Source organism: Podarcis vaucheri (genome assembly GCF_965113315.1).
Source record: "Podarcis vaucheri genome assembly, chromosome: 7".
Taxonomy (NCBI): Eukaryota; Metazoa; Chordata; class Lepidosauria; order Squamata; family Lacertidae; genus Podarcis; species Podarcis vaucheri.
In genome coordinates, this window is record NC_138765.1 from 53760935 (window position 1) to 54278630 (window position 517696).

Consider the following 517696-nt stretch of genomic DNA (forward strand, 5'->3'; position numbering starts at 1 on the left):
CTGCCTGGTGCTACGGCCGCAGCCACAGGTAGCTGACAAAGTGTTACACTGCCTGATTTCCCTCAACCAGAGTGGCAGAGTGGAGGCAAAGAGGCAAGCCCCCTTTGCAGCTGCTTTTGGAGCTGGCAGATGCGCCCAACGTTCTGCCATGTGTCTGAAAGCAGAGCCAGAGTCTCGAAAGCACAGGGCTGTGCCAAGGCCGCTCACGTCTGCCACACAACGCACATGCTCTGGTGCAGCAGGAATCCCCTCATACCTTCTGCACAGTCCAAAAAGCTTTCTCCATGCCAGGCTGGCCAGCACACTTGCAGTGGCGCAGGGCCTCAGCTGTCTCTGCCCTGACTTGAGGACCTATCTCCAATCCCAGGTGTTGGGAAGCTGCCTCTGGCTCTGTGTGCAGAAGCAGTATACCTCCAAATGTCAGAGGCTGGGGGAAATAACCAAGGAAGTCTAGCATCTTCCTGCCCCACTTAAGGGATCATCTAGATGGCCAATCTTGGGAAGAGAACGCAGGACTAGAAGGTAAATATTTTCTGCCCTCTGGTGTCATTCTGAATTTGAAGAGTGGCTTGCAGATCTGGAAAAAAAAGGAAGAGAACGAAGTATCCATAAAATGCAATATAATTTTAAAGTCAAGCTAAGTCTACACATGTGTGGAATGATGAGAATGAGGTGTGATCTAAAAACAGCAGCAGATTAACCTAAGTGCAAAGGAGGAACCGCAACAGTACAAAAATATCCCAGGGTAAGGTCTGAATTCACAGAGCCCACTGCCTTGCTGACACTAAGCAGGCCTAAGTCTGCTGATGGGAAATCACTTGGGAACCATTTATATACCATCTTGCATCCCAGAAATGTAGGATACGAATGTAAGAATTTTTTAAAAAATGAAAGCAGAAAAAATAGAGAATTAAAAAGACCAGGGTAGATAAAAATGTCTTTATTTGGTACTGAAAAGGCAGTAGGCTTGGTGCCTGACATGCCTCTCAAGGAAGAGAAACCATAGGCTGGGTGTCACCACTGAAAAAGCCCTCGTCCCCATTCATCACCCACCTCATCTCAAGTGGCAAGGGTTGAGATGTTCCTTTGAAGATGCTCTATAAATAATGTTTAAAAGGTAGAAAGCCCCAGTGGAAAAAAGGACTGTACCGCTTAAGGATGCAGGTGAATTGCTCTCTCATGTCTGTTTTTTTAAAAAACAAATAACCTCCCTGCAAATAGAGAGCTAGCACATCAGGGAGAAAGGTTCTAGGAAGGCCCTTTTGTGGCTGTGCTGTTGTATGTGTAATTTTTATGAATTCACAGCGAGTTTTTAAATATAAGGGAGCATTTAAATATGAGACCTCCCATCTTTAGTCTGGTGACACAGTCCATTTTCCCACCTCAGGATTCTAACACCTCGTACTTGAAGTGTGCGTAGACTAAGCTTGACGTAAAGGGCCCTAACAAGTGTACAGTGTTTCACAGATGTGTGAAGGGGCAACAAGGGTTTGGCAGTCCCAAAGGCTGATCAATTATACATCACACCTCCAGGAAGAAGAAAAAAATCATGACATTGACTTAAAGATCACAAGGCCTTTATACCAGAATACTCTAGGGGCCTGCTTAATTGGCGTTTTCGTTTCTGAGCCTTTAGGGTCTCTGTTCCAGTCAGGTTTGCAAGCTGCTCTGTGCATTTGTGATGGGCTTGACATAGGCCTTGTTTAAATGAAAGCTGAGATACAAAAAACAGGGAGATTTAAGATGAAACTGTGCTCTGGAAGACTCCTGTAGGAAATAATTCAGGGAAGGCTCTGGATGAAACCCTTTTCTGTCCTCTCTTTTTGACAAGTACTCTTAAACCATTGAGTGGTGGGTTACTAAAATAGTAATATTTAAATAAATGAATAAAACACACCTACCTCTAAATTTGTGAAGACCTAGGAGCAACACTAAAAATAGATATTGCTGCAGCACCTCATGCATTGCTGATGCACTAAAATTTTGTGCCTATCAATATTTGAAAGAGAAAACTACGTATAACAAAGCACAAAAGTGAAAATCTTCATTCAGCTTGAATGTATTTTTAAAACAATAAGTTCAGAATACAAATAGTTCCACAACTCTGAAAGACTCCCTTAATATTTAGACATCATTAATTCATAGATTTTTTTTATTATCCCGCTATTATCATCTCACTCCAGAAACATAAACAGGACCACAATCCAGAGTTTACATAAAATTCAAATTTTAATGAACATAAGCAAATTCTGTGTTTCAAGTGTCACGTCAGAGAGGTACTGGGGCTGATCTCTTTTGTATCCTTGGAACAAAGAAATGTCATTTCAAAATAGTGTACAAAGATGCATAAACTTTGCATATATGCAAATTTAGTAATAATTGCTATAATTTAAATAGAAATACAACATATATCCCTCCAATGGGCACAACTACAACCAGGTGATCTGTGTGCCTGCTCATTCCCCTGCCAGGTGCTAACTGTGGATTCAAGGTGCCTGGCCACATATTTATATTTAAATGAGACTTGGACCAGAAAGTCCTTCAAACCCAGCAGCCCTTCAAATACAGTGGTACCTCAGGTTAAGTACTTAATTCGTTCCGGAGGTCCATACTTAACCTGAAACTGTTCTTAACCTGAAGCACCACTTTAGCTAATGGGGCCTCCTGATGCTGCCGCGCTGCCAGAGCCTGATTTCTGTTCTTATCCTGAAGCAAAGTTCTTAACCTGAAGCACTATTTCTAAGTTAGCGGAGTGTGTAACCTGAAGCGTATGTAACCCAAGGTACCACTGTAGATGACTGTGCACAGGTCACATGGTCAGCACTTACGAGTCTATATAGTATAGCTGTGCCAACCAAACTGTAAAAGATGGCAAGTAAATTCTAATATTAGGCACAGGTCCGATGACGTGGGGAGGGGGGCAGCAAAACAATATATGATGAGACAACGATGAGGGCGCTGAGTGATTATTATGCTTATTATGGTGCGTTCGTTTTCTCTGCAAACCAAATTCTGCATGTTGAGAACCCCCGAATTGTGATCCTGATCCTCTTGACTCAACACATCATAAGACGTCATAGGCAATGTTGCCAAAAAACGTCATCACAGGACGCCAATGACATCAGATCGGACTCCTCCACCCTAACATCCATTGACGACGTCAGGGCTCTGCAGCGACGTCAGGTACGCGGGAGCTGCCCTCCTTCCCCGACACCTTCGCCGTCCCACGCATGCCCCGGAACTCGCGTGGCCGCTCCTCGTTTGCACGGGGGACGTCGTTGGCGGACGGACCGGCAGGCCGAAGCACGAACGCCGTCCGTCCGTCTTGATTTGCGGGTGAGAACAAAAGCGGGGGTGGAAGCGGAGGCTGACCCGGAGAAGGGAAGGGGCTTCCGTCTTCTTCTCTGCTGGGGAGTGGAAATAATGACCGGCGGCGGGTGAGAGGAAGGTGTCACTGCTCTTTCCTTCCCCTCTCTGGTCCCTGAAAGTGAAGCGGGGACCTTTCATCTCCACCTCCACGCGCTCCCTCCCCAGCCCAGGCGATGCACCTCCTGTCTCTTCAGGTGCATTAGTTAGTTGACGCCCTGGGCTCCTTCGGGAATATAAATGGAATAAATAAATATTACCCCCTCTACACATAGGGCGTGGGGGCGGGGAGGTAGTAGGGTTTTCCTTTCCCTCACCCTCCATCTTCCAGCACCCTCACTGCTCTTGCCTGACCACATTTTGCAGCTAAAGTCCCCCTCCCTCCACCATTTATCTCTCCGTTCCAGGAAAAGCTTCATTTGCTTAACCCTTGCAGTTAAATTGCACAGGAACAGGGCTTATTTATTTTCTAAACCACATTTTCCTCCAAGGAGCTCAAGATGGCATGCACGCCCCCCCCCCCAAATAATAATCCTCACAACAACCCTATGAAGCAGGCTAGGTTTAGAGACAGTGACTGGCTTGAGGTCACTCAAAATGAGCTTCATGTCTAAGCTGGGATTTAGACCCTGTTCTCCCAGGTCCTTTTCCAAGCCTCTTAAGTGCTACACTGCACTTGGTTGTGGTAGAGGGAAGTGGCAACCCACAGCCTATCCCTCTGTGTAGGAACTATTTATTTGTCTCTATGGGGGATATCTATTCTGATGGCAGTGCTATCTTTTGTCCTGTGCTTTTGTTTCTATGAAAATGGTAGACCAACAGCAGGGGTACCCCCACTTTCTTGCCTGTTGACCCTCCTTGGGGGTCACATTACTTTTTTACAGCATCATGATCACTGTTTACAATGCAGGTCTTGCCAGTTGCTTATAAAGTAGGATGTACATTTGAAGCACAGCATGGGTAAACTGGAAGAGGAAACTGAATTCCCTTCTCCTGAAGCTTTTGAGACTCCAGTACTGGCAAACTCCCGCAAGAAGTAGTGACAACCACTAACAGGAATGGCTTTAAAAGAAAGCAAGGCAAATATTGTCACAGGGATTGTCCAGATGTAATTAGTTTGGGAAATTGATAGAGAATAGGGCTATCAATGACTGCTAGCTGTGATAGCTATGTTCTATCTCTGGTGTCGAAAACAGTAATGCCTCAGAATACCAGTTGCTGGGAATCGCAAGTTGAGAGGGTCATGTTTCCCTCAAGTCCTGCTTGCCCCAGAAACAACTGGACATCGTGAGAGCAAGATGCTGAACTAGATGAGCCTTTGGAAGAGATAAAGTTGCGACCACACTTGGAATGCAGTTCTGGTCTGAAAAGAAGTCTCATAGAGCTGGAAAAGATGCAGAAAGGGGCAACCAATAGCTTGAACAACTTGTGTTTAAGAAAAGGTTACAAAATTTGGGTTTTTTTAAATAGTTTAGACTGAAGGTGAATATGGGGGCACATGACAAAGGTATGTACAATTATGCATGAAGTGGACACAGAGAAGGCTATGTCCCTTCTCATATTACTAGAACCCAAAGGGGTCATCCAGTGAAGTTGAATGTTGGGAGATTCGAGACAGACAAAAAGAAAGATTTTGTCGCACAGTCAAATTATGGAATTTGCTGCACATTCATGGAAGTTAATGGCTACTAACCATGATGACTATGTATTGTCCAGTATGAGAGGTGGTATGCCCCTGAGTACCAGTTGCTCAGGAATATGAAGGGAGAATGCAGTTGTACTCATTTTCTGAGTTAGGGCATTTTATTCACCACTGTGAGAACTAGATGGGTCTACATCTGATCTAGTAGAGCTGTTCTATTCTTATTAAAAGGGTGGGAAATTAGCATCATTTCACAACTCTGCTTTTGAGAACAGAAGGTTAATATGTATAAAAGGGTATCTAATATATGCCAGATTTCCTGAATTTGTGCTGTTTGTGTATATACACAGAAAATCCTTTGATAATTCCATTCCAGTGTAGCAACTCGCACCACAGTATTTTCTGCTGAGAATATGTGTCCTATTATGGATTGGTTCCATGCATGTGGAAGATATATAAGATATACACATTCCCAATTAGCACCCTTGTTAACAGCTCTCTCACACACCTTCAGCAGCAAAGAATTTGTCTTGGGGAGGGGGCTTTAAAGTTATAAAGAAGGTGATTTGGTTTTTGCTAACGAACCTCATTGTTAGGTACACACACACACACCTTTTTAAAGTTGTGCTGCTAGGCTAGGAAGGAATGTGTGAAATGGAAAGAGGGTAAGCTGCTGTCATCGGATGTGTTTTTCCTTCTCCACTGTTGCGTGACACATTTGGTTAAAAGCCCTTCCCACGCAAAATCAGCAGCTTCTTTCAGAGTGGTTTAAAAAGTGGAGAATGTTGAAGCCAAAAAGTTTATGGCTTTTAGCTTAGAGGAAATTAAGGCGGGTGGAGAGAATTAAGCTTGTTGTCAGCGGTTGTGCACATCAATGCGCACAACTTGGCCAAGCTGGGCTTCATATTAAAACCACACCTTGTTCATTAATGCATTGAATCTTGGAAAGTTTTTCCCTTTGAGCTTTTAAATTTAATTGTGAGGTAGCTATAAACAGTCCTATAAATTGCTTCAGTTCCTGTGAGCAGCCCCCCAACATGCCATCTTACACTCTTCCCTTCCACTTGGTTCGTGCTTAAACTTTCAGCTTTATTACATCCTCTGGCTTAGTGTTCCTTACGTGAATGGCCTGGATGCATGAAAACACCTCACATTTTTGCTGTTTTGTGCCAACATTTTCCGCTGGGTTACATCACTACAACAGTACTGCTGAGCCATAATTACCTCCTACCCCAGGGTTTCCCATTCTTAATGTTCAAGATGAAACACATCTCTAGATCCGGCAAGGTCACTTCTGTTGTTGGACCGATGTCTGTTAAACTGAAAACACAGTATACTTCATGGCCCATCTTGTATCCTGGAGGGCCAAGTCAGCTTTGAGACCAGAGCACTGGGGTGCATGATATTTTCCTGGCAGCACTTCTGTGATGAGAAATTATTATTCAGTCCTGCAGAATGCTGCATGTTTTTTCTTTACAATAAAGTTGCCATTGGCGGTCTTTGATCTGAAAGGAAACATGTCTTGCAGGGTGATACCTTTGCCCTTCTTGTGTGTCTTAAAAATATAAGAACAGCCTGCTGGATCAGGCCAGTGGCCCATCTATTCCAGCACCCTGTTTTCACAGTGTCCAACTGGATATCCAATGGAAGCCCACAGGCAGGATTGAAGCGCAGCAGCTTTCTCCCTTCCTATGGTCTTTGAGCTGATCTTTTGGTCATGCTCTGCATATTGACTGAGTTTTTTTGTTTCCTTCTCCAGCACCACAGCTAGCCAGGAGGCACCAGAGAAATGTTAGGCTCCTTGTCAATTTCAAATAGGAGCTATCTGGCCAAATGTCTAGTTCGTGTCTTATGCCTTCGAGGCTGGGACTCCTCTGGCCTAAGGGCTGCTCGCTGCATCTTTAAAGGCCTGCATACTAGCAGGACAGCTTGTCGTGGACAGGTTGCTCCTGTCTTCACCAGAGCACTGGCCTTTGGAGATAAAATTGCCATTGTTGACCAACATGGAGAACACTCCTACAAAGACCTGTACGCTCGAAGCCTCCATCTATCCCAGATGATCTGCAAGACTCTCGGGAACTCAGGCGGAGACTTGAAGGGTGAACGGATTTCATTTTTGTGCCCCAATGATGCTTCCTATGTAACTGCACAGTGGGCTTCATGGATGAGTGGAGGCACAGCTGTTCCTCTTTACAGAAAACACCCCGTGTCGGAATTGGAGTATTTCATCAAGGACTCTCAAAGTGCTCTCCTTGTTGTAGAGGAAGAGTATGTGGAGAAGATCACCCCTAGTGCTGGGAAACTTGGGGTTCCTGTGCTTTCGCTTCCCAAATCTGGGAGATGTGGTTCAAAAGTGGATGCATCCCTTTTTGAAGCCAGTTGCCCCATTTCAGAGTGGAAGGGCAGGGGTGCCATGATCATTTACACAAGTGGCACAACTGGGAGACCCAAAGGTGTCCTCAGCACCCACCAGAATGTCCAAGCTGTGGTGAGTTTATTCTTCACCTACTCAATAGCAGCTCACTTAGGAACCTGCTTTGTTGTGGATGGGCTCAACTGGGGAACATTAGTAGTAGTAGGAAAAGAGAGGGGTGCCTCTGAGTCTTTGTGGGGTGATGTTTGTTTGTTTGTTTGTTTGTTTCGTATAATTTATATACTGTTTGATTGTAAAAAAAACCCAAAAAACCTCTGTTAATCACAGCCATCATCCCTGTGTTTAGGATCAGGAGCAGAGCTCTAGGACAGGTTTAAACACCATCACTCTAATTTTTAAGACACTTCCCAGTACTCTGCTGTATTTCTTCCCCTGCAGAGCAGAGGTGACAGTTCCAGCTTGGAGCAGTTTCTTCTCTTACCCATTTGCATTGCTACAAGATGACTACAAAGGTATCTTGAAAAGTCTGTTTACTCTTTAGCTGTGTATCCCCAAGGCAGAAAAAATCCATTAGCTCCCTGAGCACAAAAAAAAAGTTAGAAGTTTGGAGTCTTGCTGACTGCCATGGCAGCACAAGGTCTCTGCCTGCAGTGGATAAAATTGTACCTTTAGGGAGGCAGAAACACACAGACCTTGTGGCTTGAGCAAATCAAAGAGCTTGGAGCTCTTTGCTCCATACATGCTCCACAGTCTGTGGGTTTCTGTTGTTTACAGATCATGGTTAAGAAACATGTTTCTTTTCTTTCTCAGCAGTAACAACAACAACAACAACAACAACAACAATAGCAACTAAATTCTAACAGGGTTTTTTTTTTTTTAAAAAAGCACCAATCACATGCCTGCTTTTTCTGTGGCTCATGGTAAAATGGGCTGTTGGCCCTCCTGACAAGGACCTGAACAAAGACCTGCTGTAGAACAGGGCTCAAAGCAGACACACCAGCTGCAGTCTAAATCCTGCCAATTTTTAGTCTAAAGCTCTGTTCAGAGGGGATGGCAAAGAGGTAGCGGGTTGATGCAGAAGGAGATGCCGTAGATGCCCTCTAAACATGTCGGGCTGGATAAACTGTATTTCTAACACACCTTAAAGGTTTCCTCTTCTGTTCTTTTTATGTCTCCCACTGACATTAGTTTTAGCTCTGGGGCCTCACTTTTGAAACAAATGGTGTGCATACTTGTTTGCAGCCTCTACTCCTAATGCTGCTTGTTTGTTTGTTTAAATATCCTTGCAGATAACTGGGCTGATTAACAAATGGGAGTGGACAAAGGATGACATTATTCTCCATGTTCTGCCTTTGCATCATGTCCATGGGGTGGTCAACAAGCTGCTATGTCCCCTCTGGGTTGGCGCAACATGCATCATGCTTCCTGAGTTCAACGCAAAGGTGGTAAGTTTCCCAGGGTTGCTGGGCGGGGGGCTGCCACCTGTCTGCTAACCTTTCAGATGAAATGCGGCAAGAGACTGTATATTAGAGTGAGGTTGGGGTGGGTGGGGGTAAGCTTGCTGTAAATAGGCTCTCACAGCAGGTAACAATCTCTTCCAGATGAGCAAAATGGGAAGCCTTTGTAAATTAAAATAAACAAGAATGGGATCTTTTCTTTCAGACTGGAAGTGTGCAATGAATGATAAATATAAGAATTTTGTGGGAGGCTAAAGAAAGTCTTAGTGGTCCAGTATCTTTTGTGTCATGACCTCAAAGGTGCACAGATTGTGGTTCATTGGCCCAAATGTGTTTTGAGTCCATTGTCTCTCTTCATTCGAGTAACTACAGTAATTTGACTTTTCCAACAAATGACCAAAAACATCTTCCCATCACATACCCATCACCTGAACACTTTTTGAGGTTTCCTTTCTGCATCCCTTCATTTGCTGCCCTCCCATCTTTCCTTTACTGGTAGTTTTTGTGGTCTTCCTTCAGAATGATGTTGTTATTTCATGCTCTGATCGGTTTGGGCCATGTGTCATGTGGTGAGTCCTAAAGACTTCAGAGTTCTTGCTGCCCTAGGTAAGATTGGCTGGTTGTCTCTGGTACTTTGTGCTTTCTGTCTCTGAGGTGTTCTGCAAATGTTGATTCATTCATCCATGCTAAGACTAAGCAGTAGATCTTTTCCTTTGCTCCTAATAGCTTAGCCTTGCCTCACATATACCAGCCCAATTATTACATTTGACTGGAACGGCACAGCTAAGGGTGGCCCATGATATATGCCTGGTTTCTTTAAGATACAGAGGATATGTAGTGCATCTGTGCCTCCGTTGTGGATCTTCTTGCCTGCTACTATCAAGCAAGCACTAGCAGTGCTTAGTTTTCAACACCTGCCCAAGACCATTCTGTTTACACAACCCATTTCTGATGTGCAACTCTGGCATCAGTTATTGTGTATCACTGTCCAGATGTTGATAAAGCTTTTTTTTTTTTAATGGTGCTTTACGGATGTGTTACATTCACTGCCAACGTGCTTTTTTCCACTGTGTGGTATATAAGCCAATAAATAAATAAGCAAATAGGGGAGAGGTTTAGCAAAATGGAGACGCCCTTGGAATTTCAAAAGAATAAAGGGCTGCAAAGTCAAACTGCCCTTGCCAGCTCAGGAGCAAGGAAGTTCAGCTAGCATCACTTCTGTGCCTGTGTTTTGCTTCCCTCTGGCTGGAAGTGCAGATATTGCAGCAATTCCACAAAGGGTAGTTGTTCTTTTAACGGTATGGTATAGTTTATTTATCTACTGCTTTGGGGCCCAAAGGCTCCCCAGAGCTATGAACAGCATTAATAAACATTATGAAAGAAATATACACTAGAAATGTATATTTCTCAGAGAGAGAGAGACAAACAAGTCTGGCTGATCTTCTGCTGGCATGGCCTTCCCTATGCTTTTGATAATTTTCGAGGGAAGAGGTGAGTCCCACCATGTGCTCTTTCTAGCCAGTTCAGTGCCTTGTGGTGATGTGGGGGGGCATTAACAGGAAGGACACCCTGTACTGGTTGGCCTCTTTCGCACCCAGAGACGGTTGTCCCTTTGTCACCCATTGCTGTGATGATGGAAACTCTGTGCCAGATGTTGAGATCATGGCTCTGCAAGAGGAGACAGCTTTGATGTGCGCTCTCCATCCCTGGAGACAGCGCCACAGTGGAGCAGATGAAAAGCACGGCAGCAGCCCCTTCATCAGCGCTTGTGATGTGAGATGGTACTGAAGGAGATGAAGAGGCCTGAGCATTTGGCGACGGCATTTACACCAAGGAGCCAAACCCGCTTGGATTATTTAGGAGAGGAAAGGGGTTGTTTTCTTACAATGATCTGTTTGTCAGGTAGGAATCCAGGTGCTTCTAGGAACAGTGAAAATTTCATTCCTGTTTTCTGAATTCCCAGCCAGAGCTACTGTTGTTCGGAAGAAGGGCATATGAACACCATTCTTAAAGTTATTAGCCAGCCCTCCTCAACCTGATGCCTTCTAAATGTTCTGCTTTGGGTGCCGGGAGGTTGATAAATTCGACAGGCTTCAAAGGAGAGTTGCAAGGGTGGTAAAATGTATGGGACCAAATCCTTTTTAAGGATTGATTGGAGAACTTGGCAATATTAGGCTGATAACCAGCAAGTGCAATCTGCCAGTGTCAGGACTGACGATCTGTGGGAGGTTCAGCTGGCGACCAGGCTAGGAAATAAATTAATAGCCAGGCCAAGCTGGACCCAGGAAATACTATCCTAGCCCAGGCAAAGTCCTACACTGAACTGGAAGCTTGTATAGCCCTTCCTGTTGAGGAAAGCCAATGGCCAGCCTGGGTGGCAGACAACCCCCTGCACCAAGCCAACGAGATTTCTAGCCTATAGCCCTGGTGGTTCATCACATGATGTAGCTGTGTACAGAGTTGTGGGTTCCCCCTTCTAATCACAGGAGCATCAGCTCCTCTGGGTGAGCCCCACTGAAATGTAATCTGCCTCCTTCTAACATGCAAAACAGTTTTAGCAAATGCTGCCTGCCTGCAGTATATTGCACAGACACTTGTTCTAGAACAGGTATGTGTGGGCAGGGGTCCAAGGAGAACATCAGGTGCCATTCAACCATAGGCCTGCGCAGAATAGACCCATTGAAGTTAATGGACATGACTAACTTAGGTTCATTCCCTTACACACTTGAGTTTTTCTGCATCTCCTTCCCAACATCTGCATGTTGCAGCCTGTGTTCTGGTGGGTTGGGAGAGGGAGTCCAAACTGATGTGTGCTGACCGGAGAGCTCAGTGGAGTCTGACAAGCAAGGGCAAGAGAGGGCACCAACTCGAGATGGTTAAGCGATGCCCTCACTTGCCCTGCCTTGGCCCAAGAATGGCTGGCCAGGGACCAGCTGCCTGGCCTGTTCTCTTCCACAAGCTCTCTAGTGCAGTAAAGGCCTTGGGAGGACTTTATGTGCCTTTTTATTTTTGTTTACTTTCCCCCCTGTTTCTCTATCCTTTTTGTGAGCGCCTCCCGAGGGAGCAGGAAAGTGGTTTGATTGACATGACAAAGGAGGTGCAGGAGGGTAAATCGGGCTTTCTTGTGGAGTTTAACACAAGCCGACTTTGAGTTCCAGTCTATTTTCACCAGCTGTTTACAAAGTGCCCTTTTGCTACCGAAATCGGCTCTCGGGAAAGCAGCACAGTTTCAGCGGCAGATTTCGCAGAAGGAGCCTGAGCTTTTCCTTCCGCCTTTTGTATTTCTGTTTCTTTGCACCTCGAGAGAGCAGTCAATTACAGGGTGATATAAAGAAACCCGAATGGCAGCTCAAACACTCGACACGCCGATCAAAACAAAGCCGGGAACCTTTCCTCCAAAGCTACTGCTGCCTCCAGAATCAGCTTTGAGTAATACTGGCAAGGGTTCAGGAAAAACCGCAGCAGTGTGCCCAACCTTCCTAATCACTAACACTTCATTATGCGCAATAAATACTTTATTATTACAGTGTTTATTAGATTACTTAATTCACGACGTGCCTTTACAGTTACACGTACATGTGGCAGCCTGGTTCGGTTGGTCTTTGTGACAATAGGCTCCTCGCAGGGTCAGCGCAGTGGTGCCCTTAGGTCACGAGTCACTGTAGCATCTTTCCCTGTGGCCAGTCTGTGCATCCAAGGGAAACAGCGAGAACAACCCAAGAGACGCTTGTACAGTGGTGCCCCGCAAGACAAATGCCTCGCAAGACGAAAAACTCGCTAGACGAAAGGGTTTTTCGGTTTTTGCGTTGCTTCGGTAGACAAATTTCCCTATGGGCTTGCTTCGCAAGACGAAAACGTCTTGCGAGTTTGTTCGCTTTTTTCTTAAAGCCGCCTGAAGAGGCGCAGTTGCGACGGACCGTGCTTCGCAAGACGAAAAACATCGCAAGACGAAAAGACTCGTGGAACGAATTAATTTCGTCTTGCGAGGCACCACTGTAGTGGCTGCTTTCCTCCTCTTCTTTCAGAGAATTTGGCATTAGTGTTTGGTGGGATCCCAGTGGAACTATGCCCTTGTGAGCAGAATATCAGAAATGCTCAAAATCTCCTCCGGCTGGGGTGCTGCACATCTCTTCTAAGCAAAAGTTTATTTGAAGTCAAATAGAAGCAGCAACAGCGACAAACTGCAAGGCCAGAAGGGACCCTGGAAAGCAGGATATCTTGTATATGGGGAACCTTCACAATATGATCATTCAGGCTCCTCTTGAAAGCTTCCAAGGAAGTACATCGGAGCATAAGAAGAGGCTGCTGGAGCCTTTCAAATTCAGCATCCTCTTCTCGCAGTGGCCAGCCAGATGCCTATGGGAAGCCAGCAAGCAGAACCTGAACACAACAGCAATCTCTGCACCTGGTATCCAGAGGTTTACTTCCTCCAACAGAATAAATCTGGTGCTAATGCATTATTATTGTGTCAATAATATGTTGCAGAATACACCTGTGGTAAAACACCAGACTGGAGGGGTCCTCCTCCTAGGATTGGACCCTCCGGGTGTGAACACTGCCGGCTGGTTGGTTGGGGCTTGCCTCTTCCTTTCTGCACTTGTTCTAACAGCTTCCTTTGGGTGCTCCAGTTCCTGTTCCTGAATCTCACCTCCCGAGTCCCTTATTCCTGGCCTTGCAGGAACCTTGGTACAATGGTGGGATATGCCTGTGGGAAAGGCGGCAATCCCTACCATCCTTCACGTGCTCTCCCCACCCTCAGGGACTGCCCTACAGTCACTACAGGGAACCAGGTGTGCAAATTACTTAGCTCCTGCCTGTCCTCTATGGCTGAGGAAGGAACCAGTTTGGGTTTCGAATGCACCAGCTATATGGACTGGATAATGGGTAAATGGAATCCCAGGGCATATTTCATGGCATATGACTGGGGCAAAAACCCCGGCTCTGGGAAACAAGTCTCTTTTATGAAGGAGGGGGTTTCCCAATCCTATATTTCCTGGAGAAAGTTGGTGGTGGTTTCATCCCTTCACTTTCTTTAAATCTCATTCTCTACCCTCCACCCCCCTACCCCATCTGAAAGGGGACACTGGCAAGAGCATAGAAGGGGCACATCAGCATTGAACAGTTTATACTGGATCCTTTTTCACAATCCTCAGCTTGGGGAACGGGCGAAAGAAAAAGTTATATCTTTTTTTCCTTCTTGCCAGATCTACCATTTGTCCTCAGCATCTGTTGCAGAGTAATGCCTTTTGAAGTGTGAGGGGGGGGAGGGAGAGGCAGGAGGGAGGGAGATGATGAGAAGAAGAAGAAGAAAGGAAACTGGAGCCTGTCATATTTTGTTAGATTCCTGGGTCCTGGGGAAAGTGTTTGCTCCTTTCAGCATGCCCGCAGCGTAGCGAGGGTTTAAAAGCTGTAGCCTGGGATGCTCAGGGAACAGCAGAGCCTGCAGATGAATAAGTGATTAAAACAGAATCATGCAGAGCACACAAACAGTTGGAGGGTATCACAAACAGCAAGAGCTCAGGCCGCTTTTGGAAGAAGGAGGTTTTTGCTTCCCCCTCTGTGCTGAAAACCTCTTGCCTTAGCCGAGGAGTCAGTGGAGACTCAATGGGCAGGGGTGGTGAAAGAATTGCTAGGTTGCACCAGATCCTTGGTCCACCTATCTCAGCATTCTGCCTTCACAACAGCAGCCAGGTGGATTCCTGCAGGAAGCTCCCAAGCCAGCCATAGCAGGGTGGTATCCCTGCCCTGTCATTTGTACCTGGTATACAGGAGCAACATGTCGGGATTTGATCAGAAGTTGGCAGCGACTGAACAGGCAGATGCAGTCTTGTCACCTAGAACTTAGCAATGCCTTTGTGGATGGGAGCAGAGCCATCCACCCCAATGGAGCAATCTCATATTCCCACAAGGCAAGAGAGCATTGCGAGTGAGCATGCCATGCCTCGTCTTTAAAAGCTTGGTGTTGCCCCCGTCCGTTTCAGAACTCCTTTTCCTGCTCCTGAAATCCTGAATCATGACTCCTGGGACCTGTATCTGCTGCTGAGCTTGTACCGTTACTTTCCTGAATAAAGATCTCTTACTTAGATGCGGGTGGCGCTGTGGTCTAAACCACTGAGCCTAGGGCTTGCCGATTGGAAGGTTGGCAGTTCGAATCCCTGTGATGGGGTAAGCTCCTGTTGTTCGGTCCCAGCTCCTGCCCACCTAGCAGTTCAAAAGCACGTCAGGTGCAAGTAGATAAACAGGTACCACTCCGGCAGGAAGGTAAACAGCATTTCTGTGCACTGATCTGGTTCGCCAGAAGCAGCTTAGTCATGCTGGCCACATGACTTGGAAGTTGTCTGTGGACAAACACAGGCTCCCTCGGCCTATAGAGCCTAATGGTCAGGGGTACCTTTACCTTTTCCTTTACTTACAAGTAAGAGCCTCTGTCTGCATGTGTTAGGCAAGAGCCAGGGCACCTGCCTCTGAGCCCAGCAGCTGTGTGTTTGGCTGTTATGACAAGAGAGAGATGGGGAACATCTGGCCCTCCAGACAACACTGGACTACAACTCTCATCAGCCCCAGCCAGCATAGCCAATGGTCAGTGATTATGGGAGTTGCAGAAGAAAAATACCCACAGGTTCCCAATATCTGAATTAAAGTGAACTTTGCTCTCCATGTATTCACCAAAACCAGAGGTTGGGAACCTGCAACCCTCCAGATGTTGGACTCCAACTACAGTGCTCTCTGGCCATTTGCTGTGTTGTCTTGGGTGGGTATATGAAAGTCCAACAATGCCTAGAGGGCAACAGGTTTCCCCACCCCTTATCTGAACCCTTTTAAAACCATTTGGGGTTAATTGCTCTTCTAACACCATGTTGCAGTGAGTTCCATAAGTTAACTATACATTGGGGTTAGAAGGGCCAAATGCCGAATCCAACTTCAAGGCTGGGATAAAGACAGCATTAGGTGACTCAAGGGTAGGGATGGGCAAATATGTCACGTTTAGTTACTTGTTTCTCAATTTTAAGTTCAGTTCTTCACGTTTCTCCATTGGTCATGAAAATTCAGTTTGGGGCAAGTTTTTTCTTTCTTGTCTGAACACGTTAGGTGCAATTTTCCCCAATATATACATTTTTGCAAAGCAGTTTCCTCTACTGAATCTGTGTGTGTTATTTTCACCAATAAGTGCATTTATACACAAACTTTACTGTGGCGTGTGCACTTTTATACGCATTACTTGGGTGGAGAGCTCCATTGCAGAATTTGGAAAAGTGCAAATTTCAAAGGATAAATGTGAATTTTTAGATGCGAACTGAATCAGATTTCTCCCCCCATTCTTGCTCAAGGGAACCAAGTTCAAAAAGCAAGTCTCTGCACAAGTTTTTATCCCACAAAGCAGAACACCACCAAGTAGCACTATTCAGTTGGACATATTTTGTCATGAAGATGCTCAGCTATCTGGATCAGACTGAAAGCTTTAGAGAAGCTGGGGGTGGGTTGGGGTGTGGAGAGAAGCCTGGCAGCATTTTATTTATTTCTTTGCAGGCGATGTAACCAGCACCCTGTCAGTCAAGACTGAAACACAAAGCTGCCTTGGAGATCAAAAGAAAAGTAAAGGGATGATTTAACATGCATTAGAAGATTGTTACTTGTGAAAAGGCCCCTTTTCCCTTTTCTTGGTAACAACATGAATTGATACGCCAATTTGCATTTGGTTCACCAAAGAGGCCCTTGTGGATTGCATATAGATACAGTTATCTGTTTAGGGCAGGGAGGTTGGGGTTCCATCTTTGGTTTTTGTTTTTATTTAATTGGAAATCTGATTTGAGAATTAGAAACACTCCAAAGGGAAAACTGGGCAGGGGGGCTGTTTAGATGAGAGAGCATGAGAGAAAAGATTGAATGGAAACCATGATATATTTCTCAGGAATTTCTGTATTATCTTGTGCTATTGTGCACCTTTGTGTGTTTGTACCAGGGGTCAAATCTTTTTTAAAAAATATGTATATTTTATTAAGGTGATTTCAGTTAAAAGAAATAAAGTGATACAGAAAAAAAGAAGGGAAAGTTAGAAGGAAGGAAAGCAACAAAAACGATATGTATAAAAGTGAAAATATGCACACACAAAAAGCAATATACGATATTCTCATACATTCATGTATAAATTGGTATAGTGTTATTGTTATTGTCCTAGTGCTTATGTAAATGTTAATAGCCTGCTACATTTAGTATAAACTCATTCCGAATGTTATAGTATTTATTTATACAGAGTCTTCACCTGTAATCAGTCCGTTCATAAATTGCCAGTGATGTCATATCATCAATCCATTGATTGAAGGGTATCATATCTTTATTTTTCCAATTCCTCAATTTCAATCTCTTGGCCACCATTAGGGCACGGGAAATCCGTTTCCGTTTTCCTGTTGATAATTTCCATACTGCAGGTATATAGTTCAATAAAATATTCTCTGATGAAAGGTTTAACTTTTTCTGCACAGTCATAGTTACACAGTCCAGCACTTTCTTACAAAACCTGTTAAGTAAAGAACACTGTACAAGTATGTGTTTCAGAGAGGCATTGTCTAAGCCACATCTCCAACACAGATTTCTTAGCTAACCCTTTTTTATACAACCGTAAAGGAGTCCAATAAACTCTGAATATTATTTTCTGTTGTATTAGTCTTAATTTTAAATCTAATGACACCTTAGGTATTGAAGCTAATACATTTTCCCACTGTCTGGGTAATAATGAAAGTTCCAATTCTTTATTCCAATCATCTCTTGCAGTCTGCATATTGAACTTGTGTATTGTTAATAGATAACTATAGAAAGTAATTTGCTGGCTTTTTATTTTTGAATTGAGTTGTCCAATTGCTCCAATCTCTCAGGTATCTCGGAAGCTGAAAGAGCTGGTGGCCCAAACACACTTGTAGATGTTGTAATTGAAGATATTGCCATTGGGCTGCATCTGATAGATGATATTTTTGTCTTAAAATAGCAGAAGCATAAAATTCATCTTCCCCATCTATCAGTTGGTCCAATGTCGATACACCTGCTTCCATCCAATTTTTTCATATCACTATCTTTTTTGCAATTCTTAGTATGGGGTTTCCCCACAAAGTAAGTTTAGCATGTGAAAATGGATCAAATTTGTTTTTATTAATCAATATATTCCGTTTTTCTAAGTGATTTAATTGTTTCCAGAGTCACCTGGGATTTCATATATTTTGATCCTTGTATTGTTCAACCAACCAAAGGTGCTATGTACATATATTCTAGGGTTGCGCACATCGGAAAATTAGGGCCAACAGTGGGATTCCAATATAGCTTCCTGTAGCCAATCAGAAGCCATGCTTTGGTTTTTGACCTTTTGGAAGTCAAACGGACTTCTGGAACGGGTTCGACTTCCAGAACCCCTGTGGTTCTCAGAAGGGGTGGTGAGCCTCATGGACCTGCAGCTAGTTTCTTCATGGCCACTTCCTCCCAGGCATCGTAAGGAAGGTCTCCCTCCACAGATGCCTCTGAATGCCAGTTGCTGGGAGCCACAAGTGGGAAGAGAGCTGTAGCGCTCGGGTCCTGCTTTCAGACTTACCGTAAGCATATGGTTGGCCACTGTGAGAACAGGGTGATGGACTAGATGGGCCGTTGACCTGACCCAGAAGGCTCTTCTTTTGTTCAGAGCACCCTCTAGATGTGGGAGTCATCTTTCTTGGATGTACTAGAAGGCATTTCTGTGGCTCAAAGAGCTGATGGACAGAGCTGGCGTCAGAAGAAGGGAATTTGGTTTAGGAAAGAGAGTGGCTTGGTCACCTTCAGTCATATCATGCCTTCCTTCCCTGTTGTATGCACCTCTTTGTGCCTGAGCATGCTGAGCTGGCGGGGGGGCGGGGAGGGAAGCAACATGGTGTCATGAATTGTTAGAGAATACATTTGTCAGCAATGGGGCAGGAGCCGGGAAGAAGGGGAGGAGGAGGAAGGTTACCATAACAGAACAGGCAAGGGCCGTCTCGTTATTTATTTATGGGGTTTCTCCCTCTTGCTTGGCAGCACTGAGGGAGACAAGCAACAGCATTGGGGGCACACTAGCCAAGGTTAAATATTCATTTCACGACTTGGTCTCCCGATGCTCTCGAGGCTGGCTGCTCAGTCAAGCCCAAAGACCCCAGAGTCAGCTTAGCCAGATGTGGGAGTCTGACCCACTTTGTGCCTGTTGTGGGGCACTGCGGGTGAGCAAGATGTTTCTTTCCCCCTTTTTGGATGTGAAGTGGCTATTTGTCATTCTCTGAGTTTGATCCCAAAAGAACTTAGGTATGGCTGATCAGGTTCTCCTCTCAGTGCAACTCACTCTGCTTCTGCCTGGTCCTTTTGAGTCCTCAGCTACAGGGGGATGGAAAAAGCTTTCCTAACAGGCTGATACCCTATGGTGCCAGTGCTTCGCATGTGCCCTGGCTTCTGGTGCATTTCCAGACCCAATCCAAAATGCCAATTTTATTTTTTTTTAAATATTTTATTAGATTTTCTTCCAACCATTAAAAAGTGAAAATCACCATAACAGAAACAATAACAAACACACACACAAAACTATATGCCAGTTTTAACCTTGAAAGCTCCAAATGACCTGGGGCAGGATTCCCACACATTCAACCGGGATAAAGGAGACATAGAGACCCTTGCAGGAAGCATTGTTTAGCTTTGTTGGGTTGCCTTTACAATTGGCTTTTCTGTGTCCTTGTTCCAGGTCTGGGAGGCATTTCTGAAACCCCAAGCTCCCCGGGTGAATGTCTTCATGGCAGTGCCCACCATTTATGCCAAGCTGATGGAGCACTATGACAAGCATTTCCGACAGCCTCACGTCCAAGATTTCATTCATGCTGCCTGCCAGGAAAATATCAGGTAGGTGGTCCTACCTGAGCCAAAGCCACAGCCATGTTTCCTCTCCCTCTTCCCCTGACTTGAATTTAGTTGCATAATGGTAACTTTTTATCCCTTCCTAGGTACCCACCCTATCCCAGAAATGGGCTAATTTATTCTATATTGAGAGGCTGGTACTGGTTTGTTGCAGTTGAAAGGAAGGCTCTCTGCATGTGCTTAAGGTCACCTCCAGCCCCTCTGAATGCACAGAGGACAATCAGCATCAACACATGCTCAAATCCCAGATCTGACGCTGATGGGTTCTGCCTTGAATTAAGCATGTAGGCTTAATTCAGTTTAGCAAAGGCACACTACCTTTGCTGGAGGGTGGGTGATGTTCACATCATGGGCAAGGGGTCAGTTCCAACAGCAGGCAGATCACCTTGATTTCAAGTTGGAAAAGAGGGTGAAATCATGGGAGGAGATGTGCCGATTAGCAGACTCCTTTCTTCATCTCATTTTTTCCAATCTTAAATTCAGTTCTCCACATCTTTTTCAGTTTGTGATTTTTTTTAAAAATGCATCATCATGAACATTCATCAGTGTTTTAGTAAGAATTTCTCATAATGTACACATTTCTATGCAATGCACATTTTTGCAGTGCTGTTTTCCCCAAATAATGCTATTTTCACTAATATATGGGGGTTTTTATCAACACTTTACCCCAGTATATACACTTTTGTACACATTACATGGCTGGAGAACTGCATTGCAAAATGCAGAAAAATGCAGATGTTTCAGTTCTCACGTACTGTTTAGGAAAGTGTGTATTAGGTAGATTTGCCTTTAAATGTGAACTAATTAAAATTCTTCCATGGCCCCTGCCAGGCGCTTTCTGAGAGCTGTGGGAAAGGGTAGTCCAGGGACCCATGGAGCTGCTGTGCCAATTGCAGAATCTGATTTCCTAGATTCCAATGGGCACTTCTTTTGGCCCCCACTCTGAAGCTCCCCATGGAGGTTTGCAATTGTGCAGTGAATTAAACTTCCCAACACAGATGATTTCCTTCTTTCGAAAGGAGGCTTTCAGAAGGCTGAACCAGGCACCTGGCAGGGGATACTTCATGGACAGGATATTCTGCTTCTGGGGCGGATGTTGAGCTACATGGTCGCCTTCCAATCTGGTGGCGCTGAACCTATGATTCCGTACAGCTTGCCCTCCGAGAGACAAGAGCCAGGGATCCAGCTTATTCTCCAGGCTAACCTCCTACTATCTTGTTAAAAACCATCTGTCATGTCTCTGCTCTCGGTTTGGGTTCCAAGATGTAGATGCAAAGCCCTTTTTCTGTTCTGGCAGGTGCCCAACCCTCATCGTGCTGTCACCACTTTGCAGCAGCAAATGCCACCCTGTTTTCTTCTCTGCTTGTGGGGCGATTGCCAGGGAACGTCTTGCTCCGGGGCAAGACTGACCCTAGAGAGTAGCCTGTCCAGTACGTTTTGCTTTCCTGGTGGCTGTCTCATGTAGGTGTTTTTTCTCAGTTACATTTTGTCCAGAGGCTGTTGCTGTGCTCACGGGGGACCAGCACTTCTTGCAACCTGTATTGCATTTGCAGGAAACCAGGTCCATTACTTAGTTACGCAGAAGTTTTGGGGGAAGGGCCCAAAGAGGCAAACATGGATATTCTAAACTGTAGGCCGAGATTCACATTTAAAACGTTAATATCACAGAATGCAAGCCAACTGATTTCCCATCCTGATCACCGCAGATCAATTCTTCAATTAACCAGCAGCCCACCACAGATCACTCCAGATCAGTTTCTCTTCCATTCATTTACCCCAACTTAATTTCCCAACAGATCCTGCTCCAAATCAATTCAATTCCTTTTCAACTACCCCCATTCATTATCTCTACCAAAGTCATCTTAAATGGTTTTTTTCTCACCACCCCCAGTTAATATCCTACTCAGTTACCCACCCAGACATGTCCATCCTGTCTGAATCCATCCTAAGGTGTAAGGGAGTGGCAGCATGATGCTGAGTTCCCCTTTTCTAGGTAGTGCTGCTGAAAGCAGAATCCGGCAGGCCCTTGCACTTGGTTCTAAATATATATTGAATGGCTGTGGCAATAATCCTGCTCTGCAGTTGTCAAGCATCTTAACTCTCGCTGGCATCCCTCCTTGCAGACTGATGGTGTCAGGGTCTGCAGCCCTCCCAGTCCCTATCCTGGAGAGGTGGAAGAGCATCACAGGGCACACACTGTTGGAGAGATATGGGATGACGGAGGTTGGGATGGCGCTTTCAAACCCACTCCATGGTCCTCGTATCCCAGGTAAGAATCTAGCGAGGGCTGCAAGCTGTCCTACGATGATTAAAGTGCTTTAGGTGCTGTATGTTTGTAGAAAAAGGGGGAGGTGCTTTCAGATCAGGACTGTACTAAGAGTCTGTTTTGGGAGGTAAACCCTCGTCCCTTTAAATCCACAAATAAGGCTGCTACTCCTGTTTAAATGTGTATATCAGGACTGGGAAAGCCTGTGGCTCACCTGATATTGTTGGACTCCAGCTCACATAATCCCTGATATATGAGCTGTGCTGTCTGGAGCCAACAGGAGTTGGAGTTCAACAGCATTGGAGGACCATAGGTTTCCCATCCTTGCAGTAGATGAACAGGCAAGAGACTGAGACTAAGTGACTTCTCCAAGGCCACACTGTGAGTCTGAGGCAGAGGTATGACCTCCCAGGTGCTCATTCAGCTCTCTCCCCATTGCATCAGAGTCTATCTGTCTGTCTATCTATCTATCTATCTATCTATATATCATCTATCTATCTATCTATCTATCTATCTATCTATCTATATCAATCATCTATTTTATTTACTTCTGGAGGCCCAGTTTAGATGGTGTGGAGGCCACAAACTTATAGGATAGCCCAGCCTCTCTCCCACAACCTGGTGTCCCGCCAGCTGTCTTGGAGTAAAACTCCATCAACGCCTGCCATCACAGCTGATCTGGCTGGTTCTGATGGGAGCTGTTGATAGCACTAGTGGGCCACAAGGTTGGGGAAGGCTGGCCTGGCCTGTTGTATTGCTTATTCCCAGCTGGAGCAGAACTCTGTTGCCCCTTTAGACATAAGAACGTAAGAAGAGCCCTGCTGATCTGGCTAATGACCCACAAGTGGGACCCAAGCTCAACAGCACTCCCCACCCCAGTGGTTTCAGCAAGTGGTATTCAGAAGCATACTACCTCCACCATGGAGGCAGAGCATAGCCGTCAGGGCTAGTAGCCATTTGCAGCTTTCATGAATTTGTCAGATGGCTTTAAAAGAGGATTCAACAAATTTGGTAGCCATCACTGCCTCATTTGGGAGTGCATTCCGTAGTTTAACTATGTGCTGAGCTCTTTCGTTTTCCCAGAAAATTCAGCTTCATTGGATGTCCACAAGTTCTAGTGCTATGAGAGAAGGACAAAAACTTTTCTCTATCTGCTTTCTCCATGCCATGTATAATTTTTATATGCTTCTATAAGTTTTCCTCCTGCTCTTCTGTGAACTGAAAAACCTCAAATGCTGCAGCCCAGGCCAGCAAAACTCTCATCCTCAAACACATCTTCAGCTTATGTGTGCGGATATTGCTCCCCGGAGACTCTTTCAGCCACCGTGTCGTAGCAGACCCAAAGAACAGGGTTTCTTTAGAACTGCCCAGCGGAGGTGGCGAAAGGCAGCATCCTGGGCCCTGTGATTGCAGCTTTTCAGGCTTAAGGTGTTAAGCAGCAGTGGCACAATCAAAGTGCTCCAGCGCCATGACGCTCTTCCAGCACTGTGTTCGGTAGTAGGATGCATGCCAAGAATCTCCCTAGAGACAAAGATGAAAAAGGAGCGAGATGCTGAGGTTGACACAACACAGACAAAAGAGAATAATTAGAACAACCAAAAGCTTCAGGACTGGACAGCTGGCACTGCGGGGTATGGAGTCGTCAGGCAGCATGAGAAAACGTATTGCCAAGTCAGTTCCCAGGGAGCCTCACCATGGGGGCAAACCTGCGCAAGGCCAGACTTCTGAACTCCATGCTAAAAGAACATCTCCAGTGAGTCTCTGTTTGGAAGGAGCATGAGCAGATAGAGGAGGCGCTCAAGGAAACCTGTGGCCTGTGCCCTTGAATAACCTCTCTCAGGAACCTGGCTGGCAACTGGGTGCCCAGATGTGTACAGGGTGTCTCATTCATTCCAAAAGCAGGTATACAGCTCTGCACATGCAAAGGAATGTTCCCCACAGATCTGCTTTCTCTGTTGGAATGACAAGGGAAGCTGTTGTGTGCAGGCAGATCTGCCTGTGTCTTCTGCTGCCAGGACTCATACCCCTGCCCACTTTTTCACGTGTAACATACATGTGCAATATATTTTTCATCCCAAGTTTATTTTAGAGTGCTGGCAAAATTGGGGGGTGGGTTTCCCCTCTCCTCCTGCCGCCTTTGCAATTTGCAGAGGCATTTACGCCCCAGCCTCCCTCTCCACTGCCTCCCAGTTGTCTCCTTTCCACCCTCCACCCCTAGCTCCAGGGACCATGTCCTGTCATCTGCAGAGCCCTGGCACTTCTGTTCTCAAGGTGCTGAGATCTAAAAGTATAGGAGAGGTTCTGTCCAAAAGAAAAGGAGATGAAAGATTTGGAGATAAGCGCTTTGCTCGTACATGGTTAAAACCCTGCTTAAAATGCTTCTGTTTTCTGCAGTGTGCACACACTCTTTCTCTCTCTCCTCCTCTCTCTCTCTTATCCCCCCCCCCCCCGGTGTTGTTACTGTGAAGGGAGATGAATAATTCATGGCCAGCGAATGCCTCACTGGGCCTAATCACCACTTTAATTGGAGGTTTAGATCAGAGGCGGCTAATAGCTCCTACAGCAGGGACTCCATAGATTGTTGACAGGGAGAGTGCTGAGAGCCTTATCGTTGGCCTGTTTCAATTCTCCGAGGACACCACCACACATAACAGCATCCAGGTCCCCTGATACCAAAGGACACAGACCGCAGGGCCAATTAAATTTATCAGGGAAGAACTGACAACTAACTTAAACAAGGGTGGGGGGAGAACTGGTGGAGGGCTAATAGGGTTGCTCCCTTCTCTGATGGCTGCCTGTCTTGGGTTGCCGGGGCTGATGCTTAGCTTGGCAGGCAGCTTGCCAAAAGTCCAGGAGCTCACAAACTAAAAGGGGACAGGCGCAGAGACCTCTCCCCTGGTTATATATGGTGAGATTCAGGGCAAGAATCAGAAGAGGCCAAGGCTGCTTAAAAAACAACAACAACCAAAACATCTCTCCGTCTCCATAGGATTGAATCTTCCTTTCTCTTCTTCCACTCCCACCCCCTGGCCATCTTTGCCTGGCATCACCGGGGAGCCGAATTGGACCCTCTGTTACCCATACAGACTTAATTTTTATATGTCACTCGGCCCCGAGGAGCGCGAGTCATTGTCTTTGCACGAAGACTTTAATTGCACTGTCGTGCTGGTATCGCTATAATTAACGTTGTCAGCATTTCCCAGCCTTTTATAGACCTCTCCTTTCAAAGGTTTGTCATTTTGGGTTGGGAGGGGAGAAAAAACATAGACCCTTTCTGGAAAGAGTGCAATAAGTCAGCTCTCAGCGGGTAGCTTTTTCCTTTTAAAATATATCTATACATTGAGTTTATTTTGGCAATATAGGGACTGAATTAAAGTATGGGAGACTTGCGGTTGGTTTTCCTCTGCACGAGAGGGGGGATTGTTGCATAGTCTGAGTACAGAGACCTCCCTATCTTTGCAATAATTAAATTGCTGTCATGTCTTCAGAGTGCATGCAGTGGTTCTGAATCAGGCACACATGTACAGCTCACTCAGGAAGATGCACCATCCATTGTTTCCATCTTTTGTAAATTGGTGTTGGAGGAATCTCTGTCAAAACACTGCAGTGCCTTCATGTCCTGGGTGCGGGGTGGCTGGAGTTCTTTCATTTCTGATTGATGTAGCAGCTTCAAAGCCAATTGTCAATAGGTTAGTCAAAGGGCAAGTTTGAAATGGTCGTTCTCTTCAGAGGCAGCCACAAAAAAAGCTGCTGTTGGGCCAGCACTCTCCACTCCAGTCTTCTGGATGCAACTGGTGACACCCCAATAGGGATGTTGGAGCTCACATTCTACCAGTTAGTTTCCGGGCTCAATACAGAGTGCTGGTTTGGGCCTTTAAAGTAGGGCTGCCATATGTCTGGACCTTCCCTGACATTACCGGGATTTCAAAGGTGGAATGGACTTTTGGGTGGGGGGGATTTCTGAAAGGCGGCACTTTGTCCTGGATCTTAGGCAAGTTAATAGAAATATCACTCAACAATTTTGGGTTTTTAAAAAAATATGGCAGCCCTATTTAAAGCCCTATGCAGCTCAGAATACAGTACCTCAAGGACTGCCTCTCCACATATGAACACCCTTCATTAGAGGGCCCCCCTTCGTGTGCCCCCCTCAAGGGAGGTACAAAGGATGGCCACCGGAACAGACCTTTTCAGTAGTATGTCCCCTCTCCTCCCTCTGTAGAATGCTTTCCCTAAGAAGACACACCTGACACCATCCCTGCCAGTCTTTTGACACCAAGCTAAAACCTTTTGGTATACTCAGGCCTTTGTCTGCTATGCTGGTGGTCATTTTTTAGTGAGGTGGGTAGGACTTGTCCTTATTATTATGTTACTGGATGGGAATTTGATTTTTTTGGTGTGTTGTTGATAATTTTAAATTTTTCAGATTTTTAAATTGCTTTTGTGTGTTGCCTTTTATCTTCTCAAGTTGCTTTGAGACTTTTTCTTTTGTATAAGGCAACTGATAAATGTTGGCATAATAATTCTGCTGGGCCCCTGCTAGTATGCAGTACCCTTGGTCCTTAGCTGCCTCTGCCTCTTGCTTGGTGCTCTCCCCTGTCACATCAGGGCTTTTGTGTCCCCATTGCATCCTCCCTCATGGTGTTGATGCAAGCTGGCGTACTACTCTCCTCCAGCATCAGGGCTATCCTGCCTCTTCTCTGCATTGCATGACTTCTGGGTGAAATGAGAAGTGTGTGGCTTTTCTCCTGCTGCTGTGCCTCTTGACTTTCCCAGCTCCAGCAGGGTTTCTCTGCACAGTTTGGGGCCCTCTTCAGCTTGCCTGCCCCTTTGTAACTGGACCTGTGCCCTGGACCCAGGGCTGTGCTGCTGTACTACTTCCCAAATTCTGTGCCAAGAGAGCTATGCTGTGCCATCTGATTCAAATTAAAAAACCAAACTGGGCAAAAGTTGTTCAATATTTCTTTAATAGTAAACACTTAGGATGTTTTTTTTGTGTGAGAGAGCTTTTATGGAAAGCCACAGTTGAGAGAACTCTGAAAATGGATTTCCACTGGAACAAGGAAATGTTCTGCAAATGCCCTGATCTAAATATCTCACATTTTGACCCATTGCTGTTAGCGGTTGGTGCTGGGCTTGGTGTCTGTCCAATTGATCCACCCACCAGCTTTCAACTTCCTCTTTCTTTTCCCTCTAGGGTCGGTGGGGCTTCCACTGCCCGGAGTGCAAGTGCGCATAGCCTCAGAAAGCTCGCAAAAGGAAGGCCCTGCCTACACCATCCATGCTGAAGGCGATGAGAATGGCACAAAGGTATTAACAAACTTGTGCAGAGGACAGGAAGGGCAAAGAGGTTAGGAAAGGGTTATTTTCTCCTGTCCACTTTGGTCCCCTTGCCAGGAGGAGTGCCATATCACTGGTGCTACTTTGGGGGCAGTTGGTGTTTTCTTCTTTTTGTTAGGTGAAGAGGCAAACTCAACTTATGTTTCTGAGTAGGCCTAGACCCCCTGAACGCATGTTGTGAATACTGGAAAGGGGCCATAGCTGAAAGCCAGAGCACCTGCTTTGCATTCAGAAAGCCTCCACTTCAGTTCCTGGTATCTCCAGTTAAAAAGTGGGTCAAGCAGGAGGTGATGGGAAAGGTTTATCCGCCTGAAACCCTAGAGAGCCACAGCCAGTCGGAGCTGACAGTACTCTGCTAGAAGGCGGCTTCCTCTGTTCCTACTATAATACTGATTCAAATGGTGAACCTCCAAAATGTGGTTTCTTGGTTCAACCCAACCTGGACAAATGCCAGCACATTCAGAAGACCAGCTGAGCACTCTAGAATCTACCAGGAAAGTTAACTCAGAGGAGCTTGGCCATGAAAGAAATGGTTGCATAAATCACTTATTTAGTCTTTGGCCTGGCATCCTCATCTATCATCTATCTATCATCTATCTATCTATCTAATACAAATATAAACATTTTTCTAGTAAAGAAAGCCATACATGGCAGAACAAATTTCTACAAATTTAGCCAATGGTTTTAATCTTTTATCTCTTTTGCAAGAAGGCAGTTTGGTCAATCATGCATTTCTCCAGGTCCACTTGTGCTGGAGGTTGTGCTGTGGGTGATTTCCAGACAGAAGCAGTGCTCATTCTAGCTGACATTAACAGGCTGCCCATTCCTCGTTTCGCTGCTGCTCCCCTCCCTAAACCTATCGATTTTAATTTTTTGCATTTTCTTTTTAAAGGCTGGAACCAAAATAAGTCATGCAAAGTGATGAAAATGTTTCTCTTTGAAAAAGTTGGGGTTCCTGGTTGTGGAATTCTCACTCTCTCCCCTTTCATTCTGCCCCGGTCAGCCACATCCATAAGAGGGCATTATCACTAACGCAACAACTTTATAATAGCAAGAGAAATCTTATTGCTATGCTACTGCTTGCCCAAAGCACAAGAAAATTACAGGTTTGGGGTTTGGTGCATTACAGAAAAGTAGGCACCTGGCAAATATATCTGCAAAGGAAATTTCAAATTTGGATCAGAAGAAGCTGCCTTAGACCTGGTCAGACTCTGAAGTTCAGCACCATCAACTCTGACCAGCAGTGGCATTACAGTGTTTCAAACAGGGAGTCTGTCCCAACCCTACCTGGAGATGCCAGGGATTGAACCTGGGACCTCCTGCATGAAAAGCAGCTGCTCTGCTACTTCCCATGGCTCTTCCTCATAATTGGGACACCTGCAGAGAAACGGTCCAGTCCCTCGTTGCTGCCTGAGGAGTGAAGGAACACCTGGAGCAGCATCCCAGATGATGATTTGAAATAGTGGATGGGCTCATGTGGTAGAAGGTGGTCCTTCAAAAATGTTATGAATAACCAGTTGTTGCTTAGAATACTTCCTTCCTCCACCTGAGGTTTTTTCTTTAGAACTCCAATGTTTGGACGTGGTCTAACTTACTTGAGCATTTGCTTCTGTAATTCCTGCCTCCAGTTTATGAGAGCCCTAATTAAACCTGCCTCTCTAAAGAGAGATAGAGATAGAAAGTTTAACCCACAGGATTAAATTCCATGGACAAGATTCTTACAGTCATGTTAGAAAGTCGCACTTGGAAGTCCGAGAGCCGTGCGATAGTGTGCCAAAAGAGCTGATGTCATTTGCAAAGCTAGTTTCTGGCGCAGCCCAAAGATCAATAAGCTACTTAGCGGGAAGTTTGCTGGCGCTGCCTCTCTCTCCTTTCTCCCACTTTGCTTCATTAGAGAAACCTCACTCTGAACCTCGGCACCATCCACAGTTTCCGATTTGGCTTCAGCGGTTCTTTGGCTTCAGTGACTATTAACCTCCATCCCATACTTTTGCCCTTGATATACGCTTGAAGGAGGGCAAGGATCAGCATCAAGCCCCACTGCGCTGTTGCTAATAGTTCCTTTTAAAAGTATATTTTATGCGATATTATATATGATTGCGATTTAGTGCCTTTATAATACAAGTAAGAAAACTATAATGCACAAATTTCCAGAGCGGTAGCTGCATTAGTGTCTTGTAGCAAAAACACTCAGAGCTTTGTGGCACCTTTAAGATGACTATCTTTAACTCTTGAGAATGGTTCCCTGCCTCACTGAAGGTGTTAATATAATCATTTCAGCAATTATCACTGCTGTTGTAAAAGGTTACAAGTGTGCCTGTTTAACAGATATTTAAGCTTTAATTATCATTGGCTGTAATTTTTGCATCTCATTGCCATTCAGCTCCGGCCCTACCGTTTTCTCCTTTGTATACCTCCCAACTAAGATGTCATTTCATGTCTCTGACAAAGTGGTCTCGAGTCCACAAAACCTTATGCTGTAATAAATTTGTCAGCTTTTAAGGTGCCCAAGACTCTCTTGATTATAATACAGAAGCAGTGGGTGATAACTATTAGCCTGGAACCTGGTTTTTCCTCACACACATATATTTATATAAAGCATGGTTATTCAAAATGGTTTTATTCTATATATTAATGATGCCTGAACTGGTGGTGACTAGCCAGGGAAAGAGCTCTTGGAGTCATGGGAGATACGAAAATGTTGGCTCTGTGTACTGCAATTAAAAGTAGAAAAGGGCAACCAAAATGCTCAAGGGGATGGAGCAGCTCCCCTATGAGGAACATTTGGGACTTGTTAGTTTAGAGAAAAGGTGAGTAGGAGGAAATTATGCATGGCATGGAGAAAGTGGACAGAGAAAACTTTTTCACCCTCTCTCAGTAAAATCCATAGACACCCAGCGAAGCAAAATGTTGGAAGATTCAGGACAGACAAAAGAAAGTACTTCATGCAATATATAGTCGAACTATGGAACTCACTCCTGCAGGAGGCAGTGATTGCCGCCAACTTGGATGGCTTTAAAAGAGGATTTGACACACTTCCATGGAAGATAAGCCCATGATAGGGCTGTGCTCTGCCTCCTATCACAGAGGCAGTACAGTCAAACCCCGCCCCCCATTTATACACGTTCAGCATGTGTGTGACTACACACACGGACATCACACCGAACCCAGAAGTGATCTGAAAAGTCACATAAAGGGATGGAATAGAGCTGGGGCAGAACGGTGTGTTTGCAGGCCTCTTCAGTGGTGTTTCAAATATAAGTGATTTCACTGGCACGTGTGGTGCCTCAGAATGTAGTAGTAGTAGTAGTAGTAGTAGTAGTAGTAGTAGTAATAAGAATAAGAATAAGAATAAGAATAAGAATAAGAATAATATTTATCCCTTCCCATCTGGCTGGGTTGCCCCAGCCACTCTGGGCGGCTTCCAACACATATAAACACGTAATAAAACATAACCCAGAACATTTGTGGTATGAAAAAGTACAGGATTTCAGCAGGTAATCACTAGTCATTCCCCAATTGGAAATGAAGTGGCATGACTGCTATGGAACTTTTGCAAACGGCATGACGTATAACTGCCCTGGCCCCAGTACAGTTGTTAGTGCAAATCATCGTGAATTCAAAATCACAATAAAAAGGACATCTGGAGGGGCTCTCTAATTTTATCAGCATTGAGGGGCAGGAAAGGGTTAATCCCCCTTTCTTCTTTGTTGCTCAGCTCTGGATATTTCATCTTGCTTTGTTCACTGGGATGCATATTTCATAGGCTGTAGCTTCCCAGCTGGCAGGAGCTTGCAAACTCTTGGAGCATAGCGGGTATTGTCTGTCTGTTTGTTTGTTTATTTTTAAAGCCACCCCCCCCAACTCCGCCACCACTCTCCCCCTCCCCTTAAAAAGGGGGAAAGAAAAGAAGCGCTTGCTTAGATCCAAGAGCCGAACTCTGAGCCTTGGCAGTGGGGCGCTGTCAGCAGATAAAACGGGCTCTGCAGCTGCATAGAAATGCCACGTCTCCTAACTGGGAGATTTTTGAGAGTGAGCAGTTTTGTTGCTACAGGGGCTTCAGGAAGAGAGGAAGCAACATGTGACTAGATGAGTGGCGGAGCACACTCTTCCTGACTTTAATTCACGCCATCTCCCATTTTTAAAAATAAGAAGAAGAAAGGGCCATGGAGCAGGTGACACCAAAGGCCTCTCTCTACCTGAGCCCCCGGAGAGCTGCTGTCAGTCAGAACAGACTGCACTGGCTTTGATCAGGGCTCGGGAACCTGTGGCCATCCAGATGTTGCAGGAGCATAACTCTCATCATCCCTCACGACTAGCTGTGGAAGTTGGAGTCCATGTGGGGCGCAGGACCACACGTTATTCCCCGCCCCAACTGAGATGCACAAATAGTCTGACCTTACTTCCTACGTAGTTGGAGATGCTAGGATTGAGCCAGTGGGGTGTAGTGGTTAGAGTATTGGACTGTTTTTAGGATAGAACGGGGAAGGGGGGAAACAGTGCATGCCCCCTTGAGCTTCTGGTGGAAAAGTTGGGATATACAGTGGTACCTCAGGTTACATACGCTTCAGGTTACATATACTTCAGGTTACAGACTCCGCTAACCCAGAAATAGTGCTTCAGGTTAAGAACTTTGCTTCAGGATGAGAACAGAAATCGTGCTCCGTCAGCGCAGCGGCAGCAGGAGGCCCCATTAGCTAAAGTGGTGCTTCAGGTTAAGAACAGTTTCAAGTTACGAACGGACCTCCGGAACGAATTAAGTATTTAACCTGAGGTACCACTGTAATTGTAATATTAAATAAATAAAATCTGGGGAAACTATGCCCTTCCAAGGAGCCCAGGTCTGCCACACCTCATATTGGACTCCATTATTTTTTTTCAAGGCCAGTGCAAATGGATGCACCAAGATGCATCTTGAAGAGCTGCGCTGGAGCTGGATTAAATATTTAGCAAATTGTGAGTGCAGGGAATGTTTCCTTTCCAGTGGTGAGCTGGTTAGAAAGATTAGCAAAGTGGACTCCCCCCCCCCCCCCATGAAAGGCTGCTGCATTCTGCATTACTCAGCAGATGGCATTTCCCTTCAGGGGTGGATGGAGGAGAGAGTAGCAGCAGGCTGGTCCAGAGCCAAAACTTGGCGTTGTGCCCTCTGGGAGAGCCCATTTTCTGTGGGACTGGTGGTTTTGTGGATGCTAAGAAGGAGGCACCACAAATGATGCAGAAGGGTATTGTCTTTTTGATTGGCATAGGCCATTAGTTTTTCCAGTGTGTTTTTAGTGTATGATTTCATTCTGCTAACGTGCTCTGCTGTTTTTTGGGGGTGTTGCTGTATTTGGGATTTGTTTTTGTATGTTCATTTATGGCAGGGATTTTGAATCATAAGAAGTAGAAAGTGCATTTGCGGTCGCCTAATCCAACCCCCTGCTCAGTGCAGGATCTGCTACACAGGGTGCAACTATATAACTATATAACTCCTGACAGGTAGCTTGTCCATCCTCTGCTTTAAGTTTTTCCTGTAAAGGAGAACTTAAAACCTCCTGAGGCAGGCAGTTCCACAGTCAAACAGCTCTTATCATTAGGGCTTTTTTCAAAAAAAAAAACAACCCTAATGTTTAGCTCTGCTTTCTCTACAATTTTCCACTCAGCTGCTCTTGTTCTCTGGAGCAACAGGGCACAGGCCTGCTTCATCGTCTGCCCTTCAGATATTTGAAGACGGCTGTTTGTATTCTCTTCTCTTCTCTTCTTCCTAGGACCATTTGCTGTGTTGGGTTGCCTGTTTTTACCTTTTATAAGCCACTTGGTGATTGTGTGTGTGTGTTTTAAGCAGAAAAGTAGAGTATAAATAAATAAAGGATAGACTGGCATAAGAATAGGCAGGCTTTTGAATTCCCAGTATGACAGTTCCTCTTCTGATCTCTCTCATCTCCGAGGCATGCCTGTGAATTAAAATTAATCACCTCTTTAAAACAGAATAGACAATGATTTAAACCATGCATGGGAATTTCTGGGTCATTCCAACTGCCTCCAATTCCCCACTTGTGAGCACTGAATGTCTTGAGGAATGCAAATTGGTTCAGTTCCATGAGCAAAAAATTGGGTTTTGGACTCTCTGCTTTTAGATTTGTGTGTGTGTGCGTACACACACACACACACACACACACACACACACACACACAAACATACATACAAAAACTAGATCACTTGGCTATTGCATTACAGATTCTTTACCCATGGAAATAAAATCATTATTGATGATTTACAGATTGAGCCAAGTATTTAGGATCTCTCTCCCGTATGCTTGCTCTCCTTTCTCCTCCTCCTCTTCTCATTTCGTTTTCTCCCTTCATTTTTTAAAAATGTGAAACCTCCCAAAATGAAAAGCGAATTGATTGCATTATTCTAACCCTCCTTTATGAAAAGTTACCGTTGCAAAGCCAGATGTGAAATGTGGCTGTTGCAGATTACAGTCTGGGCTCTGGGTGACTTTTTTCTTCCCTCTTCTTCTCATCCTCGGTGTTGTCTCCCCAAGGAGCTGAAATCTGCCTTCTCTCCAGCAGGAGGGAAATGGCGCTGCCTTGCAATTGCCTCCTGTAGCCTCTGCTGCAGGACACGCAGCTCGTAGCAGAGATAATGCCGCTTGTGCGGAAAGGGGGCTTATGGGGGAATTTTTAATTACAAATGGGTATGAGGGACCAGGTTGCCTAGGAGATGGGTAATGTGCTGCTGAGCGTTTTACTACTAGCAAATCTGCCAGAATAGACGATTAAAAGTTTATTGCTTTATCTGATGCCTGGATTGGTGGCCTTGTGAAAAATAAGCCCCTTTGCTCTTAGCTCACCCCTTGCAGAGCCATGGCAGCAGGCAGGATGCCGCTGGCCAAGTGGCGCTTCTGCCCCAGAGCACAGGTGAGGTGTGTTTATTGCAAAAGGCAAAAAGAGGCTCACTGCCTCTGCCTTCCTCTGCTACTACTTTTCCCTGTGGGGAGCTGGCAAGCGAGGGTCCCGTTTCTGCCAGCTTGTGTAGTATGACTGGTCTCCCCATCATTCTGTTGAGTCTTGGAGGCTGTGTGGCACGGCAAAGGCAGGTTAAAGGCAAAGTGTCCTGAATTAACAGGGAAGCTATCCAGCAAGAAGTCATGTTGGAATGCAGGTGGCTGGGCAGAAGAAGGTGTCACACCAGCAACAGCCAGGCAGCAATTTCTTCACCTGCCCAGTCACACCCATCCTGTTGTGGAATAACAGCAGTATTGTGATCCAAATTACGCATTGATTGGTGGTTGCTTCGTTCTTCTGCATAGGCCTGATGCCGACAGATGAGGTGGGCATGAACAGGTCCTGACACAAGCAAATGGTTTTCCTTTTGTACAAAAGGTTGAACTGAATGACTTCTGTGGACAGCATCCTCTGGACGACAACTCTTGTTCAAGGCACGCACAAGAATATAAGAAGAGTCCTGCTGGGTCAGGACTGAATGCCCATATAGTCCAGTGTCTTGCTTCCCACAGGGACCAACTCGATTGCTCTGGGGAGTCTCCCAGCAGGGCATGAAGGCACTGTGGCAACTGGTATTAAGGGGAACTTGGAAGTTCCACACAGCCATCCCTCCCCCTCACAGCAGACTCAAGTGGTGAGTGCCAACAAAATGGGGCCAACTAGAATCCAAAATGGGGCCAAGTAGAAGGAGGTGCCAACTTGCTTGGGAGAACTCTTGAAGTTTGCAGAAGTACAAAAATTATTTTTAAAAAAACCAAACCATTTTTAGGTCCCCCCCCCCCAAAAAAAAAAACAGTCCAAGAAGGACTGAACAGCCAAGGAATGTTGAGTTACAAAGAAAGACATCCTAGAAGAGGCCGTGGCTGGCTGGCACCTAGAAGGAGAGCACTGCTGCTAGTCATGAGAGGTGAGGACCTGCAACCCAAATATTGCAGCGTATCTTCCTCCCATTAATAAGACTTGCTGCCCATGAATTTGTCTAAACCATCTGACCTTGTGGAAGCCATAACACTTTGTGCCTGTGAATTCCATAAATAGATCACACACAGTTTTGAGAATGTGGACATTTGCAGTGGTGGTGCTGCTTTGTGGTTTGCCATTGGTGAGCCCTTGGCTAATGTGGATTTAACCTCTCTCCTCGGGTCAATTCCACCCCCCCATCCTTGGCATCAATAGCATATACCAAATGTTATGCTCCCAACTCCCTGTGCCTGTTCCACAGCATGGCAGATGCTGTATGGCCAGTGTCACGTGGCCGTGTCAAACCAGGAGGGGGGCGCCGACTAAGAGCTCCCTACTGTTTTTTTCGCTCTGATTAGAAATTGTTTATTCAGATTTCTGATTTTTGTTAAGCAAATGGATTAATAAAATGACTCATTTATGCAGACGGCACAAGCAGAAATGATTTTCTCCTGCTTAACTCCCCACCCCCCCGCCAAGAAGAAACTTCCTAGTATTCCTTAAGTACTTTGATTCAGGTAATCATTTAATTGCAAATATAAACCAGCAGTGCAAACCCTTTGCATTTTTAACCAGTGCCAGGCGGTGATGATGGTGGGAGTCGGAATATGCCATTCTGGAAGTGCTTCTTTAAAATTTAAATTTTATTGCTTTTTCTGCGTGCCGCCGCCGGTGATCTTGGAGAGCACAGCTGGTGCGTTTACAACCACGTCCCACTAGGAAGATTAGCATTTAAAAAAAAAACTTTTTGCTGCCTTTGCTTGCTCTTTGCAGGGAATGCTGGTGCCCATGCATGGTGCCTAAGCTTGACTCTCCTTTAGAGCAAGGGCACAATTCGATAGGGAGCATCTCCTGTGTAAGCAAATGGCATGTTCCCATGGTGCCATGAATTTTCAAGGGACTCTTGTGGATTTCATAGGGACTTGCACAGGAGATGTGCCCAACATGTTACATCCAAGGACAGTAAGTGATCTTGGCTATCTAAATTTCATGATATGCACCTCAGCACAGGCCTTTTTACGTGGCAACTGGCAGTATCTCCCAACCAGAGGAGTTCCCAGAGGCCATGGTCTGCTGAACCTACAAATTTCCTTGGTGGTGGATCTGACAGTCTCCTCTAGCATTCTCTCTAGTAACGGTCAGCGTGAAGCAGGACACAAGGGGCTTTCCTTTGGTTTGTCTCCATCTTTTGTTGCCCAGAGGAGGTATGCTTCAGTCTTTAATGAGAACTGCCTGACATAATGTTAGAAGAGCCCTTCTGGATGAGGCTGAAGGTCTCAGGTAGTCGAGCGTCCTCTTTCACACAGTGGACAAACAGGTGTCTCCAGGAGGCTCACAAGCAGGACACAAGAGCAATAGCCCTCTCCTGCTGTCAGCCCACACGGTTGGATGTACATCAGAGTGCCATATAGGTATCACAGCTAATAGTTATTTGATTTGATTACATTTATATCTCACCTTTTCCTCTAAGGAGCTTGACGAGTTGCTTCTGATATCTGGAATCCCAAGGTGTACTTCCTCGGTGCACGGAATTTCCATTTAATTATTGCAGCTGATGGATACAGCAGTGTCAGCATGCAAATGCAGAGCATCTAGTGGCCAGTGAATGGGTGTGTTAGCCAAGGCCTCAGGCAAAGGGCCATAGCTCAGTGGTAGAGCATCTGCTTGAGAACCCGGATTGAATTCCTGGAGAGCCTCTGCCAGTCAATGTGGACTAGCACTCAGTAAGCTAGATAGACCAATGAAATGACTTGGCATAAGTTCACCTGTTTCTTGAGCAGCATGAATAATAGAATCGTAGAGTTGGAAGGGACCTGAAGAGTCATATGGTCCAACCCACCTGCAATGCAGGATCTCCACTAAAGCAGCCCCAACAGATGCCCTTCCAACCTCTGCTTATAAACATCCAATGAAGGAGAGTCTACCACTTTCCAAGGGAGTCTGTTCCGCTGTAACTTACAAGAATATTGGGCTTATGCAAGTGTTACATTTAGACATAGACATCCTGTAAAACAAGTGAAGGCCATAACATTGCTGGGCCAGAGCAAAGGTTGTCTAGCCAAGTCCTTTGCCTCCAGCAGCACTGATGTCCATCTCCAGTTCCTCTGCTGCAGTTTTTTCAGGGCAGCAGGCTTTAGGGCTATCCTGGAACTCACCCATAAACAACTGAGCCTTGCCTGGGGAAAGTATCAGAGAAAAGCTCTCACCTCTCTACTAGCCACCTTGGCTGCCTGCTAATAGAGAGGTAAAATTGAAGCATTGAAAATATGCATTTTATAATCACCCGGATTTATTCCTTCAGAGAGTTTATTACAACCTTTTTATTTTCATGCGTGGCAAATGTAATCTTATCTGGCGCGCCGGCTGGCCTAGCTCAGCTTGCTGAATCCGTTTTGTGGCGGAAAGCTATCAAACGCCAGTCTTCCAGGGCACACCGTGTCTGCATGTTAAAGTTGCTTGAACGCATTAAAGCAGCTGAAACGTGCATTAAAATATGGCACTTGGAGAATAGGATATCTATGCAATTAGCCATCTGATGCTTTCAACAGCTGCTTGTAAGTTAGATCCGGTGTATCAACAAAAGGGTACCTTGGAGATTTTGAAGAAGAAAGGAAAGCAAGCTTACTGGCTGCAGAAGAAGCCCTCCATTGGGAACTTCAAGGGGTTGTTGTTGTTGTTGTTTTGAAGGGATGTCAAGTTTGTGGATGTGCCATAGATGCACAAGCATCTTGAACCTCCATTTTAACACACACACACCGGTCTTTCTGCCTCTCCCCCACCCCACCCCCTGCCACCTCCTGTAGTGTTCAGGCATTGCAAGCTGATAGTGCCAAACTGGTCCACATGTTCCCAGGCACTGGGGAGCACAGCTACGAACCCTGCAAGTTCAAGAAGCAAAATCCTATTAAGATAACGTCACGGGTTTTCTGTTTTACTGTTTGCAAGCCAGCTGTAGTATCGCAAAATGGCACAACAGGGAGGTGCCTGCTGCCAAGGAGCCGTGCTGTAGATAAGATGGGGGGGGGGAGCATTGAACCTCTGCTAGAATCCAAGTTCAGGTGATAAGGAATTTGGAACCCATCCAGCTTTTTGATTCAGACAAGCAGGGGTGCACAAACTCCGCTGAAACTCCCTTTTGCCCACCTGGCTGGGCAATTGTGCTGCTGCTACCACTATCCCCACACCATATTCCCAGGGCATAGGACATGCTGCATTTAAAAATAAAAATAAAAGGGTCAGCTTGTTCTGCTCACTGCAGTGCAAGATGACACATTATGTAGGTCAGCAACACTTGGGTCGTTGTATTTCCTGAAACTCCAGGAGAGCTGGGGAAGGCAGGATCTGAAGCCTGGTCATTTTCTGCCCACATCAGCCCTGTCATGAAGAGTCAGCAGTCTGGGATTTGGCTATCCACATCCGGACGCTGACCTGCCATCTTTGCTCTAGGACCGGTATTGTGAATCAGGATAGGTCTGAGAAGGCTGCAGTTGCCTTGGGAGGGTCAGGACCCCCTTGCTTCATTGCTAGAGTGCAGCTGTTTTGGGTTGATGGGTGCAAGCAACTTGTGCTAGCAGTGGAGTACATGGCATCTCTGTTTCCCCCAGGTGACCCCAGGTTTGGACGACAAAGAAGGGGAGCTCTTTGTGAAGGGGCCTACGGTGTTTCTGGAATACTGGAACAGACCTAAGGAGACCAGGGATGCCTTCACTCCTGACGGCTGGTTTAAAACAGGTACCTTGATTGGGGAGGTGCTGGAGCGCCTCACTTTGCATGCAGAAGATTCAATCCCTGGCAACACCTCCAGGTAAAAAGGTCAGGTAGTCAGTGGTAGGACAGTCCCTTCTGTAACAGGCCTTGGAGAGCCACTGCCAGCCAGAGAGATGAGATGGACAGAGTAACTGACCTGACATAAGACTGCTAACTACATTTTTTATAGGCCCCCAAGTGAGAGAGTCTTAGTGTGGTGTGCCCCATGGCAAGACTCCTCTATATTGGTTCATGGCACAAGACTATGGGAAAGATCTTCAGCCCTGGTTTGTTTGGCTGGGAACCAGGAGCTGATGCAGCACTTGCGCCTTGCTGCTTCTCGGGCAAAGTTACTGGACTAGTGCTATATTAATACAGGAGTAAACCTTGTGGTGTCCTCCATCCCCAGCAGCCCCAGCCAGCGTCACTAATGCTCAGGGATGATGGGAGTTGTGATTCAGCAACATCTGCAGGGCACCGTGTTAGCTAAGCATAAATTAATATATCATTTATATCTTTTGTATGCAAATAACTCTGGACTTGCCTAACTCAATTTGCCCTTGTAACAAGTCAAGAGTAGCATAGTTCCCATTCGGTGTCCACTTACCTTTCCTGTTCCACTTTGAGCAGGGATTTGAACCCAAGCCCTGCTGGGACCTCCTTGTGTTCTGTCTGCAGCAGTAATATGGTTAAGTGGTGTTTTGCTCATAGGGTTCAGTCAAGGATTCTCCGCTGATCATATGAACCCTTGGCTGAGTTGAGTCTCAGGAACGAAATATCCCCATCCCTGATGGGGACGCCATACAGTTGTGCCCTAAAAATGGAATGGTTCCTTCTGCTAGCTCCATCCCTCTCCATCCCTCAGCAGAGCCTTGGAATGTAGGGGGACCTGTTAAGAATTACATTTTGGCCTCTTAAGTCTCTTGACCCAAAGCCATCTTGTTTTTGACTCTTTCCTATCCCTGTTACTAGCGACAGTGTAAGTGTGTACACATGGGACATTTGTTCTCTCTTCGTTCAGCCCTGGTTGTCATTAATCTTGTAGGCTGCAGAAAGCTTGGGTGTCTGGTTAATTTCATTCCTGTCACTCAGTCTATTCCCACCCCTGCCCAGGTCTTTGTTTGCACACAGGGGGCACTTCCTTTCTGTATCGCTGCTTGTTTAATGTAATTTGGGCTGAGGAGGAATGTGAGAGGAAGACAACTATCATGCAGCACGGCACCAAATAAAATGAGCTGCAAACCAACAATGTCCCCAGTTCAAATCTCATCGCTGTGATAGTTTGCTGCGTGTTCTAGATCAAGTGGCTGTCAGCGTCTCATCTGCAGTATCAGAAGAATATGCTGGCCTACCATGCAGGCCTGTTGTATGGATTACAGCAGGATAACATATGTGAAGCACTTTGAACAGTAAAATGCTATATAATAATAACATTAATAACCGACTTAAGTGCTTCAAACTGATTTTCTGGTTCCTTCTCTGTGGCTTTACTGTGTGTGTGTTCTATTCATTTTGTGGTTGGGTGGTTGCTTTTGTGACTTAAATGAGAGCTGCAGTTTGGCAAGTTTTGCTCATGCCGCAGTCCTCCTGGGAGCAGCGAGATTTTGCGGCTTGATGTTAGTGGGCAATGCAGCATTGTGGGGCAATCCGTAAAAAAAAAAAAAAAAACGAAAGGATTTTTAAAAAGTTGACCCTCCTGATGAATATTTCAGATGCAAACGAATGGCATGCATTAATTATTGTAAAGAGATGTCTTTAGGAGAAAATGATTTTGAAATTCAGTTTAATTTCATTGTAATGCATTGCAAACAGGAAGGGAGTATGTGTGTTTAATTGGCTCTCGGGGGTATGGCCTGGAAGATGCCATGCCTTTGTCACAGACCATTAGCGATACAGACTGCATAATGAGAAACTACAATCAGCTCACAGCTGCTGGCTCCTACGGGGAGAGAATGATATTAAATGGAAATCAGTATAAATTAAACTTAACCCTTTCGCTAGGCAAATTTTAACTTCCAAGCAAGAAATGCTGGCAGCGGGGTGGTGGTGGGAGAAAATGACAGCTCTTCTGAATTAGAGGCAAGTTGGAGAAGCCTCGGAAGCCACTCTCCGTCCTACCACTGTTAATCTCATTTGACACAGAGTGATGGCATTTTGATTGTTTCCCTCTGGTTGCACCCCACCTTCCCCTCCCCCCAATTTTCCTCCTGTCCCCTTTTGGATTCTTTGAAAAAATATATATAGTAGGCAACATATTTCCAGAGCTGACACCTCTTGATCCACAGTGAGATGCAGGTTTGCAGGTGAGACTGCCTTGTTAGCTATTCAGAAAACTATGTATTTTGTATGGAGGCATAGAAAGGAATATAGGGAAGCTGTCTTTTAACTGAGCCAGGCCATTGGTCCATTAAGCTCAGTATTGTTTACACAGGCTGGCAGCCAATCTCCTGGATTTCAGGCAGGAGCTTTCCTTTGCCCTACCTGGAGATGCCAGGGATTTACCCTGGGGCCTTTTCCATGTAAAGCATGCATCACAGTCCTTCAGTACACGAATGCTTCACTGAGAAAAGACCAGCTCTTCAAACTGAAAGTCGTCCTGAGCTCCCCACTTGTATTCTGGGGTTTTAGTAGATACTGTCCTTGTGTCTTGAAACTTGATCCCCATAGCAAAGAGGTCTACAAACTTTTTTTAAAAGAAATTGAGCAAATACTGAGATACTCAGAAGGTTGAATTCTGCTGTTGTGCTATGGGTGCACAGAACATACCCAGCCATACACAAAAGACTGAGGAGCAGCATGCTCTTCCTCTTCTATCATTATGAATCCCAGAGAGGTACCTACTCCAAAGCATTTTGTAGCAGCAGCAAAATGAGTTCTAGAGGAAGCATTTGAATGAGTTAAACAGAGTTAATTACTGCCATGGTGTTCCAAAGAATGCAAATGAAGCAGATTATAAATGCAACAGGGGCATTTACTGACACAGCTCTCTCATGGCTTGGGGAAAATACCTTAAAATCCTACTTGCCAGCATTAGAGTCTTAACTGTTTGTGCAACCAGGCACTCAGGATTTTTCCAGTCCTAGTCACATAAAGAGAAAAGATAGAGAAAGGCAGCAGTGAACAAGGGAAGGAACTATACTCTTACCCACCCCCGAGCACAATTAAAAGGCAACCTGAGCCCCCAGACCCAGTTCCCACCTTAGGTCTGAATATGGCCACTTATGTCCCCCCTTCCCATCCTGGGCATGGGGCCCAATGTGGCAAGGCTGCTGATGAGGCATTCTTCAAGGGCATGTGGAAGCTGGCCCTCAGTTGGGGTGGGAGCACAACTGGAGCAAAGTAAACCTGGCGACGGTGCGCTGCTCTGCCTCTAATAACTTCTGAGCCATAATTGAGCATTTTGCTTATTGCTAATGACAATCCTAGAAACCAGCAGGTCAGCAAATGAAGAATAATCGCTAGCAGAGAAAGCACATGCAGATTCTAACACGCTGCACTTGGTGATGGATTGAGCCACATTAAGATGGAGCTCCAAAGTTCTAGGCAGATAGGGTAGCTAAAGTCTGTCAGGGTCAGAAAGAGAGCTAGAGGTGGGAACAAATGCCCCATGGATATAATGGAGGGCTGTTAATGATGTGTATCTGTGCATGCTTATTTATGAAAGGAAATAATGCAGCTGGCCTTGGCTCACCTTGCAACTGTTCAGGCTCTTACTTATATAAAGAAGCATCTTCTGCATCTTGACATGCCAGTAAACAACCCCACATATGATGGGCTAAAACCTTATGGTTGCCTAGCTGTGTGTGAACAACACTCTGCCTGTCATTGGCTGAGTTTCTGTGGTGTCATGAAATGTTCACTAACACTCTGACTTATCCATGGAATGATGACAAACTGCGTGTTCTTGTGAGGGATGTGAAAGGTCACTTTGGTTCAGATAGACCTTTATACATGAGCCCCATAAAATGCAATAAATGCATTCCACATCACGAAGACCACTGTTCTCCACAAGAAGAAGTGACCCAGGTGAATTCAATGTAAGTAGTCACAAAATCACTCAAGCAGTTACAGGGAGCATTCTGAAGCTCACGAAGAGTACGGTACTTCCTAAATTGCAAAGTGCTACGAAATGGTGGGGCGAAAAGCAGCGCTCCTTGCGCATTAGCATCATGTCCACGGTTTCATAAATCCAGCTGTTGCTTTTGTGTTCTCCCAGTACCTTGAAATACGGACATAGTCCGCCAGGAGCTTTTCCTGCTGTAACTCTGTGGAAGTGAATATAAGAGCGCAGAGTGGCTACAGTTTGGTTGAAAGATGGGCTTTCATCTTGAGTGTCTATGTGCATCCCCCTCCCACTGTGCAAAGGATTTCTCCCAAAGGAAAAGCACGCTGTGCAGCATGAGTGGCAGGGAGAGGCAAGATCATAGAGCTATGTTCTCCCCGAGGATAGGCTCGCTCCATTCACATTTGCCCACACGTCTAGGAAAGTAGAACCTGGGAGTATTTGGTGAGATTTATTTTCAATTACAGGTTGAGGCAGAGACATGAAATAGTGCCGACTTTGAAAGTGGTGCATAAATCCTGCAAGCAAATCCATGTATATCAGCTCCATATAATAAGACTTTATTGATTGCTATATTGTATCTGTCAGAATAAAACTCCCTTAATGCCTGCATCAGGGCCAGGAAGATAGAGGCCTTGGCTGGTAACGGAATCTGATTCAAGAATCAATGCAGTTTGATTAATATGTCGTTAAGAAAGTAAGAGTTATTTAACTTGTTTGATGCGGGCTTTAAACCGATGACTCATTTCTATTACGCTCCCCTGCTTTTGAGCTGTGCAGAAAACATAAATGCAATCAATGTTGCTCTTTTGCATCTAACCAAATCCTGTATTTTAGTATTCAGAGTTTATATTACAGTTCCTTTTACGGAAGTCCCTGTCTCTACCTCTCAAATGCATTTCTTATAGGTCCAAAATAAATATTCGCATACCCTAAACTTCCAGGGCTGGCTCAAGACATCTTGCAGCCTGAGGCAAAGGATAAGATGGTGCATGCACACACAGGGGAGTTGACTGGACTAGTGGTTGAATCTTGCCTGAACACAGGTGATGGGACAACATTGTCCATGATACCTGAGGGTAGCAAGCTAGTTTAAGGGGCCCAAGACAGGTTGTATAACACACAGTGATCTGTCTTCCAGTCAGGGGGATACAGTTCTGTTGCCCAGCTTCTGCAGCCTGCAGCAGTTACCTCTCTCTGCCTAATAGTGGGGCTGCCTGGCAAGTTTCTGCAAATGCATTGTGCACCACACACAACAGACTGCTTGATTTCACTATTCTGAGAATCTTAATTGTTGTTTCTAAGTAGCGAAGGCACCCAGAGGATGTGAGAATTTCTTCCCTGCTATTTCTGCAGTTTTCTGTTTTTCTACCCAACAGTCTCAGACATTTTACAGAGCACCTTGAATATCATTGCTTTTAGGGATCGCAGCTGTAAATCAGACACATTTTGGAGTGTGGGTTGCAGTGTGGATGATTCCATTGTTTAGGTAGGATGCAGGTTCTGTCTGTTGCTTTTCACATTTCTCCAAATTTGGATGCTGCCTGCTGCTGATGGACTGTGAGCACAATTGAGAGAATACCAAAAAGAGGGCAGCGGGGGGGTTTTCAAATCATGAACATGGCACTAATGTGCAATGATAGTTATTTTTAAATGTAACATTTCTTAACACTTTGCAGTTCAGGAACTACTAAAGCAAACAGCTGTCACTGTATTCCTCATGAGCCTCAGAATATATTTTCACAGCAGATAATTCCCCCTTCACCTAAGGAAAGTAAATCTGGTAGAGTCCACATAATCATCTGCACTTGTGGAACTACTTGGCAGTATCCACTTCAGTCATTGATGGATTTCCTTCTGGCAGGTCAAGTTTAAAAATGTTTGGACCCTTTGAGGCAACTGACCAGGACTTCTGGCGGTCCAAGGGCAGAATGCCAGTGCTCTGCTAAACTCCTGGCCCTCCCCCAATGGCTCATAGAAGAAGGATAAATTATGCAAGATTTGCAGATGTGCCTGATTTGCAGAATCCATTCAGGTGTAGAATAGATGTCATATTGGCACAGAATTTCAATCTGTTCTGTGGTTAGCCCTGAAGGTTCTGTTCATTCCCCTGTGAGTCCTTTTGCCCTTCAACCCTAAGAGGATAGAAGACCAAAAAAACAAAACAAAAACACCCCTTCGCTTGAGCTTGGCTGGCCTTGTTCTGTTCCCTTCAATGCCAGCTAGCACAGAGAAGGTTAAGCAGATGGCACGCCGCAATACTACACTGAGTTGGCAGTGGCTTTTTCTGGCTCCTTTCAATCCCCAGAGAGAAGCAGGTGTTCCCCACTCTGGGGTGGGCATTTGTTTCCATTCATGGGCGTTCACACCTGAGATAGAAATCACTTGCGCCTGTTTGGCACAAGCTATAAATAGGAACATGTCTAATTAAAATCCTAGCATGCAATATTTTCCCCATGTTTGTTTACATTGTCTCTCCCAGTCATAAATTCGATTAATACTATTTTTTTGTTTTAAATTATTGCTTAATTATGAGCTCCTGCAAATGTTGCATATGACTTATCAGCAGGGTAAGCCCGCTGCATGAAATACACACGCCCAAGGCTGGGAAGAGGGAGAGCTTTCTAGTAGCCAGAGGTTGAGATCCAGAGAGTGGCCTGGTGGGATGATGTGATTAACTCAGATGGACTGGGAAGATCTGCTTAGCCTTGACCTCTAGGATTATGTCTCTTTTGACATATCCTTGCCTGTGGATGGTCCCCTAACTTAATTAGCTCCAGCAGCAAGGAACTGTACTCTAGCTTTGCCCAGGGATGGGAACATCTGGCTTAGGGGTCACGTGCAGACCTCAACTTAAGTTCCTGTTGGTTGTGGGGGAGGGACAGGAACGGGGGGGGGGGCTTGCCCACCACTGGCTCTGCCCCTGCCCATCACTGGCACACAGTCCCCAATAGATTTCTTGCAAGGGAATATGATAGAAGCAAATGAGGAATACCATTACTGGGCCAATAACACTACCAGGGCTTCCTCAGTTCCACAGGAAGGACATCACTGCCTTGGAAGCCATTTCTAAATGCCCAAATATATATACATATATAAATAAATACATAATATGCAGGTTTTGGTGTCTTCGGGTGTCTTCCCGTGTAAGAGTCGGGGTGTCTGTGCGACGTTTCGACGAGGTCTCACTCGTCATCTTCAGGCTGGTGCTTTCGGCTTCTTGTTACTCCAGTAACAAGAAGCCGAAAGCACCAGCCTGAAGATGACGAGTGAGACCTCGTCGAAACGTCGCACAGACACCCCGACTCTTACACGGGAAGACACCCGAAGACACCAAAACCTGCATTCCTGTACCCGTGAAAATCTACGAAAGCAAATACATAATATACATATATACACAAATACATAAGAGGCCACCAGTCTGGGTTCCATCCTTGGCATTTCTGAGTAGGGCTGGGAATGTCTCCTGCCTGAGACCCTGGAGAGCTGCTGCCAGTCAGTGTATACAGTATGCACTGAGATGGATCAGTGGTCTCACTGAATATAAGGCAGCTCCCTGCATTCCTAAATATGACATTAAAGATGGACATTCCCTGGGCAAATCTGTATTTGGCCTTATAGCTGCTGTTTCAAAAGAAACCCTGAGACCATTGAAATGAGCAGCTGCAAAATTGGAATTCATTGAATAATATTATCCAGTCTCTCAGGATAGTATGGGTAGTTACTGCACAAAGAAAATGTAATTGTCCCTCATTTACTGTTCAAGCTTTGATGCACTAGCAAGCACAAATTTATGTTTAGATTGTGCATTATATTTATGTTTTCAAAAGCCAGCTATCAGAATATATGGTCTTCTCTCACCAACTTAGGTTTTAACCAGCTATGCCATAACTTCAGCTGTTCTTTTCCAAGCAATGGCCACAGCAGCATGGGGGTTCTGACCCAAGCAGGAGTTCAGGGCCAGGCAGGGCAAAGCAGTGCAAAGTTCTTGTTTCAACAAGGCAGGGTCAAAGAAGACAAATTTACTTTTCCCAGGTTCTAGTAATAGAAGCCAGGTATGTTCACATAATAAGGGACACGGGTGGCGCTGTGGGTTAAACCACAGAGCCTAGGACTTGCCAATCAGAAGGTCAGCAGTTCGAATCCCCGTGACGGGGTGAGCTCCTGTTGCTCGGTCCCTGCTCCTGCCAACCTAGCAGTTCAAAAATACCTCAAAGTGCAAGTAGATAAATAGGTACCACTCCAGCGGGAAGGTAAACGGCGTTTCCATGTGCTGCTCTGGTTCGCCAGAAGTGGCTTAGGCATGCTGGCCACATGACCCGGAAGCTGTACACCGGCTCCCTTGGCCAATAAAGCAAAATGAGCACCGCAACCCCAGAGTCCCTTTACCTTTATGTTCACATATATTTGGTGTGGGGGGACCTTTGGCATTTGAGAACTACAACTCCCATCACCCCTTGCCATTAGCCATTCTTGCTGCAACTAATGGGAGTTGTACTTTTGAAGGGCCAAAGGTACTCCACATTAGAAGGAAATCAGCAAAATGCGGATAGCACTTTGGACAGCTCCGCTGAGAGCTTAGGACTAGGTAGCTGACATATAGAAGCAAGACTCAAATTTTGCTTCAGTAACAGGCAACCCCAAAAGAAACATTAAACACAGCTCCATCTCCAGCTGTGCCTTTGGTGAGAGGAGTCTCTTCAGTTAAAGGGACCTAGCCTGCTTTAATGCCTGTTGACTCCAGCCACACAGAGGTGACCATGATTCCACTGAGGCCACTGGCCTGGAGTCAGAGAAAGGCAATGGAATCTCCTCAAGCCAGAAAGGCACTGGTGCAATGGGCTGCTTTTGTGCCAGCATTTCTAGAGTAGTAGAAGGTGATAGTTCAGGGGCTGGCTCTGAAGGTGTTTCACTCTTCCATGCAGAAACTTCCTCTGAATCCATAGTATTCTGGAGTCATGACACAGCCGTACACGTTGAGTTCCATTCATACATCTGATAAAGGTTTTCTTTCTTTTTTCATTTTCTGTTATTTCATGTAGCACACTCACATCTTCAAGACTTGGCAGGTTGGTTGGCAAGGGCCCACTGTGGCTCAGAGGTAGAGGTGGGAATGTCCCCAGTCTGAGACTCTTGGAAAGCACTCTAAAGAATATTGAGCCGACTCTGTAGCAGGCAACATCCTATGATCTTCCTCTTCCTTGCATGTAAGGAAAAACAGCATCCCAAAATGGAGGTGGGGGTGGAATCTGATAAGAAATGATATCACAGTATCCAGGGCTTTGTTTTCTCAGTTTTTAAAGCTTTCATCCGCTCTCCCCCCCTCCTCCCCACGCTGCCTTCTGTCACCCTAGTGTCTGGAAGCAGTGGCTTTGTTTGCAACCTCCCCAGTTCAAGGCCAAATGCCTTGTAAGCAGTTAGCCTTTTATTTAGCTCGGTGTTTTGCCCAGCCAGCTGATAAGGACATGTGAAAGAAGAAGAAGAAGAAGCCTCTGACTTCTAAGGGCTTCCAATTCCTTCCCACTCTGTAATCCTGGGCAGATAACATCATTGGGAGTGATAGCCCCAGGCTCTTTGCTTTCAACAGAAGCCTCCCTGTGGGCTTCACTCAAGACAATTGAGAACATATTTACTCAGAACTAATGGCATTGTGATGGAAGCAGAAATGGGGAGGAGGAGGGAGGGTGGCTGCAGCGCTTTGCTTACAGTGGTTGGTGACGGAAGCTTCTCTATTTTTAAATAAAAGGGCTACTTGGACACCTTTTGCAGGGAATCCTCTGCACCACTGCCCACCCGCTGCTACCTTGGTGGACTATTTAACAATCCTGCTCATTCACGAGAGACAACGGGAAGGTCACTGCATGGGCGTAGCGGGGAGAGAGTTATTGCTTGCTTTAGCTGGACGTGTAATTGATCCCGGAGCTGTTCTGCAAAGGGCAGGAGCGGAGCAAAGGGGTTTTAACTCCAGCATCTTGGTTATTGCAATTACTTTTTGCCAAGCTTCAGCCTCTCAAGCTGCTGAGTGGCGTGGCAGACTCTCTTTTTTACCTTTTCACCATCTGCAGGGATGCCTATAAGTACTTAAATGCTAATGTGAGAGAAAGTAGAAAAAGGGAAGGAAGGAAGGAAGGAAGGAAGGAAGGAAGGAAGGAAGGAAGGAAGGAAGTTTCCTATTTATGGTGACCTGTTTTTTTATCTAGAAACTCTCCACAGCACCACCTTGATGGAAGTTGACAGGGAGGAGCATTTTTATTTCATAATACAAGAACTCAGGGTCAATGAAATCAGATGGCTGGAGCTTCAGGACTGCCCAAAATAATCTGCATCCCAGAGTACATTGCATAATTAACTTATGGAACTCACTGCCACAAAATGTAGTCTTGTCCACTGACTTAGGTGGCTCTGAACGGAATTAGACAAATCAATAGAGGATGGATCTCTTGGTGGCTGTTTGTCACCATAAGGGGGACATGCAACAGAATGTTGCAGTGCAAAGTACTCATTTTCAGCATGCTAGCCAGCCAACCATGTCTTCTTTCAGAATAGTCCATTCCATACCACCTCTTTGCTTGTTTTCAGTCTTCCTTTCCTTCAGTTCTAAAAGTCAGCCAGCATTCCATGGCCTCTATGTATGTTCAGGCCTAGGCTGCTTTGGGTCTCCTACCCACCTCTCCTTAGAGACCCCCACTGCCCCAAAAAATGTACTTCTGTAAATCTTTTTGTGCTTGTATGGTTCTATCATGACTGCATAAGGCTCTGCTTTCATAGAATGAGTTCGCCATGTGGAACCATGTTTAGAGGCAGTATGCTGCTGGGGAGCAACAGCTAGTCTGAAGAGAGGGCTATGTGCCTCTATGGATGGATATGGCTTAATGGGGGGGGGGTGGAGAGATGGATTGTAAAATATTTTGCCCTACAGCTAAGAGACAAATCGCCATGTGGCATTCCTAGGAGGGTTGGGTAGTTGGCAGTTCAGTCAGCTCTCGCTTAAGAATAAAAATAATAATTTTACTATTTATACCCCACCCATTTGGCTGGGTTTCCTCAACTGCTCTTGGCGGTTCCCAGCAAAATAGTAAAAAAAACCGTAAACATTAAAAACTTCCCTAAACAGGGCTGCCTTCAGATGTCTTCTAAAAGTCAGATAGTTGCTTATATGTAGGGAGGGTGTTCCACGGGGAGGGTGCCACTACCGAGAAGGCCCTCTGCCTGGTTCCCTGTAACTTCACTTCTCACAGTGAGAGAAGCCACAGAAGACCCTTGGAGGAGGACCTCAGTGTCCGAGCTGAACAATGGGGGTGCATTAAACACCCAGTTCAGGTACAGCCCTTTGGAGACCCATCCTTTTAGGATACCAGATTTGCACCTGATCTGATTTTAAAGCCTGCAATCTACACACACCCCAGAGATTTCTGCACATTCCAGTGACTGATCTGTCCTTTCTGCCTGCAGGGAGAGGTGACAACAGGGCCAGTACATTCTGCACAACAAGGAATCAAGGCTCTGGCACATTATAAAAAACCACCTGTGCTTCAAGGCAGGCACTTTCTGCTTTGCCCACTTCCTCAATTACCAGCTTGACTTTTGTGTTCCCAAACCCTATTGCACAGGGAACTTGCCATACAGATCCCTCAACAGCACTATTAGTGGTTAGTAGCCAAATGGAGATGTAGGAGTGAGTGGCTTGGCATTCGTCAATGGAAGGCTACCTTTGCCGAGGCTCCTGCCTCCTAGGTACCTGAAGCAGGTGTGTGACAGAGAGCTCCTCTGCAGCCTCTCCCAGAACTGTTGGGTTGCCTCCATCCTGCCTCTTGTTGAGGAAGAGCTTATTAGCAGAGTTCTCTGCAAAAAAAAAAAAAAAGCCCTTGAGTGGGTTTCCTTTTCTGTCTTTCTGTTGTTCTTTTTTAAAGGTGTAAATGCCGGGGGAGGCTCTACCAGCGCCTCGCATTCTTTCATCTCGGCAGGGCTTTGCCCTTTCTCGCAGCATGACTCCGACAGCAGGCTCTGTGCTGCTGTGCACAGAATACAAACAAACTCACGGAGTTCGGAGCATGACAAGAATTCCATTGCAGGCAGGCAGGATGCTGCGTGCTCCAGGGCCCTCCATTGCGAGAGCTTCTGAGATCCGCTTCCCTGGTTAACTCCTTCTCTCCTGGCCACGGAGTGCTGACATCCAGGAAAGGCAGCAGAGCACAGCTTCTCCTCATGGAGAGTGCGAGAAATGGAAGGAAAAACAGGGCACTCATAAATATATGCGGTTGGCATAGAAGAGGTGGACACCAGCCTTTGGGTTTAAAATACAGTCACAGCTTTATTGATTAGATAGAGTTCATAAATGAAAAACTGGGACAGTACATATGTCAGAGGTGTCTCTTTTTTCTGTCCAAAAACATCTGAAAGGTTGCAGGTTCCACATCTTTGGCCTCGAGATTTTTATTATGTTAAGCAGTATAAACTTTTTTAAAATAAATACATAATAAACCTACAGGCCTTACTGTTCCACCTGCCAATTGTGATTGGTATTCAATATCTCATAGCCTATAGAAAGGTGACATGCACCCCCCACACCACAAGGAAAGGGGAAAAAAATATGCCCACTCCTAGCTGATAATCATACCTGGTTCCTCTAGCCTAAAACCTGGGGGAACCTGTTGTTACTGTGATTGGCTGTGTCTTCTGTGCAGCCTGCTGGCCACAAATGAGTCTCAGCAGGGTGAAACCTAGATACTACAAGAGGATGGACGACTACAATGGAGAATCAAGTTCTTTATAAGTATTGATAGATAATAAGCAGATGGCAAGGTTCTGAGGAAGGTTTGGACTGTCCTTTTGTGCTGTCTCCTTTCCCCACAGAAGCCTTTGGTGCTTTATTAGTCATTGCAGCAGTAGGAATCCAGAAGACACCAAGTGTCTATAGGAAGAGATGCAGAGGGAATCTCTACCAGCCACCTCAAGCCAAACTTTCCTTACAGTGTGTTATGTTTCAGGCAGCAGTGCCTGCTGCTCAGGTGGGATGCAGCTAGGAGACAAATCCACCCACAGTCTGGTGATCAGAGTCTGGTCAGGCCAGGGTCAAAGTCCAGCAAGGCTGCTTAGCAGACAGGAATCAGATTCTGACATATGTGTTTAGACAAACTGGAAAGTCAGGTTTAAGACAGGGTTTCCCACCATACCCCCCAACAATGGACCACTTGAAAATTGCTGAGGATCTGTGTGGATTTTCATGCCTGTTGTAGTCATTGTATTGCATGGTGCTAGATGTTGTGTGGGTTTTATTTGTGTGTATACAGACTATCCTCATGGACACCTCGGCAGACCACAGCTGGGAACCCCTTGTCTAAGATATGCAGAACAGGGAGACGGTCAGCACCATGGAGAGTTCCAAGTGGAGTTTGGACTAGAAGCTAGTCAAGCTATATTTGAATGTTGCTCCAGCAACTAGTCTCCTCTGACTGAGCCTTGAGTAGGGTTTTGGCTTCCTTCAGGGTGTTGGCTCTATTGCCACAATGAATGAGGCTTTCACTTTTAAAGGGACTTTGTTTGCTCAGGAAGTCTTTGACTGTGGCGTGGTGGTGAATTTGGAGCAGGAATCTGAGGACAGAATGCAGGCCAAAATGGGACTGGCCTCATGGTCCTTCCTGGTGACGAGAGTTCAGAGGAGAATAGGGGTATCAGGAATTATTTGGAAAGTCAAATCCTCTCCTGAGAGTTTCTCTTTTTCTCCTCAAGAAGGAAGGAATCAGACCCCCAGTTGGTAACACTGGCTGTTTTCTCAGAGTGGTGTTCCTGAAAATGAGCTGCATTCCTTGGGGCATGTAGGAATCTTTCTGCCTCCATACAGTAATCTCAGAGTTAATTTTATTAAAGAAGGACTAGGATATTGGTTGAGAAGAAGAAGAAGAAGAAGAAGAAGAAGAAGAAGAAGAAGAAGAAGAAGAAGTTCAAATTCTTAAGAAACTGACTTCTGCATCTCTCGTACTCCCAGTTCAGTTACACCCCTCTCCCTGAAGACTTGCTTGCCTAGCTAAGCCTTTCCTGAATGTTTTTTTTATCTCCTTCCCTGCCAACTCACTTCTCTCTTCCCTGCCATGTCCAGCAATATAGGTTGCAAGCACTCCAAGCAGATACCATACTGGTTCTTTGTCTTCTACAGCAAACATTTGGCCCTGCATAAATGAAATATAAACTGTGTCATCCACCCAGAGCCAGGAATTATGATGGGGATCCATAGTTAGACATATTAGGGGTAGAGGTGAACTGTGAACAGGAGTGGGAGTAAGTTATTTAATCTTAAAGGAAATGTACATTAAGCAATTAGAAGGAAGATCTGAACCACCAGGGGAGTGAAAATCTGCCCCAGAGATAGTCAGGGGACAGCAAAGAAGTCTGATTAGTATTAAAATGGATCTTGGTGAATTTATGAGTGGTGTATAATTTCTTAGTCTGAGGCATTGTGTCACCTGCAGAGGTCTGGAGCTTTGCAAATTGATGAGTGATATAATTTCTTATTCTGAGGCATAGTCGTCACCTGCAGAGATCTGTCAGTTTTTCTCTTCCCTCTTCCTCTTCACTTATTTTGGATTTTAACTCGGGACTTGGATGTACACGAACAGGAGATGCAACATCACATGGTCCCCTGCATTTGACACAGTGAACATTGGTTTCATTTTTGGCTTGCTGGGTCTTATTTTGAGTTACAGTTCAACTGGGGTACTGGAGGAGGGCAAAAGAGGACATAGGCAAAAACATCTCATGGATACTCAAGAGGGTTGTGGATCAGAAGCAGCTGGTGGAAGACTTATTCACAAAGCACATAGGTAAAATATGGAACACGCTCCCGTGAGATATAGTGTTGCATCTCACATCCTGCTTGCAGGCTTCTCGTGGGCATCTGGGTGGCCACTTGGAGAACAGAGTAATGGAGTCTTTGGCTGACCCAGTAGGGCCCTACATATTTACTTATGGCTGTTCACATTGTCCACCGATAAATAAGATGTTCCTTTCTGAACCCTAAGGAGATTAAATGCAAGGAAGAACCTCCCTGCTATAGGAACAATTTCATTTCAAATTATTGCTACAGAATTTGCCAGGCTTTTATTTGATGGAAAAGTTGACCAGACATCTGTTGGACTGGGAGAGGGAAAGTCCACTGGATTCTCCCTCCCTCCCCAATTCTTTTCCATATTGTCTCTTAGCACGAGGCGACAGCCTCTTGACAGGTCAGGGGGGTGTCCGGTGTGCCCCACAATTTAATTAACATGACACTAGAGAAAACCAGGCTGATGCAATCATTCACGAGTGCCTGGGAGACTCGGCCCCTGATGGATGCTGCACTTTCTCCTGCAGCTGCGTGGCCCACGTACCATTGAGGGGAGCTTCATCTTGTCCAGGCTGCTTGCGTGCTCTCGGTGCCCTCCCTTTCCCCCAGTGTGCTATAAATACATTCCCTCAGTCCATCCCAGCACACTGTATCAATCTTGTTTAATAGACTGGAAAGCTTAATGCGCGGTGGCGGGTCGCGGGGAGCATCGGGGTGATGGATTGTGCCTTCCCGGAGTCGAGCACCGTTGATGTATAATGAAATATTTATGATTTATTCCGGCTAATAAACTGGAATGAAGTGTGTGATATATGTGAGCAGATGGGGAACTATTGATGCAGCTTTCATTTGGGGAGTGTGGGGAGGTTTATGTCCGTAACACACACGTACACACATCACAGACCCTTGCATGCCATAAACTCTGCACCTCGCATGGCTGTTGTGGGGACAACCGATTCCCATCCCGTCATTAATCTCTTACTCCTTCCCTCTAATTGTTTGTCATTCTGCATCCCCTCCCGCACCTGTTCTCCACAAGCCTCCTTTTGTACAGAATGCCTTTTATCCAAGCGCTTTGCTGCTCTCTCTGTGTTATATGTGAGCCCTGGGACTCTGCCCCTGCACTGGAATTTTCAGAGTGTGGCATTAACACCTCCTGGGGCAGTTTTCATCTGTGGCTGTTGTCAAGTCCAGCAGGAGGCTGGCATAAGCCCCGGCGAAAGATTCCTTTTGGAGCACTGTCCTGCTGTCCATGGTTTGCTCTTCACTGGAGGCTGATCCATTTGGATGAATGGTCACTGCCCCTTTGACCTCAACCTGCCCCACCTGCCTGCCTTCTTTCTTCCTTCCAACCAGTCCAGGGGATGGCAGTGCCCATCAACTTCCTCCTCCTCAGTCTCAGTATTGCCCTTTTTTAGAATTCCACAAGGAAGAGGAGGAGGAGGAGAAAACTAGAATTAATCGTTGCAGCCTCTTTGGTTCCTCTGACTGTTGGTTTCCCTGTCTTCTGCCCTACCAGTCCCAGTGGGCACTAGCCACCATTGCCCCCAGGCAGGTGCTTGAGGTGCCAAAAACAAAAGGAACAACCCTTTCTCCTCCCCCACCTCCACCAGCCAACAGAGCCAGAACGTTTCTCCAGTTCAAAGCATCTTGCACAACGCTGGATGCCCTTCACTTGGTGCCATGAAAGACTTGAGGAGTCTGTTCTCCACCCATCACATCCTCCACGAGCTGCCCCTCCAGCTGTTCCCCTCTCAGACTAATTAGTTGCATTTGCGGGATAATTTCAATATCTCTCTGATGAAAGCCACCAGAGGAGCACAGAGATCTGCTTCTGCTTCTGACTGCTTCAGAGGAGACCTTCCCCAAAGGGGGTGGGGGTGGGAAGGGAGATGTCTCTGTGCTGAAACGCCCAGCCCTATCCTGTCAACATGCTAGTTTAGAGAGCAAGGGAGCTCTCCAAGTAGCAGGCCTCTGCAAAGGAATCCAGCAGGGAAGATGCCTCATTCTGTCTGTACCTGCTCAAAGTGAATGATCTCTGTGCTACTGAAAGAGTCTGGCAGCTGGGAATTCCCTGGGAGAGTCTGTCAAGCAAAGGAAGACATTCTTAGAAGTCAAAGAGGGACCTGGAATTCTCGCTTCCAGGGAAGCTCCTACCGCCCAACACTTTGGAGTCTAGAGTGGAAGGTGCAAAGAAGCAGAGAGGGGAGCCCTTTTCAAAGCAGTCGCTGTTTCTAAAGGAAGGAAGTTGCAACAGCAGATCACATCTGCTTTCAATGATATCACAGGCCTGCACTGGAATCTTTGTGACTTCTCCTGTTGCACAGCTTGTTGCAGCTTGGTACATCTAGGAATGTATTTGACAGAATATAGCACGTGTATGTGGAGTGCACCTAGTCAAGGAACTAGGTAAAAAAAGAGGGGATTCCTTAGGCACTATTGAGCCTTTTACTATGATCATGTAGAAGCCATCAGCCCTTTCCCTCTCTTGTTTTGATTTTAAAGAAAAACAACCCACAAATTTTCAGGTGTAAAAAGTTCAAAGAGGCATGTCACCAGTGTAATGACAAGAGGCCAGTGAAATGTAGCAGCAGCATGGGGGGAGAATGAAGAGGTGCAGGGGTACATCTGCACAGCTATGCTCAGTCCAGTAATAAGGTCAAAGCAATTAACTGAACGCTGCAGTTCAATAGGAGGATTGAACTAAATATCCCCCAGTACCTTCACTACACAACCTCGCTGTTGAAGCTTCTGTTCTGGGAGGCCTTCATAAAAATAGAGATTGCTACAAGTGCTTAGCAATTGTGCAGTTGTAATTGTCTAAGGCCTTGCATAGAAAGATGTTGGAAAGTACTCTAGCCCACCTCCCCAGCCCTTCCTTGGAAGAAGATTTCGCTTGCCATCTCTACACCTCTCCTTCACAAAGCTACACTACTTGACACCTCTGCATCTTCATATGCAAATTCCATCTCAGGCACTCTTAATAAAACCTGCAAGAATCTTAAAACAGCCACTCTGGAAACACTGCTGCATCCACAGCTTCCTTCCCCTTAAGATAATGAGGGGGAGATGAGCACAATCCAATCCCTTTTTGTCCTGCACATTAATTACGTAGCAGGTCCTTTCCCCCACCCAGGGAGAAGGAGGCCAGCAGTGAGCGCTCTGAGTGAGCTGCCACAGGAGCACCAGCAGAGAGAAATGCAGCTATGTGCTCTGGGAGCTTTTCCTGATAGCCGGTTTAGTTCCAGAGGAAGCAGTGGAAGGCAGGGAAGGAATTCTGCCTGACACTCTGGAATGCCCCTGCCAGTCAAATAATACTGAGTGAAATGAACCAGTGATACAACTCAGTATAAGGCAATTTAGAGTTTTAGACCACATCCACACCATACATTTGAAGCATTATGATACAGTGGTACCTCGGCTTACATACGCTTCAGGTTACAGACACCACTAACCCAGAAATAGTACCTCGGGTTAAGAACTTTGCTTCAGGATGAGAACAGAAATCGTGCTCCGGCGGCAGCGGGAGGCCCCATTAGCTAAAGTGGTGCTTCAGGTTAAGAACAGTTTCAGATTAATAACGGACCTCCGGAACGAATTAAGTACTTAACCCGAGGTACCACTTTACTACCTTAAACAGCTATGGCTTCCCCAAAAGAATTCTGGGAGCTGTGGTTTGTTGAGGGTGCAGAGAATTGTAAGGAAACCCCTGTTCCCCTTCAAGAGCTACAGTTCCCAGAGTTCCCTATGAAGAGAGATTGATTGTTAAACCACTCTGGGAATTGTAGCTGGGGAAGGGGTGGCAGGGGCCCCTAACAGCACCCGTAACAAAGCACACCTCCTGGAATTCTTGGGGGATCCCATGACTGTTTGAAATGGTGACATTTCATGGTGATGCTTGAACTGATGCAGATTTGGCCCTAGTGAGTTCATCCCATTTCTCTCTGCTACCTCATACCTCGAATGCCAACAAACTGTAGCCAGTTGTGGGCTGAGGCAAGAGGACCATTATGACCAGTCCGCAGAGGGCAGACCCTCCATATCTATGTTGGGCTGATGTTTCAGAGAACAGCCTTGTGTTCAGCTGACATTTCAGAATGGCAGTGGATGGCACAGGCAAGAGAGGGGCTTGTGCTTCTCTTGCCTAGGAGGCTGCAGCTTCCCAGAGCCCTGGAGGATGTGAGGGAGGGTAAGTGAGAGAGAAGGCATAAGGATCTGGGAGACAAGCCACAAAAGGAAACCTGGTCATGGCCAGGGTGGACTCCCTCATGGTGGAAAGGACAATGGTAAGCCTTTGGTCAGGCTCATCTAATCTAATCTAACCAATCCGTTTTAGATGAGACTCCTAAGATCCATCTAGTCCTGCATCCTGTTTGCCACAGCAGCCAACCAGATTCTTCCAAGAAGCCCAACAGGCAAGCCATGAAAGTGCTCAGTGGCTTATTGTCTGTGAACATGGAGGTCCCATGTGTCACACTGGTTCTGAAGCTGCTGCACTGGCATTGAGCTACCAACCCAGTTCAAGGTGCTAGTTCTAGTGTGTAAAGTCCTGTGGCTTGAGACCCAAGTGCCTAAAGAGCACATTTCCCCAATGCGACCATCTCAGGCCCTAGAGTTGGCAAGTGATGTCTTCCTTGGTGATGGTGCTGGCATCCTGCTGGTATGGATCAGCAGCTGCTATAAAAAAAAGTTTCCAAATTAGAACAGCCAGGTGTCCACAAACTGCTAGGTATGGCTCATAATCTGTCATAAAATAAGAGAATGAAAACAAATGGAACCAATAAGTTAGCAATGTTTACCATAGCCAAATATCTTTCACTCGAGGTCTCCCTCATTGGTCAGAACAAATAACTATAGTACAGCAAATAGTAAGTCAAATATTGTATGTGCATTGTCATGGGCGTGCATTGTTTTTAATTGGTATTAAAATGCTTTTCATATAATAGAGGCACAACATCAATTCGTTCTTATTTTTGTCCCTCCTTTTTTCATCCTATTAGCTGCCCTCACTAGCCATTGCCTCTTGTCTTTGCCTTCTCTGCCATCACTGCCACACCTCTTCCTTCCTTATTAGTGGCTTCTAGATGTCGATCTCCAGTCTGCTGTTCCGCCCCTAGAAATGTCGCCTACCTCGTCTTACCAGCTCCTTTCTTTTTCCAGGTGACACCGCTGTGTATAAGGAGGGCACCTACTGGATCAGAGGACGGACCTCAGTTGACATCATCAAAAGCGGCGGCTACAAAATCAGTGCCCTGGAAGTCGAGCGCCACCTGCTGGCCCACCCCAGCATTGCTGGTAAAGCCTAGCCCCGCCCTGCAGCTATTTATTGATTTGCTAACATAGTTCAGTTCATGTACTTAGGGCTTTACAAAGCGCAGCAAGGTCTGACAGGTCCCCCAATGGCATTCCACATCCCAGGTAAACCCACCCACCCTCCTTCACTTGCACACACACACACACTCAATCTCTCTCTCTCCCACCAGCTCAAACTAAACTGCCCTGTATACTGAGAAAGACAGTTTGGAGGATTGTAAACAGTATCTGGCAGTGGCTCTCTGTGGTTTTAGGTGGTCCTTCCCAGCCCTACCTGAAGACATCAGGACCTGAACCTGAGACATATTCTCCCATAAATGGCACTCAGGGCAGCTAACGAGCTGTAGTTAAGGCAAAATATAAAACAATTGCAGAGCGTTTAAAGAACGAGAGAGAAAATAGTACAGCTATTGCAAATAAGTAATTTTAATATGTTTTAAAGTAGGATTGTAAATCTTCCTTGATTTTTTTACTATCAAGTGGTATATAAATTTTATGAAATAAATAATAGCATAATGAATAAATTAAATAAGTCATCTCAAGTTAAAACAGTTTTAGCAGCCTGCCCACCAAACTGAAACAGGCACCAAGTTTAACACAGAGACCAAATAATAAGCTTGGACAATGTAAAGGCAGAGCCAGGTGAATTTCTTGTAGGAGGGAGTTCCTCCCACCTTCCCTGTGTGACTCTTTCACATTTCTCCCCTCTCCAGATGTGGCTGTGATTGGTGCCCCAGACATGACGTGGGGTCAGAAGATCAGCGCTGTGGTCAGGCTGCATGAGGGCCAGGCACTGTCTCTCACGGACCTGAAGGAATGGGCAAGGTAACATGGCAGCACCCACTGGGTATGGGGTGTCATGGGGAGGTATAGGGCAGGCCATTGTCTATTTCAGTTGAATACTTACTTGGGAGAAAGGCGGGGTATAAATATATTAAATAAGTAAAATGAATAAATGCAGGATGAACAGTAGCCAAACCAGTGGGTACAAACTAAGGTTATTTACAAGCTGGTTTCCAGACTTCCCAACATTTATGATATTTTTTCCTACAGTAAGAATGAAAATATATTCAGCAGGTAAATGAAAAAGTAAATATCCTGGTAGAATGCCATTCATTTCTCTACTTTACTCCAATATGAATTTCCTACTTCAGCCTTCTCCAACCTGGTGACCGCTGGATATCTTGTACTATAATTCCCATCAGCTCCAGCCAGCAAGACCATGACTCTGCTGGCTGGAGCTAATAGGAGTTGTAGTCCAGAACATCAGACTTTCATCTGGTTGTAGAAGTCTGTGTTTCAATTATCTAGCCAAGAGGGGACAGTTGTCCTCTGTTGCAGTTGAATGCCATCACTGACCAGAGGGTGGCACTGCAGCTATCAGTGTTTAGTAGAGGGGGTCAGGTGACACCAGGAGCCAATAGGGGTCCACTTGGTTCTATAAAGCTGCTGGTTGCATCCTAGCTATTTAGTCTATATATGTTATTCACGTATAGGCTGGGCTGCTGTTGGACTATCTATTGCTACTTCCCTCTAGGCCAGTGGGTCTGGAACAACACAGTTAATTCCTTCTGACTCATGAGGCTACAAACATGGCTCTAGATTTTTTTGTGCAATGGTATTCCTATGTGCTTTCTTGCCCTCCCCTGCTACCAAGCTGGGTCTAAATTAGAGAGCTAGTCTCCAAGGTGTGCTGAAATGATAGAAGCAGAATACACATACATACACACACACATACACTTTTTCATCAGTTCAACTAATACAAATTGAATAAGGGTTCCCTTGTCCCAGGTGGCTGCTCCACCCCCCACTCCCAAAAACATATTGGATGCTTTTTTAGAGGGTATGTGAAACTGGTGCTATTCACAAACCACAGGCATTCTTGTTTCATCCAGGGCTGCACAGCTGCCCAATTAAACAGTCCCCAGGATTTGCAAAAATCACAGTGGGAGGTTTGCAATTTAGCAAATGTGAGGAATACTCTTGCTAGCCTCTGTTGCTCTGAATAAACAGCAAAGAAAACTCACAAAGAAATCCAGAGGTGTGGAGGCCTTGAGCTCTGGCCTCTCACTCCCCTGCCTGCATGCCAGCTTCCTCGCATAACACTTGAGAGGCTAGCTGGGCACTTGCACAGCACCCATACATTTTTTTTTACATAACAAAATAGAAAGACCCCTAAAGGGTCATACTAAAAGCCCATCTAGTTTAGCCTTCTGCTTCCCTAGGGAAGGACCGTAGCTCAGTGGCAGAGCATGTGCTTTGTATACAGAAGGACGTCTTCTCTATGAAACGCTAGAGACCCACCGACAGTCAGTGTAGACAGTGCTGAGCCAGACGAACAATGTAAATGAGGTTCCTACATTCCCATAGTTACGCTGCAACCAACCTGGGGTGCTCACTACACCATGCCCACGTTAGCATTCTCCTAGGAACTGGTATATGTGGCATCTGAAAGTGTGGCCCTGGAAACTGGTTGAGGTGATTATGAACCCAGCAGTGTTGGTTATTGGTCATTTCCTGCTTCTTGTGCTATGGAGGTGGGTTCCCCATCACCACCAAACACGTACAGCCCCACTTCCTCCTCCCAGGCAAAGATTATCCTTGTATAAAGGCCCAGCTCCTCAATAGAAAGAACAGCCCAGTGATGGCCAGAAGAGGGAATGGTATACCAGTGTTACAAAAGCTTCTTCGGCAGGCTGCGCAGGGAGAATAAGGTGTGTTGCATAAAGGCTGTAAGAGGGCGCGAAAGCCGAAAACCAGCCGCGTCAATCGCAGAGGGCCCAGCATAGTTGTTATCAAGCCTTTAACTTCCTTCACTTCCATCACTTCTCGAGCTGTTAGGGTGATGGCAGCAGGGGAACAAGCACTATCCCCTTTCACATCTCCCCTCTTTGCCCTTGTGCCTCAGTTTCCTGCCTGTCTCCTCACAGCCAAGATTGCAGGGCAGGCTGCGAGAGGAGAAATCCAGCCTGAATGCGATGCGTCTCTCTGGAGCAACAGCATTTGAGCACCTCGGGAAGGGTCCTTGGCCCGCTCTCTCCGCACGCTGCCTCCCGGGTCTCACACCCCTGCCGGCTTCTTTCACTGCCGCTCGTCCTGTCTCTCCTCTTTATCTTCCACGCCACTTGCCTCCCTTCGTCCCCCCGCCCCCCGCCACATTCTCTGGCAGGAGACACATGTCCCTCTTCAGAGTGATTCATTTCGTGGCTTTCGCCTCCAATCTGCTCCCGGTGACAAGCGGGTCCTGAGTTTGAGGCCTCCTCCGCATGGCAGAAAGGCATCGATAGTTTGAAAGCAGCGGAGGCACTGAGGGAGGAGAAGAGCCCTGACATGCTGGGCGGGCTTGGCATGTCACTCCAGACTCTGTGCCCACGAGGTACCCGTCAGAGCAGGGCATGCCCTGCAGCCAGCAGTCTAGTGAGGGAAAGCATCCCACATGCTTTGCACACTTTGCAATGGGCAAGGTGACTTTCTTTCGTGCTCAGACAGTCCCCTGGTGGGGCTTTAATAAGATGCTGAACTTGCTTGGCATCCTCCCCATCATGCATGCCTGTGATCAAGAGGAATGGGGGGGGGGCTTGTGTGGAGGGCCGGGAGTTTGCAAGGCTCCTTAGCGCTTATGTTGACAATTTGTCATTTGCTCTTCCTGCCATATCTAATTGCAAGGATTGATGAGAACCCATTAAAAGTGATCCATTCTGCTTCTTGGAGGTGCTTTGTCTGGGCACTTTCTCTCTCTCTCTCTCTCTCTCTCTCTCTCTCTCTCACACACACACACACACACACACTGTGGTATGTTGTTACTCAGCCTTAAGTATCCATGTGCATGGGTGGGTGACCCAGAGTAATATGTGGGTACAGAACGCCCTCCAAGCAGCTGCTCCTCCTGTGCCCCCCTTGATCTAAACCCCCTGGTTGAAGGACAGCGTTCCATCAGAATAGGCACAACCGATTGCATAGGAGCCTAACATGGGCTGTGCTGGATGAGGCCAAAGCAGCTTCTAGTCCAGCATTCTGCTTCCTACAGTGGTCAGCCAGATGTCCTCCCCTAGAAGCTCACAAGCATGAGATAAAAAAGCAGCCCTTGATCTTCCACAACAGTGGTACGCTGCCTCTGAACATGGAAATTCTTATTTGCCATGATGGCTGAGAGCTGCTGAAAGACTTCCTCCTCCTCCTCCTTGACCTTCTCTAGTCCCCTTTTAAAGCTATAAAAGGTCTTGCAGCACCTTGAAGGCTCACATGTTTATTATAGGAGACTCTTTGCTTTGTCCATCTATGCCAGTGGCCATTAGGACAGAAGTGGAATTTGCACTGTACAAAGAAGTGCATTCTTTTCATCTGCCCCACTTTTTGTTTTGATTCCAGATTGAACACTTCTGTCCTTGCTTGTTCTGGTCAGGGGGCCATAGGCCTTATGACACAGTGAACTGTATGCTAGTATATATGGTATATTTGTAGGGAGGGAAAGTGGAAACATGAGCACTTCACCTGGCCCAAGTTGAACAGGGCAGTGTCTCACTGCTCTAATGACTGGAAGCCTTCACTGGTTTATTTCCAGGCTCAAATGTTTGCATAGTTTATATCTGTTGACTCTTCTACCGAGGGGTGCACAGTCCTTTCCTTGAGAGTATTTTGGAGAAGGGATGTAGCTCACTGGGAAAGGTACTGCTTTGCATGCAGGAAGCCCCATGCTCAGTCCTCAGCATCTCCAGGTAGCACTGGGAGAGATTCACCACTGAAACACTGGGTAGCCATTGCCAGTAAATAACACTGAGCTAGATGGATCAAGGGTCTGACTTGTTGTTAGGCAGCTTCCAGTGTCTCTGTCCAGCTCAGTATCACAAGGGAAGCCATGATTCAGCGCTAGGGCAGGAGTAGAGAGGAGATGGACATTTGCGGAAGCAGTCTCTTAACCAGAACATGTGCTTGTGTGTCCCAGAGAGTTCATGGCACCTTACACCATCCCCTCTGAACTGCTGGTGGTGGAGGAGATCCCGCGAAACCAAATGGGCAAAGTGGACAAGAAGCAGCTTCTCAAGCATTTCTACTCCGCCTAGCGATGGGCGCCTGGCGGGAGTCACGCAGGACGGGGAGGCTTCGTGACAACACCCTGGCATGGAAATGTGGGGCAGCGTGGTGAGGTTTTTCCAAAAGTGTGACTGAGTGCTCTGTTTTCCAACTCCCCGGTGCCACCCTTGCATTTTGACAAGTCCTTATCTCATGATGAGTAAGGTTGGACAGGATCTGCGATTTATTTTCTTAACTTGTGAATCAATGTCTCATAAAATCTGGCTTTCTTCTTGCTCAGTCTGTTTTTTGTTTTTTGTTTTTGGCTGGCAATATGTTCTTCCTGCAGCGAGTTCAGGGTTTGGCAGTGGTGTAATTTTGAGCTCCATGTCAGTCAGGATTGCTGGCTTTACCTTCGAGGGCCTGGGGGAACTCAAGGCGTTTTGAACAGAAGCCCCGGCCCCCACCCAAGAGCACACACCCCTACCCACGGAAGGCTTCTAGTTTCTTCAGTTGAACAATTACATGTACAAGCAAACTGATTGTCTGTTCTGCAAACATGGACTTGCTTAGACTCTAAAAAACAAACCAGTGGCTCCTGTCATCATCCACCCCCATCTTTAGGTGTTCTTTGTATACTTTTGGGTTCCTAAAGAGGGAGTGACAATGAAAATTGTTGCTATCCCCTCCCTCCCTCCTACATGCATGCACACACACATCCTGAAGTCCAGAAGAGGGTATATTCCATCAACCCTTCCCTCCTTCTCAGCAATCACACCTGTGGGGCTGAGCATCCACCCAAGCCCCCAATGTATAATGCAGACAACATTTGTACTATAACAGCCACCAGAAAGTGTTGGCTTGTATGGCACATTTGGAAGAGATTAACAATGCAACCCTGTCCATATTTACTCAGAAGTAAATATATTAGGGGTGGACACATCTGACAATAATTTCAGTTTCTCTCAGTTTTTCGTTTTCTCTGTCTTAAGTTCACTTTGCCCTATTTCTGCATCATTTTGAGGTTTTTATTTTAAACGTCTGCATGAACATGTATACATGCTCATGCACATTTCTAATTGACACATTTTTGCCAAATATGCACACTTTTTTAAAAACAGTTTTTCCTATTATGCATTTTTGTGCATTGTTTTCACTGCTATAAACAATTTTTCTTGCACATTTCCCACTAAATATATGCTTTTTATGTTTGCGTCTATTTACGTATTTCCTTTTTTGATGGTGAACTGCATTGCAGAATTCAGAGAAGTGGGAATTTAGAACTATAGCTGCAATTCAGTTTGTGTATTGGTTTGAGAACTGCAAACGAGGTACCAGATCAATTCCCACCCCCACCCCCGCAATTTCTACACCTTAGCAAATATGTGCAGGATTGCAGCCTACTTCAGACTGTGAACCTTACCTGGTTTAGGAAGCTGGAATGTTATGAGAGCCTATTGTACTGATGCTCATGCTTTTCGTAACTGAATGTTACAAAGTGACAAAGCTGCCAGCTGCAACCTTTCGTGTTATAAATTCCGTTGTCTTTGAGGCATTGCAACATTCACCATGGGGGGGGCAGAATCCCCATATGAAATTGGCAGTTTCTACTTAATTCTGAACTCTTTTCTATCCACTTTTGTTTACTTTTCTGTTTTAAAGCAACATCTCAATTTGCACTAATTCTTATAATTAGACACTCTGGACGGCAACAACACTTTGCCAATCAAAGGGCAAAGTGCAAAAGTGCATTCTCTGAGGGCTCATCCACACTTCCTCTTTTCTCACTGATTCCTCAGGGGAAAACAGCTCTTTAGCACTCAGCAAACAGAAATTTGGGTTTCCCCCGGATTGCCATTTGTCCCAATCTATTACTAAAGAGCGATTTTCCCTTGGAAAGGAGTGGAACAAGGGGGAAACTTATCAGACCCGTTCTTTCTAGGCACATGCGGAATTGTGGCCAGCACCTAAGTGGCTCTGCCTATCATGTGCTTCCACAAGAGATGAGAGAAGCATCATCGTAGCTGTCGCGTGTGCTGTGGAATGAGCGTCATTGGGGATTCTGCTGCTCTGATCAATGTGCTTTAAAATGCTTTTTACTCAGTTCCCATTCTCCTGCAGCTGAAGACGTTCCCCATGGGGAGTCTCTTCCATTTGGTGCTTCTTTTCTGTCATCAGTCCTCAATCCACTTCACCTTCAACCTGCATGCGGCTCCATCTCAGATTAAATAATATCTCATTCAGCAGGTATCACAGATGCACATAAACACCCTTTGGTCCGCACCCTGGTCCCCTCCTGCCCCTCTTCATTCCACTCTTTCCAGCCAACTCTCCCTGCTTTCTCTCTCTCTCTCTCTCTTTCTCTCCTTTTTGAGGGGTTTCCCCCTCTATTTTTATGGTGCCGTAAAAGAGTCCTTCATTAGGGGAGTGTAATCTCAGAGCGAGGACGGCTAATAACCCACCGTAAATTGCGATCTGTCCTTTTGCACGCTCTGCCACACTCTCCTTCTGTTTGGCTACAGATGCAGGGTGGTGGAGGGGAGGGAGTAGTCATTAGGGAAGAGCAAATAAATGTCAGCCTCTCTTAATAACCCAGGCACGCCTCTCTCTCCCCCCTCTCTCTGCGCTGCTCCCAACAGGCTTCCTAGGGTGAGTCAATTCAACCTGGAGACCCCACAGGCCTAGACCTGCTCATGCTAGTGTTCATCCAAGGGGCTGGCTCTGCACACATGAGCTTCCTGCCAGTGTTGCTCAAGTATAGCTAATGCACATGCCAAGATAAGGCCAATCCACAACCCACTTCGGTCTGCATACTCGGAAGATTTCAAAGAATGACTCTGGTTTGAGATAACCCGGAAACGCTTAAGAGCAAAATAATTTTAGAACAGCCGTTGTGGTTCAATCTGAAGGTTTCAGGTAGTCGAGCGCAGCAGACAAGCCTTTGCCTCCAGGAGAAACCACAAGCAGGACATGAGAGCAATAGCCCTCACCTGTCAATCCACCACAGCCAATATTTATTTTATTTATTACATTTGTATTTCAGCTTCTTATCCAAGAGGCTCTTTTTTAAAAAAAAATACAAATCGAAATTTTCAGTTCTCCAAGAGGTTCTTTCCCTCCTTGTGTAATTGTCACAACAACCCTGTGAAGTGGGACAGGCTGAGAGGCAGGGGCTGTCATGGCCAAGTAGGGATGCAAACAATGGTCTTCCAGGTCATTGCCTGACACTCTAACCACTGCACCACACTGGCCATTGAAATGCATTTTGCTCCACAGAGATCTCCTGATTCCTTTTACAACCCCAACACCAGCAGTCATTCATGCCTACCTAGATCAGGGTGTAGCTGCATTCTTCTAGGGTCCATAGATCAGGGTTGGCTAGCTCCTGGTCCAGGGACCTGATCCAGCCTCCGAGAAAATTTTTAAGGACATAAGAAGAGCCTGCCGGATCAGGCCAATGGCCCATCTAGTCCAGAGTCCTGTTCTTAGAGTGGCCAACCAGATGCCTGTCGTTTCCACCTGCTTCCCTTTACCCCAAAGACCCTAAGGATTTTGTCAGAGCTGCAATAAATAAACAGATTGGAGTGCTGTGTTGGATGGTGCAGGTTTAAACCTATCTGCCCTGCCCAGCCTCCTGAATGCAAATAATCACTGCTTTACCAGATATTGGAGTGATCATTTGATGAGCGGGGGGGGGGCTCTGTGGGGGGGAGAGGGGGCCACATGCACTTTTGGCCACACCCAGTGCTTCCACGCAGCCCCTTGAGGGTTGGCCAATGGTGAATGTGGCCCCCAGGCCCCCAAAGGTTAGCCTCTTCCCTGCCATAATGCTAACCCCTCCCTGGCCCTATTATCTTCCAGGGCTGTGGGGAGACCATTTGTTTTCTTGGGGTTCTTTCTGCAGAAAAAGATAATGGCAGATTGCTTCCAGCCCCTTTTTCAGCTTTTCTGCTTGTAGAGAAAATCTTGGAACCATAGCTGCAGCATATGGTCTGCAAGAAGAAGGCAGTTTTAAAAATAATTAAAAGTAGGGGGGAGGGAAATCCCTCTCCCAGGCAACATTTTCCCCCCAAATACCCAGAATGGGGGGGATCCCAGGTTTCCCTTTGACTTCTGTTGCAGTTCTGTTGCCAAGCTATAACAGATCCTGCCGATCACAGTGGCATCATAGAGCTTATTGTGAAAAATGGGGGAGGTGGGGGGGTCAGGAGCCAAGCATCCTTAGTTCCTCCCCTCCCACCCCCATTTACCCATTGGGGCACATCCCCAAGCCATGGGTGCCAGGAAGGAGTGCTCTGTTTGGGGCTATCGTGCCATCCCCTTGGTTAAAACATCAACGGCGCAGTAAATTTTTTCACTTACCATATAGATCAATATCAAATTATCATGTCTCGCGTTCATAACTCTTAAGCAAGCAACAATGGGGAGAGACAAGGTCACTGGAGAATAAATAGCAGCCGGTGCGCTCCGTGATCTATCATTCCCGACAAGCCTCTGCACCTTGCACCAGGCCACTGACAAGATCATTAATAAAACTCCGCCGTTGCCCGATCGATGGGTTTGATGGATGAGCACAGGTAGCAAATACAGTAAAACAGCTGCCTGTCATGCTTGGGTGAGGGATGTGAGCTCCGCCAAGGGGGCTTGCTGGTAGGCTGCGCGTTTTCCTTGGGGCTTTCTTTTGAAAGGAAGGAAAAACAAGATCTTTAAAGGCCATTCAGCGTTTGCCAATGAACACTTGAACTCAGCACCTGAGCTCCCTGCCTGGGTGGGAGACTGTTGCTAGTGCCAAGTGGGGCGGAGAGGGGACAGTGTTGTAGGTAAAGCAGGAAGGAGAGGGAGCTTCCCTCCTGTCTCTGCCCCTGCTTATCATTTCTACTCCTTGCAGTAGGAGGTGCCAAAAGGGACAGCAGCTGTGTCCAGCTGGGCTTGCTGTCGTAGGGGAAGGCAGTAGCTGGGTGGAAGGGCATTTGCAAAAGCCCCTAGATTCAACCCTCAGCATTGCCAGGTAAAAGGTGAGTGAAAGGCTTTTGCCCAAGGCACTGGAGAGTCCTGGCCAGAGTCTGTGGCTCTCCTGATGTTGCTAGATTCCAGCTCCCAGCAGTCCCAGGCAGCACAGTCAGTTGGCAGGAATAATGGGAGGACCACAGGCTTCCCCATCTCCAGAGCAGACATGAGGGACTTGGCCAGACTTGAAGACCACATTCACACCATACATTTAAAGCACTGTGGTGCCACTTTAAACAATCATGGCTTCCCCCAAATAATTATGGGAGCTGAAGTTTGTTAAGGGAGCTGAGAGTTGTTAGGAGACCCCTGTTCCCTGCACTGAGATAACAGTTTCTAGAGTTCCCTGTGGAGAGGCCTTGAAACCACCTAGAAATTATAGCTCTAAAAGTGAAACTACCACAGCAGCAGAACAGATTTAACTGTAACCTTTGGGACAGGAACCATTTTTTTAGGACCCCCATTTATTATCTTTTTTTATTATTAGCGCCAATTTCTTGCTTTAGTAATTAAATAAATAAAAGAGGTTCAGTGCTATAACACCATGGGGGTATCATGTTAATCTTACATTAAAAAGTTCTCTTTTAAAAGCCTTTTCCAATCACCTCATTAATTGCTATGACCAGAGAATGTGTGTACATGGTTATATATATATATATATATATATATATATATATATATATATATGCTTTCGTAGATTTTCACGGGTACAGGAATGCAGGTTTTGGTGTCTTCGGGTGTCTTCCCCAGACACCCCGACTCTTACACGGGAAGACACCCGAAGACACCAAAACCTGCATATATATATATATATATATATATATATATATATATATATATATATTTGCTTTCGTAGATTTTCACGGGTACAGGAATGCAGGTTTTGGTGTCTTCGGGTGTCTTCCCGTGTAAGAGTCGGGGTGTCTGGGCGACGTTTCGACGAGGTCTCACTCGTCATCTTCAGGCTGGTGCCTGTATATATAGTATATATAGTATATAGTATATAAATAAACTTAAATTTACATTCTATTCTAGCATTATAGTGCCATATAACTCTGTAACACCACAACACAACGGATTAACACTATATTGTTATGGTGCTATACTGATATGCTGCTACACACATATCATTGCACAGCAACCCAATCTCTGAGAGGTGTGAGATTCCTGGGCTTCCAGGCACTTACTCAGGGTTTGTGTTTTCTTTGAAGTGAAGCCCAACAGAGACTGTTGTGTCTTTATGATGCACATATATACAACTTGAGCCTGTGATGGAGGGGTTCACAGCATCAACACCCCAAAGCATGATTCAAACAGACATCAAACGCGGCTCTCATAGTTTGCTCTGACTCTCCCTCCATCTTGCTGCTTTACTTCTAGGGGACATCACTTCAACCCAGCTATGAACCCTGGATTTTGTCTTCTAACTATCTCTGAGTTGAGGGAGCCCCCTAATTTGCCATATTGCACAGTACCCTTCCTTTGTTCTCTTAATGGCCCACCACCCAGGCAATCTCCTCAACACGGGAAGCTAGCCTGGCTTATATTTTAATACCAGCTGGATCCAGGGGTTAGAAGGATCTCACAAACGGCTCACTTCCTTCCCCCTCAAACTCATAACAACATATAAGCATTTTATTACAAGATGGAATTTAAATATATATGGTGTGATAAAAGGGTTGTAGGGCTGAAAGTGACTATGTGCTGAGTTTCAAGTGCCCACCCCCCATGTCACACCGTGTGGATGGAACATAGTGGGCTCTACACTCAGAGCACAGTGCTCTCCTTAGTGTAGAGTTCAATTCCACTTGCAGCCTGGGTAGCACTAGAAACTGCCCCTTTGGAAGCAGCCACGACCCACAAACTTTTGTTGCCATTGGCCACCAGCTCATTCTTCTTCTTCCCTTCTGCTCGTTGCCATCCTCCTCTCTAGTTGTGCCCCATGTGCCCCATTGACAGTCAGATCATATGCAGCCAGCCCTTCCCTTAGACTGCAGCGTCGACAGGCTATTAAGTCATCTGTCTACTTCACTGCTGCCTGCAGGAGTCTTCAGTGACACCATGCAATAAAAGCAATTAAAAACATGCCAACCTCCCAAATCGCTCCCCCCTTAGCAGATCAGTGCCATTCTCTATCACGCCTGCCTTATTATCCGGGTGGATACTGCGGCTTGGTTTTTAAAAAGTACAGAGGGACCCGAGACGTCAAAGTTAGTTAGTTAGTTAGTTAGTTAGTTAGTTCGTTATTATGGTCACTCTATACATTTATCAGTCATTTTATACCAAAGAGAACATCTCGAACACACCTGACCAGATAAAATGCAACAAATTAAAACCACAACATTTTGAAACAACAAACATGACAGCACTTTTCAAATCCCTGAAGGGCTGTCAGCTAGAAGAGGGTAAAGGCTAGTCCTCTGCTGCTCCAGAGGGCAGGATTAGAGATCAAATTGACTTAAGTCACAGGAGGGTAGATTATGGTTGAAGAAATGTCTGGTTGGCATGAGCAGTCAGAGCGGGGGTGGCGTAGTAGGCTTCCTGCAACCAGGAGGTGAACAGGCATCAGTTCAGGATTTCTTGCAGCAAGCAGAGAATAGACTAGATAGCCTAAAATGAGAGGGTCTTGTAAGCTGTCTATGAAACTATGGGGTTGTATCCAATGTGAAAGTGACTTAGCGCTATACTTGTCCCAGTGGTGAGAAGCTTTGTACCAGCAGAGCGTTGTTGCTCAAACGAAGGCATAAGCAGGTTGCTGGTAACTTTGCCACACAATAGAATGTGCCGTCTGTTGAGTATCAAGGTTCCACTAGTGTGTCCGTTGCATTGGATTGCTCTGTTGCGCAGCATCAAAGCTCAACCTGTCTGCCAGTGCAATGGCCCTTGTGCTCGTCGACAGACAATGCTGGATACAGCCCAACGATTCAGCCACTGATTCAGGCATCATAACGTCCATGGATCCCCCCCCCCCCATGCAGAGGCTAATTTCAAAGCAAGGGCCTGTGGAGTAGTTTCAGGGAGCATGCAAAGTGCAGAGGCAACAGAGCAGTATAAAGAATTTGGGACAGGAAGTGACCGAGGAGCAGATTCCAACTCTGCCCATTGATTGAATTGGGACGGATCATTAATGTGATGGATATACCTGCTCCACATGCTTTTCTCTTAAATTTGTCACTGGTTCCCCTGCTATTGACTGGATCAGGGTGAGGATAGGAGCCACAGCCACCCAACCAGACCTGCATTGATCCAACGTGGCTCAGCCCCTCCAAACCTTTCAGCTAGTAGATAAAATGGCCAAATTGAAATTGAACGGACTCTCCCCAGGGAGCTTTATCTCTAGCTTAAGTTAGTGCACCATCTCTGGACTTCAGCTCCACTGGCTGATTTGGGGCAGTCTTTTCAGTGAGGTGGGGGTCATTAGGTTTTGCACCACACAGCTCTCTCCCATGCTGCAGTATGTGCTCATGTAAATAAAGTGAGTTGCATTTAAAAGAACATCTGAATTACAATAATTCAGTGAAGTATCAATGGAATGACAGCTGGGTAGGTCAAATGGTCAAACTCTGGGGTTCTCACTACTTGGCATATTACCCCTCAAATCTTGGCAGCCTCGTGAATCGCACGGTACCGTCTGTGAAATGTAACACACATCCAATCAGAGGTTTTCAGCGAGGCTCATTCTCTGCATTCTGAACCAACACAGCTCCTTTGCTGCAGAGGAACCCCAGTGTGAACAGCTCTTGTGGGAAAGAAGTGGGCGTGTCCTGCAAGGAACTTGACAAATTTTCTGCATTGACACGAAAATTTTTGAGGTCCCAAGTGAGCAGAACAAGGAGCTGGTATGGGAGGAGATAATAAGTTAAGAGCTGTGCTGGATCAGATGAAAGACCCAGCATAGTCCAGCATCTACGGAAAGTCCACAAACAAGGCCAGAGTGAAACAGTGTTCTCCCCATTTATGATTCCCAGCAACTGGTGTTTCTCTGAGGCATACTGTCTCTAGCATAACCATCGTAGCTACTAATCCTTGATAACCTGCCCTGGGAATTGGGCTTATTCACACTCACCTTCCCTCTGTGCTTTCCAGGCACGGTCCACACTTTGAAGTCTGCTTTTTTCTCCCTCTCCAGAGCTTTCCCCACGAAAACCCGCTCTTTAATGCTAAATCTGAACCAACGACAATCTGCAGAAAACCCCAATTGCCGTTTGTTGCACTTCAACTTTAAAGAGTAGGCATTCTCCGGGGGGGAGGGGGGGTAAAAAAGAACTGGACACAGAGCTTTAAAGTGCAGACCTCCCCCTGGAAAGAGCAGGGCAAAAGGTAAGTGTGGATTAGCCCTTTGTCTAAACTGATTTTAACATCATCCAAGTTAGCTCTCACTCCCTCTTTTGGGGGAGAGAATTCTCTCTGAATAAATGCTTCCTTTTGTCTGTCCTCAAACTTCCAACAATCAGCTTCATTGCGTGACCTTGTGGGCTTCTAGCGTTTTTGAGAGGGGGAGAGAGAAACCCTCTTTCCACACACCTCTGTCCTATCCCTTCTCTCTCACTTTCCCCCACAAACTAAAAGTCCTCAACAATGTAGCCTTTCCCTTTGGGGCAGTTGTTCCAGCCCCATGAGCTTTTCCTTGGCTCCCTTTCTGCGGCTTTTACAGCTCTACAGCGAGGCTTGAAATCAGCATGGACGATGAGACGCAGTTTAGAGGAACCGGCTTCTGGCCTTTGAGGGTGGTGTGTACTCCCAGGGGCATTCATCCAGGTGGCACTGTGCCCCTGCCTAAGGCGGAAAGGAAACTCTTCCCTGCCACGCATACACACACAGCAGCCCCCCTCCCCAAATGCACACCCTAACCCCTTTCTCCCTCAGCTGCTCCTGGCTCTTCCGCCTGCGTGAGGAAAGGGAAGCCAGCATCTCTCCCCAACCACCACCCCACCCCTCCAGAGCTGGGAACTGCCTGCGCTCTTTATAGCTGACATTATCTTTTATTGCCATATAAAATCCTAGGCTCGGGTGCCTTTATTGCTGCTGCTTCGGCATTCAGTGGCAGGGCTGCTGTCTGCCAAGAATGGCACATCTCATCTTGTGCAGTGGGGGATGCAGGGACGGGCTGCTGCATCTCCCTCTCCCTGGTGGTGCATCTCCCTGCTATGTGTGTGCGCGCCTGTGTGCAAGCCAATCGCACACACACACCCTCTTTTGCAGGCTGCCTTTGTTCATTTGGGGGTCTGACACCTCGCTCAGCAAGCAGAAGGTCATCTTCTCCACCTGTGTGTGCGATGCCAAAACCATTCACATCTCTCACTGCACCAACAGTATGTGGTGGTGATGCCTCTCCTGCAACCCCTGCACTGGTTCCCAATCTGTTCCCACATTCAACATAACCGCCAGGTCCTTACATTCCAAATCCTCTATGAACTTACTCCCTCACCCAGCCACTTACATATTTCTTCTCTGCCCCTCCCCAAACTACAGGAACATAAGAAGCTTCCTTATCCTGAGTTAGACCATTGGCCCCCTCAAAATTAGTATTGTTGATGCTAACTGGCGATAGCTCAGCAGGATTTTAGGCAGCAGCAGTTTTCCAACTTTGGGAAACTTGAGGGATTGAACCTGGGACCTTCTGCATGCAAACCATGAATGGGGTCCCGAATGGGGTAATTGTGCCCCTCAAGGACCAGGGGTGCAGTCTGGGAGTCATTCTGAACTCATAGCTGTCCATGGAGGCGCAGGTCAATTCTGCGTCAAGGGGAGCTGTCTACCAGCTCCACCTGGTACGCTGGCTGAGACCCCTACCTGCCTGCAGACCGTCTTGCCAGAGTGGTACATGCTCTTGTTATTTCCCGCTTGGACTACAGCAATGTGCTCTATGTGGGGATACCTTTGAAGGTGACTTGGAAACTACAACTAATCCAGAATGCGGCAGCTAGACTGGTGACTGGGAGTGACCACTGAGACCACATAACTCCTGTCTTGAAAGACCTACATTGGTTCCCAGTATGTTTCTCAGCACAGTTCAAAGTGTTGGTGCTGACCTTTAAAGCCCTAAACAGTCTCGGCCAGTATACCTGAAGGAGCTTCTCTACCCCATTCACTCAGCCCAGAGGGCCTTCTGGCAGTTCCCTCACTGCAAGAAGTGAGGTTACAGGGAGCCAGCTAGAGGGCCTTCTCAGTAGTGGTGCCTGCCCTGTGAACACCCTCCCATCAGATGTCAAGGAGATAAACAACTATCTGACTTTTAGAAGACATCTGAAGGCAGTCCTGTAATGTCTGGTGTTTTACAATTTTGTATATCTGCTGTAAGCCACCCAGAGTGGCTGGTGAAAGCCAGCCAGATGGGCAGAGTATAAATACTACTACTATTATTATTATTATTATTATTATTATTAACAACCAGCTGCTCTGCCACTTTGCTACTGTCCCTAAATATAAAGTAAGATCCCAGTCCTCATGGTTTTGAATAAAGGGCTGGTTTAAATAGGAGCATAGGAAGCTGTCATACTAAGTCAGACCCATTGCTGCATCTAGCTCAGCATTGTCAGCATTGACTGGCAGGAGATGTCCATTTTCAGGCACGCACTCTCTCCCAGCCCTACCTGGGGATTTATGTCAAGTGCGCAGTGTCCCACAGAGATCCTGGAGCATCCAAGCTGAGGTCCATCAACATGGGCAGTTGAGCAGACCTGCTTCCCTTTCCTGCTTTGCCTGCTGATTGCAGCATCTGGGCTTGACGAGGCACATGATCCTCACCTGTCCTGAGCCTACTCCAACTGATAAATCACACACCTCCTCCCAGAGCTAGTGAGCCCCACCTGGCCAGCTAATGATCTGGGCTGTGGGCCCTTGCCTGCCTCAGCCTCTTAGAGAGCTCTTCCTGCTGCTCCCTATGCCTAAGAGCCCGTCATATTCATGGAGACAGGGGCCCCTCTGGCTCTGATTATGGGTCCTACTGCTCTGGTTCCTGTGCACTGACCTCCACCCTTCACCATTCTCTGCCATGCCGTGAGTACTTTCTTCCCCATTCCCTGCTTGCCCCGGTGTGTCCGTCCCGGCTACACCCATCTCTTCCTCCTCCCTGTTGTCCTGCCAGTTCATGACACCTGTGATCTTTGTTCTTCCAGCCTCCACTGGCCAAAGGTCTCCTGCACACCTTGAAATTACTCTGCCCATTTTCCCTTGTTGCCCAGAGAACAGCTTGCAAAGACAAGCGTGGGGAGAGATGGGGGGCACAGTTTTCTTGGGAAGGATGCTCTTTAAACCCCTCCAGACTGGTTGGTTTGTTGTGGGTGTATTCTGCAACATACAGTGCTGTGTTAGTGGTAGATTTCTACCAGGCCATTCACACATCATTCTACTTTATTAGGTCTGTGTTATTGCACCGTTGCTGTGCACAGGGACACTCCTGTGTTGTAGTGCCACAAAAGTGGGACAAAACAAAAAACCCAGAACATTTGTAGTATGGAAAGTTCCAGGATTATAGCAGGAAGTTATGGGACATGCTGTTGGAAGTTTCAGGTGCAACTCAGTTTGTAGAAGAGGGTTTTGCTTGGGCTTGAGACAGATAGAGGAAGGCGCCTCCAGATTCCCACACTATCCCTGCATGTTGGACGCCTTCTGACCTGAGGGGCTCATCTTCCAGCGTCATAACTTTTATATGCCTGTTGTCTTTGTCCATGGAGTTTTCTTGGCAGGGATACTGGAGTGGCTTGCCGGTTCCTGCTCCAGGTGGATCATGTTTGGTCAAAACTCTCTACTATGACCTGTCCATCTTGGGTGGCCCCGCACGGCATAGCTCATAGCTTCTCTGAGTTATTCAAGCCCCTTCACCACGGCAAGGCAGTGATCCATGAAGGGGACTATCCCTGCACTTTTGACCTTTTAGCTGACATCCCTATTTGTTTGAAGCTAGACTGATATATCTTAGGTTGCATCCTGTTTACAACTTCCTTCTCCTCCTGCTTCGTTATTTTCTTTACAAGCATTCTCTGTATGTGACTGCAATGCATGAAGTCAGCTCTCTAACCAAAAATTAACAAGCCATACACTGCTCATTCGACATACCAAAGAGCTCCAATCAGTAATTGGCCAGAAGTCTTCCAATACACGCACCGATTGGAAATGAATGTTCGCCCTGAAACTCTTGGAGGTGCAAATGGTATTGAAAGCAGGATAACTGCCCCAACACCATCATGAGCACAAATCTTTTATGAATGCAAAATCAAAAGGCTGTCTGGAAGGGATGTTGGGCATGACAACCCCATCTCAAATCTTACCAGTTGGTGAGCTGGCCGCCCAAATTCCCAGGTAACATTGTCATAGTACTGTCACTGTGACTGCTTCTCTCTCCCTTTTCTCTGCCACCTTTCAGACTTTAAGGATTGTGAGATCCTTCAAGCAGAGGCTTATCTGTGTAAAGCATTGTGTACATTGCTGGCCCAGTGTGAATGCAACGACAGCTGCAGCAAGAGATGCATGCTTTTGCAGCTGGGGAAAGTCTACATAAGGAACTTTCCATTCCCAATGCAAGCATCTGAGAGCTCTGCTGTAACTTGTAACAGAGCTTATTTCTGTGAGTGTGTTCTATGTGGATCACAACCAAAAATCCAAGGCCCTTGTAACCCAGAGGAATGCAGGAGGGTTGCCTTTGTATTTATGCAGTGCCAATGGAGTGCTAAGTGCTGTGAAGAACAGTGAAGCAACATGATTCCCATTTACAATCCCTGTGTTGGCTCCCCGCTCCTCTTTGCCTGAATGCAAAATGCAACCAGTTTGTTTTTGCTGGAACCAAATCAGCAGTATTTGTATTTGCTGTGGGGTGCAATATAATGAATGTGTCCAATCACACCCTGCGCAGCTCCAAACTGGGAGGGGGAGTGTCAAGAAGGGCTTATTCTCTTCCTGGTGCTAATATAGGTCGAGGAAGTCTTTGCTTTCCAACCCGCCCACAGTGATTTCTCTGGAGAATCAAATGAGTGGCCAACTTTTTGTTTTTTCTGGTGGGGCTTTTGTGCCATAAAGGAAGGCGCCTCCAGATGTGGCAACCATTTGTTTGAACTCTGTAAGGAAAGGGTGGGAAATGGGTGGACCAAAGGCCAACTTTCATGCAGATGAAAGGAAAGGAGTGCAGGATGAGGTGAGGTGATGGAGAGAGGGAAGCCTTCTAAAAGCAATCAGTTTCAGTGTCTGGCAAGCAGGACTGTAGCTCAGTGGTAGAACATCTGTTTTGCATGCAGAGGGTCCCAGGTTCGATCCCTGACACCTCCAGGTTGGACTGGAGATGTCCATGGTCTGAAGCCCCAAACAGCTCCTGCCAGACAGTGTATTTGGGAGCCAGTGTGGCGTAGTGGTTGGAGTGTTGGACTGGAACCTGGGAGAGCAGGGTTGAAGTCCCCACTCAGCCCTGAAGGCCACCAGCCTCACAACCACCCAAGTTTCTGAATTACGAACCCAGTTGCACACATGCATGCACACGTGAGGGAGCCAGAGGCCAAGATAGAGACAATATGCTTTTCATGCACCCGTCCCCACCGTGCCATGGCACTGCGCACACCCCTCTTCCTCCTTCGTCAAAGATGATCTGACATAATCTCCCTCTCCGTCTCCTGACATGCCAACCCCAGCCTGACCCACTTCACTGGAGTTCCAGGGTGCCAGTGGCAGGGACCATCTGCTAGACTGCCCTCCTGCCAGAGCGCATTAGGGTCAGGGTGGAGCCAGCTAATCAAGGGCCCCCGCAGGGAGGAAAGAGGCCTCTTTCGGCCAGAGGCCACCGGGGACCTAAAGCAGCAAAGTCAAAACACTTACTCTGCCCACTGCCAGGAAATGAAAAGTCTCTCTCTTTGTGTTTCCATGCATTAAAGACAAGACAAATGGCAGGGGAGGATGGGGTGGGTGGGATGCCCTTCCCAGGTTGATTGGCAAAGACCCACAACTGGGTGGAGCTGAGCTGTCCAGCAAGGTTGGAGGAGTCCTGGGGCTGGTTTTGTAATCATTGTTGCCTAAGCTAACTTCAGCCATCCTTCTGAGCTTCATGCCTGGAAACTACCAGGCCTAGAGATGTTGCCACTGTTCCCTTGCTCAGTGCAAGGGTCTGAGAGCACTGAAAGGTGTCCCTGCGCTGGCTCCCAGGAAGGGCCTGTTATGAGCAGATCCACACCAGACATTTATAGCACCTGGTTTGCCCCAGAGAATCCTGGGTACTGTGGTTCATTAAGAGTGCTGGGAAATGTAGCTCTGCAAGAGGGAAAATACAGTTCCCAGGGTTCTTTGGGTGCTTTGGATGCACTGGCGGAGGAAGAGGGGCACGGGGGGAGCACACTGCCCCCAGCAGCATGATCCCAGCAGGGTGCCATCACAGCTCCCCCGCCCATGCTGGCCGCCCTGCCTCCACAGGACGCGCACCCCACCCCCCAAGACGCACGCCCCGCCCTTACCTGCTCTCCGCCACCTGGTGCTGGAGCATGAAGCACCGTCACTGTTTGGATGTACATTGAATGGGAATTCAATGCATACTGGTGACACTGTACTAGGGCAGACCAGGAGGAGCTGAAGTTTTTCCTCTTATAGCCAGTACATCTTTCCAAGTCCAAAGGCAGCTAGGGAGATAGGCTGAGCACATCACTCTGGAGGGTTTTCTGGGGCTGGAAGTGGTTGCAGAGAAGAGCAACCAAAATGATCGGGAAGTTAGGATATGTTCCTTATGAGGAAAAGGCCTCATTGATCTGACAGCCCCAAATGCAGCGCCTGTGAGGCAAACACTTTCTTTAGCCTTTCTTTATTTAAGCTGCTAGCCATGAGGGCAGTGTTCTGCTTCCGCCATCAGAGACACGGTGACTCTGAACATCAGCTGCTGGGAATCAAATGGTGAGAGTGCCACTGTTGCACCCCTGCTTGCCAACTACTCAGACACATTAACTGTGATAGGGAACAGGATGTGGGACTAGATGGGCCTTTTGGCTTGATCCAGCAGCCAGACTCTTCTTATTTTCTTATGGCTCAACTTGCCTTTCACATTCATGGTGCAAGCTTTCAAATCGAACAGAGCTCTTCCTTTGCTTGGATGATGGTCAAAAAGAGATGGAGCATGAAACCGAGAAATATGTTTCTGCACTTAGCCGTTTTGTCTTGCAAAGCTTTTCCTTCCACCCACTTTTTTCAACCCAAGCCTCAAAAAAACAAAAATAAATAACCCCCACCACTTTAGCAAGCCTGACAGTCTCTGTATGACAAGGAAGGCCTTGCAGGGATGTCTCCACCTGGGGGGCCCTTCCCATGTGCCTCCCGTTCAGCTGGCATTGTGGCTTCTTTGTCGCACGTCACCCTCGGATCACAGGCGATGGGCATATGTGGGCTGACAAGGTGGCATCGCCACTAGCCACCCTGCACAGATCAGTGGCTCCACTCGACAACATCAGATGTGACAACTACAGTACAGCCAATGGCCTTTCAATGTGATTCTTTGCCTCGACTCAGGCCCTTAGGCAACACCTCCCTTGCCCGCCCATCTCTCCTCCTTCAAATGCACACGCTGCACACATTCACACACGGGGGGAGAGGGGGTTGTATCGGAGGAGCTGCTTGATCCCCTCCAAATCCTCCAGGGCATGGTATGAACTGTCCCTGTCATCTTTCCACAGGAAGGTAGTCTGGGCTTTGCCTCTCCTAAAACCCATTGCTCTCCGATCTCCTCGGAATGTCCTCTGCCATCATTCCAGCGACGAGGTCAGGCTCAGGTTTTGCATCTTCAGCGGAGAAATAAAAGGTCCAGTGCCCCATACCCCACTTGGAAATGCCTCTTCTGGTAGACGCCTGCCCCCACTCCCAGGTCTTCACTGGAAGTTCTTTGAGGGAGTCCCTATTGCTTGAGAAATGCTGGAGGGAGGCAGGATTTCAAACCGTTTCAGTTCAGCCGGACATTACTGCCAATATCTAAAGTCATACTCTACCTAAAAGTATTTTAACTGTTTTGGTTTATGGCCTCTGGTGCATTCAGCAGGTGGAACAATGGCCTATTAAGAGCATAAGAACATCCTTGCTGGACCAGGCGCATCGAGTTCAGCATCCGGGGGCCTGTGGGAAATCCTCAAGCAGGACCTGAGCACAGGAGCAGCCCTCTCCCCTTGTGCAGTTCCCAGCAACTGGTGTTCAGAAGCATCCTACCTCTGACCCATGGAGGTAGACAGCCATGCGGCTTGATAATGTTCCCCTGTTTACCCCGCCTCCAATTCCCGTTCCTTCCTCTCTTGTTCCCATCCACCTCCAGGTCAAATGTTAGACTGCAAGCACTTTGGGGCAGGGACCTGTCCTCTTACATTCTGTAAAGTTTAAATAGGCAAACCAACAGCACCATAAAAATAGAGTACAACTTTTCCAAGTGGATTTTAAACCACTATTTTTTTTTTTACACAGCTGTTGTCTTAAAATTCATCAGCAAGACTTGAAAGGAGTATATGGGTTGTTGAAATATACCCTGCAAATTTCAGAGGGGTAGCTATGTTAGGCTGTGTACACACTCCTGTTTCACTTTGCATCCAGTGTACTCCTTTTGCTCATTTGGGAAACAGTGTGCACACAATGTTAGCCACGGTCCTTAAATATCCCGATGAATAATTACTTTGCTTGTAATATAAAGTACCTCCCTTTAAAACACTTCCACCCACCAAAACCTGGGAACTGTAGTTTGTGGAGGGTTCTGAGAATTGTAGCTCTGTGAGGGATAAGCTACCCTGCCTAGGGTTCTTTGAGGGGGAAGCTTTAAATGTATGGTGTGTATACAGCCTGCTTTAAAGCACACGCAAAGCGCCTTATTTCACTCAAAGAATTCTGGGCCCTGTAGTTTACCACTCACAGACTTACAGCGACTCTTAGCAAACTAGAGCACCCTGAATTCTTTGAGGGGAAAGAAGGTGCTTTGAATGCACTTTCAAAGGTGTGGTGGGTATGCACAGCCTCCACCTCTTGCAGCAAGAGCAACAAAGAGTATTGTGGCACCTTAAAGAATAGCACGTTTTTTAATGGCACAAACATTCCTGGAGGGCAGCCCACTTCATCAGATGCATGGATTGTATCTTCCAAATACATAACCTTGAGAGCTAACCTACATTGAAAATGCAAGAGCACGCACACACACATTTTCCTCCTTGCCATGTGGCAGCAGCAGCCCCCCCACCCCCATCACAAGACTAGGTGCTCATCACAGGAGAAGGCGCACCCCAACTGCAAAGTGGGAAAGACCACAGGTGGGAGCAGGATCTCTACCAGAAGAGAGAAGCTGGACTCCGTTGGAGTCAAACTGCTGCCAGGCTTCCCTTGGGTGGTTGTCCCATGATGGGCCATAGCTGCCCCTCCAGCCCATCTCCTGGACATAGCAGGAATGTATGGCTGTGTTTTCCAGGCTTTGTTTGCTGGTGCTTGAGCTCCCCCTGCTGGCCCCGCCTAAAAAGAGTAGCTCATCCTATCCTTAACCACAGAGAGTATTTTGCACAACCAGGACAAGCTGAGCTTCGGACGTTCCCCTTTTCCTGCCTCCAGTGGTGTTAAAGATTGCAGGTGTATAGGCAACCAGGGCAGGAGGTGCGGTTGACATCCATTGCAGGGGAATATTTGTGACCAGGCTGATCTTGAGTTCAGCAGATAGTGACCTCAGTGGTGCCAGGATAAAATCAGCTCTTTGGACCAGCATAGATTGGCACAGGAACAGACACGTTTGCAAGCTTCAAAGAGGCATTAAAAAATGGTTTATGCTTTGGAAGAAGCCATTTTCCAATAGTGCAGATATTTCCAGTCACTTGTTAGCCCGTAGTTCACTCACAGCGTTATGTACATAGGATATGTGCAGGCCTGCACCACTCCGGAAGCGAGCTCATTGTGTTTTGTTGGAAGAGGGTCTCTTCTCTCTTCAGGGTCCAACTCAGAAAGGGAAAGTGGTTCTGCACCATTTCTGCAGAAACCAGTTGTGCACAGCACCAATTGCTTATACCCTGTGTGTCATACACACTCCTTTATTCCCACATCCCCAAAGCAGTTCTGCGATGCTTTTTAAGTTGATTGTGCTTTTTAAATAAATAAATAAGTTCAATAAGGCAACAAATGAAGGTTAAAATCAATAAAAGTATTGCAACACTTTAAAAAAAAAAAAGAACAGCAATGTTGGAGCAAGGTGCAATACTGAGGACATCTGTTATATACACTGCAAAGGAAGGAGGAATCTATTTTCACAGCTATTTCGCTTAGTATAAGCATATTGGTATACATTACCTGGCTGGAGAACTGCATTGCCAAATTCAAAGAAGTGTGGATTTCAAAGGGCTGTGTTTCAGTTTGTGTACTGTTTCAAAAAGTGTGACTTTCTCTCCCATCCATAACAGCAGCCTTCCCCCAAATATATCTTTCAGCTCCTCTGCATTATTTTGCCAAACTCCACACAGTCGTATCCATTCACTGAACACCACTGATCTGTGAGGCTGATTGCACATGAGCAGAATGGCCTTTCCAAAATTAATATGAAGCTATGTGCTCCACTCTGAAAATCAGCACAGAGAGGGAAAGAGAAAGCTGGCCATGGCGTCTCTGGACCATCCTCTGCTCCTCCGCACTTTTAAACGCCCAGCGGAGATCAAGGAGAGGGGCTCCCTCCAGCCCCTCGCTCACAGCAGAGAGAGCCCTTTGCCAAGAGCTGTGCCATCTGCTAGCAAATTAATTGCCTTGGCTGGCACAAACTGCAAGTGCGTGTGACTTGCTGCACTGGGAGCAGCCTCTTTGTACCATGGCCATACCTGGGAAGGGCACGAGAGAGCACCATGCTCAGCTGGCGCCTGCTGCTCCTCTGTCGTCTCCTGGATCCTCAAAATAGCCATCTGCTTCAGCCTCGGAGCCAGCAGAGGTGACTGTGGCTTCCTCCCTCCCTCCCAGGTCAGAGGATGTGATGCCCACCAAATGGAGACGAAAACAGCTCCTCCTGCCGCCTCTGCCACTGTCCTCCCCAGTACAGATACCAGCTGGCGTGCTGATGGGAGGGGGTGCTGCCTAGGCCTAGCAGAGAAGGGGCAGAAGTGCTGCATTCTCTTGCTCACACTCGCGCATGGCAGCCAAGTGTGTCATATTTGTGCTGGTGCTGCTACGCCGTCTTTGGACTTCGCCCAGGCCCTGCAGGAAGCCAGATGGTCTCGGCACCTGGGCATCAAAGCGGCAGTCTGGAGGGGAGACAGAGGCAGCAGAGTGGGCCAAGCATCAGTTGAGGGAAGGCCTTGCACTGCCCAAAGAATAGATTATCCTTGAGTGAGGCCCTTCTGGCTAGGTGAGGGCAGGAAATTGCTGGCACAAACCCGCAATGTGTGCATTGTGTGTGTGCGCGCGCACGCAAAGAGGGGGGGCATTGTAGGGGGAAAGTAGGACATGTTGCATGACCCCGCAGACCACTGATACTCAGCCCGTGGGGCAGCAGCGTGCCCTGTGTTGCACTCTTAATGCCTTTGCATCATCTAGAGGGTACTGAAAGGCAAGGGAGGCAGACAAAGCCAAGAAGGAGCCATTGGGGATGAATGGATCTCTGTCCATTTTTGTTTTTCGTTTTATGCTTGGGCAGGAGAAATTAGATGTGCAAATCTTCTTCTTTGGCGATCACTCGTAACTAAGTAAGATTGTCTTCCATCAACACGGTCTTAACAGTGATTCTGTAAGTGACTGTGAAGGCCAATTCTGGATCCACACATCCTTCCACAGTGGGGACATAGGTTTCTGGGTGGGAGTTGATCACGGTGTGGATTTGCGAAGCATGCCTTCCTCTTAGTGCGTGTCTCCCTTTCGTCCTGAGTTTGAGCATCTTCAAAGCCCATGACACCTTTGGTAAAGGCAGTTCTCCAGTTGGAGCACTCGCAGGCCAGTGTTTCCCAGTTGTCAGTGTTTATACTACATTTTTTTAGATTTGCCTTGAGAGAGTCTTTTAACCTCTTTTGATGACCACCAGCATTACACTTTCCATTTTTAAATATAGGATAGGCGACACCTGGCTTGAACAGTTGGGTATGTTTAACCTGGAGGAAATAAGACGGGCCATCTTCAAATATATGAAGGGCTGTCAGATGGAAGCTTGCTTTCTGCTGCTCCAGAGGATAGGACCCAAAGCAATGGATTCAAATTACAAGAAAGGACAGTCTGGCTAAACATTAGGGAGAATTTTCTTACAGTAAGAGCTGTTTGGCTGTCGAACAGACTCCCTCGCAAGGTAGTAGACTCTCATTGGAGGTTGGATTGAATACCCATTGCTCAGAGATTCTTTAGTGGTGGTTGGACTAGATGACTCTTCAAACTCTGCCTTTCCACAGTTTTGTCATTCTCTCTGTTTCTCATTTTCCCAGTCTTAAGTTCAGTTTGCCACATCTCTGTATCAGTTTGTGAATCTATTTTGAAGTCAGTGTGTATATTGCACACACTTTGAGAAGCGGCTGACAGCATTTTAGTGGGCGCAAACATGGTTTTGTATACAATTTTACCTCAATACAACTTTATACGTGAGCAATTCCCCCCAATATATGTGCATGTTGGTATATTGTCCCCCCTAATATATGGGTTGTAATGTACACTTTTCTCTAATGTACAAATTCCTGCACATTCTTTTCACTGGAGAGTTCCGTTTCAAAATCTGGAGAAGTGTGCATTTTGAAGGATAGCTGCTTTGCAATCTGTGTGTTGTTTTGGGGGAGTGCCAGTTTCATAAGCACATATTACACTGAACTGAGCCAATTTTCTTCCCCTCTGGGTGTCACCAGAGGGGCGGGGAGAGAGAGTTTCCACTCCCAGAGAAACCTGCTGGCTCCAGTGTTAGCTAGACAAGAAGATGCCTGCAGAGCGGGAAGGGCTCATTCCTGGCATTGGGACCCCAGGAAATGAACAACTGTGACATTCCTCTCTGACTGGGACATCCTGCAGGCACTTAGCTTGATTCTCGGCTGTCCTGCGGCCTCCTGCTGACCAGCCAGTATCCTTAGTTCTAAGAAGAGGAACCCAACAGTTCCTCAAGGCACAGCTTTTTCTAGTAGTCCTTACTGGCCCCTGATTCAACACCACATTGGCCACCCTCACCCCCAGGCACTGGAGGCTCTGTTGATTGGACAACCACTCTCTTAATGGCAGCTATTCTTCTAGGTAGCTCTCTACCTAAGCTTGCCCCTGAGGATAGGTTTGTTCTATTCGCTCCCATTTTCCATTCATGATGGAACTCCAGGTGGAACACGGGGCAGGTTGTCCCAGACCAGCATCCCCTCCTGGTACCGACTTGATGTAAAGAGGCTTGTTTTCAGCAAGGTTGCTGCATCACGTTCCTTCAGACCACCCCCTGGGAATTGATTTGAGCTGGGCATCGCCAGTCCCAGAACCTATGTTGGAAAGTCCATACCACTTTATTTTGTAGGATTGCATTGAGTGAGCTTGGGTTTTTTGGTTTGTAAAAAGTATTTGTATTTCTTTTATGCTAAGAAACAAGCATAGGGAAATTCCTCTGGCATGCTTCTTATATGTGCCTCGAAAGCACAGATTTAGGCAAGCAGTTCAATAAGCAGGTGGTATGAAAGTTTTGGTTTCAGGAGGTCCATACAGAATGAAAGGTTCAGCTCTACAGGACCTCCACCTTGTACTGCGCCATTCATAAAAATTATAAATGGAAACCAAACAGCCATCAAATGATGTTTATAGGTCACAACTGTATTTCCTTGGGTTATTGGGTGAACTCTTTTCTAAAATGTACCCTTTTTGCTTTAAGAACAAGAGCAGCTCTACTGGAGCAGACCAAAGGTCTGCCTAGCCCACCATTCTCTTTCTCACAGTGCCTCCAAAGCCCATATGCAGGGCATGAAGGAAAGACCCCACTTCCAGCAAATGGTATTCAGAGAGATGGACTGCCTCTGTATCTGGAGGTTCCTTAGAGCCACTGGCAGACCTTCCCACTTCCACAAATTTGCCTAATCCATTTTTAAAGACGTCTAAGTTATTTGCCATCACTATTTTGTTTTTAAAATATTATACCCCACCCTTGTGTGGCAGTAAGTTCTGCAGATGGGTTGTGCATTGTGTGCTGTACTGTATGCCCTTAACCACAGAGTGTGATCTGATGCCTTGGCGGTTTTGCATTTGCCACATATTTAGGAAAGCTGTTGGCCTGAAATGCAAATTAAATAATTTCGTTCAATACTTTAAATATTCATCCTCCCTACTTTATCCTCACCCCTTCTTTCTTTACAAACTTGCTTGGGCTTCACCTTCAATGCAGTTCAAGGTTGCTGGTGGCTGGGGGTGGGAATGCAGACTTAAGGAACTGAGAAAGATGAGTGGGAGCTTGGTAGGGTGAAAACTCTTCCCTCCCCGCTTTGATTTTCACATTGCAACCTGTTGCAAGCAGGAAACGTGGACCTCTGAGACACAAGCAGAGCCTGGTAGGGAGCAGCAAAAAAGCCTCGGCTCTTGTTTTCTGCTTGCCCCCCCTCCCCCATTGTGACCACCACCCTGGGCAACACTCCCTCCCATGTAAGCATTTGGAATTCCTGCAGCAGCTGTTCAGAAACATCCCAGCTAGCAGACCTGGGCTTGCAAGGAGGGAGAGGCGGTCATGGTTAATCAGCCCCTGAGGCGACAGAACAGCTAACCAAAAATGCAGTCAAATGCCTCCAGCGATCTTCTGCCCTGTCTCCCCCACAACTCTTTCCAGGCCCTTGGCTCCTTGCCACCTCCTCACGTCTTTTCTCCCTTCTGCCCCTGAACCAACTTTCCATGGCTCTGCCAGGAAAGCTCAACCCCAGACTCTGCTCTCTCCCAACCTACCCTTTTTTTGCATAGGATTTGTCCGTACGGGAGGCTGACTGTGACTGTTTGTAAGGTCTATTTCAATTATGTCTGTTCAATGTCTTTAAACCCTGGAGGGTGAGCGATCTCAGGACTCTCCCCAGGACACAGCGCTGCTTCCGACCCTCCTGGGGGGTTTCTGCCTGGCTGCAATGGGTCCTTGAACTCTGATCATGTTTGCTTACCTGGATGGAGGTTGGAGGGGGGTGTGTGTGCAGAAACAATACCCATCCATTGCTCCCCCCACTTGCCTCTCTACCCATATGTGGCCCTCAGAAGAATGCCCAAAAGGGAATTGAGGTCCTCAGTCTGAAAAAGATTTCCCTCCCTAGATGTATAGGCTTTGGCCATCATAACAGAGGTACATCTTCTCTACTGTCACTCCATGTAATTATTGAATAAGGTTGCTCAGGCCCCTAGCTTTGTTTCCTACACCACTGTTTTTATTATTGTTGTTGTTTCTGATTTTCTGTATAGCTTTTTGGGGGAGGGCAGGCTCTGTTGTAAATCAGAAATGAGGAACCTGGTGCTCTCCAGATGTTCCTGGACTACAACTCCCATTATCCCTGACCATTGGTCCATGCTAACTGGGGCTGATGGGAGTCGGAGTCCAGCAACATCTGGAGGGCCACAAATTCCCCATTCCTGATTTAAATGGCTGTAAGCCCTTGTGAGTGATGTCAATACAGTGGAAGGGCGGGGCATAATTATTGCTGTTTTTTCATATAAAGTATATTTAATTATGCTTTTCTCCATATCATCTGGAATATCTCTGGCAAATTAAGGGTGCTTCTTTTAATTGCTGATAACATTATGCAGCAAATTTAAACTAATAAAGAAGTGCACACTAGCTGAAAGAGCAAAGCAGAGAAATAATTTCCTATGGACTACAATTATGACTTTTTAAAAAATTGCTCCTTCTCTGGTTAAGTTCATTCACATTCAGAGTGGTGGTAAAGTGCCTTCAGGAGAGGTATATTAGCCTTAAATTTGGTAGAATGCATATCCTACATTTATTTTTTATTGTTATCAATAATAATTTATTCTTCTCCTTTCTCTTATATTCTCAAATACCTTTTTAAAAAAGAAGAATACATGGACTTCCAAATATGGTATATAAATCAATAAAATATAAGTAAATTACCCTATTTTTTGCTCTATAAGACTCACTTTTTCCCTTCTAAAAAGTAAGGGGAAATGTGTGTGCGTCTTATGGAGCGAATGCAGGCTGCGCAGCTCTCCCAGAAGCCAGAACAGCAAGAGAGATTGCTGCTTTCACTGCGCAGCGATCCCTCTTGCTGTTCTGGCTTCTGAGATTCATAATGTGTGTTTTTTCTTGTTTTCCTCCTCCAGGATAGGGTGGTCTGGTGCATCTTATAGAGCGAAAAATACGGTGCAGAGGACAAACTAACAGGGGGAAACAGCTCCGTCTGAGTTTTTTCCAGCCAGTGGCCACCCTCCTGACCACCCTATCCTGGCCATTTGGCAGTGCTTGTCAGGCCTTGTTATTCCACCCAAATAATCTAGAGAAAGAGCTCCTCTGAAACCAAATTTGGGAGCTAAACTTGGGCTTGGGAGCACCTGAGTGGGAAACCGCCTAGGAACTCTGAATGCTTCTCTGAGTCCCTTGGAGGAAAGGTGGGCTACAAATAACTTCTGCATTAGGGCACATCTCAGTGCTTAAAAGACCCAGAGTGTAGGCCCCTGGTACAGAATCTGTATAAAAGGAATAGGTGCAGATCCAGGTCTCTGAGTGATGTTGCAAGGGTGAGTTCTCACTGCAAAGGATGCCTCCGGACTCTCGCTGTTTCAGAGGATTGATTTGATCACATGCCGGGAATTTGCATGATTAAAGTGGAGTCAGGTGCTCTGTCAGCTTAGCACAACAAATCCACTTAAAAACAAAAACCGACTTTTGTGGTTTGGAAAGCGATGGGGAAATGCATTGAAATGCGTGAGATGAATGGGTGACTAGCAGGAAGCTTTGTAAACACACTGCAAGCAAATCAGGATGAATGCTCATTGCTGTGTAACTTCCCTGCAAACATATCAGAACGAATGCTGGATAAAGGCTGGACAGAGCCTAACCTCTGTGTAGGTTTTGTCCGAGCAAATCAGATCAGGTATTTCATAAATGGGGCATCTGGAGGGGCCCAAAGCTATTACAGTGGTACCTCGGGTTACATACGCTTCAGGTTATATACGCTTCAGGTTACAGACTCCGCTAACCCAGAAATAGTACCTTGGGTTAAGAACTTTGCTTCAGGATGAGAACAGAAATCGCGCAGCAGCAGCAGGCCCCATTAGCTAAAGTGGTGCTGCAGGTCAAGAACAGTTTCAGGTTAAGAACGGACCTCCAGAACGAATTAAGTAATTAACCCGAGGTACCACTGTACTTTTCTAAAGAAGGAGAGGAAGGGATGGAATTTCTAGGGGCCCAGCTCCTGGGAGGCATCAGCTCTCCATGGTTCCTTATAGTTTTTCTTTGTCTCTTGCCATCCAACCAGTCCACAATTTGGCCCACTGTGGAGGAAAGGGCCAAAGAGAGGACACATCCTCTTTTCAGGCCATTCTTGATCCTCGCTGTGACTTGGCTTTAGTATCTGGGATTTAATATTTCTTTCAAAAAGTTAATTCTACAAACTTCTAGTGAGGGGTGGGTGGGATAGCAAGTGTCAGTTCTACACACACACACTCTACACACACTCCTTTCTCAGGGTGTGTGTGGGCAGGGGAGATATGCAGGCCATGCAGCTCCCAGGCCATCTCTCCCCCCCCCTCTCCCCGCCACCATCCGGCGTTCCTCTCCCAGGCCCCAGCACATGTGCTGTCTGTCAGAGCCTGGTCTCGGTTATTTTAGCTCTGCTCATAGCAGTCTGTGTGTGAGAGAGAAGGAAGAGGACGGAGGCTGTCCGGCTCTGCACTCTGCCTGAGGCACAACCACTAGCAAGCTATTATGGCCACCCCTTTCTGGCTCATCTCCTTCCTGCTGGCCATGTTGTGGGCTCAGGTAAGCACAGGACAGGGCAGGTGTGTCAGCCTGGAGGAGTGGGCAATGGGGCGGTGGAGGTCCTCCTCTGCACTCCAGGGCATCAGGGACTTCAGTTAGGTGGAGGGTCCTGCGTGCAATTGAGTCCCATCCCAAAGTCATTTCTACCTGGAGAACCAATCAGGGGGTTTCCCTCGCCACCAGGGTCCATTTGATTGACTGATTTGCAGCCAGGAGGAATTTTGCCAGCCTCTCTGTCCTAGACAAGGCTTATGCCATGCCAAGGACAGTAGACAGAGCACATGGTAGAATATACATGTCCAAGCTTCCAGCTAGCTGCTGAGCTACATTCAAGGTGTTGGTTTGGGTGTGTATACAGCTAGAGACCAGGATATCTGAAGCATCGTCTCCCCCCTTATCTAGCCAATCAGTCACTGAGCTCTGAAGGTAAGGGCCTTCTGCAGATATGATTATTATCTATTGAATTTATATACCACCCTATACCCGAGGGTCTCAGGGCGGTTCAGAGAATAGTATCAAGATGTAAAACCACAAAATGCATAATAAAAATAAAAACAACAACCCAATAGCCCCCCCCCAAAAAAAATCCCACATCTTACCCAGCGGTGTGCTCCTCATAATGTAGGAATTTGGTCTTTTGTATGTGTTGTATGGGATCCTGGATGACAGGTCGCCTTTTCTACCTGTGATCTCTACTGCCTTGGGAATTTAAGAGATTAATCTGTGCTTTTTCTGTATATACCTGTGCGGTTGTATTTTGTTCCGTGCTTGGAATGAGCTGGTTTGGCTTAGCGAAGTTCACTGAATTAGTTCAGAAATGTCTGGAGCACAATTCAAAGCGGCTCCCGTAATTGCCAGGTAAACCGAGCTGGTATTGTTCATTATGGGGGTAGACACTGAGACAATTTCTCTAGTTCAACTCTGTGGGGGGGGGTTCCCCCTCTTTGGGTCTTTAAGCTTCAAGATAATCATTGTTTGGAAAAGTAAATTAAGCCACTCACATGCCACTGTGTGTGCTCTTGGATGTTTTCTTAGTCTTCTTAACTATGTTTTGTAACAGGCAGCTTCTAACAGTTTGAGTGCTGGGAAAGAAAAATTGCTGAGGATCATTTGGATAAACTTGAATTCAGCTGAACTGAATGTGAACCAAACTAGTTGGTTTTGTATAGGGACAAACGAGAACTGGAATTCGTTCCTTTTGGGGCATGTTGAACATGAGCAAGAACTTGTTCCTTTTCGAAATGAATTTTCCAAGCTCTGGTTTAATTTTCTCTTTGAATGCTTGTGCAAAACACTGTGTGTGTGTGTGTGTGTGTGTGTGTGTGTGTGTGTGTTTCTCTAATAAAGCTTTACTTAAACCATAACCCAACGAGTATCTCCAACTGCACCAAGGTTACCAAGTTGTGGCACTGAATCCACAGCAAATCCACTGTAAGTCTAGCACGTGAAGGAGGAGGAGTTGTTGGGAGTTAAGTTGAACAAGTCTCACCCCACTTCAGAAAGGAGACTCCAAGCCCCTGGAGAATACTTAGCTTGGACACATCAGGCTTGGGCCGGGGAGAGAAGTAATGAAGTTCTGCCATTGCAGGCCATTTTCTGATTTCTGCAATAGGGAGAGCACCCATGTCAAAGGCGTGGTGGCAACTTTGTTTGGAGTGCAAGTTGGTAACCCTGTGGCAGTTCACCACTCTCGGGAAATGCCCCCACCTCTTTAGATGGAGATGTTGGCTTGTTCCTTTAACCTCCAAGCAGCTTCACGTAAATGTCCTGGGATCCCTCCACTCTATTCTGTCATAACTGAAGAAGAAGAAAAGTTTTATCAGGGGGCTTTAGAACTCTCTTCAACAGAACTTTTCAATGCCTGGGGGGAAATACAGTTTACAGGGTGGCTTCATGAAGAAGTCCCAACAGACTGCTTAGAAAACTATAATGTGTTTTCAGGGAGAGACAGGCCTTCTGCAAATGTGGGCTGTTGTGCCCTGCGAGAGAAAGATGATGTCTCCAGGTCCCAAAGGAGCCTGCCTTCATTTTAGCCACACACAGAGAGGGATCTAGTCCACACTCTCATTTCACAATCCTCAATTGTTAGGGCAGGAAGATACGTAAAGAAGGATGCCCCCAGCCCACCAGTGGTGAGTCTCATAGGCATGTCTTTCAGCTGCTGCAGCTTTTCTGACTCCTGCAAAGAAAAGCCCTTCTCCTCTTCCTTTGCATCAAGCCACCCTACAGATTCCCAAGCCTTTGCTTTCCTCATGGAGGGCTTGTGCAACTGGAATGTCTTCTCCATCCCACCCCCTTGCTCCTTGGAAGCCGCTTTGCCCTTATGGCACTTTGGCCCTTGGACTTCCCCCTCCAAAGAGCTGGATGGGATCAGTTGCTTTGCATAGAAAGACACAGGGACTCTTGACTCCTGGGAGGGCACAGGACCCCTACTCCGTTCAATAACCACCTATTTGGAATGGGAAACTTTCTTTCAATGAAAATTAAAGGCTATGAAGCTTCAGAGATAAAAGGAAGGGAAGTTCTAGGGTTCTTCATGGGAGCAGGGTGGTGTAGATGTGGAGGAGAGCAAAGCGATTCGGACTTTGGAGAGCCAGCCACTGGATATCCTGCAGCTCTGCAGCAGTGAAAGAGGCATCCCTCCCCCTTTCTGCCAGCTGCCCCCTGAGTCAACAACAAGCGTGAAATGTCCATGCTGGCAGCTGGGAGCATAAAAATGCAACCCACCCCAGTGACCGAGAGCAAAGAAGCTGGAATTCCATGTGGCTTGCATTAGTGACACCCTGCAGCAGAGCTCTTCTTGGAATGATGGCCAGGGAGTTTAGTGGTGGGGCGGGGAAGGAAAGTCCTGAGGTGTGACCCACCATCCCTCTCCTCTGCTTGACTGCTGGGTGCTTCCACAAACCTCCTTTCTATGATGAATTTCTGGGTTCTTCCCTGCTTGCAGAGAGATGAGCCCCTCGTGCTCTGTTTTGTGGGGTCAGCTTCTTGCTTGGTTGGGAAGGAGAGAGAGAGAGCCCGCGCACATCAGCCTGGATAGTTCAGTTGGTTAGAGCATGGTGCTGATAATGCCAAGGTTGGAAGTTCGATCCCCGTGTGGGACAGCTGCATATTCCTGCATTGCCAGGGGTTGGACTACATAATCCTCAGGGTCTCTTCCAACTCTATGATTCTATGTACACCCCCTTCAACAAGTTGGAAGGTGGGCACTACAGTGGTACCTCGGGTTAAGTACTTAATTCGTTCCGGAGGTCTGTTCTTAATCTGAAACTGTTCTTAACCTGAAGCACCACTTTAGCTAATGGGGCCTCCCACTGCCGCCACGCTGCCAGAGCACGATTTCTGTTCTCATCCTGAAGCAAAGTTCTTAACCCGAGGTACTATTTCTGGGTTAGCAGAGTCTGTAACCTGAAGCATATGGAACCTGAAGCGTATGTAACCCGAGGTACCACTGTATGTACTGATGTGCATATACACCTGTCCTGCATCCCCCAACTTTATACTGCACCCTGTTCCAAGTAGAAGATGTCCTTCCATGCAGTTGCAGATCTGTAAGGCCCTGACCCAAATCCTAAGCCTTTCCACCAAAGGGGCCCCTCACAGCTTGCGTGAGCAGGGCAGAGTGAAAGGATCCCCTTACAGTGGAGGACGGGGGTGGTGGCGTTCTTTGTTGCGCTCCAGGAGGTTCGCATGCGTGTGTGCTTCCCCCCTTGGCCACCTGCTGCTGCGGAATCCAGGGCTGGGAGCTGGGTTACATTTCAGGGCAAGTCGGGAGCAGGAGGGAAGGGATGGGGGGGTCACGGCTGGCAGAAATGCTGCATGGGAATGTGAAGTTAAATTCACACCAGTTACGAAAGCATCTCTCCTGGCCAGTGTGGCGTTGCTGTTAGAGTGTGGGCCTGTGGCCCAGGAGACCAGGGGCACCTCCATACTGTCACCATTTTGTGGCAGGGAGGTGGTTCAGGTGCATATTGGAGCTTTAAAGGTAAAGGGACTCCTGACCATTAGGTCCAGTCGTGGCCAACTCTGGGGTTGCGGCACTCATCTCGCTTTATTGGCCGAGGGAGCTGGCGTACAGCTTCCAGGTCATGTGGCCAGCATGACTAAGCCGCGTCTGGCAAACCAGAGCAGTGCATGGAAACACTGTTTACCTTCCCACCAGAGCGGTACCTATTTATCTACTTGCACTTGGATGTGCTTTCGAACTGCTAGGTTGGCAGGAGCAGGGACCGAGCAACGGGAGCTCACCCCGTCGCAGGGATTCGAACCGCCGACCTTCTGATTGGCGAGTCCTAGGCTCTGTGGTTTAACCCACAGCGCCACCCGCGTCCCTATTGGAGCTTTAGGTTTGTGTATAAAAAATGCTCTTGTCTCCCTACTGAAACGAATCCACTCCTTAAGAAAGAATCAGACTTTTGCAGTGTGGGATGAAGAAATGACCGTCAGGAAGACATATGGATACCCCACAAGCAAATCAGGATGAGTGCTCAATAAATAGGTCATTCAGAGGAACTCCAGGGTTCGGATCTACTGCTTGGCCATGAAGCTCATTGGATGACCTTGGGCTAGTCCCTGTCTTTCAGCCTCACCTACAAGGTTGTTGTGAGGATAAAATTGGGATGGGGAGAGCCATATATTGCACCTTGAGCTCCGCGGAGGAAAGGGGGGACGTAAATGTAAAAAATGCACCAGCATAAAAATTGAACAAGGCAACCGGTCTCTGGAGAGCTTTTGCCAAAGTTTGTGCTGCAGCCTTGTCTTTGCCCGACCCATGGAGAGGCTGACGGGATGGGGCTTGTGTGAAGGGGGTGCAGAAGCTCAGCTCAGTCTCTTCTCTGCAAGGCTCCCAGCCGCAGCAGTAGGGCAAGCGGGTCTTTCCTTAGAAGCTGGGTGCCAGGGAAGTTTGCCAAAGCAAGATGGGAATAACGTGGGAAAGGAGCTGAAGGAGGGTCCGGCCGTTCAAAATAGAAACAAAAATAGATCTCACAGGGAAGGAATGAGAGGCAGGAAGCAGCCATCACCTCCCTTGGGTCAGAAGCTCAGTAGCGTAGCCTGCTCTGCGCCAAAATCTGGGCTGGGATCTTGGCTGGCTCACGAGGAAGGCCAAAGCAGACCAGTGCTAGAACATCTGCTCTGCATGCAGAATGTCCCAGCTTCTGTCTCCAGGTAGGGCTGGGAGAGACCCCTGCCTGAACCTCTAGAGCTGCTGCCAGTCAGTGCAAGTGATACTAAGCTAGGAGGGACTGATGGGCCTGAGTCAACCTAAGGCAGCTTCCTCTGTAAGAAGTCCAGCCGTCTCCATGCAGCTGCTTCAGGGAGGGGAGATGTGGAGGGAGCAGGGAGCAGCAGCAGCACATTATCAGCCGGCTCCCACAGTCCCCTTGCTTTTTATAGCTAACAGGTTCTGCTAGTATCCACACCGTGATGGCATGGAGACAGGCAGCAGAAAAAAGCTTTTTCTCCCTCTCTTATGACACTAGAAACTTGTGAACATCCAGCGGAGCTGAATGTTGGAAGAGTCAGAGGACAGGTGAAAGTGCTCCTTCATGCAGCACATAGTTAAACTATGGAACTCATTCCTGCAGGGAGGTAGTGATGGCCACCGACTTGGATGGCTTTGAAAGAAGATTGGGCAAATTCATGGAGGAGAGGGATATCAGTGGCTACTAGCCATGTGCTGGACTAGATGAGCCCCCTCTGGCCTGGAGGAGAAGAAGATAAGAAGGGTCCTGCTGGTTCAGGCCAGAGGAGGCCCATCTAGTCCAGCACCCTCTTCTCACAGTGGCTGACCAAATGCGCAACCAGGGCTTGGGATAAGAGCCTGGGCTACTTTTGATGGGACAGCAACCTAGGATTCATCCTCCTAATAGGGGGTTGAGCAAATCACAAAGAATAATTTTAATGTATTCTGCTTAAAAAAAACTTGGTGATTAGGTGACATATAAATTCCTTAAACCAGTGGTTCACCAAAACATTTTTGCCTGTGGACCACCTGGAAATTGCTGATGGTCTTGATTTTTCTGCCTGTTGTATCCTTTGTAATGTGCTGTACTAGATGTTGTATTTTTAAATTTAGTTTTGTATTGCTTCTTGCATTTTTAATTATAGTATATTTTACTGTATTACACCTTGGATTCCATAGAATTCAAATTTCAATATAATAAAGTGCAATGTAAGAATAATCCAATTAAAAAGCAATGAGTATTTAACGCAACAGAATGTCTTTCACCTTCAGCCACAAATCCATGCACACAGCAAGGACCAACATGATGTTTGTGGGTCAGTGGTGGTCCATGGACCACAGTTTAGAGACTCTGCCTTAAACTCCATCAAGGGCCCCGGCCACTGTCCATATCACTGGGACCACTCATTTACAGCCATCCGCCTCTGTACAGTATACCAAAAACTGGGAATCCGCCTTGTTACCTGCTTACCTGTCAATCAGAACATTGCTGAACTGACTCCCTGGCATCAGCCTGCCTCCTTTGTTGTGCTCTAGCAGCTCCTGGGCTGCGTAAGACCCTTCCTCACCATTTCCTCCAGGACTGTAAGGCCCTTCCCCCAAAGATGGCAAACATGCAGCTGCTCCCTACCACAAAGGGTTCTTGGGTTACCAGAGAGGAATGCACAGCCCACACCTAGCTCTTAGCAATCACTACATCCCACAGCTAGATGCTTTCAGCCATTGGCTGCTGCAAGATAAGAACAGAACATAGGAGCCCTGAAGCTGAATCAGGCACATCTAGCCCAGCCTCATCCCCTGTTGGAGGCGGGATGCTTCTCAATGCTAGTTGCTGGAAAGCTCAGGATAGAGACAGAGCCGTTGCGCTCATGTCCTGCTTGCAGTCTTCCCACAGGGATCTGATTGGCCGCTGTGAGAACTGGATGCTGCACCAGATGGGCCTTTGGCCTGATCCAGCAGGCTCTTTTTATGTCCTTATTCTGTTCTCATGGTGGCCAGCTATAAGGGCTCATCCACACTTCCTCTCGTCCTGCTCTTTCCCCTGGAGAAAACTGTTCTTTGGCACTCAGAGCAAATAGCAGTTCAGGTTTTCTCTGGATTGACGTTTGCTCCGAGTTAGCACTAAAGAGCACATTTTCTCTGGAGTAGGAGTGGGGCAAGGGGAAAACCACTCCAACTCATGCCTAGAAAGTGCATGTCAAGTGGGAGACCACTCCAGCCCATGCTTTCTAGGCACGGGACCAGCAGAAGTGTGGACAAGCCCTCAGTGTCTCTTGGAAGAAGCCCCTAAGCAGCACCTGAGTGCAACAGCATTTTCCTTGCTTGTGAGTTCCAGCAACTGGTATTCAGAGACATTCTGCCTCCAACATGGAGGGAGAACAGTGACTAGGAGACATTGATAAATAGCCTTATCTTCTGTGAATTCCTCTATATTTTAAATCTACTCAAGGACTGATTGTACACCCAAGTTCTCAACCTAGTTGAATCAAATGCTGGAGCTGTGTATGGCAGGGAGTGAGGAAGCAAGCCAGGCAGGGACTGTGGCCCCTGGAGGACAAAGGAGTTTTATTTCTGCCAGATCTTCATTTTACAATACTTATAGCCTCCTTTTTCAGCTGAAAGCATGATGAGCCAAAGCAGCTTGTGCAGAACACAGAACCGCCATGAAATTAAAGTCAGAACAGAAGGCATAAAAAGGGGGGGAGTGTAGCAGACACAATAATAAGCCTCTGAAGTCTTCAATATGTCAGAGACTGATATAACACCTTTTTTCCCCCTGGCAGGATGTCTGTTGCTCTGAAGAGGTCCATAGCAGCCCCCCAGTACTGCATCTAAAGCAGCAGAAGGATGCGACAGGAAGGGTGAAGAGGGCTTGGGTGATCCCTCCCATCAGCGTGTCAGAGAACCATAAGCGGCTCCCCCATGTTTTGGTGCAGGTAAGGAGGAAAATGGACAATTTGGTATTCAACAGTGGTGGACAGTGTTGGTTCAGGAGCAGGCTTGGGAAGCAAAGAAGTGCTCTTCTCTTCCCCCCTGGTGTGATGTTTCCGTGGCTGCTCATGCTCTCTGCTTGCATCCCACCAAGGTCTGCATTTGGGCTTCTGACCCAGGATCGTGCCTTGGAAGGAAATGGCTGGACTGAGCCAGCCCTGAGACCTTCATTGAGATGCTGTGTTGTCATCTGCCAATAGCACAGCATCCTGCAGAAACACACCCACTTGCTCATTGTGCTCACTGCTAGATCCAGTATAGAGGCTGCCACCCTTCCTTACAATCCCATCACAACCAACCAGGTTGTGGCTGCTCCTCTCCCTCCCACTCTGCCTCTGAAGGCAGGTTAAAAATACAGTCTGACAATGGCAGACATCATTCAATACATGCAGTGCTCACCTACAGCCACACCGGTTTGTTACACCATGAATGTTGACCGTAAGCACTGAATGTGTGTGTGGCCTTTGTTATGGTGAAGGCACAGCTGCATTTGCCACGGCAGGCTCCCCCACACCTGCGGCTTGCAGGCAGCTACGTGGCAGCCCCTCCTTGCACAACAGCACATGCATTCACAAGAAAACTGGCCCTCGCCTTCCAAGGACGTTGCACTGTGCATCAAGCCTTTCATTGTGCCATGCTTTGAGAACGGATCCTGGCTCAGTGGCAGAGCATCTGCTTTGCATGCAGAAAGTCCTCCCAGGTTCAACCCCCAGCGGCATCTCCACGCAGGGCTTAGAAAGACGCCCTGCCCGAATCCCCCTGGAGAGCCACTGCCAGTTAGTGTAGAGATAATATCGTGCTAGATGGAATCAGGCAGCCTTCTATGTCCCTGAGCCTGGCTGGGATTTAAGTCACATCTGGGTACAGAGAGGGGGAAGGGCAGCACCTGTGGGCAGGAGCAGGGGAAGTGCCGGTCCTCTCCCAGCACACAGGGTTAATCTCCCTTTTGTAGATTAAATCAGACAAGCAGCAGCCCGGAGGTGTGATCTACAGCATCAAGGGTCCAGGAGTGGATGAAGATCCCAAGGGTGTGTTCTCCATCGATAAACGCAACGGGAAAGTCTACCTCAATACTGTGCTGGACCGGGAAAAGAATGACCGCTTTCGGGTAAGGAAAGCCCAACTTGCTTCGTGGTTCATTGCAGCTCCGGAGGGTGTTTTAAATGTCAGGGCTGAGCTCTGGAACACATGCAAATGGTGGTGGTGGTGGTGGTGGTGGTGATGATGATAAGGTGCTTCTGAGCATGTGCAAAATGTATTTCCCTGAGTAGACTGCGCCAACCCTGAGATGTCCGAGATGTTGGGTTGCCACAGGCCAAGCTGGCTGGAGCTGATGAATTTCCAGACCCAGAATATTTTAAGGATGGAAGAATCATAGAACTGTAGAGTTGGAAGAGACCCCAAGGGTCAACAAGTCCAACCCCTGCAATGCAGGAATCACAGCTAAATGCAAAATCTGGCTCAAGAATAGATAAGCCAAAGAGCAGATAAGTTTGGCCATCAAGCAATGCTCTCTCACCTCCCAGGCAGAAGGCAATTCACACCCCAGGCAGCTGCTCACAGACTGTGAGTGGAGACAGACAAGTGAGTGCCTTGTTCCAAAGTGGGGGGAGGGGCAGGGTCATGGCAGATGGAGGGGGCAGGAGGTGAGGAACAAGCTTGTGCTGCAAGCCAACTGGTAGACCAACTGAGTAGTCAGAGACAGTGGTGAAGTTGGTGGCTGGTTGCCAGTTCCTTATTTGTCCAAAAGTTTGAAACCCTGCTCATTCAGAAAACTGAAAAAGGAACTAAAGTTTTCAGAGCCCCAAAATAAACTTCAGGCTGCCCCATATTATCTCTCTCAGGAAATGGTCACCTTCGAGATTCTCAAAATGGCGTCCTTTGACCAAAGCATTAGGCTGGGCCCAACAGCAATGTCATTTCATAGAGGATACTCTTCTGGAGCTGTGGGACATCATTTTGGGTGGCCCAAAGCTTAATATGGGATGAACATCCCCAGTTCCTAATTTGGGGTAATCATGCATGCATTTGTGAATGTTGCACAAAAACAGTGCTTTTGATCAAAGATACTTATTGTGGATCTTGAAGGGGACAGGCTCCCTGGTTATGTGTGGATCTTATAAGACAGAACTAGGCTTATATTGATGGTAATAACTCAACACCTCTTGCTTTGCCCATGCCCAGCTCAGGGCCTTTGCACTAGACCTGAGTGGAGTTCCACTGGAGGATCCCACAGACCTGGAGATTCTGGTCATGGACCAGAATGACAACCGGCCCCTCTTCCGGCAGGCTGTGTTTGCTGGGCACGTGGTGGAAGAAGCTCCCCCAGGTGGGTGTGCCAGACCCTTGCATAGTTCTTGTTTAATACGGATGGGCCAGTTCTCTGAGCCCATCAAGGTGGGTTGAACTGGAAGCGAAGGGTGGGGAACTGTGAGAAACAAGTAGCAGCTGATGGGAATGACCGTCCCCTGCCTTAGACCTTTGAGAGTTTGTATAAGACAACGGCTGCACAAATATTGATAGCCCAAAACTGGAAAGAGGAAAAAACTCCCACGGAAAAAGATTGGCAAATTAAGTTAATGGAATATGCTGAGATGGCTAAATTAACAGGAAGACTCAGAAATCAGGACAATAACAAATTTTTAAATGAATAGGAAATTTTTATTGCATATATGTCAAAGCCTACATCAGCAGGATTCTAAAAAACATTTGCAGTATTATGATAACAGATCAAACTAGATACGTACAGATGGAAAATATTATTTGGACATGCATGAATTAACAATAATGGAACCATGGAGAGGGTAGAGGGAAGTTAAGGGATTGGAGAAATCCCACATTTTGATATTGTATTGATGGTATAAACATTTTTTAATGTCTACTGTATATGATGTTTGTTATAATTAAAACCAGTAAAAATATTTATATATATATATAAAAAAACCTTCAAGTGTTCTGCCAGTCAGTGTTGACACCACTGGGCTAGATGGGAAAATAGATTGTCCTGGTGGAATAAGGCATCTCTGTTCCTTCTTAGGTACCTACGTGATGACGGTAGAAGCCACAGACGCAGATGACCCTGAGACAGACAATGCCGCATTGAGATATTCTATCCTGGGACCAGAGATGGGAGATGTCTTCACAATTGACGAGCTATCAGGGGAAATTCAAACAGCCCGAGCTGGGTTTGACCGGGAGGTACAAGCCTGTCAATGTTTGTCTCAGAGTTTGAGGGTGGAATGCAGTCGTGGGTGACAGGTCATTAGGCGCCAAAGAGCAGAGTGGACTGTATGCTGCACCAAAGAATGAAGCCAGTGGAAATCTGGGATGAAACATTATTTCTCATTTGAATCTGCACACAAACTTTGATCATTTAAATCCTTAGGGTCTATTTTGTTACGACATTCCCAATTTTGAAAGCTATTGGGCTGAGATGTTTTTGAAAAAACGGGGCAGTCATTTTGAATGCAGCACATTAATGCTGTAACAATATTGCCCTGAATTATTTTTAATAGTCTCTCTCTCTCTCTCTCTCTCTCTCTCTCTCTCTCTCTCTCTCACACACACACACACACACACACACACACACACACTATGTCTCAAAACTATACTTGAAAGAGTGAAATGTCAGGAAATGATTTGCAGTATTCTAAAAATACACCAAAAATTTTACTTTATTTTATTTGCAAAAATCCAGTACAGTACAGATAAGCTTTGACCTACCATCTTTTGGAGGGATGCGGGTGGCGCTGTGGGTTAAACCACAGAGCCTAGGACTTGCTGATCAGAAGGTCGGCGGTTCAAATCCCTGCGACGGGGTGAGCTCCCGTTGCTCAGTCCCTTCTCCTGCCAACCTAGCAGTTCGAAAGCACCTCTAAGTGCAAGTAGATAAATAGGTACCGCTCCAGCGGGAAGGTAAATAGCATTTCCATGCACTGCTCTGGTTCGCCAGAAGCAGCTTAGTCATACTGGCCACATGACCCGGAAGCTGTACGCCAGCTCCCTCGGCCAATAAAGCGAGATGAGCGCCACAACCCCAGAGCCGGCCATGACTTAACCTAATGGTCAGGGGTCCCTTTACCTTTTGTTTACCGTCTTTTGGAAAGAAAGGTGGGACAGAAAACTAGGTTTTTAAACTTACCTGACAGTAGTAGCCTCACACCCAGCATTGCTGAATAATTCTAAGAAACAGCAGCAAAAATCAGTGCAGTTTTGAAATTGGGGTTTCAATTGGTGCAATTTTTAAAGTTTCACTCCAACATCTTGATTCAGAATGATGCCCAGACGTATCCAAATATAGATTTTTAAAAAAATCTGCTACTCAGGCTCTGGAACCGCCATGCATCTTAAGAGTTACAGCATCTTAAGAGGTGTCCAAACATATAGAGAACTGCAAACAACTTTCTGAAAGGTATTGTAGATATGGAACCCAGGAAGGAGGAATAGGCAGATCCTAGAACCGTGTGAATGGTATTCTTCCCTCTCTGGCTCGTACCCTCTTCCCCACACCGTCACCTACCTCTGCTCCTCTCCACGCAGGTCATCGGCATTTACAACCTGACACTCCAAGTGGCAGATATGTCCGGAGAGGGTCTGGCCACCACCGCCACAGCCGTTATCTACGTGGATGACATAAATGATAACCCGCCCGAGTTCACGGAGAAAGAGGTGGGGAGTCCAACCCCCACCCACTGAGGAGGCAGAACTGGTGGGAGAGGAGACTATAAAGGACCCTGGCTGGGTTCTCTATCTAGCTGGTGTGGCTGGAAGTTCCTTCTGCTCCATTTGAATGGAGTTAGGGGCATGAGAGTGCAGTGGAGCAGGGCTTTGTTTGGCCTCTCCAATATCTCCCGCATAATAACAACAGCAACGAAAACCACTCCAGTTGTGAAGCAGGAAGTGATCCATGCCGATGAATCAGTGCAGCCCACAAAATGCATCAAGTGCGGGCCATAGCGCACAGGCTGCTCCTGCCAAGCCCCTTGGCAGCATCCAATTTCTATTTATCATTCTTGTTTATTCCCAATGCTTCCCCCGCAAAGAGTTCAAAATGTCACACATAGTTTTGCCCCTTCTCCAGTTCTCCATCAAAAACAAGAAAGAAGGTGAAGACTGTGCCCTGCAAAGTGTGCACTGGCAGATCTAGCCAGGCCAAAGTACTGAATAACTCCCACCCACCCCCCCTTCTCTTGCAGTTCTCCATGGAGGCCCCTGAGAACAAGCAAGGCGTGGTCATTGGGCGGGTGCTGGTCCAAGACAAGGACCTCCCTGGTTCTCCCAACTGGTTGGCTAAGTTCACTATTCTGGAGGGGGACCCCAACGGAGCTTTCGCCATCCACACCGACCCCCTTACCAACGATGGCGTCATCTCCCTGGTGAAGGTAAGGAATGGCATTCAGCTGGACCCATCCCTGGAGCCTGTTTAGAGCACCTGGGAACAATGGCCAAAGCACTGGGTGCTAATGAGCATGCACAGAGTGCGTTCCACTCACCATGGAGTAGCCATAGCCTCCCCCATTCCCTAAATATGAGGCCTGGGGTGTGGACTTTGAGGGGAGAGGGGTTTACAGGCTAGCTGTCTTTGTAGAGTTTAAATAAAGGCGCACAATCCCAAACTTTAAGCAAGCAAGATAATGATAACAAGAGCACCTCTCACCATGCGCTAAGGGCAGGTCCATCAGCACAGGGTAGCCACAACCAGTCGCCAGTCCTGGATGAAGGGAGCAGGATTCTGGGGCCAGAAGCCACAATACGCAAAGTGGATTTGAGTTCTTGCAACTCTTGCTTTAGCTATCAATAGCTGGTTGAAGCTCAAAACAGAGCAGACAGAGAAAAGGCTAGGAAGCAGGAATGCTAGCCCTGTTTGAGGGATTTGCAACGATGGGAGCCAAAGGGTCCCACGCCACTAACCACGGCTTCACCAACTCTCTGTCCCTATTGTCAGGCCCTCAACCACGAAGAACGGGACCGGTTTGAACTACTTGTCTCTGTCCAGAACCAAAGTCCCCTGGAGCTGTCTGCCCCAAAGGCTGCCAGGGCCTTGACCACAGTGCGGGTGCACGTGCTCGATGCCAATGAAGCCCCCTTCTTCTGGGAGAATCCCTGGAGGGGAAGCGTGAATGAAGGTGCACCCCCTGGCACAGAGATAACCCTCTACCGTGCCAGTGACCCAGACACCCAGCAAGGGCAGCAACTCAGGTGAGCTGGGCCAGAGGGCTTCAGGCTACCGTCCAAGGAGATACTCCAGGTTAGCCTGCATTGGGAGCAGGTGGGTGATTTTAAAGAGGAAGGGAGCAGAAAACCCCCTGGCAGGGTTGGCCTCCAGGGCTTGGTGGGATTCTGCCCTTCCGGAGCTGCAGACCAAAGGCATGGCTTGGTGCCTGGCATAAAACTAAGCGCCGCAAGAACTGCAGCTCCTGTTCCCCTTTTTGTTTTAAATAAGTCTCTAGCCTTTATGGACGAGAAGAAAAACATGCCAACTTGCAGAAACAGAAGAAAAGTCCTGCTGAATCAGGTCAAATGCCTATTTAGTCCAGCATCCTGTTCACACAGTGCCCAACTAGATGTTTATAGGATACCCACAAGCAAAACCTGAGCGCAACAGCATTCTTCCCCATTGTGATTCCCAGTGACTGGTATTCAAAGGCATACAGCCTCCAGCAGTCAGGGGAGAGCATAGTTGTCATGGCATTGTTTTGTATGAGCCTCTGCAAGGTGCCTCCTCCACCACACAAGCCCAATTTGCCTCCCAGATGTGTGTGACACGCTGGTGAGTGTGACTTCCCTTTAGGTATTCATGCTGTTCATGAATACACACACACACACAATATTAGCGTCTCTTTCTCTGACCTGCATCCTCAGGTACTTCCAGGCCTCTGACCTGGCCAGCTGGCTGCAAGTGGACCCTGACTCCAGCCTGGTGCAGACACGACAGACAGTTCCCCCACGCTCAACATTCCCAGGCGGCTGGTACACCTTGAAGATCCTGGCCAGCGATAATGGTGAGAAGGTCGGGCAGAGAGTGGTTATTGTTAGGGCCGGCCGTAGTCACAATCAAAGCTTTTCCCTTAGGAATGCATCTACGTTCTCCTGCTTTTTGTCTAGGAAACCCATCCCTGACAGCTACAGGGACCCTGTCCATTGAGGTGCTGGAAGTCAACGACCATGCTCCTCTTCTGCTTCCGGTGACTAGCGAGCTATGCAGCCAGGGCGGACGCCTGGTGCTGAGTGCCACTGACGACGACCTGGCTCCCCACGCCGAGCCCTTCCACTTTCGCCTCAGCCCTGACATGGCTCAGAATTGGACTCTCGGACACATCAATGGTAACCTTGACCTGGTGGGAGTCAGCACTCCTACATTTAGCAGAGGGTGGGAAAGAGATTCAACTAGGGATGGCATCAGCGTTTGGCTTTCCCAGTCAATTCCAAGGAGCCTGAGCACCCCAATGACCTGGCTCTCTGAGCAAGGCTGGACCACAAAGTCCAGCCACCATTTTAATTTCCTTCAATATCACTCCAAGGTATTGTGGGAAATTGAAGTGGCAGCTAGGCTCAGCTTCCTGGCACTGCCTGTCCCTCAGCACAGCTGTTTCTGCCATTGCTGCTGCCCCCAAGTAAGCCAGCCAGTGGGCCCCTTGTCCTGGGACCCCTCAGACCCACTTGGATTGGTCTTCCTGCAAAGGTAACAGAAAGCATTATGGGAGGGGGGTGCAGAAGAATAGACACAGGCAGGTGCCTGCTTTCTCCATCCTCCTCCCTGAAACTCCCCCATCTCTTACAGACACCCATGCGCTGCTGCAGACTGAAGGAGAAGTGGATGTAGGGCTCCACGTCCTGCCGCTGCTCATCAGTGACTCGGGGACACCGCCCCAGGTGCGAGAGCAGCTCCTGAATGTCTCTGTGTGCGCCTGTGACAAGTGGGGCTCCTGCCAGGCTCACGTTGCTGCCGTGGTGGGTGCTGTGGCAGGCCTGAGTTTCGGGGCCTTGATGATCATCCTGAGCTGCACCATCCTCCTCTTGCGTAAGTGCAACACGCCTTCTGGCGTGAGATTCAGGGCCTGTTCCTAAAAGGGCATTATGCAGGGGCATGTCTGATGTGGTTCAGTCCCTCAAGCTCAACCTAATGGTAGGGCCGGCCTGGCCAGTGGGACCCGAGGTACAATTTTAGAGCAGGCTTCTTGCGTCTCTTACTTGCTCATGAGTAGGAGCTGCGTGTCATGCTATGCAGAGGCCTGGGCAGCCACCACAAATAGCAGTGCCTTTTTGGAAGGAACTTGGGCCCCTGCTCTGGAACTTTTCATCAAGTCCTCCCTGCTCCTCCTCCAAAAATGGGAGAATCGTTTCTGCTTCCAGTGGCCTTTTGAGTACTAATTATTACTTTTCTCACACTGCATTGATTTTCTGCTGTAATCTATCCATCCATCCATCCATCCATCTGAAAATGTAATATATTAAGGAAAATTGCTGTGCAACACACACACCCCATATTAGGAAAAAATGCATAATGGTGTGCATATGAGAAATTCTCACAAAACTGCTGAAAAAATTCCACGAGGACTTAAAAAGAAAAGCAAAATAATATGGAGAATTGAATTTAGGATCGGACAAAAATGAAAAACAGAGAGAAACCAGAATTGAGATATTTGCTCATTCCTACTTGCAGGAGGCTGGGGAAAGGGCATGTTTTGATGCTCTGCAACACACACACACACACGGCTCCTGCTGCTTTTAACCTCTCCCTCTCTGCTTGCAGTCCTGGCCTTGCTGGTGGCTGCGCTGGAGCATTCCCGCCGTCAGGCCTTCCACAAGGGTCTCCTGGGGGGCTCTCAGGATGACTTGAGGGACAACATCGTCAACTACAACGAACAAGGCGGCGGAGAAGAGGACCAGGTGAGACCCCAAATTATATGTGGGGGTGGGGTGGGAGAGCACGGCAGAGAAGGCAGCCTGAACAATTTATGATGGACTTAAAGAACTACGGAACTCTCTTCCACAAGAAGCAGTGATCGCCAACTGGGTTTGGCTTTAAGAGAAGACTAGACAAATTCATGGAAAATGAGACTGCCAATGACTGCTAGCCACAACGGCTGGTAGTAACTCCACTGTTGGAGGCAGGAGGGCTCTGAATGCCAGTGGCCAAGAATTATGGGTGGGGAGAGGTGATGTCACACTCGGGTCCTCCTTACAGGCTTCCCATTGGCCATAGTGAGAACAGGATTTTGTATGCATTTTTTATTGGGGGTCTCCCAACTTGAATCCTCCCCTGCTGCTAAACCTCACCTGCCAGGCCCCAGCAGGGCCAGGAAGCCTTGTGTCTCTCTCTCACACACACATCATGGTTGTAAGGTCCCTCTTCCTGCCTTTCAGGATGCCTACGACCTCAACCAGCTACGCAACCCCGACCTCTTCCCCCCACCATCTCTTCGGAGCAAGCCGCCGCACCGGAGGGACGCCCCCTACAGCTACGGCCTGCCTCAGTACCCCCGGCGGCTGCCTGCCTGTCCTTCCGACATAGAGGACTTCATCAACGAGGTACTGAAGAGACACATCAGGGGCTGGGAGGATGGCAGCGTGGGGAGAGGAACTGTTGAGGATGGGAGAGGCCAATTGGGGCAGAGCGGGAAGTGGGGAACCCTCCCTGATTTTGGCCACACAGAGCTACCCCCTTCTCAGTTCGGTGCTGGCACAAGTTATCAAGAAGCTGCAGGGCCTGAAGGAGCAGGAGTGGGGAACCTGGCAAATGGTAGCTGTTGCTGAATTCCTGGCTCCCATCATGCTTGGCCTCTGGCTGTGCTGGGAATTGGGAGTCCAGCAATTGCTGCAGAGCTGTAGGCATCCCACCCTTGCGGGGCAAGAGGTAATGGCTAGGAAAAAGGAGGCCTGGCAAGCAGCTAGCTTGCCCTTTTGGCTCCATGGGGGCTGCAACTAGAACTTTTAAATCTTATTTTAGTCATTTAAAAATTGTATATCCCGCTTGTCACTATCCAAGTCTCAGCTAAGGGGAGAGGGTCCTTAGAATGTGGTTTGTCTTGGTGGTCCTCTGCTGAGCTCCCCTGGCTCTCCTCCCCCTGCAGGGCCTTGAGGCAGCTGACAGCGACCCCAGTGTGCCTCCATACGACACGGCTCTCATCTACGACTACGAGGGTGAAGGCTCGGCCGGCGGCTCGCTCAGCTCCATCCTCTCCAGCTTGGCCGACGAAGACCAGGATTACGACTATCTCAACGAATGGGGCCCACGATTCCGGCGCCTGGCAGAGCTGTACGGTCAATAGTGGGGATAGGGGAAAGATGGGGGGCGGGAAGGGGAGAGAGAGGAGAGGCCGTTCCAGCAGCCAAGTATGCGCTGGACTCTGCCAGCTGTGGACAGAGACCACGCAGCCCAGTTACTCTCTTGGTCTTTGGCTGGCCCCACTGCCAGCAAACCCCCCTCCTCTGCTGCAGTAGTTATGGGGGTCACTTCCTGTTATGCCACCTACTTCCCCAGGCAGCCATCTTGCAGATGATAACCACTGCCCACTGTGGGGAAGGAGGGGACCAGCGACCCTTAAACTCAGGTGCTCCAGGAAGTCAGCACCATGTCCTGGGAAGAGCCAGCCCAAAGCAGGGAGGGAAGGCAATGCTAGTCACAGAGTCCCAGGCACAGATAGGGATGAGGGCCCTTTGCTATATAGGCCCTCTGGCCATTCTCACCCAAGGCTCTGAGCACAACAACCTAGGTTGGGAAAATTGGGTAGGGGGGAGAAGACCGTAGCAGGAGCCCCCAGATGAAGGGACATCCACTGGGCTAGATGGGGGCTCTGGACTCCCCCCCCCTTCCTGAGCAGGCTAAGGCAGAAGACTCAAGACACTTTGCTGGGCCCCAGTTGCACCCCTTAAGAAAGAGATCCAGGATGCTTTGGAACAGTGAGGGAAGGAAGGAAGGCCAGCTGGAAATAAAGCAGTTGAAGATGGAGCTACAAAGGTGTCACACAGTTTTTTATTAGAAGTGCTTGGGGGCACCAGAGCCTATAAGGCACCAAGGGTAGGGCTGCAGTGGCTCTTTCCCTGCGAGACGGAGAGAGGAGAATCCAAAAAGCTGGCGCCCTCCAGGTGTTTTGGACTACAACTCCCATACTAGCCCCAAACGTCTGGGGGGCAAGAGGCAGATGATCCTGTGTGACGGCCAGCCGCCCTCTGTGCTCACAGCCTCACGAACGTGGTGCAGTCCTTCAATGGGGTGGCAGGGGGACTTAAACACCCTCCTCGCTGCCCCAAGGCATGCAGTCCAGGCCACTACATCCCTTCCAGAGTGCTGTTGTGCCGGGAGCGCGCCGGGAGCAGCGGTCTTGTTTGACCAGAGCTGGCTCCATGGTGGGAGCCCAGCATCTTCTTGGTGGCTGAGACGAGGCGGGCGTAGCTGTCGGGGTCGTAGGGGCCAGCTGTGGAGCGGGTGGAGAGCAGCGGCAGGTGGTCCTTGTGGCGCTGGCGCTGACTGGAGCGGAAGAGCGGGGGCCGGTGCTGACTCTCCCCGTCCCGCAGAGAGTCCGGAAGGGGCCTGCTGGTGCTCTCTGGGAGCAGCATGATGCTAAGCACCGACAGGATGGCAAAGGAAGCGAAGATCACATGGTGGAGAAAGAAGCCATGGCTGTTGTGGATCTCCATGAGTGGAGTTGTGGCTTGGCCCACCAAGCCAGCGGCCAGGATGAGGCCCAGCCCAGCACCCCTGCAGAAGAGAAAAGGGCAGCAGCGTTGGGAACAAGTGCTGGGCAGGGTGAGGGGGTAGAAGAGAGGAAGTCCCGTCTGGCTACATAAGGCACAAGCTCAGCAGCTAAGGCTAGAGTGGGGCTCCCCACCAGATTAACTCTGTGGGCCACATCCAAAGTCTTCCTCCCTCCCCCAAGCCCACTCCTGGAAAAAAATGTAGTTTTTACTGAGCATTTTTTGTGTTACAAAACAGATGCCCACTCCTCCTTTTAATGGCTAGTGCGGCTGTGTGAGAAAACACACGAAGGAGCTGCCTTTCGCCAGGTCAGATCAGTGTCAAACTCTGGCTGGCAGCCTCTTCCCCGGGGTGGCCTCATGCCCAGGAAGGCTTTTAGCAGGCCTGCAACCCAGCATCAGAGAATGATGACTGGAGCTTCAGGAGGGGGCCCACCCAGTGCTAGAGAGCAGCTGCTTTGCATCCAGAGGTTCCCACATTCCACCCCAATGACATCTTAATTAGAGAGCTGCCGCTGACAGTATATCTTCCTATATACATAATAATGTAAGGTTGTCATCACACTGCTCCTGTTGGGAGGATTTGCATGGTTGGCAAGCAAAGCAAGCAGGGGTACGAACCCCTTGAAACAACGCTCAGCCAGATGGACTAATGGTCAGACTCCGTAGAAGGCAGATTCCTGTATTTATATGACCTCCTGCATGCAAAGCAGATGCTCTACCACAGACCTACTTCTTCCCCAGTGGCAACCAGGGATTTAAATGTTCACAGGACCCGTTATTTGGGTAGGACCTTTCATCTGGGTAGACCTGCACAAATTGGGCCTCTCCTGTTCCTCCCATCCCAACCCCCAGCCGAGATAATGCAGCAGTCGCCCTCCCACTCTGGGATCTGGGCCTGTCAGTCTATTATCATCTTCATCAGTATAATTACATTTCTATACCACCCTTCATCAGTGGAACACAGGACGGCTTACAGTATACAGTCTAGACCTGCACAGCACATGCAGGGAGAGGAGAGACGCCTCACCTGACCACGGTGGGAAGCACCTCACCAGCAAACAGGACGCTGAGGGCAGAAACAGCTTGTGACGCAAGGATCCCCAGGACAGAGAGCAGCACAATGAGCCAGGACATCAGGTCTAAGGGAGGAAGAATAGAGAGGCAGGCAGGCTAAGCAGGAGGTCTGCCCAGCTGCTAACCAAAGTGGATGGCCCAGAGAGCCCTTCATAGAGCAAACCACAGCACAGGAGAGGAACCCATGGCAGTCCAAAACCACATTCCCTTCTGGGCTGCTTTCCAGGGGCCACATGCCAGTGCTGGGTGGGCCTGAGGGCCAGAGTAGGTGGAGTGACATACACACATTTCCCCCTTTGGTGCAGTAGGCAGACTTCCCCACACACTTGCCACACCCCTCCAACCAGGCAAGCAAGAGGCCATGTCAGAGGTCAAAGAACTGTTCCAGCCAAGCAAACACACTGGGGAGCGGGGAGGGGTCAAAACAGAGCCAGGTACACAGGCTCGGAGGGACACAGCTCCAGGCCCAAGGCTCCCAACCCCTGCCTTAGCAGGTAACTCGCGCACATGCATGTGCACAGATGAGGATGGCTCGTGGCTGCTAAACCCAGCCAGGAGAAGAGAGCCTGGGAGGGGTGGGGTGGGGGTCTCTTCTGGGAACTTGTGGTACACCTCCCCCATCTGCTTACACTGAGTCAAGGCCAGTAGCAGCAGCGATGAAACGCCCGTCAGGATGGTGCTGAGCAGGAGGGCGGCACGGCGTCCAAAGTGGTCCACGGTCAGGCACAGGAAGAGGAGTGCAACCGCCTCACTCGCCACCAGCAGGAAGTAGGGAAAGTAGAAGCCCGGTGCGTAAGAGGTCAGGTTGCGGGTGAAGCTGTGGCGGATCCCACTCCCAATGAACCTGGACGGTAGGGGAGACAGGAGGCGGGGGCAGAGAGATGATAAAATGCTCTGCAGTAACTCTAGGAGGATGGACCAGGGGTTAGAGTTTGACAGTATGAGCAGGGATATGGGTCCTGTGGGTCAAATAAAGAGGGTGGCACATGGGCCGGAAGTTCCCAATCCCTGCCCAAGAGGAAAAGCATTGCTTGTGAGTAACTCAGGACAGATAGCAAAGAGGATCAAATGTATAGGTCTGTAAAGAGGCCAATTGGATGCCCCTGGGAAGCCTACTGGCAGCAGGGCGGGGAGGCAGCAGCCCTCTTCCCACTGTTGGCCACTAGCAATTGGTACAGTATGCAAAGGTAGGCTGCCTCTGGACGTGGAGGTTCCAGGAAGACATTACAACTAATCGTCAATGCTGGGGGATTTCACCACCACCGCAACTTCAGAGTGGCTGCCAACACTTCCCAGCACAGCTCCCAGGTCCCACAACCAGTTCTCAAAGAACCCACAACATATCAGGCTCTTACACAGTGAAACCCAGGATAAGGCTGTTCTTCCAAATGACCCGGGTGCGGAAGATCTTGCAGATGCTGTAGTACTGTGGCCGAGGGGCCCCTCCAGACAGGTTGTCCAGCTCTGGAGACAGAATTAAAAACATATTGTGAGACAACCAGCACCACTAATCCAGGATACCTGCAGCATATTTTTAAAAAACTAATTGACATGAAGAATGTACATACTGGCATTCAATTATACTCTCAGGGCAACTAACAGCAAAACGTTAACACAATGAAATAATCTCTCAACAATGCAGGAAAAACCACAGACCAAACAGCAAATAAAAATGTCAGAAGAATGGATTAAGAAGCCTTGAGATTTATTTACATTTTCAAGGTCAGTAGCAGGTGCCTAAAGGGCAGCCAAGAATCCTTGGGTGTGCCAAAGCCAAAAAGGTCCTCTTCCATCATTTCACAGACATATGTGTGGATCCTCTTTGCTATCTGTCCTGAGTTATTCACAAGTAATGCTTATCCTCTTGGGCAGGGATGGGGAACTTCTGGCCCATGTGCCAAATGTGGCCCAGGAGGCTGTTCCTGAGAAACCATCACCTACTTGCCCCACAACTGACATCGTATGACACCACATGTGTAACTTCCAATGAACAAATGGGAGCTTAAGGGTAGCTCCTGATTGTTCCTCTGCCGGAGGAAGGTGGGCTCCCACTACCATCAGTGCACCTTGTTCCTCAGCAGGAGAAAGCTTGCACTGAAACTGCTGCTAAAATGGGAAAGAAAGAGACTCTCAGGTTTTCACCCTGGCTTCAATGGAAAGTGCTGCCTGCCCCTGGAGCAAGCCCCTTTGAAGGGGTGCTGAGAGTACACCTTCAAAGAGAAGCCACTGTGATATCAGGTAACAGATAGACAGTCCTGCTTCCTGTCAAATTTGGCCTGAGAGGGCAGTTACAGGGATCTGGCCTGCTTGATGGGGTAGGGGGAAAGTTTCTCCAGCTGTGCTCTAGGCGATGTTGGACTCACAACTCCCAACAGCCCCATCCAGCATGACTAACACTCATGGGGGATGGAAGTCTATCTTCACCTGGAAGGTGACAGGCTCCCCCAAGGGGACCAAAAAACTCCACCCACATCAAAGAAACACATCCACCTATGTTAACGGCTTGCACACCTGCTTCTCACAGTGGGTCAAGAGGTATTGATCCCGAAAAGGCAACTAGTGCTTTTTCCAGCCTCCGGTTACATGGGGATGGCATACCTTGCACCCAAAGTAACCTGGCAGGGCAGATATTCACCAGCCCCACCAACCTCAGATCCAAATGAGCACCCAGCACCCCATTGCTCCAAGCCAGAAACTGATAAAGCAGCAAGGCTTAGAGTGAGGGCCAAGCCTAGCCCCTCAGACCTCACCTGCAAACAGGTGCTCCCAAGTGTAGGAGTCATCCTCCAGGCGGATTCCATTGCCCTCGGCTAAATCGCGCAGAACCTGCTTGCCTTCCTCAAGCTGCTGAGTGGCCAAGAGCCAGCGGCTAGACTCAGGGGAGAGGGCAGGACACCTGCTCCCAAAAAAGAAGAACAAGCACTGCTGGCATGACCGGTGGCATCCTGGCAGGCAGAGCTGGAGCGTAGCTGCTCCTTCATTCTGGACAGTGTATCCCCACATGGAGAGCAACTACCCAAAACTTGCTGGATATTCTTGGGAAGCCCAGTCTCTTGGCTACAGCCTACACAAACAGGGGTAACCACAACCACACTGTGCAAAAATGAACAAGGCAAAACTTTCAGGGGAGAAGAGGGAGGGAGAATACAACCAAAAGTTTATTAAAAATCTAAAACAGGTATTCTTATTCTTATTATTAATAATTTTGGTGGGGGGGGTAAAGCTGATGGTTGTTATGTTCCCAAGCATGAACCAATTCAGAAGATCTCTGGGGGCAGGGAGCCTGGAGGGCATATGACACTGAAAACTCTCCTTAGGTGGTGTTTAAGGAAGTGTGGCTTGTGTGGTGAGATGGGGGCTTTTCAGAAGAACAGTCAACTTGCCACATCTCAAGTAGCGAGAAACAGCTGAACTGTGCAGCCTTTTGCTGCTAGGTCAGTGAGCCATACTAATGGCCTCTGCCCGCCAACCAGAAAGTGTTTTAAAATCCAGAAGGAAGAGAGGGAGGAAAGGGTGAGGGAGTCATTTGTATTACATAACAGCAACTTGGGGTCCCCCCTTCCGGACATCCATTTTATTGGGTGTTCATGAGGATTTGTGCTCATCATGCTAACAGGACCATCACACCGGATCCCACACTCAATACTGTTTGTGCCTGAAGGTGTTTTGGAACAGTCACACTGCTTCATTTCCAAACAGTGCACAGCCCTGAAATGTCTTATACCGCAAGTGTTCTGGTTTATTTTTTGCCCTGCTTTTGCTGTGCTATGGCCCCTCTGGAGAGCAATAATGTGGCAGCATTGGGGTAGGATGGCAGAGAAAAATTAAGTAGAACAAACCTGCTACTGATGCACTACTATTATGTCAAAACATGTTGCAGAAGACACCCGCAATACCACCTTTGTCTGGAGGGGCCCGTACCCTCTTGTGGTTTCAAACTGGGGACACTGCCTTTGTGCAGTGCAGAGAGAAAGATGGGGAAGTGTGCTTTTTAGTGCTTTCTTGTATGGATCCAGGGCCTCTCCCCTAAGTGTCCCAGCATGACTCTCCCTTTCCCTGCAATGTTTAAACATCCACTCCTTCCTCTGCAGTACACACCCCACATTGCTCAAGCCTAAAGGAAGCTGCTCCAAGTTGCAGCTGGATCAAGTGTGTTCCCTCAGCCCTTGAACTGAAGGGCTCTGCCAAGGGGGTGCTCTAGTGAAGAGGGCTTGCTCAGCACCAAGAGGTCACTCAGGCAGCGACCTCTGCAAGGCTGAGGAAGTGCCAAGTGGGCTGAGGCTTCAGAGTGGCTGGCAGCAGCACCCTCTCCTGCCTGGAAGGGTTGCAAGGAAATCTTGCAAAGGAGGCAGCATGTACAGAGCAGGAGTGGGGATGCATGTGCAGCAGCAGGCAGCCACAGGATAAGCGCTGCCCTCTGACCCCGTCACCATCGGGCAAGGGTCCCTTCCCACCTTGGGTGTGCTGTACCACTGTGTTTTGGCTACATTCAGTGGGCAATATTTAACAATGCACACATGTGCAATACCACAGCGTAGCGTCAGGTGAAAGTTTTGTAGGGCACCAGGTTAGGGGATTGAGCAACTTTAACACAGCTCTTGGTGCTGCAGGACTTTTGTCAGATAGGCATAGATTACTTATTCTGAGAAAGCAGGGCTGGGGAACCTCAGGCTCAGGGGCTGAATATGACCCTCCATTTGGCCCTCGTAACTCTCCCCAGGCCACACCCCACACTCGGTCAACTTCAGGTCCTGAGTGTTTTTTGCCTGGCTGGAATGTGCCCCTGAACTCTGATAATGCCTCTTGCTTCCCTGGATGGAGGAAAGAGAGAGATGTCGGTGCCAAAACTGGTCTAATGTGTGTTGCTCTGCCTGCCTTTGCTTCTATCTAATGGAATGTGGCCCTCAGAAGGTTGTCTAGAAGATAATGTGGCCCTTGGGCAGAAAAAGGTTCCCTACCCATATTTTAAGGCACCAGGAAAATTACAGGGAGTTCCCACCCTGGGAAGAGTTTTCTCAAAGTGCGGCGGGAGGGTGAGAACCACACTGATCTCCTCACTGACATGAGGTCCGCAATGCTTGTTGTGCCTCTCATTTCAAGGAGTCATGTGTCTCCATTGTAAGGCTTCCCACCCCCTTCATATTCAGGGCTGAGAGGCAGACTTACCACCAGCAGGCAGCCAGCAGAGTGAGTCCCAACACTATTGTCCCCTGGAGGAGCCGCCACTCCTTGCAAGCCACCGCCAGCCCTGGCAAGAGCAGCTCCCCAGCCACCCAGAAGAAACCAGCGCCCATGGTGACTGCCAGGCGGTGCGGAGGGTCGCACAACTCCAGCCCTGGGAAGGAAAAGCCAGTGAGAAACACAAGAAATGGAGTCGGGGGCAGAATGTACAGGAGAGGTGCACATGGCAGGCAGAGTTTGGTGGTAGCCTGGGAGACACACAGGTCTCTGCTTTGGCAAAGATCCAGAATTCCCAACCCATTATATGAAAGCAGAGGCAACTGCAGAGGACCCAATAAGGATGTGGGGTAGCAAAGAGGGCAACTCACTTGCAACATAGAGGGAGAGGAAGGTGCCAGCCAGCAGTGCCCCAAAGAGCAGCCGGGTAAGTACAAGCATAACATAATTCACAGCCAGCGCCACGGCAATGCCCAGAGGGATGGACAGCATCAAGGAGGAGATGAAAGTGGCCCGGCGGCCAAACCTAGAAAATCAAAGGAGAGCAGTGAGTAAGGATACAAAGTTGGGGGGGTTCTACAGGAGAGCCAAAGGCCCATCCATCTAAGTCCAGCATCCTGCTCTCTGCCAGATGCCCCAGTACAAAGTCTACAGCTCTCACTGGCTGCATCTCTGCTCAAACACTCCAGCCCCCTGGGTAGAAGTGGCCAGTTCAGTTACCAGTCCGCGGGTGTGCAAGCAAGGGAGTCTGGCTTTTTAAACTTGGACTTTTGAAAAGTCCTTTGCAATAGCAATGTTATGGAATGGTGGAACTCACTCCCACAGGACACAAATCCATGGGCAATAAAGCTACCAGCGGCTACTAGCCACAACGGCTGTGCTCTTCCTTCATGGCCAGAGAAAATAATGCTTTTCACTGCCAGTTGCTGGAAATTGCAGGAGGGGAGAGTGCTCTTGTTCTTAGGTCCTGTTTGAGGGTTTCTCACAAGCATCTGGGGGGGGGGGCCACAGTGAAAACAGGATGCTGAACAAGATGCATGCTGGACTGGACTCTAACCACTACACCACACTGGCTCTAATACCAAGTTGAACTGTTTTGTTGCTCTTGACTATTAGCATTGACTCTGAGCGACAACACTCTCTCCAGGGTCTCAGCAAGAGAAGGATCTTCCCTGCCACTTGCCATTTTATCATTAAAACAAAAACAACTGGAATTGAACCTGGGCTCCACTCCATGCAAAACCAGTGCCCTACCACTGAGCATTACATTCACTTCCCTTGGGGATAAGAACATCCTGGTTCAACAAGACTGCAGCACCACAACACCATACAGTAGCTGTACACAAAGAGTGTATTGGGTTCGCTGGGATGCTAATTAAGAACATGGTAAGAAGATTCCAATCCTCACTGAGGATTCACAGCCTTCAGGCAAGGCTTGCTACAAACTCAAGGAAGGGCAAAGCAGCATTGTGATGGGGAAATATTTTACCTGTCACAGGCCGATCCAAAAGCCATGTAACCAATCAACCACCCCAGGAGGTGGGTGGTTTGCTCCAGGGGCACCTGCCAGTGGTTGGCACAGACCAAGTCCCACTAGAAGAAAAAGGGAGGAGAGTTTTCACAATCAGGAGGCTGGTGGTGTTGCCTGCCTTTAGGTCTTCTCATAGATATAGCGATGCCCAGGGGCCACTTCTAGCTTTTGGGGCCTCAGCCATAATAAATTTAAAAATAATGGCACACAAAAGCAAAATGATCTAAAAATCAGTTAACAACAAAAACCATCAAGCTGGTCTCTGACCGTAATAAATTTCATGTTCAACAAAAACCATGGATTTTACCAAATGGCAGCTCTTATTTGTTTAAATGCCTTCCTCACCCCTGCATAAAAGCAAGCTGCAAAAATTATCAAATGCAAAAATGTAACAAGATAATTTTTAACTTTAAAATTAACCCTAAATTTGAGGCCTACTTTAATCTGGAGGCCCAGGCCAAGCCCCTCCCCGCTCTTTACAAAATGTGCGAGAGGTTTTGCCTAGGTCAGAACCCACGGCGTCATTTGGGCAGGTGGACCAGGGCCTCCCGCTTCCGTCCCTTTCCTAGGGCCACTCTGCACATCCTCAGAGGCACCCTTCTGACCCACGGACCTGCGTCACGACGGTGGAGAGGAGGCCGGCCTCAGGCAGGACGTACTCCCAGCCGCGGGTGCAAGGGCCGGTCCCGTTGGGCTCGAGGCCGCCCCCGGGCGGCGGGTAGCGGTAGAGCAGGCAGTGGCTGCCGGGCGGGGTGGAGGCGTTGAGCAGCTCGGGCCCGCTGGCGTTGCGCAGCTCGGGCGGCAGCAGCGCCGGGTCCGGGCGGCAGCGGTGCTGCGGGGTGGCGGCCAGCAGGAGCCCCGCGGCCAGGCCGAGCGCCAGCGGCACGTTGGGCAGCCACGAGGCGGCAGCCAGGAGCCGGGCGCGCCGCCCGAAGCCGCCCACCTGCCGCAGCAGCTGCCCGTCGAAGTCCATGCGCCGCGGGCAGGACGGCCACCTGGAGCAAAAGAGCAGCGCCGCCGGGCTGGCTCGCTAGTTAGGCGGCCGCGGTGGGGCGGGTGCTTAAGGAGGCCGGCCGGAGGGAGCCTCCCCTGGGAGCACGGGAAGGAGGAAAGGACCGGGGAGCGCACGGCGAAGCAGCGACCCTCGACGGTCCTCGCCCCGGTGCCGCCGCTCGCTTCCTCCCTCTCGGCCTGACTGCGCCAAGAGAGCCGTCGAGGGAAAGCAGCCGGGATAAGGAGGGCTGCTTGCGGCTCCCGCTTTTTAGACGGCCCGCTCGCCGACGCAGACACAAGCCTTTCCTCTTCCTCAGCGCCGCCTACTGGTTCTCGTCCGCCCCGTCGCGTAAGGACACCAAGCAGGCGTACCGGTTGGATTCTTCAAAAGATTCCGGACACGTTTCCCTAAGATTTGCCTGTTGATTTACCTGAGAAAATAAGGTGGTGGGTTGGCAACATATATTCGCGTGATAGCAATAAAATTTCAAAGCGGTTTACAAAAAGGATAAAACAATAAAGTTATCAGTAAGAAAAAATCCCAGTTAAAATTACTCTCTATATTAGTCAAAAATAATTAAAATAAACGATAAACTAAAAACAAAAACAAAACAGAAGATTAAAGCACATTACAACATTCTGCATGTCTGGGTAGATTTGCCTAAACAAAAATAGTTTAGCAGGTGCCCAAAAGAGTCATTGAAGACACCTGCCTGATTGTGATAGGCAGGGAGTTCCGAAGTGTGAGTGCTGTGGGCAAAATAAAAGCCTTTTCTCCCTTCAAAAGCAGGAGGGAGATTGAGGATCATTGCAGAAGTCCCACCCCCTTAGATCAAGAGCCTGGCTGGAGCAGACTTTTTGGGGCGAGCCATCCAGCCCAGTACTGTGTCCTGGACCCTAGAAGGAGAAGCCAGGCAGATTCCTCTGCAAAGCTCACCCACCAGCCTTGCAAATTACTGTGTGTGTGTGTCCAGCATTCTTCCTTTGGACATTGTGGAGGATAGAGTGGGCTGCATCTGATAAAACAGGCTGCAGTCCCCTAAGCCAAAACAGGTAGCCTTTAAGGCAATTCCACAAGACTCTTTGTTGTCATTGATCCTGCGAGAGTAATAATACACTTTTTAAACCACCCTTCAACCAAGTTTCCTTGGGCACCACCAGCTTCTGACTCATATAGGGACCAAAGCTGCCTCTTGGCTGTGCTTCTGCCCTGAAGCTGGATTAGACCAAAGTCCCATCTAGCCCCCCCCCCTCTTCAGATGCCAACCAGATGCCCACAGGAAGCCTGCAAGCAGGATGTGATCTCCCTCCCTCCTGTGGTTTTTAGCCACTGGCTTTCAGAAGCATCACTGTCTCCTACAGTGGGTGTAGAACACAGCCTTGTCCTCCATGAATTTACCCAAGCCTTTTACAGCTATACTATCACTACAAACTGTAGGAGCCAGTTTGGCAGTTTAACTTCACTTTGTTGAGAAGTGCTTCCTTTTGTCTGCCCTGCATTTTCCTGCATTCAGCTCCCATGAGCACAGCCAAGGGGGAGCAGGGAGGAGCAGCTGCCCCCCATCAATAAAAATAAATAAAAACATAGCTAACTAAGGTTCTGCTGCCCCCCAACAAGACCTGCACTTCCTAACAAAAGGCTTGCCCCCCCCCCAAAAAAAATCCTGGCTACGCCCATGTCATCTTTATTGGATGGCCTCTCCCACTACATTAAGGAAGAGACTGCAGGACCCAGGAAAGATGGGCCCTTTACCTGGACTGACGAGTGCACCATTTAGCTTGGTGTGCCCTTGTAATATGAAAACTAGAACAGACAGGTGCTGCAATTTGACCCAATATTCTTTCGCAAAGAGCCCCCTCCAAACCCAGGATCTGCACCCAAATGTAAACTCCAACCTGCTTACAGCTACTTCCTTTTGTTTTTAGGAAAATAGGAAGTTGTCTTATTATACCAAGGCAGGCCATCTAGCTCAGCACTGCTAACACATAGTGGCTCTCTTGTTTGTGTTTCAGACAAGGCACATCCACAGTCTTATGTGGAGACATCATGGTTTGAACCTGGGTCCTGCTCTGTGCAAAGCAGCTGCTCAACCACTGAGCTACAACCCCTCCCTATTTCTAGTCTTTAAAAATCCCCATGCTTCCCCCCAAAAAAAATATAAAATAGTGTTTTAGATATTACTCCATAGCAGAACGAACTGCTGGTGGTAGAGCTTTGCAGTTGCCTTTTAGGGAAGTGAGGAGCGGCCTTCCCATCTGTTATTGCATAAAAACAGACACAGAGTTTGAAACCACTCACCAGCCACCTAAAGTCCTAGAAACACCTTGCCTGAGAGTCACATGATCCCAGGGGCTGGTCAGCTTTCCCTCCCTGGCTTCCTGCCTCTTAGACTCACCTTTCCCAAGGTAGTGGGGGTGGGGTGGGGAAATGTCTCCATGTTGCAATGCAGATTTAAATGTTAATTCCTAAATGGTGATGGGGGGGCAGGGGCAGGGGCAGGGAGTGCAGAGTCAAGAAGAGGCCTTCCTTTTAACTTTGCCCAGTGAGAAGGCTCAGAGACAGCAGTTGAGGTTGCACAGTTGGGACAGAGTGGCTGCTGATAAAAAGGCCCTTTGTTCTAAGGGCCCCTCCCTGTCTGTAAATGGAGCACTTATCAATTTACTCATCTGGGCAGGGAGAGAGAATCTGGGGAAGAGAGAGGAAAGATTATTAGCACTCTAGCAGCTGAGACAGAGAAGGAGCAAGCACATTCCGGTCAAGCAGCTTTCTTTCGGCTACTACCTCTGATTGTATCCTATATCAGGTTTCAGCTTGCCAAGTGTGTTTGACAAGTGCTGCTGTGCTTGCTCCAAACAGCCTCCACTCCCGCAAGAAGCTTGTCACTGCACCTCAACAGACTGGGGGACTGGGGAGCCCGTCAGACTAGTCACGGTGAATCTTAACACAAGTATTGCAGGGCAAAGGCTGGTTCTGTCTACTGGGACACGTTGGCTGTATGCATACCATTCATTTAATGCTCATTCCCCCCCTTACACACACACACACACACACAACAATCCCAGGAACAGCTACAATTCCCAGCATCCTTAACAAACTACAGTTCCCAGGATCCTTTTTTTTTTGTGGGAGCAGGGGCAGAGAATGTGCTTTAAATGTGTTCTGTGTTTTTTCAGCCTACGTTGAAGTTCTCTCCCTCCAGCAAAACAACTACATTAGTTCATGTCAACGTTGTCTTTAAATATTCTGTCCCCCAGGTGATAGAAATTGCTAAACATCAGAATCTCACCCAGTGCTAAGACATGTCCTGAAAATTGCTCTTTATATCTCTGGACTGTTTGGCAATTTGACCCACTTCAAATTCTTGTTTGCAGAGGTGAATCAGGATGCTATTTCATCGCTCCAAAGTGCTCTGAGAGGACACAACACAGCCAGCTTTTGTCTCACCAGCTGATTATTCCAGCAAAACAAATCTTTAGAACATGGCAAGCTGAGCTGCAGCAACAGATCCTGTGAAACTTTGTCCATGTGGATCAAATCCCAGGGTTAACTGCAGGAAATAGCCTGCCATCATCAAAATAATTGTTGGCAGGGGTCGCCCTCAACTGTGACTGTTCTGAGAACTCCTTTTAAAAATTATTTTTATGGGAAGGAAACACTGCTCTATATTGAGTCAGCCTCTTGGGTCTATCTAGCCCTGTATTGTATACACCTGATCCAGCCCCCAAGCAATTTTTGCTTTCCCTCTCTGCAAGACATTTGAGTGGCAGTGGAGAAGAACAGCCCCTTGATGGGGACGCAAACCGTCACCTTCCTGGTTGTCAGGTTGATCATTTAACAAGGGAAGAGGGAGCAGCACCTGCTTGTTTGAGGCAGTGGGGTGTCCAACATCTGCTGCAAGGATTCAGACAGGGGGATGTGCGTCTCTGTCACCTTGAGCTCCTTGGAGGAAAAAAATGGAATATAAATGCAATAAATAAATAATAGACCACCCTGAGCTAGATGGATCAATGATCTGATACCAGGTGAGGCCGTTTCTTGTGTTTCCAGGTCTTGCAAAATTCAGAGTGCCTTGAGCCAGAAACACGCTTTCTTTCCAGTGAAGAAATTGAAACCTTGCAATGAGGAAGTGACAACTCTTTCACAATCTTTGCAGCAGAAACCAAAGTGAGCAAACCTCATGATGCATGGCTAAAACAGCCCTCTGAGCATCTTAAGAGGAAGGATCGGCACAAAGGTGTTAAACAAAGTGTCCCATTCCATTCTCACCCTGGTAATTAATATTTCCAGAATAGCAAGACACTGGTCACACACTAAGCAGAAAAGACGACATATTTTCTCCAGATCCCCAGCTGATCCCAAGGGGGCTAGAAGTAGCTTTTAATTGTTAAGCCACCTTGGTCACTTTACATGGAAAAGCAGAGTCTAAATGTAATAAAACAGTAGGTTACCTCTGCTGCAGCTGCTGCTAATCTTCTCTGCTCCCTGCCATGACCTCCCTGCAAGCTGTGGCTGTGCTACAAGCAGCTGGGATTTCAGCCCTTTTGATCAGCCTCTGTCTGGTGAGCAAGTTTCAGCAAATTGCTGGTGACACCTAGTGGTGCAAGACGAAAGTTCGCTGTGCACCTGTTTGTATATGTAGCAAACTTCACTAGCCTGTCTTCTTCCACCAGTCGCAGCTAGCCCAAAACATCTGGAAGCCACAAAGCTGATGCTGTCAGGGACTCTGGGAACTCTCACCTTGCACTCTTTATTGCTGTGCATGGCTGTCTCCTATTTATGCCTCCAACTCTGCAAATTGCCAATAAAAGAATGCCAATTTGAGGGGAGTCTTTGGCCCGACCCAGCAGGGTTCTTCTTATGTTCATAGGCATAGCCTGGAGTGAAGCTATAACTCAGCAGCAGAATATGTGGCTTGGACTGAAGAGGTTCCAGCTTCAATCACAGCACATCCCGGTTTATTAGTCATTCATTTATTCAATTTATTCCTTCCTCCCAAAGGAGCCCACGGTGGCAAAAAAAAGTGATAAAACAACAAAATCACCATAAGCATGCCCGTGAGTCAAGAAACAATGCTGGAATAGATAGTCCAACTCAGCATAAGACAAGCTTGTAAATGTTCATCTCCCTCTCCCCAGACCTCATCTTTATTTTATTGCATCTACATCCCACCTCCCCTCCAAGCTCCAGGTGGCATATGAGGGTTTCCCTTTCCCCCATTTTATCCTCACAGCAGCAACTGGTCCAAGGTTGCACAGTGAGCTTCGGGGCTGTTTGGGAATTTTGTACCCTATTCATGCCTCTTTCCCAAGATATGCTCACTGGGGTTGGAACTGCATCACTTTGGTGATTCTGTATGGCAGGGACGGGCAACCTGCAGTCAAATGTTGATGCAATTCAGCTGCCAATTATCCCAAACTTATTGACCATGGTGGTCACAGCTGCCAAGAGTTGCTGTTCTCCATCCCTACTGGACAGCACCTAATGGCAGTGGCACTAGATACACAGAGCAGTTGTAGTGAATGCACGCACACACAGAGTGGTGGTGAACACACTATCCCTGCCCTCCCTCATACAATTCGGCATTTGTCAAGACAAGCTTCATGGAAGAGCCTCACCAAAACATGAAGGAAAACACCTGTGGGATGCTAACATGCCTGGCCTTGTAGTATTGTAGAGAATACGGCACATGTATTTGTGTGTGTAAACCAGGTGTGGGTAACCATTTGAGTGTCTAGATCAGGGGTCAGCAAACTTTTTCAGCAGGGGGGCGGTCCACTGTCCCTCAGACATTGGGGGGGGGCAGACTCTATTTTGAAAAAAATAATGAAGGAATCCCTATGCCCCACAAATAACCCAGAGATGCATTTTAAACAAAAGCACACATTCTACTCATGTAAAAATACTAGACAGGCCCCACAGATAACCCAAGGATGCATTTTAAATAAAAGGACACATTCTACTCATGTAAAAACATGCTGATTCCTGGACCGTCCACGGGCCAGATTTAGAAGGTGATTAGGCCGGATCTGGCCCCCGGGCCTTAGTTTGCCTACCCATGGTCTAGATGTTGAACTACAAATCCCATCAGCCGCAACAAGCCTGGTCAATGGCTATGAATAATAAGAGCTGCGGCTCAGCATCTCAAGGGTCAAAAATTCACCACACCCGGTGAAGGGAAAGAAGAGGGGTTATTTACAAGATCTGTTGATGCTGTGTGTTAGAAAATGGATTCTTCTCTGTGGATGCAGTCTATTCCTTCATGACCTTTGCATGGGACCTGTGCTTGTGTGGAGAGAGGTTGCAAAATGCTAGAGGTAGAAAGTAGGAACAGATGCTCCGAGCTCTCCCTTAAGGGAAGAACTTAGTTCTTTTGGCGTGTTATGGCCACTCAGAGCATTTTATCCAATGCCTAATCCCAGTTCAGTCCTCACAGTTCCTTTGAATTAAGAGGAGGGACCACTAAGTGAACCAAAAAAAGGGGTGCTCGAGGTGATGTACACCTGGATACCAACCCCCATTATTTGGTTTTAGAAGCTAAGCAGAGAAGCCAGCATTAAGACCTTGAAAGGTGAGTGAGTCAGGCCAGCCACGTCTGGCGTCTTCATGGCTGAAGCTTGCATTTTTCAATAAAAGCTTGTGGTATAGATCTGGCATTGCTCTATTCTTGAAAACACACAAGGCGGCAGCATATATCCAAGGCTGTGCATTTAATGTGGTATAAAAGGGGCAGGGGGAAGAACAGAGTTGGATCCAGACTAAACTAGTTATGCTTTAGTCCCAATGAAATCAAGTGGCAAGTTACCGTATTTTTCGCTCTATAACACGCATCTGACCATAACACGCATGTAGTTTTTAGAGGAGGAAAACGAGGAAAAAATATTCTAAATGAAACAGTGGATGTATGATTTTTATGGTTCATGCTGTGGCCACAGACATGTGATCTGACAGTGAGTTTGGGGTAGCCCAATGCAAAAATCCTGAGGATCCATGTGGATCCGTGCTTTGTAACCACGTTTTAAGTGGGGAGGGAAGGAAAAGAACTCAAGGGACAAGGAGGTTTTCCGCGGGGAGGAGGGAGGGAAAGAGCACTGTTGCTTTAAAGGTATACTTAAGGTATTTGCCCTGTGCCTGGGTTTTTTTCCATTTAACAGTTTGCAGCCTTTTCCTTCCGCTCCTTGTTTTGAGGCAGAATAGATTTGAGCAAGTGAGGAGGACTTGGATTGCAGGGGATTCGCCATTAGTGCTCCTCCTTGCAGCCTGAATGATAAGCAGCCACCAGCAGCAATAGAATAGAGCACAAAAAAGCGGTAGGGGCACTAGGACCCAGACAATGCTCAAATCTATCCTGCCTGAAAACAAGCTGCTCCAGCCCAGCCGATCAGCTGAGACGCGGGGATTTGCGAAGTTTTCTCCTCTCCCTCATGCCCTCCCCAGCCTTTTTTTTTACTTCCTGGTTTTCACTGCGTGGCTCAGAGCTCGAGGTTGGTTTTATTTTGCTGCTGGTTGCTTAAATTTTATCTTTCCTGCCGTCTCTCTGCAGCCTCATTGCTCTGTTTAGAGAGCGTGCAGACCTTTGCTAGCGTCTGTCCCTCCTCCCCTGTAAGCGGCTGCTGCCGGCTTTGCTGCTATGGCTCTCCTTCCCTCCCTCCTTCCTGGCTCCAGGTCGCTTTAAAGAAAGCAAAGTGAGAGCCTCGTAGAGCGTGTAAGTGGCTCCCGCTTTGCCTGACTGACGGCAGCCATGGCTCTGATCCGTGCATTCGCTCCTTAACACGCACAGGCATTTTCCCTTACTTTCTTGGAGCAAAAAAGTGCGTGTTTTGGAGCGAAATTTACGGTAGTTGTCTAACTTTGGTTTCAGTGGGGCGAAGTATGGATTAAACCCACATAATTTGCATAAAAACAAAAGGCAGGAAGGAAATTATTCAGGTCAAGATTGATGGATGTACTGGATGTGATGAGCCTGTCCTGCAGCTGGGGCTGCACTAAAGGGCAAAGGAAACTGCATTTTACAGCCAGATACCTGATCCTACTAGCACAGTAATCTACACTGATTGGCAGCAGCTCTCCAGGGTTGCAGGCAGGAATATTTCACAGTCTTGCCTGGGGAATGAGCCTGGGATCTTCTGCAGTGCAGAGCAACTAGTGCAAGAGAATCCCAGCTGCCCACCCAAATACCCTTGGTATCTGCTAGAATGACACAGGTGAGATTTTACCTTGCCTGCCCAAGATGGTATGTTGTAGGAGGGAGAGTTGAATCTTGGGGATCTGGGTTCAAACCTCACTCCAGACATGGACTGATTCTATCCCTGTCTGTATCTGTAAAAACAGACATGCATGAGGACTTAATAGTACAAGAGTATGTGGAACACTTTGCCCAAAAAGTCTGGATCAGTCATCGCCAACTTGGTGCCCTCCAAGTGTTCTGGAATGCAATTCCTATCAGTCCCAACTCCCAGGGATGATGGGAATTGTAGTCCAAAACATCTGGCAGGCACCAGGTTGGTAAAGACTGAAGCCTGGGTACACAAAGAAGATGGTGTTCACCTCTTAAACTGGACGCAACACTAATACCTCGGCAAAGCTGGAGAAATTAAGAGCCCAGTTGTTGTTTTTTTATAAAAATTTATTTATGAACATTATCTCTTGAGGGACAACAGTATCTCTGCGCTTCTCTCTGTACATGCAACTGTAGAAAATAACATCTGTATTCGCTTTGTCTCTTTCCGCAGGAAGTTGTACAGCTAAAGGACAGTTGTGTGGTGGCAGAACAGGGGCCTCGGCAGCACCAGCACCACCAAACAATATGTACACAAACTACATTGTAAAAAAAGAGTAAAGTACATTGTTACATTACAGACAACGCACCCCGCCGCTGTTTTAAACCCCACATTCTACGCAAGTCACACTAGTACAAATAGAAGGTTGTGAATTGACCTGTGAGAGTTATTTACATGTATATACACTGTCTGGTAGAAGCCTTTTAACAAGGAGGGGAATTTACACTGAAGTCCAAATCAACAGAGTGCATGTGTCGAAGGGTGTTATGCTCGTGCTAGTATCCTGGTCTTAAAATTGAGGATTTTAGAAAGTCTTTCCATTCACGGATATAAAAAATAATAATGGGGGGGGATGTCAGGGCCTACACTGTGACTGTGTGGTTATAAAGGAAGTTTCTGAACAGGGCAGATTACCTAAAACAGCCATTCCTTTCCTTAGCCACCCTGGCTGTGAATGGAGAACAGTACAGTGCTTTTAAGTTGTTCCTGTGGAAACACAGGGTAAAAGCAACCGGCGTTTCTTCCAGGGCACAGAATGTTCGCTCTCAAGGCTCTAAAGCGTTGGAACACAAACATTTACAGGCAATGTGTCTCTTGCACACAGACACCCACCATGAAGGACCCAAACAGTCCAGTAAGCAGCACAAAAGCAGTTTGCTAGGGTGAGAGGAAAGTAGCTAGAGGTAGGCATGAAAAACCTGTGTGTGAAGGATGGGCATATGGGAGCCAATCAGCAAGGGATACGTATGTGGCTGAGGTGGCATTGGCAGGGGATGCCATCTTTGGGAAGTCAAGTCATTACCCCATCAATGTTAGAGGCTGCTCTCAAAGCCACAGAATTCTGACCAATGAATGGTGAGTGAGAAGGTCATTTGGAAGACCTCATTGCTTAGGGTAAGGGAATCACTAGGTTAGCAAATGTCTTCCACAGCACCTGCCACAACTACTGCCATGCCTTTAAAGCAGCAACAAACAATTCAGAGGAGGCAACTGTCATGATACTTTTAAAATATCATATGCACGTGAAAGTAAAATATAAAATAGTCTTCCTGGCCTGTTCTGTGTATAGGTTTTGGGTTTTACTTCTTTTTTTAAAATGCCAAACTGGCATCTATCTGCTAGATGGTTTTTCCCTCCAAAAGGTTTAAAGGAAGATGGGTTCTCCTCCACTAAACTGTATTTCAAAAGGAACCTTTGCTGCTAAGGCATGATGTAGGACTGATGGCTTGTTAGCTGCCTGCCTCCCCCTTCCCTGCAGTCTTCTAAAGTGGTTCACAGATTATCAAGCTGCCACCCCACCCAATGACTCAAAGTAGAGAGAGAAGCAGTGCCAAAGGAACACCTGGCCTGATACAAATTATAAAAAAAAATAAATTGGGAGGAGTGGAACTCCTACCAAAGTGGGTCAGCCAAAGCAGAGGAGGGCAGACTGACCAGGCACTGAAGAGAATGGCTTTTAACATCAACAAGCACTTTGCTTCCTCTCACATAGACACCAGGGGCGAGTGTCAGCACACCTAAGAATATGTAACAAGGACTGGGCATAATCAAGCAACCCACATTGCAACACTCTTGCTGCCTGCCTTAGCTAGGCGATTTACACTGATGGAAAACTGGGGAGCAATGGGTTCTCTTCAATCACAGAAGATGCAAAGAAGCAAGGTCTCTCAGAAAATGTCACACACCAGCCAGAAAGTGGGCCTAGAGCTCAACTCAGCTAAACCAAAAGACAAATGAAATGATCCTCTCTGCTAACACAGGAACCACACAATGCAAGGCACCCCCCCCCCGCAACACAACATGCACTTTTCCTGAATGGTGAGGATTTAGGAACAAGACCTTAAGCTACCGAACCACAAATTCCTCAGCCTGCCTCCACAAAAATTTCCCTCTGGGGGAATATAATCTTTGCTTCTCTAAGCCATCCTCTTGCCCAGAATGTGATTGACTGGTGGCTACACATCTGGAAGGGGCTACATAGTGTGCCACAGATGCTCAACATGATTTTCTGCAACTGTCCAGAGTACAGAGCCAAGGCAACATCAGAAGGCAACTATGGAACAGGAAACAACACAAGCCCACATAACACCTTCTGACGCAGTTCAGGAGAAGGGGGTGTATTTTTAGTTCTGTTAGCTCAACTCAGGAATACTCTGGCCTCATCTTGTGCTCCAAGGCAAGAGTGGCAGAGCCCAAACTATCAAACTGCAAACCACACTTCAGCCTGCTGACCACCAAATTAGCAAGCAATCCAGCAGGCTTACACTAACAATGGGGGAGCCACGTCAGGACAAGGAGAATGTCTGCACTTGAACTTCCCTAATTTGAAGTTCTGGCATATTATCAGCAACTCGTACCCTGAGAAATGTTGGGTCAGAAACCTCTTCAGCGAAGAGGAAGAGATGTTGGGGCTTACAGGGCCCCTTGCTTTGCACGTTTGCCTTCTCAAACAGCATTTGAGGCTGGGGGCTGCTTCCAAGCACATCCTTCTGAAGCACCTGTGTCCTTTTGTCACAGCTTCAGGCTTTGGTTTGAGAAATGGCTTTGGCTGCCCTCTCTCCCTCTCATCCACTCCCCACCCTCCCCAGCCCACAGGGGCCCTGGTTCACTCCATCCTGTCATGAGGAGGCAGGACTCTCACAAGTCTGAATGTGCAAGGGCCTGCCTGAGATCTCATCCCTTTAGACCCTTCCAAAGCAACCCTGTTTAAATATGTTATGTAGCTGCAGATTCTGCACAGACAATGGGCGCCGGGTCTTTGCTCAAAATTCAAAACTGGGAAGGAAAGAAACCAGATGAGCGTAAAAACATGAGCATTTGGCATGCTCTGCTCTTGCCTGTTTTGCAGGCCACCTGTTCCACAGGATCAACAAGGCCACATCCCTCACCCCTTTGGCCTCTGTATTGGTGTGTGTTGCTTTTCCCTTCCCTGGGGGTGAGCAGTGGGAAAGGGGTGGTGGTGGGAGTGTGCTGCCTAGGGTGAACTATACATACAAAGGTAATTTTAATTAATTAATTTATTTCTTTACACATGACTGAAAGTGATGTTACAGTACATAAGTTATTTACAACTGTGCAGTAATGTGTTGCAAAATAAATTATCTAGAAGGCAGCAAAAGTACATTGTTAATGAATATAAAAACTGTACAGCTTTTATGGGATACAATTTATCTTTATACGAGTATTGGCTCTTGTAGTGTTTTATCTTTTTTTTCAAGTTATGTTCTCAGAAAGAGAAACAAAATGCCCAAGATTAAAGGAAAAATATATATATTTATATATATTTATATATATATATATATAAACCATACGGATTTTACTCCATTTAAAAACTGAATTGCAAAGTCCTTGCTCTGCGCCACTTATTGTACAGGGTCAGGTGGCTGCTGCCTCCCCATGGTTTTGAAGGATACCTGGAGCATGTCCTGGGTCTCGAGTCCAGTGGCCTGGCCCTTGTCTGTGCCACCTCCAGGGCCTGGCTGAGTGCTCTCTTCTTCTTTTTTTATCAACTTATTTTACTGTAGCCTGGATGCAAGAAGAAACCAAAGAACTCTCCCACCCCTCCCCAGAACCCACCTACCCCCACAGTTTTGCCCTGCAGTTTATCTGAGGAAAGATCCACCCACAGGCAAATGGGGGGGTGGGAGGAATCAAAGCGCTTGAAACAACTGCTGTGATTGTGAGTGTGTCAACGGCCCTGGTCACCTCCCTTCCGTGTTTGGCAGCCGATGCAGCACAGAGGGTGGTGTCTCAGGGTTTCTCTTGCTCCCTGCTTCCATCGGTCTCTCTCCTTCCTCCCTCCAGTCTGGTAAGATGCTGCCGTGCACAAGCTGCCTGCCTTCCGACACAGCAACCGGTGTGAAAGGAGCTGCCTGCACCTCACCTTCCCCTGCTCCTGCTGCCTGGTGCGCAGGGAGACAGTGTGAAGAAAGTGCCATTGATTTTCTCATTGATTTTTTTTCCTGCTTCCTCCTTGTCTCACTTGGGATTCATCAGCAAGCGGTTGGGGTGTGTGTGAGCGCCTGCACCCATCCTCAGGGGGCACCCACCCATGCCAGTTTGCAGTGAGAATGTCTCCAGGCTTGGTACTGTCATGCCGGCAAGAGCACAAAGTCATCGTTCACGTCCACCATTGGCACGTAGAACGAGGGCACCTCGTTCACACAGAGCGATTTGTGCCCAGCAGGGTCCAGCTCCTGCACTTTCAGCTGCCACTCCATTCGCTGCACTGCATTTAAGGCCGCTGCTTCATGTTGCTGTCGCATCAACAGGCACGTCTGGACCAGAAAATAAAACCAAACACAATTAGGTGGGGTGGAGCATTTAAAATGCTGATGTTAGCCTGGGAACAGCCCAGGACCAATAGAGCAGGGATAGCCAATCGAGGGCCCTCCAGATGATGTTGAACTACACCTCCCATCAATCCCAGTAAAAATGTTCAAGGGTTAGGAGTGGTGGGAGGTGTAGTTCAGCAACATACTGAGGTCACCATGTTGGTTATTCCTGTGGACTGTCCTCTTGTTAGAGATCTTCTGGGGCCCCAATTTCTGTTTTTAGCTATCTGTTGTTGAAGATGTTTCCATCTCACTAGGGTTTGAGCATTTAATTATTCCACTGTTAATTCCTGCTTTTCTGACTGCTACTTTTTACTGTTTTATTCATCAGTGTTTTGTTGTAAGTTGTGCTTTTCTATTGTTTCATTTTATTCTTGTAAAAGCAGAATGTTAACCATAAATAGGATCCAAAGGCCAAGGAGCTCATTTCAGAGAGAAACTAGGTCCTCAGATAGTAGCTGCTGTGTGAGGAGATTCTAAGCAGGTAATATGATCTCTCTTCTTGGGCCAATTAAGGATGAAATAAGGAAAGGGCCAGGGATAAGGCATTCAGTCAATTTTTAAAAGTAATACAGCAGGTTATTAAATTTTAATTGTTAATGCAAGTACTTATAAAAGACAGCAGGCAGCAAACATCAACTCAGAAGACACATACATTCTTCTCTCTCACACAGAAGGGGATGTCTCATCACAGATGGTGCCTGCTGTGCTGAGTGTGTGCTTCCTCCAAAAACAAGGAAAGAATGCTGCTTTCTTCAAAACTATGAAGTATATATGTAGGTTTAATTTATTAGAATGTCTTTTTTAAATCAGGCAAGAGCCTTGACAAATTTTCAAGTTCTGAAGAAAGGGAGAAGGCAGCAAAAAGTAAGTGGCTGGTGATGGAGAACACACGCTTGGGTACAACTGACTGAAAACATTTACATTACTGATAAATAGGCAATGAGGCATTAGCAAACCTGGGAAATGAACTAAAGAAAAGCAAATGTTTTTGAGTTTCATGAACAGACTGTTATCAGAAATGTAAATATTTTCAGTCACTTATAACCTAGTACGTTTTCTGTACATTTCAAAGTCTAATGGAAAAAGCAGCTGACTGTATGGGAGGGAATCAAAGGAGGAGTTGTGCCATTTGCAACTGGACCTGCTTTTTGCGATGCTTCCTTGAAAGGCTGGGAGCAGGGAACATGAACTGTGGTGTGCCCTCTCCCCCAGAATTGATACCGTTGGGGTTGTGCGTGTCAGGCACCAAGAAAGAGGCCTCCTGACTCAGAGAAGGTGGACAATGAGCAGCTAAGCAACCTTGGCAACCCCAACAGAATAGTTTAAGGGAGAAGATAGGATGGGAGCAAAGGAATTGACAGTGAAGAGGCAGCTGAAACACCACCAGATGAGAGGGGCATTTGGAGCAACGGGCCTTGTGAGCCTGCTCTGCAATGGAAACAAACACAATAAATAGGGGATGAGTATGCTCAGTCTACCTGGAGTACGGCACAGTGAGATGTGGACTTATTGTAAGGTTAACCTCAAATGCTACCAGTTCTCGGGAGTGGGAGTGATGCAGAGGCACAACCTCCAAACCATGAAATAGAGGCAAACCTCAAAAGATGTTGAAGAAAAAAGCATTCTGACTGTCAGATGTGAATCATAATGTATTTCAAGTGTACCCACTCTTTCTTCATCTGTGGCAATAATACCTTCTTTATTTCTTGGATGAAAAGTATCTTTGCATTTTGGAACAGCACATGAAAGCTCTGCTTGGAAAATATGGAAACCTTGAGTGCATCATACTTTTTCCGACACAGAAGGGCCCAAAGGTTGTTACCTAGCTCCACTGGCTACTGGTCTGCTTCTGGGCACAATTCAAAGTGCTAGTTATGACCTATAAAGCTCTGAAAGGATTAGGTCCAGGCTATTTGAAAGACCATATTCTCCTATACAAACCTGCTGGGGCTCTGAGAGGCCCTTTTCTCAGTCTGCCACCCTCATGGGCACACTTGGTGGGGATGTGGGAGAGAGCCTTCTTGGTGGCTGCATCCAGACTTTGGAACTCCTGTCCTGGAGCAATTAGACTGGCTCCCTCCTTGTTGTCCTTCTGCTGGCAGGTAAATACCTTTTTATTCCAACAGGCTTTTAGGAACTGACTGTTTTTAAGGAAAGTGCTGGTGCTGTTATGTTTTTATTGTTGTTATTTGTATTTTTAATAAATCTTTTTATATATTGTCTTAATTCTATTTGTGTTTAATACTTAAATTTTCTATTTTTTTCCATTTTATCTGTAAGCTGCCTACAGTCCCAGTCAGGGTAAAATGTGGGATGTAAATAAATAAATAAACACCTGAAGCTGCCTTAATTTTTTCCTGCATTGTTGGGGGTTGGACTAGATAAGCTTTTGGGTCCCTTCTAACTCCACAATTCTCTAATTCCAGCAGATGCCAGCTGGTTTGTGTCCACGTTAACCATGCTCAACACCCACAGCACCTTCAACTGGGAAGCATCAGATGCACTGTGGAGATGTTCTGTGAAGACTATTATTATTGCCCCACCCCCCACCCTTCTGGACAGATATCACTCCACATTTCAGGCAAGAGGGCCTACTTCCCAAGCAGGCAACAGCAAGTGGTAAGAACCAACTTGCTTCAGAAGAAGTCTCTATTTCCAACCCTCTCTACTAAAATGCAAGTGGGGGGGGGGGGAATCCCCCATAGACCTGGTGCTGCCAATGCTTTGGCTTTACTGCTCACCTTCATCCGGTCATACTTGTCATCCACATCCTGTAACCACGAAATGAACTGGCGAGCATTGAAACGATCTCTGACGGATTTGTTTTCATCTCCCTGAGACATAGAATGAAGGGGAGTTTAGGAGAGGCAAACACAGACCAAAATAAGTTCTGAGCTCGTTTTCTCTTCCCTCCCCCCCCCCCCCGCTCTCTCTCTCTCACACAAATATGACTCACTACAGAAGAGTCTAAAGCATGCAGGTGGAGGGCCTTCTACTTTTGCAATATTTAAGGAGTACACCACACCATTCAGCTGGTCCTTTCAAAGAGGATCTCCCTTGGATTTTTCAAACTGGGATAATCAATGTGATGCCCTCCGGGTGTTTCTGGACTACAAATCCCATCATGCCTGACCATACTGGGTGGGGTTTATGGGAGTTATAGTCCAACAATATCCAAAGGGCACCATATTGACTACCATTGTTTTAAACAAAACCCTCACCCCTCCAACCATGTGGCACCAAGCGTCTTCCTTTCTTAGTGTATGTATTGGGAACTGCTGAGCTCTAAATCAGATGAAAAAGATCAATACGATGGAGAGCTAATAAATTTCCCTTATCCCGCCTAGTGCATGGGGACCGACGTCTGCAATGCAGCACTTGCTTCCCACTGAAATGACAGCTTTATGGCAAGCAAGCAAAGCAGCTGCAAAGCACATGGCCAGTAGGAGGTGCTGGTGTCATTGCTCTGTTCAGCTGCAGCCACTTGTAAATTCTTTTCTTGCTGCAAAGCAACACAGGGTGCTCAAGTCTGATTCATTTACAGCTCCAGATCTTTGGTATTTGCTGGTACTAAAATTATTTTGGGGTTGGGAAGAAAATGCAGGTGGAGAACAGAGCTTCAGTTTCCCAGAGTTGCCCGGCATTTCTTTTTTTAATGTAAAAGTTCTGAAGCAACATTATTAGCTTAATGAAAAGATGCCATAAGGAATTACAAAAGCAAACACCCTGTGGATAATTTAGCATTGCTCACCAGGAGATACCTGCTCGGTCGGTCTCTCTCTCTCTCTCTCTCTCTCTCTCTCTCACACACACACACACACACTTTTGAATAATTATTCGATCCAGCCAAAGCTACAAAAAGTGCAGATTCTTTTGGGCACAGGCCCAATGCACGAGTGATGAAGTCAGAGCCACCTTGGTGAGAAAAGCGTCATCTCTGCCTCACCCACTCATTATCACCATCAGAAGACGGGCCCAGACCTGATTTTCCAGAGGCATGTTGTACACCTCCGAATCCAGAAGCATGGTGCATGCGCTGAAGGGCACTGCTTGATTGGCTATTGTCCTTGCTGCTCGGCAATGAACCCTCAATATCTCCTGTTCACATGACACAATCAGCTTCTCCTGGAGAGAGGAGGACAGAGTTACCAAGGAGCAAAAGGCACCCCTGCTCCTGAAGGGTAGTGGGGAGGCCTGCCCCCCAGCAGCCTTTGGACACCTAAGCATTTGCTGTTACCCGCTCAATGCTATGCTGGAGGCGCAGTTTGCCACGGACTGCTTCCTGCTGCTTGAATAGCTCCTTGAGGGGATCTGCCAACGATGGAGGGGGTGCAATCTGAAATGCAGAGAAAACATAAAAAACGTCACAAAGCCGCAGCACCTTCAGCTACCACTTCTGTTTCCAATGAACGGATCTGTTCACATTCAAGCAGTGCCTGGAGCAGTCTTAAGTTTCCTGCTGCTGCAGTGAGGTCAAGACCCAGCCACAGGCATCCTTGCTCCAAACAGAGCTTTGTTTACGCAGCAGGACACAGCTGGGGCTAGAACTCTCATGTACTCTTCCTGTTCACCTTTCAGGCAGAGACATCCCCTCCTCCCAAATACACCAAATGTCTGGCTGTTTATGCTGTGGAGTAGAAAGCAGGGAAGCGGCAGCTCTTTGAACCAGTCTAACAAGATGCAGCTTGGGGTGTGATTGCCATCTCGCTCCTGCAGCAGACAACATATTCAGCAATTTACACCCTGCTCTTGCATGCAGGAGAATCGCCAGGCTCCCCTGAGGGTTCAGTCCGGATGCTGTTTTTTTTCTGATACTCTAACCAAGAAGCTGTTAATCATTTATGTGGCTTTGGAGTACACACTTTCCAATCCATACCTAATTTATCTCCATACAGCCCCCCTCCCACCCTTGATCCCCTTTACACTAGCATCTCCCAAAGTTAATATATAGTCTCTCTAAGGAGGCACAGAGAGCAGTTCTGATAGTTTGCCACAAACAGCCTGCTTAAAATCAATAGCCAACTCACATGGGGTCTCTTGCTGCAACTGCTTCTTTAACTCTGAAGACTTGGACAGTAATTTTCTTGGCTTTGGGATGCCAACTTTTGTTAACCCCTGTGCTACACAATAAGAGGTGAGAGCAGAGAGGTTCTTTCCCCCCTGCATCTTGTAGCTGTCCCCCCCCCCAAAGGGGCCCCTCTCCATGCTGGTTTTGCAAAGAACAGAAAACAGTGAGCTGAAAACTGACTGCTGCATGGTAAAGCAAGGAGCAAATGCTGCCGCCCACTCACCAGCTGATTATGATGCTTTCCACAAGCACACTTGTAAGGAATTCAGCTCTACTCTGCACGTCGTAGTTCAGTATTTGTCTATTAGCTTCCACAGGGTATACAGGCCAGCACAGCACTGAGACCTGAGTTCAGCTCCTTTAGAGCCTAGGAGTCCATTCCTTCCCAACAGATGCTTTTGTACCTGCACATTCCCCTTGTTGCAGAGCATAAGGAATGTGCTAAGAGGCTGCAGAATGCCAAGTTGGAAGCAAAGCACCTACATTGTTAGCACCAAAGTTTATGTCCCTCTTTCAGACAGGTCAGCTGATAAGCAGAACCTACTACTGTGAGCTTTGTTCCATCTATTGCTTTAATTTCCTCCTTCTTGTACTCAGATAAATAGGAAAGGTCCTTGCCATTGACACTGTCCATGGGTTTATCTGCCACAGCACTGTCCACACTGGCAGTGGTGGCTCACGAGGGTTTCAGACAGGGTTTAAGAGGTGGGGATTGAACATAGGACTGTTTTGCATGGGCAGCATGTGGTCTACCTGGGTAGTGATCTTTCTTTTAAGTATTTTTAAAAAAAATCCAGTTCACACGGTTCTCAATAAAGGGCTGATTCAAATAGGATCACAGGAAGCTGCTGTCAAGAAAGAGAATGGTGGGGCAGATTGGGGCCTAAGTCAATCAAATGCAAAAGGGTATTTAAGATGCCTATCTGAGCAACTGTCTCTGGATCGCATTGGGGAGACAGACTTAAGAAGCTGAGCTGCTCTGCAGCTGAGTTCCCTTCCCACCATCAGGGATGCAGACGAGAGTTTCTATGAAACTGACTATCCTCACTACTTACTTGTAAGTCCATCAGAACAATCATAGTTTAGTGAATAGGTTATGGTTGGTCCAGTTTCAGAGCCACAGTGCTCTGGTTTATTTTGTATACTGCCTTGACCTTTTGCCTGCTTTTTTATTTTTAGTAAAGTTTCATAATTTGACCAATCTGACCACTGAAGTGTGTGTGAAACTTCAAGCTTAGGATCAGAGTTGTAAGAGACGAGCACACTCTTCTGAGGTCTGGGAGAAACTTGGTTACTGTGGGCTGCCTTTACATTCTGAGTAGCTTATAAAGAGACTGTCTGGAAAACACAAGGTGTGTGGGTCTCAGCATTCCTGGGTTTCAGGAAGTTTAGAGGGTCTGCCAGAGAAACGAGAAGGACGTTTAACAAACTGAAGAATACTGTCATTTTTCTATGCTCCTCCCGATGGAAACATGCAGATGGGGACAGATATACCCCTGCTTTAAGTCATTTACATATTGTCTTCTCTTGTATATTATTTACTACAAAGCTTGATGACTAAGCTTTTTAGCGACGAAACATCTGATTACTGTAGAGCACTGAACCACAGGTATATCACAAGTGGACTCTTTATTACTGTGTTTGCAATTATTTAAGATAAAACCTATTTGGGAAAGAAACTACTTTTGCTATTTTTATGGACGTTTGTTGTTTGTTTACGGATAGTTGCCTTGGTGATATTATCTTGTGTCAATTGCAGTAGTCATTGCATCACCACCATGTTCATTGTTTTATTGTTAGAGAAATGAGTAAGCAGATTTGATCTTGGACTACAAAAGCCCTGCTTTCCCCAGCAATTTGTGTGTGTAGACTGGACCAAGGAGTGCTGGGTGCACTGGGTCAGATCCTTTTTAAAGTAATTATTTTGGTGCATCCCAGGTCTCCTCCTATCTGGGCAGCAAAAGTAAGTGGGAGAGTGGTGGCAACAACTACAGGACTGTAAAACCTACTGGCATCACTGCAGGGTTGTTGTGTTGCAACTGGACAGGTAAAGGGCTTCTCCACAGCTGCTAACTCAGTCTTGTTTACACAAACAGCAGGCAGCTGCTTTCCAGGTTTTCAGGCAGGGGCCTTTCCCAGTACTACTACCTGAACCTGGAATCTTGTACACACAAAGCAGGTGCTCCACCGCTGAGCTTTCTGAGTTTTTCCTTCCTATATACTCAAACAAAGACATGCAGAACTTGCATATGTCTGTGCTTAATTGCAGATCTGCTTTCAATATCTAGAATGCCTGATTTGGGGTTTAGTGAATTTTAATTCACATCCATTGGTCTGCACACATCACAAACAGCAGCTGGTCCACCAGTGCCCAGGGATGTGTGATGGTGGCTCCTTCCTCATATGAAGTGGCAGCAGATCCGAGTGCACTAGCACTGATTTAGGGGCCTCTGCCGAGGTAACAGAGTTCAGGTATACCTTCCCCAGGGCTACAGCATGCACTTGTGATGCAAGAAGGGAAGATATTGCTGGTGGTATTGGATTTTTCCATGCTAGCACGGTTTATAAAGACAACAAGCAGTATAAGGTTACTCACCACTGGAATGTGCAGCTTGCTCAAAGGTTTGCCATCCAGCAGGTATGAGCCTGTGTAGGTGACATACTCAGCGTAACACTGGGGTGCCTGGGGAGTGATGTAGCAGAGAATTTTCCGCTTCTCCTCAATTTTCTTCCTGATCTGTAGGTACTCAAAATAGGGATTGGACCTGTCGCTGTGGTAAGGTTCAATGTCTTCCAACTTGATGGCATCAACAATTGCAGCCAGTGTCTGCTGGATCATTTCCCGTGTCTGCTGGGTGGAGGTGTTGATTTGCTGCTGCAGCTGCTGATTGGAGCGCTGGAATCTGCGCTTCCGCGGATGTTGTGCCTGGGCATCTTCCTCCTCTGAGACACGCCCCTTTGCTCGTGTTGAAGGGGCAGAAGCAGGGGGGAACTCTTTTTCAGAAGTAGTAGTAGTAGTAGTAGTTGTAGTAGCAGCAGTAGCAGTAGTAGCAGCAGCAGCAGCAGCATTCTGTTTGTTTTGATTGGCAAGCATCTGGGCTCGGTTTCTGGTGATCCGTTGTGGGATCTCTTCGATTTTGGGGGGCTTTGGGGTTTCAGGGACTGGTTTGGGTGGTGGCTCTGTGGATTCTAATTGGGTACTCCCTTGCAGCACCTCTGTCTGAGAGGAAGGGATCTGGCTGTTGCTTCCGGGTACCACTACGTCTTGAACATCAGTGCTCTCAGTTCGGATTGCTTGGCTCAAACTAACTTGAGAACCACTGTCTGATGCAAGAGTAGCTGAGGAGAGTTCTTCACAACTGGTTTCCTCCTCCTTGGTCTCTGACTGAGCAAGATCTGCTGGTGTCACCTCCTGAATATTCTGGGGAGCCTCCGCTTCTTCTATATTTTTCTGTTCCGGGGCACTTGATGCTTCTGACACAACTTCTAGTGAAATCTCATTGGCCTTTTGCTCATCAGTGTGTAGATCTGGCTCTTCAGGAAGGATGCTCTTTTGGTTAAGAGTTAGATCATCCTGCTTGTTTGTAGCTCCCAAAGACACCCCAACATCCACAAAGTCTGCACTGGTGGTTTCCTGATCTGCCGCATGAGTGTCTTCAGCTGACGCTGCCAATTCTTCCTCTGGAACATCTTTTGATTGAAGTGGCAATCCTGGTAAAGAGAAAGGACCCAGGTCTAAGTCATCCTCTGAATTTGGAAATGAATCAGGCCATGCAGCTTGTTCCTCGGGATTTACAGGGGCAATGGTGCTCTCTTCCAAGTTTTCCAGAGCATTAACAGCCTCCACTTTCGATTCTGCTGGCATGCTAGCTGGTTGCAAAGGTGTGTCAGATGCTTCCTCTGGAACAGGCTTACTACCACTACTAAAGAAAGTGTCTAATCTAGCAGGGGAATCTGCATATGAAGCCTGCTGTTCTGCAGTCACCATTTCTGTTGGAACTGCTTCTTCAGCATCCTCCTTTGCTGTATCAAGCCTTGATTCAGTCACTGAGAGAGAGTAGGAAACGGGGGAACTGGGATGTAGGGAATCTGCAGAAATGAAGGGCACAGGTGTGGGATGCGTGATGTCTGGAGAACAGAAAGACTTTGGGGAATCGGGGCCCTGTTGGGGAGATTTAATGAGCAGCTCTGATCCCACTGTCCAGCTGACAGAATGATCAGAAGGATTGCCAATCAAACTCTGAGGCACAGGAGGATCCAGATTTCTTGTTGGAGTGGTCTCCCACTCAGTACTATTCTGTTCCGGAATGCTAGAGCCAAACTCATTGTCTTCAATTGGTGGTAAAAAGCTGGACTCTGGGGGCATAATGGAAGCAGTTGCTTGTTGCTCTTCTGTGGCATCCAAAGGCAGGCCAAGATCTGGAGGGAGAGCACTTTCAACAGAAGGGGCAAGCAGTTCATCTCTATGAGAAGGGGAAGATTTGGCTTGCAATCCAGAAAATACACTTTCAGGGGACTGAACAACATTGCCCACAGTTCCTGGTGCACAATGCAATGCCTCTGCTTTAGGGGATGGGACTCCATAGTCTGGTGAATAATATTCTGGGGACAAACATGGGAACTTTTCTATGGGAATGGAGGGGAGAGATACTTTCTCCTCTATCAAGTGCTGAACTGGAGAATCATAATTAGAAGTGGCTGGGACACTTTGCTGCCTGAAAAATTTGTCCCCAACATTGAACTCTTCCTCTGCTGCTCTTCTGATATCTACAGACATTGAACGGTGAAGATTTGTGGAGGGAATAGTCCTTGTTGGGGTCTGACTTGGGTTCTCCGGGAATCCACTTGAAGAGTTGGAATATCTGTCAAAGAAAGATGGAGAACAAGCGTTCATGGACATGGTGGATATGGGCAATGAATGCTGAGAGTCAGCACAGTCAAACATCAGATCTGTGTAATCTTCATTGCTGCAAGATGGAGTCCTTGGTGTCTGCATCACCTCTTCATAGCTTGGGCAAGAAACAACAGATGCTGGTGTTGGAACCCCTGTTGGCCGGTTCTGATCTGGCCTTGGAGACGCAGGTAGGATTTCCTTCATTTGGGGGCCGGCTATCCAATCCTTGGAATCCACCCCAACAACAGGTTGGTTCTTGTTATCTGGGGATACTACTGGAGCCAGTGGGCCTAGATCTTTGAGTTTCTTGTCCTTTAACTGAGTGTCAGGCGCTAGTGGTTTCTTTGTAGTCAAATCCAGACTCCTTTTGCGCATATCCTCATTGGCCTTGACTTTGTCTTTTAATTTGGGGTCTCCAGATCTATGCCTCATCTTCTCCATTTGTTTCATTCTCTCTTTGTGTCTCTTGTGGCGCTCTTCAATCTCAAGATCTTTTTGGCTCAACATCCTCTCAAAGCTGGTCATCATTAGGTCACCATCTCCCAAAAGCTTTTCCCTGGGTCTGATGTCCTTCTTGGTGCCTTCTTTGGGTAAGGTTATTTTATCATTCCCGTTGCTCATTTTAAGACCCTCTGATTTGTCCTTTTCTTGATTTTCCTTGAGTCGTTCCTTTACTTTGAGGTCATTAAATTTGGGTGTTTCCTCTTTTGATTTGTCTTTAAGAGTGATCACTTGAGAGCTATCCTTGTCTTTGGCAGACTTCTGCTCCTCCTTGTGGTGCCTAAAGAAACCATCAGTGTGTTTGTCTCTGTGCTTCTCTCTCTCCTCTTTCCACTTTTCTTTATGCCTGTCCCTCTTCTTCTTCTCTTTGGTTGTGCTGACTGTGCTGGAGCTGTACGCTTTGTCTTTTTCTGCCTTCTTTGGAAGTTCTCTTTCAGCATCATTCTTTTCCTTTTTTTCAGGAAACAAATACTCCATGTTTTTGTCCAGTTCTTCTTCAGCCTCTGTTTTTGTTCCATAAGAAATACTAATGCCTTCTCCATCCATGGCAAAGTCCTTCTCATACTGAGTAGAATCTTTCCTGTTGCTGGAGTCTTTAAACTCATCTGTTTTATCTTTCTTTTCAGCTTTCTCTTTCTTTGCTTTTTCCTTTTCATGGCTTTTTTTTGACGAGGATGAAGAATGCCTGTGCCTCTCTTTCTCCTTGAGTTTATCTGGAAGGCAAGGCAAAGGCAGAGACTCCTTAAATTTCTCTTCGGTGGCATCTGCAAGTGAAAGGTTGGAAGACTCAAAGATATTGGTGAGTACGGGGTCTTGCCCTCTGTCTGTGAAGCTATCAGAAGAAATCTCACTGATTTTATCATTGGAGTCATCTCTGTATTCATTGAGGGCTTCTTCCTCCAGTTTCTCCAGCAAGCTCTTTTCTGCTTCTCCGCTTTTCGAAGACCGTTTCTCCTTAGTATACTCTTTATCTGGCTTTTCCTTGTGCCTGTTTTTAACCTTCTCTTCCCCAGCATGTTTCTTTTCCACCTTTTCAGGGAATTTCTGCTTTGCCTTCCTTTCTTGGGCTGAGTCCACTGAGCTTCTCTCCTTCCTGTCTTTATACTTCTCTACTGAGTCTTTGTCCTTCTTCTCTTTGTGTTTTTCAAAGGAGCTTTTCTCTTTTTTCTCCTTTCCACCCTCTGGTAACCCTTTGTCCTTCTTCTTCTCTTTTGACTCTTTGTCTTTCTGTTTCTCAGTGGAATGCTGCCGATCAGAGGAGTATTTCCTGTGCTTGTCAGGGACATAAAGGTCTCTCTCAGCTACCATGCTATCGTCTTTGTCTTGCATGCTATCCATACGATGCATTTCGCTCCCAAGGCCCTCTCCAAGTTTGAACCCACTTAGGCTGTAATCATCCTTCTCATCTTCACTTTCATCTGTGAAGATATCTAAGATGTTATACCATGTCCTCTCCCGGCCTTTTTTCTCATCCCTCCTCTCGTGGAAATCCTCTCTATCTCCAGAAAAGTTCTTCTCTTTCTTCTCTTTTACTTGGTCTAGCGAACCCTTTCTCTCTTTATCTTTATTGTGAGGATCTTTATATTTCTCCTTTGTATCTTTCTTCTCTTTAAAACCTTTATCTAATTCTTTGTCCTTCTGGGTTTTTTCCGGCAAAGCTTTCTCATTTCTCTCTTTGTCCTCCACTTTGAATTTCTCCTTGTATTTTTCTGTTTTTAATTTCTCTTTCTTGTCCTTCTCTGGCACATCTTTCTTCTCTTTTCCTGAATGATGCCTATCCCAGTTCTCCACATTTTTCCCACTAAATTCGGGTTCAGTTTTTTCTTTGAAGAATGTTTCACAGCCATAGTCTTTAAATTCATCTCTGTAGGATTCTTCTTGTTTTATTTTAACTTCTTTTCTATCTTTAGAGCTATCAGGCAAATCTCTTCTCTCTCTGTTAGTTTCACTAGCCTCCTTTTCCTTTCTCTCTTTAAAGCTTTCAGCAGAATCCTTTCTTTTCTTTTCAGGCAGATAACTAGAAATACTTTTATGCTTTTCAACTTGGTCCTTTTTCTTCTCAGAGTTCCGCTCAACATATTCCCTCTCTTTCTTTTTTAGAAAAGTGTCTTTTTCATTACGTTTCTCGCTGTACTCCCTCTTATCTTTTGCTTTACTATCCCGCTTCTTGTCTTTTATCTCCTCCTTCACCGTTTCTATGATGAGTTTTGTCACAGTGTCATTTTGAATTTCCCTGTAGTCTGCCACTGGTGAATCCCAGCTATCCTCTCCTTTGAAATCAAAAGAAGAATCCGATGACAAATCTGAAAACCACCGATCTTGCTGATCATCAGAGAGGCTGAACTTTGTGTCCTCACTTTCTAAAAACTGGTTTTTATTACTAAACTCTTCAAAGCTGGGCTCCTCCCTGTAACCTTTGTCTTTTTTACATCTCTCTTTCTCCTCTTTCACGGCTTTCTCCTTCTCTGGTTTTGCTGGTTTTTCCTCCTTCAGTTCATTTTTCTTATCAGTCTTGAACTGCTTGTCCTTAGATTTTTTCTTTCGCTCTTCCTTATGTATTCGAGGTTTTTCCTCTTTAGGAGATTTCTCCTTTATGGGCTTCTCTTTTTCCAATCTGCTGCTCTTTTCTTCTCTGAAAGTTTTACTGAGATCTTTACTTGCCTCCTTGGCTTTTTTCAAGGATTTCTCCTCTTTGGAGGTTTTTCCAGCATCGTCTTTAAACAGCCACTCCTTCTCCTCAGATTTAGTTTTTTGAAATTTGTCTTCCTTCTTGAAGTGCTCCCTCTCATGCTTAAGCACTTTGAGCTTGTTCTCAACAGGGCATTCAGTTTCCACAATCAAAGCCTTATCGGTCTTCTGCTTAGAGTCCTCATAGTCAAAAGAAAAGGCTTTGATTATTTTAATGTCTTGGGTGGCAGGACACTGGCCTCTCTCTTTGTTTTTGTGTTTGTGTTTTGTTTTATGCTTTTTTACAACTTTCCCCTCCTTGTCTCGCTTTGGAATAGCTCCATCAACACTGGCATGGAATGAATTTTTCTTCTCCACAATCACAGCAGCTCCATGTTGGGCGCGCTTCTTGGGCTCCTGCTTCTTCCTCACAGGCTTCAGTGATTCCAGGCTTGAGTCCTCAGACGTGTAATCAGACTCACTGGTCAGCCTCGTCCTTGTTGAATCTGATAAGGAACTGACATCTGACCAGGCTGGAGAAGAGACTGTTTTCCAGTTGTCTGTCCTCCAGTGCTTGGAGTGCTGCTCTGCAAGGGTAGCATTATGCTTCTGAGACCCCAAACTCCCATGGGAAGAGGCAGAAGAAGCAGAAAGGGAATTAAACAAGGATGACTCCTTCAACACCAATCTGGAGTCCTTTACACAGGTAGCACTTTGTACAGAGTCTCTGTCATCCTCCTCACTCTCCAGGTTTTCACTCTCTGATTCAGAGGAACAAAACTTGTCATTTTTTTTGCCAAACCGAACCTCTTTGCCCTTTGCTTCCTTCTTGCGCTTCTTCTTCACTTTGCTTTTCTCTTTCTGCTGTTTGGCATTAGAAGGTTCTCGAGCCTTGCTGCTGGGGACGATAGAATGGGTTGTCAGCCGCAGCTTTTCCCCAGTCCCCACAGGCAGGCTGGTCTCCTCTTCATCAGATGTGTCTGAAAGGATACGATGGGATGCTTTCTTTGGTGTGATTGTGCTGTTTTTAGTATAAGTTTTTACTTCCATCTTGGGGATGGAAATAAAACTATTTGCTTTAGTCTCTTTCCTGTAATCCTTTTTCAGAAGATGTTTATCATCAACTGGTGGGACCCTGTCCTGCTCATCATCCTCATCAAACTCATATTCATCCTTCACGGGTGTGACAGCTTTGGGAGGCTCCTGATTCTTGGCCTTGTGTTTCAGGCCCTTCTCAAACTCAGAGTCTGTGTTGTTGCCATCAATGGAACTGGATGGTGCAAACGAAGGAGCATCTTCCTCTTCTGAGCTCTCTGAAAAAACAAGAGCACAAATAAAGAGTAAGGTACGACACCTACTTTCACCTGGAGCTGGAGCATCATTCTCCACAGAAACCTGCTCACAATACCTGAACAGACAATCTATCTTCCATGTGCAAAGCATAGCTGTGGCTGCTTTACCTACTCGGTGGTCTGCTGGGTCCTCTGGAATAAAAGGCCAAAGCTGCGCAGGGGAGTCAATGACAGGAATCCATTTGGAGCATCTGGGCAGAAAGGGTGCAAATCCAATAAGAGCGATTGCTGGGTGTAATATCCATTTGTTTCAAAGGGGACTGCTTCCATAAGTTGCAGCACAGCCAGACATCTGCAGTGCCAATTTATTATCAGGCAAATGGTGCATCCATTCCCCTCATCTCAGGTACTGCCTTTTTTTAAAAAACACAGGAGCATTGGTCATGCTCAGCCCCATCCCTACCACATCCAAGTGTTTCACCCTTATACAGGCCTCAAAGCTACTACACAGTATTTATATAGTGCTTTAAGGGGATTTGGTGTGCACTCCACCACCAACTGTTACAATGCCCCTATAAGGAAGGCCAGCTGTTTTCCTTCTGCTACAGATGAAGGGATGACACTAGGATAAACAGTGATTTGTGTAAGGGCATTTGATAAGTCCAAGGTGAAGGTGAGATCTGAATGAAGTATTTACACCTCACACTCTTGGCTAATCAGCACTTCTTTGCACAGACTCCTCGTCACTCTGCAAAAACTTCCTCTTACTGCATTTTCTCAAAGGCTCACCTCTTCATCCCTACGCGATACAGTACAACTCTCTTTTACAAGCTTTTACTTGCAAAGCAATGCTGGACACAAGTCCTTTCTGCATCTCTCTTTGCCAAGCAAATTTCTTAAAAATCCCATCCTTGCTGAGCTTCAAAACCACCTGCACAATGCATCATTATGTTACAGCATAGAACATGTGGCTTGGGGAGGAGGCAGCGAATAGGCATCATAGAGCATCTTATAGCTGAGGCTTGTTATAGGCAGAAGAGAGGGTACCAGCTGAGTGAGGGTGCTAAATGTGGGTATCTTACTCCATTCATGATACACACTTAGTCTTCCTGACCCCACTTATTATATGCATTAGCTGTGCTACTTCTGGATATGTCACACTGCAAAGTTGTCCAGCAAAGTATCAAATGGCCTGCTTCTGTCTTTTCATGTGCTGTTTGGGAGGCCTTGACTCTACTACAGGCAATGGTGAGAGGCAAATTGATTGCTTAACCTCACAAATAAATTCTAGTGAAAGCAAAATAGCAAAATATTAAAATCTGATCTTCCTCAGGATCACGAGAAAGTGATGGTAAGTAATGCCATCACATTCAGCCTCTGCTCCATCAACCTTAGGATGGAGAACAGCAAAGCATTCAGTTCCACATTAACCTGGAGCATTTCCTGGAGTCTTTGTTAGGGAGCTGCCTAGTCTTTGATTTCCAATGATGGGCTGTTGCAAGCATGCAACAATAAAGAACAATATGCAAATCTCAAGGGAGCAGAGGTCATTATTAAAGCCCCTGAAGACACTAAGCAAAAGGTTTCAGGGTGTGCTCCTGGCACAATACAGCTCTCTGAAGGTCTACTTATCTCCCTACATTACGCATGGAGGTACAGTTTATTTGTACCACACCCTTCTGCCACTTCCCACCTCTTACCTGTGGAGCTCTCTTCACTGGAAGGATATGTGGCTTTCCCCAGGAGCAGATTGACCATTGTGGGGGAATTTGCTACTTTTAATGGTGTCTCTCCCCTCCTGTTAAGCTGGTGAGGATTTCCTCCATAATGTAACAACAGTTTCACCACCTAGACATAAACAAAGTCTCATTAAGTTGCATCTATAATGGACAAAGGAGCAGAAATGAAGACTACCCAAAAGGTTGACAAACCAGCTCACTATCAGCTAGTGATAAAGTAGCTTAAAGTCTAGCAAACTGATCAGAGAAATATGAGCTAAAGCTAAGTGGTAGGGAACATGCTCTACAAGTATAAGATCCTTAGTCGAATTCCTTGCAGCTAGATATAGACATTGGCCTGTCTCAGTATAAGGGAATACCCTGACATACATTATCACCTTACCCAGTTTGTCTCTCTTGTTTCTCTGGGACCGAACAGGGTAGCTACACTTCAAACACCTAGAAATAAGGACACTGGACATATCAGGAAGGTGGTAAAGACATTACTGGAGGTAAAGGGAAGAAGGCAAAGGCTGCAACTTATCCTCAACCACAAGTTTTCAATAGTAGGAGGGAAGAATAAAAAGTACACAGTGAAGAGCCTGATGGTGGCCACAGGGAGAGATCATTTGGGCCTGTGTAACAGCTGACTATTCAAATCTGGCAAGAACTGACCTTGTAGTGCCCATTGCTGGCTGCATCATGCAGCGGAGTGTCATCATCCAAGCCCTTGGTGTTGACCTCGGCGCCTGCAGCAAGCAACTGTTTTGCAACGTCATAGTAACCCCTGTTGCATGCCTCATGCAAAGCCGTCCAACCTGCAAATGCACATACAAAACATACACGTGACATGGATGGCCTATTTCAGATCAGTAACTATATCACACAGCAGTTTCTCCATTGATTATGCTGGCTGGCAGCACAGAGGCTTGCCTGTAGAACCACCCGCCAGCCCTGCGTTAGTGTAAAGACATCAGAAGCTTGACTCTTGCCTGGTATTTAGCCCATCCAGGCTCTTTTGTCTGGCAACATAATATATACATCCAGCTCCCCACTAGAAATAAGGAAAAGAACAGAAGTTTAATAAAGGGGCATGAGGGAGGGACCATCTTTTGATGTAGAAAGATGGTCAATGTTATTTTTCACAGAATTCCTGTTCTCACCTGAACCTTAGTGTCTGGAATATTAACAAATAGCTGCAATGCCACAAACAGGTCTGCTTGGCTTTCTGGTGGCTTTGCAGCATCAGGTGGTAGGTAGAGAATGCTGCCACAGAAACAAGAATACCAAAATGTAATGAATAAAAAAACTGAAGCCTCCTGGAATGTAATGAATAAATGATGCTAACAGGTTGATTTCCAAATAAAATAATCCTTAAAAGTTTCCCCAAAAGAGTTATTTCTACAACTTCACTATTAGAAAGCCTCTGTCTGAGTTACTGAATGAGTGTTATCTAGATCAGTGTTTCCCAACCACTGTTCCGTGGCACACTAGTGTGCCGCGAGATGTTGCCTGGTGTGCCGCGGGAAAAATTAAAAAATTTGAAAGATTTTTTTTTTAAAGTCAAATTTTCAATTGGGGCGCCGTCACTAGATGACCCCTGGGGTTCCCTCCCTCCCTCCCGCTCTGCGCCTCCCTCCTCCTCCTCCTCCGGGGAGGCCCTTCCTGGCTCTCGGCCAAGGCTTGGCGGCTGCCACTCACTCACTCGCTCGCCCACCCGTCCCTCCATCCCTGCACCCGGCCTCTCCCCCTCCATCCCCGGCGCGGGGGCTGCCGGGATCCGTAGTCCCCTTGCCCTTGGGCTCCGCGCCCGCGCGGGGTGCGCAAACTACGTTTCCCAGCGTGGCCTGGCGGGCCGGGCGGTTTGTTTGAAGCGCTCTTCTCCCGGCCATGGAATGAGCACAGCGGCGGCGGCCGGGCAAGGGCTCTTCCGCGCAGACCCCGTGCAGCCTGCCTGCGCCCCCGCGGAGATCGGGCGGCAGGATGGAGCCCGGGGATCCCCGCAAAGGCGGAGCGGCGGAGGCTGCCCCCCAGGTAGGGCTGCGTCGGGGTTTTTTAATTTTTGCAATGCTGCATCTGCGCCGGAGGGGACGCATCGGACCGCGGGGAGACCCCTTGGCGTGCGTGCAAGGCAATGCATGCGTGCAGGCGTTGCATGGAGTGCAGTGCAATGCAATGGCAACGCGGCGCCCTGCATGCATGCATGCAACTTCCACCGGCGCTCCGGACTTGGCAGGTGAGGGGGGTCCCCAGTGGGCGGCAGAGAGAGCCGGGAGGGCGAAGGGGAGCCGGGGGGGAGCAGCGCTGCTCCCCGAGCCGAGCCCGGGGGGAAACTTCGGCGTCGTTGCGACGGGTGTTGGAAGCGGAGGCTGGCGGGGGCCCCTCACCTGCAAAACCTGGTCGCCTCTCATATATTTCGTGCATTGCATTCATCGCCCGCTTTCTCCTCCAAGGAGCTCCCAGGGGCGCGCGTGGTTCTCCCCGTGTTATCCTCGCAGCAACAGCCCTGCGAGGTGGGTCAAGCGAGTGGCCCAAGGGAGCACCCAGGGATTGTCCTGGCCAGGTGGGGTGATTTGAACCCTGCTCTCTGCCCGGTCTTCGTCCTCATTTAGCCCCCACATGTGCATGACTGTGCATGACTGAGGTTTTCCCCCCTCGTCTTGGCTATGGTGTGAGTCTGTGCTGTTAATTAATGGGGTTCTGCCTTCGGAGAAGATGAGCCAGCCCTCAAGGAGGTGATTATGTAATTTGCTAGCAATTCATGTCCCTCCCGGCGTGACGCTGCGCGCTGACATCACGGGGCTGTAATGCTGGTGTGCCTCGAGATTTTTTTCATGAAACAAGTGTGCCTTTGCCCAAAAAAGGTTGGGAAACACTGATCTAGATGCATAAATGACTTATAATTAGTATGTATCTTGATCAGAAGCCAGTACTAACTATTACAAGGCTCAGGACAAGGCAATTGCTGCTCATTATAGAAGTCCAGTGAACCTTAACCTTTGCATGGTGGTGCTAGGTCATTTCAAATAAGCATCTATTGTAGCTTCTGAATTGCATACTAAGATAGCAAAGCAGTAAGTCCTAGATCTCCCAATGAACACAATTTGGCACCTGTTAAATTTTGCACAACAGGAGTTTTTGGCAAAATAATGGGACATAAGAGATTAATTTGGACTACCTAAAGAATGAGGGGGGAAACCTGATCGACAATCATTAGCATGTGAAGGTATCACAGTGGCTGAAGCTAGGGCAACAGAGGCTACAACACTGCAGTTGAAAAGAGGAAAGAATAAAAAGAAAAGACAGAACAGCAGCAACTATCAGGAGGGAGAATACAGCATGGAAGGTGAAAACTTTATAGGTAACTGAGCTCTGCCACAGCTAGAAATATGCAACCAACATGAAATGGGAAAGAGAAAGTCATAGATAGAATCCCTGATCCAAGGCAATGGATCTGTTAGGCCTCCTCACAGCACTGCTCGCATTTTGGTTTTTTGTGGGGGGGGGGCTTTGAAACAGTGACAACGTCACAAGGTTCTTGACAGGGAAAAAAAAAACCAGAACAAAATACAACACATCTCCAAGCTGGATCACTGTTCAGCAACTTACTCTGACTGTTCCACTACAGGTTGCTCACCTACTCCTCTGATGAATCTAGTCCTATCCTAGTTCAAGCTGGGCAACTTAATTATGTGGGCTCTAGTATAATGTTTTCTTCAGTGTCTCAGCCAAGAAAGTATCTGAAGTATCTGAAGAAGTGTGCATGCACACGAAAGCTCATACCAAGAACTAACTTAGTTAGTCTTTAAGGTGCTACTAGAAGGAGTTTTTTTATTCAGCCAAGAAACAATTGTATTGTTTTTCTACCCCCACCCCACCATACTCCAGCAGTCAATTCAGAATGAATAGAGTGGTTACCTGCAAAATCTTTTACATTGACGTCTGCACCCTCAATAATGAGTTCCTTGATGCGTCGGGCATCTCCTCGGATAGCTGCCCGGTGCAGCCGAGTCTCTCCACGTTCATTTCTCTTGTTTACTTTATCTTTGGTTTTGGAGGCAGAATTAGGAGTTCCCTTCTGACAAACTGTGGATTGAGAGGGATGCTTTGGTGTTGTATCTACTGCTGGCAGGAGAGGTGGGGAAAAGCACACATGAAGGAGGAGTTCAGTTCAAAGCCAAAACCCCAAAGCCTTTAGAGGGAGCTGTTGCCATATAGTTACAATCTTGCCTTGAAGCAGAGGAAATGGCTGGGGGATTGGGGGATGGGAGAGTTAATCTTTCCAAGCAGAGGAATGCCTCTGCAGGCACAATGGAGACATTAATGGAAGACTGTGATTAAGCAAATACTGTAAAAAGCAGCTGTGGTTCCTCTCAGGAATGAAGGGGCCTGAGATCTAAGGGAAGAAGTGAAGTAGATTCACTAGCTGCAAACTGGGGAGTTCTCCAAGGCTTGTATGCTGAACACCTAGCTGGATGTTTCTGAGATCCCCACTAAGACAGCAACTGCAGACTTTGAGGGAGAACCATAAGGGCCTAATTCTACCTTAAACACAAATTATACTGTCCACACCTGGACTGTTTGCAGACTCTTCTGCTGTCATCTGCATAAGAAGCGCAACCTGCTGGCGCTCAGAGAGTGGATAACCTGCACGGATTCCTGGAAGTCCCATTCCGAACAGCAGGCTGGGCTTCCGAGTTGCGGGCTCCTTTTTAATCCTCTTCCTTTCAGGACCCTGCTTTTCTGTGAAAACAGAGATGGGTGGGGTGGGGGGAAATTGCAAATGAAATTCATTCGTTCTGAAGATATTTGCTATATTTGCTAAGCTAACAGCAGCTTCCCTTACAGAGTGTGTTCAAACCTTTGCTCCTGACAGTGTCAAGATACTGAAAATGCCTTTGTCTAACTTCCTGCAAAGTAAGTTCTAGGGTTCATTGTTTTTATTTTAGAAAATTTATATCCCTGTTAAAAACAGTACGCAAGGTGGCTTACAAATTTGAAAACAAAACATACCACATCTTAATAAATATCAATGAAAAGAGACAATTGTGACAAGTAGTAAATATTAAAAACAGCAGGGTCAGGGTTAGCATTACAAATTTCTAAACAAGCAGATTAAAAGCCTGTCTAAATAAAAGCATCTTAGCAAGATGCCAGAAGACAGGCAGTAACAAGGTCGACTGGGCCTCCCATAGAAAAGAGTAACACAATTTAGGTATAGCCAGGGAGAAGGCTCTCTCACACATTTCACTTGTCTTGCTTCAGCCATAGTTGGGATGAAGAGAAGAAGGGAGCAGCAGGATGGTAAACAAAGAGGCTGCTCTCTGGGTTACCTGGACTCAGGCTTCAAGCATAGTCACCAGCCCCCTGAATCATGCCCAGAAACAAACTGAAAACAAGTGTAGCTGCTGTAAAATGGGCGTGATATGCTCATTAACACACAAGATGTAACATCTGTCAAACTCAATACATGGTAGAGGATAGGTTTAGACTTCTTAATTAGACCCTTGAAATTTGCCCCTGCCCACAATTATTTACACCTATCTCTGTTTAGGATTTTGTAGGAACAGAAGCAAGGGGTTTCCTGATAGGAAAAGCAAGGACCTGGCAACGGGTTTGCTTAGTAAAGCAGAACAAGAAAATTGCTGGGGAAGAGTCAGAGCTGCTGTATGAATACGATCAGCACCTTTAGCAAACTTCAGCAGCTGATGAGCATCTTCCCAAATAACTAGTTGAAAGAAAAAGATACAGTGGCTGAGTGTGGACTGGAAATAATGGGGCCACTCATCAGCTACTTGGGGTAAATACACTGGAATGAGTGAACAGATATGTGCTTAAGCAGGCACACTTTTTTCATAATTGTGTGGAAGTGTACACACTTTCTGAGGCAGCCCATTAACAAGCTAAAACAGGTTGTGCTACCCCAAACCTTAAGTATCATAGAAACATAGAATTGTAGAGCTGGAAGAGATCCCAAGGGTCATCTAGTCAAACCTTCTGCAACGCAGAAATCTCAGCTAATGCATCCATTACAGATGGCCATCTAACCTCTGCTTAAAAACCTCTAATGAAGGAGACTCCACAACCTCCTGAGAGCCAGTGTTCCAATGACAAATAGCTGTTACTGTCAGAAAGTTATTTCTGATGTTTAGTTGGAATCTCCTTTCTTGCAACTTGAAGCCATTGGTTTGAGTCCCTCCCCCCCCCCCAGAACAGGAGGAAACAAGCTTGCTTCATTTTCCATGTGATAGTCCTTCAGATATTTGAAGATGGCTATCATATCTCCTCTCAGTCTCCTCTTTTCCAGGCTAAATATACCCAGCTCCTTCAACCATTCCTCATAAAGCTTTGTTTCCAGACCCTTGATCATCTTAGTTGCCCTCCTCTGCACACATTCCAGCTTGTCAACATCCTTCTTAAATTGTGGTGCCCAGAACTGGACACGGTATTCCAGGTGTGGTCTAAAGGGGAGTGTTAATCTCATGGTACTGTATCGGATGGAGCTAACATTCTGGTAGAGTCTGAAAAGTTTGCCAGATCAGCCACTTGAGATAAAAAAATCAGAATACAGTATAACTAAATCTGCCATTCCACATACAGACTTACAGCATTATAACAAGACAAATCAACACACACACACACACACACACACACACACACGTGTGCACTGCAATAGCAATGGGTAAGTGCTGCCACTCACAAATTCTGGGGGAAAGGGTTTACTTCACTGAACATCTACCAACAGTTTCCATCTGGAGCACTCAGATTTTGAAAGGTCACTGTGGGCTACATAGTTGTTCATAAGGCCCATATTTATATTTCAGAAGGCTTGTGATGGCTTAATGGGAAGCTTTATTTTTAGTACAACAAACAGACCTATGGCATAAGCAGCAGCAGCCTTCAAGTCTGAATGAGTGGCCGAGCATGAACACTATTCTCCCTGAGCCCCAAGGCAGGACCTGACAAAGTGATTTGCTATCCCATTTCCTCCCTTAAGTCTCCTCCTTCCCCCATTCTCCTCAGCTTTGAGTGTGCAAATTTCAATGAATGTGATTTCCCACCCTCTTCAGGAGCATTCTAATTTTCTCCTTGCCAGAAGAGTTATCTTCTCCATAGCTCCCACTCCACCTTCCCCAAAATTAATGCAGTCATTTTAAGCAGTTAAAATTAATGTGGCCATTTCAATACTCTCTTATTCAAGTGCTAACTTGTTACAAGAGGCATGAAACAAGTATTTCTATGCAATTAAAGTTTCAGGATCAATAAATATGTAATCAAAAGTATATGTAGAAAATAAAAAAGTTCTTATTGTACACTGTCCAAATAAGAAGGTATAAGTCAACAAAATCATACTTGCATACACTATGAGAAAAGTGGAACAACCACTGTCACGCACATCACATGGCTTACTGGTAAACACCTCTGTTTTACATGGAGGTTTCACTCCTATTACTTTTTCCGTGCTCAGTAGACTAAAAACCTAGTCCTGACAAGCCTAAATATGCTTTAGTAATGCCAGAATATGTTAGAGAAGCATCAACGAATAGGGAGTAGACAGTGGAGCATGTCCCAGTTCAGTTTTAACACATACGATGATTGAAGACTCAATAGAAAAAGATGGTATAACCACATCAAATGCTGCATTGAACTTATACTGGACACATCTGTGCCAACTAGTTTTGTGTGGCTTACAATGTGAATAACATAAGCATTATCTAAAGCAACTTCTTTACCAGAAGTTTTAGTCCAGCCCAAGCAGTGGTTCACTGTAAGCAAATATATTTAGGCATCCAGAGAAAAAACAGGCAAGCATCTCATGGCTCATGAAAGACCCAAATTACGGTAAATGCACAAACACACACTCAACTTTAGGTGAGCACTCCTTCCTTTAAAATCAAGAAACTAAATACTGGAACACATAGAATCATAGAATCATAGAGTTGGAAGAGACCACAAGGGCCATCGAGTCCAACCCCCTGCCAAGCAGGAAACACCATCAGAGCACTCCTGACATATGGTTGTCAAGCCTCTGCTTAAAGACCTCCAAAGTAGGAGACTCCACCACACTCCTTGGCAGCAAATTCCACTGTCGAACAGCTCTTACTGTCAGGAAGTTCTTCCTAATGTTTAGGTGGAATCTTCTTTCTTGTAGTTTGGATCCATTGCTCCGTGTCCGCTTCTCCGGAGCAGCAGAAAACAACCTTTCTCCCTCCTCTATGTGACATCCTTTTATATATTTGAACATGGCTATCATATCACCCCTTAACCTCCTCTTCTCCAGGCTAAACATGCCCAGCTCCCTTAGCCGTTCCTCATAAGGCATCGTTTCCAGGCCTTTGACCATTTTGGTTGCCCTCCTCTGGACACGTTCCAGTTTGTCAGTGTCCTGACAACACAAAATACAACACTCTTGCACAGGAGCTAGATAAATAGATAAATAGAAATGCAATTATTTAATTGGTTATGCTGATGTTAGAAAACATTGCTATCTTCAAAACTGAGCCCTAAGTTTGAGGGAAAATATAATTTTCAACTAAGCAAGTTTCCTTGCTTCTTAAAGCAGGTCACACCTGATGACTCCATTATCAATTGGCAGAAGATAACTGTTTAGGATTTTCATAGAATGAAAATAAATCTAGGGACACTGTCGTAGAAGGGCTGAAAGTATCTTGTTCCAGTGGACAGGAAATCCCCTAGACTGTTATCTCTCACAGCCTCTGTCCAGAATTAGCAAGGGCTTTAAACAACTGGAATCCTTGAGTATAATAGCCAATCTCCTAAAATCTCCACAGAACAGATAGCATAAGACTTCCTCTTTCCTTTTATAAATTGCTCCCAACCAGTGACTAGGCAGATCACAAAGATACTTTTAATCTTTACAAGGTAAGCAGGCCTCAAACTAGTCAGTGCCTGATAGGAGACAACTTAGACATCCGATGCACAGCAACACTGAGAAGGATATATATGCAAACAAATCCAATCAAAACCTTGATATGCTTATTTGACCAGTTATAATATGGCTACACAAATCAATGAGGATCCTTTTCATTATTTCAAGAGGGCTGCACAGCTAATAGAAAAACATTTTTATCACATTTTAATTGTTTGCTTCTTAGTGCCCCCCTTTCCCCTCTGCACCCTATAGCATTCTCTATCTCTTCCCCATCTGGCTCCCCCGCTTTTCAATACTCCACAGTTCTCATTGCACCCCATCTCTATTAGTCCATTTTATTATCTGCATTCCTTAGCAGCTCTTTTCTCTTTTACAGACCTCTGGACCCCAGTCTGTCACCTCCTATTTTTCTCTTTCCACACCCCCCCAAACACCTGTCTTTCGACCCTCCCCACCCTAGAGTTCCCTCCCCCCCTCAATGTTGCAGTTTGAAAGATAGGACCATGTGATTCCTCCACAACAAAAAACACCACCTAGATTGTTCCAAGAAGGGAACTACAACTATGTGTTCCCCAGGCAAAAACAAATGAAAAGACACACACACCACACACCAGTTTGAACTGTAGCATATGTTGCTTAACAACTGTACAAAGAAAAGAAATTATGCTCCATAGCCTGGTTAAACAGAGAATTTATATTGCTTCAACAATAAACCTTTGACCAATGCTCTTTCATCCTGATGCAGTAGAGCCAACAATGAAATCAGTGGCATAAAATGACACAAAATGAAAAAAGTAAAATAAAATAAAATTTATTAGAAAAAGAAACATACAGCCTCTTTTTTTCTTCCCCTCTTCATTGGTTCAGTCCTTTCCACAACATATCCTGACAAATATTTATCCACAGTGTACAATGTAACTACAGATAGAGCAAAAAGATCTCGTGCTGGGAAAGAGCATGCTGCTCTGATTCTGGAATAGCATGGGCTATTCTGACTTTGTGCTCCCCCTTCAATGTCTTATAAAAATGCTGCTTGTGACAAAACCTGTCTTGGTGGAGTGCTGCCTCATTTCAGTGGCTAAAGTGAACTAGGGCACCAAATAAACCAGGGCACTGCATAGTTGTGCTTGTGTCTGGATGCCTTATCAGCGAAGTCACAGTTGAGCCAGCAACATACCAAACACAACACTGCTTAAATAGCTCAAGTTTTTGGTTGACATCTTCTCTCTGAAAACAAAAGCCTCAGTGGGATAAACCATTCCTAGTGGGTGGACAGATGGTCTTAAATAGCCTGACTAAAATGAAGTCAAGAGATAAATGTGAACTCCTGAACCCAGAGTATTGGCAATGCAATGCCTTGGAAGCAAAATGCTTGCTCTCAAGACAGCCAACCTCAGGCTTTACTCAGTTCTATTGCACCATCTCAAATTAACACTTTCCTCCATTGCTTAACATCTAGTTCTCCCCTCAAAAAATGTCACTTAAGAAGCAGAGATTCAAGATGCTACCTGTCACATCTCTTTACACTCCCTGGGTGCCTATTTTGCCAAAGAAAGGATAGCTGGAGTTTGTTTGAACACCATTCCCCACCAGGCCACCTCCAAGCACTCTTGTTCCTAACTAGGCTGTGGCCATATTCAGAGGTGTATGCTGACTGAGGAAATGAAGTCTAGGCTACCAGGACCAGTTTAACCTGACCACAGCCTTTTCATAAGCATGAATCATAGCATCAGTTCTGTTATTAAAAAAACAAAGAAAAAAGAACCTTCATCACACAAGGGTGACACTGCAAAAAATATAAACATAATTCAGACTCAGTGGAGATGGACTCGTGAACTTAGCATTGGGGGGGGGGCAGACTCTGTTCCTGATACAAAAATGGTTCAAGATCTCAGGGGCTGAAAATGTGAATTACTTTCTATAGAGGAAAAGCTTTTCATTTATGCCCCAAAGAGGAATGGCTGTTACAACAATTCAGACACCAAAAAGTCAACACTTGAATATATCAGAGATCAAATAACTTAAAAGAGATGTGGAAATCTTGTGCTCCACTTACCAGCCCATCATACCTGGCTAAGGACAGGAACGGAAACCTGCTGGATTCCTTCTTACAGGGCCTGAGAAGGGCTTTATTACTTTTGTGCTGGGAAATAGCCTGTACTTTGCAATTACTTGCCCCAAATTTCCAGTACCTCAGCCACCACCAGGGGTGGTTCCATTAAAAATTAGGAACAAAAGTAAAAAGCCCTCCCTTCAGCACTTTCATTTTTGCCAACTTCATAAATGCTTTGGGGTGATGATGGGGAAGGCTGCTGATATTCTCTGCCATTTTGTAGGTATCTACACTGCTTCTTGTACTGAATGTAAGAAAGACCCTGCTGGATCAGACCCTCTAGTCCAGCATCCTGTTTATAACTGTGGTCAACCAGATATATGTCTACAAGATTCAAGTAGTCGGGGCACAAGGCAACAAACAGCTCTTCCACTGCTGTCCCTCAGCAAGTGGAATTAAATGGTAGACTGTCTCTGAAAATGGAGGTTCCACATAGCAATCCTAACAAACAGCCATTGATAAAAAATCCCCATCATCCTCAATAAAAATTTGTCTAGACTTCCTTTAAAGCCACCTGTGACGCTGGCTGCCACCGTATCTAGTTGCAATGGATTCCATAAACAACAAGGGGCTGTATGAAGTAGTACTTTTTATGGGTCTACTTTCTATGTCTCCAGTTAATGTTACTTGTGTGCTAGCTTATGTATTTTATCTTGCTTTTTGTAAGCTGCTTTGAGAGACTGCTGAAGCAGGGTATATACACCTTTTCTATATACAAAAATAAGATTGCTACGTGCTCTCTCTGGGGCCCTTTTCCTACTGGAAGGGGAGAGGGGAATATCTTCTGTCAAAGCAGCCATCATTTTTGTGGCCTCCTTGATCTAACCCGGCTAAACACACTTGGATGTTTCCCTGGGCTGCCACTTGATCAAAACAAAGCAAGAACAATGGGTGCATACTGTTCTCTCCAACACCTCCTGCATCCTCTGTCCCTGTTTCTCTGCCATTACCCAATTCTGTCACGTCCTTAAGCCTCGAAAGCTCTAAAATCTGTTAGTCAGCAAAGTTTTGCCTCCCCACCATGCAGCCCTTTCCTGACCCATTTTTATATTGTACATACCAAATGTTGCTTCTTACACCAATCCCTAGAGTGCATTAGTAACAACCCCTTTATTGGTCATTTTCTTCTATTCTTTGTGGTCATTTAGCTAGTACTAAACATGGGGAAAGATTCCTGTTATTAAGTATGGCAACAGTCAGCTGCTCCTTTTATTACTTTTTACTTTATTTTTGCATATACAGGACTGTAACAACAAAAGGGGAAGGCAGGTACATTCCTTGGGATGTTTCATTTGATGTTTTAAGTTTTTGCTGTTGTTTTTTAAAGAAACATATTGCTGTTCTGTATCAGAAAAAACTATTTCCCCAATTCATCCTGCACTCTGCAGGCAGTTTAATGACCAGCCTGTAGACATAAATTTCAACAGAAGCTAACAAGACCACCCTAGCATAAGCAGTTTATGGAGGCCAAAATAACATACAGCTTCTTTAAGCCACAGTTTACAGGAGATTCCAATACCTGCTTCCAGAGCAAGGACTAAACCCTGGAAAATGTGGCCTAGAAGAATGTGTGAAGAGTATTTCCTTTACCACCACACAACCACAACCATAACTTTCTATTAATTTTTTGCAGTATTTATAGGCCATTCTATAAAAGAAAAGTTCTCAGGACAGCTCACAAATAGTACCAATGTTTAAAATTCCACAACCATAAACCCAATAAAATTATAAACACAGTCAACCCCAGGCATTACTGCAGAGAGTGAAAATGGCTTAAAGCTACAACAGATTACAGTGGTACCTCAGGTTACATACACTTCAGGTTACAGACTCCGCTAACCCAGAAATAGTGTTTCAGGTTAAGAACTTTGCTTCAGGATGAGAATAGAAATCGTGCTCTGGCGGTGCGGCGGCAGCAGGAGGCCCCATTAGCTAAAGTGGTGCTTCAGGTTAAGAACAGTTTCAGGTTAAGTACGGACCTCCAGAACGAATTAAGTACTTAACCCACTTCCGGGTTAGCGCGATCGGCTAATGGCGGATTCCCTCCAAGCTCCGGAGGGAATCTGCTCGACAGGGGCCGGGTCTTGCCGTGCCGGCGACGCGGGGACCCTTAAAAACGACGGGCGCGGATGCCCGTGGACATGGTGACTCAGTGGGCACCGTTAGCGCCCTCCCGACCCGCGAAGGAGCCTTTTTAAAGGCTATGGAACGGGTGACGGGGAGCGGCGTGGTGCTGTGAGTCTTTTGCTTCCCCTGCCGAGCGAAGCCGCATGCCATTTGTCGGAGAGCGCTGACTTCTTCCTTTTAAAACTCGGACTTAAAATCAAGAACAACAACCCGTGAGTAATTTGGAAATTGGACTAAAATTATTTCGTTTGCGGATTTGGTACGAGCGGGGGAGGTGAAAAGAGGAAGTCCGTCTCCCCCCCCCATTGTAAACAGTTTAAAGCAAGGATCTGCCAACTAAGGTTGCGAGAAGAGCTGTTTTTTCTTCCTGATTGGATAAAAGTTATTAATTCCACGGATTTAAAAGTCTAAGTTATTGTGCTGGAGGACAAGAGTCTATTTGTTTAGATTAAGTGCCACTTTTCTCTAGACCGGGAGTAACCCGTGAAAAGAGCCTGCTGAGGATTTACAGAAGACTTTGACAGCTGTCAAATTAGCTGTCAAAGTCGGAAAAAACTGAAAGCTTTAGCTTTAGCCGGTTATATTGCTACAAAGTATTGAAAGTAAAGAAAGATTGATACAAATAAATTTGACTTTTGGATCTGAAGTGAAAGGAATATTAAGTAACCAGAATCCCTCTAGAGGGGATTCACGGACATTACAAGAATGGAAATAGGTCGAAAAATACGAGCTGATTTGGATGAGCTTGTCTTTCTCATGGGAAAGCTGCGAAAGATGTATGAGCAAGGCCATGTTTTGTCTACAAGTCCTACAAAACCGAAGTCAACAGAAAACATATCTACTGAGTTGGAAAAGGACTTGATGTTCAAAACACAGGCAGATGGACAAGAAAAGAAACCAAAGACCGAAGAGGAGGAAAAGACACTTGCTGAACAGGAGGAGCAGAAAGGAGGGGTGGCCGAAATGTTACAGAAGACAAACGAGAGCCGGGAACCTGTCAAGACGACTTCAAGCTCGACCAAGGTGAAAGCTGGACTATTTGGGACACATGGATTTAAGAAACAGGGCTTGAGCTCCACCTCTAAACAAGTAGGCCTGGCTGGAAGGATCATGGTCAGTATTGAGAAAGTATCTCTTCGAGTTTGGGTGTCAATCATAAGAGACCTCCAAAGAAGCCGGCTGAAAGGGACTGAGAGAGATTTGAGAGCCTCGGACGTAAGATCACCAGGCTAAAAAGATGGACTAATGGACTATGGTTTGGGATTGAAACCAGGGAGAGAAGGGTGGGGTTTGGAAGTCCAAAGGGGGCCTGATCTTTATTTTGCAGGGTAAAAATTTTATGCTGTTTATCACTATAAAAATGGGGAATTCGTGGAAGGGAATTAGGGTCAACCTTAGAAAAAGTATCTTTCTTTTTTTATATATATGATTAAGGTATATAATTTAAAAGTTGCTTTATAAACTGAACTAAATATAATAATGAACTAAGGGTTAAACTTATTACAAAGAAATATACTAACAAATTAAGGTTAAGACATTAAGGATAAAAACTTGTTGAACAAATAATTGGATCTGGAATACAAGAAGGGGAGGTGTGGGGAAGTCGTGAAAAGAAGTTACTGAAAATGAGATCTAAAAGGTGGAACCTTTTTGTGTTTTTTTTTTGTTTTTTGTTTTTCTGTTGTTGTTTTTTTGTACCTTTTGAAACTTTAATAAATATTACTTAAAAAAATTAAAAAAATAAGTACTTAACCTGAGGTACCACTGTAAAAGGCGGTGGCAGGGGGGAGGTCTTTGCCTGGTGCTGAAAGATAGGTGCTAGATTACTATCTCTGGGGAGGGTGTTCCACAGCCACAATGTCACCATTGGAAAATCCCCCTCATTCTATGGTAGTCTTCAGAGGAAACCCTCTGAAGAAGAGCTTAAAGTACAGGTAGTGAATGTGGAGACAGAAAGTCCTTCAGGTACCCTAGTCCCAAACTATGAAGAGCCTTAAAGGTCAAAACTAGCACAATGAATTGGGCCCAGAAACAGACTGTGTGATAGCAATGATGGCAAAGCACTGGAATGATGTGCCTCATATTACCCTGTCCCTGTTAGCAGTCTTGCAGCCATATAGTGAACTAACTGAAGTTTCCCAGCCACTTTCAAACGCACCTCTACATACAGTGCATTTCAATTGTCTGAACAGAAGATTACCACTGAGGCAAGGCTATCAGTCCAAGAAGGGTAATAGCTGATAAAAAGTGCTCAAGGCCAGATACCCTGTGGATCCAATGACAAAGCTGGATCAATGAGTGCCCCAGACTACAAACCTGATTCTTTAGGGGAAATGTAGCCAACTCTATAAAGGTTGAACACCACTTTCTTAGGCAGATGAATCACTTAGTTCCATCTTTTGACTAGATTGTCCTTCAGTTCATTAGTCCTCATCTAACCCATTATCCCCCTTCATGGATCACTGCCTTGCCGTGGCGAAGGGGCTTGAAGAACTCAGAGAAGCTATGAACTACGCCGAGCAGGGCACACAAGATGAACAGGTCATAGTGGAGAGTTTTGACCAAACGTGATCCACCTGGAGTAGGAATCGGCAAGCCACTCCAGTATCCCTGCCAAGAAAACTCCATGGACAAAGACAACAGGCATATAAAAGTTATGACACTGGAAGATGAGCCCCTCAGGTCGGAAGGTGTCCAACATGCTACTGGGGAAGAGCGGAGGACAAGTACAAGTAGATCCAGAGCTGATGAAGCGGCTGGGCCAAAGCCGAAAGGACGCTCAGTTGTGGATATGCATGGAAGCGAAAGGAAAGTCCAATGCTGTAAAGAAAAATATTGCATAGGAACCTGGAATGTAAGAACCATGAACCTGGGTAAGTTGGATGTGGTCAAAAATGAGATGGCAAGAATAAATATTGACATCCTGGGCATCAGTGAGCTAAAATGGACGGGAATGGGCGAATTCAGTTCGGATGACTACCATATCTACTACTGTGGGCAAGAAACCCGTAAGAGAAATGGAGTGGCCCTCATAGTCAACAAAAGAGTGGCGAAAGCTGTACTGGGATGCAGTCTCAAAAATGATAGAATGATCTCGATACGAATCCAAGGCAGACCTTTTAACATCACAGTAATCCAAGTTTATGCACCAACTACTGGTGCTGAAGAAACTGAAATTGACCAGTTCTATGAAGACTTACAAAACCTTATCGAAGTGACACCAAAGAAGGATGTTCTGCTCATTATAGGGGATTGGAATGCTAAAGTAGGGAATCAAGAGATAAAAGGAACAACTGGCAAGTTTGGCCTTGGAGATCAAAACGAAGCAGGGCAAAGGCTAATAGAGTTCTGTCAAGAGAACAAGCTGGTCATCACAAACACGCTTTTCCAACAACACAAGAGACGACTCTACACATGGACATCCCCAGATGGGCAACATCGAAATCAGATTGATTATATTCTCTGCAGCCAAAGATGGAGAAGCTCTATACAGTCAGCAAAAACAAGACCTGGAGCTGACTGTGGCTCAGATCATCAGCTCCTTATAGCAAAATTCAAGCTTAAACTGAAGAAAGTAGGAAAAACCACTGGACAGGTAAGATACAATCTAAACCAAATCCCTTATGAATACACAGTGGAAGTGAGGAACAGGTTTAAGGATTTAGATTTGCTGGACAGAGTGCCTGAAGAACTATGGATGGAGGCTCGCAACATTATACAGGAGGCAGCAACTAAAACCATCCCAATGAAAAAGAAATGCAAGAAAGCAAAGTGGCTGTCCAACGAGGCCTTACAAATAGCGGAGGAGAGAAGGCAAGCAAAATGCGAGGGAGATAGTGAAAGATACAGGAAATTGAATGCAGATTTCCAAAGAACAGCAAGGAGAGACAAGAAGGCCTTCTTAAACGAGCAATGCAAAGAAATAGAGGAAAGCAACAGAATGGGAAGAACCAGAGATCTGTTCAAAAAAATCGTAAATATGAAAGGAACATTTCGTACAAAGATTACCATAATAAAGGACAAAAGTGGTAAAGATCTAACTGAAGCAGAAGACATCAAGAAGAGGTGGCAAGAATACACAGAGGAATTATACCAGAAAGATATGGATGTCTCGTACACCCCAGGTAGTGTGGTTGCTGACCTTGAGCCAGACATCCTGGAGAGTGAAGTCAAATGGGCCTTAGAAAGCACTGCAAATAACAAGGCCAGTGGAAGTGATGGTATTCCAGCTGAACTGTTTAAAATTTTAAAAGATGATGCTGTTAAGGTGCTACACTCAATATGCCAACAAGTTTGGAAAACTCAGCAGTGGCCAGAGGATTGGAGAAGATCAGTCTACATTCCAATCCCAAAGAAAGGCAGTGCCAAAGAATGCTCCAACTACCGCACAATTTCACTCATTTCACATGCTAGCAAGGTTATACTTAAAATTCTACAAGGAAGGCTCAAGCAGTATGTGGACCGAGAACTCCCAGAAGTGCAAGCTGGATTTAGAAGAGGCAGAGGAACCAGAGACCAAATTGCAAACATGCGCTGGATTATGGAGAAAGCCAGAGAGTTCCAGAAAGACATCTACTTCTGCTTCATTGACTATGCAAAAGCCTTTGACTGTGTTGACCACAGCAAACTATGGCAAGTTCTTAAAGAAATGGGAGTGCCTGATCACCTCATCTGTCTCCTGCGAAATCTCTATGTGGGACAAGAAGCTACAGTTAGAACTGGATATGGAACAACTGATTGGTTCCAAATTGGGAAAGGAGTACGGCAAGGCTGTATATTGTCTCCCTGCTTATTTAACTTATATGCAGAATTCATCATGCGAAAGGCTGGGCTGGATGAATCCCAAACCGGAATTAAGATTGCCGGAAGAAATATCAACAACCTCAGATATGCAGATGACACAACCTTGATGGCAGAAAGTGAAGAGGAATTAAAGAACCTTTTAATGAGGGTGAAAGAGGAGAGCGCAAAATATGGTCTGAAGCTCAACATCAAAAAAACGAAGATCATGGCCACTGGGCCCATCACCTCCTGGCAAATAGATGGGGAAGAAATGGAGGCAGTGAGAGATTTTACTTTCTTGGGCTCCATGATCAGTGCAGATGGTGACAGCAGTCACGAAATTAAAAGACGCCTGCTCCTTGGGAGAAAGGCGATGGCAAACCTAGACAACATCTTAAAAAGCAGAGACATCACCTTGCCAACAAAGGTCCGTATAGTAAAAGCCATGGTTTTCCCAGTAGTGATGTATGGAAGTGAGAGCTGGACCATAAAGAAGGCTGATCGCCGAAGAATTGATGCTTTTGAATTATGGTGCTGGAGGAGACTCTTGAGAGTCCCATGGACTGCAAGAAGATCAAACCTATCCATTCTGAAGGAAATCAGCCCTGAGTGCTCACTGGAAGGACAGATCGTGAAGCTGAGGCTCCAATACTTTGGCCACCTCATGAGAAGAGAGGACTCCCTGGAAAAGACCCTGATGTTGGGAAAGATGGAGGGCACAAGGAGAAGGGGACGACAGAGAATGAGATGGTTGGATGGTGTTCTTGAAGCTACTAGCATGAGTTTGATCAAACTGCGGGAGGCAGTGGAGGACAGAAGTGCCTGGCGTGCTCTGGTCCATGGGGTCACGAAGAGTCGGACACGACTAAACGACTAAACAACAACAAACCCATTATCACTTCCAGGAACTGATTTATAGAATCATAGAATCATAGAGTTGGAAGAGACCACAAGGGCCATCGAGTCCAACCCCCTGCCAAGCAGGAAACACCATCAGAGCACTCCTGACATATGGTTGTCAAGCCTCTGCTTAAAGACCTCCAAAGAAGGAGACTTAGCACTCCCACCAACTCACCTGCATAAGATAAAAAAGAAATGTAGAGCTGGGTGCCAACCACATATAGATGACGCCTCACACTATACTTCCAGATGACCACAACAGTTTCATGACGATGTTAAAAAGCATGGGAAATAACATGAAACCCTAAGGACCACAAAGCATAAATGGTATGGAATGCAGCAGAAGCCCTCTAAGCACCACCTTCTGGAATAAGCTGTTCAGGTATGACTGGATCGTGCAACAACTCACTCTGACAGTATCTCTAGAAGGATATCATGGTCAATGGTACTTAAAGCTGTTCAGAGGTCTAGGAGAATTATGCTCCTCCTTCTCTGTCTCCTGTCAAAAGTAATACCACAGAGGAAACAAGAGTTTCTATTACAAAACCGTATCTGAAACCCTACTGAAATGGAGTGAGAAAATTGGTTTCATACATTTTGTCCTTGGAACTGGCTACAACCTACCCTCTTAAGCACCTCACCCAATAATGGAATGTTAGCCAACAGCTATTCTTAGCTTTTGAGCACAAGGTAGGTTTCTTTGGGAGCACTTTAATACAGCCTCCTTTAAAGGTAGCTGGAATTTCTTTCTCTTTGTCTCTATAACAGTTATTTCCTGGTTTCAGCCAATCCTCCCTCCCTGCTAGATGCTCCTTGCTAGATGCAATAAGCCAAGATGGGCAGTGACTGAGAAGACAGGTGGTTGGCTGGATTCAGCCAAGAATCTTGTTCCTTAATAAATTAAAATCACCCAACAAAATTGAACCAGGTGGTTTCCCGAGCAGATCCCTTGGCTGATCTGCATTAACTGTGGCATCCAGATCATGGTGCATTATTTCTTTGAAATTATTTCCAAATAGACCCCTTCATATCTGTAATAGGTATGAGTTACTCGTGCGTAAACTGGTGCCTTTCTCGGTTAATTTGCCTTGTTAAACCTTTCTGACTGCACAGCCCCTTCTCATCGTGGCTGCCTCAGTCACTGGCAGAATCCGTCAGTGGGCGTTTCTTGAACCTCTTCCAACATAAAAGTTACTTGACACCCAGTCTCCTCCTCCTCTCACTGCGCGGGAGTTTTCTGCGCAGGGAAGGCGTGGGTAGCGGAGGACCTGGGCTCTCCTCACTGATGTCCAGTGAAGAGTCCTGGAGCCCTCTCTCCTCTTCCCCCGTCTGCCTCCCATTATCCCTGGTGTTGCACTGATTGGCTTCCCCCTCTACTGAGCTGTTTCTCCCCCTGCTGCTGGGTCCTTCGCCAGCATAATCTGGGAGCCTCCCCTTCGCCTCTCGCTCCGATGTCAGTTCCCTGACAATATCCTCTAATGCAACAGATTGCAGGGGATTCTGAACCACGTAGAAAATATTTAGGAAGGTACATGCCACTTACTGGAGGAAATAAGCATGTTCTAGAATAATGTATATTCCAAAGAATTCCTATTGAATCTAAACCCAAAATGGAATATGACTTCACTGGAGAGAAGATTTAGTTTGGGACAATTACAAAACAAGTATACTGGGCAATTAACCAAAGACACCTGATTCAATGCAAATCGTTACACAGCTCACCGAAGCCTCTGTCTATGTGCCAGCTATCAGGACAAGAAAGACAAAAGGGGAGCCACTCAGCAGAAGCAGAGCAATGTAAGTTTTTTCAACATCTTTCAAGATTTTCAGGGGAGAATGATCATTCATGCAGAGTACGCTAGACTGTCTGTATATTGAAATGCAAGTGAGCTACAGTCTTCCAGCTCATATATTTTCTGCATGTGTGTCTGTGCTGCGGTCAAGTTGCCAGTGCTGGATCAGGGGAAAATACCAGTAATAGGAGCCACGAGAGCGAAAAAAGCAGCAAGCATTTTCTTCACCTATGTAACTTTTCCAAGGAAGGTAAGATTTTCCTTGATGATACTTGTGTAACAGAAGAAATCCAACAAATCCCAGACAGACCCTTCTACCCAAGATCTACAAAATACTAACAAACTGAAGTAGAAGGTTAATAGATGCTGAAGGGCTGTTTTCTGCATATTCCTACAAAGTGAGTATATAAATAGAACACCAATGCTTTCATTAATACTACTGAGATGCTACTGGGCTGTCAGAGCGAGCCCACAGTCATCCTCCCCTCCACACAAAAACTCTGCCTCTGAAGTTTGACTGCGACTGTTAAATTTTTAATCTTACCAACTCTGCAACTGTAGAAAATTCCTCCTCTGTGGAACACTTAACATTAGAAGCCTGAAATCGATAGGGATAAAAATAAACTAAAGAGACTTCCGCACTCTCACTTTAACATGCTGGAATTAGACAGATGGACCTGACTGAGTGAATGCAGACTTTGGGAGATGCTCAATTTACATCCTTCATAGGAAGGAATATTGTGGTTACAGTAAATGCAATGCAGAATCTGGTTCCTAGCCTTGTCATGTGCTTGCTTCAACTTTTTTACCATCTTCTTTGTCTCTTTTGGCATTTCACCTTCTTTACCTATGAAATGGAGAGAGACAGCTCAAAAGGGCCTACATCATTAGTGGAGGAGAAATGCTCCACTCCAATGATGCTATGAGGGAGAGAATTAACTCAAATTTACCTCACTGTGTCTGGAGAATTGGTGGCAGTTTGAGGTACCATAAAGGTTACACCTTGGGAATTCTGAGCTAAGGAGCAGCTTACACCACTTGTGATGGGAAGGGTTAGGGTCTCTGTCAGGAAGAAAACAGTGATAGCATCAGATGTGTATCTGAGTGGGAAAGGCCTTTTAGAATTGAACTATAAGGTGTACTGCAGTACAGCAAAACTGAGCGAAATGATATGTGGTTCTGCCTTTTTACAAATTCAGCTTTGCCTCCCAATTGACTGGAACAGGCTATTTTTGCTCTGCCTTTTCTCTGCCTAGTTCCATATCTGTGAGGCTATTCTCTCCTGTCAGGCTTATCATCTGCCTTTGTTCATTCACCTAGCCCAGGGGTCAGCAATTTTTTTAGCAGAGGGCTGGTCCACTGTCCCTCAGACCTTGTGGGGGGCCGGACTATTTGGGGGGGTGAATGAATTCCCGTGCCCCACAAATAACTCAGAGATGCATTTAAAATAAAAGCACACATTCTACTCATGTAAAAACTGTAAAAACACACTGATTCCCAGACTGTCCGTGGGCTAGATTTAGAACCCGATTGGGCTGGATCTGGCCCCTGGGCCTTAGTTTGCCTACCCATGACCTAGCCCCTGACTCCAAGTGCTCGAAATACAACTACATATTTTCTAGTTAGAATAAACTATCCAGAGAAAGGAAACTGGTTCACTTGCATAGTTTCCTTCATGTGGCAAATTGTGTTTCCAATTTGAAGAGGACTTTCAGGCTCAGGAGATCTGTATTTTAGTGAGCTGCAAATCATGGAAACTGCTCAGTGAAACTTTACTAGGAATGCTTGGGACCCTGGAGAAGGAAAAAGTATATGAAATATACTGCCCCTTTGACCTCAAAATGCTGATGCTCAGTTAAAGAGATAGGGCACATGTTGATCACTCTGCTTGATTTCTGGTCTTAACATGACACACAAGAAAGATGCAGAGGACAGTTTGATCAGGCAGACCCATTTCTCAACCAAGGACCTACTAAATTCTATCTATTCTAGACTTACTAAACTGTTTTAACCCTTGCTGGACCAGGACCGCAGGAATTAGAAAAGTCAGCACACACACCCCACAACAATAACCTCAGGGAAGGGCCACAGTTCACTGGTAGAGCATCTGCTTTGCACACAGAAGGTCAATTCCTGGCATCTCCAAGTAAGGCTGGGAGAGACTCCAGTCTGAAACCCTGAAGAGCCACTGTCTGTGTAGACAATACTGAGCTACATGGACCAATTCTCTGACTCAATATAAGCCAGTTTCCTGTATACCTATGAATTAAGTATTCCACTGTGCCCATGGTTTCCATTCCCCACCTCCAAAAAATGAGTTTTTAACGCAGTATGTTTGTCAGGTGGTCATAATTCATTTGTAAGATACTACGTGCATGCTTTAACACATTTGTATTAAATTTATATTTTTTCAAACAGTATACAGTGGTGCCCCACAAGACGAATGCCTCGCAAGACGGAAAACTCGCTAGACGAAAGAGTTTTCCGTTTTGGAGGTGCTTCACAAAATGAATTTCCTATGGGCTTGTTTCGCAAGACGACAATGTCTTGCGAGTTCCTGCTGGGTTTTTTCCCTCCCCCCCTTTTCTAAGCCGCTAAGCCGCTTATCAGCTGATCCGATCAGCAGATAAGCCGCTAAAAGCCGCTAAAAGCCGATAATAGCGCTAATCCGCTAATCCTTCAATGGGCTTGCTTCGCAAGACGAAAAAACCGCTAGACGAAGAGAATCACAGAACGGATTCTTTTCGTCTTGCGAGGCACCACTGTACATGTTCTATAACGGAAGATCTGAGAAATCTGAAAGATCCTATTTAAATTTTGAAAAGCATTTTTTAAATCTGGATTAATATCTGTCCTGTGTGGAAGAACCACAGGAAAACATTGGACTTTGTTCTCAGATTCAAGGGGTTAAGTCTGCTGTAAGTCACTCAGAAAAGTTTTGGCAAAGTCAACTAAGTGTAATAGTAAGACCCATAGCTGGCCTGCAAGCAAGTATGTATGTAAACAGGAAGGACAAAAGAGGGGGTGGAAAAGCTGACTAGAAACTGCAGAGGATGTGCTGTCATCCTCTTGTGTTTGGTTTAGAAACTGAGACAGAAAAATCAACTGAAAAGACTCTACTCTCCTAGAAGGTAGGCAGATGACAGGAAATAGTTAGTGGTTGGGAAAATATACTGAAGGATTTGCAGGAGATCTGTGATAAAATGTGTACATCCTCTCTACGTTGTGACCCCTCCCCCCACAACTTCTATTTAAAAAGGAGTTTGAACAGGCCCTTCCTGAATTTCACTAGATTTACAAATGGAAACACAGTACTATAGATTTAACTTGCTATCTGGCTGGTTTATTGCTCTCTACCTTTTGCAGAACTGGAAGGTGAAGATGTTTTTGAAAAGTCATAGTTATTTCATAATTCCTTACAGCAACATTTGTGACTTGGAATCTATTTCATAAACAAACTGCAGGACTAATTTACCAAAGGTTCCCTACACTGAATAAATGAGAACCATGTATATACCATATATATATATATATATATATATATATATATATATATATATATTTGCTTTCGTAGATTTTCACGGGTACAGGAATGCAGGTTTTGGTGTCTTCGGGTGTCTTCCCGTGTAAGACACCCGAAGACACCAAAACCTGCATATATATATATATATATATATATATATATATATATATATATATATATCTGTCTGTCTGTCTGTCTGTCTGTCTGTCTGTCTGTCTATTGCTAGGGCAATGTCATCCACGTCTCTTCTATACTGGGCAATCATAATCAGAAACATGCACGTGCCTCAAGTCCATTTTATAGGCACAAGAGAAGCAAAAGCAAGCACAGACCAAAAGACAGCACAGATAGAGGAACAAGGCCAATGACATGGCACTCAATTCTAGTTGTTATTGGCTTTTTACGTATCAAGGAAACTGCTTCATTCACAAAGTAATCTCCCTGCCGGAAAACAGATGCAAAAGCATAGTTTCCCCAGTCTAAGCCAAATCAGGGATATTTCTTATAATTCCCCACCACTGAAATTTAATCTGATATTCTCTATTTCTGGTTAAGGCACCTCTGCATACTTTGTTCCTGAACTATCCATGTGGCTCATCAGTAAAAGGAACAGCATGGACTCGTGTTAAAGGAACCAAACAGGCTGGGCTGATTCCACAACTTTTATGTTCTGCAATGTGGATAGGTAAACCTAACTTGTGCATGCTCCCTCACTGTCTATAAAATTGTAATTTACTCTTATTGATCCTTCAGGTGTGGACAGGGACAGTAGAAGAATAGGCCTGGCCTAACCTGAAGTTACAAGCATGCACAAACTGCTGGGGCCATGCATGGACTGGACAGCCTGCCACTCTCAGGAATGCAGACTTTAAGTGCTGAATATCCTGGCACCAACATGTGCTTTGGAGAAGCCAGAAATAAAATTAGGCATTAGTCTCAAATTTCTAGGAACCAGGCACTTGGGATTTTTCAAGCTCTGCTTATTATTTCCAGCTCAGTGGCTTTTCTTTCTTTCCTCGATGCAACTCTCCAAACTTCATCCTAAGTCAATATTGGCATGAAAAATGTACACAAGCCAAGAATTCAAGATTCAAATCTGCTGCTGCTCTACAGTGGAGAAATAGGAATTTGCTTTTAACTTTTTTTTATTACATGTAAATCAAAGAGGAGAGCATAAATATAATTTTGAGGACAGTAAAACCTTTGCTCACTTGCATTCAAATGGTTCTTGGGATTTCTATTAGATTTCAGATTATGCACTAAACAGACTTGCTTTAATTTGAAATTGGTAGTCACAAGTCTAGTTTAGATCTAACCAGAAATTCCCCCCACCCCAATCCATTTACAACTTCATTTTTAGCACAAGTGAACTAAATCACAGGTGAAGCTCAGGGTTGAGGAGATGGGGTATGGAAGGAGGAATGTTTAAATGCAATAGCAGGGGAGTGGGTTTGATACTGATCTCTTAAGACTACAGGTTAGAGAAGATCCAAAGGCAGCATTCCACTCATTACAAAAGATGGGACTGGGGGGCGGAGCAGGTGAAGCATCATTGCAGAGACAAGGCAAGAAAAGCACAGGCAGGTAATACCCCAAACAATATCTTACAGATACTGTGGAGAAGAGACCACCTCCTGGTCCTGTTAAAAGACTTTCATTTTTGAAGAGTGCCTTCCCAAGTACATAGCCAAACAAAGAATCAATAAGAATAAATCAGGATTGCACAGACAGTGAGGAAGGATAGATTATACCCCTGGGAGGGAGCACAAGACAGGCCTTGCGTTTCTTATTCACAGTCTCATATGCAGAGTGTGACTCATTCTTACAGTAGGCATGGCAGTACATAAAAATGCTTGTGCTTTAGCAAATGTCAGTTCAGATGGAAGGAAGTGGGTTTTACCTGAGCACATCCAAGGCTCAGAGGGGGGAATTGCAGAATTGCAATGTGTGGGTTGGAGCTCCAGCTTCTATGGGCAGCTGTGCATAGTGCAAGAAATCAGGAAGGGAATGCATGTAGGGAGAACACAAACAGAGATTGCTGAAGCTTGTTAATGTAAAATGCACAAACATATGACCACAATATACAAAAGGCAGGAGGAGGAAAATGGGCTGGGGACTAGAGGAACATGCAATGACACTGAAAGAGCAGTACATAATTAGCACAAAGTAACTGATGGGAGGAAGGACAAGCCTAGAGCATGCTTGACCAATCAAATGGAATAAGTTGCCAAACATGTCAGTAGTTGATATGGGAGAGCTAGCAGTTTGAAAATGGGGGCCAGGCTGGTGAGCCAAGTAGGTTTGCTTGAGAAGGAGAAATGAGGGGGTGAAAGAAGAGAAGGATATCAAGAAAAGAGGAAACCTGAAAAGTTGCCCTGAAATACATTAATAAACAGAAGAGCTTCACACAAATTCTCTAACAAAAATACAAATAGTTATAGAATCATAGACTCATAGAATTGTAGAGTTGGAAGGGACTCCAAATGGTCATCTACTCCAACCCCCTGCAACGCAGGAATCTCCACTCTTCTTCTCTGGCGATCACTCATAGCCGAGTAAGATTGTCTTCCATGGACATGGTCTTAACAGTGAGTCCGTAAGTGACTGTGGAGGCCAATTCTGGATCTACACGTCCTTCCACAGTGGGGACATAGGTTTCTGTGTGGGAGTTGATAACGCCGAGAGTTTGCCAAATGGGCACGTTTCATCATCTTAGCATGTTTCATCCTGAATTCAAGTGTCTTCAAAGTCCATGACACCTTTGGTAAAGGCTGTTCTCCAACTGGAGTGCTCGCAGGCCAGTGTTTCCCAATTGTAGGTTTTTATACTACCTTTTTTCTAGATTTGCCTTGAGAGAGTCTTTAAACTTCTTTTGTTGACGACCACCATTACACTTTTCATTTTTAAGTTCGGAATAGAGTAGTTGCTTTGGAAGACAACAATCAGGCATCCAAACAACATCACCAGTCCAATGAAGTTGATGTTGAAGAATCACTGCTTCGACACTGGTGATCTTTGCTTCTTCCAGTACAGTCATACCTCGGGTTGAATTTTCGGGTTGCGCGCTGCGGCGACCCAGAACTAATGGAGCATGTTACTTCCGGGTTTCGCCGCTTGCAAATGCGCAGACGGTCAAAATGATGTCATGCTCATGCACAGAAGCGGCAAATCACAATCCACGCATGCGCAGACACGTGGACATGGGTTGCGCTCGCTTCTGGATGTGAACGGGGCTCCGGAACGGATCCCGTTCACATCCAGAGGTACCACTGTACACTTGCATTAGTTCGCCTGTCTTCCCAAGTGATGTGTGAAATTTATCAGAGACACCATTGATGGAATCTTTCAAGGAGTTGGAGATGGCATTTATAAGTGCTCCATGTTTCACAAGCATACAGTAAAGTTGGTAGTACAATAGCTTTGTAAACAAGCATTTTTGTTTCCCTGTGAATGTCCCGGTCCTAAAACATTCTTCGCTTTAATCAGGAGAAAGCTGCACTCGCACAGCTCTGGCGATGCTAGATTTTGGCATCAATGTCAGCCCTTGTGGAAAGATAACTGCCCAGGTAGAAGAAGCAATCAACACTTTCCAACGTTACACCACTGAGTTGGATTTGTGGCGCTGCAGAGGGGTTGTTTTGTGCTTGTTGGTGCAGCCCTTTTGCTTTTTGGATGTCAAGCAATAGGCCAAGCTTTTCGTAAGCTTCAGCGAAGATATTTAGGATGGTTTGGAGGTCATCCTCTGAGTGTGCACACACTACATTGTCATCAGCATACTGTAGCTCTATGACAGAAGTTATGGTAACCTTACTCTTTGCTTTCATCCTACTCAGAATAAAGAGCTTTCCATCTGTCCGATATATGATTTCTACTCCGGTGGGGAGTTTCCCTTCGACAAAGTGTAGGATCATGGTGATGAAAATAACAAATAGAGTGAAAATAACAAATAGAGTTGGGGCAATAACACAGTTTAACACCTGATCCCACGGTGGGTGGTTCACGTTGAAAGCCCTTGTTATCTGCAATTGTTGCTGTCATATTATCATGGAGGAGCCGAAGGATGTTCACAAATTTATCTGGGCAACCAATTTTCAGAAGGACAGTCCACGGGGTATTATGATTTACAGTGTCGAAGGCCTTAGTCAGGTCAATAAACACCATGTACAGGGGTTGTTTTGCGCTCTGCATTTTTCTTGAAGCGAAGCTGTTGAGCGGTGAAAATCACGTCAACTGTCCCCATAGAAGGTCAAAAACCATTTGGGGATTCAGAAAGGGTAGCCTCAGATACTGTTAGGAGATGGTTTGCTAAAATCCTTGCAAGAATTTTGCTGTCCGCAGCTAACAAAGAGATGCCTCGATAGTGTCCACAATCCATTCTATCACCTTTTAAAAGAGATGGATAATTTTGGCATCCCTAGAGTCTGCTGGGATCTCCTCTCTCTCCCAGTCCCCCCCCCCCATGAGCTTGTGAAGTTGTTGTGTAAGTTCAATTCTGTCCACTTTGAAGACTTCGGCAGGTATCCCTTCAGGTCCGCTGACTTTGTTGTTTTTCATTTGGTATTAACCATTTGGTATTAACTGTACAAAACTCTCCCAGATTTGGAGCTACTGCAAACTATCTAGTTCTACCCCCTGCAATGCAAGAATCTCCACTAAAACATCCATGACAGACGGCAATCCAACGTCTGCTTAAAAATCTCCAAGAAAGGAGAGTCTGTTACCTTCTGAGGGAGTCCATTCCACTACTGAACAGCTCTTACCATCGGAAAGTTCTTCCTGAAGTTTAGTAGAAAGATCCTTTCTTGTAACTTGAATGCATTGGTTCAGGTCCTACCCTCTGGAGCAGGAGAAAGCAAGCTTGCTCCATCTTCCATGTGATAGCTCTTCCTATATTGAAGATGGCGATCAGTCTCCTCTTTTTCATGCTAAGCATACCCAGCTCCCTCAACCATGCCTCATATGGTATGGTTTCCAGACCCTTTATCATCTTGGTCATCCTCCTCTGTACATGTCCCAGCTTGTCAATACTCTTCTTAAATTGTGGCACCCAGAACTGGACACAGTATTCCAGGTGTGGTCTGACCTAAATTATATTGCAGGATCTGCAGGTGATGTCCTGTTTGATGGTATAGTTGAGATTCCTGCATTGCAGGGCCCTGGACTAGATGACCCTCAAATTTCCTTCCAACTCTACAGTTCTATGATTACGTATATGCCTTATGTTCTAACCATCCTGGTGCTTTTCAAGGTAGTTATGATTCCTACTGCAATGCGCAGAATCTTCAAATGCTTCACATGCACAGGTGAATTATGGAAAAAAATCCCACATGCCTGAAAATTAAATACAGGCTCCTAAAAATTGGATTTTGTCTCCTATGTTTCTCCTCCACCATCAGACCTATGTAGTACATGGCTGATATCCTCATGACAAAACAAAGCAGAGTTGTTGATCTCAGTGTTACCTACTCAAATGCCTCCTCCATGTTAGACCCCGGTGACCTGCACGTTATCTTAACACACATGAAAAAGTAAAAGAAAAAAGGATTGCAATTCCTCATCCAAGCTATTCAAAACAGGGATGACAAGTATAGATTTTCACGCTATAGATTTAGATTACCTGTAAATCCAATTTAAAGCAAAGATGAAGAGGCACCAAACTCATTGTTCTAATAGGCATTCGTGAAATCAAAAACCCTTCACAGCTAGATTTCAAAAGGAAATTGTAGGTGAAATTTTTAAACTATTAAAAAAGTTTTATAATATATTATTTGAATCTACAATCTACAATGATTAAATGGGCTCAGGATATCAGACATAACATACAATTGGAGGATTGGGAGAAATTATGGACAGTAAATTTAAAATTTACTGACTGTATTTTACTAAAAGAAAACTACATCAAAATGATGTATTGATGGTATATTACGTCAAGAAAAATGGCTAAAATGTATAAATCAAGTTCCAACAAATGCTAGAAGTGTAAAGAAAAGGAAGGTACTTTTTATCATTTATGGTGTAATTGTAATATAGCTAAAAGTTATTGGGAAATGATATATAATGAAATGAAAAAACTTTCGTAAAATCCCCATAAGATTTTTTGCTTGGAATTTTAGGTAAAGATTTGGCAAGAAAGAAACACAGACTTTTTATGTATGCGACTACGGCAGCAAGGATATTATGGACGCAAAGATGAAAAAGTGATAAAGTACCAACTAAAGAAGAATGGCAAAGAAAACTTACAGAATACGCCGAAATGGCAAAATTAACGGACAGATTAAGAAATAAGGACAAAAAATCCTTTAAGGAAGACTGGGAACCATTTGCGGCTTATTTACAAAAACAATATAAGGAATTGGACTCATTAGTAAGTTTCGAGTAAACACTTACAAATAGCAGCATTAATTGTTATTAAAAGATTATAAAGTTCAAATTAGGATAGGATAGGGAAATAGCAAGAACTGGGGTGATATGAAAATAACCAGAATGGGAGTTGATTGAAGTCCAGGGGGGTGGGTGGAAATTGGGATAGAAATTATTTATATGATGCTTGAAGTATTATTGTATTAATGGATTATTATTTTTGAAAATGTCAATAAAAATCATTTAAAAAACAACAACCACCCGTCACAGTTTAGATAGCCCCGTGGTCCCATTTAGAGGCTTCTTCAAGCTCTTGTCTAAATCAGAGTGATCAATGCAGCCCCAGACACACAAATACAATAATTTAGGGAGGATTCAGACATTCAAAATGAGATGTGCCCTGGTTGCTACTGGGGAAGCATTTGATTGAATGCAGATAGAGTTAGTTGAAAATTATTCCTGTGATCACAACAGCTGGAAAATGCTTCTCTGCAATAGTGGAAATTGTCACTTAGGAGCTGTGGTTTGTTCCACAAACAGTGTGGGTCAAATGGCATGTTTTGTACTCACAAATGTATGGCAGTGGTGAGGGACCCTTTTCAGTCCAACAGCTGAATTCACTTGTGGACAGCATTTCACAGTGATGACCACAGACAGAGGCTAAAGTGAGCAACAGGTATGACTTTTGCCTTTGAGCAGCAGGCTACATACAGCCACAGAGAAGTCAGAGGTTTCCACACACCCCTCACACCTTTCCATCCGGGCAAGCAAGGCCTTATCACAATTCAAGCACACACTCCAGTCAACCAAAATCAATCAAGGAGAACACAGAGCAGGGCCAGTAATGGATGTGGACTGGGGAGCATCTTCAGGACCACATGGAGAAGGCTGAAGGGTCATTTCTAGACTCTGAGTCTGAGGTTTCCACTCCCTCCTTAGGGACAAGTTGCATGAAAATATTTCTGAAATGCTTTCTATTCCTGCCTCCTGAAAATTATTTTGTTGCCAAGGAATTTAAAATATTTTTCATACTTTTACTGTTGCCCATCAGGAAATGAAAAGAAGCCATTTCTATTCCTTATCCCTAAACCAACCCACCAGGCTGGGAAGTATTTGACACTGTTCATAACAGCATTTGTCAACAAGGAAAGGCTAGTATTGATGGATATATTTCTCGGTCCCTGAAGCTTGCTCTCAATTTCTTCCTTTCAGAAAGGAAGTTGCCAGGGCCAAAACGACAGGACAGCACCCCTCCCTCCCCCCAAGCCAGATCCTCGATGCCAAATTTCACAGATGGCTGAGTAACTAGTGCTGCAGTTTCTAAGAATGATGTGTGCTAGACTAGGTACAATGTACTACCATTATAGGGTGCGGCTCGGAAGGACACCCCCCCCCCCAATTCATTTAATTCTATGGTTGCTAGGTGAGGACAGTCTCTTGGCTTTTTCCCTTAAGCAAAAGGGCTAAAGTTACACAAATAAAGACCCAATGCAGAACAGCCCGTTGGAGTCCACAGCTGCACGGATGGTATTAAAGCCAGCAACAGAAATACAAACAAGTAACAGTTTCATACACTAAGACATTTCTCAATAAGCCAGCAATTCTCACGGATTCTCCAGCCAATTAAGCAACTTGTGACTAACAAGCCTGTTCCCATGGAAGCCAGTTCAACCTATATCAGCAGCAGCCGGTTAAGCAACCCAACAATGTTCATATTCCAGGATGGGGGGGGTGGGGAATAATAGCTGACAGTTCATCTGACTCATCACGCATTGCTAATCCACTAATTAGCATCACAAACACGTTTAAAGATTAACACAGTGGATGCTGAAACACAGCAGTGTTTTGTAAAGACACTGGAGTCAACTAGACCTGCCTTTCTTCATGCCACAAAGGTGATCAGGTATGTAGAGCAAGGTAGGTCACAATATAACCCTGTTCTTTCAAAGCCTGAAAGATTCAGTGCCACCTATTTACTAAATGAAGACAATCTGGGGGTTAGGCAACACCTCTCCTTAGTGTATCTGGTGCTTCGCAGGGCCATGAAGATGTAACATCACTTCAACAGGAGCAGCTGCTGATGCCAGAAATGGCATATCGTAAATATAACACTGTAGCCAAAGTTGATTTTGTTCAGAGTTTTCCATGGAATTTATTAGGGAAAATATTCAACAGCTGACTATGAACTGATATGGACCTTGCTCTTTATTTGACGGATTTCAAATACTTGTGGCCTCTTTTAGTGGACAGATTCTATAAGACGTGTCTTTTTGGTCGTATCATGGATGTGGGGATCTTTTGCTTTTAATACGTATGTTTGCTGTAATTGGTTTTAGGTTTTTAGTATTGCATTGTAAGTCACTTTGTGTCACTTTTGTAATAATAGTAATAACAAACAACAAAAACAACAATACTGACTCTAAAGTAATTTAAATATGGTTCCTAGTCCTGGAATCTGACACACGATGTGCATATGTGTATTCATGAAAGTAGCAACAGACTTTTTTCTGGCTCTCATGATGTGAAGAAGTATATCTGAAAGCCTGCAACACATTGCAGTAAGTTCTAGTGCTTCATTGTGGCCTCCTGTTAGGTCTCCTAACCCAGTATCTCATGATCACATCAGTGCATCTCAGTTCCAATCTCAGTTCAGGCATGAACCCTTAGCTTTAGACAAAGCACTTCCTTTCAGTCTCCCATGTGCAATATGAAGATGATAATACTGGTCATTCAGATTGTTTTAAGGATTACTGTGACTGTGTATGTGAAAAGTTGTTCCTGAGCCTGAACAGAGGTGGACTGGAGTAAGAGAGATAAGTGAAAATACAAGGCTTGCTTTCAGAGACCACCGGTGTGTTTTATGGTTCTTTACTTCAGAGGAAACTTACATCCTATTGCAGCATGAAAGGCCTGTATTTGAAGAAGCAGAAAACATTTTTCTCATCACTTGGAGTCAAGAATCTAAGTGTCCTCCACAAATTCCCTAATCACATGTGCATACTGGGTAAAGTGCAATGCAAAATTCCAATTTTTATGAACATGTCCAATGCTGGGAGGTAACCAAAACTTATGTCTAGTCCTCATGAGGTGGTGTTTTTTTTTTTTTTTTTGTTAAAAAAAAATCTGTGGGTGGGCTGTATCACTTTAGACTGCAGGTATATCAGGAAGAATGTTCAAGCCTGTCATTCTCTTTGACTTGATAGTTTTCTTATGTGCATGAATGCATTGATTGATTGATTGATTGATTGATTGATTGATGGATCATACTGCACACACCCCTGCTGCCTGAAGTGGCACAGCCCAAACACAGGTTGGCTATTTCCACCTAAACTAAGTCTTCGTCATATTAGCTGCACAGATGAGAAGCCAGGCAGTGTGAGGTTTTGGGGACCTTTTATTATTTGTTTTGGGGAAATTCCATTATTTCCACCTGTGCTTGTTTACGGTACTCTCTTGCTCTGGTGCTAAAGAGGACTCCGGACTTGGACTGAATGTGACTCACAACTTGAATGCACTGCTACAGCAGTCAGGAAGATGACCATGGCCAGCAACACAATCTCTTACATTCATAGTATCAGCATTGCTATCACACTGCAAGGACTATGCACCTCTGACAAACATCATGAGTCAGGCATCATCTACTCCCTCCTCTACCTTAACAAGGAACTGCAGAATACAGGATTAAAGTCAAAACAAGACGAGGTAGGGGTGTGTGTGTGTGTGTGTGTGTGTGTGTGTGTGCATAAAACCACCCAAGCAGCTTAAAACACAGCAGCTTAATGACAGGGCAGAATCTGCAGCTGCTAGAATGACAGGCAAAAAGGCAGGTTAATGATCAATCTTCCACAGATGGATCTAAGGGCAGCAGTTTTCAGATTACCACACACTGGGTTTAAATTGCCTTCTGCCTTCTGAAGATTTCCCCACACCCCCAGTTTCGAATGAGCATTGGATTCTCCCTTCCTACAGTAACCAACAGTGAAATCTTGCACTGTGCTGGTAAACAACTGCTGCATTCCACTCCAAAGATAGCCAAGCTCAACTGACCCAAAGACTGTCCATAACATGCTGTTCACTTGCATCTTAGGAGAGATGTTGGAATGATTTAATATTTGGAAGAGTTCCCTAAGATGTTTTGGTGACAGATAAAGGAAATGTAGAATCTTCTATTTATTTCTCTAGTTTTGTGGATTTCCTTTACCCCATTAAAACTGTGGTAGGCAGAAGTGCCATTGAAGTTCATTTCCCCTTCAAAATAACATTACTAAATAGCAGCCAATGGCAGGAATGTTGAGCTTGGACCCTAGTTTTAAACAACAGTTCAACTATGGAGCACCCTTGTAGCTAAGAAAAGTCATTTTACCTCTACAAAACAGAATGACAATTTTCACAGTATTGTTGCAAGGATTTAATTGTTAAATATTGCAACCCATTTTGCATTCTCAATACAAGACTAAACCCTAAAAGCCTAGATTCAGGTAGACAAACTTAGTTGGTCTCTAAGGTGCTACTGGACATTTTTATTTTTTTTATTCCTAAAAGCCTAGACATCAGATCACAATAGCTTACCTTGGAGCAATCTGGAACTAAGAATTTGCAAAGGCTTGTTTCAGTATTTTTATTATGAGTACTGCGAGCAGGATGCATAATGTTTTAAAGTGCTGCTGTTTTTAGCTGTATCACTGGATTTTTGAAAAAATAAACAATTCTTTATGTTTTAAAGGAAACTGCTTATTTTAAGAGTTTTATGTAAGCTACCTTGGGAGGGCTTGGTGGCATATCAATATTTGATATAAATATTTAATATAGAGAGAAATAAACAGTCTCCCATAATTACTTGACATTTGCCCACTACCACCATCTGGACCTCCATAAAGAGAAAAGCCTTTCTTCTCACAAAGTCTACCACACACTTTCTCTCCTCCCTCTGTAACAGCAGCAGCCATATTATTCTCATTTGAAAGGAGCAAAAAGGACTATGGTAGCCTGTGTGTGGCTTTGAGAAGCTGCTCTGTTCCTCAGTTTCAAAATGGCCAATTTCCTGAAGGCTTTAATATTAAACAGGCCTCTCTATGCCAGGGGTGAGTAACCTATGGACTGCCAAATGTTGCTGAACCACAACTCCTATCATCCCTTACCACTGGCCATGCTGCCTGAGGCTAATTTGAGTTGAGTCTGAAAACACCTAGAAGCCACTGGTTCTCCATCCATGCTCTATGCCCTGCAACCCAGTCAAGTTTCAGAAAGCCATAGCTGCATTTTCCAACCACCAGAAACAGAGGAGTCAAGGGAATTCAGAGCATACGTTAAAAGCATTCAGTGTGGCCTAACTGAAATAGCATGCCAACCACTAAATAGCATGTGTTGAAACTGTAGAAGCAGGCAGACTACATGACACAATACAGATATACAGAAAGGAAGAAGGCATACAGCTCTAGGAGAAGGAGTTTGGCACCTTCAGTCAGATCCATGACTCAGCCAGCAGCTCACAAAAAATCAGGCAGGAGATTACAGCCAACAAGAGCAAAGACAGAATTTTTGGAAGCTTCCCCTGCTGACCAACTGCAGCAGCTTTACCATCACTCAGGTCATTTCAAAGCCCTTCTACTATGGCTCCTGCTGCTGAGACACCCCATCACCAGATTTAGTGATCTGAAGAGTGCAGAGCTTAGATTTGGAAGAGCTCCAAGCCCTTGTCTCAACACAGCACCAAAGAGCTGCCTGGGGCCGCATTAGTGAGAAAGGATTTCTAAAATATGTTCTTGGCCTCTGCTTTCTTGTTCCATTCTGTCTTGGCTGCATCATACATAATTATATACAGAATACAGTTGCCCAAAATGGGGAACGGCCAATGTTTCTAGCACACTTTGGAGGCTGCTGGGTGTGGCATGGGGGGGGGATGAGAGGAACAAAATGTGAGACCTGTCAGAAGAGGGAAATGTCAGGTAGACTATGGCCTGTTCCCTCAAAACAGAGTTGTATCAGGTATCCCAAACAGATTACACTTTTTAATATAGAACAAGGCAGGAAACCATCTCAGTAATTCTGTGAACCAATAAAAAGATGCCACCTCTACCATTCTGTATAATACTGGTCTGCCTTTTAAAACAAACACATCACCAACATTTGTGCTTTGCTTGCAGCATAAAGATCTGAAGCTTCAACTGACTTTAAATGTGGCAGACTCACCTTAGTTTAGAGATTTTTAAGCAGACATCAGGGATGCTGCAGTGTGCTTTTCCCACCAGCAGGGCTTCATGACCTGCAAGGTACCTTCCAACTCTATGATTCTATAAACCTGACTATTTGAATGGGTTCAAGAAGTATTATATTTGTCCTACAAGTAATAAAAAATGATAGTGCAACATGAGCTTGAACACTGTGTGCAGGCCATGTTCTCCATGTCACGCTAAGTGGGGGAAATGCCTTTGTTTAGCATTCTGAGAATGTGCTTCTAAATCATCACACTGAGATGTAAATAATGCAGCTCAATAATAAAGCTGCTTATTTCTCCTCAACACATCAGCCTTCCTGTGTGCCCTACATGTTTTCAGCTCAAGCTGAGGAGTGGGAGTGACTTCAAAAACATTTCCAGTGAACAGATGCCTACTAACTGCATCTTACCACTAGGAGTGGAGGAAAGAGCTCTGGAGGCTGCTGTAGTTTATCACATGAGTGGACACGGGAGTAAGATAAACAAGAAAGAAGGAACCATGTGTAATCTGTCACATCAGGGAAATAATGGACAGAACACATAGCCCACTTTTGGACCATAAGTGCAACCATACATTATTCATACACCAGAAGCAACAGCCATACAGAGTTGCTTCAAGAGCAATCTCCACCCAGAGTTCTTCTAATCCTGAGGTATTCCCTCCTTTTTCAAATGTCATCAATGCCAATTCTCTCTTTGTAAACAAATCAAGTGCTGAATTCACTTTGGGTTTTTTATTAGTACAGTGGTACCTCAGGTTAAGAACTTAATTTGTTCTGGAGGTCCGTTCTTAACCTGAAGCACCACTTTAGCTAATGGGGCCTCCCGCTGCGCGGCAGCTGTGCGATTTCTGTTCTCATCCTGAAGCAAAGTTCTTAACCTGAGGTACTATTTCTGAGTTAGCAGAGTCTGTAACCTGAAGCGTCTATAACAAGAGGTACCACTGTATTTATTAAAGATTTTCTTGTGTAACAATCAAATCATCATCAACAACAACAACAATTGTTATCCCAGGATTAGCAGCTATGGAGACAATGGCTTAATCAACTCAGATGGCAAACAAGCACCTCACTCTCATATGTCCATTTATTTTACAAGTTTGATTTGTCATGATTTGTTCTTGAAGTTATGGAATCTAAGGACTTGGGCTTTACTGACTTAGTATATGTTGCAGGGCAGGGGTGAAGGAGAAGTTGTAGCATTTGTTCCCTTCTCTAATGTGGGTTGGGGCAATTTTTTAAAAAAATGAGACCTAGTTTTGTCTGCATCTTTAAGGGGTCCACAAGTCTGCTTGCTGTGCTGAGTGTTCCATCAGCCCCTGTTTGTGATCAAATAACTCCAGTCTTCCTGTCCAGCTTCAAAAGGTCTGAAATATTCCCTGCAGTTGCACTGTACAAAGAAGCACAGTGCAACAATGGGGGAAACCCAAGACCCCACTCCAGTTCTAAGTTGGAGAGGACAGCTCAGTATTTTGGGTGTCAACACTAAGAGGACCCTGGCAGCCAGGAACAAAAACTATCTCCTGCTCTCCCTCCCACAGTTCCACATTTGGAGCTAGAGCAGGGAACAGGGAGTAGTGAACATTGCAGCAGTTACATTGGTCTGTAGAAGCCTGATGCAACTGCAGGTATGATTGCTATCCCCCTTCTCAGGTCCAGACATGAAGCTAGGGGTTGTTTCTGACCTCATAAGGTCAGAGACCAGAGGAGGGGCACAGCATCCTGGCAAGCATAATTTTTGGCTTGGCTACCTAGACATGGCACAAGTGGGAAACTTGTCACCCTGAAGGTGGCAACCTTACATTCTGAGGACTGACATGCCCAACATAGTGGCTTACAGCTAAAGGCACCTCTAATTCCCAGTATACCTGCTGCTATACTAAGGGATCCACCAATTTCTACTGTGCTTTTTAGGGACAGAGAAAATCTAGCATTAAGTGAGACTTCCTAATTCCCACTTTATATATATTTAGAAGCAAATTTTACACTTGGGGGGGGGAAAGAAGTCCTTGGAGACATTGAATCACAGAGGCAGCATTTTCACAAACAAGGATGCACTATGGTAGCTTTCACCAAGCTGGTACACTCCAAATGTTTTGGACTACAACTCCCACCCATCCAAACCTTCCAGAAGGCACCAGCTTGGGGAAGGCTGCATCATAGGAATGATTAGTCATCTGTGAGACACATCTAGCCATGTTTATAACTGCACTCAGCATAATGGGGCCAACTGTGGCTTCTTAGTGCAGGCAACAGTAAAAATACATCTGACAACAGCCTTCCTGTGTTGCCCACTATTTATGCAGCACACTCATCATAAGAAGCAAAAGGTGACAGATGTACTTTACTGCTGCACTGTTTTGGTAACACAACACAAATTCATTGAGATGGGAGATGGGGGAGAAGAGAGAGAAGTGCAACTTAATTCCTCCCCCCCCCCCCAAAAAAAAAAATCCCTGAAAGTTATAAATTGGCAGCTATCAGAATATTGCTTTGCCCCAATACCAGAAACCAAGTAAAAAGCAGAAAAAAATGGACATTAACATGGTATTAAGTTTGGGGAGGGGTTTGCTGGAACTCTATTTGAACCAATATGTTTGGACTGACCAACAAATGGAGCTCCTCCTCATTCTTTTGGCAGGGGTATTGAATGCCAACCTCATTGCCCTAAGCTCAGCCTAGAGGAAGACTGCAGAACATGCACTCAAATTATTGTGCAAGAAGATGGAAGATCTTAGCATTATTTTCCACAAGATTACAATTTGACTGGCATGAGTTACTCTGGAGGATGTTGGGTACATAAAACTGAAGGTGGCTTCCCAGATCCAGTTGCGAGATACGTCCATGGGTCAAGAAAGTGAATGTGTGCAGCTAAGGGGGTGAAGAATTATGCGAGCTGTAGTCCAAAACATCTGGAGGACAGCAGACTGGAGAAAGCTAGCATAGACCAAAACAAGAAGAAATCACTGTAAATTGCCCCATTCCTCTGGCAAGAACAAGCACACCTTAGTGTATTTCAACAATGCCAGAAGCAAAGACGTTCAAGTGTATGATAACTACAAATGTATCGAAACACATAATACTGGCACCACTCCCTCCTCCTGTAAACTGCCAGCCACTGCCTACAAAACAAACAATCACCACCTTTTCAACTGTATCCAATGTTCAATTACCACCATATTGATATCCCTGGCACAGATTAGGTACTTGCATATAGTGTGCAAATGTTAAGCAAATGGCTTCTTCTTGGTAGTGGGAGTCCATTGGTAAACTATAAATTTAGGTTCCTCTTTCCATCAAGACCCTCCCTTACAATTTATACCAACATAACTTTAAACTTTAAACACTAAGACATGGCACAGAGAGAAGAAAGTGTAAACTGATGTTGTGAATTCAGAATTTTGCATAGCAAGGGGTCAAAAGTGAATACTATGAAACATTATGAAACTACTATGAAACATTAAACTTCCTAAAGCATACTGTTTAGGACAGTCGGTGTGTCTGTCCAGGCCACAAACAATGTAAGTTGAACAGAGTGAACAGAGATGCAGCTTCTTGAGGAGAAAGAAAGACACCCTATGCAATATGTCAAAAGCACATGCTAGCATGTCATTCAGAACAGCTTTCTTAATAAGTTAATTAAAAAAGTAATTGGAACCCTTGAAGTCAAAAGCTTCTATCTATCCAGTGAGACTGACATTATTTTCTTTGTAAAATTTATATGCTGTCCTTCAATATAATCTCAGGATAAGTCATACAATAAAAACTATGTAACTGAATTTAAAAAAATCAATAAGCACAGAACATCAGATAAAAACTAAGCAACAAAATAAACACATTTTAACAGTTAAAGTCTCGTAAACTAAGGAAATAGTTGCCTAGCACCAAAAGAAAGCAAAATAGGAGCCAAACAAGCCACTTGCAGCAATAATTCCAGAAATAGGGTGTCACCACCAAGAAGCTCCTCTCCCCACCTCAGTTACAATGGAGGCACCAAGAGGATTGACATTCCTTCAGAGCGGCATTCTCCAACCTAATGCCTCCCAGATATTTGGACTACAATTCACATCGGCCCCAGCTAGCATGAATATCCTAGCAGGAGGTTATGACAGTTGTAGGCAAAAACATCTGGAAGACACAAGATTGAGGAAGGCTGCTTAAGACCTTAGCATTCCTCCTGCACCATTCCACACAGGAGGCCACATTTTGCAAATACGAAGTTATTTCAAGTGCTTATACCCTGCTCATTAGCCTCAGAAAGGCTTATAAAAATCAGCTGTAAAACAGTCCCTTACCTGTATCCGAATCTTTTTGATCTCCATTTGTTCCAACAGTGAAAGGCAGCTTCCGTTTTGTAGCTCTCTCTTTCACCTCCTTGCCGCCATCACTCCGGTCCAATTTTGGAGTCTTGGTTAGAGAAACTTTATCTTTATCCTAGAAGGGAAAATAAGAGATATTCATAAGAATCTAATATTTGCAATCAGCAAGGCTGTTTTTGCTAAGCAAATTTATAGTGCCAGAGGATATTCAACAGACCTTACCAAACCTGTTTGTCCACAGAGAAGCACACATTTGCACATTCCCAGAAGCCAAAATGGCAGCTGTAGGACTTTCCACCACCAATGGATTGACCAGACTATTGATTTAAAGGGTACCCCTGCAATATTTTAGCCTTGTAGAATGGTCCTGAAATACCTGATTAGGTAGCAAGTGTGCTACATCCAATATACATGTAATGGATGGGGAGTGGGAATCAGCTTAGCTGTACTCATTCTGGCAGCAATAGGAATCACTGTGATTCTGAACATGAGTGGTGCAGGCACCACTGAATATTGTCTGTGCCATTGCCTACAGTGGGCAACACTATTTACATCCTCTCCATTGCTTAGGGTTGTTGTTTTAATAAAATAAAAATATTTACTGGCTCTTTTCTTCTCCTGAAAACTTATTTGGAGCTTATAGGGAGGAAATACATCCTATGATTTAAAAAGTGAAATTCCTTCTTCCAAAATGGCAGAGATTTTCCCTGTGGCACATAACATTGTGAGCTCAAACTATTAGAATATTCTGGCAGCTGACCAGCCTGCTGCAAAGCTTCCCAGCCATTTATAGGATCACCCTTCCTACCAAAAAAAAATGTACTTAAAGCATATGTTCTGTCTACATCAGCTTGTAATCTTGTCCCCGCTGTGTGCAGGAAGGGATGGGGGAAGGAGGAGGGGGGAGAAGGATGGTCAGTTCTCCCACCAGAAGGAAAAGATAGCAACAGTCTCCTATGAACATCCCACTTCAGTGAGTGTTTCACTCTTCACTGTCACTGTGGAATCCCATTAAATAACAATGGCAATTCTCAAACCTGTTTCTGGTTTTACATCTGGGTGGGGAGACAGCTTTTTAAAAATCCCCATAAAGGGAGTATACATTTTCTAAAATCCAAATCTGTTAGAAGCATCTACTATAATCTTAAGCAGCTAGATGACTGAGGCTTGAAGCCTTTTATGGAAAACCTCTCACACATACACACATATATTATTCCTCTGAGACTTCGGAAGCTCTTGGTACCACAGATCCCTCTCCCTCAGAATGAAATGCTTCAAAATAACCTACTAAATGACCTACTGCACCATGTACCATTGCATGTCTTATAAACTCAGAAATTTTAAGGATGCCATGAACAAGAAGTTACAGACCAATGATTCAAATAGCTATCAAGGACCTACCAAGGCCTTATGTCTGTTTATTTAAAAGGAGTCTTTTGTCAAAGTTGCATTCCATATGATGCAAGCACAATTTGATGGGCCAGAGCACTTGTAAGAAACCTACATATAAAAGTGGTTAGATCTCCAAAAGAAGACTTTGCCAGGAGATTCACATTCACATCAACCCAGCTCAGTTAGCGTTCTTGAATTTGCATTTGGAAGCTTAAAATATAAATTATTTTATTAAGCTTGGCATGTGCTTGAGTACTTTCGCTTTTTAAATCAGTGAGAGTTCTCTGCAGTGCTGCTCTTGTAGCAGTCAGACTAGAACTGAGTAGGAAGTCACTTGTTCTAGCACTAGAGGCAAAATGTCTATCATTCAGGAAAGGAGATATGAGTGCCAGCACCAAAGCTTCAACTCAGGATGTTTCTGGGATGTGTTTTGCACAGGCCATGGGCCCATTTGTTTACCTGCACAAACATCACCAAAAACATGTGTATGTGTGTCTGGGACTCTGTTTTACTTCAAGAATGTACCAGACCAAAAGGAATGCACTTTAATTTTGTTTTTAAGTAAACATGGGTAATGGTATCAACAATTTATTCAATCTACTGGGATTGGGGGGAGAGACACAACACAACAATGCTGACTGCATCACTCATAAGATTGTGGCAGGTGACTCGAAGTCATAAGACCAATGAATACACATTACTCCTTCCTCTTTCTGGGTTATTCTCTGACATGGGCCCTGGATGGGGATTTTAAAAAATATGTTTTCCTCCACTGGTCTGTTCTATTTACTCCACACTTCCTCAGAGTCACCAGCAACAAAAAGTACATTTCAGTCATAAAGTATTTGCCAAATGGGTTCCAAACTAATAAATCAGGAATCCTATGCAGTATGATCAGCTTCAGTTTCATACAAGAATTCTTAAACTGCTTTCATGTAACAACAGTCTAACTCTGCTTTTGTGGGCAGTCAAGAATTAAGCAACATTCAGAAAGGGGGACATGCTATTAATATTTGTAAGTAAAAAAGAGAAGTGCCCTTATTAAAAGAAATTCTCTCATTGTTGAAATTTTAGGGTGCCAGAACAAATTTGCAAGAGGCAAAATAAAAACTATAATTTCTCTTTATGAACATTCTTTTTAAAAAGGATTCTCTAGCCTGTGAACCATTCGTAGGAGAGATGGAAGATACTATCTTCAAGGTTCTGACTGGAGTAGTGATGTACATCAGTGTACTGCACATATTTTCATATTTGTAGTTTATTCTGCCTCTAAGTTTTAAATTCATTTAGGGCAGAAAGGAACAAGATTGGTTGCAAACTGCGGAATTGAATAGAAGAAGAAGAAGAAGAGTTTGGATTTGATATCCCGCCTTTCACTCCCCTTCAGGAGTCTCAAAGCGGCTAACATTCTCCTTTCCCTTCCTCCCCCACAACAAACACTCTGTGAGGTGAGTGGGGCTGAGAAACTTCACAGAAGTGTGACTGGCCCAAGGTCAATAGCCAAGGGAAAAGGGTACAGAACTATGTAGGGCACTGAAGCGCTGCCTAATCCATGTACACAGTTCTCAGCTCCTACCCACCTTTCTAATCTCTCAGCAACAAATGGGCCAGAAACTTGACTGGCAAACTCCACAGTGAGACTCCAGTCTTCACACACACACACACACACACACACACACACAAATTGCCTTTTTCTGATAAAGAAAAGCCTTAGGATGTTAATATGGGCAACATCTTTCTTCAGTCCTGCTGAAAAATAGTGTGGTAACAATGCAGTTAATCTTTCCCACTACCAAACTCATGGGTGTTTTTGTCTCCCCGGCCCATCCTGACACTGGAAACTAACAACATTGTAAAAGTATTTTCCCACAGTGCAGGTTCTTGAAGAACAACCTTGAGTTAATTGAATCAATCACCTTTCCCCAAAAAATGTACCAGTACCTCTTCAAATACACTCAGAAATCCAATTTTAACCACAGGGAATAATAATATCATCTTCATAGTACATGTAGTCCTGGGAACATAAGTTGCTACAAATCTTACTTCTAGAACATGGAGAATGCAGAGCGCTTACTGAAGTACATAAGCATGTGTGCGCATTCCGTGATGAAAGGCAGAGTCCCAGTTAAACCCTTAAAACTGGGATTTCTTAAACAATAAACACTTATGTAGAAAGCTTGATGCAGAGAATCTCAGAACAGCAGTAACAAGGGGTCAATTGTGCTTGTGTATACAAGCCAAAAATTATAATTCCAGCATTGTTTGCTATTTAAGAATAAATTTCAGTGGGTGAAAATTCCTGGTGCTCTCTGTCTCTCATGAAGAGAACCCTAGAAGATCCCTTCTGAAATCAAAATTGGATTTGTTATCCTGCTTTCCATTTTTTGCTCAGTTTTAAGAAACAGTTATAAACTTGCCAAAGCAACTTTAATAATGCTTACTTCAAAAAGATGCCATGGCAAGTACCATATTTTTCCATGTATGAGACTAGGGGTTTTTTACCAAAAAATTTTTTTTTAAGATTGGGGGTCGTCTTTAACTTGGAGTCCCCCAAAATAGGGGAGTGTCTTATACATTGGGGCGTCTTATACATGGAAAGATACAGTAAATCCATATGCTAGGAAACTTAAGATTCATTGCATGTGACCTTATGTCTGCCCCCTTCATATATTTTATTGAAACTTTTCATCATGCAATACAATAAAACAAACTAATGTGACAGGTAAAAGAAAGTCACTGATACCACATGGGCATTCAAGAGTAGTGCTAGGTCAAGAAGCACCCCCAAGCTGTGAACCTGCATCTTCAAGGAGGGAGTATGATTTCATTCAAGGCTGGTTGTACACCTATCCATAGACCTACTGTTCCCCCAGATATTAGTCCTGTCTTGCACAGAGTACATTTGTTCGCTTCTATCCAGTACTTTATTGTCCCCAGACATTAGTTTCCTTCTATACGCTTTGAGCCATATCAGATGTCCTACTACATGTCTGACCCACTAGTGAGCAGCTACACATGTCACAGCACTATCACTTAGAAATGCCCTCACCCCCCACGCCACCCAAAAGGCACACCTGGCCTCATACACTGTCAATACTGTGTTGCCAGGTGAAAAATGGCCTTTGATGATGGTGGCACCTGCTGATTGAGTTTTGTTATTTGTGTTATTGCTAATGCAGAAATTTTGCTGGCTACTGCTACTGCAATACCACATTTTTGTTACTGTTCTATTTATATTTCAAATGTAATGTTCACCACTTTTTGGGGTTTTTGTAAAAGAAAGGTATGGTCACATTTTCGAAATAAAATAGAAGGGTGCTTGTACTTAATTATGAAGTGTAAAACACAGGCTGCAAGAGGCAAATTGTGTGGACAAGGGTGAGTGAGGAACTACTTGCCTAAGTCTCAACCAACAAGACAAACTAGTTCACATGATTACTGAACAAGATAGGCTAAGGGCAACCAATATGGTGTTCATGGAAAACAACTCCCACCATTTCAGACCACAGGCCATGCAGACTGGGATGATGGAAGCTGAAGCCCAACAACATCTGATGAGCATTATGTTTGCTATCCCTGGGATCGACTTCTACAGTGAATGGCCCCAAGTCCCCTTACATACCCCGTAAGCCACTCAAAAGAAGATTCCTGTGCAACTCCCCCCAAACAATGCACAACATGTGGAATTTTGCTATTACAAGAAGTGATGGTAGCTGAAAGTTCAAAAGGCTATAAAAGAGGATTAAACAGATTCAAGGAGGACAGGTATATTAAGCAGTTATTGGTCATGGTGGCTATATAGCAACTCTATGTTCAGACAAGGATGCTACTGTAAACCAGTGGCTAGAGAGCAAATATGAGAAAATGCTATTGCCTCCGTGTCCTACTTGTTGCTTCCTGGGGGCATCTGGTTGGCCACTGTGGGAAGCAGGATGATGGACGAGATAGAATATAACAGTGTACCAGACTAAGAATCTAACAGAAAATCAATGAAGTGCATGTATTATGAATTCCATAATGCTGAGCATTGGGAAAAACTGGTGACTTCATAACCTGTTTGTGTACTTTCCAGGGGCACCTCAGAGCCAGTGTGGTACAGTGGTTAGAATGGCAGGTGAAGACCAGGGAGACCTGAATTCAAATCCCCACTCAGCCATGAAACTCTCTGGGTGACCTTGGGACAGTCATGACAACCTCATAGGGTTGTTTTTATAACAGGAACCAAGTACACCACTTTGTGTTCCTTGAAATTATTATTATTCAGACATAGGGCCTTCTCAGTAGTGGCACCCGCCCTGTGGAATGTCCTCCCATCAGATGTCAAGGAGATAAGCAGCTATCCTATTTTTAAAAGAAATCTGAAGGCAGCCCTGTTTAGGGAAGCTTTTAATATTTAATGCTGTATTGTTTTTAACACTCGATTGGGAGCCGCCCAGAGTGGCTGGGGAAACTCAGCCAGATGGGCGGGGTATAAATACCCCTTTATATATATAAATAAATAAAGGCAGGGTAAAAATGGATTGGAACCAATTCATTTGGTTGGCTACTATGGGAAAGAGGATGAAGGCCTAGATAGATCTTTGGTCTAATCCAGCTGGTCAAGACAGCGGCATCACAAGTTTTATCCGAAAAGTTGAATTACTATTATATGCATGCTTGTGGGCAACACAATTCTGATTCTCTTTGCACTTCATCCAGGATGCTAGTTTCACTTTGAAGCTTAAAAACCAATGAACTTTCCAGTATGTTTTGAAAGCTTTGCATAACAGGCTGATGGAAATCCCCAATCCCAGCTGTGCTGCAACAAGGCAAGTTCCACAGTAACATTTTGGACTATAACTACTCAGAGAAATGTACAGCAAAGCTAAAAAGTTAATGCATTGCATCCCACCTCTCCTGAAGACAAAATTGTAAGCCAAAACAATTCCCAGCAGCATTTGCACCTCCTTTTTAACAACAGTCTGAAGTGGAAACATCCTTTAGAATGTAATGTTTCTTCTGTGGCTGGAATAAGTACATCAGATTATAGGCTCATGACGATGGTTAACACATGCTCTACAGATGTGTATTCATCAGCTTCACTGTGCTGAGTGTGTGTAGGGAATAGCTCTCCCATGTAGCCCCAAACTCTAAAGGCTGATTCATATATCCTTGCAACACTGTGGTTGGGACTACATGAGACTGGAAATATATGAGTTGAGTTTCCATACAGGATAGCCAGATTGTGTCAACATTTATATTCTGCAAATTCTTGGTGCCCAAAGACTGCATAGCAACCATACAATCGAGCTGCCCTACCTGAGAAGAGAGCATAGCTCGAAGACCCCCACTACCTGTGCTTTTGCCTTGCTCCTCATCCATGGCATCTTCCTCTCTAATGAACCTTACAACTACAAACTCCTCAGCGAACTGACCTTTTCAATGACACTCAATAAAGTGTCATGTACATTAAAGTTGCAATTCACACAATTAAATGAAAATAATAATCATATTTAAGTCAGCTTTCCCCCAAACCAATACTGCACTGCAGCAATGAAGTTCTCAGATGCCTTCAATAATAGAGCAGGAAACTACTGTTTAAGGTTGGAACCCTCTTCCCTGCCCTTTGACTCAATAAAACAAAGAAAATGTCAGGGTCTGAGATAATTTGCCCAACTGAGGCAAAGTGGAAAAGTAACAGCAGAATGAAGAGAAGCTGAGAAGGAAAAAACCAGTCACTCCATTGGCTCAACTTGGTTGCATGTAACCATTAAGCCAAATTCTGTGAAATTGCAATGAGATCTCACATAATGCCAGCACTATTTTGCTGCAAAGGCTGACGTTTCCAATTGGACAGATATGTGTGTGATTGCTGCAGAATGTCATAAGAACAACTGAATTTAGGAGGAACCTAGAATGGTATTGAGTCATGAATAAATGTGATCTGAACTTCTTAATCCATTTCTATCAGAACTGGTATCCCACAATGCAGATATGTTCCAAAAATTCTTCACTCTGCAAGGACAACCCAGGCACTTTTACTTCCAACACCACAGCCCCTATCACTGCTTTCAGGCCCTTTGGCTCCACAAACGCAGTCTTGGAATAGTATTCACAGCAGAGTGAATCTGAGACAGCTGAAGTCATGAAAGCAGAGAGGCCTTTAGGAAGTGTTGACAAACACAAGATAAATTAAAAGCTATGCTCCCACACAGCAATCCCTGGAAGCAAAGGTCTAATGGCCAACTCCCTTTCCCCTTAGTCATTGTTTCAGCTCAGAGCACTAAAGTTAAATAGAAAGCAATGATATGTTGGTGCAGTCTCCTTCAGCCAATTAACTAAGCTCTAAAGCTCAGTCCCTTTGGAACCCTAGACTGAACACTTTACAGGTTGAGAAGTTCAGGGATAGGAATGTAGGGACACTCTATTCTATTATTCTTGCTAAACCTTGTCAAATCTGCACTGTTGTATATGGTGGGAAAGTCATTTTAATCACATCCAGGTTATTTTATTACAAAACTGGTTATTGTTCCCAGTGCTCCTGAGCCTGAAAAGTTGCAAGTCAGGACGGCTTCATATGACACATTTTAGCTACATTGGTAAAGAGGAGCATCTTCAAATATTAATGTGTGCATACTGGCCCCTTCACAAACCCCAAATTCATGTAGGTAGGAAAATATGTCATGTATAATGTACCCTCACAGCTAATGGAATGCCTTTTGATTCACACTATCATATATAAACATCAGCTTCTCAGCTATGAGTAGGAGCAACAAAACCCAGCCTGAAGTTAGAACAGGTTTTTCTTCTCAGCTTTTATTAATTTTAAATTTTGACATGTAGCTTTATCTTTCGAAAAAGACACAACAAATGAAATAGGGCAAAAAACCAAAGCAGAACAGAAACAAATCAGGTGTGCAGCATACTTTCTTAATGCAAAAGCCTTACACCACACGAAACTGGTATTTCCCTTTGCAACTTCCTGCACTCATAATTCCTGGGTTTCAGCTTTATTTTGCACAAAATGATCTAGGCCACACTGGCACTTTCTCCTTATGCCAATCAGTTAACACTAGGCAGCTATGCCTCAACATTCAGGTCTCCTTTTGCTACCTTTCACAACCATCTTGACAGATTCTAAGCTCTACTCTAACCCTAAAAGACAGGGTGGATATTAATTTACTGAACAGCATTTCAGACCAATGCAGTGATGAATTCACTACCAAACAAACAAACAAACAGTCGCAAGCAGTAGATGAGGCCTAAAGACACAAAGCTTCTATCTAACTAAAACAATAGTTCACAGCTAGTAGTAGGATGAAGGAGGAAGTATCACAGCGTACCTTTTCTACCTTAATTCTTGTTGCTTTCTCATTTTCAACTATGCTATGGACCATGACAGAAGCTAATTGTGGGGGAAGTTATCAACTTAATGTAGCATCACCTAGATCAGTGGGTCTCAAGCTTTTCCCCTCACACACCACTTGAAAATTGCTGAGGGTCTTAATCATTTGTCTGCCTGTTGTAGCAAATGTAATTCCATAGAATTCAAACTGTAATGCAATAAAATAAAATATTTTTTGATTTTTTTATTTCTATACAGCTTTATATTTTTAATAAAAATCTCAAAGCGGTTTACAGCATATTAAATCAATAAAACAATAGCCAGGCGATGTTCCTCCGGCCTCATGAGGAGCCTCTTTTGTAGGGCTGGGTGAGTCTGGGCCTCACCCCCTAGGCCAGGTGGAAAGAGCCTTGCAGGGAGCGGCCTTCTCCCCTCACAGCTAGGCGATGCTCCTCCAGCCTTACGAGGAGCCTCTTTTGTAGGGCTGGGTGAGTCTGGGCTCTGCCCCCTAGGCCAGGTGGAAATGGCCTTGCAGGAAGCGGCCTTCACGCCTCACAGCCTTATTTAATAAAATAAGCAATTAAAATGTCATTAAAAATTAGCACAAATGTTTAATAATATGGATATGCTCATTGCTGTCATCAACTACAAATCCATAGGCATGCCAGAGACTACTTAAACAAAGCTGATGGACCACTCATGTGGGGGGGGGGCAGACAAATGGGACATAATCTAAAATAAATTAAGGAAAGGTATTCTGCTTGGTAGTTCACAGGAGGTAATCAGTACAGCATACACAGAAGTTTGAGAACACAGGCCTGTTGTGCTACCATCTCACTATAAAACAAAAACACTACAGGGGGGGGGGAGTATGAGGAAGACAAATATACTAAAGGCACAGTACCTTTTTCCCAGTTTGTTTCTCCACCATGTCGTTGCTGAGAGAGAAATCTTCCAGTTGTGGTGTTTTAGAACACCCACCCTTGGGCATCGTTCTGCCTTCCTTACTTGGCCTTCATTTATGCTGCCATCGCTTCATCATCAACAGTCTGCAATGATAAAGGAAATACACAGATGTTCAAGCCACAGCTAACAAAAAGAGGGGGTGAGGCATAGTAATTGTTGTTTTAATGAACTGAAGTACTGTGCTGGCATTTCCAGAGTATTGCAAATTCCCAAAACAGGAGTTGAAAGAGAGTCAGGAACCAACATGGTCTTCCTTTGTACAGATAGAAGATAGACAACAGTCCCTCAAATACCAACTGTGAATACAGACATACCCTGGAAGTTGAACGGAATTCTGAAAAGTTCAGAAACCAAGGCATGGCTTCCGATTGGTTCCTGATTGCGCAAGCACGCCAGAAACAATAGCCACACCACACGTTTGGTTTCCAAAAAAAGTTTGAAAACAGGAACACTCACTTCTGGTTTTCAGTCATTCGGGAACTGGAACGTTCGACTCCCAAGGTGTTCAGGAGCTGAGGTACGACTGTAATACTTTATGGTTCCTTTAGACATTATAGCTCTCAGGGACAGGTATTCGGTGCCCATAGAGTGACCAAAGTTATCCAAAAACTTTCTTTGTGTTGACACACATAAAGACTTCTGTGATACCTTGGTGTCCTATGCACATGGTTAAGGCAATTAAAACTTAATCTGCTTGATTCTCACATGACTATCTCATAAAGCAATTTGTGAACTGCAATCTGCCTAAGAAATATGTTTCTTATGCAGAACCATTTCTAGATTGAAGCAAAGATGGTAAACCATAAAAGCAACTTCTAATATTCTCAGCAGAGTTAATATGCAGCCTTCGCTTTTGGGTCGGTATTGCCTTTGTATATAAGTCTGGGTGAGGCACAATTTAGAAGCACAGAAACAAAACTCTGTTGCCCATGCAATGAGTTGCTTAGTTACAGGGTGGAAAAGACAACTGACACCTGCAATATACAATAAGAAGTGTGCATTGTAACAGAGATCTGAAACATGGTATACAGCCATCTTTATCATTCCCCTGGGGTAAATATCATATGAGCAGTCAATTAAGTGCTAGTGTAAAGTTCTTACTCTACTTTAGGGCTACCACACATCTGGATTTTCCTGGACATTACCGGAATTTCAAAGGTGGAATTTATGTCTGGGGGAATTTCCAAAAGGCAGTACTTTGTCCTGGATTTTATGCATGTCAACTGAAAAATTGCAGGTTCTTTTGGCGTTTTTGTAAAAAAAAAATAGCTCAACAACTTTGAGGTTTTCCTTTAAAAAACCAAACAATTTGGGGGGTTTCCTTAAAAAAGCTAAACAACTTTTGGGATGTCTTGGTTTTTACTTTTTGAAATATGGCAACCCTACGCTACTTGCCATGAAGCAGCAATGCTAAAATGGTCACTGGAAAAATCTAACTGCCACCTGATAAGATAGACACTATTTAGCAACATAGCTACATAAACAGCAGGGTTTTATTTCCCTTTTAAATAAATAAAGGAAATGGTCCAGGAACAGGGAAACTCCCCATTTCACTGTCAGTGAGGAACAGGTTTGGTAAAGGGGAGAGACAATGAAAACCAAAAAGTCTCCCCTCCCCTCCCCAAATATGAGTTTTAAAATCTGGGGAAACTGACAAAAACCTGAGGGAAATTGGATGGAAAGGAGTGGCTTTTGCAGTGTCTGGCCCCAATATAAGAGGTCAAAAGCCTAAACAACTTTCTACTCAACACCTTTCATCAGCAGTGGGTACATCATAGAGTCCTACATAAAGTCTTTTTTTTCCAATCCACCCAAAGGCTTGGGTGGACCCTATATATCATATATCCAAAATGCTTCATGCTCCCTCTTTGGGCAGCAACATGAGAAATTCATCAAACCAAAATGCCACCTTCATACATAATGTTAGCTTAAGTAGGATATCAAACACAGAAGAGAGCACACATGTAGCTGTACTGAGAAAAAAGGAGAAAAGGGACTTCCGGGTTTAGCGCCATCGGTAATGGCGGAATCCTTCTGACTAGGAGGGATTTGTCTCGGGGGAATTGGGTCTTGCCGCTACGGCGAAAGCGGAGACCCTCCAAAAATCACAGGCGGGTGAAGCCTGTGAGCGTGGGATTCAGCGGGCACCTTTTGCGCCCCCCAAATTCGTGGGGAATCTCATCTATGAGTTCCGGAGCGAGCGGGTGAGCGGCGCTGTGCTGTGAATGACTGCTTCTCCCCCGGAGTGAAGCCGCACAGCCGTTACCGGAGAGCGCTGACTACTTCTTGTGAAAATTCTACTACAAAAGTAACTACCCGTGAGTAGGGGAAATTTGGAAATACAAAAGAGACTTAATTTGATACCTGAAGCGGGGAAGGTTTAAACAGGAAGTCCACCTCCCGCTTTTGTAAACAGATCAAAGCAAAGAGAAAACAAGCTAAAGCCTGGAGAAATTGACTGGAAAGGACTAAATTTCTAACACTAAAATATCGTACCCCCCCCAGGAAGTAGGGGCAGGAGGGGGAAAGTTGTGGACTGTATATATTTGCAAGAGAGAGGGGGAACGGCTGCCAATAGACAAAGATTGCCGTGCTTTGAACTGAGCTTTGATTGTGAACAGGAGACTTGCTGACAGTTAGTTCAGTAAGAGAGATACATCGTGGCCAGCTTCCTCTGCTGTTGCTAAGAAAGAGGGGAAAGTAACTGAAAAGTAACAAAAATTGGAATAGTTTATTTTATTTTATTATTTTGGACTGAGTTTAAAAAGAGTTCTTTCTAGACTATTGTAACTGTTTCCCCCTAGAGGGAGATTTTGATACTGCTAAATTGCTACCAGGGGAATTTTCCACTTGTAAAGACAAACTGCGTAGCTGGGACTGACCTTGGCTTCTCTATTGTTTAAGTGTTATGGCAGATGGAAGAGAAAAGGTAGACTCACAATTCCCAGACAAAACAACAAGGTCTGGGAAGATTTGGGCGCGAAGACAATCAGTTGCTGGCCTTCCTACTTCATCAGTGACTGTACCATCACAACCTAAACCTAGTGGAATGTCATCAGAAGATACTCTGGCGGCTGCTTTGGCCAAGATTAATGAATCTTTGGAGAAACTTAATAAAAGGCCTGAAGAGACAAATAAAAGGGTCGAAGAGACAAAGGTGATAGTTGATGAGACAAAATCGAAGGTAGATGCAGCAACTACTAAAATTGATCTAAATACAGAAAGTTTTAACAGTTTGGGACAAAAGGTGAACACCAACACAGAATCTATTCAGAAACTGCTGCAGGAATCAACTTTGACCCAACAGACAGCAGAGGAAGCCAAGAAGAAAGCTGATGCCCTGGAATTTAAGACAACCCAATTGGAAACAGAGAAAGTCCCAGATTTGGAGAGGCAAATTAAGGAACAGAAATTGACGCTTTCTACGATTGAATTAAAAGAAAAACAGACGAATTTAAGGATTAGAGCAGTACCCGAATTGGGGAAGGGCAGTTTGATAGACTTTTTGACACAGGAATTTGCAGAGTTTTGGAAGTCGGATCTGAAACAAGAAGATTTTAAAATCGTGAGGGCCTTCAGACTGGGAAGAGGAGGAAAGAAGATCAAAATAAGAGATTGTCTGATTACTCTCCGATCTAAGGAAGAGAGAGATAAAATTTTGGGATTGCACTTTCAGACTCCTTTGATAATTCTGCAGTCAAGAGTGGAAATCTTTAAAGATATACCGAAACATCTTTTGGATCTTAGGTCCAATTTTGGAGATTTGGTTGCCCTTCTGAGAAGGAACAAAATTATCTTCAGGTGGGAATTCCCTCAAGGTTTATCCTTTAGCTTTAAAGGAAGGAAGATAAAAATAAGATCAGTGGAGGAAAAAGACAAGTTTTTGAGAGACCACGGAGAAGATCTGCAGAAAGAACTTGGAAAAGAGCCAGGAGCTTTGGACAGAAGTTCACCAAAAAGAGGGAAACCGACACCATTGTCAGAATTAAAACAAGTACTGGGGGCTGAAGGAGGAGAAGCAGAGTAACTACATCATGGCATTGCAAGTATTAAGCTGGAATGTGAATGGACTCAACTCCCCGGAAAAGAGATGGAGAGTCTTTCATTTATTAAAAAAAGAACAATTGGACTTGATTTGTTTACAAGAAACACATGTGATAATGCTACACAGGAAGATTCTAATTATTAAAAGATTAGGACATGAATTTATCTCATCAGATAAAGTAAAGAAATGAGGAGTAGTACTTTATGCAAAGGAGAGCCTATCACCGAAATTCTTATTTAAAGATGATCAAGGAAGATTTGTTGCAATTGAAATTCAATCACAAGGAGAGAAATTTTTGATATTAGGTATTTATACACCAAATGAGGGGAAATCGGAATTTTTTAAGAAGCTACACGAGATTCTGATGGACTATTTGGACTATAATATGATTTTGATGGGAGATATGAATGGAGTAGTGTCTACTAATATGGACAAGGCACAGAGACAGGTAGTAACAAAAGATGGTAGACTACCAAAGACATTCTTTGATATGACTGACAATATGGACTTAGTTGATATTTAGAGAACTAAGAACCCCATGGGAAGAGAAGGAACCTTCTATTCTGAGGCTAAAATGACATGGACAAGAATCAACCAAATTTGGGTAACTAGGGGGCTGGCTCCGAAGATTAGAAAAGTGGAAATTTGCCCTAAAACCTGCTCCAACCACAATGCAGTGAAGATGGAAATGAAACTAACACCAATTGGTTCCTTTAGATGGAGGATGAATGACACTTTGTTTAGGAATGAAGAAGTGATTAAAAAGGCTCAAAAGAACTTGAGAGACTATTTTGAGATAAATTTGAACACCACAGTTGAAAAAAAGAGTAATCTGGGACGCAAGTAAAGCAGTCATGAGAGGGTTTTTGATACAGCAGAACGCAATTAAGAAAAAAATTCAAAATGAAAAAAGGATAAAATTCTGAAGAAAATAAAGGAAGGAGAAAAGAGACTGAGAGCAAAACCGAAATCACAGGAGTTCCTGAAAGAGATAAAGTTATATCAAGTACAATATACGAAATTGATCAATCAGGAAATTGAATGGAAGATCAAACAGATGAGACAAAAGACATTTGAATCGGCAAATAAATGTGGGAAATTGTTGGCTTGGCAAATGAAAAAAAGACAAAAGCTTAATATTATCACCAATTTGGAAGTGGATGGAAAGATTATACAGAATCCAGTGGAGATTAGGAAGTGCTTTCAGAGGTATTTTAAACATCTATATACGCAGGAGACACAGAAAGAAATGGACATTGACTGCTTTTTGAAAACAAATGGATTACAAAAAATCTCTCAAGAAAATAAGCTAATGCTGAATTATAAAATAACAGACCAGGAGGTTGAAAGGAGCCATTCAGAACATGCAATTGGGCAAATCCCCAGGGCCGGACGGTTTGACCGCAAGATATTACAGATCCTTGAAAGAATGGTTAGTACGGCCTTTAAAAGATGTTTGTAATGAAATACTGGAAGGGAAAAAGGCACCAGAGTCGTGGAAGGAAGCATATATCACACTTATACCGAAAATAGAGTCTGAGAAGACATAGCTTGAGAACTACCGCCCTATATCATTGCTCAACGTGGATTATAAAATTTTTGCTGATATTATGGCTAAAAGGTTAAGAAAGATACTGGTAGAAGAAATCCATAAAGATCAAGCGGGCTTTCTCCCGGGGAGAAACTTGTCTGACAATACAAGGAATATAGTTAACATTTTAGAAAAATTACAAGTGAAGATTAACACAAAAGCAGTCTTGATATTTGTGGACGCGGAGAAAGCCTTTGACATTATTTCTTGGAAAAATTTACAGGGAATGGGGGTAGGCCAAGGTTTTGAAAACGGTATAGGTGCAACTTATTCAGAACAAAAAGCCAAATTGATTGTGAATAACGTAGTTACAGAAGAGTTTAAGATTGAGAAAGGAACACGACAGGGGTGCCCAATCTCTCCATTGCTTTTCATATCGGGCCTGGAGGTTTTGCTAAATATGATTAGAAAGGACCAATTGGTTAAAGGCATACAAGTCGGAGCTAAACAGTACAAATTGAAAGCATTTGCGGATGATTTGGTATTGACATTACAGGAGCCAGAATCTAGCACTAAAAGAGTATTGGAATTGATTCAAGAATTTGGTCAGGTAGCAGGTTTCAAGTTGAATAAGCTGAAAACTAAGGTTTTAGAGAAAAATCTAACACCGATTGAGAGAGAGAGGTTTCAGAAAGAAACAGGATTAACATTGGTTAAGAAAGTGAAATACCTTGGGATTAATATGACTGCTAAGAATGTGAACCTATTTAAAGATAATTATGAAAAATGTTGGACGGAAGTGAAAAAAGACTTAGAAGTATGGTCAAATTTGAAGCTTTCATTGCTAGGCCGCATCGCAGTGATAAAAATGAATGTATTGCCAAGAATGTTGTTCTTGTTTCAATCATTGCAAATTTTGGATAAAATGGACTGTTTCAAGAAGTGGCAGAGAGATATTTCTAGATTTGTCTGGCAGGGCAAGAAGCCCAGAATAAAATTTAAAATATTAACTGATGCAAAAGAAAGAGGTGGATTTGCCCTGCCAGACCTCAAACTTTACTATGAATCAGCCGCATTTTGCTGGCTGAAAGAATGGCTGCTTCTTGAGAACACAGACATTTTGGATTTAGAAGGTTTTAATAATGTATTTGGGTGGCATGCATATCTGTGGTATGATAAGGTCAAAGCACATAAAGCATTTAAAAACCATATTGTCAGGAAAGCTTTGTTTAATGTTTGGATAAGATACAAGGATCTGCTTGAAAACAAAACTCCTAGGTGGTTGTCACCATTGGAAGCTAAGGCTCTGAAAAAGCTTAATACAGTGGTGCCCCACAAGACAAATGCCTCGCAAGACGAAAAACTCGCTAGACGATAGGGTTTTTCGGTTTTGCGTTGCTTCGCTAGACGAATTTCCCTATGGGCTTGCTTCGCAAGACGAAAACGTCTTGCGCTTTTTTCTTAAAGCCGCTTGAAGAGGCGCAGTTGCGACGGTCTGGAGAATGTATAACTTGCTGTTGAAATGGAATACTCGGGATGAAACGGTGAAATCAGCTATGATTAAATGGGCTCAAGATGTTGGACATAACATCATGATGGCTGACTGGGAACAGTTATGGACCACAGGTACTAAGTTTACGGCATGTAATGCCTTAAGAAAGAATATAATGAAAATGATATACAGGTGGTACATAACACCAGTCAAGCTTGCAAAAATCTATCATTTGCCCGATAATAAATGTTAGAAATGTAAAGAGACTGAATGTACATTCTTTCACCTTTGGTGGACGTGCCCAAGGATTAAGACCTTCTGGGAAATGATCTATAATGAAATGAAAAAGGTATTTAAATATACCTTCCAGAAGAAACCAGAGGCCTTTCTCCTGGGCATGGTCGGCCAATTGGTGCCAAAGAAGGACAGAACTTTTTTTATGTATGCAACAACAGCAGTAAGAATACTTATCGCAAAATACTGGGAGACACAAGATTTACCCACTCGGGAAGAATGGCAGATGAAAGTAATGCACTATATGGAACTGGCGGAGATGACTGGCAGAATCCGAGACCAAGGTGAAGAGTTGGTGGAAGAAGATTGGAAAAAAATTAAAATTTATTTACAGAAACATTGCAAGATCCAGGAATGCTAGAAGGATGTTGGAATGAAGCAATGTGGTTTTAGCAGAAATGATATAAAAGATTAGGTAAAAATTGATTTTTTAAGTGGTGAAACGAGAATGTAAAATTATAGTACACTAAGATAAATTATTAGGATAAAAACCAAGCAGAAAGGATTTGCTGAAATACTTAATTGAACTAGAATACAAAAAAGGGAGGTGTGAGGAGGTCAGGGAAACAAGTAAATGAAAGATAAGACATGGAAAGATGGAAATGTTCTTAATTGTTTATACTTTCTTGTATTTTGTATTTTCTGCTCTCCTTTTTATTTTATTTTTTCTTTTTCTCTTTTTTGTAACTTTTTTGAAACTCTAATAAATATTATTTTTAAAAAAAGAGAAAAAAGGAGAAAAGCACAACAATCCCAAACTGACCTGCTTAACTAACTCCAGAGAAAGAACACAGTGAGTTATGACCATGCTAAGCTTCCTCAAATACAAATATTCACTATAAAATATTCTCTAGAACAGCAGTAGTGATTTCACTTACAGTCTGAGTGAGCATCACATGACTTCAGCCAGACATCTAGTTTACTCTTATTTCAAGAGCTCTTGCCCAATTATGGCAACTCTTTTTAAGAAGAAAAAATGCTATCCTACAAAACTTAACCCTAAAAAACATTAACTTGATAAAATCCCCACACCTCTGTCCTCCCTAATGCAAGACAAATTAATAATTCCCTAGAATCGCAGGTGTCAGGTAGACAAGCAGGATGTAAACATTGAATCAAATAAGCAAACAAATCCAGTTACCAAAATTCAGCAAACAAAAAGTGTAATGATGACTTCAGAAGATATTCAGATAGACACTCTTTTCATGTGTCTGAAGTATGGATTCAGCATTCCAATGGAACAGAAGAAACTGACAATAATATGTAAACAATCTATATCTCTGCAAAGGTTCCATGCACACTGTTGCTGCTACATCCCCCCCCCCAAAAAAAAGGGTCAAGACTGAGGATGCAATGATAGTGATAAGATAGAGAGAGATCAAATTAATTGAAAGACATGTGTAGCAACTACATAGCAACTGTGTAGAAAAAGAAATAATCTTTACAAGTAAGTATGTCAGTCAGATCCTTTCTCACCAACCCCTCAACTCTTCACTAAACCCATCTTTTTTGTTCTGAAGTTAATAAGCCTCCTTGAAAAATGATTGACCTACCAGCCTCTATAGCAGGCATGGCCAAACTTGGCCCTCCAGCTGTTTTGGGACTACAGTTCCCATCATCCCTGACCACTAGTCCTGTTAGCTAGGGATGATGGGAGTTGTAGTCCCAAAACAACTGGAGGGCCAAGTTTGGCCATGCCTGCTCTATAGAAAAGGTTCTGACTGGATGACAAACAACACCTTATGGAACCTCCATCCCAGGAATGTGCAGAACCAATTTGAGCAGTGCTGTGCAAATCTGGCAAAGTACCTAAACTGGAATTAAGAGGCAGTAGCTAATACAGTGCCCTCTAAATGTTGCTGCTGGACTGTAACTCACATCATCTCTAACTACTGACCATGTTGGCTGGGGCTGAACAGCTGGAGTCCAGCAACATCTGGAGGGCATCATATTTCCTACCCTTGAAGTAAGATTGCCTTCGTGTATTCAATGCCATGAATATAATAATCAACTGAAGGGGAATGGTGCAGGGTGTGTATTTCATTTTGTATGTTATAATTTGAAAGGCCGGCTGCAGGGTCAATTACCAATCACTTTCAGTGCACTGCTCCTTGCTTAAACGGCTTTTGAGGTCTTCTCTTGCTAAATCAAACAGTGAAAGTATGTTGTCTTCTCTTCACTCTATGCTACTCAGGCATTCATATTAAGATAAGCAACCCCCCACCAGTACCTAATATGACACCAAAGGTAGATAGTTCACCCCAGAGCCCTTTGACGGGAAGTTGCCATTATATCCTACACTTTTTCTTAAACGTCAGGCGCATAATAAATACATCAGGCGCATAATAAATACCCAAAATAACTTGGCCTCAGCTGATGCCAATTCAGATGCAGGCTACATTGCATATTATCATGTGTATTAAACTCCTTTGGCCACATAGTTAAGGTAACATAAAAAGAAACATGTGGGAAATGGGACCCAGGTCATTCAATCCTCTCAGAGGCTCAGTCACTGACAACCACATCCAAATGAGGATTCCAATTCAAAATGAACCATAGGCATTTGCCCATGCACAGAGATCAATTATGATTATGATTATTTTTAAAAATCTGTTTGCTCTGGATGTCAATGTAGCCATTTGTTACCAGGGTACACACCTATTTTACAGGGAGCTTTGAAACCGAGTTCACTAAGAGAAAGTCAAAAGGATGCCAGATTAATTCCGCACCCCTTCTGTTCATGTAGCTGACTCATTACACTTGGAAAGCTGGCTGCCTCTTCATGTAAACAGAGCACTGGCCTATTTAGCAGCTTGGAGGGAGTATTATATTTGCACAACAATTACCAGCAGTGCCTGCAATCCCCATTTTGTTTTACAGCACATTGTTAAGGAGTTTGAGGTGAGGGGAAAGAGGAGACAACAAATGCTCACTTTGTACAACTGCACTCCAGCTAAAAAATGTGAAGGCCCATGTTATACAAAACCTGGCCCAAATCCCTTCTAACCCTCAACATGGGTAGGCTAGCATTTCTATTATCTACTTTTCAGAATTCTGTTTTCTGTGCTGGACTCTGTCATCAAACAGTTCTGTTTTCTAAACAGCTAACTTAGCTCCTTGAACCAGAGAACGTAATGGCTGTCAGGAAATAAGGAAGCAGGAGACCAAGTTGGTTCAGAAACATTATATAATCCTCCACACTTCTATGAAACGGCAAAAGAAGCTGTTTCATTTTCAAATATTTTTTATATACTGGTTTCAACAAGATCTCTCCAGGGGGGAATGGTACAAAGGGTGCATGGGGTAAGGGAAAAGTCTTCCTGAGACATAACAGCACATAAATCAAAGTTGCCTGCTGATTTCTGAAATCTTATTATGGTCAGGCTGATATAGGTAAAGCTGTATAAGGGACTAACACCTGAGCTGTCATGTGCAAGCTATTTCTGTTCCTGTTGCCCTTCCCAACCAAGCATTATCATCTTCTCTTAAATATCATTAACATCCCTTCTTTAAAATCAAAGAGGCTAGAAAGCAGCAAGTTTACTTTTTTTAGCTCCCTTTGTTCATCTGATCGCGTGCACCCCACCACCAAAAAGCAATCTCATCTGAATCCCCTCTAGAAAGCACCACAGAGACTTCAGCAGAAGGGCAATCTCAAAAACAACAGATGACTTTTCATGTGCTAGTTCTAACTCTAATTTGCATGGTATTGTATAGGGGTCATTTACAAATGCTTAAGTTAACCTAAGGAATTCATTGCCAAAATATTGTGTGGTGGCTAGTCCCATAAGAACTGCAAAACTGTTCTCACATGCCAGTGACATTCCTAGTCATCTTGGCTCTCTCTCTTTTCAAGCAATAGCTCAAATTGGATATTAAATTAGACTGTAATTTAGTGGTAATTACATGACTTGATTAGATTTCAATACTTAGGTAAGTAAACTCACTACAAATATTAAATTCAGAGGAGGTTCAAACACAAGATACTGGGAATGAAGGTCCTGGAAGCATGATTCAAAACCACTGACCTAGTTATTTTGTTCCATGTAAACTGCCTTTAGTCTAGAGCCTTATAGCGATTCACCCATTTCTCACGTGGGTTTCCTCTATTGCACATAAATAATATGCTGCCATCTTTGTAATTTGCAAGTAGTAAGGCAAATACCTCAAACACTTGTTTCATTTAATCAGATTCCAGACATTTGCCTAACTTTGGGAACACAGGAAGCTGTCTTACTCTGAGTCACACCATTGGTTCATCTAGCTCAGTATTATCTACACTGACTGGTAGTAGCTCTCCAGGATTTTGGACAAGGGACATTCCCAGCCCTTCTTGAAGATGCCAGGTGTTGAACCTGGGACTGTCTGCATACAAGACTATGGCCCCTGCCCTGATTCATTTAAGACATGGATCTAATTATTATCCAGCCAGATGTTAAAACATGATTTGACTTTTAGAGGATGTCTGGTAATTGAGGTTGTCAGCTTCATCTCTATAAATACATGCAGGAAAATATGGTTTCAAAGTAATACTGCTTTTGGAAAAGCACCTGCAAAGAACCAGAATGCCAGGGAGCATACAACATGCTCCTGTGTTTAAATTATAATCAGGAATTAAGATGAAAGATTTGAAATGCAAGTCTCTTTAGATATGATACTACAGCATGATATGTTTCGCTTCACCAGTCCTTTATTAGGCATTACAAATATTGGCCATCATAAAAATCAATATATAAAATTTTAAAATATATACAAATAAACAGCCATGTAAAATATATAATGATGAGGATTTTCATTGTGATTTCTTCCCTCTAAATAGTGCCATTCACCACTCTAAGAGATGCTATTGACAAAAACTAAGCATCATATGTACTATAGCAGCTATTAAAGCCTTCCATCTTAGTGTTTTGAGAGAGCGGGGGGGGGGGGAGGGAGTGCAAACTGTTCACAGGATTTGGCTGCCTCTAAAGCTGCAAATTCACTCTTGGTGTTCTGCTAAAACCAAAGAAAAAGAAAGTGCAATTCAAGTGACTTATGAGCAGAACCATGCATGAGAACTCAAACCCCTATATTCATCTCATTGTTGCAGACTCCTATCACCGTGGGCTTTCTGGATCTGCTTAAGATCCTACAAGCTTAGCTTTTTTAGCAAGATGTTTCCTGGTTTGTATGGGTGGAGGGCAGGCTAGACCAGAAGTCTGCCACTATGATTCAACATGCCTACATGCTAGAGCCAGGAAAAGACAAGGCTGAGAGGAAACAATAATGCAAAGGTAATTCTGCAAAACACAATAGCATCACTGTCACAGCAGGAGGATGGCCCACATTTAGCACAAATGAGTCACTATTGAGAATGCTGAATTTCAACCTGCATTTTTTTATTCTTGATTTTAAGAAACTGGGAATTCATGTTTTACCGTGAAAGGCATATGAAATAAAGACTTGTTGGCTTTTCCTTCTTTTGGCTCAGCTTTACTACACAGTGCTTAGGAGATTGAAGCCCCATGAGATTCAGCTTGTCATACTGGCTTATAGGTTTGTTTCAAGTGGAATAAGCAGCTCCTCATACCCATCCCATCTTAGACAAACTGGTTACTGTACTGCAGACATGTGCTTTATAGTACTAAGCAATGAAATACTGTGAACCTTATTGTGATAACAAGAACAAAGAAAGAAGGGCAACACCTTCATGGCTTCAATTATTTTTCCTGAGTTTCTCGTTTCCTCCTTGAGAATACACAGATACAAGGAATACAAGGAAGTATAAATTATCAACTAATTTAGCAGGTTACTGATTACAAATATGCTTACTTACCCTTTGGCTCAGTTAACTTTAGACAAACTAGTAACCTAGGTTTTTACAGACTGTGAGCCAAGCCCTATCTGTAAAGTAATGCCACCCAGCTGATGTGAATGTTGCTTATTCATTCTTGTAACATTCTAAGATAAAGGGCAAGTAAGTTTGGAAGTAGCACACATTGATATTGCCAGTCTTTTAACAATATTATAAGCTTTCTTTTATTAAAAAAAAAAAAGAATTCCAATGGGAGTACAATTTGCTGAGGAGTCTGTTCAGATAGATGAATTTTCATACATTTCTCCCACATGGAAATACTTATTTGGTGGCTGTTTAATATGTGCATACAGAAAACTCAAGTGACAGAAAGTCTGTTGCACAGAAGCCAGGAAATTCACACACAGTACACATTCTCCTGCTGCTCTGTACCTTCATATGGCATGCACTATCCTATTCTGATTCTTTTCTCGTCTAGCATGTGCACCTAGAAAAAACTGCCTCTCGTATTACTTTAGAAGATAAGAAGGATCACATATCGTCTGAAATGTTCTGAAAGGGAGCTTAGAATCTCAATGAGCTTGTTTCATCCCCAAGTATGAGATACAGATCTCTGTAGAGCAGCAGCCTCACAAGAGAAAAAGAACTAGCCTCGTAATGTTTAACTAGGCAATGAGACAGCAAAAGAAACGGTTGGTACTGCTGGGTTTTGGCAAGAAACTGCAAATTTCAGAGCATATGTCGTGGAAACACCATTCCACAATTCTATCATCCTTCTTCCTACCAATTTTCCTAAAAAGGCAGCCAGACTAGCATAGCTTATGAGCCCCTCACTGTTGCTGTGAATTCTCTTTCAAGAGAAAGCCTGAACGTTTGTGTTATAGTACAAATCCAATGACCAAAGCTGGAATTCCAGAACTGAATAAAATATTTTCCCTCCTTCAAATAAAACTTGTTCCTTTTAAGCATGTTAGAAGGATTCCAAGAACTGCTTAAATGCAGCAGTTTTTGTTTGTATGTCAATGGATTTCTTCTGCTACATAAGTTGCTCTCTGGAGAACTGGTTGTGCACTATACCATTTTACTCCCACACTCTAGCTATTCCTACTTCCATACATTTCCACAGCCCAAGATATTTTGTCTTCACTTATAGCTCTCACCACTATAGAAAAACAACTACACAGTGCATATTCTATGTATCTTCACTTTTATACTGTCACACAAGCCAATAATCTTAGTAGTGTGCCACACATCCTCCCATAATCAAGCTATATAGAACTCTTAAATTTATCCATATGGCCATGGACACAATGGCACATAGAAAAAGGATATTGATTTTCCCCCACCCCACCAAATTTAATAAAAAGGTAAATTCAAAGTAAAGTATGAATATATGAAACTGCCCAGCCTTTCCCAATCAGGTGCCCTCCAGATGTTGCTGGACTACAACTTCCATAATTCTTTGCCATTGGCAATGTTAGGCAGGTGTGATGGAAGCTGGATTCTAAAACATTGCAACAGCACCAAGTTGAGGATGACTGATCTAGCACCAGAACTGAACTTGGAGTAAAGTCTCAGGGATCTCCTTTCCTTGCCCTGCTATCCAATAATCCATCTCTGATATCTACCCATCCACGAAAAAAAAGTTTAAGGGACGCATGCACTATGTAACAAAACAGAAAATATGTTACACAAAAGCAGGCACACTTCTATATGCCGTGGTACCTCAGGTTACATACGCGTCAGGTTACATATGCTTCAGGTTACGGACTCCGCTGACCCAGAAATAGTACCTCGGGTTAAGAACTTTGCTTCAGGGTGAGAACAGAAATCGTGCTCCAGCGGCGCGGCAGCAGCAGGAGGCCCCATTAGCTAAAGTGGTGCTTCAGGTTAAGAACAGTATCAGGTTAAGTACAGACCTCCGGAACGAATTAAGTACTTAACCTGAGGTACCACTGTAAAAATAACAGACTTGCTACAATTTACTATTTTCAAGACAAAGTATTGAGAATGCTCAGTTTTGAAAAATGCCTTTAAAAGAAAATATTGTTACCAGAAATCTACCTATACCTGCTCTAAGGAGAGCATCCAGCACCATCTCTCCTTTTCCAAACCTCTTTCTGGTTGTTTAAAAAAATAATGTCCCCAATTATTTAGCTCTGAATTGCAGGCCTCAACTATGTTTCCTCCTTCATGAAATATTTAAACTCTGTATGTATCAATACTGTTAGCCTTCATTTCCCACAACATTGTTACAATCTGTCTCAAGAGACAATGGAAGAGTGTGCCATCAAGGGTAAAAGTCAAGTTACAGTGTCTACTATGTACTGGAGAGAAATGTTTTATTGCAGTTGTGGCAGATGAAGGCATCTGGTTTCACTTTTACAGATGCACCATGGAGCTCCTCCAAGTGGTCATTTCTCCATTGGTCACTGCTGTGGATACACAATGTGTGTGTGTGTGTGTGTGTGTGTGTGTGTGTGTCTCCAGGCAGCATGGTTGTCTGTAAGGGATTCACACATGGCAGAGTTAATGTTGCCAGTCTTCATAGCACAATGCAGAGTTGGTCTCCCAACAAGCCTGGTATCTGAAGCCAGCTCCCTGGATAGCACATCCTTGGGGATCCTGCCATTTTCCATTCTGTAGACATGACAAAGCCAGCATAGACGTCGCTGAGAAGTTCGAACATGCTGGGAATGTGGGCTTGGGAGAGCACATTTTTGTTTGAGACTGTGTCCTGCCATGTGATGCCCAAAATCTTCCTGGCACAGCATATATGGAAGGCATTGAGGTGTCACTCCTGGTGGGTGTAACTTGCCTATGTTTCGAGTAAGGCTTGCTCACAATCTACTTAATATTAGGCTTGGGCAAATGTTCCCTTTATTTGTGGAGATGGGGGTGCTCTATAAAACAGGGGTGGCTAACCTGTGTCTTGCAGATGTTATTGCAGTACAGTTTCCATCATCCCTGACTACTGAATATGCTGGCTGGGGCTAATAAAAGTTGAAGAATATCAGGAAGGCACAGATGAGCCACCTTGCTTTACAATAAGCTCATCAGGCAAGTGCCTTTATGTTCACCTTAACTAACATTAGATATTAAGGACCTCTGGCAAATCACTTTTGAATTAACATACCACAACTATCAGGCTCATGGGCATTCCCTGACATGAGTACATGAAACAGTAAGTCATTTGTATCCTTTCGTTCCTCCAAAATAATAATTCTGGGGTGGATGGAGTCTGTTTATTTAAATAATTGTTATCCTTTTCTTCAGCTGAAAAGGCTCCCAGAGCAGCTTATGTACAAAATATATTAATTCTGTGTTATTCAAAATATGAAAGCACATTTTCAGGATTCCCCTCTCCTAGAGTCTCTTCAGAAAAAAATCCTAGGATTAAGAACAGCCAAACTGGGGCGCAGAGCTTGCTGACTATTAACCTCATGGAGCTTTCACAACCCCCTCACTCTATGAATGTAGGCAACTGTATATGAGGGCTGTACCAACTAAACTAAAAGTTCTGCATTCAAATCATGATGTTAACACATCCACCTACGTGCTTGATGCTGCCTTTGAAAAGAGCTCCTCTTATGATTCCAGTACATTTTCTCTTGTGAGCACTGTTTGCAAATGATAGCAGGCTGCTGCCCCAAAGCTGATTGTGCAAACACAAGCCCTGGAAGCAGCCTGGCCCATTTCAGTTTCCTGGCAACGTGGCTAAAGCCAGCTTCATGGATCTACAAAATGAGCAAACTGATTTCATTATCTGCTTTTGCACATCATGAGGAAGGAGAACAAATACCTGGCACCAAAGTACATTCTGGTAATTATTAACCTGGTGTGAGTAGCAGAAGCAGTAGTAAACAGGTAAACTTTGAAGTCTTGTATTCCACTATGTAGGGGGATGGGTATAGATTTCTACCTTTTAGCCCATTTGCCTGACTTTCTTTTCGAATGAGATTTTTAGCTTGCTTATCTAAAACTGCTGTGGAGCATTTACATGTAGCAGAGGGGACCAATCAATCAAAATAATCTGCAAATTTAAAAAGAATCTTTCAGGGTATTTAAATGTTATTATTTTTACACCCCATCATGTGTGTACTTGTTACTTTCTAAAAAATTATAAAAATGATAACCTCTATTAAAAACTCTACAGCATTTACATGTGAAGCTTTTAACCGATGCATGAGCAAACTCAATAATAATGAACACAAGGCTACATACATTGCAATCTTGCAAACACACATATAAAGACCAAGAAAAATGACCAGGTATCAAATACAAATGTTGGTATAGAAGCAAGCTATTGTCCAACTGGCTTCTTCCCAAAACAATGGAAATAACAACAGTATTTTAGTATTTGTTTGCATCATGTTATTTTTCAACAAAGCAAACTGCCAGCAAGCATGAACTTCACATTACAGAATCAGTAACCACCACAGCAGTTGTTGTGATCAGTCTGTGCCCAAGTAAGATGCTGGTAGTACTTTTTCAGCCTTTTTTCAGCAAAGCCAGCTTTCAAACCAGTAGTTACACTACTTAGAACATTAATACTCCCACACAGGGATGGAAGAAAATGAGGGTCATTAATGTTCACTGCAAAGTGTTCTTATCTGCGTAGTTAGAACTATTACTGTAATAACTTTGAACAAATGCACATGCTGGTGACCAGGAACATACAGGACTAGAAATGGCAGCGTGACCCATCACTGTACTTCACTTTTTCTAATTTATATGGATAATTGCAATCACATATCTACAACCTGCTGAGTGAAATCATTTTATACACAGTGTTACAAAGTGGGACAGGAATGCTAGGAGCCATGTGGCTCCTGGGACCTAGGTGCTTGTGTTGTTGTTTTTTGCTGCCCTGCTACCAGACCAAGCAGTCCTGCAGCATACCAAAAAAGTTAAAAAACAAAATGCTGCCAGGAGAATCAGGGGATCTGCAGGGTAGAAAGGCAGCAAAAGATGTGTCTTTTACTACAGCGCCAAACACCTGATTCTCCTGACAGCGCAGCAATAATAATAATAATAATAATAATAATAATAATAATAATAATAATAATGTTCATTTTGCTGCCAAACTAATCAGGGGGTCTGCAAGGTACCATGGCAGCAAAGGACGTGCTGCTGCTGCTGCTTCCTCCTCTTCTTCTTCTTTTGCTACCGTGTTAAACACCTGATTCACCTGGCAGTTTTGTTTTTGTTTTGCTGCCAGGGGAATCGGAAGGTCTGTAAGTTAGCACGGGAGCAAAAGATGTGTCTTTTATTACCCCACTACCCCGCCAGACACCTGATTCACCTGGCAGCGCAGCGTCTTTTGCTGCTGCGCTGCTGGGCAAATCAGGTGTTTGGTGGGGGGAGCACAGCAGCAAAAAAATGAGCTTCTTTTGCTGCCGCTGTGCCTGCAGACCAGCTGACTGCAGCCAGGCAGGTGGACATGCTAGGTGCTAAGGGTGGCGCCTGGGCATCTCCATCCAGTCGCAAAAGGCTGGCTCCTGGTCACAAAATGCAACTGGTGCCTGGCTAATTTCAAACACTGCTTACACACAGATTCAGTGATGTTAGTACAGATCCCTACATGACACCTCTAAGCTGTAGATATCTGAACATCATTGGATGCTGGTTTCAAAAGGAAGGTGCTTCAGGAAGTTAAACAAAATCTCTTCAGCTTATTATCACTTATTAGGAATGAGTTTTCTCATCATATTGCTTGAGAAACCCTAAGGAAAATACAGAAGAGGAAACAGACAATTTACCCATTCTTACACATGCAACCTCTATAAATGGACAGACTTGGAGACAAGTTACATTGACAAAAATGTAGAGTGATTTGATTAAAATCAAATCGATTTAAATCACAATTTAAATCACTAGTCAGAAAGACTTGATTTAAATCATTTTTTTACAGAAAGGATCATTCTTGCTGGTATAATCTTAATATTTACAACCAGATTAAGGTTTCATTTTTGGAATAATAAATTTTCAGAGTAGTTTTTACAGTTATATCAAAAATTACTGATTTGGTTATACTATTAGAAATACATAGATAGATAATTATGAAATTATTGTGAGGTTTAATAAGTTAACTGTTTATATTTGGGGAAAAAATCTGCTGTACTTTATTGGAAGGAGAAAAATACTTACTTCCTTAATAACAATTTAAACATTTTATTTAACTAAAACAATAACATTATAGCATATGTATCCATGTTTGTTAAATGATGTGGTTAAACATTTTTTTTCTAAAAAACCCAACTTAGACTAAGTTTTAGCACACATGAAAAACTTAAAACTAATCCTTACTTCTGATGAATAGCCTTTGGACTATAAGGTAAGTTAAATAGAAAACTATCTTTAGAAGGATTTCCCCTCCAAAAGCATTGTATTTTAAAAATCTGATTTAAATCAAAAAAATCTCATTTAAATTTTAAAAATCCATTTTTTAAAAATCTTTGATTTTTATCCACCCTGCAAGAATGTTACTACTGTTATGTGCTTTTTCCTCAGATTTCTGTATACAGTAGTCTGCTCAAGTTCTATTTTAATTCTCAGTTCTCAAACTTTGAATTGTTTCTCTCATTTCTGCTGAGTAGGGTTGCCATATTTTGAAAAGCAAAAAAAGAGGACACATTTGCCGATTTCTACTTTTAACTATGGATTGCTATGGTGACTCTACCCATGAAAAAGAGGGCATGTGGCAACCCTACCTGCAGTATCCTAAAAAGGGAAAGTGAGGTGGTGGTCCTCAACTTCTAGAGTTATTGAGTCCATCTCATGTTCTACAGCAGGCATGGCCAAACTTGGCCCTCCAGCTGTTTTGGGAGTACAATTCCCATCATCCCTGACCACTGGTAATGTTAGCTAGGGATGATGAGAGTTGTAGTCCCACAACAGCTGGAGGGCCAAGTTTGGTCATGCCTGTTCTACAGGGAGGCTGTAAGAAACCAGATTACTATCTATGAGATTAGACTGAAGGGAAGGATTCAGAAAGAAAAGATACTCTTGCCATTAATTTTTTTGTAACTGGCCAAACTAATTGGTTCCATGGCAGACAATGAAAGCCCTTTGGGGGCTAACTAACAAACATTTCAGATATTCCTTTAGACCAAGACAACTACGAACTCCCTAGAACTGTATTTCACGTTATAAACAGAGAAAAAGCATGATCACCTGTGAATACACACAATGTCTCTTATGGGGGAAGGGGTGCGACACACTGAGAACACTAAGCACACTGCAATTTAGTTCTGATTTAAGTGTTTGAGAGCAGAACTAGGCATTATCTTAAAAAGGCAAGGTCCAAGCCTGTGTTTGCAGAGATAAAAGGACTATAGACACAGAGGTCACCTGTGTGGGGAGCACTTGGAAGGGGTGCTCAATGCTTATTGCATCTGCCAATTGTCACCTGTAAATGCCACTCCCTGTCCAAAAGCCAGTTCTCCCCCAACAATTTCAGAGAATAGCTGTGGTGAAAAATAATAAAGGGGGGGGGGGAGATCCTGGGTGAATACAACTAGCAAAGGAAGAGTAATCACTCCCTCTAACTTACCACTGGCCCCCAATAGCAAACCTAGTCCTGCATTAGTGTTATGAAGGATTGGTTATCTGCCCACATGTCCCATTCTCCCACCCCCACATTCACCCTCAATATCCAGCTCTCCTTTGAGAATAGTATTAAAATAATCCCAGCCAAAGTAAAGAGATCTGAATTCTTATTAACAAAACAATTTTACATGTATATTGCACAACTAGTCATTACTAGAATCTCTCTCTCTCTCTCAATGTGGCTTATGGACAATTTTAAATGCTGGACAAACAGAAGTTGTTTTGATACTACATACGATTTGATACTATAATTGGCTTTTCTGGAGAAACACATGGCAAATATGAAATAAAAGCTATAGATTTTTTATACAGATGCCTGGAAAATGAATGACATGGCTGTTCCTGGGAAAGTACATGCACACATGCATGAGAACGTGCACGTGCACACACACACACCCTCTTACTCTTAAGTGGAAATCAACATGAAGAGACAGCCTTCATTTCCTCTCTGGTTCTGCCCCATGCCCTGCATGATGCTGCAGAGACCCAAAGAAAAGCAGTAGCTCTCATTCATGCACAAGCCCTGTCCTTCCTTCAGATTATTTCTGGAAGCAAGGAACAGGCTGCACATCTACAAATACTTGAAATGAATACCCAAGTGGTTCCAAACCTTTTAAAATCTTTCTTTGAGGATGGAAGCATAAATACATTCATTTTTAAAAGAAGAAACCTTTCATTTTTTTTCTTACAAATGATGATGACTTTCTGAAAGTATGAGCACTCTCCATCAGAGACTGCTAGAGGTCCTTCAAGGACTCGTGCATTTCCAGAGTTGCAAAAGGAGAGCCCTCACGTGACAGAATATCTGATAGAAGGTTCAACCATGAAGGCACAGAAAAAGGCAGCAGAGAAACTAAAGCCAGAGTTCATGTAAAGTCCAGTTCAATGCCATTTCAGTGAAGAGAAACTTGCCTTTGAACATGGGAGGCCAAGCGTCAAATCCCTACTCAATTATGATCCACACTGGGTGGCCTGCACCACAGTCTCTTGGCTTAGCTTCGTCGGTCTTTTCTAAGAATGTATTTAAGCACATTTATACTCCACCCTACAGTGTACACAGCTTACAGAAAACAACAAAACAATTTAAAAATAAAACATCAGAGAGAGAACGCCCATGTTCAAAAAAGTAAGAATTCTGTATTGAAAGCTGTCAACAGAAATGGTTATTGAAAGGAAAGCGGGCTGTAGACTCTTGCACATTCAAGACCAGGGCCCTAGGACATTATTAGAGGCCATATAGCATCACAAAATCAGGACTCAATTTGAATGAAGGCAAGGCAAAGGCAGATATGAGGAACAAGTGGGGAAGCATAGTGAGTACTTCATGAGATTCCAGGAGTCAACCTTCACAAGGGAAAACATAATACAGGTGGTTTCCAGAGATTAGTTCACACAGAGAGAGAGAAAGAGAAAGAGAAAGAGAGAGAGAGCGCGCGCGCAGAGGACAGAGGAAAGAGGACAGCAGGGCAGGATCAAATAGATGTCAAACTGAAACAAAGAGCCAATAGACTACCACCAACTAGACATGTGCCCATCTGATGAGAACAAAACAATAGCTTTGCTGGATTAGACCAATGTCCATTTAGTGCAGCAGTTAGTTTCCAACAGTGTTCAGTCTGTTTCCTCTGGAAGATATCGTGTTACAGTACCATTTTGGTGAAACAGCTACCCCTTGCTACTTGTTCCCAGTACCTGATATTCAGATGCCCAGTACCCCAGTATTCTAGAAAGAGTAGACAAGCACACACTGCATAGATCAGCCAACAAGAAAGATGTCACATACTTCAAATAACTGCCTCTGGTCAGAAATCTCACAGCAGTTCTGCACTAGCTGAAGTCTCCAGACACTCTTCAAAGGCAGTCCCACAGAAAACATGTTACAGTAATGCAACCTTGATGTAACTAAGGCATATATGACTATAGCCAGATGTGCCTTTCATTGAAAAACTGCTGGCACAGCTGTCTAAGTGAAAAGCACTCTTGGCTAAAGGTCTCACCCAGGGCCAGATTTAGGTTTGATGAGGCCCAAAACTACTAAGGGTAATGGGGCCCTTTATATGTCCAGCTGTCCTTTGTCAACAACAAATTGTCACTGTTTTTTTTGTGTTGAATATATGCTATATGGTTAATTTATGGACCCAATAGGTATCTAAAGCCATTTTGTTTTTTATCTTATATTTTGGAAATGTACATCGTTGTTTTTTTCCTTTACATTTTTTTGGGGGGCCCCAAGAGAGTGGGGCCCTAAGCTATAGCTTGTTTAGCTTATACGTAAATCCAGCACTGGTCTCACCTTGGTAGTATGGCAACCTGGAATCTTTGTTCTCATTTGGGATAAGATGTTATTGTCTCAATGCCAGAAAGATGTGGTGCCTTTCTTGCCATAAAGCCTTGCAGTATAGAGTTGTAGGAATAGAAGCCTCAATTTCATATCAATATTTTAATAATTTAGTAATTTGGTTGGGGTGCTACAAGCAATTACCATTTGCTTTAGCATACACCATTGGGCAACTAATGCAATTGCTTACAGTGGCACCTCTGGATGCGAACAGGATCCGTTCCAGAGCCCTGTTCGCATCCAGAAGCAAACACAACCCACGTCTGTGCGTGCACGGGTCACGATTCGCCACTTCCACACATGCGCGTGACGTCATTTTGAGCATCTGCACATGCGTAAGCGGCGAAACCCAGAATTAACATGCTCCGTTACTTCCAGGTCGCTGCAGTGCACAACCCGAAAACACTTATCCCAAAGCTACTTCAACCCGAGGTATGACTGTGCTTAGAAAACTACCAAGATAGGTTTTGGGGGGGCTTCTTTTAATGTAGTTAGCAACTGAAAGCACGGAGGACAGCCAGTCTCTCAGGTCCAGATATACAGACAAGATGGGTGGTTGCTTAACTTTGTACAGTATATTAAATTTCATATACATTAAGCAACTGTTTCAGTTTTAAGGTTTCAGTCTCACTCACTTAAATTAGGGGAGGGCAGAAGGTAGATTAAAATCCCCTGGTAAATCTGGGAATTTTGCCGTGAATTGGCAAGTGATTCTGATTGCAAACTTGATTAACAACAAACCTACCTTTTTTCACCTAAATGGGGGGCGGGGGTTGAAATGAATCAAGCTACCCAGGTGTAGACTTGTGTGAAAGGAATGTGAGCTCAGTTCCATTCTACTACTGAATACAAATTCATAGTCTCGTACAGATTTCCAGCATACCCTGTTCTTGTATTGCACCTAGCTATTGGATAAATCTGGGGTTCTAGTAAAACAAAAAAACAACAACAAAGTAGATCCAAGATGCCAGAGGTATGCCTACCCTGGCTTAAATTGTGTGAAAGATGCTTGGCTTTTGCTGCTGAAGTTGCCTGACACACTCACTCAGACCGGTTGCTCACATTTAATCTTCTGGGCTATTTTGTCCAGGCTCTTTCATGCTTATTTTCCTTTGTGTTCCAATCTGCCCTTCTCTAATTTCTAATGCTGCTTTTATCAAAGCAGTAATATGGTGAAAAGCTAATAGAGGCTTGTCTGGTAACCTCCTCTGGAAACACAACAGTTCCAGCTGGAAAACTTCAAAGCACCAGGTTTTACCAATTTTAAACTACAAGAAGTGGCTGTATCGGAGAGAAACAGTCTCTGGTACAAGAGATTGCATGGTAGGGAATTTATTATGGAAAATACTTCATTAAAATGTCATCTTTTAATGTTACTTTTTGAAAGCCTTCCCTAATGGTTTGTGGGTCTGGACTCACTGGAAAGACACTGCAACATAATAATGGAAGAGTGTCAAGCTGACTGATGCAGTAAGCCTGAGCTGGGTCAGTAGAAAGTCAGGAATGTGCCAAACTGCATTTCCTCATCACAGTGCCAGATTTGCTAGTGAAAGTAGGGCCTAGGTATCAGTTTGCTTGGAACACATCAAAGCATCATAATCTGGTGTCATGGAATTCTGGACCCATCCTGCTGCCTACTGTCATTTGGGGTTACTTAACAAAACTGTCCAGGCTGTACAAGAGAGAGATATGGTATCAAGTGTTTATAGTGTGTACTTGCTTCCAGCATCAGGCAAATGGCATTTGGAAAAGCTGTTTCCTGTTTTGACTCTATTCCCATATTTGTCACCACACAGCTATTCAAAGAGCCATATAGAAGTATTTCAAATACAAATTTTAAACAGTGGTTAGACCTGTATGAGAGGCAAGTAGACTCATCACGCACAAGAAGTGTGTTTGTATGAGATTTTAAACTATGGCTACTATAGAGTACACTTAGAACACTGGCAGCAGCTGTCTTGCTCAAGCACATGATATAAAACAGAGCAGATAAAAAGCCAATCCAAGGAAATATAGGGCTTCAAAGCAAACTAGGTCTCTCCCAATCAGTTAAGCAAATCTGACTATTACCCTGAGAAAGCCCTGAGCTCCTAACTACTGCGAGCCTACAGCTAGAACACTAAATTCATTTTACAACAAATTAGGCCCCTGACATAAAATTTTTACACAAATTTAAATGATTAAAAATAAACCATCTACCTGTTAATGTTTCTGCCTTGCACTTCAAAAGTCAGAAAATGATACTACCACTACTACTGGGATTCTTTTCATTTGGGAGTTTTTGTATTGTTTTTAAAATAATCCAAATTACAGAAAAGGCTGTTCTTCCCCGCTTGCCTCTGTAAAACTGGTCTCTGACCTTCATGGTGATTAAACAGCAACAAACAAGGCTTGCTTTTTTTGTTGGCCTTCCTTTAAAGCTTGGCCATTTTTCACATACCTCCTTCTTACTGGGATGTGATTTATTTTCCTGTCTGAAAACTTGCTAGAAAGTAGCTCACAATGATTTACCTCCCAACATAAAGCCTAAGCCAGCAGTGCAGCAGCAATGCTCAGCTTTTCACACTGGTGCTAAGGCCACCACACAGACACACTGATTAGTCTGGGGATTTGCCTGCTAATCTACATTCCAACTGTTCCACTCCCATTGTATTAGGCCCTGTAAATGGATGTACTGTGTAAGAGCACAGCCTTCTTACCGAGAACAGAAAATGAAATCTCATCAATACCCATAGCACCGAGGCCTCCTTGGTGTCTGGAAAAGTGTTATTTGAAAAATATGCATAACAAGTTTTGGAAATAAAAATTCTTAATCTGAATTAAATTCATCAGCTTCTCTCCCAAAGTCCCCAACTCATAGTGTAGAATATACAGTTGCAACTTAGAAACCAATAGTGATAGCTGTATAGTACTTAAGTAGAAATCAATGGATCTACTCTGAATATGACTTAAATGGGTATCATCCTGAAAAAACCAAGCAGAACAGAACAGACACACATGCCTTCCACAGCTGTCTCAGGCTGGCAGACTGAACTTATATGAACAAATGGGTTACTCAAAACATGTCAGTGGACAGCACTGGAATAGGCATCAGCTAAATTTCTTACTTAGCAATCAAAATGATGAGTGTCTAAATATTTATTTATTCATTCATTCATACATACATACATACATACATACATACCCCGCCCATCTGGCTGGGTTTCCCCAGCCACTCTGGGCGGCTTCCAACAAAGAATAAAAATACATTAAAACACCAGTCATTTAAAACTTCCCTAAACAGGCTGCCTTCAGAAGTCTTCTAAATGTCAGATAGTTCTTTATCTCTTTAACATCTGATGGGAGGGCGTTCCACAGGGCGGGCGCCACTACCAAGAAGGCCCTCTGCCTGGTTCCCCGTAACTTGGAATAATAATACAATCTGCCTCTGTAGACTGTCAAATCTGCCTCTGTCGTGTCAAAAAGCAATGAATTAAAGCAACATACAAGTTCTGGCTGCCACACCTCTAAAAAGGATGTTGTAGAGTTAAAAAAGGCACAGAAAAATGGCAATCTAAATGATCAAGGGGCTTTTCTTTATGAGAAAAGGTTACAAAATTTAGGTCATTTTACTTTAAGATGGGGCATGACAGACGTATATAAAATTGTGCATGAAGTAGACAAACAGGGTAAAGAGAAGTTCATCTTACTCCCTCTGATACTAGAACTCAGGCTCATTCAATCTAGCTGAAATGCCAGAAGATACAGGACAGACAAAAGAAATCACTTCTACAAACAGGGTGTAGTTATACCATAGAATTTGCTATCACAAGATGTAGTGATGGACATCCACTAGAGAGCTTTTAATAGGGGATTAAACAAATCAATGGAGAAAAAAGTTATCATCAAGTCATGACAGCTACGTAGCACTTCTAGCATCAGAGATAGTATGCTTCTGAGTATCAGCTGCTGGGCTTTACATGAGTGGGCAAGTGCTATTGCGTGTATGTTCTGCCTGTGGGCTTCCCATCAGCATCTGGCTGGCAACTGTGAGAACAGACTGCAGTATTAGATGGGCTGGATCACAGTTCGGTTGTTCTTAGGCTCTTTTTCATCCCATGAGGCAGTATGAAGCAGCCACCTAAGGCAGTGGAAGCTCCCCCACTTGCCCCTGCCATCAATTTCTCAAAAAATCTTGCTGAAATCTTAGCAAAAATTGGTGCCAAGGCTGGTGCTACTTTTCTGCCAGTGGCAGAGGAGGATGGCAGAGTGCAGTGAAATGGGACACACCACCCCTCATATAAGAACATATGTGGCTGATTGGAAATAATGCTGGCCTTCAGGCTCCGGAAAAGCTCTAAAGCTCATTGGGCAGCTGTGGTCAGTCACACACACTAAGCCCTACCTTACACACACTAAGTCTTACCTATTTCACAGGGCTGTTGAGGATATATTGGGACAGCAGAAGGTACGTCATAATGAGCTCCTTGGAACGACAGATCAACATGATAAATAATTTGTCAATGCATGGTTCAAGATAATAAAGTGCTCATTACATCTGCTTATTTAGTCTTGAACATTACAGCTCTATGCAATACCAATGCTCCAGCACAGATCACCTGCACATCAGTGATCTCTCCAGCCTTTTAACCCTTCACAAGAGGACATCTCTGTTTTATTCTGTACCATCGTGCCCTTAAAAGTTAAAGTCCAGTTAGGTAATTTTTAATTCTCTTTAAGGCATCTTTGCAATGTGTGATAGGAGAAGTGGGAATGGGACAGGAGAGCAGGGGAGTGGGGGTGGTAAGAGAGAGGAGTTAGGTAGTTTAGATAGTTTAAGAACAAGACTGATGTGGAAGGGATGACATACTGCACTGATCTATTTTCTTTCCTTCACTAAGAGCTCTAAGGTGATCTGCACTGATTAACAGCACAGGAATTTAACCACAGTGATCTAATCTGAAACATGTTACCTTGGGAGTGGGAACCAGTCTCAGGCCAGTACTGAGATGAATGCTGAAACATGGGCACATCATGCTCAGATTATTAGCACTGCAAAATATATAACTGTCATGAAGCTAGCCAAGCAAAATTGTCAAAACAGAACCAACATTACCTTATTAAGCGGCGCTGTGGGTTAAACCACAGAGCCTAGGGCTTGCCGATCAGAAGGTTGGCGGTTCGAATCCCCACGATGGGGTGAGCTCCCGTTGCTCGGTCCCTGCTCCTGCCAACCTAGCAGTCAAAGTGCAAGCAGATAAATAGGTACCGCTCTGGCAGGAAGGTAAACGGCGTTTCCGTGTGCTGCTGTGGTTTGCCAGAATCGGCTTAGTCATGCTGGCCATGTGACCCGGAAGCTGTACACCGGCTCCCTCGGCCAGTAAAGCGAGAAGAGCGCCGCAACCACAGAGTCAGCCACAACTGGACCTAATGGTCAGGGGTCCCTTTACCTTTTTATCCTAAGAATGCCTTCACAATTCGTATATGCTACTTCAGATACACCCTTATGTTGGTTTCTGCTCTCTTCACTGTGCAGCGAAGTGCTTGTCACAAGACAATGTTTACATTCCACAGTCAGAGTACTGTTGGGTTTTCCCACGGGAATGGGAAGCTGGATGTGACGTACACTGGTTTCCTGTTTTTCACTGTTTCTCTCGGTGTTCGTTATTCCGAGGAGAAGGACGGTTGCTTCTCTGCTCCCGCAGAGGCAAGATGCATGTTTGTAATTTCTCAATACTGAACTGAGAATAAAGCAACTTTAAGCATGTGGCACGTACTGTTCATCATTCCGTTGTGCAAAGGACTCTGCAATAATAACATTCTGGTTCCGGGCCCAGAAAGACGTAAATCAAACTGAGGAATGCCGGCAGAGGTACAGAGGAACGGATCGCGTTATCTGCTCTGCGCGTCAAGTTTGATTGATGAAGGTATGTGCTCATGCTCCGGGCAGCCTGCCAGCTTCTAATTTATGGTTTTATGGCTGGACTTTGTACTTTTAAAGGCACAAGCTAACAGGCTTGGATGGCTGTGAAAGCGAAAGTACTTCTCACAAGTGCTTTTGGAAGCTGCTGTAAATGTGACGCAGCTTGATTAAAGCAGCAATGATGGATAATGCAAAGCTGGCTGAAGCTTTTGGGATTCCTAAGCTCAATAAGAAGAATTACACGGAGTGGGTACTTTATGCAGAGGCTGTTCTGCGGAAAGAAGGTCTGTTTAATGTTATTACAGACAACCCCCCAGCTCCAATTACAGCTCAATGGGCTGCTGAGGATTCCAAAGCAAGGGGAACGCTTACGTTGATAGTATCCCCAGAAGAGCTCTGTCTGTTGCGTGGAAAGACCACAGCCAGAGAAATTTGGAACACTTTAAGAGAAGCACACTTGAGGACAGAAGCTGGTTCCTCAATGTACTACTATGCCAAGCTGCATGGCATGGCTCTTGCTGAAGGTGGAGATGTGCGTAAACATCTGATGGAGATGCAGAATCTGAGACACGAGCTGCAACAGAGAGGACTCAACTTTCCAGAGGCTGTGTATTCCTTCATGATACTACATTCTTTGGGTCCAAGTTGGGAGTCCGTTGCCACTCAGATTGCTGTTCAACCAACTGCTCAGCTCACAGTAGCCTATGTTACTGCCGTGATCCAGAATGAACCAGATCGCCGGGGTGCTAGCTGCATGGGTAAGGGGGAGTCTTCACAGACATCATCCCAGAGTGCAGTGGAACCACCAGAGGGCACCAAAGCTTTGAAGGCAGTGAAATGCTACTCGTGTGGACGTCTAGGCCATATGAAGAGGGAATGCAGATATCCCAGGGCCAAGACAGAGCAGCGTAGCGGAAGTTCATCGCGTGGAAAGGGCCTAAGCAAAGGCAAAGGTCCGGTGTCCAGGACAACGCAGCACAAGGCAATGGTCTCACGCTTCACTCCAAAGGTTGCAAAGGTCCAGAAGACGTCTAGATCTTTCTTCGTTGTTGATTCAGCAGCTACCCACCACATGTGCAACGATAAGCGACTGTTCGTGTCTTTTACACCGCAGGAAGGTGCGATTCACCAGGCGGATGACCACACGATCCCCAGTCAAGGCTATGGAACTGTTGTTCTTCACAGTTTAGACTTAGAGATACAGGATGTACTGTATGTTCCAGATGCCACACACAATCTTCTAAGTGTGATGCAGCTGAATGAACGCAACATTGACGTTTCCTTCAAGAACAAGAAATGCACCATCACAAAGAAAGACGATCTTGTATTGCATGCTGAATGTGTTGATCGTTTGTTTGTTTTGTATTATGATGATGTTGTGCAGAATGATACTTGTTGCATTGCAGGTTCTAACAAAAGTTTGCATGCAGGATGCATTCATGATTTTCACAGGAAATTTGGTCATTTGCATTTTGAGGCAGTATCTAAAATGCCTGCCTTGGTTGAAGGTATGACTATTAAACCCTGCAGGTACCACATGAAGTGCAAGGCATGCGCAGCAAACAAGGTGAAAGTGGCTGCGAAACGTAAGGTGTCTAGTAGGCAAGCTACAGAACCATACCAGGTTGTTCATGCTGATTTGGTTGGTCCACTATCGCCCTCTTTGGGTGGCAATAGGTTCTTCATGGTTCTCATTGATGCATTTTCCAGGTATATTTATGTGTACAATCTCAAGCAGAAATCAGAGGCTTTTCCAAGGTTCAAGGAGTTCTGTGCTTGGTTGGAAAATGTGCATGGTAAGAAGATAAAAATTCTTTTCACAGATCGCGGGGGAGAATTCACTTCTCAGCAGTTTGAAGCTTTTCTGACTGAGAAAGGAATTCAACACGATTTGTCCAGTCCTCGCTCGCCATGGCAGAATGGACTTTGCGAAAGGGCAAATCAAACATTGCTTCAAGGGTTAAAAACCTTGCTGCATGATGCCAATCTTCCAGAGAGTTATTGGGCCGAATCTCTCTCATGTTTTGTTTACAGTTACAATCGCAGGTTATCTTCAGCGATTGGTTGTACCCCGTATGAGAAGATGTTTGGCAAGAAACCATACATCAAACACATGAAAATTTTTGGTTCTGATATGTGGATTCACTCACCACAAAGCTCCAAGTTAGGCAAGCGTGGTTTGCATGGTATCTTTCTAGGTTATCAGAAAGGTTCTTACAGAATAATGATGACTGACTCTAAGACAATTAAGCTCACAAGAAGTGTTGAGTACAATGCCAAGTGGGGGGAGAATGTGGGAATTTTTCAATGTTATCCTGATGACAGTGATGAGACTGAGGATAAGCAACAGCAACCCACACCCACTGATGAAGGTTCTGATTCTGAGTCTGAAACTGAATCGGATACTTCAGAGGATTTCAAGAGTGCGAAAGCCTCTATGCGACCCTCTGAAAGCTCTGATCAAGAATTGGAAGAACCATTGTTCACAATAGGTCACTTTTCTCCTAAGAAGGAAGAGGAGAGTGTTGAAGACCAAAGGCTAATTCGCAGGTCACAAAGAGCCACAAAAGGCAGACCTCCAAAGAGATTTGCTGATGAATTTGCTAAGACAGCAGTAGCAGCTGTTAAAAGCTCCAAGAAGGTATTTGAACCTTCAAGTTTCCAAGAAATCCAGGATTTGGATTCTAAGGAAGCTGAGCCATGGTTAAATGCTATGAAGGCTGAGCTTGATTCCTTAGAAAAGAACAAAACTTGGGAGCTAGTTCCAGTAGTTCCAGGAATGAAACTGCTTGGAAGCAAATGGGTCTTCAAAGCGAAGACTGATCAAAATGGCAAGATAGTCAGACACAAAGCCAGATTGGTAGCCAGAGGTTTTGCACAGGTACCAGGTGAAGACTATCACGAGACCTACTCACCCACTGTGAGATATGAGAGCATTAGGCTTATGCTCAAGCTAGCTGCAGAGGAGAATCTACACATTAGTCACCACGACGTGAATACAGCGTTTTTGTACGGATCTCTAGGTGAATCACTTTATATGCTTCCACCTGATGGCGTACAGGTAAAACAGGGATTTGTTTGTGCTCTGAAGAAGTCCCTTTATGGTCTCAAACAAAGTGCACGGTGTTGGCACACAAAACTCACTGAAGCATTGTTTTCTCTAGGTTTTCAGCAAGGGAAAGCTGATCCATGTGTGTTTGTCAAAGAGGAGGGGCAAAAGAAACTGTATTGTTTGTTTTATGTTGATGATATTTTATTCTTTTGGAAAGATGTCACAATGTACAATAACGCCCTAGCTCAACTGAAAGAGCACTTTGACATGAAAGATCTTGGTGAGGTAAACAACTACCTATCTCTGGAAATAGAGAAAGATCAAAGTGGTAACATTCTAGTACACCAGTCACGGAAAATTGCTGATGTGTTAAGCAAACTGAACCTGATGGATGCTAACCCTGTAGACACACCGATGACAACAGGTTATCAGGTAGAAGAAGCATTTTCTGACACTACACTGTACAGAAGTGTGCTAGGCAAGCTAAACTTCATTGCCAGATGTTCAAGACCTGACATTGCTGTTAGCTGTAATTTGCTAAGCAGACAAGTTAACAATCCTACTGTTAAGGATTGGAAAGCTCTGAAACGCATAGCACGCTATTTGAAAGGCACTATGCATTACAGACTGAGATTTAACAATCAGAAGTCTGGTGGTCTTGAGATTTTTGCAGATGCAAGTTTTGGAAGTGACACTACAGACAGGAAAAGTACGTCTGGAGTTTGCTACATGTACAATCAGGGTCTATTTGATTGGTCATGCAAGAAGCAAACAACAATTAGCTTAAGTACTTGTGAAGCTGAACTGAATGCACTGTCTTATTCACTTAAGGATTGTGAATGGTTGTTACAATTGTGCAAAGACATCAGAATTCCTGTCAAATGTCCAATCCAGGTTTACCAGGACAACAAAGCATGTTTGGCTTTGCTGAATTCGGAAGGTTGTAAGCAAAGCACGAAGCACTTGCAATTGAAGGTGCAACATGCTAGGGAACATATTCAGAAGGGACTCGTAACGGTGTCCTATATGCCAGGTAATGAAATTCCTGCTGATGTATTGTCCAAGATTGTATCAAGGGATCAACACTGTACCTATGTACAGAAGTTGGGTTTGTACTGATGTTGTACGAACACGCTGCCCAGTGATGTTCACAGAAAGGGGGAGGATGTTAGTTTCTGCTCTCTTCACTGTGCAGCGAAGTGCTTGTCACAAGACAATGTTTACATTCCACAGTCAGAGTACTGTTGGGTTTTCCCACGGGAATGGGAAGCTGGATGTGACGTACACTGGTTTCCTGTTTTTCACTGTTTCTCTCGGTGTTCGTTATTCCGAGGAGAAGGACGGTTGCTTCTCTGCTCCCGCAGAGGCAAGATGCATGTTTGTAATTTCTCAATACTGAACTGAGAATAAAGCAACTTTAAGCATGTGGCACGTACTGTTCATCATTCCGTTGTGCAAAGGACTCTGCAATAATAACACCTTTAACATTTTCAGCATCCTTAGCACTAAAAGTAGCAAAAACACAATGTGATGATGATGATGATGATGCTTTATTTATTTATACCCCACCCATCTGGCTGGGTTTCCCCAGCCACTCTGGGCGGCTTCCAACAAAACACTAAAGTACAATAACCTATTAAATGTTAAAAGCTTCCATAAACAGGGCTGTGAATGAATGATCTTATGAGTGTTTTTACAAAATGTGAAAATGTTGCCTGAACCTTTTCCTCACTGACTCCCATAAAACAGTAGCTGAGCATCACTGAATCCAACAAAGTAAGCTGCTCTGCAAGAGGTTTTAACATTAAAAAGCCAAGTTTCCAAGGAAAGGAAGTAGATTTTGAATGAAATCCTGCTTTTGCCCTCTCCAGGCAAGCTCTGACATCTGATACTTCTCCATCTGCTTTAACTTCATTTAAATTCCATCAATTTCTTTCCTACTAAGCACTACTAAAGTAGCAGGAACTGAAAATACAATATAGACTTTCTGAAGATTCCAGTAGCATTTATTAGAAAGCTGCAGAAATACTTGCAAACTCAAAGTCATTTGGTAGCCAAACAGGTTTTAAAGCTGGCACTTGTGCCCAATACTGTCAAATAAAATTGACTTTTGGGGAGTCTTGTGGACAACATGCAGAATCCATCCTTAAAGTAAATGCTAAGAAGTTGCATAGGTTTAAATAGTAGGAGGACAGCATCTGTCCTGAATTTCTATTATAAGAAAGAAAGAAAGAAAGAAAGAAAGAAAGAAAGAAAGAAAGCATTCAAGGAACTTCTTTTGTATACTAAACACACCCACTCAGATGCTTCTAAAACAGGCTGTAATACAACAGAGATCCTCCCAAGACCTTAAGTGAAGATGCAAGTCTAACTTGGGTTCCAAGAAGAATTGTGTAATAATGAACAGACTGGGAACACATTTGTCAGATCGCCAGCAATGACAATATATTTATTTATGGGAAATGAGATTTTGTGTGGACTGTAACCTTTGCTCTAAATAAGAAAAGCTCTAAAGCAGCACCTGATTTTCAGTGAACATCCGCCTACTTCTAGTTTGCTAGTTACATGCACGTCAACAAGATGCAGAGAAGGTATGGCACAATGGTGATAACATTTTAAGACTCACTAAGCTGCAGCAGCCAACCCTCTTGACATTTTTCTGGTTTGCAATCTGTGGAGCCAGTACCCAAAACCCTTGTACACCCACCTACCAGCACAGTTCCATGCTGAATTGCATTTAAGCTGCTTTCCTGTATGCTGTCAAGAAAAAAGGGACACGTCTTCACTTCAGTAAAATATTCCTGCAACTTTTCTGTCCCCATTCCATCTTCTTATTTTTCTCCTATTTTACTTGTGCACCTTCTACTACATCAATACTCATTTTCTCTCAAGTTTTGATACTAATATCTTTCTTCTACCTCCCTCCCTTCCTACTTTGGGTTTCTCTCAACTCCCATCACCTCTTTTTGCTCTCTTCGTTCTGCCTTAATAGTATGCTTCTTGTCATGAGCTTTTTTTCCTCTGCACCTTATTTCTGATTCCAACTGTTTATTGCAGTATTTCCCTTTTTTAATGTATAAACAGAGTTGCCCCACATATATGCTGTGGTTAATAAATGTGATGGGAAAGTACTATCTGCACATGCTTACTTGAGAACTCAAATTCCACTAGATCAATTTGGCTCTTATTCCCCTGCTACACGTGTGGGGAGAGGGAGAGGGAGAGGGAGGGAGAGAGAGAGAGATATATTCTGCCTTGAAAAGGGCTATCTTTGTCCCCTGACTTCCTTTGCAATCTTCCTGTCAAACAATGCTAGCAGACTGTTTCAAAGAAGCATGCTTCCCCTCACCCCTCCCTTGAAGTTGGCGGGGGGCGGGTTTAAAACAAACCCAACTATCTAATTCTGGAAGCGAAATGAAGTTGTGAGAAAAATAAACCACAGTGCGCAATTGTTTAGATGCGTAATTATAATTACTCCGGTGTTCTGATTAGTAATCTCAATTCTGAGAGGAGGATAGGGAATGAGTGGAGAGTGGGTTTGAGAAGGAAAGAGGAAGGACCGTGGTTTCTAGAAATAATGGCTGGCTGCTAATCCTAGACATTGTCTCTGGGCCCCAACAACCAAGCAATTCCAGCTTTATACTGAAAGGTAACTACTATACAGAGGAAGGCAGAGACCTCCAAACAGAATGCTGACGTCAAGAAATGTAGAAACTTGGAGTGCATCTGTTAGTGAAAACAAAATCCCTTTATGTTTGAAAAAACAAGCTCTTTCTAAATGAAGCTAATGATTACTCAGGTCTTTGAGGAAATATTGTTTTATTTTGCATGCACCAAGAGGAAGGGTTGCCTATAGTGCTGTCAAAGAGTAATTTGTTTGCCAAAGCTCAGTGGAGGCTGTGGGTTGGGTTTATTGTATTTCACGGCTTCCTTGTTATGAATAAAAGGCATTCTCTTGCTTTACTAAAAAGTCTGGAGGGTGTACGTTAATAGAATCTCAGCTGTGGTGTAAAAAAGCAATTGGATACAGTTCCATATTTTTAAAGGCAGGGTGGTGAAAGATAAATTGCTTTCATTCCTGCCAGAAATGAACAGACTTGCAGAACACAGATCATGGTTTGATTCCACCCCCACCCCGGACAAAACATGACATGCCAGAATTCACAAGCCCAAGCAGCAAAATGGTTGGGCATGCTAAGATACAGGGGAACCTGATTTTAAGCACAGTGACTGCAATAGTGGAAGCCCTTTTGATGAATCAGAAAGCTACCGACAATATAGGTATGCATAGCAGCATGTGTAGTGACTACCACAACTCTCCTCTGAAAGAATTAACTAGGTGAAAGTGTTAATAAAATGATGTACAATTGTTAGACCTATGGCACCTACAAAATCTGCCATGAACCACTGCGGCAAGCAGATCCAAGTTCCGATCCTGCCTGTCATAGGAAGTGGTTCATTTTGCTTCAGAAATCCAGTCGCCAAACAGGCATAATAATACATTGGTGTCTCGCAAGACGAAAATAATCCATTCCGCGAGTCTCTTCGTCTAGCAGTTTTTTCGTCTTGCGAAGCAACCCTATTAGCGGCTTAGCGCTATTAGCAGTTTAGCGGATTAGCGGCTAAAAGGCTATTAGCAGCTTAGCGGCTTAGAAAAGGGGGGGAGCGGGGGGAAATCGGAACACTCGCAAGACGTTTTCGTCTTGCGAAGCAAGCCCATAGGGAAATTTGTCTTGCGAAACAGCTCAAAAACGGAAAACCCTTTCGTCTAGCGGGTTTTCCGTCTTGTGAGGCATTCGTCTTGCGGGGCACCACTGTAACTCTACAGTTTTGAACCCCAGTGAGCTACATAAATGGGACTAATAATATGCTTAGCACAATAAAGCAGTTTCATGACAGAGGAACAGCATTCTGCTGAACTGTGCAAATCACAGCTCATGACAGGCAAATGTGCAGAAGAAAACCTACAAATGTGAAAAGTGTTGGCTATCACAACAGTTATCACTCATGGCCAAAGCATTTAACCCCAAATACAGAATGTTCCTTCATGCTTATTAACAGTTTGGGTTGATCATGCATCGATATGAGAACAGGCATTAAACCAAAGAGCTTCTCAGCCTTTCAACAGGACTGCGTAGGTGCTGAATTCTGCAGCTAATCACCTTAGCAACAGCTCTAAACATATGTGCAGTGACATCAGCTGATTTTTGAAAGCTGTAAATAGAGGATAATAGCATGGGGGTGGGGTCCTGGATCCAAGCCAAGCCCTAAAAACCCACACTATTAAGATACTGTCAGTAATTCAATGTATGCAAACTTGTTTGTGCACCCCTCTTCCCTCAAATCTTTGGAACTGTTAGGTGTATAATTACAGTTAAAGCCATTAGCTTCGTGTCCTTGCATAAATTACACATGGTTTAAAAATAGCCAGCTGGCTACTAAAGCAGGGGTAGGGGAAAATTTTTTCTGCCAAGGTTCACATTTCCTCAGGAGTAATCTGTGAAGGACTGTATGAAAACAGTGGGCAGGGCTGAAGTCACTGGGGGCAGTGGCAGGGGCAGAGCAAAAGGGGGCAGGGGCATCCCCTCCCTTCCTCTCTGCCCTGTGGGCTTGTCAGGGGAAGGACAGGCTACCCTTACCAGAGGCCTGAAATAATCACTTACTGATGGGGTTTCTCTCTGTTTGCTACTGCATCTTCCCCCCAAACCATATATTTCTTTGCTCCCTCTGGGTTTCCCCACCTATGGGAAGCTAGGAAGAGGGCTACATTGCCCAGGGCCTTCAAAACAAATTTAGAAGAGGGAAGAGTAAGACAGTTGTTTGTTTTGCTATCTGATGCATATTCACCCTCCCCACACCCACACATCCTATTTTAAATTGGTGTGGTCAGGAAAAATACTTCACATTCCTAGACGTGGAAGCGTCATCTTTTAAATGGTATTTCCAAGATTTAAGGAGACCAATGCCTAGGATTTTCCACCAGCTTCCCTGATGTAGATGTATTTTCCCCATGTTGCTGGTACCTACTAACAAATATGCTAGGTGACATTCAGCATACCGCCTAATGCATATATGTGACCATTATGAGGGAAGACAGCGCTGCTGCCAATCTCAATTCATGGGAGAAGGGCAGGCAAAAGTCATTGCTAGCAATAAGGTCAGCAGGAACAAGCTGGAAGCCAAGCTGACAAGCAGGCAGCTGAAAGACTTTCAGTTCATATTCCAGCATTACCTCATGTTTGGTACCTCATTAAGATCTTATACTATTTAGAGAGCCTCCCACTCAGCAGCTACCAGAACACAACAGGAGGACAATATACTTTTGTTTTTTATTCATTTCATTCTGACCTATATTTCTGATTTTTTTAAAAAATGTGCCTAGGAAGATGAATAAGCTTCTGCTTTGCATCTTGTTTCTATGCATTAAATGGCTGAAGGGTAAAGCAACATAGAGAAAGAAACAGGAAATAGGCTTAATAGAATTTTCAAATAATAAAAATTTGAGCAGTACCATTCGTTCACAGCATACACACACAGTGGGCTTGAAAGCTAAATTTGCTGTGCAAAGATGACACTTTGCATGTTAAATGAATGTAGGAGACAGCACAGCTACTGCATTAGTCACCCACTTATGTATTTGGACCACCTTAACTGTAAACCTCAAGAGTGTTTGTATTCCTCCTTGTTTCGTGATCTCAGGGGATACCAAGGCATGTGCATTTAAACTCTTGCTTAATAATACATTCAAATAAACCCATGCTGCATCATTTCCTTTATGAAACAAGCTTGGTGCCCTATAAAAATTAGTGAATAGAAAAGAATAACAGAGGTTGTAATTATACTATGTCTGGCTATTGTCATAATGGCACAGGTATTGACAATGTCTTTTTATCTAAAACTGATCAAACCTCCCTGCAAACTAAAACACATAACTGCAAAATAACCATCTAAACTCTATTCCTAATATTGTATGGAAGTGTATGCATATTTGCCATGCGTGCACAGGGTGGGATGGTAAGTGGCCACTCCTAGTTCTCTGAAACTACATGGCTGTAAATATATTTATTGCATGCACAAACAAACCATTTGAAGTAGCCCTTAGGCCTATGACACTTCCCACTTGCCACCACCACCCCAGATGTTGCTAGGCTGCAACTTGCATAATCCTGACCACTGGCCATGCAAGCTGGAGCTGATGTAAGCACAACATCTGGAGAAACACTGGTTCCCCACCGCTATGCCGTTCTCAATTCTGAGAACGAGCAGCTGACTTTTGTCCAGCATTTTACTTATCTACATGATGTAAGCTATTTTGGCTAAAGTAAACCACACTGCATAGAGTCAACAAGGGACACCAGGAAGTTGGTAACGAAAAAGGAGTAGGACTAATATTGAAGTTCAACACCAGGATGATGAGCAGAATTGAGGGCTGAGAAAAGTACTTGGCTATCACATTTTTTTCAAAAAGGGCTTTTGAAGTGTTAGATGAGAATAGCATGCAACTGAATGCAGAGGCAAGGCTAAAGGGGCAAATGATGCCCAGTATCTGACTAACAGCCACGCCAGTTACACTTAATGCAGTGGGGAAATTGCATAATACAGTTACATTTATGAAGGTAGCAGGAAACTCTCCCCACCCCACCCCGATTATCTGAATTCACATCTCTCATATAACTGTTGCACTCCTATCAGAGGTGCCAAGATTGAGGGAGCCCAGTATGTGATGTCATGTGATTGTTGTGTGGCTCGTGTAACATCATATGCATGACACACATGTGACACACATGCTGCATTGCATTGTCAGGGGGAGAGCAAGTGTGGAGGCAGCACAGCTCAGCTTCAATAGCTGCTGTCTCCTCCTCTCTCACGCTCAGGATGAGCCAGCCTCGGGTGCCATACCCCGCTCGGGCTCCTCAACGTTGAAAAGGCCCAGCCCCTTCCCAACAGATATTGAGGGGGCTGAAGACACCTTGGCCCTATAGTGTTGGCACGCCTGGCTCCTATCTGTTGCGTATTTAGCAGATTAATTGCACTGCAGAAAGCGTGCTGGGGAGACCACACGTTCAGGAAAAAATGAAGAAACACAAAAATATATTTTGCTTGGCTTTAATTACAAAAACATTTCTTACGTTAAATCTATAAGTATGACCCATTCACCAGGGTACTGAGAGAGATATACACTGCTCTTTATATACTACACCCAATTGCTGACACAGCTTAACTAACACAACTTAACAGCACCTGCTATACTGCTTCACAGCTATAAAACTAGGTCATGATATTTACTCTGGCCTTTAAAGAGGTACACATCTTGTGAAACAATAATGAACCTTAATATTTAAATAAACCATTCAACATTATCAGCATTAGGAGACACATTTCCAAAATACCTAAATACTCAGGGTTGTTATAACTCTCTGCATACTTTCTCTACCCAGCTATTTTCCATCTTGAATTTATCAATAACGATGCAATGTATCCATCCCACAAATTATAGAAACCCTTCAGATGCTTGCAGTGACATTTTCCTGCAAGTATGGGAAACAACAGTCAATGCAACTTGGTTTAGAGCTCTCCATCACTTACTGACAATCTGCCATGCACCTATGGAAAGATTAGTTAGTTTCATGTTCATCTGCTCTCTCAAGTGAGAAGAAATCCAAGATTAAGTGGTTTGAGTCTTCTGTGGAACACAGCTTTATAGCTGGAAGGAATATAGCCAAAGTAAAATTCACCAGAATGCTATGGCAATGATATTCAAGTAATTATGTCATCTGATAAGAAATTTTCCAAGACACAAGACAATTTTTAAAAAACTTTATTAGGAAAATTTTGTACAAAACTTACTCACCAAATGGTTGCAATAACACTTTTAAAACCAACCAACCAACCAAGAGACATTACAAGGTAGGTTTATACAACTCCATATATACATTACTAAATTAAATGTTAACAGTAATATGTGCTGTTACTGTACATTGCACAATACAGTCGTACCTTGGAAGTCGAACGGAATCCGTTCCGGAAGTCCGTTCAACTTCCAAAATGTTCGGAAACCAAATTGCGGTTTCTGATTCGCAAGCCCCATCAGACATTTGGCTTCCAAAAATAGTTCACAAACCAGAACAGTCACTTCTGGCTTTGCGGCGTTCAGGAGCCAAAACGTCTGATTACCAAGGCATTCAGAAACCAAGGTACAACTGTACATTTATTTTGTGGTGGTTAGTGACTAGTATTAACTTTTCTTTTTAGTCCCTGCTATCTTATCAGCTGACACATTATGACATAGGCCTTTTTGGAGGAGAGGAAGCAAGCCAGACTCATATGATTTCAGATGACTAGAGAGAAGTCCTCCCCTGTGGTCAATTCCCATCGAATTGCATTTGATTCCTCCAATTCTAACTAAATCCTACTAGCAGCAATTCCACTTGAGAGCATGGGGGGGGTACACTCCCCACCCCACAGTTGCTTCACTGGGACCAAATGTCAGCTCATAGGGGCCAAGGTCCCTACCCATAAAATATTTGAGGGAGGTGGGGTCTCCCAAAGTTGATGGGGATTGCAATTCAAATGGTGTGCCGCGTCTTGTGATTGATTATGCGGGGTGGAGCTTACCTCCCCACAAAATATTGTTTTCAAGTTGGCACCCTGGCTCCTCCTCTCCAATAACTGTCTTCCTCAATTGCCATTCAATCTTATCATTAAATATTTACTAATTTTATGTAAAATTTGTGATTGAATTGGTTTCCCCCTCCCCCCTCCCCTTTTCCTTTTGTATCATGTCTATTAAATTGTAAGCCTGCAGGAGGGAACAAGAAAAGGCTGCTGGATCAGACCAGTGGCCCATCTAGTTCAACATCTTGTTCTCACAGTGACCGATCAGATGCCAATGGGAAGCATCCCTCCCACAAGCAGGACCTGAACACAGCAACCCTGTCCAACCATGCCTTCAACAGTGGAGGCAAAACACAGCAAATGTTGCTAGCGGTCGCTGATAGCTTTCCCTTCCATCAAGCTTTTTAAAATATTTGCACAGTGCCTGGAAAACGTTAGAATAGGTACTTTATAAAGAAAAATAATACTCCCAATTACAGTGAACACTATTTGAAGAGTTGTTTGTTTGTTTGTTTGTTTGTTACATTTATATGCTGCTTTTCTGCTAAGGCATTCAAGATGGTTTACAAGTTAAAACAATAAAGCAAATTTTAAAGAACAAAAAATATTAGAATAGAACAGTTTCCAGCTGTTGGTGTTCTATTTATGGGCTGGTTCAGGGTTATTCTCTTCTGTCCTTTCTCAGGAAACACAGGTATTTAAGTAGGCCTTGGAAAGCCGGGGGGGGGGGGGGAAATTTGCTAAAATATTCCATCTAATTGCATAAATTATGCAATGATTCCCATCCTATCAGCTGGCAAGGTAGTGGGTATTATTATAATCATCATCATCATTACAGTCTTTACCGTAAGGGGAACAAATCAGCAACAGAATAGCCAGCAGTAAATCAAGTATTTAACAATATCAATTGCATCAGAAGGCTAGAGAACAGGAAAATGTAATTTAATAAGCCAGAGCTATAAATAGAAAATGGTCAGAGTGTTAGCAACTACACAACAATCTAGTGTACAGAATAGCCTATTTTAAAATACACTTATTAGTAAGTAAAACATTCAGACACAAATATGGGACAAGGAAGTGCTAACTTTTGAGAAATTTCTATTTTCCCTGCCCCTGCCAATCACTGTAGACAGGCATTACCTCATATACAAAATCCTCCCTAGTTTAAGCAACTGTTAATTGTTAAAAAGCCACAACTGCACTCTGAATACTATCAGAACAAAGTATGTGTCTCACCTAACCAAATTTAAGCAGGATACAGTCTGTCTTGCCTTTGGTTCAGAACTCTGCAGGGATCCCCTGCTGTTAGAATCAACTTAACTCCATTACTTCAGGACCTTTTGCTGTGACAGAAGAAAAACTTAGCATGCTTGTCACCTGCCCTGCATCTGATATGTTAGCATAAAAGTGAACCTCAGAAGTACGGCTGCCTTGCGTTTCACTGGTGCATACTTAATACATAGATATGAAACAAAGGGAAAACAGCAGGTCTCAAAAACGCTGCTCAATAATCTTTGTGAATATATTGCAAATAAAGTGAAGAAAAACTCAGATAAACACTAGGGTATTAGCCACCAAATTAAATTAAAATTATGACTCTTTCAGCATTAAGTGATGGGCATTGGCTAACAGAAACCTTGCATCCTTTCACACCACACTCAAAGTGTATTAAATTAGGGAACAGAGTGACAGCTGGGCAGGAGGCTGGGAACAATGAAGATAAAGTTAGCTTTCAGCGATGTGACCCTATCCAGGCAGTGTGCCAGAAGACTATAAATAATTGATAGGAGCAACCACCCTAGCCAACACACTAATGTACAGAGTGGCTCTTACAGCTACTGGAGTACGAATGCCCATTACATCATTACTTCTCTCTACTTTGTGTTCTCCTTATCTGCAATGTAATTTTACTGCTTTTAAATAATAAATTGCCCTGGGACTTGAAATACCCCTATGCCTGCTCAGTGTCTAGCAGGGTGTGCAACTCCACAAATGAATATAACATATGGCAAAATACATTTTGCATTAAGCTAAAAAGTCCTTGCTGCAGTAGAAGCTGAAACCACATAGCCTTTTAAAAATATCAATAACTGTTTTATCAATACATGCCTTTCGAAACAGGAGCTTCTCCCTGAATTCCGTTTCTCAGTAACTTGTTTTATATTTGGTTTAATAATTCTGGCACAAATTCACTGAGAGCGTAAGCAGAAATGGGTAAAACTAAGACTGTAGTTGTTTTTGACTAAAGGGATAATCTCTATGAATAGATTGTGTGTTGCTGAATATGTAATCATTCATTTACTTAGGGAGGTGGTGAACTGGTATTGGTATGACCCAACATGCTATGTCACCTTCTTGAATTTGCAGGCAGACAGCTTGCCAGCAGCCTTTGGCCTTCAGTAAAAACTGACACTACAATCAATGACTCCAGACAATTCCTGTAGTACTACTGAGACTTCTGAGAAAGTCAAGTTCACTAAAGTTTTTTGCTGTACAAAGTACTGAGCAGCATATGCAAAGTATAATCTCTTCTTTGAGAATACAACTCCAAAATAAAAAAGGTAAGAATTATCTAAACAAATCCCACCAGGTAGGAAAATCAAGAGCAGCCAAAAGGCTACAAAAATATAGAAACCTTAACTGAAGCCATTAGGCAGGTAAGACATATTTAAAAACACCCAACTTGCATCAGCAAAAGCACAGCCCAAGATGTGGAAACAGGCCTCTGCACCTTGTGGTTGGCAACCACTTTTATATTTTAACTACTTAAAACAATTATTACTTTAATCCAAAAGGCTAATCCCAGATATCTTGGTACATCTATCCCTGACAATGGAATAGTACACAAGAAAGTCTTCTTTGCCCAAATAGGTTTAAGTGCTTGGACTGCTTTTAGATTAATGACCTCTAGCTAGCCTGTATATATTTGTTTATGGGCTGAAGCACAACTTCAGCCTGGAGGATAGTTTGAATTTATCCTCAAATGAGTGGCACGATACTTTCAACTCTCCCAGTAGTATGTTGCATTCTGTTACAATTATCAACAGATAGCATTATAAGCATCTAAAAGAAGGTGAACTGAATTTTTCTGCCAAGATTTAAAATCAGCAATGGATCAACCTAGTAAATAATGTTTTTTTTTTATTTTATTTCAAAACAGGTAGTCATAAAGGGGCCTGCCTCCACACCTGTTTTTTTAAGCAGAATAGTCACAGACCTCTTTGGAGATCAGTGTGGCATGAAGTAGCTGCCTTTTGAAGAAAGCTATGCAGGCGTACCTCGGGTTACAGACACTTTAGGTTACAGAATCTGTTAATCCAGAAATAGTACCTCGGGTTAAGAACTTTGCTTCAGGATGAGAACAGAAATTGCGTGGCGGCCGCGCAGCAGCAGTGGGAGGCCCCATTAGCTAAAGTGGTCTTCAGGTTAAGAACAGTTTCAGGTTAAGAACGGACCTCCAGAACGAATTAAGTTCTTAACCCAAGGTACCACTGTACTGTATTCTGTGGTATTCTAGTTAGTTAGTCAGAAATTTGTTTGTTTGCATACTGTCCTTCATCTAAGGATCTCAGGGCAGTTTACAACATAAAAATACAAAATAAAAGCATAAAATTCATAATAAAAAATAACGAAACAATAACACCCCCCAACACACACATTCAATACACCAGTTGTAAAACACTTGCCACATATCATATGTGGCTTTTGCTTCTGTTTTTGGAGAGAAACAAACGACAAGTCTGGATTCAGACAATGTGACAAATCAGACTATAGCTTGTTTCTTGGTAGTGTAGCACCAGCAGGAGTGAAACACCTACCTTTTCAACAACATGCCGCTTGTTCATGTTAAGCCATAGTTTATTTTAACTATAGTTTAAAGCAGGGGTAGTCAATGTGGTGCACTTCAGGGGTTGTTGGACTACAAATCCCATTAGCCCCAGCAAGCATGGCTAATGGTCAAATAATTTTATGTTGTTAACCACACTGAGATCTAAGGATATAGAGTGGTATACAAATTAAATAAATAAATAAATAAATAAATAAATGGAGTACTCCAACAACATTTGGAGAGACCGCACTGGCTACACCTGGTTTAATATGATGTGCACATCAAGCCTCCATGTGTGTACATTTTGTTTGTGTGTGATGATGGGGGTCATACACCACACATCTAACATTAACCTGTTTTCTGAAAAAGAATGGCCAGAATGACCAAGTCAACCACTATGTCTAGAAGTTTACATGTTGATTTGCTTGGATAAAGGAAACAAAATTTCACAACAAGTGTCTTGCCAGTTAAATAGAAATTACAAACTTTCATTACTTAAGGCACATGGCCTCAAAACCAACCAACAGTCTCACCTAGGCAAGGCTATTTTAATAAATAAGTCAATGTTTATATTACTGTGAATCAAGCAAATGAAAGACACAACCCAGTAATTAACCTTCAACATATGGAAAGCAGTAACATTTAAATTACAGAATTATTATTAAACATGAAAGCGGCACCTCTGGCCAAAGACAACAGCATGGATCTGAGCAAAAATGGTAAAGCAGGTGGTTTAGCTAATCCCATGGCAGGAAAACAGTGCAGCACAGGGGGAAAGGGGGGTCAATAGTTCAGGATTGCGACGCACATATTATTGTACTGCAGCTCAACTTTAATCAGATGCCTAAAAAACATGTTTAGTAGCAGGCAAGCAGGCATCTTAGGGACAAACTAAATAGGACAGAGGTAGCCACGACTGCTGACATGACTTCCTAGTTTGTGTACAGGGTAGGGTGTTCTGATTTTTACACCAAAATAAATATGCAGCAGAACTTCCCAGTGCCCCTCACAAAGGTGTTCTGCATGTAAAGTGCCTGAACAGATAAGGAAGAAGTTTTCCCTTACCTGTGCACCTCCTTTGATGTTAGAACTATTAATAAAATTATGAATCAAGCAGACATGTCAATATGGCTGCCCTAAGAACCTATCTTAATCCTTGTCTCTCACACACTTTAAACCACTCTTTGCCTCGCCAAAATTAGCTTGCCTTTATTTTATTTATTTACATATTTGTTTTCAAGAGAATATGCAATTATAAAAACAGATAAAGTCATTACAAATAAAAAAGAAGTAAAACCATTCCAAATGGAAGAGAACAATATAAATCTAGCAAAAGAGGTGGGTCTCACAAAACAAAATATATTCACTGTCAACAGCTAGGGTAAAGAGGTGTATCTTCAGCATACAGCAAAAGCTGTAAAATGAAGATTCTATACAAGACTGTGATTATGAATGGACCAAACTTTTTGCCATTCTGTAATTAACACTTTTTATATTCTCTATAAAGCCATAGTGATCACTGGCAAATATGCATTGTGAAGAGTCACAGGTTCTATTTTTTTTAATTAAAAAAGCCATCTCTGATAAAGTAAATGTTCATAATTTATGTGAGAGAATAAAAAACCTCATGAACTACCCTCAACTGCATCTCAAACACAGCACAGCAAAACCCCACTTTTAACTGAAGGGCACCATGAATGGTAACAAAAGATATGCCAAACTATTTCCAGATTACCTCCTGCCTTTTAAAACTCCAGGAAAATTGGTGTCAATATTCTTTTGACCATATGTTTGACAAAATCATGATCTTCGTAGCAAGCTGATTAGGTTAATCAGAGAAAAGTGATTGTTTCATAAAAAGTAACTATGCAATTCAACAGAAAGAATAGAAAGCAATGGTGAAAACAATCATATGATCACCTTGGTGGAATATAATTCTGTAATTCCTGGGTTGTAAAACAAAGCTTTGTCCTTGTAATAAATGTTTCTCTTTACCCATTCCATCCCTATTTTTGGAACAAGAGATAGCACGGACACTTACAGCAGCAAACAATGAGCCTCAAGATCACAGCCCATCCACCCAACTACAGTACTTAAGTAAGCACTGAACATGCTACCTTCTGTAATGCCATGACAATATATAGTCAGTCTTTGCACAACTTTGTGTTCAAGACAGCCCAGGTTTTACTATAATAAAGATGGTAATCAGAGCAGATACAAAAGAAATTGGCTACAGATCACCAAAAAGGACTTTGCAGAGGCAGGCAGGCAGTGATTTGTACTCCCATCACAAAGAGGGAAATGGGCATAGAGGGGTGTGACCTCAACTAGCCAAGATGTTTTTTTGATCTGCTTCTCCTTCCTTCTCCACTCTGGATGACAGGTTTTCACCCCTTTCCCAGGTCATCAGAGAATCAAAAGCTCAGGCCACAGTGATTTTCAAAATGGCCGCCAGGGCTCAAGGCAGAAAAAAAAAGCCTAAGGGAGATCAGAAGCTTCATTTGACACTGCAGCTTTAGTTGCCCTAATTAAAACAGCCTGAGGACTGAAGTAAAGCACTGAAACCTCTTAGAGAAGATATTTTAAAATAACCCAACAGTCTCACATGTTTCCACAACAGCTAATGAAGCAATTGAACTCAGCATGAAGAATAGAACTATAATTTAAAATATTTTTTTAAAACCTCAACCTCACAGCAAACTGTGCAGGATCGGGACCACTACCAGAATCTACACCTCCGAGGATCTCTGGAGAGCTTTCAAAACTACATGAGGCTTCTGTGTCCTGGATGAAGGATCTACTTTACTTTCTGTTGCCATTATATAAGCAGGCCACATCAAGAGGATACACAGAGCACTCCGTCCAAAGCCCAAAAGCTGTGAACCCTTGAGAGACATTATTGTTTGTTTTAGCTCCTTCATATTTAAAATGACTTATTTCAAAAGTTCAGAACACGGGGTAAAATCATAATAGAAAACTCAACGATAAACATCTACCAGGATCTCTACATAGGTACACTGCAACACAGACGAACTTTAAAAATTTACATCAAAGCAGGTACTGAGGTGTTACCCATTCAAAATACCAACTTATGAACAAGTAACTAAAGCTGCCTCCACACAAAAGGTAGCTAAAAACCAAATGAAGACAACTGAGAGGAGTAGGCAGTGATAAGGAAGGCACAAAACTCAAAGGAGGAGACTTGGCACAAAATGGGGGAAAGTGTAGGTGGGTGGGGGATAAGCATGACGAAAAAGGCACATGCCAAAAAAATGAGAAAAAAGCAACAGTAACAAAAACCACAGATGACTTCTTCTCTGCCTGAGATCCCACTGAAACTACCAACTAGAAGTTTGACCAAGAGCTATGACCTCTATAACCAAAATGGGAAGAACTGGGCTATCTTTCTTTCTTTCTGCAATATAACAAAGTAAAAAAAATTCTGCTTCTAGGTTAATGTTTACGTATCCTAATTTCACCTAATGAAGGAAGATGGAATATCCTGCTCTCAACCATAGGTGTAGGGATTACTCTATTGGGAAGATTGAGGGGAAGGGGAGTTAAACATTCAAACTCCCTTTTGGAATTCAGAGCATAGTGTGTGTGTGTGTGTGTGTGTGTGTGTGTGTGTGTGTGGCGTAGCGTGGGGGTGCAGGGGGGGCCGCCGCACCGGCCGCAACATCTGGGGGTTAGGGTTAGGGGGCGCAAATCCACGGGTTAGGGGGCGCAAATTACTTGCCTTGCCCCGGGTGCTGACAACCCACGATACGCCACTGGTGTGTGTGTGTGTGTGTGTGTGTGTGTGTGTGTGTGTGTTTTATAAGAGACACATAACAAACAAATGAAACACAATACTAATACAAAAGCCTTCATCCCAGGTGGAGGTGGAGATTGGTGTACTTCATATGGTACTTCCAAAAGTAGGGGTCGGCAATCTGGATTTCTCCCAAACTCTATTTTCAATTAAATCTTATACTAAGTGAAGATTGGTCAGATAGATAACTCCTGGCTGATATTATGCTTTGTTTATGTACCTAATACCCAGCAACAACAATTTCTGGATGAAACTTTTACATTACTGCCCTCATTTAAACAAGGAGAAATGGTGATAGGTGATGAGTTAAATCTTGTACTTAATGATTATTTTGCTAAAAGCAAAACGCCTCATCTATCACAAAACTCGTGCAACCCACCTTCTTTTAAAACATCCCTCTACAACATATTACATAATCACAATTATTTTGATGCTTGGTGCATAGCCAACCCAGAGCTAAGGAACTATGCACATAGGTCAGCAAGGTACAAAAATTATGCCAAATTGTATTATTTATTAACCACAGAAGGCCTTCTTTCCCAGGTTCACAGTTCGGAGATTGGTCTTCTTAATATCTCGGGACCATGCCCGTTATCCAGAATGCAATGGGGAGTACACAAACCTAAACCTTTCTATTGAATTTTAGACCCCTGGATATTAAATATTTTTTATTTTACTACAAAGAAAGTCCTTAAAGAGATTCCTGGTTTTTTTAAGATTAATGATAAAGCAGAACAGACAACTTTTGTGGTTTGGGACATGTTTAAAGCTGTGGTCAATGGCATACCTATAAGCGAAAGAAACAGAATTTAAAAAGAAAAACGAAAGGTAAATTCTAACTAATTCAGGAAATACAAGATCTGGAAATGAGACAAACACATGCAAAGCCAAAGAGTAATCGCTTCTCGGCCTTTTGGCTAAGATCAAGTGCAAAGAGTATACAGAAAGTACTGAAGAAAAGGAGCAGAGCTTAGATCTCTAGAAAACTCACGTATACTTAATTCACCTCAGAAGATAAAGCAATATTATTTTGATTCAACAACAACAACTCAGCCTCCTAGCGAGACAATGACACAAAAAGCAAGCAAAACAAGTGGTGCACTCTCTTGAAATGCATAAAGGTGAAAAAAGTCTATAGACAAAAAGAAATGTTCACAACATTTTACAAATAAAAATAATCCCAAATTTAACTACAGTAGACTCACAAGGAATCAACAGATTTTACTCTAGCAGAAATCTAAAATGGGATGAAAAATATTAAGTTCCACAAAACACCCAGTCCCAATGGACTCATTTGCCTTTTTTATTTTTTAAAAAATATAGAACACCCTTTCTTTTGAAATTGTTTACTGACATATAGAATTAGAGGCTGAATTCCTGAAACTTGGGTGCCCAAACCAAAGAAAGACCTCAGACTAGTTGAATTATATAGACATATTTCACTGATTATGTGAATGCTAAATTTACAAGCTTTCATAAATTTTACCCAAATATGCTCACCATGACGAAGTCAGATTAATAAGGCTTAGCTTTCCCTATTAGAAAGGTTTTCAATGCAATTCTTTGGGAGTCAATCACATCCAGAACCTTCTGTTCTCCTGATGCTGGAATCAGTCAAGGCATTTGATTGTTTAAACTGGCAATATCTCTTTACAATTCTACTTTCCTTAGGTATTAGTGCATCCCAGATTGGTATGCTTTATAATTTATACCATGGGTCATTGGCCCAAGTTTTGGTGAATGGGGAATGCTTTTGACATTTCCCATTGGCTGGGTACCAAAGCAAGGCTGCTCACTGTCTCTCCTTATTTTTGCCCTAGCCATGGAACCTTTAGCTTTGGCACTGAAAGCAGATGATGTGTAACAAAAAAGGAGTATTTTTTGGGGGGGGGGAGAGAAGCTATCTTATCTATATGTTCACAGATGCTGTGCTACTCCTTTCTGATCCTGAAAATTTATTCCCTGCTGTTAGGAACCAATTTGCTATAAATGGCAAGATATCTGGGTTCACTGTTAACATTACGAAATCTGAGTTGATGTGTATGCACACCCCGCCAAACCTACAAACTGCACTGGCAGAAAACAACTGGCCTGCAACTCGGTAATACCTACTTTAATACCTGGAAGTGAATACAGTGGTGCCTCGCAAGACGAAATTAATCCGTTCCGCGAGTCTCTTCGTCTAGAGGTTTTTTCGTCTTGCGAAGCAACCCTATTAGCGGATTAGCGGTTTAGCGCTATTAGCGGTTTAGCGGCTATTAAAGGCTTAGCGGATTAGCGGCTAAAAGGCTATTAGCGGCTTAGAAAAAAGGGAGGGAGCGGAAAAAAATCGGAACACTCGCAAGACGTTTTCGTCTTGCAAAGCAAGCCCATAGGGAAAATCGACTTGCGAAGCAGCTCAAAAACGGAAAACTATTTCGTCTAGCGGGTTTTCCGTCTTGCGAGGCATTCGTCTTGCGGGGCACCACTGTATACCTAATCTATCTAAACAAGAAAAAATTGAATTTTTCTCCCTTGATAAAATATTTAACAACCAAGCTAAAAAAACTGGTGAAAGATAACATTCTCGTGGTTGGGCAGAGTATCTATAACAAAAATGATGCTATTGCCACACTTTCTTTACTTATTCTGAGTCTTACCAATAAACATACCCATCTTTTATGTTAATAAATTGCTTTAAAAATTCTTAAAAAAAAAGACGCTGGCTATGTTTTTTAGGGTCAAGAAAGGAGGAGGTATGGCAATACCTAACCTAAAATGGTATAAAGACTCCACTTACACAACATCCTGTTGATTTTGCAAGGCTCAGACCAGGTCCCCTGGTTAAAATTGGAAAAGCAAGACTTTATGAACCAATCTAAAAGGTCAAGACTTTGTTCACTCCCTTATCACAAAATGGACAAGAAGACACTATAAAACATTATTAAGTATACAGAAGGGAGAGAGACTGAAACTTTCCCCTTTTAATTCCCCTTTAGTCCCAATAATTCAACACTTCCTTTTGCACAACAGCCAAATCAGGCTCATTTGCTACGTGGGAAAAAGTAGGATTATATGAACTCAGGGACTTCTACACTCATCAAAAGCCTCTTACAGCTTCAGAAATAAATTTTATATTGGGAGATATATCATGTGGCTGGTTACAGATATACAAGATTATACATTTTCTAAATCAGTCAAAAAAGATTAATTTTTTTCTTTTTAATGCTTTATTGGTTTTAAAACTGTGTAACATAAGTAATCAACAGAAAATAATTTTTTTTAAAAAAAAATAAACATACAGTGGTGCCCCGCAAGACGAACGCCTCGCAAGATGAAAAACTCGCAAGACGAAAGAGTTTTTCGTTTTTGAATTGCTTCGCAAGACGAATTTCCCTATGGGTTTGCTTCGCAAGACGAAAACGTCTTGCAAGTTTGTTTCCTTTTTCGTAAAACCGTTAATACCCAGGGTGCATTGCTTGAAGAGGTGCAGTTGCAACTTGACTTCGAGGAGCAACACATTGCACGCGGTGTGGTGGCCTTTTGGAGCTTTTTAAAGAGTTTGCTGAATTTTTGAAGCTTTTCCAAAACTTCTTTTGCAGCTGTTTGGTAAGTTAAACTTTTAAAACTTTTTTGGGGTTTTTTGGATTTTCGGTTGGGGTGTTTAGAATTCAAGGACTTGGTGTTGGGGAGAGGTTTGCAAGAATCTGGGAGCTTGTGTGGTTTTTTCTGCATTTTTATGGTTTTCTGTGACCATTGGGCCATGTTGTGTTTTTTTTGAAAAAAAATTCTGGGTTTGAATTTCTGTGTGCTGGGTGGCTGGGGGAACAGCTGAGGGGTTTGCAAGAATCTGGGAGCTTGTGTGGTTCTTTCTGCATTTTTATGATTTTCTGTGACCATTGGGCCACGTTGTGTTTTTTTTTTTTTTTTTTTTTGGAAAAAAAATTCTGGGTTTGAATTTCTGTGTGCTGGGTGGCTGGGGGAACAGTTGGGGAGGGGTTTGCAATTTCTGTGTGCTGGGTGGGTGGCTGGGGGAACAGTTGAGGTTTTTGAAGACTTTGGTGATTTTTAAAGCTTTTCCAAAACTTCTTTTGCAGCCATTTGAGGATTTTGAAGACTTTGGTGATTTGCAGCCATTTCGTAAGTTAAACTTGTAAAACTTTTTTTTGGGGGGGGGTTGGATTTTGGGTTGGGTGTTTGGAATTCAAGGACTTGGTTCTGGATTTGAATTGCTGATTTTTTTCTTTTCTTTTTCTGAGTTTACGAAGGTAAGAGCTGTGCTGCCATGGGACCCAAGAAGACTGCTGCTGCTGCGGAGGCCGGCGAGAGGAAGAAGGAGAAGGTGACGCTGGAAATGAAGAAGGAGATCATCTGGAAGCACGACGGTGGAATGCGTGTGACGGACCTCGCCAGGGAGTACAGCAGGAACCCATCAACCATCGGGACCATCCTGAAGATGAGGGAGAAGATCCTTGCGACTGATGCAGCCAAGGGAGTCACCAGGATCGTGAAGAACCGCCCAGCTGTTCTGGAGGAGGTCGAGAAGTTGCTCCTCATCTGGATAGAAGAGAAGCAGCGTGCAGGGGACACTGAGGCCGTCATTTGTGAGAAGGCCAAGGACTTGCACGCAGACCTCATCCGGGAACAGCCAGGAACCTCAGGCGAGCCAGAAGTCTTCAAGGCAAGCAGAGGCTGGTTTGACCGGTTCAAGGCAAGATCTGGAATCCACAGCGTGGTCAGGCATGGAGAGGCTGCCAGTTCTGATGTTCCTGCAGCTGAAGACTTTGCAGCGGAGTTCCTGGAGGTTGTGAAGACGGAGGGCTACGTTCCACAGCAGTTCTTCAACTGCGACGAGACCGCGCTGTTTTGGAAGAGGATGCCCAAAAGGACTTTCATCACACAGGAGGAGGCCAGGTTGCCTGGCCACAAGCCCATGAAGGACCGTCTGACCCTGCTCTTCTGTGCCAACGCAAGCGGCGACCTGAAGATCAAGCCCCTGCTGGTGTACCACTCGGAGAACCCATGGGCCTTCAAGAAACACAAGGTCGACAAGGAGCGGCTGAGTGTCATGTGGCGATCCAACAGCAAGACTTGGGTCACACGTGTGCTGTTTGTGGACTGGGTCAATCTTGCTTTTGGCCCTGCTGTCAAACAATACCTGCTGGACAACGACCTGCCGCTGAAGGCTTTGCTTCTGATGGACAATGCTCCTGCTCATCCTAAAGGCCTTGAGGTGGACTTGTTGGAGGAGTTCAGCTTCATCAACATCATGTTCCTGCCGCCTAACACCACGCCACTGCTCCAGCCGATGGATCAGCAGGTCATCGCCAATTTCAAAAAACTCTACACCAAGGAGCTTTTCAGGCGATGCTTCGAGGTGACTGATTGCACCACCATCACCCTGCGGGAATTCTGGAAGGACCACTTCGACATCGTCACCTGCTTGAAGATGATCACCACGGCCTGGAACGGGATCAGCCAGAGAAATTTGAATTGTGCTTGGCGCAGCCTGTGGCACCAAGTGACTCTGATGCACCAGAGTCAACAGTGGTGCAGGACATTGTTGCCTTGGGGAGGACCATGGGCCTGGAGGTCACAGAGGAGGACGTCAGCGAGCTGGTGGAGGAACATGACCACGAGCTGACCACCCAGGAGCTGGTTGAACTGCAGGCAGAGGTTGCGCAGGAGCAGGCCTGGCTGGAAGAGGAGGGAGCAACTGAGGAACGGCTGTCCTCCAAAGAACTGAGGGACATTTGCCAGAAGTGGAAGGAGGTGCAGGCTTTTGCAGAGTGGCATCACCCGAACAAGCACGTGGCACATGACCAAGCGAACACTTTGGATACGACGGGCATGTGGCCTCTCAGGGAGCTGCTGAAAAGGCGGATGAAGCAGCAGACCATGGACAGGTTCCTCAGCAAGAAGCAAAGAGTGGAAGAGGAACCTTCTTCGAGTGGTCCCCCAGAGTCTTAGAAAATGTATGTACAGTACACTTTGTTGATTTTTTAAATGTTTTTCTGTCATGTTTAATAATAATAATAATAATAATAATAATAATAAATTTTATTTATATCCCACCCTCCCCAGCCGAAGCCGGGCTCAGGGCGGCTAACAACACTAAAATAGTGCAACATTATAAAAACATCATAAGAATTAATTAAAATCAAAATTGATGGCAACCATAAACTAAAGTATTGTAAAGATTGCCAAAGGAGGGAGTCAGGCTGCGCCCTGACCAAAGGCCTGGTGGAACAGCTCTGTCTTGCAGGCCCTGCGGAAAGATGTCAAGTCCTGCAGGGCCCTTGTCTCTTGTGACAGAGCGTTCCACCAGGTTGGAGCCGCAGCCAAAAAAGCCCTGGCTCTAGTTGAGGCCAGCCTAACCTCTCTGTGGCCTGGGACCTTCAAGATGTTTTTATTTGAGGACCGTAAGTTCCTCTGTGGGGCATACCAGGAGAGGCGGTCCCGTAGATACGAGGGTCCTAGGCCGTATAGGGCTTTGAAGGTTAAAACCAGCACCTTACACCTGATCCTGTACTCCACCGGGAGCCAGTGCAGCTGGTATAGCACCGGATGAGTGTGATCCCGCGGCGAAGACCCCGTAAGGAGTCTCGCTGCGGCATTTTGCACCCGCTGGAGTTTCTGGGTCAGTCTCAGGGGCAGCAGAAACTTAATTTATTGTTTCTTCAATTTTTGAAATGCTCTTTAAAGTATGTGTGACTTTAAAGAGCAGTTAATAAACTCTTGTACCAAATCTGGCTTTGTTTGGACTTTTTTTGACCATAGGAACGCATTAATTGAATTTCAATGCATTCCTATGGGAAACCGTGCTTCGCAAGACGAAAAATTCACTAGACGAAAAAAACTCGTGGAACGAATTAATTTCGTCTTGCGAGGCACCACTGTAGTCGGTGCTTGTTGTATGTAAAAATTTGTAGTTGGATTCAAAATGGCCTCCGGTCACCCCATTATGGTTCCCAGATTACATTCTTTAACTGCACACTAAACTTTGTCTCCTCTAGGTTATTTCAATTACATTAATTTTATAAGATCCCCCTATTTTATGCAGAAAGTCAATCCATATCTGTCAAATATAAGGACTCAAACACTATGCAGCTTAAGTAGTTTTAAGCATCTACTCAATTCAACCAACACATTGGGAAAGGGATTTATCTATCTACATAAAACCCTCACACAACTGACTACCCTTCCTCTCACTTCATTAAAACTAAATGGAGGAAAGAATTTGGAGAAGAATTAGAAAAACAACTCTGGGAATATATTTGGAATAAACTATCATTTGGCTCCATTAGAACTCGATTAGAACTCAAGAAAATGCTCTAAAGATAGCACATTCCTGGTACATGTGCCCAGCTAGATAATATAGAATTAATCATAACACATCCAACCTTTGCTGGCAGGAATGCAATTTACCTGGCACTCCAGTACACATGTGATGGTTTTGCCCATAAATATTCCCTTTTGGAAAAAGCTTTTCAAACCATTAATGGAATGATGGGGAAATCACTACAACCAGATGCAAATTCAGACCTACTATCTTATTTTAGTCCTCAGATTAATAACATAACCAATAAAGACCACATCCTCTATTTATTAACTGCAGCTATATAAGTGATTGCAAAAAAATGAAAAAAATTAAATACAAATCTTTCTGAAGCCTGGATTTTGCAAGAATAGGACATCACGCTTACAGACAAATAAACCATTTCACAAAAGGAATATTGATCGGGGGGGAGGGGGGGACTATCTCACACCTTCTATACGTCATGATATCTTTTTATTGACTTTGTTACGACACGGTTTGCACCCTCCATTGATTCCTAGAACCTTATGCAGAGACATTTTCATTTGATTGCTTTACTTGGAATGCCTAAAACTACAACCGGCCACTATTTTTCTTTCTTTTCTGAACAACTACTATGGTCTGCTTTCCTTGAATGGGTATGTTTTGTTACTCGAAATTAAAAATCAATCGCAAAGAAGCGGGAAAGGGGTATAAATAAACTGAACATCCAATACAAAACTAATTAATCAATGGCATAGTTGGGGGACGTCAACACTCAACGACTCACTTCCCAATTCTCTATATTGAAACATTTTTCACTTTTGCATTTCTCTCTATAAATACTACCTTCTACCTTATCCTTATCTTATTTACCTGAGTGAGATGCAGAGAATAGAAGTCTGCACCACCATGTCACAACCATTCACTTATCACCAATGCCTATTAAACTGTGATCAAGCGGCACCCTCCATTCTTAGAAAATGCTACTCTACAAAACTATTCTGCAATGTTGGTCACAATCCCTGAAAACATCAAAAGTAACTAATGAATATAGGGGAATGTCCCTTGGTTCCTTTATTATTTTCATATCCAGTTCTACTAATTGAATGATTCTTCCCTCCCCAGCACACACAGGGCTATACCTTCCAAAGAAACCAAGGCTGTGCAGTGAAGTGAGGGCAATTTAGAATGAGCAAAGTGTGACAGTTAAGTGCAGCTACTCTTCCTTAACAAGCTTCTAAGTAAAAAATGCTCCACTTTCCCACTTGTGCTACATATAGCAAAATCTGCAGAACTCCAGAGCAACACCTTCTGTAGCTGAATATAGCCGATATGATAAAACACAAAGATCTATGCTCCCTGACTTCTGAATAAAGTATATAAGGGATCTGTAGTTCAGCCTTCTGAGTTGTTAGGCAGCTTACTCTCCTATTTAAAATGGAAAATATTTTCCAATTGCCTCACTGCAAGATTTCACAAACCTGGCTTGCACTGCCTGTGTTGTTTCTGACCTGAAACAAAGTATGGAAAATTTTTGACTCATGGGAAAGTATTTCAGAGAAGCATAGGCAACAAAAAAATGAGGTTACAGAAATGCAGCAGTTTTGTGACCCTAATTCACATTACTGCTCCTATGGAAGGATGGGTGGTATTTAAATATAATACTATTACTACTTTGTATTGTTAATAATAATTAACATCGACAACAACAATAACAACAACTAAGAACATGGTCCAGTTTACTATTGGGAAAGACAATGTCAGTGTTGGCACCCAAAAGGAAGACTATTCAAATGCAAACTGAAGCAGACCAAAAGACAACTGAGAAACCAGAACATTACTTTGAGAGAGGGCTACTTTGAAGTGAGTCTTCACATTCCTGTTGTACATCCCTGAGGCCAAGCAATGAACTGTGCTATTCCCCTATCACCTCTATCATGTTATACAAGAACACAGTATCAGTACAGGTTCTGACCAGTTATAACATCTGCAGTGTGACCGTGTGTCTCTCTGTGTGTGTTTTTCCAGTTCGAAAGCATGTCAAAGTGCAAGTAGATAAATAGGTACCGCTCCAGCGGAAAGGTAAACAGTGTTTCTATGTGCTGCTCTGGTTTGCAAGAAGCGGCTTAGTCATGCTGGCCACATGACCAGGAAGCTGTACGCCGGCTCCCTCGGCCAATAAAGCGAGATGAGCGCCACAACCCCAGAGTCGGCCACAACTGGACCTAATGGTCAGGGGTTCCTTTACCTTAAAGAACCCTAAAAACTTCCTAAGTTTTAAAGGGTTATAATATTCAGTGTTATATTGAAATGGAAAATAAAATCACAATATTTCAACTTGATGATCTGAATGGCTCAAGAATTTCTGCAGCAAGCTTTTCTCAAAAAGGCTGTCTAGCTCCCTCAGTCTCTACTTCACCCCACCCATCCCACAAAAGGCAAACCATCAAGTAACCTATTGTAGCCAAATTCCAAAGGGGTGGAGTGTGGGGTTTGCTGGCTATTTGCCCATGTCTTTCCTGCTAGCTAGAGGAGCTGGCAACCATTGTGTCCCCTGCATAAAACAGACAATTTCATGATCAGGCAGGCCACAGTGTGTAATAGAGCTCAAGGGATATGACCTAAGACCATATAAGGATATTGTGAGGTGAATTTAAACTAGCAAAATGTAGGTCTTTGGGGGGTTTCCCCATAGCAAACTCGTAGAAAAAGGATGTGCAGGACAGATTGGACTATATAAGCCTAAAGCAAAGAAAGTTCCCTGTTTTATTTTGCTCCAGATCAAACAAGCTGTTACAAGTGTAGGCAACCCACACATTTGTTGTTCTGATGCATCATCTTGGCTTGTCCCTGGGGAGAGGCACAGAGCTTCCCCAAGCTATATGTACAAAGGGAAGATACGAGTAGTGCAGCGTTGGCTAGAAAGGCTTGTATTATGATCCCCAAACACAAGCACCATCAAAAGCTGTTGGTAGCATTCCACTCCATTCAGATCAGTAGATTGCTACCACGGGGCACTCTTAATTACCCCAACATCTTCCCCGCAGAAAACCAGTGGTGTGATTAAAAAACTGGTTCAGCAAGCACCGAGAAGCTGTACTCCTGGGTTTTTCCACACTCCCCAAGGCCCAAAGACACAAGGATTCAGTCCAACTCATATTGAAAATATTCAAAGAACGTTATCTGTCTGCTTTTCAACCAACACAAAGCAGCAGAGTATTCAGCATTTGAAATTAACCCACCAACTCGGCCAGCTGCTCCTCATGCCCTCTCTCCAGCAGACAAAGGAGGATCAAGTTCCTCTGAATTTTCAGCACAACTATGAAATACCCAAACCTCAAGGGATAATTCTGAAAGATACCCCCACCCTTTTTTCCAGCCTGCCAATGGAAGGTAAATGAGGCACTGGGCTGGCTGGAAAGACAGGATGGCTCTCAGCCAGTCTGCCACTAGAATGCTGCATGCAGCACTGAGCTCTCTGTTTAAAGAGGAGGCGCTCCCCAGCTCTGTTTACGTGAGTGGAGGATGGGTAAGATTCTTTGGTAATGAGAGAACAACATGCAGGACAGAGGCTTCCCCCGTGCATGCTTCACTGCAGTTATCCTAGAAAACAGATTAATTTCTGCTTGCTTTGCCATCACTGCCAAACAGATTTGAAACATTTCACACTAAGGAAAAATGGTGGAGACTAAACCTAGGCTTCTGAAAATGTAGCTAAACAAAAGCTTCTTTGAGACTTATGTACAATTTCCCCATCTCATACATGTTCAGGAAGCATGCAATACTAGCACTGGTTTACAAGCCAGGAAGATTAACACAGTTTGGGGGGAGAGGTGTTTTTAAAGAGCCATGTGTTACTTCAAACCAGGAATTTGGGGGCATGTAACTCTGCTTTCCTTTCAAAGAAATCTAGCCACTTAACAATGGCCACATCCAAAAATTATTTATGGTGAACACTTTTTTCCATTTTCAAGTTACACATAAACCTGCACACAATCAAATGCTTCCAGGGGTGGCCAGCTCTCTCTGCACCTTTTAGCCAAATATGCAGTGAATCAAAGTATAAAAATAAATCAAGAGTAAACACAGTTCTATGTCACAAAGGAATTGCTTATATGCTCTAGTCTAAAACTAGAGATGAACTTGGAATTTTTTTTGATAAAGAGTTGAAAAAGGAGAAAGGTCTTCATAAAGGGAGGGGGAGAGAAAAGTAATGAAGTAATGTGGTGTACTTCTACCCAACCTACCTCAAAATCTGTCAAGGTAGCATTATGACATCAGCTTACTCACATGTTCCCCAATTGGCTGGAATCAAATTCTGAAAATCCCCCCCCCTTTGGGCCCTAAAAAATTGGCACTGTTAAACAGGAAAAGCAGTAATTGCTCTTTTCAGCCACTGCAATATATAAAACTGTCTCCTTCAAGGAGGTAAACGAAAAACTGCAGAAGGATCTGCTTACCCAAAAAGCTAACCGCATACTTTAAAAGGGTAGCACCACCAAGAAGAAACTTTTTTAAAAAATCTATTTGATACAAGAGAAGTGGAATGAACCTCAGTGCATTTCAAGCTCAAGAATCCTCATAATGGGACTAAGCAGGAAAAACGAAAACTAAAGTATGTACAAGCAAAAATGATTCCCCCTGCCCCCAATAACACATAAAACATGCACGACTCCTTAAAACTTGCAAGCTCCCCAAGCTCTATCACTGGCAAATTAGAAACCGTTGCTGGCACTTTGGTCCAAGCTCATTTGCAAAAAAGCTTTTAAGACAGTTTGGTGGATAGATGGACTGGATAAACTAGGGCTATGTCACAGAAAATTGGAAACCTTTTATAAAATGCATCCCAAATTTTAGATTTGTGTTATAGAAAAAACTGAAAAGCAAAAAAATAGAGCACTGCTGAACAACTGAGTTCAGCTATTCAGCTAACATACACACTGCCTTCAACCCCACCTCAATTAGGGCATTCAAAGGCAGTCAGACAAAAGAATGCTGAGAGTAAACTGCACTAGACAGGAATATTTTTAGCACGCACTAAGACACTCTGCTGTGAAATTTCTGCCTCTGCATTTATAACTATGGTATACTATGTGGATATTATTTTTTAGCCCCCAAAAAGATACAATGCAATTGTCTTCAGAACACTTAAAATATCCTTCTGAAAAATACTTTTCAGAGATGACAAGCTTTAAGCAAGGCATCTACTTCCATCTATTTCAAACAATGTGTGCCTGGAGAAACCTCATGAACAGGGAGATAAGTCAAAATAGCTTCAATCACTTACATACAGCAGCCTGATCAATAAGAAATATTTCCTTAGATTACAGAGAAGTCTGAATGCATGTTACAAAATGACCTATGTCCAAAATAATATCCTAAAAATATAGTTGTGATAAGATATTGTGCTACACATTTAAGCAATACTGAAATATAAATACTGTTCGGAAACAAGAACCTTTGCTATACTAAACCAAACATTTAAAAGATGAGTGTGTGCAACTTGATAATAAAAGGGCTAAACATCAGAAATATTGGCAACATTCTCCAGGCACACTTCCCTTTACAGTTTTGTTGCTCTATGTAAGCTGTAGGAAGGCATTTTAATCTCCAAGCAGCACCAGTTTCTTTCTCAGTTTAAAAGACTAGCTTTCTAAAAGATAGTGAGGTGCTTTCCAGGCTGCAGCTATGAGCAGCACGTTTCTCATTCAGCCCTGCCCCCATCTTTTTCCGTTCCCCTCCCAGCACTGCGGCAACGCAGATGGCAGCAGTGTGACCTCGCTGTTCCTGCCTCCTTGTTTTGATCCTGCAGTCTTGATTGTTCAGGCTAATCCCACACTCTGAGCCTTGGCTGCCAGCCAAAACTGTTATTAATGGCACAAAAGCTTCTCATTCCAGCTACTTCTACATCCGCTAATGCTGTTGTTGCCTCCCTGCACCCTACAAACTGGAGCTGCACTATGTTTTGCTAAAATGATTTTTCAAAAGAAAAAAAAAACAGTTTTGTGGTCATCTCTGCACACACAAGAATCTTACCCATAAATCACAATTTTACAATTGAAATAATAAATACAGTTGCTAAACAAACTAACAAGAAACTTATATGAGTTCAGTACAGTGGTACCTCGGGTTACATACGCATCAGGTTACATATGCTTCAGGTTACGGACTCCGCTGACCCAGAAATAGTACCTCGGGTTAAGAACTTTGCTTCAGTATGAGAACAGAAATTGTGCTCCAGCGGCGCGGCAGCAGCGGGAGGCCCCATTAGCTAAAGTGGTGCTTCAGGTTAAGAGCAGTTTCAGGTTAAGAACAGACCTCTGGAACGAATTAAGTACTTAACCTTAGGTACCACTGTATTTAAAACATTTTTTTTGTGAAAATGGAGCCATGTAACAGAAACTGATTCAAGTACAACAGTACTTTTAGTAAGGCAAAGCAAAGGAACAACCTTCAAGTCAATGCCAGAAAGTCTAGTCACGATCTGACTTTGTGTGGAAATTTAGAGCAGCAAACTCTCATTCAAGGAAGGCCCATTTCCCCCTTGATTTTTATCTGCACTAGTACACCACCAGATCTGAACTTGGCACATGGCTTCCCCCCCCCCCCCATGTACACTTTGGGTAGGTAGTGCTACTCAAAACTCACACATATACATATAGATGCCAACATCTCCAAACACTACTATGTACAAATTTTCCTCACCACCTGTGTAAGCAAATGTTATGTGTAGAGCAGCCTTCAAAATCTGTTCTGAATTCTAGATGGCATTGTGGTGTTCCTCACTAAGGAAGGTTTTGCCCTTCAACTGCAAATACTTAATTAAACAATGAGGTTGAAGCTTTGCCCTAATGGAGGAGCATAGGAAGTTTCCTTATACAGAGTCAGATCCACCAGTCAATGTAGCTCAGTACTGTCTACAACTGGCAGCGGCTCACCAGATTTCAAACAAGTAATCTCTCCCAATCTTCCCTGGAGATGCCAGTGGAAAAAGATGCAGGTTACATATTAAGTAAAAAGTTAACATTACAAATTCCATTTATTTATTTGATGAATCACTTCCCATAAAACATCTCAGAACAATCCAATAAACACTATTATTTGTGAGGGTGTCAAATCCAACACAGATGCAGACTGTCATAAAAAATCTGCATGTAAAATACTTGTTGAAAAAGGATGGTCTTCAGTAGGCACATGCACACATAATTATGACTTTACACCTAGCAGAAACTACTTCTGTTCATAAAAGACCAGGTATCCAATTTTTGCTTATCCCACACACCGCAGTGCAAACTGCACCCCACCCATAAAATGGTTCAGTATGAAGCATGATCAGCAAAAACTGGGTGCTCCACATTGCTCCAGTGGAAGTGTTTTTTGGTAGTGCAAAATCACTACATACAGCCCTCAATGTTTCTGGGCACTTGGACAACAGAAAACAGTCAAGTTAATGTGCATGTCACAGGAACATAAAGGTAAAGGACCCCTGACAGTTAAGTCCAGTCGCAGACAACTCTGGGGTTGCGGCGCTCATCTCACTTTACAGGCCAAGGGAGCTAGTGTTTGTCTGCAGACAGTTTTTCCGGGTCATGTGGCCAGCATGACTAAGCCGCTTCTGGCGTAACAGAACGCCGAAACCAGAGCAGCACAGAGAAACGCGGTTTACCTACCTGCTGGAGCGCTACCTATTTATCTACTTGCACTTTTTTGGCATGCTTTCGAACTGCTAGGTTGGCAGGAGCTGGAACCAAGCAACGGAGCTCACCCTATCGTGGGGAACTGAACCGCCAACCTTCTGATCAGCAAGCCCAAGAGTCTCAGTGGTTTACACCACAGCACCACCCACGTCCCTCATAGGAACATAGGAAACTGCATTATATTGAGTAAGACCATCTAGCCCAGCACTACACTGATCGGCAGGGGCTCTCTGGGATTCCAGAGTGGGCTCATTCCCAGCCCTACCTGGAGGTTGAACAATGGTACTTCAGCATACAAAGCAGATACTCTACCACTGAGTTACAGCCCTTCCAATAAATTAAGACTTTATGATCATGCAAATATGTTAGTTTTGTGCACTGAGAAAGAAAGAGTCACTGCTCAACCCAGATTTCTCTTTTTTAAAAAACAAAACCCAGTACTAGGACAAAATCTTAACTTATTTATCTAGAATACCAATTAATTGGTATCTAGAATACCACTTAAACACCACTGTTTGATGGGTGTGCCCAGTACTAGGACACAATCTTAACTTATAGGATTCTAAGTGGCTGGAAGTCGCTAAAAGTTTATCTTTGGAAAGAAATCTGAATCATCAGCCTATTCTCCATAATATCAACGACTGGCCTGATTTGTGACCACAAGACTACTTATAGGAGGCCATTGGTTTATCTGTAAGTCAGGTATGCTGCAAATAGGCAGCTGCAGATGACTGGATGGAGGGAAATGCAGGGTTCAAAATTAGCGGGTGCCAGTCACATCTTGTGACTGGCAACCAGCCATTTGTGACTTGATGGAGAGATCCAGGTGCATCTTTTACTACCGTTCTACCCGCCAAACAGCTGATTCACCTGGTAGCGCAGCAGCAAAATATGCGTCTTTGGTTTTTTGCTGCTGCTGTGGTACCCAGTGAATCAGGTGTTCTACCCAGCAGCCCCTGATTCACCCGGCTGAATTATTTTTATATAAAAAAAATTAAAACATATTTTTTACTGCCCTGCTGCTGGGTGAATCAGGTTTTTGGTGGGGTAGAGATGTAGCAAAAGATGCACCTTTTGCTGCAGCACTACTTTGCAGACCCCAATTCACCCAGAGGCATTTTTATTTTCATTTTGGCTGCAGGGCTGCCTGGTCTGGTGGAGGGGGGCAGCAAAAAAAAGGGAGGGCACCTGGACATTTTGTTTTGGTGCCCACAACCTAGGTCTCAGGAGCCACATGGCTCCTAGCATTCCTATCCCAGTTTCTAACACTGGGGAGAAGGAGGGGATATGAAATATGCTGTACTTTTTGGTACTCCTTTTGGCCAAACTACAGTCATCTCTGTCTTTCCATTCCAGTACTATAGCCTGTTAACCTTTTGCCTCTCAGACCTGGTTGTTCTGTGTCTTTGTGCTTTGTTAACTGTATAGATTCCATTTAGATTCAGTTCTGTTGATTAGACATCTCTTCCAAATATGTCATCCACGAACGAGCAACTGCTCCTCTCCCTTCTTGTCTGTAAGCCTTTTATATCATTTGAAATGTATTCTAACTAATTTAGGTAGTTAAGAACAGATATCAGCTCCCCAATGACTGAAATGAGGATGGTGGGATTTTCTTTGAGTAACAGTTAAGGTAAATGCTATTTTGAAATTCAGTTTGCAGATGTGAAGAGTCTGTTTTGTCCTCTAGCAGGATACCTATATCTCACTGAAACAGTAGGTTTCTGTAAATCTAACAAACTTTGACCTAGTTTTAGCATCCCTGGGTCACTCAAATTCAGAGGTCTGGGGTGCTCCTGGGTATATCGTTGAGCCAAGGTGCAACAGTGCCCAAGAGTGCCTAGTGCCTGGAAAGAAGACTTCCACTTTTTCTCTCTGTTGAAGACCTAATTAACATCATTCATTCATTCATTCCTCAAGAGATATAAATATAAAATCTACATAATCCCATAGCTTCTCTCTAGTGCCTTTGTGAGGGGATCTCAAAAGTGCTTGGCAAACAATGTTTTAAGCTTTAACACACCATGTGATAGAGAAGCTCTCTGTGAGCAGGACAGAAGGAGCAAATGAATCAGATAGGTATAGATGACTTCTGTCTCAAGCTGCAGACATCTGCCATCCTGTTAGTGTTGCATGATTCTGATTTAGATCCATTTCAGTTTACTTTCAGACCTGGTTTCATGATAGAAAGACTTTACGTCACCCTGGTAGATGGCTTATGAGAGGGAATAGAAGGAAGGAGTGCAACTCTATTGGTTCTACTAGACTCAGGACTACCACCATGATGACCATGGAAGTGTTCAAAATTAGCCAGGCACAAGGCGCAACCAAGTGAGGATGCCTGGGTGCCAGGATGACACCTGATGTCGCCACCATCTGGCGGTATGTGCCTGGGGATCACTGGATCTGGACTGTTTTCACACACTAATACCACATCCTGTAGAATTCTATCAGTTGCATTTTATCTGCACACAGGATGAATTTCTGGAACCAAAATGGCTATTATGTACAGCCTGAGCAGCAGCAGTCACCATCAAGAAAAAGAGGCAGGAATAGGCCAATATATATGTGGACTGTCCCTGGACCAAGTGACTTTTCTTCTTTACGTTATCAAAGTTCTTAAGCTAGCTCAAGATTATCAACCGAACTAGCCAGATGTTTAATTGGAAATCAATCACAGTCAGTCCAGCATTTTTAAAGCATAAGACTTTAGAGCCGCCTTACCCCAAAATGTCAGCTAGACATTCCATTTTAGCGACTATAACCTTGATTTAAGGAGCCATTTTGATGCCTAGCTTATATACATGAGTTTCTAACACTGGCCCATGGGTACAATGGTACCCTTAAGGACCTTCCCTGGTGCCTATGAACCTTGGAGCCCCTTCACTCACTGCCATATTTGTCATGAGATGGCAAGCATGGTTACTTCCCCTCACTGAACTGGAAAGTACACAGAAGGAAGCTGAAAGAGTGACACACTGTACCACTTCCTCTTTCAACTCTATGTGCTTTACGAGGCTGAGGCTGCCATCTGAGCAGTTGAACAGAAAGTGGGGTGACTGGGGATGGAGAAGGTCTGGGTGATCTAAGAAACTAGAAGAAGCAAAATGAAGCAACCAGGAGAGATGTGGGGAGAGAGTGTCACAGAGGTCAAGAAAGTATGTGCATGGAATGCCATTAAGTTCCATCCTGCCCCCCCCCCCAACTTTTTAACAATTACATAAAACTGTTGGGGGAAATCAGATTGAGGTTTGGGCTAAAGTCTCATCAATATCTCAGATTTCCATCTCCTAATCCCAAGGAAACTGTGCAATTACTGAACCAGTGCCTAGAGGGGGTTCTAAGGTGAATAGGGCAAATAAGCTGAGACACTATGGGTAGTGACACAGAGTACTTCAGATAGTGGTCTACAACTTGCCTTATGTGTGGCTGCACCTCCTATGAAGGACTTTGTGTGTGGTTTAAGAGTTCTCTTGGACTTGGTGCTAACTTGGGAAGAGCAGGTAGCAGTGGTGGCTTATACTGCATTTCACCAGGATAGGCTTGTACACTAGCTGCATCTCTGTAAGGAAAGGTCTGGCCTTGTTTTGGTTACCCATGCACTTATGGCAATCAAGCTGGACTACTGTAATGTGCTCTATGTGGAGCTGCCTTTAAAGATGACAATAAATTCAGATGGCTAAGAATGTGGCCACCCAAGTATTATGGGGGTTAGGCAATTGATGCATAGGGCACCTTTACTATGGCAGCCACCCACAGATTAACAAGATGTGTCTTTCCACCCTAGACAAGTGGAAACCAACAGATATAGAATTACTGTTGAGAAGGTCAGCACTGGCACCATCAAAAATGGGTAAGAGACATAGCTTAGTTCCCAAGATAACCTGTTTGCCAACAGTACCAGCAAGCTGGTAAAATGTGGGTTGAACGAGGTAACTGTTAGGTGGATTTGTAGCTGGTTGACTGACTGAAATCATAGATGTTGATAAGCTGGAATGTGTGTAGAGAAAGGCAACTAAGACAATTAAGGGTCTGGAAACTAAGCCTTATGGGGAGCACTTGAAGGAGTTGGGTATGTTTAGCCTGGAAAAGAGGAGAGTGAGAGAAGATATGATAGCCATCTTCAAACATCTTAAGGGCTGTCACATGGAAAAGGGAACATACTTGTTTTCTCCTGTCTTGGAGGGCAGGACTCAAACCAATGACTTCGAGTTACAAGAAAGGAGATTCCAACCAAACATTCAAAAAAACTTTCTGATAGTATAAGCTGCTTGACTCCCACAAGAGGTGGTGGACTCTCCTTCCTTGGATGTTTTTAAGCAGAGCTTGGATGGTCATCTGTCATGGATGCTTCAGCCAAGATTCCTGCATTGCAGGGAGTTGGACTAGATAACCCTTGTGTCCCTTCCACTTCTAAGATTTTATGATTCTATGAATAATACCAATCTCCATTACAACTGCTTCCAGAACTTGTGTACACAATCACATCTGTACCACATATGTCCAATATGTTCCTCGGAATTTACAAACCCACCAGCATAACGGGGCACCAGATCTTACAGTATGAGCTAGTCAGTCTGGGGTTGAAAACCAGTGGTGGACCATCTTCAAATAATTCTGTTAGCAGACATGGACCTCAAAGGGACAAGTGAACCAGATCTTAAGCCACTGAGAATTTTTCAGTTTGCCTATAGGTCTTGTTTTCCACACCAATTTCAAAAAAGTGAAGAAAACTGGGATTATAACAGTAGGGAATATATCACAGAGACTCTGCCTTTTTCTTCCAGGGGCACACACCTTTGGAATGCACTACCATCCAGGAGTCATCATTAGATGCTTTTAGGAAAGGCCATCATGTCAGTTTGTTTTCCTTTCACTTGGGTTGCAGCTTAATTGGATGTTAACAATTTTAGCTATACAGTGGTACATCTGGTTAAGAACTTAATTCATTCCGGAGGTCCGTTCCTAACCTGAAACTGTTCTTAACCTGAAGCACCACTTTAGCTAATGGGGTCTCCCGCCACTGCCGCCGCACGATTTCTGTTCTCATCCTGAAGCAAAGTTCTTAACCCGAGGTACTACTTCTGGGTTAGTGGAATCTGTAACCTGAAGCGTCTGTAACCTGAGGTACCACTGTATTTTGTACTGCATTTTAATATCTGTGGGTGGATGTGTGTTATTCTATGATCCTATTATAATTATGATTCATTAACTGATGCTGTTCTTGTATATACCGTATTTTTCGCTCTATTGGACGCACCGGACCACAGGACGCACCTAGTTTTTAGAGGGGGAAATCAAGGAAAAAAATATTATTCCCCCCCCCAGCCCCAAAGAGCAACGGACAGGCTGTGTGCTTCCTCTTTAGCCTTGAGCAGCATCTTTAGCCTTGCAGAACGGGATGGATCGTGCCCGCTGTCCACCGGGACTGGACTAGATGACTCCTGGGGTTCCCTTCCAACCCTGCAATTCTGTGACCTCGGAAGTTGTTGGGGGGTCTCCACCACTGGAGGCTTTTAAGCAGCAGTTGGGGGGCCATCTGCCTGGTGTTCTTTAGCTGTGATTCCTACATTGTGAGGGGGCTGGGCTAGATGACCCTTGGGTGGCCCTCCCAACTCTATACAGTCCTACACTTCTGCAGCAGGAGATCCACAGCCACTTCACACAATGCCCACTCCCAATTTTCATTGGAGAGACATGTGGCTTCACTGTCTAGGTAGGTACCCCCCTACCTGCCACTCTTCCCTCACCCCACTTAAGCCGAGGGAATTCCTGCCCAGAGAAGCTCCCAGGTGAGGCAAGGGTTAAGATCTACCTCTGGTAAATGGCTTTGTATCCTCCCTCTTTCCCTTTTCTCTTCTTCTTCTATGCTAGTTCCTTCTCTTGTGTTTTGTTTAATCTGTTTTTATTGTATACTAAAATAAAAGCTTCAAAGTTTCCTTTTTTATAATATCCCCCCCTCCAAACTAAAACGTTAATCTTGATAAAAACACTGATCCAGAGGAAAATAAGGGGGTTGAGAAAGGACGAAAAAAGAAAAAGAGGTAGAGATAGAGAGATTTTTAAAAAGTTGGCTTCTTTAGCCTTGTGCAGCCTCCTGCGGCTGAAGAGGCGTGCTAGGCAAAAGAGGAAGCCCGGGCAGCGAGCGGGATGGATCACGCTCGCTGCCCGGGCTTCCTCTTTAGCCTTGCGCAGCCTCCCATGACTGGAGAGATTGCGCAAGGCTTTTCTAGAGGAGGGAGAAGGGACTGACTGGCCGCGCCAGTCCCTTCTCCCTCCTGGGGAAAAGCCCGCAAGAGCCGCGCGAAGCTTGTGTGTGGCTCTTGGGGGCTTTTCCTGCTTGCCTCCCCCCTGCATTTGCTCCATAGGACGCACAGACTTTCCCCCTTAGTTTTTAAGACGGAAAAACTGTGTCCTATGGTGCGAAAAATACGGTATATTATTAAGCCACCTTGAGTGGATTTACTTTTAAATGTGGCCTGGAAATACTTTAAATCAATAAAAAATACATGTAAATTACAACCACTCTGAATATTCTCTCATGCCCAATTCTAATACTACTTCACCATGGCTGGATTCCATGCTGCAGCAGATCTAAATCTTATCAAATTGCACAGGTAGATCAGATAGGAAAAAACAGTGAGAGTGTGGGGACTTCCCACACCATTCATCTATCCTCTGTTGCTGCCAGATTTAGACATTACCTCCATAGAAGTAATATATACTAGCCCTGGGGCTATTAAGAAAGACAGTGTGCTGCTATGGATTTTGTTTTGAACTTGCATTTGAGAGATCTGGGTAAAAAAAAAAAAAAAAAATCCAGTTCAGCCATTTAGTTTACTAGGTGACTTTTGAACAAGCAATCACTGGCCCGTGAGTGCTTCAATTGGAGAACAGCCTTTACTAAAGGTGCCATGGACTTTGAAGCAGCATTCAAAACTCCCATTGTTCTAGGTGCATTTTCCAACAGGGAATTTCATAGGCGCAAGCAGTTTCTGAGCTCTTGGTGCAGTACTGCGCCTAAGATTTCAGATTAAAACTGCCAATGCAAGTGCTGAGAGTGTGTGAAGAGAAATTCCTCCCCGCCAGACTTCCAATAGATCTAGGGGACATCTTATACATGGAAAAATACGGTAAGTCTTATGTTTGCAAACTGGACACTCAAGGTGGGTCTGCCATCAGCTGTAAAGGTCTTTAATACGTGTTAACTGTGGTGCCAAAAAGATATATTTATATGAAGGAAAGAAGGTGTAGGAAGAATCCAGGGCTTGTCTGCAAAGTGAAAGGAGGACCTTTTTCTGCCTCTCTACTTCCAGCCATTCTCTGAAGACTGGAGAAGAGACCCTCTTAAGCAGGGGTAGGCAACCTAAGGCCCATGGACCACAAGCGGCCCATGGGGGTCGTTTAACTGGCCCCCAAGTCACCCCTGAACCGAGCCGCCTACTCGGCGAGTCCCTGCGTGCTGCGCTAAACCGGCACAGCACGGCACAGGGACTCGCTTCCGCAGTGCCGGAAATCACGTCTGCACCTGCGCATGCTCAGATACCGAAAATCACATCTGCGCAGATGCCGGAAATCGTGTCTGCGCAGACACAGATACTGGAAATCGCGGTCACGCACGCACGCACGCGTTCCGACCCACAGAGGGATCTCCGCTGGAGTGAACCGGCCCAGGCGAAGTAAACCTTGCTGACCCCTACTCTTAAGAATATTAGGGAGGTGAGCAGGGGAAGCATGGCTTTATTTTTGCAGTCTTCAGATGAGGACTAGGCCATGTGAAAAATGAACATAAGGTTTTAGCGGCAGTTCATTCACTTTCAGCTTTGTACACACCGCTAAGACCGTATTCATGGAAGGCAATCTTACTCGGCTATGAGTGATCGCCATAGAAGAGGAGGAGGATTTGGAAGCCTTAATTGAGACTGACTGTTTAGTTCAAAGCTATACAGTATATGAAATATAACAACCTCAACTTTCCTACATAACTTCTGTTTCAAGACTGAGAAGCAAAAACTGACAAAAGTTTTCGCAGCATTCTTGTTAAGAGTCTGGAATGAGACTTATCAACTCTGTATAATCCATGTATCTGTTTGGCTCCCTGACCCACAATCTCCAGCCCTCCAAACTTCCCTTCCCATCAATAGTGCATAGGCCCTCTTTCAATTTGCAGGCTGCTCAACCACAACTTTTGTTCCACCATTTCAAACTATGAGCTGTATTTGCACTTTGACATGCATCACTGATGTTGTGCATTCAACTGTGTTCATTATGTTACATTTGCATTCCTTTGTACTCCAGACTGGCAGAGGAAATGCTTTTTGCAAAAGGGATTTAGTGCATTTTGGTTTTTACATTGTGTCATAACTTCATCTGCTCTAATTATGTTTGTTTGCAACTGTAGTCTATCATCTAAGCCATTTAACTGACATTTGTACAGTTGGTCATTGCTTTTAAAAAAACAAAAAATGCTTTTCACAGTCATATAAAAAATCCAAACTAACAGTAAGCTTATTTGCAAGGCAAGAATACTTCTTACACATGTCATTCCTGAAGTGAACAGTACATTAAACTGTGACTGCAGCAATCTGGGGTCCCCATTCCCTAGAATATATTCCAAATGACATTTCCATGCAGCAATGCAGGGATTTTCACTACTCCTACTTGAAGCTTTCAATAAACAACTGGTAACTTTATAGGTTTGGAACAGCACAGCATGTAAAACAACTAAGCTAGATGTATGTGAAACTATTTTGATGTTAAATGTTGCATTATTTATTAGTGTACATTTACTTTAATATTTGCACTCCATTTAGATCAGTGATAAGCAACCTGGAGCCCTCCAGATGTTGTTGACTCCAATTCCCATTAGCCCTAGCCAGCATAGTCAATGGTCAGAGATGATGGGAACTGTAGTCTACCATCAGGCACACCAGATTCTCCATCCGTGATTTAAACTCTCTTGCTCATTCTCTCCTTACTATGTACATTTCTTCTACTGACAGAAAATGGCAACTGTTTTGCCCTAGGCAGCAATGGCAGACTGATATTTATGCCAATAAAAAAAGGTAAAAGGTAAAGGACCCCTGGACAGTTAAGTGCAGTCAGTGGCGTAGCGTGGGTTGTCAGCACCCGGGGCAAGGCAAGTAATTTGCACCCCCTAACCCGTGGATTTGCGCACCCTAACCCTAACCCCCAGATGTTGCGCCCAGTGCGGCCGGCCCCTCCTGCACCCCCCACGCTACGCCACTGAGTGCAGTCAAAGGCGACTATGGGGTGCGGCGCTCATCTTGCTTCAGGCCAAGGGAGCTGGCATTTGTCCACAGACAGCCTTCCAGGTCATGTGACCAGCACAACTAAAATGTTTCTGGAACAATGGGACACCATGACGGAAGCCAGAGAATATGGAAACACCGTTTATCTTCCCGCTGCAACGATACCTATTTATCTACTTGCACTGGTGTGCTTTCGAACTGCAAGATTGGCAGGGCAGAGCAACGGGAGCGCACCCTGTCACATGAATTTGAACCACTGACCTTCCAATTGGCAAGCCCAAGAGGCTCAGTGGTTTAGACACAGCGCCACCCGCTCCCCGTTTATGCTAATACCAGTAATCCAGCTGGAACACAATTTTAAATTCTTGGCACTGTGTTGCATTCATACAGTGAAAATACATCCCAAGGACCTGAAAAGATTGGACTATAGTCTACTCCTGCACCTCAAACTTATACATTGGTATCTCTCTTCAATGGGAGATGATATCCCCTGATGAGTGAACCGAGCCCTACTGAGAGTAAAGTCACTCATTGAATTCTAGTGCCTTGGAGCTTGCTGGTGTCATCATTTCTCCTCTTTACTTCATCAATTCATGTGTGAAGCTCATTCAGTCAGCAGACTGATGCAAGTCAAGCTAGGAACCTCAAACACTGACAGGCTGCTACTAATAGTTCTTTGTGTATTGCACACTGAGCACTACATGCTTCTACATGTTCCATATCAATAAGTGGGGTGGGGGAGAGAAGGGAGGGAAAGAACCCCTTCCTCTGGCATTTACAAGCTAGCAAGTGAACTGTGTGGTCCCCTGCAAGGAAGATGCTCACATCTGTGCCCTTTCATATTGCCCTGGCTTCCTTTTAATTCATCTTCCTCTGGCTGCAGAATGGTGCGTGCTGCCTCTCTCACACTGACATTGCTTTGCTACATGAGCTGCATTCAGAGCAGGTATCGCTGAGTAAAAAGGAGCGCCTTGTGCTCTCTGCTGAAAAGGAGACAGGTGGCTAGTGACTTGAAGAGTGGACGAGCAAACTAAAATATAGAGAGAAGAAAAACCTTGTACAGTTTAAAATAAGACTGGTGAACTGAACTGTCACTTTGCCGTCGCCCCCTTTCTGTAGATAACAGTTTGGCTGTTTGAAGCACGTGATAGGGAACTGTGAGCGTGCTGTTCTTTACAGCTGCCCTTTGTATGAACTAAAAATCTGCTGGAATTAATAAAGTGCAAGGAGGAAGAGGAACTCACTAGCCGAATATAGTTGTGTATCCCGCGTGGAGCAGAGTATAAATCCCATGGGAAAGAAAAGCAAGGTTATAATCTTTTGAAATAAATATTCCTTACACATTTTCCCCATAAGCTGCACTTCTATGCAGATGATCCCATTTTTCTTTGCAACAACAAAAAATATTAATGTTGGCTAGATGCAATGCAAATTTATAGAATACTGGCTTCTTTCCACTTCACTTTTGATAAGCATACACTCCAAACAACTGAACAGTTCTTTCTAGGAGTGAGTAATAAAGGCAATTAAAAACATTTGTTCTTGCTCCCAGTTTCCTTCCTCAAAGATGCTGCCCCTCTGAAAATTAAAATGGCATGAACTAAACACCAACTGAAGCTAAAAAATCTCAATCCTCCCATCCCAACATTTTACTAATATGATGTCTATTTCTTTACTACCTATACAGGTTTTACATTTTGAAAGTACATGCTCCTGTTCTCATTTTTTTCTTTTTGATTATCTTTGCAACATTCTATTTCTTGCTATTTTAACATGAATACTTCATAACACAAAATCTTTATGAATTTTTATCTCTTTCTGGAAGGATAAGCCTGTAATCCTATTCTATTATTTTGCCAGTGCAGTAGAATTAGATTTTTCTGATTAATTGGCCTTTCAAAATTGCCTTCTAATAATTTTAATATGATTTGTGCTGGACCTCTAACCATTCCTGTTAAAGTCTTCCTTTTGGTAATAAGTGGCAGCAGTAAGTGCAGACTACACTCAAGATGCCCAACCAGTCTCAGTTTGCAACAAAAGACCATTTCAAGAGTCTTAATGGACTGTGGTTTATTCTGGAAAATGTACAAGATTTGGAAATTTCAGTATGGTTCAGTATGCAACTGCCTAAATATTTGAAGTCCAAGCACAACACCATTTTTGCACCAATTGTGCAAAATGCCAATGCACTTCCTGGCCCAGTTAAAGTTAATAGCATTAATCTTTAAAACCTTAAACAATCTGTGGCCAGCCTACCTGAAGAACTATCTTCACTCTGACCCATTTGTTAAGCTCAAGACTGCAAGTTCTACTTGCATGCTCACCAGTAAGATCAATCACGTTGGCAGGTACAAGAGAAAGGGCTTTCTTGGTGATGGCCCTGCAGTTGCAGAAATACATTCCAAAAGAATTACTGTTAAGCCTAACACAATGCTAAGGAGTTTTGTAAGAGACAGTCTTCTGGTGATGCAGCAGTGGCATTTTTGGGTAGCTCAAATCTTATTGGTTGCTGCACATCCCAGTTCCTTTTTCATGATGTGTACAATGACAGTTATTGGTGTGGGATAGCATACATGAGAATGACTTTCCCTAAAACATGTACAGGTGATTCTGCATTTAAACAAGTGTTACATTTCAATCCCATGTGCGCATAAACAAAATTGTGTAAAATGGGGAGTATTCTGGTGAGTCAGCTTCCCCACCGAACAGCTGATGTGTGGGATAGCTGGGTGTCAGCTGAGAAAGCCCCTCAGCCTCGCATGGAGACTCTCCGAAGAGGATGTCCTCTTTGGGCTCTAAGGAAGTTCTCCTCATGAGCCAGAAGGACTCTCCAGGGTGCTCCTCATTTCCAGGATCATTTCCACATGCAAACAGAGCACACACAGATGGGGGGTTGCCTGTATTGGGCTAGAAATTATGCTAGAAGTCTCATAGAGGACAGTCTACTGATGGTATGGCAGTGACCGTATCATTTGTGACTGCTCAAAGATTATTTTGTTCATCATTCGTTTGTATGTATTTTTAAAAAAATGGTATGGGGGCTACATGTTTGAGCATTACTTGCACCCAAATGAAGTACTAGACTGGACAGGATTTTAGGGTATCTGTATTCCAAATGTGTTGGTGCAGGAGGAGATTTGGCCCAAAGCTTATTGACGTACACAGATTGTTCTGCTCACAATAGGTTTTCGAAGAAGATGGTGCTGTGGACTGCTGCTCTTCCCTGTGGAGTTCCACAGGGCTCTGTTCTGGTCACTATGCTTTTAAATCTCCATGTGAAACTACTTGGGAAGTCTGGAGTTTTAGAGTGGGCTGTACCTCCCAATTCTTTCTCATTTCTTTATGTGGAAAGGAATAACCATTTGCAGGTGATAATAGACTGCAGGAGGATAAATAAACTGATGCTATGTTCAGAAAATGTGGAAAAGGTCATGGGACACAATGACAATAAAATATTATAGAAATGCTGGTTCTAGATGTACTGCCATAGCAAAAAAAACCAAGTATGTATATTGGGGATGCTGCTAGATCTAAGACTCATCCAGAATTCTCATGTTTAGGTTACTGTCCTATCAAGTATGATAGATTATATGTCAGCTATGTCTCTTTTGGGAAGACTATGCTATATGTCCTGGTAACCTCATGCTAATACTATTGCAATGCACTTGATGTGGGATCACCCTTGGAAACAATTCAGAAATTTCAGCTTGTACAGAATACAGCAATTAGGCTGATTGTTAGTGCTGATTTAAAACAAAAAACAAAAACAAAAAAACTACCAATTTCCCATGAGCTTCACAGTTTGCCAGTCTGTTGGCACATCAAATTCAAGTTGCTTCTAAAGTATTGTTATATGTTTGCCAGGGGGTCAGAGAGAGAGACCTTAGAGCAGTGGTGCCCGAACTTTTTTCAAAGAGGGCCAGATTTGATGAAGTGAAGGGGGCCGTGAGGGTTGACCAAAGGGCCAACCAAAGTTGTTGGCCTTTTTTTGGATTGAAGTTGCTGAGCTTTTTTATTATTTTTACCCCAAAGTTGCTGAGCTTTTTAGGATTTTACCCCAGGAAATAAATTGCCACAGGGGCCAGATTACGCCCCCGAAATGGACTTTGGACATGCCTGCCTTAGGTAGACAAAGTATTTTTGACCAGTAACTGTGGAACAGCCTGAGATCTGCTCTACCTCCTACCTTAATGAAAGGGGAAACAGGAAACAGGAAAGGAGAAGACAGCAGAAAATACAAGCTTGGATGGGAAGATTCCAGGGGTCTTGGCACAGCAGAGTCTGCTGCTTCTTTAAGAAATATGGTTTATTTATACCGTATTGGCCCAAATATAAGCCACACTTTTTCCAAAATTCCAACAGTGGAAAGTTAAAGTGCGGTTTAAATTCACAACCTTACAAAAATTGGCTTTTACGATAACAGACATACGGTAAAACGGAACATTGTGCCTGCAGAATTTTAAGGGAGCAATTTATATTCGGGTATTGTCTTTTTTTCCTCCCCTCCCCCCTTGAATTTTAAAGGTGCGGCTTATTTGCAGATGCTGCTTATATTCGGGCCAATACAGTAGATATTTACACCTGAGTTTTGAGGAAGGGCTGCAGAACATTACACGCCAAGAGTGTCTTCAGCAAGCTTGGGTTCAGAACAGAAGCCATCCATGCTCCCCCGGTATCTGTGTAGCCCCTTTCGGCCAGCCCCGCATGTCCTTCTGGTCCCTTACTTATTCCTGAAAACCCTTACAAAATGCAACTCCCCCATTCGGTAGCACCATTGCCCACTGTAATCCCAGCAATTTCTCCCTCAGTGCCTCCTGCCAGAGCCTCCTGCCTGGTTGATGGCTTCTACTGAGGGGCTTATGGCTGGCCATCAGCACCATTGTTTCTTCAATGACCCATCCTCAGTGAGCCATCACCAGGCTGGCTTCATGAGGAAACTAGCTGATGTATTCCCAGTCCTTGCTAAATTCAGAAATTTATGTGTTTGCTCAGGGGTTTGGGAGGTCTTGCTCCCCACACCCAAACCTACACTGTCTAAATAAACAAATAAATCTCTTGCCTGCTCTTTTATTGCATAGCAATTTCTACACTTGATCGTAGCCAAAAGGCTGAGAAGTGATTCCATTAAAAGCCTAATAATAATAATAATAATAATAATAATAATATATTTTATTTATATCCCGCCCTCCCCAGCCAAAGCTGGGCTCAGGGCAGCTAACAACAATAAAACAGTACAAAGGTACAGCATAAACAACACTCTAAAATCATTCATTATAAAATTAATTAATTCAAGCCACTGGCAACCATTGGGCCAGAGCTCCGCGAAGATTGCCGAGGGAGGGAGTCAGGCTGTGCCCTGGCCAAAGGCCTGGTGGAACAGCTCTGTCTTGCAGGCCCTGTCAAGTCCCGCTGCGCCCTGGTCTCTTGTGACAGAGTGTTCCACCAGATCGCAGCCACAGCCAAAAAAGCCCCTGAGCCAATAACCAGGTCTTCAGCAAGTATCTAAAACTTAAAAGAGTAGGTGTCAGTCTTATCACAAAGGAGAGAGTGCTCTAAAAGAGAAGACACTCAGTTCCCCACTGCTACACAGTAGGCCTCAACTAAAGACGGTGCAGCAAATTCAGTCTCCCCAGTAGGTCTTAATAAATGGGCAGTTTTATTCTGGAGAAGGGGTAGCTTTTAGTTTCTATGAACTGTACTGGGTCCAGGACACTTGTAACACGATTCCCTAATACAGTGTTTCCCAACTGGTGTTCCGTCCGTGGCACACTACTGTGCCGTGAGACATTGGCTGGTGTGCCGTGGGAGGGAGGCGGGCGAGTCGGGCGGTGAGGCGGCGGCGGCGAGGATCCGCGTCGAGCTGGGGGCGGCTCCGCGGTGGTGGTGCCGAGCGGCGGGGCAGCGCGTGCAAAAGGGAGGAGCGCGAGACAGCGGAGGAGGAGGAGGCCGGCATGTCCGGGCAGCAGCAGCAACAACAGCAGCAGCAACTCCCGGCGACGGCTCCTCAAGCCCCGCCGCCACCCCCTCCTCCGCCCGCTATCGCCGCCACCACCACAACAGCCGCCGCCGCCTCAGTTGCCGCCGTCCCTCAGTCCCTCGCTCTGCTGCCTCCTCCCACCCCCAAAGCTTGGAGGTTCCCTGGCAAGGGGGAGGGAAAAAACTTTCACTTTCGTGCGTCCCTCCCGGCGTGACGCTGCGCGCTGACGTCACGGGGCTGTAATGGTGGTGTGCCGCAAGATTTTTTTCAGTAAACAGGTGTGCCGTTGCCCAAAAAAGTTTGGGAAACACTGCCCTAATACACTCTCCTGTGCACTGAAATCTAGTAGCAACAAATTGCTGCAAATTCCTACTTTTGTAATAGTAGGAATGGTCAATATTGCATTTTCTGCTGCATCATGATTGTGCCACCATCTCCCGTAAGAAATTAATCAGATCCTGAAGTCTGATTAGTTTACGCTGGCCTCGAAAACTTTTCTATTCAGGGGGGTTGGACTAGATAACTTTCAAGTTTCCTTCCAACTCTCTGATTATCTTTCAACTGATGAACAGACCAGTTAAAGATGCAATTTACTGCTTGCCATGGCTGTTTGAAATTATTTCTCATGGTTGTATATTTTGATTGATTATACTGTTGGAAAGCAGGTTAAAAGTATTCTAAATTAAAGAAAAATAAATAAAGTGCTGTGGCACCTCAGAGACTGATTAAATGCACCATTCGCTGCAGAAGTGGACTAAGGCTGAAGTGTGAACATAATGCACACAGAGGAAGCTGGAGGATAAGCCAAATTAACAACTTGGGAGGACCATTACTGATGGATGACATACATGACATTCAAGGATGAACTGATGAATATGATGTTAGCAGCACAGCCAATGTTGTAATGGTCATCAACAGTACTGTCAAACTAAAAGAAAGGACAAAGCTGACACTGGGGTTTACTTCAAAGCCTGGCTCCCCATTGCTATTTGGGAAAAGCCTCTTCTAGTAGCAGAGGGACTGTCCCAAAAACCATGAGGTGGCTTCTGCCAAGGAACTGCTCACTTGAAACCCATATAACTATTCACCTTTTTCCTGCTATAGACCAGCAGAGCTATTCTTTTGGTAAATATTATGCAAGACACTTTCCTAATGACTCAAAATGCAATATACTAGGATAAACTAAGATTACATGTTGAATTACGTTTCTCTTTTCTTTCATTCTCAATCAAGCTGCTTTGCTAGTTTTTGATGCAAATCAGCTTCTTTGGAAGAAGAAAAGGAGGCTTGTACTAGAATTTGTGCATAAAGACTGCACTCTTGGACAGCTGCATATAGCATATAAATGACAAACATAGGAAATACCCTGTCTAACTAATTTCGATGTCCTGCAGAGCTTTCATTTCTGCTCTGACTAACCTAAAGAAGAGTGATGTTGTAACCAGATGCATGGAAGTATTTCTTCTCTACTTAGACTTGGGTAATAATCATAATTGGGAGAAGTAAGAACCTGAATGCAAGTCCAACCACACAAACATTCTGGAGAGGATTTTTAAAGGTCTTTCTAAGAGGATGCAAACAGGAATTGAAGAGAAAATAATTAAATGGTCTGGAAACTATTACACATCAGAAATCACTGGAGCACTAAAAGCTATTGGCTTGCAGCTATGGTAGAAACCCTTTAAAAGTTGCCATGGTAGTTCATGCTGCAATTTGCCCACTCATTCTTCAATGAAGACTTTTTAAAAATGCAACACAAACACCAACAAGTAAATGTCAGTAAGGAGTTGGGGGGGGCTTTGTTCACCACAAAATTTTGCCATAAACATTCTATTGAAGAAGAGCCATCAGGTAGGACAAAAATCAAGCCAATCATGTAGCATTAAGCTGCAGTCACCTGAACTTCAGGCGAAACAAGGCACTGAAGAAACATATTAAAAATTATAACAAACATTGTACTTATTTTTAAATTTCCAGGTCCCCAAAATGAATACCAGACCTGAGGTGTTCCCTGGTATATCCCAAACATACATTCAACCAAAAAAACATGGGTTAACAGATTTTGTGAAATATGCGTCCCCACCTTCTTTAAATAAAGTAGTTTCACACAAACACACATATATACCAAATTTAGTTAGAACAGACATGCTGATGCAAACCAAGGCCAAAACAGAGGAGAGCAAGTATTGCATAAGTTATGTGTATGTAAGAGGGGGAAAAAAGATAAAGGACCCCTGGATGGTTAAGTCAACTCAAAGGCGACTAAAGGTTCAGCACTCATCTTGATTTCAGGCCGAGGGAGCCGGTGTTTGTCCACAGACAGCTCTCCGGGTCATGTGAGCAGCTTCTGGCATAACAGAACACCGTGGCAGAAGCCAGAGTGCACGGAAATGTTATTTACCTTCCCGCTGCAGCGAGACCTAATTAACTACTTGCACTGGTGTGCTTTCGAACTGCTAGGTTGGCAGAAGCTGGGACAGAGCAACAGGAGCTCACCATGAAACGCGGATTCAAACTGCTGACCTTCCAATGTGTATGTACACACAGCTAGGCAAAGAAATAACTACAGTAAAATTAAGTCATTCTGCACGTAGAAATCAACTCTACAGAGTGCTGACCCTGGGTGGTGGTGGTGAAGAGTTCTGAAGCAGGTTCTTTTAAGCCAGATTCTGTGTCAGTTGCTTTGAAATGATGTGTAGACATTGCACAGATGAAAAGTTGGAAGTGTAGTCAATACAACTTTCCACCAAAGCTGCGGTCTCAACACAAGAAGTTGGTTTGCATTATACAGTAGTACCTCAGTTTTTGAACAGCTTAGTTCATAAACAACTTGGAACCCGAATGCTGCAAAACCAGAAGTAGGTGTTCAGATTTTTGAACTTTTTTTTCAGAAGCCGAACGTGCTTCCCCCCTGTTTCCTGTTGCGCTGCTAATTTGAGTCCCTGCCCCCATTGTAATTCAAGCCTTCCGTTTCTGATTGCAGTGTTCTAAGGTGTTATTTGGAGCTTATATTTGGTGCTTTTGTTTTTGCTATTTATTTTGAGGTTTTTTCAGTTAATTTGTTTTTGTGACTGTGTGGATCCCAGTTCAGCTACTGATTGATTGATTGATTGATTGATTGATTTGATTGATTGATTGATTGATTGAGTGATTGAGTGAGTGATTTTATTTTTTATCATCTACAATACTATTTTATTTATTTTATAGTACAGTACATTGTTTATTGCTTTCATTTTATGAATCAATGTTATGAATCAAAGATAGTAAAATTCATGTTAAATTGCTGTTTTAGGGGTTGTTTATAAAAGTCTGGAACGGATTAATCCGTTCTGCATTACTTTCTATGGGAAAGTGCACCTTGGTTTGGAATGCTTTGGTTTTGGAACAGACTTCCGTAACAGATTAAATTTGAGAACCAAGGTACCACTGTACTCTGAAGATCTCCTATACCCAAGTCCCTATTATCCATTCCCTTCTGAAATTTTGCTACTACTTCCCCATAATCATCCTCCAACACCTCCACAATGACTTATGTACTTTCCCTACCACTTAACTCAGCATTAATTATCTATAAATCATGACAAGTTCCTTGCCACCACTGCAGTCTATTAATTTCCTGACCATCTGACTCACCAATTAAATTTTTCAAAGCTTCAGAGCAGGAGGCACAATTTCCTAATTTTGTACAGAGCTAACCACCATGGTACAATGTAGTATAGTATGGATGCTTAGCAATACAAATATAGTGCTGGCACCTCTGACTATTGCTTTAACCAGAGCTTTCCAAACTGTGTTGTGACACGTTAGTTTGTCAGCTGCAGCGTGTAGGTGTGATGCATGAACGCTCCCCACGCTCCTCCCAGGGTTGGATAGGAGTTTGTTTAACCTCCAGTTTGCTAGTAAAACTGAATTACTGTGTCGCGAAATGATGCATGTCCAAAAAATGTGTCACCAACATGAAAAGTATAACTGCACACACTTGACTTCTTCAGAAATTATTTGTATTGGTATTAAAATAATCCAGATGAAAAGCTAACTAGCCATCTTGTCTATTACAATTTTAATAAAACTAATGCTCATAGGAGAACTACAACCTAAATTTTACCATACAACCAGAAAAATTTCAAGGCATTAAACCAATTATATTGTAGCTAGCCACATTAGATTCCAAGGAAAACTCTCTTGGAGTAAAAAATCTGCTAGGTTGATAGAATGTAAGCAAAGGAATTTTTAAGCAAACACATCATCTGTATCAATTTCAGTGAACTTTATATGAATCACAGCATCAGTTTTTAATTGATTGTCTGGTCTGGGAAAGCACTTTCAAGCAAAAATAGAAGTGTTATTGCCTTCATGAGGGTAAAATGTCATTTTGTTTAATCTGCAGATTGGGGGAACCTATAAGTAAATAATGCAATTCAGCTTCAAAGCCTTTTCAACCTGCATATTGTTCAACCTTAGAGCTGACTATCTCCCTACTTTAATAAAAGGGGAAATAGGGAGCAGGAAAGAAGACAGAAGAAAATACAAACTGGGATGTGGAGATCAAAAGGACAAGAAGGCAGCACTGAAAGAGAAGCACAAAGAATTGCAGCTGAGCATCCAAAAGCACTGGAACTATAAAACAGCCCTTAGAAAAGAAACAGAAACAATGGAAGTGAGGGCAGCCACCTCTTTTAAGGCTCTTTCACTTGTGCATAACAAAAGGCAGCATTCCTACAGTGAAATGACTCTTGCTTTGCTGGAATGTAGTTGGTTTGCCTCTAGTCTAGGCACAAACAAACAAATCTTCTTATAAAGAAAATGCTACATAACCTCTGCAGCAGCTATGCAGCTATGTCTGACAGGACAGAGCAACACACAGTGGCCGCACCACTTGTCTCTCACTCCTTTAGACTGAACTGGAACTAAGCACTTTATATTTCAGGGGGTGGGGGGAGTCTCCATCTGCCTCTTGAACCAACTGCACTATTTGAAAATTTTAAGTGGGAGAACACAAGGGCTCCATTCAACAAAGTTAACGTGGCTCTTCAATCAGCTGAAGTGCTGGCTGCCAGAGCCTTTGGAGCTCATTTTATGCTAAAGGCACGTTTTCATTGTGGCTTCCTGTTTCCAAAACCATCTCTGGTCTTTTTTTTTTTTTTTAAGAAGCCTGAGAATTCTCTGAGAGTTAGTTATGATGGAGGAGGGGGTGAGCAGGCTGCAGTGTAGCAATAATAACCAAGACACGTATGAACTACCGTATTTTTCGGACTATTGGACGCACCGGTCCATAGGACGCACCTAGATTTGGGGGGGGGGGAAATAAAGGCAAAAAAAAATTATCCCCCCCCCGCCAGGCGCGGGACCCAGAACGGGACCCAGAGCCATGCCGAAGCTGCGCGCAGCTTTGGCATCGCTCTGGGAACTTGCGGGGCTGGGGGAGGAGGAAGCCTTCCGCCAGCCTCCAAACCATGTCGGGAGACAGCGGGATGGCGCGCTGCGCCTCTCCCGCTGTCCCCCGAGTTTGCAGGGCTGGCGACGGGGAGGAGCAGGCTTCTTCCCCCGCCAGCCTTCTAGACAAGTCGGGGTATAGCGGCAAAGGCGCGCTGCGCCTCTCCCGCTGTCCCCCGAGTTTGCGGGGCTGGCGATGGGGAGGAGCAGGCTTCTCCCCCCGCCAGTCTTCTAGACAAGTCGGGGGACAGCGGCAAAGGCGCGCTGCGCCTCTCCCGCTGTCCCCCGAGTTTGCGGGGCTGGCGACGGGGAGGAGCAGGCTTCTCCCCCCGCCAGCCTTCTAGACAAGTCGGGGGACAGCGGGAAGGGCGCGCTGCGCCTCTCCCGCTGTCCCCCGAGCTTGTGGGGCTGGCGGTGGGGCTCTCCTGAAGCCTGGAGGCTCCCCCCCCCCAGCCTCCAGATCAGGTCGGGGAATAGCGGGATGGCGGAGCGCCGCCATCCCGCTTTTCCCCGACCTGATCTGGAGGTTGTGGGGATGGTGGGGGGGGAGAAGCAGGCTTGCTTCTCCCTCCCCCAGCCTCCAGATCAGGTTGGGGAATAGCTGGATGGCGGAGCGCCGCCATCCCGCTTTTCCCCGACCTGATCTGGAGGTTGTGGGGATGGTGGGGGGGAGAAGCAGGCTTGCTTCTCCCTCCCCCAGCCTCCAGATCAGGTCGGGGAATAGCGGGATGGCGGAGCGCCGCCATCCCGCTTTTCCCCGACCTGATCTGGAGGTTGTGGGGATGGTGGGGGGGAGAAGCAGGCTTGCTTCTCCCCCCGCCAGCCTCCAGATCAGGTCGGGGAATAGCGGGGTGGCGGCTCTGCGCCTCCCCGCTGTCCCCAGCTTTTGGGTGCAGGCTGCTGCCCGCAAGCCTTGCGAGCCCGCGGGACATCCCGCCGGGCTTGCAAGACTTGGGATAGCTTCCTGAAGCCTGGAGAGCGAGAGGGGTCGGTGCGCACGGACCCCTCTCGCTCTCCAGGCTTCAGCAAAAGCCTGCATTCGCACCATAGGACACACACACATTTCCCCTTCATTTTTGGAGGGGAAAAAGTGCGTCCTATAGTGCGAAAAATACGGTACTCTGCTGTGAAGTTCCATGTCCATAGAAGAGGATGCAAGGTCAGTTCACAGCTTGCTTAGAATATGAGAAAAAAATAGATTACCCCACTTCAGCTACAACTTCTGGATATCACAGTTCTTACCAAAGGTGTGTTCAGGAAGTTTCATGTCACAACAGAAGACAGTCTATCTGCCCACCTTTCTTATAAGCTATATTTAGAGTAAAGTGGTACCTCTGGTTATGTACTTAATTCGTTCCGGAGGTCCGTTCTTAACCTGAAACTGTTCTTAACCTGAAGTACCACTTTAGCTAATGGGGCCTCCTGCTGCTGCTGCGCCGCCACTGCACAATTTCTGTTCTCATCCTGAAGCAAAGTTCTTAACCTGAGGTAATATTTCTGGGTTAGCGGAGTCTGTAACCTGAAGCGTATGTAACCTGAAGCATATGTAACCTGAGGTACCACTGTAAGGGAAAGCCAAATCTTTTCATTAGACCAACCACCCTGAGAAATGTTGTAAACACTTGACTGAAATTTTGGCATTTAAGGTATAAGATTCTACACTCCCCCACCTCCATTATTGGTTTACATTTGAAGGGAATGTATACTAACACAGAAATGACTGATTTGTTTCCCTTTCCACAGTCACTGGTCAAAAACATGAACTCAAAACTCCTCAAGCTGTGCAAACCAAACACAAAATGCCTGGATAACTATAAATATGGAAATATTTCCACATGTTACATAAACTACCTCCTAGCAAAATTTGAATAATTGCAAAGTTTTTAGTACAGAATTCCAAATTCCCCTGTAACATAAAAATTGCAGTAACACAAACACCCTACTGGATTGAAAGTAAGTCCTCCACGTAAAAAAAACCCTGCACTTCTAAGTGTGCATGAATGTGCTCTAAAAAACAATTCATGGGTGCATAAGGAAACAGTTATTGTACCAATTATTCAAACTGAACTATCAAGAGGTGAAAACCAACTTCTATTTTTCTATCTGAAACTGCTGTCTCATTTGCGGCACATATACGGCTTCCTTAGATTTCCTCCCCATTTAATACCACAATTTACAATAATATTAATATTATTAACAGTAATAATAGAAAGGCAATCCTAATTTATCCTCAAGAATGTGGGTCTTTTGCTATAATGGAATGGTGATTTTTCAGTAGCTGGATAGGTTTGTTTCTAAGCTTGACTGCTATCCAAAACAGCATTGACAACCCAACCCTTCCAAATCAACTTACCGTATTTTTTGCACCATAACACTCACTTTTTTCCTCCTAGAAGGTAAGAGGAAATGTCTGTGTGTGTTATGGAGCGAATGCCTGCGGGTGGCCGGGGGGGGGGGATCTGCTGCAGTCGTGAGCAGAGGATCCATGGTTCCCCTTCCTTCCCTCCTCCGTGGTTACAAAGCATGGATCCACATGGATCCTCAGGATTTTTGCGTTGGGCTACTCCAAACTCACTGTCAGATCACATGTCTGTGGCCACAGCATGAACCACAAAAATCATATATCCACTATTTCGTTTAGAATATTTTTTTTCTTGTTTTCCTCCTCTAAAGACTACGTGCGTGTTATGGTCTAGTGCGTGTTATAGAGCGAAAAATACAGTAAGCCCTTTATTTGATAAAACCTTTCTGATTTTTTTTGCCCCATATCCAAGTTATTGAATCAATTCTTTGTATGTATAGTCATTTCACTTGACTAAGATCCACTTCAGTTGGACCACCTTCTCACTGAACTACAGTGAGACTTTGAAGAGCTCTGTAGTTGCAAGAGTGGGCCTTTGTAGTCAAGGGCTACATATTCAGCAACTTTAAGATCCAGGCTTCAGGTTTTTTAGGAGTAATTTCTAATCCTGAGAAAACTGACCCATTTATTTACACTTTCAACAACACCCTTAATTCGAGGACCAAAAAGGAAGTGCAGACACCTCTACAAAGCTGTCTTAAAAATAATGTGCAAACAATGGCAATGATGCCACATTTCTCCTTTTTTCAATTTTTTAAGATGGCGAAGGATGAACCACATATACAGAGACTGATTCACGAAAGGCTGTGTTTCAGATCTGCTCAGGAAACCCAGCCAGATGAGAAAGACTGACAGTGACATCATAAACTGCTCTATTTTTATCAGCCAACAAGATCTAATCCTTGGCTGAGCAGGAGGTTTGTTTCTATTCTGTGGAAGAGCCTCAATCCTGGAGCAGTAAACCAGGTTACATAAATTAACATTCTCCTCTGTCCCTCCAATCCCTTATTTCTCCATTTCTGAATCTACACCACTTAGAATACAATGCTTCAACCATTAAGAATGTGGGAATTCAGTGTACTCCCTGAAAAAGCAGGGAAAAGATCTCGTCTCTTCCTCACCCCAACATTTCCTGGCTCAATGCAGCCAACTCTGGTTAAACCCACTTCAGTCACATATTATCGAGAGGCAGTGAGAGCTGCCCTCTTCCTGCAATGGTTTTAACTACCAAAGAAATTATATGCAAGATCCCCCTATAGCAGGCTGTTAAAATATACTGCTAGGCTTCTTTCTTGCATAAGAAATCAGATGGCGTATTTTGAGGGGGAGAGGATTAACTTGGTAGCTGCAATTTAAGTGCTTACCAGAACATATGACACTGCTTATTTTACAACAATTTCAATGGCTTCTTGTCTATATCTGGCTCAATTCAAAGTGTTTATTATCACCTTTTAATTTCCAACAACCACTGTTTCCCCCCATAAAAAAGGTGAAGAACTCCTGGATGGTTAAGTCAAGTCAAAGGTGACTATGGGGTTGCGGCGCTCATCTCACTTCAGGCCAAGGGAGTCAGCTTTTGTCCACAGACAGCTTTCCAGGTCATGACTAACCAGCTTCTGGCTCAATGGGACCGTGACGGAAGGCAGAGTGCACGGAAGTGTCATTTATCTTCCCACCACAGAACTACCTATTTATCTACTTGCACTAGTTTGCTTTCAAATTGCTAGGTTGGCAGAAACTAGAACCAAGCAACGGGACCTCACCCCATTGCGCGTATTCGAACTGCCGACCTTCCATGCAGCAAGCCCAAGAGGCTCAGTGGTTTAGACTAAAGCACCACCCACTCCCATATGAGCCTACTCACTCATCACATTTTCCAGGAAGGCTCTGCTCCAATGGTGGACGTGTAGCAGGCAGTAACAGAAGGAAAACCTTCTCTGTGATTATGTCCATACTTTGGAACCCTCTACCAAAAAAGGCTCGTATTGTCCCTCCTCCGATGCTTCTACCACCACTATTTCTTAAGACTTTCCTTTTCCAGCAGGCCTTTGGCCTGATGAATTGAATGCACTTCATTAAACTCTTGGAAATTTATCTGATGTACTCCTGTATTTTAACTTATTTTGTCTTATTGTATTACTATTTTTAAAAATGTGCTGTGGGCCACCTTGAATGTTTTTAAACAGAAAGGCAGGATATAAATATTATTAAGCAAATAAAGGCTATTTATAAGTAAGCTAAGTAGGGAAAGAACCTGGCCAGTTGTACACATTCTGGTTACATCCAGACGAGACACTGTAAGACTGTCTTTCAAAGACAGCCTGCTGGTGCAAAACTCAGCTGCCACGATCCCTGTGAGAGCTAGGTGACTTTAACATCATGTACCTACTCTGAATATGTTGCACTGGTCAGCCATTCATTTTCAGAGCTAGTACCAACCTTTAAAGTGCTGAACAGCTTATGGCCACCTTATATGAAGGATTGTAATTCCCATGATCCCTGGACACTGGTCATGCTGGTTGAGGCTGCTGGGAACGGAACTCCAACAACATCTGGAGGGCACCACGTTAGTTATCCCCTGACCTACATCCATATAAACCTCCCCAGATGCCCTGTTCTCTGTCAATTTAGTTTATGTGAATCAGGGACTGGACATTTGTAGTTGTGGTCCTACATCTGTGAAATTCCCTCCTTGGAAAGCTCCATCTGTGCACACTTGCCCAATGGCCTTTAAGCAGACTTTAAAGACTTATATGCTTTCAAACTTTTTCTTGATTTTACTGCTTTCCCTCAATGTATGATTTTATCTAATAATATTTGTTCAACTTGTTTTGCTTTTTAATATTGTTATTGCAAGCCATCTTTACAGGGGGAAATGTTTCTGTTTCTCTCCCTTTAGTTTAACTTCCAGTTGAGGAGCCTCTCTGCTGTTGGGGTTCTAAAGCAGAGGAAATGCAAAGCCCCCAGTGGTTAGTCAGTTTTCTTTCTCCATAGAACTGCATGACTCAAGCATCCACCTCCTTGGACTCATTTGGGTTCCCACTATCCACCTGCAGAACACCCCTTTACTAATGAAGCGATTATTGAAAACAGGTTTCAGTGGAAACACACAAATATATGACATCTCAAAGGCAGGCCAAAGAGGGCACCTAGCAATCTCTAAACTAGTGAGGAATTATCTAACAAATGTCTTAAGCAATGCTTGCTGATAAATCACTGCATAGCATTGTGGACCCTGGTCCAGGCATTTGGTTCCATTAATACCACTAAGATATCAGATACAAAGTGCTTTTGTTCAGCAGAACATATATTTTATCATAAAAAACAAACTTTGAAACCTGCAACTGTTAACTTTTTAACTATCGGGCAGCATTTTATAAATTTCCTATGCTCTGCTAGAAGCTACATTCATTATATCCAGATCACTGAACAGAGATTTCCAGAAAGACGCTAAACAATGCAAACAGGGGCAGATCAGTGATAACTGCACTGGTAAGATATTAGTAGAACATTAGTAGCACATTTAGTAGCAACTCAGAAATTAATTTCAAACATTATGAAATTGTATTAATTTTTTATTCCTCCTTCCTCTAAAGAGCTCGGGTGATATACCGCTCCCCCACCAATATCCTCTTAGTAGCCATTGAGGAAAGTTAGATTGGTAGATTGGTTAGATTGGTAAAGTGGTAACTAGCCTGGGGGTTTAACAAGAGATTTGAACCACTGTCTCCCATCTAAATGCAGCACTCTAGTCACTACCAAATGTGGAGTTATTAATGATATTGTATGGCAGGTGCAAAATCAGTTTTTTTCTAATTTAAAATATTGGCTGGGGTAGATTGATAGGGAAGACAAGATGGATTATATATATTGATTATTGGAAAAATGAACCATATACTTCATATATAGATAATGTTTTTAAAACATTATAAATTCTGTATTTTTTCATTTAATTTTAGAATGTTTTGTATAAGATTTTTTTAAGGAAAGATGGCCAGTCTAAATTAATTCATTTAGCAAAGTACTGAGGAGGAGATTACAATCCACTTTGTCAAATTCATGTGTTATCCTCAGTTGGCAGAACATATATATGGGTCTGGGATCAGGCAGCGAGAAATGTTGCAAGAGTCAGAAATGTTGTAATCATGCACCTGACAAAGTGGTCTCTATGCAACAATATATCTGTTAAGGTGCCAACAGACACAGTTTCGGCTAGGTAAAAAGAATTAACAGTTAATCTAAAGGAAAATGTATGACAGGGAAATAGCACGGAGATTTTTCAGCATGGATGTAATTTAGCTAAGACTGTGGGGCTTTCGTTTTGTTTTGTTTTTAACAAGAGAGGCTATTAAAGGCTATTAATCCAGTCACAATTTCAATTTTCAAATTCTCTATTTATATACCAGCAATATGCAGATGAACACAAACATTAAAAGCTAAGTTCTTAGACACAGTCCTAGTTACTTCAAAATTGTTTACATGCAAAGAAAAAAGTCTGGCATAAGTATAACAACCTCTCCACAAAAAGCTTCAAAGCAGGGGCATACAGAATGGCTTTTGCCACTGTTAGAAGAGCATATACACCCAAAATAGGCAAAGCTAGTGCAAAAATAAGCATTACCTTTAAGCACTCATGGTTTGGCAGCTCAGGATTTATTTCACAAAGCCTCCAACCTCTGACATTAACTTGAATTACAGCACTCAAAGTGGGCCCTACCACTCTGCAGATCCATTTTAATTAAATATTGTTATTTAAAGCAGTATATAGGATTCTGTAATTTATTATATGGATCCTAGTAATTTACGAGCTTCAACCACATGTAATTTTTAATCACATAACCCTATCCTACCTTAAGCTTTGTCCTTATCTATAACCTTCAAAGGATTCTCCCTTAGCTACCAGATAATGATGCAATCCCACTTCTGTCACACCATCCCAAACATCATCAAAACGTTAACCTTCAGTTTAACATAATCTAGACACATCATGTCATGGTAAGTAGGCCAACCTTCTGTTTGCTGAAGTTAACCATCAGAATGCAACAAATAGTTCTAAGAACAGCAGGCAAGTCTGGCTTGTTATAATGGGGAAAGGTAATGCTTCTAAACATAACATGTGGCTAACTAATAAACACTGCCCCAGCCAGACCACCAAGGATGCAACTTAGCCTGTCTCTTTGTCCTCTGAGAGAAAGAAGATTGATTTACTGCCCTGGCTTTTGCTGACAGCAAGAAAATCTCTTCCCCTTATGCTCCATGGAGATGTAACATTTTCCTTTATTCAAGACTACTGGACAGGAATGTGAAACAAAGTGTAAAACAACCCTTTACAAGAAGGCCATATTCTGAGTGCTTGCAAGGGGTCTGAAGCTTTAAGTGTACCAATGGACTAGGCATTTTGAATATACAGTGGTACCTTCCATAAGAGGAAGCCTGCTGGATCAGACCAAAGACACACCTAGTCCAGCATCCTGTTCTTGCAGTGGCCAACCAGATGTCTCTGGGAAGCATGTAAGCAGGACCTGAAAACAAGATCACTCTCCAGTGCTTCACGCTTGTGATTTCCAACTGCTGGTATTCAGATGCATACTGCACCTAATGCAGATAGAGCATAGTCATTGTGGCTCACAACCATATTTAGTTGCCTGTTGTAAGGATTCAGTTGTGACCTGGTTCTTTTGTCTTCACATTTTACATGTACAAAATCTGCCCAACCCTTAGGACATCTATATATCACTAACAAATATGTTAAATAAAGTGGGTCACAGTAAAATGAGAACTTATGTTGTTGTTTTACCTATGTGAAACCTGAGTCCTTCAACAATTTATTTCCATCCACTGCATTCTCAAGTTGAGAACACTGAGGTATACCTTAGTTTAGCCCATTCCTGAACCATACTTTTCTCTTCCTGCAATGCAAACTCACTACATAGGACAACACTGTTATCTGAATGACAGGCAGTTCTGTTAATGTCCAGGCTGCAAAGGAGATTAGACAGGTGCAAGGAGGCTTACCAAATATGAACACGCTTTTATTCAATTGCCGCAGAAATTAAATTCCAGTGTGTGCAAAACATGCCAAGAACTGCCTCAGTAACACAGACAGGCACCTCCAAAGATATCCAAAGCTTTCCTAAAACTTGATTTTATACTTAAAAGGTGCTATATAACAAGTGCACTTAAGTAACGTAACTTCTCTCTAACAAAAGCCGCTGTCTCCCAGACAGTGCACTATTAAAATGATTTTACAAACAGATATAAATTAATTACAAAACAAAAGCTCCAGCAAGTTCATACACTCTTTAAAGAGGTAATGCAAGAGTAAATATTCTTCAACTTGCAAAAATTACACAAATTAAAATTGAACACATTTGCTAATTTTGCCTAATTTATTCTACTTTTGCTAGCCCTGGAAGTAGGCAGAGAGCTATACAGCATGCAGAAGCCCTGGCCACTGACGATTGGAAATCAAAATAGCCACAAACACATTTCATGCATCAAAGATTTCAAAAGACATGACCTGCAAATATCTAGCCTACATTCACAGGCATATATGCTACATTTCTTTTAACATAAAAGCTGGCGTTCTCAGGATGCTGAATTCAGTACACATACAAAAAATGTGATTTTTCTAAGTTACTGTGCACATGCACAGCCCTAGTAAAACCATTATAGCATCCACAGTCACTATCATTTAGTCTGTGATCATTAAATAACAAAAAACAGAAGGGACATAATCTAGTCCAACTCTACTACTAATAGAAGGCCAACCAGTCCTCTGCTTGAAAACCTCTGGAGGAGAGTTCACTGTATGAAAAATTCAGCTCAAAGTCATTGGAATTTCTGCAATGCATTTAGGACAAGCATGCATGCTAGTTTCATTCAAAGGAAAGTAACTGACTGGCACATACAACCAAAATTCTTCTCAACTAATTTCCATGCCATATTAGTTATGGAATGAATCAAACTACAGTATTACAATATGGAGCAAAGGGCTTAATCATGAACTTAGCTGAAAAACCAGGCTATGGTTGTAGAAAACAGCTCCACTTGCAACTTAAAATGTTTTTCTATTTCTGCAGAGGCAGAAAATCACCAGGTACTAACAGGAAGAGGTAACTCAAGCCCCAGCCTCTCAGAATATAACTTTCATCAGAGAGGAGAATACCACTATATATTTGAACTACTGACCTGAAATAAGTGATGAGTAAGGATTTTTTTTTTTTATGAGAGACACATCATTGCAAAAACTGAACTCTGTTCAAACATTTAAAAATATAAATAGTGTTATGTTCTTTGAGCACTTTGAAGTCACTGCTCTTGTTGACTTTTGAGAATTCAAAGTCTGTTCTGCCTTTTTAAACAGCTGTATCAACACTGTGGAAAAATTCCCAAAGTCAGGCTTCCTGGACAGAAGAGGACTACCCTAACCCTTAAACATGAAATGCCCAACCTCCTCAGGACCAAGACTACTTCAGCTTCTGTTTTTAACATTAAAGCCTGACCCCTAAAGAACAGCATAATCAATTACTTTCTGGTTAACTAGAGGAATATGCCTCAACATGACAGTTCAGATGCAACATCAGAAATACAAAGCTAAAAGGGCACTGCAAGATTTTAGAAGCCCAAAAGCAAACAAAGGCAATTCTTCTGACTGTGCCTCAATCAAAACATTTAATTGGAATGAACAGAACCTCAGCTGGCAAACTGCCACCATGTATGCCTTTCATATGACCTCATCCAACTTGTCCTCAAGGGAGTCTATACAGATAATGCCTATCAGCCTGATTCTGTTGTATAACTTGTCTCATATTTAAGACTTCCAATTTTGAGAGCATTTTGCTTAGAATCTAACACCATTCTGTCTACTCAACAGTCCATGATGCAAATGCCATGGATACAGAAAGGTTAAGTCTTTTCATCCACTCAACTACCAGCATTATTTGGATCCAATTTGTATGTGCATATAGTTTTCTGACATGTCCACCTGGATCAAATGCAGACAACCTCTGCTGTTATCCACACATTTTTCATTCCCCTCCCTAAACTGAATGTTAATCTGTGTCAGACAAATTAGCATTTGAGGCAGTGTGACATAGTAGGCAGGAGTGGGAATAAGAAGTTAGAAACTTTGGAGGCCTCAAGCAGTCTTCTCTCAGCCTCAGTCTTTCACCTGCTATGTAGGAATAACACTGGAATACCTCACAAGGCTGTTCTAAGAATTGCTAAAATATGTATGTACAGCATTTTGAACTCTTGAAATGTGCCATATATAAATGTGAAGTATTAGCAGTATTAAGTAGGAGTATGAGAAGCCATCTGAACAAACTATGCTGAACCCTCCCCTCCCCCAAATATTGCTCTCATTGTCAGAACTTTGCTGCTATGGTAAGCACCAAACTACTTCTCAATTTTCACCAGTACCCAAAGTGGCTGATCTCTTAGCATCCTCTTGTCAATCATTTTATGCAGGACCCGCAGAGCACTATAGCTATAAGAATTGACAAGGCAACTTGCCTCACTCTTTGAGTACTTTAATTTAGTCATACTCCACCTTTCTATCCTCAGTGTCACCCACAAATTGGCAAACAGAATCGAAATAGCACAATACAAAAATGAAAAACAGGAAGAATTAAATCAAAGTCAGTGATGAAATTTAAAGCAATAATTTAAAGCAGGTTAAAGTGCTTGCAGAATAAAAAGTTTTTATTTCTCACCTAAAAACCATCAGTAGGGAGGGTGACTGAATTCCAGAGTCAGAATGCCGCAATCAAGGCAACCCAGTCATAAGTCCTCAAATACATACTATACTGGGGGCATGCAGATTTATGTGGCAGGAGGCAGTCCTTAAAATATTTTGCTTTCAAACCATAAAGGGTTGTATCTGTAATTAACCAGCTGAATTCAGCTGTAGAAATCAGAATCATATACAGATCACAGTTTTCCTAATATCAAATTTAAAAAGAGCTCAAGAGTTAAGACTACACTCTCTCTACACTTAGAAGAAAAGCCTTACTTATAGAATAAATGAAGCTTAACCCCACTCAAATCTTCACTTATATATGTGCATAAATTTTGAAGAGGATCTTATAAATTGCTTCGTATCTGGAAATCTAGTTTAAGGAATAGAGCAGCCTTCCGCAACCTGGTGCCTATGAAATGTTGCTGAATTACAACTTTCATTTATCATACTAGACACAACTAACAGACAAATGATTGGGAAAGGAGGAAAGAAGAAAACACAGGTACAAATTCTTAGTTACAAGTTCTTCTAATGACCATTTAGGGTAGAAAGTTCTAGGTGATGAGGTGCCAAAAACTGTTGGACTCTCAGCTAGACAACTGTCAACAATACATTGCTCATAAGCACACTGTAACTTAACCTGAGACATAGTTGGTATGTTCAGATATTACACCAAACAATGGTTTAGAAAGATGTGGCCACTTCTAGCCTCCTCCTGGAATTCTACTCTTCCCACCCACAGCTTCTCCCAAGTAGCTAGAAGTTTGGAAGCTTCAACCTCTTGGTTAACCAAAACTTACCAAGTCAACTGGACCCTAAACTGCAATTAGCACTAAGTATGGTTAGCTTAAACGACTTTAATAAATCATAAATTGAAGTTAGCTTGTTTGAAACTAACAACAGAAATGGGGGGTGGGTTAATGTAAAAGCCCTGAAGGAACCTAGATCTTTCATATCTCACTAAAGTTTACAGACTAAACTATCGTTTAAGGTGATGTTCAAATGCAGCCAGCCAATGACTTCATAGCTGATCTTCAGAACAGATCTTCTAAACAAATCTAACCACTGAACAATATTGGTTTCTTTAAAAAAAGAGGGGGACATTTTAAGAATTGACACAAGAAAGGATTAAATTTGCATTTTGCCTTCCTTAGCACCAAGACAGTCAATGCGAAAAGCATAATCTAAGTCTTCCCTATTTCAGGCTAGAATTTTTTTAAAGTTACTCAGAGGAAAGAAAAGGCTGCACAGTGCTTCACAAGTGTTTTTCAATTAACACATTTTTTTCTTTACCCTTCATAATTTTTTAAAATTTTCTTCCATACTTATACTCCTTTCATAAACATGTTTAAGATGTGATGATGACAGAGGTTCTTTTTTGAAAGCTGCTTGTAGCAAAAAGCACCAACTAAAGCATTTCATTCATAGCACTGAAGCGTTTTAAGTCTGAGACTTCATTTTTACCAAGTGGATGGCACCACAACAAACTGAAGCTTTCCCCACATAATAGCATATTTTGACCAAGAACAGAAGCCCTCAAAATACTATCCAACTATAGTTCAGTCACGATGCCAAGCTCCCATGAAGTCAGACTGCTGTTAACATGATCTGCATAAAATGCAGCACACTAGACCAGCAATGCTTCTGTAGAGCTTAGATAACACAATCTTTTATTTATTACAGCTGTTTGGATCAAAAACGGAACACACTGGGATTTCCAGTCTCCAAAGGTTATCTCTGACTGTTGAACTGGGGCTGAGCAAGCTACCTTAAACAACTATAGCCAGTTTCAAAATTACCACATGTTATGCAGGGGTTCCATATAATACCTAAAACCTTGAAGACACTCCCACAGGTAGTGGGTAAGGGGGGAATACTCCCAGAACCCATGCCCCAAGTGGGTCTTGCCCAAGCAAGGTGGAGATCTTAAAAACTTTTAGTGTCAGGTAACCCAGGCAGACCCCGTTCAGAAAGAGCTATTAAGCCCTCCGCCTTGCTTGTAGGGAAAAGCCCATTTGGCATGCAGGCTCTTGGAGGCTAGGATGCGCACATAAGAAACTTGGATGGCCCCACGAAATCTTACAAGAGCCCCCCAGAAACGGCATATCACATTCAAAATGCCTAGAAATGAATTGTAGTTTGATTATCAAAGTTAAACAATACATAAAGTGGACCAGAGCAAAGTAGAACCTTTGCCCCAGATGCAAAACTGAATACTGAAGCAAAACTGAAGTCCACCTAAAATCTCTTTATAGATTTGAAAAACCAAATAGGAGCTGCTGCGAAAGGAGCCAATCTAAACTTTGATAGTTTCCTCTAAAGTCATGTGTTAACCTTCCTACGACAATCCCAAAAAGTACTTCAGCGAACCAGATTGTAATTCCAGCTTTGGGAATAGGTTAATCACCAGAGTGGAGTATGTGCATGCACACAAGTAAGCACTCACATGTCCAAAAAAACACTGAGGGGTTATTGATTTTTTTAAAATCTGAAACATACAAATTCTGAAAGCTGGAGTACAGCATAACATTTTAAATGAAGGTTCTATCTGAAGATCCCTCTTTAAAAGTCGCAACAGGAAGATGTTAACCATTTCCTTTTCCCCACTGAGAATGTCTAACAAGTACGGTAAATCAACCTGTTTTCTCACACATGCAACGAGATAAGATTTCTGATCAGGACCTAGACATATCTGCATTCCGTAATGGAACTAAACTAATAGAAGTACTGAGCTCAGAACCCCTAATTCCCAACTCTTGATCAACTGATTGATTTTACTACATGCTGCTATTCCACAACAAGCTATGCCCAAAGTGCCTTACTGCAAACATTCAAAACATCAAAATACGAGAACATTGGAAATACAAATATACAAAATACAGAAAATGTCAGAAATTCAAAATAGCAAAAATAAATGATTTGGAAAATATTTGATTTAGAATGAATTACGTATTACCCCCTCCCAAAAAAACCCACATAATCTAGGCATAATTACATAAATACAAACCAAAACAAAAAGTTAACTGACAATAAAGTTTCTGATCCTAGTCTTGCTGCACTCCAAGGTACCTGACTTAAATTCAGTTCAGAGAGGAGGGATAAATGACATAAAGCTGGAGCCCATATCTGTCCTCTAGAGCAGTGTTCCCCAACCTTGGGTCTCCAGCTGTTTTCGGACTACAATTCCCATCATCCTTGACCACTGGTCTTGCTAGCGAGGGATGATGGGAGTTGTAGTCCAAAAACAGCTGGAGACCCAAGGTTGGGGAACACTGCTCTAGAGGAGGCAAACAGCACCAAAAGGCAAATGTCAGAGAGAGCAATGATGGTAAATCTTTTTCCCCAGCCTCTTCAAGGACCAACTGCTGGTGCAGGTCTGATTGCAATTCTTCCTCTGTCTATAAAGAATGTTGGCCTCCTAACAGGGTGCTCAGAATTTTTTTTATTATGTTTGCAAGTAATTTATAAAGGCTTTGTTTAGTTGTGAGACAATATGTTGTTATTGTTTTGGTAACCAATTAGTATATATTGTTGTTTGAGTACTGTATAAATTACAATACAGAAAACCTGATTTAAAATCAATCTACTCTATTTTTCAAAACATGCTAGGAGGCATCATTGCAACAACTTTTTAAATAATAAGCCTGTAATCCAAGTAACCTGCTTCAATATATTTAAGCTACAGGAAAGTATTGCAAACTGACCAAGTTCTTCAATTCGTATTATCGTATTTTTCGCTCTATAACACGCTCCCAACCATAACACGCACGTAGTTTTTAGAGGAGGAAAACAAGAAAAAAATATTCTAAATGAAACAGTGGATGTATGATTTTTGTGGTTCATGCTGTGGCCACAGACATGTGATCTGATGGTGAATTTGGGGTGACCCAGTGCAAAAATCCTGAGGATCCATGTGGATCCGTGCTTTGTAACCACGTTTTAAGTGGGGAGGGAAGGAAAAGCACTCAAGGGACAAGGAGCAGCGTGGGGGGTGTGGAGAAGGAGCTTTTCAGGGAGCTGAGCGGGGAGGAGGGAGGGAAAGAGCACTGTTGCTTTAAAGGTATACTTAAGGTATTTGCCCTGTGCCTGGGTTTTTTCCATTTAACAGTTTGCAGCCTTTTCCTTCCGCTCCTTGTTTTGAGGCAGAATAGATTTGAGCAAGTGAGGAGGACCTGGATTGCAGGGGATTGGCCATTAGCTGTGTAAAAGCGCTCCTCCTTGCAGCCTGAGTAATAAGCAGCCACCAGCAGCAATAAAATGGAGCACAAAAAAGAGATAGGGGCACTAGGACCCAGACAATGCTCAAATCTATCCTGCCTGAAAACAAGCTGCTCCTTCCCAGCGGATCAGCTGAGATGCGGGGGATTTGCGAAGTTTTCCCCTCTCCCTCATCCCCAGCCTTTTTTTTTACCTCCTGGTTTTCACTGCGTGGCTCAGAGCTAGAGGTTGGTTTTATTTTGCTGCTGGTTGCTTAAATTTTATCTTTCCTGCTGTCCCTCTGCAGCCTCATTGCTCTGTTTAGAGAGCGCGCAGACCTTTGCTAGCGTCTGTCCCTCCTCTGTGTCCGCTTTGCTGCCATGGCTCTCCTTCCCTCCCTCCCTCCCTTCTCCCCGGCTCCAGGTCGCTTTAAAGCAAGCAAAGCGAGAGCCTCATAGAGCGTGTAAACGGCTCCCGCTTTGCTTGACTGACTGCAGCCATGGCTCCAATCCGTGCATTCGCTCCGTAACACGCACAAGCATTTTCCCTTACTTTCTAGGAGCAAAAAAGTGCGTGTTTTGGAGCAAAAATTACGGTAACTCCCCTGTGCTGCACCTGCAGGTGAATTTAAAGATCATAAGGAACTCAGAATTCTCAGTAAGCCCAACATCATTTTCCAGTAGCTTTTAAACTTGTGGTCTGGGAAACCAGGAATGCCATGGAAGCATACCAAGACCTCTTCAACTAAAAGTTCAGAGTATGACAGACAAGCTTCTTGAGAGATGGCCTGAAAATTACTATCGATCTTAACCTGTAATCTGCTTGGAAATATAAGGTATGTTCTGGATAATGCATCTAGCTACTGCAAGCTGACAGGACTGACTAGTGCTGAAGGAAACTGAATGTTTGCCCTAAAGCATGCTCCAGAATCCTCTGTATCATACAGAGGTCCATGGCAGATGAGGGGTTCCTCAGTAGACAAGTCAATGTGGAAAGTTCAATACAACACTGGCGTCTCTCCTCTGGCCTTAACTGTTTAACCATTAACAAAATAAAGCTTCTTAGCACAAGGACACAACATGCATGTAAAAATATTAAGTCTATGGGGTACTAAAACTTGTATTAAGATGCTGACACAAAGAACTGTTATCAAACAGGGGCTCACATTCCATTCTTGTGCTTCAGAATAAGGATCCCAACTAACCAGACATGCCAAGATGGTTCTGAAAGTTGTTTAAAACAATGTTCAGAGGATGAGGTCAAAGAGTTCCATATTGACACTGCTGCACAAGCCATACAACTTCTACAACCTGTAGAATGTGTATAACCAACTAATGTAGAACTTTAAAATTAAGGTGTCAGGCTTCAAGCTTTAGAGATACATAATTTTATTTCTATTCTGCCTTTCCACAGCTCAAACCATGCCCAAGGCAGCTTATACAATGAAAACATACATAACTATATAATAATAATAATAAATTTTATTTATATCCCGCCCTCCCCAGCTGAAGCCGGGCTCAGGGCGGCTAACAACAATCAAATAATCAGTCAAATGATCACAAAATCTAAAAATATTTCATTATAAAAATTAATAACAAAAAAACTATAACAAAAATAGTTATAAACATTGATAAAAGCATTAAAATATACACAACCAAACTGAACAATTTCTACATAAATCACAACATAGTATAAAATAAAGATACAAAAAAGCAACAGCTACAGCTACAAACCTTCTTCCCAAACAATACCCCAGCCCAAGAGTCTATTCAGCAGGCTTTGTAACTGGAGTCAGTCAGGGCCCTGTCCTCCTAGGCCAGGTGAAAAAAAGGCTACAAGACAGGGAGCAAGTCTTCCAAGACTCACAACCAATATGGTCTATAAGCAATGCAGATTTCACAACACACTTCAATATGCTTTAATCCTTTTTAAAGTGCCTTTCCCTTTTATGCATCAATACTTCCCTTGGAGTTCAAACTACTTTAGTATTATCCTCCGTAAACCTCATGATCTTTCTCACACACACATTTCCAATTTACTTTGTTAAGAACATCTTACTATGGTGTCAAGAATTTTTAAATTGGGCAAAATCTCCAGGGGTGGTTTAGGAATGTTTGTGTGCTTTCCCTAAAACTACATCACAGATGGAATCTTTGCTGGTTATTGCTTGGAACCAACCCACTAGCAGAAGAAAACTAAAATAGTGTGCAGTGTAGATCAAATGTATTATAGTCACACGTAAAGCAACTGGCAGTACCTTCAAGAGTCTCAAAAAGATTTGGAGATAATGAATAGGCAGTAAAGTATGGAGGCTGATGGTATAGTCAAGCTGCATAGGCAGATGTCAATGACAGCTGGGCAAGTTAAAACAGCTTACATTTCATTATGGAATGGTCTCCTTCACGCCTTTAGTTAAAAGTAACATTACAGCAGCTATACGTGAAGAAAAGTAGGCAGGTAAACAAGGAACTGTGGTAGAATTAAAAAGTTTATAGTTGCTAGTAAATTTTGGTAACGTTTCCCACACCATGCAAGTTTTATGTAAAGCATAATAGAATACTTTTTTTTACAGCTGTGAGCTTGAAAGGAATGAACATAATTACAATTCTGAGCATGAAATGAACTACCATCATACATGCCTGAACCAAATCTGTTTCACCAGCTGTAGCAAATCAAAGTAGTCAGAATTAAACAAAAAAGCCTAGAAGCAACAGCTCTTGTTGCCTTTAACCTAGTAATTGTGAAGCACCTGGATCCGGAAGGGCTGTAGAGGGTTGTAACAGCTTCAGATGTTCAGTGGATGTGGTCCAGTGACTCTTTGATCTTTGTGGAATGCAGGACCTCAAAACAATGCATCTGTGTACTAGCTATATTACAGATCCGGGTGTGGACCTGAGGGGACTTATAAAAGCTAGCATTACATTGCAGCTGGAAAAGAAAAGGATGGAGCCACAAACTGATCTGAATAAATTTGAGACAAAAAATAAAAGAACACATGGTCTTACCCATTCTTTTTAACTTGTCAAAATGACCAAACCATTCCAAGTCACTTAGAATAGGTGAGCTCTATGTAGCTCTAGTGTTTTCAGTTTTTTAAAAAATGGACTTAACATAAAATATGTTGCAAGTCAATACTGAGTGAACTGCAATAAAACGTTTTCTACTACAGATTTTAACCGCTCTCTCTCCAATTTTATTTATTTACATCATTTTACCTTACTCTTCAACTGAAGAGGCTCCCAGAGCAACACAGTCTCTAGGCTTAGATCTGAAAGATGCAGCACAAAGTGAAAAAGACGGTGGGAGGGGACTGAGACATCCATTTCTAGGTTGTCATGTGGTTCTTATAGTGAGGAGCTTGGAGGGAAACAGCTGAAAGACAAATGGAGCCTGAAGGAGGTTGTCTCTCAGTATAGCCAATCATGCGGCCCTTCTATTGCTGCATTCTGATGAAATGGCTACAGCTAGATGCTAAGTGAAGCCTGCTGGACCAGGATCTCTCAGCTGATGTAGAGGTCCTGCAGTTTTGAAAAAGATTCCATTCTTATAGTTTCAATAAGGGAACCACATGGCTGGCGGGAAATGTACACCTCCCTTTACTAGTACATGCCCATGTTTTGCCTTCTCACTGAGCTGTCCCAAAAGCAGTGTTTACATTGTTAGCTCTTTGGTAAGATTTACTAATGATATCTAGACAATTTTGCATGCAAACAGCTTGTGCTCTGCTTTGTTAACTGATCTACACTGCTGCATATTCATAGTAAGACATTCTACAGTAGTACACGTCATGGGCAGCTTACATACACTCCAGATACATTTCAATGTACATGTGTCATTAGCCTGATATTTTCATTCTGAAGTGCTTGAGCCTTCTATTCTGTTGTCAGAGCCAAGTTGCATCACTCCAAGGCACAAGTAAGCTTCATGACAAAATGACCTGCTTATAGATAAAGAACAAAATTATGAAGCTTAAAGATTTGCATACACAATTAGCACATGTTAGAAATACCAATAAAAACTACCAGCTTATTCATTGCTTCTCAGATTTAGTTTCTTAAAGGTTTTGAATTAGAAAATTTTTCAGATTTCCCCCTATGAATGAGGTTAATTTGGTCAATTTGCATAAGGTAATCAGCATGGGAAAACCTTTAGTTTGTATCATTTAGCGTGTTTATTTTACTTGTGTTTAGCATTTTTTGTCCCAATACAAATACTCAAGGGGGAAATTGAAGCACAATTAATGTGTTTTAATTGGGATACTCATAAAAAGTTAAAGACAATAGCATGTACTTTACTTTAATTGTTTACATTTAAGGGGAGAATGTACTGAAAACTGTTGACAGTAATAAATGTTAACAATGTTAACAATTATGCACGATAAGCTGGCTCACATACTTGCTAGTGATAATCACCTGAAAAACATTAATTACAACTTTGAAACTGCAGGGTTGCTTAATTTTGTATGCAATTGTCATACATTCACTGTTACTAATAAACTTAAGAAAATTTTAGATGGAAAAATAAAGCCCTGGGAAAGTTTTCCATTAAAAAATTTCTACCTGTCCAAGCACTATGCTGGTATAAAGAGACTAGAAATTCTGTGCAAGAAAACTGGAGTCTCAAAAGCAAGACGCTTGGAACAAACAGGCGAAGGTTCCTAGTCTTTTAATCAGACAACAATTTAAAGGCCAGGTTCTACCAGAGTTGTACAACCCATGAACCTCTTGCTATCTTCTCCCAAGTTTACATCCTCTAACTCAGGTCCTGCACCCCACTGAAGATAACTCACTACTGAATTACTAAGTGAGCTGGAATGCAACACTCTGAGTTTTCCCACGATTCTAAAGCTGATCATTCTGAATATTTATTTAGCCTTGTAACATTTCAGTATTAGATGTAACAGTGTAACAGTGCCCATATATGGTTGAAAGTCAAGGTTCTGCTCCAGTTCAGAGCAGGGGTGAACAACCCAGTGGCTGTACTCAGCCCCATAGCTTCCCCCCTACTATGCTGGTGGCAGCAAAAATTTAAAAAGTTAAAGCAGACACAAACTGTGGTGGACATAGAAGTTTCAACTTTCTGCCCACCCAGCACCTGATGAAGATGTTAACTGCTCCCTCCATCATCAGACTGATCATGATGAGAAAGGGGACAATGTGTCCACTCATCAGCTAATCTGCACAAATCACCTGAAGGGTGAGTACCTCTGCCCCTGTGTGCATGTGTGCAGGTGTGTATGGTGACTACAAGCACAGAGCCATCTTTCCTATTGGGCTTACTGGAGCATTGCGCCAGGGTGCTGGCCTCTAAGTGGCGCTCCAGTGAGTTGGGGAGCTGCGCTAGCAGCGGCCTCTCCTTTCCCTGCATGCCCTCCAGCTGTGGCCCATCAACCATATGGCTGACGGGCGTGTAGCTTCCTTCCCAAGCCTCCGCAGGAGGAGAGCGATCCCTGCAGAGGGTTAGGAAAAGGTCAACAACTCTGGGAAAGGGGGGTGTGTGCTGGAGGAATCTTTGTACCACAGCGCCAGATATGCTTAAGATGGCCCTGTACAAGAACCTGACTCCTAGGCAGAAAAGTTTGCAAACTGTCTTTGAAGATAAAACTGAAGTGGTTATTTTACAATCAAAAGCTAAGTGATCAAGTATTACCAAAAAACCAATATCTTAACTGAAGCCAAACACATTGTGCTTACTAATTCTACTAAAATTCCCTAAAGACCTTTGGGTGTGAATGGAAAATAATTCCAGCCATATTACATTATTTTACAGCACTCTGTGAACATGTTGCCAGAATTCCAGGTACTCATTACACTCAACTCGGTGCCCTACTTTTCCATCAATGCTCTGTTTTTAATCCTGTTGCTTGGCCTCAAACATGCGTAAGAGCATTCTCGGTGTTGTATAGTGTTTTCAGACAAAACATGATGATGTAGTTATTGAAACAGCAACAAAAGGCATAACGTATATAAATCACAGCTTCCCTTACTGCAGTGGAGCTGCATTCCAGTGAGGAAGCCACCAAAGCAGCACAAAGTAATGATGCAGCAAATAAAAATTAAATTTGGAAGCAACTTTTATTTAAAACATTTCTGATTTGGATTTCAATTTGAAAATGTCTGAACAAAAAGCAAACATTCCAGATGTTACTTTTTAAAAGTTTACACTAAAATCCTCTACCTAAATATACTAATCCCCTTCCTTCCAAAGCTGCTCCAAGAGTTGTAAAAGCAATCAACATTTTGTTACCACTAATGCAGGGGTCAGCAAACTTTCAGCAGGGGACCAGTCCACTGTCCCTCAGACCTTGATTTCCGTGGATAAATTTATAAATCTATACAACACCACCCACCCACTGGTTTTGTCAGAAGTATATTATTTACCAATAAGCATCTGCTCAAGCACAATCCTCTGCAAACACTCATACAGCTTCATATCAAGCTTTCAGTGTTTATTAAGAAGATATAAATTAGAAAATGGAGCACTGGCCTCAATTTGGTTTGAGTAAGGTGGCAACCCACTAGAATAACCATCACATTACACTAAATTTAAATTGCTGATTTCCAAACTGCATTCAGGGCAGCCCTGGAGTACCTTGAAAACTTATCAGAGACTCTTCATTGAAGAGGCCAGTAATGGCAGCCAAGTTTCCCTGTCACTGCTCTTCTTCTCCTGTAATGCATAGTCTTGGCACAGTGCTTTGTGTTCTAAAATGCACTCTCACTTCAAACTGAGCATCAACAAAGTCCAACAAAACCCTTGATCTAATTCAAAGTAACATTCCAAAAAGTAGAGAAAAGTAACATTTTCACTAACTGAAAAATTAGCTTTAGTGCCTCAGCATATTTGCCTTGTGTTACAACAGCAAAACATTAAAACAAGCAGAAGCTATCACAACTCAACTTGCATTAAGGAAAAGTTAAAAGCTTTCCTGTGAAAAACAAATACAGGATATTGGCAAGACTGCAAGAATGAGGTAAAAAAAAAAAGACTAAGTACAACAAATGGATTTTATTCTCTTTGTACAACACAAAGAGCAAGTCTACTTCTTGCAAGACTGCAGTAATAAGTTTATCACTGCCAGAGAATAAGCAGAATGGTTAAATAACTTTGAACAATTACCATGTTAACCTAACCACACAAGATTAAGCAAAAGTCAATGGGATCTGAAATGCAGGTGTAGTCATGTTGAGGAGACCTATGCCAACTAAAGTGTCCCAAAACTTCCAAGTCTTATTTCACAAAAGTTTGTTCTCATCTGTCTCAATAGGGCTCACTGGGGTAAATATCAAAGGGTCCCATACTTACTTACACTGGTAGTAACGAAGAATCCACCTGTTAGCTGCAAACAAAACTTATCCGATGTGGGTTAGTGAGTATGCTTACGAACCATGGAGCCATACATTTCCCTTTCCCCCTATAAATGGTTCACGGATGTGCCAGTCACTCGCCTATGCCCTAGGAATATATGGTTGCTTTTGCTTCTTTCCAACCAGGCACTTGTTTGTTTTCTTCTTCTCCTCCTCCTCCACCACCACCACCACCACCACCACCACCTCCTCCATTTCAGGTTCTAGCTCAGCTGGCCTCTGCATTCTGCCTCCAAGTGTCGCACTGCTGGAAGACAGGTTCCTTCCTTTTTCATGCTTGTCGTCTCCTCCTCCTCTCCCTGGTTTCTTTTCTTCCTTTTATCTTTTGGACATAGTGGCCCCTCTCCTGTGGCATAGATCATTTGATGTAGCCAAACCTCACCTACCCCCCCCCCCCCCGCAATTCTATGTATTTAGGCAACAATTGGCAATCATGTGAGGTGATCACTGTTGGTGACAAACACCGACTGGCTGAGACTTGGTCTGTTATCTGTCACACATCATACATGTCATTATAAGTAGGGTAGGTGAGTGTGGCTTGGCCAAAACAGCCTTGTGGGACAAATGAGAAGACCTGGAGGGCCAATTAGGCTCATGGACCAAAGATTCCCTATCACTGATCTGAAACTACGAACTACCAATGGATAGGTTGGCTGAGCGTTAAATTTGCAACACAGAGGTACAGTGGTGCCCCGCAAGACGAACGCCTCGCAAGACGAAAGAGTTTTTCGTTTTCGAGTTGCTTCGCAAGACGAATTTCCCTATGGGGAAATTCCCAGGGTGCATTGCTTGAAGAGGTGCAGTTGTGACTTGACTTCGAGGAGCAACACATTGCACATGGTATGGTGGCCTTTTGGAGCTTTTTAAAGAGTTTGCTGAATTTTTGAAGCTTTTCCAAAACTTCTTTTGCAGCTGTTTGGTAAGTTAAACTTTTAAAACTTTTTTGGGGGGTTTTGGATTTTGGGTTGGGGTGTTTAGAATTCAAGGACTTGGTGTTGGGGAGAGGTTTGCAAGAATCTGGGAGCTTGTGTGGTTTTTTCTGCGTTTTTATGGTTTTCTGTGACCATTTGACCATGTTGGGTTTTTTTGGAAAAAAAAAATCTGGGTTTGAATTTCTGTGTGCTGGGTGGCTGGGGGAACAGTTGGGGAGGGGTTTGCAACAGTTGGGGAGGGGGTTGCAATTTCTGTGTGCTGGGTGGGTGGCTGGGGGAACAGTTGAGGTTTTTGAAGACTTTGGTGATTTTTAAAGCTTTTCCAAAACTTCTTTTGCAGCCATTTGAGGATTTTGAAGACTTTGGTGATTTGCAGCCATTTTGTAAGTTACAACTTTTAAAACTTTTTGGGGGTTTTTTGGATTTTGGGTTGGGTGTTTGGAATTCAAGGACTTGGTTCTGGGTTTGAATTGCTGATTTTTTTTTTCTTTTTCTGAGTTTACGAAGGTAAGAGCTGTGCTGCCATGGGACCCAAGAAGACTGCTGCTGCTGCGGAGGCCGGCGAGAGGAAGAAGGAGAAGGTGACGCTGGAAATGAAGAAGGAAGCACGACGGTGGGATGCGTGTGACGGACCTCGCCAGGGAGTACAGCAGGAACCCATCAACCATCGGGACCATCCTGAAGATGAGGGAGAAGATCCTTGCGACTGATGCAGCCAAGGGAGTCACCAGGATCGTGAAGAACTGCCCAGCTGTTCTGGAGGAGGTCGAGAAGTTGCTCCTCATCTGAATAGAAGAGAAGCAGCGTGCAGGGGACACAGTGACTGAGGCCGTCATTTGTGAGAAGGCCAAGGCCTTGCACGCAGACCTCATCCGGGAACAGCCAGGAACCTCAGGCGAGCCAGAAGTCTTCAAGGCAAGCAGAAGCTGGTTTGACCGGTTCAAGGCAAGATCTGGAATCCACAGCGTGGTCAGGCATGGAGAGGCTGCCAGTTCTGATGTTCCTGTGGCTGAAGACTTTGCAGCGGAGTTCCTGGAGATTATGAAGACAGAGGGCTACGTTCCACAGCAGGTCTTCAACTGCGACGAGACTGGGCTGTTTTGGAAGAGGATGCCCAAAAGGACTTTCATCACACAGGAGGAGGCCAGGTTGCCTGGCCACAAGCCCATGAAGGATCGTCTGACCCTGCTCTTCTGTGCCAACCCAAGCGGCGACCTGAAGATCAAGCCCCTGCTGGTGTACCACTCGGAGAACCCACGGGCCTTCAAGAAACACAAGGTCGACAAGGAGCGGCTGAGTGTCATGTGGCGATCCAACAGCAAAGCTTGGGTCACACGTGTGCTGTTTGTGGACTGGGTCAATCTTGCTTTTGGCCCTGCTGTCAAACAGTACCTGCTGGACAACGACCTGCCGCTGAAGGCTTTGCTTCTGATGGACAATGCTCCTGCTCATCCTAAAGGCCTTGAGGTGGATTTGTTGGAGGAGTTCAGCTTCAGCAACATCATGTTCCTGCCGCCTAACACCACGCCACTGCTCCAGCCGATGGATCAGCAGGTCATCGCCTATTTCAAAAAACTCTACACCATGGAGCTTTTCAGGCGATGCTTCGAGGTGACTGATTGCACCACCATCACCCTGCAGGAATTCTGGAAGGACCACTTCGACATCGTCACCTGCTTGAAGATGATCACCACGGCCTGGAACGGGATCAGCCAGAGAAATTTGAATTGTGCTTGGCGCAGCCTGTGTGGCACCAAGTGACTCTGATGCACCAGTGTCAACAGTGGTGCAGGACATTGTTGCCTTGGGGAGGACCATGGGCCTGGAGGTCACAGAGGAGGACGTCAGCGAGCTGGTGGAGGAGCATGACCACAAGCTGACCACCCAGGAGCTAGTTGAACTGCAGGCAGAGGTTGCGCAGGAGCAGGCCTGGCTGGAAGAGGAGGGAGCAACTGAGGAACGGCTGTCCTCCAAAGAACTGAGGGACATTTGCCAGAAGTGGAAGGAGGTGCAGGCTTTTGCAGAGCGGCATCACCCGAACAAGCACGTGGCACATGACCAAGCGAACACTTTTGATACGACGGTCATGTTGCCTCTCAGGGAGCTGCTGAAAAGGCGGATGAAGCAGCAGACCATGGACAGGTTCCTCAGCAAGAAGCAAAGAGTGGAAGAGGAACCTTCTTCGAGTGGTCCCCCAGAGTCTTAGAAAATGTATGTACAGTACACTTTGTTGATTTTTAAATGTTTTTCTGTCATGTTTAGAAACTTAATTTATTGTTCCTTCATTTTTTGAAATGCTCTTTAAAGTATGTGAGACTTTAAAGAGCAGTTAATAAACTCTTCTTGTACCAAATTTGGCTTTGTTTGGACTTTTTTTGACCATAAGAACGCATTAATTGAATTTCAATGCATTCCTATGGGAAACCGTGCTTCGCAAGACAAAAAATTCGCTAGACGAAAAAACTCACAGAACGAATTAATTTTGTCTTGCGAGGCACCACTGTAATGGGCAGCTTCCCCTCTAGGCTGAAAACATAACAGTCTCACCCATCATTTTGCTATTTGAAAGAAGGTAGGAAAAGAATGCTGCAGAAAAAGGAAATGCAACTCTGATTGTTCCACCATGCAGGATTGGGAATAGTGGCCCCAAATGACTCTTCCATTTTCTAGCTCTGCCTCTGGAGAGAGAAACTAAAATTAGCTGATCCACTCCCAAGATCCATAGCAGCATTAGTCATTAAAATGTTAACTTGTCACATATGATTTTAATCAAGTCATCCTCTGTGGTGTGCTCAGCTTGGAAAGCACAGTATGCAAGGTTTATGCCTTTTCATCATCATAAAAAGATGAAATGCAAGAAATAAGCCTACAGCAATATGTGAATGGCCATATTTAGAATTATTTTATCCAGTTCTTTTCTAAGTTCACTTCATCCCTAGACATCAGAAATAACATGTCTACCTCTGTTTGTTATAAGCAAGACAATTATGGGTGCTGGTGCTGCTCCTAATTCCAGTACTGGCAGTGTTAGATGGGCCCTTTAAAATCAAATTTCAATTCAAAAATTCCTTTATTTACACACACATTGAATGAAGGACTGCATAGTGTTTCTTAATGAACTCAGCAACCTGAATATATTCATGTAATAATGACAGAAATGGCTGTCACTTCATCTGGCATTCAGCAAGCAAAATTTAAGAGCCATTTTCACATAATTTACATTCCAAACTTAGCAACATCTTATTGCATCAAGCATTTGAGGAGTCTATGTAACAGAGAATGACATTTGTGGACCAGAAAACTAAGGCTGCAATGCTAAACACATTTACTGTGGAGTAAACCCTTCTAACTCAGTGGGACTTAGTTCTAAAGAAGAACAAGATTATACCATAGAAGGAATTTCACATCAAAAATAGATCCAATGCAGTAACACTGTAACACCAATGCAGTGACTGTTAATTTAGCGGAAGGAATCAATTTGAGTTCCTCAATATTTCAACCAACCAAAGGCCATTTGGACTTTCCCTTCTCATACCTGTTCATCAGACACACATACCACTCCATATAACTATTTACAGGCTGTCTCCCCCTGACTATATGACTGGACATCTCTTCCAAAAATTGTCATTTGATCTGCCTCGGAGCAATAAAGTGCTCGTGCACCATGTCCACACTCTCCTCAATAGCTTATGTAATAGTAAAGGACAAGGAGGAAACATGTTTACATCTGGAAACAACAACATCACCAAGGCCTCATGAGCCACTTTTGTGTGTCCATATGTTATGAGAATATATAACAATAAATGTTTTGTGAGAAGCACATTATGGTCCACTCAGTTTTTCTTCCACGAAACTCAGGAGACTGTACATGAGACACCCTCAACAATTTTCCATTCAGACAATGCCTGTTTAGCATTGGCACAGTTGCTGCATTCCATGCCTTCATAGGACATCAGTCTTCCCCCTGAATACAACTGCTATGTCATACCACAGCCACATGCACCATCCTTAGATAAGGATAGTAAATGCATTTATGTTTTTGTTTAGTTTACACACACTCCTCCATATTTATTATTTTTACAGTGACTAGATCCTATGTATAGGATTTTTTAAGCAGTCACTTTTACCTTGGAAAGATGCTCTACCAAGGAAAAGGACTGCAAATACTGTAAAAGGAACTAATGGCTTAAAAGGCAGCAAAAATGAACGAAACCACCACAGAGGCAGAAGGAGCACTGAAGAGAAGAACCAAAGATAAGACTAAACACAGATGGCAAATCAACAGGTGGTAAAAGAAACAAGGAAATGACCAGCCTGAAAGGTGAACAACAGGCGTCAGGAAGAAATGACTGCTTTCTGAGAAGCAAGGGGGGGGGAGTGAATAAAGGAGGAGTAAGGCTAAGCTAAGACAAGCAGCTTAAAGCTTACAATGTTGCCTATTGTCCATTGGGGCAGCACCAAATCCCAACCTAGCCACAGCTTCTCTCGGATCTCCAGAATGTTTTATCAGCTACAAATGTTCATCCATGTCTGTAGACATACCTAAAAGCTTCATTTTAAAAATTGCAGAGAATGAAAGTTGGAAGGGATGTCAAATGCCATCTACGCCAACTCCTACCAATGCTGAAAATCCACTACTACAACTTCCATGATGGGGAGGCCATCCAGCCTCTGCCTAAAAACCTCTACTGAAGGTAAGTACACCAGCTTCCAAGGCAATCTGTTCCATTGCTGATCAGCTTGTACTTCCTAATGTTTAGTTTAAACCCTTTTTCTTCCAATTTGAATCCTATTTGAATTTGAATTTTAGCTCAAGTCCTACCCACTGAAGCAACTTATAGCAAGTTTGCTCCCCAAATTTGAGATAGTTTTTCCAAATATTTTGAGGAGTATATAATACAAGTATTTCCCTTTGGCAAAGATAAGAAGCTATACTACCACAGACTAGAAAAAGAAAGTTTCACATATTCTGGTAACAATATTTAAAGTCAACAGTGAACACAGGATTCTGACCATTGGATAGGCCACTCATATACATTCTCTGGCAGTGTCCCTAACAAATATAGTCGCAAAAAATACAATTACAGAAAAACCTCAAAAATACATAAAATTTAAACAAGTAAATCTCACTAATGCCCAGTGGAAGACAAAGCACAAAGAGTATGAAAGCTACATTCAACTTATTGGCCTCTTCCCATATTATCTGGGGTAGTGCATGCCTGCCAAGTGGGTAGACCGGAGTTACCCCACAGAAGTGAGCTTCCAGGCCCAAGTCTAAATATGAAAGTATTCTAGAGGCAATATATGTACTGCTATCATCTTCCAGAGAATTCATCTCTAGCTCCAACCCTCATCCCTTCACGCAAAGTCTTTGAAGGCAGAAGAAAACCCGCTCTTTCCACCCACCCAGGACATACTAACAGAGAGAGAAGCCAATACGAAGAGAGACATTTAAAACCTGCTCCCATGTCTCCTCTTCCTGTTCACAATATCTGCCTACTGCAGTTATCCAATTCTCCAAGATCACCTTACTTTTGTCTTTTCACATGTTTTCCAAATAGACATTTTGAAGTATTTGGTCTTGAGCAGTGTTCAAAATTAGCCAGGCATCATGCACATTTTACACCTGGCTTTCGTTCACTTGCAACCAAGTGAAGATGCCTGCGCGCCAGGGTGGCGCCTGGCATCTCCACCATTTGGAGCTGCATGCCTGCAGTTGATTGGATCTGGACTGTTTTTCACATGCTAATACCACATCATGTAGAATTAGCTTCACAATCATAATGAATTTCTGGAACCAAAATGCTATTTCTGTGCAGCTTGAGCAGGAGCAGTCACCATTAAGAAAAAGAGGTTGGAATAGGCCAAGATATATGTGGACTGTCCCTGAGACTTTTCAAGTTCTCAAAGCTCTTAACCTAGCTCAAGGCTGTCATCTGAACTAGCCAGATGTTTAACTGAGTATCAATCACAGTCTGTCCATCATTTGAAAAATAAGACTTTAGAGCCGTCTTGCCCCAAAATGGCAACTGGACATTCCATTTTGGATACTGTAACTTTGGTTTAAAGAGCCATTTGAAGCCTAGCTTATATGGCTGGATTTCTAACACTGGTTTCAAGGATGTTGAATTTACAGTTAAAAGTGATTAGGTTGCAAAGGTTCACTCGTCATTAAAACTTGCAATAACGAAACATTTTTGTTACCTTATGCTACATCTAAAAATGTATTCAGGAAAGGAGAGTGAAATCTAACTCAAGGTTGTGACAGATCCTGATTTTACAAATCCTTTCCCTATGCAGTCAAGAATCAGTAAATATTTAAAAGTGAATGCATCCAAGCTGAAGTGCCACTAATGGAAAAGACCTGAGTTAAATGAATACCAAGATCTGGCCCCATTTTGTCTAAGCAATTCTATCTTCATTGTAAAATGTGACTTTTCCGAAGACAATTCAATTCTTAAAGCATGTGTTGAAACTGCATTTTTACTATCTAGCTCAGCTTCACAATAGCGTTCTTCTCAGAAGGTCAGAACAAGGCAAGATTCAAGCTTGGAAAAACAATTCTGCTTAGCAGCCCCACCATATTCATCCTTTTAACAACAACAACAACAACAACAACAACAACAACAACAACAACAACAATTTATTTATACCCAGCCACTCTGGGCAGATTCCAACAAAAGATTAAAATACAATAGTCCTTCAGATATTAAAAGCTTCCCTAGACACCTACATATTCATTATGATCTCTGTGAAATACTACTTCCAAAACCATCACAATCTCACTTCTGCTCAAAAGTCTTGATCTGTCAATTTCTGTAATGAAAAATGTGAGTATTGAGAGTTTAACCAGCTGCCAGTTTACACTAGAATTCTGTGCTAAAGAAAGGCACCGGATTATCATGCTTCTTCAAGAAACTCAACAGTACATAAACACTGGAAGCCTAAATGCTTTTCAACAAGAAAATAATACATACACAGAGCATATTCATTAGTGTGGTATACGTGTGGTATACAGTGATTTGGCTGCGCTGCATTTTTATTATTATTCCACTTTCCATTAATTTACACATGACCCAATTTTTATTACAAGAAAGAATGCTAAGGAGAAGCCTATATACATTCAGACACTAACATTGCGTGGAAATAACTGCATAGATGTCACCAAAGAACATAAAACTGCCACAACTCCAGCTTCATTAGAACATATTCTTTCACAGAAATCCCAGCACTAACACACAGCCATCATATTGTCGGTCACAGATTCTGCAATAGCTTGGCCATGAAGAGTTCTGCAAATCAAGTACCACACATCCAATTCACTGGACAGTCTTGCACTTTGCCCCAACTCAAGAATATGCAAGTACTCAGTAAGCTTTCCAAGAATTTGAAAACATTCTTAATTTCTATATACCAACAAAATCATCACTCTGGGCAAATAAGCCCTTATGATTCATCAGTGGCAGGTGGAAATTAGCACTGTTACTTATTGGGTATTCAATACTGGAAGGGAAGAATGCACACCTAATTTCAACATGACAAATTAAAATTTATGCTCCAATCACCACTTTTAAGACAATCTCATTAAGGCCCCTGCAGTAAGGAAAATTACCTACACGTGCACAGGTATGGTGATGACACAAGTGATAAAATTAATACACCTTTAAGCTCTGCAGCAGCAATATTCTGCTCTCCGGGTCTCTTGTGAGCAGAATGAGCAGAAACCTTTTTGTGTAAAATGTGAGATATTAAATAATTCTATCTAAAGAATTCAGGTTTTAATTACTATTCCAAGTGTGTATGTTAGTTGTTCCACACAAAAACAACATTCTACCAATTTTTCTCATTTGCTCTCCAGAGGATTAATACTTATAAAATAAACACACAAACATTAAAAACAATAATCTAATGTGAACAAACTGCAAGTCAGCAACAATTAATAACGGAATGCCCTAAAAGGGCCCATCTCACCGACTGTCCTAAATGGCAGTGATGGACACTGGTATGCACTACTAGGACACTCAGTCACACCATCTGCCAAGAAGCAGGTTTTACCTCTCTCACTACTCTCGAAGAAGGGACTTCAACAGGAGTCTGCAATCGACCATGGGTGCATTGTATCATACTAATTACAAAATAGGCAAGAAGCTACTGTTGCTGCTACCTCATCAAAGCTAAGGAAACAGCTTTTTATCCCAGTCTTTTCCAATGTTTTGTTAACTGACATGAGACCCACATCAGAAGATGCATCTCAATGTCATTGCTGAGACAGGTGCTCCACTGACAGGCTTCAGAAAGTTGTCAGCAGTGACAAAAACCTGCAGCACATATTTTTAGCACACTCTTATACAGAGTTTGGGTGCATCTGAAGGTGCAGAATTTTTTAAAGCTCAAACCAAGTCTAGGCTTGATTTTAATGAATCCTCTTTTAATTAGAAACTTAATCACCAAGTTCAAACATTACTCTTGTTAACTGATTACATTTCACCCTGATAATGTCAAGTTAAATCCTAGATCACATTCACTAATTATCTCTTTTTGGTAAAAACTACCCTAGAAAAAGTCCTTAAGAGAGAACATTATTCAGTATGAATCTTCTCACCTACAATAAGGAAACAATCCCCAAATATCTGACATTTCTCTCCATCCTCCAGAAGTAGGGAAAGACCTTTTCCTTTCAGGAACAAAAAACTAAGTTTGCCTCTCACCGCTGGGTCTCTGTTAGCACCATGGGGTGTGTGGTATGTATAAGCTTTGACAGATTCAATCTGGATGAGAGGGAGAGCTGTATGAGTGGACACAGGAGGCAGGTCTTGTAGAATGGCCCACAACCAGACTACTCGCTTGGTCACCGCTGTTATATAAACCTTCTTTAATCACACTGAAAATGTTCTACAAATTTTACTTCTAAGAATAGTGACTCCAATCATTTCCCCTTCTTCCCTTGTGTTGCATGCAAGTGAATTTGTAGAGAACTTGCATGTACTGTAATAGGATTGTCAGCTTATAGTTGTTGCTTGCCACAGGTAACCAGCCAAGTGCCTAATTGCAAGGCAGGTTTTATGGTAGTTTATAAGTCCTTGGCTGCTGATTCAACAGTGTCTTTGCAGACAAAAATATGCCACAGTGCTGCTTTATCCAAGCATCTAAATCAGAAAGTTTCCCTGAGATGATAACTTACCCAATATATGTCTTGGTGATGATAAAATGAAAGCCATAGCCTGTATTTGTAATTTACCTACAAAACCTTTGTCAGGTACTGCAGGGAAGTTCACCCTCAGGCCTTATTTGTGATGCTGCTATACATTGCACTACAACTAAAACTAGTTTCTTAATAAGCTGAAGACATTTTATCTGCACTACAAAACCAATTCTAACACAACTACTCTTATCAAAACCTATTAAATATTTACATTTTAAGAATAATAAATGAAAAATCACTATCACGATTCATAGTCATATTTTGTTTTTGTATTCACTATTACAAAAGCTATTCCACTGAAGGGGGGGAGTGCTGGGGGGGGGGTAAGCAATAAAATAGTTACCGATTCCATAGCTGAAAGTAGTGGTTAGCAGGACATGGATAAAATCCAACAAAGAGATGTCTCCAAAGAAGCTCTGTATTCTGAAAGACAAACAAAAAATATCTTACGTAAATATAAAGACTAACAATGCAAGCTTCAGGGGGGGAAAGCATGCTAAAATTATTACACCTCATAAAAATATATTGTTGAATTCTATTCCCAATGTGCTTTGCTACTTCAACAGTCCACTGGGTGATAGCACTGTGATGTTCTACTTGTGCAACCGGGATTTTCCTTTCAGCCCTCTTAAAAAATAATCTATTTTCAGAGTCACATACATAGAAAATATTGAAATAAATTTTGACAAAATCTTTTCAGAAAGCCAGAATAAAATGAGAAGAAAAGATATCTGGTCTTTGGTAGGTTTCAGGGAGGGGTGGAATCTTAGCCACTGAATTTGCACTTACACTTATAGAGACCTACTTGATCAAGATAACCTGGGATTCACATAACTACATAACTTATTTACTAATCATTCTGGTTACTCTTAGAAACTGAATTTTTTTCAAGACAAGAGAATAGAAAGAATACATTCACAAAGAAAGAGAGTAGCACAGGTTTGCTCCCTCAGAAAAAAAATACTACTTTAAAATCAAACTACTTACTTCTTGTCCTGGTTTAAATACAAAAGTAATAACAATATGCTGTAAGTACCGTACAGGTAAGAACTCGTGAAATTTACTGGCAATTGTATCATATAACTATCCCATGCTAGCATTTACATAAACATTAGCAAAGCTAATATTCACCAATAAAATATATCCTTCCTTTTTAAGTATCACCTTCATATTTTTTTATAGCTAACACTACCATAAGAATAAGATATCTGGTGCTTGCTATTATCATTCCAGAACAAGCAAACTGTGACTCATAATTGCAGTGAAGCCAGCTGTTCTTAAGTAAAAGAAGTCAAGGCTAACCTATAAAAGACAGCACTAGGCAACTACAATAAAAATCACCAATCTCTAGTAGAAAAACAAAAGGCGGCAAGGCTATTTAAATTTGAGCAAAGTAATGCAACAATTGTCATCAAACTGTAGCCAGATGCATGATGCAGTTCTACAGCTGAAGCTTAGCACGCCTGGCCCTATAAACACCTGGGTCCCATGCATAAACCTCTTTTGGAGGTTGTTGGGTACTGAGTAATAGGAGTGTTAGGGCTAGGGCTTCAGAGACCTATATCTGAGTGGTCACTGAACATTGGCCTTTAAAAAATTAGCCTCAATTACAAACTAGCATTACAGCGTCATTGTGAAAATATAAGTTGTAGAGCACTTTGAAGAGTACTAACTCATTCAAAAGGAGAGGATTATACTGTCTCCATACCAGGCCGGCCAAAAACGCTCTTTGGTCTTGTAAAGGATGAGCTGTGTTTTAATTGTGGATTTAAAAAACTGTGCTACAATACCTAAATATATAGCAATATTTTATAGCAGGGGTGTCCACCTTCCAAGAGACTGTGATCTACTCCCACTATAAATAAACTGGCAGTGATCTTCCCATTGGATTGACCAGAGTTGTTGAGCTTTTTTGAGGGAGGCTTCACCAAAGTTGTTGAGCGTTTTTTTTTAGGGGGAGAAACCACAGTTGTTGAGGGGTTTTTTTTAGGATCGACCAGGGAAAGCCCGTGATCGACCAGTAGATTGCGATCAACCAGTTGGACAGGCCTGCTTTATAGCGATACCTCTATATAGACATATAAAAATGACTTCAAATATAACAATAAAAGGCAGAACTGAACTAGGAAAATGAACCAGTGTGCTACAATGCATGACAAACCAATCCAGACAGCAGGAGGCCTAGCCAAGTACAGAACATTCCATTTGGAGAGAACCTCTGACATGTTCAAAAATGCTGAAACAGATGGTGAGCAGTCTTTAATACTAGTATCCCAGCTTAGTCAACCACCAATGTTTGCTAAAATTAAGTCATATAAGAACTCCAGGGGCTGAACTAAAAAATGAAATGTATGCATTGCTACTTAAGATTTCATGTACATAAATATGAGCTACTAATTTAATCATGAAGGCAAGGCTGACTATTCTTTCTTTGGAAAGGAACCTTCATATACCAAAAAACAAAACAAACAACCCCTCCTTTTATGGCAGTACCAAGCCTTCTCTACTGAGAAAAACCCAAAGGATTTCCTGCTCTGTTAACATAATGCTCCTAAGCAATGGAGTTAACCACACATCAGAGCCAGAACTGGTTTTAGTTTAATACAATGACCTGAAAACACATTTTAATATTTATGTGCATAGCACCTATGTCAGCTAGAAGAGTGAAGCCAGACTAGCAATCTTAAACACATAACCATGAACATCAAAAAGGAGGAACAACATGAAAAAGAAGCATATAGTCTGGAGACAAGTAACTGGAAAAGAAGGGCAAATTTAGGAGGCAGGTGGTACATGAACTTCCAGGGAACTAGGTAAAAGTAAAGAACAGATGGGGAGGGAGTGTTGAAATGAAAAGCAAAGGAGGACTGATTAGTTTTCAAGAGAGCACTTAAAAAAAAAAAGACAAAGCATAATGCCTCTCTCATGTTACACTTCTATTTCTGCCATAGGGATCTTTTGCAATGCTAAACAGAATGGAAGCTGCATATAATACAAAGAAGAAACAAAGCAAGTAAAGTGATACATTTTATTGGGCCTATTTTTATGGGAAATACTGTAGAAGCTTGCAAACTTTATATGCTGTAAGCTGCCCAGAGTGGCTGGGGAAACCCAGACGGGTGGGTGGGGTGGTAATAATAATAATGATGATGATGATGATGATGATGATGATGATAATGATGATGTAGAAAGTATTAGTATCCTGCATCCTTGATTATCGTATTTGTATCTTGCCATGCCTCCAAGAAGTTCAAAAGGTTATCCCATTTTATCCTACAATCCTGCTAAGCAATTTAGACAGAAATATGGCCTGAAGCAATCTACAGTGCTTCATCGTTGAAGAATTTTAATCCTCATTTCCCAGTTCAGGTTCAACACTCCAGTCACTATACTACAGTAGTTATTGGATTGGATTGGGACCTGAGAGACCAGGGTTTAAATTCCCATTCAGCCATGAAGCTTACTGCGTGACCTTGGCCCAGTCACTACTTCTCAGCCTAGCATACCTCACAGGATTGTTGTGGTAAAATGGGAAGATGGAGAACTACGTATGACCCTCTCGAAGGAAAGGCGGGATAGCAGTGTAATAAATAAATATTTTAGTTGGGTACTTAGTGTCTAAAAAGCTAATTCAGATGTCTATTCCAGAAGTTAGGAAAGAGAAAGGAAGCAATATGCATTTTATGTTGAACAGAAGTATAATCTTAGAATGTGTCAAAAAATGGGGGGGATCTAACACTTCTGAAAATTATCTTTATAACAACTGATACTCTTATAATCTTTCAGTGAAATGTACATGGAAGCCTTCATAGAGGTTCTATTTGGCAAAAACACTGGTCCATCTGAAAATTCTACCTTATTCCTTTTAAAGAACAAATTGTTGCAGAACAATGTTGATCTTTTTTAAAAAATGCCACAACTCAAGAAGTTTATTTTCATTTACGTTAGTGCAGGCTTCCTCAACCTCGGCCCTCCAGATGTTTTGAGGCCACAATCCCCACCATCCTGCTACCTAGGGATCATGGAAGTTGTAGGCCAAAAACATCTGGAGGGCCAAGGTTAAGGAAGCCTGCTTTAGTGTGTGCACCCAACAATCACAGTGTATTTCATCCACTGATTAGTACCAAGCACTTATGTGTATTCATTATTTTCCACCCTGGTCTGCTCACACTGATATATTTCTGGTGTTGTTCCTCCAATTCTTAATTCTGAGATTTTGCATTGCTGACATCCAAGCAGCACCCTGAAAAATACTGAACTTCAAATGAAAAGGAAAACTGCAGCTATAGCACAGAATATCTTAGAGGCTAGGTTTTGGTTTCAAACAGACTGACAGCTTTTCTTGCACAGGCACAGTCCTTTATATACTATTAGCAATAAATGATTAGGGAATCCTAAGTAAATAGGCTCATGCTACTGAAAAATTAATGCCCCAGCCATCTGAAACCCTTGTGCCAATCCCTACTTCTAGTATAACAGAAGCTAACAGAAAGCGAGATGTCACCAACACCACAGTTGATGGGATATTGGACTATTCCAGCCACATTTGCAGCACATAAATGTGCTGGATTTATAGTACACTGTAAATAGGGCTTTACCTCCCTTTTTGTCTGGAAACCGAAAACAAACCTATATTGTATATGAAATTGTGTGTAATTTCCTTTTATTAGAAACAAGTTCTTGTCAGATGTAAACAGTGTTTTGTGGTTGTTTTAGCAAAATTCTAGCCAAAACCAGATCCCTCAAGATGACTCATTTCAGCCTGCTGACCAACTAAATAGTCAGTTACTCTAATACAGGAGTTGTATTCAGCTAAAAAGAACTACTGGCAGCTTTAAAAAAAAAATCCTGAGTGGGGTACCCTGGATAAGAGGGAGAGTTTACAGAACATGCAACTTTTACTGAGAAGCATGCCATTAAATGCAGGGGTGGCAAACCTGGTTCCCTCTAGACATTGTTGCACTATAACTCCTATAATTCTAAAAAAGGTTGTCTGCTAATATAAGAAAAATAATAATAGTAATCTTTTAAAAATCAAAACAAACAAAAAATCACCAGCTGACATCAAGGATAAGATTATTTGATTAATCTCAATATAAACAAATAAATATAAGCAGTCCAAACAAGTATCTTAAATAAACAAAGGGCAACAAGATATTTAAAAAAACAACAACCCTAGGTGATAAAGGTAAAGGTATCCCTGGCCATTAGGTTCAGTCGCGAATGACTCTGGGGTTGCACGCTATAGGCGAGGCGTTTATCCACAAACAGCTTCCGGGCAATGTGGCCAGCATGACTAAGCCGCTTCTGGCGAACCAGAGCAGCGCAAGGAAACACCTAGGTGTTTAGTTTACTTTGCAGAGTAAATATCTTACAGAGCCCACCTTTGTTGTTAATTTTTAGTCTCCCTTCCACAGGAATATAATCCTGTCATCCCTGACAATTAACCACAGATTCTGGGGGTGATCAGAATTGTAGTTCATAAACATCTGCCAGTTAGCCACCCCCAATTTAAACTAAAATTATTCAATTATTAGATTTGTCTAAGATACTGCAGGTAACTTCTCTATCTGATAATTATGACATTTTTCATTAAATTGCTAGAAGGTAGGCTGGACCACAATGTGTCAATCCCTAAAAGAAGACTGAAAACATGTACGGAAAGTAATATTTGTTTAATACAACTCTAGCTTTCTCCAAAAAAAATAATTCATGAAAACTGGAACTTACTTCCCCCACTCTCCATCCAGCTTCTGCACACTGGATTATCTTTAAGGTAAAGGTAAAGGTACCCCTGCCCGTACGGGCCAGTCTCACTCTAGAGGCCGGGAGCCAGCGCTGTCCGCAGACACTTCCGGGTCACGTGGCCAGCATGACGAAGCTGCTCTGGGGAACCGGCACCAGAGCAGCACACGGAAACGCTGTTTACCTTCCCGCTATAAAGCGGTACCTATTTATCTACTTGCACTTAAGGGTGCTTTCGAACTGCTAGGTGGGCAGGAGCTGGGACCGAACGACGGGAGCTCACCCCGCCGCGAGGATTCAAACTGCCGACCATGCGATCGGCAAGTCCTAGGCGCTGAGGTTTTACCCACAGCGCCACCCACGGATTATCTTTGGTCAAGCTCAAAAGGCTGCCTCTGAACTTTATGGGTAAGCATACCTACATTTATTCATGTTGATATATGCATGTAAAGAGAAAACTGAAAGAAGCTAAGTACCTAAAGAGTATGAATCCTGATTTAAGGAGCTCAGAGAATGTTTTTGACAATATATGTATTGTCTACCCCTTTCAGTTCTTCATATCCCTACAAGCCTATACGTCAAATACTTAGAAGCTAGCAGTTATTTGTCTAAAGCCAGCTAGTAAAAATTAACATTTGCTTGGTGTATCTCTGCTGAGCTGACCCTGACAATGCAATACAAATTAAGATAGCATCTAATCTACCTCAGTGGTACATAAGGAACCACTTTAGCAAATGACATATTTAGACCAATAAGAGATATATCACTTTACAATAGCCATTTGTTTTGGTTTTACATGGGTATCCTTGGCTCACAATACTGAACACCAATGCATTAATGCCCCCTCCCCAAATGTGGTGGGGTAAACAATTGCTTTGGGTAAAGCATTGTCAGTGGAGGTGTCCTGGTTGTGGAATGCCCTCAACTGGTGTCTGTGTTGAGTGTTTTTAAGCACCAGGTAAATACCCTTTTTATTTTGTGAGGCTTTTATTTTCTAAAGCTTTTCAGCAGTGCCCAAGGTCTAAAAGGGAATCAGAAAAGCAAACATGTCAAAGCCCTTTTTAAACCTTGGGCACTACTGTTGTTTTACATTATCTTTGATTCTATGTTTATGCAGTATTTGTGTATTTTATGGTTTAAAAACTGTACATTGACCTAAAATCCTATTGCTAATGAGCAGTATAAAATGCTATAAATAAATAATAATCTTATTTCTTTACACACAAAAAAGCTGCAAAAACCCATTTATATCTGGCTTGTTTTAACCATTAGTTAAAGTGGAGGTGGGGAACCTGTGGCCCTCCAGATGTTGTCAGACTCCTATCTCCATCAGCCCCAAATAGGATGGTCAAGTCAGTGATGATGGGTTTTTTTCCTCCCAGCAACATCTAGAAGGTCACATTTCGCCAACCCAGTGTTAAAGGCTCTGCCTTCAAAAATGCAGATAATACTTACTTCCCCAGATCCTACAGTAGTTGGTATCAGCCTTCCACTCATATATTTCATGTTCGGCTCCACACATGAACAGGCTTCTTCATGAACACAGTCCCTTCAGAATGAAACTCAGACTTCTGACTTTCTTGTCGTCGTCCCCCCACCATTTCCACAATTGAGGCTTACTGCTAACGTGCAGGATGCAAAGAGGTGTGAAAATATTGCTCTATGCTTCTACCCATTTTTGCACTACAGAGGCCTCCCCTTTTTCACTGCAGCCTGTAGTCAATCAAATAAGCACACCAGAAATTTTAGGGAAATGCTTTGTAATAGCTTCCAACACAATGAATCAGCCACATTCAAATGGGGGGATCCAGAGTATTCCCAATGAATGCATGTGGAAATACTTGGACACACAGAAGATACTTGATGGATCCTACCTTTATCTGTTCAGACTATTTTTCAGCAAGAAAAATAACATGATTTTGGAAGTCTACACAATAACATGAAGCACATGACAATCAAGAAAGCTATTCATGCAATGATTTTTTTAAAAATTTCTACTATCCCAATCCTAAATATCATCCTCTTTCCTAAATATCATCCTCTTTCCTTTTAATATAAAAAATTGAAACAAAACAGATGCTCGAAATTAAAGACAAACACAACTTGTTTTAGTTTGTTATAACCACACACACCTAAGGTACATAATATATTTGTTCTTTCCTAAAAACTATGCAATGCACTTTGAAAAAATCCTTAACAATTAGCTGAGGTGGAACTTGCAAAGAGCAAATCTTAGCACTGAGAATAACCTGAAAGGAGATTTTAGAGTCTATGTTCACATGATTTAGGCAGGATTGAACTGCTTTTTTCTATACATAGCTTTCTCGTATTGTGTACATTTACAGTTCTGGAGAATTACACAAGCTGTCCTTTGCTCATCTTAGATCATGTCTAAGGCTAAAAGAAAATGTTGAATTAGAACAGACTGTGCTCCATCAGCAAGCAATGTAAGGCCCACAAACCACATGCTGAGATATTTGTGCAGCCCACAGCTTCATGAAAAATCCTTGAAATCTTTGGTGTGTTTTTTAAAAAAAACTTTCCAGCTCACATGACTAAGCAGACAAACTTGAATACATGAAGACAGTTTTTATTAACAGATTTGTGCAATATTTGTGTTATTTTTCAATATCTTATTCTCTGAGTCTATAAAATATCCTCAAGAACTAAATCAATTTTGAGTACCAAAGGTTTTAAGTTACCAGGACTCTTGGTCTTTCATAGGCTAGCTGAAAGGCTGAAAACCATCTACAGCAGGGGTCAGCAAACCTTTTCAGCAGGGGGCCGGTCCACTGTCCCTCAGACCTTGGGGGGGCGGACTATATTTTTGGGAGGGAAATGAATGAATTCCTATGCCCCACAAAGAACCCACAGATGCATTTTAAATATAAGGACACATTCTACTCATGTAAAAACACACTGATTCCCAGACTGTCCGCGAGCCAGATTTAGAAGGTGATTTGCTTACCCATGATCTACAGGCCTCATCCATTACTAATGGTCTCACATCACAACAACAGCATATGCAGATTCACAATATGAAGCAACCCACATTCTGCAAAGTGGCCCATCACGCAGAACAATTTGCCTGCCTGTATTTTGTGCTTTGATTTAGTACTGTGGGCCATGATTTGCCCTTCTGTACTAGCAAGCGAAGACAAGATCTGTTCTGTCACTCTAAAAGAACATGCAGTTTTCAGATTGATTTATTTTGCATAAGAACTCCATTGCTTTAAAAAAAAACCACCTCATTGGCCCTAAAGTTAAATATATTCCAAGTTTGACAGTGTTTTTTTAACAAAAAACTAAGGAAGTTATACGAACACAAGGAAGAACATTAACATCTTCCACCAGAACATTAACATCACAACATTAACATCTTCCACCAGAGCTCCATGACACAGGAAGAAAATACTACTAATCAAGCTATTTGATATCATGAATATAATATAGAAGATTTCAAATCCTATCATGAAAAGATGCTGTGAAGATTCCAACAGCCAGTTTAGGCACCCAACTCTTGTAACAAAAGAAACTGTTCATAAAATATCCAATATTTACATTCTGAAAGATGCTCAAAATGCTGCAATCATGTTATAATTTTATGAAGTACATCTCCAAACGGGGTTCCATCGCTGAAAAACTGCAGCATGACTAACACAGCTCCATTATAAAAGGCAACGTAACCTAGCACTTGTTAGCAGCCAGTGCAACACTGGACTGAGTTTCCATGACAACCAGGGGGAAAATATATAAAAGCAAACTACAGTTAAGCGAAAATTACACTCCATGACAATACATGCAAAATGCAGGAACATTTGCAGTACAGGTTTTGATGAAATGCCCCAATGTACAATGTCAGTGAAAAATAATAATTAACTACAATAATTGCCAAGACTTATTTACCACAGTTGTTTGCCTCCATTTGGTGCAAACACCCTTAAAGTAACAAAAATAAAGAAAATAAAACCATTTGCACCTGTAATACACCAAGTTGTTGCTTTTTTTTAAAAAAAATGGCAATTTAAAATTTGGCATTTGGATATTCTAAGACTGCAGTTTTCACTTCTGTAGACAAGGGCTGGTGAATAGGTTTGTAACTTGCTTCCTAGGATAACATATGGCTTTGAATTATATATTAAGATACTGAGAATTCTGGAATTGGCTGGAACAAGACATTGCTTTCATTGTTTAAGGACTTGCACTTTGAATGTCTCCTGCTTACAGGGTAGTTAGTGCCTGTTTAAATAATCAAGAATTCCACAAAGAAAAAATAATAACAACAGTAGACCAGGTATGTCAATTACACTGACAAGTCAGACAGGCAGAAACCTATAGCAAGGTCATTTATTCAAACTACTCAACCATTTTGCTGAGATCAGCAACAAGTAAATGTGAGCATAACAGTTTCTAATTATTTGTTTATATTTACCCTGCTCTTAAATTTCAAAATTCTCCCGGAGCAAATTACCCAAAAAATGTGAACCAAATAAAACATACACTCATAAAAAATATTTCAAAAAGAACTAAATTCACATTAAAACAGAGTAAACCAGAGGTAATCACCACCATAGACATTTTATCTTGGACTTCATCTCCAAAGGCAGAAGGACTCAGAAAAGAATCTAAACACTGGGACAGTTTTGTGTGAGAGCATAATCTGTAAACTACACTGAGTCCTAAAACCACAGAATTTAAAAATATAAATGCCATCATTTTGAATTATGTCCAGAAATGGCCCGAGAATCAGTGTGGCTGCTTTAAAAACTAGTAATAAATACCGGTACTCCAAATACCCAGGCCCAGTCAGCAATCTAGTTTCAGTACTTCTCACTGACTTACTTTTCTGAATAGTTTTCAAAGGGCATTCCCATGCACAACACATTACTCTAGTCTAAACAGTATGTTACTAGATCATGGATGCTGCATCCACATTCTCCATCCGAGACAGTCCACAGCTGGCAAACCTGTCTACATTGGTGAATGGTGCATGTACCCTTAAGAATGCAAACATGATCCTTAAGGGAAAAGCATAATCCTATCCAGAACAGGATGAACACCAACGTTCTGGTCAGAAAACACCCATCAACAAACAGTACCTCCACATTATCTGGATTAAGCTTCATTTTATTAGCCCTACTCCAGCTCATTAATCATTGCAAACATTGGTTCAGAACTTCCACAACTTAAATGGACATGTAATTTGTAGAATTTTAACAAGCTGGGATTTTTCTAGCTACAGTACTTATATCTGGGTAAAGTTGTGTTTTTTCTTGTATGTTACCATAAATACCTTAATAGATAGATTTAGGTAAAAAAACACACCCCAAACCATAGCTTGTACTGTATTCCACATGAAACTGTCAATATTCAAACATTCAGTTTTTTACTTTATGCATTACAGATTTCACTCTCACAATGCTAACTACAAACAGTTCAACCATTTTGAGGAGCATTGTGAGGAGAGAGAATATTAAGACACTTCATGTCCTGGAAACTAACAGTGCCTTGAATCTACAAGGTTCCTGATACCGTATTTTTCGTTCTATAGGACGCACATTTCCCCCTCCAAAAATTAAGGGGAAATGTGTGTGCGTCCTATAGAGCGAATGCAGGCTGCGCCGCTAAGCCCAAAGCCAGAACAGGAAGACGGAGCACTGCAGAGTGCTCCGTCTCGCTGCTCTAGCTTGGGGATGGCTGCGCGCAAACCTCTGCAGGGCAGCGGGGTGCCTTCACCCCGCTGTCCTGCAGAAGCTAGCAAGGCTGTTCCCAAGCCAGAACAGCGAGACGGAGGGCTCCATCTCGCTGCTCTAGCTTGGGGACGGCTGCGCACAAACCTCTGCAGGGCAGCGGGGTGCCTTCACCCCGCTGTCCTGCAGAAGCTAGCAAGGCTGTTCCCAAGCCAGAACAGCGAGACGGAGGGCTCCATCTCGCTGCTCTAGCTTGGGGACGGCTGCGCGCAAACCTCTGCAGGGCAGCGGGGTGCCTTCACCCCGCTGTCCTGCAGAAGCTAGCAAGGCTGTTCCCAAGCCAGAACAGCGAGACGGAGGGCTCCGTCTCGCTGCTCTAGCTTGGGGATTGCTGCGCGCAAACCTCTGTAGGGCAGCGGGGCGCTGTGCTCCAAAGGCTTCAGGGATCTTTGAGGCTGGCGGTGGGGGAAAGCAGCGCTTCCCCCCACCGCCAGCCCCACAAGCTCTGGTGAATGTACCTTGAACGCACCTTGTTTTAAATTTTTTCCTGTTCTCCCCCTCCTATGGTCTGGTGCGTCCAATGGAATGAAAAATACGGTATTCCCCTGCCCTGTCCACCACCACTGTACATAACTCACCAGAACTGTAACCCTTTATTATACTGAAAAAGTTACATAGGGCTACCCTGCCTACCATGTTTATGAAGCTGTTCACTGGATAGCACCAGAAGCATATTATTTTTCACGAAGCTTAATGTTTAAACATAGTTACTTCAATATACTTGATTGGGGAGCAGAGATTAGATAGGTACCTTCAGTAGCTAAATATATGAAGCACAATTTGATGCAAATAATTGAATGAGTAAATATAAGGTGTTCTGTAGTATAGTACACTCTTAAAAGAACAGATTACATTATACAATGCGTGTTACAGATTTGCTCCACCAGCTTTCTCCCAAGTACTAGCCTCCAGAGCCCTCATCTCGCTTCAGGCCGTGGGATCCGACGTTTGTCTATGGACAGCTTTCAAGGTCATGTGGCTAGCATGCCTAAACCGCTTGTGGCACAACGGGACACCAAGAGGAGTGCCAGAGCACACAGAAACGCCATTTACATTCCCGCTGCAGCAGCATCTATTTTTCTACTCACGTTGGTATGCTTTCGAACTGCTAGGATGGCAGGAGCTAGGAGAGAGCAATGGGAGCTCACCCCATTACGCAGATTCAAAACACTGACCTTCCGGTCAGCAAGCTTATTATCTGCCCAATGTAACATAGTGAGCACAACTGATACAAAATAGCATGCACACATGCTTCCAACATTGTTAAAACTGCCATGCCAGAGCAAGAGTCAACAAATTATGTGTTTCTTTGTGTGATTTTTTTTTGTTCCAGTTTGACAAGAGTGAAGTTTAAAAAAATTGTTTATATGTTTAAAGCTACACCCTGCTTTTCTTTGCAGAGCAAATAAAAAGTCATACTAAACCAGGTTGGTAAGGAGATATGGCAACAGAATACTAGATACGCCAACAGGTTGCTAGACTGACTACACAAAAATAAATACTCTTAAGCATCTGATCATGTGATGAGCTGCTCTGTTGCCCAAGTGGTCAGAGGCCACGGTTGGCCTTGTGCCAGTGTCAAGATGACACCCAGTCACAGTACTCACTCTTAGTCCCAAAACAGTACAGTGTCATAAGGACACCGATGCAAAAAGAGGGCAGATCAAGAAGATGAAAGGTATGTAAAGCCTAAGTTGTCCTTTTGTACATTAATAGAAAGGCTCTGTAGGAGAAACTTTGCCTGGGAAGTTATCCAGACCCCTGCCACTCAGAGACAGAGGGCTAGGGCAATTATAGTACAGTAGATCAATAGAATCAGCTACCCAACACTATATACAGATATAGGACATTTGTACTATGCCACAGCAGAAACCCAAGCAAAGCAAAATCTTTAAATTACACAACCATATTTACAGACCACTGTTGCCTGTCTTAAAAGTATGTTTTAGGACTACAGCCAATACTCAGATGTCAAATAACTCCAGAGTGGGGGAGAACTCAGGCTGAATAAATAGCACTGTTGTGACACAGTGGGAAGGACATTTTTCAGCTGAAATCCCATAACGATTCATGTATCAAATTCTGAAATAAGCAATCACCAATCTATCAAAAATAGCTCTTCTGAAATTAATGCTCTGTCTTAACTAAAAATAAATACAAGAAAGGAGAGCTAAATGCATGTACATACATTGGTCTTATCTTTTAAATAATTGGATTATATATTATTAGGGCTTTGGCATGAAAAAACAAAGCTCAATGTCAGCAATAGCATCAGTGCAATGCAGTGGCCACCCATAAAATCTTGCTTTAACGTTTGTATTGTGTCATTACCTCTTTCTAGGTGCTTTGGAGGTCAAACTGGAAGCCTTGGAATATGAAGGAGCCTTCAAATTAACTACAGAAGCACAAATGCTCCAGAAATTCCTCTGGATTGAGGAAGGAAGACAACAACAGGCAATAGCATACAATCACCTGGCCTCCACCAAATGTGCATCTAACTGCTGGCATTGTCTGAAATTAGGGATCATTTGCTTATTTCTAGCAAGCACTAACTGTTTCAGAAAGCAAAAAAGAAGAAGTAGTTTACAACTGGAATAATAGTTATACTTAACCACAGTGATACCACTCAATTGCATTTAATCTCAATTGCATCCCTGCCTTCCTCCAAGAAGCTTAAGGTGCAGTATACAGTGGTGCCTCGCAAGACGAAATTAATTCGTTCCGCGAGTTTTTTCATCTAGCGAATTTTTCGTCTTGCGAAGCACGGTGTTGGAAAAGTTTTGGAAAAGCTTCAAAAATCACCAAAACCTCAAAAAAGGCTACCACACCGCGTTCTATGAGTTGCTCCTCGAAGTCAAGTCGCAACTGTATTAACGGTGTTAAGAAAAAGGAAACAAACTTGCAAGACGTTTTCGCCTTGCGAAGCAAGCCCATAGGGAAATTCGTCTTGCGAAGCAGCTCAAAAACCGCAAAACCCTTTCGTCTAGCGAGTTTTCCGTCTTGCGAGGCATTCATCTTGCGGGGCACCACTGTATTATGTCAGTGCATTTGATCCTCACAACAATCCTGTTAATTAGTTTACCAGTGTTAGAAACTCAGAAATATAATCTAATACCCAATGGCTCCTTAAACCTAGGTTACAGTCGCCACAATGGAATGCCCCCATGAAGTTTGTTGCTGTTGTTTTCATTTCTATACCACTTTATATTTTAAAGAACAAATCAAGGTGGTTTACAAGACATTAAAACATCAAATAAAACAATTTAAAATAAAACAAATTCAAGTTTCAAGGAAAATATTTCAGATCCTTCTCTAAATTACATTTTGTTTTCCCCAGAAACCAACCTGGCATTTTGTGGTTGCAGTTGGACCTGTGCCAATTGCAAAACATGCCTAGCACATGGCTGATTTCTAACACAGGATTAAACAGAGAGGACTGACCCCAGTTACTTCAAGGCTAAACAGGGATTTGAATTCAGGTCTCTCAAATTCATCCAGTGCCCTGCAGCATGTTAGCTCCCCATGGTGAACAATTCCCATGCCAAGTTTGTACAGACAGTGCAATAACAATTCATGGGGTATGTAGTTCTCTATGTCTCAGTCAGAGCAGACACCATGGGAAGGCTGTTTCCAATTACATTTCCTTTATAAGTCTAACATACAACAATCCTTAGGTAAAATCCTATAGCAAACTCAAGGCAGTCAGTTCCCAGAAACATTTTTAAAACATGCACTGCACCCAATATTGATGGATGGACACATGATCACTTTAAGCTGACAGCTCAGTAAAGGATCATATATACACTAAAACATTGAAAGAAACTAAATTTCAACCCATCTGGCATGATTTTTGGAACTACTATATGTAGAATATGGCTCATCACACATATTGAAATACTAAGTCACTTAAAATATATATACTGTATTGTTCTTTTTTCCTTTTACTTATGATCGTTTCCCCCTCTTTTTGTCTCATTTTCTCCTCTTAATTTTTTTGTCTTTTAATCACTTTCTAACATTAAATGCAATGGGCTTAAGAAGGAAGGGGGAATGTTTGCATTCAGTAAAAATATATAGGCAACTTGACGTAAACTATCATGATTATTATTTTAATTGGAGCTGGTAAGGATTAATGATCTACTCCAAATCACCCAGAGACCTTCCTTCTTCTGCCCACCATTAATATACTAATCCTATGACTGGGAGACGGTCCAGAATGGTTGTCATTTTGAATAACTACAGGAGACACCAGAGATGCAAATAAACTCTGATTTAAATTTAGGGAAAGGGGTCAACATACCAATTCTTTTAATGATTATGCTTTAGTAAAGATAGTCACTCAATAATTTACAAATTTCTAGAACAAAAAACCATTGGCCTTCAACCATTTTAAAAGTATGAGATGTTCAAAACTAATTTTTAGTCCATCTCCACTTGATCAATTCTGGAACATCCTCTGAAATGTTGAGTGTCCTCCATTTTTCCAGTGTGGACTCCAGTTAGCACACACTGTACACCTCATGACTGGATTTTAACAGTGGCATGCTGCTGCCCCCACACACAATTTTTTATTTTTTTAAAAAAATCTATTTCCTATATACAGGCCAGCTGCACAGAGGTTGAGAAGCAGTGACATTAGTTAGCTATGGTCAACCACCCATCCTGGCAATCTACTCCACAATGCAGAGTTCCTTTCTCTATTGCATAAATATATACAAATATTGCCTGGTAGCTTCTTCCACATGCTAACATTAAAGTCCACACATCTAAAAAATGTCATATTTTACCAGAAGCATATCCAAAGTTGGATTTTTTTTTACATGAAATATCTGATAGTAACCAAGATAAAAACCCTGCCTGTGACAGTGAATTGAGATCAAAAGCATTAACCAGATAGCTTTTTAAATACAATGTGTGATTTTATAAAATCTTGCATTATTAAAGCAATAGAGAAGAATCTACGCTTTAAATTTTCTGTATATAAAGCAGGCTGAGTACTGGTTTTAACCAACAGACCCTTCTCGACTTTCTTTAAAGACGCAAAGAGACTGCCTACAGACTCCTTGAGGATAAATAATTCAGAGCCTAAATGCCAAGGGCAGTGCAGCAAACTGGAATGTTGCATTTATCCAGATGGCAGGGACAAAGCAGACAGTCGTGTGTGTGCCTCACATCACTGCATAAAAGCAACTGCAAACGTGACCTGGGAAGGCAATGGGGAGAAAATACTGTTACCAAAGTTCTCTCTCAGCTCTTGATCCCCAATACACTGTCTATGGGACAGTGAATGATGATATCCCAACTGATCTATGCTCGCACAATTTTGGTCTATGCTCACACAAATTGTGTTGAATAGAACATACTTGGTTCACATAGTGAACTAAAAAGATATTGCAGTTTGCTAGGAAATCTGACAGATTTAGCTACTGCTGAAGTTGCAAAGTTTGTCATGGAGGCTATTTTTCATACCTAAACCTTGGTTTTAGATAATGAAAGGGGGAATTGAAAATGAGATAAAAACTATTAACAGCAACTGTAGGCTCCCCAAAATGGTATTTCATAACTCTACAATGCAGCTTAAATATAATCAAGGTGTCATGTAAGATATGCAATGTAAGCCTTTCAGCTTTTGAACAATGATTAGGTTTGTTTAACCAAAGATCACAACAAAAGCTTCAGAAAAGAAGAGACCTGGATATCATGTCCCATAGATTTATAAAAAGGATAGGTGGTCAGGTCTGGCCTGGCTATTTGAGTTTCAGTGTTATCCTCTAAGATAGCAAGCCCCATCAGCATATTTACAAAGTTGTAAATTTATTTGAAAGCACAGCCAAAAAATGGAGAATGACGAACTGACAAAACAAGCTTCTGGAACACCTTTTTTCCACTCTGGGAAACATTTGTTACTCTTTGCCTACCTCTGGGACAACTACATGCAGAATTAAAACACGTGATTATATGTGTGAAGTATCTACATTAATACAACAAAAACCACCATTATTTATGAGGCGATCCTTTTCATTTGTAACTCATCTGGAGAAAATTAATACACACAGGACAACTAAGAAAGCAGCTCTATTGAAGGGAAACTTACTGAATCCATCTTTAACAGCTCACGGCAAAGTAGATCTTAAGATACTTTGTGTTGGACGCTTTCCATTTACCCTCAAGCAAACTCATCAGATCCAGAGAGCTGCAATCCCCCACACACCTATTAGGGAGAAACCCCATTCAGCACACTGGGACTGACTTCCAACTAAACATTTACAGTATGTCAGGCTGCACCATTTGCTTGGTAGACAGCATGCCAACACTAGCCACAGTGAGTTGGCAACAGTGAATGTAAATACTTCTGACTTTGAGAATAAAATCAATTAAAGGTCAAATTTCTAAACATATACTCAAATTCAACTGCAAATAAATTTTGACATTTATTCTGAAGTTAGTATTTGTGGCTGGGACCTTAGGTTACTTTACAAATACATAATAATTCTGAAGTATTTCACAATAAATGTTAATGTTATATTTAATCAATTGTCAAAGCACACCACACTCACTGCTGCTCATCACCCATGTACTCTGAGGAATAAACCCAGTTTGTCCGCAGACTTTTATTGAGTTCCATCGCAGCACTGGAACTCTGACCACTCCATCCATATTAAGCAAGCAACCAATTTTCCTGGACAGCCACTCTGAGAAGTAAGGGGATGCCCCTATTGCCCTGAGATCCCTTAGGAGGAAATGCAGGATATAAATCTAATAAAAAGAAATAACCTTCATCCCACAATCCTTAAAGTGATGTCTTCCAAGTTCTCTTGTCACTCAATTCATGTTTTCCAAACCTCTTTCACCATCTAGGGAACCAGGCAACACACATAGGAGGGCAGATATGATGCATGGGTCTCCAATTGCTTATTAATTAACACACAATTCCACATTCACCTTAGTCACTTACAATGACTAAGCAATCAGCAAGACACTTACAACGTTTCTACAGCTTTCTGTTTCTCTCCATTACAATGTATTCCTGCTTTGCCTATCCTTCTTTCCTATAGTATCCTATGCATCTCTAACACTATAAATGACCCCACTCTTCCCATTGATTCAAACTGATTTATTTAACTTGGCTTATTGGACTTCATACGGAAACAACAGGGAATGCCTTTAAAACCCAACACTAACAATCATAAGGAAAATGATGCCATCTGGGATTCAAAACATACTTTTCCCAAAAGCTGAATCAAGTACTGTCCAACATACAGTCTAGCAGCAAAGTACAAGTCAGATTAAATGTTCTGACTCAAGGATCAGTACATTTGACTACTATAGGCAGTGACCATTTTGTGCGTGCCCAATCGACACACAACTACCAGCACGTGGGTCCTTTTGGACCTGGAATAGGGCAGAATGGGGCTGGAACAGGGTTATGCGTGCTCTGCCAACGCACACGCAGGGGCCAGGAATGGAACTCCCACTCAAAATGGCTGCCACCTGTGTGTGTATATATGGATACATAGAAAAGGTTGCCCTTGAAGTAATTACTAAAAAAAGTGCTGCAATATTCAGAACATTCTAACACACTTCGCAAATACTCCTGATTCATTAAATTCAAATCTACAAAGAATTCTAGAAAACAGACATTTACAGATATCATTCCATTTAGGAAAATATCCTTCCTGTCATCAGTGTCTCCACCAACAGCAAGGTTTGCCAAAATCCTAAAGACATTTATGATTCACTGAAGTACAGAAAATATCTCCCACTAAAAATGAATTTTAAAAAACCAAGAGAATAGGCATTCTATTTTGCAGATGTAAAGTATAAATAAAAGAACAATGCAGGCGTTTCAATTTCACTCCCAGCTCAGTAACTATAACCACTCATACCATATACATCCCTGTAGTCTGAACATTAACACATGCAATTGCTTCTTGATATGTTTCCTCTCACTGCTGCCTTTCCCACTTAAGAATCCTATTGCTAAAAATCAGTATGTTTACCTATAACAGTACCAAAAATATAATATTTTAACCCAATGTTTACAAACCACTTAGAACAGGAAATGAGCAAACTCAAAGCCAATCCCTGAAATATTTGCACCTTATTTGCATGAACTACATTAGAATTATATGGATCAAACAAACAGAAGTTATATAAATTTTGGTTTAGTGAAAAAAAGAAATACTGCTTTTACAGTACAGCTTGACTAAGCACAGCTCAACTAACCACTCAAACTAGCATAGGATCTGCCTGCTTAGCTCAACAGAAGCCTGAAACAATATCAAAGCAGAGGAGAGAAGCTTAAAACAACATACTCATTCTATTATTTGAACAGCAAAAAATAAAGTACTTAATATTTCATCAATTTTTAAAGCTTGTATTATTGTTATATCTTGATAAGGTAAGTACTTTCAAGCAAATAAAAATATTATACTTTCATTTTACCTTAAGCTAAATGTAAAGCAAGAATTGAAGGTTTTTATTTCGTTAAAAGATTTCCCTAATTGATATAGCATAAATAAAGCCAGACAATACTCAGAGTAGTATAACAGCGGAATGAAAAAGAAGCCTATGCTTGTGAACCAAATATTATTCAAGGACCTATATGATCTCAATATTAGCACAGTGGAATATAATCAAATTGCACTAACTATAAAGGTCGCAATATTGAACAAATTGTAACAATGCTGTCAAGTAATTCATGCAACCAGATATATGCAAAATACCATGGGGACAGAGCTGTGGCTCTTCTAAAGCTTTCCTACTAAGACAATTCCTCCTCTCCTAGCCCGAAACAGTTAACTAGCACATTGTCCTTGCCTTGCCCAAACTGATGTAAAATTTATTACCCAGTTCAATCTTGGGAGAAGGCGTAGATGTGCACAGGCTAGCCTTATCAATTCCTTGTATATAGTACTTGAGCAGAGGGTAATAACATTTGCTGCATGAGCCACCAAATTATTATTCTGTATTGTACACATTTGTGTGGGGGAAGGACAGGCCATGTTATCACTTGCAGTGTGTTACTAACATAAGTCTTCTCTCTGGTGAAAAAGAATTGTGTCTTCAAATGCAGACCAGATTTATTTGCCTCTGCTATGAGACCAGAGCTGTGCATACGGGAACCATTATGCTGCCCATCTATAGCAACCGCACATGAAGCACTCTCATCCACACTTCCAGTCTTGAAGAGCTACTGGTGCTTTAATGTTAGACTGACAGGAGTCTCAAGAACATCCTCAATAACTTGTCCTGTTCAACCAGCTTAGGCAGTTAATTATAAAAGGGCAAAGAGAAGCATGAGAAAACCATGTGTGAACTATGGAGGCTGCCTGTATGATTCTATCCTTGTTACCAGCTAACTCTACCTCTGTGATATTCCTAAGGTTAAACAACATATCTGTATGTGGAAATCCAATTCCAGTAGACTTGGAGAGAGAGAGAGAGAGAAATGCATACTTTCTGACTACAAAACAAAACACATTTTAGGCTCCTTTTCTATCTAGCATACAATATACAAACTTCTCAGTTCAAATAATTCACTTATTTTTCAACTACTGTTTTGATTTTTATATTTATATCCCACATTTTCTCCAAGGAGCTCAAAGTGGTGTACACACTTCTCCCCCTCTCCATTTCATCCTCACAACAACAACTCTATGAGGCCGGTTGGTCTGACAGATAATGACTGGCCCAATATCACCCTATGAGCTTCATGGCTAAGTGGGGATTTGAACCCTGCTTCCTAAGATCTGAGTTCAGCACTCTAACTCCCTATACCATGCCGTCTACTGATACCCATTGTTGCCCATTAAAAGTGCCTCAGATATTGACATTTTACTCTGGGAATTCCCTTTCACTACAACCCTGGGAGTCATTTTTTAAAAAAATCACAGATTTAAGCTCCCTTCTTAACTAGAAGAAACGTATGCAACAAAAGCTTAAAATCCATTTTGAAAGCAACACCTCTGTTTGTTTTCTGAGGGCGTTTTACCCAGGAAATGTAACTGATAATGGAATGGCCATGTTGAAAAAAATAACAGAAATAGTGTGAGCTGGAAAAACTAAGAAGCAAAATTACCATCGTCCATTACAGTTGATCATCTGTGAATTAAAACTACAAAGTGTTCAAACAAAAAAATATGTTACCTAATTTTACTACATTCTTTGCCTTAGCTATTTTGTCCCCCATTCAGTTTCTAGAATTATCCTCTGAGATGCATTTGGCTTTAAAAGACAGTGACTGATCTGCTCACTCTTAATCTATAAGGCCAGGTTCCTGGTGACAAGGGAGATCTGTGTACAAACTGAGGGGGAGGGGACAAGTTCCTTCCTGCAACTGAATATCAAAACAGAGCCACAACTTTAATGAGCAGGAGCCGATCTGAACACACCAGCCCTTGTGTCTCAATGAACAGACTGATTTTCAATCCACACGCACACATCCCTCACAAGACAGCTGCTTTCTCTGGGAAAAGGGCAGAGGGCATTGGAGGGCTCAGCTCATCCAAGCTTCTTGGAGAAGGGGGGGTGGACAATTTGCCTTTCTAAACATGTAATCAATTCTCTTTCTTAAGAGACAGGAGGAGTGAGAGGGATCCTAAATTCTGTTTGGAGACATGCAGCTGCTTTTTATTTCTTGTTTTAAGAGAAAGGAAGACAATCCACAGAAGAAACTAAGAAAAAGAAACAAAAGGCAGAAGAGCTCTTCTTTTACACATATACACATAGCTAACACCGACTGAAAGATGATGAAATGGGAAAAGGAAACTACCATAGCAAGCGTAATCTTCACTGAATCTATTCCAACAAATAACATCCCTCCTCCTAGACATTTTGCTAGTACCCTGGGCTTTCAACTCCATAACTTCCACTCCTTTCTGCTGTGAGTTTTACCAGACTCTGACCTCACCCCACCCCCACCCCCACCCAATCCTGCACCATCTGCCTCTGCAGCACCAGCGCTCCACACCTCCCTGTTTCAGCAGCTGGTTTCCAACTACAAAGCATCTATGCAATATACTCCATCTCCACATTTCTGCTGTGTGCCCAATCTCCCATACCCATAACATCCCAGTCAAACTCTAGAGACTCAACCCTTGTCTGTCTTTAGCAACCCTCAACCTTCCTTTCCACGTACCATTACTATACACACACACACACACACACACACACACCAGCTCATCAGCTTCTTCATGAACACCAACACATTCTGCCCACTTCCTTTCACTTTTTGTGACATACAACACAGTCCTGTAGTTACCTCAACCTGTACAACAGATCTGTACCTACAACCACTAATACAGATTAGAACCTGCACCCCCAAAGAGGCAATTAGAAATGTGGGAAGACACTTGTGCATCTACCAGAGGATGAGATTGAAGGGCTTTAAAATCCCACACACCCCAATGCTCTTTGGCCACCACTTTTACCACAAATGCTTATGGAAATAAAACAAAATGTTCCTTCTCACCAAAATAGAAGAGAACGTACCAACGTGCCCTACAATGTAATCTCAACGCCCTTTCCTCATATACAGATAGGCCTCTCTTTTCTTTTTAATCCCCCGCAAAACCCCACCACTTCGTTTTGACTAAATACCCTTCCAACCCTCCCCCCACCCCCCACATACTCGACACACACAAATACACACACGTGGCCAGTATTACCCTTTCCCCCCTCGTTTTCACCGTAGGCCTCATCAGTTTCTCGGGGGTGGCGGCAGCAGCTCCCTCCAGGGCGCCCCTCACGCATGCAACGTATGTCGCTCCGCAAACCCGGGTCAGGCACCATCCTAGCACTCCTTCGCCCCGCCCGCACCCCCGTCATTCGGCACCTTATCAACACCCGCTTCTACCCCGCGCGGGGCCTCCGTGGACTTCGCGCCGCCAAGCCGGGCAGGCCCTTCGCCCCCGCCGAGAGCCCTCACTGAGGTGCGGAGCCTTCCTTACCCGGAGCGCGTGGTTCCCTGCGCCGCCGCCGCCGCCTCTCTCCCTTGCCTGTGCGCCGCTGAGGCCCGAGGCCCGTGAGGGCGAGTGCGTGAGGCCTCTCGCCCGGCCGCCCGCCTGCCTCGCTCGCTCCTTCGCTCGCCCAGGGGGCAGCGGGCCTTTACGAGTGCCGGCGTCGCCTCCTCCGGCTCGCCCGCTCCATGGCCCACCCGCCTTCCCGGCGGCTCTCGCTGCCTCCTCGCTGTCCCGAGCGTCGATTCGCCAGCGGTGCCTTCCTCGTCCGCCGCGGTGCCTGCCTCGTTCGCTCGCTCTCTCGCCCAGCCAGCGCCGTTTCCTCCCTTCCCACACACACAGCCCCAGCCTCCACGGCCACCGCCGCTGTTGCTCTCGCCACCAGAGCTGAGCTTCCCCATTGGCCCAATGAGACACTCCGTCTCATTGGCTGCCGGCACAGCAACGATATAGGGTGGGACGTAAGAGGGGGAGGAGGGGTGAGCAGGGAGGAGGAGCAGCCGTAGACACCGGAGTGACGCGAGCGCGCGTGCGACGGGATTAAAGGAACGTTGCTTTTCCTCGGAGCGCGCGGGCGCAAGGAGGAGGGACCCAATGGGAGGGGGGAAAGCAAATCTTGGGATTGGGCAAACGGATTAGCGCGTCGTTGATGACAAGCGCGTGATGGACGTCACGTGTTTGGAAGTTCTTTCCCCTCCCCCCTTCCCCTCCCTACTTCTTCTGAGCTGCGGTTGCTATGGGTAACCCATTCAGGGCCTAATCGCTAGAAGTCGGGCCTAGTCCGGGCGAAAGCCTTTTCTCCGAGCTAATCAAGGCCTCCCTTTCCTTTCTTCTCATCTTTTCTCTTCTCATTTAAATATAGCTGTCGTCTGCTTTGCTGTGTCTCTGCTCGGTTGCGAATAAATCTGCGTGGGCTCGGTGGGGTGGCTTCATCATTTCCCCAAACCCTCAAAATCAAATATATTTTGACAGTACCGAAAATAATCTATAGGATGTTCTGTCTTGCTTTCCCTTGCTTTCTCATCCACCCAAAGTAAAGTCCAACACTATTGTAGCTAAATCTCTTTTGGTCCATGCTTGCTTAGGAGTAAATGCCATTTGAGTTCAGTGGGGTTTACTGCCACCTAAACATGCATGGAATTGTAACCTTGTTTGTTTCTTTGTTTTAAAAAATGCAGTAAAATGGCTACATACAAATTCAATAAAACAGAGAATACAGCACAAAACAATACATAGTATAACAATGTATTGTTGCCTTTAATTGTAACCTTTAAGATGCTCACAAAAAGCAATTGTTAAGCAGGATTGTATTGCTACTAACAGTGTAGAATCTAAACAGTGAAAAGCTAAACTAAAGCTACTAGTGTTTCATCTGACTGATTCTGATTGCTGGCTACTTTTTGTCTTATTTAGCTTGTGACATTGGAGAGAGCTGTGTTTGTACACCATTGAGTCATTGGAAACTTTTCAGAAATCTAAGCAATAGCAAGGAATAGCTCCCCCCCCCCCGCTGCTGCTACAGAATGAATGGGGGGGGGAGAGAGTAACTAGCACTTCCAGGCTTGCCCACACTGCATTTCAGGTTTTAATTAAGCTAATAGAAGCAGTGATAGAGAAATAGCATGTCACTTACTTGCTTTGACTAAAATTTTCAACCCTTGGTAGTAAGAGAAGAAAATGGTCAAGTCTGACTTCTTTTGACAAACTTGTATATTGCTACTGGTAGAGGAAATGAGGCCCCTTTTCCCCTCACAGGTGACCTACTATGGGACACTAGAGTAATGGAAATACCTTAACTTCACTATTAAGCTTTCTGTGGCTTTCCCTGCTATGAGTTTTGTCCCTATGTTTCCCTCTCTGGATGCCATATCATAAAGGTAAAGGTAAAGGTACCCCTGCCCGAACGGGCCAGTCTTGACAGACTCTGGGGTTTGTGCGCCCATCTCACATCTATAGGCCGGGGGCCAGCGCTGTCCGGAGACACTTCCGGGTCACGTGGCCAGCGTGACAAAGCTGCATCTGGCGAGCCAACGCAGCACACGGAACGCCGTTTACCTTCCCGCTGGTAAGCGGTACCTATTTATCTACTTGCACCCGGGGGTGCTTTCGAACTGCTAGGTTGGCAGGCACTGGGACCGAGCAGCGGGAGCGCACCCCGCCGTGGGGATTCGAACCGCCAACCTTTCGATCGGCAAGCCCTAGGCGCTGAGGCTTTTACCCACAGCGCCACCCGCGTCCCCACATGCCACATGCCATATCATACAAACTCTCAAAGGAAAAATGACACATTATTCCCAAAGAGTCACATTGTTAGTCTCTGCAATGTTGTATGCAAGCAGAGGCATACCTAGGCTCCCTTGTGCTCTGTATTGGTGCCCCCTCATCCCCCCACACCAGCAACTGGATTCCTCCAAGGCACCCAGAGAAGCTTGTGCACCTTGCCTGGCAGCCCAGAGCAGTGGAGGAATGGTCCGCAAAATGTGCAGAAGGACTGGTGGACTCTAGCCACACCATGCCTGAGTGGAGGGATATGGTTTTTGCACCCCTACAGGACCTGTGCCCTTGGCTTGGCAGGTGCAAACCTGGCCAACCCCTAGATGCAAGTTATATTATTTTTTTTTATTGCCACGTCTTAATAGGCAACTTCTCTTTTTTTCTTTTTTCCCCTCTCTAAATATATTTGGCAGTAATACTTCTTCTGAAGAAGCATTAATGTTTCTTCTGGGTCAGAGATCTTGCAATAAATAGAGTGAAACTTTAAGCCTCCCATGAGGCAGCAGAGACCTTTTATTAAAGAAGGCCATCTAGCAGTTCTTGATTTTATACTCTGTGGAAGAATTTAAAGGTTCCTATAAGTTAAAATTAAATCCTCACGAGGGTGGATCTTTCTTGTTCAAGGATGAGTGCATGTGGAATTCATTACTATATAAAAGAGTCTTGAGGCATCTTTAAGATAAACAGATTTATTGTGGTGAAAACTATGCAGACTTACAATCTGGTTAGCTAAGTCTACTCAGAAGTTGTTGGTATCTGTCTGTCTCAAGAGACAATGGAGTGTGCCTCCGGGTGTGAAATCAACCCACTGTGTTAGCAGCACCAAAGTGACTTATTCAGGATGCAAGCCTGGGCAGTGTGTAGAGAGGTCCTGGGCTGCCCAGAAGACAAAACCCCCATTTCAGCCTCGCCGATATGGTCCAAAGGAAAGCAGAGCAATACGTTTGGTACTAGTTTGGCTGCATGAGTTGCCAGAAGTGTACAAGGAGCCATCCAACTGTTTTTGGGACTCTACTCCGGAATTGTGTAGGTTTAATCTTTAGCCTTTTATTATCCCAAATATATCCTGAAAGACTGAGGGTTTGAGACTCATTGGCTACCCACACATAGTTTAGGTAGCCAGAATGTAACAAGGACTGAGAGTTGGGGGGGGGGGCTCATGTAATCTCACTGTAAACATGTGGTACAGTGACAATAAAGTATTTATATTTTCTATTAAGCCATTTCCTGGGGTGTGGCCGCTGTTTTATGCTGACAGTTTCTAGGAGCCATAGGTGTCAGCCGAGTGCAAGGTTGACAAACTACCCCAGAGGAAACAAGAGATGTCCCCCTGCAAAAGTACTACCCCTCCCCTAACACCCCACTTAGAAGTACTATTTAATTCAATGAGCCTTACTTGCAACCCTAACCCCACTTCATCCCATGCATTAAGTGCTACCTCCAGTTAACCAATCTACATAGATTATCAGTAGATAATACAAAATGTAAACAGTGAGGCCAAATGGTTGTGAAATGCAGTAGTCTGATAATTTTATGTAAAGCTTACATGTATTTAAGATGCTAAACATTCCTAGCAGAAATAATAAATGATACTACAATCTTCCTAGCTTTATTGTGCTAATTTAACATTGTAGTGTGAATTTTGTTACCAACTCGGTTTTAAAAGTAGGTAGCTGCATATGGGAGAGGGAATGAACAAGAGAAGTGCCTGGATATGGATTATTTTTTTTCTCACAATGAACTGATGTCCTAAGATAAAGCAGCTTTCTGCTTAAAACTTTGCCTTCTTTATAGCAATGTGAGATATTTCTAAAACATGAGAGAAAACAGAGTAGACCTGGCATTCTTTAGAGGCAGACTATCTAACACCTTTACAACAGATGACATGCAGCCCAAACCTATCCATTTTTACTTGGAAATAAATTATGTTGGTTTAAAGGTAAGGGTAAAGGTAAAGGTACCCCTGACTGTTAGGTCCAGTCACAGACAACTCTGGGGTTGCGGTGCTCATCTTGCTTTATAGGCCGAGGGAGCCAGCATTTGTTCGCAGACAGCGAAGCAGAGCAGCGCACGGAAACGCGGTTTACCTTCCCACCCGCGCAGTACCTATTTATCTACTTGCACTTTTACATGCTTTCAAACTGCTAGGTGGGCAGGAGCTTGGACCAAACAATGGGAGCTCACCCGTCGCAGGGATTTGAACCACCGACCACCTGATCAGCAAGCCCTAGGCTCAGTGGTTTAGACCACAGTGCCACCTGTGTCCATGTTGGTTTAGTTTGGACTTATTGCCAAATAAATATTGTAAACTTTAAAAAATAGTTTTCTGTTAAATCATCTTTAGTTGCTGTCAGCACAAACGGCTTTTATTAAAAATTTAACTGGAAGTCATCTTGTTATTTAAATAAGTCACTTTACAGTGGTACCTCGCAAGACGAAAAGAATCCGTTCTGTGATTCTCTTCGTCTAGCGGTTTTTTTGTCTTGCAAAGCAAGCCCATTGACGGATTAGCGGATTAGCGCTATTAGCGGCTTTTAGCGGCTTATCTGCTGATCAGATCAGCTGATAAGCGGCTTAGCGGCTTAGAAAAAGGGGGGAGGGAAAAAAACCAGCAGGAACTCGCAAGACATTGTCGTCTTGCGAAGCAAGCCCATAGGAAATTCGTTTTGCGAAGCACCTCCAAAACGGAAAACTCTTTCGTCTAGCGAGTTTTCCGTCTTGCGAGGCATTCGTCTTGCGGGGCACCACTGTACTCTGATGTCACAGATTCATTCACTGTGTGACTCATTGTTGTTTAGTCGTGTCTGACTCTTTGTGACCCCATGGACCAGAGCACAGAGGAGTATTAATGTATGGGAATTAAGTTCTGCCAAACTGACTTTAGTTTATTTACTAACTAGTGTATATTGATAGTGAACCTGGCTGAGAATTCGTGAATAGGATTCTGTGGGGAAGTGGGTTCCCCCTTCTGCTTTTAATTGTCCATCTGTTACACTGTATTAATATACAGGTCTCCTCAGTAGTAAGATCTGTTGAGTTCAATGGAACTTGCTCACAGGTAATTGTATAAGATTGCAACCTTCCTCACTTGTAGCTCTAGTTGCACAACTAAAGCACAATGTAGTTGACTGTGTTATTGATAGAGGCAAACAGGCTCCTGTGGCTAGGTAAGCATCTTGGTGTCTATTTTCTAAGCAGGAGGCATTGATCGTGTGATGGTCTCCTATTTCAATCGCTATTCTTATGCCACCAAATTATGTACCTTGGTTGGTTTGGGTGCAGCAGACTTACAAGTGCTTATTTTGACTTGTCTGCTGTCTATAATCTCTGAGACCCTTACATTGCATGAGTGGCAGTGCCATGGAATTAAACATGAAGTTCAGGCACTGGCATGAGTAAGGGTTACATTTATTGTCAAACGGTAGCTTCCTTTTTGCCTGGTTGCGTCTCATCCTATACAATGTGTACCTTTTACAAAGGAAAAAAAAGCATAATTAGGGACAGCTGTAGAAACTGGCATCTGCCTCACTCTTAATGATCTGCTTCAGATTTGAAGCCCATTAACTGTCCATAGTGCCTCTGTCATAAAATATAAGTAGATTAAAGTGGCCCCATAAGAAGACAAGTCTTTAGAATTTAACTTTAATAATCAATCTGTATTCTCTTATATTTACAATATGGCTTATATTTATAGCTTCACCTGTGAAATGGTTCACACAACTGTTGCAGTTAAATTATTCTCATGACCAACTCCGTCCAGCAGCAGTAAAATCATTTCAAAACAGTGCCCTTTCCCCACCAATATCTTCCAATGATGTCATAGCTGGAGAATATCCCGGTAATGCCAGCCTGGATCAGGCTATATCTGTGTTATCTGAATACTGGATATGTTCCCAAAAGAAACCTTATTACTATTCAAATGGCATTGAATTAAGTCACCTTTTTTCAAGGTTGCATTTCACATGTTCAAATAGTGGATGCTAATGCTTGCAATTATGTAATCCATGTAGTACATCTCCAGCTATATTAATTTGGAACCGTTGCTATTAAACTTTTTTTTGGAGCCAAAACAGATAGGCCTCTAACATCTCATGAGTACTAAGTCAGGACAAGGTAGAAGGCATTATGAGGAACCTGGGATAACTGTGCCCTGTTTTGCTTAGGGTTTTATCTCAATTGCTTTAGAATGCTTCACATATGCCAATGCTCAATGTTATTTGGGGCTACCTGGACATCCAAAACTTGATTTAAGCACCACACACAAAAAGTGTTGTGATTGTGAATACCGCAGTTCATAAAAGGTAAAGGTAAAGGGCCCCTGACAATAAAGTCCAATAGCAAATGACTCTGGGGTTGTGGTGTTCATCTTGTTTTACTGGCCAAGGGAGCCAACATTTGTCCGCAGACAGTTTTTCCGGGTCATGTGGCCAGCATGACTAAGCCGCTTCTGGCGAAACCAGAGCAGTGCACGGAAATGCCGTTTACCTTCCCGCCAGAGCGATACCTATTTATCTACTTGCACTTTGACGTGCTTTTGAACTGCTGGGTTGGCAGGAGCTGGGACCGAGCAACGGGAGCTCACCCCATTGTGGGGGTTCAAACCGCCGACCTTCCAATCGGCAAGCCCAAGAGGCTCAGTGGTTTAGACCACTTGTTGACTAACAAAATTATTATTAAAAAAAAATTCCTGTTTCTCTAGATAGATGTGTTGTGTATGCAAAAAAGTATTTGTCTGTTGAACTTCATACCTTCTAGTACTAGATATTTGTGGTGGAGGCAGAAGAGTCATATTTTTCAACTCACCTCCAGTCAAGTAACTTGCCATCCACCCCCATTGTTGGACCCCTAGCATTAGTCAATGAAAAGGCACTTCTGTCATACCAGTTATAACTAAAGCATAACATGGAAACTAAAATAATCCTGTAATATTAAGGATGCTCACTTGAAAATAACCTCCAGCAAAACCAGTAAAATTTACTTATGAAAAAAAAAGTGTGAATGCAAAATACACTATATTTTCCATAACTCTTAACATGTGAGGCAACACTCACCTCCCCTTGTCCCCACCCAATGCACATCCATTCTGTTCCCCAACTTAATGGTTTTATTGTGCTCCCATATTTAATGTCTCACATTTCAGCAAATCACATCCCAATGCAGGGATGCAGATTTTGTCTGGCCACCAGAGTTTAATTGTAGCCACTTGAATTTCATGTCTATTAATGAAGCTGTTGGTCAGTGTTAGACCAGTAACACTGACTTCTAATATGATACAAAAAGGCTATTTAGTATCAGACTCCTAGTTTGATTTGAAAGTTTACCCAGACACATCCCAGAGGAAGCCAGTTAACATCCTGGGTGTGTCTGTGACAAATATGGTCACTGAGATACTTCAGTGGGAGAAGTGAGAGTTTTGCAACACTATTGTTGTTTGGGAGTGATTGTTGCTATGTTATCCCTACAGAAAATAACTTGTTTAGGGAAGAAGAGTCTGCCAGCTTTCTGCCAGTGAAATTGTGAAAGCCTCACAGCACTGCAGACCTGTTCTTCAAGCAAATTTAATGGTTTTTAATTTGTACACGGAAGCATACCATTAACTTGAAGGTGACATCAGTGATCTTATAACTCTATCAACAGCCTTGTTCTGTCGCTCAACTCTTAAGAAATGTCTCCTGCTTACCCAGCTTTTTTTTTAAATAAAAAAATTGCAAATTTAATCCCTTGCTTTTTCCTCATTTGTTTTGGGGGCCATGGAGGGATCGAAGGTGTGTGTGTGTGTGTGTGTGTGTGTTTTGTGTGCAGGTTCAATAGGAGCCTCTGAATGAAGCTAACACCCTTTTAATAGCCCACATGTGCCCTACATGCAAATTTAAAACATACTACGCCCAGTGTGGGAACCAGAATTAATATATGTGTTCTGTGATGCTGAACCTTCCCACTTCCTGTATTTAAAAAACCACCAATGTACTCTCTTAGTGTTGTTTGTTTTTCTAAAACTATTATAATTTTTCATTTTCTTCATACTTTATGATCCATTATCTGTTGTGCACTTTTAAACTTCTGACAGTGTGTGCATAAAACTATACATGCATGTCAATGTAATTACAGTATGATGACAAAGTAAATATGATGCATCATTAAACCAAAGCTTGTGAATAGCAGTTATTGTGTCCAAGAAAATAAAGCAAGGTTTTGAAATCTGGTTCTCTGCTTGGCCACACATTTTTGATCTGAATGTACAAACCATGGCCTCTAGAAAGCTAGCTTTCAGCCTAGTTTCAGGATTAGAAAGCAGTGCCTGGCTGATGGAGTAGTTACTTGCCTTCACATAGCTATCTGTAATGTGTGCAGCAGCAAATTTCTAAAAGGCGGTGATATAGAAGGATATAGTGTGTAGTCAGAAATCTATTTAAATCCAAGTACAGCAGCTTAATCGGTTTGTGTATATTTAATCAGTGCGGTGTCAAGTTCAAGTCGCTGGGGAAATGCTGCTGCTATCCTAGTTCCACAAATAGGCAGCTGAAACCACCTTCCTTTCACAAATATAGCTGAAAAACAACTTCATGCTTATTGAGCTGAAAGCGTTACAGAGTCCTAAACTGGCAAAGATGCAGTAGGGGAACAGCTTGCAGAAATAATGTACGATTTTGTCCCTTCAGTTTTATTCCCATCCTCAGATGACTGGAATTTAATGTTAAGTCTTAAAAAACAGTAATAATGACGAGCGAAACAGCGATGTCCAGATATCTCCCTAGCTCCTCTCTCTCCCCCCCCCCCGGGTCAAAAAGAAGAAATGCAAGTTTTGAAAAGTGTGTCTGAGGGGAGGCGGCCGCACTTAAAAGAGGGCATATTTCTGGGCCGAGCGTGGGCGAAGTCTGGGCCCCGCGTTTCCCTCCAGCCGAATTTCCCATTAGGTGAGAACAGCCAGGCGCGGCCATCTTGAGAGCGGGCTACGCTGAGCGGCTGCCAGCTTTTAAGATGGCGGAAGCCGCCTCCTTTCCAGCCTCCGCTCGGCTTTCTCGCCAGGCCCCCGCCTGGATCTCACCGTCCGCACTGGGGAGCTGAACAGCTCGGTGCCTGGACCATGACCGGGGCGGTCTCCTTGCTGTTGCTGCTCCGGAGGAGCTGCCGCCGCGCTCTACGACTGGCGCCGCGGGCTTTCCCGGCGGCCGAGCTCCGGGCTCTGCAGAGCGGCTGGCCCAGGATCTGCACAGAGAGCGGTGGCGACGGCCTTCAGGTAAGGCTGAGGCGGTGAGGCACCGAGGTCTCTTAAAACTGCCTCATCACCCGGGAGGAAAGCCCCCCCCCGGCCTGAACCCGCTAAACCTGCCATCTCCTGGTGGTGACAGTCATGAGGGTTTTTTCTATTAATCACCCCCAGTTTTCACAGAACTTTCTGCAGCTGCACAACCAGCAAATGAGAGTGCAATCCTTTGCACATCTGTCCAAGAGAAAGCCTTATCAAGCTCAGTGGGACTGATTCCCAAGTCAGCGCGTATAGGATTGTAACCCCTGCCTTGGTAAAAAGTAGGATGTGGGTTGTACAGTACCGAGAAAGCGGGGGAATCAGCGTGATATAAAGGAGTGTGTTCCTTTCGGACTTGGGTTCCAATGGTCTATCAGCCCTGAGTTGCAATGGGTGACGTTAGGCCATTCACTCTCTTGCAGCCTAGCCCTAACCTACTTCACAGGGTTATTGAGAGGATAAAACGCTGGGTGTGGGGGAAGGATGGGATAGGAAATGATAAGGCTTTATTCATTTACATTTATATCCCACCTACCTTCCGTCATGGAACCTAAGGCAGTGCATGTTCATGCACAAAATAAATAATAATACCAAAAAAGTCTCTGCACCCAGAAAATTGGCGTATCAGGGGGAATCATTCTTACGTAAGCTTTTCCCTGACGTGCCAGTTTTGTAGATTGAGGGATTGGCTTCTTGCATCTTTGTTTAGAGCTCTTGTCTCTGACTGTTCAGAAATTAATCTCCTCCAGAATCAAAGTTTAACCATTTAAAAAATGCAATCATATAGCATGAAGCAAGAGTGTCAGGAGCAATCAAATAATAATAATAATAATAATAATAATAATAATAATAATAATAATAATAATAATAATAATAATGTATATGAAACATAATATCTCTAAGGGCATGAGCAATTAAAAAGATTCAAAAAATCCTTGACTCCAAAAAGACAGCAGAGTTGGTGGCAATCAATAGTTTGCAGGTCTCACAATGGAAAAAGCCCTATTGTGCTCACCATCCACCTTCTGGAGGTACATTCAACTATGCAACTCCTTGCCTGCAGCCATAAGTGATAGGCCCCTCACTCTGGCTTGCCACCATGTCTACGAACTAGGCTTGAGAGGACAGAGCAAATTCACATGCATTTTGCCACTGATTCTTACAACATCTCTTGTAAATGTAATTAATTATTCCTATACAGGATTGTAAGGTAGCTATTTTGCATTTAGTCTGGTATTGGGCATTCTAATATATACACAGATATTCTCAGGAGGAGGAATTGATAAACCATGCTTTTGTGCTAATCACTCCTAGTGTGGCCTCCTGGCCTGTCAAAAAGTCCATCAAACTCCACCCTAGAAAGCCCCTGACCCCACCCATGACTTCATTCCCTGGTATCTATCCATGATTCCCTGTAACCCTTGGACTGTTCTGTTTCCTCCTCAGAGCCTTCTGTCTCAAGTGCTTTCCCCCACACCTGGAAGACTTTTTCGGTCGGTAGCAAAAAGCCAGTTTATCCCCTTCCGACTCTGGAAATTTCTGGGTGAGTAAGGAAAGCTTGACAACAATAGTGCCTTTACTGGAACTTATTCCTGCCATGGCAGTGACCAAAATGTTGGCCATTGTTCTATTTCTTCCCCACCCCCAATTTTCTTGCAGTCTTAAGTGTATCGCTTCCTCAATTACTCAAAGCTGGGTGCACAAACAGAAGCCAAGTCTGAAGCCATTGAAATGCAAATGTTGAGCTCTGAATACACTGGACAAATGAATCGCTTTTTCCAAAGTGTGAGGGTTACATGGGAAATCACACTAGGCAGCTAAGGGGTGGGCTTTTCTTGGGTCCCACCCAGGTATGACCAGACTCACCCCAAAGAGTTGTGCCTCAGGCTAGGCTCAGCCGTTGTTCCCCCCACCAGGCTTTCCTGATATTCCCTTTTTTTTTAAAAAAAAATCCAAAATAAAAAACAAACATTTTGAAATTGCTAACAAGGCAATGTATCAGTTACAGATAGGTAGCCGTGTTGGTCTGCCATAGTCAAAATAAAAAATTCCTTCCAGTAGCACCTTAAAGACCAACTAAGTTAGTTCTAGGGGACGCGGGTGGCGCTGTGGGCTAAAGCCTCAGCGCCTAGGGCTTGCCGATCGAAAGGTCGGCGGTTCGAATCCCCGCGGCGGGGTGCGCTCCCGCTGCTCGGTCCCAGCGCCTGCCAACCTAGCAGTTCGAAAGCACCCCCGGGGGCAAGTAGATAAATAGGTACCGCTTACCAGCGGGAAGGTAAACGGCGTTCCGTGTGCGGCTCTGGCGAGCCAGAGCAGCGTTGTCACGCTGGCCACGTGACCCGGAAGTGTCTCCGGACAGCGTTGGCCCCCGGCCAATAGATGTGAGATGGGCGCACAAACCCCAGAGTCTGTCAAGACTGGCCCGTTCGGGCAGGGGTACCTTTACCTTTACCTTTAAGTTAGTTCTTGGTATGAGCTTTCGTGTGCATGCACACTTCTTCAGATACACTGAAAGAGAAGTTGCCAGATCCTTCTATATAGTGAGAAGGTGGGGAGGGGTATTACTCGGAAGGGTGGTAATTCCCACCACCCTTCTGAGTAATACCCCTCCCCACCTTCTCACTATATAGAAGGATCTGGCAACTTCTCTTTCAGTGTATCTGAAGAAGTGTGCATGCACACGAAAGCTCATACCAAGAACTAACTTAGTTGGTCTTTAAGGTGCTACTGGAAGGAAGGCAATGTATATAACACATTTCCCCTCTTTATATGTAGGTGAACATAAATGTAAGATCTGTTTGCAACTTGGAGCTTTTTGTATGCTTCATCATAATATTACAGTTTATACTTTTCAATAATCTGAGGAAAGGCTTAGGATAAATGTTGCTGAATTTGTATAGGAGATAAAATCATGCCACGCTATATAAAAATCAAATATTTTGAGCTTTGCCTTAGCTAATTTAAGTTGGTAAATCAGTTTTTCTGCCATGGCTCTTTGCCACAGCTTAATGTGCCAAGTATTCAATGTCAACAGTTCAGCAGTTTTCCAATTTTTGGTTGTTGCCCTGTGATCAGCCATCAACAAATTTTATTAGTTCCTTAGATATCACTTTCTTGTCCATGCTGCTGGTTTATGTTTTGAGGAGAACTGGCCTACAAGATGTAAACTTTCCCTTGGTTGCTGTATCCTGTCATTACTTTCTTTTTCTCTTTCCCCCCCTAGCTGTTGCATGTCACAAGTTCAATCCCACCCATGAAAGATTTATTGTGCTATGTCCACAGAAGCCTTGATTATTTATTAGAGGTATTTCACCCCACACTTTAGCTGAAAAAGCTTCTAAACCAGCTCTATATAAGATCAATAAAAAACAGGACAGTCTGTCTGAAAACTGATAATCTGAAAGACACAACATGAAAGGAAGAGGGGATGGGAGGGAAAGAGGAAAATAGCCAAACTGGCAGAAATCACAGAATTACATGATAGTTTTAATAATGGTGAGTTGGAGACAGCTGAGGGAGAGAAAGAGCCTCATGGAGACACCCTTCTTCCCATCACTCCTTGTGCTTCAGCCTGTCTGAAGGAATGTATGCTTCCAGGTAAAGCAGGGAGAAGTTCTGTGAAGCTGGGCTCTTAGCAGAGTTGACAATTAACAAATCACTTTGGGATCTAACTCAACAGACTTTACAAATAAATTGTATAGGAAAGTTTGAGAAATTTAAACCTTGTTTATTACAAGCTGAGATGCTCAGAACTCTGACTGTAAATCTGTTGACAGGTGGCACTGACTATTTTTCTACCTCTGGTTCTCATCGCAATGGCAGTGGTGGTGAAGGATCCAAAGGGAAATCTCCAGAAGAAGATGAGGGTAAGTACAAATAGCAGTTTTGCTCTGAAGCTTCCAGTCAGAAGTGACTACAGCAGAGGTGGAACACCTTTTTGGCTCCATGGACTGGGCCCTTATCAGCGTTGGTCTTATAGACCAAATTTGTCAGGTGATCTGACGGGGGGGGGGGGCAGGATACACATTTGTCAATCACAGGACATCATTATGCTCTCACATGAATGCCAAGTGGGCGTATTAGCCCAGCTGTCAAAATTCCTCAGGAGGCTTTGTGAGTCTTTCCCCTCCCCCTGTGAAACTGGAGATTTAAAAGGGGAGCACAGGGAGACTTGCAAAGACTTTAAGACTGTGTCCACACTCCCATCTCAGCCTCCAGAACTTGGTTGCAGTTCTTTTGAATATATACAGCTTTATGTATTTCAGGTATTAAAGCTGTTTAGAAGCCAATATTAAATGGATGCCTTATTTTGGAGCAGAAACTCTTCTACTGAGGCATGTGTTATTGATCCAGTTAAGTTTTTCAGAGTCTACACAGGCAATATTCTCAACCAATTTGCTTTTGCACAGATGTAACATTTTTGGAGTGACTTTCAGCTTGCTGCTTCAGTGGTTTTAGCATCGCTCCTGCTTTGGGTATCAAGTAACCATGCAAATATAATGAAGAAGGGGAAGCCTTCATCAGGGTGGAGAGAGCCATGCTGCTGGCAGGGAGGCAGTTAATATATTTTAACATTTAGCAGATGTTGGCTGTGTTAGAGGAGAGGGGAATACAGTGTTCATTGAAAAAGAAAGTTTTTTATTTTAATTAGAAAATGATATTGAAATATGCAGATGGGAAGGGATAGTCTTGCTAAATTATTTTTCTAAGGGGTACATGCATGTTTGTGTTTATCAGCTGCTTATTATTTACATGCCTTTACCCGAAGGATCCAAGCAGGGTTGGAACAATTAAAAAAAGTAAATTAAAACAATTTAAAACAGCTTCCTAAAAATATACATCTCAGGGGTCAAGTCAGGGTAAAGAGTATTTTCCAAAAACTGTATAATGAATATGTCAGACTCGCCTCCATGGGGATGCACCCATCATTTTACTAGGACATTTTAAAACCTTTGAAATTTCAGGGAAACTGTTATGAGGATGAAGAATATTGGCTCTGGTGATATTATATGTGGCACAATGAGGTGGTGAAGTGGACTGCACCACTTTAAAGTGCAGAGGGGTTCTTCCATTTTTGAATGCTCCTTTACATTAAAAATATTATGTCAATAAAGGCCAACACTGCAGGCAAAAGGATGGGATTATTGATGTATTGCAGTGTAATCTAGCTATGTCTACTCAGAAGTAAGACTTATTGAATTCAACAGGGCTTACTCATAGTTAAGTAGGGTTAGGATTGTAGCCCAAGTCTTCTGTTTTGCATAGAACTTTTACATGTGTGGGTTTTCAAAAACCATATCCCCTATCTGTGGGAAATATAGCAGCCCTATTCAGGTTTTGTTGCTCCCCATGATTCACATTGTACAAGGACACAGCAGGGGCCCATTCGCTGACCCCACTGCATATCTGCAAAGAGGAAGCCTGCCAAATACCCATAGGCTCTCATTTTGAGTGTTAATCACACAACGAGAATAACACCTAAACAAGTTGAGCATTGCAGTCCACTCCACCACCTGATTCTGCTGCATCCCTAGATCTAGCCATGTGCACCTGAGTATTTAACCTTTGTCTCCCTTCTAGGGAGAGGGCATTGGCACTTGTCAGGGGAAAGCATTCTGAAGATTGGCAAGGCATTTGAGCAGAGTCTGTGTCAGGATTTGGGGGCCAGCAGGAGTATGCATGTACCTCTTGCAGTGATAGTTCTGTCCCGCCACCCCCATCTCTCTGAAAATATTGCGGAGAGCTCCTTTAAAATTTCCTCTTCTGAGCTATAAAAAGATCACAAGGGCCTCCCACAGATGCTTAGCTTCAGAATAGCTTGCCCTCCACCCCCCTTCACACAACCTGCATTTTGAGGCTGAGCTGACCTGACAGTGCCCCCAAGTTTAACATCCCTCCCTTGGAGCTTTCAGCAGATTTCATAGATGAAGCTAAACAGCCGCAGTGGTGGCTGTATTCTGCCCCTCCTCTTTTTTCCTCCTTGATGTAATTTGACTCTGCATTTTAAAAAAGGGAAAGACATATCCTCCATAGAACAAGTGTGCATGTGTGCGTATCCCCGTGCTGAGAGACCAGAAGGGCTTCTGGGCAGGGAGCAGACTTGCACTTTGGCTGCCTTGTGGCTGCAAACTCCTAGTGCTGCTCTCTTGGATAAAGGTGCTGGAAATGAGATGCTTCCTGCTCTTTCATGTGAGCCTGCAGTGCTGGTAAAAAGGCAAGAGGAAGCATCTCCTCCCATTGTTCCTTTGCTTTGAACACTAGCCCTTCCTTCTGCTCTGTGTGCAAAGTGCAACAGTAGATGAGTGTCTCTTGTGGTCCAGAACAGGGATAAACAAGCAGCTTGTTGCCACTGGACCCAGGTGGTTTCAAGCTAATTTCTTCTCCAGTAAACCCATACTCTGTATTCGAGGCTAATGATCTGCCATGTCAGATCTTAGTTTTTAGTTTCTGCCCCTTACCATGCCACTTCACTGTATGCATTGTGTATTAAAAAGTGCTTAGACCTTTACAGTTCTTGCTGTACTTGCTAAAACAAAAGCCCTCTGAGGCGGTTGTTGCCATTCCCATTTTACAGATAGGTAACTGAGACAGTGTGTGTATGGGAGAGAAAGGAGGAGGGAGAGAGGCCAGGGCAGTAGTGGAACATGAATCTGAATCTGCAAAATCTAGGGCTAGTGTTGCATCCAGTAAGCCAAACTGCAGGATTCAGACGGAACAGGCAGTGTCAGGTTAGCAAGGATATATCTAGATGCTGTAATGTGCTGGCTGTCACAATGCTGTCCCAGTTCACACCAGTCAGCAGTTACTTCAGAGCAGGGCCTGTTTTCATCATGACCCCTCTCCCAGCCTCTGAGGAGAAAAGACACCATCCTTATACTATAGATTGAGCTATTTACTATGGAGAGTCTTACATTTGTTGCAAGGTCTTTCCAGGAGCTCCTACTATGAGTGTGTTATGTTATGAGTATGTCCTTTCCAGTGCCTGAAAGGCTGCACAAAATAATATGCAGCAGTCATCTTGGCCAAGAGGTGTGGGTTTTTTTGACTTGACTTGTGTACACCATGACCTACTGAGCGCTACAGCCTTTCCCCGCTTGTAATGGATGGATAAGTTGACTTTGCGAGGTGGAATCCTCCTCTGTGTCTTTGGGGGAAAGATCATCCCAGCAGTAATTATTTACAAAGAGTCCTGTGGCCTGTCACTGCAGCCCCTGCAAGCTTTTAATCATGGAGTTCAGGTTTGGGGTTAATGGCAAATCATTTCTTCATGAAGGCTTTCTGAGGCTGGAATGGGTCCCACAGCTGCTGACAAGAAGTGTCTCTTCCAGCTAGTATATGACTTATTTATGGAATGATTAGTGTGACCACTCTGCAGTGTTGGGAGGTGAATGTGTGTGCTATTTTGCTAAAAGTGGGGTCCCTTTGCTGGTAGCCTGGCAGAGCTGGGTGGCAGAGGCTCTGAGCAACTGGCAAGGATGGATGGCAGAGGGGGGCAAAATGCAGAGCAGTGCAGGCAGATCTCTTCATCTGTTCCTCCTGCCGTTTTCTGGTGTACTTGTAGACAAGAGCCATTCTATGGTCAGCCGGCATCTCTCTGAATTTTCCCACAGCAGCCTCTGAGTTCTACCTCCACCTTATGAGAGAGGCCCAAGTGATGGGGGAAAGCCTTTTACAACTTTGATCAAAGAACGCAGAGGGCACATCTGTTTGGATTGCCTCTGAAACCTAGGAGAGAGCAGTTCTTTATTAGGATTTCCTCTGTCAGTGAAAAGAGGTCATTGCTTGCAAAAAGAAGTTGATTAGACCAAGACGCTTTGCTGGTATGGGTCCTAAAAATTGTAGAGCTCTGAACCCCATGCCTGACAGTGCTGGGGGCTCTCAAGCCAGAAAATACTACTGCAATAGCTTTCCAGTTGTCTCCTAAGCCTATGGGGAGGTTAATGAACTTAGAGCTTTATATGTAGGGTATCATTTGTGGTAATCAAGATAAATGACATTAGTGTGTTGATGCTTTTTATGGACTTGACTTGGTAGGTTAAAGTTGGTGCAAGCTTTCATGATTCGCAGAACACCTCATCAGACAAAATATGTCTTTGGATCCTGGAAGCTCTTAGATGTCATTTTGGTTTTCTGGAAAAAAAACTAGTAAACTTGGGTGCTAAGTACCCGGTAGATTTCCTCTTGGCCAAATGTGGGTGGATTTTTGTGTGCATATGCAGAAGTTCAGAAAAGCAGGTATTAAAGTTGTCCATACCTGTGATCAATAGAATCCCTTTTCCTTTTCCCTTTCCCTTTTCTTCTTTGATAAGTTGTTTAATGCATCCTTAGTATACACCTGGAACCCAGAAAGTAATCTCACCCCATACTCTGTATGTTGTGGGAATCCTTCCCCCGAGTTAAGTTTCTGTGGGTTGTTGGGCTTTATTTTTATTTTTTACAATGTTGCTTTTTAAAAATTATTTATTGGGCACTTGCTTGCAACTCCTGTGATAGATTTTCTCATTCTGCTGTAGCTGGGCCTTTCTGATATAACAAAGGACTGTGAGATGGTAGGAGAAGACAAAAGAGGTGTGGGCAGGGCATAGTTACTAAGATACTGGTGTTTGGTGAATGATGGCTTTATCTGAGAAACACTACTTTCCTCTAAGGGTGGGGGGGTCATTGGATAGTCAGGACAGAGCAAGCCATGAGTGAAATATGGTGCTGGATGTCTGATCAGGCAGCTCCAGCTTGGAATTGTGGATGAGGCTGGATCTCTGTACAGTGGGGTTTTTCTTTTTCTTTTTGCATCTGCTTTAACTGGTGGTGCTTGCTGATAAATGCCTTTGTTAACATAAATCTAATCTTGGCTACAGCAGATAGATTTTCCAACAAAACAGCCATGATTTATTTGGGAGGCTTCCTTAATGGCTCCGATGGATGATGCGCCATTGGCAGAGATGGGCAGCAGTTAGGCCATTCAGGTTGGATCAAAGAGCAAGGCAGGATAAAATGAGACTTAGAATCCAAAATAAGAAGAGCCTGTAGGATCAGGCCAGTGACCTGCAGATGCAGCCACCAAGATGGTTTTCTACAATTTTAGGAATGCCCCTAGCTCTAGGACAGCAATGGAAAAACTTTTACGTGTGGGCATATTCAGGCCTGCCAGGTCTTCTCCATTTGGCCCACAAGGCCATATTGGGGAAGCCACAGACACTTTCCCTACACCTGACATCATATATGTTGGCAGGCAAAGACAAGGCCAGGCCCGGAGAAGTTTGCACCTGCAAAGCCTTGTGTGCAGCACTTTACAAGCACCAGCAGGCGGCAGATCACTGAGCCTTCCATGCACAGTGCTATGCACAAATGGGTCAAACGTGGCCTGTGTTGGGTGTAGGGAGATAAGTTCCCTATCCCTGCTCTAGGAATACAGTTGTCCTGGCTGAGGCGGATGGAATGTGGGAGTCCAAAGTCTCTGGAAGGCACTAGGTTGGAGAATCCTGCCTTAGAAGGGGCTTAGAATGCTGGAGAGATGGACCATACTTTCTAGTGTTGGCAGAAGTTGCAAGCTTTTGAGTGCTGCTACTGTGCAGTTTGCCTCCATTCATTTCAAAGGGTAGGAGCCCAATTCAGATCCCACATCCGTTTGAACCAAGTGCAAGTTATGCAGAGCAGTAGGACCGGGTGAAGGCTGAAGAGCTTTCTCCGCATGATTCAAACGGGTTTTGCAAATTGTTCAATTGGTTGCATCATTCATTCTGTATTTGTGGTAGTGGTGTGACAGAAGGCATCTTGCCCATGTCTAGCCTAGCATTATCTGGTTGAGTATTTAGGACCCTTTCTGAGAAAAAAATGGTTCCTCCTGCAGAATGTGAGCTGATTTGTACACGCTGTCTGGGCTGGCTCATGAGAGGGATCTGCTGAAACAGGCTAAATGTGGAAAGCTGGAGCTGGGTAGAGCAAATATTTGCTGGCTAATCGAATGCAAACTTCCCCTTTCCCTATGTGTGTTAATGTTGGAACTCCAGGTAGGCAGCTCCGTAAACATGCTCTGCTCCTGAGCTGTTGGCCTAGTTTGAAGCAGGCATTTTACATGCAGCTTTGCTGTGTGACCTTGCTCTTGGTCTCTCCTCATTCAATCCCTGGAAAAAGGGGCTGTAATGTGATAGCACACTGCAAACCAGATGCTGCCTCTCCTAGCCCAGCTTAGCTTTCCTAGGAAAATGAAATGTGGAACAAAAAACAGACTGTGTGGGGGTCTGTGGCTTGGGGCATAATCAATCTGCTCTTCAGCTCGTAATGCTAATCTTGATGTGTTCTTATGTTTCCTCTCTCAAGAGGAAAAGAGACGGCGGGAGAGGGAGGACCAGATGTACCGGGAGCGCTTGAGGACCCTCTTTCTCATTGCCATCATCATGAGCCTGCTAAACTCCTTGAGCACCAGTGGAGGCAACATATCCTGGAACGACTTTGTAAATGAGATGCTGGCGAAAGGGGAAGTGCAGCGAGTTCAAGTGGTGCCGGAGAGCGACATTGTGGAAATCTACTTACATCCAGGGGCAGTTGTGTTTGGACGGCCTGTGAGTGTTTTTTCAGCAAGATCAGTCCTTAAAGTATTGCAAAGTAGGTTAAGCAAAGATTTTTCCATTTGGCCAACTTTGATTGATATGGGAATGTAGGCTTCAGGAATGGTAGTAGAAATTCCGCACACATTAAAGTTTCACAGATTTCTCTTGGTGTTGTGCCTGCCAAACAGTTGTGTGAACCTCCAAATGCTTCCATAGTTCTTCACCAGCCGCTAAATTGGCCTGTTGTCTTGGTCGACTCAGAGGTGGTTCTTTGAAAAATAATCTTGTTTTTCCCTAATCTGCTTTTTCTCCTCATAAGCAGAAAGCTGTCAAACTTCTGTGAAGTTTTCCTATATGGATATCAACATTAAGAATACTTTTCTGATTGTTTTCATTTATCTGTTCATCTCCTTGTTCAGACAAGGAAGATAACATAATATCTATGCTGAATTTTTAGGTAATTCAAGTTAAGGGTGGGAAGACTTCAGACTTGCAGGATCTACTCTTGTTTTGTTACTAGAACCTTGAGGTCCCCCAAATGAGCTTTGGGTGGAAGGATGATGCACACTTAGAATTCAGACCATGGTACCTCTGAGCACCTGCCTAGCCCCAGAACTTGTTATTTGTACTAGAATTGAACTTGCAGGAGTTTCACACACAAATCAAATTATGGTTTTCCAATGTGTGCTTTGTTTCAGCAGCTTCATTTTTGTTGAGAGCTAAGCTTTTTGGTTTTGCTATTTATTTTTTTTTAATGGAATAAGAAATATTTGCTGATTAGCTTAAGGTCACCCAGAGTTCACCCAGTAGATCCTGAAACACCTTCTGCCCATCCCTGCATTAAATGATTTGAGGAACAGAGAAATCTCTCACTGACTTTAGTGGAGACCTTTAAGGGAAAGCAGCTGAAGTTGCCCATGTAGAATCTAAATGAAACTATTACAGTGAATTTCATTGTCTTGGTTTTAAATGCAAAGTTTAAGCATAAGTCATCCTGATGACTTTCATAAACTGTTTCTCGGGAAACTCCACATGTTTATAAAACAGTATTAGTATTTTGTGAGCAGTTTTTTGCTTTTTCTGGAACAATTTGCATACTATCCTGAACATGCTTGATCTTGGCTGATCCCAGAAGCTAAGCAGGGTCAGGCCTGGTTAGTACTTGGATGGGACACTGCCTGGGAATACTGGGTTTTGATTCCTGCACTGAAGAGGGATGGACTAGATGGCCCTCGGGGTCCCTTCCAGCTCTACGATTCTATGATTTCTTCTGACCAGAGTACTCTCAAAGTGGCTAACAATAAATAAATATCCAGTAATAAATGCAGTTCAAAACCAAAAGACACAAATAGCATGACAGATAATGAAAACATCCAACTTTAATATGCAGCCCTGTTTAGGGAAGTTTTTAATGACTGATGTTTTAATGTATTTTTAATCTTTTGTTGGAAGCTGCCCAGCCAGATAGGTGGGGTGGTATTATTATTATTATTATTATTATTATTATTAGGCTTGCACGAGAAAAACTGCCTTCTCCTGATGGAGGAGGTTTAAAAGAGAGCATTCCAAACCTTCCTCCAGAATGTCTGTACAGCCACAGGAAAAATCCTCTTGTGAGTCCTGACTAACTTAGCACCTGCCCCATGTGAGGCTGCAGTGGGTGGCCCTTCCATTAGATCTAAAATAACTTATTATAATACAATAAAATAATTCTGTACTGATTACTGGTACCCATAACAATAGCAGTTGCCACAAACAGTGAAACTTGCATGGCCTTGTGAGTTTTCCAGGTTGAGAGAGAAGGCAGCTAATATTGGTAAGAATAGGTTGCCTGTTGATTACTTAAGCCTCTCCTCTGACTCGTAGCAAAGTGCACCTTTGTCTGTGCTTAAGCCAACCTGAGATTTTGGCAAGCTTAAGAGGTCACGTAGCTTTTAATTCCTTGCCCAGCAGCCACTTTTCATCCCCCTTGGAATTCCCCCACCTACTCACACATGACAGGCTGTGGCCCTGAGCAGTTTTTTTCCACCTGTGCAATTCCCAGTTGATCAATGTCCTGAATCTGGCCTCGGCGTTGTTAACGTTGCTTTTGTGTGTCTCCAGAGGCTTGCTCTGATGTACAGAATGCAAGTAGCAAACATTGACAAGTTTGAGGAGAAGCTGCGGGCAGCTGAGGAAGAGCTGAGCATTGACCTGAAGGACAGGATCCCAGTTTCCTACAAGCGCACTGGCTTCTTTGGAAAGTATGACATATTTAGAAGAAAGCTCCTCCACCATTGCAAGGCACTGTCTGCCCCACCCTCCATTTCTTGCCTTTCTCTCTCCACCCCACCATGCCCTCTGTGCTTCTTCCTCTTGCTTGCCGTGGCTGTGTGTACAGTGTCTCCAAGCAGCCTTCCCTGACCTGACACTTTTCAGATGCTTTGGACTACAACTGCCATTAGGCTCAGCTAACAGAACTGTGCTGGCTTGGGCTGGCAGGAGTTGTAGTCCAAACTATCAGGAGGGTGCCAGCTTGGCAAAGCATGTCCTAAAAAGAGTTGGTGGCCTAGATTGGGACACCAGCAGCCACCACAAACCACAAATGTGTGAAACGCATGACACACACCACTTCCTGCGTTTAGCCAACTAGGAGGTGACTTTACCTGCTTCGGAACTTAATTGTATGACTTAGCTCTGTGAGATTTTCCATGGGAATAGCAAGGGAAGGGGCTGTGGATTGGGGCAACCACAACCCAGCCTAAGCACCATAGACTTACAAAAGTATTTTCTTGTGAAAAGTGTGCCAATCAATTTTCCCAGTGAATACTGCAGGGTGGCTTGGTGAACATGGCAATGATCATAGTGTGGGGGATCCAATGGAGATAATGCTTTAACAGCCTGAGTGAGCCTCCCACACAGTATTATCTTTGGCTTATAAAAATGAAATCCCGAGCGTTTGCCCATTAAGACAACAGCTGACTGTACCTTTGGCGGACACTGACTCATAGGCCCCATGCTGAGCAGAAATGTTTTGCTAATCAAACCCCAAATGTCAATGTGAAGCAAGTGCTCCCATTAAACGTATGGACTTTGTTATGCAGAACCCCACATCCTTTGTCACAAGGATTTTGCAAAGGCTAAAGTTGTTAATACTGATGTAAAGTCAGAATGGGAATTGATGCTGAGAACAGGAGGAGGGCAGAAGCTTCTAAAGATGCAGGAATGCTGGCTTGGAACGTTTGTTTCTCCTTAATGATGGCAAGAGCCAGCTCTTCTTGTGGTCTTCTTTCTGCTGCTGCAGCAGCTTTTATCCACAAAAAAACGATTTATGGAATCTTGTCATCTCTGGCTGACGAGCTTCTCTTGTAATAAGAATGGAAGGAGGCCTATAAACCATTCTGTTCCAGGGCCAGGCTTGGCTTTCTGAGGAGACTATGAAAAGAGTTTCATGGGCAAAACATTTCTGGGTTTGTGGGGAGAAAGGTTTTTTATTCACTCTCCCCATTGTGCTTTACTTTCAGAGCTGACAGGCAAACTAAATTATTGACTGACTTACATAGGAAGCTGCCTTAAACTGAGTCGAGTCACACCATTGGTCTGACTGGCAGCATCTCTCCAGGGTTTTAGGCAGGGGTCTTTCCCAGTCCTACCTATAGTTGTCAGGAATTGAAACCTGGGACCTTCTGCATACAAAACAGATGCTCAGCCACTGAACTATGACACTTCCAGGAGCCAGGATAAAGAACGCCCAAAGTCCTCTCCATGGATCCCTTCAACATGAGCTACTGGCTGCAGATCGATTGATGCTTTCTTCCACCATTACCTTATTTTCCATTTGGAATGTAAACATTGTAGAAGCTACCCTTGTGCTGCTTTCACTGTTGAATCTGTGCCTTAACCACCACATGTAATTATTTTTGGTGGGTATTTTAAAAAAAATGACTTTTGCTTTAATCACTTGGCAATCTTGCATTGTGAAAGGTTGGTTATTTACCTGAAAGTTGCAGTCATTGAGAGTTGTGACTTGAATGAGGACGGTATTAAATCCTCTGGCCACCTCTAGCACTCCCAGCAGCCCACCACTTTCCCTACCTATGCCCACTGAATCCCAGACACCTGAGGACATTGTCCTACATGCTGGCCTTGAGGCCTGCTTTCCACGACAGTCGCTCAGAGGAGCTGGTCTGAAGCACTTCCCTGACTTGGGGAAGGGCCTTAGCTCATTGGTAGAGCAACTGCTTTGCATATGGAAAATTGTAGGTTCAGTCCCCACTGGTGTCTCCAGGTAGGGCTGGAAATGACCCTGCCTGAAATGCTGGAGAGATGTTCCCAGTCAGTGGAGACAATTGAGCTAGATGTGCCAGTAGACTCTGAGTAAGGCAGCTTCCTAGGTTTCCCTATGTTTCAGTGGAGCAATCTGCCCAGAGTCAGAGACAACACACATTCTCTGTTAGCGACATTTGTTTGGAAACACCCCCCCCAAAAAAAAGCTTTATTGAAATTAATGCCAGCTGCACATTAACGCTTGAGAGTGAGAGCACAGAAGATGCCCCTTTACACTGCCCCCAAAGCTCATTGGACTCTTAACCTGTTCTTTGATTTAGACAGGCTCCTCCCCCCCCCAAAAAAGCTGTACTCCAGATGGTGCAAGACAACAGCTCCCATCATCCCTAACCTGGCTGATGGGAATTGCAGCTGAAGCGCCACAGCTTTCCTGTCCCTGCGTCTTGAAACATTGCCATAGCTGCACTCCTGTCCCACAAATACAGTACTGGCTATATTTTTGTCCGTTCATAACCGAAACAGCAGTTGCTTAGGTCTGACCCTGGTTTGCTGCTGTCTTTGCAGTGTCCTCTATGCCCTGGGGATGGCTGCTGTGGGTGTTGGCATCCTGTGGTACATCTTTCGCCTGGCCGGGATGGCAGGAAGGGAAGGAGGCTTCAGTGCCTTTGTAAGTAGTTCTCCCTCCTACTTTGTTTTGGGTGGGCCTGGCTTCTTCTTCCCTCCCCCAGCAAAGTCAACAGCGGATGAGAATTAAGCTGTGCCAAAGGCTGGGCGGCCCTGTGCTATGTCTTGCTGCTTTTCCTATCAGCTGACGGAACTTTACAGTATTTGGCCTCATGGGTGGGGTGGTGGAGGGGGGACGTCCTCTGTCCCTCTAGGCTGGGAAGGCTGAGCTCAGGGAATCTGCAGGGCAGTTCTCTGCTGTTTTCAGGGCTCACTAATGACTTGCAGCTGGGAATGGCATTTCTTTTGCTTTTGTCTTGCCAGCAAATCTCGCATGCAGCAGCGAACACAAATCCCTTGCTTTTAGCAAAATAACTTTTTTCAGTCTTTAAAGCTGCCTAAGCTTTTTGGACTGTGCTGTGAGCTGGCCTTCATACCTCCTGTCACATGCCTCCCTCCCAGCATCAGCCAAACCCCTGCCGCTCAGTCAGCTGAGGGGAAGGATGGTGATTTCTGTCTGCCTGCCTGCCTGCCTGCCTGCCTGCTTGGGAGGGGCTGGGGAGGTGGCAGTGGGCTGAAAAAAATGTTCTGCAGTTCAGTAGCCCAGCCAGCTCTGCCCTACTCCCTTTACTTCATAGCTGTGGAAGTTCCCAAGGCTCCCTCTGTACTTCCTTTAGGTGGTTGACACCCCTGGCACTTTTATTGATGCACTTCCAAGCTTGTGGCCTGCTGTAAGCTTAGTTGAAAAGCCAACATTAGTAGCTGTTTTCAGCAAAGGATAATGAGCAGTTATGCAGAGGCTGTTTAGCTAAATTGTTGTTTTGTCTGTCGCTGTGGTTTAATGGAGGCTAGAATGCAGTGCCTGTTGCTTTTGAGGTCCCTGTTGTTCTGTTCGCCCTCTTCTCCCCCTGCCACCATAAAAAAGCCCCACCACCAAATCTCTTGCATAAGCAGCATTCTGAAAGCCAGGGAATTGAGTGCATCATGCTGCCATTTTGGTGGAGTGGTCGCCAGCCCGGCTAGCGAAACTAAAATTACAAGAGAGGAGTTCTAGAGAGCTCCTTCCATCTGATTTTTCTGTCTGTAGATAGAGGGTGGCGGCAGCAATTGTTTAAGGCATTCCTCCAGCTTGCTACTAACATTAAAACCTATATCAAGATAGCAGCTGAGTGAGTGGAACCACAGCCCTACTTACTTAAAGCAGAAAATAGAACAGAAAGGCAAATAAATGGTCTGCCCTGTGGAGGATGGCACATGGGCCCTGCCAAATGCAGCATGAGCACTTCATTGCTTAGTGAACTGCTCTTCCTCCAAGCTCATAAGAATCAGGGCTTTGTATAACCCCTGCTTTTCTTTATTTGGCCATATCTTTCTCTCTCTCTCTCCCCCCTCCACCCTGCCCACCCCTCAACAGAGTCAGCTGAAGATGGCCCGCTTCACTATTGTGCATGGGAAATCTGGGAAAGGGATCAGCTTCAAGGATGTAGCAGGAATGCATGAGGCCAAAATGGAGGTCAAGGAATTTGTGGATTATCTGAAGGTAAGAAAAGTGCTGGCAAGTGCAGCTGGGGAGTTGGGAATGGGAGGGATTGAGTGGGCAATGCTGTGAATCCAGTAATGCAAGTGTGGGGAACCCTTGGCCCTCCAGGGGTTTCGGCACTACAACTCCCATCATCTGTTGGCTATGCTTGCTTGATTTACCCTGTGAGTGGGATCTTTTATTTGTAGCGTATTTGTTTTTTTGGTCACACTTGCCCCAGGATTCTTGGGAATGGGGTATCCTTTTTCAAATAGCACTCTTTTCATTATGCCTTTTCCATCACACTATTAGCTATAGGCCTCATGAGTAGTAGTGGGCCTGCTTCTTTGTGGTGCAGGGGCAGAGGGCCCGTCTCTGAGCAAGGGGTGTAGTGCAGCTGAATGGGCAACCATCTTGTCTTCCCAGCCACTAAGGGACATGAGGGGGTGTTTCTTTTTGCATGCTGTCATACATGTGGGAAAGAACATCAGTGGAAGTTTGTGATTTGCTTCCTCCAAGAGAAGATGCAGAATGAGTATGCAGCTTAAAAAAAGTTTTTTTCTCCTCCCACTCCTAGAGCCCAGATCGTTACCTACAGCTTGGTGCTAAAGTTCCCAAAGGTGCCCTGTTGCTTGGACCACCAGGCTGTGGCAAGACCTTGTTGGCAAAAGCTGTTGCTACTGAGGCCCAGGTGCCATTCCTGGCGATAGCTGGCTCTGAGTTTGTGGAGGTGATAGGAGGTAAGTCCTGGGGCGGGGAGGCTGGATTCACTTAGAGGTGGTGTGTGTATTTTTATTTTTTTTAATCTTTACTTCTTCAGCAGTCAGCTTTGATTTATTTAACAGAGCCAGCTAGGTGTGAGGCATTGTACAGAAGGAATGTGGTCCTTGCAATCTGTTTCTGTGGAGCAGAACTTGACTCGGGGCTCTCAACCCCCAGGAAGGCGGCCTGAGCAAGATTCCAGGCATCCACTCAAGGGGAAACGCAGTAGCTGAATAGGGATGGTGTATATCTGGGTAGATGTAAACACCTTCCCTCCCTAGCCCACTACAGTTTCCTTTCCACAGTTGATCAAAAGGCAGAGAGGTCTCTCTCCTTGGTGAGAGCTGGAAGGAGGACTCTGTGGGAGCCTGCTCAGCTTTCCCCTGAAACAAGCAAACAAACAAACAAAAAGTGTGTTCCTGTGTGCTTAATGAAAATGTGGCTTACCAGGAAGAAAGCTTTGTTCTCAGTTAGTTTATTTGTAGGAAACTTTGAAGTCCTCTCACAGAGACTGCTGCTTGTGTCCTGGGGCAGTACGGCATTTTCACTGACTGATCTAATACATACATACATACATACATACATACATACATACAAATACACACACACACACAGAGAGAGAGAGAGAGAGAGTTCCCCTCTTGACACCAATTCTGCTGCTCTTCCTTTCTTCCACTCTGCTCAACTTCTGACCCTGGAACTTTCTAACTGAGACACCCAGTTCTGAATGGAGAGCAGCAGAAAATCCTTTTGGAGGAGCCATCCTAATCCAGTCAAAGGCACCCTGGAAAAAAAGTTGGGGGCTTCTTGTTTCCTGGTCTGCTGTTAGGCAGCAAATATCCTCCTAGTTCAATTTGGTTTCTTGTTGCTGCTGCGATCTCTGCTGGCACCTGAAACCAGGCAGCCCTCTGATAACCTACAACATAATAGCATATTTGAGCCTTGCTGGATCAGGCCAATGGCTCATCTAGTTCAGTATCCTGTTCTCACAGTGACCAACTAAATGCCTATAGGAAGCCTGCAAGTGGGATTCAAGCACCAGAGCACCTATGATTTCCAGCTACTTTTATTAGCAACAAGGGCACTGTAGGCCTGTTGGACAAAGCACAACCAGCAGCCTTGGGACATATGTAAGATTCACCCTGGCGGAAGCTTGCGAGGGCCCAGATTCAGGAAGCAGAGCATGAAGCTATTTATTGGAATGGATTTGTTCTCTCTTCTCCTTCCCCCTCCCCCTGCTCCCTTCTGTAGGACTTGGGGCTGCTCGCGTGCGGAGCCTCTTCAAAGAAGCCCGAGCCCGTGCACCCTGCATCGTCTACATTGATGAAATCGATGCTGTGGGGAAGAAACGCTCCACAAACATGTCTGGCTTCTCCAACACAGAGGAAGAGCAAACCTTAAACCAGCTGCTAGTAGAAATGGATGGTCAGTAGCTCAGGCGCATTCTCCAGTCTTGCTTTCTTCCTTGGCTTGTGGTCAGAAATATTTCCCCTTTCTCCACTCCAGGAAGAAAACTCTCCTCCTACTGTTGCCATGGTATTACTCACAGAAGATGGCAGCTCAAGCATGCCCCCACCCGCTCCCTGCCTTTCTCCTCCTTTTTTCCTTTATTGCTAAGCTTCTCTCTGTTGCCCAAGTACTCCCAGATTTTCCAAAGAGTTCCAAACTCTCCTTGTCACATTTGATGTTGCCACCCCCCGCCCACTGTCCAGTTTGACTTCGACCTGCATCCAGAAAGGGAGGGTCACAGTTGTAGGTTACAGGCAGGCCACTCCAAATAAGATTAGTTAGATGTGGTAAGCAATGATATAACTTTAATAAATGCATAAAAAATTTCCCAAGATGGGTAAGTTTAAAGCCTGTTTACTTGGAAAAGAAAGATTGGATGCAGAGGGGCAGAAGCAGATACAGTTAGTTCCTTCTGCTCTTGTCTAACTTTCTGCCTTCAGTCCTTCAGCCAGTGCAATTCCACCCCCACCCCCTGGTAAGGAAGAGCAAAACTTTGGCCACTCCCACTGCTCTCTTCTCCCAGCTCTGCCTACTGTCTTTCGGACCTGGCAGCAAGAAGCAAGAGAGATTCTCGTTTGGTTGCTAGATTTCTTTTGGTTGCTTATTGCATGCCTTGTGTGTTACTGCTATCACTGGGTCTCTTGGTAGGGACTCAAGGTATTGAGACTGGACCCATTGGTGGGTTCTTAAAACTCTCTGAAATGTACCACCTGGCTGGTTTTCTGCTTGTGTGCACAAGTGTGTGCACGTATGTGTCTGTAGCTCTAGAATTTCCTGTTCCCTAAGCTCTCTTGGGGAAAATATTTTCAGGTACTCCCTAGGGCAGGGATAGGGAACCTATGGTCCTCCAGATTATGTTGGACACTAACTGCCATCAGTTCTAGCCAGCAATGGACAGACATGATATCCAGCAACATCTGGAGCTCCACAGGATCACCAACCCTGCCTGAAATAAGTACAACATTTAGGGGAAGGCCAATGCTAGGAAGCACCAAGCGGTGCTGGAAAGGTGGCCCAAGACTTCAAGCCTTAGCTAGCCTTTTGCTTCAGCTGGTGTCTGTCTGGGAGAAGGCCTCTTCAGAAGTGCCTTGGCTGGGAGCCAGCTGAAGCTTCATCTGGCCCAAGCATAGCAGTCTGCGGTGTGCTTGACAGACCCAGGCAGCGTCTTGCTTTGTCTCTAATATTGATGCAGCCACTCTGTACTGCTAGTGTAGCTGAAACTAGATGAGTGAGGTTGAAACGATGTGCTTTTAAAAGAGTCTCTGCTAAAGCACGAAAGCACCCTCTTTTGCTTCATGCTGGCTGATCAGAATGAACTGAGCTGAACTAAGGAACATGGGGAAAGCAGCTCCTGTGAGAAACAGTTGAAAGAGCCAAGTATGTTCAGCTTGGGGAAGGGAAGGTTGGGGGAAGACATGATCGCAGTCTTAAAATATAGGAAGGGCTGTCATTCAGGAGAGTATGGAGCAGACTTGCTCTCTTTTCCTCCAAGGGTGAGGAGGTCTAGAATGAATGGGCAAAAAGTACAGAGATGCAGTTTTTAGCTGAACTTTAGGAGAAAGTTCTGAATGGCAACAGAACAGACTCTGCCTTGGGAGGTGGCAGACTGTCCTTCTCTGGGCATATTGAATTACAGCCTGGGTGGTCACCTGTCAGGGATGTTGTGCTTGCATTCTGCATTGCAGGTCCTGGATTGAGCCAGAGGGGGACTAGTTGACCTCTAAGGTCCCTTCCATCACAAAGATTATATGAAGAGTGTGTGTATGTGCGTGCATGCTCACATGCAATGTTAACTCTGCCATACATCTTTGAGCATGATTGGTGCTCCATGCACATACTGATCTTGGGCTCTACTAAATCTTGGATTTGAGCCTTGCTTTTCCCAAAAATTGAATAATCTTCCACCAGATGGTCAGAAACCTCCCTGCTCTCAGCTAAAGTGTGCAAGCAGTCGACCACTCTTCATCCCGGAATAGAAGGTTGCTTGCTTTGTTAAATTTGCCATACTTTGGGTGGAAACAGAAGTGTATGCATATCCCAGTAGGTTGAGAGAGCCTGGGTAGTTGTGTAACAGGGAGAGCACCTGTTAGATCCAGGATTGCTTCCTTTCATTCTGCCCTTTGTGCCCTGGGAGTGGGGGAGGCAGCTCCTCTCCAGGAGTCTTGTTGCCTTAATCACTCTCCGTTGCCAGTTCAGTCATGTTGAAGCTAGGGGTGTTGATTTGGGGGAGGGCGGAGAATAGATTGACAAGGGGTCACAGGATTATAAAAGGCTCAGTCTGGAGCCTTGCACTCCAGGCCTTGCTCTGATGGTGTGTCTTTGGCGAGCACTGGAAAGCTTGTTGTGTTTGGTGATGGATCTGCTGGTTGTCTGATCTATTTTGGGAGCACTTCTTCCCAGGAGCAAAGCAGCTAATGTTCTGCTTGCACTAATCTTGCCATAGGAATGAAGCTGCTTAGCCCACGTGACTGACTCCCAGCGCCTCTATTTCCTTCCTTCTTGCCTTGCAAAATACCCTGACAGACTGATGCACAGTTGTGCTTTGTTGTCTTCTGGAATTTGCCTCCACAGCATCCTGCAAGGAGGCAGAAGTGAGGTTCATTAGGTAGCAGCATGCAGTAGGAGAGTGGACCTCTGGGTTATCTGGAGGATAAATCCCTTGGGTAAGCTATTGTGCTCATTTCTTGGGCAGCGTGGGGAGACTATGCCCCTGCTGCCCCCACTCTAAGGCAGCAGTGTGTGCTTCTGTGGTTCAAGCAAGGAAGAAGCCTAGCTATATCTGCCTCATGCCAAGAGCTTCCTGTGTAGCTTTGTATTTGGCTGGCTGCATTGCCCCACAGCTGTGGTCATGCCATTTAAAGATGGCAGTTCTGGCAAATGCACGCTGCCGCTAAAATGTTATCTTCAGTATACTGACAACTGCTAGAATGCAAACTGTTAACATAATTGTGAGAGAAGTTGCATCAATGGATTAACAAATAAGTTATATGAGTGCTGGTCACATTTGAGTCTAGCGGGCTTCAGTGTCTTCTGCAATTCAGGGATTGGAATTGTAAGGACAGGACAATTAAAAAATATATATTTCTGTGTGTTCTTAGTTGTATAAAATGTGCAATAAACCATTTAAAGGAGGACATTGTGTCCAGATCTCTAGCGTTCTGGAATTTATATAATCCACATGAGTCAATTTTTGCTAGATAGGTCCATGAGCACCTGCTTGATTGCAGCCTCTCCTTTCCCCGCCCACGACCTTGCATATTAAAGCATGTTTGTGTACATTTGACCTCTCATGCAGGGAAATGTCTCTCTCTGGAGCTTCTTGCACAGGTGGCACATTCCATTCACTTCTGCTCTTCACATTTTTCTCTGTTGCAGGCATGGGGACCACCGATCATGTCATAGTGCTAGCATCCACCAACCGGGCAGATATCTTGGACAATGCTCTCATGAGACCTGGGAGGCTTGACCGCCACATTTTTATTGATCTTCCTACTCTGCAGGTATTATTTGGACCCACCTCTGCTGTGACTCTTGGATTCTGTGATTAAGGTATTGGGCAGTGGCAAAGGCTAGGCAGTGGATAGTGGACACTTTGCTTCTTTAGTATTTGACTCACAAGTGGTGCACTCAATCCCAGGAACTGGATTCACTCCATTGTTGGTTTTCTGCTATAAGGGTGTTTCTGTTGCTTCCCGTTGGAGCTCTAGCAGAATCTCGGCTTTGTGAATGGCGCGTTCAGATTGCAGGCCTACATGAGCTCAGTAAACCTATATAACCAGGTCTGCTGGGTTTATGTTGACCCACAATTGGAAGAGCACGAACCATAAAGTTCAGTAGTCAGTGTCAATTGGACAGTCAGGAACTGTGAGGTTTTCCACACAAGGTTACTTAAAATAATAATAACAACAACAACTTTTGTGCTAAGGAAAGGAACTGGTTATGCGAGAGGCACCTTTACTCCAGTAATAGTTCTCAGAACATGACCCTTGTGCCTTTGCTGTGGTGCTTTTAAGCAAAGGACCAAATGCTTTCAATCAGATTTGTGTGTGTAGATGGATGCAGATTCACACGGTATGAATTTGTGCATTTAGAACTCTTAAGGCAGGCTTGGCCTGACTTCAGTCTTGCGTGGTCTGCTTTTTAAAAACACACACACAACTGAAATCTCTGTGGTTCAAGCATGTGGTTTTTTTTAAAAAAAAACCACAGAGCTTAAAATAGCTCCCTGCTTGCATCCCTAGGTATTTGACTGCTAGCCAGGTAGAAAAGAGTCTTGCGTGTTTCCAGAAGACATTTGGGGCTTCTTGTGATCTCAGTAGGCAGAGTTAAGTGCACGCAGTGGGAAGCATAGAAAACGGCCCAAAGAAAAGGAACCTCCTTGTCCTCCTCCTCCTCTCCCCTCCATTAATCCTATGTAAGGTTTCCTTCTCTCCCCACTGCCCTCCCCGGAACAGCTCATAAATGGCTGCATCCGCTTGGGCGGTAAGCAGGACCTGAATTGAGATGAGGGTTTTCCTTTTTAAACAGCACCAGCATCCCCTCCTCCCATCTGGGGCTTCGCTATCCTCCTGCTCCTCCAGGTTTTCGCTTAAAATACCTCAAATGCCTGATACGATCTGGCACCGGAAAAGTGAGCTGTGCAGCTGCCTTGAAGGAGGAAGGAGAAGGAAATCCTGGCAGCTGAGCCCACTGCTTTAATCAGGACCGCCTGGACCAGCTGAATGAGTCACTTGCTGGCCTGTAGCCAGCTAGATCTGGCCCCCTCACCCCAATTGCAAATTGCCTCGCTTCATTCAAGGAGAGGGGAGCATCTGCAAAGCCCCAACTCTCTCTCCCTCTCCCTCTGTCCGTCTCCCCCCACCCCCACCCCCCGCCCGCTCAGTCATGCAAGTGCTATGATGATAGAAACATTAAGGAATAAATCAAAATTAATAGCAGGGGGGTATAGTGAGAGGAATGACCTTTGGAGGGAAGAGCCAATGACTTCTTGCAATGACTTATTTACATCTGTCCTGCATTTGAAAGAAGCCGTGGAAATATCCAGAGCTTGGAAAGATAGGCAAGCAAGAGAGACTCTGCCCCCTGGTGGTTTTGCCTTGTAATAATCATGGCTTTGCCAAGCTTGGCATCTTCCGTTGAGTAGAGATTCCTTCTTTCAGAAATCCTGCTTCTGAAGCAGCAGCAACCCCAAATGCATGGTGAGCCTTGTTGGGGTGGCAATCTACTCCAGCTCCTCTTCAGGCCTCTCCCAAAAGGCATCTTGATTTGAGCCTACAACAGGCGTAGCAGCCCTGCCTCATATTGCTGGTCTGCAACTTGCGTCATGACCATTGCCTCTGCTGGCTGAGGCTGGCAGGAACATCTGGAGGGCACTCTGTTCACTACCACTTGCCTACAGTCTGTATTTTCAATAGAAACTACTCAGGTTCTGTGGGGCAGCGTGCATTTTTCTACACACACGGGCACACAGGCTTTTAAAAATGCTTTAAAAAATCTTATAAGCTAAGGAGGATGCTCAGTGTTCTCAAGCCAAAGCCCACGTCCTAGTGAGACTACCCACTACACCACACTGGCTCCAATAGTTTTTGGATGGTTTATGCATGTTTTGACATAGGGATGATAGCAATCTTCTGTAAAGTCTAGAGAAGCAGTTGCAGGGGTGGCTGAAGTTCTACCTGGTCCATCATTCTTTGCAAGAATAAGTAATAAACAAATAAGAATAAGCAGGAAGGCTGTGAACCTGGGACTCCCTTCTACCCACCCTTCTGCTTTTAGAGGACAAGGTGATGTCAGCATCTTCCTTTCTTCTGATGCCCATTTGTGCCCTTCAGCATCAGCTGCGCCATGCAAAACTGCTCTGTCTTGTTCCTTGCAGGAGAGGCGGGAGATCTTTGAGCAGCACCTGAAGGGCCTGAAGCTGTCTCAGGCTGGCACTTTTTATTCCCAGCGCTTGGCTGAGCTCACTCCGGGGTTCAGTGGTATGTAAGAGCAGCTGTTTGTCTGGTTTTCCTTTGTTTTGTTGTTGTTGCTGTTTGCATCCAGCCACATGTTAGCAATCTCTGTAGCGCACTTGGTCATGTATGGCTTGGCTACCTTCCACCCGGCTGCTTCCTTCCAATGCTGCTGTGTGTGATGTGAAAGAAAAGAGGGCCAAAGCCCCCCCCCCCCGCTGTAGTTATGCTGGATGGAAATTGACACACAGACTAGTATACCTAGCCTGGTTGTGCTAAATCCATGAATTGGCCAGTTTTCCAGCATTTTTGTTAGTTTTTCTTCCAATAGAGGTAGTAAAAAACAAATCGTGCTTGGCGTGTGTGACCCAGATTTTTGTGGGGTTGGAGCTGCTGCTTCTGGTTGTGCCTGCTGGAAACTTAGTAGCTGGAAAATCAGTGCAATTATCTGGGGAAATGTTTCTGCAGTCTAAAATATTTTAACTGAGCAGTTCAGCATTGGATTAGCTTGAGAGAAACGGGTAGGACATTCCTGCTTTCCTGAGCCTCTAGTCCATCTCCGAGCTCAGAACAAAGCTGTGAATTTCCTGTTTGTGGAGTATCCTCTGTGAGTTCCCCGCTGGTGGCCCCCGCTCTGCCTCTTCCGTGATTCCTTTGAGCAGCCCCCACACCACCCACATGCTCAAAACTCAGAACAGATGTGCCTTCTCCTCCCTGGAGAAACTTGTGTGATTGTGGTCAGAAGAGCCCCAGCGGGCAATGCCAAGCCCAGGCCACCCTCTCCTAAGCCCAGTTTCAGACGGCGCTTGATTAACTCATTGCTGTCTACCATGAAGCCTCTCCTTGAGGGTCACCTTGTGGTTTTGAATCTAGCATACGGAGCACAACAGCGAGAGGCTTGCAAGATCCTGCTTATTTCTGCTTTGCATAACAGCCCCCTCACTTCCTGATTCCCCCTCCTTTGTACTCTGCTTTTAAAAAACTCTTATTTGCAGAACCACTTTTTTATTACAGTAAACTGCGACAAAGGGAAGCTGATTGAAAAGAAATTCATAGAAAGCACTAATGGTTGCCAGTAGTACCCCTAAAAAGATGTGGCAACATTCTTGACAACAGGAAGTCCAATTCAGGGAAAATAACAAATCAGAGTTAGAGATCAAGTATGTTACGTAGCCAGAGTGATAAAAAAGGGATATATTGTGCCAACAACTACATAATAAATACACTGTTAAACCTTTCAAGCCTGGAATGTCGGCTCTGCCTCTCATTACCGTGACTAAAACAAAACAATCTCGTTTTTTAAAATATGTCATAGAAGCAGCTTAAAGAAGTAGCTCTGTCAGATACTAAAAATGCCCACACTTTATCAAGCAATGCTACTGAAGTTTGATACTGTTCTGTGATTTAGGGGGGGGGGAAGTTGCCACTGTAAACAAGTGGGCTACAAGAGTCGAAGCAGGTACACATAGCTTCTTTACATAACCTAACAATGCCACAGGGGTGTAATGTGGGGGCATTGCATGTAAGGGATTTGAAAAGTTGCAGAATCTTAACCCCAAACGAGCAGCATTTTAGGGCATCACATTCAGGTATTGAAGAGGAATCTCTTGATGCAAGTGGAGAGCAGTTAACATTCAGGTGGCATTGGACATCAGGCAAGGTGGTGCCAGCAACTCAAAGGCTGCACCGCTTCATCTTCTTTTCTTGCAACCTAAGAAAAACTGATGGCTAAAGACAGGAGGACGTTGTTGCTGTAATTATTGTTATTAAAATTGTATACCAGCCTCCCTAGGGAGCCTAGGTTGGCAGACACACAATCAAAGCATTAAAAAAATGCTCCAGTATAGACACAGACAGGGAAAAGCCTCCACTTAAAAGGCTTGTTGGAAGAGGGAAGTCTTCAGTTGGGTAGAACTGGTCCCAACCTGGGGTTGGGAGGATGGTACATCATTCTCAGGGTCCAACTGGTCATATTTTGAGGTGTTGGGAAGGAAATTTCATCTCCTCTTCATAATGGCAAGTGGTGACTTGGGCAATTTCTTCCCCTACTCCTTCTATATTGGTGTTACAGGTTGGCTTGTTTGCTTGATTCCCCTGGTGTCACTACCTACCCTTCAGGTGCATCATTGGGTGCAGAGTGCTGTATCATTTTTATAACCCTCTTTGAGTTCCATGGAGGATCATTGCTTGGGAGAGCATGTTGGGCTTGATAGTTACCTGCTCTGTTCCCGCTCTCTGATCCCAAGAAAACCCAATGAGTGTGTGTTGCTCTGTCTACAGGAGCAGACATAGCCAACATCTGTAATGAGGCCGCTCTCCACGCAGCAAGGGAGGGGCATAAGTCCATCGATACATTCAATTTTGAGTACGCTGTGGAGAGAGTCATTGCAGGTAAGGTTTCTTTTTGGGAGATATATTGGTCAGTTTTCTTCAGTCTACAGTAAAGTGTCACATGATAAGGGGTTTTGCCATCATCACCAGTTTAACACAGCCAAGCTGCCAGTGGACAGCTGCAGGGTGGAGGAACATAAATGGAGTGGTGTGAATCAGGTCTGCTTAATTACAGACCACGAAGAAGCCTCTCTGTTTGGGTGTATATGTTTTACAATACCTCGGCTTTGCTGGCCTTAATGGGGGCTTTCCATGTATTGTTAGGGTCTTGCTTTGTGCATAGCCACAATCTCTGAAGACTGCCTGGTGAGTGGCAGGAGATTTTTGTGTGTTGATTTTTATCAAGGGATACATTGCTGGAATCCAACCTTTGCATATATATTTCAGCAGTTGCCTTCTCCAGAGAGAAATCTTAAGGGCTTGCCCTATCCTACATGGACCATTTATATACTCCTGTAGGGCCAGAGTTTAATAGGCTGTTTAAAAGTGGTATCAGGGTCTGAAGGATGAATTGACAGACCTGTGTTATTGCAACTATCAATGCAATAAAGAATTGTTGCTGGCTCTCTTAGGCCTTGGGTCATGATAACGGAGAGTTCTCTGACTTACAGCTGAGTAAGTGCATAAGGGGCAGAGAAAGCCTTTTCCCTTCTCAGCCTTGCAGATTAAAATAGTGGTGCACCTTCGTAGCATATCCTGGGAAATGGAATTTATGTCCTCCATCTGCCCCACAGGGACCGCTAAAAAGAGCAAAATCCTGTCGCCAGAGGAGCGGAGAGTTGTGGCATTTCATGAGTCAGGTCACACACTTGTAGGCTGGCTGTTGGAGCACACAGAGGCAGCGATGAAGGTAGATTTGCTCTGCCCTGAGCTTGGGACATGGGACATGGTAATCAAGAGCAGCTGATGCTTCTTGAACTCATTCTCTGCAATACAAGTTGGGCCTCTCCTTTTCTCTTTTCTTCCCTTCCCACTATCTCACAGGTTTCCATAGCTCCTCGCACCAATGCTGCCTTGGGCTTCACCCAGATCCTGCCAAGGGACCAATACCTCCTTACCAAGGATCAGCTCTTTGAGCGGATGTGCATGGCTCTGGGAGGGAGAGTTTCAGAAGCCATCACCTTTAATAAAGTCACTACAGGTGAGGAAGCCAAAAATGTGCTTCATCTTGTTGACCTCCTGTCTTTCAATTGTGCTGCAGGCTTCTCTTTGTTAAATATCCTTCCACTGTGCTTGAGCAATGAAGCCAATGAGCTTGCATAGACATTTCCCACCCAGAATGGGGGGGGGGTGTATCTTGACACTTCTGATGCATGTAGCACCACCCCTTAAGTTCTTTTTTATCCATTGCTTACTCCAGGGGCACAAGATGACCTGAGGAAGGTCACCAAGATAGCCTATTCAATGGTGAAGCAATATGGGATGGTGCCCAATGTTGGATACTTGTCCTTCCCAGAAAAGGAAAGTACCCCAGGGATAGGTCGGCGTCCCTTCAGCCACGGACTCCAGCAAATTATGGACCATGTAAGTTCTCTTCATGGATATAAAGCTCCAACAAAAATGCTTGCCTGTTCACAGGTTTTAAAGGGCCCTGAAGCAGAGCCGTTTTGTTATGTTGCAGTTTCCCAGGGAAAATAAGGCTAATTATGTGAGACTGTAACCACTAGCCCAGAGGAATTTGCAGTGTGAATGCCACTTTTCAAAGGAGAGGGCTTTGTTGCCCAGGTTGGCTTGTGTTGACCCTTGTAAACAGGATGCAAACAAGATTAGCTTGGCACTGCAAAGTGTGTGTGGTTATGGAGTAGGAAGGAGCCAAACTGCCAATCCTGAAGTCTAGCTGAACACCATCCCATGTCTTCCTGTACATTTTTGTTGCTGCTAGCAACATCTTTGCTGTGCTTTCCAGTTGCTTCAAGGGTTCTAGTCTTGGATAGGTCCCAGTACTAAGGGGATGATGCTGGTAGAATTCTAAACCAATAAAATCCCACAACTTATTAAGTCACTGCCTTCCTTCCCCAAAGTGGTCCCACACAATAAAAGCCGCTCATTGAATTGACTTAGGGCAAGTGCTAGAAAAAGGTTAGGACTAATCACTTGAAGGAAGCATATAAACAAAACTGGAGGGGAGTAGTTAGGCTGAACATTGCCTAGCCGTACTTTAAATGTGAGATGTGCCATCACACTCTGCACCCAACTAAGCTGTTCTTTACCTATGAGCTGTTCTTCATTAGGATCTCTGGGGCTCTGTGACTTTGCTGAAGGGGTATGAACTGCAGCTCAGAATCTTCATCTCTCTTGGCTCAGCCTTGTTGCTATAACTCCTCCTCTGGTTTTTGTATCTCTTCTAGGAAGCAAAGATGCTGGTGGCCCAAGCCTACAGGCGCACAGAGAAACTGCTGTTAGAGAATCGGGACAAACTGAAAGCAGTAAGGCTTGCAGAACACCAGAGGGATTCAGATTGAATTGGGGGTGGGGGTGACTGGGAAGCGGGAGTGATCCAGACTCAGAACCCTGCTCTGCTATTGAAAGTTCAGTGGCTGGCCATGGGCAAGTTGCTTCTCTTTAGCCTAGCTACAGGGTAGCTTGTGAGGCTTCAAAAAGTGCTTTGAGCAACTTGGCAGGGGAGGACTGGTTTTTTTAAAACAAGGTAGCAGCTACTCTGCTGAGAGCCAACTAAGAGAACAAAATGGACCATGGCTAAGATGATTCCTCTGCAGAGTCTTAGATACTGTTTTGGTTGCCACTTGCATTGGGAAACACGGCAGCCCTTTTCCTTGGCTGATAGTGGCAAGAAGCAGTGGGTTGTGGCGCATTTCAGCTCCTTGTGATGCCAGGAATGTGAAGGGAGAAACTCTGAGAGCTGCAGGGTAGGAGACCTGATGTAACATTCCTCAAATGGCCCCACATGTGCACCCTTGTCCCTTTCTTTGTACATTCACACCACTGCCATACTTTTTTCTTTCATAGCTACATACACAATACTTCTCTTAATCGTTATCTTTGCTCTATGCAATGGCACCTGCCATGGGAGAAGAGAGGTCTATGTAGAATGCAAGTTCTTTCATGCATGTGATAAACTGTCCTCAAACTGTTGCTTCCTTTGAAGATCAAGGGGGGGGGGAGGAAAAAAGAATCCTTTGAATGGAATGTGGTGTCCTAAAGCAGGTGCAGGAAACCTGTGGCGCTCAAAATGTTGTTGGATTACAACACCCATCATCCCTGACCTTTGGCCATGCTGGCTTCAGGGACTGATGGGAGTTGGAGTCCAGCAACGTCTGAAAAGTCTTAGGTTTCCATCCCTGTCCTTGAGAGTGCTTTCCTTGAGGTGAGTTGGTCCTTGCTTCAGCCAGTGGATGGCTGAGCCCCAGTGTATCCTATTTCCATGTTTAGGTTTCTCTGGCCTGTGTGTGCATGTAAATGCTTACCATCTGTCACCTTTTCTGTGTCTAGCTGGCCGATGCCCTGCTGGAGAAAGAAGTCATCAACTACGATGACATAGAAGCCTTGATTGGGCCTCCTCCACATGGGCCCAAGAAAATGATTAGCCCTCAGAGCTGGATTGAGGCCGAGAGGGACAAACAAGATATGGGAGATGAAGAGGCACCTCAGTCACCCCAGAGCCAAGAGGAGGAGGAAGAGTTTGACCAGAGACCAGTTTGAAAACGGCCAAGTGAGAGAAGGGACTGAGCAGCTTCCTTTCTGAACTAGAGGCGCAAAGAGAGTTATTTCATGCCTGTGTGTAGGCTGCTCTGCTCATATTTTGTGATGGGCTGCGAGCAGGGTCCAGCTTCCCCTGCTCTAAAAATGATCAAGCTGTGGTTGATGTATGTGCATGGGCTCATCAAGGCTCATTGGGAAGGGTCCCAGTGCCTCTGGGTCACCAGGTTACAGTTATGGGAATGTGTGTGGTCAGTCTGGGCAGAACCAGCCATTGTGTCCCAGTCCTCCCACAAAAGCAGCAGCTGCTGTGCTCTGCTTCATCTTCTTCTTTTTTCTGGTGCCACACACTGCAACCCTCTTTTGACATGACAGCAATAGCTGCATCACTAGCATCCGGAGTTTAATGCTTCTCCCCAGAACCAACAACACAAATATTTCCCTGATTTTTACACATGTCTCTTGAGGTGTAGAAAGTCTGATATGGACAATGGAGATGTAGATTTCCTTTGACCTATGTCACCATGATATAGGTCCTTTGACCTATGTAACTCTGGCCACAAAGATAGGGGCAGGCACAACCTCTGAATGCTGGTGGGGCTCCCTGGAGTGACTTGGAAGGGAGAGAGAATCCTCAAGCCTTTCAGAAAGTACTCTGGCTGGCTGGTAGCTTGTGGTTCTTACACACAGGCCTTTAGACTGAATGTGTCTCTAAAGCAGCTTGTAACAGGAGTTGGGTGGGGGGAGGGATAGACAATTTCCTGCTGTACAATAACAGCTTAAGGGAGGTGGAGTGGAGAGAGAAAGGGCTAGCTGCATTTTCAAACACACTCCATAGATTATTTCCATGAGGACTATTGTCTGTATCCTTATACAACCCTTGTCCAGATTTTCCTCCACTCCTGCCAATATTTAATTGGCAGTTCTCAAAACTGCCTCTTTTCTGAGACTACCCTCGTGCATAGATGGGATGAGTGTGCACACATTTGCACTCTGAATTGCCTCAACGTGAAGAGAGTTTGCTATTTAGAACTGCGGCTATCAAAATCCCTGGAGATATGATCCTCCTGAATATGTATTTCAACGTGATATTGCACTACGACATAAAAGAAAATCAAGCATTTCAGCACTGGTCTGTAAACAGTCCCTTTCTCCATCTCCCCCAGTGGGCCTTGAAAGAAAAGTCATTGGTGATCTGTGTGTACCACCTAGTGGTCTATTGACAAATTTGTACCAAATTGCTATATATCTGTGACAATATCTGTGGGGCAATATGCCAAGTTTCTGAATCACAGTGGCAGTAATTTAGCCCATTTCCCTCCAAGAGGGAGCCAGACTCGCCAGACTCACTGGCAGTAGCTAAGCTTTAGCACAAGGGTGGTTAATGCTTTGGCTCATGGAATTGCAGAGATGAAAGGGATCCCAAGGGCCATCTAGTCCAGCCCCCTGCAATGCAGGAATGTTAGCTAAATCATACATGACAGATGGTCATCTCGCATCTGCTTAAAAACCTCCATCTAAAGTAGCATCATATTGAAAGAAATTTTGGAGCAAGAAAGTTACGTTAAATTTAACTGTGCTGGGTCTTGGCATCTGAAATGGTTGGTATGTCTTTCCAGTTGGGTATTTCTCAAGAAAATGAAATTTGAAAATTGTTCAATTGAAGAAGTTGTCACTGGGGGAGGGATGGTGAGAGAGTCACAAGTGTTCCCCACCTAGATTTTCCCACTTTTCTTATCTTTCGAAGAGTTCTTGCTCAATGTATTTATAAACCATGGCCTAGCATAAACTGTAATAAATCTCTATCATCTCAGCTGCTTGTACCTTTGCCATCTATTAAAAAATGAAATAAAGTCTTACAGAACTCAAATACCACTCACTAGTCATTTATCGTCATTCTCAATGGGCATGAGTCATCATTTAAACTGTTTTATTACTGCAAATACAATCTATGACATTAATACGTGCCATTTTCAGTATATGCAACTCACTGTAGTCTGTTCAGTGAAGTGCACTGTGTTCCCTTGCTTAAAATGCCGCTAGTGGGGAGTCTCCTATACCTGATGCGATAAAAAATTCTCATTGGCCAAGCTATGCCAGGGCTCAATAGTGCCTGGCTGTTGGGGAGCAGGATGCTGAACTAACTATATCAGATCATACAGAGCTTTTCTTAAGTGTGTCACAGTGTTATTTGGGCTACAGTGTTATGCATGCACTATTGCTTGTAAGCCCTTTTAAGCTCAGTAAGACTTTAGATATGTGTGCATCAGTTCAGTCTACTGTAGGCTCAGGTTACTGTAGATGCTATCCGTGACATTAATATGTGCCATTTTCAACATGTACAATTCACTGCAGTCTGTTCCTTTTAGTGGCAATAGAGGAGAATCTCCTAGATTTGGCCCAACGGAGAATCTTATTGGCCACAGTTAAGGCAGTGCTCATAGTGCCTGGCCACTGGGGAGCAAGGTATTGAACTCTGATTTATCAGATGCTGCAGAACTTTTATTAAGTTTGTCACAATGCAATTGGGGTTACAATTCTAAGGACATTAGAACAGCATGCTGGATTTTGTCCAGAATTCTGTATTCTGAGTGGCTAACCAGATGCCACCAGTAAGCAGGACTTGCGCACTATAAAAGTGGTATGTTGGGTTTCCTGTGTAACGAGCACATTTCTTCAGAAATAGAAGGGGACTTGCAAAGCCTGCAGTTCTCTTCATTACTTCCATGGCTGGTTTCAGAGTAAACCTTGCCAGTTTCAGACAACCCTGAAAGGCAAACAGGCATACTGAGGGGGATGGCAGCCAACTGACCATCATCCAGCCACCTCCACTGCCTTCTGCCTGGCAACTTCGTCCCTCACTTCAGCCTGCCAACTTCCACTGGCTTCCACCCATGAATATCCACTGGTTCATGTATTCACCCTGTGCCAGGAGGGCGGCTTCCAGAACCCCCTGAATGCACCCAGACACACACCATTCACCTCAACCAGTTTACATCCACAAACACCAGCTTGCTCCAGCCTTTCAGCATCCACTGGCTTCTGAATGCATACTTCACCAGCTTCCACCCAGCAAACCTGCCAATTTCCACCAGGTCCATCACCAGACATCAGTCAGCTGCTGCTTTCTGTCTGCCACTTCGCCTCCATGTGGAAGGAGGTATCCCAGTGCTGAATGATACAGTTGTTGTCTACCATGTTCTCTTCAGGAAGGTTTATGCCTTGGTTCTCCCCTTGGCCCACCTTTATATCCAGTCAGTGGCTATGTGCTTTTGGGGCATGGGTGGTGCTGTGATCTAAACCACTGAGCCTCTTGGGCTTCCAGTCACATAGTCGGTGGTTCAAATCCGAGCAACGGGGTGAGCTCCCGCTGTTCTGTCCCAGCTCCTGCCAACCTAGCAGTTCGAAAGCAAGCCAGTGCCAGTAGATAGACAGGTACTGCTGTGGTGGGAAGGTAAATGGCATTTTCGTGTGCTCTGGTACTCATCATGATCCTCCACCCACCAGCAGCTGTTTAGTCATGCTGGTCACACGACCTGGAAAGCTGTCTGTGGACAAACGTCAGCTCCCTTGGCCTGAAAAGTGAGATGAGCACCGCAACCCCATAGTCGCCTTTGACTGCACTTAACCATCCAGGGGTCCTTTACCTTCTTCTACCTTTGCTTTTGTGGGAGGTGAGTTCTTGTGCTTTTGAGCCAACCCAGGCAGTAGTTGGTGAGGCATCATCACCTCCCCACCCCTCACAACGGTGAGTGCAGTTTCAGCAGTAGTTTGTTCCTTTGCATTACCTGTGCCCTCATGTGCTGATACCAAGGAAAGACACATTATGTGGGGAGAGGGACATTTTTCAGCCCCATGGCTGCATTTTCCTCTGGCCAACCTTTAGGGACTACATCCCGATGGTGGGTGGGGTCAAATACCAAACGGAAAGGAACAGTAAATGAGACTCTTTGAATAGGAGACTCCCTTCCCACGCCCCTCCATCCATTACGAGCCGGCAGAATTGAACGGCCGCGGTACCTTTAAGATGGGCGCCATCTTTGTTACTGGCAAGACAATGTGTTGGACATAGCGGCTGACGCCAGTTAGGGTAATTCCCTCTCCCTGATTGGCCGCGGACGGAGCGTTTCGCGTTTCCTGAACCGGGTCACGCACGGCGGCTCAGATATCCCAGAGTTCCTGGCGAGAGTTCTTTCTTTTTCCGGCCGGCCATTTTCTCTCCCGGGAGGTGAGTTCTCGTGCTGGGGGGAGGCCTGGTTGGCTATCCGCCTTCATCCGTCGTCTGCGCGGGGATGGGGGACTCCGGGGGCGGACTCCGGGGTTCTAGAGGGTCTTGTGGACGTTACGGAAAGGTTATGGGGTCCCGGTGGGGAGACTGATGGGCTCTTGCCTGGTTGTTAGAGGCGATCCTTTGCGCTCCATGGAGCTTCTGGATCTGCCTCGTTATTTAGAAAGGCCCAGCCAGAGCTCAGAAGTGGAGCACACAGGCGGGCCCAAGCCCAGCCTCTGGCGCCTCGGTTAGGACGGCTAGCGGCCTTCGAGGGGCTGGTGTCACCAGAGCATCCAGTGGTGGGTAAGTGAAGCCAGCGTCCCGGGGGCACCCGTAGCTCATTCATATCGTGGTACCAGGTTCTGTCTCTGGCCAAGAGTTATTGCACCAATTAATAGGATTTGTAGCCCTGTTAGTCAAGCTACAGCTACAGTATTTCGGAGTGATATTGGCTAGTGAAGAACGACCTATTACAACTCATTAACTGTAGTAGTTTTGGCTAAAATGCAATGTCCTGAAGAAGTGCAGGGCATTTGTTTTGCTGGGTGCTTTCGTGTTCATTGAGGATTTTATTATTGACTCTGCAAAAATGGTTTCCCCTTTATGGGATTTAGTCAAGTGTAGCTCCCTCGGCCTGCAAAGCGAGATGAGCGCCGCAACCCCAGAGTCGTCTGCGACTGCACTTAACTGTCAGGGGTCCTTTACCTTTACCATTGTATCCCTGAATGCTAATGAGCTTTTGAACGTTTTAAACAAGCAGTTTTAAAGCCACCAGCTTTTTCTTATTCATAGTGAAATAAACCATTATTCTTAAGCTTAACAGGGTTTGAGTCAGCTTGAGGTAGGTTCCTGTGTGGGGATGGAGTCTAGTTTAGTGGGTGTAACACAGACTTTGCCTGCAGAAGGCCATAGGTTTAAGCTCTTGGATAGCAGGACGAGGAAGACTTTGAAGAGCCACAGCCAGCCAGATCAGTCAGTATTGGGCTCAGTGGAGCAATGTGCAGAATCTGAATGAAGGCTGCCTTGTACGTTTGGCTGATATGACCCCATATTTTACCATTCTGATAGGGCATTGGCAAGAGGCTCCAAGTTAGATCTTTAGTATCATTAAAAAAAAATGAAGTCTGTGTATCCTTCATACAATGTGACAAGTCAGTCACATTCAGAATGAGACATTACTTTGAATAGGAAGTATGGGGTTGAGGGATAAGACAAGAGTGAGGGGAGGAAAGGGAAAAAAAAAAGATATTTAGTATCTTGAATGCCTTTGCTAGGGAAGACTCAGTATTAGTCTGAACTAATAGCCTGATCCTAAACAGCAGTTTCATATGTAAGGGAGGGCCCCATAGTTCAGCAGGAGTACATGTAGAAGGTTCATTCTCTGGGATCTCCTGTTGAAGGGTTTTGAACCTGGAAGGGCTGCTGCCAATCACTGTAGCCAGGACCAGCCAAAATTAAGCAAGTAGGTAGCTCCTTATGTTATTGTAAGGTCTCTTGCAGAAGAGATGCTGCAGAGTTGCATGTTTGATACTGTTAAACAGAGTGTGGGATACTTGATGAACGGATCAAAGTTCTTCCTAATAAAAGTAAAAGGTTTCCTGCATCATAACTGCATTCTGCTGCAAGTTTCCAACCTTTGGCACAATTAGGAATCCAAATGCTAGGTTTCCATTGGGCTTAGAAGGGCATAACATTATATGTCTCCAGTATACTTCACAGAAATGTTGCAAGGATAAATAATATTTTGTATGCTGAAAAGAGATGTTAAAATGGAAATCATAAGGAGTCTAATCCATACTGTTTGTATTTTCAGGGACATAAGGAGCCATGGCGCCCAGCCGGAATGGCATGATCTTGAATCCCCATTTTCACAAAGACTGGCAAAGACGAGTGGCCACATGGTTTAATCAGCCTGCTAGGAAGATCCGCAGGTGAGGTGTGCTGAGCCCCTTGCATTTGTGTTCTTTGTGTCCAGTGCTCGGCTAACATACAGCTGTCTGGATAATGCAAAAGGCAAGCAAATGTGAGCCTTGCCATTTTTGGCTTTCTGCAAGACACTCGTTTAGTTCTTCAGCCAGATGATGAAAATTCTCCGGAATCTCTGTACCACATTGATGACCCTTTGAACCCATATAAGCTGATGGCTGTAGCTTTTTTTATTTCTATCTACTCAGTTAAAGGATTGAAAATGGAACTGTCTTAATGCCTTTATATAAATCTCTGGTGTTACTGCAGTTTAAATACTGTCTGTAGTTCTGATTTCCACATCTCAAAAATGATATTGCTCAGCTGGAAAAGGTGCAGAGAAGGGCAACCAAAATGATTAAGGGGTTGGAGCAACTCCTATAAGGAAAAGTTAGATTTGCAACTTGTAGTTTGTGGTGGGAGCGAAGGTGAGTAAGGAGGGACATAAGAGGCATAAAATTATGCATGAGTTGGAAAAAAGAAGTAATGTTTTTTTCTCACATAATACTAGAATTCCAGGTCTTCCAGTAAAGCATACAAAAGGAGCATAGCTTCACACATCACATTGCTCAAACTATGGAATTTATTTGCACAAGAGTGGTGCTAGGATTTGATGAATTCATGGAAGATAAGGCTATCAGTGGCTCCTAGTGATGGCCAGTTCTGCCTCCAGAGGCAGTATGCTTCTGAATAACAGCTGCCAGGAATTACATGAAGCAGTTGCACTGGGGACCTGCTTGCAGGCTTCTTTTAGGTGTCTGATTGGCCAGGTTGCTGGACTAAGTGGGTCTTTGGTCTGATCCAGCAGGACTTCCTTTGTTCTTATGCTTTCCTTATGCCTCCTTCCCTTGCAAGCAATCCCAAGTTTATCTGTAAGGGGAGCTCAGTAAGGGTTATATTTGGAGAGAGAACAGGTTTAACATAGCCCTTTTGTACTTCTTTCTGCACCCAGGAGGAAGACCCGTCAGGCGAAGGCCCGTCGTATTGCTCCACGTCCAGTATCTGGACCAATCAGGCCAATTGTGAGGTGCCCCACTGTACGTTACCACACAAAAGTCCGTGCTGGTAGAGGATTCAGCTTGGAGGAGCTGAGAGTAAGTAAAAAAGCATAGGTGTCTCTTAACACATGAGTGCCTGCCTCTGAAATACAGGTTGTTTTGGCTTGTGGCATATGATATTTGAGCTAAGATACACAGGAATCTGATGTGTTTTGTACAGTGGTTGGTGGGGCTTCCATATAACCAAAAAACTTCATTGAATCAGATTTCTTGGAGGATTAGTTTTTGTATTTATAGTGGAAGTTCTTGAATTAAACAGATAGAGAGTTTTATAGCGATAGTATAGCTAATCCCTGTTCCTTCAGAGTGGGTTATACGAGGATCTTTAGGCAGTTAAAAATTAAAACCCACACCCTTCTGTTGTCTGTTTATAATTGCTTAAAGGACAACAGTTTAGCCTTACATATTTTTATTCAGTATTTTGGTGGAGATTTCTTTTTAGGTACTGGAGAAAAATTGTTTGGCCAGGTACATTAGCATCCTACCAGAAGGTCTCTCTTTGTTGCCCTTGCAAGCCACTTGCCATTTCTTTGAGAGTCTTTCAATCAGATGATGGCTCTGTCCCTGGAATCTCAGTACTGTGATTACTTACCTTTTGAAGCTTTCCTTCTCTTTGTAAAAAAAAATTATTAAAGAGTTTCAAAACAAATATTTTGTTAATACATTAGCAGAAAAACAAAGAAAACATAGGGTAACAACAATTTTTGAAAACATTGCTATACTATTATATAAAGTATAAATATTGTTAAGTAGACAAGTAAGAAGTTTTCCAGCTGATGACTGTTCTGCTGCCATAGCAGGTACAGGCTGGCAATGTACAAGTTGCTTTTACTTGTGGCTTAGGTTAATATGCTTTCCCTAGATGGCTGGCATCAACAAGAAGTTTGCCCAGACAATTGGTATCTCAGTGGACCCCAGGCGCCGGAACAGGTCAACAGAAGCCCTGCAAGCAAATGTGCAGCGGCTGAAGGAATACCGCTCTAAGATCATTCTCTTTCCCCGGAAACCTTCTGCCCCTAAGAAGGGCGACAGTGCAGTAAGTATATAGGGGAGAATTTATGGGGAAGTAGATGTTGCAGGAGAAGGGAGCTTTATTTCTAATAAGTCTGGTGGGGCGAAAGCTGTGCTGCAAAGCACACTATAAAGCTCCCAAGGACACAACTTCCAAGGAGTACTTGATTATGACTGGGGCACAAAAAAGCTTGCATCCAGTATAAGAGGCAAAAACACTACCTGCTTTCCATTGCTGGTGGTCACATGCTACTTCAGCCACAACATTACAAGTTTGTTCCAATATAGCCACCCAAAGACAAGGCCACCCCCATCCCCTCACCACCAAGGAAATGTGACAAGCAAATAGATAGATAACCCCCACAAGTGACACTGACACAAAACCACTAAGTAGAAGCATTACCACCCCACTCACCACCCCCTCCCTCTCTTTTCTTCCCAACCCAATACTGCATGCAACATTAATGTCTCACAACAAATGAAACTGATCTGTAGAAAACGCAGCTTGAAAAAAGAGGATGCACATATATTTGTAAACTAAGAAATCTTTAATAAAAATTATTTTTAAAAAAGTTTGTTCCAGGGCCCTCTTCCTTAGTTGCTATGATTCTCAAAGTGTGTACATATGTCTTTAAAGACCTTGCAGTTACCTGTATTGGAGAGAGAGCAGAAGTGTAGAGGAAAAGTGAGATGACAGCACTATACGGCTAAACTGGGAATTTTGGTATTCTTTGTTTTCAACTCTGCCTAACCTTGCCCCTACAGTAAAATTTTTAGAGGCTCCCTCAGCACTTGTATGACATAATCCAAGCTAGGTTTTTTTTTCGTGCTGTCCAAAAAAGGGAGGTGGAATAAATAAGTTAATGCCTGAACATTTTCTTCTCTCCACAGGCTGAAGAGCTCAAGATGGCCACACAGCTCTCTGGACCAGTTATGCCCATCAAAAATGTAAGTGACTTCCATAGATCTTTCCTCTGAAATTTATAGACATTGTAATGGGAAATTTCCTGCTTCCAGCATGGTTTCTTGAGTGTCAAATGATGTTCTTTGACCTAACAAAAAGGAGCAGCTTCAATGTTGTGTTGGCTACTTCTTATTCACTCAATCATAGTTATGTCCTTGGAATCTTGCAAAACACAGGTTTGCAATCAATATTGAAGTTTGTTGGTTGGTTTTTCGAGTAAGTCGTACACGAAATCTGAACAAGTGAATGGTGGTATTTCTAACAGAAATACTGAAGTACTGAATTTCTAACAGAAATGGCATATTAAAAAAGAAGCAGTCAAGTAGGTGGTTAGCCTTGGTTAGCTCCTGCTTGGGATTGGTCTCTTCTAAAGTCCTTACTTCTCACAGTGCCTCTGGGAAGCCCAGCAACAGCAGGGCTTAAAGAAAACAGCCCTCTCTGCTCTTGCTTGTCCTCCAGCAAGAGGTGCTCAGTGCTGAATTTCTGGATATGGGTGCTCAATTTTTTTTAAATAGAAATAAGGTGACTGCCCTGGAAATCCAGTATATTGAGGGGCAGTATATAAATGTAAAATAAACTAGTATACAACTATAGCTAGAAACCATTGACAGTCTCCTACCACATGAATTTGTCTCATCTCCTTTGAAAGCCACCTAAGCCAGTGGCTGTTGTCACACCTTGTGGCAGTGGGTTCCACAAGTTAATTAGTCATTGAGTAGAAAATGACTTTTCCTTGTCTATTCCTCTTGTCTATCTTGAACCTACAGCCAGTCAGTTTAATTGGGTGACCCATGTGCTCCAGAATTATGAAAGAGGGAAGTTCTCTACTATGCTTCTCCCCCCCCCCCCCCGAAAAGCCCCAAATATTTTAGCCTTCCCTCATAAGAGAAGATGCTCCAACCTGTTGGTCATTTTGGCTGCCTTTCCTGACTCTTACTTCCTTTTTGAGACTGCTGGCCATAACTATTCCTATTATTCCAAAAGTTGATATCCTCTATGTTTATATTCAAGGCCCTATGCTGCTGACCATCTTCATTTTCAGTCCCTCTAACTGATCACTAGATTTTCTGCTAGTGATGCAGAAAATGTTTTCTGCATCATTTTGGCAATGAATTTTTCCTGTGCCTGGACTAGCCATAACTACTCCACTGTCAGTGTGTCTCTGAACTTCAGTTGCTCAGAATTACAAGTGAGTGAGGGAGGGTGCTGTTATGCTTAGGTTCTCCTTGTGGGCTTCACATTAGAGCATCTGGTTGGCCGCTGTGAGAACAAGATGCAGGACTAAATGGGACGTTGGCCTGATCCAGCAGGCTCTTCTGGTGTACTGAGTGCTGCTACAGAAAGGGGCTAAGTCTGCATACATATTCTATATTTTGAGCACATTTTGTCCCAAAAAGAATTCTGGGCACTGCAATTTGTTGAGGGTTGCTAGGAATTGTAACTCTCTGGGGGATAAACTACACTGCCCAGAATTCTTTGAAGGAATGAATGTGATTTGGATGTGCTTTAAAGGTAAACTGTATATACAGCCTGTGACTGAAAAGTGTTAGACTGAACCGTATTGTGGGCAAATCAGAATCAGAAGTGGGAAGAAAGCAGCTTTTTTGTGTGTGCCCTGATTGTCTGGTTCTTTCCTTAGGTCTACAAAAAAGAGAAAGCCCGGGTTATATCAGAGGAAGAGAAGAATTTCAAGGCTTTTGCCAGCCTGCGCATGGCCCGGGCAAATGCTCGGCTCTTTGGCATCCGGGCTAAGCGAGCCAAGGAAGCAGCAGAGCAGGATGTGGAAAAGAAGAAATAAACTCTTTGTTCGGAGCATGTCAATAAAGGATAGATTTGGAACTATGTGGTGCTTTTCTTAGAGATGTGGGGAAGAGCAACATGGGCTGGGAATCCTGGCACTTGAGCATAGCCCCTTTGCCATCTCCATCTCATGCCCACTCATTTTTTGTGGGCACTCCAGTAGTTGGGCAAGGAGGCTGGTGCCACTTGGGATTTCAGTATTGAAGCAGCCTGGGGAATGGAAGGCAGTGCTAGTTGGATCCCATTTTATATTATTAACTCCCTGGTTGGGGGATGAAAGGGGCGACCTACCATTCCTTGCTCACTTAGGTTCCCTTTTGGCAGATACAGAGCTGGGTAATTTGGGTATTTAGTAGAACAGAAGGTGATAAATGCAAGTTCCTTATATATGTATGGGGAAGAGCCATAGCTCAGTAGTAGAGCATCGGGTTTTGGATGCAGAGGGTCCCAGTTCAAGCCCCAGTAGGGCTGGGAATGTTGCCCAACTGAAACTCCAGAGAGCTGCTGCCTGTCAGTGCAGACATTACCAAGCTAGATGAACCAATGCTCTGACTTGGTACAAGATGGCTTCTTAAATTTTTTACACTGAATCTTGCAAGGGATTCACCAGAGATACCTGATTCTTACCACAGTGCCATTTTGGTGTCAATTCCTTACTGGATTAATGTATACCAGGCGCGTTTTCTGAGAACAAAAGTGAGCTCAGCTGAAGTGAAGACCAAACAAGCCACCAGAGAATCCGATGCAGTTATTTTCCAGGAATGTACTCTTTACTGTCTGGATGAGCTGCCTTTTCACCTCTGCTGCATCCCATTGAGGAAATGAATGTACTTAGTCGATTAATAGAAGCTGGGCTTGGTTGATCACTCAGCTCTGCTGGAAAAATTGAGTGTGTGCTTAATGTGGAGTGCAGAGGATCCTATTTACAATAACTAGAGGGTGTCTATGGGAGTGGATGGGAACCACAAGTCCGGTTTAGTTTTACTAGCCAAGCCATAAATGTAGCATTGCCATTTATCTACCCATCCCCATAGGTCATCTGGAGATGAGATTAATGCTCTTGACATGCTACAGATCTGGAGCAGGTAAAGTTACAAATCCCCCCTCATGCTTCAGTAGTCCATTCTGTGAAATTTTGTGGACACAGAGCAGGTAGGCGTCACATGTTGCTCTGAAGAAGGGCTGACTTGGGAATGGGGTATAGGTGTATGCACACATTAGTTTGCATCCTTCTGTCTCTAGAGACGATGGAGTGTGCCTTCAGGGGTGAAGTCAAACCACTGTGTTGGCACTGAAGTGACCCCTGGGGCACAAGCCTGGACAGTGAGTGTATGGAGGTCCTGGGCTGTCCAGCAATACACCTGGCACCAGCTTGGCAGCAGGAGTTGCTGGAAGGAGGTGTACTAGATGCCATCCAACCGTCTTGGGGACTCCGTTCCAGATTTTTGTAGGGTTTGCTCCTTAGCTTTCCCCCCCTGAAGATATTCCACAAAGCAGCAGAGGTTTAGGACCAGAGTTTTCCTTGACATGCCCCATCTGCCCCTCACTTCCCTGTACAGCGTGTGCAGAAACCACCTTTTTGACTGTTGGATCCACTATTAGTTTTGTTCACTCAATCCACCGGAGCCTGTCTTTGCGTGCAGAGAAAGTCCCTAACTTTCTGACGGTTTGAGACCCATCAGCTGCCCTCACCTGGTGTAGCTGGCCAGTTGAAACTGTTCCTGGGGTATTGTCACTCTTGCATGCTGACAGCTGCTATAGGTGAGAGCTGAGTGCATGGTGGGGACTGAACTGAAGGTGGACAAACTACCCCAGAAGGAGCATGATGTGTCACCTACCAGAGGTACTGCCCCTCCCTTTATGCTCCATGCACTCCATGTGTGCATTGCTCCAATAGTATATTTAGGAGGACACAATTGCATCTCTTGTTTGGCTCAGGGAGATTTCACAGCTTGGAGCGGTGCTTTTTGTTCTGCAGTGGGAGCTTGCACATGAAGTCTCTGCACTGTTTGAAATCCTGCCAAACTTGAAGTGTGGTTTCGTCCAACCTCTTCATACTAGGCTTGCACGTGATGGATGGAAGCTGAGGAAATCTAAAGTCAGCCCATTTCTAAGTACAGGTTCAGTCCTCTGTGTCTCCACATATGATCATGTACCAGGTGCTGGGGGTTACGGTAACTGCTTGACAGTCCAGGACAGCCATTGCAAATCTGCTTCATGCAACTGAGAAAATGGCCCATGAATGCTTGTACCAAAATAACTGATTTCATATGTGGCTATCACATTTCTTGTTTTGACCACCATGAGAGAATTCATTAACTAACAAGTCTAATAAATCTGTCTCTCAAAGCCCGTGCCAATGCCCTGGAGGCTCTTCTTTTTTGAAGAGGGAGGGGTGCACATCTGGAGTATCTCCATCCCTTGGCTGAGTTAACTAACCCAAAGGAGAAATCCTCTCCAAGGCATTTTTTTCAAAGAGAGACATGCAGGTACATGCTGGTTCCACTTGGTGGCAGTAAGCCCTCAATTTAGCAGTAAGTTTAACACTCAAGTTGTTGAAAGTAACAGAGTTTTGTTTCCAGGATTTCCTCTTTACAACCTATAACCCGTGTGGAAGTACCCTGGAGACTCCTGTCTCGAGGAGCTGACCTTTGTGATTAGATTTGATCTCTCCTTTGGTACCTTTCCCTCACTCCCTGCCTCTAGTTTCTCAGCTCAGCTTCGGAAGGGTAATTAATGACCAGGGCCATTTGACTCAAAATGCCACAAGGTGGCAGTGTAGAAACTAGACTTTGTTAAGGTATCACTTTCTCCAGTGCTTCACAAGGTGAATTGTTGCAGTTGCTTAAATTCTTCTTTCTTTGCAATACCTATTGAGAGAGCGAGAAATAGAATCAGAGTTGGAAGGGACCATGAGGGTCTTTTGCCCAACATGGGGTTCAAACTCATGATCCCAGGATTAAGAATCTCATACTCTTATGTCTCCATGGCGACTCTTTTGGCTCATTGCATCTAACATAGAAGAGCTGCTATCATTTTATATATATATATATATATATATATATATATATATATATATATATATATATATATATATCTCATAGTGCTTAACCGCAGTTGAGGCATGCTTTATCCACCATTTCAATAATTGCAACAACCCTGCATGGTAGATGATAATTTCTATATTCCGAATGTGGATGGCAGTCTGAGAACTGGTGACTTCCTGATTCACTGCTCATCCTTAAAACTCTTGGGAAAACAAAGGGTTTGGGGAAAGCCCATAGCACAATGGCAGGACATGTGCATGACCTGCAGAAGATCCCAAGTTCAATGCCCAGCGAGATTGATCCATGGGTCTGACTCCATATCATGCAGCTTCCTGTGTTCCTGACGCTAGGCCACGGGCCCCTCCAGCACGTAGGGTAGGAGTTTCAATGAGTGAAAAGGCCGTTTTTGAAAGGCAGGGCTGCACTAGATCAATCCATCTGAGCTGTTCTACAATAAAAGAGCAAGAGAAGAGCAGAAAAGATGAGACATTGGCACTAGCCAATCTGACCTAGGCATAAATCCCTCCTCAGCCTGTGAATACCTCTGCATCTCTCTCTTCTCCTCCACCCTCACCCTGCTCTTTACATTTAATATCGTTTATTTGTTTTCGTTATTTTTTAAATTATAAACCCCCTTGGGTGCCTTGACAAAAATGTGGTAAAGAAATACAGTTAGTGCCCCTGCGTGCTGCCGTGGCTGGATCCCTCCTCCATTCTAGAAGGAACTTAATTTCTGCGGAGACTAGGACATCAGAGCTCCTTGGACAATGAAGTTTAGCATGCCTTCTACTCTATCAAGCAAATTTCAAGGGAAACTCTGTGTTCCAGAGACTTCACCAGGAAGCAGCCAGCATTGCAAATTGTTCTCATTAGAGGCAGGAAATGCTGCCCGCTTTGCGTGTTCAGCCAGCGCAGCTTCTCTCTTGCTGGGCTCTGGTCCTAGGCAGACTCTTGGGCACCTGCCAGGGCTGGGAGCACAGATGGGAAGGGGCTACTCTGAGTAATGTTCCTGCTTTGCAGAAGCCGCTGCCTTCGAGTGCAGGCAGTGACTTCCGTCCTAGCACATGCAGCAACGAGCACTGCCCTTTCCATGAGCATTGTGACGCACGGCCTCGCACAAGACAAAATGTTGGCTGTGCCTGGCAGGTGGAAGGGTGATGCTTTCTCTGCCACTGGTCCAAGGTGCTTCTCAGATCATGGGATGCCCTTTTCCGCTTTCCTCTGGGTTCTATTTCCTGCTCCTCCCCTACCCGGTCCTCACCATACAGCTCTGCTTTTATCAATCTACTTGTTCCCCATGTTTGGTGCCCAGCAGCGAAAATGAGAAGGTAGCAGTCAGGTTCAGAGGGTCAGGTAAGGACATAAGAGGAACCCTTCCAGATCAGACCTCAGGCTTATCTAGTCCAGCATCCTGACCTCACACTGGTCATTCAGAAAGCCCACAAGCTCTTCCCACTTGTTCTCCCAAGTAACTGCTAATGAGAAGCATACTGCCTCCTACACTTGAGATCGAACATAGTCATTGTGTCTAGTAGTCACTGATAGCTCTCTCCTCCATGAATCTGCTTTGTTTTTTAAAACAGGAGCTGAGATCGTCCCACTCCTATGGAGCTGTCAGGAGCAAACGGGGAAGGAAATTGACAGATGGAGATCCCCACCCTTTGGCCCTGCTGAGGATGCTCTTTCTTCTGGGCTGCCCTGCTATGAGCAGAATCTTCCCCGGAGCTGTCAATCATCTTGCAGGCACAGGGAAGCTGCTAACATGCGCTGTGAACTAGAAAGAGACCCTGGTAGAGGAACAGGAGTCATAGTCATCTCCCCCAGCTTGATCAAACCCCGGGTGCTGGCAAGTTGTGAGGGAGACATGCTTGCCTGCTTGGCAGAGGCCTCATGGAGCTTGATGAGGGTACAGGGGGCAGCTGCTTTTGCCAGGGGGCTCCTAATCCTCGGGGCCTGCAGAAGGAAACATTCTTAAGCAGCCACAGTGTGAGTTTCCCAGCCTTTGGTATCAGTTGCTATCTCCAAAATCACTATCTCTCCATGGAGTGATGGTGACTTGGAGCAGGCGAATGTGCCTCTTGCTTGTCTGGATGGAGGACAGAGCAGGATATGTGAGTGTGCATAGAAACCAGCCTGCCATAGAAAGGTAAACTTTGCATTTGTTGCTCCGTCCACTTTTGCATCTGGTCCTGCCCTCCACTGGCATATGGCATCTGGTGGGCAGCCCAGAACGAAATGTGGCTTTGGGGCTGACAAATTCCCTACCCTGCATTAGATGGTGGATAAGACTTGCTTTAGGGACGCGGGTGGTGCTGTGGGTTAAACCACAGAGCCTAGGACTTCCCGATCAGAAGGTCGGTGGTTCGAATTCCCGCGACGGGGTGAGCTCCCGTTGCTTGGTCCTTGCTCCTGCCAACCTAGCAGTTCGAAAGCACATCAAGTGCAAGTAGACAAATACCGGTAGATACCGCTCCGGCGGGAAGGTAAACGGCATTTCTGTGCACTGCTCTGGTTCACCAGAAGCGGCTTAGTCATGCTGGCCACATGACCCGGAAGCTGTATGCCGGCTCCCTCAGCCAATACAGTGAAATGAATGCCACAACCCCAGAGTCGACCACGACTGGACCTAATGGTCAGGGGTCCCTTTACCTTCTTTAAGACTTGTTTTAGTTTCCTTATATACGTCAGCAGTAGTTCTTGCCCAGAGACTGAGGAGAGGGTGAGAGTAAGCCCTGAAAGCAAGAGCCAGACTTCATTTTCCCTCTGAAATCAACCCATGTTTGTACCTCTATATGTAAATTAGCATATGCAAACATCATGCAGATTTATGCACTGGGCTTGTGCCCTGAGCAACCCCCCTGGTGGGTAGATGATCCACTTTGTATGCAGAAGGTCCAGGGTTCAATCCCTGGCATCTCTAGGAGGGGCTGAGAATGTGCCCTGCCTGAAACCCTGGAGAAGCCACTGCTTACTAGTTTAGATAATATTTGGCAATGCTTTGACTTGATAAAAAGACAGCTTGCTGCATTCGGAGAAACCAAGCTGTCTTTTAAGATCTTGGATCATATCGTATAAAAATGGCGGTAGAGAAGGACAGCCTTTCATCTGTGGGTGAGCGTTGCTTATTGAGAGGGGGAAGCCCTTGATTTCCCCAGTGTCTCCAGGCCAGGCTGGGCTGCCTAGTGGCCCCCCCTCCCCAAGGACTCCTGTTGATATTAATTCAGCATGTGATGGAGCCGAGTCTCTTCCCCTCCCCTTCTCCTTTTGGCTCCCAGGCACTTGTTAACACTCATTTAATTAGCAAATACCGACCTTTTGACTGAGCGGCTTAATTAGCCTGACTCTCTGGCAGCTACTTGGCCCAGGCAGCTGAACCTGGACTGCTGTGCGAGGGGGAAAGAAGGAGGCCTCTTGGCTCTGTGGACCACAAAAAGTCACTGACTGGGCCAGAGGGGATGGGGCTGAGCATTCTGCCTGATTCACACAGTCAGTTTGGATGTGCTCGAGTCAAATGTCTCTTTGCTTTTTCCGGGGAGTCTTTGACACATCTTGCCCCAGCTTGGTGAAGACATCACTAGGAGGCTCTCAGGACTGAAGAGTCAAGCAGTGGTTTAAGATACGGTGTATTAATTTAGGAGACTCCTGTGGCTCCAAGTGCTTCCAGAGTTTGGTTTCCTTCAAATGAATCACAGAATGGCAGAATTTCAGAGTTGCAAGGGACCTGAGGATCATCTAGTCCAACCCCCTGCAATGCAGGAACCTCAACTAAAGCGTCCATGACAGATGACCACCCAACCTTTGCTTAAAAACCTCCAAGGAAGGAGGAGAAGAAGAAGAGTTTGGATTTGATACCCCGCTTTATCACTACCCAAAGGAGTCTCAAAGTGGCTAACATTCTCCTTTCCCTTCCTCCCCCACAACAAACACTCTGTGAGGTGAGTGGGGCTGAGAGACTTCACAGAAGTGTGACTGGCCCAAGGTCACCCAGCAGCTGCATGTGGAGGGGCGGGGAATCGAACCCGGTTCACCAGATAACGAGTCCACCGCTCTTAACCACTACACCACTCATCACCTTCCAAGGGAGTCCATTCCACCGTCAAACAGCTCTTACTGTCAGAAAGTTCTCCCTGATGTTGAGTCCTACTCTCCTTTCTTGTAACTTGGGTTCGAGTCCTACTCTCTGGAGCAGCATGAAGGAGGCTGTGAATGAGCAGAAACTAACCTACTCTGCAAATATAAAACTTAAACAAACTGGTCTGCCCACCTTTGCTTCTGGTCCCCCCCCCCCCACGGGCATATTGGCCTGAAGAGAAAGTGAACCTCTGCCTTCCCCAACCTGGTGCCCTCCAGCTGTTTTGGACCATAACTTCCATTGGTCTGAGCCAACTGCGGTTCATGGGAGTTGTATTCCAAAGCACCTGAAGGCCACTCTAGGTGCTGCCTCAGAGGGCTCTGGATAGTGGGCATTGTGGCTTGTGCCTTCACAGCCAGCACTGGGCTCTGCTCTCTTTTCTACTGCACCTATATTGCTGTCTCCTCCTCCTCTCCTCCTCCTGCCATGGCCACTAATGCCCTCCCTCTTGCACCTTGGAAGGAAGGGTGGATGTGTGCAAAAGGCAAGGGCCCCATGAGGGGAGGTGTACCCACTCTGCATATGCTCTGTGAGCCTCCCTTTTGTAGTGGGAGAGGAAGCTGTGTTGCCAGGTTGCCACTGCTGAGTTAGAGAGATAGAGCCAGCCGCCAGCTTTTCCAGGAGGGGTCTCCTCACCACTGTTCCAAGGACGCCGTGTGTCTCCAGCGGCATGTGCCTCCACGTGGTTACGTTCAGGGACAGGCTCACGGTGGAAAGAGGAGGGCATGTTAGAGGTGCCTGTTGCACAAAGTGGGTGGGAGGCGAGAGCGGATGTGTAGACATTTCTGGGAAGAACTTGTGAATTAAAAAATGACCTTCAGATGTTGGAGTATTCAGCGGCAAACAATAAAAATGAAATTGCAGGCTGAGAAAAACCTACAAAGGGGGGGGGGCAGAGAGTGAATGTACAACAAACATGAAGAGGAGGAGAATTAGTGCTGACGAATGAGTCATCAACGATTTGTTGCTGCTGAACAGATAAATACTTCGGGACGCGGCTGAAATCCGTCAATAGTGGGACTTGCCTGTCAATTCAAAGCCCTCTTCCAAACATTAAGGCAACATCGCAGAATTAATCCCACAGTGCTTTTATTGAATCCGCTGAGTGTTCAGCCAGGCAGGTTTTCAGCTCTCCGATGTTTTCAGCGCCACAGCAATGAGCACATTTTGTATTCTCGATATATTTTTAACCCGTCCATGCCAAACGGCTGCCAGCCATCTGTATAGTCTAGATCAGAGACAAGAACGCAGGAAGCTGCCTCCTACTGCCTCAGGCCATCGGAGCATCTAGCTTAGTATTGTCTGCACTGACTGGCAACAGTTTTCCAGGATTGCAAACTGGGCTCATTCCAAGCCCTACCTGGAGATGTCAAGGATTCAACATGTGACCTTCTGCATGCATGGCAGATGCCCTAACCACTGAGCTATGGCCCTTTTCCAGCCCAGGGGCCATAATTACTCATGGATAACCAGCCTGGGGCCACATGCCAGGGGTGGGTGGGAGGGCAGTCAAAATGGAGACAAAAGTGGGTGAAGCAATAAACAAGGCTCTTAGCCAGTCAGAGGTTTCCATTCACACCCCTCTCCTCCCAGGTAAGTGGGAGGCAAAAGCACTCAAGGAAAGTGGGGCTTGGACCAGGTGAGCGGTGTGGCCTAGAATGGGGACATGGCCAGGAGAGGACCCTGAGACCGGGAGGACCGCAACCGAGGTTCCCTTGGCCCAGATTTCCATGTTTGAAAGGCCAGGTTAAAAACAGTGGATGTTCTGTTCTTCAACTCACTTCTCTGCTCCTCCGGACATGAATAGAAACATTAAGACATTCTGCGAGTCTGTGCACATTTAAGCAAAAGGGATGCCTGTGTGAAAATGTCTGTGAAGCATTTATGATACACAGTTTACTGAATTTATTTACATTACCTCTTTTCAGATCAGCTGGGTTTCCAAAGCATTTTTTAAAAATAGATAGATAGATAGATATAGATAGATAGTGCATTCACCCTCCGATCGGGAAAATCCCATGTGTCAGCACAATCCTAACAATGTCTACTCAAGATATGTCCTGTTGTTTTTGGATGGTAGGTTGGTAGTTAGATGATACAGATAGATAGATGATAGATAGAATGTAAGTCCTGTTTAATGCTGTATTTGGTGAAGCTTCCTCCAAGGTAAGAGTGTGTGGTGTTTTTAGTGTGTGTGTGTGAGAGAGAGAGAGGGAGAGGGAGAGGGAGAGGGAGAGGGAGAGAAACTGACTGAAGAAGCCTCCTTCTCCAAAGTGCTGACCTGTGTCCCAGGCAATTATCCATGTTGAAAAACAAGAGGCAGCAGGAGGGTAATTTTTCCTGCATTGATTTTCCTTCTGCTAATTACAGCCATTTGTTATAATTAACCTGCCTGCCGGCTCTCTCGGGACATGGAGCTGTATGGCTGCAGTGGCTACCTTGGCCCAGCAAGAGGAAACAGCTCTTTCTTTCTGATGGGGGCAAGAGGAGTGTAGCCCCTCACAGTCCCAATGGAGCAAGGATGGCAGCCCCTCATTGATAACACAGGGAAGAAGAGGCTCAGATCAAAGCGTCTGGGGTGGCAGCTCTGGTTAAAAACAACCCCTTTCTCCTCCAATTTCCTGCCAGCTGGAAAGCAGCTGCTGCAGCTCAGTGGCAGAGCATCCCTTCTGCATGCATGCAGTCCCAGGTTCTACCCCCGGCTTCTGCAGGTGCAGCTGGGAAAAGACCCTCCTGGAAACCCTGGAAATCTGCTGCAGTTAGCATACTATGGGGAACTCCAATCAGCTCCAGCTAATATGGCTCATGGTCAGGGATGATGGGAGCTGCAGTTCAGCATCACCTCGAGGTTTACCTGGAGTTTCCAGGTTTGTCTGGCTTCCTCCAGGGGGCAGATGGGGGGCTTGAATCCACGTGGGGGAGAGTGCCTTAAAAAAAATGTTTTTTATTAAGCTGGACCTGGGATCAACCCACTTTAGCTAAGGCTTCTATCAACTTCCAGCCAGTAGCATATCTGCTAATTTGTTAGACTGTGTTTTTTGTTTGAACGACATGCTCTTGACGACTGTGGCCAATGTTTACTGCATCATGCTTAATGACGTCACCCTCCATGACATCACTGGGGATCGTCCCAGTGACATCACCAGAACACACACCTAGGTTTCAAGCTTGAGCCCTGAAATCTCAGGGTCTGGGATGCTCCTGACCTGGCAACCCTACCTGGATGGACAAAGGTTCCTCACAACTGGTGTAGACCATATTGAGCCAGGTAAACCTAGTGGTCTGACTTGGTAGAAGGTGGTTTGCTGTGATCCTATTTAAGCCAGCCCTTTATTCAGAACCAGGAGGAATGGAATCTTAGTTCTGTGGTGGAGCACATGCTTTGGGTGCAGAAGGCCTCAGATCCCATCTCCAGCATCTCTAAGTAGGGCTGGGTGGGTGGGTGGGTGGACCCTGTCTGAAACCCTGGAGACCCACTGCCTGTTAGTGTAGACAAACCTGAGCTAGGGGAACCAGTCGTCTGACTCAGTAGTAAGCCAAGCTTCAGTATATTCAGCCCCTCCAGGAAGGGAAGGGTGGCTTGACTGGCACAGCAAGGTCTCCACCTAGCGCACCAGCTCTTGCCTTGGAAAAGCAGGCTTTGCTTGAGACGCAGAGTGGGTGCTGGCCAGGTCGTGTCGTAATGCAACTTCCTGGGGAGTATGTAAGAAAGCTGCTTTGGATCAGATGAAATGTTGCTTGCTCAAATGCCACGGCAGCAGCACAAAAGCCCGTGTGCGTGTGAGCCGAGGCAGCCGCCTGAGTAATCAGCAAGCGGCACGTGGAAGAGCAAGATTTTACAGAGATTTTCAAAAGGGAGAAAAACAAAACACCACCGCACACATGTAGGGATTTTCATGCTGGTGAGAGTTCTGCAATAACAAAGTTCCATCTTGAACCAGAGCGATTCAAGGATGATGCAACCAAGGGGGGAGCATTTAGGGTAGAGGCAGAAACTCACTGGTAGAGCACATTCTGTGCATGCAGGGGAAAAACAAGCCAGGTTTAATTCCCAGGACTTCAAGTTGCAGGACTGGGACAAACCTCTCTCAGTCATGAAGACCACGGGCCTTTTAAACCTTCCTGGTGTCCTTCATGCCATCCTACAGATGTAGATGTCTATTTATCATTGTTGTTGTTGTTTATTATATACCTTTATATACCAACTTCCCCTCCAAGGATCTTGAGGCAATGTGCATAGTTCTCCTCCTCCCCATTTTAATCCTCACAACAACCCTGTGAAGTAGGTTAGGCAACTGACTGGCCCAAGGCCACTCAACAAGCTACATGGCTGAGTGGGGATTCAAACTCTGGTCTGCCCCATCATAGTCTAACACTCTAACCGTTATACCACACTGGCAATGCGGCCTTTAGAAAACCCAATCTTGTTTGTGGAAAAGCATGAGATGAAGAGGAAGGATTTTGGGTGGGGATGTGGCCAAACAACAAAATCAGGGTGGAATGGGACTGGGGGGAACTCACTGGGGACAAACACCCACCCACCCACTGTCAGGGGCTGGACTAAGGAGGAATGGTGGGAACTGCCTGCCCCCCTCTTACTGCACCTTTCCGAGAAGAGGAGGACAGTATAGATTTAGAATAGTGGTTTGGAGAAGGTCATAGTTCCGAGGCTGCAGAGGGGAGGAGCTGGGAAATATTGGGAGAGCAGCAGGAAAAAGAAGTACCAGGGGAGAGGCAGCTAACAGACTCAGTGTCTCTTGAAAGCATTCCTAACTCGCTCCCCTCTCCCAGAACAAGGCGTGCCTTGAGAGTGTTAGAACAGAAAACTCAGAGGCAGAAAACACAGATCAGCTGGCGTAGGGGTGTCGTAGAATAGGAGGGACTGAGGGGATGGTACTTTACTTGGAGCAATGACATTAACTAAGAGAGACCACATTCCTTCATCTCTCTCTGTGAATATTGAATAAACTACCTTCTTGTTTTTCTGCTTCTTGGCATCCCACTGTGAGAGGGATAGGATTGCCTGAAACCTTGATACCCATTCATCACAACTGGTGCCCACAGACTCCCAAGTGTGCCCCCCCCCCAATCAGATGATGTAAGAATACTTGCACTGGCAGATCGGAAGCTATCCTTTGCTGGGTCAGACCATTGATCCTACACTGATTGGCAGTGACTCTCCAGGCTTTCAGACCGGGGTATTTCCTAGCCCTAGCTAGAGATGCTGAGGATTGAATCTGGGACCTTCTGCATGCAAGGTTCATGTTATACCACTGAGCTATGGTGGCCCTTCCTCTAAAGGGGCAGAGGAAAGATGAGCAGCAGACATCTGGGGCCCAGCCATAGAAGAGCACAGACTGGGGTGGGGTTAATGAGAAGGTTGGCAGCATCTGTCTGTCTCAGGAGACTTTGGAAGACATTGGACTTCACCCTTCGGGGGTGAAACCCTCCTGGGCTGAAAGAGAACAGAGGGAAAACGTACTGGTTGTGGGGGAATGCCAGGGTGCTTTCATATAGGGGTGGTGACTTTATTTTACATTGGGAGCATTCATGAGATCTAAGCTTTCAGAAGGAGCGCTTTACACTATGTCTTCGGGGAAGCGTGGCCTCAATATTGCAAGAAATCTCAGCCACAGATAAGACACAGACCATCAGACCTGCAGCACCTCCTAAGCTCGCTTCACCAAGGATGAATGGCAGCAATAAGAAAGGACGACTAATGAAAAGCATCCATCTGCTGCCATCTGCCCCCAGCAACGGGAGCATCAGTGGACGGGTGCAGCCTTCAGCACCCAACGCCAAGGCATTTATCCTGGCAGGGCAAGGATCTCTGGGCTGCTGCATCTCCTTTCTGCATGAGCAAGAACCTGGCATCCAGTGGGCTGTTAAGCTACAATAAATTTCTTCTAGGCAAATTGTTCTTCAAACAGCCTGTGGGTTTCTTGTTCTTGCAGACTTGCTGGCTGCTTGCTTGCTTGCTTGCTTGGTTTCTTAACCCCTGAATTCAGGAGATGGACGTGACCTAGTGGCCACCTAATCCAGCACTCCCTGGAACACAACTGGGCTGCTCCACACTTCAGCCCACTCAGAATCCTCCCAGATCAGCACATAGGCAATCCAGACTCAGGTCAGCCAACATGCTGCATGATGCATAGATCAGATTGACCACAGAAAAGGGCTGTTGTTAGTAGGGAGTGATGGAGTATCTGCTTTGCATGAAGAAGGTTCCCAGCATCTCCAGAGACCCCAGCCAAAGAGACTCTGGGGGAGGCATTACTAGTCAGTAGGCTATACTGGGCTAGGTGGATCAATGGTCTGTAACTGGTTTAAGACAGCTTTATATGACTAAAGAAGAACCCAAGAAGAACCCTGAAAGACCAGGTCAATGGCCCATCTAGTCCAGCATCATGTTCTCACAGCAGCCAACCAGATCTCTATATGAAGCCCACAAGCAGGACATGAGTACAACAGATCCCCAGCAGCTGGCATTCAGAAGCATGCTGCATCCAATAGTGGACGTAGAATATAGCCATTGTGGCTAGTAGCCATTCATAGCCTTACCCTCTATGGATTTGTCTAATCCTCTTTAAAAGCTTTTCAAATTGGTGGCTTGGAGTTAGCTGGACATTCAGAAGAATTACATTCCCTGGGCTTTAAGTGCTCCCTGGGTGATGATACCTGCCTCTCCAAATCTTCTACAGATCCAGAGCTGTTGTGCTCATGTCCTGCTTATGAGCTTCCCTTAGGCATGTGGTTGGCCTCTGTGTGAACAGGCTGTCATCTCAGTACTGGGCTGCGTTCACACATCATTTCTCCTTCTGAGTTGTTCTGTGATGCTTCCCCATTATTGCCATCTGGAGACGCACTCTTGCACTGTTCAGCAAGAGCAGGACAACACCCACCCACCCCTGAGATATTTGTATGATGAAAAGTTACAAGATTTCAGCAGGGTGTTCCAAGATATGCACCAACTGGAAAGAAAGTGGCATGTCCACCATTAAACTTTTCCAGGTGTAAACAGTGTTAAAAGTGGGCTTGTGGATAACCACTTTGATACCTTAAAGAGCACAAATCATACAATGGCTCCATTGAAAGAAAGGATGCCTGGAGGAGCCTAAGGGCTCTCTGCCAAGAATTCTCTCCCAGAAACAGAATAACTCATAACCACTGTTCGTTGGTGACTATTTGGAAGGTGCTTCCAGAGGCCCACGGGGATTATGCATTGCCCAGGCTATGAGGTCTGAATCACCAGCATTGGTTAGGATTAAAACATAGAATTCAGAAATGAGATGCTGCTGAGCAGATGCTGGGAGGAAGCCAGACAGGCTCTCAGATAAAGTGTACATTACTGCGTCATGATTATGGATGAGAGCCACAGGCATGGCTGACTCAGTAGGGCTGCCTATTCTTCAGAATGAGGACTTTCTCTCTGTCACCTGAACCTTCCTGCCCATGGCTCACACTGGTCAAATTTCTGTAAAGTCGTAAAAATGTGTCATTTATTCTCTTGAGTTCTGAGTATGTTGATTTATAGAATGGGTGAACTGGGGTGGATTGCCCCTTCTATTCCAAAGGGGTTAGGGTAGCCTTTGCCAACCTGGGGCCCGAAGGACATAACCTGGATGCAGTAAGCCATGAACTTTAAGAAATGCTGTACAGCATACACTTATTTTCTCTTGTCTTGGTGAAATCTGGGCTGGGATATTGTATTCCTTGCCACTTTGCAAGGAAGAGTTTCTAGGCGTCTCCAGATAGTCATTATTTCATAGTCTTCAAGCACATAGGGGAACTTTAGAGTCACACAATTGAAGGCGTTTAAAGGACTCTGTTGCCGTAGCTCAACATATTGACTAAAAACAACAATTCACTTTTCAATTTTGTACTGATTTGATCTGTGTTTTAATTATAACAATTTTAAGTGCTTTTTAAAATGGTTTTGTTGATTTTTCGCCACATTCTAGCTTTAATTTTATTTGCACTCTGCTTGGAGAGCTCTTTGACTAAGCAGCTTTTGAAATGTCTAAGTAAATAAATATGCTAGTAGTAATGGAAAAGAGCAAAGTTCAAGCTTCTGTTTGCATCTGACACCCCCCCCCCCCAAAAAAACTGATGCCAATATTCATTGCTTCTTTTTGACCTTATTCCTTTCCCACCCTACACCTTCTTTCATAATCCTTTTGCTTGTTTTACCATAAATTGGATTCCAACTGCTGTGTAACCAAAAGAATGTCAGAGAGACGAACTCCTGTAATCCTGCATGAATCTACCAATAATGATTAATATTTTTAGCACTTATGTAGTGCTTTAGGTTGTTCAAAGTACTTTGCATAGGTTAGAATAGTAATCCTGCAAGGTGAACCTGTATAATTATCCCTCCATCCACCTGTATTTCAAATTACTGTATCAGAAGCCAGGAGTCTACATAAACAGCTTAAATATTACAGACAGATTCCAAAGGAATTGGGAGCTCAAGAAAACTGAGGCAAAGGGAAAGAACGACCATGGAAAGGTGAGGTAGAATTCCTAGTTAATGCCAATGGGGTTTATCATTTGATTGTTTGAGGGGCTGGCTGGGGTCCAGCAATATGGCAATAACTTGATGAGATTCCAGGTTTCCTGGGATGAACATATGACCCAGATCTAACCCAGGGTCTCTAGGCTGTTGTCCCTGTCTTTCAAAGTGTGTCAGCTATGGCACACCTAGGGAGGAGAATATATATTTCAGATTCTCTCAGTTGCTCATTTTCCCAATCTCCACTATTTCACATCAGTTTGCATTCTTCTTCCAACATTTTAGTGTAAATTTCTCCATGTATACACACACACACACACACACACACACACACACACACACAATCTTATCTAACACATGCATTTGCAAAGCAATCTCCGCCTAATAAAATGCATTTTTGGATGCTGTTTTCGCTAATATATACATTTATATGCATCTGTTTCACTGCTTGAGATCTGCATTGTAACATTCTGAGAAGTGTGTATGTTGAAGGATGGCTGTGTTTTGGCTTGTGTGTTCCTTCAAGAAGTCTGAATTAGTCAGAATCACTTTTACATGCAAAGTGAACCTGATTTATTTCCCCCTTTCCTTCTTGTGCCTCTTCATCAGGCACCATCCTGGCTGATGGTGGCAGAGCCCAGCAGAGGGCAGTGACAGCTTAGTAGAAGAATCAGCAGGGAGACCCTTGGGGAGAGAGATAGAGAACAGCTCAGTGCTTACCATGTCCTCTCACACCCACCTGGCTCCATCAACTAACTTATTGGTGCCTAGCAGGAAATCATATGGCATCCTAATTTAGTTTCATCCCCAGGGATCAAATAAGCAATATTATGGCATTAGCTGGGATTTATCCCGCCACAACCATCACCTTTGCAAGATGGATGAGTTTGCTCTGAGCATGTCCAGAGCACCCCTCCCTCACCTTCTGAACAGCCCACTTGGGATTGGAGAAATTCATGGAGGATAAGCCTATCAATGGCTATGTTCCACCTCCGCAGTCAGAGGGCAATAAATGCTTCTGGATGCAATCAGCTGGAAACCTTGGGAGGGAGGAGTGATCATGTGCCTGGGTCCCACAGGGGCATCTGATTGGCCATTGTGAGAACAGGATGCTGGCCTGATCCAGCAGACTCTCATACCCTCCAGCATTTCTCTGATGAAAACAGGGATTATTATTATTATTATTATTATTATTATTATTATTATTATTATTACTATTACTCCACCCATCTGACTGGGTTGCCCCAACACATTTTATATGTGCTGGAGGTTTCCAACACATATAAAAACATTTTAAAATATTAACCATTAAAAAAACTTCCCTATACTTGGCTGCCGTCAGAGGTCTTCTAAAGGTTATATAGTTACTTATCTGCTTGGCTTGGGGGTCGCGTACAGTGCTACCTTGGGTTAAGTACTTAATTCATTCCGGAGGTCCGTACTTAACCTGAAACTGTTCTTAACCTGAAGCACCACTTTAGCTAATGGGGCCTCCTGCTGCTGCTGCGCCACCAGAGCACAATTTCTGTTCTCATCCTGAAGCAAAGTTCTTAATCTGAAGCACTATTTCTGGGTTAGCGGAGTCTGTAACCTGAAGTGTATGTAACCTGAAGCGTATGTAACCCGAGGTACCACTGTAACTCCATTCCCACTAACATTTCTCTGATGAAAGTCTTAAGGAAAAGTGGGACATTCCGAGAACAAATCAGAAACATGGAGGGCTTCTGTAAATCCAGGACTTTCCCTGCAAAATAGGGACACTTGGAGGGTCTGGACTCCTCTTACATTGTTAACCGCAGCCAGTCCCCACATTTCTAGAGTTAGAAAGCCTGGTTCCTTGCCAAGCAGATCTGCCCACCCACACAATTTCACAAGATTAGCACCACTCCAGCAGCACCGGCAGTGCGGCTTCCTAATTGTGGATGTCTTTGGGGGGCCTTCCTGCCCGCCTCCAGCCAACCCCTCCTGCTCTGATTTCTGTCTGTTGTCTGACTTGCTTGGTGGCCTCACAAGAACCTTTGGAGCTCCTGCATCCAACTTGTTGTTCCTGCTGAGGATCAAAGGGCCTAGAGATCCCTGGTAGATGAAGGGAACGCAGTGGATGTAGCCTACCTTGATTTCAGCAAGGCATTTGACAAGGTGCCCCATGATATTCTTGTAAAGAAGCTGGTAAAATGCGGTCTTGACTATGCTACCACTCAGTGGATTTGTAACTGGCTGACTGACCGAACCCAAAGGGTGCTCATCAATGGTTCCTCTTCATCCTGGAGAAGAGTGACTAGTGGGGTGCCACAGGGTTCTGTCTTGGGCCCGGTCTTATTCAACATCTTTATCAACGACTTGGATGATGGACTCAAGGGCATCCTGATCAAATTTGCAGATGACACCAAACTGGGAGGGGTGGCTAACACCCCAGAGGACAGGATCACACTTCAAAATGACCTTGACAGATTAGAGAACTGGGCAAAAATAAACAAGATGAATTTTAACAGGGAGAAATGTAAAGTATTGCACTTGGGCAAAAAAAATGAGAAGCACAAATACAAGATGGGTGACACCTGGCTTGAGAGCAGTACATGTGAAAAGGATCTAGGAGTCTTGGTTGACCACAAACTTGACATGAGCCAACAGTGTGACGCGGCAGCTAAAAAAGCCAATGCAATTCTGGGCTGCATCAATAGGAGTATAGCATCTAGATCAAGGGAAGTAATAGTGCCACTGTATTCTGCTCTGGTCAGACCACACCTGGAGTACTGTGTCCAGTTCTGGGCACCACAATTCAAGAAGGACACTGACAAACTGGAACGTGTCCAGAGGAGGGCAACCAAAATGGTCAAAGGCCTGGAAACGATGCCTTATGAGGAACGGCTAAGGGAGCTGGGCATGTTTAGCCTGGAGAAGAGGAGGTTAAGGGGTGATATGATAGCCATGTTCAAATATATAAAAGGATGTCACATAGAGGAGGGAGAAAGGTTGTTTTCTGCTGCTCCAGAGAAGCGGACACGGAGCAATGGATCCAAACTACAAGAAAGAAGATTCCACCTAAACATTAGGAAGAACTTCCTGACAGTAAGAGCTGTTCGACGGTGGAATTTGCTGCCAAGGAGTGTGGTGGAGTCTCCTACTTTGGAGGTCTTTAAGCAGAGGCTTGACAACCATATGTCAGGAGTGCTCTGATGGTGTTTCCTGCTTGGCAGGGGGTTGGACTCGATGGCCCTTGTGGTCTCTTCCAACTCTATGATTCTATGATTCTATGATTCTATAAGGTTAATCTTCAGTTCATACACTGGAACAGGGTCCTGTTGGTTGGAGCGGCTCTTGTTTCCTAGACTCTCTGTGAGATTCTAAGTGGAACAAGGCCTGCAATCAGTTGCCGCTTGGCCCATTACTGAGGTGCTGAGGCAAGGAATCAGGCCCTCCAGGTCTCTCTCTCTCTCTCTCTCTCTCTCTCTCTCTCTCTCTCTCTCTCTTTTTCTCTTTCTGGCCCTCAGAATGTTCCCCAAACCACACACCCTCCCCAGCCACACCCCTTCTGACCAAGCCACACCCCTCACCAGCCCCTCTTCACACCCTCCTCCTCCAGTGTTTTTGCTTGGCCTTGAACTCTGACAATGCATCCTGGGCTGGATGGTGTATAGAGGAGCTGTGCAAGTGTGGGTAAAAACTAGCCTCCCACATTCAAGTTACACACATAGCTCCACCTACTGCTGGCATATGGTCCTCCAAGGGTTGCCCAGAAGCAAATGATCTCCTACCCTGTTAAGGAGGGTAGAACATTGACTTTCCATGTTGATGGCCTGGAATTTGTTCCCCAGCATCTGCTGGCAGAGCAAAGAAAGCCCCCTTCCTTGAAACCCTGGGGAGCTGCTGCCACTCAGTGTAGACAATGCTGGTCTAGATGGAGCAGCAGTCTGACTCAGTATATAGCAGCCCCTTATGAGAGCAAAGCATACTGTTTTGCTCTCCTTTAGACGTGAGCCCTTGAGCCTCTATAGTGGAATTTCCTGCCCCTTCACAATTCCTTCCTGCACTCCAAGGAACATAGGATACTGAGTCAGCCCATTAGTCCACCCAGCTCAGTATACTCTGACTGGCAGCATTTAAGGTAGAGAATCTTTAAGGTAGAGAATCTTTCTCAGCCCTACCTAGAGATGCCAGGAATTGAACTGGGACCTTGTGCATGCAAAGTAGATGTCCTTGCATCAGAGCAGGTCAGCTCCCAGCTTTCTGCATGGAGGCGCACGTGGATCCCAGCATGTGGACCCCACAAAGTTGCCTCATGCTGTGTACCTTGCTGAACCAAGAGGCAGGTGTCCTAGTTCTGCCAGCAGTGAGGGGATTAGCTCCTGCTGTGGCCTCCATCAACAGGCTCATCCAGAGCATTTGCACTGCAAAATCTTTGAAAAATTGGCTAATTCCATCACCCCCCCATCTTTCTTGCACCCTCCTTTCCTTCCCAGAAATGGAGAGGACAAGTGTGTATGCACATAAGAATTGTGTGCACTCCCACGAACATGCAAAAGGTTTGGTGTGCAGAGAGGTTTCTTGCAAGGAGACAGATTGAAAATGTGAATAGCCCCATTGCAGAGCTGTTTTTAAGACACTGCTCTTGAGTTCAATGGTAGGGCAGGCCAGCTTATGCCCCAGGGGCAGCAGTTGGGTTCACATGCAACTGTTGCTTGCAGGTTGCCAGCCCTGCAGTGCTGGCTGCCATGTTGCAAAGTGATAACTCTGCACATGCACTCACTGGGCTCCCTTTGTCTGGAAGAAGCGCTGGCTTTGCAGCCCTGTGCAAATGAAACAAAGGAGCATGGGATGCTCCCCAGTACCAAGTTGGTCCATCTAGCTCAGTAGTGTATATACTGACTGGAAGTGACTTTCAGGTAAGGGTCATTCCCAGCCCCACCCAGAGATGCGAGAGATTGAACCTGGGAGCTTGTGTGTGCAAAGCAGATGCTCTACCATGGAGCTACAGTCCTCCCGCTAACTTGTTGCTGTAGAACTGGCAGGCTTGGCAAACCATTCTGCCTACCTGTGTGGCCTGAAGCTCTAACCAGCTGGAGGGAGGCGGGTATCACTTCCTATGGCAGAGATACTGGTGCCAGCAAATTTTCAGCAAAATTCTTCAATGCAAAAACAAACAACATCTGGTGCTATTTTCTTCAAAGCAGCTAATTGCTACAAGATTTTATGGCTTTAAAGAGGGACGGGTCTCTCAATGGCTGCTATCCATGATGACTAGAACCTCCCTGTTCAAAGGCAGTCTACCTCTGCCCTGCTGCCTTGCTTGTGTGCTTCCCAGAGGCATCTGGCTGCTCACTTTGGGTGAAAGGATGCTGGACCGGATATGCCTTTGGTCCCACCCAGCAGAGATACTTTTACGTTCCGAACACATAGTGCTGGAAAACAGCCTTGCTTCCTCAGTCTGCAGCTTGGAAGAGGGCTCTGGACAGGGACGGCGACCCCAGAAAAATTCCCAGGAAGTCTGTTGACAAAGAAAACAACTATATAGGAGCCCCCGGACAGCAGAGATCAAAGCTGGCGCATTGCCCAGAATGATCACAGGATGGCAAATTATTCTTCACAGAGACAGGTGTGAAGCTTTTGAGGCAGGCTCCCGCCAAATTAGCAGCTGAAAATCGAAGGCGGGGAAAATTAGGAGGCGCCAAGTCTGCAAGCAGAGGTGTGATTCTGTCCCTGGCATGAAAGAAGGAGGGAAACTGAGGCAGAGACATCACTGAGACTCCAACATTGAGCAAAATAGAAAGGCGGGAAGTTGGCCAAGGACTGCAAGAGATAGTTCACCTCAGCAACTGAGCTGTAGAAAGAGGGCCGGTTAGAGAAGCCGATATGATCTGATATTCCCTCTTTCCTCTAAGGAGCTAAAAAAGAAGGTGACAGACAGGGGTCTCCTCCCCATTTATCTTCACAAGCAGCTTGTAAGGTAGATGAGGCAGTATTTCCCCCTCTAAGTTATAACCCCAGCAACCCTGGGAGATAGATTAGGCTGCTGGCTAGTCTGAGGTCAGCCTGTACACTTTCGTGGATGAGTGGGGATTTGAACCCCAGCTTCTCAGGTCCTAGCCTGACACTCTAACCGTTGCACCACACTGGCCCTGACAGGTTAGCCAGCATGCCATGCATTGAGCTCTTTGTGCTTGAAGCCAGGCTGATCCACCTGGAAATGAAAGGGTGGATTTGGTGGTGGAGGAAGGTTATTGTTTCAATAGATTTTTGTTTTGTTTTGCGGTGAATGGGGTTTTAGGGGAGGGGTAGAACCTCTGGTGGGGGACACGTCATGCTCCTTCCGGTATAGTTTGTCCACCTTTGGTGCCCACTCTGCACTCAGCTCTCACCTGTGGCTCCTAGAAGCTGTCAGCATGCAACAGCAGCCACACCCTGCGAAATGGCTTTGGCTGGCCAGCTAAACCAGGTGAGGGTAGCCAATGGATCTCAAACATAGGAGCCCACCCGAAAGTTGATGGGCATTGCCATTCAAATGGTGTTCACATGATTGATTGTGTGGGGCTTATCTCTCCCCCTCCCATATTTTATTCAAGTCGGCACCCCTGGTCTTGGTGAGCTAGGGACTTTCCCTGCATGTGAAAACAAGCTCCAGTGGACTGAGTGGAGGAGACCATTAGTGGGTCCAATGGGCAAGAAGAGGGAAGATGTAGAGGGAAGTGAGGGGCAGATGGGTCTCATCAATATGGGAAGGGAGCCCTTCTAAGAGAAGGAAAACTCTGATATTTAACCTCCGCTATCTGGAGTGGAGTCCTTAAGACAGTTGGATGGCACCTTATACTGGCAACTCCTGCAGCCAAGCTGGTGCCAAATGTATTGCTCTGCTTTCCTTTGGACATCAGTGAGGCAGAAAGGGGGTTCTTGTCATCTGGACAACCCAGGACCTCCACACACCACACACATTGCCCATCGCAGGAGGTCACTTTGGTGCTGCAAACAGGACAGGTGGATACCAGCAAGATGATTTTGGAGAGAGGAGGAAGATGATGATTCTAAATGGCGTTTTTGGTTGTGAGTTCTAGGGCCAGCACGTGCCATGAGGCTGCATCAATTCATCTGGAGGGAAAGGTTGAGTGCTGTGGGAGGCATTGGCCCCACCGTTAAGGGCAAGGGCACAGGTCTGCTGCTGGCTCACTGAGAACAAGCAGCACAAGCAGAATTTCCCACCACCACCAGGCCAGATTTTGCAAAACTCTGAGCATTGCTGAGATTGGGGGAGAGCGTGCATTTATTTTGCGGCAACCTGTTTGCAGGTCAGGATGGACGTGTGATAAAAATGGGAAAGAGGGGAGGCTCTGGTTTCAGGCAAAGGACCTAACCCTCCTCGGAGACAGAGACCCCTATCCTGAGCGTTCAGAGGAGGCTGGTGCCCATTGGAGCTGGCAAGGCGGAAGGCAAGGAGCCCAAACAGCAAGAGGCTCCAGAACCAATGACAGGCAACTCACCCTCATTTTGCCCCCATCCTCTTCCTCCTCCCTCCCCTCCCTGCTAAGTTCTACAAGCGCAACTCTTGATATTCAAGAGGGGGAGGAAACTGGCAGGCGGTGCCACCCCCTGGATTGGATAAGTAAAAAGGCAGGCAGGTGGGAGCTGGCTAAGGGCAGGTTGGTGGGACAGCGCCCCAATCTTTCCACTGTGAGGACTGAGCAGTCCCCCCCCCTCCACCCGCGACCGAGAAGAGAGCCGGCGCTGAAGCAGTTAATCCCTGCGCTGTTGCTGTCGTCGAGGTGGCTCTCGGAGCTCCGCAGGAGAGAGCGGGCGCAGGCAGGCAGAGCGCGGATCTTGGCGTTGGCAGAAGAGGCGCAGCAGCGAGCGAGCGCTGCTGGCAGGCGGACAGAGGGACGCGCGCTGTGGCTAAAGCCGGTGAGTAGGGGAGCCAAGCCAAGGCGCCAGGCGGCGGGTGGGCTGCCCCGGGGTGGGCAGCGGGCCAGCGCCAGGGAGGTCAGCGCCTTTGCCGGCAACTTTGGCAGGACGAGCTCCGGACGCGGCGGGGCAGCCGACGCTGCCAGCCAGCCTCCCCACCGCCGAGCTCCAGATCCGCGCAGGGAAAGGGAGGCTCTCTAGCTACTCCGAAAGGAGACACGTGAACGCTAAAGGTGTGGATGCGTGAACCGAAATTCCAGAGACGTTGAACATGAGCACAGGGGCATTACACCCATGCCTGCCTTTTTCTCTTTTTGGTACGTGGGAAGAGCCCGCAAACTTTGTGCAGGTGTGTTTGTGGCAGCATGGGCGTCATCTCTGTGCTTGAGCAGTTGTGTTAGCCTGATAGAAGTGTGCATGCAGGAAATTGTTTGTGTATGAGTGTGCATTTGGGGTGCAGGCACCAGTGAGTGTGTAAATGCACACCTGGGGGATACTCCCTGCACTACTTTTTTAGACAGCAATGTTTATGTGTCAGCAAAACTGTATTTGCACCATATGCGTGAATGACAGAGCGTTGGTAAGAAGATACCTACACTGGCTTCCTGATAGGCTTAGAAGGAGCAAAAGGAAGCACACCAGTGTTTGCACATCAAGGTGTTCATTCTTGGATGTGTGTGAATAAAACCTCTGAGGAAAATGACATGCAACAGCCAGGAAATGGGTGCATATGCAAGAAAATACACACTTCTGCCTGAACATTTATTTACCATTTGGGTGGCAAGGAGGTTAATTCATAGCCTGATTGTTGCTGTATTATACATGTTAAGTAACTTTGATTTTATGCTTGTATCTCACAAAACATGCATTTCTCTTTCTGGACAATAACAAAAACAGCTAACAAGCTTATTAACTGCCCATGCATGTGGGAATGTTTACGGAAGTGTGCATCTATAATCGACGGTGTTTACACTGAGGAGTGTGCTTGTGAAGCATGCACACACATGAGTGTGCCCCCACATGTGCATGCATATGGGACTGCATGCTTCTGAGCATCTCCATGCACTGGCAAATGTGGGTTGTATGTTTTGCGGGGCGGGGGGAGAGAAACATGCCTCAAAAAGTCTCCTCGCCAATCCCAGGCACTGACAAGCCGAGGCACCAGCTGTGCACAATTAAGTAAGTCCTTGGCCACAGGAACGCCCCCAACTTCCTTCCCATTGGGGGGACCCCCTGCTGTGCTTTCCACTTGCCATGGGGTGTGTGTGTGTGCAGGGTCAATAATTTGGAACTTCCCAGAGCCCAGGAGATAGTTGCCAGAGAAAGTGCTGAGCTCTGCTCCAACAGAATGGGCAGAAAGAAAAGCCACAAGGATGCCCATGTTACTCCATGACACCCAATACTATTTTCTATAGGAAGTCGCTGGTGTGCCAAACGCCACAATGACAGTCCACTGCACTACCGGTTCTGGTTTGGGGCCTCGGCAGCAAGCCTGAAACGGCTCCCCAGGTTAGAGAGACTCTCCAGTTCAACCCCAAACACCAGGTGGACTCTGAAGAAAACAGGCTTCTCTTCTGTCTTCTCCAGTTTATGGGGAAAGCCTCTAAAGATGTCGCCCTGTTCATCCTGCTGCTCCACCAGCCTCCAGTGAAGGGGAGAGAGAGAGGGAGGGAGCTCTCAATTGATATGACCCAGAGTTCCAAAATGTCTGTGAGCAATTGGACGGTGATGGCTCAGGCAGAGACACCTGACACAGCTAACTGCCAGCATGCATAGTGGAGGGTTGGAATCTAGGTGCACCATTGCAGCGATAGGTGCTCACGACTTTCTGTTTTTAATTAAAGTGTGCATACGTGACGAACAGTTTGTGCAAATGCGTCACATGGAGACGCAAGGCTACCTGTTGCTGGGGAACAACAGAGAGTCCTGCTACATCAGACCAAAGGACGTTACAGCAAAGGTCTAGCAGGTCACATGAGCAAAATACAAACTGGTGCCCATCCAACCCCATTGGATGGAAGGGATGGTAAGAAAAGCACCTGCAGAGATCAGGTGATGGTTTGTGTAACTCCCCTTATAACATACACAGAGAAACAGGTCAAATTTCCAATTGCAATTCTTAACAGATATCCAATGTTTTGTTTAGCATCTATCTTGAATTCCATCCAAATCAATCTACCACACCTTGCAACTTCCTTGAATTTAATCTACATCAAACTGGCCATTATATCCAGCATAAGAACTCTGCTGGATTGGGCCAAAGACTCATTTAGTCCAACATCCTGTTCTCACATCATCCAACCAAATACCTCTGGGAACCCACTAGCAATTCACAAGTGCAAGGAGCAATTTGGATCCAATAATCTCAATCCAATTGGTTTAGGATCTTGGTGCAGTAAAGAAAAACAATTTCTTGAAAATACTCCTTGTTATTATTTACCTACTTATTTCTTCCCTATTTTTCATTTAGGGGAAGTGAATCTGACACATTTAACTAAGGACCATATCCTACTTTGCCATTCAATAATTCCCAGTGCTCAGCTACCAAAATTCTTTATGCCAGTAATAAGAAATATTTTAATTTGATATCCCAATCTGATCCTATTCCTTCCAGATACCCTAATAAAAAAGTTATAGCAAAGAGTCTTGTGGTACATTAAAGACTAACAAATCTACTATAATATAAACTTTTGTGCTCTACAATCTACCATCAGATGATTGTATGTTGAAGTGGACTGTAGCCCATGAAAGCTTATGTCACAATAAATTCGTGAGTCTTTAAGGGGTGATAAAACACCTGGCTGCTTTTGCTGCAAGAAACTAACATAACTATCTTTCTGGAGAGGAATTATAGGATCTACTGAGATTCCCAAACCTGTTACTTCTTTGATTTTTTCCTCCTTTGTTTTTGTGCTCATAACTCCCGTATAAATTGACAATTCCACTAGGTAGATGGTGTAGCAGTTTTTTTGACAATTACCATAGCGGCACTCCAAAGACAAATGAGAAGATACATGTTTCAGGCCTCTGTGGAGTCATAGACCATTTGGCAAATATTTCATAATAATTGTCAGTTAAGCTAATGTTTGGTATGACTGGTCTGACATGGATCAGAGCTCCACTGCATCCTCACATTTTGAAAGGTTGCAAGAGAGACTTTGCTCTTGCACTCAGTTGTGATGATTCAGAACGCTCACGTAAATTGACTTCACCGTCTCCGACTCAATCTCAGCCCTTAGTCATGATGCTTATGCGGAGCATCCAAATTCAAGGGCAGTCTACCTTTGGATACAAGTTGTTGGAGAACAACAGCCAGGGACCACTATGCCTTCATGCCTTGTGTGCTTCCTCAAAGCATCGTGCTGCCATCCCCAACCCGCATGAAAACATGATTCTGGCGTAGATGGTCTAATCCAGCACAGCTCTTCTTACATTATTAGATATCTCCTGATTTCTGAATGTTTGGGATGTGGCTTGTCAATTTACCTACCCTGTGTTTTTTATGTATCCTTTAGGCAGCTGCTTGAGTGACCTTGTCAGCACATTTCCCATGGCAAGGTAACCCTTTCTGCCAGTCTGTGAGCATCACACAAAGACCCCGGTGCTGCTGTGGATTGCGGTTTCCACTCGTGTCTAGAGATCCAGCCTTGGGTCAGATACAAGAAGACATCAGGGTATCCTCTGGTAGATCTGCCTTGTGAAATACATGCCCTGTCTCCTGTTGTGTCAACCCAAGATCCAGAAATCCAGGGGACTGCCAGGTTATTTCTGCTCTTGGTGACTTGGAAAAAGAGCCTCATCTCTCTCCCCCACACTCCTGTCCTCCTCCCCAACCTGCCCTGTTATTGTCTGAAGTCCCAAATACCAACAAAGGCCAGAAGACAGGGCCATCTCCTCCCCCAATCTCTCCAGGGAGGGCGCCAGGGCACATAGGCACCCAGGCTAGATCTGTGCCAGCAACAAGGGAAGCTGAGTGGGATCTGGCATCCGGGTGAGAGGAAGAAGAAGGAGGCAGCAAAACACAACTTGTTAATTTGTAGGGAGAAGACAAACTCCTTTAATTAGCTCTGCTTGGCAGCAGCCAAGCAAACAAGAGGCAGTGCCTCCTTCAGGCTATGTTCCTCAAGCTTCTGGGATTGCATTGACCACATAGACTGCAGACAAAACTCAGCAGTTCCTTGTTAAGTGGCGACGTCTCAGGGCTGAAGGTGAGCCAGGCTCCTTGGCTGTGCCGTAAGCCGCCCTGCAGCCAACCCATCATCACTGGAACCCAGATCTGGCCGTGGATGTTCCTGGGCACCCAAGCCCTTGAGCCACTCTTCTCTGCTGCCTCTGCTACCTGCAGCTTTTGCTGAGCGAGGGCCCTCCTCCCTGAGCAGGATGAACGAGTTACTGGACCCAACCTCCCAGGCCAACCTGGGCGTTGTCTCTGCCACCTGCGTCTCCAAGGTGGAGCTGCGGGTCAGCTGCAAGCACCTGCTTGACCGTGACACACTCAACAAGTCTGATCCCTGCGTGGTGCTCCTCATGCAGTCCCAAGGGCAGTGGATGGAGGTAGGCAACAGGCTCACGGGGAACGGAAGGTCGGAGTGGGGAGGCAGGCAAGGCGGGCTGGTGAGGGATGGGAGGATGGTGTTGCTAAGCAACCAGGTTGGTTTCACCTGCTGCCCTGCAACCATCTTCAGCAGGCGCAGAGCGGAGTGAACCAACTGCTGGTGCTGGAAGCACAAGGGGCCACTGCTGCAGGAGCCTATGCTATAGCTCACCATCTTTTAGCTCATCCTGGTCATGAAACTGACTCAGGGCACCCTCCTCCAATTTCCACCCATATAGAAGTGCAAGGGTGTATTTCTGAGAAGCGTTTTTGATGGTGGTTCTGCTTTTATGGACCTGTAAAAGTCTGAGTATAAGCCTTTTCTAGACGGACTGGCTTTTGTGGACCAAGGTTGAGCTAGTGGAAGGTCAGGGCTTTCAAAATAATGATTTCAACTGTTGAACTGGATCTCACTGAGCTTCTAGGAAGGAGAAGCCTGAATGGGTTTTAGAACGAACGAGTGATTGAATGGATGGATGCAAACCTTTGCAATCCCCATTGCCTGGATGGTTTCACTTGGACAAGGCTCATGAGGAGAACATGGAAATTGGAAACTGGCCTGCCCCATTGAACTATAGAGCAGAAAGATGGGTTCACTGTTTGCTTCCAAAATGGCAGTTCCCAGGGTGTGGTGCTTGCCATGCAGTCGTGTTTCAGCCACCACATAGGCTTGTAATGGTTGAATTCCTGTCCATAGATGGGAACAATTGTAGGCTACTTCATAGGAGTGTGGTTTTGTGTGTGGGAGGATCAGAGGGCCACAAAGGGCTGGCTTTGGGGAAGAGGGGAGGTGGGACATAGCCCCACTTCCAATAGCCTTTCATTAATTGCCCAGGTGTCTTGGTTTTACAATGCCCAGCACAACTGATTTGGCGGAGATTCATCAGACAAATTTTATCATGTTTGAACTCTGATTGCCTGATTTGCGCTCAAGAAGGACTATTTCCCCCTCCCCACACACTATAAAGTTCAACTGATTAGTAACTTAGGGCTGTCACTTGATTAAAGAAATCTTACTCAGTTAATCCTATGAGATTTAGTTAATTAATCTAGCAATTAAAACTGCATATATTTTCATGTGGGTAAAACCATATTCCTGAAGCAAAATGCAGACGTTTTTAGAGGAAGGATGCCTCTGTTATCTTTGCAGTTTTTACTATTTTGTGTGTGTGTGTCCATCCGTGTAATTTTAAAGCAGGAGCCTGGTTAACTGGGGGACACTTTTTAGTAATAATAATAATAATAATAATAATAATAATAATAATAATAATAAAGCTAACTGATTGGTTAAATATTGTAATAATAATAATAATAATAATAATAATAATAATAATAATAATAATAATATTTTATTTATATCCCTCCCTCCCCAGCCAAAGCTGGGCTCAGAGCGGCTAACAACAGTAAAAATAGCACAGCTTACGTAAAATCACAATCAATTAATTGAAATACATTCTAAAATCAATTCATTCTACAATCAATTCAGAATCAAATTAATGGCAACCATTGGGCTAGAGTTCTTTGAGGATTACAGAAGAAGAGGGTCAGACTGTGCCTTGGCCAAAGGCCTGGTGGAACAGCTCTGTCTTGTAGGCCCTGCGGAAAGATGTCAAGTCCTGCAGGGCCCTAGTCTCTTGTGACAGAGCGTTCCACCAGATCGGGGCCACGGCCGAAAAAGCCTTGGCTCTGGTTGAGGCCAGCCTAACCTCCCTGTGGCCCAGGACCTCCAAGATGTTTTTATTTGAAGACCGTAAGGTCCTCCGTGGGACATACCAGGAGAGGCGGTCCCGTAGGTACGAGGGTCCTAGGCCGTATAGGGCTTTAAAGGTTAAAACCAGCACCTTAAACCTGATCCTGTACTCCACTGGGAGCCAGTGCAGCTGGTATAGTACCGGGTGAATGTGATCCCATGGCGAGGGATGTAGCTGTATAAGGGACATTTTGTCTTCCTTCATAAATGCAGCTTGGCTCACACTGGAGCTCTGAGCTTGGCTGGCTCCAGCCTGTTTTGTGTTGGCTCTTAGCTTGCTATGACAGACTGGACTGCATACACCTAATATGCAAAAACCTCTATCTGGCCCTGGGCACACCGCATTTCAGGCCACACCCCCTTTCTCCAGGCCACACCCATCACTGACCCTATTTTGGCCATGGAGATTTTTTTCTCTCTGGTTGTGGAGTGTTCCCATAAACACAGATAACGACCCTTGTTTACCAGGATGGAGGACCGAGAAGGATGTGTGAGTGTGTAGAAACTAGCCTCCTGTACAAAAGTAAAATCTGCATTTGTTGCTCTGCCTACTTTTGCCTGTGGCCCCACCCACCACTGGCATGTGGCCCTTGCTAGGTCACCCAGAAGGGAATGTGGCCCTCGGGTTGAAAAGGGTTCCTCCCCCATTGCATAGACCTATGCCACAGGTTGTGCCCTAAGGGAGTCAATTTGAGGATGGTCTTACCTTGCCGTGGTGGTGCTTGAATGTCAAACAGCTCCAGTATGTCTTTTTATCCCTTCCTATTCTCTGGCAAGGGACGCAGGTGGCGCTGTGGGTTAAACCACAGAGCCTAGGACTTGCCGATCAGAAGGTCGACGGTTTGACTCCTCGTGACGGGGTGAGCTCCCATTGCTCGGTCCCTGCTCCTGCCAACCTAGCAGTTCGAAAGCACATCCAAGTGCAAGTAGATAAATACCGTAGGTACCACTCCGGCGGGAAGGTAAACGGCATTTCCGTGCACTGCTCTGGTTCGCCAGAAGTGGCTTAGTCATTCTGGCCACATGACCCAGAAGCTGTACGCCGGCTCCCTTGGCCAGTAAAGCGAGATGAGCGCCGCAACCCCAGAGTTGGCCATGACTGGACCTAATGGTCAGGGGTCCCTTTACCTTTTTTATTCTCTGGCAACTCTCAGCCTAGAAGGGAATCCATTGGGAGATGCAGCAATGTAATGGAAGGGTCTTTCTGGCTATTCTGCTCTTAAGCACATCTTTGGTGAGCATTAATGCATCTCTGTCAATCTATTGAGTGCTTTGTAAGAGTTAAATACAAATGGATCCCTACTGAAAGCACTTAACTGATGCTGAAGGCAGGAGCACTTCTGGAGTAGCGTGTGCCAGGCATTCTTACCCTTAGCTTCCATTGATGCTGGTTCCTGCTGGCTGTGAACTGTCAAACTGGGAAGAGTATACCAGTCCCCTTCCAGCCTCAGTGGCTCATTTCTAAGATCAAGGCACTGGGAGGCCCAAGTTTGCCCTGGACAGCATCCCTGGCCTTTGCTTTCCAATAGGAGATGACGGGCTGTGGCCACTCAGTAAGCAAAATGCATTTGCATCACAAACTCACCTTCTCATCTGCTTAATTATTTACAGGTTAAATGTGTCTGGTAATAAATCAGAGATTAAAAAAGCAAACAGTTAAAAAGAGAGAGGAGATACCAATAAATGCTATTAAAATCTGGAATGTTTTCTATGCAAAGCTTGAAGAATGCACATTCATAGTGCTTTGATAAATGGGAATAGAAGAATCTGCATTTCTAATTAGTGGTTAGTGATGATAGTGACCTTAATTATTTCTTCAGCTGTTCACAATAATTTAAAATGATAATGATAAATAATCTTATAAATGAATAGAACTCTGTCCCCACAGAGGGGTGCATGGCCTCTATGCTATGGATTTTTAAACTGATTTAGAAACCATGCCTTTTTTCTGCTTCCTTTTCATAAAGGCTTTCTTTGCAGAGCTGTTACAAAATTATAGCTCTGCTTAGCTGTTTTTGTTAGTCTTTGTAACTGTTTTAAGCTGCCTTTTATAATAATTGTCAGTGCTGTTGCCATTGATTATTATTTTTTAAAAGATAGCATTTATTTATTTATTTATTTATTTATTCTGATAATGTGAGCCACCTTGGGACAGCAATGCCCCAAAATGCAGCATGTAAATAATTTAATTAATAAACGGTGTTATGGTTGGTATCCGTCCATCTTGGGAGACAATAAAGAAGTGTGCCTTTGGTGGTGAAGTCAAACTGCTGGGGAGTTACAGCACCTGCTGTGGCTGTAGAGACTGATAGGGGAAAGACATGTTTTGTTGCAGCTGGGACCGATGAAGGGGTCTGGTTGTGCTGCTGCAGATGCACCAAGGCGTTTCTTCTGTCTATGTTCATCTCAGTAGTCATTCCTCTTCTGGTCACTGCTATGGCTGCACAACGTAGTGGATAAGGTTCATTACAACTCCTAGAAGAGATGCAGTCCCTCTTTGCCCAGAGGACCACAACTGCATGAGACCTGGTGTGGGGAGCCTTGGGAAACTATAAATCCCATCAGCCCCAGCAAACATGGCCAATGGCCAGGGACAATGGGAGCCGTTGATCAGCAAAATCTGCAGGGCAAAAAGTCCACCAGACCTGCATTAGATGGACAAGCTGCCTAGAATTTTGAACCTCTGCTCCCTGATCCCAGAAGTGTGGAAAGTTGGTGGAGATTATTCAGTGAGGTGAAGGCAATGCCCTCTTGATGTGCTCTGAGGCACCCTTCTCCATTATCAAGTCACATACCTCAGGAGTAAGCCCTGACATTGAACAAGGAGATGTTCTGGGACTAAACCATGATTATTTGTGGCTTCAATTCCAGGTCAGCTCTGAGGCATTTTCCTGCGTGAGCTAAGGGCAAAGTGGTCTGTACCCTCCCCAACTCCCAAGCTGCATTCCAAGTAGATAAACCAATTGAAATGGCAGTTGAATCTTATTCCAGTACTGCACCTGAGGGCAGCAGGCAGGTTTAAGACTCCTGCAGACGATCTGCTTCCTCAGCATTCATCCTGATTTGCCAGCACAAAGCTTATGTGGAGGTTAGACTGTGTCTGGTCTTTACTGAAACGGTTTGCAGAGAGGTTATACAATATAAGCATTCACCCTGATTTGCCTTGCATGGTGTTTACATGACTTCCTGCGGATCATTCATTCACCATCCCACACTTCTCAGTGCATTTCCCTGCCCTTTTCTTAACCACAAAAAAGTCAGTGTCTTTTCAAAAGGCGGATTTGTTTCACCGGGGCAACAGAGCACTTTAATCTGCTTTAAATGCACAAGCCTACAGTTCCGGCATGTGCTTGAATTCCTCCTGCAAAATGCTGACAGCCTGGAAGCGGACTTAGGGTGCAGAGGGCAGGCCCCATGGCACCCACAGCTCTATCCTCCGACACCTTCCCTGAACTGCCTGCCCTGCTCTATCAGCCGCCTGAGGCAGCTACCTCACTCTGCACAATCTTGATTATTCTCTCTTGGAATGTCCTGGGGAATGAGGTTGGTTTGGTTTGCCCTGCTGCTGACCCCTGGGAGGGGGGCTTCTGAGGAGTCACAGCAGTCAACTCCTGGGTCACGACACCTGCAGACAACTCTCTGCTCACTCCCTCACCTGGGCCTGTTGCCAACCACTTGCTGCCTACAATCTTCCTTTCCTTCCTTTGTGCACTTGCAAAGGAGAGGGAGAATGCCTGGCTTTCTCATTGCTCCCGGCTCTCAGGCTGATTCCCTCTCCTCACTTCCCGGCACATGGCTCTTTTGTAACAGTTTCAGGGTTAATTGCCTGTAGCTTCAGATGCTCGTTAGATGTTGGCACTGAAGGCTTTCATCCTCTGCATGAATCGCTGAGCAGGCAGTGGCAATAGAGGCCAGGCAGGTGGGCTAGAAGAGATGGACAGCCAGTCCCTTGAAACGTCCAAGGCCCTTTTCTCCATCAGGGACTTCTGGGGTTGGAGAAGACGCTTTGGCTACCCATTCCAGAGGATGTGGGCTGATGTGCTCGGGCTGATGGACCTTCTGGCTCAGCTTGCAGAGGGAATGACAAGAGCCACCAGGCACCCCGGGGCATGAGAGCAGGTTGCTGGCACAGGGCATAAGACAAGCCTGGCTCCTGGGTAAAGCCAAAGGGGGCCACCTAGTCCAGCATCCTGTTCTCACTGCAGGGCCAGATCTACTGTGAAACGAATGAAGCTAAAGCTTCAGAGCCCTTAATCCTGGAGGGGCCCCAGATGCTGAAAAATGTGGTGTCTAGTTAAGCCACACAACTCAAAACAACATCTTGAGGACACAAAGCTGGGAGAGGCTAAAGGGTCATTTCCAGAGGGATAGCAGCTATGGTAAGTCAGTTGCAATGAAGTGTCTTGTGGCACCTTGAAGAGGATGTGTTTTTATGACTGTATAGACATGAATGGACTGCATCATCAGATGCAGGAAGTGTAGCCCTTCAGTGCCACCCTATTCATTTGGGTCTGAATGGAGACCATGCCTTCCTTTCCCACTAGAGATGTTAATTCACTCAGCATTGCCAAGTGGATTGTTTTATCGCCTGTCTCTGCTGTTGTAAAACATCACTCTGCTCATCTCACATTCATTCTGGCTCTAATTGAATTGTCACTATGTGCACCTTTTGAATTTCATTTTCATTTGGCACCACGAGCCTTTGCCCCCCCTTACAAACTAAGTGCTCACTTGCGCTCTCTCGCTCTCTCTCTCTTTCTTTATGTCTGCAACTGAGAATTATGCTTCATGGTTCTAATGAAGTGGACCCCGTAAAATCCATAATAAAATTTGCTGTTCATCTTCAAGGTGCCATAAAACCTTTTGGGAGTTTCCCCCTCCCAAAGGGCATGCTTACTATATTTGCAGTGGTTAGTAAGGATCCAGGTGAGGTTTGGGACTTGAGAGCTCCTGGAATTCTTTGAACTTTCATACCCTTCTCACGTCCTGCAACTTCCATGGCATCATGAACATGGAAAGGGGGAAATGTTTGGGGGATTCAACCCTATTAAAATCTATTCAGTTGCTCACAGCTGCTACATCAGTCCCAAAGGATCCATTTTCATCTGGTGTGTGGTAAAGAGTTCTGTGATACCCCAAAGCTTGCACAAGAGAAATATTTCCAATCCTGTGCATGCTTTTGTGCATGTGCACATGTGTCCATGCACACCAGTGCTGTATAGAGCTTCCTTCCTTAGGGTGTCTCATTATCATAAAAGGTTGGGGTGTCAGGTGCAGTAATAACTAGGCTAGCTCTGGGTGCTCTAATGTGCCTTGATTTGCAGCGGGGGGTTACCCTGCAAGGTTGGCCCAGCCCTGCAAGCCCAATTGACTCAAGATGGGGTGGTGGGGAAAAGCCAAAGATGGTGGTGTAAATCAGTTCTGCGGGAATGTGATTTCCCCCCCATTGGGAAGTGGGCAGTGGGCTCTTCGAGAGAGTAAGGGAGCTTGCTGGATGACAAAGGAGGCCTCCTGCCAACCTTGGGAGCAAGCAGGCCAAGCCCTCATGTGTTGCACAGCGATAGCATTCTTCCCACTAATTCTCTCTTCCCTTGCAATTTGCATGATGAATGAGGGCTGTTAAAGCTTTCTGGATTGCTCAACTGCAGGGATGCACACACACAGTCCTCAGCTGTCCCTTTTCCTGTGGGATCAGACTTTACTGCAGTGATAAGCATAGTTGCTCACAGTGCACTCTTCAGTCCTCCTAGCTAGGTCCCAAGCAGATGTCATGCTATCAACAAAGAGAATTTGATCAAGGTTGCCAACTGACCAGGAAAAGAATTGCCCCAGCTGCTCCTGTGCCACTAACGTTGGCTGGATCAGGTGAAGCTTTTATGGCATGGAGGTCAGCGCTGTCTCCTGTTACAATCTGCACAAGAGCACATGAAGCTACCTTTTACCAAGGAAGACGACTGGTCCATCTAACCCAGTATTGTCTACACTGATGTGCAGTGGCTTTCCAGGGTTTCAGGTAGAAATCTCTCCCAGCCCTACCTAGAGATACTGGGAATTGAACCTGGGACCTCCTGCGTGCAAGGCGTATGTTCTGCCATTGAGCTACAGTTCCTGCTCTTCAGATTAAGCTGTTTTTAAAGGCACAGGTGCCTTGGTAAAAAAAGTTGGCAACTGCTAAGCTGTGGGTCCCCAGCGCAAGGTCAGGGGAGACATCAGTGGCTGATAGAAAGGAGCAGCAGAAGAAGTGTTTTGGTCAAGGGCAGAAGAATGGAAGGTTGCCAACAAGCTGGGTTTGTTCGACAGTTCTTAAAAATTAGCAAAAATCAGCTGTTCTGCCTCCACTCAATTCCTGCTTGTAGCAGCCGTCAACCAACGTACTTGCCAACTTTTGAAAATTCAAAAGAAAGCAAATTAGCATGCAGTCCTAGACATGCCTGCTCAGATGTGTAAGCACCACTGAGTTCAATGAGACTTACTCCCAGGAAATTGTGTATATAGGATTACAGCCTACACACATTTTCCCAGGAGAAATCTGTCATTTTTCTCGTTTCTCCTTTTTCCCCAATCCTAAATTCAGTTATCCACACTTACACATCAGTTTGCAATTCATTAATTTTTCTAAGTCACCCTGAAAATTCTGCAGCCATTGCTTTTGACTCTCAGGCATCCCTTGAAGACCCTTTTATGCCGAAGACCCTTTTATGCCGACAGGCTCTTGTAGCAGTTTAACTATTACTTTTTATTCAGTCTCTTTGATAATTATCTGTATTTTTTTAAAATGTTGATTGCTGTTGTTAGCTTTATATCCCGCCTTCCATTCAAAGAGCTCAAGGCGGAAGAGTTGCTTCTCCTGCTCTCCATGTTATCCTCACAACAACCCTGTGAGGTTGGTTAGACTGAGAGACTGACTGGTCCAAGCTCACCCAGTAAGCATAATGGCAGGGATTTGAACCCTGGTCTCCCAGGTCCTAGTCCAATGTTCTAACCACTCACCACACTAGCTCTCTTTATGCTTTAGTGTTGTACATTGCCCAGATATTTTATGATATGATATAGCGGTACAGAAATACGCCATAAATGCTGGAATGGTAACTCCAGGATTGCATGGTCTGAGAGCGCCTTGAAAATGCCACTATTTCGCAGGAAGGGGGGGCGGTGGTTGTGATGTGCATACTGGAACTTAATGTTTGTGCCATTGAAGCGGATGAAAAGGCTCTGTTGCCCTGGTGCCACAAATCTGCTTTAAAAAAAACCTGACATCTGTGGTTTGGAAGAGCAACTGGGAAATGCATTGAAACACAGGGGATGAACAAAGAGCTAACGGCAAGACATAGAAGCACCAAACTAGGATGGATGCAGGCCAAGCTAGGATGAAGGCAGGACGAAGGCTCATTGTCATAGAACTTCCCTGCAAACAAACAAGAATGAAAGCTCAGTAAAAAACAGCTATGTTCTCCCCCCCAAAAAAAACTTAAATTTTTATTGGTTTTCATCAAACCAGCTATGTTCTAAGCTCCACTCAGGCTTTGTGCAAGCAAATCAGGATGAGTGCTCAATAAAGGAGGAGGTCATCAGGAAGAACCCTAAGGACCGCAGACCCACAGCAACACTGCAAGACATCCTGAGGTCAGGGCACCAGACAGCTGCCGTGAAGAATACAACAATCCAGCCCTCCTTGAATAATATAGATCTTAAGATTTGCATTAATACAGATCACAAGCCTCACGAAGCCTAATTGTGGGGTTAGGGTGTGTGTGTCTCTAAACAGCTCAATTTTACAGCAGCACGGCCTACGTTATTATTTCTTTTTTAGTGTGTGTCATTATCCGTCATTTGTAAGTTCTGGGTCATGCGTCCCCTTCTTACCAGACTGACAAAGTTGCTGCATGAAAGCTCTGCTATGTTTTTTTTTTTTATGTCTGAGCTACCTAGCAGCTAAGGTTTAGCAGAATCACATTAATTTGTTCTGGTCTTGCATGGATCTCTGCTTCAGCCTCTCTTCGTTCTACAAGGCTTACTTTAAATAAGCTTAGTTTCAGAATAGTTTCCAGAGGGATGCCTAGCCCAAAACTGTGCCAAAAGTGGCAGGGGGGACATAATTCAGTGGTAGAGCATTTGCTTTGCATGCAGATGATTCCCAGTTCAATTCCTGGCATCTCCAGGTAGGGCTGCAAAGGAAACCTGAAATCCTGGAGAGCTGCTTCCAGGTAGTGCAGGCTAGGGGTGAGGAACCTTTTTTAACCCAAGGGCTCCACTCAGTCCTGGGCAATCTTCCAAGGGCCACATGCCAGCAGAAGGTGGAGCCAGAGGCAAGCAAGATTAATGACCAGAGTTCAAGAGCACATTCCATCCAGGCAAAAAGCAAAAAAGGGCTGGTGGAGGTATAATTAGGGAGGGTGTATGACATGAGCCAAGTCCCAAGGGCCAGAGAGAGGGGTTGGAGAGCTGCATTTGGCTCCCTGACTCACGGGTAGGCAATACTGAGCTAGCTGGACCACTGATCTGACTCAGAGTAAGGCAGCTTCCTATGTTCCTCTGTCCCAGCATGGCAGAAGGCAATAAGCAGCCTGGGCAGCCCCAGCCTCAGCAGAGAAGTGGTGCGTTGCAGAACGAGAGAAGCCAAAGTGAGCCAAGCCACCAAGAACTGCAGGGGAGCCAAACCTAGAAAAGCCTCCTAAAAGCTAGATTTTTATTTTTATTTTTTATTTCAGTTAACCCTTCTCAATCCCAAATATATGACAGGCCATGAACAAAATGTGGCCCACCCACCTGGTCATTCCTAAATAAATTTAATTGGCAGCAAGCAACACCTCTCATGGCTCTTTCATTTAGTCTAGCAAGCTGAGCTCTGGAAAACGGGCTCTAATTGCCTACCACATTGTGAAAAATCCACAGTGAAGCGGAAACGGAGCCGAACAAAGGCTGAATTAAGGGAGCCGCTTTCAGAGGGAGGGAAACCAGCCTGAAAGTTGTTTAGGAGGAGGAGGAGAGTTGTCCAGTCCTAACGTTCGCCATCCCCTTCTCTGGCAGAGGCCCAGTAAGCCAGACTTGGCCTCGATTCTGGGGAAGAGCTACTTTGAAATGTGACGATGAAGAGACAATTATAGCAGAGCCAGAGAGCATGTGATGCTTTTCATCTGAGATCGCAGCTTTGTGTTCTTTCGTATCAATAGATCCAAGGCAGCATATTCTGAAGCCTAATCCAGTAGATAATGAGCCAGCTATGCACACCCACTTCTTTGGGCAGTTGGATCCATATTGTTCGAAATGCACTGTCCATACCCTAATAAACGTGTCTGTCTTTGAGGTGCTACAGGAATCTTGGCTGGTTTCGCTGCAACAGGGCAGCACAGCTGCTGCCTCTCTGCAAAAGGTCTCGTGTCTTGTTTGAAAGCTTCCCAAGGGCATCAGGCTGGCCTCTGCCAGAGAACAAAGCTCTGGTCTAAGTGGATCTTTGGCCCAGCACAGCATGGAAAACGTCCTGAAGATCACCCTGCGAAAGGGACAGGTCTGAGCGGTGCTGAGCATAGTGAAAGTCTCCCTTCCTGGAACAAGCCCGCTTGGCTGTTGCTGAGGCTAATTTATTGTCTGAAGCAGGCAGTGCAAACCCACTGTTTGCACTTAGATGGCATGGCGAAAATCAATATTGAAATGGGCTCTTGTATTTTCAAGGGAGCCCAGCCGTCTTGGCCCATATTAGCAGCCATGGAAAATCACTTTGGCCAGCATCCCGACGGCGCGCTTTGCCCTGACGTTGATAAAGTTACCATTTTGTGCTTTGTCGTTATTTAAAAATCATTACAGAAGTACAGCAATGTAGCAGTGATTTCTGCCTTCCTCTGGGAGCGTCCGATAGCTGCTCAGGCTTCCGTGGACAAAGGGTTATTGGCAGCTGACACCGGGGCCAACTCCACAGCTCGACACCTGTTGCTTGCTGTGCAACCAGGGCAGCCCTGAGGGTGGGAGAGGAAACAACCATTTACCTTTCCTGGTTGCTGGTTAGTGAAAGGCTGCCTCAGTTTGTGGGACTCAGACCCCAGGGGTCTTAGTAACCCACCCAGGGAGTCCGTGGCACATATCCCTCAACTTTCTTGAGACATCCTGTTTTGGGGGTCTGTGCTCTTGCATGAGAGCATGGCACCCAAAAGTGTGCAGGATCATGGCCAGATACACATCTCACATGAGATTGCAATTCCCAAAAATGTGCGGTTTGAGGCAACATGCTCTTGTGTGGATCATGTGTAGCCTGGAAGACACACAACCCAGTTTTCTGCTGGGGCATGTTGGAGGGTAGGTTGGCACCATTCACATATCAAAAACTACCACAGAGACATCAACATTTTCAAAAGTAAGGAGTCCATGGCTTAGCTTTTGAAAGACAAGGGGTCTGCAGTACTTCACTCATTGGAAACCATTGGGATAGATCACCTATCTTTGTGCAACTGAAAATGGGCGGCTCATCACAGCATCTTTGCAAAGATCTCTTTGTTTCCAGGCTACATGCCAGGGCAATGCCTGCCCCACTGCAGATAAACACATGCTCCAGAATCCACTAAAGGCAGAACACAACAGGGATAATTTTCCAAAGTCTCATTTCCAGCAACTTGCACAGCCTTCTTCAAGCTGGGGCCCTCCTGATGTTTTGGCCAGTTGGGGCTGGTGGGTATTGTAGTCCAAAACACCTGGGAGGACCCAAGGTTGAGGGAGGCTCAACCCGTTCAAGGGAACTCAACCTCAGCCTCATTTTTTGTTTCTCTCAAAGCCCCCTGCTGTTCAGTGCAACTGGACAAGCAGCTTTGAAGCGGCTGTCGCTTAGTGGGAAGAACTGAGCCAACCCATTAAACAGAAAATCCCAGCCAGCAGCTCCAGCTGGAGCATACATGATGGACAGGACTTGGAAGCTGCTCTGTCCGCTCTGACATGTCCAGTTTGGCCACTGACTCTTGGCATTAAACCCTCAGAGGATGTCTTGAGGGATGGCGAGCGCTGCTCCAGGATGATCTTAGCCGCACATTTGGAGGAGATTAGAGCTGACAGTTATTGCATCAAATTAATAAATCCCTTCTCATTAGGGGGGAGGTTTTTGGTGAAGTTTCCTGAGATGAAGGAGCTTTAGGGGAATCGATTGCCACGGAGCGTGCATCCCTCCGGCTGGCTCATTGAAACTCAAATGAAATCAGGATTTGGGGAAGCAAATGGAAGGGCCCTCCCTGCTGCTGCGTAATCAATATGGAAAGCAGAGAGGCATTGTGCCAGGCTAATCTTGTTCCCTTCCCTGCCAGGGTGAGAAAGAAAGTTCCCACTTTCAGGTGGGAAAGCAAGCAAGAGCACTTTCTTCCCTCCCCCAAAGGAAAAGACTGCTGGTCTGAAAGGCTTCAATTCAGCTTGAGGAATTGGTAACAAAAAAAGAAATCACTTTTGGACAAACAGCACCAGGAGCGTCTCCTGCACAAGCTCATTGAGCGGAGAGGGATCTGTTCCATAGGGCCCCAGCACACCTGCACTCCTCCCATCCACCTGCCTCCTTCTCCAAGGCATGGCCAACTCTGTCATCGGCTCCTGCCGCAACCAACTGACACCATCTCCACTGCCACAGTGTGCCAGAACTGGAGAGCAGAGGCACTGAAAGTGGTGCCCGCAGAAGGAAAGCTGCAGATGGCTCGTGCAAGCCAGCCAAGCCATGTTCCTGGGGAATGTCAATGCCAATCTGAACTGCTATGAATCAGTGTCACCCTGGCACCCTCACTGGCACCCCAAGGGATGCTGTCATGCAGTTGCTGGCGCCAGCCCTGATGGAATAGTGGATTCTGATGCCATCATTGTGCTTGCGTGTGTTGGGGCAGGGGCAGTGAAGGGATAGCAAGTGAAAGAAAGCTCAGGCTGCCTGGGGTAGATTCATAGAAAGACACCTGATACTGAGTCAGGCCTTTGGTTTATCTAGCTCAGTATTATCTGCTACACTGACTAGCAGCAGCTCTCTACAATTTCATGAAGGGGTCTCTCCCACCCCTATGTGGAGATGCTGGCGACTGAACCTGGGACAGCCACTGATCCACCACTGCCTAGGGGGAGTTGTTGTTTACAGTGCACTACTCACATACTAGGAACAGAGGACCTGTGATCTACTCTAGACAAGAGAGAAAGGGGACAGCCCCTCACCAAGTAAGCAGAAGGGCTAGGGAAGGGCCCCCTTTTTATTTTGCATTCCTGATTATTTGTGCTTATAATGGTATTGGGGTGGTCTCACGAAGTTCTGCTTTCCATACTGTTTGCACCTGCAAAAGTTTTTGGACTGCTTCATTTCCAGTCAGTGCATGTCCCATAACTTTCTGCTGAAATCCGGCAACTTTCCATACCCCAAATGTTCTGGCTTATTTTTTTTTTGCCTCGCTTTTTGCAGCACTTTCACTCCAGATGGCCATGATGTGGTGACATTGGGGAATTATTACAGGATAACTCATCATTCAGACAGATGTGTGGATGGTTCCAGTTTGTACCCACCACCAGCGAACTATGGTTGAATCAGTGTTGCAGTATAAGCTGCAAAAAAACCCAAGCACCAGTCTGGAGTGGCCCTCTTGATGCTGGTGGAGAGGCAGGGAAGTACCTTCAGCTTGAGGCTGCCAGCCACCCTGACAATTCCCCCCCCCAAAAAAAATAACCTGGCACCCTCACAAAGCCTCCCCACAAAAACTGGGATCAGTGCCTGAGGAATGGCTCATTAGCATCTCATCTGCATTCACCACAGTAACGATTCCATTCCCCGAATGTTTAGGCAAAATTCTATTCCATTTCCATAAGAGCGTCACTTTCTATCCCTTAAGAAGGTAGGTAGGAGGAGGAGAGGAAGGGAGGGAGCTGTGATGCTATCCGGGTGCCGCAAATAACCAGCCTCAAATAACCAGCCCTCTGGAGCTGGAGATAAAGGGCAGGAGAAGGCACTCACTCTTCCCATCGCAAGCGCAGATCCTTTCCTTCATCAGAATAATTCCACTGCTAATCCAGGAGAGAGAGAGAGAGAGAGAGAGAGAGAGAGACTGATATTGCTAATGTAGAGAATGCAGGGAACAGGGCCTGCAGATTTGCGGCATTTTCTCCGACATTTCATATTAATTATAAAAAAAATAATGGCTCCAGAATTCGTTTTATTCTTACTGGAAAAAAGGCCTTTTAATTTAGGCTATAAAAGTCCACTGTCCATGTGTGTCTGTGTTTACAAAGCTGTTACTTCTGAAAAACTCTTGTTTTGGTGTTTTTGGTTTTTTTAATTACTCATTTCTATTTTTTATTTATTCAACATACTCATATGAGCCATCATGTGAGCTTTATTTCACTTAAACCAAATGGTTGCATATAATTTAAAATTATAAAATAAAAAATACAAGGAAACTCAGTGTTAATATCTGCAGAAAGCAGCAAAGCAATAATATCCAGCAGAAATAACCAATTGGGGGAAAACAAAAACTGCATCAGTAACATGCTGAAAGTCCTGGACAAGCATAAAAACTCTCTGCCTAGCACTGGAAAAACCTCAAATTTGTATGCGATGCAAGGCGGTACACCCCCCCCCGGAAGACTTTCCATACATGGGGTGCCACAACCACAACTGCCTCCCGATCCCCTGCCTAACTTCAGAAGACAGGGGGCTTAGAGGTAGGTCTTTGGAGAAAAAACGTGAAGCTCATCACTTAGCTGGTGAAGCCCTGAGTTTACTTTCAGTCACAGGAAGCTGCATTCTATTGAGTCAGGCTGATGGTCCATCTAGCTCAGTATTTGCTTGTCTTTAAGGTGCCACAGGACCTTTAGGGATACGGGTGGTGCTATGGGTTAAACCACAGAGTCTAGGACTTGCCAATCAGAAGGTTGGCGGTTTGAATCCCCACAACGGGGTGAGCTCCCGTTGCTCGGTCCCTGCTCCTGCCAACCTAGCAGTTCGAAAGCACGTCAAAGTGCAAGTAGATAAATAGGTACCGCTCCAGCGGGAAGGTAAACGGCATTTCTGTGTGCTGCTCTGGTTCACCAGAAGCGGCTTAGTCATGCTGGCCACATGACCCGGAAGCTATACACCAGCTCCTTCGGCCAGTAGAATGAGATGAGCGCCGCAACCCCAGAGTTGGTCATGACTGGACCTAATGGTCAGGGGTCCCTTTACCTTTACCTTTAAGGTGCCACAAGACTCTTAGCTGTTCTGAGTGGCAGCAGATTTCCACAGTTTCAGATGGAGTTTTCCTAGCCTCACCTCAGTTCTCATGATTTTGAATAAGAGCTGATTTCAATAGGAACATTGGAAGCTGCCTTCCAATCGTAACAAGTGGCAATCCACAGAAAAAAACTGATTGGCATTTGTTTCAGTTCAGCAGTAAAGTGCAGGTTTTCCCAGGTAAGCTGTCAGGACAAATAATAATAATAAACACCATTTGGACACAGAGTTCTAAAGTCTGCACCTGTGCCTAGTAATGTGGCACAGAAGGAAGTCAGGATGAGTCCTGAGTCAGACCATTGGTCCATCTAACTCAGTATCGTCTTCATTGGCTAGCAGTGGCTCTCCAGAGTTTCAGACAGGGCAGTTTTTCTCTGCCCAAACTACAGATGCCAGGGGTTTAAACTGGGTGTATGTGCTGTACCACTGTGTGGCATCCCTTTCTGAACTCAAAAATAATGCATACATATCCCTGTCCATTTTGCATTCTGTTTTAATATGAACTAGGAGAACAAAAGCTTTGGTGAGCTGGACTCAGTGATATTTCACCAACAAGGCATAGGGGAAGGAGAAAGTGATCAGAGTTGGGTCTGTCTTCACCACAGACTCTGTGTTCTGGCTCAGGGACACCAAATGGTGACCCCAGCATGAAGTGTTTCAACCTCCCGGTACAGGCAGTTAATGGCACCAGTCTGCCTGCTTTGCCTGCTCAAGAAACTGGCATTACTCTGGGTGTAGTGACCCTGTCTCCTCTCCCCTTCTTTATAATGTCTACACTATGTTTAGGCTACAGTTCTGTGCACACTTAACTTGTCAGTCAGCTCTGCAAAGTACACCAGTGGGACTCACTTCTGAGTAAGCAACATGCCTAGGATTGCACTGTGAATTTGCAAAACAGCCTACAATCTTTGTTCTGTATTAACTCTCACAGCAACGCTGTGAGGTTTGCTGCTCTTGTTCTCAGAGACCACAAGTAGGTCAGTGGCAAAGGTGGTTGGACTTGGTTCTGATGTCCAGGGCTGGCTGGCCCAGGGCATTTTGCTGTCTCAGGCAAAATGGCACCTCCCCACTCCATGAAAAATTCTAACTGGCCTGGCAGCTGAATCTTATTTTGACACTGGTGATAGGATGGGGTCCTCTACTTTCACTGAGCACAGCAGACAGACTGCATGGTACATCCATCTGTGTTCAATCCCTGCCCCTCAAGATATGCCACAAGAGGTAGTTGCCTTGCTCTGCCTAAGAATATGGCCAGCCCTGTGAGCGGCTCATTTCGAAGCTTTCTTTCCACTAACCCTGAACTTGATATTCCACTCATCTTGAATGTCTGTTTTTCCTCCCATGCGTTCCACAGGTGGACCGATCAGAGGTCATCAGAAGCAACCTGAACCCCATCTTTGCCAAGGTCTTCATGGTTGACTATTACTTTGAGGAGGTGCAGAAACTGCGGTTTGAGGTGTATGACATTCATGGCCACAGCAGCATTGGGACCCACGATGACGACTTCTTGGGTGGCATGGAATGCACAGTGGGCCAGGTAAGGAGGGGCAGGTGCCGCCACATGAGGTTGGCACAAACAGTGGTAGCAGAACAGAGCAGCTCTCCTTTGCTCCAAGTGAGAGAAAGGGAAAGAGCTGCATGGCCAATCTGGGAGCCAACAAAAAGGCCCAGTCCTAGTTCAGCATTGCGTTGCATTGCATCTATATCCCACCTTTTCTCTAAGAAGCTCAAGATGGTATATGTGGTTCTCCCTGTCCTTGTTTAATCCTCACAACAACTCTGTGAGGTAGGTTGAGCTGAGAGGGAGTGACCAGCCCGAGGATATATTTTATCCGTCAGCACAGCAGTTTGTAACCAAATGAATGTGGACCAAAAAATTTCTAAGGATTGCTTGGATGAACTTGAATTGAGCTGTGCATTGAATGTGAACTGAACTAATCCATTTTGCAAAGGGACAAATGTGAACTGGATTCAGTTCCCTTTTAGATATGCTGAAGCTGAGCTCAAACGAGTCCCTTTTTAAAATGGACTTTCCAAATTCTGCAAAGACCTGCCATCCACTTTCCGGCTGTGGCTCGTCCACGGCGATTGCCCCTTAAAAGCAAGAAGCAGCATGCGGAATGGAGCTCTCCACTCTCTCTCACCATGGGATAATTGCCAGCAATTGCCAGCCTCCTGTGGCTTTGCTGTGTGGCTCATGTGCAAAAGCACCGATGAGCAAGTATCTTGAGGCTCTGAGCAGCTTCCACAGGTCTGCCTGCTGAGTCTCCCCCACGCCTAGCATGCTGCAGGATTCCCCCTCATTGTGCTTTTTTGTCAGGCAGAACCGTTGTGTGACTCATCCATTTTGGTCCCTGAGCCAGTGTTGAGATCATTTCCCATTAAAAAAAAACCATAAGAAGAGCCTGCTGCACCAGACCTATGGCCCATCTAGTCCAGCATCCTGTTCTCACAGTGGCCAACCAGATGTTTGTGGGAAGACCACAAGCAGAAAGTGAGCGCAATAGCACTCTCCCCCTTTGTGATTCCCAGCAGCTGTTATTCAGAAGCATTACTGCCTCTGACAGGGGAGGGAGGGCATAACCACCAGGGTTAGTAGCCATTGATAACCCTCTCCTCCATGGATTTGTCCAACCCTCTTTTAAAACCATCCAAGTTGGTGACCACCGCAGCCTCCTGTGGGAGTGAGCTCCATTACTATGCACTGCATGTCTATGTCTATGCTGTGGTAACCTCTAGGTTAGGTTCCTGAAACGTGTTATATGTGGGACTGCCTCAAGCTCCTTCCTGCACCCCAATATGCCAATAGACTCCAACACTCCTTCCAAATGAAGCAGTGCATCACATGGAGGGTGTAATAATGCATGAGGAATGGTATACTGGGGCCCCTGCAGAGCAGAGATAAAAGAGGTGACGCTTGCTAGTGAGCCAAGGCAAGCGTCACTGGGAAGGTGTCTTGTGGGATATACTTGCGCCATTGTTTGACCCCCATAGTGCCCACTTTATCACTTCAATCTGTTATAGATGCTGTATAATAGTCATTCCTCACTTGTACAAAAATTGAAATTCGTAGACTCACAGATTTGGAAGGCCTCCCGAGTGTCATCTGGTCCAACCCCATTTAACTAAGTCCTGCTCAAAATCCACCCATTGAAATTAATGAACCGAAGTAAGTCATGTCCATTAACTTCAATGGGTCTACTCCTGAGTAGGAGTGGTGTTGAATTTCAGTGTGGCAGCACCTACACTTTGGAACTCCCTGTCTATTGACATCAGGCAGGCACCTTCTCTATACTGCTTTCAACAACAACATTATTCTTGAGGCAAGCCTATCAACACAGATCTTGACTTGTTTTGATTTCTTTTTAACTTACTGTTCATCTCCATTATCTTTTAAAGGTTTTTGATTGATTGCTTTTAACAGATTTTTCGTGTTCATTTTAACATTTGTTGCGAAGCACCTGGAGTTTTATTACAACCAAGCAGCACAGAAAACATGGTCAAATAAACAAATCTTTTCTTTCTGCCCTCCTTTGCAGATTGTGGCCCAGAAGCGTGTGACCAAGCCTCTGTTCCTGAAGTACGGGAAGTATGCGGGCAAGTCCACCATTACGGTGAGCAGCTCAGTCACAGAAGCGGACATTTTATGACAGCCTTCTGGCCTCCATGACCTGAGCCACTGTGGGGATTATGGGTTTGTTTTGGTTTTGTCCTTGTTTTTATTAGGTATTTTATGTTTTTATTTTGTATTTTTATGCTGTGAACTGCCCGAGATCTTCAGGTGAAGGGTGATATACAAAGTTAATAAATAAAATGGCTTCTGACTGGCCTCCCTCTTGAACCTCCGCCCCACAACAGGTGACGTCTGAAGAGATTTCTGGGGACAATGGTTTTGTGGAACTGTTCTTTCGAGCAAAGAAGCTGGATGACAAGGTAACAGGGGCCACAAAGGACCCATCTCTCTCCCCCCTTCTCTCTCTCTCTCTCTCTCTCTCTCTCTCTCTCTCTCTCACACACACACAGCAAGCAGCATGGTGGTTGAGCCTTCCCATTTTTAGCCACATTCTGTTGGGAGGTCTGGCTCTGGGCTCTTTATTGACGCACCCATGGGCGGAGGGGAGCCAACAACGTAATACATCTAATTAATTATTATTAAGCATATAAGAAGAACCCTGCTGGATCAGGCCAACTGGATGCCTGTGGGAAACCTGCAAGCATGGATGCCTGTGATTTCCAGCAGCTGATATTCAGAAGCATTACTGCCTCTGGCTGTGGAGGCAGAGCATAGCCATCACAGCTTGCAGCCTTCGATAGCCCTCTCCTCCATGAAATAACAGCAGCAACAACAACAACAACAATAATAAATGACCTGGCATCAAGATCATGGGACTCAAACCCTCTCTCCCCACAGGATCTCTTCAGCAAATCAGATCCCTTTTTGGAGATCTACCGGATCAATGATGATGGGAGTGAGCAGCTGGTTCACCGCACAGAGGTAAGAGTGTACAGCAGAGACCAAAAGGTGTAATTCCCCAATACGTTCACTCCTGGCCAGCTGACTGAGAGCCCAGAGTGGAATAGAGAATGAGGGTTCAGATCCAGGTGTGTTGCTCCTTTATTCATCTTTGAGCTGGTCTTTCTAAAATCCTGGAGAAATGTTGGGGGCAAGCAGTGAGATCACCTCTTTTACACCTTCTTCAGGAACTAGAGGCAACTGGAATGTCCTGAATCATGTGTTTATTTACTGGAATTTCACAAGGGCCTTAGAGAGAGATACGGTGGTGGAGGGAGCTCATGTCCACAGAAGCAGGCTATAAAAGCAGTACTAGCCTTAAGAAAACCACAATAATACTACCACAAGGAGAGAGAAAACCAGAACTGTGCATTCAAAAGGGGTGAAAGCCACAACAGGGAAATAAACCTGAAACGTAAATGTAGAAAGAGACTACAGTAGTTTACCCTTCACAGAGCTATAGTTCCCAGCAGCCTTAACAAACTACGGTTCCTAGGGTTCCTTGGGAGGACGTCATGCATTTCCAATGTATGGTATGGATGTGACCCCTGACGCAATCCAAGCCAGGAAGTCTTCAGGCAGTTTGGGGAAATGCTCAGGCTCTAGCTGAGGTGAGCCTCCAGGTGAAGGGAGTCAAGAATGGAGGCAGCTCCCTGAGAAGAGAAGTCCGCTCTGCAAGACTTTGCTGTCAGGAATCACCAGCCCTCTCCTGCTTGTGCTTTGCAGTTTGTCAAGAACAACCTGAGTCCCGTGTGGGAGCCATTTAAAGTCTCACTGAACTCCCTGTGCAGCTGTGAAGAGAAGCGAAAGCTGAGGGTAGGTCCAAAATGGGAAGGGGAGGGAGCCTGTGACTGGACAGCACACTCAGCAGGGAGGCTGACCATGCCAGTAGTGCAGGGGTGAATTCAGAAGTACAGGGTCCCTTCATGATAGTCACAGCAACGCCCCCTTACTGCCATGCCCCCTTCTAAGATTATACAAGCAATAATTTTTAAATTATTCAATAATAATCATTAGGAATGCATTGCAATGACCGGTGCAGATTTCCATTTGCTGCTTTCCAGCGAGATCTATTATTTAAGTTGACGGAATATGCGCAACTTGCGGATTTAACATATAGAATAAGAGAGCAAGAAGAACATACATTTAAAGAACGTTGGAAAACGCTTCTTGAGTATATGGAAAACATCTGTGTACAGTTGAAAACACTGGCAGCATTAAGATAAATTCAACAGAGTAAATAATTTTAGATAGATGTAATGGTGGAAAACCAATTGTAATAGTTATTGTAAAATATGCAGGGATGTAAAATATGCAAAATGAACCATGGAAAGAGAAGAAGGGAAGTAATTGGATATGTTAAAGTATGTAAAATGTTTGTTTGAAATTGTAAAACAGAGATTTTAATTTTATATACGGTATATATATAAGAGAGATCTACTATTTTCTGTCCACATAAATGAGCAAATGATCTAGAGTGCTCTAATATCTAGTTGTGATTTCCATGAAATTTCATTGTACATAGCAGAACATGCACATATTCTCTTGAAAGGGAAGTACCTTGTGTTCCAGTGTTCCAAAAGGCTTAGCTTTGGAGCATCCAGAACCATCACCACTCCCGCCTCCTCTGTGTTTTTCCTGGGTGCCTTCTCCAGAGTGACCCTAGGAGCCAATCCTTAGTAGCAGACTCACCTCCTTTCACTCTGATTGGCTCCAATCAGCACAAAGGGTGAGGAGGCTTCTTCTCAGTGCTCCCCTTTCATCCTGATGGGGGATTGCTCTAGGATGCTGGAGACTGGAACTCTGCTGGGACCCTGCTGCAGAAACAGTAATGGATCTTCAACCCTTGCTCCCAACCCTGGACCATTACACCACTGGGCCTTGCACCAGAAGGGGGCTTGCTCACCCTTTCCACGCACTAAGCACCTCTCTCCTTTTCTCTTTCTTTTTCTCTCTCCGCATTCAGTGCGTCGTATTTGACTATGACTCCCGGGGCAAACATGACTTCATCGGAGAATTTTACACCACCTTTGAGGAGATGCAGAAAGCGATGGGGGGCAACAAGGTTGGTGTGTGGAGAGGAGTGTGAGAGAGGCCCATGTGACAGCCACCATCCGCTTGTAATGGACAAGGGTTCCCCCTCTCATTTAGGGGGCCCCTTGAGCAAGACATGCTCCATGGGGCCCCTTCTGCCAGTGAGCCAACCTCCTCCTTGCAGAAGGGCTCTTTTCAGTGGGGCCCTGCTGGGGTGGGGACCCTTGGCAGATGCCTAACCATGCCACCCCTTGGCACCAGCCCTTCCCACCCACTTTCCCTTTCTTTGCTCTAGATGCTTAGTGTGAGCATGCCCTGGGAAGGATGCCCCAAGGCTTGGCATACACACAGTCAGGTTCCCCTTTCATTCAGACCTTACCTGGTCCCAGCTGAACACAACATGTGTCCAGCACCAGGTGTTGTGATCTCGCTTGCACAGACCCCCACTTGTCTTGATGCAGCTTGCAAGGGAGACACCTGGAATGGGAAGGGAACGCTTGCATTTCCCAGCAGTGCCTACCTCTCATAAGGGCGGCACACCTGCTCACCTTTGCTTTTCCTCCCCAAATCAGATCCAGTGGGATTGTATGAATCCGAAGTACAAGCTGAAGAAGCGAAACTACAAGAACTCGGGTGTGGTCATTCTCTTAGACTTGAAGGTGAGTTGTGCGGTGGGGGAAATGTACACAGGATGGGACAGTTTTCCTCTGAGAGAAGAGGCTGCACAGTGCCTGGGGGAGGGGGAAATCTACATGGGTAGAGATAGATGGGTAGCAAGACATCTTTGCAACCCAGCAGAAACACTGAGCCTTTTGCTGCTGGCTACCTCTTCACTCCCCCAGTCTGGCTGTGTCAGTTTGGTATCAGAGACTAGGGATGAGGTAGAAACTTGAAACTTGATTCAGTTTGCATTAAAAGGGGAACTGACCCCATTTACACTTTCCCAAACAGCAAGCAAACTAATTCACGGCCATCTTCAAAAATTGCAGTTCTGAGAATTTTGTAAAGTACTTCTCCATAAATACTGTACATCTAAAAGAGTAAAGCATGCATATAAATGCATATGATAGTGAAGTAACATACAAATATGCATTAAAGGTAAAGGTAAAGGTACCCCTGCCCGTACGGGCCAGTCGTGCTGACTCTAGGGTTGTGCGGCCATCTCACTCTAGAGGCCGGGGGCCAGCGCTGTCCGGAGACACTTCCGGGTCACGTGGCCAGCGTGACGAAGCTGCTCTGGCGAGCCGGCACCAGAGCCGGCACCAGAGCAGCACACGGAAACGGCGTTTACCTTCCCGCTAGAAAGCGGTACCTATTTTATCTACTTGCACTTTAGGGGTGCTTTCGAACTGCTAGGTGGGCAGGAGCTGGGACCGAAAGACGGGAGCTCACCCCGCCGCGGGGATTCGAACCGCCGACCATGCGATCGGCAAGCCCTAGGCGCTGAGGTTTTACCCACAGCGCCACCTGCATTACATATGGGGAAATTGCTTTGGAAAAATGTTTACGTTTGGCAAAACTGCATACAGGGTTGTATATATTGGGAGAAATTAACACTGAAATGCTGATTAAAACATTAAAAAAAAAAAAAAACTAACCGATGTGGAACTGCAGAGAACTGAATTTAAGGTTGGGGAAAAAATGAGAAATGGAGAGAAAGCAAGATGGAGTATATTTGCCCATCTCTGACTGGGAATTTCTCCAAATCTTTCCCCTCTGGAATCTGGTGGGTTGCTGAGCTGTAAGCAAAGCCAGGTCCTCATTGAATTCTCTCCCCACACACATTCGACCTGGATGTGCAGCCTTAATGGCTGCCTCCTCATGCCTGGAAGACTGCAGGAGGAAGGTGAATATGCCCACCCATGGCATTGGCTAACACACTCTTTGTCTGAAAGATTCACAGGGTCTACTCGTTCCTGGATTACATCATGGGTGGTTGCCAGATCCACTTCACGGTGAGTAGCAACGCTTGCCTTCCCCCACTGCACAGTGAACCCCTTCTAGCCTCAACTGAACATCATAGGCTGGTCTGTGTTTTTAAGGCAAGTCTTCTGATGAGTGTGTGTCTTTCACTGGAGCATTAGGGCAAATGGGGCACTGCCCCAACAACCTCAGTCTATGTTCAGCCATCCCCACCTGCCTGCCTTCTTACTTCCAACCAGCCCTATCAGATTCCTCCTCCTCAATTACAAGCGTTGTCCTTGTAGAATTCAGCAGGGTGAAGGAGGGTGGGGACAAAACTAGAGCTAGTTGGCTCTGCCTGCCATTGGCTCTGGCACAACCTACTGTTGGGCTCCCTCCCTTCTACCCTACCAGTCCCAATGGGCACCAGCAGCGATGCTCAGCCTGGAGGAGAAAGATGGAAACAAAAGCAGAACGTGTTTGCTCTGCCTGTTGTTGGCTCTGGCTCCACCTACTGTTGGCCTCCCTGCCTTCCACCCTAGCAGTCTAAATGGGCACCAGTGAGCCCTTTATATTTCCATATGTGAAGCAACAACATCCTGCCTTTTCACATGCAGCAAATCCGTGGGAGCCTGTCACTGTCCTGGATCGCCATGGTGGTTTGAGGTTCAAAAGCATATTCCACACATTGCAGTAGAACAGAAATACAGAAAACCCTCCAAACACTGCATATGCTCAAAGGCTGCGTAGATCTCAGCAAAGATGCTAGGCTTGTCAACTCTCCTCCATATGGGGATGTCACTTCCCTGGTTGCTGTCACTAACACTGTTGTAGGATACAGGCTTAGGGCATGCTATCTGCACACGTGTGCGCACAAACAGCCCTTGCCTTGGCAGGCCAGCTTGTCACGTGCAAATCAACCACAGGCTTGGCCAGGCAGTTTTGCAAATGGAGGCTTCTTCAGTGATCCTCCCCTAGGCCTTGGTGAGCTGCCAGGTGGGCATGTGTGGGGAGCAGCTCCTTTTCCTCCTCGGGCTTTCACAGTCCCTGCTGCCAGGCCTTTGCTGCAGCTTCGCACAGATTTTTCTCCCTTGAAAACAACCAGCGCCCAGATTGCGTTTTGAAAGAGCAACTCTCCTTCTTGGAGTGAGTCAGATCCTAGAACATTCAAGGAACAGATTGCTGGCTCTCAGCCTCTCCGCTCGCTGGGATACGAGCTGGGAACGATCCCAGGAATTAGAGGCTTGCCATGTCTGGAGGTGCCAAGGCCTGCTGCTTGTTGGTGCCGCGACGTAGAGGCGAACAGCAGAGCAAGAACGGAATGGTAGCAGCAGGTGGCACAAAGCTGTGCTGTGCTTGGTGCTGCCCCTGGTGGGCAAAGCGGGAAAGCGCACCAAGATGGCACTCCTCCCTTTGAGTCCAAGTCTAGTGGCAAATGCCAGTTTTCAGGAGATATCGGGTTGGGATGGATCCATTCAGCTACTTAGCAAGGGGAGGAAAAGGAATCATAGAACTGTAGAGTCGGAAGGGATCCCAAAGGCCATCTAGTCCAACCCCCTGCAATGCGGGAATCACAACTAAAGAATCCCTGGCAGATGGCCATCCGACTTCTGCTTCAAAACCTCCCATGATGGAGAGTCCACCACTTCTGAGGCAGTCCATTCCACTGCCTAATAGCTGTTGCCATCAGTAAGTTCTTCCTAAAGTTTAGTTGGAATCTCCTTTCTTGTAATTAGAATCCATTGGTTCAAGTGCTGCCCTCTGGAACAGCAGAAAACAAGTTTGCTTCATCTTCCAAGGAAGAGAAGAGGCTCATTGCTCTGGGCCCCTTTCGCATCCATAGTCAGCAAATTGCTTGGCTAAATAGCAACCTTCTCCAACCTGGTGCCCTCAAGATGTTTCGGACAAGAACTACCATCAGGTCCAGCCAGCACAGCTGTGTTGTCTGGGGCTGCTGGGAGTTATAGGGTGCTTCACTTTATTTATTTACTTGATGGGAGGCAGCTGTCCCGCCCCGCTCCCCGCTGGCTACGCCTGGGAGATCAGGGTTCAAATCCCCACTCGGTCATGAAGCTCAGTGGGTGACCTTGGGCCAGTCTCTCAGCCTAACCTACCTTGCAGGGATGTTGTGGGGATTAAATGAGGAAGGGGAAGAACCATATCCACCACCCTGAGCTCCTTGGAGGAAAAGATGGGATATAAATGTGATAAATAAATAAATTAGAAGTTCCCCCGCAAATAAATCTGAAGGAATGCTCAGTAAGGACTGGATCTTTTCTAAGCTCCGTGTCAGCTTTGCGCGAACAAGTCAAGATGAAAGCTCAGTAAATGGGAGTCATCTGCGGAGCTGATAGTCAGAAACATCGGCTGGCCGGGTGTGCATGCTGCGTTGGGGAGGCTTTGCCAGATATTTCAGGGCTGCTCCAAACAGTGGCGTAGCGTGGGGGGTGCAGGGGGGGCGGCCGCACCGGGCGCAACATCTGGGGGTTAGGGTTAGGGGGCGCAAATCCACGGGTTAGGGGGCGCAAATTACTTGCCTTGCCCCGAGTGCTGACAACCCACGCTACGCCACTGGCTCCAAACTCTCCTTGTAAAACTGCTAAGCACTGCAGCTGGAGATGGAGCGAGGATCTTAGCAGAGCTTCCGGGTTCTGCCTTGTTGAGTGGGAGGCGGCCATCGTCAAGGCTACCACCTTCAAGCCTACCACTTTGGGATCTATCTGCCGCCTGCTAACTCGCCTCTGGTTTTGACGGGTCTATTCTCATAAACCTGCAAGCGGCACGTCTGCATCACTGCGTGAACGGTTTATTTCAACCCAATAAACACACTTGGAGCGCCTGTTCTTTTCTCGGCTGAGAGAGGTGTGAAAGCGGAGAGCAAGTGGGAGAATGAGGCGGCTGCTTTGTTAAGGCAAATACAAATTGTTGTGACTTTCCTATCAGGCATCTGTGAGAAGGGCGAGCTGTGCGGGTTGCCCTGAGGCAGTTCCTGGCTAGACAAAAGTCTTGTCACAAGCGTGTCAGTTGTTGCAGGCATTTTGTTTCCATGGGAACTAATTGTTAGAACATTTTCTGGGTGTGTGCGCAAAAGACAGGACTCCCCACCCGCAGCAAAGGGATGTTTTAATCTAGGTGTCTGTGTTGTAAAAGAAGAACAGACTGTAGTTTGAGTGAAACTGAGAGAAAGAAGCAGGGAGATGCTCTTGTAAGCATCTTAGTATGTTGCCTGTCTGCAATGAGATCTGATGTGGGGACCGTGGACTTTGGCATGTTTAAACCAAAACTAGAGGGTCTGTAACATTTCAGGGTAGTTGGAATCCAACCATCCCCAATCACCCTGGCAGACCATCACAAATGAAAACATGAATTGCTGTTTGTTCCGATTCAGCGTTATATAGCGTGTTTTCTTGGGGAAAGTGGGGGGGGGGGACAACACTTGGACATGGAACTTTAAAGGAAGGAAATGTGTGGCAAAAGTTAAGTGCGGATGTGAGGTTATCCAAGAGGATAATTTGGCTAACCAGTGGAGGATCCTCCTGTGTTATATTTCCTCTCTGCTCTTCTGCCTTCCCAGGTGGCCATTGACTTCACAGCTTCCAACGGAGACCCCCGAAACAGCTGCTCCCTCCACTACATCAACCCCTACCAGCCCAATGAATACCTGAAGGCGTTGGTAGCCGTGGGGGAGATTTGCCAAGACTATGACAGGTGACTGGATGTGTCTTGGCTCCTACTCTTGCTTCCTGACCAGACCTGAGCTCCCTTACCTCTTACTCACCAGCCCTGCCTAAGAACATCTGGGCTGGGGCAGGGCAGAGAGAGTAGGGCATGAACAGTCGCAAGAGAGAGGAGACTGGGGGCTTGGAGCTCACAAGTCTGCCTCCTCTTTCAGCCAAGCTTGTAGAAGGAGGATGATTTTGGACTCCAGCTCCCATCAGCCCCAGACAGCATGGCCAGGGTTCAGGGATGATGGGAGTTGTAGTCTGGCAGCACCTGGAGAGCCACCAGTTCTCTACTCCTGCTGTAGCATATTCATCAACGTACTTGGTATACCAGAGTCGCCCCCTGAAATGAACACAACTGTGTCTTGAAGAACATGGTCAGGACCAAATGAGATGTGGTCTTAGATGCATCTTCAGTTAATTATTTTATTGCTTTATATCCTGCCTTGCATCCATTATGGAACTTAAGGTAGTGTACAGGTAGTTTCCAGGTGTTCACCCATCCAGACACTGACCAGACACAGACCTTCTTAGCTTAAGGAACATGGGGGTGGCGTCTAGTGCCTTTGGACTATACCCTTTGCCTTTAATGTGCACACTTTTTAAAATAATGCAGAGAGTTGATGGGTGGGTGGGGCTGATCATTTTTCAGATCCAAACAGGTGAGAAGAGGAGTTTAGCCCTTTCCTCATCTGCTTACACGTGTGGCATTGTGGTCTAAACCACTGAGCCTCTTGGGCTTGCTGATCGGAAGGTTGGCTGTTCGAATCCGTGCAACGGTGGTGAGCTCCTGTTGCTCTGTCCCAGCTTTTGCCAGCCTAGCAGTTTGAAAGCACACTACTGCAAGTAGATAAATAGGAACTCCTGTGGCGGGAAGGTAAACGGCGTTTCCATGAGCTCTGGCTTCTATCACGGTGTTCCATTGCGGCAGAAGTGGTTTAGTCATGATGGTCACATAGAAAGCTGTCTGTGGACAAATGCCAGCTCCTTCGGCCTGAAAAGTGAGATGAGCACCAAACCCCATAGTCGCCTTTCACTGGACTTAACCATCCAGGGGGTCCTTTACCTTTTTTTTTTTACTTTTACATCTGCTGTACTTCTAACAAAAGTTCCAGGTTCCATCCCAATGCAACTAGCTGCTCTGGGGAAAGCCATTTTCATCAAGCTAAACTCTCCTTCCAAACCTGCTGCACTTCTGATAATTATCGCCCTCCCCCTAGAAGCTATTGTGTGCATTTACAAAAATGCACATTAAATGAAGATGCATTTAACAGTTGCATCCTCAGTGCTAGAACAGTTGCACAAACAACCATTGTGTCTGCTTGGGCTGATAATGTTTCATCCCCAGCAACAAGGGAAAATGGTGCACAAACATCATCTCTGCACCACAATAATGATGGATGATGGGGAAAACCTCTCACATGGTGAGGCTGGATGTCCTGGGCTTTCCCTGACCATCTTCCAGAAGTGGGTGGGTGGAGGAACAGGAGAGAGGTCACTGGTCACATCTGCACCATACATTTAAAGCCACCCCACATGGCTTCCTCCAATGAATCATGGGTGCTGTAGTCCACTACTCACAGAGCTATAGTTCCCAGCACCCTTAACCAAGTACAGTTCCCAGGATAGCTTGGGGAAAGCCATCTACTTAAAATATATGGTGTGGGTGTTACAATGTGAATGTGACCTTGGTTTCCTGGGGCACCTCTTCATGTGTTTATGGTGCCAAACCAAGAATGCAGGGAAACCATTCCAGTGCACCCCCTAAGACCTTGCACCCTGCTTCTCCACAGTGATAAGAAATTCTCCGCCTTAGGCTTTGGAGCCAGAATCCCACCCAACTACGAAGTAAGTAAAGGACCATCTGGGAAATGATGGGGCTGGGGGGGGGGGAGAGGCCCCTGGACAGGGTTGGAAATAAGGGAGGATGGGGAGGGATCAGTGCCAGAGGGGGGTGCAAGAAGGAGGGGCTGGTGTTGTGGGTCCCTTTCATATACATGCTGATGTTTGTCTTTCCTGTCCTGGGCAGATCTCCCATGATTTTGCCATTAACTTCAACCCAAACGATGATGAGTGTGAAGGTAAGAAGCTGACCAGGGTTGCTTTGGAGTCTTCATTCCATCAAACGCATCCCAAGCCAATGCCTGAGTCTATCACATACACCCCAACCCCTGAGTCCATCAGGACTGTACTTGTACCTGGATTGGCACTTCCAGGTCTGTTTTCAGGAAAGGGCCATAGCTCAGCAGGAAGAGCCTTGGCTTTGCTTGCAAAAAAATTTCAAGTTCAATCCCTAGAAGCATCTCCAGCTGGGACCGGAAAATGTTCCTGCTTGAAACCCTGGAGATTGCCTTATCACAGTGCTCCACTGAAGGCAATGGCTTCTGGCTACCCCTAACCCCAGCCTTTCCCTCTTTGTGCTAGGAATCCAAGGTGTGGTGGAGTCCTATCAGAACTGCTTGCCCAAGATACAGCTCTACGGGCCAACCAATGTGGCGCCAATCATTTCCAAGGTAGCCAGAGTCGCAGCGGATGAGGAGAAGACAAAGGAAGCCTCCGTAAGTGGGCCACCAAGCCTGGGGCTGCAGCTCGGTTGTGGAGTGCCTGCTTTGCATGCAGAAGGCTCCAGGTTCCATCCATGGCATCTCCAGGCAGGGCTGGGAGAGTCTCCTGCCCAAGACCCTGAAGAGCTGCTGCCAGTTAAAGTGTCAGCAGTACTAGGCTAGGTGGACAGTGGCTTCCTAGGTTCCCTGCATTTTCTCACCATAGCTCGGTAGCAGAGCATCTGCTTTGTATCCAGAAAGTACCATGTTCAATCCTGGCATCTCCAGGCAGGGCTGGGGAAGTATCCTTCCTGAAACCCTGGAGAGTTGCTGTCAGTCAACACAGACAGCACTGAGCTCCCTGGTCCTTCCTCTGCCTTGGTATAAGGCAGCGTCCTATGTTCTGGGACGGTTAGGACGGCAAGTCTGCTCTCACCCCAGAATTTCAAGGATTTGTGTGTGAGCTGGAATTTGGATGCTTCATAGCCCTGCCCCCTCACCCCGTCCTGCTTGATGGAAATCTACCGAGTGCTGGGGCTGGGGGATTCACATTCTGGAGGGTTTGCTTGGGCCATTTGCATGCATGCACGAAAGCCCTGGACAGGCTAAAGGGACTTTAACTAAATTCTCCTTCATTATTTACACACACCAAGTACTCTGGGACCCAGGGACATGCCAGTTTGGATTCTTCAGGGATCATGTCAGCTCTTTGCTCGCTAAATGTCTGAAAGCTTTGCTGCTGAGCCCATCAATTAGTGACAGTAGTTAATGTGGCGTTACGGGCCTGAGCTTCAGGTGGGTGGGTGGGGGCTGGAAATTGCATTTCCCTGACTTGGTTTGAGCTGTGCATGAAGGATGCCAACCTGAGGGGACTTTCTTTGGGGTGGGGGTAAGCAGAGACTGTTGTGGGCTCAGTGTATGTGATGACAGGGAAAAGCAAGCATGGGGATGTGAACCCCTGCAGTTGTTGCTGGACTCCAGCTCCCAGCAGTCATCAGAGCCAATGTCTAAGGATGATAGGAATTGTAGGCCAGCAATTTCCAGAGGGCATAGGGACCCTCTGTGCTGGTGACCTCAAGGCTTTTATTGGTACCTTGAAAGCTGCATCTCCTCTTTGGTCTTTGTGCTGCACTGTCCGTTGTGGGCAGCCTGCTGGGTGCTTATGGGAAGAGGCCAGAAACCACCTTAGTTGTGAGTCCTGGGGGACCTGCTCCCTGCCTTGCAGGCCTCCCACCTGGCCTGGGAGGGTGGAGCCAAGACTGACTCCAGCTACAAAAGTTGAGGCTGTGGAACAGACTCTTGAGCTGGGGTAATATTTAGGGGTTTTTGTTATGGACATTGTTCAGCATGTACTTTTTATTCATTGTTAATGACTACTATTGTTATTTTTGTGATTATATAATTTTATTTATTTATTTTAGAAGTTGTAAGCCACCTTGAACATGGTTTTAACTTTGGAAAAGTGGCATTCAAATAAAATGCATCTTGTATGAGGAACTATGCTCCAAATTCCCGCAATGAACCTTGGAGATCCTTTTGGGGCTGGACCTTCTAGCCACCCTCCTGGTTCCCTTTTCCCTGACCCCTCATCTTTTTCATCTCTCTATCTCTCTCTTTCTCTCTCCGCAGCAATATTTCATCCTGCTGATCCTGACGGACGGGGTCGTGAGTGACATGGGAGACACACGGGAGGCCATCGTCCGGGCCTCCTACCTGCCCATGTCCATCATCATCGTAGGTGTGGGCAACGCCGATTTCACTGACATGCAGGTCTTGGATGGGGATGATGGCATCCTGCGCTCCCCCAAAGGCGAGCCCGTCCTGCGTGACATCGTGCAGTTTGTCCCCTTCCGAGAGTTCAAGAATGTAAGTTGCCCTGCAATGCAGACACACTTGCATCTTACCCCTAGTTTCTCCTGCTCTGTTAGGACAGACTCGTTTTCTCTCTGGTGTTGCATGCATCTCTTACAGATTCTAAACCCAGAGTTGCAGGATAACAGGGCTGGAGGGTACCCTCTTCTTAACACATCTTCAACTAACTCCTCTTAGTACCAGCCTGGCTGGAATGTGTCCTTGAACTCTGATCATACCTCTTGGTTGCCTGGGTGGAGGACAGAGCAGGTGTTTGTGAGCGTCTGTAGAAACTACAGATTTTTATTTCAGGAAGCCTACCCAGGCATATGATTTAGTTCTGCCTACTTGTCTTTAACATTTTGCTGAGTTTATGTGTGCATTATCAATAATTGTTTTATGCACACCACTTAGAGATTTTTTTTTAAAAAAAAGAAATATCTCACTTTTAAAAGAAATTATAAACAACACCGGTTCTAAATCCATTTACAATATACACATTATACTTATAGTATCATAACACAAATTGCAGTATAAAATCTCCCTTTCGGGGGGGATCTACTGTATCCAGTAAATCTACTTAATTATAAGATACAACGAACAGAGACACCCCCTTTTTACATAAATTAATGAATAACATTTGGCATACTATTTAATTCCATTTCCATTATATTTCACAGACTTAAATGTCTCCCCACAATGGGCATGGGTTTACTGAGTTCACAGTTTTTTATTAAGTGGTTTATCCATCCCCCCCCCAATAAAAAATAAATAAATATGATTGGGTTGTAAAAAAGAAGAAAGAAATTAGCCTTCTCTACAAAGGTAAAATAAATAACATTTCTTGCTCTTCCTGCTTTTGCCCTCAAACTGAAAAGGGGTCCCCCAACCCCTGATTTTGCAACTGAAGAGCACAGTGGTGCAGGAAGAATGATCTAGGCCACTAGCATAGACTGTGACTTGCAGTGTCTCCCCCGAAACCCTCCCAGCCCTGAAACATGAGGGGTGGAGAGGGCTGAGTGGTGCAGGGGCAGGGCAGGACAGGCCTGCTGGGGGTTTTCTCTTTCACTTTGCCTGTTTTCTCACTCCACAGCATGTCGGAAAGGAAAATCCATAGTTGGGTATTTCTGGCAGCCGGAGGCACAAGACGCTTGGCCATTGCGAAGGCCTAATTGGGCTTGATTGTCAGTAATTTAGGCCTCGGGAGACAAGCTGTCTGTTGCTGAGCCCGAGTGAGCTGTGAGGCGAGATTAACCCTCTGGGCCCTGGCGCCAAGAGCGCCGAGAAGTGACAGGTGCTATTAGTCGAGAGAGAGGCAGACGCGGACCTTCTCTGCGGGAAGGAGGAGGGAGACAACTTGCCCTTCCTTAGAATGCCCTCATCCTGGCAACATTCCCAGTTCTGCTCAGGAGGGGGAAGGGAAGCAGCAAAGCAGGGGCTTTTCTTCTGTGGAGCGGGGGACCTTGCAAGGCTATGAGGTCCTCTGCATTAGGGATTTTTGGGGAGGGCTGTGACGCAGTGGCAGAGCACCTGCTGTGCATGCAGAAAGTTCCAAGTTAAATCCCCATCATCTCCAAAAAGAGTTGGGAGGGACCCATGTCTGAAGCCCTGGAGAACCACTGCCAGTCAGTGCAGACTAACTGGGCCCAGGAGAGGTCCCCGTTTAGTTCGTTCAGTCATTCACTACAAGCTGCATCTACCTGCCCCCACCTGATGTGGCATCAGGTCTGGGGAGGATACAGCTACAAATGAACAATGAGGAGCTTAATGTGACCTCTCAATTGTTCCTTTGCTAGCTGGGCTCCCAGCTGATCAGCACTGGCAGGGAGCTATGTTGGGATGGCCTGTACTAGGGAGCTCCCCACTGGGAAATCCCTAGTGCAGCCAAGATGGCTGGAGGAAGCAGTTTGGAGCAGAGGAAGCAGTATGGATTCAAAAAGGACTTCAGAGGAGCTCTCTGTAAACCACGCCTTTGAAGGCAAGCTCCAGACTCAGTCTGCTGATTGGCATGGGAAGTGTATCTTAAAAGGAAGCTGCTGTATCTGCCAAGCAGCTAGTGGCGGCCACCTCTTTTGAACTGTGGCAGGTGTCAGTCACCTGTTGTCATGGTGGCACTAGGTGACTGACAGGTAGGCAGTCCTGCTCATCTGTTAAAGTTCACCCAGAGGGGCAAAATGGGTGGGAATCAGGAGTCTTGCCTGCTGGTTGAATCCAGTTTTCCACTCCGGTTGTGTAGCCAACACTGAGCTATGGCCTGGCTGTTTCCTAGGTTCCTATTCCTAAAGTGACAGTGCGCAGCAACATGTCCTTCCTAATGGCCATTGATGCATTTTGAGCTAACCTTTTCCTTCCTCTTCCTTCCAGGCCTCCCCGACTGCCCTGGCCAAATGTGTGTTGGCAGAGGTGCCCAAGCAGGTTGTGGAATATTACAGCTACAAGGCCTTACCTCCCCGATGCCCCAAAGGCAGCACCCCTGACCCGACTCTGAACTCACCCTCACCCCAGTGACAAGGGCCCCCACCCCTTTGGGCCTCAGCCACATTGTCTGTCTTCCCTCCATCTGCCAGTTCCTTCCCCCAGTGAAGTAGGAGAGAGAGAGAGAGAGAGAAGGGAGCCCAAACCAGTGCCAGGGAGGATAGAAGGTTCCCGGGTCCTGCAACAAACTTCAGCCACCAAAAAGGGAGAGGAGAAGGTCAGCCTGTCACCACCACCACATCCCTCGCATGCCCTTCTCCCAGTGGCACAATAAGAGATCAGAGCTGGTCCCTTGGAAGCGAGTGAGTTCTAGGAGGACCCATCTCTCCCAAGGGGAAGAAAAGGGCCTCCACTACCCCAGGCAGAACACACAGTGTGACAAATTCCCTTGTGAATGCGGTTTGGCCCAGGAGATACCTAAAGCACAACCAGAGAAAACCCACTTCTGTCTCACCTATGGAAAAGGGGAGAGAGGGCGTTGGGTGGGCAACTGGCATTCCCCTTGTTGGCCATTTGGAGATGGGAGACTGAGGGCAGGGAAGGATGCAGAAAGCTTAGTGGGTGGGGGCGGAATGAGTAGCTTTGTCCCCATATCATTCACACACACACACACACACACACACACACACACACCATTGCCCAAAGAAGGTAGTTCTGACCTTGTTTACTTCTGTTTCCCATCCACCCCTCACCCCCAGGGGGAATAAGCCTCCCTCTTCTTAGATGAAACTGTGGCAAGGGAGTCTGCAGCTCCCATTTGCTTCCATGGAGAGGCCTGGTGGAAGTGGATGAGCTAGTGAAGCAGAGAGGATAGTGGAAGGGGAGAGAGGGAACAGAGGAGAGGAAATGCCTCCCCCCTTTTGCTGCTGGAGTTGGTGCTACCTTTCCCCCTTGGTTGCTGGCGTGTGTTGCTGTAATAATGCCAGCTGCACCCCCCCCCCCCCGGTTTAAGAAAGATGAGAGGAGCCAAGGCAGAGTCCCTGCAAGAACTGTTTCAACACCTTGTCCATTGCCATGTCAACTGCAGAAAACCAACCCCAAACCATCCTTGATTCTCTTGAGTGACCAGCTGGAGTCCCTCAACTTTCCCTTGATGCCCAGCACCATGGGGGGGCATTGACATTGGGGGTATGGCTCTCCCTCTGTATGGCATGCAGGGCGTGGCCTCAGCTTGAGCCAGCCTTCCACAACCTCCAGATGTTTTGGAGTGCACCTCCCATCATTGTTGACCATTAGCCATGCTGGCTGGGACTAATGGGAATTGTAGTCCAAAATGTCTGGAGAAATACGTGGCTAAGGAAGACTGGCTTAATAGGGTCCCCAGATACATTGCTATTGCACTTATGTCCATTTCACCATCCCATCCTGTGCATGAAGTTCATTGGGTTCCTGTGGAGGCACCATGCCCAGCTCTGCCTACTCCTCCACATGGTACGTGGTTGTCTTTCACTATGATGTTGTTGTTTGCCTAAGGTTTGCATGACAAATCTACTTGATGTACCAAAAGAGGCAGCCAAATAAAAGGATATGTTCTGTTCCCCCTTGTTCTCTGCACTTTTTCTGATGTGGAAAGTTAAAATGTGCCCCAAAGTAAGGCTACTGAACAGTAGTGGTGTTGGGACCAATTCACAGGAGCTGAGAGGAGCAGCAGCTCAATAAGAGCGGCTGGATCAGGCTAATGCCCTGTCAAGTCCAGCATCCTGTTCTCAAAGTGGCCAAGCATGTGCCTGTGCGAAATCTGCAAGCAGAACCCAAGCGCAAGAGCATTCCCTTCCACCCATATGGTTTCCAACAACTGCCTCCAGCCAGGGAGGCAGAGCATAGCCCTCATGGCTACTAGATGGAGTTGTTCCTGGAGGCAGTGATTTTTGGGAGGGTGCCCACATAGTAGCCAGGTGTCACCCCAGAGGCGTCTTCCCACCATGCCTTGCAATGATGCAAATAATTGGTGGGGCAAACACCTTGGCTTATTCAGTACAGCATTTCCGTGACAGCAAAATACCATGGCATGTCTGGGCAGCTTAGTACAGTAATTGAATTTGCAACAGGAGGTGGCCAGTATGGACATATCTACACAGTGGGCATTTTAGCCTTGGCAAGCCTAAGAAATTGTGTTAAATGTTACAACTGGCTCCACTTTAAAGAAGCAACAGAAAAGGTCCAGTGACTGGAAATTCCCACTGAAATAAATGTGCTTTCCATATGCACACGTGTGTGTGTGTGTGTGCAGAATTACACCCCTGCTGTGTTATTATGCCGGTTGTTCCATGTCCAACTGGGGTGTTGCTTTTTCTGGGTCTAATCAGGCTCTGAATCTCACTACAACATTAAAAAAAAATATATCAAAAAAATCCTGGTCCTATGTTTCCCGACAGTTACGCATACAAGACATGTCTGGTTGGAGACTAGTGATGCCAATTAGAGATGAAAAGCAGTGACCTCTTAATAGGATCTGAGGCCACAGTCTATTTTACAAATAAAGTGGTGGGAAGCCTAAAAGGCAACCCAGCTTGAGACCACTGATGCTTCTCTCCGATCAGCCTTTCCTTTTTTTGAAGTTCAGCCACATAGGAACAGACAGAGGTCTGTTTGCACAGTGTTGGCGGCTATAGAGAGCCCGATATCAAAGCCAGAGATTTGATTTCCTTTCTTTGAATGTTTGAAATGGCAGGATTTATTCATTTAATATATTTTTTTGTAAAAGCTTGAATCACCTTCTATAGAGTTAAAGCCAGACTTTTTCTGCCTTAGTTTGACTCAGGGCTCCCAGGGTATGCTGGTTGGAAGCCATAGTGTATACTAGAAGGACAGGGTCATGTCCAGAACTGGAAAGTTATGCAAGATCACAACAGGCAAGGCCTTTCAGGACCTTGGACAGATCACTGTGGCCATACTGGCTCCAGCTCACCTAAGGAGAGCTGTTGCCATAGAAGCATGCTGAGTCCATCTGAAGGCAGGCTGGTCAAGCTGTTTACCCTACTTCGCCGAAGAGCTCCCTGTGTTTCTGCAATTACCGGGGTTTTTATGGAGTGGAGGCAGTGAGAACTGCATCTGGGGTATGTTCCAAATCTGAGGAGTCCAGCAAAGCCACATTCTAGGCTAGAGTGTGGGAGGAGGAATCTTCCCCTAAGCCAGGGGGATAGAGGCCAGATAACATGACAAGGCTGCAACATGGTACTCGGTCCCTAGGGCCACCTATTTTACCTAGTTGCCAGAAGATGTGCAAGTATGAGTAATGCACTCCAAAGCCAAACTGTACCCACATTTCACCTACAGCATCATCTGTGCCCCTCCTTTAGGATAATTGTAATGCAGGGAAAGGAAGAAGTCTGGTTGTGGGGATGCTAGAGCCGAAAAGTAGTGGAGCCCAGTGTGGTGAAGTTAGGTGAATCAGAGCCTCTCTCAGACTAACCTTATCTTACCAGATTATGCAATGGGAGACCTGAAAACCACATACGATGCCTTAAGATCCTTCGAGGAAATGTGGACTTTAATGTAATAAATTAATTAAAGCAGAGAATGACGCATGCACACCCAATGTCTTCAACCAGTAATAGAAACGTGAAAGGGGAAGGACACCAAGCATCTGGAGAATGGTGAGACAGAGACCCCTCACAAAGAAGCCTTGCAATGTATCTTGGTGACAAAGTGCTGAGCTCACTTGCTGCCTTCTCTTCTGCCCTTTTTCTTGAGCACATGTACAGCCCAGCATCAACTAGTAGAATCTGGTCCACTAGGGAGAATGAGGTACTATCCCACCACTCTCAAACTTCCCGCAGCCAGGCCCCACCTGCATGCCTTCTTACTTACAACTGGTCCAGGAATTGGCACTGCCTGCCAGCTTCCTCCTCCCTAGTCCCAGTCTTGTAGAACTCATTAGGGAGGAGGAGGAGGAGGATGGGGACAAACTAGAAGTAGCTGGCTCTACCTGTCCTTGGGTTGGCTACACCTGCTGTTGATCTCCCTCCCTTCTGCCCTAACTGTCCCAGTGGGCATCTACCACAATCGGCAACAAGGTTGGTCTACTGGTCATGGAGATATTCTTGGAGTTGGATCTCAGTGGGAAGAGGAGTATTGAAAATTAAGAAACAAGTTACAACAACATTATTTCTCTTACTTCCCATGGATTTTCCCATGGAGTCCATCATCCAAGCTCAGAAGCAGGTTACTTTGGTTAGCATATTCAAGGCTTCTGAGATCTATTGTTATGTAAAATAATGCATGGGCTCTCTGTTCCCACAGGGATAACAAGAAGAAAAATAGAAAGACTAATAACTAGAAGAATCAAAACTGGCTTGTAGAAAGCCTAAAAAAAGTTCTTTCTGGACCCATTTTGATTGACCAAATCACACCTGATAGCAACATGATAAATCAGGCTTCCTCAACCTCAGCCCTCCAGATGTTTTTGAGACTACAATTCCCATAATCCCTGGCCACTGGTCCTGCTAGCTAGGGATCATGGGAGTTGTAGGCCAAAAACATCTGGAGGGCCGAGGTTGAGGAAGCCTGTGATAGATGGTTTCTCCCCTTTCTATTAGACTAGGGACAACCACAGTAGTATTCCGCAATTCCCATCAACTTCAGCTAACATAGCCAATGGTCAGTCATGATGGGAGTTGCAACTCATCAACATATGTGGGCACTACATTGACTACCCCATCTTAGACAAATTAGGCCAGTTAGGTGGGAAAACTTCTTAGTAGCTCTTGATTAGTCACTGGTAAGGACAATAATCAGGATGCTCTGCCTTCCAGTAGGAATTTGGTTGGTTGGCAGAAAATAGCAAACAGATGCATGATCAATAAAGCCAAGTCATTGCAAGTTTCTGTTTGTGTTTATCAGTCACACTGTGGGGTAAGCTCAATTCAGGGTAAGTCTCCACACCGAAAGAATGCCTGTTCAGCTCACAGAGAATTACTGAGCAGAAATCTGGAAAGGAAAACACAAAGATGTCCCAAAGCAATTTCGGTCATGGAAGTATCATAAATCTATGTATTTATAACTATCCAAACCACAATCTATTTCTGCCATTGAGCCACCCAACACTCTCCTCAGCTTGGACTCTAGATAGAAAGCTGAGCTCCAATCTTCAGGGAAAGAGGTGAGGGGGAAGACCTTGTGCCAAGGTTTGTGAAACCCTGCCATTTCCTTTTTAGGAACCAGAATAGTCTACCTGCCCTTCCCCCAAGTCTCAACTGGATCATAAGAAGACCAAATGAATGCTTTGAGCATCAAATGCATAAAGCTCAGGGGTGGGCAAACTTCAGACTTATGGAATGTTCCTTTATTTCTTTAATAAGACCAACTAATCATAGCCTGGGACAAATGATACAGACTTAGACTTAAAGAGCACTGAGCCCAGGAATTTATTTTGAGTACCAAAACAGAGCTCACCATCCTTCCACAAAAATGCCTACTCCTGCTTACTCCAAGCTTAATTTTAGCAGTATACCGTAATTAAAGCTGCTTTTGGTGAACAAATGGGAGTCAGAAATCATTGCTGATCTACTGGAAATCACTCAGAGATTTGGCGGTAGTCCCCAATCTAACTTCTTCTCATCCTTGTGATAGATGGTGTGGAGTCAAGATGGCACACATGTGTTCTTTCCCACATGGGGAAGAGTCTCTTTGCAAAGTTGACTAGTCCTTTCTGAAACCTCCCCTGCCTGCTCCCTCAAGAAGAGATGCAATCTGGGAAGGACTTCCCCACATTCCTATGCTATGTAAGTAGCCATGTGCATTTGCCAGGAAGGAAGGGAGATTCAAGAGAGGGAGAAAAAATAACTGCAAAGGGAGCGGTGTGGGGAGATGCCATAAGAACATAAGAAGAGCCCTGCTGGACCAGGCCACTTGCCTATCTAGCCCAACATCCTGTTCAGATGCTTGTGGGCAGCCCTCAGGCAGGACTCAAGCTCAAGAACATTCTCCCCTCCTGTGGTTTCCAGCAGCTGGCACTGAGAAGCATTACTGCCTCTGGCTGTGAAACAGACCACCAAATTGTGTATCATCAAAAGTGCAGCGTGGTTGCCTATGATTTCTCTTGCCTTCTTCAATAAACCTTTTCTGGTGGATGTCCCTAGATGACCATCTTCAATTCCAGTTTCAATGCACACCATGCCAGTCTGCGAACAGAATATCCTGTACATTCCTCCTTTTGATTGCAGCCACCCTGATGGGGCTGCACATGGGCACAGAGGGAACAGAGCTCTAATCCAATCACCATTTCAGTGTCATTAAAAGGCCGTTTCACAGCATTTGCAATAAATACTCCAGCAAATAATAGACGCTTTAACACTCAAGGGGGAAATTTAACATAATCTGAAGAGAGGCAGCTTCAAAGCCTATGTGTCCCATTATAAGAAAAATCAGAAAAACAGAGGGAAGAGAGAAGGCAGGAAGATGTGTGCAATACACTCTGGGCAGCTGCAATAGCTTAACTTGGTCAGTCTGACCTATTTAGCCTTTTCAGGACATTGGGCAGCATCTACAATCAGGGCTCATGGCAATTCAGTACCATGGACAGGGGGAATACTGCAACCAGTTCCTTTAATTAATCAAAACCGCACACAACTTGTATGTAGCCCAGAGGACCCATTACTGGGCTTGTTTGTTTTTTGCCAATATCTCTCTACTAGGGCCAACTAAAATACCATAAAGTATGAGCAAGATTTTGAGTTTTCTGGAACTCTTCTTCAGGCCGGAGATTAAGCAAAACATTAAGCCTAAAGAAGAATTGAGAACATAAAAAGAGACCCACAGTGACCAACCAGATGCCTGTGGGAAGCCCACAGTAGCACTCCCCAACTCATGACCCCCAGCAACTGATATTCAGAGGCATACTGAAGGCAATATATATTGCCTTATCCTTTGTGATTTTGTCTAAACTTATTTAAGAACCATCCAAGATGACAGCCATCACTGCAACTTGTGGCCTGGATTCCATAGCTTAACTGGTGAAAGTACTTCTTTTTATCTGTCCCAAATCTCCCAACTTTCAGCTTCACTTCTTATATTTAAGGGGGGAAACTGCTTTCTTTCCACACTATGCGTATTGTTTACACCTCTGTCATATCCCTACTTTTTCCAAACTAAAAAGACTCAAATGTTGCAGAGGTGCTCCATCTCCTTGATCGTTGCCTGTTACCCTTTTCTGCTGGGCTTTTTGTGTATCACCTTACATTTGCTTGCATTGAACTTCACTTGCCATTTTAATGCCCATTCTCCCAGATTGAAGAGATCCTTTCAGAGCTCTTAGTTATCCTAACAACAACAACAACAACATTTTATTTATACCCCACCCTCCCCAGCCAAACTGGGCTCAGGGCGGCTAACATCAAAATATATAATACACTAAAACATAAAATCCAGAAATCAACTGAAATACAGCTTAAAATCAGATTAAAATCATTATAGTTTTATAGCCCTATATAATTTGGCATCATCAGCAAACTCAGCCACCTCACTGCTCATCCCTAACTCCAGATCATTTATGAAGGCAAAAAGCATGAATCCCAATGTAATGATGATAATAATAATTAATATTCCATTATGATTACAAATTCTTCACCATAAGGTTCCACAGAAGGTTACAACATTAAAATACAATATTTAAAACCAGTTTAAACCAGCTTTCAATATAGATCATTGAGGGACCCCACTTTCTTGTGAGAACTACCCATTTATTTTGACTTGCTGCTTTCAGCTATTTAACCAGTTATTGACCCATAAGATAACCCATCGTCTTATCCCAAAACTGCTAAGCTTACTCAGGAGTGTCTGAAAAACTCAAACTTGCTTGCTCAGTACTTTGTGACATTTTAATTGGCCCTCATAAAGGGAATACATGACTGTAGATTTTGGATTTCCCTCCAAAGTGATGTTTTCTTCCATGAGAATTATTTCTGTGTAGGAAGGTGTGTGTGTGTGTGTGTAGAAACACTATTTCTGGAAAAATCCAGGAAGTATCTGCCAGGAGGAAGCTCAGTTGTTGCCAATTACTGTCCATAGCTAATGCTTGGAAAAGCCATGTGGGTTTTGTATTCTGACTACATTTCCCCACATGTATTAATGTGGCCGTATTATATGGCTTCTTGCAGAGGAATGTGAGCATTTGCCCTCAACAGTTTCCTGGATCCATGCTCTCCTTCACCACATATTCTCTTTCCTTCTCTTTCATAAAGGGATAGAACACTATTCTCCCTTCTTCCATTTGTTACATACAATCATAAGTGGAGCCCTAACGGATCAGACTAAAAGTCCTTTTCATCCAGCATCCTCTTTTCCACATCTGGTGGCCAACCAGATGCCTCTAAGAAGCCCATAGACAGGGCATGAAAAGCAATTTTCCCATTGTTGCTCCCCAGCAACTGGTATTCAGTGGTATACTGCCTCTGAACATGGAGGTTCCATTTAGCTATCAGGGCTTACTAGGCTTTGATAAGACCTCTCCTCCTCCTCTTCCACTAATTTCTCAAATCCTCTTACAGCTCCCTGAACTAGCGGCCATCACAACACCTAATGACACCTGACAGCAGATCCTCTATATTAACCGCACATTATTTTAGAAGGAAAATTTCTCCCAACTGATTATAGTTATGCTTCACTGGAGGTATTTAAGCAGAGGTTGGACAGGGCACCAGTCAGGGATGCTGTAGCTGCATCCTGCACTGAACAGTGGGGTGGACTAGAGGACCTTAAAGGTCCCTTCCATTCTGTGATACAGCCTTCCTTCAACTTGAACATATTTTTATTTCAGCAAGTAATGCAATGCAGTCATAGAAAGTAAAGTCACACATACACACTCTTAAGCTCCCTGCAAATCGGCCTTAGAGTTTGGACATTCAGTATCAGTGCAATTATCACTCGCCCCCACCTGACCGCCCCCCTTCCACACTCATCCACACCCACAAAAGAGACGGGCTTTCGTTACAAAAACAGCTCTATTCAACAGGGACAAAGTGATTATTTCTGACTGTCGGGATAATTGCTCAAATTGTTCTAACAATAAATGGGGCTTGAAGTGAGATGCATTCATGCTGACAAGGATGAAGTTTGATGGGAAAACACCTGCTGCAGAGAAGAGCTCGCGTGAACCCGAGACTCCAGCAAAACTGCTGGAATCGGATATTTCCCTCCTCACTACACTGAACTGTTCAAGTGAGCTGTCTCTGCCATGATTTGCCAACTGCTGCTGGAAGCAGGCCTGGCTCCACAGGAGGCTGCTGGGTTCACCAGTGCATAGATGCCCCATTTTGACAATTGAGCAGCTCTGAGGATGCTTTTCACACTTATCGCCATGCATAGGCTAAGCCCCCAGATCTCTTAATAGGCAAATGTGCCAAGGAAAGACAAGCTGTCCACAAAGTAAGGGAAACTGGGAGGAAAAGAGGGTCACTCTATACCTAGAGAATGCAAAGACAGAGGGCAAACAAGTCCCTTCCAACTCTACAGTTCTATGGTTCTAAGTCTGAATAGCCACATTGGCTCCAGAAAATAGCAAACAGAGCACAAAGCAATGGTATAGTAGGATTGTTTGGACCAACTGGTGTTCACAGCACAGGGATCTCTGCACAACCGTAGCAGAAATGAGAACAGCACATGATGCCTTAAAGAGGAGAATAGCCAACAAGGCAAGGGCACTTTCAGAAGGTTGCTATTTTGGGGCAAATTCAGGTTGCACAATTGTTGTTGATTGTGCGATATGGAGCAACAAATTATCTTCCCCAAAAGTTCAGACTTTTTAAAATAAGGAAAGTGAGCGGGAAACGCACTGGAAGGTGTGGAGACACATTGCTTCAGTGCAACTTCATCTAACTTCCCCACAAGCCAATCAAGAGGCAGATCATCTGGAAGCACCTGAGTTCACAAAAACAAAACCCTTACAAGCTCACCTAAGGCCCTTTGGCTTTGTGCATATGGATGCAGCCTCTGATCTAACAGTTACCCACCTAGCATAAGATGCGGCTCGCAGTTGACCTGCACATTCCCATCTGCCCTGTGCAAATCTATACACATCCTTCTATCCTCTGAGCTCTCTCTACATTGGGGAAGAAGCTGAGCATTATTCCCATCAACCATTTTGCCCCAGCCACATGCCACCTCTCGTGGATCAATCTGCTACAGATTTCTTATTTATAGCTCCTGATTCATCTCCCTATAAAGAGGGATAATAGACGTCGCCATAGTAACTCCTGTGCCTGATGAATTTCATGCTGGTGCCTGTCCCTCTGCTTGAAGCAGATGTTTCTTGAGCGAGGAGAAATTGGAGACTCCCTCAGAGACCTCCTTCACAGCAGAGTGGGCCACCCCACCAGCTAGCTCACTTTCCTCCTGCGGCTGCTCCAGTTCCATTGTTGCTCTTACTCAGTCCTGTGACCCAGCAAAGGTGCTTGTCTGTCTTCATTAGCCACTATTTCGCCCCACTACCACCATGCTGTGGATCTCTCCTCCTCCTCCTCCTCCTCCTCTCACCTGGATGGTGCTGTCCTTAAACAGAGCAACCTTGGGGAAGCCACTGGGTGTGGAACAAGAGCATATTCTGTATCTGTTGGTTGGTAGTTCTGTATTGCAAGCTCAATGATTCTGGGCCAAAGACCAGCCATATAGCTGCACATTTCTTCTCTTTCTGAAAGGCTGAATTGTACTTGTTATGTTGGTGTAGTGGTGAAAGTGTCAGACTAGGGCAAGGGAGGCCTGGGTTCACATTTGCACTTAAGCTATGCAGCTCACTGGATGACCTCAGTTACTATCTCAGCCCAGCCTGCTTCATGGTGTTGCTGTGAGGATTAATAATAATAATAATAATAATAATAATAATATTTTTAAAAAATTATTTATATCCCGCCCTCCCCAGCTGAAGCTGGGCTCAGAGCAGCTAACAACAGTAAAACAGTGGAGGAGGAAGGAAAAACAACTGGGAGCTCATTGGAAGACATGTGCCATAAAAATATCATAAATGTATTTGGGTATGTGCTTTTCTCTCCTTCTAGTTCCCCAATAATGAGCCTGGTAAAATCAATGAATGCTGTTTTTCTTGAGTCACATTATTACCTATTTACACTTTTGCAACAATTACTCGTCAGTTCTCTTTCCTGTTCTGACCCACAGCATTTTCCTCCCTGAAGCAAAAGACAAGATGGCAGGCAACCCCCACCCCATCCCACTCCACTCACAGAAGATGACAGGAATGTCAGCTGAATCTTGCTTCAATACATCTCCCCAACACACCAGAAGGCAGCATGCCAGTTCAGGGGATGCAAGCAGGGCACACGGCACACCCAGATCTATGTTCCAACAGAGGGGAAAGGCTGGGGGACTCAGGAGGAACAGCCGCTACCTCTCAGCACCTGCTGCCTGAAGCAATTGTCTAACTGTGCCCAATGGTAGGGATGGCCCTGTTTCTAATTGTGCAGATGCCTCAGCAGAGGAGGCCGGTTTTTCCTTTGAGCAGGGCACAGGCTCGAGGTTTTAGAAAACCAGTAAGAAACACTGATAGATAAAGAAAGAAAGAAAGAAAGAAAGAAAGAAAGAAAGAAAGAAAGAAAGAAAGAAAGAAAGAAAGCTGGTTTTTTTTCACTCTGTGCCAAGCTAAGGTGAACATTTGCTCTCAGGGACATTCCCAGGGCTGCAGATGCTACAATCTGAGACCGCAGAGAGAGCAAGCTCACTAGACTAGCCAGACCACAGAATGAAACTTAGGCTGGGCAGGAAGCAGAGAGGAGAACCAAGGGCATCAGGAGGTCAGCCTAGGGCAGCCTTGGCAGCTCTGCACTGCGACAAACCTGCCTTGGCTTAACTCAGCTGGACCCAGGCTCATGTGGAGTGGGGGCAGCCAGGTACACTTGCCCTGGGTCTCAGAGGGCTAAGTTGGTTTAGGGGCCCCTGTCAGGGACCTGGTGTACTTAAGCTGTCATGCCAAGACTCTCACCCCGAGCAAGAACAAGACAAACTCTGCACAGGCCTGGCTGGACTCAAACCTGCCCCCTAAGACTGCTCTCTGTGACCGAGTATGTGGATGTCATCAAATGGATTCAAGTGCTTAAGGGATGCCCCTTCACTATACTAAGGGTGATTCATTCAAGGAGGGCTGGCTCTTGACTGTTATATCAGATCAACTTTGATAGGTAGGAAGAGCCATCCACCTGTCAATCACCTCACATCAGAAGGACATTAGCTGAACCCTTGGAAAGGGACTTACCTTTAAAGTCCATTTGTAAGCAGTTTCAGTACAAATGGACATAAAACTGTGCCTTTATCTGCCTCACACCTGGCAGGTGGGTGTGCTTAGGGAGAATGGCATCATGGGCCACATTGGGACCCTGTTGGGCCTGATTAAACCTGCTGGCTGAAAGTTCTCCACCCCTGGTTCTATGCACTGAGCTATGAGATCACCCACCACAGAAGTGAGCCCGCCCCAGAGAGCCAGGATGGGCACTGATAAAAGATTTTACTGATATAGGATTTTACTGATACAGAATACAAACAAACAGCAGACATAAAAAGTACAACAAACCCTCACAACCCATCCACTCTCATATGCCCCAGTGGTATTCTACATGGGATAATGTTGTGTGTAAACTTCCACTAGAAACCGTTCCATATGCACCTTCCCAGCAATGGAAGATAACAAAGTGTTCATATAGCACAAGAGACGTATTTGGCAGTTTGCCCCTGATTCCTGTTTCTTTAGCATAGGAAATGCATCGACACCAAAGACCATGGAGACTGCTCTGGTTTTTCAGTCCCTTTTAAGACTTCTATGCCATGAGTTTTCCCAGCAAGAGCTAATCACCAAACATTTATGTACTCCATAAATCTGTAGGCAGCACTCCCCACTCAGCACCCGGCACCCTTTCTTGATCAATTTTATTACATTCTACAGTTTCTGTGTGTTTTCACATATGCTCTCCAAACTCACAGTTTGAATCTTTAGGCTAGATTTAAGGAGTTACAGCTAATGTTAAGAAACATTAAACATTTAAGGAAGTCTGTGTCAATTGATTCTGTTAATTGACATCTTTTAAAGAAACGTGATAATTCCCTTTTATTGAAATAAATTGGGAGTTTCTGACCCCATGAAAAGCTGGCTTCAGAACACACCCAGATCTCAAATTCAAAAGATTCTCAAAAGACTGTCATGTTTGCATGTGGGAACCTCAGGTTTGGGTTGCAAGCTGCACAATTCAAACCAGCAGCATGAAAGCCGCCACCCCACCCCCACCCTGCTGCTGCCTACCTCTTGGAGTTCAGGCCAAGCCCTGGTTGGGGTTAAGTAGAAAATCGATGCTAGATGGATGTCTCCAGCTGAAGCTGCAGAAAAACTCTTTTCCAGACCCTGCACTTGACTCCAGGCTGAAGGGAATGTGTGGCAGCAAATGGGTGGCCAGGCAGGATGGCACAGGGCCAGATCCCTGGATCTCACGAGGCGTGGCTGACAGCAACCACCAGGGCTAGAGCATTGTCTTTGGCAACACTTGTCCTGCAGAATGCATTGCCCACGTGAGGCACACTGGACTCCGTCACTGTGGGTTGCATCAGACTAAGTTCCACTCAGGATAGGCTCACTGGAATTTGGGGGTGGCTAATCCTATATGGGAGGCAGTGGAAGACAGGAGTGCCTGGTGTGCTCTGGTCCATGGGGACACGACTACACAACAAATCCTATATGCTAGATGTTGGGTGCAGGGTATGGGGCAAAGTGCTTTGCAAGAGCAGACAATCAGTTGATTGAGACTTTACAAGTTCTACCAATCAGCTGGTTGTCCAGGCTTGCTTTATGTGGAGCTTTGCAGCAAGGCCTTGCAAACCACGGCACCCAGGACTTACCAAGCCCCAATGATCAGCTGACTGTTGAGGTTTCCAAAGTGCCATCCACATTGTTCTTCAATGCTGGTCCATAGCACTATGCAAAAATAGGTCACCCAACACCATTGTTTTGCCACTCATTTTTGCCTAGTGCTGTGTATCACTGTGATGTTGGGTGATTGCCATGTGGGCAGCCCCACCCACCTGCCCAACTTGGCCCATGAGGGCCAAGATAGATCCAATTCCACACTTCTGCTCCACTGTTTCAAGTGACTGGTGAAGATGTGGCCTCTGGCCCCACCAACCACTGGCATGTGGCATTCAGAAGATTGCCCAGAAGGGAATGTGGCCCCCAGGCTGAAAAACACCCCCAACCCAGGAATTAAAGGCGTGCACTGGCTCTGCATGGAGCTGTTGTGCTTCCGCCCTCCAGGGATGCATTTTGATCTTGTCTCGCAGCCATTGATGCACATAGCCTCCCCAACAGCATCCGCTTTGGCAATGCACGGAGGTGACTGGAGGCGCATTGTGAGTCCAGCCACAGCACATGCCAGCCAGCTGCGAGCGGAGAGACACAAAACATTGCTAATTGCAGGGAGTGATTAAGGCGGGGAACGGAAATGATTGCAGGGTGCATGGGCAGCCATGTGCGCCCCCTTCCAGCAGCAAATGCCCACCCTTCCGAGACTCCAAAAAACTTCAGACCAATTCAATCACAGGGCTCTTCTATAGGGACCCAGACTCTTTTCTTCCTCTTTTCTTCGCTCTGTTATAGATTTCCGCAATCTGCTAGGAGCACAAACCACAGTTTTGCAAGTTACTCTGCCCAATATTAAACACTTTGCTGCTGGTTCTGGTGAGCACAACCAACAGGGGTGGCTGGTGCCCAGTGGGACTGATGGGGCAGAAGCAGGGAGTGCAGGCAGAGCCCACAGCAGACAGAGCCACCGCCTGGCTGGGTGTAAGTGAGAAGGCAGGCAGGTAGGCAGGGGCTGGCTGAGGATAGACCAGGGGTCCCCAAACTAAGGCCCGCGGGCTGGATAAGGCCCAAGGGACTCGTTTATCCAGCCCATGGCGACCCCCACTGCCCGCTGCCGCAGCCCGCTCTTACCAGTACTGCGCTGCACAGCTGCCCACTTCCGGGTCAGAGGAGCACCGGAAATAGCTTGTGTGCATACACAAGTGTTATTTGCGCACGCACAAGTGTTATTTCCGGGGCACATCCGGGTCGGAGGAGGCCCGTGCACATGCACACAAGATATTTCCGGTGCTCCTCCGACCCGAAAGTGTGCTGGAAATAGCGTGTGCACACTCGTATGGGTATGCGCCTCCCGCCCTCCAGCCCGCTGCGCAATCAGCACTGGAGACACCGGTCCGAGGTGCGGTAAGTTTGCTGACCCCTGGGTTAGACTGAGACCTGAGTGGTGTTGCTGCCACTCCTTGCATTGCTGCTATGGAGCTGGGATCCTGTGCAGGCAGAAGTCCAACCTACCCAGCTGGACAGAAGGATGCTGAGCTCTAGGCTGCTGGCAGGAGACGCTCCCTGGGGTGGCACAGAGCACTTTGCTTCAAGCACAACAAAGCAGGATGTTTAATTAAATCACTGGGATGAATCTTTAACGCCATTTGCACTTCACCATCATTTTTTAATGCCGTCCCTGTCCTGGATGGTGGGTTAACAGTAGCAGGGGATTGTTGTGGGGCGGGACAGGGCTTCTTCATATGTCTACATGGACATACATGTGCTTTGCATGGATGTGAAAGACTGCAACACTTCAAGATGTGTGCAGAAGTCTTTGCATGCCCATGCTCAGGCCTGTATGCACATTGCAACAGGCTGCCCAGGGATGCTTTCTCCCTATAACCCTTCCCAGCCCCCTTGCCTTTCTCATTCCTCCTGCCCCACCCATTGCCAAAAGACTGGGATGAAGTTTCATTGCTGCTACCCATTTCCTTAGTCAACACAGAGATACAGAGGCACCCTAAATAGTTCATCTCTGCACCTCCAAACAGGCTTTGGGCCATTGCAAGCCATGCCCCACCTGCACAATGGGGAGACAAAGGATAACTTAAACTCTTGATGGGTGTTTCAAGACTTGTGATCTTGTGGGAGGGAATCAAGCACACAGCAGAAGTTTAGGTTTGCACAATTAAAGTGGATTTGAGTGCTCTGTCATCTTCGTGCAACCATGCACTTTGGCATGTTTGAGGTTAGGAAAATGATGGGGAAATGCATTGAAAAGGGGGGGGGGTTGAATGAATGATTAATGGGAAGATGTGTAAACAACCAACAAGCAAAGCAGGACAAATGCTTATTGTCATATTATTAGTACAGTGGTACCTTGGGTTAAGTACTTAATTCGTTCCGGAGGTCCGTTCTTAACCTGAAACTGTTCTTAACCTGAAGCACCACTTTAGCTAATGGGGCCTCCTGCTGCCGCCGTGCTGCTAGAGCACGATTTCTGTTCACATCCTGAAGCAAAGTTCTTAACCTGAAGCACTAATTCTGGGTTAGCAGAGTCTGCAACCTGAAGTGTCTGTAACCTGAAGCGTATGTAACCCAAGGTACCACTGTATTGTTACTATTTTTCATTTATGAGTCACATCCCATGAAGCATCTCAAAGCTATTTACAATACAAGGACATATATAAAGTCAGCATAGGGTTGTGGTTAGACTGTTGGACTAGGACCTGAGAGACCAGGATTCAAATCCCTGCTTGGCCATGCAGCTCACTGGGTCGCCTGAGGCCAGTGACCATCTCTCACAGGGTTGTCACAGGAATTAACTGAGGAAGGGCAGAACCATGCATGACACCTTGAGCTCCTTGGAGAAAAAGGAGGGATATAAATGCAATTAAAAATTAAGCCATACTAATAAGAAATGTTACATATACCCGGTATTTTAAACCGTTTAAAACAATTGCATAGAAACACAATGTAAAAAGCAAACAAACCCAACAGTTCAAAACAACAGCATATAATATCCATTCAGAGCCAAGACAGAAAGCAGCTGGGTATCTGGGTATAACCACTGCACAAATAAATCAGAATGAAGGCTCAATAAAGAATAGACAGCAGGCTCCTCCATATGAGCTTTTCGTTGCACATTCATGGTGCTCAGTGCTCATGATAGTATTGGATCAGTTCTGCATGATCCCACATTCAATACTATTTGTGTCTACAATGGTTTCAGAGTAGACATACTGTTTCACCTCCAGTCAGTCTATGTCCCATAACCTCCTGCTGAAACCCAGGATGTTTTCATGCCACAGATGTTCCAGGGCATCTTTTGCTCTGCTTCTGGTGTGGCATGCACTCAGCGCGACAGGTGAGTGTTTGGTATCATCAGTCCATGCCTGGCCTGGCTGGTTTTACCTGTGTGGCCATCCCTGGGCATGGCAATGCCTTAAGAGGAGCAGCAGCAGGGAAGAACGGCACCACACCTGGCTTGGGCCATCCGTGCAGGACACAGTGATAGGAAAGAGTTGCCCACAGCTGGGAGGCCTTTTCACCCCCCTTGGTGCTCCTATGCACAGCGACCATCATATGCTAGTGTGCACATTTCGCGGAGCCCCCTCCTGTACCAAGCTGGCTGGCAGGAGGGGTTTACCAGGGAGGCTGCTACCTGTGGATGGAGAGAGTCGCCCACCTTCTGGCTCCCTGCAGGGCAAATTGCTTTGGCTGCACAGCTGATTGGCACAGCCTATAATTATTCTCAGGGAGAGAGGAGTGGGCACAGCAGGTGCCGGAGTGCAGCAAATCAGAGGGAAGGAGGAGGGGAAAGGTGCTGCACAGGTTTGTATATGCCAAGGGAAGAAGGACCAATTTTTGACTGAGCTGACACCAGATGCAGAACAAACGGCAGGAGTGGGGGAGGCTCCAGAAATAGTTGGGGGGGGAGTCGAGACAAAGAAGCCCACCGTGCTGGATGGATGGGGAGAGAGAGGCTTTTGGTAGGTATATGCGTGCGCATGTGCGGAGATGCTGCACATCAGCTAGAGACAGCATGTTTTGAAAGTGTTTTTAATTCCCTGTCCTCAGCCAATGAACCAGAAATTCATGCTGGTTCCAGTGGAGTTCGCTCTCTGCAATTAGAACTCATCCAAGGTCAGGTTAGGTAAGCGTTAGCATCCTTGAAACACATCTCAATCAGAGTGGGGAAAGGGTGTGCCATTCCCCTTCAGCTTGCAAAGCACAGTTAGGTTCTCTAAACTCACAGGAGGTTCGAACTAACAGCCAGGGGGCTGTAACTATTAACAGGCCACAAGGGAGAGGCAGTGACTACAGACAATTATTGTGTTTGGGTGGGATTTAATCACAATACTGGCAAATTCAGGTTCCATAATTGATTGGGAGGGCTTATGCAACAAATCTGCTTCCCCAAAATATCATTTTTTTGCAGTAAGTAAAGTGATGGGGAAATGCAATGGAAATGTGGAGTGACACTTGCTTTGATGCAACATCCCTGGACTCTCATTAAACAGCCAATGCCATCTCATCTCACTGCAATGAAATCAGGATGATTGCCCCAAAAACAGGCAGTCTGAAAGTGCCCACAAGTGAATTCCTACTGCACAGCTGATCAACTGTTGAAACACAGTGAACCTCATTCACACAAATAAATCGTTCTGCAGAATACCACTGGAGGAAGCAGTGCATGAGATAGGGTGGAGGGCCACTTGGGGAGTGTGCTGGTTTTGTTCTGATTTTACAGTGGTTGTACTCATGCTGGCTTTTGCGTTTTCCTGTGTGTGCTGTGTATTGTATGTAATTGGTGTCCAATGGAACCCTTAAGATCTTCCCTTTTGCAACTTTTATGACTGAACCCTGGCTTTCATAAAAGGTCCACAGTCTGCAACCTGCCCCCCAAAGATAACCCCTCGGCCAGTGGTGCCGAACCTTTGGCACGAGTGCCAGAGGGGGCACTCAGAGCCTTCTCTGTGGGCAAGCGAGCCCTTACCCCAGCACAGAGCTGGCAGAAGGTGAGGGCAGTGTGTTGAGTCCTCAGCTCAACTTGTGTCCAAGGAAAAGTGCCTCAGATGGGGCGTCAGGTATGTGTGTGTGCAAAACGGAGCCACAACCTCCAGGGCACGGGTTTTCTCTTGGGGAGCCTCCGCTGTGGGTGGGGAGGGCTCAGAAGCGTCACCAAGAGTTCTGAACAGCCGCCTTCCTCCTGCTGCAAGGTTGAGGCTTTACACACCCTCTGGCTGGGGCCAATGGGAGTGGATGGAGTCATAAGTGGACTGGAGGCTTCCCGCACCCCAGCTGGATCCCACTCCTACTTGTGTGCAAGCAGGAGCAGGGCAGGGATGTCTCAGCTGGGAAGTGCGAAGCCTCCACTTCTGAGAGATCCCCTCCTCCCAGTGGCGTATCGTGGGTTGTCAGCACCCGGGGCAAGGCAAGTAATTTGCGCCCCCTAACCCGTGGATTTGCGCCCCCTAACCCGTGGATTTGCGCCCCCTAACCCTAACCCCCAGATGTTGCGCCCTGTGCGGCCGGCCCCCCCTGCACCCCCCACGCTACGCCACTGCCTCCTCCACTCCTGCTTGCACGCAAGTAGGAGTGGGATCAGGCACCTCAGCTGAGGAGCGCCTGGCTGCCTTCAGGTGGTGCAGGGGCTCTCAGATGCAGCTTCCGGGCTGCCTCCACCTCCCCCAACCTCACCAACTATTCAGCCTGACTGCCTTCACGGGGTTGCAGGGGATCTGATGCGGAGGTGGGGGCTCCTTTAAACTTCTCCCTTGAGGAGAGTGCAGTCACAGCCCCGATCCAGCTCCTGTTCCTGTGCAAGCAGCAATGCTGCCTAGCAGGGCAGCCCAATCCCACTTCTACTTGCCTGCAAGCAGGAGCAGGCTGGGGTGGGGTGGGGTGGGGGTGGCGCAACATCCCTTGCCTGCTCGCTTGCCGCCCGGCCCACCTTCCCTCACTCTGAAAACGGAAGTGTAGCACTCAAAACAGAAGTTATACTCAGAACAGAACATGTTCCGCTTCCGGAAAAAGATCGAAAACTGGGCCACTCATTTCCAGGTTTGAAGTGTTTGGGTTCCAAGTAGTTCGAGAACTAAGCTGTTCGAAAACCGAGGTTCCACTGTATTGCTCCACTCTCTCTCCACATGGATGCTCCAACTTTCCCTTCTCAACTAAAACCTCAGTATCCAGGTTAAATTGCCTTGTTGGCACTTTGCGATGAATGAGTGGGTTTTGGGTTGCAGTTTGGGCACTCGGTCTCTAAAAGGTCTGCCATCACTGTCCTAGCCTCTCTTTCGCAAACCAGAAGTGTTATCTCACGCTTCTCCTCTGTCCATAATGGGATGTTGCTGCCCCCTGGTGGCTCTCAGTTAGATTTGCCAAGAAGCAGCAGTCACCAAGTCAAGGATTTTGCAGGCAACCTGTTTCTTGGGCTTTTGTCCTGATTTGCTTGCACAAAGCTTACATGGTGATTAGACTATATCTGGTCTTTATAGAGCATTTGTTCTGATTTGTTTACAGGAGGTTATAAGACAATGAACATTTGTCCTGCATTCATCCTGATTTGTTCGTGGGGTGTTATTTGTTTATCTTATTTGTTTATTTTTATTTCATAAAATTTCCACAACGCTTGATTGTAAAAACAAACCAACCTTCGAGTGGCTTTAAAAAGATAAAATAATAAAACAGAGGGGGGAAATACAACCATATTTTAAACCGTATAAAAGTTAAAATTCTGAGATTAAAATTTCCTCAGTCTTCTAAGGATCTGGGTAGACTTGTTTAAATAAGAATGTTTTTAGCAGGGGCCAAAGAGTACAGTGAAGGTGCCTGCTCAGTCTCAATGGGCAGGTGCTGCCTTTAAACATTTAGCAAACCCCACATTTTTCAATGCACCATTATCCAAACCTCAAAACATCCGGTCTATTTTAAGTGCATCTGTGAAAAGTTAACTTTCCCAGGAAGAACAGCATCCCCTGCAGGTCGGCTGATATGGCCTGGTTTGCTCCCTCCCCATTCCCTCCCTCTCCACCCCAGAGTGGCTGCTTTGGATGAAGGTGTCGTATCTGCGTTTGCAAATTGCTCGGCAACAAAAGAATAATCCTGCCTCCAACAGAGCGCAAAATTATCTGTGAAAGGAAAATAGATTTCCTCTCTGTGGAGGAACCTGTGACCTGCATCTTCCGAACACAGACAGTTGAGTTGTCAACAAGTGCCGCTCCTGCTGTTGTTGTGTGGTTTTTTAAAAAGAAAACATTTTCCTTGCTTCATCAGCTTCAAAGAAAGCCTTTCGCTCTGTCGTTTCCAAGATTATAGCAAATTGCTACTGAATGGAGAAAAGGGTCTACAAGATGAGCTTGTCCTTTGATGGGATTGTGCCTTGCATGATGCTGCTGCCAGCCTAACCCAAAACCCAAAGCCTTCGGCAAGCTGGCTAAAGTGACTGGGAAACAAAAAAGCAGAAAGGACAGGAGCATTTTGTTGATAACATGGAGAAGCTTGCAGAAAAGCTGCAAATTAAACATTCATCCTGGTTTGGTTTGCAGGGAGAGTGGACAACACTGGCTACTTAATGGGCATTCACTCTGATGTGGGGGTGTTAGGCTGTGTTGCACCACACTTTCCAGTGCTTTCCCCACCTCTCTGATTTTACCAAAGTAGGAGCCTGCTTTTGTTTTGCATATCTCAGAACCACCGGGCAGACTCCCAGCATCAGGGCCAGCCCTACCATTAGGCAGAGTGAGGTGGCTGTTTGAGCAGCAGATGCTAGGTGTTGATTGTAAGGCTGAGAAGGGTTCCCCATTCTAAGCACTGCAGTTGGTTCACAAACCCATAAAGATAATCAGTTGATTGACACAACCCAAGACAAAGTGGGTTGGTGAGGCTTATTACAGGGTTGCAGCTGATCACCTCCCTGTGGTGATATTTTGCTCCGTTCCTGGCTTTGCACAGCTGATGATTCAACAGGCCTGCTAATCAGGATTTGCCAGCCTCCTGTTGAGCGACCCAATTTAGCCAGAGGCAAAGGAGGCCAGGGGAGGTGCCACAAAGCAGATGCACCCCCTGCAGCAGGGAGCCCACCTCATTAGAGACCGCTTAACCCATGCGCCAGGCCTGCAGGCTGGCAAATTAGGCAGCCACAACGCAGAGAGATGGAGGCTCAAAGCCCCAATGAATCATTCAGCAGTTGCCTGTGGCACACTTGAAAGGGAACATCGCCTGTTCCAGGAGATCAGAGGCCCGGCTTGTAGGAGAAGAGGTCCCTGAGGGGGAGCTGCCCGCCCCGTCTGGAGCACAGTGCCAAGCATCACTTGCTTTGTGAGATGGGAACTGACAGAAACTTATGTCTAGAACCAGCCTGAAAAGGAATGTGTCCATGCCAGTTTTTGAAAATTCCCCTCGTGCAAGCAGGGCTCTTTTCCAAGCGGATCTCTTTTTGCTGCTCCACACTTTCTCCTCCCTAAATCTGGAGATTCCCTGCACTTTGAAAATTCAAATAGGAGAGCTACATCGATTACATTGGGAATTTGAGATTTAGGGAGGAGAAAGTATGGGACAGAAATCACTGGAGAAAAGCGTGCACGGAAGAGGGGGAGCTAAAGGAGGTGCAGGAAGTTCACAATCCACATTAAGCAGAGGTGGGGATGGGCCAAAACATTTATGCCCCCCTCCATTTGTTTTTGGAATTTTTCTACCCACCCTGCTTTGCATTTCTTACTCATAAAAATAGTGGAGACAAGACAGAATATACTCCTTACGTATTTGCAGATCCTGCCAAAGAATTGCAACACACCAACATGCCAATCTCCAGCAGACTTTGCCAACCTGGTACCTTCCAGATGTTCTTGCTGTGCTGGCTGAGGCTGATGGGAGATGCAGGCCAAAACATCTGGAAGGCACCAGTTTGGTAAAAGCTCATCCACACCAATCAAGCGGTATAGTGACAAGTTTTGAAGTGCAGGACTTCCTCATGACAGCCCCGGTCACCAGGCCTCCAGAGATCCATATACACAAAATTCTATGCTAATTCACTGAGTAAAATCCATTGAACTCAATCATACCTGCTTTTGACTGTGTAGGTTCAACTTGTAAAATGCTTTGAGCTTTATCAAAAGATATTCTGCCAGCTGAAATTAATATTTATTATTATTATTAATTAAATTTGTATATTGCCCTTCACCCAAAGATCCCAGGGCATTTCACAACAGAAAAATACAAAATAAGAATATAAAATACATTTTGCTTTCAGTTAGAACTTTGCAAAAGAGGTGTGAGAATGAAGAAACTGCATCAATGGAAAGCAGTATATACCCCCGACTGATTAACTTCCTTATTCCTCTGCACTGATCTGTAAATCAAATTTGAAAGCCCCATAATCTTTGCCATTCACCTGCAGAGCTAGGCAGGTCTTCCGTTACCCTAGCATTTCGGCAAATGGAGTGCTAAGAAGAGACCTAAATTTGGATCAGACCAAAGGCCCATCTAGTCAAACATCCTCTTGTCACAGTGGGCGATCAGATGCCTCGAGGGAGCTCACAAGCAGGACATGAGTTCTGTAGCCCTCTCCCCAGCCACTGGCCTTCAGAGGTAGGACACAGCCATCATGGCTGGTGGCCACAGATCACCTTATGTCCCATGCGTTTGTCTGAAACCCTGCCCAACAAGCTGCTCCAGAAATATGTATCTCCCTACTCCTTGAATCCTTACAGGCTCTAAGTGACAGAGCATCTGCCTTACATTCAGAAGGTTCAGTCCTGAGCAACTTCAGGTAGGTGTCTTCCGTTGCCTGAAACTTTTGAGAGTCCCTGCTGCTACCAGTTAGACAGTGCTGAGCAAAATAACCAAGGCGCTGACTCAATGTAGGGCAGCTTTCTGTATTTCCTAATGCAACAGTAACTGATAGACATGGGCCTCCATTCTGCAACTACTACTGAGGTCCTACATTTGTGAGGAGTCATCTGTGGTGGTTAAAGAGTTGGACTAGGACCTGGGAGGCCAGGGTTCAAACCTCCACTCGGCCATGAAGTTCACTGGGGGACTTTGGCCCAGTCTCTCAGCCTAACCTGCCTCACACGGTTGTTGCGAGGTTTGAATGAGGACTGGGGGAAACTATGGACACCACTTTGAGCTCCTTGGAGAAAGTGGTGGGGTATAGATGCAACAAATAAAAACAAATTAGGGCCATGGTTTCTAAGTCTTGAGTCGTGAGCTACTTTCAAACATCTCACCCCCCACTGTGGAGTTCAGCCCCATGTAGAAGCACAAGGGTGATCATCATGAAATGAGAATGAGCTGGAGAGAGCAGGTGCGCATTGGCTCACCTACAAAAGGGTTTTCTGACTCCTTTGCTTTTGACATCACTAGGAAAGCACTTTTCCAGCTTTCAGAGCTTTGCCAGGAAAATAAACTTACTGGTTGAATTAATTTCTGCTTGGCACATGGCTGATAAAGGCACAACAGGGTGTGTGAGAGTGAGAGAAGGCAACCTTTTTATCATCCTCAGTGACCACAAAGCCAGCCAGGAAAAGCATATGGGTGTGGCGGCCAAGAGAAGAAAGCTAGAGGTCATAAAGAATACTTCCTTGGACTCCATCTTCCACAACCCTCTTTGACCAGGTTGGCCAACAGGCTAGGATGATGGAGCCACATCTAGGTAGATAAAGGATGGCATGAAAATATCCTGCTTGTGACGAGTGACCTCATGAGAAAAGAAGCCAATGCTCAGGGCCTTAGCAGCAAAGGAACACAATGAGTAGCCTTGCACCAACTCAGACCGTTGGTGCATGCAGCCCAGTATCGTCTACACTGACTGGCAGCTGTTTTCCAGGACTTCAGGCAAGCATCTCTCCTAACCGTGCCTGGAAATACTGGTGGCGGTTAAACCTGGGACCTTCTACATGCAAGGCACTAAACTACGGTCTTTCGCTCTATTCATGGTGCATCCCTGGAGCTGCCACTATCATGACAGTATGAGATCCCTCACTGACACTAAGAGAGCCCACTGTGGAACCAAGCCCTAATACTTTGCTCTGAGCTCCAAGGCTGTCTTTGCTGCCATCTTTCCCATTCACAGCCCAGTCCTATACATTTCAAAGTCCTCAGCTTGCCTAATTCTAAAGTCACACCCACCCCATACATTTAAGCATTCTGATATCACTTTAACTGCTATGGCTTTCCCCCAAGGAATCCTGGGAGCTGTAGTTTGTTAAGGATGCTGGAAACTGTAGCTCAATGAGGGTTCTCATGACAACTCTCAGCACCCTTAACTACAGTTTCCAGCATTCTTTGGGAGAAGGCATGAATGTTAAAGTGGCAGAAGACTGCTTTAAATGTATGGGGTAGATGCAGCCTGCATCAGATTGTGGTGTTCAGCATCTCAGCAGGACATGCTTCAGTTGCAGGGATGTTGATGGACTATAATTCCCATCATCTGTGGCTGTTGGCAGGTACAGATTGGAGGGGTTGGCCTGACTTGTTACCTGGGCATGATTTGGGGGGCTCCACGTGTGAGAGAAGAAGAAGAAGAAAGTGTGAGAAATCCAGCCAGGGCCACAAGGACCTTCAAGCCCCCCAGTCCCAGCTGTTTAAGGCCTTCTACCCTGAGAACAGAATTCCAGGTGCAAATTGCCTCCTTCATTGCCCCCACCTCCCAGTGCAACCAAAGAAAGCATCCTGATGGTGACTTCTCCTCCTGAGGAGGCTATGTGAGGCTCAGCTCCACAGACTTAAGACTCCTGAAAGGCTAGCAGGTGTGCTTATCAACCATGATGATTCCCTGCTATATCTTGCTGCTGCTTCTAAAGCTAGCAGGCACCTGGGCTGCTCAAGAGGGAGAATGCAATGAGGCCTGGACTCCTGTGACTAAAGGACCAGAGCAGCTGGAGTCTAGAAAAGGAAACCTGTTGGTTGTACAAGAGAGAAAAGATGCAAGGAGAGATGGCCATGCCCTGGGAAAACAAATTCCCAACTTGAAGTGGAAGGAAGAAACCCAAACACTTGAGCCAAGGCCGCCTGAGGATCTTGTAGGGGAGGACCACCAAATTAAAGAAGGTCCCTCCTGGCAGCAGGGCCCTTGCCCCAACAATGGAGGCCCTCAGCAGTGGTGCGGCAGCTGGATGGTGAAAACCAGCTTGATCTCTGTTTTGGGGCTGCTGGCCCTGGTGGGCAATGGGACCATCATCACAGTCATTGCCTCCTCTGTGTCCGGCTGGAGTCACAGCACTCGCCTGGTGCTGTTGTCCTTGGCTGCGGCCGATACCGCCCTGGCAGTGCTGGTTGTGCCCCTCAACCTCTACCGTAGCTTGGTGGTGGGGCCGATGGCAGTAGAAGGGGAGGCGTCGTCCTGCCGGGCGGTGGCCTTCATCAACTGCTGCATTTTTGGGGCTTCCCTCTACTCCTTGGCAGGTGTCTCCCTGGAGCGCTACGTGGCCATTTTCTACCCTCTGCACTATAGGCGCCTGCTGAGCCACAGGAGGGTGGTCCTCCTCATCACCGCTGCCTGGCTCCTGCCGGCCCTTCTGCTGGTGCCACTGGCCGTGCCGGGCCCAGGAGCCTTGCTCCAAGTTCGCTTCTCGGCCTCAGCCCTGCTGTGTGAGCCAGACTACGGCTCAAACACCATCTACTCCCTCTTCATAGCAGGCACCATTTTCTGCCCTGCTGCTGGGACCATCACTTTTGCCAACCTGTGTCTGTGGCGGGCAGCCCGCTCCCAGTGCCAGCGTGGGAAAGGTGGCAGGGCCCTTCCAGCGAAAGAGGCAGGGCTGAAGATGCGCTGTGTGCTGCCGTTGGACGCTGCAGCCCGCATCCTCCTGCCTGTCGTCATCGCCTTCTATGTCTGCTGGGTGCCCTGCATCGTCACCATGCTGTACAATGGTGAGTGTACAGAGAGGGGGTGGTTGCTGTTCTGGGGATCCAAAGCAAACCCAAAGCAAGAGGGGCAGGGGTGGGGGCTGGCTAGCAATTCATATGCGCCTGGATACACTTTGATATAATTACTACCAGCAGGCTCTTGCCAGACGCTGAAACAAAAAAAAACAAAAAAGATGCTGCAGTTTTGAAATCTGGGGTCCAAATCAGTGCAGTATTGAAAGGTTCGGTCTGCTATCTTGAAACAAAATGGTATCTAATTACATCCAAACATAGATGAAAACTTGCTCCTTGAGCTCTGGAACCAGCATGCAAAATTTGGATATGATATCCTAAGAGGTGCTCAGACGCATAGCAATCAGACAAACAAGTTTCCAAAATATATGGTACAAAATAATGGAAATGCAATACATCTCACAACGCATGGGGAGATTATGACCAGGATCTCAGTAAGCAACACCTGGAGAACAAACTGTTGATGGCCAATTTCAAAGGCTGATCTGCTCTCCCCTTCTCAAGGGTTTTTTAATCTTTAAATTTGACATGGACCGGTCCCAAAAGAGGACTGTCCTCTGACAGCAGTTCAAACAAAGAAACTTCCTCTGCAAAGTAGGGCCATGGGCACTCTTATTGCTGCCTGAGGCTCTCCCCACCTCCATGTACTATATGCTGTATTGGTTAAGTCTGCAGCAATTTGTACTTCATTGATTGAAAAGCCAAAGTGATTCAACAGAGAGAATGCAAGCATAATTGTTCTAAATAGGTTATCTGCAGTTTGAAAAACACTTCAGCAGCTGCAACGTCTGATTTGCTGTTCCCCATCCTGCAAAGAAACATAAAGAACTAAAAGTCTGTCTGGATGCAACAACAGAAAACATGTCCCCAAACTATGGGAGATTGTCTGTGTTGCAATTAGGACACAGTCGTTGTTGTTGTTTAATCGTTTAGTTGTGTCTGACTCTTCGTGACCCCATGGACCAGAGCACGCCAGACACAGGCGTTACATACACGTATACACCCACACCCCATTCCCTAAATACTACAGTGCATTATTCACAAAGATTTCCCACAACAATGTGGTCTAGAAGCTTGCTTAAAAACAAACAAAAAACGACTTTGACCTCATGTACCAAACATGTTTACACTTGTTTGGCATTAGGTAATTTGATCCTAGAAGGATGGATGAGGTTGGGCAAGTCTTTGCATGGAGGTCTAGAGACTGAGGTAATTAAGCACTACAGTTTCAATCAAATTTCTGACATTGCTGGGTAGATTTTCCTCTTTCCAAGCAGTAAGGCATGTGTGTCTGTGGATGGCATTTCAAGAGTAGGGGTGGGAGGGATAGAGAAACTAGTAGGAGTCAGTGCTGAGACTGTTACGCTAAGATCAATTACCTGGAAGTAGAGATGGGGGAGAAATTTGATTTGATTCAAATTTGAAGGCAAACCTACCAAATCCACACATTCTGAAACAATTTGCGAACTGAAACACTGCCTCCCTTTTGAAATTCACTAACTTTTGCAATCCGTTTCTCCATCTGAGTAACGTGTAGAAAAGTGCATATTCTAGGGTACATGGTGGAAATAGCACGCAAAAATAACACACATAACTGCTTTGCAGAAATGTGTGTATGGTATTTGACAAAATTGCAAAACAAAAATTGAGTATATTAGGAGAAAATCCCATTAAATTGCTGGTGGATTCTCATGAAGACTTTAAGAAAATAATATTAATCTGCAAACTGGTATGAAGTTCAGTGCAGAAGGGAATTTAAGATGGGTTAATTTCAGTTTTTCATTTTTCCAATTCACCCAGCCCTACTTGGGAGTAAGCTCTGTTAAATTCAGAGGGACTTAGTTCAAAATGATCATGTATCCAAACTGAGTTGGTGTCATAGAAGAAGGGCTTGCAGGCAACATGGCGGGGGCAGAGAAGGCTTATCCATGATTGGAGTGAATAGGGTACTCCCCTTCCAACCTCCGTCTGCCCTCTGCCAGCCCCCACCAGCCTGCCTTCTTACTTACCCATAACCAGTCCAGAGGGTGGTCCTGCCTGTCAGTTCTCCTCTTCCTTCTCTGTCTCAGCATTGCCCTTTACTGAACTGAGCAGAGGGACAAAACTGGAATGAGTTTGCTCTGCCTGCCTTTGACTTTGGCTCCATGTGCTCTTGGACTCCCTGTCTTATGCCTTACCTGTCCCAAGGTGCACCATCTATCAATGCTCCTTACCTGCTATATATTGCTGCAGACATCGGAGGAGGCACTTCTTAGATAGGAAGCTGCCTTATACAGAGTCAGACCATTGGATAATCTAGTATTGCTTGTGGTAGTGACTGTCTGGGATTTCACACCGTGAGTCTTTCTGTGCCCTACCTGGAGATGCCAGGGATTGAACCTGGGACCTTCTGCATGCAAGGCAAATGCTCTACTACTGAGCTACGTGGTAGAAGATCTGCTCAGTGGTGACACGCAGCAGAGCTTTAACTGAGCAGCCCACATGGCTGGGAACTTCCTTCCAGTGGATATAATACAGGAGCCTTTAAGAATCATACAAAATCTTTGGGGATTTTGGTTGCTATGAAATACATTTTTATTTCACCTGGCCTCCCCAGAAGGATAATCCAAGCCTGGTCACTGTTAATTTTGGAGCACTTTAATGTCATTTTAATAGGTTTTTTGCTTGGTTTTCTTAATATATTGCATTGTATTTATTTCTATCCTGTACATCACTCATTAGAGGTTCTTTTGAACATAAAGCTATTAAGAAATAATGTTGTGAACTGCCCTGCAATCTAGAGATGAAAGGCAGTATACAAATTTTATAAGGAAATAAAAGAAACAAAAAGAAATATTCTAAGATAAAGAATGAAATAAATGCATTGCATCCTCCTGGCTAAAACATGCCTTCCCTGTGCTGTCTCATTCCAGCTATCACCCACAAACGAGTCCATGGATGGGTTGAGATGGTGGCCTTGTGGCTCCCCATAGGCAGCGGCTTCCTCAACTGCTTTGTCTACTTCTGGACCAACAGGAGCTTCCGGCACAAGTTCCAGAAGATCGGGCATCAGCTGTGCTGGCCCTGCTATAAGGCCACAGAGGACCAACGGTGGCAGCAGCAGCAGCGGCAGCGGCAGCAGGAGCTCCCTACCGTCAGTGCGGCCGTGAGCAGCATAACCTCCCCCTAAGGCTCCTCCTGCAACATGAGTCTCCCAGCATTAGCTTTTCCAAGAAGGCCAAGCCAAACTGTAACAAACCAACGCCCATCCAGGCTCTCCTTACTTAGTCTGGTTTGAGGAAACCTTGCTGCAGCATGAAGGCCACTCCTGGTGCTCATCTGCATGTATCTTTTGGGAGAGACCTGGATGCCTAAGCAGTTGGAAGGGCAGTTCTGGAAACAGCCATGCCAGGAAGTGATTCAAGAGAGGAAACTCAGTGTCTTACTTGGCTGGGTTTCCACTTGGGGGTTATTTTTGTGACTGGCTGTGCTGAACTAGGCTCTAAGCTGAGGAGGTCAAGGAGCTGGGGACGGGTGCTGTGCCACATCACGCCCTGACGCGCCTGCTCCCACTTTTCAGAACTGCTTCGCCAAAACCCCACCCCCAAAAAAGCACCAGGCAACTGCTGGGAAGTGGTGGTAGAGCAGCCGCAGGCAAAAGTTGTACAAGGGATGTAAAAGGAAAGCAAAGGGTCACTGGAACATCAAGTTGAGCAGAGAGCTGCCTCTCCCCCCCCCCATTTATATTTCTATCTCTGTTCTCTCTTTCTATTCCTCCTCTCTTCACCATTACAAACACTGCGGCAACCATTTTGTTCCCCCAGACCCACGGAAAGGAGACTTGGTGGCGAGGAGAGAAACCCTTTTAAAATTATTAATAGTAATAAAATAAGAAAAATGGTAAGAGTCATGGTGACTATTTTAATGCTCCTTTAGCAGCCAGACTCTGCCATCCGCTTGAATTTTAAGAGTAGGGTTTTAGCTAATGGTTTCCCTCCTCCAGTGTGCTGGGCTGTTGTTGACAGAAAAACCTGTGTGGGAGACCCATGGTCACGTTCCGTAACAGCCAAGGCTCATGAACCGAGGAAGAAATTGCCATGAAATGAAAACATCTGTGAAGTTCATCTGAGCTGACCTACCCTGTACGGCCCCCCCCCCTTTTGGCATGTTGAATTGGCCACGGGCCCCATACCAGACCTCAGAACATCTTGGAATCTCTTCATCTCAAGCAGAAGCGGAAAACCTTTGTCCCTCTGAACACTGCTAAGCTTCAACTCCTCCAGCCCTGGAGAGCAGGGCCAGTGGGAGTCTGGAGGTCCAAAGGCTCTCCACTCCTTCTCTAAAGAGATGGACCAGGATGCAGTGGGTTAAAACAGAAGCCACATGCCAGCACTTTCACAAGACTGCAAACCCCGCTTAAAAAGACCACCACTTGGATTCAACTTATCCCACAGGGGTGGAAAATGCTTGGGCAACTAGTTCCTTGTTCCCAGAAGCCATGATATAGCATGTAGCACTCCTGTGACTGTTCGTGTTTTTACAGCAGAATTCGACCCTCCCTCCCTGTATCCTGTTGCTGCCCAGTCAGTTTTTACATAACCTTGTCTCTCCCTGCCCCACATCGCTCTCTTCTTCTTAACTGTTTTATACACTAGTTTTTAAATGATGCAGAGTGAGAACAGAGAACTGAAGAGATCAACGTCTCTGAATGAAGAGATCAAGGTTTCTGATTCAATTGCCTCCCCCCCTTAAGATCCTAGCAGTTACAGACACGCAGAAACACAAGCCATTGCATAGAGAGTGACTAATTCTCTTCCTTGGGAAACTTTTTCCCTCTCCAAGTAGGCATTTTTTATTTCTATATTTTTTTTTGCAAAAAGGCCAGTGGCGGGTGGGGTATTGGGGCAAACTTCTTACAGAATTTTCTTCTGCTGCAACAAAATTGGACTAATATCTCAGGCAGGGCTTCTGTTCAGAAAACTAGCTGTGTTCGTGATGGGATGCCAAGAGCCCTCTATTTGTTTTCCTCCTTTTTCACCTGCAATATTCCTACCCTCTCTCTGTGTGTGGGGGGGGGTGTCTCTCCCACTCTGTAGCTGTTATGCAGCAGCGATTATGCGAAATAGCATGTTTGTATCTGATTTGTTTAAAATAGCCATATTGAGAGTATTATTGTTTTTTTATGTAAAGAAAAGAAAAGCAGCATGAAATGATCCAAATCTACTTTGTAAACCCAAACCTCTCTCTAAAACTATCCCCCCCTGTTTTATTGTTTTCCAAGCCTTTTAAAAATCCTTTTGTGGCTTGGAGTTCTGTCTGTAAGTAACAATCCTTTCTCTCTCCACCCTCCCCCTTTCCTTTCTGATCTGTAAGTGTTGTGTTCCTTGGAGAAAAATTATTAAGTTATAATTTAAAATGATTAAATAAAAATAAAGATTTTTGAAATAACTTTTGAATTCTGCCTCCTAATTTTTATTTTCTACTGGCACTGTCAAAGGCCCTTGGGTTGCTCCCCCCTCCCCCATGCCAGTAGTTTGGGGGATGGAGGGAGAATTGCCAGCATAATTTCCTGGCCCTGTTCCTCTGCCTTGACAGAAGCCTATTGTGCAGGATTTGACATGGTGAAGCTTTTCCTGACATGCGGATGGGGGAGAAAATCTCAACTTCTGGATGGCAGCATGTCAGTGGGCTGTGAAAGGCAACAGAGCAGGTTGAGAAAATGCCATTGGCAATCTCCTCTGTGCTGCTGTTTTTCATTCCTTTCCATTATATTCTTCCCCTTTAGAATACAATATTGCCCAAGAACAATTTTGAGTGACGTTGCATTTGTAGGTGGGGGGTGGCTGTTGGAACACTCTGTAGAACTCAACTGAGCCTTTCACTTCCTGGTCCCTAAGCAGCAGAGTTCACTCAGTCTCCTGACACTATAGCTCATGTGAGGTCTTATACAGCCTCATAAAAACTGCTAATGGATTTCTCTCCCTCACTCAACAACATTTCCAGGGTGGCAAATTATAAAATGTGGTGGCAGAAAATGCAAATACAATACAGGAAAACCATTATAAAAATGACAGGGAGTTAATTCAGTGTGTCAGAATAACTCACTCCTGTGTACATGGGGTCCCCACTTGGGTATCAGAGCACCACAGGACTATGTCTGGTCCATATGTGTGAAAGCGAGAAAAATGGCCACCTTCCCCTAAACTGCTGCCCTCCAGAAGCTTTGGACTACAATTCCCATCAGCCTCAGTAAACAGCCATTCTGGATTTTTAGGTTTGGATGTTTAACGGATGTGCTGTTGCTGTTTGTCTCTCTCTCTCTCTCTCTCTCTCTCTCTCTATATATATATATATATATATATATATATCACGGTTGTTAGCAGTTTATTTATTTTTATTGTATTTTTATGTACTTTGTGGTGTGGGTGTAAAAAAAGAAGAAGCAAGGGGTAAGTAATACAAAACTGATGAAGCACACTTTGCTACTTCTGTGAGTTCCAGCAATGTTTAGTATACACACAAGATGGTACTGATAAAACATTTTATTGAGTCCTGGGTACAGGCAGCTGACTACTTAAGAGACTGCTGAGCACTGGCCACCCTGGCTGGGACTGATAGGAACTGGAGTCCAACAGCATACGGAGGGCCTGGATCAGGTTTCCCACCCCTGAAAGAGTGGTAAGCTGGTAATTTACTCCCCACAGAGCCTTCCCAACCACCCCCTGCTCACTGGCAGAGAATGTGGCTTCTCTGAAGAAGATCCCCATTTCAATCTCATCCATCTCTGGTTAAAGGACCTCAGGTAACAGGAATCTCAGGCAAAAGATCTTCATTGCTGGTGAGGGCCCTCCAGGTGTTTCAGACTACAACTCTCATCAACATCAATGGTCAACTTGGCTGATGTTGATTGGGGTTCTGGTCCAAAACATCTGGAGGACACCAGGTTACAGAAGGTAGACACCAGGTTATGGGAGGTAGACAGCTTCTGTCTATGTGGGTGACGACCTTGGATCGGAGCTCGTTCACATTTCATCTGGCATGGGAAAGGTCCCTGCAGAGCCTTTGTCCAGTGGCTGCCCTTTTCTGGCAAGCTGGTCCCCATACACCCACCATTGGTCTGTAGGATTTGGTTCTTTGAACACAGTGGGAATCCCCAGCTGGCTATAATCCCTCGGCTCCTGGATCATGTTGCCATCAGTCCATGAAACACGGGCAGCAGTCTCCCATTTCCTGCTGGTACTTCTTGTTGAACATCTCAATCTGCAGTGGGGAAAAGTGGTTCTTCCAGTCTCCAACAATACCTAAGAAGAACACAAAGGCATTGTCTGGCTGGGTCAGAGCACAGCAGACATCACCTTGTCCAGCAACATCTGGCCAGAGTCAGCAATTAGTGACCAAGGAGTGTGGGAAATGCAGATAGTGGATGCCTGTTTTATCTCGACAGGAATGGTGCTCTGCAGAACAGGGGCAGCCACACTAGCAGCCTTGCTCTGAGTTACTGCAGAGCAGGCTTCTGAGAGGGAACATGCAGGAGAAACTCTGCCACAGACTGCAGCAAACTAATACTGGGTTTGTTTTGAAGGAGCACAGAGCAGGGAGCAGCAGCTTTGCTGCAAAAGTTCCCACTCGCCCAGCCCTCCTTGTCTCCCCACCCACCTTTCCGCATGAACTGGCTCTTGCTTGGATCCATGATCTCATGAGGGACGAGTGTACCATTCACCATGGTGTTGTTTCTCATGGAAGCAAAACTACAATGCTTCTGGATGGAAGCCATCTGGCCTGGTTGCAAAGGGCAGTCAAGAAAGGCGCTCAGTCGCTCCACAGAGCCTTCCAGATCCTGGGGAAAGGGCAGGCAAGGAAATCCATTTTAGTTTCTCATTTTTCCCAATCTTAAGTTCAGCTCTGTGCATTTGTGCATTAGTGTGAGATTTATATTTTAAAAATGAAAATTCACCGGCGTTTTAGCTGTGAATCCCAATACACACACGTTTCTATGCAATTTTGCCTAATATAAACATTTTTGCAAAGCGGCTTTCTCTTAATATAATGCATGTCATTTTCAGTAATGTAATCATTTTAATGTAAGCTTTACTCAGGTTGGTGCATTTTTGTGGACCTTCCTTGTCTTGAGAACTGCGCTGCAAAATTCAGAGAAGTGCGGATTACAAAAGATTGCTGCTTCAGTTTGCGCATTGTTTCAGAACGTGCAAACTGAATTGAATTTATCTCTTATCCTTACCCTGGGATCACAGAAGTGAGTAGAGGGAAGAAGCTGGACCTTACAGGCTACATCCAGCTGTTGAGAGACACATAAAACACTCAAGGCGCAGGCCTGGGACACTCATTTGCCCCCGGGCAAATCAAGATGGGTAGGTGCCCAGGGTCTCACTGGCACTGAGCTTTGCAGCATGTCCAGCTACTCTGCAAAGTTGGGGTTTTTTTTAAAGCTAGAAAAGGGAACAGAGGAAGCTTATACCTAGTTAGACCATTGGCCCACCTAGCTCAGTATTGTCTACACTTACTGGGAACAGCACTCTGTCGGAGCCAGCCGTTACAAATGGCGCTTTTTAGCATAAAATAAGGACACTGTGAAACAGCTGTATTTCCATGGACGGAGGGCAGCTCATTCAGACTTCTATCCTCTCCGGTCACTTTTTATTGTTCTTTGTTCTCTCCTCCAGCATGGCCGTTTGCCAGTGTCTCACGTTACCTACATCCGGTCCTGGCTTTAACCCACCCACAAACCATATAGGGTTACACTGCCCAGAGGAAATACAACTCCGTTTAGGTCAATACATTCCAATGCATTGTAAAGCTCAGAGTGCTGGTCAGCCGAGGTCAGGGGGCACCCTGCAATATTACAAGCCTTTACCGTGGCTATATGACTCCCACAGCACTCAAGGGTTTCAGGCAAGGATCTCTCTCAACCCTACCTAGAGAGGCTGGGGATTGAACCAGGGGCCTTCTGAATGAAAGGCAGTAGCTCTGCTGCTAAGCTATGGCAAAACAATACAGGGAATGTAGCTCCCTGATACTGTCTATACATTGATTAGCAGAGACTCTCCAGAGTTTCAGATGGGCCTTCCTCAGCCCCACCTGGAAACGCCACGGATTGAACCTGGAGTCTTCTGCATGCAAAGCAGGGTCTCTGCTGCTAATCTGCAGCCCTTCCTCAAGCATCACCATCCAACCTGTTCCCTGAGCTGCCTGCATGAACCTGTCACTCCAGGGCAATTGCTCACACCCACCCTCCCAAACCAAGACTTCCCACCTGCTCTCCAAACAAAAGGCCCACAGACAAGGCTGCATCAACTTAACCACCCATATCATGGGGGGGGGGGCTAGGTAGGCAAACTAAGGCCCGGGGGCCAGATCTGGCCCGATTGCCTTCTAAATCCGGCCCGCAGACGGTCCGGGAATCAGCGTGTTTTTACATGAGTAGAATGTGTGCTTTTATTTAAAATGCATCTCTGGGTTATGTGTCGGGCATAGGAATTTGTTCACACACACCCCCAATATATTCCGGCCCCCAACAAGGTCTGAGGGACAGTGGGTCGGCCCCTGCTGAAAATGTTTGCTGACCCCTGGGCTAGGGGAAATCACCTGATGCAGTTCCTCGTAGGTGATGTAGAAAACATCCAACTCCTCCTTGCAGCTGAGCCAGCCTCTGGTGTGTTCAAACCAGGAGCCATAGTGCACTGTGTGGGCCAGGACAGAAGAGATGGGTCAGAGGGGGAAAGCAGTGTCTTTGCCTTCAACATTGCATTAATCTTTCTCAGTCTGGGGCGACCTTCCGAGGGCCACATGGCAGCAGTGGCAGGACCAGATGCAAAAGTGGTTGAGGTAATGACTGTAAATGTTACCTTTATACAGAGTAGGCTACTTTCAACACACAACGCTCTAACCTCCATCCACAAAAGCAAGTGGCATGATCAGAATTCAAGGACACATTCCAGCCCAGCAAAAACACTCTGGGACTGGTGCGGGGTGTGTTTGACTGGGGAGAGTTCCAAGGGCCACATAGAGAGGCTCTGGGTCTGATGTTTTCCATCCCTGCAATAATGCCAGCCAGCCAGTCTACAGGTCTCCCTGGAGGGTAGGGTCCATTCCACCCTCACGCCCTTTGCTGAGATTTCAGAATGTGGTTAATCCAGTGGCTCTGGCTCATTTAAGCAAAGGTAAATAGCAAAGTGTGCAGTGTTGCTCTGAATCAACAAATCTCCCCTAGTAATGCAGGGAACAGACTCCCCATCTAAAACAGGAAGAATCAAAACCAGTGATCTGGCACAGGTGGAGTTGCCGCATAGAATAGAATAGAATAGAAGAATAGAATAGAATAGAATAGAATAGAATAGAATAGAATAGAATAGAATAGAATAGAATAGAATAGAAAGTGTACTGTGCCTTTAACATTAGTGGTGTGACAGGCAGAAGTTCCATAGGTGCAAGGATCCTTCCTATTCTCTGTCACAGCAAGCTGTCTCAACTGGATTTCTGATTAAATAAAGGTGGTCTCAATAACTACCAGTTCAAGCAAGTTAGAAGCTGGGTTTATTTAGGGGTTCTGCTTTTCAGAACTGCCACTTTGCAATGACTAAAATCACACAGCTCCAAGGCTTTGCAAACTGCAGTGAACTTTGCTAGGATCAAAAGGGAAACCTGACCTCTGCTGTCCTGTGGGTGTTTGCTAGAAAAGTGTTTCATAAGCTCATATTAAAAGGGCAGAAGTTCGGGAAGGTATCCAAGCTAACACAGCTGGAAATTTAAGAAGCTACATTCCCTTAGAGTGACCCTCCTAGAATCTCAGTACAAACCTCAGAGGGCAGAAATCAAACAGCTGCTTATTATGGTTTCATATTTGTGTAAGAATTTCAATTACTATTTTAAATTGTTTTAAAATGGAGGCTGCCCCCAAATGTTTTATTTTTATTTATTTATTTTTCAAAAAAAACAAACAAACTGGATTTCAAAGAGAAAAAGACACTACTGGTAGCAGTAGGGATCCCAGATTGTAATAATAATATGACACTTCTAGTGGTACTAGAGATTCCAAATAGAAGCAGTAAGTTGTAGTAGTACTAAGATTGTACTGGTAGCACTAGAGATCCCAGAGTAAAATAAAAATGCGAGCAAATGTAAGGTTTACAAAGAGGCACTATTGGTAGCAGCAAAGATCCCAGATAGCACACAGGGAGAGAAGTTATATGTTCTTTTACTGTGTTATTGTGACCTTAAATCTCAGCTTTTATGAGTTTCCTCATGGCTTTTTAGCAGCAATGATGACACTGGAGGGAACTGAATTTCTGTTGCTGCAGGTAGCATCATTATGGGCCCAGCCCTCAGTGCTGCTGGGTATTTAAATGACTCCAGGGCACAGGCCCACAGTGCAAATTTGCATAAAATTTGTATATGCTAATTTACAGGTACAATTTCAAAATCAGGCCAGATTCCAGAGGTGGGAAATACAAACTCTGCCTTTTGCTTACTCTGAGGAATGGGATGCTAACAGGTTTTCCAGGGCCCAGTACACTGTGGATAGGGCCCTCTGCAACTTAAGGTGACTGGGGTCTCCATGACACTCTGTGTCTTGCAGCGCACCCAGCTGCCCTAGGAAACACCCTGGGCACAGTGTTGCTGCCAAGAGAAATGACCCAGCAACTAGTTTAGAGAACAGATGAGAAAGATGTGAAGTTTATAAAATTACGCACAGCACAGAGAAAGTGGATAGAGAAAATGTTTTCAACCCTCTCTCTCAATGCTAGAAATCATGGATGTCCAATGAAGCTGAATGTTTGGAGATTCGAGACAGACAAAAGAAAGGACTTCTTCACGCAGCACATTAAACTATGGATCTCGCTCTCAAAGTGGGCAGTGGTGGATGGCTTTGAAAGAGGACTCGACACATTCATAGAGAATAAGGCTCTCCACAGTCAGAGGCAGTGATGCTTCTGAAATATCAGTTGCTGGAAAGCACACAGGAAGGGAGAGGGCTGTTGTGCTCAGGCCGCTGGAAGGTTACCCAAAGGGAATGTGCCTCTCAGACAGAAAAAGGTTCCCCACCCCTGGGCTACACTGACAGGCTCTCTGGGGTTTCAGACATGCGTCTCTTCTGGAGGTGCTGTGAATTGAATCCAGGACCTTTCACCACTGAACTTTGGCCCTTCCTCTATTAGGTAGAAGTATCTGTACCATCTCAAAACTACATATTCCCAGGTGGCTCTGGGGTGTGTGTGTGATTGAAGCCATGATAGTTAAGGCATTGTTAGGCAGGCAGCCCAAATGACACCTGTGACGCAGAGATGCCCCACCTGACTCACACACCTGTGCCATCCAAGAAGTTGAGGAGGAACTCATCAAAGGTGCCAGGGTCAGGGAAGAATTTGGCCATCCTGCAGAAGTGATAGAAGGACACAGCAACATCTTTGGGGTTTCTGGTCAGGTGGATCACCTGCTGGAGCAAATGAAGAGGCAGAGGGCACACGCCATGTAGGTCAACACGACACAGCCCAGGTGGAAAGGATGAAAAGCACCCCTCCATTTTCCTCCCCCTCCATAACAAGAGCCAACCAAGCAGCCCCACAATGGCCACCTCAGTGCCTCTGGGAAGCCCACAAACAAGACCCTCCTGCTGCGGTTGTTCCCCAGGAACTGGTGCCCAGAGGCATACAATATATGAATCTAGAGACTGCATAGAGCCATCATGACTAATAGTAGCCACGGATAGCCTTATCCCCCTTGAAGTTGTCTTAACTCCAAATTTTAAAGCCATCTAAGGCTGCATACAAACCATAGTGTTTAAAGCACATTTCCAGGATAAACTGTAGCTTACCCTGCATAGAATTAAAATTCCCAGCACCCTTAACAAACTACAGCTCTCAGGATTATTCGGAGGAAGTGTCCTTTAAATGTATGGTGTGCATGCAACCTAAGCGGCCAAGGCTCTTCCTATATTTTTATTCCCCACCCCGTTTACAAAATTCAATGAAATTTGTAAAAAAAAAAAAATACAAAACATAAAGTGTTGTCTTCCAGGACAAATACATGTACACATGTTAAGTCTTGTATGCAGTCATCCACATGACATCAAAACAGACCTGAAAAATGTTTTACATTACAGATTAAACTCACATCCATAGGGTATTCTTCAATCTAAAGTGTTAAGATAATTTCTCCATAGTGGATGCTTTGACTGAGACAGAAGGAATCCCGCTGTACTGTTGTTAATAAACGACATGAATCGAGACCATAATGTCAAATCCATCTTTCTTCTTATCTTTTTGAGAGGGCTGCTGGTTGCCAATAAGTTTCCTTAAGTTAAAATGCCTGGTGGGAAATCTTGGAGAGCTGCTGGCAGTCCAAGTGTTAATGACTTGGGGTGGGGAACCCCTTTTCGGTTCAAGGGTCGCATTCCCTTCTGGGGAGATTTCTGGGGGCCACATGCCAGTGGTGGGCGTGGCAAGAGGCAAAAGTGGGTGGGGCAAAGGGGTGCAAGTTTTACCTTTGAACAGTAGCATAGTTTCCACACACATTCTCGCTCCCTTCTCTGTTCTCTATCCAGCCAAGCAAGAGTTCAAGGATATATTCCTGCTGAGCAAAAACACCCAACGAGGGTGTGCAGCAGGGCCAGTGAGGGGGTGTGGCTTAGGGAGAGCTGGTGTGCTGCGGGGAGGGACCCAGGGGCCAGTTAGAGAGGCCTGAGCTTCCCCATGCCTGATGTAGCCAACACTGAGCCTTGAAAAAGGCAGCTGCTTATGTTCCAACAGAAGGGAATGGCCGAGGGGCTCAGGAGGAAACAGCCATGAAGGCTGCTGCTGCTGCCACCCCCGGACATCTGCCGCCTGAGACGGTTACCTAATGGTAGGGCCAGCCCTGTCCTGATGCCATGAGAAATATGGCCAAGTATGGGATCTCCTTGCACATACCTTGGGCTTAGCTTTCCTCAGAGAAGCTGATAACACACAGTAGGGCAAATGGGTGGTGAGGAGGCGAGGTCCTTCTGTCTCCTGGAGAATCTCTGAGAAGTAAGTGTGCTCCAGCCATGGGTTCCGGGTCCAGTTGGGGATGTTCTTGGCAGGCTGAGGGTCTCCTTTGCTGTAGATTAAGGTCAGGATCTCCTGCATCCAGGTGGTGCCTAGAGGGGAGGACAAGAACATCAGCAGGGGAAGGCCTCTGACCTCCAACCACTGCATGACCTCCAGGGACAACCTCATAAATGGCAGGCTTGTTAAATATAAGGACTGCAATTGTTTTTGTTGCAAGGAAGAAGGCTTCTTCATATAGGGTTACAGACTACCGAAGGCAGTCTTTGGTCCACCTTTGGTCACATCCACACTATACATGTGAAGTACATTTAAAGCAAATGATTTCCACCAAAGGATCCTGGGACCTGTAGTTTCACCCCTCACAGAATAACAGTTCCCAGGAGTCACCATCCTGTTGCAAAACTGAGCCACTGGTTAGGCCACTGGTTCCATGCAGCTTTGAAGGCCAAAGTGTGATGCTGGGACCAGCCCACTGCTACGAACCTGGAGCAACCCAATGTGCCAGGTGATGACCATGATTAAAATCAAGATGGACTCCCTCTTTGCACTGCCTGGGTTTTCACTAGACACCACCTATCTCCCACACTCAAAGTTATCACACTATCTTTTTTTAAAAAATATTTTTTTATTAACTTTCTTTTCTGTCATTACAAATATCTCATATCAGTAACATACATATTACACATCTTCACCCCTACCCTCCCGGGCTTCTTTCAGCTTCCATTTCTGGTTTGTTACCCCCTTACTGCATACTGCTATTTCTTACAATCCACTATATCATTTCTTCATTATTTTAAATGTTCTCTATCAATAAAGATGGGAGTGTTTATTTAAATCCTGTCATCAAGTCAATGTTTTTTCTTTGTTTCTGCAAATATGTTATAAAAGGTTCCCACTCTTTTTCAAAGTCACTGTTGTCCTTTTCACGTAGTCTATCCATCAGTTTTGCCAGTTCCGCATAATTCATCAATTTCTCTTGCCATTGTTCATTTGTTGGAATTTCTCTAGTCTTCCAGTTTTGTGCTATCAAAATTCTGGCCGCTGTAGTAGCATACATAAATAATGTCCTTTTCTCTTTCGGCAGATCTTGACCTAAAATACCTAACAGGAAGGCTCCTGGTTGTTTAAAAAGTTATCACACTATCTAAGGATGGGTGAGACATTTGGTTTGGTTTGCATTTTACCACAAACTTTTCTAGTCTGCACATCTCAAACAGAGTGCAAATGAAAACAGAGGTATCTTTTGAAATCCGTCCTTTTCTCAATTTTGCAGTGCAGTTTTCTAAGCAAATAAAGTGTACAGTTCAAAATGCTGAGCCTTATGTGGCTCATGTCCACAATAACCTCCTCTCCCCACAAGAACTTACCTGGACCCTATGATCGTTATCTGAGGCCCTTCTTTGTGTGCCCCCATCACAGGAGGCTTGGAGGGTGACAACACACAAACAGGCCTTTTCACTGGAGGACCCCTGTTTGTGGAATGCCCTCCCCAGAGAGGTACACCTGGTGCCATCTTCATACTGTTTTAGGCACTGGACAAAGACTTTTATTTTTCCCCCCCCTGGATTTTTGCCCTCTGATTTGAGGATGCCATGGCCTCTTTTCATGGGGTAGGGCTTGTAGTCTTGCCTTTTCGTTTGTGTTTTTAGTCTTTTATTTGAATTGTTGTGGTTTTAGGTTGTTATTGTTGTTTTTAATTGGTTTTAATGTAGGTTGCTTTGAGTTACTTGGTAAGAGTACAATAAAATATAACACAAAACTGTGTATATAAGTGAAAGTGTGCCTAAAACTCCATATACTAATGAGAATAATATAGAAAGATGCCTATGATGGGGAAATTGCTTGCAAAAGCCTTCATGTAAAGCAAAATTGCATATATATATATTAGGAGAAATGTACACTAAGTACACATTTGCCCCACACATTTAAAACAGAACCATGCCACTTTAAACAGTCATGGCTTCCTCCAAAGAGTCCTGTTTCGTTAAGTTTCTTAAGGGTGCTAAAAATCGTTAGGAGGCAATTATCCCAATTGTTCACCTCACAGAGCTACAATTGCCAGAGTTCCCTGTGAAGAGGGATTGGTTGTTAAACCACTCTGGGAATTGTAGCTCTGGAAGAGGAAGAGGAGTCCTTTAACAGAAGGGCCCAGATTCAATCCCCAGCATCTCCAGGTATGGCTGGGACAGAACCTTCACTGAAATCCTGGAGGGCCGCTGCCAGTCACAGAAGACAACACTGGACTAGATAGACCAAGCTCTGACAGTGGAAGACAGCTTCCTATGCAGCTAAGAGATCTTTGTGGCTCAGGGGTACAACATCTGCTTTGCATGAGCCTGTCTTAGTTTCAATCCAGAGCATTTCCAGATAGACCTGGGAGAGAGAGACCCCTGCCTGAAACCCTGGAGGGCCCCATCAGCTCAGTAGACCAGTGGTCTGACCAAGGCTGTATACACACACTCATTTACCCGCAATCCATATCTAACCTGTACTTAACCTGTTGTTTCTTGCAAAACACCCCATTCTGATGGGCTTTCCCCTAAATAAACCCTACCGTATTTACTCAGGTCTAACGCGCCATGGAAGGGACGCGGGTGGCGCTGTGGGCTAAAGCCTCAGCGCCTAGGGCTTGCCGATCGAAAGGTCGGCGGTTCGAATCCCCGCGGCGGGGTGCGCTCCCGCTGCTCGGTCCCAGCGCCTGCCCACCTAGCAGTTTGAAAGCACCCCCGGGGGCAAGTAGATAAATAGGTACCGCTTACCAGCGGGAAGGTAAACGGCGTTCCGTGTGCGGTTCTGGCTCGCCAGAGCAGCGTTGTCACGCTGGCCACGTGACCCGGAAGTGTCTCCGGACAGCGCTGGCCCCCGGCCAATAGATGTGAGATGGGCGCACAAACCCCAGAGTCTGGCAAGACTGGCCCGTTCGGGCAGGGGTACCTTTACCTTTACCTTTTAACGCGCCATGGAATCTAATGCACCCCTCGATTTTTGCAACGTAATAAAGGTGAGCATTAAATTCGAGTAAAGGGTAAATTAATATGGTAATTAAAATAAAAAGGAAGAAGGAGGGTGACCTAGCTATGTTTCAAGCTAGCCATTTGTACACAGAATAAAGCAACTCCCTAAGTTCCTGTTTCAGCCCAATGCTTTTGCTGCAGACAGAAAGGAGGGCAGGAGGTCGGTGAGCCTCTGAGGGGCTTTTCCCTCCACTGCCCTGCCTCACACAGCCCTTACCTGATTTGGGGTAGGTAACCAGGAGGACATCAGTGCTGCAGAACGGGAAAGTGCTGGCAAAGTTCAGGGACGCCTGTGTGTGGAGATGGCCAGGCAGGCTGAGGCCGGCAAAAGTCTCCGTTACATCCAGCCTGTACATACTTGCTGGGTTGCAGCAGTGTGTGGGGAGAAAAGCAGCAGCAGGCGCGGAAAGGAGAGCTCCCTTCTTCCTCCCCGCCCCAGACTCCGGGCTGGGGGGCGGAGCGAGAGCTTCAGAGAGGCTGCTTCTGTTTAAGACTCGCATTTTGTGACTGGTACACTCTTTACTCTCTTAACTTAAGTTACCCACCCACCCCAAAAAAAAGCCAGCGTTCTAGTTTGTGTGTGTGTGTGTGTGTGTGTGTGTGAATGACATTCGTTGTGAATGTAATTGTGCAGCTAAACAGCTTGCAAGCCTTGCTGTGGTCTGTTTCATGAGAGAGAGGATGATGGCAATAAATCTGCTAGACTTTAAAGAAGCAGCAAGACTCTTTTGTTGCTTAGGTAGCTGGGTGCCCCTGAAATAAGGGCAGAAACCAGAGGCGGGGGGGGGGCTGATTGCGTCCTCCGTGTGCCTCTCTCTGCAAATTAATTTTACAGTGTGCTCAACCCGCTCTTTGGTACAGCGAAGCTCATGGGGCGACATGATGCCTGCAAATACAGTGGTATCTCGGGTTACATATGCTTCAGGTTACACACTCCACTAAGCCAGAAATAGTGCTTCAGGTTAAGAACTTTGCTTCAGGATAAGAACAGAAATCGGGCTCTGGCAGCGCGGTGGCAGCAGGAAGCCCCATTAGCTAAAGTGGTGCTTCAGGTTAAGAACAGTTTCAGGTTAAGTACAGACCTCCAGAGCGAATTAAGTACTTAACCCGAGGTACCACTGTAATGCAATAATTTTGCATCACAGAAATCACAGAACCCGAAAGGCGCTCAAAGATCACCTGGTCCAAACCCATCAGTGCGGGAAATCCAGTTCAATTGCTACCCCTGGCATGTGGTTATCCAGCCTTTGTTGCCACATCCTGTAAAGCTCTCCATACCTCTCCCAGCGATCAGACGTCCCGGAAGAGTTTTGCTTCCTTTGGATGAAACAGAAGAAGATATTTAGGGGGTGCCTCCAAATGACATTTTTGTTCAGGGTTCATCGTGATTTACTTGTGCAAAGCTTACTCAGTGGTTAGACCACAGTCCCCTCCAAACAGGTGGGTTTTTGCAGGTGTATTCCTGCAACATGCTGTCGATTCAACAGTGGTACATTATGATGGATGTATAGTTGAAGATCAATACGCCACTCTTTTTTAAAAAACTAATTTTTATTAAAGATTTTTAAAAAGTATGTGCATTGTCTTTTTCAGGTTGTAAAGTCTTTTCTACAGATCAGTTACATTTGATAGGAGTCGCAGTCAATACATCATTCTGCTGTATTAGTTGTACTGTAATGCTTCCCCAGCGTTAATGCATCCTTGACATCTGGAGGAGCACTCTTGCACTATAGTTTAACAAAAGCAGGACAACAGCAACAACCCAGCAGGAAAGGCAATGATTGCCCTTTTGGAAAGGGCTGCACCTCCATGGTAAAGCATTGCTTGGCATACAGATGGACCAATGCTCTGACTCAGTATAGGAAGACTGACCTCCCTATGTTTCTTGAGGAAGGGCGTAGCTGAGCGCTAGAGAGGGCACCTGCCTTGCATCCAGAAAGTTCACTTTTCCTTCCTTGGTATATCCAGGTAGGGTGTAATAAGACCCCTTGCCTGAAACCCCGCAGAACTGCTGGCCGTCTATGTTAACAGATCTGAGCTAGATGACTCGCATTCTGTGTTTCCATGTGTGTCCCTTCTGGAACGAAGCATGTGTATTTGTTTGCTTGATTCCTTCTTTATACTTTTATTTTATTATTAAAATTTGTATACAGCCCTTCATCCAAAGATCCTCAGGCAGTTCACATTGTAAAAATGCAGAATAAAGCCACATAGCACATAATAAAAGCAAAAACAAAGAAAACAAAGGACATAATCAGCCAAAGGCCTGGTTGAAGAGGAAAGCTTTTCCCCGGCACTTAAAGATGTATAATGAAGATGCCAGGCGAACCTCCCTGGGGAGAGCATTCCACAAATGGGGAGCCACTGCAGAAAAGGCCCTTTCCTGAGTTGCCACCCTCCGGACCTCTCATGGAGGGGGCACATGAAGAAAGGCCTCAGATGATAAATGCAGAATCTGGGTTGGTTCTTATGGGGAGAGGCAGTCCTTGAGGTATCATGGTCCTGAGCCGTTTAAGGCTTTATAGGTCCAAACCAGCACTTGGAATTGGACCCAGAAGCTAATTGGCAGCCAGTGCAGTCAGGACAGGATCTGTGTAATATGCTCAGACCATCTTGCCCCAGTGAGCAACTTTCACTCCCGGTGCCTTGATCTATTTCCATGAAAATGACATTGTTGGATTTGGTATTTAACTGCCAAGTGTTGAGCAAACATGCACACAAACACATAATTTGCATTATATGCTGTACCATAGAGTTTGCATGATTGACTGCTATATATCAAATTCCTTGGGTGGGGGGAGCTTGTAAAAAGTCCAAGTCCAAGTAAGGGCCAAAAGTATATAATACATTTAAAAGCAAACAAGCAAAACTGCTGCACATAGCACTTCACCTATGCACACCCACACACCCCTGGTCTGTTTCCCCTCAATGTGAAATTGAAGACCACAAGAGAGTCGTGAACTCCATTTTCAAAAGGAACAGTTTGCAAAGTGTGCACAAATTTAAGGCTTGTGGTTATAGAAATGCAGGTCAGAGAAGCGGATGTGGAGGTGGAGGCAATTCTGTTAATTATGCCCACAATCTACAAGAAAAAGCCACATCATAATTTAAAGGCATGAAGTGGCCTTTCTGTTGCTTGCTGCCTTTTTCACTGATATAGTGATGCTATGAGAATGGGGGAAAATAATCAACTTATATTACTAGCTTCACACAATATCACCCAGAATCAGTCTGGGTTCAGGCCTGACTATGAATCTGAATCACCTTCTCCATTTATTGGGAGAAAGACAGGAAGAGTTCTTTCTCAGTCTCTCAGCAGCTTTTGATACCATGGACCATGGCATCTGTCTGTGCCAACTTAATGAGATAGGTATGGTAAACACGGTTTGACAGCAGTTCCCACCTTATCTAGAAGGTGGGTTTCAGAACTTCCTCCCATCAAGGCAGATCTATACTATGGAAGGGAGTGGGTGGCGCTGAGTTCTAAATCACTGAGCCTCTTGGGCCTGCTGATCAGAAGCTCGGCGGTTCAAATCCACGCTCCGGTGGTGAGCTCTTATTGCTCGGTCCCAGCTTCTGCCAACCTAGCAGTTTGAAAGCATATCAGTGTGAGCAGATAAATAGGTACCGCTGTGGCAGGAAGGTAAACAGTGTTTCTGTGCTCTCTGGCACTCGTCATGGTGTCCCATTGTGCCAGTAGTGGTTTAGTCATGCTGGCCACATGACCTGGAAAGCTGTCTGTGGACAAATGCCAGCTCCCTCGGCCTGAAACGAGATGAGCGCCATATCCCATAGTCGCCTTTGACTGGATTTAACTGTCCAGGGGTCCTTTCCTTTCCTTTTGCTTACTATGGAAGTAATGAAACTTAATCTTCAGGGCCCCTAAACCCAGAGGGACCTCAGAAACTACCTAAGTCCACATTGCTTTAAAAAAAGGAATTTAGTAGACCCAATTTGAGTCACATGGCTCAAATTGATTAATTTTTGTTATATATCTTTCAACAATCCCAAAGTTTGAGAGTCAGTAGCCCAGATGTTGTAAAGGTTGTTTTAAACAACTCAATTGAAGAGGCTAACAGTAGTTACACAGACTTTGTTCCTGGTTGCAAAGGAGCCCCCATAACAGTTCCAGCTTCAAGGTCCCCAAAATGTAGGCCCACTGCTGCCTCCCATTAAATATTTGACTGCCCATTGTCTGTTGCCTTTTCGACTCCCGCAGAAGATCTTCCTTTTTCAGCAAGCTTTTTGAGCAGAGTTCTTTCCCAGTCCGTGGCTGTATTATAATTGTTTTTAGATGGTTGTAGAAGTTCCAGTTGTTTTATCTCATGTTCCTTTTATCTCTTGCCAGAGTGTTGGACCAAGACTGGGATGAGGAACTTGTGGCCCTCCAGATTCTCTGTTGGACTCCAGTTCCCATCAGCATCAGCCAACATAGCCAGTGACCAGAGATGGTGGGAACAGGAGCCTAGCAACGTCTTGAGGACCACAGGTCTCCCATTTCTTAACCAGGTCATAGGAAACAAGATTTTATTTTATTTTATGGCATTTTTAGGCCAGTGTCTCTGAGTCTAACTTACCTCACAGGGTTGTTTTGGGGATAAAGAGTGGAGGGGGATAACCATATACCCCACTGCCTTAGAATAGAATCATAGAATAGAATTATAGAATCATAGAGTTGGAAGAGACCACAAGGGCCATCGAGTCCAACCCCCTGCCAAGCAGGAAACACCATCAGAGCACTCCTGACATATGGTTGTCAAGCCTCTGCTTAAAGACCTCCAAAGTAGGAGACTCCACCACACTCCTTGGCAGCAAATTCCACTGTCGAACAGCTCTTACTGTCAGGAAGTTCTTCCTAATGTTTAGGTGGAATCTTCTTTCTTGTAGTTTGGATCCATTGCTCCGTGTCCGCTTCTCTGGAGCAGCAGAAAACAACCTTTCTCCCTCCTCTATATGACATCCTTTTATATATTTGAACATGGCTATCATATCACCCCTTAACCTCCTCTTCTCCAGGCTAAACATGCCCAGCTCCCTTAGCCGTTCCTCATAAGGCATCGTTTCCAGGCCTTTGACCATTTTGGTTGCCCTCCTCTGGACACGTTCCAGTTTGTCAGTGTCCTTCTTGAACTGTGGTGCCCAGAACTGGACACAGTACTCCAGGTGAGGTCTGACCAGAGCAGAATACAGTGGCACTATTACTTCCCTTGATCTAGATGCTATACTCCTATTGATGCAGCCCAGAATTGCATTGGCTTTTTTAGCTGCCGCGTCACACTGTTGGCTCATGTCAAGTTTGTGGTCAACCAAGACTCCTAGATCCTTTTCGCATGTACTGCTCTCAAGCCAGGTGTCACCCATCTTGTATTTGTGCCTCTCATTTTTTTTGCCCAAGTGCAATACTTTACATTTCTCCCTGTTAAAATTCATCTTGTTTGTTTTTGCCCAGTTCTCTAATCTGTCAAGGTCGTTTTGAAGTGTGATCCTGTCCTCTGGGGTGTTAGCCACCCCTCCCAGTTTGGTGTCATCTGCAAATTTGATCAGGATGCCCTTGAGTCCATCATCCAAGTCGTTGATAAAGATGTTGAATAAGACCGGGCCCAAGACAGAACCCTGTGGCACCCCACTTGAGCTGTTGGAGGAAAGTTGAAATATAAATGCAATAATAAATAAAATAAAATGTGAATGTTTACATTTTTTAATGATATTTATTATTATTTCATAAACAATAAAACAATAAAAACAAATTCCAGCAAAATCCAAGATTCAAACTACAAAAAGCAAAACAAAACAAAAATACACAGTAGAAAAACAGATAACAGAAAAGAATAAAATTAAAAATAAAGAATAAGAACAAAGAGAAAAGCCAAAAATCAAAACTAAAATAAATTAATATTTTCAAATCTTGTATTTTCTTCACTAGTTTCTTGACCTCCTCACACCTCCCATTTTGTATTCCAGTTCAGGTATTTAATTCAGCAAATCCTTACCCTCTAGCTTTCATCCTTACTCCATATGTTAACCTATTATTATAAATATCCATTTTCAATTATCAGTCCCTATTTACATTTTCTTAGGCATCTCTTTACCAGTACCACTTATTTTCATTCAAACGTCAATTCAACATTCCTTAATTTTACAGTGCTTCTGCAAGTAGTCTTTAAACTTCTTCCAATCTTCCTCCACCGACTCTGTGAATGTTTACATTTTAATATTTTAGTGTAATTGAACTGTCCCTTCCTTTGTTCTTCTTCCAGCATATTTCACTGATAATATTTTAAAGCAAAAACAGGCCAAAACAACAACAACAACCCTCTACTATGTTTAGGCGTGTGATTAAAATTGTATGTTTGCAGCCATGAAGAAAACAAAAGAATAAAACCTTTTATCTTATTGGAGGGGGGGGGGAGAAAATATGTTGAATAATAAGACTCCTGCTGCAAGCAAACAGGAAAGCCTGAGGTAATATGTGTGACATTAATACTGTTTTCGATGCCACAATTGGTTTGGGCTTGTTGGAGGCCCCTGGAGCACCACTGAATCACAGCTCGTGGAATTGGTTTCTGTTTTTACAGACTGAGGATTTAGACAGGATGCAGCAATGAGGCTGAATCCACCATCTCTTGATCCCTGCTCATTATAGCAGAAGGGATTGACTGGATGGGCCAATGCCTCATTATGAAGATCTCCTGCCTGAATCCAGAGTTTTCAAAAAATGACCACCCACTTTCTAATATTTCCTCCCTCGCCAACATGATCAAGAGGGTGCTGGCCTGGCAGCTGCAGGTATACTTGGAAAAAACAGATTAGCGGTATCTAGATCCATTCCATTCTGGTTTCAGGCCCTGTTTGGGCACTTAAACAGCCTTAGTCACCCTTTATCAGGCGAGAAACTGGGAGACTGTGACCCTGTTGGTTCTCCTTGACCTCTTAGAGGCTTTTGACACAGTTGGCCATTGTGTTCTTCTGGAGTGACAGCAAGGAGGTGGGAGGATTACCCTTGGGAGCTGTCATCCAGCGATTTGGAGGACGGTGTCTTCTGTATGCTGATGACACACAAGCGCTTTCTCTCTCTCCCCACCCTGTCACAATCAGGAGAGGCAGTGAAGGTGCTGCACAGGTGCCTGGAAGTAGTGATGGACTGGATGAAGGCCAATAAACTGATGCTGAGTCATGTTAAGAAAAAGTGTCATGGGTGGGTGGTTCCCAGGTCTGAGAATTGGGTGCGTGATCTGATCTGGGAGGGGCAGGTTCATAGACTTTAAAGCTTCCCACCACAGAGATTTAATGAATTTCCACTCACTCAGATTTTGCTGTGGGTTATAGAGGGTTCCATCATTTGGGGGGAAGTGTCTGCCCAAATGCGCAGGTTAACTTCAAAGGCAAAACCATGGCCAGCTTTATAGCAAAAGGAGCTCCTTAGAGCAATGCTGGGCTGCATCATGGCTGTGAAGATGTCAGTTCTACCAAAATTTCTCCCAATCTAAGGTATTGCTTTTCAGCTGAAGTGATTAGTACCTTTTATTAAGGATTCCATGAGCCTTTCTTGGGTTCAGCTTGAAACACTCCCTCCTATACCCACAATTAAATTCCTGCCATTTCTAAATCCCTCATAGACAATGATTCACAAGATTTCTAACTCCTTCCTGTGCGTGACTCTCTACAAATTTGGGGGAAAATGGCCATCAGGAAGGAACATTCCCTCTTTGCTCCATTCCTGGATCATAAAGAGTTTTGTCACCCTGATAAACAGAAGTAGTTCCAGGGATGGGAGGACTAGGGGAGGGGTTACTCTGACTTTGGAACTTTTTTTATAGAGGCATTCAAAGCACTTGCTCTAAACTATATGGCAAGGTTTAAAGGTAAAATGGTTTCAAATTGTGCAAATAAAAGCAATGGCTGCCCAGGTTGCACACAGAGGTGATGTGGTACGCAGTCTTTTTTTTAAAATTATTAGTATTTTCCACACAACAACAACACGAAAAATATAGAAAAATAACAATACACAACACACAAAAACCAACATTCAAAAACTAAAGAAAGCAACAACTAAAAAAACAAAAAACACAAATCCATATCTTACAAGTTAATGCTATAAACACTAAAGCAACAACAAGAAGACATTGACTTCCACCAATCCCACAGGACCTCCTTTATCTCTCATTGTGTCTTCCTGTTTTCCTGTTTTCCTGATCATCTCTATCCTAACATCTAGATATAAATCCCTCTTTCTTATCCTTTCACTTCACAAGGTTATTCCAGACTCAGCCAGATTTCTGTCCTCGAACCTTGACTTTTGAGGTATTCGTTTAGGCACTCCCATTCTTTTTTTTACTTCGCTCTTCACTTTTTAACCAAATTGACAGACATAATAAAACAAAAACTAAAAACAGGTATGCAGTCTTTGACATCGAACAAACATTTTTGCAATCAATCTATTCCTTCCTTGAAAGGTGTGGCTTCTCTTATTTGCCACTGGTTACAGGATGGGGGACGGTAGTAGTCTGAAACTGGCAGGGGTGGGGGACATAAACACTGGATTTGATGATGAGGTATGGAAGAAGATCTGGTCTCATCCTCCACTGAAAACAGTCTTTTCTAGAATTCAGGAAGCATCCTTAAAGGTGCTCCTGCGCTTGCACTGGGCTCTGGTTCTGCTTTCAAATATGCTAAGCACGGCTTCCCCACAGTTTTGGAGGGTGTGTGGAAGTCATGAATCCTTTTCTACATGTGGTTGGAATGTGCTTTAATTCACAGGTTTCATTCAGAGTGGGCTGGTGCTTAGTGTGGGGTCAGGATTTAATTTTGTTAGCACATTATTTTTGCTGTTTTCCTGTTTTTGTGTTTTGTTGCTATATTTTTGTTGTTATATAGCCTGTTGAATTATAAGGGGTTTGTTTAACTTTACCAAATATTTCTTAATGAGATGCTCTCATTAACTTATTGTCTAATTTTTGTTATATTTTCATTCAATTATGCATTTTCTTTTTCATGTTGTTAGCTGCCTTGAGCCTAGGTTACTGTGGAAAGGCAGCATACAAATAAATGATGATGGTGAAGATGTTTTCCTGGGTGTTCACCTTGGCCTCTGACATGTTGTTGTTGTTTAGTCGTTTAGTCGTGTCCGACTCTTCGTGACCCCATGGACCAGAGCACGCCAGGCACTTCTGTCCTCCACTGCCTCCCGCAGTTTGATCAAACTCATGCTAGTAGCTTCAAGAACACCATCCAACCATCTCATTCTCTGTCGTCCCCTTCTCCTTGTGCCCTCCATCTTTCCCAACATCAGGGTCTTTTCCAGGGAGTCCTCTCTTCTCATGAGGTGGCCAAAGTATTGGAGCCTCAGCTTCACGATCTGTCCTTCCAGTGAGCACTCAGGGCTGATTTCCTTCAGAATGGAGAGGTTTGATCTTCTTGCAGTCCATGGGACTCTCAAGAGTCGCCTCCAGCACCATAATTCAAAAGCATCAATTCTTCGGCGATCAGCCTTCTTTATGGTCCAGCTCTCACTTCCATACATCACTACTGGGAAAACCATGGCTTTTACTATACGGACCTTTGTTGGCAAGGTGATGTCTCTGCTTTTTAAGATGTTGTCTAGGTTTGCCATCGCCTTTCTCCCAAGGAGCAGGCGTCTTTTAATTTCGTGACTGCTGTCACCATCTGCACTGATCATGGAGCCCAAGAAAGTAAAATCTCTCACTGCCTCCATTTCTTCCCCATCTATTTGCCAGGAGTTGATGGGCCCAGTGGCCATGATCTTCGTTTTTTTGATGTTGAGCTTCAGACCATATTTTGCGCTCTCCTCTTTCACCCTCATTAAAAGGTTCTTTAATTCCTCTTCACTTTCTGCCATCAAGGTTGTGTCATCTGCATATCTGAGGTTGTTGATATTTCTTCCGGCAATCTTAATTCCGGCTTGGGATTCATCCAGCCCAGCCTTTCGCATGATGAATTCTGCATATAAGTTAAATAAGCAGGGAGACAATATACAGCCTTGCCGTACTCCTTTCCCAATTTGGAACCAATCAGTTGTTCCATATCCAGTTCTTACTGTAGCTTCTTGTCCCACATAGAGATTTCGCAGGAGATAGATGAGGTGATCAGGCACTCCCATTTCTTTAAGAACTTGCCATAGTTTGCTGTGGTCAACACAGTCAAAGGCTTTTGCATAGTCAATGAAGCAGAAGTAGATGTCTTTCTGGAACTCTCTGGCTTTCTCCATAATCCAGCGCATGTTTGCAATTTGGTCTCTGGTTCCTCTGCCTCTTCTAAATCCAGCTTGCACTTCTGGGAGTTCTCGGTCCACATACTGCTTGAGCCTTCCTTGTAGAATTTTAAGCATAACCTTGCTAGCATGTGAAATGAGTGAAATTGTGCGGTAGTTGGAGCATTCTTTGGCACTGCCTTTCTTTGGGATTGGAATGTAGACTGATCTTCTCCAATCCTCTGGCCACTGCTGAGTTTTCCAAACTTGCTGGCATATTGAGTGTAGCACCTTAACAGCATCATCTTTTAAAATTTTAAACAGTTCAGCTGGAATACCATCACTTCCACTGGCCTTGTTATTTGCAGTGCTTTCTAAGGCCCATTTGACTTCACTCTCCAGGATGTCTGGTTCAAGGTCAGCAACCACACTACCTGGGGTGTACGAGACATCCATATCTTTCTGGTATAATTCCTCTGTGTATTCTTGCCACCTCTTCTTGATGTCTTCTGCTTCAGTTAGATCTTTACCACTTTTGTCCTTTATTATGGTAATCTTTGTACGAAATGTTCCTTTCATATTTCCGATTTTCTTGAACAGATCTCTGGTTCTTCCCATTCTGTTGCTTTCCTCTATTTCTTTGCATTGCTCGTTTAAGAAGGCCTTCTTGTCTCTCCTTGCTGTTCTTTGGAAATCTGCATTCAATTTCCTGTATCTTTCACTATCTCCCTCGCATTTTGCTTGCCTTCTCTCCTCCGCTATTTGTAAGGCCTCGTTGGACAGCCACTTTGCTTTCTTGCATTTCTTTTTCATTGGGATGGTTTTAGTTGCTGCCTCCTGTATAATGTTGCGAGCCTCCATCCATAGTTCTTCAGGCACTCTGTCCAGCAAATCTAAATCCTTAAACCTGTTCCTCACTTCCACTGTGTATTCATAAGGGATTTGGTTTAGATTGTATCTTACCTGTCCAGTGGTTTTTCCTACTTTCTTCAGTTTAAGCTTGAATTTTGCTATAAGGAGCTGATGATCTGAGCCACAGTCAGCTCCAGGTCTTGTTTTTGCTGACTGTATAGAGCTTCTCCATCTTTGGCTGCAGAGAATATAATCAATCTGATTTCGATGTTGCCCATCTGGGGATGTCCATGTGTAGAGTCGTCTCTTGTGTTGTTGGAAAAGCGTGTTTGTGATGACCAGCTTGTTCTCTTGACAGAACTCTATTAGCCTTTGCCCTGCTTCGTTTTGATCTCCAAGGCCAAACTTGCCAGTTGTTCCTTTTATCTCTTGATTCCCTACTTTAGCATTCCAATCCCCTATAATGAGCAGAACATCCTTCTTTGGTGTCACTTCGATAAGGTTTTGTAAGTCTTCATAGAACTGGTCAATTTCAGTTTCTTCAGCACCAGTAGTTGGTGCATAAACTTGGATTACTGTGATGTTAAAAGGTCTGCCTTGGATTCGTATCGAGATCATTCTATCATTTTTGAGACTGCATCCCAGTACAGCTTTCGCCACTCTTTTGTTGACTATGAGGGCCACTCCATTTCTCTTACGGGTTTCTTGCCCACAGTAGTAGATATGGTAGTCATCCGAACTGAATTCGCCCATTCCCGTCCATTTTAGCTCACTGATGCCCAGGATGTCAATATTTATTCTTGCCATCTCATTTTTGACCACATCCAACTTTCCCAGGTTCATGGTTCTTACATTCCAGGTTCCTATGCAATATTTTTCTTTACAGCATTGGACTTTCCTTTCGCTTCCATGCATATCCACAACTGAGCGTCCTTTCGGCTTTGGCCCAGCCGCTTCATCAGCTCTGGAACTACTTGTACTTGTCCTCCGCTCTTCCCCAGTAGCATGTTGGACACCTTCCGACCTGAGGGGCTCATCTTCCAGTGTCATAACTTTTATATGCCTGTTGTCTTTGTCCATGGAGTTTTCTTGGCAGGGATACTGGAGTGGCTTGCCGATTCCTACTCCAGGTGGATCACGTTTGGTCAAAACTCTCCACTATGACCTGTTCATCTTGTGTGCCCTGCTCGGCGTAGTTCATAGCTTCTCTGAGTTCTTCAAGCCCCTTCGCCACGGCAAGGCAGTGATCCATGAAGGGGGGCCTCTGACATAACCACCCAAAAAACCAGCCTCTTTGACCTGCAGTGGCATTGCAAGCCTCTGAAAGTGAAGACAACCCTTTTCTGCACCACAAAGACTTCCTCTCCTTGAAGACACATCTAGAGATAGCTGCTCGTTGGAAAACCTCCGAAGGAGCTTCTAAAGAGGGGGGGGGGTGGACTTCAGTATGGGACCACCTCGCTCTCTCTGAGCAACCTTACTTACCATCATAGGGTGGTAAAAGGAGCTGTCAAACAGGTCTGACATGATTGGGTTCCCCTTTACTAGTTACGTCAACAAATCTCTCACTCCACCGCATCCTCATTCCTCTCTGTTCAGGGGAAATTTGAAACTGTGAATATGTAATATAAAACGCCTGGTTCCTTTTCATGAAGTCAAAGTCTTTGTTCCTTTTTGTGCTTTCATGTTTGCGCTGACACAACTTACCTGTCATTCTTAATCTGTAGCATTCCTTTGTCCACTGAATTGTTAAAATGTAATAATGGTATCTGACAAAAAAAGGGGGGAAGAACATGTTTGTAACCTGGGAGGACTCCTGGATTTCAGCTTGTCACTGAAGTGTCTTCTCTGCTTATGTCCAGCTTAGGCTGGTTCACCAGCTACAACTGTTCCTGGATCAGGATATTAAGCTCAGTTGCCCATGCCCTAGTGGCCTCCTACCTGGACTACTGTAATGAGCTGTACGTGGGGCTGCCCTTGAAAACAGTCCAGAGCCTGCAGCTACTGCAGAATGTGGATGCCAGGTGAGTAAGTGGTGCTACCATATAAGACTATGTGTTGTTGGTCCTGAAAGCACTGCAAGGGTTGCCAGCAATCTACCGAGCCCAATGCAAGTACCGGAATATAGTACTAGCATATACAGTGGTACCTCAAGTTAAGAACTTAATTCATTCTGGAGGTCCGTTCTTAACCTGAAACTGTTCTTAACCTGAAGCACCACTTTAGCTAATGGGGCCTCCTTCTGCTGCCGCGCCGCCGTTGCATGATTTCTGTTCTCATCCTGAAGCAAAGTTCTTAACCTGAGGTAATATTTCTGGGTTAGCAGAGTCTGTAACCTGAAGCGTCTGTAACCTGAAGCATATGTAACCTGAGGTACCACTGTAGTACTAGCATATATAACCTTTAATGGCCAGGTACCCAAGTACCTCAAAGAGTACTTGCTCCAATATCAACCATCTCGGATCCAACAATCAGCAGGTGAGGCCTTGTTGGTGGTGCCGCCATGATGAGCTTTTCAGTGGCAGTTCCTTGTTTGTAATGCCTTCCCTGTTGACAGAGCCAGCCCACCCATAAGGCAGAGTGAAGCAGCTGCCTCAGGCAGCAGAAGCAAAAGAGGTGGTGCCATTACCTCTGCCGCAGAAGCAATTCAGGTCAGGGAGGTGGCGGCGGCGGTAATGGCAGAGCAGCACAGTGTTCCACTGTCCAGCTTTGACACTACTGTAGTCTCCCCTGCCACGAGGGGAAGAGAGGGACCACAACAAAGCTCTGAGGGGAGGCGTTCCACTGCCCAGCTTTGCTGCCAAGCAGGCAGGGAGATATGGCAAGGTAAGGAGAAGCCCTTGCTGAACTCTCCCCGCCCTGCGTACGCCCATTGCTGTGGTGAGGCTTTGCAATAGCTTCTCCTTAAGGAAAAGCCATTGCAAAGCCTCACTGCCGGGGTGGGGGGAGACTCTGCAGAGTTTGCCCCCCAACCCTACACCCAGTGGCAAGTCTTTGCAAGGGCTTTTCCCTGAGGGGAAGGCTCTTGCAGAGCCTCATGCCCCCACCTAGCAGTGGCAGTGGGACGTTTTGCCTCAGGCTGCGAAATGTCTCAGGCAGCTGCTGCCTGGTAAATTGCATCCATCTTTGTAATTATTAACTTTAGGAGGAATTTGAAAACCTTCTTTTCCCAGGCATTTGGTGACTGAAGGATACTGTTCCTGGCAACCCTGAGCTTGCTGGATGAAATAATGTTTTTAACTCTGTTTTCACAATGTTTCCAACTGTACTGTTTTGAGATGTTTTCATTGCAATTGTTTTGGAATGCTTTAACTGTTTGCAGGATGCTTTTAAACATTACTATTGCTTATTAATTACATTTATATCCTGCTATTCCTCCCAAAGGAGCCTGTGGTAGCATTTTATGTTATTTTTTAAAGTGAGTGTTTGCTGCCCTGGGCTCCTTTGGGAGAAAGGGTGGAATAATAATAATAATAATAATAATAATAATAATAATAATAATTTGTAAGCCAAGGACTTACGGTGCCATTTCCGAGGCATAAAGGCAATTTTACCCTGAAACACCCAAATGCCATTGTGCTCAAAAATGTTTTCCAAGAAGGTGTGGTTTATGGATGTACACAGGACCAGCCCAAGATGTTTTGCCACCTGGGGTGAATCATAAAAGCAAGCAGCCCTTTCATGTCTCATTCCACCAAAAAAACAGCATGACTTTGTCCCATTCCTAGCTATAAAGGTAAAGGTAAAGGGACCCCTGACCATTAGGTCCAGTCATGGCCGACTCTGGGGTTGCAGCACTCATCTCGCTTTATTGGCTGAGGGAGCCGGTGTACAGCTTCCAGGTCATGTGGCCAGCATGACTAAGCCGCTTCTGGCGAACCAGAGCAGCGCACGGAAATGCCGTTTACCTTCCCACCGGAGCGGTACCTATTTATCTACTTGCACTTTGATGTGCTTTCAAACTGCTAGGTTGACAGGAGCAGGGACCGAGCAACGGGAGCTCACCCAGTCGCAGGGATTTGAACTGCCGACCTTCTGATTGGCATGTCCTAGGCCCTGTGGTTTAACCCACAGCGCCACCAGCGTCCTAGCTATAGAGCACAATAAACCTTCAAAATTCAGGGCAACAATCGGAAATAACCCCTGTATCCCAATCAACCACAACTTGGGCATAATGCCTGCATTATAAAGTCCACATGTATGATGTCACTTATGAGCCCTCACTGAAGCTGTTTGCAGGATGCAGGGCTAGGCTGGGTGTGAGAGGAGCTGTGAGGCCTACACTCAGCCACTGGGCCAGACACAGCACCATCCCCAGCCTCCTCTGAGCCTCCACGCTGCCCACCCAACTTTCATTGGCTACGGCAGTCACCACTGCTGTCAGCCAGAGCAAGGCACACGTTGCTTCCACCTTGGGTCACACTCAGCAACACTGCGCAAGAGCAGCCACATCTTATACCTGCTTTGTCTGAAGGGAGTCCCACTGAGGTCAGTCAGGGATAGTCCACTCGAAGTAAATAATGGGGCATTTTTACTAGAGAGGAAGGAAGAAGAAGGAGAAGGAGAGAGAAGAAGGGGAAAGAAATGGGGATAGGAAAAGAGAAAGAAAGAAAGAAAAGGGAGGAAAGAGAAAAGAAAGACAAAAAAGGGAAAAGAAGAATAGAGGGGAATAGAAGAGGGAAAAGGGGGAGGGAGGGATTGAGAAAAGAAAGGAGGAGGAAGGAAGGAGAAGAAGAAAGAGAAGAAAGAAAAATCTAGCTGGCAAAAAAGTACCTATTTCCAAGCATCCTGGGGAAAGTGAGGCTTCCTTCCACCATATGCTAGGGGTTTTTGTGAGGGAGGGAGGCTAATCTGTTTTCCACCCACTCAAGCTCTATGGCCAAACAGGATCACAGTTTATAGACCGTGAAATGTTAAAATTGGCCCTAAAGACTGCTGCTGGGTGGGGGGAGGTGAGCAAACTCACCCAGGAGGGATCCTTATAAAAAGAGTGGTGGGGACTAGACGGCTCCCCCTCTCTCAGTGTCCATGAAAGTGGCCTGTTATCATGCTGCACTTTTAAACTCGGAAAGTTTATGGCCTGCCGGGCAAATTAAGGACCAGACAGGAGTATGCCAGCATACATGGAAGCCTGGCTGGGAAGAACCTTGGCAGGCTCGGCTTTGTCAAAGAGACCCATTCATTACAGCCCTAGGATATGGAGCCGGCAATGATATATAGACTATAAATTTCCGCCCTGCCCACCCACTCTGCTCTTCTTCAAGCCCCCACAGTTCAGGCCACCCACATTCTTCAAGGACTGGGGGAAGGAAAAGAGAGAGAAAGGAGAAAGGGGTCCTGCATCAGGAGGAGTGAACTGGGAGGGAGGGAGGGCAGGAGATGTCAAACGAGCCCAGATCTCTTTGAGCCAGGATCTCTCCCACGCACAATAAGGTGGAGCATCAAAGAACTGCCTCCATGCTCTCAGTCTGCAGATGTCAATCAGCCCAGTCGGGACAGGAGGAATGGAAGTGAGCTAGGACCCTGATCCAAATCTGCCACCCCTCCCATTCTGCCACTGAAGTTCCCGCCTCACCTTGGCTCATTATAGAGTCAGCTCTGGGAGTACAAATGCCACAAACCAACGTTCCCTCCAGATATTTTGAACTACAACTCCCATCAGCCCCAGCCACCACAGTCCAAAACATCTGGAGGGCGCCAGGTTGGGGAAGGCTGCCATAAATGACTGTGCTCAAGAGTAAAGCAGAAACACTTTTAGCCATGGGTGCAACTACTGCCCCTTTTGCTTCCAACTCAGGCTGTGGACACACAGCAGGTTAAAGTTGATTCAGTGCATCCCAGGTAGATATAGAAGCAGCATCTGGAGCGCCAAACTTCATGCTGTACTTGCTTCTAGAATCCAACAAACAATATTTCTGTATTTTATGCTTCTGTGTTCACATTGCTGTCAGCAGAACGGGGGAGGGTCATTATTACTGTTGCTATATTTGTATTATCTATGTTTTGCTATTTCTTTCTACATGTGCACTAGAAACTTGCATTATATTCCACTATAGTTCCAGATGTGCCTTTTATGCCTTGTGAAAGCTCAAATATAATGTGGAACTTAACAGTCAGGGGAAAGTCCTGAAAATGAAATACTGTATACTGCTGTGTGAAGGCAGCCAAAATCGGATATTTGCGAACAACATGCGCCTTAGTGCTCTGGTGTGCACTACTACCACAACTCTCAAAAGATAGCAATTAGATTTACAGCTGCTATCAAAGTTACTTATCTGCAGGTAGTGACACAAGCTAGGTGTGGCTGCTCATCAAGCCATAACCAGGGTGCCAGGAGGAAATAACACTTCAAAATAAAAAGAGGCATCTCCCACTGATCAAAGTGTATAGGTCAATTAATGTCATTCAGGGAGTGATTTATTTATTTTTTAGAGAAGGAGGAGCCAGATTGCTCACCATAAACTTTTCCATTGTTCTCTTAGAATGACGATGGCGCCCACCTGAGAGGTGCTGGAGCTGAGTTCTGGTGAGCAGTGGCTGGGGGGGGGGAAGCCCTGTTTCCTGGTCCTTCAGATATCCAGGTGCCAGATCTTTCATGGCTTTAAAGGTAAAAAATGAGAACTTTGGATTGTTCTCAGGAATGAAGGGGCAGCCAGTGAAGATAGTATAAAAGTGGAGATTTATGTCCCCCAAATTCTGTACCAGTTAAGAACCTTGCTGCAACATTATGAGCTAGCTGATGTTTCTGAACACCCTTCAGAGGCAGTGATAAACAGAGCGTGTCACAGTGATCCAATCTCAATGTAACTAATGCATAATAACATAAAAAGAACCTGGCTGGATGGGTCAATGTCCCATCTAGTGCAGTAACCTGTTCTCACAATGGTCAACCAGATGCCCATATAGGAAGCCACAAAGCAGAACCTGAATGCAACAGCAGCAATCTCCCCTCTTGTGATTTCCAGCAACTGACAGTCTACCGGCCTTATGGCTTTATCATCCGACTATGGAGGCAGAGCATAGCCATCACCACTAGAAGCCATTGATAGTCTTATCCTATGTGAATTTGTCCATGCCGTTTTGCCACCTGAGACAAGCAAGAAAATGGACACACAGAAACACCCCGAAAATTATGGAAAGTGAGATTGTTAAGGGGGCTGGAAACCATTGCTCTGTGAGGGGTAACTGTCTGCCAGGACTAGATCACTAAAACTCTTCCAGCTAGGGGAGATAAGG

At 44.9% G+C, this 517696-nt stretch overlaps 10 protein-coding genes, 2 long non-coding RNA genes and 1 pseudogene across 22 annotated transcripts; 10 read left to right on the top strand and 3 right to left on the bottom strand.

Moving 5' to 3' along the window:
- Nucleotides 1-2934: 2934 nt before the first annotated feature.
- On the top strand, nucleotides 2935-64528 carry ACSF3 (acyl-CoA synthetase family member 3). Of its 5 annotated transcripts, none has more exons than XM_082232812.1 (10): nucleotides 3214-3336; nucleotides 6768-7496; nucleotides 8672-8827; nucleotides 19560-19714; nucleotides 21853-21998; nucleotides 27190-27302; nucleotides 38887-39013; nucleotides 59071-59205; nucleotides 59937-60048; nucleotides 64166-64528. In XM_082232812.1, the coding sequence occupies exons 2-10, from the start codon at nucleotides 6798-6800 to the stop codon at nucleotides 64281-64283; spliced, it is 1761 nt and encodes a 586-aa protein (XP_082088938.1). In that variant the 5' UTR covers nucleotides 3214-3336; nucleotides 6768-6797; the 3' UTR covers nucleotides 64284-64528. The 5 variants fall into 5 exon arrangements, 4 of the variants coding, with proteins under 4 accessions (XP_082088940.1, XP_082088941.1, XP_082088938.1 ...); XM_082232813.1 differs by lacking the exon at nucleotides 3214-3336 and adding an exon at nucleotides 3359-3563; XM_082232814.1 differs by lacking the exon at nucleotides 6768-7496 and having other exon boundaries at nucleotides 2935-3336.
- A 26396-nt stretch (nucleotides 64529-90924) lies between these two features.
- On the top strand, nucleotides 90925-109983 carry CDH15 (cadherin 15). The gene is made up of 14 exons (XM_082233087.1): nucleotides 90925-91078; nucleotides 98825-98977; nucleotides 99985-100140; nucleotides 101217-101361; nucleotides 102070-102230; nucleotides 103572-103700; nucleotides 104228-104413; nucleotides 104977-105230; nucleotides 105894-106033; nucleotides 106137-106355; nucleotides 106813-107052; nucleotides 107785-107921; nucleotides 108399-108563; nucleotides 109106-109983. The coding sequence occupies exons 1-14, from the start codon at nucleotides 91025-91027 to the stop codon at nucleotides 109301-109303; spliced, it is 2337 nt and encodes a 778-aa protein (XP_082089213.1). The 5' UTR covers nucleotides 90925-91024; the 3' UTR covers nucleotides 109304-109983.
- Nucleotides 109984-109985: 2 nt separating this feature from the next.
- On the bottom strand, nucleotides 109986-124057 carry SLC22A31 (solute carrier family 22 member 31). 2 transcript variants are annotated; one of them, XM_082233088.1, is made up of 10 exons: nucleotides 123958-124057; nucleotides 119129-119939; nucleotides 118474-118577; nucleotides 117356-117510; nucleotides 116973-117141; nucleotides 114557-114702; nucleotides 113162-113270; nucleotides 112436-112650; nucleotides 111760-111871; nucleotides 109986-110733 (listed from the first exon to the last, which is right to left on the bottom strand). In XM_082233088.1, the coding sequence occupies exons 2-10, from the start codon at nucleotides 119486-119488 to the stop codon at nucleotides 110304-110306; spliced, it is 1800 nt and encodes a 599-aa protein (XP_082089214.1). In that variant the 5' UTR covers nucleotides 119489-119939; nucleotides 123958-124057; the 3' UTR covers nucleotides 109986-110303. The 2 variants fall into 2 exon arrangements, with proteins under 2 accessions (XP_082089214.1, XP_082089215.1); XM_082233089.1 differs by lacking the exon at nucleotides 123958-124057 and adding an exon at nucleotides 120222-120783 and having other exon boundaries at nucleotides 119129-119927.
- A 4054-nt stretch (nucleotides 124058-128111) lies between these two features.
- Nucleotides 128112-341070, bottom strand: ANKRD11 (ankyrin repeat domain containing 11). 3 transcript variants are annotated; one of them, XM_082233086.1, is made up of 13 exons: nucleotides 340693-341070; nucleotides 317590-317669; nucleotides 199407-199551; nucleotides 189763-189901; nucleotides 153336-153506; nucleotides 152682-152849; nucleotides 149439-149581; nucleotides 148746-148893; nucleotides 140288-147066; nucleotides 136861-136959; nucleotides 136605-136748; nucleotides 135365-135457; nucleotides 128112-132563 (listed from the first exon to the last, which is right to left on the bottom strand). In XM_082233086.1, exons 3-13 carry the CDS (start codon nucleotides 199491-199493, stop codon nucleotides 132378-132380), a joined length of 8157 nt encoding a protein of 2718 aa, XP_082089212.1. In that variant the 5' UTR covers nucleotides 199494-199551; nucleotides 317590-317669; nucleotides 340693-341070; the 3' UTR covers nucleotides 128112-132377. The 3 variants fall into 3 exon arrangements, with proteins under 3 accessions (XP_082089212.1, XP_082089211.1, XP_082089210.1); XM_082233085.1 differs by having other exon boundaries at nucleotides 152682-152885; XM_082233084.1 differs by having other exon boundaries at nucleotides 152682-152888.
- On the top strand, nucleotides 136966-138472 carry LOC309537942. The gene is made up of 2 exons (XR_014222069.1): nucleotides 136966-138301; nucleotides 138433-138472. It is a non-coding gene; the product is annotated as an uncharacterized lncRNA (long non-coding RNA).
- Nucleotides 252172-254771, top strand: LOC309537940 (tigger transposable element-derived protein 1-like). Of its 2 annotated transcripts, XM_082233091.1 has the most exons (3): nucleotides 252172-252373; nucleotides 252862-252904; nucleotides 253024-254771. In XM_082233091.1, the coding sequence occupies exon 3, from the start codon at nucleotides 253050-253052 to the stop codon at nucleotides 254406-254408; it is 1359 nt and encodes a 452-aa protein (XP_082089217.1). In that variant the 5' UTR covers nucleotides 252172-252373; nucleotides 252862-252904; nucleotides 253024-253049; the 3' UTR covers nucleotides 254409-254771. The 2 variants fall into 2 exon arrangements, with proteins under 2 accessions (XP_082089217.1, XP_082089218.1); XM_082233092.1 differs by lacking the exon at nucleotides 252172-252373 and having other exon boundaries at nucleotides 252763-252904; nucleotides 253033-254771.
- Nucleotides 258312-271257, top strand: LOC309537943. Its single transcript, XR_014222070.1, has 3 exons — nucleotides 258312-259457; nucleotides 268549-268617; nucleotides 271078-271257. It is a non-coding gene; the product is annotated as an uncharacterized lncRNA (long non-coding RNA).
- On the top strand, nucleotides 307993-309902 carry LOC309537941 (tigger transposable element-derived protein 1 pseudogene; annotated as a pseudogene). Its single transcript, XR_014224518.1, has 2 exons — nucleotides 307993-308031; nucleotides 308385-309902. The product of XR_014224518.1 is annotated as a tigger transposable element-derived protein 1 pseudogene (transcript).
- Nucleotides 341071-349934: 8864 nt separating the features above from the next.
- Nucleotides 349935-383356, top strand: SPG7 (SPG7 matrix AAA peptidase subunit, paraplegin). The gene is made up of 17 exons (XM_082233442.1): nucleotides 349935-350212; nucleotides 351668-351764; nucleotides 353998-354087; nucleotides 360539-360780; nucleotides 362872-363011; nucleotides 365599-365701; nucleotides 367112-367237; nucleotides 367794-367956; nucleotides 369230-369403; nucleotides 372863-372987; nucleotides 375363-375465; nucleotides 377719-377829; nucleotides 378564-378679; nucleotides 378814-378970; nucleotides 379190-379353; nucleotides 380178-380255; nucleotides 381280-383356. Exons 1-17 carry the CDS (start codon nucleotides 350060-350062, stop codon nucleotides 381487-381489), a joined length of 2352 nt encoding a protein of 783 aa, XP_082089568.1. The 5' UTR covers nucleotides 349935-350059; the 3' UTR covers nucleotides 381490-383356.
- Nucleotides 383357-385597: 2241 nt separating this feature from the next.
- On the top strand, nucleotides 385598-392593 carry RPL13 (ribosomal protein L13). Its single transcript, XM_082233443.1, has 6 exons — nucleotides 385598-385714; nucleotides 387570-387687; nucleotides 388674-388815; nucleotides 389642-389815; nucleotides 390682-390738; nucleotides 392394-392593. Exons 2-6 carry the CDS (start codon nucleotides 387584-387586, stop codon nucleotides 392550-392552), a joined length of 636 nt encoding a protein of 211 aa, XP_082089569.1. The 5' UTR covers nucleotides 385598-385714; nucleotides 387570-387583; the 3' UTR covers nucleotides 392553-392593.
- A 23192-nt stretch (nucleotides 392594-415785) lies between these two features.
- CPNE7 (copine 7) lies at nucleotides 415786-457250 on the top strand. Its single transcript, XM_082233090.1, has 16 exons — nucleotides 415786-416132; nucleotides 419648-420686; nucleotides 438028-438210; nucleotides 440213-440287; nucleotides 440532-440606; nucleotides 441085-441168; nucleotides 441913-442002; nucleotides 443153-443251; nucleotides 443793-443879; nucleotides 445116-445175; nucleotides 448697-448830; nucleotides 450638-450692; nucleotides 450874-450925; nucleotides 451269-451402; nucleotides 453017-453253; nucleotides 455603-457250. Exons 2-16 carry the CDS (start codon nucleotides 420513-420515, stop codon nucleotides 455744-455746), a joined length of 1683 nt encoding a protein of 560 aa, XP_082089216.1. The 5' UTR covers nucleotides 415786-416132; nucleotides 419648-420512; the 3' UTR covers nucleotides 455747-457250.
- Nucleotides 457251-481600: 24350 nt separating this feature from the next.
- On the top strand, nucleotides 481601-485936 carry LOC309537663 (putative G-protein coupled receptor 21; the record flags this gene model as incomplete). Its single annotated transcript, XM_082232554.1, has 2 exons — nucleotides 481601-482357; nucleotides 485279-485936. 2 exons carry the CDS (start codon nucleotides 481601-481603, stop codon nucleotides 485533-485535), a joined length of 1014 nt encoding a protein of 337 aa, XP_082088680.1. The 3' UTR covers nucleotides 485536-485936.
- A 2935-nt stretch (nucleotides 485937-488871) lies between these two features.
- LOC309538237 (sulfotransferase 2B1-like) lies at nucleotides 488872-499809 on the bottom strand. Of its 2 annotated transcripts, none has more exons than XM_082233576.1 (6): nucleotides 499619-499809; nucleotides 496268-496476; nucleotides 494667-494796; nucleotides 491949-492043; nucleotides 490002-490182; nucleotides 488872-489646 (listed from the first exon to the last, which is right to left on the bottom strand). In XM_082233576.1, the coding sequence occupies exons 1-6, from the start codon at nucleotides 499755-499757 to the stop codon at nucleotides 489540-489542; spliced, it is 861 nt and encodes a 286-aa protein (XP_082089702.1). In that variant the 5' UTR covers nucleotides 499758-499809; the 3' UTR covers nucleotides 488872-489539. The 2 variants fall into 2 exon arrangements, with proteins under 2 accessions (XP_082089702.1, XP_082089703.1); XM_082233577.1 differs by having other exon boundaries at nucleotides 494667-494793; nucleotides 499619-499808.
- Nucleotides 499810-517696: the final 17887 nt, after the last annotated feature.

Coding starts and splice junctions, on each gene's coding strand:
- ACSF3 (XM_082232812.1), top strand. CDS start 6,798: ATGTTAGGCTCCTTGTCAATTTCAAATAGGAGCTATCTGGCCAAATGT. Junction 19,715..21,852: donor GCCTGCCAGGAAAATATCAG/GTAGGTGGTCCT, acceptor CCCTCCTTGCAG/ACTGATGGTGTCAGGGTCTG. Junction 60,049..64,165: donor GACCTGAAGGAATGGGCAAG/GTAACATGGCAG, acceptor TGTGTGTCCCAG/AGAGTTCATGGCACCTTACA.
- LOC309537940 (XM_082233091.1), top strand. CDS start 253,050: ATGGGACCCAAGAAGACTGCTGCTGCTGCGGAGGCCGGCGAGAGGAAG.
- ANKRD11 (XM_082233084.1), bottom strand. CDS start 199,493: ATGCCCAAGGGTGGGTGTTCTAAAACACCACAACTGGAAGATTTCTCT. Junction 153,507..189,762: donor TCAAAAAGATTCGGATACAG/GTAAGGGACTGT, acceptor CTGTTTTCACAG/AAAAGCAGGGTCCTGAAAGG. Junction 132,564..135,364: donor ACAAGTATGACCGGATGAAG/GTGAGCAGTAAA, acceptor TTTCTGGTCCAG/ACGTGCCTGTTGATGCGACA.
- CPNE7 (XM_082233090.1), top strand. CDS start 420,513: ATGAACGAGTTACTGGACCCAACCTCCCAGGCCAACCTGGGCGTTGTC. Junction 442,003..443,152: donor AAGAGAAGCGAAAGCTGAGG/GTAGGTCCAAAA, acceptor CTCCGCATTCAG/TGCGTCGTATTTGACTATGA. Junction 448,831..450,637: donor ATTTGCCAAGACTATGACAG/GTGACTGGATGT, acceptor GCTTCTCCACAG/TGATAAGAAATTCTCCGCCT.
- RPL13 (XM_082233443.1), top strand. CDS start 387,584: ATGGCGCCCAGCCGGAATGGCATGATCTTGAATCCCCATTTTCACAAA. Junction 388,816..389,641: donor TCAGCTTGGAGGAGCTGAGA/GTAAGTAAAAAA, acceptor TGCTTTCCCTAG/ATGGCTGGCATCAACAAGAA. Junction 389,816..390,681: donor CTAAGAAGGGCGACAGTGCA/GTAAGTATATAG, acceptor TTCTCTCCACAG/GCTGAAGAGCTCAAGATGGC.
- SPG7 (XM_082233442.1), top strand. CDS start 350,060: ATGACCGGGGCGGTCTCCTTGCTGTTGCTGCTCCGGAGGAGCTGCCGC. Junction 360,781..362,871: donor CAGTTGTGTTTGGACGGCCT/GTGAGTGTTTTT, acceptor GTGTGTCTCCAG/AGGCTTGCTCTGATGTACAG. Junction 367,957..369,229: donor GTTTGTGGAGGTGATAGGAG/GTAAGTCCTGGG, acceptor TCCCTTCTGTAG/GACTTGGGGCTGCTCGCGTG.
- LOC309538237 (XM_082233576.1), bottom strand. CDS start 499,757: ATGTACAGGCTGGATGTAACGGAGACTTTTGCCGGCCTCAGCCTGCCT. Junction 496,477..499,618: donor GGTTACCTACCCCAAATCAG/GTAAGGGCTGTG, acceptor CCTCCCCTCTAG/GCACCACCTGGATGCAGGAG. Junction 494,797..496,267: donor TGAGGAAAGCTAAGCCCAAG/GTATGTGCAAGG, acceptor CATTTGCTCCAG/CAGGTGATCCACCTGACCAG.
- CDH15 (XM_082233087.1), top strand. CDS start 91,025: ATGGCCACCCCTTTCTGGCTCATCTCCTTCCTGCTGGCCATGTTGTGG. Junction 103,701..104,227: donor CCGAGTTCACGGAGAAAGAG/GTGGGGAGTCCA, acceptor CTTCTCTTGCAG/TTCTCCATGGAGGCCCCTGA. Junction 106,356..106,812: donor GACTCTCGGACACATCAATG/GTAACCTTGACC, acceptor CATCTCTTACAG/ACACCCATGCGCTGCTGCAG.
- SLC22A31 (XM_082233088.1), bottom strand. CDS start 119,488: ATGGACTTCGACGGGCAGCTGCTGCGGCAGGTGGGCGGCTTCGGGCGG. Junction 118,578..119,128: donor TCTCCACCGTCGTGACGCAG/GTCCGTGGGTCA, acceptor TTTTTCTTCTAG/TGGGACTTGGTCTGTGCCAA. Junction 117,142..117,355: donor CCTCTCCCTCTATGTTGCAA/GTGAGTTGCCCT, acceptor TTTCCTTCCCAG/GGCTGGAGTTGTGCGACCCT.